General features: G+C 42.0%; 1 protein-coding gene and 1 long non-coding RNA gene across 11 annotated transcripts; both read right to left on the bottom strand.

Moving 5' to 3' along the window:
* Positions 1 to 30,616: 30,616 nt before the first annotated feature.
* On the bottom strand, positions 30,617 to 87,698 carry LOC142827251 (uncharacterized). Its single transcript, XR_012901851.1, has 3 exons — positions 87,597 to 87,698; positions 41,128 to 41,288; positions 30,617 to 30,765 (listed from the first exon to the last, which is right to left on the bottom strand). It is a non-coding gene; the product is annotated as an uncharacterized LOC142827251 (long non-coding RNA).
* An 8,603-nt stretch (positions 87,699 to 96,301) lies between these two features.
* TNS3 (tensin 3) lies at positions 96,302 to 524,088 on the bottom strand. 10 transcript variants are annotated; one of them, XR_012901850.1, is made up of 34 exons: positions 456,655 to 457,119; positions 383,944 to 383,988; positions 358,814 to 358,925; positions 339,762 to 339,799; positions 311,084 to 311,122; positions 289,993 to 290,034; positions 279,167 to 279,219; positions 276,945 to 277,116; positions 271,504 to 271,554; positions 270,687 to 270,809; positions 263,982 to 264,046; positions 260,873 to 260,956; positions 256,684 to 256,796; positions 255,052 to 255,112; positions 254,832 to 254,907; positions 240,761 to 240,890; positions 239,984 to 240,049; positions 236,813 to 236,917; positions 197,926 to 199,185; positions 169,344 to 169,513; positions 168,759 to 168,885; positions 168,578 to 168,661; positions 131,206 to 131,374; positions 126,387 to 127,024; positions 125,601 to 125,687; positions 120,420 to 120,551; positions 116,555 to 116,650; positions 114,380 to 114,457; positions 112,307 to 112,384; positions 105,136 to 105,304; positions 103,326 to 103,394; positions 103,180 to 103,206; positions 97,725 to 100,905; positions 96,302 to 97,276 (listed from the first exon to the last, which is right to left on the bottom strand). XR_012901850.1 is itself a non-coding variant. In XM_006136339.4 (33 exons), exons 1-33 carry the CDS (start codon positions 523,970 to 523,972, stop codon positions 100,761 to 100,763), a joined length of 4,797 nt encoding a protein of 1,598 aa, XP_006136401.2. In that variant the 5' UTR covers positions 523,973 to 524,088; the 3' UTR covers positions 96,302 to 100,760. The 10 variants fall into 10 exon arrangements, 9 of the variants coding, with proteins under 9 accessions (XP_006136401.2, XP_006136398.2, XP_006136399.2 ...); XM_006136339.4 differs by lacking the exon at positions 456,655 to 457,119 and adding an exon at positions 523,880 to 524,088 and having other exon boundaries at positions 96,302 to 100,905; XM_006136336.4 differs by having other exon boundaries at positions 96,302 to 100,905.
* Positions 524,089 to 576,716: the final 52,628 nt, after the last annotated feature.

The raw sequence follows: 576,716 nt of genomic DNA, 5'->3' as shown, positions 1-576,716 counted from the left end.
AGTGGAAAGCTAATACAGGGGAGGGGTTGTTTTGTTTTGTTTTAGATTTTTAAAATCAGAAGGTCATTGTATCATTTAACACGGAAAAAGATATTTTTATCTACAGAAAAAAGGTATCCAATACTGGAATAAAAACTTTAAGGGAACAAAAAAGGGAAGGAGATTTCTGCATCTTAAGGTGGTAGAACCTCAATGATAGTTGTAAAACTTCTAGAAGAGGGTTTTCACCTCCAAATACAGCTTAGAAAGTGTCCTTGGCAGCCTCTTATATTTTCTTCTCTCTACTACGGCTCACCCCTTTCTCTACTACGGCTTATCAAAAATAAGCTTTTCCTCTTTTTGATTGAAAATGTTGCCATCCCACCTCCAACATTTCTTTATAAAATTTTAAGCTGTTGATTATTCAGACAAAATGTGAAAATGGAAGTACAACCCTGAATCTCAAAAGAAAAAGGAAATCAGAAGAAAAGCAGAATTGGTTCCTTTCCTGTATTTTCTAAACGGAACTCCTGCAAAATTAAGTTTACGATATGTGCAAAGCAAGGTACATGGAAAAAAATCACCTTGCATGATATTATCCTTAAAGTGTGAGGTCATGAGCACAGGAGGTGGAAAAAAAAGAAGATGGATAATCAGTCATCTATTGCCTGCCTCAGCTTCTACAATACACCACACAGCAGTATGCAATTTTTTGGAAAATGCCTATATGTTGTGGCACTTTGCTGATGGTGAAGCAATACAGGTTTTCCTTCACTATTTAAAGCTGATCCAATAGTTACTCACATATAAGCTGTCAGTCAAACAGCTGGTGGCTAATACTGGTGACCTGTGACTGGTCCAATATATGTGCCATGACTGCCCTGGAATGATCTTTCTCTCCCCTTTGCCCAAGAATTACAATGGGGAGAGGGGAAAGGCAGCAACATTTTTCTTAACTTAAAATTCAACAGGAGGAGTATATGAAGTGAGTGGAGTGAATTTAAGCCATGCAGAATGACCATTATAGAAACCATTAGCAACAGCTGCTGTAACAGGGTCAAAGGACTGACAGATCAAGGACAAGGAAGCACACTTAGCATAACTGGAGCAGTGGCAATAGAGCTTCAATCTTGTCTCCTAGCAGCATGACACAACAGGTAATGTAAGCACTACTAAAACTCATCTGTGTAGGGTGCACAGAGTCAAAGGACTTAAGGGCTATGTCTATACTCCACTGTAAACTTGAAATAAGAGATGCAATTTGTGCTATGCAAATTGCGTAGCTTATTTCGAATTCATTTCAAAATTTGGTGCTATCTACACAAATTTTGAAATAAAGTGCCATTTTGAGACATCCCTTAACTCTCGTGGAATGAGGGTTACTGGGATGCTGAAATAGCGTGACTGCTATATTTCTGAATAGCAGACACGTTCAAAAGATGTGGGATAGATATTTCGGAATACCGGTGGTATTCCAAAATAGCTTTGACATGTAGGCATACCCAAGACAAGCATGCCACTCCTTCCAAGTGCTTTGGTGATATTAGCAATAAGGGGTGAAACAGAGAAACACAATGGCTTCAGAAGTAGTTTCATGTGTATGATGCTGCTGCAGTCCTCTCTGAACAATGGAGACACTTACCATGACATGGTGGCTGTGTCTACACTGGCCACTTATTCTGGAAAATCAGCCACTTTTCCGGAATAACTTGCCAGCTGTCTACACTGGCCCCTTGAATTTCTGGAAAAGCACTGACCATCTACTGTAAAATCATCAGTGCTTTTCCGGAAAAAACTACGCTGCTCCCATTTGGGCAAAAGTCCTTTTCCGGAAAACTGTTCCAGAAGAGGGTCAGTGTAGACAGCACAGATTTCTTTTCTGCAAAAAAGCCCCGATCGCAAAAATGACAATTGGGGCTTTTTTGCGGAAAAGCGCGTCTACATTGGCACGGACGCTTTTCCAGAAAAAGTGCTTTTCCGGAAGAGCATCCTGCCAATGTAGATGCGCTTTTTCCGGAAATACTTATAACAGAAAACTGTTCCGTTTTAAGCATTTCCGGAAAAGGGTACCAGTGTAGACATAGCCGGTGCGTATAGGTGAGATGGATTTGACTTCACCTACATCCTTCTTCTGGCCACTAATACTGGATCACTATTTCTCATTAGGACCTTAGTATTACACTTCCTGACCATTAGCAATCTGTACCCCGTTACAACTCCCTATCATTAGCCATCTTAGGTTCTGCAACAACATCGCAACCTTTTCCAGGTGAACAGAGATAGCAGATTAATCTTCTTATCCAGATCTGGCAGCCCTGGCATATTGCACTGCCAAAGTGACCCTGATATTATTAATAATGCCATTTAAACAAAGGTGTTTATCAGAATACTTCTAAGATATGTGTAGCAACCTGCCTGTCATTTGGAGGCAGCAGAAGGGGAGAGTTTGAAGAAGGCACCAGGAAGTTAGTCTATACGCCCAGAGCTGGAATGTTAGATGTAACTGAAGTATCTCTGTAAATAGTTTTCTTAATAAGCCACAAGTTTGGTTTTAGAAAAATGGAGTCCCTCTCATATTATTACCGAGAACACAGTACATGAAACAAAGTAACGGTCCCTAAAACACAAAAGTCTCAATCCATGAGATGCATTCCAAAGAAATAAAGAAAAAACACCTTGTATTTTGTGTAATACCAGAAAAGGAGAAAACAGCAGTCACAAAAGGATAAGCCTCTTAGCACTTCAACTTGCTTTCTGCCTATTCCTAACATCAAACCAGTCACAAACTTTCTCTCTGTGGTCTTTTCTGTTCTTCCTACAATAGTTACGTCAACCTAATATATGGGCCCCAGACTCCTACTTTTTTCCTCTAGTGTGAACTAGAGTTTGTTACACAATGAGATGCACCACGCTGTGTCCTCCCCATCCCTAATATCACAGTAGTTCATGGAAGCACTAAGTGGCTTATTTTTCCACATACTGTTCTGAAAAGTTGGGCTACTCTGCTCCACAAGCCTCAGCTCCCATTTTTAGATAAGCAGATACACTTACATTGTGAACAGTCTTCAGAAAAAGGAGAGAAGGGCTAAGAAGAGCTCTAAACTCCCTGCCTCTCGAGCTTCTATTCTGGAGATTCTAGCAAAAAAACATATCTGGAAGAAAACTAACTTGTTAACAAGCATTGTGTCCTCCCACATCTCTTAAAACTTAGTGATAACTTGTCTTGTCACATCTCCTCTGCTTTGGTGATAACCTGTGCCCTTTCTACTGAGCTGTGCCTCCTGTACAAAATGAGCATAATTATATTCCTTATTCCAATTTTGTGCAACACAGTTTATTCATTTTTCCAATACACTCTGAAATACTGAGATGAATATATTTGCATCATCTTATTAAATGTATAAGATGATAGCATGAAACAAGACATTTCTGTATAAAGTTTGTGATTGTATATATAAAGTATATTTAAATTTAAATCACATGATAAACATGATAAATATGTAATGAGGCCCATCACATTCTTTATCTGTGACATAAAATTGAACAGTATGTCATGTACATTTTTTAAATGTTTTAACATACTTGGAGAAATGCATGGGATTCTCTTCACCCCTCTCTCAGGTTAATCTAATCTGGTAATACTAATTTTGCTGAATATCTCCCAACCACAGTCATTTAGGCAGACAAAAAATAAACATCTATTTCATGTAGTGAGCTGGAGTAATGTACATCTTGTACTCATAGTAAAGGGGACAGTTTGGAACCCAGTTGTTTTTGCTTTCAGTAAAAGTTTACTACTTCATCACTTACACAAAGTTAATATAGGCTCTATACACCAAAATATACTGTAATGTCCATAATTCGTATGTGTCAACAGATGCATCATACAAGAGCCTCCAAGGGCAATTAGTCTATTTCCCAAAAGTTCTTACCTCGCAGTCACTGGCAGGCCTGGGAATCATTGCTTTAAACAAATGTGAACTACATTTGTGGAGTTTAAATAACAAATCGATTTATTTTTGGCTTGTGCAACACAGCCACTAAGTAAAATTTAGCATCTGTAAATGGCCTCTGTGTCCAAGACCAAACTTAAGGGGAGGAAGCTTTATGGTTGGCCCTGTTCCAGAGTTTGAGGCTTCAGGCTACATTCCTGGGATTTGCTGTCCATGGACCCTTTTTTGCTATGATTAGGTAGGTCTCTGTTAGAACTCATGGCAGCAAATCAATGTCCTTTTCATATTACTTGCTTTGCTTTTTTAACCTGTCAAAGCTCAAAAGCCAGAGAGGGCCATGCTTCATTCCAGCTATATATCATACTGGTAATTTCCCGTCGATTAACAAATATGCTACTAATGTTTACTAGTGGTCCTACCCTAATCCTTAAGTTCATTCACCACTTCCTGCCTGGCAGAGATGGCTATGTGATCTGTCCAGGGAGCAGACCAGACATGTGCTCGTGGGTCAGCTAACTCTGGCAATTGTAAGACACAAGTACAAGGGGATAAAAATAGAACTGTGCTGGGAAAACTCTTAAAAGTATGTACCAACTAATGTACTTTTCTAAGGAATAAAATAATCAGGGTTGGGGTTTTTTGTTTTGATTTTTTTGGAGGGGGATGGGGAGCTCACAGTCTTTGAGCAAAACTTGGATCTCAACAATAGCTTTGTCTAAGAGCAAAGTACTATCAATACCAGACTTAGCAGGAAGACTGAATTACTTTTTATGACACAGAGTAAAGAAAAATAACCAATCATTCCTTAAGGGTTAGGGGGCAGCGGACTAGTTTCCCCACATTGGTGGAAGGTGATCGCACTTGGGTGCTGGAAGTAGAGGGGCTTGCATAAACTCTTCTAAAACAGTAAGTGGAAGGTGTTTCATAAGGCACGAGTGAGCTATTTTTTCATGTCAAGTATCTTTGAGAATTGGTTAGAATTGTTCAAATGGGTGTAAAAATGAAAACACGTTGACTATAAATAAATTTAGGGCAGAAATAAGAAGAGGGTTTCTAGCAATCAAACAACTGAGATCATGAAAGAGCCTTCCAGTTATAGGCTGAACCTCTTTAATCCAGCACTCTCTGGTCCAGCATGATTTTAGTTAGCTGGATGTCCACAAGTTTTCTGTGGCACCATAAAGTTTATTTACAGCCACCAGTCCTGGCTCTGCTCTGTGCTTTTACTTTGCTCTAATTTACCCTTAAATGTCTTCTAAGAGCCCAGTAAGCAGTGGATGTGTTGGTAATGCTGCTAGACAACACTGACCTCCCATGATCCAGCAAACTCTCTGGTTTGGTACCAGTTAGGTTCCAAGGGTTCTGAACTAGAGAGGTTCAATTTGTATTACTAACTAGTTTTAAAATGGAGTTTGAAAACATTATAAATAAGATTGTATCATGGGTTTGCCTGAGATAGCGACCTGGACTCAATAATCTTGGAGGTCTCTTCCAGTTCTATGTGGCAGTTTTAGGATCTGAGCTGCCAAGGGTTATGTACCTGTAAACCACTGGTGGGTGTATGCTACAATTCCCCCTGCATGCTCAGTCAACCTACAATAGAAGGCTACTACAACACCAGCTAGAGACCTTGTGTTCAAGCTATAGCAGCTCATGCATTTAGCTCTGGAGGTCTCCAGTTCAGCTCCCAGTATACCAGCCATGACACATACTTAACATTACACAAGCAGTGGTCTATCTGGAATTATTTAATGAATAAATTTAAGCTCATATGAGCAGCTTTGTAGGATCAGGCCCCCATTTTGAAGGGTTATTCCTGAAATTATTGAAGAAATAAGAACCCGGAGGCACAAGACGTGCTTAAAAGCTTAAAATGTTAGAAGCAAGAATGGCATAAAACAACAAGTCATGCCACAGTTAAAGAAGGATCCTTTGATATATATAGATAGCTTATTATTCCTTATTAGTTCATGTGTCCCAAGCTATGCCAGCTATAATAATCACAGCACACAGGCAGGATTTAACTCCTTTCTAGCCCACCTTTGCTATTAAGACAACATCATAATATCAAAACAAGAATGTGACTTAACACTAAAAATTCCATACCAGTTACTAATGGAAGTTCTGTCTGCACTGTGCTCTAAAACGAAGCTATTATCAGTCAGACAGCCAGAAGTGGCCTGATTTTCATAGGGTACTAGGATTCGTCTGTGGACCAATAATACTATTAGCAGTATTGAAAACTTGCATTAAAAAATAAACACTTTGAAGTCTTGCTGGTGGAAGCTCATTAACTCCACTGGGACATAAGGACAGTAGGAGTGACTCTTGACAGAGTGAACTCAGGGGCTAGGACCAAGGAGGTACTGAAGTGAAAATTTAGGGACAGCCAAACTCAGACTGAACCTTATATTGTGTTACTGGGTTTCTTTTATTTATTTACCACTAAAAGCAAACTACAAAAAGAAGTTGAATTTGGACCCTAATTCAGAGTCTTTGTGCTCTGTGGAAGACTCAGCCCACACAAATATATCTTTTGTGTACAGTACCCAAACTTTACAGTGGCTAAAAATGAACAAAATTCTAAATATTTACTTCACAGAATGTGGTATGAAACTTTGAACTATTCATGGCATACTATTTCAACACCCACCCACCCTCCTGCCTGTGTGCATATACATGCATGCATACTGATTTTGTTATGCACAAATTTTCAACAAAAAGATTGCAACCATGTTTTAAAGCAGTTTCCATTTTTTGATGCAACTCATCTCCCCTTGAAAACGGGCACATTTTTACTTAAAAAAAAAAAAAAGCACAAAAACCATTTGCCTTGCAGTTTCCATAGCAAAGGATCCAACTTTAAGCTTCTAATGAAATGAGAGAAAACAATATCCTGTTGTATGGATGTGAGATATTGGTGATAACGAAAGATTTGAAGAGAAGGATATTGGTGTTCAAGAAGAGTTGTTATAGAAAGATCCTGAGAATAGGATGGATGCAGAAGGTCACCAGTGAGGAATTATATAGGAAGATACAGCCAAATGAGAACCTATTGCACAATGTTATACAACAGAAGTTACAGCTATTCGGGCATATCTGCAGAATGAACGCAAGCAAAAAGTTAAGACCCTGGTATTCGGCATAATGGATGGTCCAAATAGGAGAGGCAGACCCCACAGAGAATGGGTAGATGATATAGTAGATTGGTGCAGAGCTAGTCTACAGAAGCAAAGCCACTTCGCACTAGACAGGGAAAGATGGAAGGAAATAGTGAGGGAGGCATCTTACACCTATGGGCGTTGAGACTATGGTTGTTGGTGATGATGATGAATATTCATATTTTAAATATTTCAAATACTGGATGCACAAACCAGATATACCAGAATCATGTCTGGATAAATAGGGTTTTGTTCTATGAACAGTTATGAAACAAGTTCTCTTATCTCTTCCTGTTCTCAAGTTTCCAATCCTGCAACAGGTTTTCTTGGGGGACTTCAATGGGGCCCTATGCAAGGGCACTGAGGAGCTCACTGGAGATCGGGGTATTAGAGATCACTTTCTCACTCAAGTTGTGAATCAAGCTGTGCAAATCTTTCATGATAAAGGGCCTGACACTCACAGAGATTTCAATTCACACTCGATGAGCCAGCAGTTAATTGAAAGAATTACAAATCACATTTGTGAAGGTTCAATTGACTGGAATGCTCAATCTAGGGTTACCAACCCCCCAGAAATGTCCTGGAGTCTCCAGGAATTGAAAAGTAATCTTCAATTAAAAATTATGTCATCTAATGAAACCACGCAACTTTTGCTCAGTCACTTGAAGCCTGCAATCAGTGCTTAATGGAAGCCCTCAGCCAGCATGCAGATCTTTAAACAACACAGCAACACTCTCATTGTAGTATATAGGAGACTCTTGCACAGAAAACCTCCCATCTTGCTCCATAAAGTGGAGCCTTTAATTCTAAGATATTGTCCTCAGATATTCTCCCATGAATGTGTGGTGTAAGGGAAATGAAACCACACCGCCTAGGCTGATCCAGGAGCTAAATCAAAAAAGAGAGTTGGCTTTTCAATGCACATTATGATTTTCAGGAGCACTGAGCACCTATTGCTCTTATTGGCTTAAATTGAATGTAAGGCACCCAACAGGTCTGAAAATCAAGGTCCATATTTTACATTGGTTGTTGGCAGCCTTTCCCCATATCTTCTTATCTTAACAAATATTTGATAACTGAGTGCTATTTTGATAAATATTTGATAACTAAGTGTTATTTTTGAATGCACACAACAGATCACAGTCAACTTTCAACACAGAGCCCATTAGCAGCTAGCCTGCTACTGGCTACACATCTGATATTTTTCATATGGGGAAGAATTTTATGTAGAAATTATCAGTTCAAAACATTACACAAGATTCAGTCTCAACTGTTTGCCATTATTTTATCCATTTTGCTATTCCTTCCACCTGTCCCCACCCCATACACAAGAAACCCCATTTGAAACCTAAAACACTTGCCTTTCATTTGATGTTTGTGATTGTAGGGGTTTATCCAATAGGAGTGCAGATAGTTACCTCAGTAGCAGAAGAGGGTGCATAATATGGTGTCCCTCAAAGAGAAGATGAATGATTCTAGGTGGGAGAGATTCCATTGTTCCCTGTCTCATTGATTGTTGATTTTTCTGTGGTGCTCCACTGCCATTATTAGGTGCTGTGTGCCAGTGGAGAAGGACCATGGAATTCACCTTAATGGCAGAGGTTGCCTACCAACCTGTGGAGCAAAGGCATTCTTTTCCTGGCTCTTTGTGAATGAAAGAGGGAGGGGCTGGCTGATGCAGTTTCTAGGTCAGAGAAAAACCAGCTTCTTATTTAGCCCTTTGCATTAGAAGAGCAGTCTCGTGGATCAGACTCTCTGTTTACTCTCTTTTTAAACACAACTTTTGCTACATATCCCCTTCTTCCAATGCAAGGTCAAGCCTCTTTTAGTTACAATACTATGTAAACAGCAACATGAGACCCCCTGATTGTCCCTAACTCACTAAACTCTCATCCAGTCAACTAGCAGAGCAAGCAGCATTTAAAGGGAGCCTATGTGGTGGGAACTAGTGGGGGAAATTATTTGGCTAGGCATGACAGTAGGAATGGTTCTATCTATTTATCTAGCTAATTAAATGACCCTCCCTGCTGTAGTATCTGAGCACCACTCAAATATTTCAAAATAGAAATAAACATAACTTGCTTTCTCTTATTTTTTCTTCCTTCTCAGCACATAGGGGAAATAGCTTGACTTTAATTGAGGAAGAGAGGAGTCTGTGTCTTTGTGCATGTGCAGAAATGATTGAGAGGAAACTAGGTCAATGAATTGGATTTTTTATTTAATTTCCCAAAGGGTTAACGCCATCGTTATTCTTTTCATCTCCTCCCCCAAGTCCTTTTTTGAACTGCAGTCATATCTCTACGCCGCCTGCAAGTCAGATTAATCACATATATTTCCAAGATGGGGCTCCATATTCTGGGTCCACTTGTGGGAATATTCTTGTTTCTTGCACTCCTAATCCTCCCCCCACATCATTCTATACTTCCATTATTCTGGAGGAAAGCAGCTGCCATGGCTGCCACTGAGGGTATTGAAAATCAGAATGGAGACTTTGAACTGGATTCTGTGTTCCGTGGGGACCCACAGCAAAGAGTAGTGCATCAGGTGATTTGCATAAAATCTCAGTTACTCTGCAGATACCACCCTGTACACGTTGGAGCTTTTTCAAGGATTGTTCCTTCTTTCACAGCTATAATCATCCATTTCAACAGGTAAACCTGCATGGATCACAGTGATCCATTTTGCATTTGCTAGTTTGAGGCTCCATCTTCTGGACATTTGCAGATGGAAGTAGGAGAGAGGCTGAGGGGATGCCACTGTGGTATCTGAGAATTCAGTATCCAGGAGGTGCTGAATAGGACTTGAAGTCTTAAGACTGCTTTAACAGGCCGAGGTTGGGTACCCTCAATGTGATAAAGGACACAACTTCTTCAAAGGTTTTCCTCACTTCCTACCAGCAGCTCATCGATCTTGCTTAGGTTCACCTTTAGACAAATGTTCTTCATCCAGGAGCTTGTTTTTTGCATGACCATGAGGGAGATGGTGCTGTTTACATTTGATGTAAAGGAGATAGAGAGCTGAGTGTAATCAACACACCCTGCCATTTTACCTCATGTTGTCTAGCATTATTATTACAATGGCTTAATACAGTCATGTAAAATGAGACTGTCTGAGCCTTAGTGAAAAAGTAAGAGTTGCTCAAAATGTCCATCTAAATTCACTCTAGGACATTTCACAGCATTTCCATTCCTTCTCTCAGCTTCTGGGAGATGAGAACAAACCCTAAGATCAAGTACCACTGAGGTCCAGCAGGATGAGGGTAGACATGCTACTCCCAGGAGGTGGCAATTCTCAGGAGCTAGTGCTGTACTAGTGCCAAGCCCTGGCATAATGCTGAGACTGAAAGGGTGGTTCAGATCTTTGTCATGCTAATCAGTGTCCTAGTATGAAGTGGCCAGAGATGATACGGCCTTTGATCTAACACTCCCTGCGGCTCCTCCACCCCACCCCATTATCTGGCGCTCAGCTAAAAGGCAACCGTATCTCAATTATTTAGGTTTGCAAAGGTTTCACTTTTATTAATCCCATTTCAGTCTAGGTGTTGCAGTAGTAATTGCATATTGCTGTATTATTCTAAGTGTTGCCATAGTAATGTGACTTTTTGAAGAACTGCTTTTGGTAAGAAGTTCCTTGATTAGAGTTAGAGGAATGGTTCTGCTACTCTTCAAATATAGTGTACTTGGATTATATTAATATTACTATTCACTATTATTGTACTGCTTCTTCATGCACTGGTGATAAATATTTTTACATCCCCAGACAATCTTTCCGCTCCTAAATGGAGTACTAAAAAATGGTTTGCAGTAGCAGCTGAGTGCATATTAATAAGCATGACTGCACAAATGTTTCCCCCCCTTTCAGGTGTTAAACATGACTGCAGCTGTCAACATCCAACCAGCCAACTGCTGTGCTTTTTAAAAATGTATTATTGTTAATTATTAATTCTACTACTACTACTAGGGTTTTGTATGCTTTCAAAAGACACTGTTAAATTAAAATAGGGCGGGGTGGAGATGTGTGTCTCTTTCAAACACTAAAGATGAATATTATATATTTCAGTATGTTTTAACAACACTGATATGAACTGATGGTGTAATATAGTCATCGCCATTAAAAGATAACTGTTTCAGAATGAGCTCATTTCATTAGGACTGTAATGTCAGTACCATGATAAGTTCTCCTTTAATGGAAAGCGTTGTAGCAGTACAATTCATTTTGCCTCTCAGTAGGTAGAGTGTATACTTAAAATCTCTAAACCTGACCACATGAGTTAACTGAAAGATGTTCCATTGATTTCATTGCTATTTAGATCAGGCCCCAATGAAAAAAGTCATTTTGTTGTTTTTGAGGCTAAACTGGATTCTAAATTTGAAGGCAAGCCAACATATTGATTTCGGTCATTCTGAGTTTCTTAATATATGATGTGATACATTGATTCATTCATTGCTTTAAATTAGAGGAAAATTATTATAATAATTTTTTAAAAAAAATCAGGATGCTAAATTTTGTCTCCTTTTATCTGAGGTTTAGCACCAAAATAATTATTTTGGGATTCTTGGTTAAGGAATGCCACCTACTGGACAAAATATGTTCTTTTGGGGAAATGGAGAATCCTCTACTTGAGATCTGAGAGTCCCATGACCCTGGAAATCTTATGAAGAACATGTCATAATTTTTCAAAATCCTTTCAAGAACAATGTGTCCAAAACATTTAACTAAATCTAGCCTTGGAGCCCAGGGTAAAAACAATTGAAGTTTTTACACAAAGCAACTAAGCTTGGGCTTCTGTAGTCTCCTTCCTCTCTCATTCTTCTGTCTAGAAAAGAATATACTGCAGAGCTGGACAGCGAAAGGTAGCTCTGTTTTATAGCCAATTTTGACATTTGAAAAATTGGGTTTGCTCTTATTTGGAACAAAACCCCAATGTTTTGAAATGCTCCATGAAAAAGAAATGAGTCCCAGCTTCCCAATAATTGCTCAAAAAGAGGAGTTGCTCAAAAAGACAGGACACAGGTAGCCTAAGGTCTCGGACTTAAAGGCAGTCTGCCTGGGCAAATTGTCCTCTAGCTGTAGACTTTTGTAGCCCAAGGGTCCCAAGCAACCAGGTCCAAGTTCTGATATGCAAAGCCCTCAGCTGCAATCATGAACTGCTGAGGAAAACAAGGTGGCAAGCTGGGAGGAAACCACATATATTTAATGATGTCCATCTGAATTTCAGCAAAAATCAAACCTTTCTGTAAAGACCATTCCCAAACATAAATGTTTCATGGTAATTTTCTCAGCCAGCAGTAATGCTACATAACATTCAACTTTTAAAATAAAAACAAAAGCAGTCAACAGAAGGAACCAAATTAATCTGCAAAGTAACCCTCATTTACTTCAATGATGTTAGAAACAATAATTAATTCAAAGTCCCTTCCCTAATCCCCAAAGATACATTTTCATAACTTTTCACCCAAGCTATGTCTACACTGCAGGTTCTTTTCAGAAGAAGATACACAAATTGCGGTTTTATCAGAAAAGGCTTTTCCGACATTTGTCCCATCTACCCGGGGCCAAATGTTGGCAAAACCTCCTCTTTCAGAACATCCCTTATTCCTCATAAAATGAGAAATACAGGGATGCTAAAGAATGCACCCGCTTTTTTGGAAACTGGACGCGGCAGAGTTTTTCCGGGATACCAGAGGTATTCTGGAAAAACTCCGCAGTCTAGACATAGCCCCAGATATTGTATTTTTACCCTTCTTTACATATTTCTCCATGGTTTACATTTTTATTTACTAATATATGTCTCGAGTCTATATACCCACACTCTTTATATTCATTTTCAGCTTCAATACTTTTGTGTTCCTTCTGTAACCCTTCTAGGAATTTCACAGCTATATCACTGATGTCAAGCATTTTATTCCCATTATAATATGACATCTTTTGGAAGTAAAACAGGATGTGGAATGTCAGTAATGCACCAAAGCAGCTCAGTCATGAAGCATCTATGACTGATTCTATTTTGGCTGGAGTCCTTGGAATGATGCTCATAAAAATAGAATGCAATCCACTTATGTAATATACACCTTGCTTTCCATTCTCAAGGCTCTGAACAAACAAGTGCCCCCACATTCTTCTGCACTGAATTTAATGAGCCATTCAAATTGAATTATACTACATCCACCAGGATGCCCGTTTGCAACCATAGCTGTTTATGATAAACCAAATTATCGTGGAAGGTTAAAATTCATTTTCCTGGCTCTTGGCCTCATCTGAAAACTACCAGTACAACAGGCACTTTGTAGGCTCTTAAAATGAAAGCTAGTAGCCCTTATCACTGCAATCTCAAAAATTCTCTTATAATAAACAACTATAATGAACTAATGATGAATGACCATTTGAAAAAAAGCACACAAAAAGGATGTTCTTATGATCTTAAGGTGGCTATGTGACAGTGTTGGACATGCATGGGGCTTATCAGGGAAAGCTACCATCAGGCCACTAGACAGGTGGGCTGCGTGTACCTTGTGTCAGCAGATACGGTCACCTGCATCTCTCATTAGCTGGGAACAGTGAACCGCAACCAATAAAAGCTGCAGGCAGCAGCACCCGCAGATGCAAAGTAAACCTATCTGGCAACCCACCAGGGGCATACCTTGATAAGCTACGTTCAGCACATGGACTGCAGGCTGCCCCCAGTGCTATATGATCTATAAATAATCAGTTTAATATAAATCGCTTTCTCACTAGATTATAATGTTCAACTCTAGTCTCCTTCAATAACAGTATCTTTGACCTAACTCTTCTGTCACTTACATCGGGTCTGGAGTGGTGCTACTGACTTACGAACCCTAATTTACATGACAATAGTACACATTGCCTATATGCTGCTTTCCTCTAAACACCCTTTTACATAACTCTCATCTGCTACTTAGTCATTTAAGAAAAGCTGATTAGACCAACTCTTCCTCTGATTTCAAGGAGGGTTTTACTGAGTCAAAGGTAGGTGCTAGAACCAGAGATGCTAGAGGTGCTGCCATAACCTGGCTTGAAGTGATTTCCAATATGTGCAGGGTTTATGTTTCGTTCAATGGCTCTCAGCTCTTCACCTATAGCTCCTCTTCTAGCACCCCTTGAGTTAGGAGTTTTTTTACCAGTATTATCATCAATAAATTGTTATCAACGATCTGTAATTCCAAAGTATGGTTTCAAAAAACTGTAGCAACAGTATTGCAAGTTGCACTGCTTTGTGCTGTAGGGGTTGATTTGTTTGTTGTTTTGGAGAGGTTTTTTGTTTGGTTGGTTTTTTAATAATGTGATACTGGGCTAGACTGTTGCAGTATGGGCCACTGGGGCTATGTCTACACTAGAGGGTTTTGCGCAAAAACCTGCGAAGCGTCCAAACCATAAGCACATTTTTGCGCAAATAAAGTTACAGTGAATCAACAGAGCACAGGGCTTTTTGCAGTATAGGTATTCCTTTTTCTACGAGGAATAACTCCAAGAGCTCTTGCGCAAAAAGGTGTGTGTGGATGGGCAACAGGGTTTTTTTGCGCAAAAACAGGAAAGAGGAAAAAGCATAGGTGCCCTGCCCTGGTGGCCATTCTGTGAATAGCAGAGTTTCCTTTCGAGAGAGTGTCCATGCAGTCTGGATGCGTTCTTGCGTAAAAGCACATTGCTTTTCCAATGTGCTTTTGCAGTGTGGATGCTTTTGCAGTGTGGATTTCTTCCACAAAAAAACTTCCTGCACAAGAAGCCTGAAGTATAGACATAGCCTGGGTGGAATATGGATTTCTCTGACACACCTTTTCATCTGGCTGAATTCAGAGGTGGAAATGGAGGCTGTCTGATGTAAACAATTTTCCACAATATACTACACTCATGACCCAAAGCATGCAAGCCACTGAGAATGTTAGAGTCATTTCTGTAGAATATTGTATTTCTAATGGTTGTTTCAATTCTTAGGTGGCTAACAACAACAAGCGGTTGTGCTTTAAAGGGGACACTAAGCCCTTAATATATTTTGGAAGCACCAAATCTGCCAGCAACCCCAGATGTAGAAGGTAGTGGTGCTTGTTCCTAATGAAGTACAGCCTCTCCAAGTTACGAACAACTTACAGACCAAACACTTGGCCGCAACTCCATCTGTTCGTAACTTGGACCTCATTGAGTTACATAGCGACCGTGCTGTTCATAAGCGCAGGTCGCATTCATAACTCGGGGACCGCCTTTACGACTGCTCCATGGGAGCTTTGGTCGTAAGTGTGAACAGTTGTAACTCAACCGTTCGCAACTCGGGGAGTGGCTGTAGTCAGAGACAGTATAAATGACCTGGGACAGAGATAAAATTCATCTTCCCTATTTCTAGGGGAAGGAAAGATGTAGGAGGATGTGAGGAAGGTGCTTCTTTTCTCTCCATCCATGGGGAGCAAGATGAGGGTGGGCGAGTCTTTGATTTATAAAGCAATCAGGATGTTATTTTATAATTTATCTGCTCTGCTCAGTACAAGGTTGGAAGAAGAAAAAGGGCCTTGTTCTTCCTTGTCTTATTCACTAATGCCAAAGACAGCCAGAGTGCCAATGATGCACAGCTGCAGTCTGGATCCTCAGTGTCATTCATCCCCTCAGCATTACTTGTGTTTACCTAAACCAAAATGCTGCTATTTATTGTTGGTATTTGGAGATCATATTCTAACACAACACTCCTTGTGGTACCTTAATTCAATTCAATTCAATTCAATTCAATTCAATTCAATTCAATTCCCATTCTTATTCAGTAGCGCAAATAACCACTATACCACTTTATAGCCCTGTATCATACCAAGTATCATACCTTAATGTTACAGCTGTGTCTAACCTATCTACAATCCCTTTCTGAAATGGCCTTCCCCTCTGCCATAAAACATACTTGTCAGGAATGCGCCTACCAAAGCTGGCTTTCTTAACCAAGTCAGCAAAAGTATGCCCAATGACCTCACCCTAAACACACTGAAGGAGAACTAAGAAAAAGTCTATTGGCTCTTTCCCCCAGAAGATAGGGAAAAGATTAAGGGGAATGCAGGCATTTTGGAAGGAGTTCTACAAAGAGCAGAAAATTAAAAGTGAGTGTAATTTGGACCAAAAAAAAAATCCAAACAAACAAGGTTGACTCAGATCCAGACTGGAAACTTCCCTAAGTTCACCAAAGGGATCCTTGGTATGATTCAAGTTCATCAAAAATCTCCTCGCCAAGGGCAATCATTATCAGCAGAAGTTACGAAACAGATTTTCTTCTCACTCATCTCATTTCACATTCCTGGCAGGAGTTCTTAAACTCTTCCATAGTATGGACAATACCTTAATTAATTGAGAGAGAGACCACTTATTTCCTCAGTCCATGGACCACTTCCCCACGTGCACCACTTCCCCACACACATTCATTATTGAATGAATTCTGTGGTAACTATAGTAATTCCTGCCCTATTTAACAGTTTTATCAGTGACATAGAATAAAACAATCATAAATCATAATCATAAAACAAACTGATAAAGTTTGCACATGACACAAACATTTAGGGAGCAGTAAATAAAGAAGACAGGTCACTTTTTTAGAGCGTTATCTGCATTGGTTGGCAAACAGTGGGCAAGCAAACAAAATGTATGTTTTAATATGGCTAAATGCAAATGCATACATCTAGGAACAAAGGATGTAGGCCATACCTATAAAATGTGATGTCTATCAACCAATAGTTCCAAATATTTTTCAATCAGCTATATATGATGCAATGCTTCCACCAAAAAGGCTAATGGCTATCCTTAAATTCATAGGACTGAAAGGGAAAGGGACTTTGAGAAGTCATCTAGTCTAGTCCTCTGTACTTATGGTAGGGCTAATAACTATCTTGGTTGCATCAACAGGGGAATCTCAAGTAGGAATATCAAGATGATATTTTACCTCTGTAGTTGACCACAGTGCAATCATTGCTGGAATACCATGTCGACAATTGAAGAAGGGCATTGATAAATGGGAACCGGCTCAGAGAAGAGTCATGAGAATGATTAATGGATTAGCAAACATGCCTTGTAATAACAGATTCAAGCAACTCAGTCTATTTAGCTTATCAAACAGAAGGTTAAACGGTGATTTGATTCAAGTCAATCACTGAGAACAAACGGGGAACAAATATTGAATAATGGTCTCTTCAATCTAGCAAATAAATGTATAAAATGATTTAATGGCTGGATGTTAAAGCTAGAGAAATTCAGCCTGGAGCGTATACTGAGAGTAATTTACCATTGGAACAATTTACCAAGAGTCATGATAGACTCTCCACTGTTGACAATTTTTGAATCAATATTGAATGTTTTCCTAAAAAGTGCTCTAGAACTTTAAGGGAACATTTTATTGTCTATATTATATAGGAGATCAGATTAAATAGGCACAGTGATCCTTTCTGGCCTTAGAATCTGTAATCGTTTATGTGGAACCATAGTATTAGGAATATATTGAATGGATTTTCACTTTACGTAATTTTGTAGGTGGAGCTAACTATATAACCTGCTAGCAAGTATCCCATAGACCACCAGAATGATTTAAAGACCTCCGTTTGAGAACCCCTGTTCTTCATTTCCTGATTTCACAGTGGTACTAAGGAGGCAATATGCAATACTTATTCCACATCAAGTAGCTATTTTATAAAAAAAAAAAAATCATCTTCAATATAGAATTGGTCAGATTCCAAGGCACTTGAAGGTTATGCACAGACCTACATGCATGTTCAAGGATAAGGATTACATTCCCACAGTTTGCATAAAAATAATATTTTCAGGTTGAAAAATTAATTTTTCAATCAACTTCTCATGAAAAACAGTTTTTCCCCAGGTAACGGTTATAGGCTCTCTGTTACCATAAACATGATAAATGGCTTTGTAATTTGAGATAACAGACATTTGTGGTAACTTAGTTGACATGTGCTTGTGAATAATGGCTACTCAATATTTTTTTAAGGTCATTCTGCAAGGAAGAAAGCTACATCCTGTCTACACTGTGGAAAATCTCAGTCTCAACTCTTGTTAGCAGATACTATTTCATTCATTATAACTTTGTTCTTTCTGGAAAACAGAAATAATAAAATATCTGATCTGTTCCTAGCTGATGTACCATAGATGATCACACATAGAAAAACAAATTCATTTGGAGTGGGTGTGGGGGGAGAAATATGCAATGGCATCCAATGAAACACTGTATGAAAAGAGGGTGGTTTTTCTGAGATCATTAGAGGTGTAGCACAAACTGAATTGACCATACAGCTCAGGTTTCTAGTTCTTTTGAAAAACAGATTTATTTGTGAAGCATAAAATGCTTACTACTGTTATTTTCCATCCCAACCTCATTGGGTTTCAGATATTACCATTTAGGTTTTGGTTTCCTACAAGAATACAAAGAGTGCTCAGGCCCTGGTAGAGACTTGAAAAACAATTTATCAGGTATTCCAGTGGAATACTTCATATTGCAATACAATAGATTTCCAGCTTTGATAAGAAGTGTTGAAATGTCAGTTTCATTTATATCAAATCACAAATCAGTCTTTTCTTTGCTTGGACACATCATCTTGAGACAATCTGCTTCCCCTATGATATCCAAAGAAAATGAAGTGAGCAGTGACTGACAAGTTACTGGGTAACTTGGTCTTTCCTTTTATAATAGTACATGTTTTCAAGTGATTGAATAGAGATACTGCTTTTTTCAATACATGAAATGCTGTTTTCCAACAGTTTACCTTTATATATTATGACAAAGCACCCACACAAACTGGGTGGATCCCACCCTTTCAGGCAGATTGCTTGCCACAGTGGCTCACAGAAGACTTCAATTTAGGCACAACAGCTTAACAACGGTTTATCGAACTAATCACATCATTGACCAGCTTTAGGTATAAAGGGAAAGCAAACTCCAGTCTCAGTGGACCCCCAAATGATACAGGGCTAGGTAAACTCCTTTTTTTCCCCCAGCCAGTCTTTTCCTTGAGTGGAAATGGGGAAGCTGATGTTGGGGGGAATCCAGGCCCAACTTCTACTCCAGGTTCCTGCCTAGGGACCTGTAATAGCAGCTTCCTATAAGAGTCTCCAACACCAGCTGCAAGACAGCTACAAAATCCCTGGGCTACTTCCTCACATCTTCTCCAGCACTTCCTTTCTTTCAGGCTCTTCCTATTCAAATCTGCTGGTGCTTGCTCCTCCTAGACTCTCTGTACTGCTCCCTCTGTCCTCTCAACTCCTCACACACAAGCTAACTGCAGAGATGCTCTTTTTCTAACCAGTCTCAAACAGTTCTTTAATTGGCCCCAGGTGTTCTAAATGCCCTCTGCTCATTTAACTCTGTAAGCCCACTTAACTCCAGGTGCTTAATTGCCCTGATTGATTCTGACAAGTTCTCACTGGTTCTGGACTAGCCCCTGCAACTTTACCCTGGGAACAGAGATTCACTAAGTCTGAGGCTAATATAACTCCCTTCCATTTCTCTTTTGTATCCCTCTGGCCTGAGCCTGTCACAATATTTTCTCAGTGTTAACATGAAGAGGTTAACTATTAACTATTTTATACACTGGTTATAATTGCACCCCTAACAACAAGTATGGTTTCTGGATCACAACTGAAAGATTGTCTCAAACCTAATCCTAACAACAGCTATGCAGTTATGAACATGCCTTGTATTGGTAATAAGGACATTATTTATACAGTGGTTGTGTGTAAGCACCTCAGCACAAGCCATCTGAAGAGGCTGTTATCCTTATGAAAAAGAGCCAATGACAGAAGAATCCAAATAAATTGTATATTTTTATACTCTGTAGAAAAAAAAAAGCTATCACAGGAACTATGGAAAAGAGATCTTTTAGAATTTCATGTAATAATAATTACTAAATAACAGTAAACTATATCACTAGGAGAAAAACCTGGATATTCCCCAAGCCACCATAACCAAATATCACCACCCAAAAGTCCAAGAAAGGAGCCAATATGGCTGACCTGAATCATACAGTAAAAACCCTCCCTCATTTTAAAGTTCTTTAATGAACTCACAGATACACAACCTTTAGCAACTTTAAAATAACATAAGAACAGCCATACTGGGTCAGACCAAAGGTCCATCTAGCCTAGTACCTTGTCTGCCGACAGTGGCCAGCACCAGGTGCCCCAGAGAGGGTGGACCCAAGACAATGATCAAGTGATTTGTCTCCTGCCATTCCTCTCCAGCCTCTGACAAACAGAGGCCAAGGACACCATTTTATCCCCTGGCTAATAGCCTTGTATGGACCTAACCTCCATGAAATTATCTAGCTTCTCTTTAAACTCTATTATAGTCCTAGCCTTCACAGCCTCCTCTGGCAAGGAGTTCCACAGATTGACTACAGAAGAAACTTCTCTCTAACCATGCCTCAATCACTGTCCCTCAATTGAAAAGTCAGTAGCCAGGGCTGGTTTATCAGCACTGTACAGATTATTATTTTTTATGAAGAGTCAACTAGCATCCTCCGCCTTTAACAAAGTGCACAGACTACTAGTTATTCCTTTCAAATCCTTGTGTTCATCTACCTGCCCCTAGAAACAGAGGCAGGGAACACTTTTCCTACCCATTTTTATAGATTCCAAGGCCAGAGGAAATCATTGTGATCAGCTAGTCTCATGTCCTGTGTAGATCAGACCATAGAACTTCCCAAAATAACCCCTGGATTACATCTTTTAGAAAAACACCCAAACACAAATTTAAAAAATTGTCAATGATGGAAAATGCACTCTTCATATATTGTTGCAATAGTTGTTTCACATGCCTTCTGGTAGAGACAAAAAAAAGTGAAAGAATATGGAAGAGTTTTGAATTACTTAAAATTCAAACTCTCTGTAAAATTCTGATACACTGCAGTCAATAGGAGTTTTGCAATTGATTTCAGTTGGCTCAGGATTTTACCTTATGTGTCTGAGGGATTTTGATTACTTCTATTAAAGAGCAAGGGTGGAAAGAGAGTGAGATAAATGGATGTTTGCCTAATACGTAACCAGCAATATGCACCCAGAAAACAATTATTTTATAAAACAAAATGTTGGTAGATATTACACAGAAGTGTTACCGATGGACTGAACTGGACATCAAGGACAGCCTTATATAACAAGGCTGAATGTGCCAACAGCACAACATTCATTATGAAAGAAAACAGACAGCGTAACCAGGCTTGTTTGTGCTATATGTCAGCCTGGTGATGTTGCACTGTTTTGGAGCAAAGGATGAGGAACTAATTCAGTCTTTGACCCAGATCTAGCTATTGACCAGGCATAGAAATTGGCTGATTTGAAAATATTGACTGGTTTGTAATTATTCAAATCTTTTCCCCTCCTTGCAAGTATACACTGCAGCATGAGGAACTAACGTTGTGACAGTTGGGAAAATGAATACCTTTTATATTTTTTAAGCTGTCACTTGCAGTAAACTATTCATTGTTTTGTACTAAATAAAATGTATGAACTGACTGAAATAAAGTAAGAAGCAACCTGATCCTATATCCAAAAACCTGAATCAAACCTTTAGGGATTCAAAAGAGTTCAGATAACTTCTATTATTTTTATTTTTGGCATATGCTTCACTTCCTGGCGCCAGCTGGAATAGACTGGAAGTAATAGTACAGTACAGGATGTTTCAAGAGATATCCTGTTCTCACCAGACTTTCACAACAGGCAACCTTTCCAGACTTGAGGTTAAGATAATTCTTCTAATAAAGTTCACACAAGTATCTCAGCTTCTGGGGACTTAAACGCTGGAACTTCTTTGAAGTTCATCCACCACAAGTGATGATACAAGTAAGCTCTGATTTAGTAAGAAACTTAGGCATATTCAGTGCTCATGTGTTTAAAGTTAGGCACATACTTTGCTAATCAGGATCATGAACAATAAATGTTTTCCATTAATTTGCAACCTACCCCACCATAACATCATCTCTAGACAAAATAATTCCAAAATAGGACTCTAAGCTCTTAAACTAGGGGTGGGCAATAAGGGGTGTATGGCCCAGACACTGGCAGACCACGAGATGCTTTATTTACCTGAGCATTCAAAGGTACAGTCACTTGCAGCTCCCATTGGCTGCAGTTTGCCTTCCCAGCCAATAGGAGCTTTGGAAAGCAGTGGCTGAGCACCTCCTTGTTTCTTTATATAACTCATCACAAATGTATAAGTTCCAGGATGTTCATACATAAATATCCAGGGGCCAGCTGCCTTGAATTTGCAGATGGTTCAGGTGGGCACCCCAAGAAGTCCATAAGGGGAGCATGTCCCTAATCAGGAGGGGGCACAGAAGGTAATAATCTTTCATACATTCTAAGGGACCAGCCACAAAATCAGTTCTGAAAGAACTCTTGGGGGCAAGATTGGCTCTTATGTGATGGTTGAATGGGGAATACAGCAATCCCAGCCATAGTTATAACCAGGGGCAGATGACGGTTTTGCGGGGCCCCGGGCAGCATAATTCCATGGGGCCCCCCCTTTGCCACGGCGCATGCGCAGCGGCGCCACGGCGCATGCGTGGGGCTTTCTGAAGCGCAGGGCCCGGGGCGGCCGCCCCATTCGCCCTACCGTATATCCGCCCCTGGTTATAACAATTACAAATGGAGTCTAACCAGTGTTATCACATATACACAACATACACCATGGGCATTCCTGCCAATATGCAGCCTAATAGACTCAGACATGTACACCAGCTTTCATTGTAAATCATTTGTCATTGGTCAGTGAGACCAGAAATTTTCCTCTAGGAAGTAAGCTCTTGCTAATTGAGACTATGTTGGCTCCTATGAACTCTATCATTTATGATAGTGTAATAGGCAACTTCTCATAGCTCAGTGTTTCTCAACTAGTGGTACAAGTACCCTTGGGAGTACTTGAGAGAAGTCTGGGAGGGAGGGGGGGGTACATCAACACAACTGAAATTTGGAGAAAACTGAATTTTTGTTTTAAGTTTCACAGCGCTTTGTTATTTTTGTACTTTTATATCCAAAAATTTCATCTCCCACCAGCTACTTGCATGTTATCAATAGGCAAACCTCAGTTCAATCTGTCAACTCCTTTAATCCCTCGGTTGTATTACATAGAGTGATTTGTGCTTCCACCTTACAATTCTTTGCCAGAAGACCATTTTACTGTTGTGTTTAGGGCAACACAGTCAAGTCTGTTTGTTTACGATATGGTGATGTTTGATGAGTGTTTGAATTTTGCAATGGTTAACAGTGGCTCTCCACACTGCCATCACCTTGGATAACGTTGAGATGTTACATGTTACACAAAATGTACATAAGTGCAGCCATTTTGCTTCTAATAAACACAGGTTTCAAGTAGGTCAAGTAGTTCTGGTAATGAAGGAGTAACTTTTTGATCTTTCTACTGATAGTGTACTAAAGATGCAAGGTGTGGGACTTCATGACTTGCCATGTTCTAACAGAAAATTAAAGGTGTATATAAACAACTGAGTAACATGTCTCTCTCAGAACTCCTCCCATTCGCATCAACCTATTTATGGGGGGCTAGTTTTTTGGCTATGACAATTAAAAACTAAATTTAAAAAATTGTATGTCTCCAGAAAATGATTTAATTATGGCCCTCAGCAGTTTGAAACCTAGGTTTGAAAATTTGATTTCATCCAAACAAGCTCAGATTATGCATTAAATTAATTATAACTTTTTTTTGCAATTTTATTAATCACTCTTCATTGATGTTTGTATAAAAATATCTACATATGCGCATATGTATATGTATATGTATGAATAAAAATTAGACTTATTTTATGCTCATCTAATTTTTTTATTTATCATTTTTGCACAATCATAAGTACGATGGCAAGTTTATTGCCTATAAGCAATTTCTTCCAACCAATCAGTTATGATTAAGTTGTTTAAACAAATGGGTTGCAATGGTAGAAAAAAACATTATGTCTGAAAATTTTAGGTACTGGGTGTACATTCTTTTTTAAAGGGGGGTACTTTAAATAAAGTTGAGAAACACTAATAGGTCACAAGAAGTCCTAGTTGGGACTGTGGCAGCCTCCTATTGGGACCAGTTTCATTGATAAGTTAGTCAGTCAGGTACGGGTAGACATGGATGCTCTTTCTCCTCATATGTGCCGACCCCACTGCCAGGTATTTTGGCAACACTCTGAGTGTTATGAGGAGTCCAAAAGATAGTATCCAATATTGTGAATTGTTGAGACACGGTAAATCATAGATAAGGCCCATGGGCTGGGTGGAGAGCTATATGGAACTTCACCAGCAGAAAATCAAAAGTCATGAAGAGCTTGAAAAGAGGGAGTGGCTAAAGGAAACATTATCACCCTGACTCCTTGGCAGTGTATTTAGTTGTCGAATCTCCCCAGATGTAGGTTAGAATAAAGACATCCTTTTGTCATTGGAATAAGGAAACACCAGGAGTAGATTTTTTCCCCCTGAATTTTAGTGATGGTACTTGTCTGGCTCCTAGATAAAGCAATGATGGCAGACTCTAATAAGCTCAGCTGTGCCAGGGCATCATAATGTATAGATATGGATGATCTGTCTATGGCCGTGGTCACCAACCAGTAAATCGCGATCTTTCAGTGATCTCAGGGACTCTAAGAGTAGCTCGAGCCCTCTCTGAACTGCGTGCCTGCGTAGTACATTTAGATTAGATTTCCTCATTTGAGGAGCAGCTACTCACCGAGCAACAACACAGGTGAGTAGCTGCGAGGAATGGTGGGAGCTGGAAGGTCCGGAGGGCTGAAACACCCCAGCCAGCTGACTGTGGCTTTCAGCTGAAAGAGGCTGCCCCGCGATCCAGCTGATAGGTGGCTTCTCCTCTGCGCCTGCCCACATGGAGCTTGGTGCATGCTGGCTGAGCGCCATGGCCAGCTGGCTGGGCAGCCACTTCTCTTTCTTCCAGCTCAGCTGCCATGCGCTCAGCCCAGGGAGGCTGCGTCTAGCTCCAGCTGTGCTGGAGCCACTGTTCAGTCACAGGTGTCACATTGAGACTTTGTTATTGGAAGAAAAAAATATATAATTATCAATACTTGATTTTAGATTTACAAAATAGCAGAGAACAAAACGTATAATTGTAAATGCTTCATTTGACATTTAAATAGCATGAATTAAAAACAGACCATTTATTTCATAACTATAAACATGTGATTTTAATTTTATATATTGCATAATTTAAAAATAAACTGTTTAACAGAGCGTATAAGGGCTAGGGATAGCAAGTGATGGACAGGAGAATAGAGAGGGTGGGGCTTCAAGGAAGGGGCGGGACTTCAAGGAAGGGGCGGGACTTCAAGGAAGGGGCGGGGCGGTAGATCTTCGCCTGTTCTGAGACTTAAAAAGTGATCTTGGGTGTAAAAAGGTTGTAGACCACTGGTCTATGGTGCCAGGTCACAGATCACAGAGGAGAGTGGTGTCTGCTCAAGGTAGCAAATATGTGTGTCCCGGTGATTGAGAGGGGCACCAAGTTACCCATGATTCTGGGATCTGCACCAGAAGATACCCCAGTACTAAAGCCATTTCCAGTTCTTTCAAGGATACACTAGATGGCCTTACATTGGCAGCAGTTGGGAAAGTCAAAGGATGTTTGTTTTGCCAATACCAGGGTTGCCTACTATGAAGCTTTTACTAGATGCCAAAATAGTAGGTTAGCCCTCAATGTGGTGTAGGTGAAGTAATTTTCTCTCCAAAGTGGTTGGTCCCTGCAGGAAGACACTGAACTCTGTCTGAAGAATCAGACTCAGTTTGTGGGGGAACACTCTCAGTGCCAACCTTCATTATCAGATACTTTGGCATTGATTTCAGCAGTGATGTTGCTGGTTTCAGTGGCAGAGGTAAAATTGTTGTCAGGTATTTCTCTGTGCTGTTCTTCAGCACTGAATGTACTAGACAGGATACTTCAGGAAGCTGGAAGTCAGTTTATCTGGTTACTGGCTTCTGATGCCTGTCATCTTCAAATCTGAAGAGCCATTCGTAGATTGCTGCTGTAGATGAAATTTCATCTGGGCCTCTTGTAATTTGCACATCCTTCATGAAAATGACCAGCATGTCAAGAACCTATCTGATACCGTATATAAGTCTCTCAAATAGAAGAGGTATCTTACAATGGGATGAATCCATTGCAGGAAGGACCAGGCTTAAAGTCTGCAGATTTAGAAAATGCCATGTTAAGGCATCCAGTATAAGAGGGTATATACAGGCGGTCTGAGTATCAACATTCAGTCAAGAGGAGGAATTGTCATGAACAAAATTGGACTATCAATGGATAAGAGAGTTCTGGAAATGCTGGGGAAAAAATTATGAAGTTTTACCCAAGGCTAAAAACCTCATGGCTCAGTTGCTCAGCATGTTCCATTTTACTGCCACAGAAGGAACTGTAGGAAGGAACTCTGATATGTGCGCACAAGGAGGCATAGGGCATACATGACCCCAACAGATATGGCAGTACAAAAGTTTCCAATCTCATGCTCATAAGAAATATGCACACCTACCATAGGAGCCACATTGATACTCTTGAATTATTTACTACCTACTTGATAACATGTCAAGCACCTCTATAAATTATTTCACTTCACTACACTGTCCCATAGATTTAATGGATCATCATCATCAGAGCAAAATTGTGAAGTAAATATTAACCCATTTTCCAACCTGGAGGCATTTCTGAAGTGAGCAGCTACTGAAAGTTAAGAAGAGGGATTCTATATAATGTCAAGAGCGGATGGATTTGAAAAGCGAAATCCTACTACAGAGTTTTTCAAGTAGACTCCTTATTGAACAAGCAGAAGGGTTCACAATTAGTCATTTGAAAATATCCAGCCAAACCAGGAATTCCTTGATAGAAATATGGCAATGACTTTTGTAAGCCTGTTGGACTTGAACATACAGGACAGTCTTGACAAATCTCTCTGTAAAGAGATCAACAATTGAATCTATTCCCCAGGAATAGAAAGTCTTGCAAGAAGCTCAACTGCCTTTTTTAATAGTTAACCAGACACCAATAAACTGGACAAAGAGGAACAATGGAAAGAAAGAGCCATGGGGAAATGCAAAGAAATGGTGGATCACAAGGAAAGCAATGAGAGACAGAAATAAAATACGTAATGATACTCTCCAAGAAGGAGTAGATACCAAAAAGAATCATAAATGGACCTGATTCTGATCATGTTCCCATTTACTCTTGAAAATCAGGAGTAACTCTACTCAGGTCAGTGGAATTGCAAGCATGTCAAGACAATGCAATAGAGATCAGAATCTAACTCTGTCACCGGTTGTAATCACCACGGATTCAGTTATCATCACCATAGCAGATAATGTGTCTCTGTAGTTGAGCTCTCTACAATCTGTATCGTGGATAGCTAAATTTGAATCTGGGTAAGTCCTTTGCATTTAAAAAAAGATTGGCACAGGTTAACAGCAAATATGAAACACTTTCAACTTTGTATATGTCAACAGCTTAAGTTTTCTCTTTATAGAAGTCAACTTGTGTGCACATTTACAATTGTATGTTAATGTCGACATTACCAAACAATACAGAATCTTTGCATCATGTGTATTCATTGTTGCTGCATTGAAGTCAGCTATGTCTAGTTTACATCCCTCTTTCAACAGAGGGATGTAAATTAAGTACTTCAAAATTGCAAATGAAGCCAGGATTTGAATTTCCCACACTTCATTTTCATAATCACAAAATGGTGCTATTTCAAAAGTAAAACCACAGTCTAGACACGGTTCTTTCGAAAAGGGAAAGCTTTTTCGAAAGATCCTGTAAACTTCAATACTCGAAAAGGGAAGGCTTTACAGGATTTTTCAAAAAAGCCTTCCCTTTTCAAAAGAACTGCATCTAGACCACGGTTTTACTTTCGAAATAGCGCTTTTTCAAAAGAGCGCCATTACGTGATTATGCAAATGAAGCACCGGCAATTCAAATCCCGGCTTCATTTGCAATTTCAAAGTGCCTAATTTACATTCCTCTGTCCAAAGAGGGATGTAATCTAGACACAGCCTCAGTGTGGCAACCTCAGAGAAGATTGTGGTTCCTGACGTAATTTGTTTATCCTTCCAAGTTCTTTGACTCAATTAGATCCATTAATTTCCCCTTGCGCCTCATCAGGACAGATAATTAGGTTTGACTGAGAACTGAAAACCTCACCTAAACCTCATCTAATTCTGGTGTAGTCCAAGTAAACTACATTTCCACAATGCTAGGTCTGGCAATGCAGAGACATTACAATATTTGGCAGTGCACGACTCCTGAGAACTTTCATGCACTATCTGAGCCAGATTAAAAAGATTATTGAGAGACAGAATTTTGTCATCACAATGACGAAAGATACGGTTCTTTCTTAATTTGGAGTTCTAGAGAGAAAGAAATGATAGTTAATTTAGTGTTTTCTTGCAAAATGTGATCAAGTGTTTTTCACGAGCCAATGAGTTGGACATTGGCAGTACAGTGATTATGTAGACAAATAAACACATCAAATAATTATATTGCATCAGACTGACAAAGGGCACCAATCCATAAACTTTTTATCATTCAACTTCTGATTTGTTTAACAGATTTCTTTAGGAAAGAGTGAAGAACATATCTGCAAGTTCATTTTTCAGCTGTCTGGACTAACAGATGCGGATTGGGTTTCTTAATCCTCATTTTGACCATTACTAATGGACTTCAAGCCTTATGAAAAAGGGTGAAAGGGTTATTAAAACAAGCAGATGTCTAAGCATGTCTAATGGATTTAAGCCACCAAGCTGAGAAGCACTGTAGCTGGGTCTCTGAGCATTGCTAATGTCTTGTAGCCATTTCAAGTTTGGACAGTTTCCAAAGATGTCTGGCACTTAAGAATTCAGTTCTAATTTTCAGAGATGGTTAATGTTCTAGGCAAGTTGTTTTGTCAGCTTGTTGATTTTAATAACTGTGGTTAGTAAAGTCTGCATCACGGTCTGCACCTCAAGAAGCTGAAGACTAACTAGGGGGAGGGAAGCACTGAAAAAAAATCTCGTGACACTGATGCAGTATCCTGCCCAACAGAGATCACCGCCACACTGCTGCAGTTTTGTTTTCACTTACTTTCCCTTTATGTTTTACTCTTCTGCACGTAATCCACCCAGGTGGCAATCATTAGAACTGTATGAACCCTAAAACGTATTCCTTACCAATTTCTCGCCAGAGGACTCATTGTTTTTCTTTGAGTCAGTTTATATTTTCCAGCCCTCCTCCCACCAACAAAGGTACTTGGAGACAGATTTTCCAGCTCAAGTAACGACAACAGAAGGCCCCGGAAGGAGTTCCACTAAGCAAGAAGGCAAGAGTCCACCAAGGATTTTGACTACAATCCCAAGCAAAGAGGACTTTTGGGCATAGGTAAAGGGTCTTGCCAGTGGATCCATAACTGGCAATTCCTTTCTTTTCTGCATGATTTAGAACAATCATGGAATTTACTGACCATGAGCTCTGGAAATAGAGTGAGGGGACAAGAGGGAGGAAGATTTGATTATTTAGTCCCTCTCTCCATTCTTGTGCCACAGCTCTTTCACACTGGCTTCTCTCCTCTCCCTCCCCCCCCCCCCGGGTACTAACTGTGCTTCAAGATACATAAGAATGGTGGTTAAAGATGGAAGGTAGGTGGGTCTGTGACAATCTTGGGGGAACTCACCACCAGCATGTCCCCTCCCAGAAGGACTTGGCATTACAACTTCGCTCTGTTTCCCTTCTTGGCTCAGGTGGTCTGTTCAGTTGATTTGACCCTCTGGCCAACTCACATTCAACTCTGCTTACATCTCCACCCCACAAGGGGACAGAGACCAATGAAACAATCTTCACATTAGTCGTAAACCAAAATAGTCTCTCATCACTTATGGGCTCATGCTTAGTCCTCTTTTTTTGTGCTCACAAGTTTTTCTCTCTCTCTCTCTCTCTCTCAAGGTCCAAACTTAATACACAGTGGGCACCTGTTTCACACCAGTTACAATCATCTGATTTTCAGGGTCTGCCCTAACTCTGTTCCAGATCCAGGGTGGACAGGCAGGTGGGAGAGCAGGATTCCTTTGGGTCCCCCTCCCCTCTTACATGCACCTTGTTGCTCTCCTCTTACCACCTAAACTCTCTTAGCCTTCTATATAATCCACACCACTTCCTCCTGGTACAACCTACTAATTAATCCAACCCAGCTAATACCTAGGGGTATGTCTACACTACAAAGTTAATTCAAACTAACAGCCGTTAGTTCGAATTAACTTTAATAGCGGCTACACATGCAAACCACTAGTTCGAATTGGTGTAACTTGTTGAACTTTCTTACTTAACACAACCTTACTATGAATCTTTGCGTGAGGGGGATGGGATTATTAATGATGGAGTAATCCACGTCATCCTTAGTTTTGCAGATCTCAATCATTTCAGCTTCAGACTTGGGAAAAGAGACTATATTGTTACCCAGGACTTGTCTTCTCATTAGTGAATAACGAGAAAAAGATGCCCATGCTTGTTTCAAATAACAGAATAACTCAAATTCAATTATTTTATTAATCTACGGGCTCTTGAGGAGTTACAGTTCTGACATGGCTTCTCTCCTTTCTCTCAAAGATTCCAGAGTGCAGTGCTCTGTGTTGCCTTCTCTCTACTCCAGGGCTTTCCAGTTCACAACCCGCTGGCATGGATCCTGTTGAACATTAAAGAACCAAATGCACCATTTTGGGTAGAGTATAAAGAAGATCCATTAACTGCAACATCAAAGAGATTTTAAGGCCACAGTATGATATGCTCTGCAGAGTTAGCAGTATATGGATGGCCCTCCACTTTAAATTTTCTGATTTCTTTTTCTCTAAACCAGATATAGTATATAGGTTCACATAAGCTTGAGCTGCTCTCATATATAATTACAACTGAAGCTGATGTACTTTTAGGACTTACAGCCAAAAACTGGAACTAACAGACACAGATGAAACACCCCTGATACAAAAAAGTGAAATTAGTGCTTATCCAAGAAACACCAGAAAAAAACACCAGAAATGGCGACTTGTATTTAAGGGTTTGTCTCATGTAGCAGTAAACAGACTATGAAGTTATGATTTGTATAAACCAGATGGTGTGCACTAAAAAGTTAGCTAGTGCAAAACACCAGAGATGTGTTCCCTTGGGGTACACAGAGGGGTGCTTCAAGTCATCTAGACACTTGCCTACTTTTACATGAGATTATATAAAAAGCACTAGGAAAATCAGTGTAAACTAAGATTTCATACTGACAAGACTTGCTTATGCCACTCTATATGCTTACTAGACACTGAAATGTGAGTACATTATTTATATTCCAATTATTTTATAATTATAAAAATGAAAAAATTAAAAATGAAAAAGTAAGCAATATTCCAATAATAGGGTGCTGTAATGGTTTTGTATTTTTGTGTCAGGTTTTGTAAGAAAATTGCTTTTAAGTGAGATAAAATCTGGGGCACGTAAGACAATTCAGACCCCAATAGTCTGGGAAGGTTGAGAGCCATTGCCCAAGTGTGCTTTAACATATTGCTGTTTGAAACTGTACTATCTTAAAGTGCAATAGGAAACATTAAGAAGAGATTGCTCATTACAGGATATATAAAGAAAAAGCCCCCCAGACTCCCGGCTTTTGGTCAGCTTATATAAAACTCAGATGCTGAGCCTGAATGCCTGGTATGAAATGAAATTGGAGGAACAATGATAAACAGTGGGACACAAGAATAACAAGATGTATAAAGGAATGAAAGTAGGTTGTGTTGGTTGGGAGTGGCAATAGATGTCAAAGAAAGATTATACTCAAATGTAGAAAAAACCTTAAATGACTCAAACTGTGTTATAGAATAGGGCTAGAAATGCCATGCTTGAATAACAAGAATGCACCACTTACCAAGATGGTGTTGGTGACTGTGAAATATTGAGGGTGAAGTGAGAAGCTACAGCAACAGAGAATTCAGTAATAACACTGCTCTACAGCCAAAATGCTTCTGAAATAAATGTAGTCAAACTTTACTAATTCTGGGTCACTGAGAACGAAAATGATGCTTAAAATTGTTGATTGGCTCTAGATATGCTATTGGGTCAGTATATACGACCCTTGACTTGCGAATGGCGGAGGATAAGTGAGTTATAAAGGGAAGGGATCTCAATTTAAACCAGAAATGACTAAAATACATCTTTGACTGGATCTATGAATAAATCTATGACTGGGTTTGGACAGTACTTGCTTTTTAGGCAAAACAATGAATGATGCAATCTGAAGCTGGTATTGCGTCATACATGATATGAATTGCATCATGTTATTCCTAGAAGTCATGGATGTTTTACTACATAATGGCAATGTTTTGCCATCAATTCCAGTTGGTCATGCAGTACATATGAAGGAAACCTATGACAACATGAAACAACTTTTGAGGTGCATAAACTATGACCAACATCAGTGGCAACTTTGTGGCGATTTGAAGGTTGTTGCTCTCTTGCTTGGTCTGCAGACTGGATACACAAAGTACTGCTATTTTCTCTGCAAATGGGATAGTCGTGCAAGAGATTCCCACCACATCAAGATAGATTGGCCAGTCCGACAGTCATTGGAGCCTGGGAGGAAAAAAGTGCTCAGCATCCACCATTTGTTGAATCAAGGAAGATTTTGTTACCGCCCTTACACATCAAGCTGGGTCTGATGAAGAATTTTGTCAAGGCCATGGACAAAACACAAGCAGCTTTCAAGTACCTCCATGGAAAATTTCCAAGGTTAAGTGAAGCTAAGATAAAGGAAGGTGTCTTTGTTGGCCCTCAGATTCATGAACTTCTTCAAGATGATGCATTTGACCATGCACTGCGTGGCAAGGAAAAGACAGCATGGAAAGCCTTCCACTTAGTGGCAATACATTTTCTCAGAAACAACAAGGCAGACAACTACAGGTTGTTGGTGGAAAACCTCCTTAAGGCATACAAAAGCCTTGGTTGCAACATGTCACTAAAAATACATTTTTTGCACTCCCATCTAGATTTTTTTCCACCGAACTGCGGAGCAGTGAGCGACGAGCATGGCGAGCGATTTCACCAGGACATTGCAATAATGGAAAAACACTATCAGGGCAAATGGAGCCCATCAATGCTTGCAGACTATTGCTGGACAGTGACAAGAGATGCTCCATTTAATGAATACAAAAGACAAGCCAAGAAGCGCCGAGTAGACACTGAATAGGACTAAACTATGTACATAATACATTTTGCCTTTTGTTTCATAATAAATTTTATTTATATAACCCTTTTGCTGATTTTTAAAGTGTTACATAAACAGGACAGATGAAATATTATCATGTAAAGCAACCATAAACACATGAAAAGACCTAGGTTTACAACTTATTATTAAAACTCTACTATCTATTTACATCTATGTATGTTGTGTAGAATGTAAAAACTTAAATATCTTGGAAACAGTAGCCAATCAGTTGTTTTAATTGTCATATTTGAATTCAGCACATCAAAATACATAATAAATAGCACATTTTATCTCTGAAGCAGACGACTTCTAAAAAATTGTAGACCAGTGTAATGGGGCATTTCAACTATGCCCATTTTGACTGGGTACATGTCACCTCAGGACGGGATGCAGAGATTAAGTTTGGGGACATTAATGAGTGCTTCTTGAAACAGCTAATCTTGGAACCTATGGTATAACTGGGTTCAAAAAAGAATTAGGTAAGTTCATGGAAGCTAGGTACATCAATGGCTTTTAGCTCAAATAGTCAGTGAGGCAACCCGTGTTCAGGCATCCCTAAACCTCTCACTGCCAGAAGTTTCCATAAACTTATCTAATTCTTTTTTTAACCCAGTTATACTTTTGGCCTTCCCAGAATCATCTGCCAATGAGTTTCATGCCTAAACATTTTAGCTGTGGGAGCAGGAGTGTTTTGAACACAGAGGTATGTGGCTGGTTAAAGTTTAATGTTCCCTATGTGCATCTTTAAAAGCCTATGAATTATTTCAGCCTTATTTAAAAGGATTTTCTGTGTTAAATGCCATGATGACCCATAATGGATGTGTTGTAAATGGATTTACTATGAAAGTACAATAAAAACCCAATAAAGTTTTAATGAAGCCAATATCTTTGTATCTGGGAATATGTCTAACCAATAAATTATGGGGTGGCAGGGCCTGCTGACCTAGCAGGAATATAATTTGCAAAAGGGCATGTTGATAGTGTCACATTTCTATCTTTTTCCATGTCTCATTACCATGGCGATGCTGTTCTTGGCCACACTCTCTCTGGCCACTGTGACCCTGTCTTTGGCCACTTCCCTGAGATGCTTTTTCTTTCTCTCTCTGGGTCCTCATGTCCCAGAGAGCCAGCCTGGTTTTTCAGAGTGTCTAGTTCTATGAACAACCCACCCCAAGTCATCTTTTCTCTGCTCCTCAGGTTGGCCAGCCTGTCAGCAGTACACAGAGGCCCTATCCTTGCTGGTCTGGCTATTGCAGGCGCTTGTGATTGTAGGAGTAGGGGATAGAACAGACATTTATTGTTCATATCCCTGACAAGTAGTTATAGAAAACTCCTCTCCAAAAATAAATAAATAAATAAATAACGAAAACTCCTATGTGTGACTTTTCCTCCGTGAGACTCCCATTCTTTCAGATAACCTCAGAGATGCTAACTGATTTGCATGGCTGATAGGTGCTAGCTTTATTTGGACTTCAGTCTTCTTAGTACACTATATGCTTTAAAAGTATATGGAATTGTGAGCTTTCCTGGGCAAAACCCACTTCATCAGATGAAATGGGTTTTGCACAGGAAAGCTTATGATTCTATATACTTTGGTTAATTTCTAAGGTGCCACAGGACCACTCGTTTTTAAAATTACAGACTAACATAGCTACCCCTCTGAGATGCCCTCACAATGTTAGGGATGGGAGGGAACGGGGTGGTTGTAGCTATTGTCCAGTCTTGTTTTTGCAGTTTGCTTTATGTGTTGAAGGTGCCATTATTGTGTCAGAGCAGTAAAAGAAAAGTTAGAGAGGACCTACAGAGAAAGCGAGATAGTAATCTTTTCTACATTCCCTTCAGACTGACCTGACTCTTGGTAATCTTAGACTGAGGTGGGTGACTAGGAGGAGAGAATGGTCTTATTCAAAAAGGCAAAGGGCAGATGGATACTATACACTGTGAAATTATTCATGAGGATGTTCCCTCAGAGGCACTGCAGGACCTGAAAGGGCTTGCAAGCTGTCTTGGGGGAGATTTTTCTGTACAGTGAGAGAAAAAAAAAGCAAGCAATTTCTCAGTCCTAAATTCCACTTACTCTCCCCTTTCCTCTGCAGACAGGAGAAAGCATTGAGAAATACAGTGTCCTACAATGATTGTCAGTTGAAATGCATATTACAGGAAATTTCCACCTCTGCAGGAAGGAATGTTTGTGCATTGACTGGGCTTGCAGTGTGTACTTCAACCTCACATAAATAACAACAACTGATCCATTTTCTTTTCCTCTAAGTAGTATCTCAATACTATCTTCAACTTTGCATAAATGAGTGCTTTTTTTATAGTGGTAGAAATGTAGCTGTGTTAGTCTGGTGCAGCTGAAAGAAAAAACAGGACTGTGTAGCACTTTAAAGACTAACAAGATGGTTTATTAGGTGATGAGCTTTCGTGGGCCAGACCCACTTCCTCAGATCAAATAGTGGAAGAAAATTGTCACAACCATATATACCAAAGGATACAATTTAAAAAAATGAACACATATGAAAAGGACAAATAAAATTTCAGAACAGAAGGGGGATGCAAGGGGGAGGGGAAGGGATGGAGAGGGGGAAGGGAGGGAGGTAAATGTCTGTGAGCTAATGACATTAGAGGTGATAATTGGGGAAGCTATCTTTGTAATGGGTAAGATAATTATGTTTGAATTTGCCACAGGAGAAGGGTAGACTGTGGCTCTACCATGCAGGGGTTGCCATTTTGAAGCAGCACAAGGGATGCAACAGGAGGGACGTGGGGACTCTTAGCTCACACCTGTCAACCACGATGATAAATTATAAACAGTTATTTATGTACCAATGATCCCTCCAGAGGATCAGTCTTGGCCTGGGTTTCTAGTTGCGACTTGGGCTTAGCTGATGCAGGGCAGGAATCAGACACCATTGTTGCAGGGCAAGAGGATGGCTTTCCAGCTGGCCCTCGCCAGCGTCCTGACTCACAAAAAGATCCTGGTGTTCAGCAGAAAGCTCCTTTCCAGTATCCTTCTATACATCCCCCAGTGGATCAAGCCAGTTGATTTCAGAGGCGTGGGGAGAGCGTGCGGGCAGCAAGTTCTGATTAGTGCTTGGGACGGGATTGTGTAGAAAGGCACATGTTTTATTGGAAAACTGAGCTTTTTTAAAAAAAAAAAAAAGTTAGCACAGTAGTATTTACAGCATAGACATGAAAAGTAGGGATGCACAGGGTACTGCAGTACTCCCAGGTGTTGGGTTTCCTAGCCCCATGCCCCTGCTGCTCAGGCCCGTGGGTTTCACTTCCAGCTCCAGGTGCCACCCACCCAGTCACTGGCCCTGCACCCAAGAGCTCTGTCACCGGTCCCAGTTCTAGAGGGCAGTGAGAAGCTCAGACTAGGGTGAAACTGCAGCTCAGCAACCCTACTCCAAAAACTGCTCCGGCACCGCTGATTTACAAGGCTCATGTATGATATGAGTCCACCATCCGGAGCATAAACAAACATAACCCTGCACATAAACATAGTCACAGAATCCCTGCCCTGAAGACTTCTAAACAGCTGAAACAGTCAAAGGGTAGAAAAAAGGACGCGTTAATCTCATTGCCGTTTTACAGATGGGGAACAGGGGCACAGATCATCTTATGGTCACACACTGTGTTGTGGCCAAGCAGAAGAATGAATCCAGATCTCCTTAGTCTTAAAGTAGTGCTTAGTCACGAAAATGGTCTTCGCACCAAATAAGAACTGGCAAGTCATGCTCTCTTGATCCTTAATTACACAAACACATTTTTCTTCAACCAAAACAAAAAGTAAAACCAAAACCTAAAGCCAAAATGAGAAAAGGACTGAGCAAAATGTCATGCAAATTAGTATAAATCATTTGAAATTTCACACAGCAAAATTCACTGGTAAAATCTCAATCTTTCCCCCTTGCCTTAAGCAATAATGTGTCCTATTAGAGGCAACTCTAATAGAACTAGAGCGCAGGAGACCGGGGTTCGATTCACAGCTATGCCACTGATATGCTGCCTGTCCTTGGGCAAGCCACTTCACCTTCCTGTGGCACAGTTTCCCCAGTTGTAAAATGGAGATCAACTTACCGCCTTTGAGAAGTGTTTTGAGATCTATGGATGAAAAGTGCTATGTAAAAGTCTGATATATTTTTAACAACGATGACAGAAAAGGTTAATGAGATCTCCAGTTTCTCTGCACTGTCCCCGTATCATATGATCAGCACATTAGATGAATTAGAGCATATGATCGTTAGTCTATCTAGAATCTTCTCCAATATTAAATACCACACTACAGATGTCAGAATGCCAAAAGAGAGGATGCCACAATTCCTTCTAAACCAGAGTGCTCTTTATTCACTCTGCTTAAATTATGATCTTATCATATTACTGGTCTTAATGCATGGGTAACGAGGTGAAATTCTATGGTCTATATTAAAGTCAGACTAGATGTTCTAATGGTCCATTCTGGTTTCAGACTATCTGTGAATTTCCTCAGAGACAAACTTTGTCTAGTTTCTCACATTCAGGGAAACATGATCATAAAGAGTGGTTCTGGATTTAAAATCACTGTTCTATTTACAAAGGCAAGATACCAACAAATTTTTAAGCAAGAGACACAAACATTTGCAAACTAAGCAAACATTTTTTATCTCCCCTTCACCTCCAGAGAGCAAGTGAACAAATTTAAATAAGGCCAGACAAGGCCAGACTGACTGCTAATGGAATGACAGGGGGAAAAAATCCTGTGTGCTGCAAAGAAGATTAAGTAGGCTCAAGAAGAAAATACACAGAGAAGAAATAGAATGTAATCACTCAGAAAGTACAATCTTTTTTCAGGGAGCCATGGAATTGGAACATGCTCACACTGGAAAAGCTACTAACAGCAGTATCAAATGGATCTAACGGCAAGCTTCTTTCTATGAGTGAGTGAGGAGCAGCCCACAACCAACGGGGAAAAGAGGTCAATAGGCAGAGGGCAATTTAAGTGTTAAGAGACCAGCTGAAGTGTCCCTCACCAAAAAAAAGTGTCAGCTTTTGAAAATCAACTTGTATTAATCATTTGGCAACAAAACAGTTTGAGATCAAGACTCAAGAATTACCTAGCCCTGGTTCTGCAACTGTAGTCCGTGGCCAAATCACTTAAACATTCTGCCTCTGTTTTCCTATTAGCAAAAACAGGGATAAAAACCATGTGCCTCAGTGAGCGTTGTGATCTCGATAAGTGTGACATACCATCCACTTTCACTCCCCCACAGACAGCTAGGCTCATTACTACTAACAGTACATGACTCCACTGGAACCTGCAGAAGCCAAGCATATTTCATGTTTAAGTTTGCTTTAAAAGATGAACACCGCTGTATAAAACTTTATTGTTTTAAGAACCATGCACAACCTGATCTAGGTGTGATATTCAAAAGTACTCAGAATGAGATGAGATTTGTTCCCTTTGAAGCCTATGACAGAAAGTTCCACTGACTTCATTGGAAGCAGAGTTAGGCCAACATTGAGTGCTTAAGAAAAAAATATGCCCTATATTAATAATGAAGTTAAAGTTGAAATAACATTATGTTCTTTATTCTTCACCCAATTCACAGTGCCTAAATATGGCTGAAAACACCCTATAATTTATTATCTGTTCTCCCCTCAGCAAGATCCTCTTTGGATCTAGCTTGACAAAGCCATTCTCACTTCATTTTTACAGTCTCAAAATGTTGCATAATGTTTGCCAGTGAAAGTTCGCATAGTCCAGCAGAAAGTTATTTGAATCTCAACTCTGTCTTCATCAGCAAAGCAAGTGCCAAGCCCTAGCATTTGTCACTGCAATTGGTGCTGGGCCTTCATAAACACTCCAGGCAACTTAATGATGCTCCGGAGGTGGAGAGGGGGTGGCAGACATTAAATTCTGTCTTCAACTAGTGTTCATCTTCTTCTCTGGATACTGTTAAATGATCCTAAAAAAACATGCCAACCTCCTGAGAGGCTCACAAAAAATGTTTCTGAGCGCCCATTTTTTGACTCGGGAATAATACCAGTTCCATGAAGTCTCAAAAAATTAAAAGAACCTCTCAGACATACTAAAAGGTCTTCTGTCTCCCTTCCTTCCTCCCTGTAAAATTACATAATTTTAACACAGCTAAATTATAAATATACTCAGCATATTTTACTTACAACGTTTCTGCTTTTCCAATAAAAGTTTGTTTGCCAAAATGGTGTTGGTTATGGGAAAGTATTTTTATTTAAGTGGGAGGACAAGTTAATTAATTCTTGTGTCCCTTACCATGGCGTGATTCAGCACTGGACTTACTCATGTGAAATACAAAGGATTTGAACACAGTCTTAAGTGTCTTGCTGAACCAGGTCCTGTGAGCACATGTACATACTCTCCCTGTAGCCAGTGTACTGATTGTATTATAATTTAAGGGACAGAGAGGGAAAGGGACAGAATTTATATGGGAGTCTGTGCAACAGGCTGACAATAATTTGTAATATACTGAACTAATCTTATGGAATTAAGTTTACTGAATTAAGCAATACCTTACTGAATTAAAGTTAATACTTTTGGAACACATTGTATTAAAAATATAATTGAGCATGTGTTTTTGTGGAATTGTGAGCAAATTAATACAAGGGGAAAAACAGGAGTTGTATAGGCAAATTCAATTAAGTTGTAACAGTTCGAGAAAAGCCACCCCCGGTGATATCTGCAAATACTACTTCAAGTTAGATTCTCCAGGGACCAACAGAGAAAGTGTTTTTTGGATAAACAGTCCTTGTAAATGGGCTCAGGGCCTTCTTCCTCATCCAGCAAATGGATATGATCCCTGGTCCATAGAGGCCCCCAGTCCTTAGGGTACAGCTGGAAAGTTTCTAATACCCCATATGCTTGGGTTCTTGTTCTGAGCTGAAGTTGTGATGAACTTGTAACCACTAGGAATCTGCCACAGTACGGATTTGAAAGACTGCTCCTGCCAAAACCCATGTTAGGGTTGGGATTAATTCTGGTAAGCTTATTAGCATTTATATAAACTCTTTCTTTGTTTTAAATATGTTCTCTCTGTAGGGTTTGAACTGTAAGAATAAAGTAGGCTTTCACAGGAAATACTCTGTGGTACCTTGTAGCTAGGAATTACATGTGTTAATTGTCTTTAAGGAGAAAGCGAGACGGTTCAGTATGGACAGCCCATCACTGCTGGGGTTAACACAGTGTAGGCAGGGAACTGTGCAGACTGAAATTCCACCAGTCAGAAGGGCAAGGGAGGCATGTCCCTATGACCAGAGGCAACAGCAGGTGACACTTGAAAGTAAGTGCTCTTGCTGAAACACTGGGTGGAATCCCCTGGAACTATGACAGCCTGTTATATTATGGATAACACATATGTGAGTGAAGTTCTGAAGCTATAAGTGGAAGATGCACATATTTGTCTTTTATATTTAATGAGGACCTTTGTAGTTCCTCTAAATTCTCTGATTGTAAAGAACTCAACTGCTCATTTACATGAAGCCGGTGAAAATGACTTAATAAATAACAAATAGTGTTGCAGCACCTTAGAGACTAACAAAATTTGTAGATGGTATTATGAGCTTTCGTGGACACAGATGCTGCACGACTATTTGTTATTTTTTTAAGTTTGTTCAACTACAGACTAACATGAAAGTCATGAAAATGAGTTCAGTAACTGAGATTTTCCCTTCAGTATTCTGCATTCCCTTGTCTCCCACCTCTCAGTTACATTATGCTTGAGTTTCATTCCTACTTAGGAAAAAACAAACAATGTACTTCATCAGCAAAACAGGAAGGATGGGATTTACCTTTCTTCAGGACTCTGTTAATCTAACACCATCTTTAAAAGGTTGGCAAGCACAACAGTGTTCCAAGAATAGACTTTCAACTTTAACATGCAGGAAGGTCATTATCATAAATCAACTGGCTCTTGTATTAAAATTTTGTTCAAACTCTTCTTGGGTACAATCTGTAAAGAAAACAGCAAATGGAATTATATAAATATTTCTGGAAGCAGGGGAGTTGGAAAACCTGTAATAAAAAAGTTGGAAATGGTTCAACTCAATTAGTTAATCATTAAGATTAAAGCATTCCCTAACATTGCAATAAATTTTGATTAGTTTAATTTAAGCTACCACAGCCCCAACTGTAATTGCCAACACATAGGCCTTGGCATAGCTTCCTCACAGTTGTTATTCCTAGATTTGGCCTTAGATCCAGTAATTATCTTAATGTCTTTCTTCCTCCCCTTTCTCATCACTCCATCTCCCTTTTGTGCACTGAGGGGTCTCATTTATGACCAAAGACTTTATTTTAAATCCATTTCTTGAGCATCATGACATATCTATAGTTTCTTCTTATCTGACGCCTATTAGGTATCTGCCTCAAATTGTTTCTGCAGTAACTAATTCCTGTATATAAAATGTAGCTGTGTATCCCTTAACATTTTAAATCATTCTGTGCAGTTGAAAGTTGTTTAATGGCTGAGTACAATAGACAGCCACTTATGTTCTCTAACATTTCTAGATATCTCTAGAATGCCTATCATTATTGGGGTGTTACCAGAGGATATGCTACTCACAAAAATGTGCCACTTAACCAATGATAAATTCCATACCAAGCAGTTAATGATTTAATAAAAAGGAAAGTGAGAAAATGGAGAATGTTTTCTCTATTTAAATGAATGGGATTTGGAGGAAGTTGTTATAGAAGAATCTGTTGTTGTATTTTTATATATATATATATATATATATATATATATATATATATATATATAGTAACTGAAATCCCATTTTAAACTATTTATACATTAACAAGTCTCAGAGGGATAGCCATGTTAGTCTGTAATTTTAAAAACAACAAGTAGTCTTGTAGCAACCATAGAAACTACCAAAAATATGTAGTAGCATAAGCTTTCATGGGTTACAAGTAGGTTTTACTCACAAAAGCTCTTGATACTTTATATTGTTGTGAGTCTAAGGCAGTGTTTCCCAATCAGTGGTATGAGTACCCTTTTCAAAATTTGTACTGCCTTAAATCTGTTTAAAATTAAGTTTGTATCTCAGTAATCTCATTTTAAAAGTGCAAATATGGGTAAGTGTAAAAGAATCAGTCCCAGAAACTAGCCTGTCAGGGTGACAAGCTGCTAGCACCACCTTGATGGCCAAAGGAAGATGGAAATGAGCCCTGCGAAAAGAACCAAGAAAGAGAAAGACAAAATCCTCAAAGAAAAGATCTAAATCACACCTGCTGCTAACTGATGATGACTCATGGTCATACAGTAGCCTGGGACAGGACAGGATCTATGGACTAAAACATACAAAAAGATGGGTGCAAAACTATAGAATTGGGTCTTTCAGTTCTACAAGCATTCTCCAGAAGTATTGGTGTGTATCAACATGACCCATCTCACCTCCTTGTGTCTAGACCGCCTCGCCAGTGGACTAAAATGAACAACTGAGGCTGGTTCTACAAATATTCATTTGTAGAACTGTGTGTACGAGTTTGTGTGTGTGTGGTGGACAATTTTAGTAGCTAGGGACACCAAATGAATTCATTTTACAATAAATATGGTGTATTGCTTTATTCCACAAATAAGATTCTGTTCGTTCTATTTCTACAAGTGTAACTGCACTCCCTACAATAACTTTACAATTTCCATGTGATATCCTTTTGCGTTAGGGCACTCCCCCAACCTCCCTCTCCGATTAAAAAAAAACAGTTTTTTCTCTCCAGAAATCTGTATACTGTATGGTAAAAGTACACAAAAACAGATGTCATGTGGGAAAGCAGATTTTATGGTCATGATGGGTTTTAATGGCTGTTAATCTGATAGGGCCCTAATTATCAGTAACCTCGCTGAAATCACACTGAACCAAAGAGAATAGGCTCAAACCCAATTTGAATACTAAGAGCATGACAGAAATAGACTCCAGCATTATAGGCCCTGGTTTACACTATAAATTTATTTCAAAATAATGCCCCCCGCCCCATGTTGAATTTATAAGCAACACATCCATACTACCAAAGCCATTATCTTGAAACAACGGGCCATGGAATTTGAAATCAGTACTCCTGCTTTTCATCAGGAAAAACGTTAATTCTGAAATAGTTATTTCAAAATAATGGCAGTGTGGGTGCTCTGGTGCAACTATTTCAAAATAATTATTCCCTAGAGTAATTTGAACTAATTACTCACCAGTGCTTCCTGGGACTCTAAGTCAGAGGTAGTGCATCCACATTAACAGAGCCTGGCTCAGACTAATTTTGATGCTTTCCCAAAGTGAGGACACACTAATTTGAATTTGTTAAATCAGGAGTTCTTAAGTCAAATTTAGTAATTTTGAAACCGTTTTCTAGTGTAGACATGGCCTAGCATGTCATGCTCAGCTCTCAAAGCCATGAAGTGTGCATACTAGTTTGCTCATGCTACTCACATAAAAAATACTGTAAGAGGGAAAGTTGGCCTCCTGATACCACAGCCACTGCTTCTTCAATAAGAACCTTAGGCTATGTCTAGACTGCAAGCCTCTTTCAAAAGAGGCTCCAGCGGAGGGCAACCAAAATGATTAGGGGTCTGGAGCATATGACCTACGAGGAGAGGCTGAGGGACTTGGGTCTGTTTAGTCTGCAGAAGCGAAGAGTGAGGGGGGACTTGATAGCAGCCTTCAACTTCCTGAAGGGAGGTTCCAAAGAGGATGGAGAGAGGCTGTTCTCAGTAGTGACAGATGGCAGAACAAGGAGCAATGGTCTCAAGTTGTGGTGGGAGAGGTCCAGATTGGATTTTAGGAAAAACTATTTTACTAGGAGGGTAGTGAAGCATTGGAATGGGTTACCTAGGGAAGTAGTGGAGTCTCCATCCCTAGAGGTGTTTAAGTCTCGGCTTGACAAAGCCCTGGCCGGGTTGATTTAGATGGGATTGGTCCTGCCTAGAGCGGAGGGCTGGACTTGACGACCTTCTGAGGTCTCTTCCAGTTCTATGATTCTATGATAAGGGGATGGTTGGATGAAATAACATGATCTTGGTAACTAATTGACCATTCATTATAGGGAACTTTCTGGGTGTCTGGCTGGTGAGTCTTACCCACATGCTCAGGGTTTAGCTGATCGCCATATTTGGGGTCAGGAAGGAATTTTCCTCCAGGGTAGATTGGCAGAGGCCCTGGAGGTTTTTCGCCTTCCTCTGTAGCACTGGGCACAGATCACAGCTGAAGGACTCTCTGCATGTTGGGGCCTTCAAAGTATTTGAAGGCTTCAATATCTGAGACATAGGTGAGAGGATTATTCTAAGAGGGGTGGGCGAGATTCTGTGGCCTGCACTGTGCAGGGGGTCAGACTAGATGATCATAATGGTCCCTTCTGACCTTAAAGTCTATGAGTCTAGTTAGTCTGGAATATCAGCATTTTCCCAATCTGTTAGTTCCGACTGACACATTGGACTGCAGCAAAAAGGATTTAATTGAAATATTAGACGGTCCAGATGTATGTGCTGTTCTGTCACCATGTTAGAACTGGCTAAAAAGTGAAGCTAAAACTAAAAATAATCAAAAAGAAGACTAATACAGGTGCCATGTCAGGGTACTTGTCCTGGTTCAGTTTCCCTCTGAGTTCCAAAAACTCCAACAAAAGATCTTCCCCCTCTCTTAGAATCTAATTTACTAAGCACTATCTGGTACACACGCACGCACGCATGTAAGCACACGCACACGCACTTCTTCAATTGAGGGCCTTCCTTCTAAGAAATATATCCTTTTAAGTCCTTACTCTTCTACTATTAAGTTCAGGAGGTTTCACAGCCCTCCTTTCTGGGACTGTGGCTTTAAGTTCTGCCATCCCTGGCCTGTAACTCATCACTCAAATTCAGGGATTGCACAGGCTTCCTTCATAGGGCTGGGGACTGGCTGATTTCTTCTCAGCAGCTCCTCTGACTGAGCTTGAGAATGAAGTTACCTTTTGAATCTACCCAGACAACTGAATCCCCCCTTAATCTTTAGAACATAAGAATGGATGTACTGGGTCAGACCAAAGGTCCATCTAGCCCAGTAGCCTGTCTGCCGACAGTGGCCAGCACCAGATGCCCCAGAGAGGGTGGACCGAAGACAATGATCAAGCAGTTTGTCTCCAGCCTCTGACAAACAGAGGCCAGGGACACCATTTCTATCCCCTGGCTAATAGCCTTTTATGGACCTAACCTCCATGAAATTATCTAGCTTCTCTTTAAAAACTCTGTCTAATAACCCCAACAACTGTCTATGCTAACTAGGTGAGTGGGGAGTCTTTTCCTTTCCAATCTACAGGCTCCTGGTCACAGGCCCTTAAAGGAATAGCAATCTTCCTTCTACCAAAAACTGCTTGTCCCCAGGACCAGCTCTCTCCCAGTGACAGCTCTGATTACTCTAAACAGCTATAAGAGGGTAACTAAAGGCTTACATTAATTTACAGAGCCAGTACCCCGTAATGAGAGACAAATTTCCTTAGTGACCAAAAACTGAGTTCGCAGCCTCATTCTGATTGGTATCGTCTCAAGCTAGACACAGAAATTCATGTTCCATCTGTCCTTGACAAATATATTGAGAAGTCTGAAAATAAATAGTTACAGAAAAAAACCAGGGAAGGAATAATTGAAAAGCTGTAGCTCAATTCTAGTTTGCCAGAAGAGTAGCAAAACATTCTTTTTAACAGTGAGTGCTGGGAAGATACCAAAAAAATGCAATCTACCAGGGGAATGGGAAAAATTAAACGTGCTACAGAGATTCAAAATAAGAAAGAAGACTGAACTTGACAATTACCAGCAAGTCTGAACAGAATCTTCAGTAAAATTCTGAAACAAATATTAAGAAAAAAAATCATTTTATGATTGTTTATATCTTGTACCCAAAATTTGCTATGTGCTTCATGAACAAGTAAAGAGAGAAAAAGGGCATTCTGCTCTCAGTAATGTTGTGTAAAGCTGGAGTAACTCACCTGATGTTAATGGAGCTGCTTTAGATCAACACCAGTATAGCCAAGACCTGGATTCAGACTAAAGTACTTATCTGTACAGTGCCTACCACATGAGAATCTTGGAGTATTATACTGTTTATATAATCAAGTCTCAGCTCTTTGAGGGGTAAGGGGGCTCCTCCTTTTCCAGGTGTCTCCTACTCATAACTATTGTTATCAGATGATTTCCCCGTAGATACATTAGGTTTTGTTTTTTTTTTTGCCTAAAGTTTCTTAATTTTCTAACCATATTTTCAACCTCAATTTTATAAATTGTGTCTCTTTGCAACATTTTCCAGTGTGTGAGATCATCTATATTCTTGTGTCCCACTTCCTGCTCAGGAGAGAAGATACTAATTAAATAAAGTACCCAACCACCTCCTAATATATTTCTCCTCATGATCTGTGAATGCCCTTATTCATGCACTTACTTCATGGCCCTTGGGAAAGAACATGATTGCTTGCACTGTCCTCAACATACTCTTAATTCTTGAAGCTTTGATGGGACTTGCAACTTAAAGATAATGATTGACATTAAATCTCTGAACCCGCTCCCACACTGCAACCTCCTGCCCAGGATCAGCACAGAGCCCTTCCCACACGCCAAACTCCTTGGCTAGAGCCCATGCCTCCTGCGCCCTTACCCCTTGTCCCAGCATGGTGAAAGTGAGCAAAGATAGAGAAGGGAGGGAAAGAGGAAGAGAGGATGGAATGAGCAACAGGGTTGGGCCTTGAAGAAGGATTTGTGCAGAGGTGAGGCGTCAGAGAAGGGCAGGGAAGGAAGCAGGGCAAGGGTGCTTGAGTTTCAGATAGATCCTGGATTGCATTTGAATTCAAAAAGTGATCTTGTGCTTAAAGAGGTTGGAGACCACTAGTCTTGACTTGATTATGGTATCTCGTCTTATTTAGAATGCAAACTTTGCTGAGGTGTTTATACTCTACTACAGTAAATGTTTCGGCTTTGTTCTTTTAGTGCCTAGGATACTACAGTTTAGAGATGGAAAAAAACATTCATATCTGTTCCTTCTAATACATTTTTCACAGCCCATTTCAGAAAGATAAAGGCTTCTTTGCTGTTAGTTTTTTTCCAAAGAATTCCAAAAGAGTTTTCCAGAACTTCACGAGTGGCTATTGACACTTACTGTGTTAGCCTATATGGATGAAGATACCAGGAACCTATCCCAAACCAGATCATTTTTTTTCCAGACTTGAAGCTACTTGGCCCATCACTGAAAGATATCATCTTAGACTAAAAGTGTCAAGCTGCCAACCAGCTACTGTCCAAAACCCTCCTATATTTTGCAATAGAAGATTACTGAACCCTGATTCAATCTAACATTTATACTGAGGTGTCTTTTCCCTTAGGCTGTGTCTACACTGCACCCCTTTTCCGGAAAAGGGATGCAGATTAGACCAGTCGGAATTGCAAATCCACGGGGGATTTAAATATTCCCCGCGGCATTTGCATTTACATGGCTGCCGCTTTTTTCCGGCTTGGGGATAAGCCGGAGAAAAGCGCCAGTCTAGACGCGATTCTCTGGAAAATAAGCCCTTTTCCGGAGGATTTCTTATTTCTTGAAAGTAGGAATCAGAAATCCTCCGGAAAAGGGCTTATTTTCCAGAGAATCGCGTCTAGACTGGCACTTTTCTCCGGCTTATCCCCAAGCCGGAAAAAAGCGGCAGCCATGTAAATGCAAATGCCGCGGGGGATATTTAAATCCCCCGCGGATTTGCAATTCCGACTGGTCTAATCTGCATCCCTTTTCCGGAAAAGGGGTGCAGTGTAGACACAGCCTTATTGTCTTACATGCAACATAAATGCCTGCTCCTTTTCTGTAATCATATTTTTCAACTGTAAATTTTGAGGCATTCATCCATTCCTTCCCTGCTGCTTGTATTTTAGGACATGGAATTAAATCAATGTCCAGTCTACAACCAGATGTAATAGATCATATTATTTGGACCAGAGTGGGAAAGTATGCCCAAAGCCACAGATTTCTAGGAACCTCAGTCACTATTCCAGGAATAATATTAATGGTATATACCATATTGAAACCATGAATGTTGGGTGCTACATTTCTTCACATATGCTCACAGCACGTTCTGCACTTCTGAGGTTTTTGCAAGCTGTGCATAATTAGATCCAGTCTATTCTCCCACTTAGTAAATCTTTTTTATGGCTGGTATCAAACAATAACTATCCATTGAAAAGAAGCTTCACTAGTCTGCCTCTGACATGGACTTGATCCAGGAGATGATTCCCTGTCTGTGATACCTCATTGTGTCAATAAGTCAACACTAAAAAAGGTTGATATTTCACTAAACCTTGGAAAAATTAGCTATTCAAGGAATGACAAAGATAAATAAGAAAACCTTAAAAGAAAGATTGAGAAATATTTGTAATCACTTCTCACCTCATCAATGTTGCCATGCAAGATTAGGATGTACTTTTTTGTTGGATTCGATAACTCAGAGTGAATCTGATCTTACTGAAAAGAACTCTTGCCTATGATTCCATTATTCAGCATTCTTGATCCTCTCTAGACATATACTGAAGAGCCAAAAGAAATTGTTGATTATATCTTCTTTAAATTGAAGCCAGACAGCAACCATTCAAAAACACATTGTCTACTGACTCTACAGGGTAGCCAAAGGACCCCAAACCATTTAATGGCTTTATTTTCACAATGCTTTCACAAAGTAAAGAACAATTATGATCCCCATTTCACATATAGGAAACCAAGAGGCAGAGAGAACATGCAGCTTGCATGGTGACATTTGACAGAGCTAACTGAACACAGATTTCCTGGAGATTAGAAGGGCTCAGGGCTTCCAGCCACTGCTGCTGCTACCAGAAGAGCAGTGGTGGCTGGAGTTGTGAGCCCTTTAAATCACGGTTGAAGCAACATGTGTGTATTCAGCTGGGCAGCTCTCAGGGCTGTCTTGGGGATGGGAGCACAACATAGCATGCTCCACCAGTTCTGCTCCTTCCTTCCATGGCCCCATTACTTCCAGGAATGCAGAGCTGCCCCCAGCACACACGCGCGCACACACACACACACACACACACACACACACACACACCTTGCCCAGAAGCATGGCAAGTCTGTCAGGTCCCCTGAATGGAAGCAAGATTGGAGCAAGATCCCAGGCAGATGGGAGCAAGATTGAAAATGATCAAAACTTAGAGCATCTTTTGTTGTGCTTTCTTATGTGGTCAGGCAGCCTAAAGTAGTGTTTCTCAACTAGCGGTACGAGTACCCTTGTGGGTTACTCAAGAAATCTGGGGGGTGAAGTAAGTTGAGGGTCAGTAACATGGAGTCAGCAGGCTTAAATAGAGGCCTGTAAAATGAAAATAGCAACGGGCCTGAAATCTAGTGAGCAAGACTTTGGTTCAGTTACACAGGAGCCAAGAAAGAGGCCCTACTGATAATTGTGTAATTGTGTAAATTAGGTGGAGCATGGAAGGACACAGGGAAGCACAAAGTACAGACTGTAAGCCAAAGGAGAGTAGCGGAACATCCTAATAAGAAATGCGTTGGTACAAAGACTCCCCAAAAACTAATGCACATACCAGCCTAGGTTCAGGACTAGGTCGAAATTGACAGCATGAAGGATAGTAAGTGAGCCCTGCTTCCATAAGGTGAGGGGTGGTATGTAAAGAAACGATGTAAGTTGTTTGTACGTCTATAAAAGGACACCACAAATGATGCACACCGACTGACCTGGGGGGGTGCGCACTAGGCACTTGAATGGCAGGTGTCATTACCTACACTTACAGAATGCACAGTGGCTTAACTCTGACTAACCGCTGTTAATATCTGTTATTTGTTAATAGGCCTGCTATGTGTTGGTACAGTGTCAACGTGGGCCAAATGCACTGTGGTGTAGCGTTGAGAATTTCTGCTACAAACTGTTAGAGCTTCGCATTTGACAATAAACCTGCTCGACTAATTTCAAACCTTGCCTGCATCTGTCGTTTCCGGGGGCTCTCAGATCTCCTGTGTTGACACAAGTGCACGGGGTCCAACACTCTAGATAAAGGGAGCACTGATTGTTACACACGCAGCCGAAAGTTTATCATCACCGACAGAGTAGAGGTCCTGTCAGAAGCGCGCAGGGACACCCTGATAACCCTGACCAGACGACACAAACACTCATAGTACGAACCACTGAAGTACAACGGGGGTACGTCAACACAACTGAAATTGGGAGAAAACTGAATTTTTGTTTTAAGATTTACAGCGTTTTATTATTTTTGTACTTTTTACAGCCAAACAATTGTAGCTAGGCGGGTGATGAAATAAGTTGTTTAAACAAATGTGTTACAATGGTAGAAAAAAATTGTATGTCTGAAAACCGTAGGTACTGGGGGTACTTATAAGTTGTTGTTTTTTTAAAAAGGAGTACTTTATTAAAAAAAGTTTAAGAAATACTGGCCTAAAGCATCTTACTTGTGAGCATACTGCAGCCTTTGTACTTCAGGAACCCATTGTGAGATCAGGGATCTAACCACAACACTCTGTTAGTTACATGATAAGATGGCTCCTATGACTTGAGCATGAAGACCTGCATGACACAGGGGACGCATCATAGTGGAAGGCTCTCTAGCGGACGGCTCATTTTGAAGTGACAATACCCAAAATATAGTACAGGTTTGGCTGCCCGTTTCTATTAATGAATGTCTGTTTTCGAAGTCCACATGCATGGAATGATTAATTATTTCACACTGACTATCTCCTAGATTTGGCTACTTAAGCTACACTTTTGTCCCCTGTGTGTGGCTGCAACTGCTCCAAGTATTGTAAAATATTATGTCTGGTAACTGAAAGGATGATCTTGTGGTTGAGACAATAGAATGCCACCAGGCCAACAACATAATGACAAATATATAGAGATCAAATCCCCAGTACAATGTGTTCTTCTAATTTGGGTACAATGTAACTTCCCTGACAAATACCTGAATACTTTGCTTTAAAAAAAAAACAAAAAAAAACAAAAAAAAACCCACACCACACTTCCCCACTTGTTATGCCAAAACAAGAAATAAATAAAATGTAGTCAGTGTCACAGAGATTAGACACAATCTATTTAAATATAGTGAACTCAAGGGAGTTTGCTTATATATTGCCTGCTCCAGTCAAACCCACTCCTACAAGCTTTATTGGCAACTTTCAAAAATCAGTACAAAATCCACTTCTTTCCAAACCTTCTGTCCGCAAATCCCAAACTCACAACAAAGGGAGCATAGAGCTAAACAACAGCGTAGAAAGACAGAACCTTTGTAAGAATTTGCCCTATCTCAAAAGTTCCTTTCTTGAGTATGTACTTCCATCTCTCATGATAGCTGTTTCAGTTGGTCTCCATCTCTGCAGCTGGCAGAATCAAGAGGCGATATTAGGCAGGAATTTTGTTTTTAACTTTAAAGTGTGGTTTCTTTTAAAAAAGTTTTGTTATTTTCAAAATATTTTTATAGGAGCTATTGGTTGGGGATTGTGTGTAGGGAAACTTCTGCTCTCCTAAATGCTCCACATCACGAGCTGCCAGAAAGTGGGGGTGGAAAGGGAGGAGCACAGATGGCAAAAATATGAAGCATGGAAAAAATATTTTCAGCAAAGTACTAAATGATTCTTTAATAATGCAGGGTTTTGGGGGGGTTTTTTATCTCCGGGGAATGACTCAGCATTTTTTTTTTTTTTAATTCTCAGACATTTGTAATGTCCTAGACAGAGCCCTTCCATATGCTAGACTGAAACACCACTATGGTAAATGAGCATTGAAGAATATGTAGTTTGTGCTAGCAGGGCTTACACAGGACTGTTAGTGTGCAACATGTTGGCGTGCTTTAGAAATTACACATCCTGGAAGCATCATGTAGACAAGCCTTAGCTCTTTAGCAGAACTGAAGGAAAGATGGTCCCTCAAAACAGGGCTGGATTTCTACACACAAATGAGCACTTGCTGGGAGTTTTAAACTCCACGTGCCCAGACTCTGCACCCACACAGAAGGAGAATGATCTTCACTCAGATTCAAGAGATCTAGGTTCAGTTCCTGTCTGTCACACCCTCCAGGCATGACTCTGTGGGAGTCTATCTGCCTTCTGTCTCCATTCCCCACCTGTCCAGTGGGTGGACAACTTCATTATTTTAGCAGGAATTCTGAAGATTAAAAAGTGTTAATGATTGCGGGATGCTCAGATATGACTGTGATAAGAAGTAAATGGATAAATAGATGGCACCACAGACATCTGCTGAGCACAGCTCAGTGTAGGATCTGAGTTCAGTATGGCAGAATAAAATGCACCCATGCCTTATTTAAGGTGACTACATAGCAAGTATGAAAAATCAGGACTAGGTGTGAGGGTTAATTGGCACTGGTCTGACAAATATCAGAACTTTTCCTAAACAATCCAGGCATCTCATCACCCTATTTATTTTACAATCTAGTTTTAGTGACTTAACAGTATAGCTCTCAGAATCCAACAATACATTTTACCTATCATCAAATGGTAATCCAACTAGCCATGTCATCCAGATTCCAAACACCTTTTAAAAAACCTATCACCTTATAAATAACAGTGTAACTGAAGGCAGCATTCTTGAGAATAATTGTGGAGTTGTGTGGGTAACTGCACAGCTAAGATTGTATTTTCCAATAAAATGAAGATTTTTGCCCAGCTTCCCACAAATTCTTCATCTAAAGGTCATTTTTGCATCAAATGTTGAATATACAGTCTCCTAAAAACAGAGGTTAAGACTGTTTGAGTGTCATGATATATTCAAATACTTTTCTTCATTTTCAAATGTTAGGTCTTTTTTAGAATGCAATTGGCTGTTTCAAAAGCTATTTATTTGGTAGGGTTTTGTGAATGCTTCAGGTGTGTTTCTGAGGGTTAGAGAAGGGAATGAAAAGGGGTTTTCTGACGCTTTGATTTAATGGCCGGTTGAGGAAATTTGTCACTTGAGCATTAATATTGAATGCTGATGAAGGGGCATCGCTTATGTTTAATTTATTTGGGTACCCAGAGATTGTTGGAAAGACATTTTTATTGTTATTTAAATCTAAATAATGCCAATGTTCTCAGAGAAGCTTTAAATTTACTGCTATTTTTTACTTTTCCTTTCTCAGTGACTTCTCTGAGGAATAGTCATGCCAGTTACTACCACTGAGGTCACACAAAACTTATTAACCTCCCTCGCTTAAATTATAATGTCTCAGTAAAATTAATCTTACTTGACAAGAAGGAAATACATGACTCTGGCTCATGAATTGTGAAGGGCAATAAGTGCCCATGACTTAGTCCAATAACTTGAGATTGCATCACCAAAACGTATTCAATTGTTGCTAGCTATCATAAAATAGATATTGTTTCTTAGCTCTATAAGAAACTTTTGGCTAAATCTTGAAGTCCCAATGGGCCTTTTAAAATGGCCAAGCTCCTATTATCTCAGCTGGATTTTTGCCAGAGCAAGGACTGAGTACATCATAGGCCTCAGTACTGCAAACACATAGTAATTTGAGTAGCTCCATTAAAATCAGAGGGATTCCTCTGTCTTCCTACTCTATACTTATACCACTGAGTAAAAGTTTGAGCCCCTAGCCTGAAAATGCAGGTTTATAGGATTTTGCCCTGTAGGAGGTCATCAAGTCCAGTCCCTTGCACTCATGGCAGGACCAAGCTCAAACGATGGAGATTTCACAACTTCCCTAGGCAATTTATTCCAGTGCTTAACCACCCTGACAGTTTCAGAAGTTTTTCCTAATCTCCAGTCTAAACCTCCCTTGCTGCAATTTTTCTTCTTCCTTTCTTCTTTCTCCTTCTTCCTCCTTATGTTCCTTCTTAGTTTTCTCTTTTGTAGACTAAAGAAACCCAGTTCCTTCAATCTTCCCTCATAGGTCATGTTTTCTAGACCTTGAATTATTTTTGTTGCTCTTCTCTAGACTTTATCCAATTCATCTACATCTTTCCTCAAATACAGCACTCAGAATTGGACACAGTTGTCCAGCTGAAACCTAATCAGTGTCAAGGGTAACGCATAAGGAGGGACACAAGGAGCACGCTCTCCCGCCCCTCCCCCGCACACCAGCTTAGGTGGGAGGGGTAAAGGGCCTGAGCCTCTGGGCATCCTTGGGGATTAGCAGGTGGGCCTGATTCTCCGCAGCAGTGGTCAGGCCCCCACACACTCATTGGACGTGGCAGGGGGAAATGGAGGAATGTGGCCCTAGCCTGTGCAGCTCCCTCTGCTCCCGGTTGCACCACTCCACTTCCTGATGGGAAGTGCAGGGGGCAGACCCAGCCCTCCCCCAGGTGACACGACCGGAAGAGTGGAGCAGAGTGCAGTTGAGTGAGCTAGGGCCATGTCCAGCTACTTTCCCTTGCCTCTGCCAGTGAATGCAGGAGTGCCTGATGCCAACTGTCGGAGCCAGATACCCCCAAGTCCCCAGCAGCGTTCCAACATTTTCTATCCTTGCGTGGGTTGAATTTTCTTATGTGCACCACCAATACAAACAACACACACATTTTTACATATATAAAAATATATATAAATGTGTGTGTGTTTGTATTGGTGGAGTTTGTATTGTGTGTGTGTGTAAAATATATGTATGAATGGTGTGTGCGCACACACACACACACACACACACACACACACACACACACACACACACACACACACCCCCACCCCCACCCCTCCTAGTTTTTGCCTAGCCCTATTTGGAGATTGCCCTGAATATGCATTCTCATTGTGGCCCCTCCAGTCACAGCATCTTAGAAACATCTGTTTAACGTAGTACGGTGAGCACTGTAAAATACCAGACATGTTCATTAAGGCTAATAAGCTTGGAGAAAAGCTACAGACTCTGTCTCAGCCCTCCGAGCCATGTGCCATCAACCATAGGGGCTGTATTTGCCTGCACAGCCTGAAAGTTGTTGTAACAAGACAGACTATGGACTGTTTTTCCAGATACTCTTCTCTCAGAAGCAAGTGTATGTTAACAAGATTCAGGGTCACCAATTCTATGTTATGACAAGATACCACAGGTTGGCAAAATGTCAGTCAAAATGCTCTATTAACTGAACAGTAGAGTTGTCCTTGATAATCTTCACCATTTAGTCACCTAGAACTTCAGTTTGTTCTTCTGAGGGGTGATGTTTTTAAATGAGCTTTTTGCTCTAATTGGAGCTGCAAGCCACTTTTCCAACAATAACTATTAATTATTATTTGTAATTACTGAAAGGACACATGTCCATCTGCAAAACATAGAAAAAATGGCTCCTGTCCTAAGAAAATTACAAGGTAAAGAACAATGCTCACAAGAGGGAGATAGAGACAGACTTTATAAAAGGTATTTAGGTACCTAATGATGCAGATACACACTTACTGGGATATTCAAAAGAAACTAGATGCCTAACTCCCAATCTGGACCTTAGTTCTGAGCCTTGTCTTATCTCTCCTCTCTAACACACAAACCAGATTTCCTTACTTGTCTCTTCAGTATGGTGTATTGCTCACTTTCTTGGGATGTTTATCTGATTCACACTGTAAGATCATTGGGTCAGGGACTTTCTGTAAAGTGGCTGGCATATCAACCATGGTCTTTACACACACACCCACACACACACCCACACACACCCCCAATACAATTATGTTCTTTCCATTTATATAGATATTACTTCTTCTAAGGGTATTACTTCTTCCACATTTTCAGTGTAGAGAATATTCCTAAACTTCTAAAACTATAAGGGGCTTTTAACACAGTCCCACTCTATGTTTGAGATGTGTAGCTCTGTAAACAGCATCACTGTGGGCATGCCTACATTAGGAAATTATTTCAAAATAATTACTCCCAAAAATAACTATTTCACAATAGTGTGTCCACAATCCAGGGAAGCCTGAAATTAGTCCAAGGCAGGCTCCCTTAATGTGGATGTCCTACCTTGACTTAGAGCCCCAAGAAGTACTGGAAGTGATTACTCCAAATAACTCTGGGGAGTAGTTATTTCAAAATAGCAGCAGTGGAGTGTCCATACTACTGCTATTTTGAAATAACTACTCCAAAATAAATGTTATTCCTCATGGAAAGCAGGAGTTACTTCAAAATAACCAGCCCTTTATTTCAAAATATCGGGCTTGGTAGTGTGGACGCTCTGCTTATTATTTCATAAGGGGAGTTATTTCAAAATAAGTCCCTAATGTAGACCAGGGCTGTATGTCTGGCACACACAAACCTCAAGACCAGACATCTATTTCTTCCCCTAGACAGTGCAGTGCAAATGATATACTGCATATAGCTATATAGGGATTCACATGTGCAAGCTTTTGGCATGATGCAAGTAAGTACATTAAACTAGTAAGTCCATGGTAAATAAGTAATACAATAAGATGCTCTGTACTCCAGAATCCTGCATTTTCAGTGCGTTGAAAGGAATTAGGTCAAAGGGTGAATGCCTTTATTTAGGGATGCAAAGGTTTAACCGGTTAACCAGTAAGCACTGCTTTACTAACATGTTTACTGAGGTAACTGGTTAACCAGGTCACAGCCAGCGGGAGCAGCCCCTGTCCACGGCACATTGTGGTGGGCCCTGCTCAACCTGGTCATGCCTAATCACGAGAGGAATACACTCCAGCCCGGCTGGGTAGGAACATTCCCCCACCTGTAGTGCAGTTCAGTGGGCCCTTCCCAGGCTGTCTAGAGTAGCTGGGCCCACTGCGCCAGCTGGGCCTACTGTGCCAAGAACAGAGGGCTGCTCCAGCGCATCCCTCCTCCCCCGCATGCTGAGAGTGGTTAACTGGTGAAACCTAGAATTTGACTGGTTAACAATTTACATGGGAATTTTCCTCCTTACCTTTAATTGTCCTTGAATTACTAGTAATAGGATTAACAGTCTCTTTGTCCATATATATCTACATGGATATTAGATAGGCTCATATTTTTTGAAGGTACTTAAACACGTTTCAAGGCAAAAGCCAACCACTAGCTCAGAGGAGTTAGGAACAAACTTTCCCGATCCTATCCTATACATTTCTACTATAATCTCCTTTCACCTTCCTTTGATGCATCTCTTAATGGCCAACAACAGTGGAAGGACACTTGACTAGAAGGATCACTACTCTCATCTGATGAAGAAACTCTTATGTTCCAAAAAAAAAAAAAAAAGAGTTCTGCAGCTATTTAGGAAGTTGTATCTGTCAGGCTATTTATTTTACATTATTTGATTAAAAAATCCTTCAAGGTGTGTCACTTATTAAAATTGATGAAAAGGGAATATAATATTCCCCTTGATAGCATTTTTCAAATGTATCTTTTCCTTCTTAACCACTAGGTGGTACTGCTGCCCTTAAAAATTAAAGGCTTCAGAGGAGTAGTCGAGTTAGTCTGTAACAGGAAAAACTTTAAAAAAAAAACAACCAATAGTCTGGTAGCACTTTGGACTAACAAAAACATGTAGATGGTATCATGAGCTTTCGTGAGTACAACCCACTTCTTCAGATGAGCTATTGTAATCAAAGAATACAAACTTACTGCTGAATTTTTATGGAATTTTGTATTTATTAGCGGATTTCCTTTCTTTCTTACAATTAATTTCCACATCAAAGACAAAAAAGGAAACATTAAAGAGAGATTAAATATTTTAAAGACTATTCCATTACCAGAGGACAAAACTAAACTGTTAGAATCGGAAGTGAGAATGAAGTTCAGAGCTAGTGCCAAAGTGCCTGCTGTTCACAGCTTAGTTGAATGGGGATGCTATTGTTACCCCAAGAACAGACTCAGAGATACTCAAGTAGCCTTCCTATTGCTTACTTCCAGGTTCCCATGAGGCGGACCTGTTAATCTGTTCCTGCAAGATGAAAGGAGAGAGCTAATAGATTAGCTAGGGTTTAAAAAGGATCTCCCTATGTCCTTCAGGAAACTTCCCAGAACAGACTAGATCAATTCAGATGCAACCCTCCACTCAAAGAATTAACACCCAGACACTACTTTTCACATACAAAGTGTTCTCACATACAAAGTGTTGTCTTTCCTCATACAATTAATCTAAGCCTAAATTTAAACAAAATCCCTTAACAAATGCATACAAGTCAATGTACCCAGTACTACGTCATACAGCTGTAATGGCAGAAGTGATTATGTTCCACACACAGTGATCAGTCATATGCATGGCAGATAAGAAATCTTAATACATTGTACATTTTGCACATCCAGAGCAATGAACATTCATAACCCAGCCACACATCTTTATTAAGCCAAACATGCACAATCATTAACCCTATTTCTGTTCCACATTCTACTATGTCTGGCTTGGTTACTCCCAACCCTCCCCACCCTCTGCTGCTCTATCTACAATTCCACTATTTTATGCTGCTTTACTTCTGTTCCTTTGCTCTTTTAGATTTCATCTTATCTTCTAATCTCCAGCACCTGATTTGACTGACCCTTGGCTTCAGGCTCTCTGCTATAAACACAGTCTTTAACCTATTCAGATTCTCTTATTTTTCAATCCCAATATTAGCATAATTATCCTCTAACCTTCAGACCTTCTCTGATTGGTCTATAAGTATGGACCAAACAATTGCTAAATCTGGATTTCAAAGCTATTACACACCTAGTTTTGGACTGAGCATACGTGGCTGACCTCTCCCTGAAGTTTTGGAGTGACCTTTACCTGATTCAATTCCACATCTAGCTTAGTAACATACCTGCCTTAGGTAACTTGCATAACCTGCCAATTTATTGTCTTTGTGTATCAACATTGTACAACCACTTTTAAACTATAAACTATCACTTTATTTCTGTAGCAAATACTTAATTATTAATATATGAATGTTAATACTAAGGTTTACTGCTGCCACCCTCTTTCTTACAAATTTTATTTTATTTTCAGCAAATAGTGGCAACGAAAAGTCTTTCTATGCTGAGCTTAAGAAACAAAATAGAACATCTCAAAATCTTTTAATATTATCACAGATTAGCACATTATGGAGGTGGGGAAGCTGGCTGCAAAGTTGATTATTTGGCTATTGAGCAGAATCAAGCAACTCTACCATTTAATATAAAGTGGTAGCTAGTGCAATAGCCAATCTTGTCTAGGTCAAATGAGACTAGAAGTTGATCTTCTCCTCTGCCACAGACTCTCAATGCCTTAGTTCCCTATTGGTGAAGTAGGGACAATAGGTCTTCCCTTCTTCTCTAGAGCAGAGGTTATATACCCTAAAATTTATGAGGTGCTTTCACAGTACAGTAATGGGGCCCATACAATTAGATAAGATGGATCAGGTTCTAAGTGAATATTTAAGTCTTACCCAGGCAGGGGGCAGTAATGTGTTTGTACAACAGCACAAATGTAAAAAAAATTAGGTCTGTGGTGTGGGGGGGACCCATCTCAAGTGGCTCAGCTCCCTGTAAATGGTTCCCTATCTCTGCTGTTGCTGGCAGAGGGAAGTTATGGCCAGGCACACTGGCGTTGACCCCCACAGCTCCCATTGGCCATGGCTTCTGGCCAATGGGCTGGGAGCTGGAGTCAGCACTCAGGGAGGGGAGATAGAAGCAGCATGCTTGCAGACGTGCTTGGCCATGCCTCCTGTCCACCAGTAACAGCAGGGACAGGGAGCCACTGGTGGGGATGTGGACGTATTCCATGGTGCTGAAAGAAGGTGAAGGAAGAGGTTCTTTCTAGCTGTTGGCATTGCAGTCTTTGTAACGAAGTGCGGTCTCTATCCCCTCTCCCATATTGCTAGGCTATTTAGAACAGGGCCATTTCAGCAGGAGCACCAGAAGACACTGAACCTGATGGAAGTATAATCCTCAGGGTTAGAACACTCACTGCCTCAACCCTTCAGGGTAGTCACCATGCTCCTCACCTCCTAGATCTGACTAGTGAGCAAGCCATGACCCTGTCTCCTCCTCAACCCTCTTTTGCACCCAAGGAGGTCTAGGAAGGCCTCAATGTATGCAGTGGCAAGGTACATTAAAAGACACTGAAGTGAGTTGAAGTGATTATTATAATAATTATTAGCCTGCTTTCAATGACTGCAATCACTGGCTATGTCTACACTGGCATGATTTTCCGGAAATGCTTTTAACGGAAAAGTTTTCCGTTAAAAGCATTTTCGGAAAAGAGCGTCTAGATTGGCACGGACGCTTTTCCGCAAAAGCACTTTTTGTGGAAAAGCATCCGTGCCAATCTAAACGTGCTTTTGCGCAAAAAAGCCCCGATTGCCATTTTAGCCCTTGGGGCTTTTTTGCGCAAAACAGTACTATGTACTGTGCTGTCTACACTGGCCCTCTTGCGCAAATGATTTGCACAAGAGGGCTTTTGCCCGAACGGGAGCAGCATAGTATTTCTGCAAGAACACTGTCGATCTTACATGAGATCGTCAGTGTTCTTGCGGAAATTTAAGCAGCCAGTGTAGACAGCTGGCAAGTTTTTCTGCAAATGCAGATTATTTTGCGGAAAAACTTGTCAGTCTAGACACAGCCACTTTGTAAAATTGTGTGCTATATTTTACAGGTTGAATGACTGAATGATATGTACCCCCGCTATTGTCCATCACTAGTCTAGTAATTTTGTCCCACGACCATTGCGCAATGTGGTGGTGCTGATCCCTGGTGTAAGGCCCACATTTGGGGACGGGAGAGGACGTGCTAATTAGAGTGGTGACAGAGAACAGTAGGGATTTTGTTCTGCTGTCTAGATTCAAAACTGAATGGGAACAGTCAACATACATCTGTCAGAACTGTATGTACAATAGCCCTGAAGTTTAACTCTGGACTGCTCTACACTGAAAAGGCACATTTGTATAGTTACATCTCTTGGGATGTAAACAAATCCCACATCTGAGAAATATAACTATGCCCCTGATATAGGCACCTTGAGGTTGGTAGAAGTATTCTTCTGTTGGCCTAATTACCGTCTTTTGGGGAGGTGAATGACAGGAGAACCCCTCCCAGTATAGAATAGTGTTTTGTGCTTGCTTTTAGTTCCAAAATAGTCAATACCAGTGAATAATGCTTAATATAAAATGTTACAAACTGGAATTTACGCTAGTTTTATTTATATATGGTAATTTGAGATATTAATGTATATGTAAAAAAAGAAATAAAACACAGATCAAATGAAAACATCAATTTCCGCTTTAAAAAAAAAGAATGTCATGCGGGATTTAAGACTACTATATACACACAAAAATTCATTATAAATAGCATACAGCATCATAAAAAATGTGTAGTTCTCTGAATATCTATTGCACAAAAGCCATTAAGCAATGAATTTGCCAGTGTTCCTTATACATATTTTTCCCCTTTTGTTTTTGTTACAAACATTCAAAATAAGGTTTCAACATAACATTTTGTATACTTCAACTCACACATCAAAACACAATATCCTCTGATCTTCTCTCAGAGGTGATTTCTCAGTCTCTGAAGTATAACCACAATAAGTATTCTGTGTCACCTGGACTCCTGAGAGGTTGAGGTATGTCAGCATCTCAGTCCTTTCAAATACTTCAAAACCCTGTGAGCAAACAGCCTGAGGAAACTCCACGGCCAGCAGCTTTCCAGCTGTCATGTTAATGGATGACTGAGCATCAGTTGCTCGTGAACCCAAGTCTGTAGCCTGTATCTAGTGTCCGTCCTCTCTCTCCTTGCCCCCAACCAATCCGTAAAACATAATGGGGGACAAACATAGTCCTAAATCATGATGGGATTCCGTAGAAAATAAAGCTAGACTAGCAGTCACCTGTATCCAACGTAGTACGGGGTGGGGAACACAACCCACAAAATAGACAATTCTTGTTCCTACATCAATAAGCATTGAGTCCAATGGGCTGTTTTTAATTCTTCTCTGATTGGTTCAGCTGTCAGAGTGTGACATGAAAATTCAGGCCAAATGTATTAAATGCTGGTTGCCGAAAGGCAAGCTCCTAAATGTATAGTTTGGAACTAAATAAAGTAGCTTGTTTTTCAAGTGTGCTGAGCATGCACAAAATAAATTAAAGTCAGCAACAGCTGTAGGTGCTCAGCATTTTTCATCAAGTCTAAATGTAAATTTGAGAGCCTAACGTTAAGATTTAAAAAGTTGACCTAAACACGCATCTTAACTATGAAGAGATTATAGTGATCATGCCTAAACTGGTACATAATATTCAGAAGTTCTTCTAATCAACAGTCCTACAGAAGTGTTATATCCATTCAGGATTGGTGGTTAAACATACATCTCTTTGCAATGTCAGCCAGAGGATACAGTTTCTGATCTGCTTGATAATATATTTAGCATTTCTGTTTAGCTTTCTTTTAAACAGAGATTCTGACTCTTACTGGTACCTCTTTTATACCTAACTGTATATCATTAATTCATTATTACCCTTAAACAACTTCCATATATTTGGGATAGGGCTTGATCCCCAAACACTGGGGATTCATGGTCATTTTCCATCAACTTTAGTGGACTTTGAATAAGGCCCAGAGTGCCCATATGCTATGTCATATAACAAAAGAACTTGTGTGCTGGTACTTTCACCCTTTGAAAAATTAAACTCACACAAAACAGGATTTTTTTTTATTTTTCCTTTCTTTTTAGATGCATTATATATTTTGAAAGCTGCTCACAAATCTCCACCCTGAATGTTTATTTTTCTGTTGCTTCTGATAATTATCAACAAAATATTATTGTAAGTGACATGCTCCTGTAGACTTCGCCAGAAAAATTTCAACATACAGTTAACAAAAAGTTTAATCTTTCTCAAGTCAGAGTGGATAGAAGTTTCCAAATCTCTTATTTATAGAACATGTTAGTTTTTCCAGACTTCTCACCAGGGGGGTTAGAATTTTCCAGCATTTTCAATCAATCTATCACAGTCTATACCCACACTGAACATGCATCTTCAATTATGAAGTTTAAGTAAACATCAAGTGATGCCAAGTCTGTGTGGATGTTTGCAGTTCCATTCCTGCATAGTGCAAACAGAACAAGGAGGGAGAATTATATCACTACCTAATTAGGAGTGCCAACCAAGTGACAAATTGTCAAAACTGGTACTCCAATCAGGAATTACAAGGGAAGAGAATAAAACGTTCCCTTTTTGATATTTGTTTTGACAAAACCAAGCAGCATGTATCATTATCATTAATCTCTATTACCATAGTACCTCAGAGACTATAACATGGCCAGCTGCCTCCCATGAAGCACACTGTGGCCTTGGAACATTCAGACAGCCTCAGTTTCTCCTCTTGGATTATTCAATAAACTCAAAAAACCATTTTTGCCCTTCCCAATCGGGTTCTGCTTTATTAAATTAACGAACATTCAAAATAAAGTTGTCAAGCCCTTCGAAAAGTCACAAAATAAATGTTTCTCTTCCTCTGCGAGGCCTTCCTGCCTGGGGACTTTACTGCTTTGGCTGGCCACTCTGAGACCTTACATGGCTGGATTCTTAGCCTGAACTCCCAGGACACGCTGCAACTGCCTGCTCACTCCTCTTCTAAGAGTCTTTCATTTCTGAGCACCTCTGCTGCTTGGTGGCAGATTCCAGCTGCCCTTTAGAGGGCTATTTCCCTGAACTCTCCCTAAGTATGGTTCAGTGTGTACCCAGAGTTGGCCAGCTCCAGCCTGTAAGGGACAAGCCACTCTGTAGAGTCCAGTCCTGGACTAGAACCCCGTTGTACTAGTTTTTATGAGGTATTACTGGTACTTATTCATCAAAGTCGATACACAGACAGTAATTCCCATGTGACCTTGGAAAGAAGCAAGCGATACCTAGTGCCACGCTTACTCAATATTTGCTTTTGTGTATTAAGTACTTCCTTCTGATTTTGTATTGTTCTGTTTATATTTCATGTATAAACAGAGATTGGAATAATTATTCTGAGGATAAATCCACAAAGACTGCTTCTCTCAAAATTACACAGCCTAAGTTTAGCCACTCTAACTGAATCCACAAATCTGAATTAAGATTCAGGCCCAGGCTCCCTATACGATACCCAGAGAAGTTAGGCACCTAATAATGGGATTCTAAAAGCCACCAAGTTGAGCAGGAAAGCTGCCTAAGCTAAAGAATAGGCCTATTTGTTTAAGTCCCAATCCCATAAGGGTCTTCAGCATCCAACTACACGCAAACTCCATGTGTAGCATGGTCCAGGTAGCAGTGAGGACTGGGCTGCCTCAGCCCTGCCCCTTCCACCCAAGACCACACCCCTTTCCAGGAGGGGTACAGCTGAGCTCTCCCCACATTGTCCAGGGCCTGGCAAAATCTGTTGCCATCCTTGGCCATAGCTTGGCCATTTCTCCATTGCCAGTGCTACCCCAGTTACTATTTATACTTGTTCTGGCTCAAATGTGTGTGTACAAGTAGATGAATCACACTCCCTAGATGGAGCCTCACTATCGTGTTCCACATTTTATTAAATATTTAAATACTCATTGGAGTAAGGAGTGGAACCTGGGTCTCCCTCATACCCAGGTAGCTGCCCTAACCCGTAGGATATGGAGTCATTCTCTCTCTGGCCCAATGACACTGAAGTTTGCCAGGACCCAGGCCCTATGTGAAAAAAAACATGTTTTAAACATTACAGTTGCTAGCGACTCTGCATTAGGCTATATAAATATATTTTGTATTCATTTGGTTTTACTCCTGGATTAGTGTTATATGGTTTTATTACTATATTTATATTTATTTTCTTAGGTAAATCTAGAGGTAAAGGCCTGGATCTCGTCTCTCAGAGTATTATCTGGTGACGATAAAAAACAGAGATTCACATATTTCTGACGTTAATTAAATCTACTATATATTTGAGAGCATGTGTATCTGAGTTTTTCTGTCTGTCCACCCACTTGTTCAAGAACTCCACCTAAACACTAGGACCAAGCTTTCCACCCTCAGGAGCCCTTTAAGGGAGGGCCTCTTAAAAGCTGGTTCCCCCAGCACTGTCAACTAGTCACTTACATACCTACCCACGCACCCATCCCACACAGCACAGCCTTCTCCCATCCCTCTAAATACAGTGGTTCTCAAATTTGTTGGCCTGTGGCCCACCTGACTCAATGACCACCAGTTGCTAATGGAAACTCATCGTTCATTACATAATTATGCTGGAGCCATTTTGCTAATGCTGCAGCTAGGGAGAGTAGTTTAATTTAACTAGTAAGAAAGGAAATATTAATTTACATTTTTAAACAGATTAAGCAGCTGTAACTTTGTGTTAGCTAATCAAACTTAAATTTTACATAAATTAAAATATTAATGTCCAACACAAAAGAAGGCCTTTGTCTTATTTATGGCAGGGGTGAGGAACCTTTTTGGATTGGGGACCACTGACTCTCAGAAAAATCAGTTGGTGATCACACAAGTGAGAAGCAAAAAAAAAAAAAAAAAAAAAAAAAAAAAAACACCACCCTCCAAAACTCCCCACCTCACTCCTCTGGTGCTCCAGCCCCACTGGAAAAAGGGGAGGGATACGGAAGGCTGAGGTTCACAACTTCTCATAGGACAGCTCTTCTGGAGTTCCAGGGTTAATGGATTTTTTGAACTCCCCTCCCTCCCAGGCTCTGGGATTGGGACAAAACTGGGCGGGTTCAGTATGTGGGACAGGACTGACAGTGAGAGGAATAAGGGTGCAGAATCTGGATGGGAGGAGGGGTTCAGGAGGGTGTGAGGTCTGGATGGGAGGAAGGGTGCAGGAGCAGGCAAGATGTAGGGTGTCTGTCCAAGGGGAAGCATTCAGGAGCAAGGGAGTGTGGAGGAGCATGGTGGGGATAGGTGTTTAGCAAGGGGGGAATGGGTAAGAACAGGCTGGAGGTAGGATGTTTGGGGAAGGGGAAGGAGCATGCTGGGATTGTGGGGGCTCAGCAGGGACATAAAAATCTGGGCATGAGAGGGTAAGTGACACTTACTTGCCTTTGCATTGCGCACCAGTAGCAGGCACCACCGTCCACTGCTCTCATTGGCTGGATTCTGGCCAATGGGAGCAGCAGGAAAAGCCTCCAGGCAGTGTGTCCGCGCACTGCTGCTTCCCCAGCCAGGGTTAGGGAGCGGGAGTGCTTCTTCCCCATGAGCCAGATCATGCAGTGAGGCTTGGTGTCTTTCTCTCCCCCTCCTCCTCAGTGGGAAGCTGATGCTGGTACTCTAGTCTCACGGGAGAAGGTGGGGGACTGAGGTCGAGCCGCATATCACCAGGAAGGTGGCCATGGAGCCCCCTCACGCTGACTGGGGGGCCATGGGGAAATGTGCATTCGCACCCTTCACACACACCTGCGTATGGGCATGAAATAGCAATGAAGACAGTGAGATACAGCTTAGGTGAGAACAGACTAGCGTGCCCTATATACATGAATGTGTATACCCTACACAGCTCTCTGCTCATCCAAGCAGTGCATCCCATACCTACACTGCTGTGTGGTCTATCAGTATTTATCCCGTTGCCTCCACCTTTCCCCAACAGAGCAATAGGCTCTGCAGCAGGGGAAGAAAGCAAAGAAAGGCTCCAGCCACCGTAAACTTTTCCTCGTTGCAGGAGCCTTTCACTAACACTAGCAGTTACACGTGGAACGGTTGTGTGGATATTGCCTGCCTTTCACTGAAGTGTGTACCATACACACCTCCCTATGCATAGTCAAGTCTGTATAGAGGTTTTCTGTAAAATATTTTCCAACCCCGCCTCCCCTCCCCTCTACAGTTTTACAAATCTGCCTAGCACACTTGGGCTTGATCTTGACTGGGCTCGCTAAGCGGTAACAGAATATAAACAAATGAGTAACTCCACAGAAGGCAATGAGATTACACTGTAGTAAAAAGAATCAGGTGGAACATTCTTTAGCAAAAGTTTACGTTCATATTTTATAAAGCATGTATGAATGGAACCTCAATAGAGCTGATATAATTATTTTAATTTATTGTTCTAGTCCAACAGGTCAATATGTTGCTCCTAATCATTATAACCATCTGTTCATTCTCCTAATGTACTCAACCATCTATTATATATATTATTTATATCCGTAACATGTTTAAAACATCTGTTAATCATATACTGACAATTTATACATCACATATAAAAATGGAACCTTAACAGGTGTGACCAAGTTTATTTTCCAGAATTTCCTTTGCTAATGTGCTCTAAAGACTATATATATGATTAAAAACAGAGAAGCAAATACCTCAACAGTTTTGACAATAATAAAATAACACCTGAATTTACTTTGTTTCCCTTACCCTTTTGTGTTAGCTTTCTGTGAATACTGTCACCGATGACTTTCTAGAAACCATGTCATGAAGTTTCAAGGAAATATTAGAAACTATAGATGGAAAATTAAATTTGAACACAAATGGAGACCGGATTTGAAAATATTACAACTATCCAATCAAGAACTGAAACACATCATGTGACCTTTGTGTCCAATTCCAAGTAACCATTAGAGCTTTATTAATGTATTCATTTAAAATATCAAGGTCTCACTAAAAACTGCTCACTGATCATCTAAAGACAAAATTACTTGGCAAATGATTTCATGCAAGTATGTTTAAGAAAATGGATTTATTTGTGGGCACTTCATGGACAGAAAGCTAATAAATAGGTCCAATAATTATACTTGGCTCTCTGTCTTTATAACACTTCCCAATTGCTCAGTCTTAGAAAGCCTTAGACCTTGTCTACACTAACCTCACCTCTCCATCCATTTAACCTATGAAACTTCAGCTATGCAAATAGCACAGCTGAAGGCCACTTACTTACCACAGTGTTTTCCGTGTGGTAAAGTAGTTGGGGTCTGCTCTCCCATCAGCTCTGACTATTCTTCTCATCCTGATGGAGTACCAGAATCGACAGGAGAGCATTTAGAGATCAATTTATTGTGTCTAAGACGACAAGATATAGTGATCTCTGGTGGATCAATCATTGCAGCATCAATCCACCATGTAGCAAAGACAATCCCTTAGTGAAGTAGGTAAGCATTATCTCTATTATTTTACAGATAAGTAAATTAAGGCAGGTTTATTTGATATGCTAGAGGCTAAGGAGGAGGCAGGGTCAGCAACGGTATTAGAAGTCTGAAATCCTCAGGTTGTCACTCAGGTCACAGCAAAGTGTGAATCAAAGCATACCGGAGTCAACCAGAATCTTTCTGATGGCATCTTAGCTGGAAAGCAGTTTATGGGCTTTATCCATACAAAATGGAGAAAGCTGGAGTACCTCCAGTACAAGAAACTGCTTCGCTTGGTTTGTCAGAGAAACATACATTATATGTACTTCATAGTTCAGCAGCCAAGTTTGTTGGGACCAAAACAATGGGGTTATTCAAGAAGCAATTAGATTCAGTTCTGTGGGAAATATTGAAATAGGGATAAAACCTTAGAGGGCACCATGCCAAATGACCTTCTGGATCCTAACACTTGTTGCTATGCTCTCTTCCCGCAGGCAAAAACAAGGCATTGGAGAGCGGGACACACAGAATATGTTTTAACTTTTCTGACTGCAGTAAATTTGAGCATGAAACATTAAATTGTGATATAAACAAATGGAAGGAAAAGGATCAAATGCATTCTTTATACTAGCTATTTTAATTAAGTGGTTTTTGGTTGTTTTTTTTTTTTACTTGACCATAGGGCTAGACCAGGGGTGAGCAAAAGCCCACCAAGCTAGTTGATCCGGCCCACGGAGGCCAAGCTGTTCCCCCCGCCCTCAGGCCAATCAGGGCTTGGGGGTGAGGAGAACACATAATGTCTCCTCCTGCCCTGCAAGGGGCTCAGCACTTAAAATCAACCACCAGGTGCTGTTCAGCAGGCAGTTGACTCTAAGTATGGCACTTCCTTGCAAGGCGGAGGCAGGAAGCGAGAGACTTCACATGCTCTCCCCACCCCATGCTCTGATTGACCTGGGGGCAGCAGAGGGGAGCACACAAAGTCTCTTTCCACCGCCAGGGGCATGGGTACGTAGAGGGAACCACTAGCTGTTGAGAACAGCTGGCAGTTCTCTCTGGCAGGGACAAAGATATTGTGTGCTCCCCCACACCCAGACCAATCAGGGTTTCTGGGTGGAGAAACACAGAAGTATCCCGGCCCCATCCCTTTTGCCTGAGCCCCACCCCTTCCAGGGGCAACACGAGGCCACTTCAAAAATTTCTGAAGTGGCTCCCAATCCAAAATTATTGCCCACGCCTTGGCTAGAGAGTGACTGGCTCTATATAAGGGCTATGGGGAGAGAAATCCAAAAAACTGAGGCCTTCCGCTAACCTCCCAAAAGAGGCCAAAGTATGGACAAGCAAGGGAGCAGCCATGATTCCAGCACCTCTACACCAGTCAATAGAATCCACCCAATACAAAGCATAGTGCAGGCTTCACCTCTTAAACAGGTTGGAAGTGCTGCTTCTGCCATCTGAACTCCTAGGCAATGTCTACACTACGGAGCTATTTTGGATATCCTGAAATAGCTATTCTGCATCTTTTGAGCACACTTGTTATTTTGAAATATAACAGGCTCGCTATTCCCGTGTCCCTGTAAAACCTCATTCCACATGGAGTAAGGGACATTTCGGAATAGCGATTGATTTTGAAATAAGTGCTTTGTAGATCATGCCAAATTTTGAAATAAGCTATTCTGAAATTGACTCAAAATAAGCTATGCAATTTGCCTAGCTCAACTTGCATAGTTTATTTTGAATTATGGGTGCAGTGTACATGCACCCGTAGAGAGTGAATTCCAACTGAGCCAAAGGTCTTATACAGGAAATAGCTGGAACTCTTCATGACCCCTGTTCTTGGGAGTTCAGACATGTAGCCATGCTGTGGCTTTTTACGATAGAAATGTTTATCCTAGTAAAATCTTAATGTTATTTTGGCCCTTACCAATCTTTTTTACAAAATATTTGCAAAATTACAGTTTAAAGTATCTTGGTGGCCTTTTGAGAAAAGTGGAGAGTGGGGATCCTATTATAAAATCTGGATTTTCAAAAACCCCACATTTCAGGGTTGTTTGACACAGGGGAATTGGCTCAGACTTGTCTCTAAAAATGCAAAGTACAGTACTCAAATTATTTTCAACTGTTGGTCTTTGGAAAGCTAAAATTATTTAACTTCCAAGTACCCTTTGCTCATGACATGATGTTGGACTCAGCTAACCAGCCCTTTGAATAGAGTCGTTACAGACAAAGTGATTTGTTAAATGAAGTCTTTGAAAGCAGTCTCAGAGGGTCCCTTATTCTTATATATAAGAGACAGAAATATATTCTAACGGGGAGCGCCATGAAGAACATGGATTAGATGAAAGAGGATACTTGGAAGGATTAGGGGGAAAAAAAATCTACTAAAAACTTGCATGGTTTTTGTCAGCAGAATTTGAAAAAGAAAAGAAAAATGATAAAACAGACCTTGAGCTGGCTTTATAAGCATGTATCATAACGATCTATGAAAAATAAATTGGGTTTAAATTGGACACTTGTGTGTCCTAACGCATACAAAAGAATTTGGTACTGAAAAGCTTTTACAAATATGCATCAAAGTGTAAACAAAACAGTTTTGGTTTCTAAATAGTGAGCTACTTTTAGCCAAATCAGAAAAAAAATGCTGAGTATTTTCATAATAAGGGCAGTCCTCAAGAAACACAAATACACAATTTTATTGTCATTTTTTACATATATATTGGAAACCGCAACAACTCTGACAAACTTCACTTGTTTGAATTAAGGTACCAACATGTACTAATCCACCCTGATATACTCGTTAGAGAGAGATAGGATCAAATAACAAAACCTTTCATTTCACTTCTCCGCAACCAGAAAAAAATACATATGGAAGGAGAGAAGAAGAGTGAATATACTCAAGGCACAAGCAATATTTTTGCATCTTTCTGTATCCAGACTCAACATTGAGTATCTTGAGCCAATGCAGGGCTGGATTAAGTGGGGAGGCTAGCCAGGCAGCTGCCCGGGGCGCCAACCTATGGGGGGGGCGCCTGATAGCAGCTTTAAGGGGTGCCGCGTGCCTGGCCGTGCGGCACCCCTTAGAGCTGCAATCAGGCGCCGCACGCCCGGGGCCAGGGGCCATGCAGCACCCCTGTGGGTGGGACCACACATGCGCCATGTGCCCAGGGGTGGAGCCATGCATGTGTTGCGTGCCCGCTGCCTGGGGCGCAGGAATGGCTCGAGCTGGCCCTGAGCCAATGAGAGATTTATTCCCTGTCTGATGCCTCTACATAGCTACTAATATTGAAGAGGAGAAACATGCTTTGAGGCTTCCCTTGGCTCCGTGGATTACCAGCTTCATAAACCTTTAACACATTTCTGTAACAACTCTCAATTTTGCCATAACAAGCGCCCGACTGTACTGACATATGCAAATAGCAGCATAATATGAATGTTAATTTTAAAAGACAAAAGAAAAAAGGACAGCTGGAGGAAAAACAAAAGAAAATTCAAAGCTTTCAACTAAAATTTAGATAGAATACAGTCAAGATATTAAGGGCTCATCAAGGAAATAATTATAGATAGGCTCTACTTCGTGTAATTGTTGGAGGAGCCTTTAATTTGAATTTCTCTGCTCTTAGTAACTTACAGCCAAAACTCGCAATACTTTTGCTAAGTGAACTCACCTATTTTTCCATACATAAACAAAATAATTCAAGTACATAACGTAAGTAGATTAAGTACTAATGTAGACCATTCAACCGAAGAGTTAAATAAATACAGGACATTCCTTCCATAACTACAAATTATAAAAAATAGGCATGTTTTCAAAAACCTCAAATAAGTGGGTAAAATACAGAGTAGTTCCATACACAGTTCACACACAGGGCAAAAAACTTAGTTCACTCTTCACTACTGAAAGATTCCAATAGAGACATATTCATGAAGGGGCAAATTTACTCTGAGCCTGCAATCAGCATAGAAAACTGTTAAAACCTATGCTTCATAAAGAAGCCACCTCAGAAGTCACTGGTATCATGGGAAACTAAGGGTACTCCGCAATTCATAGGCTTGGAGCTCATATTTCTAACTTCCAAACAGATTTTTCCCCATAAGCATAATTTAGATTTGAATCTAGACACATTTTTATATTGTCACATCAATACAATCCATTCGTAAGATACCCCAAATTCTTCAGATGAAGATGCCTCCTGCTTTCCAAAAAAATCCTCCCCTAATCTAGGCCAGTTTACATTTTCTTTTCACTTTCTTTATGCTCTCTGGCACTGTGGATTTTTAATTCTTCCAAAAAATGTTTTAAACATCATCTCTTGATTCAATTTTAATACCAAATGGAATGTACGAGCTCATGATTAGTATCCTATTGCACAGAGTCACTTTTCTTCCAAAAAAGTGTTCAAGACATAAGAATAATATCTTGCACGAGTTCCAGTAGAGACTTACTTGCAAGATTTTTGTTATAGTATAAGATTCCGAAACCAGCCACACACTTTAGACTTAAGGATACAAACATCTGCATTTTATAAGTCTTTTAAATACCATTATTAAGTTTAGGGCAAAGGTTTCAGTCTCAGAATGCAATAGAACGTAAAGCAAACTATAGAGATGTACAAGAGAAGACAATTCACAGAAACAAATATTTAAAGTTCATGCTCAATGGAAAGCATATACAGTATTCTAGTATCTAAGGTTCACCAATTAGCTCAAATGAGTAAAGAAACTGGGAAAATGACAAGATTCAAAGTATTATATAAAGAACTATACTGTGCAGATTTTCAAACTAGATATTAGGACCAGTACAATTCTGCCATCTGCTGGAAAAGAAGATAAACTTTAAAATATTAGCATACAAGGTGTGAAGAAATACTGTAGGTGGTGTGGTTTTTTTATTTGTTTTTTTTTTTTTAACAAAGTTAAATTTTGTAAAGGAGATTGAAGTAGTTTGAGTGATTATACCTGCTTATAAATCCTCTACCAATTCTCAATGTTCTACAAATTTCTTATTTTATTAAAGCGTCTCTTGTGTTGTTTGATAAAAGCGATACTTTTATCTTACTTATCTGCCAGTTTCATTTGGGTAAGAAAGAAGGGAAATAATTATGCATAAAAATGTTAAATGTGCAAAGGAAGGACACTGACAAAAATCAAATGGTTTTTGTCACTAGTCTCAGATATAGTCAACTTTGGACTTCTTTATAGAAACATGTTAGAAATACAGCAGAAAGGAGAGGGTTTTTATGTTAATGGTCTCCCTGTAAAATAGAAAGAAACATGAACAAACACCTAATAATGAATGAGCAGATTTCTTTCAATGATCTTTGGATCAAATCTTTAGTATTGTAAAATCATTGTGCTAGTAAATAAATAAAATAGATAAATACTCATCTCTTTTATAGCAGTTTTCATCAGCAGATTTCAAAGCATTTTTACAAAGAAAGTATCATTATCCCCATGCTATAGGTGGGGGGAACCGATGCAGAGAGGTGAAGCAATTAGTTTAAGGTGTCTTAGCAGACTATTCCTGGTTTTTCCACTAGACAGTAGATCTGGAATGAGGATACTCAACTGTCTTGTTCTCTGCCCTCCATTTCCCACACACAGAAATAGAGAGAAAAATACATCTCCCTGTGTTTGAAATATTTAAATGCATTTCCTATGCTGTGCAGTGTAACACAATCCAATGTGCATCCTACAGTGTCTCACACCAGTGAAGATGCTGCATATTACTTTATACCATTTTCTCACATCCCTACGGTTTTTCACTTCTGATATTGCACTTATGTGATATACATCCACTAAAGATGGACAGTTCATCCATGTGTCATCTTTTTCTCCTTTCATTTTGTTTGGATCAGACCATATTAAAAAATATGCTGACAATTAGATATACACGCAGTGTGTGGTACTGTACATCAGGCTAGGAAAAGGCTGACAAAATATCATTCCACTGAAAAGACTCTAAAGAGGACGATTCCCACCCTGAGTATCTGTGTTTGAATAGCTTTAGAAGTAATATGGTTAAATTTGGCATTTGGAGGAGAAAACTCTGACAACTAGAGTGAGGCAAAATAATTATTTTTGCAGTTCTGTGGCAATTTTAAAAATTCAGATAAAATTGTTTCCATTCAATTTTGAGTAAAACATTTTGATTTTTCAGAATATTGTTTGCTTCTAAACAAGTTGATGAAACCTGCTCAAATTCACAAAGTTGCTAAGACACTAGTGCATTAAAAGCTCAGATCAAAGAACAGTAACACTGCAGAAATTAAGTCCAACACACGGACTACAACAATTCATAGATTAATTGATTTTAAAGCCATAAGGGGCCATTATGAGTATGTAGTGCGACTTCCTGCATAACCCAGACGATAGAACCTCGCCCAAAACATCCTAAAGCAAATACTTTAGAAAAACTACCAATATGATTGAAAAAATTCAGTGATAGACTGTCACAATCCTTGGGAAAATGTTCTATGAAGAAGTACAAACATGATATTCTGAAAAACATGTCTAGGACCAGAGACATAAGAAATTAGTCTGTATGAAAATAACAAGTCATTTCTGGTGGAAACTAACTTCTGACATAGCATAATCCATGAACACTCAAGGGTAAGCCACCAAACATTTCGGATTTCACAAGCCTAAACAAAGATCGTCGATTCATTTGGACATCACTTGCTGAAATATATTCAATGTTCTTTACTATACTGATAGAATTATGGGAATCACTAGAACTTGTTTTCTGTCACTTACAATCAATTAATTTTGTAATATGGTCAGCATCTGTAAGGGAATGAATCATAGAATACTAGGACTGGAAGGGACCTCAAGAGATCATCTAGTCCAATCCCCTGCCCTCATGGCAGGACCCGGTACTGTCTAGACCATCCCGGAGAGACATTTATCTAACCTACTCTTAAATATCTCCAGAGATGGAGATTCCACAACCACCCTGGGCAATTTATTCCAGTGTTTAACCACTTTGACGGTTAAGAACTTTTTCCTAATGTCCAACCTAAACCTCCCTTGCTGCAGTTTAAGCCCATTGCTTCTTGTTCTATCCTCAGAGGCCAGGAAGAACAATTTTTCCTCCCTCCTCCTCATGACACCCTTTTAGATACCTGAAAACTGCTATCATGTCCCCTCTCAATCTTCTCTTTTCCAAAGTAAACAAGCCCAATTAATTTACAAGGCTCCATATGTAAATATTTTAGAGCCTGGGACTTATAAAATTTTGGCTTTATTCCTGGCTCTCACATTAAGTCAACTGGACAGGTGCAATAAAAGATATTCTCTCATCCACCTTGTTTTCTCCAATATCCTGGCACCAACATGGCTATAAACAGGCCTGCCGACAGCAGGGTCAGAAGAGCAAGGGCAACTGCCCTGGGTCCAGCAAATGAAAAGGGCCCAGGGCTCCTGGCTGCAGCTGCCGTCCCAGGCCTTTTAACTCACTGCTGGAGCCCTGTGTGACACACTCTGGGAAGCACAGAGTGCTGCAACCCCGCCTCTTGTGCCTGAAGCTCCGCCCCTTCTGGAGGCACAAAGCACCCACCTCTGCCTTTCCCAAGGGCCCAGCAAGTCCATCAGGCCCTCTGGCTACAATCACATAGAAAATGACTTCTGTGCCTCAGTTACAAAATGAGGATAATAGTGCTCACACCATCTTCATAATGAGCTTGGAAATAGAGATGAAAAGCATTATAGAAATGCTAAGTGAAATTTATTTGGCAGAAAGAAAATACAGCCATTCAGATCTGAGATCTTGGCCCCTGAATTTGTCCAGTTGATTTTTGTGTTTACAGGCTGAACCTCCAAAAACTGGCACTCTCTGGTGCAGCAACATCCGTTATCCGGAAGGACCAAGGATGCTCCTGAACCAGAAAGCCCGAGAGGCTAAGGGCAGGAGGGCCATCTGGGGCCGCGACAACAGGATCGGCAGCCCAGAAACCAGGGCCGGACCCCCATGGCAGCCTCCAGCAGCCTGCAGCAGTGTGGGGCCAGGCCGGAGTCCCTTGGCAGCCCCTGGGAACTTGGGGCTGAGGCTGGAGCCCCATGGTGGCACAGGATCAGAGACCCCCAACAGATTCTTGGAGTGCAGATCCAGGGCTGGCGCTCCACAGCTGCCCCTGGACACGCAGGGCTGGAGCCCTGTGGCAGGAGCCGGTGCCTCTGCTGCCGAGGAAGCCGGTGAGCAGCCAGGTTGGGGGGCTCAGGGTGGGTGAGACAGGATGCCTACTGGGGTAGCCTGCCAAAAGCAGACAATGGGCTTAGGAGCCGGTGGCACGAGAATTTGGTCTGGCAAATTCTCTCATTTGGGAACAGTCAGGTCCTGATGGTGCCAGACCAGGGAGGTCCAACCCATATAGCACAACCGCAGTCTACTTTTCGAAGAGATAAGCACCTGCACTTCCAGAGGGCTTCCTTTGGAGTTATAGATGCTCAGCACCTCTGACGAGTCATAGCCTGCATAAATACCTGAGTACACTAGGAGCAAAAAAAAAAAAAAAAAAAAATCTGTTAAATGTACTGTGCAACTTCTGATTAAAAAAAAAGAAACAAGTTATATTTACAAAATGGAGAAGAGCTGAGTTGTACTACGCCATCTCCACAGTGTTTTATCTGATCTCTCAACAGCATAAAAGGATTTTTATGAACATAGCTGAAGTCTCTCTTTTTACAACCATTTTGCATGATGACTCTTTCCCAAAATAGCTTTTTCTGATCACTTCTTTTTTTTTTCCCTACTCCAGAGCTGTTGAAGTTTTAACAAAGACTTATAGTATCGCTGGATCATTTTTGGCCATTGCCACTGAAAAAAATGGTTTAACACTGATTAACATATTATCATGAGATTGTCAAAGCCTAGTCAGCTAATGATTGCAGCAATTAGGTCCATCTGCCTACGTGCAGATTTGAATGGGAGCTGGCTCTTCTCTCCATGTTATTAGCAGAAATAGGCAGCACGTATATTGCCTAATAAGTTTAAAAGAGGAAAATGCATATTTAAGATCACAATTTAAATAATGCAACAATATTGCTGAAGTAGCCATAAAAGTTCTGTGCTACTTAGAAATGACTTGAGCCTTACTTCATAATCTGCCACAAATCCAAATATTTTGTTAGCTACAAGTTTGTTAGCAACATCAACTTCTGTATATCTCATCATGCAAGCACTCTTTGAAGGGGCATATGTTGTCCCTCATGCAAGATGCAGGTACTTGTGGCACATAATGTGAAGTACCAAACACACCAGAGGTACATATAGAATCATTGGACTGGAAGGAACTATGAGAGGTTATCAAGCCAATACCCTGCACTCTTGGAAGAACCAAGCTTCATCTAGACCGTCCCTCACAGTTGTTTGTCTAATCTGCTCTTAAATATCTCTAATGATCAGGACTCGACAAATACACTCACCCGTGGCAAATAGATTTTACCAGCTGGCGAGTGGCCCTGTGGGCCATTGTGACGAGCTGGCAGAAGCCCGCACTACGGGCAGAACGACCCGGATGGGAAAAATATGGGGAAGGAACTTGTGCTGAGGGGAGGGGAGGAGGTCAGGAGAAGAAGAAAAAGAAAGGGGAAGGCACCAAGGGACAGGAGTGCAGGAGAGACAAATCCCAGGGGGCCAAGTGCAGACAATGAGGTAAAGGGCAGGAGGGGAGGTGTCAGTGGGAGGGGGGACAGGGTGATGCTGGGAGAGGAGAGGGTAAGGGCACTGGAGGCTAGAGAGGGAGGGGGAGGGGGAGGTGCTGGGAGAAGGCTTGAAAGAAGGGGTGGGCATGAGAAAGCCGGGGAGGGAGCAAGGCATCTATGAGGGCACAGGGGCATGAGGGTGGTGAGGGGGTGGGTATCAGGGAAAAAAGAAGGCAAAGGGGGCAGTGAGGGAAGGGGGAGGCACCAGGAGGGTGCAGGTGCCAGGGGATTCTGGGGGTGAAGCAGAAGGGCAGACACCTGCTGGGGAGGGACCAGCACCAGAGGAGAGAGGCAGGGCAGGTGCGTAGAGGGAGGTGTTAGGAGAGGGGATGAGGAGCGGTAGCTCACATGATTAGAGTGGGGCTACTGGAGGAGTGGGCACAGGGGGGAGAGGAAGGCTGATGGAGGGGGGCAGGTCTCAAGAGGGCTGAGCGAAGTGAGAAAGGCAGGAGTCAGGACTGCAGAGGCAGGTGAGCGGTTGGGGGGGAGCAGGCACCAGGGGAGCTGATGGAGCAAGGGGTGGAGACATGGCAGCAGAGGAAAAAGGTCGAGGTTTATAAGATAATTAATAACTTATTAGTAATGTTCTTGTTAGGAACTTATGCCATTAAAAAAAAAAACAAACACTTTTTGTGGGGGAGGGTGGCGAGTCCCTTTTTTGTCTGGTAAGTAGGGTTTTCCATAATTTTTCGACCCCTGCTAATGATGAAGATTTTACAACCTCCCTACTAGGCAACTTATTCCCGTGCTTAACCATTCTGACAGGATTTTTTTTTCCCTATTTTCAAACCTAAACCTCCCTTGCTGCATTGCTTCTTGTCCTATCATCAGAGATTAAGGAGAATATTTTTTGTTTTCTTTCAGTGGCTCTAACAGCCTTCCAAGCCCCTGGGAAAGGTGGAGTAGCAGCTCCCATTCCTGGTTGGGGCAAGGCCTATAGCAGAAGGGGTGGGGCAAGGGTAGCCAGCCTTGAGTGCACCACACCTGCCCCCAGTGCTGCCCAGAGGAGGCATTCCAACAGTGATTTATAGGGCATAATGATATATAGGCCACTGCCACATTGCTGAGTCCCAGAGCAACTGTCCCCTCCTCTTCCCCCCTCCCCCTCCCCCCCATCAGTGGACATGTTCTCTCTCCTCCTTGGAACAACCTTTGAAATACTTGAAAGCTGTTTTTTCTTCTCTTGGTCTTCTGTTTTCCAGAATAAGAAACCCAATTCTTTCCATCTTCCCTCACAGGACAGGACAATGCTCCTCTTCCCAGGCCCTGCCCCTTGCTGCTTAATCCTCACCTCTGTTCTGGCCCCTCCCCACCCTTGACCCACCTTCTCCCCGCCTTTCCTCTTCCCCCAGCTGAGGCAGCCCAAGAGACTAGCGGGGCCAGCGCTGACAGCAGGAGTGCCCTTCCACACCCCCCATACTCACTGACAGCAGCAGGGGAAGTGGAGCAAGGCAGCCCCACTGCTTTGCTCCCCTGGCAGCCATGTCACTCCACTTCCTGCCAGGCAGTGTGGGGTGCTTCTGTCCCCAGCCTCAGAGTGGTGCAACCGGGACAGCAAAGCAGTGTGGCCACCTTGCTCCACTTTTCCCACCACTCATGGTGAGGGCCAAAGTGGGGCAGACCCCACTTGCAGACACCAGGCCAGTGCTGCTAGTCCCCCACTGACTTCTGGCTGGCCCTTCCCAGCCATGGCATTCGGGAGATTTGTGGCCCCTCATGCCCCTTGCACATTGCCCCAGCCCTGAAGGGAGAATCACGAAGGCCTCACTTATAGTCATTTGTAGCACATTTTATCATTCTATACCTGATTGGGCTTTGCCCACTGATGCAGGGTCAACTCGTGAGGAAGGACATGGGGGGGGGGGGGGGGAGAGAGCAGAAGGGCACAGGCCACATGACTGGCCTCTACACGACTCCTCTCTGCCCCACCCTCTCACTGCCACTTCCCTGCCCTGGCTCTGCCCCTGTCCTATCTCCCATGCAGCCTGGGGGGGACTGTGGGCTGGGGATTGCAGGACCCTATCTGCCGGCTGTATTACTTTGCTTCCCACAAAGTGACATGGCTAACAGATAGAGAAGCAGAGCCACATTGTTCCGCTTCTTTCCACCAATGCCCATGAGTGAGCATTTGACCCATGCTGCAGGTCCCAGGCCTCGCCCAAAGGCTCTGACCTAGATAACTCTGGGCCCTTACTCCTCCTGCCAAGGGTGTTTGGGGGAAAGTGTCACAGGCTCCCTTCCTGCCCCTCCCACGGGGTTGCCACTACACAGAGGAATGGAATGCCAAAACCAGGGTTCTGGATTGCTTTTGTTATTTCATTCTACCCCTTTTTGTTTGACTCGGGTATCCTAATGTTTTTCTTCCACCCCATCTTACTCTTCTTTCTTCCATGGTATGGCTCCTCCACCATCAACCACCACCCTATTTTAATTTCGCTCTCCAACTCCCCTGCCTCAACACAGCCTTCTCTCTGTTTTGCCCCCACATTACTATGCTGTAACCTCTGTCTCCCCAAAATTGTGTGCACATGATCAAAGCCCCAGAGAAAGAGTGTTGTCTAGCAGATCGGATACTGGACATAGGAGATCTGAGTTCCATTCGGATTGGCCATGGACTTCCTGTGTGACCCTGGGCAAGTCACTTTGCCTCTCAGTGCCTTGGTTTCCCCTTCCATCAGTTGTCTTTCCTGTTGATGTCAACTGGAAAACTCTAAGCAAAGGAGTTTCTCTCATGGCACATATAGTATATAAGTATACATAGACCACCTAGTACATTTGTCCCATGACCTTGGTTGAAGCCTCTAGACACTACTATAAAACAAAAAAATTGCCCTCTCCACAAATAAATAAAATTATGCGGCTGAACAGGGGTCCTCTCCACCCAAAAATCTCAGTTTAAGAGAGGGCAGTGCATAATCCCCAGTAGCCAGTTACAATGATTTTGCAGCAGTTTTGAACAGCCAGCGCCAGGACCAAATTGGCATCTATCAAATACTTTTTCAACAAACCAAACCACTTCTATAATTTGATCCAGCTCTCAGTAGAGTTTGTGAAAGTCTCTTAATCAGCTCTAAAGGGAGCAGGAGTGATACCACAAAGCTGATGGGGCTTGTGATGTAAAGGAGTCATTTCCCTGGGCTGTCCTAGAGTATTAAATTCTTGTATTAAAGTTTTACCCAAAAGGCATTTCCACATAGGGATGCTCCAAGGAAGTTAACTTGCTTCCTCAAACCCCAGAAAAATATACTGTTCAAAAGATGCTTAAAAAATAATGATAGAACTTCCAGGAAGTATGCCACAGATATTTAATCACAGAGGAGAAAAATAGCGAACTATGTCCTGTCAATAAAATGTCTGACATTCTGAATAACACAGGCCAAACAAATAAATTTCTGGCCCACAAGAGATAAAAAGATTAACCCATAATACATACAAATTCCAGATGTGGATCAACGTGAGCTGAAATAGTGCTTTTCCCCCCTCTATCTTGAAAGATTGTACATAAATTCTAATGTCTGGAGCTAAAGCTACCAATATACTGCAAGGTGTATCCTGCAGTCACTGAATTATTTGTGATACTGAAATACTAACACAAAGCTCCCAAACAGAAGCAACTACTGCATATGCCCAATGTATCAGAACAACAGTATTTAATAAAAAGGAGTTGTGCATCACATACATACATATACATAAATAAGACACAAAGACTCCTATGGCAGGGGCATGAGGTAACAATTTTAGTAAGACAGGTCACAACATTTTATACACTACGCCCTGATAGCTCTGTTATGACATGGAAAATTAAGCGCTACATTTGCATGCTTTTTGTATTCGGTTCTACACCTGCATGCCCTCTTTAGTCCTTCACGTGGAAACGCACTAGATTATTGAGCTGGTTTAATGTTTCCTTATAGGATGCTGTGGAGGGATTTCGGGGGTGCAGGACATATAGCTGGGCTAGTCCACATGGTGGGGTGGAGAGGGAGCATCACACTTCCAGCCCCACTCCATCCCCAGACCAGCTTCTCATTCAACCCCATTCACATCCCCCAGTCCTGCTCTGCCTCCGGGCCCAGCTCCACCCTCGTTCCCTTTCAACCCCCAGCCCAGACCTAACCCCAACAGTAGCTCAATTCCACCCCCTCCTCCAGGTTCAGCCTAGCTGTGCCCTCATTCCCTTTCCATGCCCAGGCCAGGTCCATCTCTAGCCACAGGTGCCAACTTTCTGATTTCCTCAGGGGATGCTTGACCCTCACTCTGACCCTGGCTCTTCCCCTACTCCATCGTTCATGGAGTCAATGCCTTTACCTCTTACCCCAGCCCCTCTGCCCTCCCCACTTCCACCTCTACCTCCAGCCCAAGCTCCACTGCTGAGGAAGCTTGGGCCATGCAGCAATGGAGGGGGAATGCAGATAAATTCGGTTATTGGTAAGGGAGAGGAGCATGATTGGAAGAGTTTGAACACCCTTGCCATATAGGACTGAACTACTTGATTTTATCTGCATGCATGATGTGTTAGTACATGCATGGAATCAGAATGCAAACCTCAAGTAACTAGGTGAAACATCTATAGTCACTCACCCTAATCATCTGCCTGAAATATACACAATGCCTCATTTAATAATGAGGCATGAGGCAGTAATAATCAGTGAGTTGCACAAAGACGACATTCCTATCTTTTACTTACCTAATAACAAGTCCCCATTAAAACCTGGTGTGTTTAGTTCTATGCATACATGGCTTTTAGTGTTGTTCCATCACATAGCATCCTCCATGCTATAGAACAAAGTGGCATCCTCCACGTGCATTCAGGGGGCCAGAGAGAATCATCCTGCAGGGTGCCACATGCAGGGTAGTGTAATTCTGAGGCATGCAATACATGCATGGCACACAGACGGCATGCCCCAGTAAAAGACCAAAGTTTTTAAATCCACAAAAAAGAGCACTGTCCTATGACACAGTGACTCTTAAATATATTCTTACACCAGGACACATTCTTTTATTATCTGTAACTTGTGATACTTCTCTCCAATTCAGATTTCACTCCACCAAAGCATTTAAAGACATGCATGATCCTATTTCTCTTCAGCAAAGCAATTAAGCACACACCCAAATGTGTTGCCAGTTCATGATTTCACTGTCCATCTTGTGATATTTGATAAGTTGCTTAAAGCACCAGCTCCTGGAGTAATGTGGTTATGTGAGACTTGCTGCTTTCATTTTTAAGTTTCTAGACTTTATGGTTGGGAAGAAAAATCTTGAAAATGTGACCCGTAGAGGCTCAAAAGCCAGAAGGCAAAGACAAAAAAAAAATATATTTTTTTTAGAACTCTCATGTGAAAACACAACTGTGATGATTACCCAAGGAAACTCCTTTTCAGTGTTCAGCCAATAATCTATAACAAATAGCGGTGATACTGAAAAAAAAATCACATATATGTTATGTCATTACATGGGACTAAGAGATGGCGACTGATGCTGTCCTTCTCATCCATTTCTCCTCCTCCAGCCATGGTATATGAACATTGCTACAGAAGCCTTTAAACAACAAAAGGAACAACTTTACCATTCTTGTAGCTGTTAGATTTCAGAGGAAGTCATTTATGGATTTGAAGTTGTCCCTTTCCTCCCCCTCCTTCCCGCCCCCTCAGCTCCCCCCCCCCCACCTCTAATTCAGTATTGTCAACATCCAGCATTCAAAAATCGTGAGTCTGACCAAAAATACCATGAGATTGATTTAAAAGCCATGATTTATTTTATAACGATAATTTGGGGTTACTTTTTATCTTCTGGTGGAGAAGCATTTAGAGCTCACATGTTCAAGCATTCAACTACGGTCCTGTTGGCTAGAATTTACTTTAACAACAACTAAAACTGAGATTCTCAGATAATAAATTGAGGAATGTTAAGAAAAATCCCAAATTATGAGAAACTCACAATAAAACCTTGAGTTCTGGCCTCCTGGCACTTTTCTGTTAAATGGCACTGTGTTCAATTGTTGCCACATGGTGCATATCATTTCCTTTTGACTGTAAATCATTATGCTGTTGATATGTTTTTGTATTCAGTGCAAACTTTGGATAATACAATCCTTTGCTGGGCAATGCTGAGTTTTTAGTTGCATTTGGAATTGTTTAGTAAAGCATACCATTGAAAATAAACCTGAGTCTGCTGCATAACAAACTTGAGGTCCTCTTGCATTCATCAGATGCGTAGGCTGGGATGTACCTGAATACTTAGCCTGCTAAAATGCTAAATTACAATTTCACCACCAAGTGGCAGTGTTGTTTATACTTTCAAACATTCCCTTAGAATGAAACTCACCACAGTATAGAGAGCTAAGGAAAGGCTCCACTCATCACTCTAGGTCCCTGGCTGTGTATTTTAAGAGGTCCTCCCACCATCCGTGTACAGTTAAGAGAGGCTCCTGTTGCCCATCCACATCTGCTCTCACCGCTGACTGATGTGGAGGAAAGGAATCTGATTTTTTTTTTTTTGTTACAGCTATCAGAGGAAGCCACCCAAACGCTTGGCCACTCTCCGTAACCCCACACGGTTAAAAACACAACAATTGGAACTGAAGGAGTATTAAAACAATCAGTCTTTATAAAGCAAAATTCCACACGACCATTTTTCCTGTCTCTCACACACACAAAATAGGTTTTGTTTAATGCACCTACAGTTCAATGCAGGCACATATATCAACAGCTGGTTTGCAGCGAAGAACAGCTTGCAGGACTGTCCCTTATTCCTAACACTGTCAGATTTCATTAATTCAGCCAGTTCTGAACAGGTTCTATGTATGAGTCCTTGGCGGAGGCAGAACTCCATTGACTTTAAGGAAGTTGCCCCACCAGAGCCCCTGAATGGGACTAAATAGAGAGGTATTTCGGACATTGCACTTTGACCCTTCCTTCCTGCTTCTTCTTTTCCCTTAATTCTAGAGAGAGAAAGATTTGGTGCAAAGATGCAGAATAAGATGATGCTTAAGTATTTTGTTTTCCTTTCTCTGTAGCCTCCAGATCTCTAGTTACACCTTCTCTCCCCTCCCAGCAGATAATAAAGTAATAAAAGTCAAAGAAGGAGAAGCAAATTATATGGATAGAAAAATGCAAACATTAATGTATTACATTTTGCAGACTATAATAATAGTTTGATCCAATAGTAAACAGACCAGAAATGAAAACTAGTTCACAGAACCAAGGTACATAGGGTTATTCTCCACTTTAAAAACTGCTGGTACACCAAGGTCTAGTTCAGAGTTTTAAAGCACACAAAAATTAAACATAAGCCTCAGTTCCAGTGAACAATGAAGAAGTCCCACAAGCAATGTAACCAACACTCACATTTTTTTTCCACTGATTGTGTCTCCTTTTTATTGTCTCTTCAGGGCTTAGCTCCTGAAGTCAGGTGATTACATGAAAAACTCAGCTTTCATTTAAAAACAGCGTTCCTTGAGAACTCACATTGTTGTGGAGAACAGCTTGAAAATGTCAACACTCAAAACCAACAAGACTGAAAAACAAAATGTATTTTTCATCTCCCAATTTTTAATACAGTCTCATTTTCTGAGGCCTGAATCATGGTTTTTGAATGGCAATACCGCATGAAGACAAAGTATAACAAATCACAACAGCTGTGAACAAGCACGATCATTTTTGTTTTGTTCAATATCCCATTTATAGTCATATTCATGATAGCAATTTTAAAATGTATGTAGAGGCCCTTTTTCTGCGGTGCTGATTATTGAAATATGTTAGCAACTTATAAATATGAATGAACGTATGCTCACTACATTTCTGTGAAGCAGGATGGTGGTGTTATCTTACAGACGGGATTATTGAAAAAAGCTGTACATTATTATAATTTCAGGGGACAGAAGACACATTTTCCCCTTGCCCCTACCTTCTTCTGTGAGTATTTCTTCCAAAAAACAACGAAAACAAAACCAGATGTTGACTTGTTAATTAGAAACACCTAGAATGGAGCAGGAACAAATGCATAATGAACCACTATTGATCCCTGAGCACACATGCTACTGGCTACTCACTGCTCTCAACATGTTCAAGGGTGGCTTCTGATTTTAGGTGGATTCATTTTGAGGAGAGGCTAACACATTTTGGGCTCGATTTCCAAGAGTACACAGCCCCCTTCCCTCCCAAATCTTCTACTGGATTCAGATGGTATTACAGTGGCCCAACATTTTCTGTACACCAAGCAGCAGGTGTCAAAAGTTGGGACCCATAATATGAGCAATGGGCACTTTTGAAAAGGTTGGCCATAGTGACAATTCATGAGACTATATTTATGATAGTAATCACATTAATCTTTATTACAATAGTGCCTAGACTCCAACCAAATCCCATTGTGCTACGCAGTGTACAAACTGGAATTCACATATGATCCCAGCCCCAAAGAATGTACAATTTAAATAAAATATCAGAACACCCATAGCAAAATAAACTTTTTTTTAAACTTAAGTTTCTATTATAAGATAAGAAATGAGAACAGGTTCTCCTAAGAATTATGGTACTCATAACACTGGTATCCTTTCTTCCTAAGTGACCAATATCAGAGGTTTCAATGGAGGGTAAACAACACATCCCCATTATTAAATTTTGTACCACAGAGAAAATGTCTTGCCGGCCCCAAGCAGACAGATTGGATTTTGTCCTGAATCTTGAGAACTGTGATGTTTTCCTGGCTATTAACTCAGTGCAACAGGAGTTTGTTTTCATATGAAGTTTACAATTATTTTCTGAAGTTAACCATTCTGTATACTTACTATCCTGGAGTGGGGTGTCCTATGGGTTAATTATATATAATCTTAAAAGGGCATTCCCTTTTGTGCTTTGAATGTGTTGCCTTTAAATTCAGTGTCCCCATGAATAAAGCAACCTCCCTCTTGCTCTTATGTGGATTAAGTTTCATTCGATACAAATCCAAAACTGCCATTTTGTGGGGAAATAGTTCACAGGCATACAGTGATCAGACAGGTGAAACTAAGCGCAGTACACATCAGACTCGTTGGCAATCACAGGATGAAACTCAAGGCATTCAACACAATTTAATAGTTTCAGATAATAATAGTACTTTTTATCACCTCACTCAGCAGAGAAACACTACAGCCACTGAGCAGAAACATAGCAGCATCACAAAGCAGGAGCAGGGAAGACTACCTTTCAAAGCTGACCCCACAGCCAGAAGAAATTAGGGTAGGGAGGGGAAATATAACCACCCAAGCTGAAGTGGGGCCAGAGATAACTCCTAATTTTTGCAGAACTGCCAGAACTACTTTAATGACCATCCACAGTCAAAATCTTATTCAGCATGGGACTCTCCAGCAAAGTTTCCTCAGACACCAGCCAGTCTTTGGTAATAATACTGACTATACATAAAGCCACCCCAATCCATTCTTTTAGCACTTTACTTTTCATTCTAAACTTCCTTTTGATGGTGAAAGCTGCCATGTTAGAAGCCAAAGGTAGCAAGACTAGCTTCAGTATCACACACTTGGAACTAAAATAGGGACAATAGGCAAATATATAATAGCATAGTTATTTGTCCTAAGGCACTTGGGATACCCAGCTTCTTTTCAAGAGTCTTTTCTTGCTCTAGGATCCCCACAAATAGGCAAGCAAGCCACCTTCTAACGTCAGCATAAACATAACTGAAATCAAAATACCTACTAGATTAGAAGAGAGGTGCAGCTTGCAGCACTCTGCCACAAAATGGCCTTCTTAGGGGTAGAACAGGCTGTTTTGCTGAGATTTAAAGGGCCAACTACAAAATGTTTGGCGCTTACACATTTAAAGGGCCAGAGGCCAGAGAACTCTTTGCTGGGAAAGGCCTTTGAACAATGCTAGCAGGAGTGACTGGAAAACTAAAGAGCTGGTAGTATGTCATTAAAAGGGCTTCATTTTCTTTGCATTTCAATGTTATACTGCTCCACTATACCCATACCTTCCCTTCAGTCTCCCATGTTGCTCCATTCTCTCTGACACACGCCTATTCCACTGGTATAGCTGGCCAGAGAGCAACAATTCCATTCCATAGCAATTTGGGGGGCTGTGAAATTTGTTTTGATTCCTCTCTGGATCACTCACTCTGCCTGCTTCAGATCATGCTGAATGAGGACTAGACTGTATGGGTCTCCCACATCCCCACTTCATGTCCTAACCCAGGGTAGGCAGAATCTGGCCTGCCAAGCCTTTTAATCCAGCCCTCCTGCCCCTGAGGCCCAGAGCAGTGCTGCTCAAAGTGGCTGGCTGTTCCTTGTGGCTCTCTGCACTCAGGGGCAGGGGTGAGGATACACTGCCCCCACCCCCAGCAAAATCTCTCAGCTCTTATCAGCAGGTTTCCTAACCCTAATCTACCAGAAAGGACATCTACAAGATGAAACAAACCCCTGCTCCCTCCACAATCACTTGCCCTTAAAGCAGAAAAAGTGATGGGGACTGCACCTCCATTCTGGTGACTTCTAGTTGAGTTGCTCCAGCACCAGCATGGCAAGAGGAGCTGAGGTATTTCCCTTCACTGGCTCTGGGGCTCTTTGTGCTGCTGATGGAGCAACTCAGCTAACTAATGGGCATCAGATTGAGGGGAGGGGGACAGGGTCCATCACTTATTTTTGCCTTAAGGGTGAGTGATGGGGGCAAGAGGGAACAGATGAGCACACAGCAGGTGGAGAGGCCTCAGGTAGGGATGGAAAGAAGTGAGTGGTGGGTGGGGAGCCTCAGGAGCAAGGCTTGGGTTCAGAAAGGGCAGGAAAGAGCAAGCAGATGGCCGGACCTCAAGGGAAAGAGGTGGGGGGTGGGAAGAAGCAGACTGGTGGCCCGTGTAGCATCACAAACAGCTGTGACCACAATTGGCTCCCAATAGCTGTTTTTGACACACTAGCACGTTTCCAACGTTACACCGGACCTCAGGGTGAGAGGCTGAGCAGCAGCAGGGCCTCAGGGTGTGGCAGTGATGGAGCCTGGCAAGGTTCCTTCTAAACTGCATGGTGGCATGGCCCAGCAGCTGCTTAATGAGCCGCACTCAGGGCTGCCACACACAGAGCTGCCTGGCTGGGGGAGGGATACTTCTCCCTCAGCTACAGCAGCAGCTCCCTGCTGAGGACAAAGCTCATATTGCTGGGTGATTCTGCTGAGAATAAGGCTGTATCTAGACTGGCCAGTTTTTCCGGAAAATCAGCCGCTTTTCCGGAAAAACTAGCCAGCTGTCTACACTGGCTGCTTGAATTTCCGCAAAAGCACTGACTTCCTACTGTAAGAAATCAGTGCTTCTTGCGGAAATACTATTCTGCTCCCATCAGGCAAAAGTCCCTTTTGCGCAAAGCTTTTGCGCAAAAGGGCCAGTGTAGACAGCTCAGATTAATTTTCCGCAAAAAAGCACCAATCACGAAAATGGCGATTGGGGCTTTTTTGTGAAAAAGCGCGTCTAGATTGGCACGGACGCTTTTCTGCTTTTGCGGAAAAGCGTCCGTGCCAATCTAGATGCTCTGTTCCAAAAATGCTTTTAACCAAAAACTTTTCTGTTAAAAGCATTTCCGGAAAATCATGCCAATCTAGACACAGCCTCAATGTATAGCTTGACTAATTGCACCCCATTTTACAATTCCTGCCCAAAGTGCGTCTTGTCTAACAAGCATCATATTTTTTGCATCTAACTTCTCTGTGCAGCACACCTGTTATGTGAATTATGAGTAGCTTAGAGCTCTCCTGCCATGCAAGTGATCACAGGCAACTTGTAATTAAATCTAAATTAGGCAGTTTTGTAAAGATATAAACAGCTGCTAACTAAAACCATCTGAGGATGAACAGTTATGTCCCTAAAATAATTTTACAATGTTATTATTGGAAAACACAATCAGAGCTCATTTTGCTTCAATAAATCCAAACTTTGAAACATAAGAATATCACCTCACTATCATCAGACTGCAAAATATAGTTAAAAATAGAAAACGGAAGTGTTTTTAGGTGCCTCCCCTTTGCCCCAAGCATGTAGCTCCTTCATGTTGCAGAAATGGCATAAAACACTTGAGAACTAGGCATACAGACTTTTCTCCACACGAAACTTCTACTTGAGGGGAAGCTAGGAGGTGAGCTTGCAGTTGTCAAATGTGGGAATTAGAGTCGCCAGGTGTCTGGTTTTCACCCGAAAAGTCTGGTATTTGTGGCTCTTGTCCAGTATTTTCTGTTTTTCTCGGATGGAAGGCTGGTGGGGATATTCAACAAGTTTGGTCCCCTGGTTTTTTTGTTTTGTTTTGGTTTTTTTGCTCAATCAATTTTTTTCCCCGCCATGTTGGGGATTTTTTGTGAAAGTATCTGTCAACCGTAGTGGGTATGGCTTCACCTACACCAGAAATTGCAGAACTGTGGGAAGAAAGGACGGGCAGCTACATTTAGGTAGGTGCAATTGCCACTCGGAGTATGAGACAGGAAACTGGGAATTAGAGAGAAGCATAAGTATAAGGGAGCAGAACTGGGATTGATTCCAAAGAAAGAGCACGGTGCAAGAGCAATGTGGGGCACTTTATGAACAGTCATTTTTCAGCCAGCAGCCTAGCTCTGCTCTGTGTGCTTACTGTTGTGGCTGGAATGTTCTCTGGGGAGTGCTCTTCAACCTGAGCCAAGAGAGCTCTGCCAGAGACTGGAACAGACTGATATGTTCCAGCAGCCCACCATGGGGGAGCAAAGCCCTTTATCAAGGGTGGGGGAGGCCTAATATTATTAAACTGATGAAACAGATGGGAAAACCAAAGCCTCAGGTAGCCATGTTAGTAATCCTGTGGCATCTTAGAGACTCACAAAAATATACAATATCCAGCTCATCATCGGATGAAGTGGGTTGTGCCCACGAAAGCTCATGATACTAGAAATATATTTTTGTGAGTCTCTAAGATGCCACAGGGCTACTTGTTGTGTTCAAAGCCTCAGAGCGAGTCAGCAGCGTAGCTACAACTAGAACCCACAACTCCAGGCTTGTGGCTCTAAGCATTTAGATAGCCCTGTTACTTGTATTTGTTGCAAGCTTGTTCTGATGTCAATAATTCATGTATGTGTTGTGATGTGACCAGAGATTCAAAAAGGAGTTAGTTTTGCAGCATAGGACTCAGCTGGGAATCACCCATACCACTAGCTGCCTGACATGATTTGATTCTGATCAGGCCCACAGATGGGATGAGGGGGAGTAAAAGGGACAGTTGCCCCGGGGACCAGCAATTGAAAGGGTCCTGGGACTGATGCCACTACCACTGCTGCTGCAGTCCAAGCACCAGGCCCTTTACATCGCTGCTGGAGCACTGGGTGATGGACTCCAGGCAGCACCAAGGGTTGGATGACCTTGGCTCTGCCTCTTCCACCCTTGGCCCCTCCCGCTCCGTGAGCACAAAGCATTCCCCACTTGCCCAGGGGCTCGCAGAGGCTGTTGGATTCACTGTCTCTAATTATTGGTAGACAGTTTTCTGTTTGCACGAGAGTGCTTTAATCCAAGTCAGCATGAATTATTTTTTTCCAATGCAATTTTATGAGCCACAGCACAAGAAGACTTAGTAAAATCCAGCAGCCCTCTTCTTTTGAAACATAACTCTGTATGGGATTGAATGGGAAGGGCTGCTTAAAAACTAATGGGGCACATTATGCCCCAAACATCTTACTTCTACAGCACTGTTCCATCCACTAATTTGAGAGAGACAAGGTTGGTGAGGTAACATCTCTTTGGATCAGCTACTGTTGTAGAGCTCTTCAGGTACAGCTCAATGTCACAGCTCAATATAAGGTGGGGCAGATTGTTTAGCATCAGTAGTTAATCCATATTATAAAAGACTAATCAAGGTGAAGTGGTCCATTAAAACCTCTGCAGACATAGGGCAGATTGTTGTAATAAGCCATAAATCTTTATAAAAGCCATAAAGCTTTATAAAACCCATTATATTTAGTTTTTAGTATTTAAGCTCCCAGCCTTGTCTTTTGAAAGTGCTGTGCAAATTTCCTTAGAGGTTGAGGACTGATCAGCTAACTATAGAGGTATCGCTTTGTGAAAAGCGCTCACCCATCGGTGACATGGTGTTTTTGTCTTTTATCATTTTTCTCTTGTATCATATAGCACCAACCTGGTTACACCACCATAAATCCGCTATTGTTGTAAGCCTGATCTAGTCCTAATTTCCTATATGTAGTTATAGCCTACTCTGATTTGATACTCTGATGTACTTATAGCCTATTTCTGCCAGACATAAATTGGAGCAACAAGCTGGGTTCAGTCTGCTGGGAGGAGTGGGGCGGTATTAAGAATCTAAGAACGGTCATACTGGGTCAGACTGAAGGTCCATCTAACCCAGTATCCTGTCTGCTGACAGCGGCCAATACCAGATGCCCCAGAGGGAGAGATCACAACAGGTAATTCTCATGTGATCCCTCCCCTGTCTCCCACTTCCAGAGAAACAGAGGCTATGGACACCATGCCTACCCATCCTGGCTAATAGCCATTGATGGACCTAACCACCATGATTCTATCCAGCTCTTTTTTGAACCCCGTTAAAGTTCTAGCCTTCACCACACCCTGGGCAAAGAGTTCCACAGGTTGACTGTGCACTGAGTGAAGAAAAACTTCCTTTTTTGTTTGTTTTAAACCCGCTGTCTATTAATTTCATTTGGTGATCCCTCATTCTTATATTGCAAGAATATGTAAATAACTTTTTCCACACCAGTCATGATTTTTATAGACTTCTATCATATCCCCCCTTAGTCTCCTCTTTTCTAAGCTGAAAAGTCCAAGTCTTTTTTATCTTTCTTCATATGGGACCCTTTCCAAAACCCTAATCATTTTTGTTGCCATTTTCTCAACCTTTTCCAATGTCAATATATCTTTTTTGAGATGAGGTGACCACATCTTTATGCAGAATTCAAGATGTGGACGTACCATGGTTTTATAGAGGCAATAAGATATTTTCTGTTTTATTCTCTATCCCTTTTTTAATGGCTCCTAACATTCTATTTGCTTTTTTTCACTATCACTGCACACTGAGTGGATGTTTTCAGAGAACTATCCACAATGACTCCAAGATCTCTCTCGAGTAGTTGTAGCCAGATTAGTCCCTGTTAGCATGCACTGTCCCAACAGCTCTATAATCCAGAAGTGCTCAAAGTTTATTCCACTACAATTCCCTTCTAACAACAAAAATCACTACATTACACCAGGAAGGGGGAACCAAAATCTAAGCTTGTCTCCACCCTGCTGCCCCTGCTAGGAATGAGGGGGGAAGGGAAGAAATAGGGTTGTCAGGCATCTGGTTTTTAATCGCAACACTTGGTTGAAAGGGAACCGGGCAATTCTGGTCAGCACTGCTGACCTAACTATCAAAAGTCTAGTCAGCAGTGCAAAGACAGGCTCCCTGCCTGCCGTGGCTCTGTGCAGCTCCTGGAAGTGGCCAGCATTTCCCTCCAGCTCCTAGGGCACACTATCCCTATCCCCAGAACCACCTCTGCAGCTCGCATTGGCTGGGGGCAGTGGGTGTGGGCAGCACACACTATGCAGTGCTTCTCAAACTGGGAATGTGCCTTCACCTAGGAGACTGGGAATACTGGCTGCTTCTGGGAGCAGTGTGGAGTCAAAGCAGGCAGGTTGCCTGCCTTATTCCCATGCTGTGCTGCCCGTCTGGAACCCGCACGATGAACTCTTTCCCTAGGTTAGAGCCCCCTCCCTCATCCAAACTCCCAGAGCCTGCACCCCAAACTCCTGCTTCCTGAGCCCAATCCCACATTCCAAACCCCCTTGGCTCTAGCCCAGATCGCCCTCCAACACCCTGAACCCCTCATTCCTAGTCCCACTCCCAAGCTCACCTTCCAACTCATAGACCTTAAGGTCAGAAGGGACCATTATGATCATCTAGTCTGACCCCCTGTACAGTGCAGGCCACAGAATCTCACCCACCCACTCCTGGAATAATCCTCTCACCTATATCTCAGATATTGAAGTCCTCAAATGATGGTTTGAAGACCCCAAGATGCAGAGAATCCTTCAGCATGTGATTCATGCCCCATGCTACAGAGGAAGGCAAAAAACCTCCAGGGCCTCAGCCATCACCCCTCTTGCATCCCAAAGTCCTGCTCCAGCCCAGAAAGTGAGTGGAGGAGAGCGAGTGATGGAGGGAGGGGAGCTGGCCTGAGTGGATACCTTAAAAGGGATGGGGAGAATGGAGCATGGTGCTCAGTTTTGCGCATATAGGGAGATGGCAACCCTAGGGCCGAAAGTAAAGCCCAGCGGCTTCTGCCTCAGTCCCGTGGCCCGTAACCTGAACTCTGGTACCCAGGGATGAAGTCCTTGGGCTTTGGCCACAGCACTGGGGCTCTGGTTTCAGTCCTGGGCCTCAGCAAATCTCATGTGAGCCTTGGCAACTCCATTAAGACAGGGTCGCAACCCACTTTAGGGTCCCAACCCACAGTTTGAGAACTTTGCTCCAATCCCAAATTCTCTTTAGCTCACACAGAAGAAGCCTGTGAGTGTCTTAATAATCCAGCCATTCTCTTCAGGGCCTTTCCAAAATTCACTGAATTGTTGTGACAAAGAAAGGTTTTGATGTCTTTCGAGTGTGATTTCAAAGACAAAATTATGCAGATCAAGCTACTGCCCGTGAAGTAATCTGGTTAACTCTGTCGCAGACCTTTCATGATCAGTTCTTAAAGCCCTTATGCCTACACTTCACATTTCTCCTTAAAGTTGAACAACAGTCATCTGATTGTAAATTGTTTCTAATTTGATTGTAAAGTTAAACAGTCATCTGCATTGAATGAAAATGTCCCTCCATTTTCTTCTCCATAGAAAGGACATTATCAACTTTTTCTTACTGCCTCAGAAATATGTAACAAGAGCTTCTACTTACTGAATTCTTAAATTATATGATAAATATTAAATAAATACACAACTATATTTCCTAGAAGGTTAACTGATAGCTTTGGTAACTGTGTACAGAATAGTTCAAATATTGATTACTTTATAAAGAACAATTCCTAGACCATAATGAAAATGCAATGTATAGAGAGGACAAACAAATCTAACAACTGCCCTGAAATACCATACTGCAGTATTTCCCAATTTTATTTAAGAGGGGGGCGGGGCAATGCCACGCTCTCGCAGAATCCTGGGGTTCCATGGAGCACCAATTGGGAAACACTGCCATAGTGCTATGTAAATGGAATCTTTCTGTAATACAGGATTCGTGGTGGATTATAAAAAGAAAAGGGGTACCCCAAATTGTACAGGCTGTCTCACTAGAAGTCCAAGATACGTTCCAAAAAACTTGAGACTTATAGTGAAACAATTTAAAGGGGGAATTTTTTTCCACAGCTGACTTCCATTTGCACAAATTGTTTTGTGTGTGCACAAATTGGTGTTTATGTGTGTGAGAGACTTAAGAGCAGGGAATGGGAGGACTTATAATGCATCAGTTCCTACAAACATCAACGACTTTAGTGCAGAACGCATGTGTAACTTAGTGCAGTGTTTCCTAATTGGTGCTCCATGAAACCCCGGGGTTCCGCGAAGTGAAAGTAAGGGTTCCGCGAGAACGTGGCATTGCCCCGCCCCTTCTTACAGAGACAGTGTATTTTGCAGGGGTTTTTTGCTCAACCAATTCTGGCGGGGCTTATTTCTTTTTTTTTTTTTTTTGCTGGCCAAATTTTACCCTGGGAACCCTAGGGGTTCCTTGAAATTATTTTAAGGTGAAAAGGGTTCCGTGACCAAATAAAATTGGGAAACACTGCCTTAGTGATTTATAGCAGCGATGCCATGTACTTTAATGAGGTAACTATTTCCAGCTCTCCTAGAGTTTTAATCTGTTCTCTCTTTCATGTTTACCTTTGGTTTATTTTGGAGGGGGGAGTTCCAAAGAAATCGCAGTCAGATTCATTTCCCTATCCCCAGCAAGTATCTGATGAGAGAACAGTAACAGACATAAATCTTTACTTAATTAATGTGCTAGTCATCACCAGGCCTAGTGATGGTAATTTGATCCCTGTGTTTCAATATACTCTCATTATTGTAGTGCCATCTGTAGCATAAAAAGCTGTAGAATGAGAAATGATGGGTGGGATTGTGACAAGAACAGCATTGGCCTCACAGCTCCCATTGAAGTAAATTGTAGAACTCCCACTGATTCTAGTAGGTGCAGCACATGGTTTGAAAATCCAAACCTACTACATTAGGTGAGTGAATGAGGGTCTCAATTAGGCTACAGTTTTCTTTGGCACAGGTCCTATGTCACAGTGTTAGCCTTGATGGGGAGTTATTGTGACAGCAGATACAAAACCTTGGTTCAAAATGCCCCTAGTCAGTGTGAGCAGCATGAAGCATATCAGCCAAGATAAAAACAGACCATTTTCAAACTCTGCTGTGAGCTTTCAAATTCATAATTTTATTATAATCTGAATAGATGTGATATTTAAAGAGCAGAGAAAATGACTATACAAAGAATTTATAGAACATTCATTTACATAATGGATGCTTTTTGTTTTTTACAGTTTCAAGAAAAAGGCAAAAATCACTAATAGGTAAGGCAGAGAAGGAAACATCAGAATTGTAATGATACTGTTGAATACATAGGAACCATTCAATTAAAACCTTTAAAACATGGCTTTCAGCATTTTTGTAGCTTAACACTGTAAGATTATAGTAGCACATTTAACAAGCAGGTTAATGGGAGCATGGCTAAATACATGTGGCAACTTGTTGGTATTACTTATGAGACTGCATATACAAATCTATTAAAATCCTTAGAAGGAAAGTGCTGTACTATTTAGTCATATATTTACCATGAACCAAAGTTGTATTCATGTGTTTATGCATATACTACACAATTATATTTACTGTACTATTTTCTTTGTGTTTTAAATATATTCCATATGAAAACAAAGCATGTGGTAATATACCATAAAAAGGAACACACATTAGAAAGAGTCTCTTTGTAACTATGGCAACTTCTTCATTCCCCTTACTCAGCACAACCTACAAATTCCCAATTAAGCATCATGAGGAGCCCAGGCCTGAATTCCTACTGCTCCTCAAAGCCCAACAAGTTCAACAGGCTTTTAGAATGCACAAGGAATGCAGGTTAAGACACACAATGCCAAAGCCCGTCTATGGGAAATCAAACTTTCCATCCACAGCAGAGTAGTGCCAAAGGCTGTTCAACAGCTTTTACGAAGATAAACCTAACTTATTTCGCACAGAATCAGAAAGAATCCGAGAGCCATAATTCACCCAATGGATTAGATGGAGCATGGGTGTGACTTAATTCATGTCCCTAGCGAAGAATCTCCAACTGAACTGGAGGAGAAATTTCAGTTGAGAATATTCAGTAAGGGTACGTCTACACTAGCCCCCTAGTTCGAACTAGGGAGGCTAATGAGGGCAACCAAAATTGCTAATGAAGCATGGGATATTTAAATATCCCGCGCTTGATTAGCATAGTCCCGGACGGTCGCCATGTTAGAAACTGACTAGCCCGAAGTAAACTGCCTGTGTCTACATGCGGCAGAGAAGCGGGATTCCGAGATAAACCCCTTAGTTCGAATTAACTGTTAAACCCCTTAGTTTGAATTAATTGTTACTCCTCGCGGAATGAGGTTTATCTCGGAATCCCGCTTCTCTGCCGCGTGTAGACGCGGGCAGTTACTTCGGGCTAGTCGGTTTCCAAAATGGCGACTGGCTGGGACTATGCTAATCAAGCGCAGGATATTTAAATATCCCGTGCTTCATTAGCAATTTTGGTCGCCCTCATTAGCCTCCCTAGTTTGAACTAGGGGGCTAGTGTAGACATACCCTAAGTTTCAACTGGCCAGCCACGTTTCAGAACCAAGTAATGGATGGATCTACCAGCCTTCTGGTTCCTGAAAAATGTCAGTCCTCCAAATGAAACCAAAAAGAGAGCAACGATAACCAACAGCAACCAGTTTGTTTATTCTAATGGAACCAACCAGAATTGCTACTTGGGCCACTGGTCCGTAGGGATGTCAAATTCAGTTTAATTGGTTAACCAGTTAAACATATTGAAGGGGAAGTAAGTAGTGGGGGACCGCTCCAGCCCAGCTGGGCTCGAGTGCCCCCTCACCCACTGCAGGGCTGGAGCCGTCCTCCCACCACAGGCAGGGGTTGTTCCAGCCTAGACGGAGCTACCCCTACCTGCCAGGCACCTGGGCCTACCATGGACTGATGCTGCTCTGGAATGCTGGAGTGGCACCTGGGCCTGCTGTGGACAGGGCCTCCTTTGGATGACTGGAACAGCCCCTGTCCGCAGTGGGTGGGGAACTGTTCCAGGCCCCGCCAGTTAAACATTCACATTCCTACTGGTCCCATTGTTTTTGAAAGGGATCAAGGTTAACAATCTCACTGAATTCTTTTTAGATGGTACCTAAATACGGTTTGATTAATGAACCTGTTTGATGGAAGAATGAAAGCTATTTGGTACACATCAGAGGCACTTGCCATTGTTGCTTCAATAGTAGCTGTACTTTGAACTGCCAAATTTTTTTATATATACACATAGAATACCTACTACTAATTTATGCCACTTCCTGATCCAAATACATGCATTTGTAATCTTGCCCCAAGCCCCCAAACAAAAGTATACATTTATTTACACTGAATTCGTGGTTATACAAATAATTTGGTAACAAATTTTATCCTTGTCGCCTGCAAAAAGTGCCTATGGTGGATCTAATTCTAAAAAAAGGAAGCTATTAACAAAAGTTAGAACAACGTGTGTGAGTGTGTGAGATTTTTGGATCAGGATAGGTGACTACTTTTTCCTATTCCTCCTAACTATTGTCTGGTAAAAAGAGATTGAAGCAATTTAAGCCTCAAGATGGAGATAGTTACCACTCAGCGCATTGTCTCTTGTGACCTTGGGCACAGAACTCTGCACCATTTTATGCTTCAGGTCACTTATGTCTAGATTTGACCCTCAAAGCAAAGGAACTGAAAATGTGTGATATCTCAAATAATTGGGAATATCAGTTACGTGTAGACTCTCAATTCCTGTTTCTGGGCTTAATTCTGCTCCCTTTTGGTGAATGGGAATTTTGCAATAGACTAGAAATAGGTCCACCACTCTCATCGGCTATGTCTTGACAGCGGGGCTATTTGGGAATACCAGAAGTATCTCAAAATAGCAATTCCATGTCTTTAAACACACCCATTATTTTGAAATACATTTTGAAATAATGGGTGCACTTTTCTGGCATTCTCATAACACTCATTCCTTTTTGGAATAACGCCAAGTTTTGAAATAAGCTATTTTGAAGTTACCTCAAAATAAGTTATGCAATTTGAGCAGCACAAATTGCGAAGTTTATCTGAGGTAACGGTGCTGTGTAGCCTCACCCACAGAGAATTACTACAAGTCACCTACCCTAGTTTATAGTGTATATATATATATATGTTATAAATATATGTTATAAAACTAACTACAGAGTAACATTTTGGTTTATAAAATATGGGTGCCACTATGTTGACTTATTTGGTCATATGAAGGACATGTCTGCCAGACTATCTTGGACATGGGTAAAAGTAACAAAAATATCCCTGACCCTTTTTGATTTCTTGACTTAAGAAATTATTTTTAAAATCCACCTATAAAATTTAATATCAATCTATACAAATTGAAAAATTAAAAACAAAACCCTTCCTTAAAAAAAAAACTGTCAAAAAGAACACGTATGTAAGCAACTGTGAGGAGGGAGGACCGATTTCACAGTCAAAAGCATTATTTCAGAGACATGTGAGCTGGGAAGTGTTTTAATACTGTATAACAAGAGTCTAAATATGAAACTCTTCTATAGTAAGGCACATGCAACATACTACACTTATACAAAATAAAACTAAAATATAAAGCTCAGGAATGGCTTTATTATAAGAAAATTCATATATCAAGATTTTTATTTCTACTATAAATAATCTGGCAGAGGCAAAAATATAAATTATATAAAATCATTTTCTGCTTTGCTTTTCCCTCATTTTTATCCTGTGATTATTAAAATACAACATCTCTCCTGCTTAACTCTTTATATAAAAATAACAACAACAAAAACACCATTAAAGGAATATATCAAACTTTCTCCGCACAACTCTTTTTGGTCATCCCTCTCCCATTTAAAATTTGGACAAGCTAAATAAACTCAGCTTTCTTCATACTGAACGTGCAGTGATCTGCCTGAAAAATCCATTCCATTTCCTCTTAAAAGAAATCAACCTGCACCGACCTTCTCCTAACATACATCATCTTTCTTCTCAATCAACTCCCATCTTTACCATATAAAGATGAGGGGAAGAGCAAATGATCCTTTGCCCACCACCACTCTCTTAAGAGCATTGTTTTGCCAGGGTTATAGCTACCACTGATGCAACTGTGGCAAGTGTCTAAGTAAGAGAACAGATGTGGTTTTAATACATTTTCTTGCAGAAAAAAGGCATAATCTAATGAATGGGAAAATATTTACCTTTCTAATACAATATGGAAAATGGCATGTGAAATATAATAAAAATCCTGAACTGTCAAGTTTTTCTTCTCTGTTTAATTCAGATATGGATTTTATGGGTTTTGGTGGCATCCAACTGCATTTACTCATAAGTTTGTCCTTTGAAGAAAAAAGCCAATGCTTTGATAGGTCAGAGGCATCTTCAAAAAAAGGATCCCACTCTTTGTAAAGTTATGCAGATAGAATGTGTTCTGCTTTCCTTCTTGGGAACAGTTAGGTTCAGGATAATGCAGCTACAAACTCCCAAAGAACGCTTTTTCTCCCACGCTGATTTCCCTCAAGTCAGTGAAGAGCTCTGAATCACAGGCAAAGAAGGCTTCAGATTTTTTTCTGGGAACCAATCATGACCTTTGATACAAAGTTCACAATGGCACTGGCAGGTTGCTCTGGATCGTGCTCTGCAAACAGGTGGCACACGTTATCTGTGCCACTACCTTGTTTCCTTGCAACAAATCCAAACACTCTGCAGAAGGCAAAAACAAAAGCATGTTACAGAACGGAAGGCATTGATTTTGTAAAGGTAAAAGGGTTACTTTCCTCCTCCAAAAAAGTTTCAGAAAGAAAGTACTTTGCAACAGAGTTCTGGTAAATGCACCTACTTTTGTCACACTAGTTCAGAGAGTTAGCCACAACTGACTTCGATTGCTCTTAGTGGAGAACATTTGGTTCAGCGGGAAGGCAGGGCACTGGAGGAGGGCATGAAATGACTTTGTCTATTACTGAATCAGTCACTGACTTACTCAGAAACTCTGGAAAAATCACTTAAGACTTACTTTTTAAAAACCTTACACTATTGTTGGGTAAGTCACATTCTGAGTGCTCATCATGAAACAGCTAGAACCTGAACTGTGGAGGTGCTGAGCACCTAGAACACAGCTGAAGCCAATGAGCACATTAGAGTGGACTTAGGTATTTCTTCCATCTCTCAATAGCTGCTCTCCCATTCCTTCCTTCGACTTTTATAACTAATAAGAAAGCCCTTAATTTAGCTTGTAAACTAAGGTGTGTAATGTTCAAGCCCGTCCACTATCCAAAATGATTCTGAAAATTACAGTCCTCTTGGACAGACTAAATCTAGTGAAAGTTTCCCTATAATACCCCTACAAAATACTTCAACCCACAACCAGAAAGGACCTATCTGTAGAGAATTTCTATCCCCCAGACACTTTAGTTCTTGCCTTGCTAAAAAGGTACAAAATGTGGTTGTGTTTTTTAATACATCAGTCCTTATTTCCTAGGAATTCGACTGGACCATTTAACTCATTCCACACTAATAGAAAGTTAACAACTTCAGTCAATCCAGCCTGGGCTGGATTCAGACTGGCACCTACAGATGCAAGGTTCTACTGGATTCCACTACCAACCCTCTGAACTATCTAAGCCAGTGGTCCCCAACCATTTGGGGTTGCCGGGTGCCAGAAGGCGTGGCCGTTCGCCCGCCGGGCGCCCGGGGGGGGGCAGGGCCCCCCATAGCTGCATTCCGGGGCCGGCGCTCTCCCCTCAAGCGCCGTGCTCCCGGGGCTGGCGCTCTCCTCCCCCCTCCCCCCCCCCCCGCCAAGCATCGCACGCCCGGGGCTAGCGCTTTCTCCCCCCCCCCCATGCACCGCGGGGGGTGAATCCGCGGCGCCCCCGGGGCCGGCGCTCACAGTGCGCCACGCACCCGGGGCCGGCTCCGGCACCACGCATGCGCCATGTGCCCGGGGCCAAGCCAGCCCTGAGCACTTGGCGGGCGCCGAGAAATGCCTCCGCAGGTGCCATGGCGCCCGCGGGCACCGTGTTGGGGACCACGGATCTAAGCCCTCCCCAAGCAGCATTTTTAATATCTATCATACCATGCAAGGGAGAGGCAAAAGAAAATATAGAAAGACACCAAGTCCCTTTCAATATGCTTTGGGAGTTCTAAAAATATCCCAATTCTGAAAATGAAGTTTTAATGCTAAATCCAAAGTCAAAAAAGAAAATTTGGTACTTATCTACCTGCAGGTAATGGCACTTCAGTATTTTAAGCTCAGCAGAGAAGGTGAACAAGCGTGTGTGTGTGTGTGTGTATGGAGCAGGGAAAGCAATTAAATGGGGGTGTTACGTCATAACATTAGCCTTGCCTCAAATTTCCTGTAGCAATTATTTTAAACTTTAAATCCACTAAACTATTCAAAGTAGGAAGCAAGAGACTCTTGGAGCTATTCTTCCTCAACATGACATTCTTTCGAACACCAGGTATATTACAGGTTGAATCTCTCTCGTCCAGAACGTTCTGATCTAGAAACATCTGTCATCCAGAATGATTTTAGTTAGCCAGATGTCCACTTTTCACTGGTGTGGCCAAGTTTCCAGTGATCCCATAAAGTTTGTTTACAGCCACCAGTGCTGGCTTTCAGTGTTCTGTGCTGTTATTTAGCTCTAATTTACCCCTAAATGTCCTCTAACAGCCAAGTAAGCAGTGGAAGTGTTGGTAATGCTGCTAGACAATATTGACTTTCATGGTCCGGAAAGTTCTCTGGTTTGGAACTGGTCAGGTACCAAGGGTGCCAGACTAGAGAGGTTCAATCTGTATATACATCGTAAGGTTTTTAATGCTTTAGTCTCCAGTAGTGCAATTCTTTATATATGTTAAGGATTAAAGTATGGGTCTAGGAGCTTTAGAGAAAACTTAAATCACAACCTCAAGTCTGAAGTATGTTCCTAAAGAAGCCATAATAATATGTGAACAGACAGACTAGAACTACTATCAACTTACTTTGCTGAAGGTCCCTCTTTCATCCATCTTGTTGAATAAAGGAAGGGAACAGCAACAGGAGCAAAATACAAAGCAAAAAAAACACATTAGTTTCTTGTAGGTCAAAATCCACCAAAAACATTAGAAACAGCATTCCCTGTCCTTACTTTCTGTCTTGTGGATCCAAAGCACAGAAGATAACAGTGTTGACTGGATAATGTCTTCGGAAAAAGAGTCTGATAGAAGAGAATAAAAGAAGTTTTAAGCAAGTTTAAGACTCCGAGCGGACTCAAGAAATAGGCTAACCTCCCTAGGCCAGATTGCCAAAAGCTCACCCTCCTTTTTGAAAATAAGACTTTCAGAAGTATTGCTGAGTGCTGACGGCTTACACCAGAGCCAATTTTAAGCATTAATCATTCAAGATAACAGCACTGTTGGGTGCCTTTAGCGTGCATGGTCTTCAGTAGTATTTGAAAGTAGCAGCACCTTTAGGGTGCATCTACACAGCACCTGTAGCTTTAGGGTGCGTCTACACAGCACCCTTACAAATTGTATAGCTTATTTCGCCAAATTTCAAAATAACTCATTATTCTGAAATGCCACTTAAACCTCATGGAATGAGGGTTACCAGGATGTCAGAATGAGCTGCCCATTATTTCTAAATCTATTTCAAAATAATGGGCTGCTTTAATAGATGGAGAACAGCTATTTCAGGATGCTTTCAGTATCCCAAAATAGCTCCACAGTGTAGATGTACCCTTAGAGAAGCACTCATCAGCCTGGAAAATGTAACCCTCAGAGCAAAAACAAGGCTCATGGTTATGCTTCTATTTATGAAGCATACCACTGTGGAACCAGTGGCTCATTCAACCGTTTCAGTAACATAAGGATGGAACTTAACCACCACATATTTTTCAAGTTTAATATCAGCATTCTTGTTTTTTAGGCGCCTACATTAGCAGAAATCAATCTTCTGCCAGAGTGATAGGTTGAGACAAGCACATCTCCCACTGCAACAAAATGAAGAAACCCATACTTGTTTTCCCAATAGCTTTGAATAATAATATAAAGAGAGCGGCCCACAAGAGATAGACCAGTAAACCCTCTTCCAATGTACCACTTAGTGCCAGAGTTCTCAAACCTGTGTCTAAAGTGAGATACAGGAAATACGAAAGCACATACTTCTGAAAATCAGTCTGTGTCAGGTATCTAAAGTTAGCTACTCATCTTTGGAAATTGTGGCTTAGGGTTTGGCCCTCCAAATTCAGACCTAGTACAAATGACTGCCGCTTCACTGAAATCAGTGGGTCTGAGTTTGGCTTTTAATCTTAAACAATATTTCCCCCTTAAAGAACAAGTTTTTAAATAGTTGGAAAAATGTACAGACTATGCAGCAACCCTAGTAGTATTCAGCAAGCGGACATATTTTTTGATACAACAGTTGGCATATACTAGGCGCACCAAAGTAAGTTTTACATACCAATGGTGCAGTGATTGCTTAAACCAATGCTGCTGTGCAGCAGTGTACATTGGACATTACAGTTTCGGTGAGCAGGATAGGTGGGAATGCCGGCCAGGACACTGGAATAACCCTATCGGCTGTTAGAAAATGTTATGAAATCATTAAACATCGGCATATGGAAGGTGCCATTTGGATGAAGTGTGAATAGCTCAATACCATACTAAACCCAATCTGATGTGCGACCTGGCTCTATACTTAATTTAGATTGAAGAAACTGTGCTACTACTATATGGAGACTGTATAAAGGGATTAGAAAGAATAGTTCTGCAGCTGTTTTATTAGTGTACAGCAATTAGGGTGACTATATGTCCCTATTTTTGGGACAGTTCTGATATTTGGGGGTCTGTCTTATATAGGGCATCTACTACCTTCCCAACCCCATAATTTTTCACACTTGCTGTCTGGTCACTCTAACAGCAATGTCTGGCCAGAGCCGAAAACCCCATTTCACTTACTTTCTTTGATTATCTGTCAGTGTGATCCCCTGTGCAGACACCTTGAAATGGACAACAGTAGAGATGGGAGGAGGATCTTGCATCAATGTTATGCTCAAGGCTTTCTGCACTGCCTGATAGCCAGTGAGGGACTCCATTTCCACAGAGTTCAGATACCAAACATTGCATGCTGTAAAGAGCAGAGAATAGGTTTCAAGAACAGGGGTGGGTTTTGCTTAGCTGAGTTCTGTTCAATTCTTTGTCAAATGAACTTCACAATCTTCCACCTTTGCCAACAAAGTCAGGCTGGTGGTGGTGAACAATTTTTTATTTTTTTTTTAATAATGGAGATTGCCTATCTCCTAGAACTGGAAGGGACCTTGAAAGGTCATCGAGTCCAGTCCCCTGCCTTCTCAGCAGGACCAAGTACCATCCCTGATTAATTTTTGCCCCAAATCCCTAAATGGCCTTCGCAAGGATTGAACTCACAACCCTGGGTGCAGGCCAATGCTCAAACCACTGAGCTATCCCTCCCCCCTCTAGTGACTAAACTAATTAGTGACTAATAAGATGTTCTTGTTCCAACATCCCTCTTGTCATCTTCTCCTTCTATTTGTCTCGTCCCATGGGTATGCCTGACCAACCATGGAACGGAGGCTGCCTCTCATTTTGCTTAAATTCAGATAGTTTGCTTAATTTAAAGTATCTAGCACAACGGGGCCCTGATTCCTCATTGGAGTCTTTAAGTACTTCTGAAATCTAAATTATAAATGCAATTGATAAAACACAATCACAATGTTGAGAGATGGCAATGATTACAGCGACTGTTTGGCTTTGGGAGGAAGAATGGAGTACTTTGGCCTTCAGACTTAGTTACTGCAGATAATACAGAAACTCCAGGAACCACAAGGTTGCAGGGTGAGTTCACAGGTGTTCACATTTTCAAAGAGTGTCTAAACTGCACACCAACAGAACTATTTACTTTTTGGCAAAACAACAAGAATGTCTTCTTTCAAAAGAAAACAAAACAAAGAGAAAAATTTACTTCCCTTTACTAATAGAGGGTTTTTGGTGTGTATTTTACTTTCAGTTCAAAAGCAACTTTAAGAAAAATAAAAAATATGATTTCATATCTTTTGGGTTCAAACTTTAAAAAATGAACTCTACTTAGGCTTTGTCTACACTTCCAAGACCCTTAGCAAGGGGAGTATTTAATAGTGCTGGGAGCCTGTTTACACTGATGCTTTACAGTACTGTAACTTGCTGCACTCCATGGGTGTTGTTCACACCCCTGAGTGAGAAAGTTACTTGCCAGTGTAGATAAGCCAGTTTGGGGTGTGTCGACTCAATCTTAAAAAATACCTATAATTCCAGCAGAAATGTATTGAAACCATAAAAGTGAAAATCTAATCTACAGTGTTTCATTTGTTTCATTGTATCTTTATGATCAGTGGTTCATAGACTTCAATATGTTCCAATAATTGTTCTACACTTCACTGTGCAGTATTTGAGTGTACCTGATACCTGATCTCTTGTTCAAAAAATGCAAGGGGCATTCAAGCTATGATTTGGCAAGCCACACAAGAGAACTACCGGAGAACCTCAGAGTTACAAACACATCAGGAATGGCGGTTGTTTGTAATTCTGAAATGTTTGTAGTACTGAACAAAATGTTATGGTTGATCTTTCAGAAGTTTACAACTGAACACTGACTTAATACAAAATGTCCTTACCTTTTTTTAAAAAAAATTCTCCCTTTATTTAATAAAATAAAAAAGGGAGAGTTTAAAAATTTTAACATTTTACTCTACTGTATCTTTCTCTCTCTCACACACACACACACACACACACACACACACACACACACACCTCTCTCTCTCTCTCCCCTTCCAAATGTGGTTGACTGGTCAGTTTGTAACACTGATGTTGTGAAGTCGATCAGAGTTCAAAAAAGTGCAAGATAAATTCATGGAAGATAGTCCCATCAATGGCATTAGACAGAATGGACAGGGATAGTGTCTCTAGCCTTGGTTTTCCAGCAGCTGGGAACGGGCAAAGGGGATGGATCACTTGATGATTACCTGCTCTGTTCATTCCCTCTGGCACCTGGCATTGACCACTGTTTGAATACAATCTTCTGGGCTAAATGGACTTTTGGTCTGACCCACTATGGATGTTCTTATTGTTTAGAAGTATGATGAGCTACTGTACACACATGCTTAAAGTTAGGCACATGCTTAAGTACCTTGCTGAATTGGAACCTAAGAGACAGAGAATTTAATAATCCGGAATAATTTCTTACAGCCAATTAAGAACCTTTCTGGAACTGTCCTAATCTTCAGTGCACTCAGCATCGGTTCACAGGATAAACATGCTTAAGTTAAAAACACAAATACTAACAAAATATCCTGACACGAACATTGTGCAGCTGCCCAGGCTAGAATTTAAAATTATTGAATATGTGTTGAGTTGTATGTGTGACACACCACTGAAAATTCAAATTTCATACTATAACCAAAAAGTTACGAGATGGGAAAAAAATGATAATTTCTCTTTTTATTCTACTCTCAGGCAAAATTCAGGCAAAATCTTCTCCATACTGTTTTGATATAGACTGAACAATCTTATAATTCCAGCAGGACTATCAAGCAAATTACCTGCATATTTACAACCCACTGACTTTAACTTGAGATGTGAGTCAATGAAGAATTTGGCCCAAAGGTAGACATTCCAAGTTAAAAGATGAAAAGGATGAGAAAATGCACTGATGTGAGGCGGTTATCTGAATACAAATTCCATTTAGTTCAACTTCAGACAGTCAAAAGTAAACAGATGGCTTATCCCGTGCATAAATTTTCTTATCGTGAATGAGAAAAATCCTAACACATATTGCTGCATTAGCCTCAATCACTTTTGTTTGAATTAGTTATAATTTATTTCATTGCAAGAAAAACTTCAGGGAAATGAGGGAGGAAGAGTGAAGGAACATTAATTACTGAATTCCTTTATATAATTTATCTTTCCAGAATTCTAAATACTACTCCAAGTTATGAACCCTCTATCTTTCACATAATTACTCTACATGTTTGATTTACATCTACAGTTTTGCATCAGAGAGCTTTTCCTCACAGGAGACTAGCCTGGACTCTCAGTCACATTTCTAATCACAGATTCTCTTTCTTTTGCAGCAGACATTCCACTGTTGCCAACAGCTTCATATGCTTTTGTTCCTTAAAAAAACAACTAACCTTTTCGTCATGGATAGGTCTCCCATAGGATTTTACTGCTAGAGAGCAGTCGCTTCTCTGAAATCTGTACTCATGTACTTTCTCTAGTTAGAATAAATGATATATCATCCACTTCCTAGACATTTTTGGGAGGCACCACAAGGAATGTCAAATTAAGGACAGTGATATAGTTTTGTGATTAAGAGAGATTTTTATGGGAACAGACTGGAAGGAATCCCCAATTCTGATGCATAGTATGTGCTCTTATCTGATATGTGGTGCAAAGGGGAACAGACAGCAGTAATCCTATAGAAACTGTGTTAGGAGCAAGCTGGAAAAAAACAGATGGCTACGTGATAGCATCCTCCCTACAAAGTAGTCATCCCCTCTACACTTTACCGCTGCCACTTTGTAGTCACATCTGTTTGAGTTGGGGAAGACAGCTACCCAATATGGCACATTCATGAACTTTATTATAATTTATGATTGGAAAAAGGCAAATGTAGTGCCCATCTTCAAAAAAAAGGGAAGGAGGACAATCCAGGGAACTATAGACCTGTCAGTCTTACTTTGGTCCCTGGAAAAATCATGGAAGGGATCCTTAAAGAATCCATTTTGAGGCACTTGGAAGAGTAGAAAGTGATCAAGAATAGTCAGCATGGATTCACAAAGGGCAAGTCGTGCTTGGCCAATCTGATTAGCTTCTATGATGAGGTAACTGGCTCTGTAGACATGGGAAAGTCAGTGGATGTGATATACCTTGACTTTAGCAAGGCTTTTGATACGGTCTCCCACAATATTCTTGCCAGCAAGTTAAGGGAATGTGGATTGGATAAGTGAACGGTAAGATGGATAAAAAGCTGGCTAGAAGGTCGGGCCCAGCGGGTAATGATCAGTGGTTCGATATCTGGATGGCGGTCGGTTTCTAGCGGAGTGCCCCAACGTTCGGTTCTAGGATTGGTTTTGTTCAATATAAAAACATAAGAACAGACGTACTGGGACAGACCAAATGTTCATTTAGCCCAATAGCCTGTCTGCCAACAGTGGCCAAAACCAGGTGCCCCAGAGAGAGTGGACCAAAGACAATGATCAAGCAATTTGTCTCCTGCCATCCTCCTCCAGCCTCTGACAAACAGAAGCCAGGGCACCATTTCTATCCCCCAATAGCCTTTTATGGACCTAACCTCCATGAAATTATCTAGCTTCTCTTTAAACTGTTATAGTCCTAGCCTTCACCGCCTCTTCTGGCAAGGAGTTCCACAGGTTGACTACACGCTGTGTGAAGAAGATCTTTCTTTTATTAGTTTTAAACCTGCTACCCATTACCTTCATTTGATGTCCTCTAGTTCTTTTATTATGGGAACTAACAAATAACTTTTCTTTATTCGCCCTCTCCGCACAATTCATGATTTTATATACCTCTATCATATCCCCCCTCAGTCTTCTCTTTTCTAAACTGAAAAGTCCCAGTCGTTTTAACCACTCTTCATATGGGACCCATTCCAAACCCCTAATCATTTTAGTTGCCCTTTTCTGAACCCTTTCCAAAGCCAAAATATCTTTTTTGAGGTGAGGAGACCATATTTGTACACAGTATTCAAGATGTGGGCATACCATAGTTTAATACAGGGGCAGTAAGATATTCTGGGTCTTATTTTCTATCCCTATCTTAATAATTCCTAGCATCCTATTTGCCTTTTTGACTGCCGCTGCATACTGTGTGGAAGTTTTCAGGGAACTATCCACAATAACTCCAAAATCTCTTTCCTGATTTGTCATAGCCAAATTAGCCCGCATCATACTGTACGTATAGTTGGGGTTATTTTTCCCAGTGTGCATCACTTTACACTTATCCACATTACATTTCATTTGCTAATTAATATTTTTATTAGTGACCTGGATGAGGGGATGGATTGCACCCCCAGCAAGTTTGCAGATGACACTAAGCTTTGAGGAAGATATACTTGAGGGTAGAGATAGGGTCCAGAGTGACTTAGACAAATGAAATCTGATGAGGTTCAACGAGGACAAGTGCAGAGTCCTGCCCTTGGGATGGAAGAATCACAAGCATTGTTACAGGCTGGGGACCAACCAGCTAAGTTGTAGTTCTGCAGGAAAGGACCTGGGGGTTACAGTGGATGAGAAGCTGGATATGAGTCAACAGTGTGCCCTTGTAGCCAAGAAGGCTAATGGCGTATTAGGTTGCATTAGGAAGAACATTGCCAGCAGATCCAGAGAAGTGATTATTCCCCTTTATTCGGCTCTTGTGAGGCCATATCTGGAGTATTGTGTCCAGTTCTGGGCCCCCCACTACAAAAAGGATGTGGACACATTGCAGAGGGTCCAGCAGAAGGCAACAAAAATGATTAGGGGGATGGAGCATGTGACCTACGAGGCGAGGCTGAGGGAGTTGGGTCTGTTTAGTCTGCAGAAGAGAAGAGTGAGGGAGGATTTGATAGCAGCCTTCAACTTTCTGAAGGGAAGTTCAGAAGGGAGGTTTGTCACAGGCTACCAACTCTGGCACAAGACACTCCAAGTGGTAGGGCAAACATATCATGTCTTTTACAACTTCCCTATTCAACCCTAAGCTTCTGTTTCAAAATTAGATAGACCAAGATGGTTATTATATTTCCATTCAGTCACATGATCTTTGATTTTTCATTCCCCATATAAAGCTGCCTTACTACTCCCCAGATGAATAAAAGGAAACAAGCTAGAATTTCTCTTTTTCCAGAAGAAGGTTACATGTCTTGGATGAGAACCCAGCTAAATCCCAAGAGGAAATGTGTGCCTATTGCGCTGAGTTTATTTATAGCACTTTTCCTCCTGAATTCCTCTTCCTTGGCTGTAAGTCAAGTGGCCACCACACCCACTGCAGTGGTACTGGCAAACAAACACCAATATGTGCTTGCTTTCAGCATAACCTAGCAGAGACTGACCATCCCCTCAGCCATACATTCCTGCTCAAATACATCATTTAAAGTGCCACTGCACTTTTAAAAGTAAAAACAAAACAGCTGCATAATCACAGGAGGACACTCTCACTCTATGGCTGCTTGGAATAGCACTACGAATGCTCTATCATGCATCTGAACAGCTGTACAGCACTCTGACAGCTGAAGGCTAAAAAAGATTTGGCCAAGATCTTTTGGTCTGTGGCTTCTTTATCTGATGCAGACCACACTGATCCTCAGGTACATTTCAGAGCAGCCTGAAGGCCATTCTAGCAGTCAGGGATCACTGACACGTAGGAGTTATCTGGTTCTTTTGCCCAGGGCATGGCCGCTGCACTTGAGACAAAGAGGGTGGGCCGTGTAGTGAGTCACTCCTTTGCTGTAGGTAAACCACCTCCATGAGGAGAGTAGGTAACAGTGCTGGGAGCCTGTTTACACTGATGCTTTACAACACTGTAACTTGCTGTGCTCTGGACGGAATGTGTTTTTCACAATCTCTGAGCAAGAAAGTTACAATGCAGTGAAGTGGCAGTGCAAACAAGCCCTCAGAGATGGTTTTATTTTGTTACAGTAGCAAGAAGCTGCTGCATCACAGCAAAGAACAAGGGTCCTTAGCAATAACACAGGATGACCAAGGAATCAGATATCTGATTTCCCTGCACCATATAGTCTCAGAAGGAGGACAAGCATTTTTAGGTGTGCTTACTAATTTTACAAATCTATGTGCTGCAGACAGTCACGCACATCCCATAAAACTAGAAACCTAGTTCTTCAAAACAGGTCTCTGCCACTTAGACAGTAATTGCACATCATTCTGTGGGCCAGACTCTAGAGGACTACACTGCACCCTCACTCACACACACAAATTTAGCACATTACACGCTTTTCAATGGCATTTTAATGTACCCAATTCCTTTTTGTACCCTCCGCCTCTTATTGTTTTTTTTCCCTGTTTGTAAATACATTTGGTAGCAGCTGTAATTTCTTCAAATGTTAGAGAAATGTACTCACCTGCACCCTGCTTTAGGAGCTCTGCTGCTGAGTTTGCAGCAGTCTGTGGAGCGGTTTCTGCTATCTCCTCCAAGGGATCTACAAATATAAACCGTCACACACATTTTTATTGTGAGTTGGATTGAGAGGTCAATCTAGAAGGTCAACGAGGAGTCAATCTTTTGGCATTATAACCTCATATACTGGATGACTCTTCGCCAGAAACATGAAACAATCCTGCAATGCATTAATACCATCCATGACATGTGATTACTGTTCTGCACAATTTTTTGGAGTGCTAGTAGCAGAGCACTTACAATACTAACCACATGCTAACCACAGAGACATCATGTCAAAATTCTTTCTTAATTTATGTTTCCTCATGTTAAAAAAACCTTAAAATTTTAAAATTAATTTAAAGAACCATAATGCACACTGATCATTTTAGCAGAACACACTGCAATTTGATCAGTGAAACTGCTCTAATCAATTTAATATTTTTCTTCCATCACCTTTTGAAGTACAGGTTGAACCTCTCTAGTCTGGCACCCTTAGGAATCTGACCGGGGCGAAAACAGAGAATTTGCCGAAACACGGGAAGTCAATATTGTCTAGCAGCATTACTAACACTTCTACTGCTTAATGGGATCTTAAAAGACATTTAGAAGTAAATTAGAGCTAAAGAACAGCACAGAATACAGATCCAGGAATGGTGGCTGTAAACAAACGATATGGGACCACGGGAAACTTGGCCATAGCCATGATAAGTGGACATCCAGCTAAAATCATGCTGGATCACAGACCAGAGTGTTGATAGAGAGTTTCAACCTGTATTCATGCACAGTCAAATGGTGTAATGGGTAGGCTGTATATATAGCAATGGAAGGTTTGATTTAGGATCTTTCCACTACATTTTTTTTTTATTCTCAGACACATTTTGACTTTTCAGTTTTGTAGAAGTTTGTGTTTGTATAGAACTTATATTTAAGGCTATATTTGGGTATGGCACGGTTTCTCTTTCAGTAGGATTAAGATTCCTGATTCACTGCTTACTTTGGAACTACTTACAAACTTACAATTAAGTACATGTTTAAGTACTGCATGAATCATGACCAGAATGAGAAACCACAGACAGTTCATGTTTTAACGTCATCGCCACATTAAAAGGTTTGACTGTATCAGATTCCAGACTAGATTCATTAATTTCATGGCAATAGGTTCATCCAGGGCAACAAGCAAACGTTTCAACCCTGAACTCCGAGTACCGAAGGAACTTCCAGCTTCATGTGATAAGGAAAGGGTGGCAAAAGCACACCCATCCCGGTGATTTTTCTGTCTATCTAAAGGCAGAGCTCTGATTCAAATTCTTCTATGGGATGTTATTATGCTAAAATAGCTTTAAGATATGTTGTGGATTTACATAATTCCATTGCTATATTAGAGTACAGACATATAGTCTTTAGGAGTAGAAAAGTTTAAGAGTTCAATGGAAAACCGCAAGAATGTTTAACATTTCAGTAATACATCTGGTGTTTCCTATATAGGGGAGAATAAACAGACAACTCAACTGTTGTAGGCCAAAAATACACAGGAGCTGTTTTGTTGATGTGCTAGAGCAGTTTATGGAGTCACCACAACCCAGAACACAATTACAGTCCTGTAATCCATGTGCGCTTCAATATTTATTTTTTTGTTGCAATATTTAGACCTGCATAAACTGCTGTTCTTTCCCTCAACTACACCCTAAATGTATCTGCTTTTCTTTATCTTACTTCCCCCCCCATTAGAGGACTCTTGCTACCTATGCTTGGGTGATTGGTTGAATCTAACTATATCTGAGTATAATGGCAAATCAGCAAAATAAATATTTTTTAAAATATTGGATTGCACTGCTAATCACCATGAATTTTCACCGTACTAAACTGTTCTGAACTGCAGCTTGGATAAAAGCTCTTTGGCAACAATGAAATATTATTTCCTACACATTCTTGTTCAGATATTTATACTGACATGTTCACTAGCCTTCAGATATAGTCATACTGAAGTAGAGCCCTGGCTGCGTATCACTCTTATTTTGTATTTCTATTAGCATACCTCTGTCTGGGATGAGTAGTTTGCAGGGTAATGCCAGAGGAGTAATGGAATGTTGATACACCAAAGCTGTCAAACTCCCTGCGGTTTGAAAAACAACAAAACATGCAAGATTACTTTTTGTGCACAAAAAGAATGCTTATGCGGTATGTTTGCTTTTCAGTATTTTACACGCTAAAGAAAACCCTTACAAATATTTACCCCTTGCTTTTAACTACCTTTTTGGTAATATTTAAAAGATCTATTTTCTCATCATTTTTTGTGTCTAACTCCTTTTTCATTAACTGCAGTCCCCATCACCACCCCCTCATCTTATTAAATACGTATTTACTTTAAGCAGAAAGATAACAATGATAATAAATGAATATTAATACATGCACATGCCTCCTTCTACTTAGTGCCCCGTGACATCATTTGCTGTAACAAAATAGCAAAGCTGAGAATTTCAAGTCTAATTAAGGGATCTAGATTCTCTGTTTCCATTAAAATTAGTAGATCATAGTAACACTGATTGTCAATGCACATTTTACACTATATTTTGAGGCGTGATTGGTCAGTCTATTAGTGCAAATACAAGTTTACTTTAATTTCAGACCCTAAAAAATATGAATGTAACCATAACTTTACTTCTGGAGAAAATTACTGACTTTTTAAAAAAACTCTATAGATCATCACCAACTGATGCTCAGGCCCCATCTCACAATTGCTGAGAACCTTCCTTTTCTTGTATTGCCATTGAGAGTTGGTGGTGCCCAACAATTCAGAGATCTAGGTCTTAATGAGTCCTCTGTGGCCATGGAGGAGTCCAGTATAGCAGCTTAAGGGCAGGGAGTGGCTGGATGCAGAAGGAAGGTGGTGTCTCGGGTGAACTTGGAGCTGGGCATGAAGATCCCCCCTTGTGCTGTTTGAGGATATCCCTATCACAACTCCAAAGCTCAGGAAGAGATTTTTCCATTCAGGCTCCAGATCATCTATCTGGTACCTGACTTGGCTAATTAGGTTGGTTGCTGGACAGAAGAGATGGGTCTGCCAACATAATCAAAGCCAAAACATTTATAGTCAAGTATACCAGGGTGCATTAGTACTGGTGAATAGGTGCCAGATTGTGCATAGATACCCGCCTGAATAGTGATGTTCCTTCTTCAGTGTAGATTTTGACAGGAGAAATACTGAAAGTAATGTCTATGCAAAACAGCACACAAACTGCCATGGCATTTAGAAAATAAGAGGAGTGCTTTAGAAGGAGAATAGTTCAGTGGATAGGTCTTTAGCTGTGGACTGGATATCTGGATTCAATTCTTTGCTCTAGTACAGACTGCCTGAGTGATAATGGGAAAGTCATTTAAATTAATTTTTTCAAAAATGCTTAAGCAACTCAGGATCCAAGCAATTTCCCTCTCAGCTATGAAACAAACACTATTGTCAAGCAAGTGCTGCACACTTGACTAGCCAACTCCGGCACATTTGGCGATATATGGTCAGGTGCCCCTTTTTCCAGTTCTTTGCAGTTGTGTGGCTCCTGCCTTCTGCCTTGGAGCCCCTGGCCAGAGGCTCCCAGGACCTCACTGCTTTCTGTGCAGAGCAGGGTGGGGAGATGTGCACTGATGTCTTAGTGTCCTCCTCCCCTCTCCCCACATATCTCGTGGGGACGTGGAACAGGGCTCAGAAGTCGAATGGAGCGACTGGCAGCTGCTGTGGTCTGAATGAACCTTTAGACTGGTGAGGGCACGGCCTCTCATACACTTAGCCAGCACACACACACTCTGTGGGCCACACAAGTGTCTAGGTTACGTGCCTCAACAAGTTAGAAATAGGACTGAACTAAAACCTCTGGTATGCAATCTCTCTCGCCACAAACAATGACACAGTTCAATCCCCCCGCCCCCTTTTACAGTCAACTTTACTTCAAACAGAACCTGCAATTAGTAAATCTATTCCTTCCATGGAAGGACAATCCAAGAGAAGTGATGTGCTTCCATCACATTACAATGCTCTAGGAAATATCCTCTACTACAATGTGTTTTTTTTTTCTATGTGGTCATGTAGATTAAAAGACCAATATCATGACAATATTACAAGAGATTCCAGCAGAAACCACCTTACTAAAGCTGCGAAGCACCCTGGGTGTATGCAAAATAGCCTCATTTTTTCCATGTCCTGTTTATGTACAGCACTTACCAAAATAGGGCTCGTTTGGGCATCCTTTCAACCGCACTCCCTTATGGGTGCATTCAATCAGAAAATGCCTGACAAGCTCATTTGACAAATCCCCAACTGAGGAAAAAAGAATAAAAAAACCACATGAAGCAATCTAATGAATAAGAGACGGCAGTCACAAATTAGAAGGTGTTTAGGATAGGTGCCTTCCTTACAACAAGTGAATGATTTGTACATAGAATTCAGACAGTGCACTAGCTATTTTAACACTGTGTCATCATCTGCAATGAAACATGCACTGTATAGCACACAGTATATCTGTATATCTACAGATAATCACTTCTAGCGTGCAACAATTCTACCTCTGGTTGACACCTAGATGGTTAAGAGGGTCTAAAACCTCCGGGGTATGTGTCTGTGTTTCGTAGGAACTGGTAAGGCAAAGAAAACAGCTTGTTTCTCTTTCTCCTGAGAGTAAGGGAAGAAATGGGGGAGGGGAGAGAGCTGGAAATCAAGTCAAGACAAAAACATCAATGGGAGCTATGAAGAAGAAATATGGAAGTAACAAGGTCAAAAATTGTGATGTGTTCACTAATGTGAAGAGCCGGTGACCAGGTTAAAATGGAGGGAAGCAAAACAATAAAATACACACCATTACCACAAATATAAAACTAGCAGTAGGGCAGGCCTATGTTCCGATTAAACAATTCAAGTAAAAGATTTAGGTAACAGTGTTGACAAGTCACATGATTTCATCATGAAACTCACAAGATTTGACATTTTAATTAACACTCCGTGGCCTGGAGACATGATGAGATGAGAATCTCAGCTTTCATTTTGAAAAATGTTGCACTGAAAATCCTGAAACTGTAACTTGAGTGTAGCCTAAAGACTCAAAATCCAGGAAGCAAATCAAAAACACCCAAGAATCACTCATAAAAAATCTCACTAATTTTAAACCTGATTAATGGGATCTGATTCCTGATCTTTAAAAGCTTGAGGCTGACAACAGTGGACCTATACATATGGCGCTCCACATTGGCAATGAAAGGGTTACTCTATGGCAATGGGGCAAAATAGCTCATTGGAAATATGGATTCCAATATCAACAAAAGAATTACAAGTACTCTCCTTGTCTCTGATCTTATTAGTCACAGACCAGCAGTCACATGATAACTGTCAACCACATTCCATTGACAATGCTCAAGCAGGAATAAATGAAACAGCTACAAAAGCCAAACTTTGAAAAGTTGGCCCTTGAAAGAACAGCTTTCAGGAGAAAATGTGGATGGATGCCACAATAACAAAAGAAAAGGTGGTGGTAGAGAGACAAATTTATGCTCTCCAGGAAACTTAGAACTAGTGGTCCACAACTGTGTCCACACTGCTGACTGTCTCCCTGTTTCTACAGCATGGTTTACCTGCTTTGTATATGAGAAGGGGATAGACACATCAGCTTGATCCACAGCAGGCTTTTTAACATTTCTCATTATTGCTACCCTCGGCTCAATGAAGGTGCTGTGGCTTTGAAATGCACAAGAGCCCTGTAGCCAGACATCAACCACATCTTGGTTTCCGCCCACCTTCCGCCCACCTTCCACCCCCCCCCCCGAGAGCAAGAGAAAGGCAGTCAGCCTTTGATGCCCTGGGAATGCAGTTGTGCTGCCTGTCCCTGACTCTACCATAAACAGAAACCAGACAGTAAATGGGCTAGCTGATGACTCGGGGCCTCCCGCCGTCCTGATGGCTAGTACCAGTAATTGACACACATGCACTATCCCAGGAGAGGAATCTTTGCCCATCACATACCAGAGATGCCCATTGTCTGCATTTTCCCAGATGTGAATTATGCTTTGCACCCTTCGTGGGAAACTTGGAATTCAAAGCCATTTTTCCTATTTGGCCACTTGGATGAAGTCTGCATGACCCAAGGGGTATAAAGAGGGGTATAGTAGGCCACCCCATTTGAGCTCCAATCATCTACACCTGCTGGCAGGTATTGATTGTCTCCCGAGGTCTGTGGGACGCCCAACCTCGTCCTACTTCTTCCCGAGGGATTGAGAGAAAGACGCTGGCCACCCCAAGTCTGGAACGCAGGGGTGAGAATTATACTTGCTAGGTGTCTATTTTGCATGCATTTAATAAGAGCTCAGAGAACCAAAAGGGTTTCATGGTACCTGTAAGTGACTTATTAGTGTAATTTCTGTCCTGTCCTTTGTAGTGGCTGTGTTATCTGTAACACAGCAGTAGCATTTAACAACTAAGTTTAGCCTGTAACAATAAAATAGTAACTGTTTAAGCTTTAACCTGACTCCTTCAGTTGCTGTAACAGAACCAAGCACAATTTAAAAGAACTTCAGCCGGTCATAAGGGACAGGTATAGGAAGAGCTTGGGCGTTTTGGATTGTGTCACTCCCAGGTGACAGATCCGTTGGGGCATCTCTCAGCCTCCCCAGGCTGCCCGCTGCGAAGGGATTTCTGTATCCTAGCAGCTAAAATCTGAGGTGTAATAAGCTCTTCCTATAAACTCGGGGCGTCTGAGAGCCTGTTGGCTGCCCTCTGCGATGAGACCCCGGTCCTAGCAGTAAAGTCACAGATATTAAACTATTTTTCGGGGCGCCCTCCAGCCTCCTATGCTGCCCACTGCAACAAGACTTTGCGGCTCAGCAGTTGAAGACTTAGGTGTAACACACACGCACACACTGCCCTGACCGTTGGCTAACAAGCCCCCACTGGGGACTCTTGTACATTTCAAAGCTGGTATGCCCGCATGCAGCCTGGAGTCAGCGGGACTTCTCACTGGCCCCAAGCTGCGCGCAGTTCTGCATTTCTCCTTTGAAATGTACAAGAGCCCCCTTGAGGGCAATTGTACATTTCAAAGGAAGAATGTGGAAGTGCCCACTGACTAGTTGAGTAGTTGATGGAAATAACAAAAGAAAAGGTGGAAATTCCATCGACTGGTCAATTAACCGCAATTTAGCATTCTTAAAGTATACCGGTCTGATCCAGTGTGGCAACGCCTATGTTCCTATGTGACTTTTAAATCTGGAATAATGAAATCCAAGCGCCTGACCAACAGCGCACTTGAAATCTTTGGAAAACAGAACAAAGGACAGAAATGCTTGGAACAGACATTAACTGCTACTGTTTTTCAGGCAATGCTAGTTTCGGCAGTTTTGTTACCTCATTGGACAACATTTCCCAATATATACAAAGGGTTCTGAAAGAGAAAAGTTGTGGCCAGGTCAGTAGGCAAAATTAGAGCCAAGAACACTTCTTGGACACTGCCTCCTGAGTTTCCATATGCTGCTTAATGTGTTCCATATGCTCTCTTCATTTTCCCCTTCAGGCCTGAAAGTTATAAGTAATATGCTAGAGCATAATATAACATTGCCACACAGTTTCTTGTTTAGTTACGCTAATTTTTCTCAGATTTATTTCTGATGTACTGTTGTCTCAAAACAAATTCCTGGGCCAGAGAAGTTCCATCTTCCACTAAGGCAAAAGATGTGCATGGTGGTATTTGGCATCCCACTGAGCCACAGTTCAAAAACAGACCTCTAATAACTGAGGAGGCTCAAATAGTGGGTTGGTGCTGGACTCCTGACAACAGTGTACAGTTCATGCACATCCAAGCTGTGTATATAATTACCAACTGTGTATGAAACGAACAAGCACAACATAAATATGTTCCACAATTCAACCTGGGAGAGATTGTTATTCACATTACAAAGAATCTAAATTGAGATTGGCAATTTGATTGACTCCGAATTGCATCTCTTGACATTTTAATTATGGAGAAGAGAGGATTTCTCTTAATTCGATATAGTAGTTATGCCTTGCCTATTTTGTGTGACTTAAACTGCAGATGAGAGTCATATAATACCTTTCTTGTTTAACTGCAGCACTGAAGGAGGTGGTGTAGCAACTTTCATAGCCAGCCCATAAGCTCCCCTGAACGAGTGGCTGTCTCGGACAATGAATGACCCTGGTTCCTGGTCCTTGAGAACGGCAATGGCTGTGAAGGATTCAGAGGGAGATTGAAAAAAAGTGTTTTAGTCCAACTAATAAACACAAAGACACTTTTTCAAATCCTCTTTAAAGCACTAGTAAAGAATGCTGGGTTCTTTTGTCTCCTACCCTACTGCCCTGGAATAGAATCCAAACCTTGGCTCCTAATCCAGGATATGATTCTGGGGTCTATACAATGCTCAGACAGCACAAGATTGTGAACCCTTTGCTCAAAAGGTACAGCTACTACAGAGAATGATCAAAGTTGCCGTTGTCGATCTTCCAGGGTTGAATTAGCGGGTCTAGTTAAAACAGAGGGGCACTCCGGTCGATGCTGGTAGTCATGCTTCCACGAGGAGATAAGGAAGTAAAAGAGAGTATTCTCCCTTTGACTTCCTGCAGTGTGGACAGCGCCATAAGTCAAACTAACATACTTTAACATAGCAGTAGTTGTGTATCTTAATGTGACCTTGTCCCGTAATGTAGATATACCCTAGTGAATACTACCTTACTACATGTCTAGCCTACAGGATTCACAATCTTGCCCACAAGTGTTTTACATGTTCAAAGCTAGAGACATTAATTAGTTAATCTCCATAATATCCCCATGAGGCAGGCACATTTTATGTAGTAGAGACTAGGCAGAGTGAAAACCTCCGATTTCATTTTTGGAGGGAAGAAGGGGTAGAATAAGGAACTTCAGGGAAGTTCAGAGGTGGGTTACAACACCCATCACAACCTCAAGCTGGCAACAATGATTCAAGACTTTCTATGGTTTTGGTTCAGGTCCATTTTGCTATGTTATTACTATTTGTAAAAATGGTGAATGATTTACAAGAAAACATCCTTTAAGAGACAGAACTATCTTCCCTTTCTGCCTTTGAGAGACCAGTTCAGAGACCGTTCAGGAAACAGTGGCACTCTGGCAAACGCTACCCTTGCTTGAACATGCAAAGACATGAACACAATTCCCTGCAATCGAAACAGCCAGCACTTTTCTTCTCTAGTGCTCTGACCCAGCATGCATTTGTGTTTAGGCAAAGAAGAAAATTGATTCCTGAAGATATTTTGTTTACTTGTTTAAAAAGAAATGTAACTGGAAGTATGGCCCCCAACAGTGAGACTACACAAAGGTCTTCTCCAAAGCCCTAATAACGGGCACAAAATTTTCATCATGCTCTAACAAGATAGCCTAGTGGCATACAGCAGTGGTTCCCAACCTTTTTCATAGCGGGGAATGGCAAACCTATTCACAAACTTTTGGCGAACCGGGCAACATTTTATTTGCATTTGTGTGTTCATTATGCAAATAATAACTATGCAAATATGCAAACAAAATGTTATCAGTCAGCCAAAAGTCCCAGCCCTCAGAGACCCCAAGTGCCAGCCCTGATTTCTAGAGCCTTCCACTACCTCCCAGTGCCAGCCACTAGGAGCTCCCTAATATGAGCCCCATGCCCACAGCCCCCCCCAGGATTAGCTTCGCTCCTGGAGCCCCTCAGTGCCAGCCCTGCTCCCTTCACCTAGCCCTACGCTGCCTCCCAGCCACCAACTGAGCACTGCTGCCCACGTTGAGGCTGCTCTAAGGCTGCTGTGCTGGGCTCCACACAGTCTTCCCGCTGCACAGCCAAGCACTCTTCCATGTCTACCTGCTGCTGGTTGGTTGAGAGGCAGTGCAGGTCATACCTCTCCTAACAGCCATGGCGGGAGCAGTGTACCCCAGCCCGGGCCCCCAAAGTCACCGTAGCTTGGCAGTGGGCCACAGACCGGTGGTTGGGAACCGCTGGCATACAGTACTAGCAATTACAAGGAATACTAAAGGTATTCTTTCTCTCCCCTCTCATTGTAAGCAGAGAGAGATGTGTAGGTAGTGCTTTTTGAAATTCTGAGAATTGGATTACTTTTTGTTCTGTGATCTCTGCCTGGGGACTATGAGATGGACTATATATAGCAGGATTGGCTTCCAGAGAGGTTGCTACATGGCTTTGAATCAAAGTACTGTGTAGCCCAGAGTCAGGAAGCCAAGGGCTTAACTTTTCTTTGTGGCAAGGTCCAGGGTCATATAATAGGGTACAGAATGATGTGATTTCACCTAATACCTTTGCAGGATTCTATTTTTCAGCCCGTGTTTCTTTTTACCCTTTAAGTTTTAAATAACCCCCTGCCTGCCTAATTTTTGGCAATGTTGCAAAGAAAACTCAGGGGCTACGTCTACATTGGCCCCTTTTCCGGAAGGGGCATGGTAATTTTTGAAATCGCAATAGGGAAATCCGCGGGGGATTTAAATATCCCCCGCGGCATTTAAATAAAAATGTCCACCGCTTTTTTCCGGCTTTTAGAAAAGCCGGAAAAGAGCGTCTACACTGGCCCCGATCCTCCGGAAAAAAAGCCCTTCAAAGTAGGAATAAGATCCTCCGGAAAAGGGCTTTTTTTCCGGAGGATTGGGGCCAGTGTAGACACTCTTTTCCGGCTTTTCTAAAAGCCGGAAAAAAGCGGCGGACATTTTTATTTAAATGCCGCGGGGGATATTTAAATCCCCCGCGCATTTCCCTATTGAGATTTCAAAAATTACCATGCCCCTTCCGGAAAAGGGGCCAATGTAGACGAGCCCAGGGAGTGCCTGATTCTGATACTGGAGTCTTTACATGTGTATCATATCTTATATGTTAAGGTCCTTCTGCCTTTTGTGAAAATAACATTTCCCAGGGTTGGAACAAAGGTTAAACCCCATAAATTCAATATGTGCAAGAAGTCACCAGTGCAACTAGATAACTGCTTGGCAAATCAGGAAATGGCAAATATAAATAATCAGACTGCTGTCTGAATAAGCAAATGCAGTGCTTTACAGGTTCATGTGAATTTTGGACTGCTCATCTACAAAAGATGCAAATCCAAAGGGCGATAATAGATTACTGCATTTATATGTGTTGAGGCTAATGTGAATATGCAAAGCTGTGCAATTCAAGAGAGTGTTTGCCTTAATCTGTCTAAGTATGTACTAGATCAGTTTCCATTTGTCATAGGATTCCTCCCTCAGGCAAAGGGGAAAAAAATCACTCACACTTCCCATTAAGTATTTTTAAAAGAGGGAAGAGAAATTATATTGGTTGGACAAAAGTGAATAGAAAACTGTTGGGAAGCATAGTTTTAAAACTGTACAAGTAGCAGCCTGTTATTTTCTTCCTTTCCTCTTTGAGCTCAACAAGTCAAAAGTCATCCTTTGAACATTCAACTCACTAATGAGACCTGGACTAGTGAATCTTCGGATTTTTTACTACTTTCTTTTCACTATGCTTTTCATTTAACCTGCAATGTAAGGGTATGTCTATACTACATGGCTCCATCGACGGAGCCATACAGATGAGCTTTGTAGACATAGCAAAATGAAGCGGCAATTTAGATAATCGCCGCTTCATTTACATCAAAATGGCTGCCACACTGTGCCAATCAGCTGTTTGTCGGCATAGCGCAGTAGTCTGGATGCTCAGAGGTCGACATCAAAAGCCTTTGTCGACCGCCTGGTAAATCTCATCCCACGAGGCATAATGGGGCGGTCGACAAAGGCTTTTGATGTCGACCGCCGAGCGTCCAGACTACCGCGCTATGTTGAAAAACAGCTGATCGGCACAGCACTGCAGCCATTTTGATGTAAATGAAGCAGCTATTATTTAAATCGCTGCTTCATTTTGCTAGGTCTACAAAGCTAATCTACATGGCTCCGTCGACAGAGCCATGTAGTGTAGACTCACCCTAAGAAGCCACAGGCAACCTCACCCTCTGAGGGCATGTCTTCACTTGCCACGCTGGAGATCACTCTTCTGGTGTTTGATTTAGCATGTCTAGTTAAGAGCCATACATTGAATACTGAGGGCAGCTCCAGCGGATGCCGGTACTCCTTGCAGTTGAGAGGAGTAAGAGAAGCCAATGGGACCATTTGTTTTGTCTGTGAAGACAGTGCCAAGCTCGGCTTAAGGTAAGCTGACTGTAGCTATGAATTTTCCTTAGCTGGAGTTGTGTACCTTAAGCCAACCTTCCGGGTGTAATGTAGACATGACCTGAGAAAATATGCATGACTAAACCAACAATGGTTCTCAAAGCATGGTCCACAGACCACTAGTGGTCCATCACTGTCTTGCAGGTGATCCATAGGCTCAGGGCTGGCAACCTCCATAACAGCTCCAGCCCTGCACTTCTTTGCCCAATGAGGTCAGCTTCCCACTGCAGGGAGAGGGAGAGTACCAAACCTCGTGGGCCAGTCTAGCTTGCAGGGAAGGGGGGAAGCAGCTCTGTACATCGCCATTCCTCCTCCTCCCAGCTGGGGAAATGGCTGCATAGGAAACAACTCGCCTGGAGGCTTTCCCTGCTGTTCCCATTGGCCAGAATCCTAGCCAGACACCCCACCCTCAGCCCACTCCTGCACCCTATTACCTGGCCAGATCCCTCTTACCCTAAGCTTATTTCTGCACCCAACCTCCCAGCCAGATACCCCACCCTCAGCCCACTCCTGCACCCTATTGCCTAACCAGAACCCCCATCCTCATCCTGCTCCTGCATCCATTTTGTCATCATGGGTTGTTGGCTGGTGGTCCATGGAAAGATTTGTGTTGAGCAGGGTGGGTTGTGGACCAAAAAGTTTGAGAACTACTTCACTAGACGGGATCCAGCAAATTCATTATTTGCCAGTAGCTGAAGGCTATGTTGGCTATGATTCAAAGGGATATTAAAGGCCATCCAATCAGAGAAAACTATAAAAATCATGTCTGCTTCCAACAGCCTCATCTTAGCTATAGGACATGCAGTCCTAATTTGGAACAGTCATAGTCTAGAGATGTCATATTCCATTAAACAGGATTCAGATTAACTGAAGGTTGATTAATGGAATGCCCCGCAACAGGCTACCACGTAATACCCTCGGATGTCCTGGAACCTGTCCATTGGAAGGTTGAGGCAACTGCCATGGGACCCTCTCCCCCAAAGTGCAGGGACTGAAGTGGCTGCCCCCAAACCGTTTTAAGGACGGGACAGCTCTGACCGGCAGCACATATATTTGGTATACCTTGTTCTCTTGAAATATCTGGCTTGTACCAAAACTTGGATGTATCTTGGACAAATTTCACTGTCACCTGCTTATCAGTTGGATGTTCTGTTAAAGAAAGGTAAAAGAAAATTTAAATAAAATCAATCAACACCATAATCACAAGGGGCATTTCCAGCTGCTACCTCTCACCTCAGACAGTGAGGTGCTGATTAATTTAGGAATTCAGAGCTCAACGACAGGAAATGGGGGAAGAAGGGGACAGGAACCTCACAATTAAAATGGTAGTCTAGGGGAATTCTGAAGCTGCTCTGAGAAATAAAACATACATCACGTGATACTCTGATTAGTGCGAGTGCTATTAAAATTCCATTTCTCACAAGCTATAAAATATGAAAACTCAGTCAATATCTGACTTCCCAGTAAGGTCTGGCTAAATATTAACACAAAGAATGGACAACAAACAGCCACATTTAAAATATTCTTGCCATGAGCCTAGCAAGGAAGTAGGACAAAGCCAGCTCTTAAGAGGAATTGGCGCAGTTACCAATTACTTGTGGGCTGGAAAGCAGAGATATGGCTGCATTTGACTGACACATCCAAAAAGACTGAGAGAAAGCACTTTGGAGTTTAGTCTTTAAAAAACAATACATCTAATATTACTCAAGTGTCTCCTATTACCAGAAACATTTGCTTCATTTGCTATTCAACATTAACTGTTATATAAAGTATCTCACATCCCACGCTACTTACACACTCATATAAAGTGTCAGTTTAACCATGACTATGTCCCGATATAAAACTTACCCAGCAAAGGAGAAGTGCTTAAAATTTTTGAAAAATCAGGCAGGACATTTGGGAATGGGATGCTGATCGTGCTCCCACTATGAGGGCTGGAGAAGCCACTCGAAGAAGGAGAGATGGAGCCAAAAGAACGGTCTCCCTCAGAAGTCCTCTTCTTCTCTGGAAGAGGTGGCTGTGGGTGCAAGTTCATCCCATGGTGTTGTTGAATTGGGCTGCTCAGGCTTTTGTGTCCAGATTCCACTGTAAGCAAGTTGTGAGCCAAGAAGCCATTGTCCACTGTATTTGCCAGTGGTGAGCTCATAGTTTTGGGAGAGCTGCTAGCGTTAGCCATGAAAACAGCTTGTTTTTCTGCCCGTGGTGGGCTCCCGCCTACGCTGGCTCCACCATAGTTCAGGTAGGCCCGGGCACTGGGATGAGCAACAAGTTCTTGTTGCTGGTCCAACGATGAATCCTCTCGGCTGTTCAAAGAGATGACCTGCAGTCCTGGGGACTGGAAATGAGACAAAAGCGATCCATCCTGAATGGGACTTGAAAATTCTGAGGGCACAAGGTAATTTCCTGTAGGCCTGCTTTTTCCCAGCTGGGGTGAAGGGATGGCATTAGCATTGCTTTCTAGCCAATGGCATTCAGTCGCAGAAGGGCTGTTCAAAAGAAAATGTCAAAATCATTCCCATATGCTTTCAAAACATTCCATTGCACAATGCCTTTATTCCAAGTTTTAGCAATAATCTTTAATAGCAATACATAATACTCCTAAGCGAGACAATAAAACCTGACATTTCTATAGCACTTTTCACATCCCGAGACACTTTAATTAACTGAGCCTCCCGGCCACATATGCTAGACATCATCATGCTCGTTTGACAGGTAGGGAACTGAGGCACCAATGGTTCAGAGACTGGCCTGTGATCAAACAGTAGGTTAGTGACAGAGATAGCAATAGCATCCAAGCTCCTTGACTCTCCCAGTACTGTTTTTAACTATAACAGTGTTCATAGTAAAGAAGAGGGTCATAAAGTCAACTGGGAAATTCAGGTGCATATACGAAACACAAAGAGAACAGTACAAAACATAGAAGATAGCGTGCCACACCAGAGACACTTTTCTCAAGGTTTTGCTTCACTCACAAATCTAGATGTTTGAACATTAAAGACAGGACTGTTCCATTTCTATATATCAATGTGCAGAAACACCTCCACTCCTGAACACAACATCTCTCCATGAGAAGTGTTTGAAAAAGTAAGGAAAATGTATACCTTCCCACTACACATACTTCTGAAAGTCCTCTGCACTGAAGCTATGTCTTAAAAATATATTAGCAAATACTTCGGATAGAGGTTGGGGTAGGGCTGGGTTGGAAAGAGAGAACAAGCCTGCACAGTATAAATGAAGGGGGGGAAAACTGAGCTAAGAACTTAAAAATACAGAGAAGGGATTTAGCGGAAAGGGTGCTGTGGAAACAGATGCCAGGAGATCTATGCATGCCACAGAAACAGCTCAATAACAGTGGAAATAAAGAAATGAAGACATTAGTCAAAATTTTTAAAAATGGAAAAGCTAAAGGGATTTTGAAGACATTAGAAAGAAAGGAACACACAGTCTTGAGGTGAACTTCCAAATGAGAGATTTACAATTTGATTTTGTGCTGTCACCAGCATTGGCAGTAGTTGACACTGAGCTCTTAACTTTCTATTTGAAATTCATGGGTATTTATAATGACAAGCTGCATCTTTACAGACAGCAATCCTAAAATATTTTATTGGGATTGGTTACTATGATTCACAATTTCTCAGGCTGGAAACATGCCCTGGTTTTAAGCAAAACCAGAAGAGAGGAAAAGAAACAGAAAGTGGAATCAATAGCATTTCATCAGGATGCTTATTAAGAACTTAACATTTCATCTGGGTAGCATCAGCTTAATAGAAGGGCAGTTCTGAAAACTACTGTGGAAAAAGATGGCAATTATCTCTGAACAGAGATGGTAATCAGACACGCAGAATAGTGAGAGGTGAGCTCAGAGCTCAATAACAATCTAGCATGGGGAGCAGGGCCGGCTCGAGCTATTCCTGCGCCCCGGTCAGTGGGCACGTGATGCATGCGTGGCTCCGCCCCCAGGTACACGGCACATGTGCGGCCCCGCCCCCCAGCGCGCTGCACACCTAACAGCTGCAATCGGGTGCGTGGCACCCGATTGCAGCTCTAAGGGGCGCCACGTGGCCCCCAGCCCCGGGCGTGCGGCGCCTGATGGCAGCTCTAAGGGGCGCCGTGCAGCTGAGTGCGGCGCCCCTTACAGCTGCCATCAGACACCCCCCATAGGTTGGCGCCCCAGGCAGCTGCCCAGCTAGCCCTCCCCCCCCCCCCCCCCCCAATCTGGCCCTGGTGGGGAGAAGGCAAAAGAAAACAGTAGTTCTCCACCTAAGTGTCTGGGAACAGCGAGGCCTATTTGGGATGGCTAGGCAGTTGGAGAGCTATTGGGTTGTACCCACCTGTCCTTGTTCATTTTACACTTAAATCAATTCTATGCTCATGGGACAGGGATCAGTTTTTTGTATGACCTTGTAATCTGCTTAGCACATGGAGTCCATGCTCCTTGATTTGGGTCCTAGATGCTACTATAAAACAAATAATAATGAATGAGTTTTTGAGGCAACTGGGCAGTTGAAAGGGAAACCAATGGTTGACCCCTGGTTTTTGAACTGTTCCCCTCATATATTTTTCAAATATCTTTATCATTAGAAATATGTGCTAAAATGATACACACTGTAAACTCTTAATTTTTCTGCACCAATATGTTTTGAACATGAAACATTATGGAATTTCCCCCACATGCCTGTTTGTAAAAATATTGAGACACTTTTAGCACTCTGATAAGTATGTATGAACTTGCATGGACATTGAGCGAAGCAGCTGAATTTAAAAGATTTAGATCTCTGTATGTATTCTGAAATAAGGAAATAGGAAGGAAGATCAATGTAGATGGGATCGAACTAGAGAACGTAGAGAAGTTCATGTATCTGGGGAGCAATACGACGTATGATCTAGACTGTAAGAAGGAAATAGCGACTAGAATAGTGAAAGCAAGAGTGAGTTTGAAGGCGATGATAAGATCTGGAAAAGTAAAGCAATTAACTTAGGAACGAAGCTGAGCGTCTTGAAAACGTGTGTACAGTAAAACTCCGATGGTCCGGCATCTGATGGTCTGGCACTCCTGATGGTCTGGCACCATCAGGAACCCGGAAGTGGTCCGGGCAGCCGGACCATTGGAGCTGCTCTGCCCCCAGCTTCCCCAATTCAGCTGCTGCTAAAACTGACCAGCGGCTGAATTGAGGAAGCCGGGGGCAGAGCAGCTGGAGTGCTGCCGGGTAGGTCCCGTAGCGCTGCCACTCAGGGCTGCGGGACCAACCAAGCAGCACCCCAGCTGTCCCCGATTCAGCCGCTGCTGAAACTGACCAGCGGCTGACTCCAGGAAGCCCGAGGCAGAGCTGCTCTTCCCCGGCTTCCTGGAATCAGCCCCTGATCAGTTTCAGCAGCGGCTGACTTGGGTACACCTGCGGCAGAGCAGCTGGGGTGCTGCCGGGTTGGTCCCTGCAGCGCCGAAGTGCGGCGCTGCGGGGACCAACCCCGCAGCGCCCCAGCTGCTCTGCCCCAGGCATCCCCAAGAGCAGCTGGGGTGCTGCCGGGTTGGTCTTGCCGCGCCAAGGGTTGGCGCTACCGGACCAACCAGGCAGCACCCCAGCTGCTCTGCTGCAGGCGTCTCCGATTCAGCCGCTACTGAAACTGACCAGAAGCGGCTGAATCAGGGACGCCTGGGGCAGAGGACTATCGGAAGGGGGGGGCTATGAGGGATCTGGGGTGGCATCCCCCCACCCCACCCCAGACTTCTCATAGCCCCCCCTTCTGATAGTCTGGCATATTTGATAATCCGGCACCCCCTGGGTCCTAAAGGTGCCGGATTATCGGAAGTTTACTGTATTTAGCAGCATGTTGTATGGATGTGAGACATGGGTGATAACAAAAGATTCGAAGAGAAGGATATTGGCATTCTAGAGGAGTTGTTATAGAAAGATCCTGAGAATAGGATGGATGCAGATGGACACCAAAAAGGAATTACATAAGAAGATACAGCCGAAAGAGAACCTACTGCACAATGTTATACAACAGAAGTTACAGCTATTCGGGCATAACTGCAGAATGAACGCCGAACAAAAAGTTAAGACCCTGGTATTCGGCATAATGGATGGTCCGAGTAGGAGAGGCAGACCCCACAGAGAATGGGTAGATGATATAGTCGATTGGTGCGTAGCTAGTCTACAGAAACTAAGCCACTCCGCACTGGACAGGGAAAGATGGAAGGAAATAGCGAGGGAGGCATTAGACACCAACGGGCGTTGAGCCCATGGTTGTTGATGATGACGATGTATTCTGATAAGTAAAACTTATTCTTAGACATGCAAACAACCTCTATAATTACTTGTAAAAATTCTAAGTCATACACACCCCTTCAATACATGTATGTAATATATAAAAAATATGCTCAGCATTTCTGAAAAATAGATCATTACTTAGCTTCACTGCAAAGTTAATTTGGGTTCTTAGTCAAGTGTTGGCACTAAACTGAGTCACATTCATCCCCAAAATCTCTTGCTTAAATGTGGTGGGATTTTATCTGAGTTGGCTGGCCTGAAAGAGTGTGTAAGCTGAAACCTCCAAGTGGTAACATGGACATTCTGCAATGTGGATACAGGCCTAATGACATAGCTAGGGATATATTTTATAAGCAGCAAACTTTCAGGTAGTACAAAAAATCCTGGCAATTTCCCACCTTTCTTCGGTTGGGATGGGGTGATTACTGGAAATACATGCAGATACAAAAGGCCGCTGACACAAAGGAGCTGTCTGCATGTCAGTTCTCAGCAAAGCGGGATTGGTGCCCATGGTGCTATCAGTCATCACAACCGAGTGGTTAAGGCCTTCAGTGTAACTTCGAGATTCTGCAATAAATGAAAGAAAAATATTTTAAAAACTCAATTCACCGACATTTCAGGTGCAGATTTCATTAAAAAAAAAAGTTGCAAAATAACTTACAGATTCATTGTTCCTCTAGCTCCTTCTTTTAATATGAAACATACAACAGTCTTTTATTCCCTTGATTTTGAAATTGTTCAGATTTAATTAAAATTAAATATACAACACTGCATTGACTGTTGTAAATTTCTAGCAAATGAGAAAGAGCACAGAATTTCAGTACTCAAGTTGACTGATTAACTCTCCAGGGTATGTCCTCTAATTCTTAAGATGTGAAGAGATAAAACGGACTATTTAAAATTCTTTCCCCTTTTTTCCCCTGTCTGGTAGGTGTAAGACAGAAAGATGTGTAATCAAGTGTCACATGTCAGCACATACAAAATCCTTTCTATTCATCCAGTCACTGAATATCTAAGCTCTGTATCACCTGCATTTAGGCACTGATTATTCTCCTGCTACTCAGCTGTAGTTTTGATCAAATGGAAATAAAAAGGACAGAGCTGGGGTTAAAAAACACTCAATTGGGGCCTGGCAAATCTGGGCTTATTTCCAGGTGCTGCTGCAAACTTCAGGTGTGACCCTCTCGATTGAACTGGTTTAGTTAGATCAGTACTCCAATCCCAAATGATTTGTTTTTGATATAGTTAACATCTGTATAACTCCTAGTGTGAACAGTGGTTTTTAGTTTATTACTCTTCACTTACAGGAATAAGCTATACTGATATAACTGTGTCCATGCTAGAAGGCTGTACTGCTTTAACTATGCCAGTTGCAAACCAAAGTCATTTATAGCAGTCCAAAAAGTATGTAGATAAACCATGAATTCAACCCGTTCTCTCACGTACACAAGACCTTACCCTCTGATCTTGCAAATGCTTAAGTATTTGAATAACTTTGTACACAGGAATAATTTCATTGACCTGATTGTTTGCAGGACTGGAACCTAAATAAGGTGATTACAACTGAAATGCGATGTGATTACTGTTCCCTGAGTTAAGATACTTAAAGAAGACTGAATAAGGCACAAGAAAGCAGTTTGTAGATGTTCCTGCCCTGGCTCTGGGGAATAGCTAAGATGACCTAACAGGTCTTTTCAATATCTGACATTTCTGATTCTGTGAATGGAAAAGAGAGGAGGTTCTCTGTATTTCAGTATGCTGTACTGGATAACCAGGTCTCAGAGGGGTAGGCATGTTAAAAGTGTGGCCTTCCTTTACCTTCAGTTCCAAGGAGGGCAAGGTGATTATGTAGTCTGAAGGTGGGCGTGGAGTACTTTAAGACAAATACCTGAGATAACATCATGAGCAAATCAATGCTTTGACTCAAGACTATTCTAATTCCTCACGTAGCACACATACTGTAGGGTGTAGCAAAATGTCAACCTCCACAAATTTAACCTGCAAGGGAAAGAATTAGGGGGGGGAAATACTTCCTGCTACTCTCCTACCCTAACATCAGACCTACAAAGTAGACTAAAAAATAATGTAGAAAGGACTGATTTTCTGAAGACTCTGAATCTACATCTGCTGCAGAGTTGCAGGGCCTCATTCTGATCTCACACTGGTGTAAATGTGATTGAAACCAGACTCGCAGTACAGCGGTGCTGGAACCATTTATAGGGTGGGAGTACGGAGAGCCACTGAACCAAACTGTAAACTCTGCATATAAAGGAAACCACCTCCTAGCAATGGGTGCTACCCATCACCTTTAGTTCCACACAATGTCATAAATAATGTCATTTTACCACAGGACCAACCCTCAACGGCTGACTTAGGCCAAACTCCAACTGAAATCAGTCGGGGCTTCTCTACACTAAGGCTTTGTCTTCACTTCTAAGTTTAAAGTACAGGTACGGCAGGGCTGCCCTGGCAGTGTATCAATATGGCACTGTAGTTACAATACCAGCGCTCGGTGAGAGCTTTCCCAGTATTGTAGGTAAACCACCTTCAGGAGGGGAGCAGCTAACAGCCCTGGGAGCCTGTTTACACTGGAGACAGAGATGCAGCCGTGTTAGTCTGGTGTAGCTGAAACAAAAGACAGGACTATGCAGCACTTTAAAGACTAACAACATGGTTTATTAGGTGATGAGTTTTCGTGGGCCAGACCAACTGGAGTTATAACTTCTTGTGCCATAGAGAGGGGCTGTGTCTACACTGGGCCACTTATTCCGGAAAATCAGCCGCTTTTCCGGAATAAGCTGCGAGCTGTCTACACTGGCCCTTGAATTTCCGGAAAAGCAACGACACTCTACTGTACAAAATCATCCACTATTCTGGAAAAACTATTTTGCTCCCGCTCGGGCGTAAGTTCTTATTCCGGAACACTGTTCCGGAAAAGGGCCAGTGTAGACAGCCCAGTAGTCTTTTCCGAAAAAAAGCCCCGATCGCGAAAATGGCGATCGGGGCTCTTTTCCAGAAAAGCGCGTCTACATTGGCCACAGACGCTTTTCTGGGAAAGGGGCTTTTTCGGAAAAGCAGCCTGCCAATGTAGACGCTCCTTTTCCGGAAAAACTGAAAACGGAATAGTATTCCGTTTTAAGCAGTTCCGGAAATTCATGCCAGTGTAGACACAGCCAAGGTGTTTTTTTCACACCCCTGACAAAAAATGTGCAGATCAGTAAATTGGCAGTCTTCCCACCTAGCAGTTTTAGGAGCCTACGGTCTCCCACCGCTTAGAACATGCTGATGTACAATTGCTCAACTGCTCAATTGCTCTTGTTTAGGAGGTGTTAATTAATTTGTGTTAGAGCCTAGCATCACACCTTTATTGTCTAGTCTAGATAAGAGCTAAGAGCATGGGTCTGCAACCTATGGCTCTCGAGTCAAATATGGCTCAGTATGGAACCAAATATGGCTCTTTTGTCATTCCCAGAAAATTTTAAAAATGCATAATTACTCATGTAGCTTGAACGCGTGCATGAACCTGAATTTGACCATTTATCATGCAAATGTCAAAGATATGTGTGAAAAGATGAAGCAGCAGAAGTCCCATTAAAAAGTCTGCTAATCAAAGTTTCATTCATTCTATTATTAATCATCATGTCGATGATCAATAATATTACGTTGTATATTTTTAGTCATGCAAATGGGCTCTTTGTTGACCAACTTCTTCTGAATTTTGATGTAATTTGACTCGGTGGATTGAAAAGATTGCTGACTCCTGCCTAAGAGCTACCCACTTTCCCTTCCCCAAGCTGTTGTAGGCTGTACAGCAGTGGTCCCCAACCTTTTGGGGCTGCCGGGCACCCGGGGGTGGGGCCACTGACGCACCGGGCACCCGGGGGCGGGGACGCTCATATGTCATGTGCCTGGTGCCGGCGCCACCCATGCGCCACACTCCCGGGGCCAGCGCTGCTCCTGTGTGGGGTGGGGCTGCCCATACACCATGCGCTCGGGGTTGGGGGGGGGGGGCAAGTTCACCCATGCGCTGCGCGCCCGGGGCTGGCGCCTCCCCTGTACCACACACCCGGGGATGGGGATGCCCATACAGCGTGCACCTGGAGCCAGCACTGCCCATGCGCCACGCCCCCGGGGGCGGGGCGGCCCCAATCACTCAGCGGGCGCACAGAAATGGCCCAGCGGACGCCATGCTGCCCACGGGCACCACATTGGGGACCACTGCTGTACAGGGTTAACACGGGGCAAATACTATGAAGGTACTTGACCTATATGCTGGAAAGCTGGGACCAGGGAGCCTGTTTACATAATTTCTCTTCACCTTACCAAACCAGATTGCTGCACAGAACCTGTGGGACCTCCCTAAATGCCAAGATGTTCTTCCCTGGGATCATTTTGAAAACAGCATATGCAGTTTCCAGAGGCTAATACAAAAACAGAAGCAAGGCCAAGAATTGACCATTAATATTATTTATTTGCATCTCTGAGAAAATTCACCTTGCGTCTGGGTTTGCTCCCTAACTGTAAAAGGACTAGATAGTTACAATGAATCTCAGGAAGAGGGCAGGGGAGTAGAATGATCCTTTACAAAGAGTTTTAAAGCATCTTAAGGAATCCCAGCTACGTTCATAAGAGCCAACCCAAATTACAAAAACAAAACCACAACATTATTTTACAGACAACAGTGACTATTAAAAGGGATTAATAGGGCTTGATGCTCCACTGCTTTGAGCTCTCAACAGTCATTTACATCTACTGGTAGGTGTAAAGTACAGTCATTTTGATTTAAGTAGCATTTTACAACCACTTGGCAGGGTCATAGCAGAAAACCAGGCACTCATCTGCAAAGACTAAAGTGAGTTTTCTGTTCATCTACTCATGCCCCAAACCAATGTAGCAAACTAAGCACTCACCATGGAACCAGCTTTGTTCATAATTCCATTAAAAACAAGCCTGTTGAGTATCCTGGCTGTGTCTTCTATTGTCTAATACGGTGTCTACTCTCATGGCATCAGCTGTTAGCCCTTTACCACAAGGAACCACACATCTGTGCAGTACTATGGATTCCCATACTGATGGGGATAAACCATGGGATGGCATCTGTTCATCCCTAACCACTGAAATCACCTGCTGAAATTATGCCACTTTATCAGTTAGCACCGATGAAAGTTTAAAGTGCAGTTCTAATTAGAAAATAACACTGGAAAAAATGGAATCATATTTATTGTCTCTCTGTGACTGCATGTCAAATCTGTACACCTTACAAGTTAACAGATGGTTTTCGTAATTACCAGTCCTGAAAATTCATCCTGGGATCTGAAAGCCAAACATCATTCATAAAAAAACATTACAATTAGACATTAGATAGGAATTGTGCTGCTTTGTGAGCCAGAACAGAATTCAGCATGCTTATTCGCAGCTACATTGATCATGTAATGCTCCCAAAACTTTTTTAAAAAAATAGTAAGCTTTGTCAACCTATACTGACTCAATCCAATCCAGTGATCAGTTGTAAAGACGTGGTTATCCTAGCCACTAGTTCAGCTTTTGAGGAAGTGGTCCCACGACAGGGGAAAAGAAAAAAACCCAGACAGATTCTGCTACCCTTCCTTATGCTTTAACTCTGAATAGTCCATTTCAATATTACTCCGCATGAATATGGGTGCCGAATCTGGCCTCTTCTGACTGAAAAAGCTAAGCCAGCTCCTCAGCTGTGAACAACATGGGTAAATGGGAGGAAATGGGGGTCTAAGCCATGCCACACATCTGCTTTCCTGAAGTTGGGCTGACTGAGTCCCTGAATGTCCATTGGAATTACTGGGTGCATCTTAAAGGCAGAATCGATGGGAGGCCCTAAGATATCCTGGGTGTTGGTATTATCATAACCCCAAGCAATAAAGCTAGTACCATTTTAAAGGATTGTACAGGGACATGAAGCCATGTATGATAACTGGAAAGTTTTGGCAGTCAAGTCCATTTGTTGGTCAGCCCTTCATCCAGCCAGTCAGGTAATCATGCAAAAACACAACCTTATAAGAGAGTCACAAGAAACCATGTTGGATTGTGTTTATCCAGAATATCCGCATATCAATAGCTTCACTTTGAAGGCACATGGAAATGTGTTCTGTAGCTTTATTCTTCCACTACTCACATTCAAGCTGATGAATCCATTCTTTTAGATAGATTTCCTGCCAAACCCTCATGCACAAAGAATAAATTTAAGACATACAAAGCGTACCAGAAGAGTTGGGTTGGCTAAGATCCTGTTCCTTTAAAAAAAAAAATCCCTCCCGTTCTCAAGCACAAAGGCCACATTCCATGAGCTGCTATTTTTCTTTCTCCCAATACTCCTTCTGTTACTGGAGAAGTATTCTCAGCCTTTCCTCTTCCCTTTGAAATATGTCTGGAAAAGAAGCACAATACTCCTCAGTGTTCAGCACAGAGACTTCAAATCATTTTGCAGCTTGTTTTCCAGATGGTTCCAGCTCCCAAATGGTACTGCCAATGTGCTGAGCACAACAATTGCCATGTGGAGATAATCAAGCAGAGGCAAGGGAGATTATGTGAAGATAGTATGTTTCAAGTCTCCCTTCCACACCTGGAATTTCAGGAATTTCTATGACAGCATTTCCTATATCTCTGCTGATACAACTTTACTTTATCCAGAAGAACAAAAGGTTAAAGGTGGTCACATTCCATCTCCAAGATCTATTTTCATTCTTCATTCACCAAAGTAGTCCAAAGGATTGTCCCAACTTCTTATGGGAGGTTTTGAAAGGGCAGAAGTGTTGATATGTGATTCTTACCAATTATTTGTGATACCCCCATAATAGAGAAGGACATGTATAACAAAAATTCTGGAGTGCTAGGGCACATTAGCTCAATCTGATGTTTGTAATTTACCAGTGAAACAACTTACCTAAGGATGCTGCGGAGGGTTCTCCACCACTGCAAATGTTTAAATTGAGACTGAACATCTGTCTAAAAGATCTGGCACAGCTCACACAAAAGTTTGTTGTGAAAATTACTGGATGAGTTTCTCTAGTCTCTTTTAAGCAAGAGGTCCAACCAGATTATCAAAGTGGTCCCTTCTAAACCTTAAAATCTAGTGAAGGAAGGAAGGAGAGGCAGTACTTACACCAGAGAAATGAGAAGGAACTGGCTGCACCAAGAGAAGAGGAATAGCAGGTGAGAGGAGGCAGATATTCTTGCATGGAATCTCTTTGAAAAAAAAACCCCACACCAATGCTTACATATACAAGGTACTGCTAAAGGCTGGGAGAAAGGGAAAAGGAGGAAAGTGTCTGAATAAGGAAGTTCATCATGCATCATTTCAGTTCCATAAGGTTTTTAAATTGTCTAGCATCTATTTTGCTAAAGCCTCAGTGAAGTGACAGACTAGCTTTTGCAGGTGTGACCGGTGGAGATTCCAAGTGCAGGATGAGCACAGCACAGAGATAAGAGTGGGAGAAGAGTTAGGAAGTGGCAATTTGGCAAGCAGATTGGATGAAGTGAAGGAAGTGAGCAAAAACCAAGTCTATACTAACACTGACTGACAGTATGTCTACACAACAAACTTAAATCGACCTACCGTATTTTCCGGCGTATAGGGCGACTGGGCGTATAAGACGACCCCCTATCTTTTTAATTAAAAGATAGGGTTTCATCTTATACCCCAGCGCCCCCCGCCTCCTTTGCTCCCGGTGTCCCTGGTCTGCTGGAGATGGTCCCCAGCAGACCAGAGGCACCGGGAGCAAAGCCGCCAGAAGCGCCTGGGCTGCCCCCCCCCCCCCCCACCGGAGCCCCTCCGCGGCTTTGAAAGCCTTGGGGGAAGCCGGCGGGGGGGCATCCCAGGCGCGCATGGGCTGCCCCCCCGCTGGAGCCCCTCCGCGGCTTTGAAAGCCCATGCGCGCCTGGGATGCCCCGCCGCCGGCTTCCCCCGAGGCTTTCAAAGCCGCGGAGGGGCTCCGGCGGGGGGGCAGCCCATGCGCGCCTGGGATGCCCCCCCGCCGGCTTCCCCCGAGGCTTTCGAAGCCGCGGAGGGGCTCCGGCGGCGGGGCATCCGGCGTACAAGACGACCCCCGATTTTTGGGGGATGTTTTTTAACTTCAGAGGTCGTCTTGTACGCCGGAATATACGGTATATTAGTTTGACTTAGAGCCATTACTGCAGCAGAGTGTATCAACTCTACCCTCCTGTCGGTGGTGTCCATCTTCACAAGGAGTGCTTTCATCAACTTAAGAGGGGTAGTGTGCGGTGTTCTAAGTCTGGGCTCTCAGCTCTACCTGCAGCTCCCCACTGGGAACTTGGCTGCCTCCCATGGTTCATGGCTCCTCATTAGGAGCATGGCTGCCTTCCTCCCCAGGCTCTTGACTCCCCATCAGCAGCACGGCTGCCCCTGTAGGCTCTTGGCTCTATAGGAGCCCTTCAGGCCCCCAGGTTCCTGGCAATGAACAGATATCCTCAGCGCAGCTGGGCTTTCACTGGTGTACAGACAACCTGGAGCCCAGGGGGCAATAACCTAGGTTGAAGCGGGGAAACAAGAAACCCAGAGCTGGGGGCAGCAGCCCAGTGGAGAGCAAAGCTGTAGTGCAGACATAATGCAGACACATAATTATACATATATATTTGCCTTGCATTTAGGATGTAAGTTTAACCATTTCACTGGTTAGCTGGCAAGCAGTAGGCCTACGGGGCTGCTTACCCAGTAACCGGTTAACTGGCCCAGCTAGAGCAGCCATCATCCACAGCAGGCTAGGTCCAAGCAGCCCACCTAGTCCGCAGCAGGCCAGGCCCAAGCAGAGCCCCCTCCCTCCCTTGGCAGCAGCAGGTTCAGCCGTTTGGACTTTGCCAGCAGCTGTCAGGGGCCCAAGCAGCCCCCCACATTTGGCTGCAGGGGGCCCGAGTAGCCTCCCCCTGCCCATGGCAGGTCCAGAGCAGCTCTCCACCCGTGGCCATGGTGGGTCCCCACCAGCTGGACCCCACCCGTGGGCATGGTGGTTAACTGTTTAAACAATATAATTTAAATAATTTAACCGGTTAATCAGTTCAATGGGTTTTTACATCCCTACTTATGTCATCCTAACTCTGCAGTGTAGACCAGGCCTGAGTGTCGATGTAGTGGCAGCCCTGAATTTATGATTTCTTCATCAAACCAGCTTGTGCTATATTGTGAAGAGTAACAGCAGAAACAATGAATTAATGAAATTTCACCTCCCAGAACAGAGTTCTTCTGAAAGCCGATACAGTGCTAAATCAAAATTGGCAAGACTTGGTTTTCTGTGAATAGCTCCATGGCAACTCATGCAAAGCTTCCAGGAAACAGCATAATTAAGACTGAAGCATGAATGGAAACAGGTTGGGGAAGGGGCGGGGAGGCGGGATGGGGGGGCTGGAGGCGAGGTCCATTTAAAGACTGGCTGCCTCATTCACAAAACAACAGATTACCAGATACTATTATCATTCTGAAGTTCTTCTGTTGGTGCCATTTCATATTTTGCTATCTTTTTCCTGTCCTCCCAACATCAGAATGTCAAATATGAGAACACACCGAACTATGTTGCAAGCATTTCTTATTTGTGCCAGCTTCACGGGTCATATCCTCAGCTGGCGCACCTAGCTTTGCTAATTTACACCACCTATGGTCTGGCTCCCTTGCCCATTAAGACAGTGTGCTAAATTCATCTCTGGTGGAAGCTTCATTGACTTTAGTCGCTTCTACATGTATAGCATGGAAAACTCTGACATACTGACTCTAAGAAAAGATGCAGATGCTCTTTTCTTTTCAAAATTTCAGCTCTCAGAGAACAGCTTTATAGCTTCTTCAGCATAACATGTGCGGCTCAAGTGGCTTCCACCTTTCATTCCGGATTAAACAGCCCTTTGACTAGTGAAAAGGCTCTTGCCAGCCAACTTTTATGTATTATTTGGAAACGTTATGAACATGGAAAAGCTTCTGAGCAAAAAGCCTCTCCTGCTGAGTACAATAGCTAATGTACTCAGTATAGTCAGTAGTAAAACTGAAGTGGGTGAACCTGAATGCTACTGAATTTTCCTGCTCATTGTCCCCAGTAATAAAGTTCCTTATTCTTTACATTCCCCACACCAAGTGATTTCGGTTTCTGAATGTTTTCTGAAATGCTTATAAACAGGGCTCACCAAACCGCGGCAAGCCCCACTTGCCAGCCGGGCTGTCCAGCTATCTGCACATGCGCAGATCGCCCGAACCCGGCTCTTCCGGGTTGTAATCTACTCGCCCTGCTTATAAACAGTTATCTGGCAGGATGCTCACCAAATAGGAACCAGTAGAAGGACAAACCCTGAGATCCTTAGCACAGTTTTCACTAAAGCTAAGCTGCCAGTGAAGATGCCACTGTTTGAATAAAATCCGAGTAAACAGCTCAGTATGGGTACGTCTACACTGCACACTTATTTCAAAATGAGCTATTCTGGAATAGTTATTCCGAAATAGTTTATTTTGAAATAAATTTGAGGCAGGGAAGCCTCAAAATTAGTCCGAGGCAGGCTTCCCTAATGTAGATGTGCTATCTTGATTTAGAGCCCCAGGAGGCACTAGGGAGAAATAACTTAGAATTGCCCTGGTGAGGGACTATTTCAAAATAGCAGCAGTGGAGCGTCTACACACGCCTTATTTCGAAATAGCTATTTTGGAATAGGCACTATTCCTCATAGAATGAGGTTTACAGATTTCTGAATAAGTTGTCCGTTATTTCAAAATTATTTCAAAATAAAAAATGGCTATGTAGACGCTTGCATTGTTATTTTGAAATAACACTAGTTATTTCACTAGACATACCCTATTTGGCCTACCGTATATAGGTTAGTGATGGAAGCAGTATATTGAGGTATGTGAATTTAATCACACTATTCCCAGCAGAAAACCAAGCACCCGATACCTCATAAATACAAGTCAGATTTTAGGAGATGACAGCCATATAGTATATACTTCAATGCATGAAAACACAGCAAAAATTAAAGATGAGACTTTACCAGACTTTATTATTTTAAAAAAATTGAAAAAACCGAGAGATTCTTAAACATATGGTTTCTTTGTATTCACTAGGAAAACAACCTGCAAATTTAACTCTCTCTTTGCTCACTATTCCCACATAACTCGCCTAAGATAATGAAGAGGGAGAGATGCCATGGAGTTCAGTATAAAACCCAGTTTTTTCAAAAATATGTAAACACTACTAATTCACAGGATGTTTGAACTTCCACTCACTTGCAGCATGCTACCACTTCCTCTGAACCCCCCCTAGCCAAATCCCATAAATTCTGAGGGGGGCCTAATGAATAGAATGGAACAGACTTAGATTGTGTCTATACTACAGAGTTAAGTTCACTGAAGTGACGGTCCTAAGCCATTTTAATTACATAGGTTGTGCACATCTCACAACACTCTTTGAGTCTTGGGAGAGCACCCACAATTGTTACTTTTGCTTTGACAAACTGTTGCACCAAAGTAGCTATCCCACTGTGTAACTCACCACCCTCTGCAGCTAGGAGCTCCAGGAATGGATTGCAGGGCATCATGGGGTTATTCTTGCCATCCCATGATGCAATTCTTTCTGTCCCAAAATTCCATGTGCTTCTGACTTCTTTTCATGCCATTTTTCAACAGTCCTTATAAACTGTGTGCTTCTCATTTTTACATGAAAGTCCGGATCCTAAACTGCTGACCAGTTTGGTGATGAGTGTTATGAACACAACATGGCTGATCCTGGAATATTTCATGAGCTGTGAAACAGAGAATGAATCGGAGGTGCCTGACTTGCTGTCTGCCCTGGAAAAACAATTTCAGATTGCTGCTGGCATTCATGGAACAGCTGCATATGTTGGACTTGGGAAACTAGCACTGCGTGGTGCATGTATGGGATAACCAGGAGTGGCTGCAGAATTTTTGGATGCACAAAGCTACCATCTTGGAACCGTGTGGAGAGCTCTCCCCAATGCTGCAGTGCAAAGAGACTAGAATGAGAGCGGTCATCACCGTTGAAAAGCGAGTGGAGGTCACTGTCACTATGTGGAAGTTGGCAACTCCAGACCGCTTAAGGATGTTAAGTATTAGATAATTGACTAATTGATGCATTTTTGCATTGACTATTCGATTAGTCGATAGGGCACCCCCACCTTTGAAGTTAAAGGCAAAAGCACTGAAACCAGGGGCAGCTGGGGACTCTTCAGCTGACTTCGGGCTTCGTGCGGCACTGCCACTTTGAAATGCCATGAGGAGCCTGGCATCGGGCTCCTCGCGCATTTCAAAGTGGCAGTGTGGGGCCCAGGATCAGCTGGCAAGTTCCCAGCTGAGCCCAGGCTCCCTGTGGCATTTCAAAGCAGCAGCACCACACGGAGCCCAGGGTCAGCTAGGGAATTCCCGAACTGACCCCGGGCTCCAAGCAGCATTCAAAGTGTACGTGCCTCACGGAGCAGCTGAGCCCGGGCTCTGTGCAGCACTGCCGCTTTGAAGTACCTCCTCTTCTCCCCACCCTTGCTGCCTCTATTTGATAGAAGCACTGGGAAAGAGGGGGTATCGACCGGTCAACTATTCTGTCGACTATCTGATAAGCATTTGCTTATCAGCTAGTTGACTAGCCCTTCACATCCTTAAGACTGCTACCAGCCAGTTGCAAATCAGTATGGATTTCAAAAGTCCACTGTGGGGTCTACAGCGATGCAAGTATGCAGGGCCATTAATTGCTTCCTGCTACAAATAGCTGTGATTTTCAGTGCAGAAAATAACTGATGGCTTTGCAACTATGGGATTCCCTACCTCTGGAAAAGGCTGATAGATGGAAAGCATATCATCTTGCGACAGAGTAGATCAACTGAAAAGGCTAATTTTCCATGGTGTTGCAGGTGGATCATGGGGACTATTTCACTGACATCCCTACAAGGTGATCAGGGAAGGTGCAAGATGCACTCATCTTTCTGAACACTGGACTGTTAAAGCTACACCTTGGCACTTCCTTTCCGAACCAGAAGATTACAACAAGGGATGCTGAAAGATCCACAGTGACCCAGTGAGATCTACCTTGCTCATATGGCTTATGAAGCCTTACATCGAGAACATACAAAGCAGCAAGAAGCATTTCAACAACAGGGTTAGCAGATGCCAAATTGCTGAATGCCTTTGGACAATGAAAAGATTACATGCATGACATTTTGGGTTGGTCAGACAACAATGAGGAAAATATTCCCATGGGCGATGCTGCCTGCTTGACACTGCATAATATTTGCAAAGCAAAGGGGCAAAAGTTCCCCCAAGGGTGGAGTGCTGTGGTTGATCAGCTGGCTCCTGATATACCAAGGCAATTAGAGGGCACAGAGGGTGTTTGTTGTGGAGTAGCCAAGGAGGCGCTGAAGGAGTATTCTAACAATGATTCCCAGTAATGTGTCTAAGCATGCAGCCAAGCAATGTTTACCAGCCGCCCGAAATGACCCCTGTACTGCTTTCTTCCTGAGCTTTAATTGTAGTGAGCAAATGTTCATGCCTATAGCCACGGTGTTCAAATGTCAGCAACAACACCTGTGTGTATGACACAAAGAAAGAGTCAATTTGTATCAAAGAATAAAGTTTAACAACAGGACAAAGCACAATTTTTTGTCAAACAGGGGGCATGGAAATGAACAGTTTCTCAATTATGGCTCTTACAGGTGAGTGTAATTCTAGCTCTCAGTAGAAAACCAGTCCCTAAGGGTGGTATGCAAGGGGCACAGTGAAGGATCATGCACAGTATGTGGTGGGGGTGTTTGAGGAAGGCATGGAATGGTCTCCCTCCATGCTGTCTGGACCCATTCTACTTTCCAGGCTATCCATCCTAAGTTTCTCATTAACGGTCTCCCTCCATGTTCCTTAGTTCTCCTCTACCATAAAACAAAATAAACGAGAGTAAATTTCCAGACAAAAGGGTATTATCAAAGCCAAGTGAGCACTTACTTGAGCTTTCCTCCCCTTCATCATGTGTACTAGATTGGAATGCTGGGATTGGCTAGACCCTTCCCAAGTGGAAAAGAGGTTTTGATGAAGCCATGCTACCAGACGACTCTGCCGTGTCCTCCAAATAATCCTCCAGCTCCACTTCTACCTCCACCACTTCATCTTCGAGGCTAAATGTGGGGGGTCAGGAACTCCAGTCCCTCTGAAGTATTCATGAAGCTCTTGAGTGTGGAAGTGAAGTTGCCTCAGAGGATGGCATCCAGTTCCGTATAGAAGCGGCCGCACCTGAGGTCTTCAGCACCACACCAGAATGGTAGTTGGCTTCTCTTGCCTTCTTGCATGCCTGCTTCAGCCCCTCAGCATGGCACTGCTACATGTCCATTTCATGATCCTTCTCCTGCATGCCACTAGCAATCAGGCTGGAGGCATCAAAGTTCCTACAGCGTGTGCAAAGCTGTGGCTGCATAGACTTGTCTTCCCACAGACCCAGAATACTCCATGTGGAGCGCATCCATTGCGGAAAGCTGGCTTGGCCAGCTGCGAAGATGTTGAAGAGCAAATAGGAAGAGGAATTTCAAAAATCCCTAGGCCTTGACAAGGGGAAGGAACGCATACCTGCGTACCTCTAGAGCAGCAGAATTTAAACTGCTGACAAGAAGTCAGGATGCCCATTGTGGCCTGCAGGCCAAGCTCAATGTCAATGTTGTGTCCCTCTATGGCTTTGTCTACACTACAAAGTTTTGCTGTTAAAACCTGCCTTTTGGCTACAAAACAGTGAGAGCGTTCACGCTGCAAAGTGAATTTTGATGGGAAAAACACCCAGTTTTGGCGACAAAAAAACTGCCACTCTTATGAGAGACATTTTTCTTTCCTCCTCCCTTTATTGTCAACAAAGAGCCAGTGTAGACAGTGTTGTTTGTTTTGTTGACAAAACTGGCTTCCCCCAGTACCTCACAATGCCTGTTCTGATGGCTCTGCTCAGCTTTGATTTCTGTTGCCTGCAAGCATGTGCCTGTCCTCTTTCAAAGCCCCAGGAAGTGTCTGCTTCTCCTAGCAGATGAAGAGGCTGTGGAAGAACTATGGGGGGGAGCCCAACATGGCAGGGATTAGCTCTGCCCTCCCACAACATGGCACTGTAGGATACATACCCACAGTGCATTTCTCACACTATCAATGACGGTGCCCCCAGTGTGGACATGATCTATTGACAGAGTGAGCAAATGTAAACACCCTCTAGCCACTTCTGTTTTGTTGACTTTTCAATGTCGACAAGTTTTTTGACAAATCTTGGTAGTGTAAACATACCCTATGTCACAAAAAGCTCTATGAGGCTCATCGTGATGGGCTCATTCAATCAGCCCAGCAGGTGAGTTACATCCGTGGGAGGAGCATTTCAGTGTGTACACCTATACTGTTGGGTCAAAAAAGCAGACTCTTACACAAGGCCTTAGTGTGGTGGTGTTCAACCACTTCTGAAGTGGCAAAATAGCCACACTCAACCGACCAAATAGCCCACATTGTTCAAGGCAACTTGACACATGGGGCTAGTGGCTAGCATGTTGAGCACCATGGACTTAGTGAGAAGCTCCATGCCAAGCTTCTCTCAAAAGCTGTAAGATACTATAGGTCAGTGATCTCCAACCTTTTTAAGCACGAGATCACTTTCTGAATTTAAGTGCAATCCAAGATCTACCTCATATATAAATACCCTTGCCCTGCCTTCTTCCTACCCCTTCTCCAAGGCCCCGCCCCTACTCACTCCATCCTCCCTCTCTTGCCCATCCTCACTCACTTCCGTCAGGCTGGGGCAGAGGGTTGGGGGCTCTGGTCTTGGATGAAGGGATCTGGAGTGTGAGAGGGGCTCTGAGCTGCTCTCGGGGCAGGCAGTTGGATGTAGAAGGGGTTCTAGGTGCAGGCTCTGGGAGGGTGTTTGGATGCAGGGGTGCTCAGAGCTAGGATAAGGGCTTGGGGTGCATGAGGGGGGTTCATGACTGGGGTAGGAGTTTGGGATGTGGGTTCCATCTGGGCACAGCTGCTGGCTCCTGGGTGGTGGTGCAGTGGGGCTAAGGCAGGCTCACCCGTGCCCTGAACCACTCCCTAAAGCAGCCAGCAAACTCCATCCCTGATCCTGTTGTGCCCCCTCTCTGCTCTGTGGAAAAAGGATACAGAATGGGAGAGAGGGCAACCTGACATCAGCACCCCTCTTTCCCCTCCTGCCCTGCACAGAAAGCAGGAGACTCCCAAGGGGAGAGGCAGCTCCAAGGCAAAGGGCAGGAGATGCACAGCAGTGGGGGGAGGGGCAGCTGAAGTGCTGGCACTTGATAGCCTCTTGGCCAAACCAGTCTGGATCACCTGTCAGAGGCCCCAAGATCTACCAGTAGATCCCGATCTACTGGTTGGTGACCCCTGCTATAAGTAATGTTTCTCAGACAGGAATTTACCCTGTGTGGAGGAGACCATGATGCACTTCTAGGAGCTGAAGCTGTGCTGTTAGGAGCGAGAGAGGAAGGGAGGTTTCTGGCTTCCTCTCTATGGGGAATTGGGGAAAAAGTAGGGGGCGAGGTAAGGTACCCTGTTCCTCTAATCTTGAATCCATCGTTTTTCATGGATCATTTTCAAATCGTTCTGCATGGCTACATACTCACTTTCACAAAGGGTGCTACGTCACCACCCTAAGATGTCAACTGTGCTTTTTTGTTTGACAGTTTTTAAAGTAACTTTCCCCCCTTTGCAGTGCTTTTCCTGTCAGCAGGGCAATCAGACCCCAGATGGGGAATACAATACCTCCTCTTGATCCCTGCATTAAAGATTAGCATCCAAATCAAATAGATCCTAAGTACTTATTTCCTTTTTTCATTAATGCTGGCTTCACCATTATTTGTGAAAAGAAAGATTTAAAGCTAAATGGAAGCTCCGCCCCAAGGAGTAAAACACCCATCTGTGATGCACCTTGGTCTCTTCCCAAGGGCCACCAATACCACCACAAGGGCCACCAATAGAATCATGGCAGACATAAGTGTAATAGCCACGAAGAAACCCCACTGCACTAGCATGACGGGCTGTGGTAAAGATCTCTGAGCTCATACTGTTATTTGTTGTGCACATGGACATGTGTGATTGAGAAATGCCTGTACATGCAGGGAATGTTCCAAACAAAGAAAACCAGGAGGAAAATTCATCTCTGCTTTATGTTACCAAGGGGGATGTAAGGCCCCCTCAAAGGAATGGCACGAGGAGGGGATCTTCCCAGCAGGTGCACAGTATGTCATCTTCCATGAGAGCCTTCTAATGCAGGGTTTCTCTAAGTGGTCTGTGGATCCACTCTGAGAAAGCTGCCAACGGGATGCTTTGGTTTGTTTATTTACCAAGCGATCCATGCGAAGTGTTATTGCCTGGGCCATTGGTTCCCATGGCTGCAAATGGCAACCAGAGCCAATGAGAGCCAGGAGGCTCCATGGCTATGGCTCCGGTAAATAAACAAACCAAAGCAGCCCGCTGGCAGCTACCTCAGAGCGGATCCGCGGACCACTCTGAGAATCACTGTTCTAGTGCAGTGGGGAGAGATATAGGGAAAGAGTGGGGGTAGTTGGAACACTCCTATGCCCCAGTTATTGCTGGATGCTGAAATGGCTTAGTGGGCTGATACCACACAGGAGCAAAAGTTAGAGCAGCCTCTGAAGTTGCTCTAACCTGTATCAGGAGCCAGACTGATCCTTGATAGCCCCACCAGGATTAGGGAACGCTTTGGCTTCTTCCTCAGTCCCCGTCTGCACTACTCTGAGCACCCTCACAAAAATGAAAATCCGCCCCCAAAAAGTCCTGCCTTTTACAGTTTACAATCCAACTTTTCCATTGATGAAATAAATGTAACACTGATAAATACAGAAGGTGCACTGCTTATGCTGTTTAACTTCTTTGTAAATCACACTAACTATGAAGTCAGACTAAAGAGCCAGAATACATAAACTGTATTGTATAAACTAAAATAAATACAACTGCAGAGTATGATCCAAAACACATACTTTCAATGAAATATCTAATTTTAATTTTCACCCATGCACATATAAAAGTCCTGCCCTGAGGCTGAGGAATCAGCTGTAAACTGTCAGCTTATGCATTTGGAAGGAGGCTTGTAGATGCTCGGCTATTAACTTAAGTGCAGTTTTAGGAATGCAGTCAGCTGCCAAGGCATCTCCCTGAGTTGCCCAGGTCACACTCAGATGTCAAATGTGATGTTTACTATAGTGCTCCTCATTAACAGAGGGCCACTTGAGCCGCTCACAGTCTACAGTGCAAAAACAAAATCGGTACCACACTTTTTTAAAATCAGGGCAGATTATTCCTGTTTGAGTCAAGATTAAGAAACAAATTAGACAAGATAATTATTAACATGCCTACACTAGCTCTTTGCCAGGGCGGGCTCATTCCATTCTTATCCTTTTGTACTTTACATTGGAACCGGACACAGAATCACAAACAAATATCACCAGATAAGTGAGGTAACATGGCTTCAGAGCTTCCACTACCACATAGAGAAGTCTGAAACTGCCCTTCATGTGTTCCTAAGCAAAAAGGAAAAAAACAATGTAGTAACAGTAACCCTTCTTTAATAACAAGTAGTCCTGTGGCACCTTAGGGTGTGTCTAGATTACAGGGTTTTTTCGAAAAAAGTGGGCTTTTTTAAAAAAAACTTCACCTGTGTCTATACTGCTGCCGCATTCTTTCAAAATTAAATCAAAAGAACACAGCAGTTTTTTCGACCGCAGAAAACCTCGTTTTACGAGGAATAACACCTTTTTTCGAAAGTGCTCTTTCGAAAAAAGGCATTATTGAATGCAAACAGGGCTTTTTCAAAAGCGAGCATCCAGACTGCCTGGGTTCTCCTCTCTCAAAAAAGCAGCTAGCTTTTCGAAAATACTGGTTGCTGTCTAGACGATCTCTTTTGAAAGAAGCTTTTTCGAAAGATTCTTGCGAAAAAGCCTCTTTTGAAGAGGCTTGTAGTCTAGATGTAGCCTTAGAGACTAACAAAAATATAGATACTATCATGAGCTCTCATGGGCACAACCTACTTCTTCCATTGAGTTGGATGCTAGAATGGAAATAACAGGAACCCAGAATTTATAACAGAAAAAGAAAGGAAAATAAATAATAAATGAGCAATAAGCCCAGGTGAAGTACTATAAAGCAGTCAGTAGCCAGGCTAATTCTGCCCAAGTCACCCCATGCAACCTGTTTACTGCAGTGGGGTTCCTTTGGTATAAACAAAGGCCTACAGTGGGCTATATTTTCAAAGTGGCTGGCAACTGATTCTGAGAACCTCAGGCTAAGTCTACATTGGCACTTCACAGCACTGTAACTTTCTGGCTCATGGGTGTGAAAATGCACACATACATACATCCCCAGCACAGCAAGTTACAGCGCTGTAAAATGCCACTCTGAGCTAGACTACAGCACTGAGAACGGTGCTCCCAGCCCTGTTAGCTATTCCCCTATGGAGGTGGTTCACATCTCTCTCCTAGCACTTGTGCCATGGCTGCTCTTTCAGTTTAAAGCGCTATCGCAGCAGCGCTGCCACAGCTGTGCTTTAAACTTTCAAGTCTATATAGACAAAGCCTCATTTTTGGTGTGCGCTGTATGAGTCATTATTTTCTGAGGTTGGGCTCCTGAAACAGGGAGGCATTGATTTTCAGTGGCTACTTTTGAAAATTTAGGGGCGAAATAATAAAAGCATAACATTATTTCTGTTTACATTTAGCTCTGGGCAAAAAAGGCAACTTTTCTGCATTAGCAAGGAGGTTTGGCAGATGAGTTAACAGATCTTTTTAATGTCTGTGACTCTGTGATTCAGTGTTTCCTTCCTTCTGTGTTTACTCTGGGGAAGATCCTGCAGTCCTTATAGAGGCAAAACGTCCCCTGTCTGACTAAAAGTTTTGCTTGAGTAAGGACTGAAAGATCATGCCTTTTTTTGTTGTGGCAAATTCTGCTCAGTGATGCCCCTCACACCATTTACCAGCAGTGGCACCAAATACCAAAACACACTAACGTTCCTCGGTATCATGATGCAGAATAGAGATTTGAAGGCAAGAAATGGTTGTAACATAACACTTTAAAGGCTGGGTGAGGTCAGAAAAAAAATGCATCAACATTTTGGTCAAGGCTGGAGGCAATTTTTTTTCTTTATGAGGAGAGTGAGAAGAATAATGTGATTCATTCAGGAAAGAGAATGAAAATATTGACACCTACGTTTATGCACGTGTCATATTTTAAAAAAAAGTTAGCTCACTTTTCACTTCTTTGAAGAGTAATTCAACACCACGATAATCTTGCAAGGAATGCCTCGAGGGAGGGATTGGAATCAGTCTGGACATAGTTTTTTTAAGTACTTAACAATTATCCCAGTCCCTGTTTTTTCTTTTGGCCCAAAAACTGGTTGCACAAAATTACTTAGTACTCTCTGGGTTACCCCATTGGTTCTACTGGACCACTGTTTGTTTACATTGACAAAGGATTTCCTGTCATTCAACTTCACAGCTATCTCAGTGGATTCCATATGTGACCACAGAGAACAGCACGTTTAAGACATAACTGTCCCCCTGGCTTTGTTTTCATTTGTCTGGGGGAGGGGAGCTGCACCGTTTTCTAAAGGTCTTGAAGTATGCTGTGTGTAATAAGTGTCACACGATCCACACAAGCTCTTGCAAATGCCTGGAAGCTTGTACAAAGTGTCACACATCGCATAGCTTAAAACCAGATTCTCTAAACTCTCTCTTTCCGCCATCCCCGCTCGCAGGAACACATACATGCACCACCATGCAGATCAAATTTCAGTGCCCGTTGCACAGCGCTAGGAACTTAGCCAATGAAAGAAGCAGCACAAAATACATTTTTGGATGAAGGGCACAACACTGAAAAGCAAGAGGGAGAAAGGGAAAACAAAAACCTACCTATGGAAGCAGTCATCCCAGAGATTTGGAGAGTGGAAAAACTTAACTGGAGAAAGAAACAACAAGGAGCTCCTTCCTGCTGAACCAATCTCTCTGCATTCTTTCTTCGCTTTCAGAGAGTACAGCAGCCAGGCTAGCTATTGAAGTAAGCAGACTCCAGCAAAGAGACTCCCCATCTAACCCAGCAGTGCCTTCCCATTTTCTTTTCCCAATGCAATAACCTTTACGGCAAAAATGATTCAACCCTCAATCGGAGGTGGGGGGGGAAAGCTGGCTGTTGGCTCTAAATCAAGTCATTCAACTGAAGACAGACAGACAGAGTCCACTCCATCCAGATGGAAAATAATTCACCGATTGTTCCAGTTAGCTTTGCTGCCTGTGTCCCAGCCAGACTGCCCATTCAGTGCATTCATGCTCTGGTGACTCCACCTCATTTGAATTTGACTTTTTTTTTTTAAATCTCCCCCCTCCTTCTCCAGCTGACACACATAGCTTTGTTCCTCTGCCCCCTAATCTACTTTCTCCAATCAGCATGCAGCACTACAAGTCAAAGATCAAGATGCTCCTTTGGGGATTACTGCTCCCTGCCTGATTTTTACTGTCCCTTAGTACACAAAACCTTAAGTGGTTTTTCTTTATTAAACTGACCCTTGATTACCTACCCCTTAACTTGACAGGCACAACTTAGTTTCTTCATTGGCAGTGTAGGGATTACTTTCAGAATAGAGTTGGCACCTACAGCTGAGAGATTTTACATGTAAATCAAAGCCCAGCTGTTGAATATTACCAAGCTGACATTGATAAATTTAGCACCAGGAGCTCTAAATAAGTTTGACTCACTTCCCAGGATTTCTCAAGCAAAACACCACGTGCAACCCTACCATTATCATCTAATGTCACCTGATTATTGTTCACTGCAGCTTTTTATTTACAGAGCAGGAAGATCAATGGGAAGTGGAGCCGCACTAAGGATGGGCAGCACACTTCCTCCTTAGATTGTTCTTCCGTGTCCCAGGGCACCACATTTTCAGAAAGGATGACTATGGGAAATGATCTGATAAGTGCAGAAACAAATATGAGGATTTAAAGCTTTCCTGTAGTGAACTGATTACTTAGTCAGATATGTGGGAGTTTTATCCACAGAAAGGAAAAGGAATGGACCTAAAAACATACCATTTTCTTGCAAGAATATCTATGAATTGTGTTATTCTTGCCCACAGCTGCTATTATTGTTATTATTTGTATTATTCTAATGTCATGGGGCCCGCCCTATTGTGATTAGAACTATACAAACATATAACAAAACTAAAGTCCCTCTTATAAAGAGCTTAAGTATAAAATGAGGGATGACAGACAGATACAATCAAAAGCAGTGGGGGTGGGAAAGAGGCATGCACAGGTTAATAATGTAGCAATTACTGACAATATGGTGAGTTAATTTGGTTAATTACACTCTCATTTCTCTTTGTTTTGGACATTTCTTGGCAGAGACAAATATAGCTCAATACATTTCAAATCCGTATAAAGATAAATTATTCATTAAAATAGCCTTTTATAGAAAATGTTCTTGGCTTTGTATGAAAAGCTTAGCTCACTCCACTCACAGGAAACCTTTGGATGTCCTGTTTCCTTCTTCGTTTTCATGTCTTAGGGTATGTCTAGTCTACTCTACACAGCTTTTGGTGACAAGGTTGTGTAGACGCAGCCCTGTTGCTAAAAGTCAACTTGTGTGAATTCTGTCTATCGTCCCTTTTGCCAACTAAAACTTCCACCCCCTAGGAGGAGTTTTGCTTTGTCCTCAGTAGAGCTCAGCGGCTGAGAAAGCAGCATTCACACTTTCACTTCCCAGGGCAAAACTTAGTCATTCCCATTTTTAAGCACCCGTGAATGATAAAAGTTGTGTTGATTAAGTGCAAAGGTAGACAAATCCTTAGAAGTCTTAATGATTCTGAAAGGTTACAAATTCTTGGAAGCCCAGCTTACTCAGCTTAATCATGAGCATTGGGCTGAATACAATAGCACAGGGAAGGTGAAATGTAGACTGAGATCACTTTTCAATTTTCAAAAGACTGAATTTGTGCAGAAATGGTTGATCCTTAAAGTGAGGAACAAATGTAAAACACATTACAAAACATGCGAATTACTGAAATACTTCACACATTACCAGCAGGGCCCAGAGTTTTCCATTACAAGACCTTTTCTCTAATTACTTTTAGTTTTTATGTTTGTTTGTATAATGTTGCCACACTTTAGCCATTTGGGCTGAAATTTTACATGCTAGGTTGTAAGGCTTTTGTTTGTTTGTTTGTTTGAAAATGTCAGTAAAAATAATTCAGCCATTCACAAGAACAAAGCAGGGGAATAATCAAATCAAATGAAAAGTATAAACAAATTGTGTTACATATGTTTAAAAAATTGGCAGATTTTTCCTTTAAATTCATAAGAACATAAGAATGGCCCTTAGTGGGTCAAAACAAAGGTCCATCTAGCCCAGTAGCCTGTCTGCCGACAGTGGCCAGCACCAGATGCCCCAGAGGGAGTGAACCGAAGACAATGATCAAGCAATTTGTCTCCTGCCATCCCTCTCCAGCCTCTGACAAACAGAGGCCAGGGACACCATGTCTATCTCCTGGCTAATAGCCTTTTATGGACCTAACCTCCATGAAATTATCTAGCTTCCCTTTAAACTCTGTTATAGTCCTAGCATTCACAGCCTCCTCTGGCAAGGAGTTCCACAGGTTGACTACGTGCTGTGTGAAGAAGAATTTATGCTAGTTAGTTTTAAACATGATACCCATTAATTTCATTTGGTGTCCTCTAGTTCTTCTATTATGGGAACTAATAAATACCTTTTCTTTATTCACCCTCTCCATGCCACTCATGATTTTATAGACCTCCATCATATCCCCCCCTTAGTCTCCTCTTTTCTAAACTGAAAACTCCCAGTCATTTTAGCCTCTCTTTATATGGGACCCATTCCAAATCCTTAATCATTTTAGTTGCCCTTTTCTGAACCCTTTCCTTGGCCAAAATATCTTTTTTGAGGAGAGGAGTCCACATCTGTACACAGTATTGAAGATTTGGGCATACCATAGTTTTATACAGGGTCAGTAAGATATTCTGGGTCTTATTTTCTATCCCTTTCTTAATAACTCCTAACATCCTATTTGCCTTTTTGAACGCCGCTGCACACTGTGTGGAAGTTTTCATAGAACTATCCATGATAACTCCAAGATCTCTTTCTTGATTTGTCATAGCCAAATTAGCCCCCATCATACTTTAGAGCAGGGACTTGAAATTCTGCAGCAAGGAGACATTTTTGTCCAAGACATGCCCTTTGCTTTGTCCATATCTAGCCAGGTTATAAACTCTGAAAATATATAGTTCCCACGTTCTTACTTCTCACTTCCTTGATTTTAACAACTTCAATCTTTGAAGATTCCACCCTCAATGAGCATGCTCCAACCCCACACAGCTCCTGTGTGACTGGACTGTTCATGCATCATCTCCATTAGAGAGAGTAGGCATGCTACACTAGTTGAGGGCCAAGGGAGCCCTCAACTGTGTTGCACGCAGATCCTGGGGTGCTGCCTATCCCGTGCACAATCCTGGTAAAGCACGAGAAAGTCTGGCCCCCGGGATTCCATCCCACCCCCCGCATAGTTGCGTACTGCCTGGCTGGTAGACGCGCTCACGCAGGGTGAGCATGTCTACCAGCCAGGCAGTATGCAACTACGTACTGACACTCATAATAATAAAACTAACTTAATTAGAAAATACCAGACATTTATATGTCTGGAATTTTTTCCAATTTGTTTCTCGGACAGAAACCTGAAATACAGGACTGTCCAGTTCAAAACCGGACACCTGGTAACCCTACATACTCTCCCCGCCCCCAAAGGATCACTATTTGTGTAGGATAAGTGATTATCCTACACAAATATCCTATATAGGAAACCTTAATTCTGGCATTTGCTAAATTTGAGTGCTTGACTTTGCAAATTTAATAATGCTCTGTTAGCATATTTTCAGTATATATCTTTTTACTATATTTTTTAGAAATGCACACCTGTCTGTCTGTCTGTGAGTCTGTTTGTTCAGGAACTCCTCCTAAACAGTAAGAGCTAGAACCACCAAATCTGGTATGCAGCTTCTTCTTATCCTAACTTGCAACAAGGTCTGGATTCGGTGGTGCCAGGATAATGGGATGTGGGTGGAATTCAATTGCTTCTCATAAAATGGAAATGGAGGGTTGTGGTAGGAGGGACATATACTCCGAAATGACCTTAAGGGGGATAGTATCAGAGGGGTAGCCGTGTTAGTCTGAATCTGCAAAAGCGACGAGGAGCCCTGTGGCACCTTATAGACTAACTGAAGTGTAGGAGCATAAGCTTTCGTGGGCAAAGACCCACTTCGTCAGATGCATGTCACATGCATCTGACGAAGTGGGTCTTTGCCCACGAAAGCTTATGCTCCTACACTTCAGTTAGTCTATAAGGTGTCACAGGACTCCTCGTCGCTTAAGGGGGATAGTAAGGGACCAGACATGGGGACAGATATAACCCCACTGGGCTAGCAGAAGATAGGGGTGGAGACAGTGATATCTACCTACTATATATTTCAGACAATCTGTCTGTTTGTGTGTCTGTCTGTCCCCCAGCAAGGGTACACCCACCCCTCCCCAGGCTGTGTCTGCTGAGAAAGGCCTGGGATTGTCCTTTTTTCCAGGGGCAGCCTGCATACTGAACACCTCATGCCCATCTCCAACCCAGAGCAATAATTTAAATGAAGAAAAAAAAAAAAACTTACTTGAGTTAAGGACCTGAGAAATGCCAGGTAAATCTTCTAGTCTTTATATATATTTCATGTAAAGTTCTTAATGCGCTTAATAAAAGCTTCACAGTTTCCCCGTGAGGGAAGTATTATTATTCCCACTTCATGGACAGGGATGGCCTCCCAAGATTGTCTGTGAGGGTGCGTCTACACTCAGGGCTTAAGTTGAAATAAGCGACACAAATTGAGCTACGTCAATTGCGTATCTTATTTCAAAATAGCTTATTTCGAAATAAGGATCATCTACACAGCACTTATTTCGAAATAGAGCACTCTTCCTCCGACTTCCCTTACTCCTAGTACTATGAGCAGGGCTCGACAATTAATGTAATGTACTCGCCCGTGGCGAGTAGATTACAAATCAGCACAGCTGCTTAGCATGCTCTGACTATGAGGGTTACCAGAATCGGAGTAAGAAGTCCTCCAGCTTGACAGTGTATTGACACTATTTTGAAATAACTGCCTGCTGTGTAGACGTGGACCAAGTTATTTCGGAATAGCACTAGTTATTTTGAAATAGTGTTGCAGTGTAGACGTACCCGGTCAGACCCCGGAGTCCTTGATGCTATGCTCTAACCTCAGCAAACAATACTAGACAGAACCATCAGTTGCTGAATGTGCACAAATAACCATAGTAAGAAGGGCGATCAGCAATTAAAAAAAAACTTAACTTTTCATCAGGTCTATACTACTAATTTATATCAGTATAACTATGCCCCACATTGTTGTGAAAAATCCACATCCTTGAGTGATGCAGTTATACTGACCTAACACCTAGTGCACACAACATCATGTCGACATGAGGGTTTGTCACACTGACATAGCTACTCTTCTCACAGAAGCAGATTAACTACACTGACAAGAGCACTGACAACACAGTAGCTAGTGTCTTTACTGAAGCGGCGTAGCTGTGCTCCTGAAAGCTTTTTAAAATGTAGACCTGTCCTTTGTTTTTCTCTTTACCTAGCAGATCCCACTCCTTGCACGCGGTCCACTTGCAACCCCACCTACTCCTGAGGGAATTCAGCACCATAAAATTAAAATATCTGTGCCAAAAATTAAGAAATTCTGCACGTTATTTTAAAATTCTGCAAATTTTGTTTGTCAAAATAACACAATGTAATCAAGAGTTTTCATCATTTTGGTAATTTATTTCAAAATACCTGTCAGCAAATATGTCTGTTATACAAAAGTGTTCAGGAAATGGGTTTTTAAGACAGATTCCTTACTAAGCAAAATAATACAAAACTTTGAGTAATGAATTAAGCTACAATATAGGAACATATTTCCTGCACCCCTCAGAAGGGGTAGAAGTAGTGCAACGGTGTGGAAGAGCTGAGGAAGAGGAAAGGCACCTGGGATTGAATCTGCTGAGTTGCTGGGTTTGGGTGGGAGAAGTATTGACAGGTTTTGGGGGAGAGAGTAAGGAACTGTTAGAGAATTGGGAGTAGGCAGACTACCACATAAACCTGTTAAAACCTAAAGCGTGTGGGGTTTTTTTTGAGAAAACAAAGTGTGATTTTATAAAAGGTTTTAGAAAATAGAGCTGTTAAGATCATGAGTTAGCGTCATTGGAGCTATGCAGATTCATACCAGCTGAGGATTTGGCTCATTGTTTCCTATTCCTATAGGAGGGATTCTGGGGTAGGGGCAATATTATAGCATCTATAGGGCATTTCATTTACTGAGAGCAGGAATGGAGGGAGGAACATTTTAAAAGGAAGGAGAATGAAGGTTTTAAATTGCATGGTGAATGTCTTCTTTCCCGTAGTTACATGAGACATTCAGAGAATAATTCCAACATAGATTTAATATTTACCTGGCTTATAGGTCAGTACATGAGTTTCTTTAACAAAGACAGCCTTTCCCCATGAAGACTCAATTGAAATGATCTTAATGTAGAATTCCTAAACAAAAATGAGTCCTTCACTCAGACATCCTTAACAAATGCCATAGTTACTGCAGAAGTTCTTAATTAATGTGTTCTTAGTGAGTTTGCCCATAAATGAAGTTTCTAACACATGGTCTTTAATGACACAAACATGTTGATTATATTTGAAATAGCTGAGATAAGATCATCAGGATAAATCCATTAAAAAAACTCTATAAGAAGTGGACAAATAGAAATGTTCAGAACTTTTAAACTACTGACCTCATTCTTTTCAAACTAGAGCAGTGTTTCTTAAACTTTTTAACACCAAACAGTATTTTTTTTAAAAGAGGAAAAAAAGGGGGAAGAAGGAGTTATTGACCCAAAAAAGGTCTCCTGCCCTTTTAAGGGCGGCCATTTTTAACTCTGTTGTTCTCCGCGGCACACCTCCGACTGCCACACTGGTGTGCTGTGGAACACAGTTTAAGAAACACTGAACTAGAGAGTGGCTTTTCCTTCCACACCAAGTCTCTAGTTATTGAGTTCTGCAATCCCATATCACCTCTTCTTCACACCACGGAAAACATATTGGGAAGAATCTCCAAGTTTAAACTTGAGCAATTCCTGAGTTAACACCTACTCAAAGGGGACTCTTTCTCTTCGTGACAGGGCATCTGCCCTGCACTGGCCCTTTAAAGGCAAAAACTCAGCCCTGAGTAAAGGCTGAGAGTAAGGCCCCAGCTGAGGCAGTTATTGCTAATTAGAGCCCAGCTATAAAAAAAAGGGCTCCTGGAGGCAGAGAGGAGGACTTTGGATGAAAAACAGTAGGAACCTGGATGCCTAGGAAGTAGGAGGTTTCCTGAAGGTAGAGCTGGGAACCTCTGGCCAGGCAAACTCCCAGCCGCAGGGCCTGAAGAAAGGCCAATGATGAATGACTATTCCAGATTGCAGTTTGCCCCTTAGGCAGGGGCTGGATGAAGACTGGCAATGGGTCACTGAGGCAAGGAAGGTACAGGGGAACACAGTGTTCCCTGGGAGGGGAACTGAGTGTTCCCTGGAGTGCAGAGACTGATAAACACCACTACCCCTCTCCCGAAGGGGACTGAGAGACACTGGAATAGGCACTGCCGGAGGGCAGTATCCTGAAGAGGACACTGTGGTCCAAGAGAGACGCGGGTGCGGACTGCAGGAAAGTGTGGACCCGGGGAAACACCAACCAGAGGGAGGCATCCAGCGAGCCCAAAAGAGCTAATTCCCAGGGCTACCAGCAGGAGGTGCTGTGGTGGTGAATCCAGCCCGTGACACTCTTCCTTTTGGGAAATAATGGGTGTGACAGTTAGGGCTTGTCTCCAGTATGCTAGGGATCGATGCTGCAGTGATTCACCCCCTGGCTGTCAATTTATCACCTCTGCTTAAATCGGATACAAAGCCCCCACTGACCTTACCGCGCACAAGATGCCATGGTAAGTACATTGATTTCAACTACGCTGTTCGTGCTTTGAACTGTCAAGCGTAGACAAAGCCTTGGTACTAGACTTTGTACTCGTTTACATCCTATAGACCAATTTAGTTCTCCAATCAACCATGAAGGCTCCCAGGAAATAATGGGCAGACAAGACCTGAATGTCTAATCTAAAAGAAACAATCAGAAACCATATAACTTTCAGGTGTTTTACATACATGATGAAGGGTAAAAATCCGGTGTGTCTCATCTGTGTATTGTTATACTATTTTTGTTTCATCCAACTGAGCATGCACTGGGAGGTACTATTATGTTCTGCTGCTGCATATGGCTGTACTGAAGTCTAGCAGTGAAGCAGTTAAGATTTAACTAATGTCTCTTTTTAAAGTCCCCAGACACCTCCCCCCCCCCCCATGTAAATAATATTAAAGCCATGACACAAACCAATGAGATCCAGGAAATTCAAGGTTAAGGGTGCCAATGTGATCTTAACTCACTCTGCTGTGAAAAACAAAACAAAAAGTAATAAAGACAAGAGCTACTGGTAATAAAGAAATGTAGACTTTTGACTTCCTAAACTGTTGTTTTTTTGCTCCAGACCTTCATCTTAATGGTTTTTTGGTTTTGGTGTTCTCTACGGAGAGGGCTGTTTTTATAGTTTCGGAGGGACTGAAGCAGAAATAAAAGGCAAAAGAGTTTTCCATTAAGGCTCATTTTTCAATATTTCTTTTCCTAGCAGTTCTTGCTCTATCATTTCCCCCCTCTCAAATACAGCAGCACTCCCTCTCATCAGTAGCTGCTTTCCTTTCTCCAGGTGGTTGCTTGTAGTCCATGCTAATCTCAATCCCCTTTCCCGTGATGTCTCCTTTAACACACACCAGCATGAGAGAAAGAGGAATCTCTGCAACTCAAAAGTTGTAGATGTAGGACAGTGACCTCACCACATATGGTCTACAGACCTACCGAGAACCCTGAGAAAACAGCATTATATGGGCTGCTGGTTCAACTTGTATTGCTTTTGTAAATGAATACTAGCCACAAACACATACAGAATTCCATATGAGGATGGAAGAATCTGAGGCCATAAGCACCAAAGGGGGGAACAAAACCTTTCCACGTGAGAACTCCATAAGCAGTGGCACTGTAGTATAGAGACTGAGACAAGCCACTAGAGGGAGTCATAATCAAAGTGACCATGGCTGTGTCCGTTATTACAAGCTATCACTTTTAAACAAGTTTGACCTAAGCATCTGAGGTCCACAGGAATAAGAAAACCATTCAGTTGTCAGATTCCTGAACAATCTATTTTTTTCAACAGGCTAAGTATCCATAAATATCCGTAATGTATATTTAAAGGGAAAGCTTTGGACCATCCCAGACTAGAGATGTAATAGTCTAGTCGATTAACTAATAAGCAAAAAATAGCATTATAGGTTAATGCTATAGACTACACGCATTTCCCTCCCCCCATCCTTGCCAGAAAATTTTTTGCAGGCTGGCCACGAGCCTGGCTCAGTTCTGGTTCCTGCCGGGTCCAGAACCTACTCCTGCTGTGGCTCTGCATTTAAAGTGTATTAGGAATCAGGTGGGCAGACCACCTGGCTCACTTCTGGCTTAGATCTTCCCCTCCCTCCCTTAGACAGGAGCTTCTGCTACCCCACGCCGCTGCTTCTTTATCAGACAGCAGCACTGGGCGACAGGCAGCCAGTCCACAAGGGGAGCTGATTTTTAAACTGGCTCCCCCCTTGGAACAGCTCCTGCCTGGCATCCTGCATGTCTGCCTGTGATACACTGGCTGCTGGCCCCGCCCCTAGAGACTATAGAATAGTTGACTAACCGATAAAAATTCATGAACTTACCCAACTACTAAATTAACCGATATTTAACATCCCTGTCCCAGAGTAGGGATGTTAACTTTTGAGTAATTAACTAATTGAGTAGTCGATGCACTTTGCCCTGCTGTAGAGCTGTTGCTCCACTTCAAAGGCGAAAGTGGGTCCCCGTGGCATTTCATAGCAGCAGCGCCATGTGAAGCCTGGATCAGCTGGTGATTCCACCACTGACTCCGGGCTCCATGTGATGCTGCCACTTGGAACATGGGGTTAGTGGGGGGGAGTCCCCAGCTGATCCTGAGCTCCACGCGGTACTGCCGCTTTGAAACACTGCATGCAGCCTGGGAACACCCTACCTGGCTCCAGCCTGCACGCAGTGTTACAAAGTGGCAGTGCCACCTGGAGCCTAGAGTCTAGCCCAGGCTCCACGCAGCACTGCCTCTTTTAAGTACTACCACCTCTTCCTCCTCTCCCCCCCCCCTTGCCCAACCCCTTGCTGCCTCTTTCTGATAGAGGCAGCAAGGGGGGGGAAGCAACTAGTCGACTCGACTATCTGGTAAGTGTTTGCTTATCGGATAGTCAACTAATCTTTCACATCCCTATCCCAGACCACTCCATTTACTTACTCAATTCCCTCTGTGAGAATAGAGAGTCTTTAAATATCAGTCTGGTATCCTGTCTGGCAAAGATCTCATGGGAGAGCTGGTGCCATAATCTCAGTTTTACTGAGCATAACAGGAAATAATAACTCATGTAATATTTTATTTTTATGGAGAAGAATACATGTCAAACACCACACCAAAAGCTAGATTCTCAATTAGATGTGCAATGATTTATGTGCATAATTATCCCTAATGCAAATGGAGTAAACAACAAAATGAGCGCATACCCTGAGGATATGACAGATGTACATAAAATCATGAATGATGTGTAGAAAGAAATGTTATTTTACACAACACAAAAACCAGGGATCACCCAACGCAATTAATAAACAGCCGATTTAAAACAAATGTAAGGAAGAACTTCTTACACAGCGCACAGTCCCTGTGGAATTTGTTGTCAGGGGATGTTGGATTCAAAAAAGAATTAGGTAAGTCTAGGAGACTATTAGCCAAGATGGTCAGGGACACAACACCATAATCCGTGTGTTCAGAAACCTCTTAAGGCTAGGTCTAGCCAACATCCTTTTATCGGAAAAAGCTATGCAAATTGTACTCCGCAATTTGCGTAGCTTTTTTCTGATTGCTTTTCCGGAAGAGGCTTTTCTGCCATTTGGCCCCATCTAGACAGGACCAAATGGTGGAAAAGCCTCCTCTTTCAGCAGAGCCCTTATTTCTCATAGAACAAGGTATACAGGGCTCCCCAAAAGAGCACCCCATTCCAACATCTGATGTTAAAATCATCGATGGAGTGACCTTGACAAAAGAAAGGAACACCTGTGCATGTGTTGATTTGATCTGTCCACCAGCCTACGCAGTTTTTCATTTGTAGTATCCTCACCTATCTGTTCAAGGTGCTTCTAACTAGAGAACAGGTCATTCTCAACCAACCTTGAAAGCGAGAGAGACATAGATTTGTGCGATATGTCACTAAGGTGCAAGCTGCCAACGGTGGCAGAGCTGGAGAAGTTCCTTACTGTTATTCAAGAGCTCCCCTGAATTGTTTGTATCAGGCCAGATGAAGTAAAAATCTGAGCGAAAAGTAGGATCTGACTTTAATAAATCCAAATATCTTCCATACACAAATTAACAGGGATGACTTTACATTCAGCTATAGATCCAACTTCTGCCACAAAGAAAGGGCTGTGTGAGTGGAAGATACAACTGCTTCATAGGAACAGCCCTTGTTCAGCTAGTCACTGAGGTATGGAAAGACTAAGATGCTTGTCATCTAAGATAAGCAATGACTACTGGCAGGACTTTTGAGAACTCTTTGGGATGAGGAAAGGCCAAAGGGAAGTACTTGATGTTAAAATGATCTTACCCTCACCTTCACTATAGATATTCCCTGAGCAGTGGATGTATTGTTATTTGGAAATAGGTATCTTGGAGGTTGAGAACTGAAAACTAATCCTCTTTCTGTAGTGAAGGAATTATAGCAGCAAAGAAACACAGGTGTTCAGAAAGGTGTCAGGCCTGTCACGGTTACTGTTCTTTTTACATTGGACATACACATTTTCTGTGTGAAAGATGTGGGGGGGGGGGTAATCAACCCTTCGGATTGTGAAGATTCTGGGGTTCGTCCTCATGAACAACTGCCATTTCTAATGCAACTATGGCAATTTTATGTTGCCAGTTCCTTGCCCATATAGTTTTCCCTTTTGCCACAAGCTACCTTCCAATTCAGTATCTCTTGACACTTTCCCTTAGTTGTTTCCTTCATTCTGTAACCAGAGAAGGTTCATCAACTAGCAACAGGATACAATGAATAAAAAAACAATGAGCAATAATAGGAAAAAACTTGCTAACAGGGCAATCTATCTGATTTCAGTATTGTCATCCATGGAAGGTTGACTGGACAGAACACGTGACTGGACAAAGCATATTTTAAATACAGTATCAAGAAGAACCCTGCACTGGCAAAGGACAGAACTTGAAGACCTAATGGGTTTTTCCTTTCCTTAATCTACATTATATTAATTTCACTTCTCCATCTCAGATAAACATACAGGGCAATATCATAACTTTAATACACAGACCTATGCTGAAGGAAAGGTGGGGACCACCCACCTCTGGAGAAGAACCAGGATGCCTGGGGTCTGGATGGGTTCCAAGGGAGCACAGGGCACTACAGCCACTCTGACACCCTTGAGAAAAGGTGAGGCATGCGTACTTTGTCAATCTCAATGATAAATATGGAAGGAGAGCAGGGCTCAACCATGCCTACGCACAGAGGCTCCTAACACCAGCAGCTAACCGACACTAACTTTGCACATTTGTGCTCAGAAATATGCAAGCACTATGCTATGCTTGGATCATATCCAGGGGAGAAAGCAGGATGCTTATGTCTAGGTGAAGAGCAAGGGATCATCTTAGCCTTATTCTATAGGCCCTATGGCTCCTGCTGTTGGAACAGTGTCTGTCTTTTTGAAAGCTGTGTGGTCTTATTTTCAACAGATCTGTATTTATTCTTTGGCCAAAGTTGACATTGGGAGTAAATTTGCTAGACCTTCTCTTAGCATCTGAGGGATATAAAACAAGCAATTCCTGAGCTTGGAGGAGCGGTTAGCCAGAATTCAAATCCCTGTCTCAATGATCACTACAGTTTTATTTGTTGTCCTTAATTTGTTAGTCAGGATATGAGACAAAAGAGCCTTCATAAACTTCTGCCATACATAAGGGACTTCTGTTCCTTCATTGCTGTACAGGAGTCTCCTGTTAGATAAATAATGGCTCTCAAGCTACCACGAAGGCTGCATCTATGCTTCTGTTATCCAAACTCCATTTTGGGGAGATTTATTGAATCTAATCACTTTATAGATTGCTCTGCGTGGAAATTCAGTATCTTGTTTGATCAAGGAAAAAAATACACCTTGAGAAAGTGTCCATTGGTTGAGCAACTGGTTAAAGAACCACAAACACCTGGATGGCAAAAGTGTCATCATCTCAAATATCAAGAGTAGATGCTCTTGGAAATGCCTGAGAAATACAACACAAAGCTATTCCTTTTGCACTTATGAAACATGCTAGAGAATTTCAAAGTTAGTAGATTTGTAGGACCAAAGAATGTAGGCTTAAAGGATGGGGGACCATCCCCTTGAAAATAAAAACACTGATCACCAACTGAATGAGCTAATGTGATCAATGGATTTGCAAACTGGGGAATATTAAGTAGGAGCAAGGTAGTCCCCAGTAGCGGCCAGGGAGCTCTGGCCCCAATCACAGAACTCCGGCCCTGGCCTCTCAGCCCCAGCCATGGCGCTAAGCAGCTGAGGAGATCTGTCCCAGCTGTGGAGGCACCTAAAGAGCCCTGGAGGGCAGGGGCAGTGGTGGGGATAGGCTGGCACCCTAACCTGGTGGAATCTGGGTCAAGAGAGGAGGGACCTCCCCTGGTCCAGCAAATGCCTTCATTCGGGACCACTCAGGTCCTGACGGTGCCAGACCAGCAAGGTCCAACCCGTACAATCCCAGCACTTTCTTCTCTGGCTGCAGACCTGTGAACTTTGGGCCTTTACAAAAAAAACTCTTAATAAGCATCTTGCCTTTTGCCATAGTCTCAATCCCATTAACACTGAACTCAGCACTGACTCAGGATCATTTCCTAGCAACATGTTGCTATCAAACTAAATAGCTGGGATTACAATTAACCAGCACCCACTTTATATAGCTGGAACTAACTTTGGACTTTTATAATCAAAAAAGATCATTAGGCTGGAAAGGTCCAAATTCTATTTTTGGAAAGGGTACACATCACTATGGCTTTATGGGGAAATTCATGCATGAAATTTACAGAAGAATTAGACTCACAGAGGGCAAAGAGGCCTCAGTCTTTTTCTGTGTGTGTGTACCCAAATCACTGCATACATGATAGTTATACCACTTAGACACAACTGACAATTTATCTATGCAAATCATGTTTTAATCAGTGCTGGATTTGCGCATGCTGACAGGTTGGTGTGCGTATGTGCAAATTCTTTCATTTTTATGCACAAGCGCAAATACTGTGCCTATAAAGTTTAATGTCATAAAGACTGTTTTAGGGCCTAGAAACTACTTTTATCCTAGTTTTCATAGCTGCATATAGATGGGTACCTTTGAAATGTAGCTATGAGGATGTGGTTAAACCCCTTTGGATACATTCCAACAAACACAACTGAGGGACAGGGAAGGACCTTCTGTAGTCAGTCATTTTGGAACCTTTCCAAGCACAGCATTTTCACTTTTTTTCACAGCAGTCTTGTATTCATTAAAATCCAGTTACATGAGGAAAAATATGACATTTATATCGATGAAAATGAGTGGTCCAGCTAATTTTTTCTTCACTAAACAGCAAAAGACACCTCACAATAAGCTCTACAGCAGTGAAGATTTGTACTGGAAATAAAAGTTTAAAAAAAAGTCCATGGAGAAACCCTTTGGGTAATCAAAAATGTGGATAGTAGAAAGTGCCAACTCTGCAGATTTACAAGTACACAGTCAACATGATGCTGTAACTGTACTGGTTACCCAATGCCATCGGATTGGGCATCAAAGAAGGTACTGAGGTGGTGGCAACTGGAGCTAAGCTCTTCAATTCAAAACCTGCTGTGCATTTAATGTTGTGTGTATATGAAGGACTAAGCTGACTGACGGTCTCAAGCACAAAAAGATTTCAGTTACCACAGCTCTCTGCTCTCGGGACTCACTCCTTTGATAGACCAGCATTGGACCATTTATGAAAACCCTGTTATATGACACCAGTTTGGGAACACAACTGTTTCAGATAGTGTGGTTCGGGATAACTGAACTTCTGATAATGGCTGCATTGTATGAAGGAACATGCTTATTAAATATGCTATGTCACTGGTGTTAGCTGCCACTGTGCAGAGGACACCACAGGCTTGATAAAGAGAAGCAAAACCAAGTTTTGCAATCATATACTATCATCCCAGCCACCTAACCTGCAAGATGTTGTATACAAATTAAACTGGGAATTTCATGACAACAGATTATCTCATGAGATTTTTATTGGTTCCTTTTAATGCTGCGGAACTTCCATTTCTAGACACTGCAGATGTCAGGAAATGTAAAAAAAAAAAAAAAAAATCAACCAGAATGTTTCAGAATCTCAGTACAAATAAAAGGTTCAGACTGAATTAGAATAAAGGTTTTGATCAGTCCTTATTGCATAGGATAATTAAAATCTGTTCATAAGTACCAAGTAACATAATAAGTCTGCAAAGTTCAATGTATTTTTAGTTTGATTTTCTCAGGTGTTGAGCACCTGGTGATAGTGGGAGATCTTTGTAGTAACCAGGTGTAAATATCACTGCTTAATCCTTATTTTCTTTCTTGAAGGAACATACGTAAACCTAACAAGACCCAACTTATTTTGAACTTTCAAGAAGTTGCATCCGCTTATTTGATGTTTCGTTTTTGCCAGATTCCTCTGAACACCATGTTCCTTACATGAGTCAAAAACAGAAACATCAAAACACACAGGTTATGCTTGCATTATTCCCAACTTAGCCAAAGCAAGGAGATGCTGGAAATTTGGCAAGGAATATTATTTCTTGCCTGACTTCCAAACAGGATGGTTCTCTATGAGCATGGGGTAAACAGCCAGATCTTTTGTGTCCTTATGTGAATGAAACCAAATTTCTTGCACCTGTAATGAGCAGTTTACAACAGGTTTATGTAAGCCAGGATTTATGGCCAACAAAGGGGATTCTATTCTGGTCATTTAAAACTAGATCACACTAGAGTGACCCTTTCCCATTTCCTATGCAATCGTGTATTGGAAACTACCCTGCAATAAGAAAATTGCTTATTTAATGTCTACATTATAGTGCAACAACCAACTTATTATAATATCCTTGAATTGGACTCGAGCAAAGTTTTACATAGTCCTTTACATTATTTGATATAGTGATGACAATTATTGTGCTCTCCTCCCATGTAGCCAATGCCTATATAAATTGTAAAAATAATATCCAAAAATCTGAAGATGCTATTTTGATAGATTTTTAAATTCTCTATTATTGTGCTGGCACAATGATGATTGTACACTGTCGATGACTTGCAGTGGCACTGCAAAGAGCTACTTAATGAGGGTGAACTTTACCTCTCTCCAGAGGACCTGCACAAGGCCACATGAGGCTCATTGGGCCTTTGGAAATCTTCTATACAGGGATCTGCTTCACCATAAAAGAAACACAGAAGTATGGTTCTTACCATGCCCAGTTCTGTACCTCTCAGGTGGGCTACTGATCTGTTGGCCTGGTGGACTTATTTGGTGGTAATGCAGGGGACTTTTCACTGAAAGAGAAAGAAAAGCAAACAACTCTTTTCTGTAAATCTGAGATGCTAAAAGCAACACATTCATGAAAAGCAAATGCTGAAGTTGTTTCCTCACCATATGGGGTCTCGGGTGACACTGGAAAAGCTGGGGTTGATAGAACAGCTTCATTCCCATTTTTAGTTGGTGAGAAGACTCCCCTGTCTACTTCATTTAGATCTTCTTGGTATCGTGCCACACCCATCTAAAGGAGACAAGAAGCAGCAAAATGATAGTTTGACATACCTCCTTGAGTCTCTGCTGTACAGTGGGCCATCGTTCATCAGATTATACAAGCTTTTATAACCCAATCCACTTTTCCAATGGACGGATCTCTCTCTCTCTCTCTCTCTCTCTCTCTCTCTCTCTCACACTCACACTCACACTCACACTCACACACACACACACACAAAGACATTCATATTCTCACTCTCACACATGCCATTCCACATGAAAGCCTTTTTCTGATGCATATGACTGTTCCGTTCTTGTTAAATCCAGTGATGCTTAGGAATGGCACATCACACACAAAATCCCACAATATGATCAACTACCACTTATCAGTGTGAGAATTTATAACCTGACTGTTCTCCTGAATTCGGTATTTCATGCTGGCCATTCGCTCATTAACCTCTTCTTGAAATTTTTTTTTTTTTTATTTACCTCTTTGGTCTCTCCTACAGCAATTAGTGATCCTGGATTTACAGCCTGGTCTATAGCAGGAGATTTCATCCAGCCACACCTGGTATATGGTGGCTGCCCTGGGACATCATTGTCATACTGTCCAAGACTTAACTTCCTTATTCTTCCCCCTGACTCGTCTCCTGGTGAACCTGTTACAGCAAATAAATAAATAATACAATAAACAAACAAACAAAGATCTTTGTTTCATTAGGCCTCCTACATAGAGGCCAGTCAAGTAGATTAGCATAAAATCTTTAACAGAAGTGAATGACAGTCTTCAGTCACCTGAGGTTTCCCAGTTACTTGTCTATAACCAAAGAGGAAGATGGTTGGCTAGATTCAGTCTGGCTGGCATATTCAGTCAGGTTGCTACATATTTGCAAGGTTGAGTAATATTTCCACTGCTGCTTATTTTAGGAAGATTAAGCTGCGAGAGGTCAATTTTATCTGTGAATGGCTGCTTAGGGTATACAATGGCAAAACCTTCTGGTCAGGCACCATATCCATAGCAACCAGGCTTTGGAGGTGAAGTCACAGTTGCTGCCGGTACTGCAATCCCCCATCAAGAAAGACAAATACTCTTTTAGCTACCAGCAGCCCTGTTCCCTGCTGATATCACAGGTTAACCTAGATCATCTGTATATCATGGAATATGGTGCATATATACCATTTGTATTGGAAAAACTATTATGTGTGTAACAACAAAAACTCTCATCCTTCTGACAATTGAGGAATGGAGTATTGCACAGTAATCCAAGACAGTAAAACAATCATCAGCGATGGGGGGAACAGTACCTGTATTAAAATCTTCTAAAATACTGTGGTTGGATGCTGGTTTATAATTATCAGTCAGCTATTTGTAGACCTCTCTATGCTACAAATTTCTCAATCTGGTTATTGGAAGCAGTTCCTGTTTCAACATTACATAACAGATTATCCAATAGGCTCTTGGAATGTATTGTAGACTTTTTTTTTAATTCAGAAGGCAGATAAAGCTACTAAGGGAGATTTTGATTTTGACAAATAGGGAGGAACTGGCTCAGTCTTAATGTGGAAGGCAGCTTGGGTGAAAGTGATCATGAAATGGTAGAGTTCATGATTGTAAAGAAGGCTAGGAGGGAGAACAGCAAAATAAAAGACAATGAATTTCAAGAAGGCAGTCTTCAATAAACTCTGGGGCTACATCTACACTGGCCCCTTTTTCGAAAGGGGCATGCTAATTTTAAACTTTGGAAGTAGGAATAAGAGATCCTCCGGAAAAGGGCTTTATTCCGGAGGATCGGGCCAGTCTAGACGTTTTTTTCTGGCTTTTCCCCAAGCCGGAAAAAAGCGGCGGACATCTTTATTTAAATCCCATGGGGGATATTTAAATCCCCCGCGGATTTCCCTATTCCGAAGTTTAAAATTAGCATGCCCCTTTCGAAAAAGGGGCCAGTGTAGACGTAGCCTGGGAGTTGGTAGGTAAAAATCACATGGTAAGCAAGTCTAAAGGAGGAAAAATCAAAGATGGTTGGCAGTTTTTCAAAGAGACATTAAGGGCACGAGGACAAACTATTCCACTACATAGGAAGTATGGTAAGTGACTACCTTGGCTTAACCAGGAAATTTTCTATGATCTAAAAATAAAAAAAGTCCCACAAAAAGTGGAAAATAGGTCAAATTACAAATGATAAATATAAACAAACAACACAAATATGTAGGGACAAAATTAGAAAGGTCAAGTCACAAAACAACATCAAACAAAGGAGAGAAATAAAGAGAAACAAGAAAATATTCTACAAATACACTAGAAGCAAGAAGAAGAACAATGACAGTCCTTATTGAATGTCATCCTGTATACTTCAGACCATTTCTCAAGTTTGTCTAGATCATTTTGAATTTTCATCTATCATCCAAAGCACTTGCAACCCCTTCCAGTCAGATATCATCCACAAACTTTATAAGTGGACTTTCTATGCCTCCACCCCACTCCCACCCTGCCCTGTACAGATTCATCCCCCAAATGCCCTTCCCGAATGACACTGCTGGGGGGAATAATGGAGGCCTCGTGCCAGCAGCAGAGAACATGCTCCCCTGCACTCACTGGCAGCTATGCAGGGAAGTGGAGCTACGGGGCTTCCCTTCCCCAGCTCCTGGCTGCATTGCTGTGCTTCCTGCTGGTGAGTGTGGGAAGTTTCCAACGCCTCCCTAAGTGATGTGGTCAGGAGCTAGAGGGGCAGAGCCACAGTGTTCCGCTTCCCTGTGCCACTGCTGGTGAGTGAGAGGGGGCCTAATTCTTTCTGGGGGTGTCAGGTTCCCGCTATTACCCCAGGCTGCCCCAAGTTTCTGACCTCTTGCCTCTCCCATCCACAGTGGGGTTTTTTGGGGGGGAGGGAAGAAGAGGGCGGGTCACATGCCCCACAGTCTCCTTTCACGGGTCGCCTGTGCAAGTACATAAAAGGTTGTTACAAGGAGGAGGGAGAAGAATTGTTCTTCTTAACCTTTGAGGAAGGTTTAGATTGGACATCAGGAAAAACTTCCTAGCTGTCAGGATGGTGAAGCACTGGAATAAATTGCCTAGGTAGGTTGTGGTATCTCTAAAATGGGAGATTTTTAAGAGCCAGTTAGACAAACACCTGTCAGGAATGATCTAGATGGTGCCTGGTCCTGCCATGAGTGCTGGGGACCGACCTACATGATCTCTCGGGGTCCTTTTCAGTCCTATGAGTCTATGATTACTGTCGGAAGTCAAAACACCAAAAGGAGTTGTTTCCAATTAGTCAGGAAAAAAAGAATAAATTGCATACTCCTGAAACTGCATATACTCCTAAAAATCTAAAGAAGCTCTTAAAAATACTTCATAAAACATTGTTAAATTTCCAAGGGAGCCTATTTTGATTGTTTTGCCTAATTTGAGATTAAGCTTCTCTGTGATGGTTTCCAACTTTAATCTAATTGCTTGGAGCAAGAAGGGACTTCTAAAAGGCATCTTAAGCAGTGCCAGCCTCACCCTGGGGTCTGACAAGGTACATTACATCTAAACAATCCAATGGAGCTTGAATATTCATTATCCAAGCACAACGCACATTACAGACATATCCTTTTTCTAGTATGAAATTGCTAGCAATAACAGAAGTATGAGATCCAGCAGAAAAATTTGAACTACCGCATATATCTCAACTTTTATTAGGATACCAAGGCATGCCCACAGTGCATCAGTACAATTAAAAAAACCATGGCTGATATCAAAACCAGACATCTATATAGGGAAAGAATATTTCACACAACATTAAAATATTGACTGGATTCCCAGTGCAATTCATAAGGACTGAAGTTTCACATTCTGCTTATGTGTGTGTGCAGTACTTGCTGACAACATTAGAAAATTAAGGCTGATATTCGAAGGCAGAACATCTCCCATAAGTTATACGGTAGGATTTGCAAAAGTGCTCAGCACTGCCCAACTCTGCTCTCACTGAAGTCAATGGAAAAACATTCACTGACTTCAGTGGCAGTAACTGGGTCCTTCTGAAAAATCCTACCCTGTAACTCCTAAAATCAGAAGCCAGCCATCCCCAAATCTTTCTAACATACTTAGCTTCATCTCATCTATATTTAAATCTGAAAATTCCACAAGCTGTTTTTGCCATGCAAAATGGAACTACTGCTCACATTTTAAAGACCTGTGTCAGAGAAACCAAGTATCCATGAAACAACAATTTTTACAAACAAACTCTCTCTCCTCCAGCTAAAATCCACAACTGTAGAATTTCAGACAGAAAAGATGGTTGAACATCCCCCTCTACAAGCCCAATTTCCCTTATCATTTTACTCAAGGGCAAAAGATGCCCAACTCTTTAATTATCCAAAGCATCTAATTTTCCTTTGTGCCTTTGAAAATCTACAACTTCACAAATAGGGAATCATAACACTTTTCAGACTAAACCTAAGTAATGCTGGGTACCCTCAGAAACGTCCCGGCTGTGTCTACACTGGCAAGTTTTTCCGCAAAATCATCTGATTTTGTGGAAAAACCTGCCAGCTGTCTACACTGGCCGCTTGAATTTCGTCAAGAACACTGACGATCTCAGTACAGCACAGTACTGTTTTCCGCAAAAAAGCCCCGATCGCAAAAATGGCGATAGGGGCTTTTTTGCGGAAAACTGCGTCTAGATTGGCCACGGACGCTTTTCCGCAAAAAGTGCTTTTGCGGAAAAGCGTCCTGCCAATCTAGATGTGATTTTTCCGAAAATGCTTTTAACGGAAAACTTTTCCGTTAAAAGCATTTCTGGAAAATCATGCCAGTGTAGATGTAGCCCCCATGTATACTGGAACCAGTGCCTGCACTAAGCACAAGTAGACATCTACACTGCAACACTATTTCGAAATAACTAGCGCTATTCCAAAATAATTTAGTCCGCATCTACACAGCAAGCAGTTATTTAGAACTAGTGTCAAAATACTGTCAAGCTGGAGGACTTCCTAGTCCAAGTCCTGTAACTCTCATTGTATGAGGAGTAAAGAAAGTCAGAGGAAAAACACTATTTCAAAATAAGTTCTGTGCAGATGCTATTTCGAAATAAGCTATTTCGAAATAAGATATGGAATTGGTATAGCTCAATTTGTGTAGCTTATTTTGAGTTAAGACCTGCTGTATAGACACACCTTAAGTAACTGCTCTAGGCCCTGAGAAATTCAAGGAGGCCCCCAATTCACATTTTATGATGAGAACTTGCCTGGTTCAGTGGGGGGGGGGCAGTTATTCCTGTTTAAGGCTCCCAACAGGCTATCAACTATTCTGACTTCAACTAAGCATTTCTTAGGGTTAGATTCCTAACCAAAGAAGGCACTGTCGTGCCTGTAGTGATACAACTTTGCATTTATGCTATATGGTGCTGCTTCTATCTTCCAACCATTTTACAACCGTCAACTAATTAGTTAAGGAATATTTATGTCACTCCAGATTCTTAGCACATTTTTTGCACTGGGAATTTCCTTATTTTGTTTTACAATTTGAATAAAGGATGGTTTGAATTCATTTAACCCCAGAATGACTGAATGGATTTTTCTGTATTTAATCCGGGTTGTTCCATGAGGGTAATAAGGTAACTTCTATGAAGAAATAAATATGGTTTGCATATCCGGTAAGTATAATAAATTCCATACATTATAAGCTCCCCCAGAATAACCCATTATATCATTATAATATAATATATCATTAATATATCAACCCATTAAGATTATAGGTCTTAATTTTCTGGAAGAGCTACACGTTTAAAAACAAATTTAATAAAGAGAAAAGATTGCAGTGAAAACCCAAAGTTGTTCTGTGAAAACTACAGAAGAGATCCATTGTGATACTTTATAAGTGTGTCCAGAACTGTGAGAGTTCTGGAAATAGGTAGGTAAACTCTAGAGCTCCATCTTGTGGAATGTGGAAAAATATTCTACAAGGAAATATTGTTGGGGTTTGATTTAAAGAGATTAATGTGGTGACTTACATCAACAAAAATGTATTTAAGTTAGATCAGAGGATGCAGAGAGACAAAAGAGAGACTGACAGTAGTAAGAAATGAGATCTGGCACGGCTCTGGGCAAAGCCCAAAGGTGAGGGTAAGAATCTTGAATTAATGATGAAAGAAAGGAAAAGCCACTGAAGGAATTTACAGGAGTAATATGTTCAGCACGTGAAACAAAAAGACAACAATATCACAAAGCTTTAGCAGTATTATGAAGTTTTCCCAAAGTTGCCTCTTTAAGGCCCCAGGCATTTGTTTATTTACAATCATCTGGTTTTTTTAAAAAAACTGCATTCTTCAATTAACATGCTGTAAAGTGCTCTGAGCCAAAAGTTACTAGAATAACTTTTCCTTTGCTCACTTCATTTATTGTTCTTCTTTATAATTTGACTAAAAAAACCTTGGCACAGCTTCAGACCTATTCCAAGAGTATATGTTTATTTTTTAGAGTGCTTTTTGTATACTGTTTGCTCCTCTCTCCTTCCCCCCTCCCCATCAGATACAGATACTATTTATCTTTGTAAAGAATAAATAACTATGTTTCTCAGAAATAGCACCACACCAGTGCCAGATGGTTATCATTTTGCCCAGAATACATCTAACAGTCGGATGGCTGGTGGTTAAAGGTTAATCTGTGATATTTTAACTGCTTAGCTTTCTTGGAGCATTGCCAAATGGTAATATGGCCATTTTAAAAAACTGTTCTGCAAAGGCTGGTCGGCAGCAGTGTTTTACTTGAAGCAACAGTAGTTATCCTGGCTTAACTACAAGAACTGTATTCATTCAATAGCACTAAGCTAGGTTTTTAATTTATCTCCCCCATGTGTGTTAAAGTCACACATCATTAAAAAAAATCAACATTTCATTTCAGTTACCACAATGACAACCAAAACAAGATGGTGCCTGATTGTTTCCCCTTGATCCACAGGATCTCTGGGCTACTTCCAAGAAAGTTCTGTAAAGGAGTGAAAGAAAGGCAATAGTGTCACCTTCAGATGGACCAGTTCAGGAGGGTGCTTTTCATTAGACCCATGCAATTATTTTTCCGCACTTAAGATTTTCCATTTGGAGATAGAAGAAGATAATAATCAGACCCAAGCTGTCCTCATTGTTACAACAGGAAATAAATATGGATGACTTTTTATTAATGATCACTGCAGCTGGTAGTGGTACAGGTTAAATGCAAAGAGCAGAAAAGTAAGGAACATATACTTCTGTCAGTTACTAAAGATGTTAAATATAGATTAATTTACTAGTTGAGTAGTCGATGGAATTTCCATCGACTACTCGATTAGTTGATAGGCACTTCCACATTCCTCCTTTGAAATGTACAAGAGCCACAGCGGAGGCTCTTGTGTATTTCAAAGTTGGAACTCCAGGGGCTTTTGTGCATTTCTAAGCGAAAGTGCCCACATGGAGGCCGGAGTCAGCAGGACTTCCCGCTGGCCCCAGGCTGCATGCGATGTGCTAGCTTTGAAATGCTGAATTTGCTGAATATGGGCTCCATGCAGAATTTCCATGGAACCTGGGATCTGCTGGGGACTCCCCAGCTGACTCTGGGTTCCATGGACATGCCTCACAGAGCCCAGGGTCAGCTAGGGACTCTCCAGCTGACCCTGGGTTCCCTGTGGTTCTGCTGCTTTGAAATGCTGCCGGGGTGCCCCTTCTCCCCCCTTTCCCATCTGATAGCGGCAGCAATGGGGGGAAGTGACTAGTCGACTTGACTATCTGATAAGCATTTGCTTATCGGACAGTCAACTAGTGGACTACTCCTTACCATCCTTATCAGATAGCATTAACTTTTTAAAGCCTTCTCTTGTTTGTGAAAAGTTAGCCAATAGCCTGACCCAAAGCCCAGAAAAGTTAATGGGACTCTTTCCATTATCTTTAGTGGGCTTTGTGCAACTACATAAGTTCATCTTTCTTCTGAAACTGGAGTTTTGGTACACATAATTAAAAAGAATGAAGGTGGGTGAAAATTTTTTAAAAATAATTTGTCTTAATTTGAGGATTTAAATGAGATGGGAATAGCACATAGGTCTTGTTCCGACTCCTGCACAGGGGGAAATTTCTCTCTAGGACACTAAGCATGTTTTACTAGCTATCACTAGTATTTAAGTTACTAGCATTTAAGTTACTAGCTGTCACTTTTCTGTTTCTAAATATTTTTTACAAGAGCAATTTATCAAAAGAAATCTAATTATACCTTATAAAGGGTATGCTGAACAACTGTTTTCCAAGCTGCAGTTATATGTTTAGAACCAAACCACTCACAGGGGAATCAATGGGATAACACCATTTCTTGGCTGAAAAATCTCTTAACTTTCATTTTCCTCAGGTTGCCACTACAAATAAATATCAATATTTTTAGCCATTATATAGAATTTGCTAACCTGTAGGCCTCATGGAATAGGATCCCTTTGTGCTATACTCCATTTCAGCACCTTTAATCACACAGAGGGGCTTCAATCCCTCGTGTATGCATATGAACGCACAACACAGAATAATAAACACACACTCTCTGTAGTTTTCTAGTTAAGGACACAACATCCAAATTAAATTATGGCTTATAAAGTATATTTCTAAAAATAAAAGCAACACCAAGTTCATAAAAGCAACAATAAAACTGTCTTTAACTTATAATTTATTTTGTTGAGAAATAAATAATAATAATAGAAAGGTTACACCGAGAATGTTTTCCCCCTTATTTTCCTTGATAATTTTTTACCAAGGATATTGGGCAGGAAAAAGGGGTTCAGAATCTTTCTGCTAAATCAAAAAATCTTCTGAGTGGTCATCACTGTGGAATGAAACTACAGGTCAAATGAAACACACAGAGAAATAATGCAGGAAACTCATTTATAATCTTGTTTTCTATCACAAACAATCACAAATCAAGTTCTTGTAGGATAGATGAATTTTGTTGATTTATATACTTAGATATTAAAGTTATCCACTATTTTTAAATTTTATCAGCCATCTCAAGGAAACAAAGCTGCATTGGGTTCAACATTTTAAACACTGCCATAATTTTTAAGTATGCCATTTTATTCGGCATACATAGTTTATGTATTTAACAAATGTTTGTTTAGAGTGTTTTCTTCATTAGCACCTTCCAGCCTGTGTTTTGCACAGCTGGAGTATATTAAGTCTTTCTTGACACAATTAAATATAATTGATTATAAAAAATGACAGGCTAATGCTAGAATCGACAAGGCCAAGAAAAATCAACAGTAGTGCTTTTGGCACAGATGTGAGAGACTTTCTCTCCTGACACTATAACTCACTCCTTAAACAAAATTCCTGAATGGTATAAATGGAAACTCACTTCCAATACTAAATGCACTTACGTTCCCAAGGGAGACTTATTTCCAGTTTTAGCTCTCCCGTAACGATTGTATATGGTAATTTTTGGACCAAATTCTTTTTAGTTATGCAGTGCTACTCTGGATCGGATCTGACATATAGCATGACTTGTAATATAATGCAGGGACTTGGTGGTGTTTGATTATGAAGAGTCGTTTAACTGAAAAACCCAAATATGATTAAGAACCTGCTTGGCTCTACAAAAAAGTGCCTCTTTATACTTCCTCATCTAATCTATCTAAATGCAGTTCCCAGTGTTATAATTCCACAGCTGAATAATATATCTTATTCTCTGAAGAGATCTAAATCTTATATTGCAAAATCCTGAACAACATGTTTTGATAATACTAAAAGCACTGAATCTCGAAATATGGAAACCTAGCCAGTGACTTGAAAATACCATAGATTTAGCCTTACATTTCAGAATTTTAGTCTATTTGTTGTAAAGTTATTATCCTTAGTAATCTAACCTTACACTCATTGAAAGGAAATAATCCACAGAGCTCAATTCTCACAAAGGATGATATATGTTCCTGTAGATAATTGGAAAGATCTGAAAACCTTTTACTGCTATTATATGAGGCCAACTGACAACTCTCCAACACCACTTACTATAAAGCCGTGGTCACCAACCAGTAGATCGTGAGCTACCGGTAGATCTCAGGGGCTCTAAGAGTAGCTCTTGAGCCCTCTCTGAACTGCACACCTGCACAGTATATTTACATTAAATTTCCTCATTTGAGGAGCAGCTACTCACCGAGCAACAACACAGGTGAGTAGCTGCGAGGAATGGTAGGAGCTGGGAGGTTGGGAGGGCTGAAACACCCCAGCCAGCTGACTGTGGCTTTCAGCTGAAAGAGGCTGCCCCGCACTCCAGCTGATCGGGCGGCTTCCCCTCTGCGCCTGCTCACATGGAGTTTGGTGCACCCTGGCTGAGCGCCATGGCCGGGCAGCCACTTCTCTTCCTTCCAGCCCAGCTGCCCTGCGTTCAGCCCAGGGAGGCTGCGTCTAGCTCCAGCTGTGCTGGAGCAAGCTTCCTGGGCTGAGTGCAGGGCAGCCGGGTGGGAACAAAGAGAAGCGGCTTCCAGCCAGCTGGCCATGGTGCTCAGACAGGGTGCACCAAGCTCCATGTGGGCAGGCGCAGAGGGAAACCCGCCCGATCAGCTGGAGTGTGGTTCAGCCTCCTCTGGGCTGAAGGCCACAGCCATCTGGCCAGCCAGCTTCCCCTCTGCGCCTGCCCACATGGAGCATGGTGCACCCTGGCTGAGCACCATGGCCAGCTGGCTGGAAGCCGCTTCTCTTTGTTCCCACCCGGCTGCCCTGCACTCAGCCCGGGAAGCTTGCTATTGTTAGTATCCCAACACTGTCCAACCTGGAGCCCCCTCCCCGAGCCAGTGTCCCCTTCTCCACCTCCTCCTGCATCCAGATTTCCTCCCAGAGCTTACACCTCTCACCCCTTCCCACACCCAAATCCCTCATTCCCACCCCAGAGACTACACATCCTGTCTCAACACAGCAAGGGTCCAGCTAGACTGCAGGAGTTTTTCAGGATTCTGGAGATATCCCAGAAAAACTTTTCTGCATCCAGGGTTGCGTTTGTTCTTCCGCTGTTTTAGTGGAAGAGCAAACAGGCTCTTTTGGTCACCCCTATATTCCTCTTTCCACAAGGAATAAGGTGGCTTCCAAAAGAAGGGTTTTTTTTCCTGACATTTGGTCCTGTCTAGACAAGCCAAATGTTGGAAAAACCTCTTTCTACAGAATTTTTTTTTTTAAAGCAGCAGTATAAGGATTGGGAATAGCAAGTGATGGAGAGGAGAATAGAGAGAGCGGGGCTTCAAGGAAGGGGAGGGGCTTCAAGGAAGGGGCGGGGCGGTAGATCTTGGCTTGGTCTGTCATTTAAAAAGTGATCTTGGGTGTAAAAAGGTTGGGGATCACTGCTATAAAGAATTTAAAGAGTACCCCTCACCATAATTTACTGAGGAAAGTATAGATATCAAATCCTTTTTATTCTTTGAAGAGACTTAAATCTTCCATTGTTAAATGATGGATCATCAAAACCTACCCCAAACAACTCTAAGAGAAACTCTACAAACACATTCCCCAAGAACCAGGCTTAGGGAACTTCTACATGTTTCCTAAAATTCACAAATAATGGAATCTTGGCAGACCCATCATATCTGGGAACAATACCTTTTCTGAAGGACTATCAGGACTCTCATAAACCATCTTCAAAAAACTCACCCCACAAAGGACCAGAATCTTCCAGGATACAACCAACTTCTTCAGCAAACTCCACAACATTAACAACCAAACCCCCTCTAACCACACACTCCAGATGTCATATACCATCCAACACTGGAATCCATACAAGGTATCATGAAATGACTACACACATACTCAATGGAGATCCCATTCTGAAAGAAAACTTTACTTAACCTCTCTTCTGGCCACATAACCAGGCCAGAATCACTCTGGGAATTAGCTTTTCATCTGCTCTGGAGTGCCCCCTTTCAGCTAGCGTCATACCTGCTGTTACCTATTTTTCTCCACCTCTGTGTTACTAGGACCCACGTACCTCCAGACCGTGGCATCTTCTTCTCTGGGTACTGCCCTGCTGCAGTGCCCGCACACTCTGGGGTCCTCCCCCTTTGGGAACTCCCAACTCCCTATGCCCACCTTGCAGTCATCATCTAGCCCCTCACCTCCGGGGCAAACTGCAGTCTGAAATGGCCACTCACCATTGGCAAGGGGGTGTTGACTTGCTGCCTTTGCCTCTCCTGGCTACCTCCCCACAGCCCTAATACCCTAAGGCCTTGCTTCAGGCCCTGTAGCTTGCTTGGTCAGAACTTCCCCATCTCTGCCTGCCTTTTCCCAGCCTTGCTCTCACTACAGCCCTAGTATTATCAGGTCTTGTCTCAGGCCCTGCAGCCTGGGATTGCGGTCAAGCCAGAGCTCCCCAGCTCTGCCTGCCTCTTTCCAGCACTACCCTGTATCAGGAAGCCTCCAGCTTCCCTAGCAGCCAAGTTCCTCCTGCTCCCCAACCAGAGCAAGAGTCAGTCTGTGTCCTCCCTCCAGCAGCACTTATTTATGCAGTCCCAAGAGGGCCATAATTGGCTGCTATCTGCTGCTGCTGCTTGCTCCACAGCCCCAGCCCTCTCCCAGGGCTGGGTTTTAGGCCTTAAGGGCCAGTACAGGGCAGATGCCCCATCACACACACCTCTCCCTAAATCTACAAGCAAAGCACTGATAACATGCAATCCTTTTAATCTCAACAAAGAGGGTTTTTTTAAACCTTTTTTAATAAAAGAAATATCAACCAGGCACTGTTTAAGAGATAAAAAACTAGTATACAAATGATTACACTTCTCTAATAAAAAAGCAAGCAAGAAAGCAAGCAAAAAAGGGTCCTCCAAACCTACTGTATTCCCAAAACCTTATAAAAGCTTTTCTTCTTTGAGGCTCCTTTGCCCCTTAGAATCACTAAGCATCCCTAACTGTGTTTATGTGAACCCTTAAATAAGCCATTTCTGGGCTAAAATTCATTGATGACATTTCTGTTATCAAGGTAATTATGCTATTGTAGAGCTGAGATGGATCTCACTGACACAAGTGGTAATTAAGAGCAATCCCATTGAAATTAATGGCATCACACACTGAGAGTGGTGTAAAGCCACTCTCAATGAAAGCAAGATCCTAGTGCAAAGTTATCCAAGGTTAGAATTACAAGGAAATGTAAGTGCCTAGAAATCACTGGGATTTGCAAAGCCTTATTTCAGCCCCTAGGTTCTGCACACAATATGGGGGGGGGGGGAGAAGAGACAGGTACCTTACAATGGGATTCACAAAGCCCAGCATTTACAGCAGCGCCACACCTATGCTACATAGCTAGTGAGCAATGATTACCTGAGGCATGTGTGCTAAGCCCCCTCCCCTCAGTAGAAGCACCTAAAACCTAGATTTAAAGAGTCACCTCTAAGATTCTCAACTGCTTGCTCTCTCTCTGGCCCAGTGCTGGAGCTGTCTCATTGTACTAAAATAACTGAAGAGTGACTGGGCCAGAGAGAATAAGAGAGAAGAAACATAAAAATGACTCTGTAACCTGGTGGATCAAGCACTCACCTGAGCAATGGGAGACCCCTTCACTGTCTCCATTGAAAAAAAAATATCCATAGTGCAACAGATTTAACAGAGGGTTACTGAAGGAACTCCACAGCAGCATATTCCAGGGCCTGAGGATTAGGGCACTCATGAGGGAGGTGGCAGATCCATGTCAAAATCCCTTTTTGGGCAGGGAGTGAGGGTTTGTGCTGGGTGTTGTCCCAGAACCCAGATGAGGATCCTTGCTACTGGTCTAGGCTCTCCAACATAGCCCCATTCACTGCCCTTGGAAAAAGTTACTAAGTCCTGAAAGCCAGGCTTTTATCCAGTAAGAGAAAACCACTTTTTCCACAAAAGAGGCTGCTATAAGTTACAAAATCACAAATCACATCAATACTTACTCAGAACAGTAGTAAGAGAGAGATAGAGCACACCAAATTTGTGGTACAGAGGAAGCGTATCTTGATCTATAGATGGAGCCCTACCAAATTTATGGTCCATTTTGGTCAATTCCGTGATCATATTAAAAATAGTAAATTTCATTATTTTAGCAAGTTATATTTGAAATTTTCCTTGTAAACTGAGCACTTGGGTGACCCCCCCCCCCACGGGAAATGCAAATGCCACCCAGCTGATTAGCAGAGCGGCACAACTAGGATTTTTGTTTCTATTGGTGGTGCACATTCATAGTTGCCTTGGTGTATACAAATTATTCCACACAGGCATGGAAAAAGATTAGAGGGAACATTGGTCCTCACCCAAAAAGGAGTTGGGGGGGGAGGTTATAAATATATAGTACGGGGATTATGGTACTGCTACCATAACTTCTGTGCTGCTGCAGGAGGCATTGCTTCCTTCTAAACTAGGTAGTTGGAGATTAGTGGCTGCTGAGTGCGAACCAGCAGCAGTGCAGAAGGTTGGCATGGTACTGTATGGCAACCCTTCCTTCTGCGCTGATGCTTGAAGAGCTAGACCATCAGTCACCAACCATCACTCCCCAGACAATCAGTTTTGAAGGCAGTAGGGCTGAAGTGATGGTGGCAGGCCAACAGCTGCCACTTTTGAGCAGCTCAGCTCTGAAGGTAATGCAGGAATAAGAGCAGCGATACCACAATTCTCCTTAAAATAACCTTGTGACCCCCTACTAGTCTCTTTTGGGTCAGGACCCCCAATTTAAGAAACTCTGGTCTCCTGTGATATTGGTATAGCATGAGGTAAAAGCACACAAAAGAACAGATTTCATCGGAGGAGACCAGATTTCATGATCCATAACATGTATTTCATGTTCACAAATTCGGCAGGACCCTAGCTATAGACTAAATATAAACAGTTTCCAGTATCTGTGTGAGTGAAAAGCCTGCACAAAACTATGCATTGTGCGCATCACACGTTTGAAAAGAGTTCAAACAGACACAAATAAACCTTACCTTTAAAAGACTCACAACTTGACTTTTCTATTTGTATCTGCAAATAACTACCGGGATAACTTTGCTTACAAAGCAGTTCTTCAATACTTTTCTTCTACTTAATTTACAATATTGGATTCCCAATTCACACAAACAAAATAAGATGGCTGTATCAAATGCATGAAAAATACATTAAATTTGTTAAACAGACCGTGCTCTGTTTCCGTAGTTAAAATCAGGAGTTTTAAACTGATTTTTTTAAACACGTAATCACTTAATCTTACAATTCATTTCAGTGTCCATGTTGTGACGTTGCACCCCGTATTCTTGGTGGTAATATGCTTATTAATAGGAAGATGACATAACTGGAATATGCTTTGTATAAAATACTTCATAGCATATATAATTTAAAACATTATAATCTACAGACTATGTATATTCTATATGTTTCATGTATCATTACTTTATTTGAAATTAGAAATATGAAGGACAAGCCTGTTTAATAATCTAGACATGCTAAGTGTGGGCCATTAGTAGTACACAAGGAACTTAATGACCTTGTACTGAGGACACTGATCTATGCATAGTCTTGCTTTTCCTGCAAGCCTAGACCAGGTGGGCATATTCCTTCAGGCTGGATCCGGACACAGGGTTAGTTCCTTGGTGGGCCCACATATCCATGTTTACCTTTGCCTCTGCAGGTTTCGGAAGATAGCAGCTCTCATTGGATCACAGCTCTCATTGGCTGCGAATCACCATTCACAGCCAAAATGAGTGGTAGGAAGCAGTGTCCTGGTCTGCGACGCTTCCCACCGCTCACATTGGCCGCGAATGGTGAGTGGCAATCCTCCGATACCTGCAGAGGCACAGGTAAACACAGCGGTGGTGGCCTGCCAGGGACTAATCCTGTGGGCTGCCATTTTTTAATTGCCCACCCCTGGCCTAGACTCAAGTTGGTGCTGCCCAGACATTTGACCAAATCACCTGATGCTGTAAACCATTTTGGATGCTGTATTTTTCCACTGTGTGAAAAGTTTAAACTGAACACAAAGGAGTTCCGCTTTTGGCAATGGGAGTCTAACAGCGGGAAACCAAACAAAAGCAGTGGCTGCCAGATGTGAGGGCACCCTGTTTACTAAGATGTCTGACTATTAAGAAGGATCAGGCCCAAATTGGGAAGGTTCCCCGCTTCTGAGAAAAGATAATTAGAGCTACTGTTAAGGTAACAAGTTTCTTATATTATTAAGCTTAGCTGGTGTGTTTTGTTTTATTTTGCTTAGTAACTTAATCTGTCTGCTATTACTTGCAACCACTTAAATCCTATTTTTTATACTTAATAAAATCACTTTTGTTTATTAATAAATCCAGTATAAATAACTTACTTGGTACTAACACTTAAGTCTTATTCTGCATAAAGTTTTATATAGATCAAGCTCACCTGGTCCCACTGGTGTTGTGACAAATCTCTTTGAGCCTTCTCAGAGCTGAGCTGTTCTCAGTGTCTGTGTAACTCTGCTTCAGGCTGAGACCCCAACTCTGTACTATTGCTGGAGGAGACTGGAGGGTCTGGGTCAACAGGACATGGCTATGGGGCACCCAAGAGGGCAGATAGGCTGACTCAGTGGTATTTTAGCACATTTAGTCTGAACGGATCTCTATGACCAGCCCCATCACACATGTGATTTATCCTATAATGACCAGATTCTACAAAAAGCTAGGTGTTTTAGTATTTAGTTGGTATTATGCAACATACTATATTTACTAGATGTTCTGTTTTTGCTTAACAGAAAGTCATAGCCATTGTCTGAAATGCACAGATGACCTCATAAAGCAGTTCAATTTTCAACATACACAAAGCAAAATGACATACCTAAACTTACAACAGAATCGTTGAAGGTAAAGCTTTCACTTCCAAACTGCAAGAGCTAAATACATTTATTCCCAGTAATAATTCTAGACAGCAGTTTCAATCCTTAACGAAAATAATAAATAATGGATTATGTCCAACTGTAGTGTTAGAAGCATGTATGGGTGGACTGTGCATGAGGCCAATATGTGGGAGTGTTGGCACTTCATTTGGCTTGATAAAAAGGTATTTTTGTGTCATTTTAAAATAAATGGCAAAGTGAACAGAGTGTGTGTATATGTGATCCTGGTTTAGTCTAAATCTAAAGAATAAATATATAAAGTCCATGGTCCCAAGCACAAATGGGGGTGTAAACTGATTAATACTTTGTAGAAGATGCTCATTCAGTACATAAAAATCGTGTAGAAGTGCGTACTATGTTGGATAAATGTGTGAAGGGCTATATTATTAAAGCGTCAAGGTGGTAGGTTTATTCTGGAGTCTAAATATAGCAAACAAGGATTAATAAAAATAAAAACAGGTAACTCCTTTATGAGGGAGCTCAGGACACCTTGCCCACTGTTGCAACATAAGGTTCATTCTGTAAATTACTTTTATTTCTCAAGCAGTATTCAAAAATAAGCCTTTATGGAAATTGTAAACAGTTTTAACATTCTCCTCTCACAACAGACAGTGGTAATGTCAAACAACTAATTTTTTTTTTAAATAATGAAACACAAACAAAAATTTACCTTGACACCTGTTTAACTACAATCAATAGCAGAACTTCTCCTATGACAGGTGTGGACAAGATATGGCACATGGCTGGATCCAGCACGCCAAGCTGTTTGAGCCGGCCTGCGTTTCGCCCTGATGTGCCCTCGCCCCAGGTCAATCAAGACATGGGGGGATGGGAGAGTGTGTGAAGTCATTTGCTGTTCAAAGTAGCTGGCAGCTCCCTGCCTCTGCAAAGGGCACATGAAATCTAGAGGGAGCTGCCAGCTGCTTTGAAAAGCGTATGACTGAACATACTTCCCCACCCTCAGGTCCCAATTGGCCTGAAGGTGGGAAAGCATGCGAAGTTTCCTCCGGGCTCCATGCAGCACTGCCACTTTGAAATGCCACGTGGAGCCTAGACTCAGAGTCCCCAGCCTAATCTAGGCTCCATGCGGTGCTGCCGCTTTGAAATGCCACAGGGAGCACGAGGCCGGTGGGGAGCTGCTTGAGTTCCCCATTGGCCACGTGCTCCCCTCAGCACTTTTGTCTGTTGCTATACTTCAAAGGTGGAAGTGCCCTTATTGACTAATCGAACAGTCAATGCAAATTATCGAAATTTTACATCCCTAGAACTGATGGAAGTCACTGGCTGAACACCTGGAACCAAAATCTGCTAAGAAAACAAAATTTCAATAGCAATAGCCTCTTTCTGCAGGCACAGAAAGCATATATTCTTTATTTGGACTAATTCAAAGTTGAGAAATTGATTGGAATTTGAAAAAGCAGGAAAACTCATTTTTTTCCCTTTCAGTACATGAATAAAAACAAAAGGGGAGGTAGCTTCAAAAGTCTGAAGAACAACCAAAGTAATTTAGGAGACTGTCTTATTTTCCAGAGACTTGGGCAAGTAAAAACAACTTCCAGCCTCTTTCATTTAAGGCAAATCTGATATTCTGATCAATCTGAGAACAATAATCAGTTTAATTCACTCGCTTCAGTTAATCTCTTTTTTAAAATAATCATTTAGTTGTAAATGTGAAACTTTTTGATAACAGAATGTTATGTATACAAAACATTTGAGATTATTTTGTTTAAAAAAAACCAACAAATTATGTGTGCTGTTTTGTATATTTAATTAAATTCCAGTTATCATCCTAATGGACACCAATAAGGAGCAAACATTAATTACCTGATAAATTAGCAATATATCAGTCACCATTTTCTAAAATGCTCAAAATGTACAATTAATAAGACTCTGAACAAATTAAGCTACATAATTCTATTATCTATCTGTGCAGCCACAGTAACTAATCATTAAGATTAATGAATTATTCATGCATACTGAAAGAGAATAGACTTCTTCATTAAAATAAGATTAACATGCTATTCATATGTACGTTGCTTAAATATTCAAATCTACAGTCAATCTGAAGTACCTAACACATGGATTAATCAGGACTGACTCTGTACAAGAGCACATTGCACTGCCTACAACAGTGTTTCTCAACCAGCGGTACAAGTACACTTAGGGTACTCAAGAAAAATTTGGGGGAACATCAACACAACTGAAATTTGGAGAAAACAATGTTTGTTATCTCAAAAAATATATATTGGCATTGGAAAAGATTCAGAAAAGGGCAACAAAAATGATTAGAGGTTTGGAATGGGTTCCATATGAAGAAAGATTAAAAAGACTGGGACTTCTCAGCTTTGAAAAGAGGAGACTAAGGGGGGATATGATAGAGGTCTATAAAATCATGACAGGTGTGGAGAAAGTGAATAGGGAAAAGTTATGTTCTTGTTCCATAACATAAGAATTAGGGGGTCACCAAATTAAATTAACAGGTAGCAAGTTTAAAACAAACAAAAGGAAGTTTTTCTTCATGCAGTGTACAATCAACCTGTGAAACTCCTTGTCAGAAGATGTTGTGAAGACCAAGACTTTATCAGGATTCAGAAAAGAGCTAGGTAAATTCATGGAAGATAGGTTCATTAATACTTATTGACCAGAATGTGTAGGAATGGTGTCCTTAGCCTCTGTTTGTCGGGGCTGGAAATGGGTGACAGGAGAGAGATCATGTTCACTCCCTCTGGGGCATCTGGCACTGGCCACTAACAGAAAACAAGATACTGAGCTAGATGGACCTTTTGTCTTACTCAGTATGGCTGTTCTTATGTTCTTAAATTAAAAACCAATATTTACTAGGGATGTGTAAGGTTAACAACAGGTTTAATCAGGTAACCAATTAAACAGGATTTTACATCTCTAATATTTGCATAGTAACACTAATTCTTATCACACTAAATGTAAATCTGCAGTAACTCAGCTGAAGTCAGTGGAACTCAACCACTGTAAATTAGGTCACCTACATTGGTCTATGGCAGCGGTTCCCAACCTTTTCAAGATGGGGACCCATTTTGACAATTCAGGAAGACTTGGTGACCCAAGGCAATTCAAAAACGGCGGGAAGAGAAGAGGCAGAGCCACCTGGGGAGACACTTGGCGACCCTTTTGAAATGTAATGGAGACCCATATTTGGGTCCCAACCCATAGGTTGGAAAACCCTGGCCTATGGGATATGCTTAGTACAGTAACATCCATAGCCATACAGAAATCCTTAGACATTGTATTTGGACATGCCACATTCTCCTGTCACTTTACAAAGCCTTTCAGATTAATCAAGTTGCTTTCCCACTGAACATAACAGAAGGAACATAACAGAAGGGAACATTTGGAATAGCTCAAATCATTATTTTAGAAAGATAGCTAAGTCAAAGGATTTTTCTCTCCTATAACAGATACTTTGTTGCAGGATTTATGGCACTAGGACTTGGATTCCCTTCAAAGCTGTATTTTTCCATTACCCAAAGGCCTCTGAAGATGTTCCAGACACAGGTAATCAGATGAATAGCTGCTTCATTTTTATTCAGTTTGCATCTAGACTTTTGTTTTTGAGGGGAGGATCTGTTCATACAATCCAATAGTATGCCACATTTACCATTGCTATTGCCACTTTCTTTAAACTTAATTTTTATGCAATTAACTGCCTCAGCTCTCTGGGGCATCTTTAAATTCTACCTTTGCAGAACCAAGCTAAACAAAAGTTCCCTGGGAAAGCAAGAAGCCAATATCCTCCATTGTGTAAACAGGGCAGGCCCACACTGTTCAATCAAGGCTTACTACATGGAATATACTTAAAGAAAGCAATAACCCATATATGGGGAAAACTGTCACAACTACGTTGACAGCTGCTCTATAACAAAGGGACTGCAGTATACTTGTTTCATTCTTCAAATCTGTCTACACATGGTGACTAAAGGTGTTAAAATCTGTTTATTGGTGTAAACGTGTAACCACTCAGTTTTTTCAGTGGTTACACGTTTACATGTACAGTGGACGGCTGGAGCAGGTGCCCATTTCCCCACCCTCACGCTGCTGCCTCTGTATCAGCGGCAAGCATGCAGGGAAGCACGCAGCTCCACAGGTGCCAGCATGCACCAGGAGCCGGCTTAAAAGCTGGCTTCCCACACACCAGCTCCTGCATTCCTTCCCCCTACTGACACTGTTACAGAGGCAGCATGGTTGGGTGCATGTAATCAAGAGGGTTAACCGACGAGCTCAAGCTCATCAGTTAACCATGTACTCGGATACATGTTCATATCCCTACTGGTGACAGGCACAGATATCTCTCTCAATCATGATGCTCAAACCCAGCTATTCTATTCTTCTCCCTGGGAGGTGACTCAGAGGCATATGCTGTCTGTTTTGTCAGTTAATTCTTAAATTACTGAGGAGTAGAAGCATACAAGAAATAAAGAGGGAGTCAAGAGGTGACCAAGTGTTTGCTTTTAATTTGGCTGGATAAAGCCAGGGAACAAAGAAGTTAAATTTCTGTTAAGCAGTTGTACCTGCACAAAAGAAAGCACATGTGTTCAGGATATGTGTATTAGAGAGACAATGCCTGGGGACAAATAAGTGAGAGAGTGAGTGTGTGTCAGTGTGTGGATGTGAATGTAGAGAAACATGTGCATGTGTGCAGGTCAGCCACCCACATCCAAGAACACATTCACCTTCAGTACTCTTTGACACACATTCCATTTTTCATGGACACTTCCCGGCTGCTTCTCATACACGTGCCAGACGCACCATTCCACTGGTCACTCACCCTTCAACTCCCCCCAATGCAGTCACATAGAGCCCAACTCAACTCCCTTCCGCTCCACAGCTGCTGAGTCACAGCATGCTCCGTGAGTCATCCTTCCCGACAGCCTCACTCAGTCACGGTTCAGTCCTGTCGGTTCTCTCCATCCCACATAGGTCACCTCTCTTTCCTCTCCTCCTGTCTTCAGATCCATCTGCTAGGTCTCTGGAGAGAGATACTGGAGCCTGGAAGGGTACTGAACTTGGACTCCGCCAAGATGATAGCAAGGAAGGAACAAGCCTGTATCAGCATACTGTGAGCCTGGAGAAATCAATGATCTTCTTCCCCCCTGAGCCTATGCCAGTGGGAATCACAAACCTAGAGCCCATGCAGCTTGCTCTGGTACTGGACGGAGGCACAGTGAGCAGTGCTCTCCCTACAGACCCAACAGCAGATCAGCACCAGCTGCTCTCAAGGTTCCAACACTGGTTACAGTTGGTTCATATCTTCTGTGCCCATGAGAGCCAGAAACTTTTGATTTTTTAGAGAAGTCTTCATTTCTGAAGTGATCAAGGAAGAACAAAGATAGCAAATCTGTGGGGGAGGGAGGAACACTTCCCAGGGCATAAAAATCTCTACTCACACCTCTTACAGGATAAAACATAATAGGTACTTAATATATTCTAAGTGAGGTTGGGTTTTTTTAATCTGGTGATACTCTGTTCCACATGACAATTTCATCTGCAGTAGCTAATAATTCAGTAACTGCCATTTATTCCAATGAGAACAGAGGAAATAGCTTGCATTTGTTACCATGGATAAATGTATGAGTGTTATAGTCAGGGAGTGTAGTTAAAATGGAGGCTCTGATGGGTTCCATTTTGTGTGACCATGAAAGCAGGGAGGAGTTTTCCCGCCAAAGCCAGCGTTTGCACTCAATCCTCGTTTGCACTCCTCTCAGATATTGTGCACTTGGCCCCCTAGAAACTGCACACCATACAAAAGTTGCACATGGCTCTTCACAAGTGCACACCACCCTATGGAATCTATGCACACGTCACCAAATTATGCACTCCACCCCCATAGATCTTTTCCCGCCCAAATGTTAATAAAACCCCTCTGTTCTGTTCGGGTTCATTCGTTTGCTTGGTTCACTTGTGAGTGAGTTGTTCATTTGTCTACTCCGTCGGTCTGTGCCTATGTATGTATGAGTGAGTGAGAGTGGTTGAGTTTTATCATCATCATGAGTGTAGTAGTATGGGCTCAGCTGTATAGCTATCCTGTGGGCCACCTGCGTGTGGAGAAGTCCCACGTTTGGAGGCTGAGGCCAGGGATAGTGGCAGTTGGACATTTACATCACCGCCACCACCATTTTGGACTAAGTGAATGTACTGAAGAGTCATTCGCCCCTGGATCCAGTGGAGAACTATAGTCCGAGAGGTCGAGGATTCCTGGATGGTCCAGTGTTGGAAAGGCTTGGATACCAGTTTCGAGGGATCTCCTCACCTATCCTCCACTAAGACTTAACACTAGCCCCAGCGTTGCAGGTCGTTGATCTATTATGATGTACAAGCTAGTTAATGGTTGGTCAACAACAGTGCGTAACCACATTATTTGGCCAGCATCTGGATGCCCTGTGGCCTCACAAACTGCATCTATTGCTATTCCCGCAATCAGGATTTGTGAGATGTCACTGACAAATCTATGTGGCTGCCCCCCCATCTGTTGGGCCGGTGTCAGGTTGAGGGGGTGCCTTGCAGGACTCCAAACAACTATAGAGAGTCCAGCTATGCCAGACATTAGATCTTGCGGAGCTTTTACAGCTCCACGAGGGATGTTAAATGAGGCTAGCGTGGTGCCCATGAGCTGGGTGATCACAGAGGGGAGAGGGATTGACCAAACATTATTGCGTTGGACAATGATGGGGTTTCCTGCCCCGCTATGCCAACTGGCGTTGCACACCAAATAGGTGCACTCCTCCAAGTCTACAATTTTGCTACCATTTTCTAAGGAGACGCACCCCAACCAAATGACTACCGGTTCTCCGGGGCGTCTACGGGTGGCTTCAGCCAGTTCCCTCCTTTCCGCCGCGGTGCAGGTGCGGACGATGGATTGAGTTGTGGTGTTACCTTGTTGGTCCACCAGGTGCTTGGTGACCACCACTGGGCAAACCTCCCGGGGCTGGTTATCTTCTTCGGCGGGGGCGGGAGATTTTTCGGGCAGGAGTGGGGCGGACGGGTACGGGGGGGGGGGGTTGGGTAGAGGTGGTCTTGGTTCCTCAACGGGGTTTTGTGTGCCGCCAGCTCTAGCACTGTTTGTGGGGCACATTTGCTGTGTGACTGTTCGTGCAGTAACTTCGTACTGGTCTATTAGGCGCAGTGCGGTTATGAACTGGCCGTATAGTGCTCCTAAAAGGTGGTGAGGTTCATAAGTATCAGGTTTTAACTTATGGCGCGTTCGTGCGTTTACGAGGGTGGCAGCTACGTTGGCGGCTAAGGTGTGTGCTCGGCCCCCAGTCTCTAAGTCAGGGTAGAATGTCGAGGGAGAGACAGAGGCTCCTGCCTTTTTTATGCAGGACTCCATAGCCTTAAGGGCATGACGGGGGGGTCGCTGCAGTATGCTGTCACCTGTGTTGGTGATTTGGTGATACTGGGCATGGAAGAGTAAATCTTCCGGGGTTAAATTAGTTCTATCTTCCCACGGGCATCCTGTTCGTGATGCCATGTCACGAGAATCACAGGTCTGATAATGAATACCCAAGGGGGGAAGGACAGAACCAGGTGGACAGTTTTATCAAATAAAAAATATTTATTTATCACAGTGGTGAATTTATAGTATTTATTCTAAGATTTTTAATAGACCGTGTTAATAATGAATTTACAGTATTTATTATATTTATTCTATGGCTTCTAGTAAAACGTGTCAGAGATATAAGGATGGGAATGGCAAGGGGAATAGTCTCTAATCTTTAACTATCCAGCTACAGTAATTAAATAACAGTGATAACTACAAACTCTTATGTACAGGCAGTCCCCGGGTTACATGGATCCGACTTACATCGGATCCCTACTTACAAACGGGGTGAGGCAACCCCGCACTAGCTGCTTCCCCACAGCAGACCAGGGAGACGCGGAACAGCTTTTCTCAGCAGACACCTCAGCTTGAGAATAAAGGACTGAGGGAAGTGAGGTGTGGGAGAATAAAACTGAGTTCTGGAGAAATGTTTGGCTACAGTTTCCCCTACAATATGTACCAGTTCCGACTTACATACGAATTCAACTTAAGAACAAACCTACAGTCCCTATCTTGTACGTAACCCGGGGACTGCCTGTACTACCCAAAAACAACTTCAACACTAAGCTTATACAACAGGAAAAAATCAAATCATACATACCAACTTACTCAGCACACGGAACATTTCACAGATATCGGTTCAGTTGCGAAGGCCTTGGTTACGCCCGAGAGTCGAGGGAGGTGGCTGATCAGCTGATCAGGCCGGCAGCGCTTTGAAGTATACGAGAATGCACACGCACAGTGGTACGTGTGTTGCGAAGACATCCTAGAGCGAACTGTGCGATGGGTATTTATCCCCAAATCTGCACATCGCTTTCCCGCGCTTGCATATTACCATATATGGCCCAATGGTCACCAAGTGGGGGGTCTGTGTCCCAGGGGTTGGGCCAAAACTGTGAAGGTTTCATGCGACCAGATAAGCCCCGCAGTTCTCACGCCAAGGTGATGGGTGGGAGAGTCTGAGGCTATTTTCCCCTTTTCACACCTTTCCTTTTTCTAAAGGCGATGATATGCAGGAAGGGTGCGGCCGGTTTCTCTCAAGGAGTACTGCAGCCCACTATAACAAGAGCGGCCTGGCCAAACTTTTTTACTGGGGGGGGGGGGCAGTTTCTTTTCTCTAACAGTCGTGAGCAACGGCTGTACATCAACCATTTATAATATATATTTTCTTTTGTTTGGGGATTTTCTGTCTTCTTTCTTCTAAGGTTAGGGTGGGTTTGTATTTCTGTTTGCCATTTCTTGTGTATGCTGTTTTTGAACAATCTGACAATATATGGTTTGGCCCTAAATTTGGTGTCTGCCTGTTTATTAAAGAAATCACCGGTGACAGATACAGATTTATCAGGCGTTCCTCGCTTCTGAATCCAGAGACATTTAACAGCTTTTAGTCACAGCGAGCCTAGTTTATTCTTAATTAGGTTAAAATTAAACGTTGCAGCATTCCCTGTTGAACACATTCATTAAATGTGCCACAGACACACTTGCTTTCAAAAAGAATGAAAACAACTAACTTGAGTTTAAGGTGCTGCTTTGAAATCCAAAGTCCTAAACAGTCTCAGTGAGACCTGCCTACCCCAGTGACTACATTTCCCCCAGTTCCATACTGCACAGCAGTGGCCAAAACGACAGCTTAGTTATCGAGCCCCTGTTCTAAAAGGGAAGAGAAGACCGGTGAAAGGACATTTTCTATGTCCTCCTCTCCCCCCCCCCCCCCCCGCATCTTCGAAACTTCCCTTCCACAGTTCAAAATAATCTGAATCTGTTGAACCGCGAGACCTTATTTAACTTTCCCAAGCATGTGAGAATTCTAAGGTGTCTAGGGGGGGTCTCCATAAAGGTTGTTTCTTTTGTATTCAACAGTCTGGCTGGTTGAATGTTCTGCCGTGTAGGTTGGACCTACATTTCTGGACTTTACTATTTCAAGTCTTTTTCAAGGTTTGTAAATTCATATTTGAAGCCCTAGGGAGCTCTAATGACACAATAGGTTCTGCTGGTATCAAACCTGAATAAATGCAGAAATCCCATACAATCCTCCTTCCACAAACTTATTTATTATGCATGACTGTCTGAAAAAGCCTTTGGAAGAATAAGAGTATGCTTGTGGGACTGTACTTTCAATAAGGAAGTGTTATTTATGCCTTCACATTAGAACCACGGTCATCCAATGAAATTAACAGGCAGAAGCTTTAAAGCAAACACACACACACAGTGCACAGTCAACCTATGGAAGTCACTGCCAAGAGATGCTGTGAAGATCAAAAGTATAACTGGGTTCAAAAAAGAATTAGATAAGTTCATGGAGGATAGGTCCATCCGTGCTTACAGTTCTAGATGATCAGGAATGCAATTCCTTGCTCTTGGTGTCCCTGAAGCTCTGACTGCTAGAAACAAGAATTGGACAACCCGGGGTAGGATCCCTCAAAAGTACCATATTTTGTTTATTCCCTCTTTAGCACCTGGTACTGGCCACTGTCAAATGACAGGATACTGTACTAGATGGATCACTGGTGTGACACAGTATGTCATTCTTATGTCCTATATTTTACCAACCAGTTCTGACTGATTTCAGTGAGGTGATTCATGTTGTAAGATACTACTTAACGTGAATAATAGAATCATAGATCTGGAAGAGACCTCAGGAGGTCATCAAGTCCAGCCCCCTGCCCAAGGCAGGACCAATCCCAACTAAATCAACCCAGCCAGGGTTTTGTCAAGCCGAGACAAATAACACTGGCAGAATCAGGCTCTGAAAATGGAAGCAAGGATACAAAAAGAAAGCATCTCAATGGTTAACCTTTTCTCAAGAAATTTTTCCCAAACACAAACATCCTCTCGAAGGCATAGAAACTATGACTAGAAGTCACCCTACAAATCTAGAATAGACAAACCCAGAAGAGGAGGGTACAACAGCGGAGAGCTTCTTTTGTCTTAGTTTAGCTACACACTAGGAGGCTTGGCCTGCAAAGCCATGGTGTATGAATTTTTCATACTCTTAGCTGATGTTGCCATGCTGGCAGAAACTATAATATAGACATGATCTACAACTGGGTCCAAATTTTTATTTTTTAGTCTTGAAGGTAGTTTGGTAAACATTACTCTTTTTATCACCTAGATTTTAAAGTCTCCTCAACTAATGACCACACTTAAATATCATAGACAATGGGAGTCTTCAAAATTAAAGTAATGAAGATTTAAAGGACAGTTTGGTCTCATTCACTGGCCAATTAATACTTGGGCCTTTTTGCAGGCCAGTTTTGCTGTAAATTACTGATGATTCTGTATGTGTTTTTGGACTGTAAATGAAGTACGCTAAGGTAGCCAACCCATTTCCCACATTCAAGGATGTCAAAGGGTAGACTAGTTTATAATGGGCAGATCTCACTTTTAATTTCTACCACTGAACTAAACATTTATAAGATTCAAGTCCATTACAAAGAAATGTATTTCAGTCAAAGATATTCCCCTGAACAAAACTTCTGTGTTGAAATCCAGTAGAAGTTACTCAAATAAATTTTCCACCAGGACAAATTATAAAAAGCCAAGAAATCCCTATTCCTCAGCCATCTCTTGTAAGGTGCAACTATGAGTTCACTACCTCCACATTATCTCACCAACACCCACCCCATAAGAAACAAATACCTCTTCCCTCCACACCCATTCAAAATATGAAACTCTTAACTGCTACAACATGGAGTTGCATGGCCATTTTTTTGAATTATTCAAAATAGCAGCCTGGGCCAATGCCCTATCCCCTAAATCTAAAAGAGATGGTTAGTGTGAATGGTGTAGATTTTTAACTGACAGTTAATATGCTTAGTATTGTGTTAATAAAAGAAATTAATTTTAATTTATTATTAAATAGAAATAGGCTGTGATAGTAGTGTTTATCATTTTGCAAAGTTGTATATTCTAGTATTGATATGCAGGTGATACAAAGAGGCAGAATGGTGCTGTAGTTTGTTCTTTCAGTAACTGGTGTTTGTGGTCAGTTTAAGGTGAAAACCAGAGGCAATGAATGAAGTTGTTAAGCTACTGGAAACCCAAAGGAAAAAAGAAAAGAGCAAAAAAAATTTAAAAAGGAGCATTTTAAAATATTTGATCTGCAAAGTTAGTATAATATTTTCATGAAAATATTCATAGGGAGTTCATGAAGTGAACCATGAAGAGTTATTGTGCCAAATGTGGTGGAAATGAAATTAATTCAGAAATATATACAACAGAGGGATTTCTGCTTGAATTAATGTGGAAATTTTAGTGCAACCTTAACGTCAATGTTACTGCTGATGTCTCCACAAAACTGCTTTGCATTGCAATTAATGGGATTGTCTATTTTTTAAAATTCTCTCCTCAGAGGCAGAACAGCAACAATCGTGCTTGTGGCTCTTCCAGGGGACTTTACCGAACACTGAGGTTTTGTTCAGTGAAGTATTACATTGTAAAAAAACAACTCAGAGTGTAGCATCCTAAAGCACTTAATGATTTTGAAAGAAAATTTTTTTTAAAATGATGAATGATAATTCATTTTCATCCCGTCATTCCACAGATCACTATGAAAAAAGGGTAGCAGAGATAATTTCTCTCACACTGACAATCATCTGAAAGTAATAAGCAATGACCTCTGTTCCTGCTGAGCGATATCAAAAGAAAAAAATGCTGGGAAAAGCATTACATGCATGTGTTATTAAAATAACTTACCATGCCTGGAAAGATTCCTGTTTGTGACCTCTCCTTTCTCACGGAGCCCAGGGCTCACGCTGAGCCCTCCCACATCCCCATCAGGGCTGGGGAAACCATTCACTTGACTTGTGTCCCTGGAGACTGAGTTAATGCGGGTCGGGATAGGTTCAAATGTAGGATCCAGCTCCAAGATCAGTCTATTCAGCTGCTCAATTGACTGGTCGATATCCAGAGTAGGAGAGGAAGGCAAGCCCTCTACGTTCACTCCTTGAGCCAGGCCATTTGTGTCTTTTTCAGTTACCAATCTAGATTTAAAAGCCTCAGGCCCTGGGTGTTCTGCTACTTCACCGGAAGTTGGCATGATCCCTATTCCACGCTGCACAGCATCTCTGCTGCTGGCTCGCCGGGTGGGTGTGTCGGGGCTTCTGGGTTGGCTCTGCACATTGCTTGAATTTTCTGCAGTGCTAGGAATGCCAAGCCTTACTTCACTCTCTGGGGAGTAGGTGTATTGGTGAGCCGTGACCATCTGCTGTTGGCGCACCCAGGTCTGAGTAGAGTAGTTACTGGGGCCATAAGCCTGAGGCTGAGTGGAGACAGGAGGATTCCTTTGCAGCTGCTGGGATTGCTTTGGCTCACCATTTCCGAATGATCTTTCATACAGGGGATCCACACCTATTCCCAGGTCTGGAGCCAGAGCACTGTGGTGGTCCTCTCCAGTGTTGCTTCCAAAGCCATCTGAGAGCAGCGAATTCTGACTGCTCTTGTGACAGCTGAAGTTTCCAAGGTGGGCTGAGGGTTGCCCTTCAGAAGAGGACAGTGTCCCGATGCTGTCCACACTATGAAGGTCATGGCTGGGCATCTCATCATCCAGAATATCTGTCTCCCTATCCTTCAGTTTGGTGTCTCCGTTCACATGCACCTGAGCTGGCACTATGTGGCGAGTCCCACTGTACTTGTTTTGGGCATCAGTCATATCCTTGAGGGGGCTGACTGAGTTTTCTAGGCCAAAGCCACTAAGTAGCTGGTCCAGTTCTGCCTTCTCTTGTGGGCTCAAGCCCCGTTTGGTGCCCGGTGGTAGATGCTCCTCAGTCTTGTCTGTCCTTATAGAAGTTGTTGAGTGTCCTGAGTCACTGCTGACAGATAAAGTATGGTCACTGTGATCAGGGCTGCTGGTCACAGGAACCCCCTGTCCTCCACTGGGGATGCTAGTATCTGAAGAGCTCTTCTTCCTCACTTTAGCATAAAGACTTCCATCAATAGGACCCTGGGTGTGCAGCACTGTGAAAGGAGTGGGTCAGGAGAAAGAGAAAAAACCCAAGAATATTAGATAAAAGCACTTAACATTGTATTACATTGCAGCATTGCATTACATTGCAGAGGCATTACTGAGAGCACATACATTCATTTTCTTTGTAAACACATGCTCATTTTAAAACCACATTTCAATTTCTAGCAAAGCGCTTGATAAAAATAGCATTGTACAAAACAGAAAGGGGGACAGTTAGGTGCCTGATCTTGTGACAAAATGTAATTTTCCATTTTTCTACTTTCCTAGAAATGAAATGATGGCATAACAAGTTCACTGTTGATACTGGTTTCAAGACCCACATTACTGAGTATCAAGAATCTGAGACACAATCAGCATTCCATTAAGACTCTACTAGAACTTTCAAGTAGTGCTCTGAGCATCTGTTTTGCAATTGCCAGTCTGCCAGCTACTAGGAATATGTTAAAACACATTACCACTGATCAACTGCTATTGTTTTATTTTTGGTAGCCCACAGAAATGACAGGCACTTAATCAGAGCAGGAGTCTATGTGCAGGATATCAACTCATACACCGTATATCTTGACAGAAGCATGCACATAATATCTAACTAGCTTTGTATGATACATATTGTAGGTACACCACTTCTTTAGTGGGTATTTTCTTTTTAATTTTAATAATGTCAAGACAACTAGTTCTCACAAATTGGAAAGAATCAGGTTAAACAGGAAGGAAGGTAGGTAGATATCAACTGCACTTGTATAACTTTTGTCTTTTGAGTATGAACATCCTTGATTTTTGTCTCTGATCTGAAAAAGACTTTAATTAAGAAGTTCATATCTGGCCAGACATGCAGAAATTGTACGTAATGGGGAATTTTTATAATATATAGTTTGTGTCGCGGTGTGTGTGTGTTTGGGTGCGCAAGAGAATGAATGTTCCAAATTCTGCTCCTGATTAATAGAACCCCTCTATTGTCATTGAAGTTGCAGCATTATAAATTAAAGTCTGCGAGTCAGATTTTACAGGAGTATCTGCTAATGTCTGAGCTCTGTTGTCACAAATACCTGCAAACTTACTCTAGGTACAATATGTATCTACATACTATAAACAGCTCAGTGGGACCAGTCAATGGGACCACACATATACTTAAGATTTTGTGCATGCTTAAATGCTTTGTTTGCTTGTGATCAAAGAGAATACAGGTAGTCCTCTCAACAACTAAAGTTGCATTTCAAATTTCCAAATGCCTTTTGTGTTCAAATTTGGCCATGCCCAATACAAAAGGTTTAATTTGTCTGTTTGTTTATTTATGGAAGGGTTCTGCAAATTTGCTCAATTCATTTGAGTTACTCAAACATTAAACAAAGGTACTTTTCTCACATGTTCTCTCAGGAACTTTTGAGCTAGGTTAATTTAGAATTGACTAACGTTGCAATGCTAAACTTGGCTTGCTTTTATATTATTCATTAAGATTTTTTAAAATACTCTGATTTAAAATACTCTGTAGCTTTAAAGTTATAAATGCTTGAAAGTGCCTATTTCACGCACAAGATGTACCTTTCTACTATTCATTTTTAAGATGTAAACTAAGCTCGCCACATCCAAGAAGTCTTATATTGAGACTTACCCAGAATGCAAGTGATACCCAACTAACAACTGCAAAACTTCAGCAAGGGAGGTTTAGGTTGGACATTAGGAAAAAGTTCCTAACCATCAGGGTAGTCAAACACTGGAATAAATTGCCCAGGGAGGTTGTGGAATCCCCATGTCTGGAGATACTTAAGAGTAGGTTAGATAAATGTCTATCAGCGATAGCCTAGATAGTATTTGGTCCTGGCATGAGGGCAGGGGACTGGACTCAATGACCTCTCGAGGTACCTTCCAGTCCTAGTATTCTATGATTCTACAAAAATCAAAACATTGAGATCTAATGCCATAACAAACACATCCTATTCACAATCCAACATGTTCTAAAGGAGCTTTCAACCTCAGCCTACACTTGGTAGTTATTACCAAAGGTTATTCTTCAACCAGAGCACCCCAATGTCACAGCACCCAAAATATCTGAATTTTCCTGACTCTATGAAATAACCGAGCATAATTAGACTAGGAGGCTCTCTCAAATTTTGTAACATGTTTCTACAGGAAAAGTAAGACAATATTGTGTAATGGGGCTTAATGGAGATCTAGACATGACAATTATTCAAACACACACAGTATATTTCCCGCATATTTCTTAAAATAAGGTTTTCATCTCATATATAATTTGTCAAATATAACACAGAATATACTATTTTGTAAACAGGAATATTTCACACAGCCTTATGTTCACTACACATACATCATGCTGTATTACTTCATTAATCCCAGTAAAAGAAATTTTTTAAAAGACAACAAACAAGTTAGATGACTGAAAATGTCATGACGGATTGTCAGCATCTCAACTAGATACTGAACTCTAGAGAAAATTGGTCAGAACTGGTTTTTGCATAAAATTCTGAGGATTTCCTAATCAGTTTGGAATGGAAATAATACTGTGAGAATAGCCTCCTCCATGTTATTTTAGTACTAGCACTTCCAGAAATAGACAAAACCAAGAAGAGGAACATTACAGCTTGCTCTTAAACATTTTAAAGACTCAAAAGAGTTTTTGTTTGGTTCCATCCTATTGTATCCAGATCACTTCTCCTATCCCTATGAGTCAGGATTCAATAAAGGGAGCTTTCAATAGTCTTCGAGACATTTTGGGCCAAGGGGACAAACATGGTAAGCACTTCACTTAAGTAAGTATATATTCTGACAGGGAGTAATTCTGTTGGGTTTGTTTATTTAGCTCCCAATGATTTCAAAGGGATCTGTGCAACGATAGGTAGATTAAGTCCCTTAGGCCTGGCCTACACTGGAGCTGGAATCAACATACCTTAAATTGACGACCCCAGAGCAGGAGGTTGATGGGAGCAAACTCTCCCCTCCGCTTCCCTTACTCATGTGAGGAACAGGACTACCAGCACCGACAGGGGTGCCGCACCCTCTGAGATAGATATAGCGTGTCTTCGCTAGACACACTAAATCGAACACTGTAAGATTGACCATGGCAGTGTCGATCTTCCCCAAACGGTAGACATGCTCATAGATATTGCTAATCTAAAAGCTGAAAGTGAATCCTCCTTTTGCTTCAAAATGGGCTCTTATGTTTGACTGTGCAATTTTCTGTTGCATGTAGAGCGAGTAAAATCAAATATGTGGTTTCATTTTCACAGGATGTCTGGGTCATTTACCACAAAAGTTATATTAGGCATGAATTCCTGAACCATTTTTTTATATACGAACTCTTGAGATTACTTTGGTCATGAAGAAAGAGATCTGAATTTTAATGCAGTACAACAAATATATTCTGAATGCAATGGACAATTTAGCCTGCACCCTTGGCATTGCAAGGTTAGCTGACGAAACTGATGGAGTACATTTCATCTGTGAATGTAACAAGCACAATATTGTCACGGCATGCTTCAAGTGCATCATGGTCACGAATCTGCTGAAATTACTGGTTAGTTTTACTGACTGTGCCATTTCAGAAAGGGACTTATTCATAAACTGTATTTATTCCATGATGATAAAGAATTCATCTATTTACAATGGCAAGAAAAAAATGATTTGGTTGGAAAACACTAGTTGTATGGCACACTACCAAATTCCCTCCAATCAGAGCACAGTATACCGAATGTTAAGTGAGAGATCGAATAGGTTTTAGTCAATAATTAAAGGACAACTTTCTAATTTTGTTTAGAGACCAGACATTGTGAGTAAGTCTCCAGGTACGAAAAGCACTGCACAGAATGTCAAAAATAAGGTTCTGAAAGAACAAAAAGAATGAAGCTAGCTAGCACAGACAATTTCCTTCCTCAAGGCATTTCTCTGTGTGCTGATTGTTACAACTCTTTTCAAGTTTACACTGCAAATTGCTCAAATCTGGTAATGAGAAGGGCTACTATTCCTGAGGCTGAATGCATCCCTGATAGGTACATAATGAATGTGTCACTGTAGTTTGCAGTGCTGTAGCCATGTTGGTCCCTGTATATGAAAGACATGGGATGGGGGGAAAGGGGGAGGGGAGAGAGAATATGTTTTATTTGACTATCTTCTTAGTGAAAGACAAACTTTTGAGCTATGTAGAGCTCCTCTTCAGGTATAGGATATTCATTGATCCCAGACGTCACCTACTTGATCTCTCATACTGTACTGTATACAGATACTCAAGTGCAGATACAGATACTAAGCAATACATAGGCTTAGAGAGCTTCACTACAAAAAAAAATCACTGACTGATGGCAGGAATAATTTGTATAGTGGGGGTGCTGAGAGCCGCTGAACCAACCTAAACTCTGTAAATAAAGGAAGTCATTTTAAGTCAGGGGGTGCTGCAACACTTGGTGCATCCCTAGTTCTAGCACCTCTAACTGATGGTTTCTCAACCTATTGGATGCCATGTTCTCTCAGCAGTCCTCATTGCGGATAGCATCCTAAGCTGCTCTGGGTGCCTACTGATCAAAGGGTGGCAGGGTTACCATATGGAATCCTTTACTATTGTAACCACAGTTCAATTCCGTGTTGCTAAATGAAATCAAAGTGTTCTGTTTTCTACAACGCAACCATGGGATAATTATTTTCTGTCCGGCTTGTTTCCAGTATAAAAAACAGAGGCAAACTTTAAATACTGTTTTGATTAGCATAGGCGCCAGTTCCCCACTCCCCAGAGAATGCTTGATACTCCCCTTCACCCCAGGTCCCCTTTACCCCAAGCCTGTTCCCACCCACACTCTGCACCATGTTTTCTCTGGCTTTCCACCCCCTCCTTCCTGAATGCAGTGAAACAGCTATGCGAGGGGAGGAAGGGGAAGGAGTTGATGAGCGGGCAAGCGAGAGGTACTGGAGCAGTAAGTGGAGAGTTGGCTGCTGGTGGAAGCTAAGCATCCACAAATTTTTCTCTGCAGTTGGCACCTATATTAATTAGTATGGGCAGCTATCTCAGCACCAAGACCCAAATAGATTCAGGAGCTGGGGAAGAGCTCAGGAGAAGGAAAGTGAAAAACTAATATTCTTTTACTAATCAGAGGTAAAAGGAATTTAAATTTCTTACAGGTACTGTTGTATCGCACGCACACCCATAGGGTGGGGCTCAGGGCAGGGGGTTGGGAAAGGACAGTGCCCGTAAGAAATGTAAGTATGTGGGGCTCACGGCAAGTGATTGTTGTGGGTGTATATGAGCTCAGGACATGAGGTGGGGATGTGGGGGAGCAGGAGCTTGAGGATGTGAGGGGTTAGGGCAGGGGGCTGTGTATGGGGCGGGTGCAGGAGTCAGAGCTAGGGCTATCTGAAGGGCTCGTGGCAGGGGGAGAAGATATATGTGGAGGAGGGGAGTGCTAGGGGGAAACGGTGCTATGAGGGTGGCTCAAGTCCCCTCCACCCCCCAAACTAAGATTTGTACCAGAAGGCTGCTCCCTTTCATCACTCTCAAGGGAGCAAAAGGGAAGCTCGCAGTGTGGGTCATGCTCTCCTCTGCCCCTCTCCCCTTCCCAGCCAGGAGGGAGAAGAATGCACGCACATGGTATGCTTTGTTCCGCTCCCTGATGGCAAGGGATACAGTAAGTAGTGTTGCCATATGACTCTTGGAGAATGGGGGGCTTTGCCCCAGACCCCTCTTAAATGGTGCCCTGGAGGGGGGCTGGGGCAGTCCTGCACTCTGAGCCAGCCCCTTTCCTGCTAAGCAGGCAAGCAGATTAAACTCCAGGAGCCTATCTGGGAGCATGCCATGCCTCTTACTGCCGAGTGCCCCAGCCATCTGGCTCTTTCTTGACAGAGCGGGAGACTGGGACACCAGCTTACTTTCTTCTTTGATACTGATAAAAAGAATTCCTCCTGACTTATTTTCTCTGTTTTCCGGAACTGAATGTAATGGCCTACTAAATGAAGTACAGTACTGTAAATCCTTCAAACGTGCAAATAAGGCACAAATATAGACCCCAGATGAAACACTCTAGCACAGTGGTCCCCAACCTTTTGGGGCTGCTGGGCACCCGGGGGTGGTGCCATTCACGTGCTGGGCACCCGGGGGTGGGGCTGCGCATGCGCCTGGGGGTGGGGCCATCCATACGCCACGTGCCCGGTGCTGGCGCCACCCATGCGCCGCATTCGCAGGGCTGGCGCTGCTCCTGTGCCACATTCCTGGGGTAGGGCTGCCCATACCCCACATGCCCCTGGCCGTCGCTGCTCCTGTGCTGTGTGTCCAGGAGCCGGCACAGCCTATGCAATGCGCGTCCGGGGGAGGAGCCACCCATGTGCTGCGCTCCTGGGGTTGGCGCCGCCCCTGTGCCACGCGCCTAGGGGCGAGGCCAGCCCCGATCAGTCAGTGGGCGCACAGAAATGGCCCAGCAGGCGCCATGGCGCCCGTGGGCACCACGTTGGGGACCACTGCTCTAGCACCTAGATTTGGTGCTTGTTCAGAGATGTTATGGACAAAATCCTTCCCAATGTGGGTGGCTGTCTTATTTAGGTACTGAGAAGTCAGAAGGAAGTGGGCCCCGGGAATCCCCCCCAAAGCCTGGGAGTGGGATCTTTGGAAACAGGCAGACATTTGCCCAGAAACTCAACTAATTATATAATAATCTATAATAATATAACAGGGAGAGTAAAGGGTTAAGGGAACCTGAAAGGGACACCGAGAGGAGATCCCCCGACAGCACCCATTGCTCCTCGAAGGTTACAAGGGTGCAAGTGGACGTTGCCCAGAGGAACTCTGCCCATGTGCGTGGATGGAGGGAGGATCAAAAAATAGGCCCCATAGTCACAGGAAACCCCCTCAGCCAACTTCCTCTCCCTGGTCTTATAGGGTATGTCTCCACAGTCATGAGTAGCTCAAAATAAGCTACTCAATTTGAGCTATGCAAATTGCGTAGCTTATTTTGAGATAGCCTATTTCAAAATAGAGCACTATTCCAGCGTCTTCCTTATTCCTCGTGCAACAAGGTTTCAGGAAGCCAGAATAAGATGCTTGTTATTTCAAATGTATTGTGAAGTTAAGATGTGCACAATGCTATTTCAACATAACGGACTTTATCCTAAAATAGCAGAGCTGTGTAGACGTACCCATAGATGGCCACTTTAGCCAACAATAAGAGGAGGAAGACAAAGAAGTCCCACACTTCAAGCACAGACACTACAGTTTCACTTTCTTCATAGTGCTTTGGAGCAGGCTGTAAAAGAACAATACTGTTTGGTTTTCCAGTACTTCTCAGGATTGTTTTACAAAAAAAAAAAATCATTTTTCAATTCATTAAAAGAATCACAATCTTTCTATTCATGTTTGGTTTATGCAAAATTACAGAGTTGCAGCTTAAACTACTTGGGGATAATGAGTGTCCCACTAATTTAAAGTTAAAAACATTGTTTTGTTAGGAGTGTATAAGTGAAATGAGTGGTTTTGGACTCTGTAAAGATCCTATTTCTTGGCTAAGGCACTTACTTGATGACTATTCAAATCCTAGTTCTCACCAAACCTTCATCCTGAAATGAGGACTAAGAAACTAGACAAGATTCATGTTTCTCTGAATTGCCAATAATAATCAATAAGCCCCAGAGAAGGGTGTAGAGTAGACATGTAAATCAGCTGAAGAATACATTTTGCAAGAAAAACCCCTCCTCTGACTATCATGTAGATTAATGAAAACTTATTCCGTCTTCTGTACTTAGAGATTTTTCAGTTTTAAAGTACAATTCTTCTACTTAGACAAATCACTAGGTTGAAGAATGACTCCTTATTCTAGGCTGCAGCCCACTGGAACCTATGGGAGTCTTTCAGTGGGCTATCTCTGTATATTTGTACAGAATGAAATCTGCTAGGTTAAAGCTAACACAGGAGAGAGAGGATGAGCTATTAGCCTGAACATCACCAGTTTGTTAAGTCAAGGACTGATTTAAAAATCTACAGAAAATAACTCACTGGGTTTTGGATCTGGTGCTACTGTAATTTCTAAATGCAAGATTAAATTCTGCCCTTAACGTAGGAATGGATAGAAGAGGGTAGAAATCAGTGTGCAAAATGCTTATTGATGAATGTACTAAGAACATGACCTTCAGCTCTCAGGATGTTTCCAGTCCTGGCAGTTATCTTTTTTACCTGTAATCTGGACAAATCTGATCTGCAATCAGTGAAAGAGAACAGGTTTGTTTTCTTCACAGTCAAGTTTCAAAGCTGAAACTCAATTAACTTGAAATGCTCTCCTTTACACAATACTGTACAATCACACAGTATGAGAAGTGGAGTGGTGTAGGATATTTAGGCTCTCCAGCTGAAAGGTCAGCTACCATATGCTGCTATTCAAACTCAGGCCTCTGTCAGGAGACTGCATCATGACAGGACAGGATAATGTTTCTACATTGGTATCTTTGTGGCTTGCCCTACCACTGTACAATGGGCATTTGGGGTTCCTGGCATTTACTATTTCACTCAAAAGTCAACACCAGAATAATAAGTGAGCCAGAATCCTTGAATAGCTGTAGAAAGTGTGAACACTATCTTATTCAGCATCAGCGTGATTGGTCTGCATATCTTTTAGCTAATTCACTTGTTTAAATGAATTCCACAAAGAGAAACTAGAGATAAGCAGCTCAGAAATATTTTAATACATTGTACATGTATGAAAAAAAAGTATATGTATACATTTTAGGGTTTAATTTTTCTGAGTGGGCAACACCACAGAGCCCCCAAACATATACTGATCATTTAAATCAGTGCAGAACCATGCAGAACAGGTATGATCATGTCTCAAGAAAAAGTAATCACTGAAATGTGGGATCTGACTCTGCAACAGGGCGAGGGGGGCAGGATAGGGGGTTGTGGTGGGTATAGCTGGGCTCAGGGAATGCAGGAGTCTTTCTACTAGGCATCTGACTGTTGTTGGTCTCTTAGGTCAGTGTTTCTCAACCTTTTGTTATAAAGTGTCTTCTTAAAAAAAAAATGATAAGTACCCCCAGTCTAACCCAATGCCCTCACCCCTCCCGCAAAGCCAGGCACCCCCTGCCTCCCCCGCTCCAACCCAATGCTCCTCCCTTCCCCCAGAGCCAGGCATCCCCAACCCCTCTGCTCTCAGCCAATGCCCTCCCCCAATGCCCTCCCCCATCCCCAGAGCCTGGCATCCTCGGTGCCCCCGCTCTCACCCAATGCCCCTTCCCTCACCCAGAGCCTGGTACTCCAACCCCCTCCCTGCTCCAATCCAATGCCCCTCCCTTCACCCAGAGCCAGCCACCCCCAGTCTCTCAACGCCAACCCAATGCCCCTCCCCTCCTCACCCAGAGCCAGACAGCCCCAGATTCTTTTAACAGCACCCTGGGTCTCACCGGAGCCGGCGTCAGCACTGTCACATGCTTCTCCCTCCAGGAGCTGGGGCGCATGCACAGAGTGGCTATTAACATTCGACTGTGCAGCTCCTAACATTAAATCTGACAGGCACATGCCACCGCCCCTCCCCAATCTCCTTCGCAGGGCAAAATCCTGGACATTTTTTGCCAAATTTCACTTGTGTTGACGTACCCCCCCCCGCCCCAGACTTCTCTTGCGTACCCCTAAGGGTACGTGTACCGTAGGTTGAGAAACACCGCCTTAGGTAATCCCTTAAGAAAGGTATCACTACACAGATAAGTGAGAAATGATCAGAGATGGGCCTGAACCAAAAGCCATATTCCTTAACTATAGAAAAGGCTGGATGCAGATCCAAACTTTGAAGCCCTGGCACACATCTCATCTTATAGTGGACACATTAGATAATCTAGTTTAGAAATTATGTCTGCACTCATCATTGAAAAGAAATATTATAACTGCCTTTCTTTTTTAGTAGGGGAAAATAATAATGGATATATTCATTACCTAGTTTTCCATTTCAATAATTATCACTAGTTATAATTTTTTAATTCTCAGAGTTATCCAGAGATGTGCCATTTTCTTGCATCTATGGCCATTATCATGAGAGGTACAGGCAGTCCCTGACTTACGCGGATCCGACTTATGTCGGATCCGCAGTTACGAACGGGGCTGCCCCGGAGTACACGGGCGGCGGGACCTCATGGTCCCGCCGCCTGTGTACTCCGGGCGAGAAAAGCTGCTCCGCGTCTCCCTGGTCTGCAGACCAGGAAGACGCGGAGCAAAGCCACTGCCCGAGCCCTCCCCCATCCCCCCGCCCCGCGGCTTTGCAAAGCCTCGGGGAAGCCAGCAGCAGAGCAGCCCAGGCTTCCCCGAGGCTTTGCAAAGCCGCGGGGGGGGCTCGGGCAGCGAGGCAACCCAGGCGCGCCTGGGCTGCTCCGCTGCCGGCTTCCCCAGGCTTTGCAAAGCTGTGGTGGGGCCCAGGCAGCGAGGCAGCCCAAGCGTGCCTGGGCTGCTCCGCTGCCGGCTTCCCCGAGGCTTTGCAAAGCTGCGGGGAAAGCCGGCAGCGGGACAGCCCAGACGCCCCGCGGCTGTCCCGCTGCCGGCGTCCTCAGAGGCTTTGCTCCCCGTCTCCCTGGTCTGCTGGTCTCCAGCAGACCAGGGAGACGGGGAGCAAAGCCACGGAGGACCCAGGCGGCGGGACCGCGGTGCGTCTCGGTCCGCCGCCCGCGTCTTCTTGGTCTGCTGGGGTGGGGGGGCGCAGCTAGTACGCCCCCCCCCCCCCCGCCAGCAGACTAGGATTTTCTCCGGACGCCTGTGGCAGAGCAGCTGGGGCGCTGCCGGTTGGTCCTGCAGCGCCGCTCTGGGCGCTACTGGACCAACCCAGCAGCACCCCAGCTGCTCTGGTCCTGATTCAGCCGCTGCTGGTCAGTTTCAGCAGTGGCTGAATCAGAACACCTGGGGCAGAGCAGATGGGGTGCTGCTTGGTTGGTCCAGTAGCGCCGAGGAGCAGCGCTACTGGAGCAACCCAGCAGCACCCCAGCTGCTCTGCCCCAGGCGTCCTGATTTAGCCGCTGCTGAAACTGACCAGCGCTGACTACAGGAAGCCCGAGGCAGAGTTGCTCTGCCCCAGGCTTCCTGGAATCAGCCGCTGATCAGGTTCAGCAGCTGACTTGGGGACGCTTGGAGTTCTTAAGTTGATTCTGTATGTAAGTCAGAACTGGCGGTCAGTTTCAGCAGCGGCTGAATCTGGACACCAGTTCCGACATACATACAGATTCAACTTAAGAACAAACCTACAGTCCCTATCTTGTACGTAACCCGGGGACTGCCTGTACTTGTTGAAAATTGGTGAATAACAGGTAGGATTCCAATTTAATCCCCTTAATATATGTGAAACTGAAAAAAATCTCCAAAACCCCATTTCCACTTTAACAAAACCCTCTTCTTTTTTGAAAGTTCATTCCAGACGTTACAGTCATGTGTAAACTAACCTGTGCAGCTCTTGATGACATTTATACTAACACGTTTAATATTTTTAATTTACGAAAGGGGGGATTTCATAGGTACAAATAGCAGTTAGGTCTACAACTCCCACTAACAGGTAATGGGAGGTGGCTCCTAAAACTTCTCCCTCCCACCCCCACACACACTGCCCAATATGGCTAACTACATTATGGTCTCAGTTTTGCTTTAATCCCATTAAATAGTTTCCTGTATAAACCTCACAGAAGCACAAAACTTGGCCACGTCAAAGCCATCTCTGCTTGCAGTATCCCTATAAGGTGAGTTACAGAAGAACACACTACAATGAGCACAACCATCTTTCCATTCTGCAATATGACGACACTACTGAGGAATGAACAGTCTTTTGGAACAGCCAGCATTTTCAGAACATACACAGTAGTCAATAATTTGGTTTACCTAAATTACATATTGGTCCAGGGAAAATGAAGCAGGATTATGTTTGTGAATCCTGGGAAACTAAAGGTTACTCTGAAGTTATTTCTTTTTAACTGCAGGCTTTGTCTGCATTTACAGTGCTGCAGCTGCACTGCTATAGTGCTCGGTGTAGGTGCTATCTACACTGATGGGAGAGTTTTTCCTGAGAGGCAGAAGCCACTATGTTGATGGGAAAAGCTCTTCTGTCAATATGCCACTGTCTGCATTGGAGGTGAGACTGGTATAACTGAGGGCATGTCTTCATTACCTGCCAAATTGACAGGACTCAATCGATCCAACAGGGTCAATTTATTTAGTATAGCTGTGATATATCCACTGCTGAGTGCACTCCCTTCGACTCCAGTACTCCACCAGAATGAGTAGCATAGGAAGAGTCAATGGGAGAACGTTAGCTGTGGACTTACTGCAGTGAAGATACCATGATAAGTAGATCCAAGTACCCGACTTCAGCTATATTATTCATGTAGATAAAGTTGCTTAACTTTTATTATTGATGTAGGTATAGATGCTTAACTTAGATCTACAGCCCATGATAGCGTAGATGAAGCCTAAGTTGGGTATTTTTCCACACCTGTGAGCCGTATAATTATAACAACATATGGTCTTAGTGTAGATCAAGCCTAAACCCATTACAATGCACTCTAAATGCCTTCACTCTGATGGGAGTTGAGGACACTTAGTGCCTCTCAGGAAGTGCAGGATTTCAGATCATTTTGACATATCTTAGGATGAAAGAAATCTTGGCTATTTTTTCTAGAACAAAAATTAGAGATGAACCACTACAATTCCATGAGCTAGAAACAACACCCCTCTCCCCCTCCTCCCCCATACACACACAAAGCTTTGGCATACTGCCCCAATACTACTTAACCACTAGATTTTTTTTTCTTTTCTTAAGACATCTTCTTGGAATAGTATCAGAGGGGTAGCTGTGTTAGTCTGAATCTGCAAAAGCAATGAGGAGTCCTGTGGCACCTTATAGACTAACTGAAGTGTAGGAGCATAAGCTTTCGTGGGCAAAGACCCACTTCGTCAGATGCATGCATGCATGCATCTGACGAAGTGGGTCTTTGCCCACGAAAGCTTATGCTCCTACACTTCAGTTAGTCTAGGTGCCACAGGACTCCTCGTCGCTTCTTGGAATAGGTCTGCATGAAGGCTTTGGAATATTTCAATCTTGATTTTTGTTTTTAATTTCCCACTTACCCAGCTGTTAGAAAAGATACTACACATACAGAGAGGAAAATAGTTTCTTTTTTGGCAAAGAGAAATTGGCACACACACTACCAAAGCAAAGCTAAATGCACCTTGCTAAGAGCTGGCATTACAAAAGCTGTCTGTCTGAAATACCTCATTTCAGTGCATAGCTCAGGCATGCTCTCATTTTTTCCAAGGAAGCAGCTCTGTTACTCCACTGTTTTACAGCGTGCAGTCAAAAAACAAGGGGAGTTCAAAACAGTGGAGATCTAAGTAGTGCTGGAATTCAGTTACTCAAACTCGAGGGGCCCACTTTCTTATAGTCTGACCTCCCATCACAAGAGGTAGGCTGGCTCTTCTTGAACTGCCTAGGCTCAGACCCAGCAAACACCCAACACTGAACCTGAACTACAGACTGGTATCAGGCTCTCTCAGACTGGAAGGTATTTCCGTACCTGTAACGAATTTACAAAGAGTAACACCAATAAAAGCAGAAGTCGAAACATACACATGCATTCAGCTCCCCTCCAAGTCTGTGTTTCCTGGCACTTCCTTTCTTGATATCCAAATACCTGCAAGCGGGCTTCTGAGTTAAAAAGCATTTCAGTCTCTCAGCCTTTTTGACTTGTCCCTACCGCTATCCCCCTTTCCAGTCAGTCACCACTTGTGAAAACACAGGCAAACGCAAGCCAGCTAGGTAAACACATGTACCACAGGGCCAGGAACAACAGTTCTGACCCAGTCCACTGAGCAGCAAGGGAAAGGTTACAAACACAATCTCACACACAATGTACCATTGATCCCTTTACAGCAGGAAACATTGCAAGAGAGCAGGATTATTTTCCAACTTTACATATACATATTTCTTCCCTCGGGCAAATGTGGACAAGTCCAGAGCTGCATTCCTGCAAGGTTAAACGACTGAAGGGAGGGGGGGGGGTGTTGCACGCTTGTCTTTTTCCTTTCTCTTCCCTGTGCTAAGCACAAATCCCCACTCCTTGCAAGCTCTTCCCCTACGTATTAACACACAGAGAAAAGCAGGTGGGCTGTGTTTCCAGCTCTCAGCCGTAAAAGAACCTCTTACCTTTCACTCGACAACTGCAGGAAATCTCTCCAGTAGTCAGTCCCTGGCTTTATGAAAATCTGCAACTATTCCCCTAGCAAAATACTACATGCGGGGAAAAGCAGAAGCCTTGCAAGCCGCCAGCTCATAGGGGGCACAAGTCTTCACAGTTCCTGCTGCTGCTGCTGCTGCAGCTGCTGCCGAAGGTAGCTAGCTTTGCTGGAGAAAGTATGCATGAGACTTTGATTCGGCCAAAAAAAAAGCCAGTAAAAAATGTAAACACAAGGGAGGAGCCTGAGGGCACAATCAACGAAATTTGAACTCCCGAGAGCCAGGGAGGAGTGGAAATGTGTTGTTTGAAAAGGTAGCGTTCAAAAACACTATATTTTTCCCCCACTGTGGCCCCGTTCCCTGCCCCCAGTACAAATTTTTCTCTACTGAGGCTGAGCGAGTTGCAATTCCTAGATCATTTAATGACACGTTTCTTTCCTGGGGTTTTTTGATGTATTTAACTTCCCAAGGAAACAGCTCACAAACAGTTATGCCGCACCTCCCTACCTCCCTCGTGATTTCAACACAACTTTGTGCCCTGGATTCTTCAGCATTAATTACGCTTATTTTTATCTAGCGGCTGCTGCTGTCAAGACTCCCCCCACCCATACAAATACCTAACCACTGACCACTCCACCCCTCCTTCATCTCTGCAGTAAAGCCGCTCAAATTAGGTGGTCAGCCTGCAAAGAACCGCCCTCGGCTCCTTCAAGTCTTTTACTCTTTTAGTAACAGCTGCAGCTCACCACACTGCAGCCCACAAAAACCTTTACTCTGAGTCTAAACCCTATGACAAACTACGCGCAAATGGTTATGCATCACTACCGAATAGCCGTACCATTAGAGCGCATTCATTTTCTGCTTCGGAGCCTGTCACCACTTCATCAGTCTCAGTGGGAAACAGAATAAAAATGTGTCTCTCACCCACAATATGTACAATGCTCAAAACAAACAACTACCCACCAGCTGTTTGCAAGACAATAAGACTCTTGAGTTCAACCCTACAGCAAAAATAAATGATTTGCATCTCTTCCCTTGATGTTGGACAGATGGATCTGTAAAAGGGCTGAACATTCAGTGGAGTCAGCCTTGATCTTTCTTTTCTCAGTCTCTTTTTCAGACAAGGATCCTGACAAGAAGAAAAAATTCTCCAGGGGAAGTTGATTGCATTGGCAGGGCTCCACAAATTATGGAAAACCCTACTTGCCAGACAAAAAAGGGACTCGCCACTCTCCCCCACAAAAAAAGTGTGTTTTTTTAATGGCATAAATTTCTAATAAGAATAAGAACAGTAATTACTAAAATGTTCCTAATAAATATCACCCAAGTTATTAATAAATATCTACCTTTCCCTCTGCTGCCATGTCTCCTCCCCTTGCTCCATCTGCTCCCCTGGTGCCTGCTGCCCCCCAACCCCTCACCCTCCTCTGCTGTCCTGACTCCTGCCCTTCTCGCTCACCTCAGCCTTCCTGAGACCTGCCCCCCTCCACCAGTCCTTCTCTCCCCTGTGCCCATTCCTCTAGTAGCCCCACTCTGAGCAAGTGAGCTACCCCTCCACATCCCCTCTCCTAACACCTCCCTCTACGCACCTGCCCTGCCTCTCTCCTCTGATGCTAGTCCCTCCCCTGCAGGTGTCTGCCCTTCTGCTTCACCCCCAGAATCTCCTGGCACCTGCACCCTCCTGGTTCCTCCCCCTTCCCTCACTGCCCCTGCCCCCTTTTTCCCTGATACCCACCCCTTCATCACCTTCTTCCCCCATTCCCTTCATGCCCGTGCCCTCACACATGCCTTGCTCCATCCCCGCCTTCCTCATGCCCATCCCTTCTTTCAAGCCTTCTCCCAGCACCTCCCCCTCCTCCGTCTAGCCCCCAGTGCCCTTACCCTGTCCTCTCCCAGAATCACCCTGTTCCCCCCTCCCACCGACACCTCCCCTCCTGCCCTTTTCCTCATTGTCTGCACTTGGCCCCCTGGAATTTGTCTCTCCTGCACCCCTGTCCCTTGGTGCCTTCCCCTTTCTTCTTCTTCTCCTGACCTCCTCCCCTCCCCTCCCCTCCGCTCAGTACAAGCCCCTTCCCATATTTTCCCCTTCCCCTCCCAACAGTCTGGCCCAGCCGCTTCCCCTCTCCCAGGGCCAGCTCTAGGTTTTTTGCTGCCCCAAGCAAAACATTCCCCCCCCCCGCTTTTTGTTGTCTTTTACACGTTTGCATTTTGCAATGGGTTTTTTTTGTTTGTTTTCATTTTTGTCCCAGCATTTTAGCCCTATAAATAACAAATAGCATTTTCATTCATTTTATCCATAAAGGCAAAGGCGCTTCAAGTGAACTCCCCCTTTCACTCGCTGCTGAGTAAGAGCAGCCTTTTCCCTGCCCTGTGCAGCCCCTCCCTATGGACAAGCACCCCTCACTCCCGACCCACAGGGGGAGCAGGGTGCAGGGACAGCACAGAGCCAGAGGGGTGCAGGGAACAGTGTGGGGGGGGGGACAGAGGTGGTGCGGGGAACAGGAGGCACAGAGGCAGAGGGATGCAGGGAGCAGGGGGAGCAGGGTGCGGTGGAGGCACAGTGAATGGGATGCGGGGAACGGGAGGGGCAGAGGGATCGAGGTCTAGGGGCAGTACAGGGAACGGGCAGCACAGAGCTGGGGAGGAGAGCAGGGTGCGGGGTGCAAGGGCAGCGCAGAGCCAGAGGGAGAGCAGGGGATCCGGGGTGTAGGGGCGGCGTGGGGAATGGGCAGCAAAAGCCAGATGGGGCTCGGGGTGGGCGCAGCGAGTCAGGTGGTCAGCAGGGAGCGGTCTCTCACCGGCGAGGGGCTGGGGCCATGGCAGGACTGGAGCCGGCGGAGCGGAGCCTGGCTCCGCCGCGCGCTGCAACCAGCTGCTGGGGACACGCAGCCAGAGCCGAGCTGCCGTAGCCCTTTAAAGTCGGCGGTGCCCCGTCACACTAGCGTCCTGGTGTCTGCTGGCGCTCCGCCTCCTCGCACCGCAGCTGCACACAGGCAGCCCAGCGCTGAAAATCGCCGCAGTTCCCCCTCCCCAGCAGCGCTCTGCTCCTCTGCCGGCTGGCAGATTGGATGGGGCCGCGCCACCTGTAGTGCGGGCTTCAGCCAGCCCATTATAATGGCCCACTGGGCCAGTCCGCCCCTGCACTCGCCAGCTTGCAAAAGTTACTTGCTGTGGGCAAGTGTATTTGTCAAGCCCTGTGCATTGGGATTGGAGGTGGTATTCACAGAGTAGCCTTTTGCCTTCAGGTCTCTTCTACACAGCCCTACTTTGATGGGGTCTAGAGAACTGGCTCTCTCTTTCTTAAGCACGTCAGGAAGACTTTTGACAGTGCTTGTGGGCGGAAAGAAATAACACCCATCTGAAAAAGTGCCCAGAGTAAGGCACAAGTCCCACCACATTGTCTTAACTGGTCACTGGAAAAGGAATTTTTGTGTTGCCATGCGAGCTGAAAGCCATAGACATTCAGAAACAGAAATGGTTGGCATGTATCTAACGCCAGAAAGGATGGCACGAGGAGGTCAAACATCCTACATTTTATTAATTGAATGCATTAACTTGTGGGTCTCTCTTTGGGAAGCTGTAACAGCAGCCACTGAAGTCAGTGAATAATGATTTCCGCCAAATAAGGGGCATAACTTCCTGCAGAATTCTGGTGAAAGGGACACAGTGATGAACTAAGGCTTGGGAGACAGGGGTTGTACTTTTGTTTCCCATATTGTGCTGCTTGAGCAAGTAATTTCCCCTTCCCGTGCCTCAGTTTCTCCATCTGTAAAAGAAGATAATGATACTGACCTCCACTGTAAAGTACTTTAAAAACGATTGATTAAAACCCTGGTTTTATTAGTATCACTTAAATACTTATTCACATTAGCAGGCTGGTGTCACACAATAAATACGTCTCACTGTGTTTCTAATATGCCTCAGCCTTTATTGCAAAACTCTGGAGAGGCTACTGAAAGCCCAAATGTGTTGCACACTGTAATAAAGAAAATGTGCAATTAACGAATGATTGGAAGGGAAAACAACTGGTTTTCTGCATAACAAAATTCAAGAAAGCAGGAACCCCCACGTACAGCTGGATCCACCACCCTGAATTTTTCATGACACAAAGCTGCCATGTAAATAGAACATCTGTATGCCATACAACCACCAACACACACTTCCTAGTGTGTCTAGACTACTGATTTTTTTTTTTTTTTAAAGTGGCCTTTTTTCGAAAAAAACTTCACCTGCATCTAGACTGCCGTTGCGTTCTTTCGAAATTAAATCCAAAGAACACAGCGAGGGTTTTTTGAAATTGGTAAACCTACTTTTACCAGGAAGAATGCCTTTTTCTGAAAGAGCTTTTTCAAAAAAAGGCATTCTTGACCGCAAACAGGGCTTTTTCGAAAGAGAGCGTCCAGATTGCCTTGGTGCTCTTTTTTGAAAAAGCAGCTCACTTTTTTGAAACCCTTGTGGCTGTCCAAATGATATCTTTTGAAAAAGCCTTGTTTGGAAGAGGCGTGTAGTCTAGACGTACCCTAAGTGAGCAGACACTCCACAAGATAGAATTTGAAACTTAGTGACTAAAGAGCTTCCTCAAGTGAAGAAAGAATTGGTTTACAAAATGATACAGGTCGTCCTCGCTTTAAGTCCAAGATACGTTCCAAAAAACTTGGACTTATGGCAAATCAACTTAAAACGGGGAATTTTTTTCTCGCAGCTGACTTCATTTTATGCATTTTTTTTGTGTGCAACTTAAGAGTGGGGAATGGGAGGACTTATAATGCATTATGTCCTACAAGTGTCAATGACTTTAGTGCAGATTGGATGTATATCCTGGGCAACTTATAGCCGGGATGTCCTGTACAAATTTGCTTAGTATTTTAAGCAAATACTGTGGCTTAGTATTTTATGTTTGATTTTGTCCAATTCAGATTGCAAATAAACTCTTTGTTCTCCTATAAAGTAATTTTTAAAATTCCTAAACCCAAGATTGATAGAGGCACGCGTCAGGCTGCAGGTCTGAAGACCTGGAAATAACTAGCTATTCCATTACACATTAGCTGGGTTTAATAAACTTTTGCTCTCTTAAGTAGTCTTGCCAAACTTTAAAAATAGTACTGAAATTGTTACTACTCAAAGGTTTGTGCTATTTTATAAATGTCCTTACCTTGTGTTGTTCTTTTGTAAGGCTCTTTGCATTCAGTTTTTATATTTTTTTTCCCTGGGAATTTATCAGTATTATTACCACCACAACAACAGCTGAACAACAGTGAAAATAACCCTATTTTTTCTGGGTTAATATCGGTGTTTATTTTGGTGAACAAGAAAAAAATACTGAGTAAAATAATGCTATTAATTCTGCTCATCAATGTGGTTTACTGGAGAATTAAAACAGCTCAAAACACAATGCCATCTCTGAGTTCAAGAAAACATTACATCTCTAGTCCCCCAATAAAACTTTCCATTTGAAAACAATTTCCTGTTGTAGACTTAGATCTACTTGCCTATAAATGTTAACATTTAATTACCAGGCTACACCATTTGCAGCATATTTACTAAACTTCCTCCTTTTCTCTTGTTGTGTGTGTGTGTTTTAAACTTTCAAATACTGCTTTATGGTTCTGAAACATATTCTGATACAGATTTTTATTTTCTTCCCATTGTAGTGTGTCAAATCTTTAACCATTAGCTGCTAACAGCATGGAATGTGTAGATGGTTGGCATGAGATTCATCAGTACATTCAGACGCACACGCACTTCAAAGCTTGTGTGCATGCCTGTTTGTCTGAATCATTTATACTGTCTGAATCATTTATCTAGGGTCTAGGTTAACACTAAAAATGAAGAGGATTATTCATATGGTACTAAGACATACTATTGTAATATTAGATGACTGCTGATGTCCACCTGGGAATCACAGGAAAATGGGATTTGGATCTCATGGCATTATCCTTGTGAGCAAAAACAAGCAAAGATTAAATTACATTAATGAATGCAACTTCCTATCCAGTTGTTAATCTCTATTGTATCATGATGATTTCAATTCTGCTGCAAATTTTTCTTTGTGGTTCGAGTATGGATTTAATTTGACCTTATTGTGCTTGAATAAGTAGCAACACAAGAGTAAAAAAGTACTGGCACAGAACTAAAACTGCAATAGCACTGCACTAGGCAAAACATGAACTGTGAAATCATGAATCTATTTCAGCTTCTTCCTTTTATCTGTTTCAAAAATAAAGCCAATCTCTTGGAATATTATACAAAAGTGGCTGTTGTTTATTCCTAATGTCTAGATTAGGAATGCATTTTTACTTTGTGGGCACTGTAGCAGCATCTGCTCCTCTCTCATTAGACATTTAGATAGACTGCAATATTAGTTATAATTATGGTGTCGCAACAGAGGAAACTAAACCCACGCAGAAACATGATGCTGCTGCTTTTCTGTCTTACAAAAATACAGTATCATTGTAAACACTGTTTATGCTAAAGGCTGATTGGCATACAAAGGGCAATTTCATGAGCTTAGTTCTTCTTTTGAATGTGGACTGTGATATTTGTTTACAGATGGCATTACCATCCTATAGAAAATCCTTGAAATACTCTCAATTTGCTTGACTAAATCTTCTAGAATACCAAAGGGCATTACACAGATTAAATATTTAATTTGAGGGGTTATACTCATAGAGTGAAATTTTTAAAGGTGATTTAGGAGCACAAGTCCCACTGCCATGGGACTCATGTTTCTGCTACCACAAACATTCAGCTTCAAGGTCCTGACTATTCTGTGTCAGCCACAGAGCATCCCATTTTAGTGAAATTTTCAAGCGAAATACTATCGTGAGGGACAGCCTTCAGGATAGTCCAGAATAGGAGGGGAAACCAAAAGAGAGTACAAAGAATCAATGTAACATGTTCTAGTTCAGGGTTTCCTAACCTATGGGTCAGAACTCAAATATGGGTCGCCATTACATTTCAAAAGGGTCACCAAGTGTCTCCCCAGGTGGCTCTGCCTCCTCTCCTCTCCTCTCCCCATTTTCAATTGCCTTGGGTCACCAAGTCTTCCTGAATTGTCAAAATGGGTCCCCATTTGGAAAAGGTTGGGAACCGCTGTTCTAGTTAGTCTGTAATACCTAACAGGTAGGCTGCTGTGCATGTGTAAGGGGACTGTTAGCCCCTTACTAAAACACTGTGGGAGTTTTTGGTTCGCCAGCTCCCAGTATCAAACGGGGAAAGGTCCATGAGAAATCAGGGACCTGAGACTGACAGACCCCAGAGACAATGGAAAGCAGCCAACACTCCAGCTCGGCCTGATTGACAGGTTGGACAGGCCAGTGAGGAAAGTAAGAGGCCAGGCCCTGTCCTCCCTGTGTGCAGGGATTTTTCTGGGTCTCTCTGAGCAAGGAGAGGGCTGAGACACAGCTAAGAGGAGCAAGCTGTGTGGAGAGGCAGTCCTGCAGCAACAGAGCCAGGCACACACAGCCCAAGGAGCGCAGACCCTGTGTTGAGCAGCAGACTGGCAGCGCTCAGAGAGCCAAAAGGGACAGAGAAGCAACGCAAGGAGCTGGACACTGGCAAAACAGCACAGCCTGCAGCTGGGTGTGGTGAGCAGCTGGGACCAGCAAAGTGCGGGGAGAGGCTCTGGGCAGGGAGATATCACCAGCTGAGAGGCCCAGCAGGCCAGACTGGGAGAGGGGTCTGGCCACTTAGAGCTTGAGGCTGTGTGGTCACTGGCAGAGCAAGCGTGTCCAGCCTGCAGCCCCCCTACAGCACATCCAGGGCCTCTAAGGAAGAGACTGTGAACTGTCCTTATACTCTGCAGACTGCTGTTTTGACGTCCCCGTGCTACAGAACAGGACTGTGTGTTCTCATTTAACCATTCTCATTTTTTCTTATTCTTTTCTCTTTAATCAGTTGATGTTTAATAAATTGTATTTGCTTTGAACCTTATGAAATGATCACTGGGCCAAGAAAGCATGCAGTGTGAAGAGAGCACCTCGGAGTGGGGACACCCTCGCCCCTGCCTCAAGTGACTATGTAGTCAGGGATTAAGCCCCAGGAAACCTGGGCCCAGCCTTGTTGGGGTTTCAAGGACTCTGCTACTCAGGAGAGTAGAGGGGGAGCCCTCGGGATCAGGGATGCCATGGGGTAAGTTCCCCACAATAGCGGGACCATTCCCCCGCTTACACATGGAACTATGAGCAGAAGATTCCACAGCCAGCAAAGCTAAAATGGATGACATTACTCTTTCAGTAGGATTAAGGTGATGAAGGCATGGATCATAATGCTCAAGTGTCTGACAGGAAAAGGTGGAGTCTCCTAACCAGCTAAAAGATATTTCTAACCATTGCCACTATTTGGGTGTCTGGCAATAGCAATCAAACCAGAAAGATTCCAAGACTGCATGCTACCTTGGCAAACAGAGAGAAGATGCTTTCAGTGAGAGTGGAGATCAAGAGTTCTTGCCAGGCCTACAAAGTGCTTCCCTCTTTTTACTGGAGCGGACAAGGCAGCATCACCTCTGTTTTAGCCAGACTGAACTTGAACTCCTTGCTTTGTGGGCAAGAGGGGCACAAGCACATCTAAGGGACTGTGGTGGTGTTGCTGATCAAAAACAAGATGAAGAACTAGGTATCATCAGCCTATTGAAGCCCATATTACCTCATGCTTTCTCACAGTGGTTTGATATATTCATTAACTGCCTGGTTCAAAGCCCACTGAAATCAACAGGAGTCTTTCCATTGACTTCAAAGAGCTTTACATCAGCTCCCAGCAGTGTGCCCCTTACTGATACACAGAATATGCAGTTGCATAGGGCACCTGAACATTTGGGGTACCACTGAGTCTTAATGTCCACCTACCCACATCTTCCTTTCCCTGTTCTGTGGCTCTGCTTCCTTGGGAGATGATCTAGTTAACATAAAAATGAAAAAGCCTGCCAGATCTATTAGCAAACATTGAACCTGTAAAAGAGCCATTCAAGTGGTAATGAAGCCATTTAACAGGCATTTGCCAACCCCAGGTATATATTGTCAGTTTCTAAATTTACAGTGTTAGTCTACAGGATCTTAGTTTAAAATTTGCTTTAAAAATATTTCAATAGTGTGTTGCTGAAGATAATAAAATCAATCTCCAAAAAAATCATCGCACATACCCCAGGTTGCCATTGGGTATAAATTAATAATAAATAAATTAATGGAGATTGCCTATCTCCTAAAACTGGAAGGGACCTTGAAGGGTCATTGAGTCCAGTCCCCTGCCTTCTCAGCAGGACCAAGTACCATCCCTGATGAATTTTTACCCCAAATGGCCTCTACAAGGACCGAACTCACAACCCTGGGTTTAGCAGGCCAATGCTCAAACCACTGAGCTATCCCTCCCCCCTAGTATAGAGGCACCAGTTTAACAGTACTGGGTAGGGCTCCATAAATCCTAAGGAGGGGACCTTTTTTGGGTAGGAGGCCTCATTTGGGGGCTGCACAAAAGTGAGAAGCAAAAAAAAAGACCCACTGAGGTGGCCCCTGCCTGACAAGGAGAAAGATATTTTCCACATTTCCCTCACACACCAGAGCCTTGGGAGGCCCAGGCTAGTAGATTTTGTATGCTCCAGCCCCATCAGCACAGGCTCCCCGGATTTTCCAATACTGGGCGGAAGCCCCAAGCCTTGTGGGCTAGATCCAGGTAACCCAGGAACTGCATCTGGTCCCCGGGCCTTAGTTTCCCCCTTCCAGTCCTAAGGATCCCAGACAGGGTGGTACACATTTAGAACTCTGCACATGAAAGCAGTTGGATTGAGGGTGAAGGTGGAGGAGCCTGTGATGACCACTTTGGATTTACCCATGAGGAATGAATGGACTCATTTGAGTGCCACTCCCCTCGCCACAGCAAGATCTTTTTGACAAATAGAATCCCATAGTTGATTAACTCAAAGGCTAATAGCACTAATCAGGACATTTTTCCACTCCTACAAGGACCTTAAAATCTGATGGTCTACAGGTGCTAACTTTAAATAAGCTTTACTCCTAAAAACTGTTGTAGCACAGGCCATGTCTACCCAGCAGTGTTATTTCGGAATAACATTATTCCAAAATTACAAAGTCCGTGTCTACGCTACAAGCAGTTATTTCAACAGAATATTGAAATAATGTCAAGCTGGAGGACTTCTTACTCCAACTTCTGTAACCCTCATTTTATGAGGAGTAAGGGAAGTTGGAGGGCGAGGGCTCTACCTTGGAGTTCCTGCTGTGTAGACAGCGCCGAAAGCTGAAATAAGCTATTTCGACTTAAGCTACACAGTTGACATAGCTCAAGTTGTGCAGCTTATTTCGGCTTTAGCCCTGCTGTGTAGACGTGCCCATAGGAGGCATTAATATAATTCTAGGATATATTCTGTATAGACTATTCAGTGTAATAATCTTACACTGCCTTAAAAAATGAGATAATGATATTTTTCCCATTTCACTTGCATGAATTTACATGCCCTGTTAATAATAGAGTAGAATGCATTAATAACCCTCCTGAGTACTACCACTCGGACTTATCATTATGTTATTAGTCTCTACAGTTCTCTAAAGAGAACTGGTGCTAGCAGTAGAAGCTTGTCACAGAGAACCTTTCGTAATGCCTGCTTCACATATTTCAGTTCAGTGGAGCAAGTGTGCCTTTTGTGATTCACTTTGTTAAAGATGAAAATAACTGAAGCTCAGATTTACAGTTCTATTTATTAGAGAGGATATGATCAGCGTAGCTGTAGGCCCAAAATGTTATATAACTTTTCTTTTTCTTAAAGATATATCAGTTCGTAAAGTCTTGTACTTTTTGTGTATAAAAGAATGTTGAAGCATTCTTCATATTTCTTCAACTCTAATACCCAGCTCTCTTTCCATGGCCTCTGACAAGCGGTCTTTCTTTCCTCTCTTTAAACTCCAGCTGGGCCTCCTCTTAGACTCCTACTCCCTGTCTGTGACTCTGTTTTCTACCCTTGGCCAAAAACTCTTTACTGTAATTTTGATGTTCTCCAGCAAGTCTAATTGTTCTCTGCTGGGATCAAGTGGACAGGTTGCTCTGTCATGAATCTCACACAATCTGAGGTTTGCCAGTCAAAGTTTTGGTAAGTGCATCATGCATCACCTGCAAGGGAGTGTCAAAACATGGAAAATATTGTTGAGCTCACTGACGTCACCACTGTCTTATTTTTACACCAGCATCGCCCAGTAGTGTCAGAACATTTAAAAAAGTGGGAGTGCTGAGCCCCCTTACTGCTGTTGACCTGCTACCCCCAAATGAGGTTGAGAACAAAGCCCCAACATGGGGGCCAGGAGCCAGAACTCTGGGCACTGGGGTTTCTGCTGCCTCCTTGCATGCCGGGAGCGGTGCTGCCTCCTGGTGTGGGGGGCTCTAACTGGGACCCCAGCATGCGGGGCTGGCAACAGAGCTCCCAGTGTGCAGGGCCTACAGTCAAAAACTTGGTATGTGGGGTGGCAGCAGGGACCCCAGGCGATAAGCTGAGAGCTCAGGGAAGTTGTAGCATCTTCACCCTCCCTCTTCATCCCTAGTTCCTGTACCCATGGCATCTCCCTTTTGCTGAGGGGTAGCAGATGTCCTGGGCCTTTTAGATTGGCTTCCCAGGAGAGGAGAAATCAGTGATGTGGAGCTTGGGTATGCTCAGTGTTTAACTTAATTCGCATACAATGCTAAAACCATGCAGGGCAATCCAGTTTTCCAGCAACCTCAGCCAGCATCAGGGAGAAACTCTGCTTTTAGAATGGATACTAATCAGAGCCCAAGGCAGACAACAAGCTTCTGCAACTCCAACAGCTCCCTCTTCCCTTCAGTTAAGCACAAGAAGCCCAAAGTCAATTCCTCTGCACCTCCTGCCAATCATCAACACTTTCTTGCTCAGTAAGAGAAAAGAACATGTAAGACCATGTCTAACAGCACCACTTGGGGACTCCTGCCATAGCAGTATAAATAGAGTCATAGTTTGGGGCTCAGTAAAGAAGCTCTTCAAAGCCTTGTACAGGCAGTCCCTGGGTTACATGGATCCGACTTACATCGGATCCCTACTTACAAACGGGGTGAGGCAACTCCACACTAGCTGCTTCCCCCCAGCAGACCACGGAGATGCGAAGCTAGCGCCCCCCCTCACCCATCCCCAGCAGACCAGGGAGACGTGGAGCGGCTTTTCTCAGCAGGCACCTCAGCTTGAGAATAAAGGACTGAGGGAAGTGAGGTGTGGGAGAATAAAACTGAGCTCTGGAGAAATGTTTGGCTAGAGTTTCCCCTACAATATGTACCAGTTCCGACTTACATACAAATTCAACTTAAGAACAAACCTACAGTCCCTATCTTGTACGTAACCCGGGGACTGCCTGTAGTGGAATCCAACATTATGGAGTAACTCCAAACTTTGGCAGTTATGGAGATGGACAGAGAAGAGGGAATATATGCACAATAAATGAATGAACAGCAAGGTGGGCTTGTGATGGGGATTGGCCAATGATAGCTCTAAAATTGGAATATTCAATCCAAGCTTCACTTAATTGAGAGAAAGATCAGATTTGGGCCAGATGTGTTCTGATACTGTGGTATATTTTTTAAAAACTACCTGTATAAACCTTCCCTTGGTGTAACTGTACTCCTACTAGTAGGAGATTTTCAAGTAATTTCATCTCAGAAGTGGAATAAACTGTTTCTCTTATTCAGATTCTCTCATGATTAATGATATTCTTTATTCCCACCAGCACTACCTCTAGAAGTGAAGGAGTATGCTAAGATGCAGTATGCGAGGAAAAGTACAGTGCATACATTCAGTGATTGCCTCATTTCAAAAAAGATATATTAGTATTGGAAAAGGTTCAGAAAAGGGCAACAAAAATTATTAGGGGTTTGAAACAGGTCCCCTATGAAGAGAAATTAAAAAGACTTGGACTTTTCAGCTTAGATAAGAGGAGACTAAAGCTATGTTTACACTACAGAGTTTTTCTGGGATATACCAGAGGTATGCCGGAAAAACTCCACCACGTCCAGAGAACGCATCTGTTCTTCCGAATTTTTTTTAAAGTTATTTACTTATTCCCACAATATAGGAACTAGGGGTCACCAAGGGTGTATCTAGACTACAGGGTTTTTTCGAAAAAAGTAGACTTTTTTGAAAAAACTTCCCCTGCGTCTAGACTGCTGCCACGTTCTTTTGAAAGTAAATCGAAAGAATGCGGCAGTTTTTTCGACCACAAAAAACCTCATTTTATGAGGAAGAACGCCTTTTTTCGAAAGTGCTCTTTCGAAAAAAGGTGCTATGTAATGCAAACAGTGCTTTTTCGAAAGAGAGCATCCAGACTGCCTGGGTGCTCTCTTTCAAAAAAGCAGCTTGCTTTTTCGAAAGAAGGGGTTGCAGTTTAGATGATCTTTTTCGAAAGAGGCTTTTTCAAAAGATTTTTTTGAAAAAGTCTCTTTCGAAAGAGGCTTGTAGTCTAGACGTACCCCAAATGAAATTAATAGGTGGCAGGTTTAAAACAAACAAAAGGAAGTTTTTCTTCACTCAGCACACAGTCAACCTGTGGAACTCCCTTGCCAGAGCATGTGGTGAAGGCTAGGACATTAACAAGGTTCAAAAAAGAGCTAGGTTGATTCATGAAGATTAGGTCCATCAATGGCTATTAGCCAGGATGGGTAGGAATGGTGTCCCTAGCCTCTGTTTCTCTGGAGGTGGGTGACAGGTGAGTAGATTCTCTGGAGGTGGGCCCGTGGTGAGTAGATTACAAGACAGCACAGCCACGCAGCACGGTCTGCGCATGCGCAGCGTGCCAAACTGCGCGGCTGGTGAGCATGGCTCGCCGCCGCTTGGCAAGCCCTGCACGTGAGGATTACCTGTTGTGTTCCCTCCCTCTGGGGTATCTAGTATTGGCCATCATTGGCAGACAGTATACTGGGCTGGATGGACCATTGTTCTTACCCATTATGGCTGTTTGTTTGTTCTTATATATTCAGAGATGGATGGGAAAAGAAGGACTAATGTTTTTCTTTGGCCTTTTTCTCCACCACTTCTGGGAAATTTATAGAAAACTAAGTGCCAAAGTAGAAGCACACACACACAAAGTAGAAACAATTTTAATCTGCACAATCCATGCTTTTAGAATCATGCTTGTGTTAAGCTCCGGCACAGTTACACATAGTGATCATTGTCATGCAAGTGATCAGCTGTGTGTCCAAAATATATGGCACAATCAAGCATTTATTCAATGAGGTTGCTCTATTTGATTTTAAATATTTTGCTGAAGCAAACATATCATGGACTGTCCTGTCCACTTCCACAACAAGCAGTGGGAAAGCAGTTCAGACAGCTGTTGATGGGGGGGAAAGCATGTCATTAACTCTCCCTCCAAGAACTGCAGGGAATCCTCATTGGTGTAGCTCTGCAAAGTTTGGCCCGCATTATTGTTGAGGCAAATGGGATAAAGAGGGGCCTGTATGGCATTCTCCTGTCCCTAGGTGAGAGATACCAATTTGGATGCCAGTCTCTAAACAGATGCCATTAAAAATAACAGATTTTTCAGTTTGCTGGCAATTAAAAGAAAATTGTTGGGATTAAGCCGAAACCAAATTTATACATTTTCAGCTAATCAAAAAGGAAAAATCAAACACTGGTGGGTTAGTTACATTTCCAATGTATTTTAACTGTTTAATAAAATTATGGAAATTTCTAAATGAAAACCACAAAAGAAAAAGAATTAAAACATTTCCGTTAGGAAAGATTGAAACAAAATGGTTTGACTTTTTGGATTTTTTTAAATAAACAATCCAGCAAAACACACACTTTTTAAATGTTTCAGTGGTGCTGATTCTGCATTTTCCACCAAAAAGGTTGCAGCTGAAAAAAATTGCACAGTGCTAGTTAATTGCAATATTTACTCAAGTTCAGAGTCCATGAAGACATTTCTGTGAGGGTGTGGAGAAGCTGTGACTACACCCTTTGGAAAACAACATCTTTTGCCTTTTATCATCTGGGATGCGGGGGAAAAAAATCCAAAGCAAGCAAATGCTTTTAAAGCCAAACATCTCCCCCACCCTCTGCCCTCCCATTGTAGTGCTGAATCAATGTATTTTTACTTATAAGCATTACTCTTTTTTCTTTATTTATTATCTTTGAATTCTTTTTTTTTAATTCCCCACTTGTAGCCTTCCTCTTCCTGATAGATTATTAAGTTTGCCAGCAATTAGAGGCTCCAAACAAGATCAGGGTCTCACTGTGCTAGATGTAAAAGATACATATGGTAAAAGACAAACTTTATACACTAAACAGGCAAGACAGGCACAATGGGTAGAAGACCGAAAATAAAAACGTACCCATTTGAAAATCAAGCCAAAATTATTATCACAGTATGCTCAGGAGTTCTGAAAATCTGGCCCTAATTAATTTCCCAGGGTGATGTAGTGCATCTGTGACACTCCGCATCAGGAACTGAACCCAGGTTCACATGGGTCGCAGACCAGAGCTTAATCATGAGACTAATCTTTCTTTTTCTAAGAAGAGCTGTCACAAGGAACATGCAGATTACAAACTGGAACAATCTCAGTCTAGTTTTATCCAAATACAGATCTGAAATCTGCCAGCCTGAACTTGTACATTTTCCATAATGCATGGATACACAACAGTGTCAGGAGTATTTAAGTCACAAGCTTGTAAAATTATACAGATCAACGTTATTGGGGGGCGGGGAGCAAAGAGATGGGGATCAAAATTTTCTCACTGCAATACATGTGGAGATAGGACACTTTTAATTATATTTTCACATTCAATATTACTGAAGACCAAAATAAACCACCTTCCATTTACATATATTCAACTTAATGGCAATCTTCTGTTCAATAATAATAATACGAAAATCCACACATGATGCTAAAAGAGAACAGCTTTCTCTGAAATAGGCACAATTTGAAGGTAGAAATAAAAGACGCTAGTCCAAGCTGGCACTGTTTCATAGGGTAAAGCCAACCATTCCGTATTTCTATTATCATTGCCAAACAGGAATAGAGGGAAACTTTTATAGTACATACTTTTTCAAATGAAAATAAACTTTTTTTTCTTGCCTGCCAAATCTCTCTCACTCTCTGTCTCTTAAAGAGTTTTTTATATAGTTCAGAAGTCAAAGCTGGAGCTCATTTGATCATGACCAACTTATACTTCAGTTTCACTTACCAGAAATGGCACCGACCCCACCGTTTTTGTTGGTAGGCATTTGCATTCCTTTCGAAGCACCAAAGCCAAGCAGTTTTGTATCAGCCCTTGAGTTTTGCAATACTGAAGGGGCCCTCTGGGAAAACAAGTGTTTAACTACGAGAGAGGGCAGCTCCCCATTCAATAGCTATTTACTTTGGGTTGAACAGGAGAAAAAATTTCAAATAAAAGTCAAACACCCTCATCAAATCATGTCACATGTGTGCATTCCAGAAAACCAGCTATTGCTTACCTGGAGACATCTCTCAGATGTTTTTCTCCAGAAAAACAAAAGAAAAGATAGGAGCATGCCAGTTTGTAAACTTTTGGCTATTTCTAAATATATGGTATTTGACTATTCACGGGATGGACCAGATATTTTGTTACCCACTATTCTAGCTATGGCAATTTGGACTGTTTCTGCCTGAGAGGAGTTTGGTCTAAATATACATGTCCCCTTGTCACCAAAGCCACTTTTTGAGAGCTAGACTTTCTCCAAATTTCAGGCAGTTCTGGCAAGCATCACAATTTGTTACTTACTATGAATCAAGCAACAGTGATCAGCAGGGGAAAAAAACATTTAAGGGATTCTAATACCATGCAGGCCAGCTGAAACACTTGCACAATGCTTCCTTTTTTTAAAATGGTCACTGAAAGGCATTTTATAGTGTATGTGTGCCTTTCCTCTCCACTCAGTTCTTGCTAGCTGTCAATTTGTGGAGGGATATAGAAATTATTAAAGAAATGAATAATTAGAAATAACAAAACATTTAACAAGAATGGACTAAATTCTTCTCTCCTGTAAATTCATTTTCAGCCAAGTTTTACTAGGCATTAATTTGGGCTATTATTATGATCTCAGACTAGGTATGATGGATTTTTTTTCTAACTACTGTTGTTTTTTCTAACAGTGTATGTGCAGGTGGCATACTCGGCCCTCTTGCCATGTATCATGCAGCCTTCCACGGATGACAGACATGCTCATTGACAATTTGTTGCAGTGACTCTATCCCTGGAACAGTCTCGGCATACAACCAAGAATGCTTGTCACTGTTCAAATCAAACCACACACCTGAAAAACCCTAATAATGTAGCTGCCAGCCAAGCTGTCCTCAGAGTCATCTATATTCATAAGCAAGAGATACATTTACTCCATGGCAGTGTATAAATTTTAAGCACCTGGTTAGCACTGAGGCATAATGTGTCATATAATAATCCTGCATACTATCAAGAGTTGAAAATGTAAATAGTTTGCTGATCAAATACTCTCAGTCTTAACTTTTTTAAAAATTGAAAATGGCCTTTTTCATAATGAGATTTTCCTTACTGTTTTTTAATGAAAAAACTGAAAAACATTGGCTGCTAATAATTTTCAAAAACATGACAAATTTTTATTAATTTTTTCAAAGAAATAAAAGTTTATTTGTGTTAACCTTTTTTCCCTGGAAATGTTTACTGCTTCCCAACTGGCTTTTATGGGGAGAGCTGTTGTGGGGACAGACAAACTTTAAGGAACATGCAGAGCATGCCTCAAAGGGCAAAAAGTCCATGAATCCTAAATCCTGAACTGTTGTTATTGCTATTTTCTATTATAGTAGCATCTACAGGCTCCAATCAGGAAAGAGGCTCCATTGTGCAATGCACTGCTTAAATCAGAGTACAAAGAACAGTTCCTTTCCCTAAAGGATAATCTAAATATGAGACATGAAACAAAGGGCTGAACAAGACTTAGGAATCAGAAGAGAAAGATGAATGAAGGTAACATGAACAAGTAAACTGTAAAAGATGCCTATGCAGGGGCAGATGACCGTTTTGCGGGGCCCCAGGCAGCGTAATTCCGCGGGGCCCCCCCTTTGCCACGGCGCATGCGCAGGGCTTTTTGAAGCGCGGGGCCTGGGGCGGCCACCCCATTCGCCCTGCCCTATATCCGCCCCTGTGCCTATAAGTAAGTTAATGAACTACCATGATACTACTCATCTGGAGTGGGATATTAAAACAATCACAGGTAATAGAATATACTAAACTCTGGTGAGCATTATACATCTGGGTAGCTGGCTGATGAGTCTTGCCCACATGCTCAGGGTTTAGCTGATCGCCATATTTGGGGTCGGGAAGGAATTTTCCTCCAGGGTAGATTGGCAGAGGCCCTGGAGGTTTTTCGCCTTCCTCTGTAGCGTGGGGTACAGATCACAGCTAGAGGATTCTCTGCATCTTGGGGTCTTCAAAGTATTTGAAGGCTTCAATATCTGAGATATAGGTGAGAGGATTATTCTAGGAGGGGAGGGTGAGATTTTGTGGCCTGCACTGTGCAGGGGGTCAGACTAGATGATCGTAATGGTCCCTTCTGACCTTAAAGTCTATGAGTCTATTTAAAAGTGGCAAATATGCTATAGACATTTTTCTGCCTTTTCAAAAAATGAGAACGCTTATGTTCTTATGGTCATCGTGCTGCTGTCTTCAAATAATATCTCTACTATACTATGCTGTTGTCCTCAAACTGAAAAATACTAGTGATGGTTAACATTACAATAATTGCTGATCCCTTCCTCCTCCAACAAATGTTGTTTGAAAAGATAAGCACCCAAAGCTATAGAGACCACAGGAACTTACAATCAATGATACCATCTCTTCTAGTCTAATGACAGCACAAAAAACTTCTAGAATTCTATCAACGTGGTCCCAAATACTGATCTCAGTCACATATTCTGAACCAACAGAAGATTCCGAAGAAGGGTACCACCCAGTTATGGGGGAATTTGATACTCAAAATCAGGGGCCAGGAAAAACTTGGAAATTGTTTCTAAAGTCATATATCCATTCTGGGGGAAGTATGTTAACATGGTCTAGCATATAAAGTTGCTCATTAAGGACACTTAAGAGAAATAAGTGTATATAGTAAAACTCCATTGGTCTGGAATCCAATGCTCCGGCACTCCTGATGTCCGGCACCATCGGGAACCCAGAAGCACTCCGGGCAGCCGGACAATTGGAGCTGCTCTGCGCCTGGCTTCCCCGATTCAGCTGCTGCTGAAACTGACCAGCAGCTGAATTAGGGAAGCTGGGACCAACCCGGCAGCACCCCAGCTACTCTGTCCCAGGCGTCCCCAAGAGCAGCTGGGGTGCTGCCAGATTGGTCTCGCAGCACCGAGGGGTGGCGCTACCGGACCAACCCGGTAGCACCCCAGCTACTCTGCAGCAGGCGTCCCCATTCAGCCGCTGCTGAAACTGACCAGCAGAGGCTGAATCGGGGACGCCTGGGGCAGAGCCGGACTATCGGAAGGGGGGGGGGCTACGAACTGTCTGGGGTGGCATCCCCCCCCTCCCCAGACCCTTCATAGCCCCCCTTCCCGATAATCTGGTTTATTTGATAATCTGGCACCCCCCGGGTCCTAAAGGTGCCGGATTATCAGAAGTTTACTGTAGATGAAAAAATTCACAATGTTTTTTCAGTCACTTCTTCCTTCCTTAACTGTCAGAAAATTCTAGATCCTTAAGGAGAAAGTACACAGAATTACAGCCATAAGCAAGTAGCTGTCTTCAGACTCCTCTGATTCTAGACATATGTAAACACTGCTCCACAAATCACCAACAATCCTCATTTTCTGTAATAAACCCTGCAACATTCTCTGATTAAAATCCCCAGAAAAATCCTAGTTTTTCCGTGATTAAAATGAAATGCTGAACTTAGTTCCTTAGTCACAATATATATAGGTATCAGAGGAATATATACAGTAGAATTCTATTTATCTGAGCATCTATTCTCCAGTTCTCCATATTAATTGAACAAGCAGCCTCTCAAGGCTGATCGCCCAAGCCACAGCCATCAGGGGCTGAATTTCCTAAACCCTCGCGACTGTCAGCCCCCGGTGGCTGCTGGTTTGGTTAATATTGAGAGCTGGATAATGAAGGATCAAAGATAAATGAAGTACTACTGTATATATTTTTATTTTTTCACAAAATGTAAAAACTAAAAGGAATCTGTAAACACAAATTCTGTATTTTTCCACATTTTCTCTGGCAAACTGATTTCTAGGATCACTGGCGTAGTTACCCAGTGGCTCAATAACAACTGAGGAGGCAGTGTTCTCTCTCTGCAACTAATGGTGAACTGCCTGTATCTAGCTATTTCAAAACAATATTGGAGACCCAGAAAACATGATTACCATTTTATTGTAAGCTTTTCCTTTTTATCACCTCCCTTTTCATTTGTGTACCTTCACTCACAAAACAATGCTACAGGATACAATCCTGCTGTGCATAAAGTGTCAGGAAGGGTAAAGCAGATCTCTTTCAATCTCAAATTTGTCATTAAAAAAAGGCAACATGAAAAGTTACAAAGCTTGTGGTATTTGTGAATAGCTATGCAGTTTTGATATTTCATTACCCCGCCCTCAGTTTTTACTATGAACAAAAAAGTGAAGAGGGGTATGTGTGTATGCGTGTGTGCGTGCGCTATCTATTGGTCATCTAGGCTACACCTAGACTGCGGCACTATTCGGAAATATCCTGAAATAGCTCTTCTGTGTCTTTTGAGTTCACCTGTTATTTTGAAATAGATTTTGAAAATATGGGTGTGCTCTTCGGGCATCCCTGTAAACCCTTGTTCCATGAGGGTTAACAGAAGTTTGGAATAGTGCTTTATTTAAAAAATACCTCAAAATAAGTTACACAATTTGTGTAGCGCAAATTGTGTAGCTTATTTTGAGGTAAGGGTGCTATGTAGATGCACCCCTACTATTACATATATAAGATATTCAGTAGGGCTGCGTCTACACAGCACCCTAAACTCAAAATAAGATACGCAATTTGTATTACACAAATTGCATATCTTATTTCGATTGTATTTTGAAATAGCTTATTTAAAAAATCTGGCATGTTTCCAGAGTGCCAAATTTTGAAATAACATACTATGTTGAGATATCCCTTAACCCTCGTGGAAGGAGGGTTACAGGGATGCCAAACCAGCATGTCCATTATTTCAAAAAAATATTTTCAAAGACACGGGGTAGCTATTTCGGCATACCTCTTGTACCCCGAAATAGCCCTACTGCCTATATGTACCCTAATAGGCATTTATAACATTAGCAAATAGCATGATTCCACTTGATCATATCCCACCCACAAGTGGGCTAGACCTGATGAGCATCATACACTTTTCAGAACTAACTTCCCTCCCATGTTCTGATTCCACAGTCATTCCTTTGCTTGTCTTTAATGTCCTGCATTGTAATTACCAGCGGTATACTGGAATGCACACTGAAAGTCATTGAAACTCATCAGCTCAACTGCTTGATTTGGGCTAGATCATAGCAATTACGCTATGGCCCTGTGTAGGGAGCAGCCCAGTGGTGGACCACCTAAGGAGGTGCTTTTTTCCTCAGGTAAAACACAATGTCTTCTATGCTGCTCTTGGCACTTAAGTAGAGTATGTGTGTGCATGTAAACATGGTGTGCTTCAACCATTATCATGGAGCAGATGGTTCCCACGGTTCACTCACCCTGCTTGGTAGAAATATGTAGAGGAAAGAGTGGGATGATGACCCCGCTACAGCCTTTCAAACTTTTTCATGGCTTGTTCCCCATGGGAGAGCAGGAGTCAACAGTCCATGCTATCATAAGGTGCCCTTGTGCAACTGTGTTGTCCTGTAGAAAACTGAGGATTCTTGTATACCCCATCTCTCTCACTCCTATATACACACATGCGTGTGCACATATGGGCTTCTCAATCTATACTCACTACTGATTCTTAGGGTATGTCTACACTACCTTGCTAGTTCGAACTAGTGGGGTAATGTAGGCATACCGCACTTGCAAATGAAGCCGCGCGGCACGGGGTTCGAACTAGCCAGGATTTAAAAATGGCGGCGCCCTGCTTATGCAAATGAAGCCCGGGAAATTCAAATCCCGGGCTTCATTTGCAAGTGCGGTATGCCTACATTACCCCGCTAGTTCGAACTAGCGGGGTAGTGTAGACATACCCTTAGAGATTAACAAAAAGATTCAAGCTGAATCCAGGTATCATGGCTGGTGTCTCTCTAGCTTTACTCCTTTCTCGTTTCTTCAGGGAGCTTTGTGAAAACAGAAATGCTGGCATTCATTCAGGCCTTATCTGTTCCCCTCATGTTTTTACTTGCAACTGAATCAGGCTTGTGTGTGTGTGCATGCAGGTATGACATTCTGAGCTTTCATTTGAGAAATACACAAAGCAAGAACAATTACTTCTTTTGCCATGTACTGAGGCAAGGACAGGGAAACACGCAAACAGGAACGAGACCATGATGGCTGCTTTTACACTTCTCTCACCCAAACCATGCTGCACTGCAAATATCATCAGCAAGGAAGGAAGGAAGGATAACTTATAGAATAAACTAGGGCCACTGGCAATTTGCAGACATATAATTGTACCAAGGGAAATGCCTGCCTGTATTCTGTTGGCTGGGGCACTCCTTTGTTTATAGCCCTGCATATCTTCTGCAAAGTTCCAGGCAATGTAACATTAGGGCTTTAATTATAGATATATATTCAAATTGAAAGTGTCAAAGCCAGTTGTAAAAGGGTGACTGCCCTTTAAGAGGAGATGGGTCCACCTGTGACCCACTCAAATTGCCTCCCCAGGTGGAAAAAACGTGCACCGTCACATAACAGGCAGTCATGTGGCTAACTCAGGCCTTCTGGGGTGGAGATAAAGCCAAAATCCTGTAGGGAGCAGGAACCAGCTAGGAAAGCTGGGGTGTGGAAAGCAAGTCTGCGGAAGGAAAGTGTCAGGGACAGAACTAAGATGTACCAAGAGTTGTAGGCCACCTTAAAAGCTGGTTGGGAGTTTGTGTGATTCCTTACGAACTTTGTTGTCAAACCCTGTCCCCAACAAGCGACACATTAAAACCTATGTTGAAGTTATTAGGGAGCCCAAGAGAGGGAAACTGAGTCAGCTGCAGTCCTGTCTTCCCTAAGACTACTGGCTGAGTAGTGCTGCTACCCAACAATCGATATAAAAACCCATTCTAGCCCACACGTACCCACTATCTAAATTCACACCAACCATTAGGTTTTTCTTCCCTCTATAGCCACATTGCCACTGAGACTAGACACAGAGGGACATAACAATCAGCAACTCCCACAATGGTAGAATTGCACTGGTTCCTGGAAGGGAGCTCTCTTTCTTCCCATCCCAGTAAGTATTGCATAGTTACTAACAGTTTAGTCTTGGTCTGTGTTATGTCCGAACCCAGCAGGCATGCTTGCTCTCCTCACCTTCCCCATCAGGGCTCATGTTTTCATAGGAATCCCAGCGGATCAGTGGATCTGAGGTATTGTAGTCAACGATCACTCCGTGGTCATTCTGCAAATGTTCACAACCTGAAAGAGCAAAGTCTTAATAAGAGATGAAGTAGAGGAGTATTCCTGCTTTTTTTTTCTGTCTCTTCACATATTTTCCCCACCTTCCCCGTCGACAATGTGCTGCTTCAGTGAGTTCATTAACCCCATCTTCACAAGCGAGGGAGGAAACGATAGGGAAAGACAGATCAACTGTCACTATGATACAAAGAGCAAATGATATCAGGTCATATTTATTTTACGGGGGGGGTCACTATTCTTCTTATACCACAGAAAGATTATTTAGTAGTCCTATTAAAAACAAACACTGGGTAAATGATAACCAGGGCTGCACTAAAAATGAGGTAACAGCTCAGAGGCAAAGTTGACATCCCAATCTTTTGGCTGCTTTTCTCTGGAGTAGCATATGTGCTGCTGCCCCCCCCCCCCCCGCCCCCTCCCCCCCACATACACTAACATTATCCTGAAAACAGTGGAATGAAAGATTTGCTTTGTGCATTTGGCCCCACAGCAAATGTCCTTTGCCAGACACACCTGAAATTTTCAGCAGTAATCAAGGAGTTAACTCACATGTTTGTTTCACCCTTCACATGCAAATTATACATTTGAAAACTATAGCAATGAGGGATTAACTGTGGTCCAGCGACATGAGCACAAGACAGGAGCATCAAGAACTTCTGACTTCAATCATTCTAGGCTGTGATGCTGCCTTAATCCATGACAATAAGCAAGTCAGTTTGCTACCTCAGTTTTCCTACTTGGAACAGAGGAGAACAATCCCTATTTATCTATCCCACAGCATTGCTCTGAAGGGCAATTGATTAATAGTTGGAAAACGCTTTACAGAACCAAAAAGTATTATATAAGTGTTATTATTAGGTCCCTTTTTAAACACAGGCACCTAAAATTAGGAAGCTAAGTCTTCATTCAGGAACCTTAATAACTATTTTTAGACACCTAAGTACTGATTTAGGTCCTGATCCTGTGGAAACAAAAGACAGTAGAGCTCAGTGGCATAGTCTAGCAACATTCTTGCAACATAGGATTTGGGCTTTAAGTGCCCACAAAAATATTTAGGTGCTCACATGCAGATTTAGGTTGCTAACATTTCCCATCCAAGTTTAAAAAGCGGACCTTCTATAATTAAGCTGTATGAAGAGCTGAAATTTTCCATTTTAAAAATAATTTCTCAAATACTGAGAAACTCTAAAATTAGGGTCTCTTCAATAATGGGTCAGTGAGCCTTTTTACTCTATCCCTTTTTGCTCTCAGATAACTCAGCTTTGAAATAAATTCCAACAGAGCACCTGCTGAAAATATAAATACGATTCATCTTCATGGAATCATAGAATACTAGAACTGGAAGGGAACCTGGAGAAGTCATCAAGTCCAGTCTTCTGCACTCACAACAGGACCAGGCACCATCAGATCATCCCTGATAGATGTTTATCCAACCTGCTCTTAAAAATCTCCAATGATGGAGATTCCACAACCTCCCTAGGCAATTATTCCAGTGCTTAACAACCCTGACAGTCAGGAAGTTTTTCCTAATGTCCAATCTAACACTCCCTTGCTGCAATTTAAGCCAATTGCATTTTGTCCTGTCATATGACATTAAGGAGAATAATTTTTCCATCTTCTAATCTAAGATACCATAAAAGCAGAAGTAATAATAAACAGATTTTGATCCTTTTTCAGACTGGCAGACTGGCTACTTTTCATGCAAAACAGGAGATTTACTATCCAGGAAAAGAATAGCTCAGGCTGGAGCAGTAATTAAAAATTATTTTTCTTATAAGGATTCTTAGCAGGCAAGATACCTAACTGAACCCAGCTTCTTATTGTCTGCTATTACTATTCTCCAAGCAACCAGACTGGTGAAAAATGCAAAAGAAAACTTTCCTATACACAGTATATTAAACACTACAGAACGATTATTTATAGCACACAGAAAGAATTATATTTTGAAACAACTCTTTTTCATCATCACAGGCAGAATCGATATATACCTTTGGAAAGGCAATAAATACATAGCATTAGTAAACTGTTCACACATTCTATGATATAATTCTTTCTTCTTGGATGTGGGAAGTTCTGCATTATTATAGAAAATAAAAAATATTATCTGTAGTGTTTTATATAGAACACTGCCAAGAATAAATAGGTTTTTTTAAGGAATTTCTTTTCCTCCAAGAAGACAATGCCAAAGCGCTCTGTGTTATATGTTTTCTAATAGTGTGGATAAATCTTTATGTTATAGGTCTTAGGAATAGTTAAAGAAAAATGTCTTTTCCTGGAGTAGAATAGATCTCTCCCCTTTCATTGATTGTCCTGTTAAAATGAATGAGGTGTGAATGGAAAATGAAAGATGAGCACCTCCAGCAGCAGTTGCAAGGGTGGAGAGGGGCTGGGAGCCAGATGCAAGACAATACCTGTGAAGTGAGCTCATTGAAAAGAAGTGGACATACAGACAGCTTTAGGAGTCAAGCAGCAAGTGCCTGCTCCTGGAAGGACTCTCTTTGAAGCAGCATTAAAAGAGGCGAGGTGATGACTAACGGGCTGCATGAGAGGGATAAATATGAGGCATCTTGCAGAGGGACCCCGGGTTTTCATCTTGTCAATGATCCTGATCAGCAGAAGCCCAGCTCCACCTCTCCCCCATCTAACTCACCTGGCCAGTGTAGTTAGGGGGAGCAACTATTGGTAACAACAAGAAGAGTGTGCTTGTGTGTGTGTGTGTGTGTATGACTGCATGAGTGTAATGTATTATATACATATGATAAAGTATTGATTGATCTATGTATGTTCAATAAATGTGGTGTGTTGCCTTACCTCCCTGAAAAAGATCCCGGGTGCTTCTTTCAAGCACAACAATAGCTCTTAGCAGTCACCCTTTGTCAAACTCTGATTACAGTTACACTAGTGTAAATTCAGAAAAATGGTATTAAGTTATTATGTTCCTAGGTAAATTACATTCCACACTTTCTTCACTACAGCCTTGTGGGATGAAATTTAATTTTCTGTCTGCACTTCAATTCTGTTAGCTTCCAAAATATACAGAAATAATTCTACATATCGAAAGCTCACCTTGGATTTTTTCTGGGGTTCCTGAAAAAACCAATTCAATCTTCCCATAGTCAGGGAAACGGTCATCTGGAAACACAACAAAATATATCAGCAAACTTACTTCCCAAGGAATAGTAGCAATGCATCCACAAATTAAGATTTTATAGTGGAATGAATACAATGTGTGTATTTTCTATTCCTCTTTTTAATTAGATTCTACCAACTGCCTTCTAAAAAAGCAAGGTTACTCTTTCCCTCACAACATTGCCAGTAAAAGACCACAAAAGTGGAAGTCAGAGTTTGGTTTACTTACTTCTCAGAACAGTAAGAACACAGAAAAGAAATAAAACAAAACCACCAGCAACAAAAACCAAAGCCAACCAAACTAAAAATAACACTACCTTCATGGCTTTATTTGCAATGATTTCATAGCAAAAAACAACACTCGTGGACACTAAAGTACACACACACACACACACACACACACACACACACACACATACACACACACACACAAAGGTAACAGTCTGGGAAGCAACAGTACAATATCTAGGCTGAGATTTTCAAAAGTATCTAGTGATTTTGCTCCTGATTTTCCTACACACATCTCTTTCTAGTGAATGAGCACCTGTAGAATGTCCAATTAAGCTTTCAAAATGGAGGCATCTGATATCACTAGGCATTGTTGAAGACGTTGACTTTGAACACAAACACTCTTAGACATACAAACACAGATCCTGGTATACACAAGCATGTAGCACTCTCTACTCCTTCCCTGACACACACAAGAAAGCCTACCTTTGTTAGCGTTGTCCAAGTCCTCTTTGCCAAATACCAGACCATAACCCTGAACGGCACCTGTGTGAAACTGCAGGCGGAAAACGACATCACGGGTGGCCGATCGGTATTTTTTGTGGTAACACTTCAACTGAACAGACAAGAAAAAAAAGAAATACCCCTAATAAGTCCATTCTTAGTATTACCCGGGTTTATATATTGTTGTCTGAACAAGACCAACAGTGATGCACTTTACTGCAGATTCCATCAGTACTGAAACAAGGAAGGAGCTTACTCACTCCTTGTGAAATTACACAAGCCCAACAAGTTCCTTTTTAAAAAATGGATCAGCTAGAAAATCATTAATTTCACTTTTATTATCCTCATATGACTGATCAGTAGATTTGTAGGCTGGTTTTACATCACTGTTTTTGCCAGGCAGCAAAATGTATCATAAAATAAAGCAGCAGTCCGCAATCTAAAGCGGCTGAAAAACACACAGAGGTTTCCATCATTTCAGCAGTAAGATAGTGAGCTGACTAAACTGTTTCTAGTAACCTAAAGTTAGACCATTGTAATCAAGAAATCCTGTCTGCAAGGAGTCTGTTTCTTTGGGATCTGCCCTGTAGAAAGTGAGGCTTTTTGTTTTTTTTTTGTTTATCCTCCCTAGTCATACTATCAAGGGCAGGACCTTTTTTTGAGCTAAGGAGTGCTGTTAGCAGCACTTGGGTGCACAGGGAACTGCATTAAAAGTGAACATCGGAGCATGGTACATGAAGATTGTATACTTAAGTACATCTACCAAAAAGCACAAGGAAGGAAATAGAGTTATAGCAAAGCTGCTTTTAGGTTAGGGTATGTCTACCCCATAACTTAACCTAAGATATTTCAAAATAACACATCTACACACAAAATGCATTTTGAAATAGCTTTTTGCTATTTCGAAATAGCGCGTCCACACTGTTTGGACACTGAATTGCATTTAAGGCCAGCCAGAACTGATTCCGGAAAGGCATCAGGTCAGAAGTTACCTTGTGGCCAGGGCAGCCAGCAAGGCATCTTGGGAAGGGCTGGAGGCCCCCCTATTTCAAAATAAGCATCTACACAGCGCTTATTTCAAAATAGCTATACCAATTTCGAAATAAGCCCACTGCTATTTTGAATTAATTTCGAAATAGCGGCTGGCTTGTGTAGCTGCTAGGAAAGTTATTTTGAAATAACTTTGCTGTGTAAACATGCCTTAGAGAGAAAGGTACCCACAGTCACAGCCTACTGTATATGTTTTCCTGTAACAAATCACTGGCCAAGCTTGTCTGATGAAGTGGTGGGGAAAACAGGGTGATGCAGGAAAGAAACAGGTTAAGCCAACTTGTTGGTACAGTAGCTCAAGATACAGTGTGGATACTAAATGTTGGTACCCCCCATGTAAACAAAGGAGGGTTTTTAATCTTTTTGTGCACTACTGTTATCCTTTCATAGTTAAGTTAACTCCCTTCATCCCTTTGATGTGCTAACATACCACAGGAACGTTGACACTTCAGAATCATAGCTTGGGTGTGGGGTAGCTTTTGATGCATTTTGCCCCCACTACATTTGGTAGGATGGAAGCAGATAGTTGTTTAAACACCCCATGGAGTATTTCCAAACACAGATTTAGAAGTTAGATCCCTTATGTGAACTACAAGGCTTTTGTTATATTTTCTCCTTTCTTGAATCTGAAGCCTTATGCCTTTCCAAAGATGAAAAGTAAAGATAATGGCCCCTACAGACTTATTTGAATCAATGGCACATTCTTTCCTTATTCATGTTGCACTGGTACCATGGGCCTTCAGCAATAGCCTCGGGGCCATCCTGCAAAACAGTCAAAACTTCAGTCTCCTCACCACCTCTCTCATTTAAAGAAATTAGTCATCTACCTAAGCCTGTTTTTATTTTATTTAGATGTGTGCAGAAGGCAGAGGATGAAACAAATGCTGCATCATATCTTATAAGCTAGGTCTCTATTCATTATTATGACTTGATTTTCAAATATTGTGTAGCTGTTAGGCCCAGGGTATTTGGTGGAGTAATGGGTGTGTGTAACAATATATTTTATTGGACCAACTTCTGTTAGTAGAAGATATAAGTTTTTGAGATCCACAGAGCTGTTCTTCAGGTCTTCCTCACCCAGGCCTGAAGATCTGGATAGAGCATGAAAACTTGTCTCTTTCACAGAAGTTGGTCCAATAAAAGATATTGCTGCACCTACCTTGTCTCTGATTTTCAAAGGCAGATAGGTCTGAATTGCCAAAATGAACGAATTCCAAAGCCCACTGAAATTAGGATGACCATAATTCCCTATACTGAATACAGGACACCAGGTAAAATTATTTGTATTCAAGTGAGTTTAACGGCAATTGATCATCCATTTGTTCAAATTAACAACAAGTTGACTCAGTCTCTGTTGAAAAGAAATACAGTATTGTGTAGTTGGAGTCTTTTTATTTACCTTCTTATTTGTAAGGATTTAGGGTTCACATGGGGAGGGATGTCAAACACACACCCTGCACATGGAGAAAGGTCATACACACATACTTATACACCTCTATTGCATGAGGGGATTGGGTGGTGACTGACCCGACCCTCCTTGCCTGACACTCTGCCCCCCAATGCACGACTGGGCCTCCAAAATGGACCCGCCACTCCTTGTAACTGGCACAGAAACTTCCTGAGACAACATGTGTGAGGAGCATACAGGGTCACATGTCTCCTCCCCAGATTTCTGCCAGCGTTCACACCAGAATGTGGCCTTTTGCTACTATATAGGACGGAAGGGATAGGAGCTGCTTCTAGTTGTAGGGCCCCACAGGCTAACATCAATATGTGGGACTGTCCTGTCCGTAGGACAGATTGGGCAGTCACGTGGGGACCTCCAAAGCATGGTATCCGAGGCAGTTACCCCAAACCATCCTATGGATGGAACAGTCCCCCACATTGATGTTAGCCAGTGAGGCCCTGCAACTAGGAGCAGCTTCCATCCCTTCCCTCCTATGCTGTCTGGCCACATGCCAGTGATTTGCAGGGACTTGGCTTCTCCTGGCTGGGTCTTGGTTCCTCCTAGCCAGCACCCTGGGCTGGAGGGTTTGGGGCACCAGCCCAGCCAGAGGCACTGGGGGAAGGAAGGAACTTGCCATCCAGGCTATTGATAAACCGCACACTCCAACCAGGCACTGATTCTCTGCATAATGCTAGGAGTGGGCCCCCCACTGGGAAGGGGGGACACAGAGGAAAAGCAAGGCGGTGAAGGACAAAGGGGCAAAGCAGGGAGAGAACAGTGAGAAGGGGACTATATAAAGGGCTGAGGGGGGAGCAGCAAAGGCGATATGTAACTAACTGCCACCTGCCCACGCTCACTAGCCACTGCAGCGTGTAGCCAGGGTTGGCTGGAAATGGGATGTGGGGCTGGGCAGGGGGCCAGCCCTATGCATTGCATCTTTGCCCCGCCACAGGCTTGAACACCCACCCCCATGTTCAGCCACTGGCCCCTCCTCCCCCACTCACCACTGTGGGCGGGCGGGCAGCTGGTAAGCAGGGATCCAGCCAGCAATAGGACCCACCAGTACTATGTGGGGAGAGACAGAAAATATGGGACAATGTGCCCTTTTTAAAGCTGCCAGTGCTCCTTTGTCTTTCCTCGCATTACTTTAAAACTGCGGAACACCCTTGTCTGGGTGTGACATTAAAAGAGCAGTTTGTACTGTAGCAATCTAATGAGCATTTCTTAAATTTATACCGAGATGAGGAAGGCTGAATGTGTTTATTATATAAGAGAAAGAGATAGTGAACACAGACAGTCCTCAAATTCTTCTCTCAGCGCATCCATTTTTCTTACAAAGCAATTACTGTGCAAATATCGGCAAGCAAGACACCTTATAAAACTCCAAATCACACAAAAAGTCCCATGGAGGATAATTATACGTGTAATACAGGTTGGACCTCCCTTGTCCTGCACCGTCAGGACCTGACCAGCCCTGAAGTGAAGGAGAGAATTTTCTGGACCAGGGGAGATTTCCTGCTACCAGCCCCCAAGCCCATAGCCTGCTGCTGACAGGCACCCTGTCTCACCCTTCTTCTCCCTCAACCTAGCTCCTGCTGCAGGGCACTCGCCCCACACTCCAGGGGGCTGCCTACAGGCTCCAGCCCCAGCTCTGCTCTCCCAGGGGGCTGCCGCAGGGCTCTTGTAGCAGCTCTGCTCTAGGGAGCTGCCGTGGGGCTCTGGCCCCACGCTTTTGGGGCTGCTACAGGACTCCAAGGGCTGCCCCTGCCCCACACAGCTACAGGGCTGCAATAGGGCTCTAGCCCCAGTCCCGCCTTCCCAGGGGCTGCTGCGGGCTTCCAGCCCTGTGCCAACACAGGCTGCCATGGAATCTGACCCCTGTCCTATGCTGCTGCGGGATGCTGCAGATGTGTGGGTGGGGGAGGCCTCCAGCCCCAGTCCTGCCCTGTCTCCAGCTGAGCTGCCCACCTTGTTTTCCCCAGGACCAGCTGGCCCTCCTGCCATTAAGCTCCCAGGCTCTCTGATCCAGGAGCATCTGTGGTCCTGCCAGACCACGGATGTTACCGGACTAGAGAAAGCCAGTTTTCAGAGGTACAACCTTTAATATAAAATGGACAAAAATTTCAACGATTATTTTAATAATTTTGAAAAATACTTTTCCTTATTTTCCTTTAAATCCAATGACACCTACCAAAAAGCATGGCTCAAACTGACCACAGGATACTAGACTGGGATTTAAGAGACCTGCATTCAATTCCTGACTCTGCCAGACTCTCTGTGGTATGTCTACACAGCAGTGTTATTTTGGAATAACTGACATTATTCTGAAATATCAAAGAGCGCGTCTACACAGCAAGGCATTATTTCCAAATAATGTTGAGCTGGGGAACTTCTTACTCTGACTCCTGGAACCCTCATTTCACAAGGAGTAAGAGAAGTCGAAGGAAGAGCTGTGTGGACAGCACCAAAAGCTAAATTAAGCACTTTCAACTTCAGCTACCCAAATGACATAGCTGAAGTTGCATAGCTTAATTCAGCTTTTGCCCTGCTGTGTAAACGTGCCCTCTGTGACCATGAATGAGTTGATGTATCCCCAGAAGACCTCTGCAAACTACCAGGGGTGTTCGTTCTCCTGGCTGAACATCACTGCCCTAAGTGATGGACAACTGTGTTTTTATTCCCCTTATATTGCCCCAAACTGATTTCCTTTGGCTCAAGAATAAGGAAACATTATTTGAGGGTAGACTCCACCAGCATGCTCGTTGAGCTGCCTCTTGTTAGCTTAATTATTTTGCTTACCTTATATATAAATGTACTTTCACTGTACTCAAGCTAATCAGAAAGGGGACTCCATATTTTTTTGTAAAGGCAGATTCAATGTATGCATATCTTTTAAGAATATATTGCCAGCTCACCTCTATAACTCTTTGTACATAACCCGTACATACCTCACACAAAGATGTTAGGGGCTAGTGTGTCACCAGGTGACACATACAGCTTTCCATAACACCTGCTAGATATCTATTATGGCAACAATGTATTGAGGGTAGTGAGTGTATTAGGCATGATAAGAATTTTAGTATAGTGGGCCCTCTGCCAGAGGACATTGAGATTTAGGGTCACAAATACCCAACTTTGCAAAGAGCATTGAGAGTGTCATAAAAACAGGGCTAAGTATGTTTATGTAAGAAAGAAAATAAATAAAAAGATAAAAGGAAATTAAGAGGAAGAAAATTCTTCAGAACCTATTTGAAAGGCTAGAAAATATATTTTTTTCTTTTATTTAACAACTTGATTATCGGAGCATATGTTATAAATTCCCTTTCAATCAAGAGATTCCTTTATTATACCTCTTTAACTCACAGCCAATCTGTGGCTGTCAATAATTTACTAGAACTAACACTCTGAGGGTATGTCTACACTACAGCGCTAAATCGAACTAACTTAGTTCGAATTAGTTAATTCAAACTAAGCTAATTCGAACTAATGCGTCTAGAACTAAAAACTAGTTCGAATTAGCGTTTTGCTAATTCGAACTAGCAACTCCACATTAAGTGGACCCTGAACCGGGCTTAAGGATGGCCGGAAGCAGTGCCGGCAGGGCATCAGAGGAGGACTTAGAGCGTGGAGATGCTGTCTCAGGCTAGCCGAGGGCTGCGCTTAAAGGGACCCGACCCCCACCCCGGACAGACAGTTCTCAGGGGTGCCCCGCTTGCAAACCAGTCCTGGCTTGGAGTGCCCGGAGTACCCACACTGGGCACATCACACCACTCGGCCATCAGCCCGGCTGCACTTGCTGCAGGCTGCCATCTGGGGAGAGGGGGCAATCGGGGGGCTGCAGGAGAGCTTCCACCCCCAGAAGCCCGCAGAGCCAGCCCAGTCCTCCCCATCGGGGGCTCGTACCCCATTCCTCCCTCACCTCCTTCCACTTACCCTTCCCTAGCCCCCCTTCCTGATGTACAAAATAAAGATAATGTGTGGACAAAACTAGAAACTCTATTTATTGAACAAAACTCGGGGAAACTGGGAAAAGGAGGTGGGAGAGGGGAAGAGAGAGGGTGGGAGACGGGGAGGGGAAAACTGGGAGGAGGGAGCTGAAAGGGGGAAGCAAGGTAAAGGAGGGGGTGGGGAAACTGAAGGATCAGGGGTGGGGGTCTCGCCGGGCCAACCGCCTCCCAGCACGGTGAGGGAGGGGGCCTCGGCGTCCCCGGGGGGATGGGGTGGAGGGTGCGGAGGTTGAGGTGGGGGGTGTGGACATTGAGGAAGAGGTTGTGGGGGTTGAGGAGGAAGAGGTGGGAGGGGGGCAGGAGTGGGAGGAGGGACAGCAGTTGGGGGGGGCCAGCAGTCGCAGGACCAGCACGGGGCACCATGCTCTGCAGCAGGAGCTGCAGGTTGGTGCTCAGCCCTCGGAGCTCAGCCAGCAGCTCGTGGCGGACCTGCAGGTCTTCCCGCATCCAGGCCTGCAGTGTGTGGTGCACGGCTCGCAGGGCCCCTAGGTGCTGGTCCCGGTACTCCTGCTCCGTGCTGGCGGTCCGGAGCAGGCCGCGGGTGTGGGAGCATGTCCCAGCGGGGTGGTGCGCCCTGCACGAGCAGCTGGTGCAGCTGTAGAGAAAGAAGAGAAGTGGTCAGTTCTCCCTGGGGAAGCAGAGGATGATGCCCAGCCCCCTCCCCCACCCCGCAACGTGAGGGTGACCATGTCCTGCACAGTCACAGCCACTGTGCTTGTACAGAGGCCATGGTCAGGATGTCTGGCTCTCCCCGGGACTGGGAGCTGCCCCAAGACCGCACCCATGTCCCTGTGCCATGTATAGTGTGGCCGGGGCGGCGGGGGGGGGGGGGGGAGGGGGAGATGTCCCCTGCCTCCGTGTAGAGGGGACATGTGAAGGGAAAGCATCCTGCTGGGTCCTGCCCCGGGGTCGGGAGCATGTCACGTCTCTTTGCACAAGCATGTGCCTATTGGGCAATGGCCCCTGGGTGTGACGCAGCTGGAGCCACCTGCCTAAGGGTGGCATGGCACGTGCTCGCACGTGCACAGGTGTCTGCGTGATCCGTGGAAGGCATGGCCCACGCGCGCGGTCTCTGGTCTCCCTCCCACCTCCCCCCCCCGAACTACTTAATTCAAACTACTTACCCGGTACGGTCTCCCTGGACGACCCTGCTGGAACAGCTGGCGGTGGCCCCTCCGGTGTGCCCAGGTCAGGGCCCTCTGGTCCCGGCTCGCTGTCCCCCGGGCTGGCACGGACCGCCCTGCCCCCCAAGACTTGGTGGAGGGCAGCGAAGTAGGGGCAGGTGGCAGCCCCTGCAGCGGCGCCGCCCCTTGTGGCCCTGGCGTACCCCTGCCGCAGCTGCTTCAACTTATTCCGCACCTGCTCTTGCGAGCGCCTGTGTCCCTTGCGAGCCATGGCGGCTGCTATGCGGCCGTAGGCGGCTGCTATGCGGCCGTAGACGGCCGCGTTCCTCCTCCTAGTGCGGAGATCTTGGAGATTGGGGGCCTGCCCCCAAATCTCAATGAGGTCCATGACCTCCGCACTAGACCAGGAGGCCGCATGCCGTCTACGGCTCCTGGCTGGCCCTTGGGTGCTTGGGGACTGGGCAGGGGACGGCTTACTGCCACTGGCTACCTGGCTCATGATGGGGCCACTGGCTCAGGGGCAGAGACTGCTGGCAGGGCTGTCTGACTCCAGTGCCATCTGGCCAGAGTCTACCCCTTTAAGGGCCCAGGGCTGGGGGAGAGGAGAAGAGTTTTCCTGGTTGTGCCCAGAGAGGCCACCAGGGAAACCTGGGAAGGGCTAGCCTCCCACTAGTTCGAATTAAGGGTCTACAAAGCCCTTAATTCGAACTAGCTAGTTCGAACTAGGCTTAATCCTCGTAAAATAAGGTTTACGTAGTTCGAACTAAGCGCTCCATTAGTTCGAATTAAGTTCGAACTAATGGAGCGCTAGTGTAGCGCCTATGAAAGTTAGTTCGAACTAACATCCGTTAGTTCGAACTAACTTTGTAGTGTAGACATACCCTGAGCTAGTCTACTGATTTTATAAACCATAAGGCAGGATTGCTATCAAGATGCTTGAGCTCAGGAATAAACAGCCTACTCGTTATGTGCCAAATCTAGCAGTCCTCACTCAGACAGACTGCCATCACACATGATGGCAATTTGCCTAAGGGAGAACTGTAATATTTGGCACAGAGGAGTTAAAAAAAAATCAAAACAAAGATTTGCAGGATAGTATGCAAAAGACAGATATGACAATTCTGCTCTGTGAGGGGGGAAAAGACTTCATTTAGGGTTAAACTTCGGGAAACAGTTAATACTAAAAATGCTAGAGGTGAAGACACTGGCTTCCCTTCTCCTGAAAATATTTTAAATAGCACATCATTTTTAATGAATGAGACAGATGAGTTTCTGCAGATGTAGAAAGTTAAAGAATTGCAAACCACAATACATTTTCCAGGCTTGAGAAGTCTGACTTCGCTCACATTCAGGAACAACCCTCCAACACCCTCCACTCCCAGCTAACTGGCCACTGGAAAGAGTGAGAACCCATTTTCAATATTATCAACACCCTTTCAACTGCCCGTCCTCCCAGAATTCACTTACATATTTCCAAGTTCTTCATTTGCTGTTACCATAATTCTGACCAGAATATTCATTCCATTCAATAGAAACCCAAAACCTTGGACCATCAGTAAATTGGAATATTTTGCCTACTTACAAGGTATTATAGGCTACATTCTGATCACAGATACATAGGTTCAAACTGGGAGTAAATGAGAATCTCAGTGGAATTACTCCAATTTACCACTAGGTAGTTGAAATCAAAACACTGCAGCACATTTTTAGGATCCAGTTCAGCAAGAAAGTTAAGCTTATGCCCAACCTTAAGCATGTTGGTAACCACACTGAAGTCAATGAAATTACTCACATGTTTAAAGTGAAGCACATGTAAAAAACTTTGCTGAGCTGGGACCTCAGGTAACATCTCCCTATTTGTGTGGGTCCTACTCACAGAAAGTGGTAGTAGAAAAATAATTTTCTATGCAAAGAAAAATACATGTTTGTAAAAACCATAATAAGTGACAAGGGAGTAGAAGGACACATGGGCTACGTCTACATTGGCCCCTTTTCCGGAAGGGGCATGTTAATTTCACGAGTCGTAATAGGGAAATCCGCGGGGGATTTAAATATCCCCCGCGGCATTTAAATAAAAATGTCCGCCGCTTTTTTCCGGTTTTTAGAAAAGCCAGAAAAGAGGGTCTACACTGGCCCCGATCCTCAAGAAAAAGCGCCCTTTTCCGGAGGATCTTATTCCTACTTTGAAGTAGGAATAAGATCCTCCGGAAAAGGGCTTTTTTTCCCGGAGGATCGGGGCCAGTGTAGACGCTCTTTTCCGGCTTTTCTAAAAGCCGGAAAAAAGCGGCGGACATTTTTATTTAAATGCCGCGGGGGATATTTAAATCCCCCGCGGATTTCCCTATTACGACTCGTGAAATTAACATGCCCCTTCCGGAAAAGGGGCCAGTGTAGACGTAGCCATCTTGTATTTGAAACAGCTTATAACTTTTCTTTTTTTGAGTAGCTTTTATGTTGACATGGACACAATCACCTTTTATTCATTATTATTTTTCAGTCTTCTATTAAAATCACTATAAGACATATCTTAATGAAGTGGCTGCTGATTTGTGTTACTGTGTCCTAAGGGGGAAATTACACAGATGAGCCATTATGTTGGACAGTTTGGCCCTGCACTTGCAATAAGCTCTTTGTGAGAGCACACCCACAGGCTCAAAGAAGGATTTGGTACTAGATTGTGGAGAAAACATTGGTTTCTGAGGTATGCCTAATATTGTATCCCAACCCCCTCCCTTATTCTTCCCCCTCCATCCTTCCCCTCTATTTATTTCAGTGTTCACATCCCAAACTCATAACTCCGGTCATCTGAAGAAGTGGGTTGTGCCCACGAAAGCTCATGATACCATCTACATGTTTTGTTAGTCTATAAAGTGCTACCAGACCATTTGTTGCTCTCTTTGTTAGATTAAGTCTCCCACCTTCCCTGGTTCATGTTATCATCACCACTACTGCTTGTTGCAACGAATAGGTGTGACTCAAAACCTAAATTTGTACAGGCCTAAACTATAGGGTATTCAAAATCCAGATATGAATTTGTGTCATAAATGTGTCTCTTATAGTATTAGTTGATAGGACAGCAGTCAGAAGGCCGGATAAAAGGGTGCTTAAAGATCAAAATTCCTTCCTCATATACAATTCCCTTAAATCTATCTAATTGAAAGCAAAATTTCTAGGCTAATGTAATAGATGTTAAAACCAAAATGGACTACATCATCTAGTCTGACCTCCTAAATCTAATCTCTCAACCCAAGACCAGCAATTATGCCAAGAGCTAGCAAATAATTCATCTTTTCATACAGGAATGAAACTCAGCCAAGGGAAAGTTAGACTAAATATCTAGAGAGACACAGGTCTTTTTTTACTGGAATAGGCTCTCAAGGGAAAAGATGGAAGCTGTATGCTTTGGTTCACAAAATAGTTGATCATATGCTATGAAGAAGTAAATCTTGCTTTGACTAGATGGAGGCAGAATAGAGGACCTAGTAAATGTCACCCATCCCATCTCTACTATATAGATTGTATAGACTGGGACAGAGTACTATATCATTGTATAATCCATCTTTCTAACTCAAGATATCCCAAAGGGTTTAGATATAAATTAAACATGCATTAAAGTCACTGAGCATGCAGAACTAGCAGCTGTGATCTGCAACATCGTATATATGTTTTGAGGATTACTCTGGCATAAAATAGGGTGTGACTATGAAGTGGATCAGCTGTTCCTGATTAACTCCCTCTACAGAAGCTCTCATCAATAAATAAATAAATACATCACTAGTATAATTTATTTTAAACCACTTCCAAAGTGGATTAAGCTAATTTGAAATAAGGAATTTTATTTCACCATAAGAGTGTCCATACAAAAAGTTAATAATGAATTACTCCCCAGCTAGACAAGACCCTAGCCTTTTATTTGAGAATATATACAGAGCACATGTTACAATCTCGCAGTTTTATCTTCTGTGAAAAATGCTGAGGCAATAAATCAGTTACTTCATGGGCCATTGGTTTTTAAAATCCTTATATTTAGACCTGCTGAGCCTCATGGATTTCATTTTCTGAAACCACTGACAGTTTTGCTTAGTCAAATCTAAACATTCATAACTTGAGTTCATGCTTTGCTTAGGAAATACTGCTCTGTGGAAAAAGGCATTGAATTCCTCATAAAGTTGCTTCTAGTATGATTAAAAGTTCTCAAAGTTACGCATATAGTGCAGGGCTGAGCAAAATATGGCCCAGGGTCCAGATCCGGCCCGTGAAGCCATCGGATCCTGCCCACAGACCACCCTTCTGGGACCCTCAGGCACATAGCTGCTGTGGGTTTAAAGTGCAGTCCGGTGGATCTCTGCTGTGGAAGGAGGGGGAGGATTTGGGTGATCTCCTCACCCCCAGCCCAATCCTCAGCTCCTATTGGCCAGAAACAACTGGTCAATAAGAACTAACCCCAGCCAGTCTCTCAGGGTATGTCTACACTTGCTCCCTATCTCGAGATAGGGATACAAATGTAGTGTACCGAAATTGCTAATGAAGCACGACCTTGTATGAGGAGTAACAGTTATTTTGAGAAAAGGGTTTTCTCTCGAAATAACACTGCTATACGGGGCGTTTTATTTTGCAATAATGCAATTTCAAAATGGCAGCCGGACACGATTATGCTAATTAAGCACGGGATATTTAAATCCCACACTTTATTAGCAATTTTGGTACACTACATTTGCATCCCTATCTCGAGATAGGGAGCAAGTGTAGACATACCCTCAGCTCCTATTCGCTGGAAACAACCAATCAATAAGGAGCTGAGAGATTGGCCTAGGGGATGGGGGCAGTGCAAGCATCTTCCTCCTCCCGGAGCTGAGAGCCACATGGAGGGAACACCCTGCAGCTCTAAATAATCTGGAGCTGTAACAGGCAGGAAGCCCAGCCTGTCTTGGGGGTATGACAGGACTGTTGGCTTAGGTAAGCGCTTCCCAACCAGAACCTGCCTCTGGCACCCTTGCCCTTCCTGCACCCCAACTCCCTCCCTCAGGTCACCATCCAAACCCTCTGCATCCCTCCTGCCCCAGGTCACAATTTCCTCCCAGACCTTGTACCTCCTCCTACACCCCTCCCCCAAGCCATAATCCTCTCCTGCACCCAAACTCCCTTCCAGAACCTGTACCCCAATCCCCTGACCTAGGTCACAACCCCCTCCTTCACCAAAACTCCCTCTCAAACCTCACACCATCTCCTGCACCCCATTCTCTTACCCTGAATGCCCTTCTGCACCCCAGTTCCATCCTAGACCCCATACCTCCACCACAGAAAATTGTGTCCCTTGACTACTTTCCAAAATCATGGAGTAGCCCCCCAACAAAAATTATTGCCCACCCCAATTTAGTGTGTTACTGGTTTGTGTCATAAGTCAATACACAAGGAAATTCATAATGCAGTTAGTTCTTCTGTCTCTAATCCAGTTGCCTGTGTCCAGCCATTGAAGTTCATATGATTAATAATACTACTGCTAAATTTGAAACTGTGCCAGTACCTAGAATGTGGAAGGCACTCTTTTATAGGACTTAAAAAAAAAAGCTTTTAAACTGAAAAAAGCAGGGGAGGGGACAACTTAAAAAAAAGTGAGAAATAGAAAAAAACTGAAACAAAAAAGTGTTCATCTCATTGTAAACATTTAATCAAAAACAGAAAACATTCTTTAAATACATTAGTAGCGCTGGGAGTTTGGGGCAAATTTACAATGGGAAAATTATATTTGTTTGTGACACAGAAATTTCCACTTTGTAAGTACAATGAAACTAGTTTGGAAGACATGACAACTTTTCTTTTTCTTCCTCCATTTTTCAGCATAGCCACCTCATTTTTAAAAAATATGCGAACAATGGGGGGTTTGCAACATTTACTGTAATTATTCTTAGTATACATATGGTATATATTGTATGTAGAGAGTGTTCTATACTGTGTGTCTGCGGAAACCAAAGGCCTTTTATCCAGTACACACTTCTTCACTCTCTTGCCCCCCTCCAGAAAACCCCACACATTTGATCTAACAATTCTTTGAAAGTAAAATGAAAGAAGTAGTGCCTTGCCTGCTAAATTATGAATTTTAAGGCTGAATTAAAAAACTTTCCACAATGTTTTTAATAGTGGAAATCCGAATATAAACATTCATATTGAATATAATTATAATGACAGGGAAAAGTCAATAGCAAAGGTTTGTCTCCATAAAATGGTTCTAGCTTGAATCAAACTCTTGCTTAGCATAAAAACTCAAGAGGCCAAGTAAAACTAATTTAAATACCTATTTCCCTGGTGTTTCAGTGACAATTTTCTCATGCTCTTTCTACAGAGCACAAAATATATGACTGTTCTTATTTTTAAATCACCACCTAGAAGGCATAATTAATTATGTAAAATCAAAATTAAGTACTTACCATAATATCTCCCTTCAGTAGTTGGGCTGGCTCTATAGCAATGCAGATTCTGCTTTGATTTTCTGGCCCTACACTACTTAACAGGAAAGAGAAAAAAGAAGTTGTTTAAATAAATGTTATGATTTTAAACAATAAACTGTGGTGAAAAAAAGATGCTTTACTCTTTTAACTGAAAGGATGGGGACTATATTCATGTAGAGATGAAACAGCTGAGACTTACTATATTCCGGATGTATGAACCGGTTGCATACCCTGGTAGATCTTTAGAAACGGACGACAAACTGCAAAAATAGCCAAGAGAGTAATATATTCTTTGTTATTTGTCTGTATTTTTTAAATGCACATTTAGGGAGTTTCTTGCACATAAAAGAGACCCACCGAACCTTGTTTAGCCTAATATCAGTGGGTGTAAAGGCCAAAGCTGGGTGACATTTTGTTGGAAGGAGGAAAAAAAGGAAAAATTGATTTTTAACAAATTTTTGTGGAAAATATTTAATTCTATTAAAAGTTTTGAAGGACATTTTTCAAAATGGAACAAAAAAAATACAATTCTGAAAATAATCTTTGTTTTTTTTAAAATATGTCCACTCTTTTTTCCAATGGAAAAGTAGCCAGAAGGGAGAAAGAGTTTAGAACCTGAGAAAAAGTAGCACTTTGCTTGCTTTTTTAAAATTCTTATCCCCTCTATCTTAATCACTTTTTCATAAAGGGAAAATAATTAAATAGGAGAAAGTGGGGAATGACCAAAAGAGAAAACAAAAATAAATTTCAATGAAGCATTTGTTTTGTTTTTTTCTTTTGAAAATGTTCCTGAAAATTTGACTAAGATTAACAATCCTTTAATATTTAATCATATTTTTTGCTAAACTGATGATAAAAAAATGTGGCCAGTTTAAAGGTCAATACAATCAACAGAGTTAAGTGCAGATTTAAGGATCACCCTTTTTGGGGGGGGATGTAGAGAGGCCAGTGGCCTGCTTTTTCTTCAGCTGCCTTTGTTGGAGTGCTTTTTAAGTTTTAGAACAGCAAATTCAGCAAAACGTTCTCCCTGGCCAAGTCATCGCCAGTGTTCCCTGTAAGATGAGTGCTGTGGGGGAACACAGCTTCACAGGTAATTAATCAGCCCAGTCAGAGGCTCAGGGCTCAGTTCTGGGAGCTGAGTGACTGGGCAGGGCTGATTAATCACCTGTAAAGCTGTGCTGCCACTTGGCTTAGAGGGAACACTGGTGGCCACCCAGGAGAGATTCAAATGCTGCCTCAGACCAGCAGAGCACGCACAGCAGCCCACAGCCGGCAGCATATGTTTCTATTAATGGTGCACATCTGCACATGCCTCAGTGTACATAACAAAATTTATTCTGCACATGGATGGAAAAAATTAGAGGGAACACTGGTGATCGCCTAAATCAGCAGATCTGAGTGGACTGTAGAAACTGGCTCCAAGCCATTTCAAGAGGCCCAGTACTGGAGTGTAAGGGAAAAAACACCATGAATAGGCAGAGAGATCATCCTTATACTAGTGACTAGAGTGAGATAGCAGTACTGAGACTCTCTCATGGAAGAGGAACATAGCTGTTTGGATGTCACTGAGACAGCAGCAGGACTTGCTCAAGAAGTCCCTCATCCCCCCTGGAAGAAAGATGTGAAGAAAGTGTTATCTCTTTCCTTAGTTTTGCAGGAATAGCTGAGAAGTTGAGTTAAACCTTAATTCCCCAAAACTTAAGAAAGGTCTGGGATTGTTTTGAGATTGAAGGGAAGTTCTTAAGTAAACTGTATCAGGTTTGCCCATCTTGATAAGAGTGGGATGTAGCAAAAATAGGAAGTCTTGGAAAAGGCAAGTGAAATAATGTACCTCCTCCAGCATCAAAGCTTGGGATCCCATGAAGGATGACAAAGTGCAGGAAGAGTGGAGTCGTGTTCATTTTCACAGATCCAGACAGAAGGCCACTTAAGAAGTGCACATATCTGAAAAGATAAAGCCTCACAATTAGTCAAGAAGAAAAAGACTGTGTTCATAATCCCATGGAAAATAATATGCTCTTCATTATGACTATAACGAACATAAGGGGGGATATAATTGCTTCATTTAATTTTGGAATTTAAGTGAAATAGAACAATCTGCATCAAAATATGAAGAGAAGCAGAGAAGCTTTTGTTTATCAAGTTTTTCCTTTATTGGCAAGGATGTTGCTCTAATTGGTAATATTTGTACTATAAATATTTGTGAGAGAATAATCCACCTACCAGCTCTGAGAAAGAGATGGGTGGGTGACTCAGGAGACTTTCAGCCCAACCAGCACATATTAACCTGACTCAAGTTGCTATCAGCTGAAAGCACTGTGGTAGTCAGTGTAAAATGTATCCAGCTCTACTCCTAGTGAGCTGGTCTACACATCAATAAAGTCACTAGAATTTTTAGAAATGTGCATCTACGCAGCCCCACCACATGTGAAACATGTTGTTTCATTCCTCCTACATGTTCTAAGATAGTGCAAGAGGGACAGGGAAACTAGCACACGATTGGCTGGTGAGGACTAACACCTGACATTCACGTAAACCCAGTTTGTGCTTAGTACTTTAGAGGAATTGTTCAAGAACAATTTATCCTTGTAAAGATATGAACCTCCTCGCAAGAGAGCAAAGGATAGTGAGAAAGCAAAGGGATGATTTATTCTGTAATTGCCTTTCCCACATATGGAATTTTAAACGTACAAGTGCATTTCTTCCCCAGAGAAATTATGCTTTGCCTACTTTTTTGGGAGGAAGTTGCTGTTTCCTCTAACTTCCTTTTAAATACCCAACTAATTTTCCCAAGATCAGCCATATTTGCAAGAAATAAAATACCCTCATCCCACAAGGGGAATGAAATAAAAAAACAGTAGTCCCTCTTGTACAAAAAGACAAGGAAGGGGCAAGATAAATTCTTTCCTCTTATTTAGCTACTTATTTCCCAATTTCAAATACCCCAAGAGGTATTAAATTACTCTAACGTTGCTCTTAAGAATAAAACATATATCAATACCAAATATATCAATGCCAATTAACACCCTCCATGCTGCAAATTAGGTGGCAGCAATATGGATACGACAGCAGCAGTGGTTCTCCTTGACAGTGATAGTTTTACTGCCCTGAGTCTGGAGTTGTTTGGGCCGATTTCTTTATTCAATTTGTTTTTAAATACAAGCAGCAGGGTTGGTTTAATACACGACATTAGAAAATGTCAGTGTTGCTTCTTGTTTTAAGAAGACTCTCTAGTCATATTTATTCAATCAGCAGTACAGGTACAGGTTGTTTGCATGACTACAAGCACCGACCTAATTTTAACCCTTTTCTTTTTACGGGGGTATGTAACTTCAGGGTGTGACTGCCATGTGAGTAGGCATCACCATGCTGATTTGAATCTAACTAGCCCAGCTAACACCAGCAGTAAAGACATGGCAACATGGACACTAGTAAGGTGACTGATTATGTATCTAGTCCCAGGACTGGCCTATTCAGCCTATGCTGAAGCCCAAGCCACTGTTCCTCCGCTACAATTTTGGCAGCATTAGCTAGATTAAAAGTAATACAATCGCGCCTGCCCTGAGCTAGAATTACGACTGCAACTGGCATATAGCCATACTCACCGCTTCCTTAATAATCCCAAAAGTTGATCCCCCTCTCTAGTTTGAGTCCTCTTCCTCCAGTTGATGCATTTGTTACTGCATTTATAGCTGATTTTTCAGTTGTTTACTTGATATATTTGAGATTAAACAATAAAGCATAAACACAAAATTCCACTTGTACATATGGAGGGTTGAAAACTGCACTTTCTATTCAGGCAAAACTTCAGGTGAAGCTTCCGAGAATTTTGCCCAAGTACGTCAGGACTGGACCCCAACATGAGAATTCTCAGATTTTGGAGCCTGCCGTAGGCAAAAAGTGAGTGTGTATTTTTATATTTTAAGATTGTGACTATGTAATCTAAATTAATCACCTGAATGCCAGAAAGGATCTAGATACTTTAATGTGCAGTAGTAGGTAAGCAAGCTAAAATGGGGTTATTTAATTGAATACTTTAGTGGATCATCAGAATCAAGAGGGATTGTAAAATTAGCCAGGAGTGTTATGGAGCTATTTCACTTTCCTCCTCAATGACAAGCATTGGCTATTGCGAGAGATACAAGAAGCCAGATTTAGATTATGGCATGTCCTACATTCCTATGTTCTGTGTGTGCAAGAAGCAGGCTGAGCATTGCAATGCTGAACGAAACAGTGACTGAGAAGCTAATTCCACCATTCAGGAGGTGAATTACTGCCTCCCAGAGGCCCTTGGAGAAACTAAACAAACACCCCAGAAGAGCATGTCAGACCAAAGCCTGGATTTTACAGGTATGTTATTTTGGCTTTAGGGCTCACACACTGTAAGCGCAAGCCAGCAGCTACTGAAACTTCCTGTCAGCATGGCTTTAACAACTGCCATGAGGCACAGGTCACAGATACTGTTGTGAGGACAGTTGGTTCTCATGGAAATTTATTTGAAGAAGGGAGAGAACTACAAGTCAAAGCTGTTTATACTGCAGAAGGCATCCTGATGGGAGCATTGAGACTGTCTCATTCCCTTTGCTCCCACGATGCAGGCCTCTATGTCCTGCAGGTGCCATTTACAACTGTCACATTGTAATAATGCAAGGTTTATTTGCCAACATGGAGCTGAATAGATAATGTGTTCTCCAGGCTAAATATTTTTTGAAGTGTATTTAAAGGCTCATGGGACTGTTATTTTTCATGTCAACAACAGCTGCGTAGGTCACTGGATGGGTCCATCAAGGCACTGGGAAAGCCTTTCCCAATCAGAGGCAAACAGAGCTAATTTCCTGACTGTCATTATGACTATATGACTTTATTTTTTAAATTACTGACAAGCCCTTTTTCTTTAAAAAATGCTACAGTTATTACTTGAGCTGTCAAGCGGTTTAAAAAATGTATCGCGATTAATCACACGATTAAAAAATTTAATTGTGATTGTGTGTGCTGCTCCTTTGAAATGTTGCGGCGGCATTTCAAAGGGGCAGCGCTGCGGAAGCCCAGGATCAGCTGGAGTCCTCAGCTGACCCCAGGCTTCGTGCAGCACTGCCCCTTGGAAAGGCCACCCTGGCATTTCCAAGTGGCAGCACCATTGGAGCCCAGAGTCAGCTGGAGTCCCCAGTTGACCCCGGGCTCCGCACAGCTCTGCCCCTTTGAAGTGGCACTTCAAAGGATTAGTGCAGCATTAACGCCTGCAATTAACACGTTAATTTTTTTAACACATTAATCTTGCCCTGCGTTAATCACAAGTGTTAACGCAGATAAATTGACAGCCCTAGTTATTACATATCTGTTGAGGGAAGTGTAATCCATGTTGCCAAATAAAGATCCTCTGTAGATGATGTATACATCCAAAAGAAGATAGGTACATAGCAGGTGTTTTCCAGCTGCTCCATTCTTTTCTAGTACTAAAACATCCACTAGTTTAACAGATTTACACACACACACACACACACACACACACACACACACGACCATTTCGCATCCCAAAACATCAGTTATCTTCCCTAAGTAATGGCTCACCCTCACATATAGAATAGACAGAATATAGGATAGTATAGCGTGCTAAAAATTTTTTATTGTCATGACTCAGATGGTCACGCTACATGTAAATCATCTCACACAATGTCAATAAAGTCTTCATATCACACCACAACACTCCATCATGTACTCACTAAAATATCATATGAGACAAAAAAACTAGTTTACATTTTTTTATAGAAGTAAAGTATATTGGATCTATTTTCTAGACATAAAGCAGTACAAACACACACAGATAAAACCTTTGTACCATACCAAAATATTATTTATGTGTACATAAACACATCCAAAGAGATGGATCTCCTTCAAGGAAGATTGCTAAAAAAGGAAATGTTGAAGTAAGAGAATCCCAGGGAAATATCCTCTACTAAATAGTGAGGGAAAACTATGGCGTTTGCTTGTCTAATAATATAAATTAGATACAAGTTAAATACCTTTTTTGGGATGGCTGCATTAAAGTCGAAACTTTATCATCAAAGAACTTCTTCATAGCAAATCTGTCTAAAGCCTGATCAGCACTGTCAAAACAAAGAAGACATAGGTAGATACCATGTTATTCCATTTAGGGTTGATCACAGAGCACAGGATCATACTATGCCTTATCTTTGTAAAAGTCTCAAGAGAACCCTTTCATTGTGCTCTGGGGACTCATTCTTCCTCCAGCTGGACTCACCACCTCAGACTGAATGTCAGGGGATCCCACTCTCCTACTTAACGCTGTAAGCTCTGTTCAGTGAATCCAATTGAGATAGACTCCTGGTAGAGTCTTGTATGCTCTTCAGGGATGAATGCACCTAACCTAGCATTTACAGTCAAATAATGTTGTCAGAACAGGAGGGTTTATCGGTCAACTTGAACGCAATATAGGAAGTCCTTAGTTTGGCATGGCGAACTGAAGGTTAAAGCACATCCCCACATTGGGATAGCCCCAAGCCCAGCTAAGCTGTAGTGAACCCCATTGAACCCCCTTGTTCAAGTTCTTTTGGTCTGGCCTCCGTCCTCAGATCCCAGATGAGATCCCTGACTCCTTCTAGCAGCCAACTCTCAGGTCCTTTGTTCTCAAGTTGGGGAGTTGTGCTCAGCTTCTCTGCTGACAGGTGGAGGAATCCATCTTCCTCTGGGTCACTGGCTGCTATGTGTCAACATGCTGGTTATTGGATTTGCCACTGCTGTCTTGGATTCTCCACTGATATAGGATCAGCCTCAGCCAGTCCTTTTCCAATGACTTCTTCAAGTTCAGACAGCTAGACGACATTTATACATACATCTCTTAGCCTGCCCATCAGGTAATAAGGCACGATATAGGGAAATTTGAGGCACCCGGAGCAATCATGAATATATTGCCAAAAACTCCCACTACATTACAAGATTATCTTGGAAATGAAGTGAGTTACAGCTTAAGATGTGCCAAGCTACTAGAAATTACGTCAGTTGGAATAATACAGTAAAACTCCATTGGTCCGGCACTCCTTATGGTCCGGCACCATCAGGAACCCGGAAGTACTCCGGGCAGCTGGACCATTGGAGCTGCTCTGCCCCCGGCTTCCCTGATTCAGCCGCTGCTGAAACTGACCAGCGGCTGAATCGGGGAAGCCGGGAGCAGCGCAGCTGGGGTGCTGCCGGTAGGTCCCGTATCACTGCCCCTCGGTGCTACTGGACCAACCCGGCAGCACCCCAGCTGCTCTGCCCCAGGCTTCCCCAAGTCAGCTGCTGCTGAAACTGACCAGCGGCTGACTCCGGGAAGCCAGAGGCAGAGCTGCTCTGCCCCAGGCTTCCCAGAATCAGCCGCTGATCAGTTTCAGCAGCGGCTGACTTGGGGACGCCTGGGGCAGAGCAGCTGGGGTTCTGCCGGGTTGGTCCGGTAGTGCCGCCCCTTGGCGCTGAGGGACCAACCTGGCAGCACCCCAGCTGCTCTGCCGCAGGCGTCCCGATTCAGCAGCTGCTGAAACTGACCAGCAACGGCTGAATCGGGGACACCTGGGGCAGAGCCGGACTATCAGAAGGAGGGACTATGGGGGGCCTGGGGTGGCATCCCCCCCACACCGCCCTAGACCCCTCAAAGCCCCCCTTCCGATAGTCTGTCATATCTGATAATCCGGCACCCCCGTGGTCCTAAAGGTGCCGGATTATCGGAATTTACTGTACTTCCACTGCCACCTTTTCAATTCTACCCCAAAGGCAGTTTCCTTGATGAGACAAAACACCTACTTCCCATGTTCAGTTATTAGGGTTTTGCATTTCTCACATGAATATGCAAGATTTGTAGTACAATGAAGAACAAATTGCCACAATTTGTTTTTCACATCATCAATATAGCATTCTCTGTAGCTTGCATAGGAGGGTACCCGTGTTCCCTCTTAAGTATTATGTCCCCAAACCTTCAACAGCAAATAATGATGAGGGGAAAAGGAAAAAAAAAAAAAGCATCAGAGTTCTGACTGAACTAACATACATGTCATTACTCCAGCTATTTACTCTGTTCTGGTTTCTTGCTATCTGGTTTACCAAAGGGGGGTAAGTTATAAATGCAGAACAGTACGGCCTCGGGATGAAAATGCTTTTTGTCAGTCAATCATGAACGTCATATATGATTGCGGAGCAATAATGGTAGACGGTGAAAGAAATTAGATTTTATTCTTTGTTTCAAATGAAATTGTGTCTAATGTATGAAAAGAGAAGGCCAGAGAACACAGAAAAAGATGGGGTCCTCAAATACTATACTGAAACCATGATGATCCCAGCTCCCAAATTAAGTGACACAGTCCCTAATTATTTGTTCCCAAGCATCAACCCGTGCTCCTTCTGGTACATACAGGACAAATACATAATCATCATCTGAGAAAAAAAATAGATCTGGTAGTCTGATTCTAATTAACATCTGCATACAAGATCTGAAATAACTAGACCCTATGGAACCACAAGTTAAAATCTGATCAGAGTTAGCTTAGCCCTACATCCTTCCAAAGGTAGCCGTGGGGGCTTAAAAGAAGACTTTGAAAACTAAGCAAAATTCCAGTTGGCTTCAATGGGTGTTGGATCAGGTCTTACCTTCTCCTTGATGATGTTAAAGAGCGCATGGCAGTTTCCAGAACAAGGCTGTGGAAAATTTTCATCTTCTTCCCTACTCCCTCTGCTGGATACTAACTGATTTCATAATAAGCAAATCCCTACCTCACAGGGTTGGGATTATTACATCCATTAAAGACTGTGATATGCTCAGATATTACAGTGAAGGTAGCCATGTAAATATATAATATGGATCAGCAGATTCAAACAGGGATTACTCATGGAGTAAGGTACTCCTTTAATGAGTAAACATGTCAGAATCTGTCCTAGTGAAAAGAAATGCCATAGAAACAATAAAAAGAAGGCTTGTAACAGATTCTTATCCATCATGAATAATTGAGACACATCAGCATCATCTGATTGAAACGATCATGGGTAACAACTGTGCAACCAAAGATTATTGAAATTGGGGAGGGTACGCCCCTGCTTTTAAATATTCACAAACCCAGTAAATCATTTCTGTTGTTCATCACTTACCTGGCAGAAACATTAGTGAAGTGCATATATGATGATATCACTACTCCTATCCTTCCTTTTCCACCCTTAGGAAGAAAAAGAAATGATAGTTTCTATTATTTAATATTGACATAACACCATCAATGTCTATGAGATTTTGCTGAAAGTTCCATCCATAATGCATGATAGATTACTGCCTATGCTAAGTTACAAACAATAACAATTTTGTTGGCCATGCTGGTGATTACACAAGCTCCGGCAGGTCCTTTCTTGTAGTGGGGGGTGGAATGATGGTCAGCAGCTTTTAAAGACCTTTCAATTGTAAGATGGCTGACCTGAAACATTGAAAATACTGAGTGGAACTTGCATATTTGGTATCCCACACCTACTGAAATTTAGTGAGATTTAGTACCAAAATTGCCCTGCCTTTAAAACTACCACTCTTAACTCCTAGTTGACCAGTAGCATATCAAGTTGACCAGCTGCAAGTCAGGAGCAAAGAGCCGAGGGAAGCCATGGGTTAGTTAGATTGGATGTATATATTTTAATACAGGATTTTAAAAACTGATTTTGAAATCTGGCATTAGTAGATAATTTTTTTCCAGATTTACCCTACAAAGGATCTTTGAACTAAAACCAACGAAACAACTGTTTTGTTTCCCTTTATTTTTCCCTTTATTATTCCCTTCCTATATTCAATGACTTTTTTATACATCATATTTTCTCTCTCTGTGTGTGTATCAAGACAAAGCTATAAATTAAAATAAAGAAAACCATAAGCAGCAGCAGTAACATTCTGTAAATGTTTGGTTTTGGACTCATCCAAGACAAGCCTAAACAACTTTGAAATTTCTGGCATTATGTGCTATAAACTATGAATTCTGACAAGTATCAGCAATTTTTTTCTGACACCTGTGATTTATAATAACTACTGCTTATTCTTTATGGGGCATTTTCATAATGTTTCAAAATTTTATTAAATCATTTACATGACATAGGTACAGTACAAATTACTAATCTGTCATTCTTACTAGTTTTAACATGCTTCCAGATTACTCAGGCAACAGATTTTGACTAAGCCAAGGAAAGATGATGGTGGGAATTTAAGACCCCATGGAAGAATTTAATCAACAGTTACTTCATAGAGATTTATTAGATACTCATTGGGATATTTTACTTTTTCTTCAAGTATAGTTGTGACTGGAAAGTTATCTTTGTAAAAGCAAGTCCAGAGCAATGTTCCCGCTAATCATTTTCATCCATGTGCAGATTTTTTTCCATGCACATGCAGAATAATTTTATGTGCACAAGACATGTGTGAATGTGCACATCTAGTAAAAACAAAAAAACCTAACTGTGGGAGCTCTACAGGTGGGTGACATTTGAATCTCTCCTGAGTGGCCACACAAGCTCACAGTTTATAGGAACACTGGTCCAGAGTACTGAAGAAATCATTTCATTTGACTCTTCCTTATTGTGGAGCTGACATCAGACAGCCCTGCCTGGAGAATCCTTCTGCAGCATGACATGTGCCTGCCTCAGTTTCCTTCTCAGTAATGCAAGGACTCCCATAATGTTCTTTTGAATCAATAATATCTCTCCTTGACTAGTTTACTACAGAAGCGTTGTGCATATAATCTAAAATACAAGTACCAAGACAGTACATGTATCACCCCTCTCCATACCACACCTGCGTGCCTCACCACTGGCTTGGGGCAGACATCTGTTAAAGCCCTCCTCTGCTCCTGTCTTTAGCCTTTCCCTAGGAAACACTTTCTCGCTCTGGCAGCTCTTGTCTCCTGCCCATCTCTGCATCCCTGGCAGCCTCAGCTTGTCAGATCTCACTCTCTCCTCCCTCAGCTTCTAGTCTTTTTATAAGCCCCACCCTCTTACCTGATCAAATGAGAGCACTTATTCTAGCACAGAGGAGCTAGACTTGCTTCACTTATTGGGACTGCCCTCACCCTACTCCAAGACAGGCCCCATATCTGCACCATTTAAGGCTCCAATCTTGCAAGTACTGTACCAGGAAATCAAAGGGACTCACGCAGGCAGAAAGTTTGCCCATCTGCTATCTACTGCAGACTGGAAGCGGGAACAATGAGAGTTTTCCAGTGACTTCAACTCAAGCAGGATCAGGTCCCATATCTGTTTAAGGTGCTGTCAACCAATACCAGCACTGCAAAGCCAGTAAGCCTCCAGATGTTATTTGCCTAGAGTGCCAACAGCAATCTGCCGACTTGCTTCTGAACTCAGGGTTACTTATTTATTTTATTTTTATTTCTCTTCTCATTCAACAAACATTGAGAAGGGAAAACACTACACAGCAGTGACAGCACATTAGAACACAGGCAGTTAGGACCTGTGGAACCTGGATGGCCCTGAGGGCTCTAATTTTCCACTGGCTACAATGGCAGTCTGGACTAGATTCACAAAGGAATTTAAGTGTGGAGACACTGAGGGTGCATCTACACTGCACCTGTAGCTTGAAATAAGCAATGCAATTTGAGCTACGCAAATTGCGTAGCTTATTTCAAGTGTATTTCAAAATAAAGCACTATTCCAAAACATCCCGTACTCCCCATGGAACGATGCTTACAGGGACAGTGGAATAGCACGCCTGTTTTTCGAAAGCTATTTCAAAATAACGGGCATGCTGTCAAGACACAGAAAACGCTATTTCGGGATACCAGAAGTATCCCAAAATAGTGCCGCTGTCTACATGCACCCCGAGTGTCAAGACATCTAACTTTTAGGTGCTCATAAAATCACTGGGATTCACAAAGGCGGAGTTAGGTGCTCAGGCTCCTTGCACAATGAATGGGGAGAGATAGTTACCACAGAATGGGTTTCACAGAACCCTGCAGGCTGGGCAGTTCTCAATGTAAATTAGTCAATGAAGTGGATGATAAGAGGGGTGTGTACTAAGCCCATTCCCTCAGGGAGTTCTGTGTCTAACTTCAGGCTACAGGCAGATGCTTCTTTCTTCCTGGCATTCACAGCTGCAAACTTTCTCTGGGTGTTACAGATCTATACCATTTTCGCACAAGGCCAGGATAGGGAAGGGCTCCCTCCTAATTTTGGGCTAATCATTCTTACCAGCCTCTTGTGACTATTTGAACCATCTCTCTTTTTTTCCCCTCCGTTCCCCCACCCCACTTCCTTTTTTTATTCTTGGATCTGGACTTCTAATACTCCTATCATCTGAAGAAATGGGTTGCACCCACGAAAGCTCATGATACCATCTACATGTTTTGTTAGTCTTTAAGGTGCTACTAGACTATTTGTTGTTTTTTATGTTTTTCCTGTTACAGACTAACTTGGCTACTCCCCTGAAGCTCTTGGGCTAATCGGCAGAGATCTCACCAGGGATGTGAGAGACCCCAATTCAAGTATCCTCTCTGCCTTAGGGGGAGAAAGGAATTGCACAAGGATCTGCCACTCCTCAGGAGAATGTTCTAGCTATTCTGATGTGGGGGAGCTCCCTCAATTTCTCTTGTTGAAGCTGTGACTAAGTAATTTTAAAAATCATTTGGCAAAGACAGTGAGGGTACGTCTAAACTACATGGCTCCGTCGACGGAGCCATGTAGATTTGTTTGTTCAGCAAAGGGAAATGAAGCCGTGATTTAAATAATCGCGGCTTCATTTAAATTTAAATGGCTGCTGCGCTGAGCCGACAAACAGCTGATCAGACCTAATCAGCTGTTTGTCGGCTCAGTGCGCTAGTCTGGACGCTCCCCTGCTGACATGAAAGCCCTTTATGACGTCCCCTGTAAACCTCATTCTACGAGGCATAATGGGGAGGTCGATAAAGGGCTTTCAAGTCGGCGCGGGAATGTCCAGACTAGCGCGCTGAGCCGACAAACAGCTGATTAGGTCTGATCAGCTGTTTGTCGGCTCAGTGCGGCAGCCATTTAAATTTAAATGAAGCCGCGATTATTTAAATCGCGGCTTCATTTCCCTTTGTCGATCAGCCTCATCTACATGGCTCTATCGATGGAGCCATGTAGTTTAGACACACCCTGAGAGAAAATGAGTCTGTAGCCAGGTGGGTAGAGCACTCACCTACGATGTGGGAAACCCAGGAGCCAGTTCCCTTGCTCCAATTATTTTTATCCATAGTGGAAGTAGGTGAGTGGGTAGGGGAAGGACAGGGATTGAAAAGCTGTTGCAGGTTGGACCTCCCTGGTCTGGCACCCTTGGAACCTGACTGGTACTGGACAAAGTAGCTCCCGGAGGCCCCAGACTTTGCCCCAGGGAGGTTGCCCCAGGTGTTGCTGGACCAGAGTCCCAGACTACAGAGGTTCAACCTGCACTACTGTTTTGTGCAAACTCATATACAGGGCCCAGTCTGGTAGGCAGATACTGAACACATTTACTAGAGTGGGTCCCAGAGGTGAGTTAAGCAGCAGAACCCTATCTTTTCACAGTTCATGCATCCCCCTGGGGCTTGCACATCCAGACACTTGGAGACGCAAACCTAGTCACCTGTGGAACTTTTAATGCACAAATTTAGGCACAAATCAAGTTTAATTCACCTTTCCACAACAGAGAAGGGATATTTTATGAATGTCAGTGGAGCCCGATTCTAGGTTTTATGCACCTGAACTGGCAGTTAGATCATAGAATCATAGAAGATAAGGGCTGGAAAACACCTGAGGAGAATCTAAGCAGGAGGAAAGACCTGAGGAGGACCACCCCCAACTAAATCATTCCAGTCAGTACTTTAGATGCTTAAATCCTTTTGTGAATTTAGTCGATACAGTATTATTTTAGTCCAAATGGAATGAATACCATTTAATCCATTGTAACTACTGTATGATATAGTCAACAACGAAGTGCTCACTTTTCACCTAAATGTCTAAATTCTAGATGTCTAAATTCCAGAGATGGAAAGTCCGATGTGCATTTAGGAGACCAAATGCCCACATAAAGCAACTAAATAGAGATTTGGACATCTAACATTAATGCTCTTAGAGACTTAACTGAAATGACTAATAGAGTATGTCTAGATTGCAGTGCTATTTCGGGATACCAAAAGTATCCTGAAATAGCAAAACCGCATCTTTAAATGCTCCCACTATTTTCCAAAATAGTGCAGGTACGCTATTCTGGCATCCCTGTAACCCTCGTTCCACAAGGGTTAAGGGATTTGACAGAATAATACCTTATTTTGAAATTTGGCGCTGTCTACACTGCGCCAAATTTCAAAATAAGCTTTTTTGCCCTAGACTCAGAATAAGCTACGCAATTTGTGTAGCAAATGTCATATAGTATAAAAGGATCCTCAGAAGTTTGACAGAAAGATTAAAGATCTCAATGCACTAAATACACTCAACAGTGTTGTTCAGCTTTGAAATATATATCTCATTGCATATTACTTCTAAGCACACAAACCTGGATTTATCAGACCCGAGGCTTGACTAGTCTAACTTAGCACAGTTAATGGCCTTTGGCTCACTTATATCAACTAAGTATCTGGCTCATTATGTTTTCAACATTGAAATTGCTGCAAAATTGTTAATTATAACTTTTCTTGTTATGATATACACGACATCCTTGCTATAAGTGCAAGATACATTCCAAAAAACTTGGACTTATAGCAAAACAACTTAAAGCGGGGAAATTTTTTCCTGCGGCTGACTTCAATTTGCGCAAATTGTATTTTTTTCATGACTTAAGAGGGGGAAAACAGGAGGACTTATAACACATCAGTTCCTACAAGTGTCAACAACCTTAGTACAGAATGGATGCATACCGGGGCGACTTATAACAGGGACACCCTGTATTAAAAATTTAAGGTAATAAATATTACACTTGTGATAGGGTGCGCCTACTGCACACTGAAGCAGGTGGGGTTAAAACTCTGTGGGCAGACGAAGTTCCACCCCTTCACCCATACTGGGTATGTTCCAAATGCTGGGGCAGCATAAAAGGCAAGAAAGCGGCTCAGACTAGGCAGGCTGCGGAAGGAGGACCTCCAGCAGGAGCTCCAGGGCCCTACCAGCCAGTGACCCTGACAGCGGGAACCAGAGCCCCAGAAGACTGCTGGTACACACAGCGCCAGAGGAGACCCAGCAGAGGACCCAGTGACCGCATGGGATGCCGACCCACTGGCACTAGTATGAAGTGACCCAGGGAGGGTGCAGGAGCGGCCTTTCCTACCCAAGTAAACTCCGTGTGTTTCAGCAAGATTCCCCTCCAAGGGAGTGGTAGACCACTGTGCTGTCCACGGGGCCCTTGGTCAGGACCTGGTGGAGTGGGGTGGTCCCAGGTCCCCCTACTGAGGCAGCTGCCTCCAAACCCCATTGACTCTAGCCCATAGGCTGTACGACCCTGGGAAAAGGGCTAACTATAGACTCTAGCCATTAGGCCATCCTGCCCAGCAGCAGGGGCTGACCAATACAGACCTTGGCTACCAAGCCATGCTGCCCTGAGTTAAAGGGCCTACCCCTTTTGACTTTGGCTACCAGACCGTCTCCCCTGGAGTTAAAGGGCCATCCCCTACCAACTTTGGCGACTAGGCCAGGCTGTACTGAGTTAGTGGGCTGCTCCTCATTGACTCTAGCCATTAGGCAGTGCAACGCTGAACTGAGGGTTGGTGCTCCTAGATGGAGAGAGAGATTGCTGTTGATTCAACTGCCAATGAGGCAGCATCCACACCCCTGCATACCGTCCTCTAAGGGATGGAGTGTGCATACACCATGACAACATGGCACACTTACTCTGCAATGGATCACCACCACGTGCTGGGGGTCGCTGTTCAACCATGATTCCATAGCCTTGCAGATGGTGCACATCTTATCAAGGGGAGGGGCATGAAGGTCAGGCCACCCCACATCCATAATCTGGAATCAAACAAAGCCACTTCATTTTCCATTTACAAGGTACTCTAACATTGTCATTATATACAATAATCCTATTCGAAAATGGTTCCTTTTTTTCCAGCAGAAAAATCTGTGTTTCATTGAATCATGGTGATATTTCATTATTTAAAATGAGACCGGCTCCTACTACATTTAAACTCCAGAGCTGCAGCAAAGGTAGCGAGCACCCCGTCCTTATCAACTAATCAAGTAGTCAATGGAAATTCCATTGGCTACTTGATTAGCTGATTAACCCCAATTTAACATCCCTATATCACACTTGGTCTGATATATCCCTATTTCACACTTCTTTTGGTAGTCATACCTTCTAATCAACTCTGGAGGTGGGCCAGATCCACCCTGATGGAATTAGCCTTGTTAGCAGTGGTCCTCTGCATATTAATGTAACACACCGATCTTTGCTGGTGTATATCTACCCACCAAACTGAAATTTCCACTTCATGCATCTGACAAAGTGGGGTTCCAGCCCACAAAAGCTTATGCTCAAATAAATGTGTTAGTCTTTAAGGTGCCAAAGGACTTCTTGTTTAAACTCTTCCTAAAATTGTCATCTCATTATGCACATCAAAGCTTCTATAGTTTGACGGCTCATAGCAACCCATTTATGCTGTATTTAAGTCTAGCAAGTGAGATATGTTATGATCAAAACCAGTACCTTTGGGTTAAGCTTGGTAAGGTCATATCTTTTTTCAGAAAGGTTTAACACCTGTTCAGGAAGAAAAAGAGAAAACAAGTATGAGATCCTGATGTTTAATTTTGTTGTGCTAAATCACTGTATCCAAAATATGTTATAACAAAGTTAAATGACAGTGGACTTTGGATTTTGCAATCACGTTAGATAACTAAATTAGTATTTGAAGTTAGATAAGTTTAGCATTTGCAGTATGCGGGGTATTTCTGTATAGGTTGGACCTCCCTGATCCTGACAAGGGGATTTGCTGGACCAGAGGAGGTCCCCTGCCATTGGCCTCCCAGTCTGCTACTCCTTCCTGCTTCCAGCTCCTTGTGGCATGTGGCCACGTCCACTGCCGCCAGGCTCCAGCCTGAGGCCTCCTGCCGCCAGCCCAGCTGGGGCTCCCAAGTGCCAGAGCTCCTTAGACAATGACACTCCACTGCTGCTGTGGGGCCAGAGCTCTCTGGCCAGAGTTTCCAGCTGTGCTGACCACTGCCTCCATCTCCCACCATGGGGCTCCTGCCCGAGTCACTGGCCTTTGCTGCCGCACTCCTGTCCCTGGGTTCTGTAGTCCAGGAACATCCGTGCTATATCAGGGTATGTCTACACTACCCTCCTAGTTCGAACTAGGAGGGTAATGTAGGCATACCGCACTTGCAAATGAAGCCCGGGATTTGAATTTCCTGGGCTTCATTTGCATAAACTGGGCGCCGCCATTTTTAAATCCCTTCTCGTTCGAACCCCGTGCTGCGCGGCTACACGCGGCACGAACTAGGTAGTTCGGACTAGGCTTCCTAGTCCGAACTACCGTTACTCCTCATTCCACAAGGAGTAACGGTAGTTCGGACTAGGAAGCCTAGTCCGAACTACCTAGTTCGTGCCGCGTATAGCCGCGCGGCACGGGGTTCGAACGAGCAGGGATTTAAAAATGGCGGCACCCAGTTTATGCAAATGAAGCCCGGGAAATTCAAATCCCGGGCTTCATTTGCAAGTGCGGTATGCCTACATTACCCTGCTAGTTCGAACTAGTGGGGTAGTGTAGACATACCCTCAGAGAGTCCCAGTTTAGGGAGATACAACCTGTAGTTAATTCAGGAAAGTATAATAGGAAACTATATATATGTAGGAAATGCCTATAATATGTAACCATTTTCAAGTTTATGATAGTAATTAATGTAAGATTTTAAATAACATCGAGCCTTGAGCTTAGCAATCTTATTAGACTACAATAATTTCTCAGATTCCAGCATTGTGGGTTGCTTGTTTGGTTGTTTCATTAGTTGACTTTAAAGAAATGACCAAGATGTTTAAAAAATGGATGCCTAAAGACAGGTTCCTAAGTGTGTATTTAGCCTCTTAAGTGCCTTGACTTTCAAAAAGGCTGAGCACCCAAACAGATCCCATTGAAGTAAGTAGAAATCTTTGCCGTATATTCTTCTTATCTTTATTTTGATATCAAAATATTTTAATGTTAGGGAAGATGTTAAGTTTAAAACCAGTTTAATTTATGTAACAGTTGACAGTAACTAAGAACCTAAAATAACTGTTTTATTGAGAGCTGTTCCCAGGTGTTGATACAGTGCCTAGCCCTTTTTAGAAGTATTACAACATATATAAATAATAAAGATATTAATAACAATATACAGTTTAATAGAATAAGTGTAAAAGTTTGCAAATATACTATGAAATTATCTATGTATATAAGGGATGTTAGTGTGTATTCGTTTAAACAATTAACTGATAAACCCAGGCTTATTGGTTAATCTTAATGGTTACACACCCTCTCCCGCCCCCGCTGCTCTGTATCAGAGGCAGCAAGGGGGGCGGGAGGTAGAAATTGGTGTTCAGGGGGAGTCGGCTTTCTGAGGACCAGCTCCCACCTCCTGTGGGGCCATCTGTCCCCCCCCCCCCACATGCTGTTGCCTCTGATATAGAGTAGGGGCAGGCTGGAGCCGGTACACACATGAAGCTGACTTTCACAGTGGCTCTATGTGCATGGCACCTCTCTAGCAGAGTGTCATTAATGATACATATATAATTTTGTTCTTCTGAAGGATTTTGCACTGTGTTTATATGTTGAAATTACTGGTGAAAAATAGCACTTATTTAGGGACAGGACTGTGTTTCTTTTGTTGTGATGAAATCTGCATTTCTTTGTACTTGATTTTTTTATTTTATTTTGTGGGAAGTATCAGATTTATGATTCCTTAACTATTCATTTTCTGTCTTTTAAGAGCTTGTTTTTTTTTTAAATGGATGTGATAGATACACTTGTTGTGGAAAGAAACTATCAGTGCAGTTTCTCTATCTATAAGCATTACATTGGTCCAATATTTTTTCATTCATCTCTGACTAGATAAATTGATAACAAGACTGACAACATAGGACTACCTTTCTGTTGGTCCTTTCTTTTTCTTCCTAGATCCAGGGATTCAGGTACAATTGTCAAATAATGGCAATTTTTTTAGATATTTTATTATTTCTGCTTGTGAAATGTCTTTGTTGCATGAACCAATGTCAAAATCTATTAGTGTTTATAAAACACTTATTGTCATGAGACTCTAAGAGAGCACTCTATGTGAACTAGAAAACATCACTGAAGTTACTGGGGAACAGTTATTAAAATCTACTTATGTTTGGAATGTTATAGATATTGGGTGATTTCCGTGAGCTGACAGAGACACAAAAAAGTTAGAAATGTTGGAAAAATTAAGCCTTTTTGAAGACTTAATTTTTAAAAAGCACTTTGTTATTTCAATCAGTTTGGAATTAATTCCAGTTTCAAATAAGACTGAAATTTACACATTTGAAAGCATGAGGATTTATTTGTATAGATACAAAGCAGGGCCAAAAGCGGGGTCAGTAAGTTTGGCCACTCCTGCTGCAGAAAAACCTTCAAAAATAGCTAGGGAGAGGTTATAATCTCTTCTTACTAATTGCAGAAGTGCAGAGCTCAGACTAGAACCCTGATCTTATACCTCCAAGACACAAGCTTCTGCTACATGAGCTACAAGAAAGATGCCTGAAACTATTAGCTGGAGAAGCGGGGTAGCCAAATTTACTGACCCTCTCATCTGCATATGAATGATCTTCAGATATTCAAGTGCTGGGATTCACCTGCCCTGGCATTTCCTACCAATGCTGGTGCCCTATGCAATTCAACATCTGCACACTCCCCCAGGACCAGAGAGGGATGCTTTGCAGAGAAGGCAGCTGCTGGGGCAGAAGCTTTGAGGAGCACTTCAGGGCAGGGAGACTATGCTGCCAGTCATTGAGAAATGGTGCTTCGGAAGGGGAAATGGCTGCTTCTCTCTGGCTGGCAGCACAGCCGCCCACAGTTCCTCCTGAGTCTTCTGGCCCACAGGCTTACATCACTCACTGCTGTCATGCAAGCAGTATCTGGGTGCAGTCCATGGGGGGCCCAGTTAGGGAATGGGCTGGCCACCGGAGGCAATATGCAGCATGCTGCTTCTAGGGCACCACAACATTTGGGGTAGCTTGTGTATTGGTAGGGACAGCTCTGCACTTGCCGGAACTCAGGGCTTCAGCCCTGTAGTGTGCACCTGGAAGCCCCAAGCTCTCTCACCAATTCTGGTAGGCAGAGAATGAGGGCGGAGGAGGGGGATTCCACACTTTAACTGTAAAAGAGCTTAATGCTCCTTGTAAGCAACCATTTGGCCACCCCTACTATAGAGGAACCTTCAATGTTCTTTCCTATATGTCACAACCGAATAGAGGACAGTATGCTCGTGCAAACATGCAATATTCCATCCAGGCTCTCTCTGACATTAATGGCAAACAATTCCATTGACCAATGACAGCAGATTTGTGCCAGCTAGTATCCATGTAATGTTTTTTTAAATGTAAACCTATCTAATAAAGAGTTATATGGTTGGACGGAGACCGCCACCTTATTTCACATTTACCAAAATACAGCATCACATCGTAAAGAGACACTAGATCACTATTGATCTTGGCTGAATTTGAAACTTTGACTTAGGTGAAATGTTTTGCAAAGAATTATAGTTTAGTATCAGAGAGACCATTGGTTGTCTTAGTGGAAAATTGATGTGTCTTCATAAATGGTTCAAAAGTGGTAGTACTACAAGCAGAGCTAGAGTCCAATCATTGTTATAGAATGCATTTGGAATAAATAAATGTTTTGTAAGTGAATTAATGTGGAGGGGTGCTAGCTGCTGCAGTGATTTCACCCGCCTGAAGTTATGGATTTATTCTAATAGTTTACACATGTCAGCTAAAAATACCTACAATTAACAGCACAGATTTTGGCCCAGAATTATAAGCAAGTGGAGAGAGATAGTGACACTACAGAGTTTAAATGTGCGAAGTAAAAAACATAAACAGTATGGCTACGTCTACACTGGCCCCTTTTCCGGAAGGGGCATGTAAATTTCACCAGTCGTCGTAGGGAAATCCGCGGGGGATTTAAATATCCCCCGCGGCATTTAAATAAAAATGTCCGCCGCTTTTTTCCGGCTTTTAAAAAAGCCGGAAAAGAGCGTCTAGACTGGCCCCGATCCTCCGGAAAAAGTGCCCTTTTCCGGAGGGTCTTATTCCTACTTCGAAGTAGGAATAAGACCCTCCGGAAAAGGGCACTTTTTCCGGAGGATCGGGGCCAGTCTAGACGCTCTTTTCCGGCTTTTTTAAAAGCCGGAAAAAAGCGGCGGACATTTTTATTTAAATGCCGCGGGGGATATTTAAATCCCCCGCGGATTTCCCTACGACGACTGGTGAAATTTACATGCCCCTTCCGGAAAAGGGGCCAGTGTAGACGTAGCCTATGAGAGAATACCAGTTCTGAGCATCATAAAAGATCTTGCATATGGAACCCATTAAAGATTTGGCCAAGACCTTCAATTTAAAAAAAAATAGAAAATAAATCATGGGGAAAAAATGCATCTAAATAAAGTCAATGAACTAGACAAAACACATTAATAGCAACCTTTATGAGCTGTTTCATAATCAACGATGGAACCAGCCAAAGTGGAATAATCAGAGATCATTGGAACCCAAGTTGCAGCTGCTAGAAAAATGTATTCCACGATGAGGCATCTGGATCTTGTAGGAATGAGTTTTACTCAATGATAGCTATCCCTACAATTTTTTCTGTTGCAAGTGAACATGATGCCCAAAGAGCATACTGCCTTGCCCTCAAAAAGCAGGTGGCTTACAGATATTTCTTTGTTTGACTAAATGCAAAATGCTGTGCCAGATTCTGCAGTCACTTGCACAGGCATAAATGTGAACTAGACAGACTTTGGTGGAATTATATCCAATTTATATTGGTATAAATAAGCCTATATTAGGCTTCGTTATTAAGGATATGAGATCAGTCATCATACAGCAAATGGGGTAAACTCAATTACACAAAGCATATTCAAACAGGTTTAAGCTACACTTACCAGGTAATTATCTCCATGTTTGGATTTGAGCATTCGGGTTACATCTTGCAGGTTGTTCACATATGTTTCCTCTGAACAGCTGGCAGGGAAGGACACAGCAATGATCCGCTCAGTGATGTAAGTCAGGTCAAGTTCATAGCCTTCCTCCATAATGTGATCAAAGTCTGCACTTCTGCGAAGAATCCGATGAGGCAGTTTGAGTAGTGGGAAGCGGGGGGAGTACGACAAGGAAATAGGAAGTTAATGAGAAGAAATTTCAGTCTGGATTCATAGTAGGGAATCAGTCAGTATTTATAGTATTTTCATCCAAATTGGAGGTTCATAAACAGCTTATTGAACAAAAAAATGTCAGGTCTTTAAGCAATTGGCAACTGGCCAAGAGAGAGTTCATTTCTGTGCCACCTATAAAATCCTAAGTCTGTGTATGCAGTGCTATGGAAAACTGGATAAATGAATACAATTATTATTGCCAACCGGGGAAAAACCAGGTGTTACAGACATGCAAAGATTCATGGCTGCAATAATCTCTTCCTCTTTCTTTGGGGAAATCACACAAACACTCTATCTTTAAGTGGTCTCTAAAATCATTTATGTATACACATGACTAAATCTGCCCTAAGTTACACAGACATGAATTTAGAGCGACTGTATTAACTTCAACAGAGTAAATGAAGTGAGAATTAGATCTAGTTTCTCCAATAGTTTCGCTTACTATTACTTCTTCAATGACAGAGACTTATAAACTACCCATATAAATGACTGATGTGTTTCTATTAAGCAGAGTTAGAGGTACCCTTTTTGAATGTCATGTCAGAAAAAGCACTTGAGTTATAGCACACATTGTTTTGTTCATGCCTTTTAATCATTTTGAACCTTGACCAAAAAGAACCATAGTAAAGAGTATGTAAAACAGTTTAAAATAGCCTTTCTTTCTTCCTCATTGCTTTGATTCAGGTTAATAGTGAAAACAATTGTTGCCATATAGCTAGTTAGCAGCTGCAGCTAAATCATATTTAGAGCTTTCCATCTGCAATATACTTCAATTAAATTAATCCTCCTCACACACCTGTGAAATACCATTTTATCTATAGACTTACTCAAAGCCACACTGCAAGTCAGAGGTAGAAGGAAGACTAGAAATCAGAAGTTCTTAGCTCTTTACGAGGATTCAGCCCAAGTCAACATGTAATTTGAAGCCTGTTTTGACCATAATTTCAAACATAACCAAAATATACTATGTACTAACCATTACCTTAGAAAACATACCAACAGAAAGGGCACTCTTTCTGGCAACATTTCAGACAATTTTGCTGAGACAGCTCTTTCTGTATGTCTGTGAAGTGCCTGGCACATTTTAAGTACTACTATAATGCAAATAGTAACCAGAGTAATCATTGGGCATGGAAAGTGAACTCTTTTACACCTCATGGGGGTCCCTTCCCTGGGCTAGGATGAAGCACACTAGCAAAGTAAGATAGTATCTTTCGCTGCAACTTGTGAACAATCTGGTTTGGAAAAACAGTTTTTGTGCTATTAGGCTGTCATCTTTCTTGAGTCCCAGTTTCACTTTTGGTGAAATACATCCCTGTGCGAAGGCTCAGGACAAGGTCCGTGCAAAACTTAACTCCTACTGCGGCCCTCTGTAACACGGAATTTTACACTTGAAAAAAGTCTCTCTTTATATCTGTGTAATTAATGTTGTATTGAAGCAACAGCATAAAAGATAAATGAGAATATGATACTTATGGACTTGTGGTAGTTTTACTGTAGGAAAATACTCAACTCACTTGCTATTTTGCATATGTCCAGGAGAAGATCGCTCCTACTACTGTACCTTAGCAAGCAAATGTTAGGGCCTGTGCCTTCATAGATAACAACTGGAAGGCCTTTAAATGTGACTTTAGCCTGCAGGAGATGCCATGCCCAGGAGCAATTGAAATGAGCGCAAGAGTACTGCATGACACTACAGGTTGAACCTCTCTAGTCTGGCACTCTTAGGACCTGACTGGTTCAGAGAGTTTGCTGAACCATGGGAGATCAATACTGTCTAGCAGCATTACCAACACTTCCATTGCTTATGGGCTCCTCAAAGACATTTAGGGGAAACTTGGCCACACCTATGAAAAGCAGACATCCAACTAGTGGAAATCATTCCAGACCATGGATATTGCCAGACTAGAGAGGTTCAACCTGTACAGCAAAATGATTAAAGAAATACTTACTGTGATACTTTGTCACAACAGAAAGATGAGTTTTTTGAAAAACTGCTGGAAGTCTGAAATAAACAAAGCAACAGAGTGATCAGCTCAGTAATTTCCAGCTGCTTTTTAATTTTACAAAATGAAGTTTCCTACTAAGAAAAACATAAGAAGAAAAATATTTGACCATAAATCAATCCCACTTGCAAATCGGAAATCACATTAAAAGTCATTAGCATTCATCTTGAGATTCTTTAAAAATCCCCGCACAAATGGCAAAGCCACTGCTAGTATGGCTTCCACCAGAATATTTAAACTATTATCAGACTCCTCAAAAATGGCTTAGCATCACAGTGTTCCTTCTACTTTCTCAGAAATGATTTATAAGAGGATTCCCATTAGATCTTCCTCCTATAGAAGCAACATGAAGTTATGCTTGTTTGGTATGCCCTTACTTCCCTTACAGAAGATGGTGTTCAATAGAGAAAGGTGAATTTAATCACACGAGTTGCATAGTGTTAATGCATCTATCTTCAGAGATCTGCCTTAGCAATGCAGTGACAAATTTACACAATACCACTGTGTTGATGGAGGAGTAAACTACAGTATTAATGAGATCAAACAACGTAACCCCCTATTTCTAGTCCATTGCCAAAATATGTCATGTCATAGCATCATGATATGAAGCTGGATAGATTCATGGTGGTTAGGTCCATCAGTGGCTATTAGCCAAGATGGGTAGGAATGGTATCCCTAGCCTCTGTTTCTCTAGAAGTGGGTGACATGGAAGGGATCATGTGAGAATTATCTGTTGTGATTCCTCCCTCTGGGGCATCTGGTATTGATTATTGTCGGCAAACAGGATACTCGGCTAGACAGGATACTAGACCTTTGGTCTGACCCAGTATGGGCGTTCTTATGAAGCCTCTTTTGACTATAATTTCAAACTATTAAGCATTACCCAGGCATGTCAAAACCATTAAACTCTTATTACTTCAGACAAGTTTCTCCCCTGCTGAAATAGAAGGCTTGTTTGCCTTAAACATTCCAAATCTCTGGCAGTGTTTGAATTGTTGCAGAAAAATTAGGGGAGTTTAAAGACTCAGGCTACATCTACACTGGCATGATTTTCCGGAAATGCTTTTAACGGAAAAGTTTTCCCTTAAAAGCATTTTCGGAAAAGAGCATCTAGATTGGCACGGACGCTTTTCCGCAAAAGCACTTTTTATGGAAAAGCGTCCGTGCCAATCTAGACGCGCTTTTGCGCAAAAAAGCCCCGATCGCCATTTTAGCCATCGGGGCTTTTTTGCGCAAAACAGTACTGTGCTGTCTACACTGGCCCTCTTGCACAAATGATTTGCGCAAGAAGGGTTGTGCCCGAACGGGAGCAGCATAGTATTTCCGCAAGAACACTGACGATCTTACATGAGATCGTCAGTGTTCTTGCAGAAATTCAAGCGGCCAGTGTAGACAGCTGGCAAGTTTTTCTGCAAAAGCAGATGATTTTGCGGAAAAACTTGCCAGTCTAGACACAGCCTCAGAGTTTGGATTTCAATTTCTGATGTGCTAGATCCAGACTTTTCGTATGGGCCTATTGGTGGTAAAGCTATTTTTTTAATCATAATTTTTTTCATGGAAGAGATGATATGAGCAAGAGGAATATGTTCTGAATAACTTTGTTATAATTGTTAAGTAATATGTATAAATACATTTAAAATGAAGAGGTCTTAATTAAATTTTCTTTGCAGGAAAATCCACACCTTGAGAAATATCCTTTTCACGTGTAATAGTAATATAGACTAAGTATTAAAGTGTCAAATCATATTTCTAAATTAAAAATTAATTGTTAATATGTAATAATTATAAAATAAGAAAATATTCACAGTTCAGACTCGTTGTCTGCTCTCTTAAGCAGATGAGCTTGGGCTAAAGTTTATGAATCATCTGTAAATCATTGAAAAGCAGGGTACGTCACCCATTTCCTGCCTTTGATTTAGGCTGTGTCTAGACTGGCAAGTTTTTCCACAAAATCATCTGATTTTGCGGAAAAACTTGCCAGCTGTCTACACTGGCCGCTTGAATTTCTGCAAGAACACTGACGATCCCATGTAAGATCGTCAGTGTTCTTGCGGAAATACTATGCTGCTCCCGTTCAGGCAAAAGTCTTTTTCCGAAAGACTTTTGCGCAAAAGGGCCATTCTAGACACCATAGTACTGTTTTCTGCAAAAAAGCCCCGATCGCGAAAATGGCGATCTGGGCCTTTTTGCGGAAAACCGCGTCTAGATTGGCCACGGACGCTTTTCCGCAAAAAGTGCTTTTGTGGAAAAGCATCCTGCCAATCTAGATGTGCTTTTCCGAAAATGCTTTTAACGGAAATTTTTTCCGTTAAAAGCATATTCGGAAAATCATGCCAGTGTAGACGTAGCCGTATAGTATAGGAAAAGCAATATAAAGCAGTGAGTCAGGATACAGACTGGAACTCAGAACCCCTGAACCAATATAACATATATATGCCAGGGACTCATATATAGATTAACAAAGCTTCAGAAGGGTTTATAGCCATAATACCTTTTATAGAAGAAAAAGAAGAGTTTTGAGAGACCACTCCTTAGTTCAAATGCAACTTTCCTCAAAAGCAGGAAAACCTCCAACACACACCAAAATATGCACAACTGGCATGTGTCTTTTCTAAAATTTCTAGTGATTAGCTGCTTTGAAGAGTTTTAAACAAGTCAGAATGGCAGTGTATCTGTCAGACACACTGACTCATGGGGCCTAATTCTATGAGATGCTGAATGTCCCGTGTGATGTACCAAACATCCACTCCATCCATTAACTTCAGTGGTGAGAGTCGAGGAAGCTCAGTGCATTGCAGGCCTCACTAAATTCCTTTCAGGATCAACCTTTTAACATAACACTCAATTAATGAGAGTTTTGAAAGTGCCTAGCATGGAGTGATTGCTACCATAAGTAAATTATAAATAATCATAATCACATAATCCCTGCCCACAATCAGTCTGTCAAGTAAAGGAGGCATTAGCTGAATGTGCCTCATTGTATGCCTCACTGGTAGCCAGCCAGCAGATACGCTGCGCACCTTCCTGAGTCTTTCTTCCAGCATTCAGAAATTTAATAGTCTCACTTAAATAATAATGGTCAGCTAGTTATGGTTTCATTTCTCTTTATGGGATTTCCTTTGCTAAGAAGAAAGTGATACAATGAAACTTTATTCCACTTATTTGCGGCATATAAATTGGACATTAACATAGTTCGTATAATAAAACAAAAGAAATCCCATTAAGGACATCTGTACTTTATTGTATGCTTGCCAAGTCATCTATCAAGCTGAAAAGCAGTATACTCCTTTCTGCTGCATGCACCATATTGGTGGTTTGTGCCAATTTCCATAGCTTAACAGCTGGAATCACTTAATATGTAAATTTTGAGTGCTGTTTGTAAAATTCTCTCCAAGTACCTATAATGTAGTTTATGCTTTTATCTGACTACTTCTGTGTTTAAAGCAAAAGCTTTTAACATCCTAAAATATTGTCTGAATATCATGTTTTATTACACAATATAAGGAATTGTGAAACCCTATAAGCTGTCATTGTGAATGTATAAACATAAGGAACTGTGAAAAGTCTCCACATGCCTGTGAATTGTCAGGCAGAGACTAAAAAAAAAAAAAAAGAAAAAAAAGAAAAAAAAAGAGAGATTTCAATTCACCATGTGAGGCTTTCCATCCACTTTAATATAGTAGATAGCATGTGATACATTATTCTTACCCAATTACAATGTCAAGGTCACCCTGTGCATTAAATGTTAACTTTTAATAGTCAATGGTTTGTTTACAGATGGCAAGGAGCCAGAGAAATAGCCTCACCCTCCTATGTGCTATTGGATAATAGCCTCACCCCTGCATTATTCCCTAGTGCCCTCATTTCTGAGCCAAGCAACTTACCTTTCCCTCCTCATGTTTCTATTGTTCTTATAGTCTCATATGCTAAACAGATTATGACACACTGCATGCATTCTTCCACAACTTTGATCAAATTTTGTGGCTACCCTATTTCTTGAGATTTCATAAATTAATCACTGTAATATAGAACCTCAAGAGTGATCCTGAATTTCAAAATACCACGAGGACAAGATATTTATCAAATGGTATGGCAGGCAATGTGATATATCTTGAAAAAATGTGCAGTTGTGCTCAAACTCTGATGAAATGAACAGATTTGTCAAGTTGTGCAGGAATATGCAGCACAGTCACCAAGTATATAAGGATGTCTTCTAATTTGTTTTTTGACAACAGACATTCTGCAAAACAAGCACTGCTGAACCATGCCCTCTATCCAAATCCAGAATGAATAGTTAATTAAACAATGCATTTGAACTTCCAAAAGAGCCTTCTTTCTTTTTTCAACTTTCTTTTTTATTGTTTATATCTATAAGCACAATTATACAAAACATATATAAATACATGCACAAGATGGCAATACCCTAAAATAACCCAATCAGCGTTCAAAATTTGAAATGAACATTAGAAAAAGCAAACCAAAACCAACTAACCAACCAAGCCTGAGTAGAACATAGAGGTCAAACAGGGTGTCCATTGTTGACATGACTAAACAGATAATACTTATGGGTACTGGGGACTCATAATATAACATAACATATAACATATACACTAAACCTCAAATACATACAATAGTAAGTGTCATATGTGACCAGACATCTTCATATTTTTTCCAAGCATTTTTATTAGACAAAGTAATTGTAACTCACTAAGCCAGTCTGTGTATGAGGGAGGAGCTGCAGATTTCAACTTTCTCAAAATAAATTTTGGGCACTAAAGTAGTTACTGCAATGCATTTCTTCATGTTAACTGATAATACCAACTCATCCAGCTCCCCCAACATATACAAGGTTGGAGAAGGAAAAATAGCAGCACAAGAGAATTAGTAAGATAGGATGCTATAATGATCTTAACGTGCTGAATCTTGTAGGTGCAAAGATGGGATATTTCCTCGGGGGGGGGGGAGGGGGAATTGGGAGAGACAGCAGCCTTTTAAGGTATATAACAGAAGAGAGGGAACCAAATGGCATAGATAAGTTTTTTTTCCTATCTCAAATCAAGCTGGTATGTATAGAGAGCTACTGGATAGGAATCACCTTAAATTAGGACAGAGTTGGAATGCTAGATAATATAAATACAAATCTGGCCACCCTATTAATAATCTCCAGTTGTCCAGGATTTTTTAAGGGTGTCAAGTGACAAGTGGGTCTGTTTTTTATCCAATAAAATTGCTATTTATTTTAGCAATGAACTAAGGAGAGACTTTGAAAGGCAATAGACTAATGATGAAAGTCATTCTTGAGTAGATATTAATTTTGGCTATTTCTATTTTCCCTAGAAAGGACAGAGGGAAAATATGTTACCCCTCTACATCCCTGGAAAATTTATTTTAATATATGGTCCATACTTATAGAAAATTTTTTGGGGAAAATTAGGAAAAATGTTAACACCTAAATAAAGTATTTCTTTGCACATTTGAAATGGAAAATACTGAAACTGAGAAGAATCTGGTCGTTTGGATATATCCATTGCCTTTGATTTCCGAAACAGTTTTCCATGTCAAAAGTTACAGCATATTAACAACATCCATTGGATGAAAGAAACAGATCATTCCGGACAACAACATGTGAGTTTGGAAGATGCAATTTTGAAGTATTTAAGAAGCCTAAATCTTCTCATACTGGTTCTTGCCAAAGGAAGAAGACATTCAAGGGACTATTCAAGATGGAAGTCCATTCTACATGCCAGCATTGCTATGTCCCAGCCAGGTGAATCTACTGGTGCTACTGAATTTATGAATGGTACCTTTCTGCATATTCAAATTAGGCACATGGTTCTACACTCTATTGACTGGTATTACTCCTGGCTTTCACTGTTGTGAAGCTTCTCTTTTATCCAGGAAAAGAATCAGACTGTATGTCTAATTCAGCAATACAGGAGATAGTAGCCTAGTAGTTTACAAAACTCTAGGGCTACGTCTAGACTGGCCCCTAATTCCGGAAGAGGCATGCAAAGCAGGTAAGTCAGAATAGGGAAATCCGCGGGGGATTTAAATATCCCCCGCGGGATTTAAATAAACATGTCCGCCGCTTTTTTTCCGGCTTGGGGAAAAGCCGGAAAAAAGCGTCTAGATTGGCACGATCCTCCGGAATAAAGCCCTTTTTCGGAGGATCTCTTATTCCTACCTGAAAGTAGGAATAAGAGATCCTCCGGAAAAGGGCTTTATTCCGGAGGATCGCGACAGTCTAGATGCTTTTTTCCAGCTTTTCCCCAAGCCGGAAAAAAAGCGGCAGACATGTTTATTTAAATCCCGCGGGGGATATTTAAATCCCCCGCAGATTTCCCTATTCTGACTTACCTGCTTTGCATGCCTCTTCCGGAATTAGGGGCCAGTCTAGTCGTAGCCTAGGGGAAAAAGCAGAGACTAAGGCCACACTGATAAATAAAACAGAGAGGATGTGTTAGATTGTCACTTTATGGTCTGCCCTGAACAATAGGCAGCCCAGGAAGCAGAGCGTGGCTCTAAGTCTCAGTGTTTCTCCTGGCAGGTTTCTAGAATATTGCTGGACTTATTCCCAATATACTGTATGTCATATGATATGCTTGCACAGCTATGATGGCCAGCATGTTGGCTGGATGGAATCAATACTCTGTTCAGCCCCTACCGTGGCACATCTGATGGTGTTAGGAAACAGTGGCTTTATTGAACCTGCTTCTCTTTGACACTACAACCTGTGATATGATTAGACCATATGTGGTGGTGTATGCCCACCCCATCACTGGCATATGGCTATTCCGGAGTTTAGTTGGCGCTTGATTGGTTGCTGGACCGACAGCCAGCTTGCTAGTCCATAATTCACTTGCTCCCTGAGCAACTCTAAGTCTATAAGTAGTCCTACTCGCCCAGCAAAATGGCCTGACGGCTAAACTCAATAAGTCCTCTTTGCTTCAAGGCAGTGGTGCCTAATAGCCAGAGTCAATGAGTGTCCCCTACTTCAGGGCAGTAAGACCTAATAACCAGCATCAGTATGAGTGGGGTTAGCTCCTGGTAGGGGGACCCTGCTCCACCAGGTCCCGATCCAGGGCCCTACAAGCGGTGGGGCTGCCTACTATTTCCTCTCAGCGGGGAATCTGGCCAAAACATACCAAGAATACCTGGACAGAAGAGGCAGCTCCTGCACCCTCCCTGGGTCACTTCCTATTGGGTCCGCAGAGGCATGGTCCCATGTAGTGGCTGGTCTCCTGGCTTCTTGGTAGTGGTTTATGCCTGGGTCTCCGTAGGGGCTGAGAAGTGGCAGCCTCCCGGCACTTCAGCTCCCTCTATCTGGGACGTGGGATGTAGCGGCACTGGAGCTCTGTGTAGAGATGCTTCCTCTTCGCCAGCCAGCCCAGACTGAGCTGCTCTCTGGCCTTTTATACTGCCCTAGCACTTGGAGCATGCCCAGTCGGGGTATGAGGTGGGACTTCCTCCGCCCACAGGGTTTTCAACCCTCTCATTCTAGTGCGGGGTATGCCCACCCTGTCACACCATACAAGAACCTAAGTGGCGCCCTTATGCTCCCAGACTTCCTTATACAATTGCCTTGGGCTAGTAACAATCAAGGCTTATATTTGCATAAACCATTCCTCATTTCCTGCTAGCATGCCTCCACTCTGCTCTTGAACTTACAGTAGCCACTTGAACTACCATCCAAATTATACCTCTAGCCAATTATACCTCAGAAGCCAAATTCAACTGTACATAAGCTTCACTGGAGTCCACTAAGTTTCATGAGGGATCAATTTTGCCCCAAGTGAATTCACTTTAGCTGTTTCACCAATCTTTACAATAGAGCTCTGCACAGATACAAAATGTATATCTGCATTATTCATAATCCACAAACATGATCCATGTATATAAAACTGATATCTGCAGTTTTGCAGGGTCCAGAACAATGTTTGTTCTCATTTTTTCAAAAAATGGCAGCTCATTAAGTATGCAAATGAGGCGTGGTGATATTCATCACCACGCCTCATTTGCATATATTCTTGAGCAGGAAAGCGCAATGTAGATGCAGCCTGCTTGCTTTTGTGGCTCTGAAATTGCTTTTCAGTCAAACATTTGCATCCCACCTATTTTATAACACAGGATTATGCACAGTAATGCAGGATGCGAAGAACTGAAATAGTAAGCAGACCTTTTTCTGGTGCATAAGAAACCTGACATCAGTTTACCCAGAATTCAAGCTTTCATGTCTTAAAGAATTACAGGTTCTAATCCATCTGGTTGTGAAGCTATTTTTTACATGTAAGGAAATGCAGTGCCATCTTTGGGCATGTCTACACAACAACATTATTTCAAAATAATAGAGTGTGCATCTACACAGCAAGCCTGTTATTCTGAAATAATTTTGAAATAATGGGCTTCTTATTCTTAATTCAGTAACCCTCATTTCATGAGAAGTAAGGGAAGTCAAAGGAAGAGTGTTCTTCCATCAACTTTCTGCAGAGTAGACAGTGCCAAATCCACAATTAACATTGCTGAAGTTGCGTACCTTAATTTGACTTTAGCCTGCAGTATAAACGTACTCTTCCTGAGCCTACAGGTAAATGTGACCTGTTCCTCAGCAAATGCTCATAACTTTCCCAAACAATAGCAGACAGAAATTAACTAGAGTCTGGCCGGCTTCACAAGCATCATTCAGAACCTTGTGAGCAGCAGGGACAAGGTCATGAATCAGGCCAAATTTTCTTAGCTTCAGCTCATAGCTTTCCTATGAAGCTGCAGATGCTGCCACTGACGATATTAACTCAGTAGTCAGGATGCTGGGCAAGAGAAACAGACCATCTCTAACAGCTAGGAGGCACTAGAACAGTGTTTCTCAACCTTTTTTTTTTTTTATAAAGTACCCCTTTTAAAAAAAATTATAAGTACACCCAGTACCTACAGTTTTCCTACCATTGCAACACATTTGTTTAACCAACTTAATTGTAGCTGGGCAGGCGATGAAATTTTTGGGTGTAAAAAGTACAAAAAATAATAAAGCGCTGTAAAACTTAAGATGAAAATTCAGTTTTCTCCAAATTTCAGTGGGTTGACATACCCCCTAGACTTCTATTAAGTAACCTTAGGGGACTCATACCACTGACTGAGAAACACTGCATTAGAAGATGGTGAGGGAAAGTGAATTTAAACTATTCTAACACCGTTTATCATACACCTACTTGTTAAGATCACGCAAAAGACTGATAACCAAGGGTATAAAGACAACACACTGGTATCAATCCCACCATCTTTCCTCTTTCTATGAACTGAACTGGCAGCTAGAGTTTATACAATGGTGCTACAACCAGGAACTATCTAGTGGTCAGACCCCGTTTCATCTTCCACATCAATCTCTGGCTAATAGGTGTGGTCCCATGGAAGGTAATGGGGAAATTTTTCTAGCTGTGAATTAATGGGAAATTCATTGATCCACGATACTACTTTATGTCAAGGTATATATTCCAAAAGGTACAGCTGAAATAGTGTGGCCTGCCACTTTAATTGTGCTCAGAAATAGCCAGCTGTGCATGAGCTAACATACATACAAAGGAGGGGGGAGCAGGTTGACCTTGGTTTGTCTAATAAGCAACTAGTGCAAACATAAAAACCCTCTGAAGTTTTCAGATGTTATACAAAGACGCTAACAGCTAGTGCTCACAATAGAAAATCTGTCATTATTTTTACACAGTTCATTGTGGTTTCATATTAGTTATATTAGAGGAGAGCTGTGAAACTGATCATTCAAGTATATAAATTTAAGGAGAGGAATATTTTGGTGTTTTTTCTCTTAATTTTAAGTAAACTATCCAACTAAGAATGGGGAGAGTCTGGAAGGAACATTAAATATTTTAATTTATTGAATGTCTTGTCACCAGATAACTTAGCTGTATTATACCCAGATTTTTTTTTATCAATGCTTTTAGACTACAGTAAGTAGAACCCTTTAAAGATACTCACTTCACTGTCTCATTGAAAAACAAAGCAAAAAGGAGCTAAAATGGCCTCCAATTCTTATATAATTTGTGTTAGGCAAGTTTTTCTCAGTACTCCGGGTTTTGTTATTAAAACTGAACCTGGACTCACGCTAAATGATAAATGGGGGAGGAGGGTGGACTTATAGGATTTGCCAGTATTGACACACACAATATTAGTCAGTTTGTATATCTTTCCACAGCATTTATACCGAAGAGCAGCAATTCCCCATCTCCTAACTTCACTTAGTGCTATTTGAACCAAAGCTTCTATACAAAACAATCACAAGTCTTCATGAGTAATATGCATGCACCTTATGTGATGCTTATAATAATATAAGCACTTTCATCTCAAGGTACTTTGCTAGTCACAGACATATGGAAAGAAAGACATGTAGACTGTGCATTGACAAAAACTCAAGGAGTAACTCTAACTCCTGAAAAAGTAACATGAGATCTGTGATTTTATTTTCAGAGTAAGTGTGAGTGAGTGTGGGCTTTGACATTTCTTTTTTTTCCCCTCCTCCCTTGAAAGCTTTTGCGTGATCAAAAGAAAGATTCAAGTCCACTGCAAAAGTTCCCAGAAAAACTGCAAAAAACCTTTGTTGTTACCACCAGTTTTCTTAATCCAAACCTGCTCCCCTTAAACATGCTAACTGCCCATGCTTTGAAAAATGACTAGCAGTAACAGTACTGTGAAGATGTAAGAAAAATGTGCAATATAAATATAAATCAGGCTAAGCAAATTAAAAAGACTAACCAAAATGGATTACTTACAGTTCTGGTTACATGACTCATAAAGGTCTCAGAGTTATCTGGCTGTGAAGAGTAAAAATAAATGATTAAATCAATGTAATATTTTCCAATCTTTTTTAAAATACAGTACATGTTTTTAAAAAGTTCCTTCCATATCTCACCCCTAAATAAAATGAATAATTCAGGCACAGATCTGCAGCGTTATCAACAAGCAATGTTGCTGAGACAGACACACAGATGGAAATTAACCTTATGTTGTATGAGCTTCTACTAACTACGGGACTCTCTTACTCCAAAGTTCTGGCATGCAGTTACTTGTACAATAAGAGAGAACTAGCACATTGAAGACAGAAGAATAATGTCAAGGAGTGAGAATTTTCATCATGGCATGTGTGATTTCACTGTGCAATTCCCATTTTGCCCTTTTATCCTTTGTTACTGTAGATGCAAACACATATTTATATGTGTGTGTACTAAGCACAGAAGTCAGGTGTCACCCTTTAGGTGTTCTGGTGGTAAATCCACACTCCGTTTTGAAAACAGAGATTTGCACTTATTTTAGTTTAGAAATAAACTCAATTAGCAATATTTTTTTTCTTTTTAAAAATAAAAATGAAAGCTAGCCTATTAATCAATATGGACAAAATTCTGCCTTGACTCACAAGGCTTGACTGACTACACCATTACTTCAGACTTAAGTCGTAATAATCAATAGAGTTACATGCTAGTCTGAAAGTAGGGTAATGCAGTGGTGATTCAGGCCCAATGACTTCAATGTGTTTGTGAAGTACTGCATTCGGGGCAGAATTTGGCCTCTTAGGAAACACCAGTTTAACAATCTTGCAGCATGAGATTCCAATAGGGTCCAACAATCTTGCAGCAGAAAGATTTCACTTTGCTCAACACACATGAGAATTACAAGAGCCAAGAAGCCGTCACATGTTAATGAAAGAAACTCACCAAATTTCAAACTAATCTAATAATGCCTATATATAAAATGTCTATCATGCATAGACAGCAGTTAACCTTCAACCCCCCAGAAAGATGTATAACCTTGGAAAAAGCTGGATTTTGGATAACAAAAATCTACAGTCAGTTTCAAACATCTAGCAGAGAAGAGCTCAAAGAAACGATGAAATTAGATATTAAGTTTTTGTAATAAGAGTTTTATAATCACAGTTTATATTCATCTGTGCCTCCTATCCTAAGGGATCCAAAATCACTACACAAACTGTGAACCTGACATGCAAAGCCTCTACAGAATAGGGATCACTTCATCCGCTACTGAAATTCAGTCTGGGGTAAAATTTGGGCGCTATTAAACAGCGGTCAGCAGCACTACACAAGAGTTCAGGACAAGAAAAGCAAAACATTATAGTATCCAATTGCCAGTCCAGTTTTATCCCCTCCAATTAAATTATTGACTAATGGGACAGGAAACAAGGAGATGAAAGTATAAAGCATAATCCTCACCTTCCTAGCACTTGCTGACCCAGAGCTATGCACTAACTCAGTGTTGCATAAAGAGAATTCAGTCTTGGTACTTAACTGCTGAAAAAGCGCTCTCTCCATTGCTCAAGCATATCTCCATTGACAACCACTTCCTAATGCTGGAAAAGCATTCAGCCCAGTTTAAATAGCACATGCATAGTAGGAAGAAAAAGAAAATATGATCCCTTTAGTTGAATCACCTTGCTGACTGGAGTAAGTTTCACCTGCAACTTCAAGGTTTTGAATAAGCTTACAACTTGTTCAATGTTAAGTACAAAGACTTTGCAAAATGTAAACATACAAACACAATGTTTGTTCAAGGCTAGGAGTACCAGCCACTGCCTAAGAGAGATTACAAATGCTTCAAAATACTCGCATGACTAGGAACTTGTGACAGTCATGACCAAGTGACAGGAGAACCAGAATGGAAGAGAATGGCAAATCTGACTCCATGGATTGGCAAATAAGAGCAACTTTGACCTGGAAGGTGCAGTTTTATTATTTTCAATTTTTTTTCTGGGCAATCACTGGAAATCAGAGTCTTGTCTCATTGGAGGGAGAATTTCCGCCATCATCAAGGAGGAAATACAATACTGCTGGAAGTCCAGATTTTATCTTAACCACAAATACAGTTTAATGTCGGAAGTAAGTAAAATACATTTATTGGCAGTATCCGCTGAATGCCTCTGCATAGAATTTAACAGCACATACATCCTGCATTGAGCCATAAAAACTCACACAGCTCGATAAAGATTAACAAGGTGCACTTTGATAGACTGATAACAACAAAAATAAAATAGAATCATTAGTATTAAATAATTATCTGAATTATTATTAAAAAAAGAATTCCTTAACAGAGCACTCATAATGAAAATTCATGTACAAATAATTCTATGTATAAATGACTAACAGCCTCCTCCCATCTTCTCCTTCCACTTTCAGTATAGTAGTAGTTAATATGAAGAACTGATGTACCACAACAGCAACAGATGCTTTTTACACAGGAGATAGGGAGTGTGGGGCAGGTGTAACAGCAAGGGTGTCTTTTCATTGGTTTTAACATTCTATTTTCTTACAAAAAACAGGACTATGTAGCACTTTAAAGACTTACAAGATGGTTTATTAGTCTTGTTAGTCTTTAAAGTGCTACATAGTCCTATTTTTTTTTAGCTAGACCAGACTAACACGGCTACATTTTTATCACTATTTTCTTACAATTCTTCCTTGGAAACATGAAACTAAAATCAAGGTCTTCTTTCATAAGCTAAGCATGCCCTAAAGTACACTGCTGCCTAGAGTCCCCTACAGACCTTATACTAGCTAAGAATGTTCAGCAGACACATGTTCTTTTCTCAAGAACACCCCTGGCATGATCTCTGTGTTGGATCCTCCAGGAGCAGGTGGAGCCAGCCATGCCAGCTACCAAACTCTGGAGGAATTCCCATCTGGATATGCTGTGAGGTTATTTACATTATCTTTGTGCTCCCGGGTAATTCCATGGAACAGAATCTATTCTTTATATACGGTCATAAAAAATGATTAGGCAAATTAGTCTGAGATTCTATTACTTGGGAAACATGCCAGCATGGACTTATCTGTCAAAGAAGTCTATTTGCAGCTACTTTGCCATTAATAACTCTGAACTGGGACACCATGTAGCAATTGTGGAAGCTTGATTCCCTTATAATCAAATGAAAAAGGACATTTAGAATAAAGACATACAGCAACCTTATCTGTTGATGGTAACACTAGCAAAAATGCTCATTAAGAACAGGACAGCAGGGAGATGGCAATTTACGTTGATTTACAGAGATAAACAACAATGTTTTTATGAATGGTGAATATGCAATTTTTGTGCTCATATGCTTTTTTCCCCCCATATCCCATCTTTACAGTTTTTATTTATACAACATACTCAACTAGATGAGTGTTTGGGGAATTCCATCATCTCTTTTGCTCTTCCTGATACCCATACCCTAAATTAGTACCGACCTTCTCATAATAAAGATTTTGTATATGTGTTATCTTATGTGAAACAAGGCCAAAAGCCAGACCTGCGAAATATCTGACAGTTGATGGGAAGGCCTTGCTTTTAGCCAGCATTCCACTTAGGCTACATCTAGACTGCAGGCTTCTTTCAGAAGAAGCTTTTCTGGAAAAGATCTTCCAAAAAAACTTCTTGTGAAAGAGAGCATCCACACTGCCAAAGCCCATCAAAAAAGTGATCTGCTTTTTGGAAAGATAGCGCCAATTCAGTGTGGATGCTATCTCACATTTAAGCTGTGATTACTATGGACAGAGTGGCCACCAGGGCACCTGTGCTTTTTCCTCTTTCCTCTTCTTTTGGAAGAACTCCCTCTACCCCGTCCACACATGCATTTTTCCGGAAGAGCTCTTTCAGAAAAAGGCTTCTTCCTCACAGAAAGAGGTTTACCAATGTCAGAAAACCCCCTCTGTTTTTTCAATTTTTTTCAAAAGAAAGCTATTGCAGTGTAGACGTAAGTGACATTTTTTCGGAAAAACGTCCATTTTTCCGAAAAAACTCTGTAGTGTAGACATAGCCTTAGTCAGCACGACATTCATGGCTTCCAAGCCAACTGTCAGCAGGGGATTTTAAACATGTTGTATACATTTAATGAATCTAAGCTTTTGAGCAACCGGCTTTTGAGCTTACTTGTTCACTGCTTTTTCTCTCTGACTTTCAATCTATGCATTGTATTGCAGAGAAGCAGCAGAGAAGCCAACAGGGGTTTGTGAGCGACAAGGAGGCAACTTCCTCGATGGACTATCTGTTTCAGATTGCAGCATCAAAACTATTCCCTATGTCCTGTTGGTTTAATGGGAAGAGAGAAGAGAAAGGGAGCAGGGCGGAAGATGGAAAAGGAGACCATGGGAATTGAACTGGTCTCTTTTTCCATCTTAAGAAAAACCTTAGGAGCAAGAGAGGAAGTGATAAAAAGAAAGGCAATGGAACACATGGGACAGCAACTAGAGGACAGAATGACAAGAACGGAGCAGCAAGGGTGAAGAATCAATATAGCACTGGAGAGAAAAATGGGGAAGATTATTAGCAGAACAATAAGGCTCAGAAAAGAATGAGAGGAAAAGAGATGCACTGCCACTTTTAGCTTCAAGTGTTAGCGATCAGATTCTCATCATCCACTATTTCTCAACACCATGCAAATAAGAAAGACATGCTTCACACAGACAAGCAAAGGAAGTTATCTTGGCTCCATTAAGGTCACTGAGAGTTTTGTAATTGACTTAAACTGAGCCAGGATTTCACCCAAAGAATTTAATCATAATTTTCAAAAGGAGCTAATGATTTTGGGTGACCAACTTTAGCTACTTTAAGATATTCAGAGTCTCTGAAAATCAGTCCCCTTTAAAGAGTCTCAAGATTGATAGCCAAAAAAGCAAGGACACTTAAATCCCTACTCCTTTTTGAAAATTTTGGCCTTGAGCTTTACGCAATAGGAATAAAGGTTTGATACTGCCAGAAATTAAGAGAATTGCCTCTCTTGCTGTAAGAGGGCACTCAGATATTTTACTTTGATAAGGCAATAAATCAGGTTAAGAGTGGCTAATTTGATATGTCAAATATATACCAGTATTGTCCTTTTTAAGAATGTTCAGTAGGTTACTTCTCCCTGGTGATCCAGATAGTAAGGGTCTTCACAACTGGAGTTTGCCCTTGCATGGGTGAAAAGCAGTATTAGGTTTTGATTTTGGTCTCAGTTCATTCCTTCTCCATGCCCACAATGGCACCAAGCTTCTTGCCTTTTCTACAGCCCCTCTGATGCATATCCTCCACTTTCAGACACCAGATCATCACCTCCTCTCACACTCTGACTCCCCTCTAAGACCTCACTGGCATTGCTAATCCTGTCACGAGGGACTTTCATCTGCCAGTGCTCTGAGCTGACCCTCATCTTATTCCAATCACATTTCATATGCAAATAGTCAGATTCTTGAGTTGTCCACATGGAAGACACAAACTTGATAAAAAATGAGAAAGATTAGCAATGGTGGCCAGTCCAAAGACACAGTGACCTTGTCAGACATGAATCCTTTGGCCAGGGGATTCAAGTCTTTAAAGTGAAGTCACCTTACCTACAATCTAAGATGGGGCTAAGGGAAAGAAGTTTTGTCGTAAGGATAAATTGCTGTGTTCATGTCTGCAGAAGCCAGAGCCTGGACACATGAACTGAACCAGAAGGCTAAAGCAAGGAAGGTGGTGTGGAAAGAGGGAAGATTTTCAGGAGCAAACCAGATAGCTGAGATGAGGTGATGGGTGGTTGTGGATCAGGGAGGAAGCTTAAGAATGCAAATTTTTTTTGGTGGGAAATTCAGGGGCAGCAGGATTGTTTTCCAATTTTTCTCTTGTTAAATTTTTCATTATTTTTTAAGAAAAAAATGAAACCAGAACCGAAAACTTTTGCATTTTTCTCTAACCCCAAAGAACATTTTACAACATATTTTGGGGGGGGGGGGTTTTGGGGGTTTGGTCACACAAACACACTCACACACACAGAAGCTCAAATACAATTTCAGGATTAAAAAGTGGTCATGTTCCATGAAATGGTTTTGATGGAATGTTTTCAGTCAGATCGCCTCTACTAAGTTCAAGAGACAGGAAAGTTGTTAAAAAAGCTGTAGAGGATGGCATTAGGTGATGGGCAGAGGAACTGCACAAAAGAAGTATAGAATTTGCAATCCAAATGATTCAGATGATTTTTATATATCCGAGGTATTTATATGGCTTTTATTACTATAATATATGATCACCTCCAAATCTTTAATGTATCAGTGAAGTAGGAATGTGCTGTTACCCCCATTTTGCAGTCAAAAACGGAGGCACGGCGATATTAGGGGCTTATCTACACAGTGCACTAAGGTGAGTTAAGGCAAATCAACTGAAGGTGTCAAATCAATGCACATATGTCAGTGGCTCTCAAACTTTTGGGCCCATGGCCCACCTGGCTCAATACAAACCTTTTATGGCCCACCAGTTGAAAATGGAAACTTGTCGTTAATTACATAATTATGCCCAAGCCATTTTGCTAGTGCTGCAGCTAGGGAGAACGGTTTAATTTAACTAGTAAGAAAGGAAATATTAAATTATTAAACATGTTAAGCTCTTTAACTTTCTCATGTTAGCTTATCAAACTTCATTTAAAATAAAGTAAAATATTAATTTATGTCCAACAGAAAGGGTATGTCTAGACTACATGCTGACAGAGGCATGTAAAATAGGGTACCCGACATAATCAATGAAGCGGGGATTTAAACATCGCCGGCTTCATTAAAATAAAAATGGCCACCGCGCTGTGCTGGCTCAGCTGATTGTCAGCACAGCGCGTCAGTCAAGATGTGGATCGGTCAACAGGGGAAGCCTTTGTTGACCGCTCCCTTATGCCTTGTGAAACGAGGTTTACAGGAGCGGTCAACAAAGGCTTCCCCTGTCGACCGATCTGCGTCTTGACTGACGCGCTGTGCCGACAATCAGCTGAGCCGGCACAGCGTGGCGGCCATTTTTATTTTAATGAAGCCGGGGATGTTTAAATCCCCGTTTCATTGACTATGTTGGGTAGCCTATTTTACATAGGCTGGTTAGAGAACCTTGCAGTGGGAAGGAGGCGCGCAAGGCTGGAGTGCCAGCAGGGCCACCCAGAGGGGGGGAGGCAAGTGGGGCAATTTGCCCCAGGCCCCGCAGGGGCCCTCATGAGCATATCTGAAGTCTGCGGTCTATAGTATTTTTTTATGGAAGGGGTCCTCAAAATTGCTTTGCCCCAGGCCCCCTGAATCCTCTGGGCGGCCCTGAGTGCCAGCACAGGCTCCCTACTATAGAGAGAAGGAGGGAGGGTGAAAGGGGGAGTCTAGACATGTGGACCACTAACGGTCCGTGGACTGCAGTTTGAGAACCACTGACATAAGTAAAAGCATGTTAAATACCCTTATGGATGCTCTCACGAATAAAGTGATCTTAGTTCACTTTAACTTGAATTTTCTAATCACACACAACAAGAGTACAATATTTGTACCTTCTTCCTATATTGAATTATCTGTACTCATGTGCACCTGTGATATGCTCATCACCAATAGCAGAATTTCAGGAGCAACAAATACAATCCATCACTTTTTCTCCTTACAAAGTAACCAAAATAAGGTTGGATTCATATTCAGTACAAGATTCAGCAGGGCTTTGTTATGTGAAGTGTGGGATGAACAGAAAAGTTTACAAGGCAGGACTTGTTAAAGAATAACACTCCAACTCCCTATTTTAAACGGCCATCTGTGTCTTCCTGTTAATAATGCTTAGAAAAGAAAAAAAATCCACTCCTAAAGGAAACTGGCTGAGGCAGTCAAAACAATGGATCAAGCTGACTTAACTACAATCAAAGATGCAAAAAATTACAACAAAAGAGAAGATAAGACCAAGGAATGTGCAGCCACTTTCAAGTGAATGTAGTGGGAGATCGCCTGTCCTCTTTGTTCACTTGAACAAATAGAAAGTTCCCTCACCTTTGTTAATATGTAGATGATCAATGAGATTAACTTTGCTTTTCCTTGAAAGCCTTTTATTTGATCACTTCTTTAAAGTCACCTGAAAAGTAAAGGAATTACAGTTTTCTCCATCACTACTTGGTTAGCCTTAGCTTTTAATACTATGATTCTTTGTGGGAAATTAATCTGAGTTTCAACCTTTGTCTAATCAGCACTTGATGCAAAAACAGTTGAAAAGACCAGTCCATTTCTCCCCCCTCTCCTACACCTATATGTTAGTAAACTTGCATGCTGTTGTCACCTTAGAACTAGTCAGAAGAACAGTTCAAGATTTGTAAGAATGTAGGGAAGTCAGAGATCTCACCTAAGACAGTTATTACACTATTGGGCAGACATGTTAAATTAGCATGTGAACTCTTCCAAGACACTGACCAAGGGTGGAATAGGGTGGCATTGACTGAAAGAATGATTTTATTACAACACTGAGTAAAACAGAACCACCAGTTATACAATAAAACACTCATGGCTGAGCCTAAGTAGTCAATATTTAATCTGAAATTTAAATATTAATCCATTCTTAGCTCCTCCAAGTAGAAGGTTAGGCAATGTTTTGCTCTCAAACACTTATGTTTATTAAACTAATTTTAACTAGAACAAAACTTGCCTCCAAAGTTTATGTTAGAGCAGTTGGTTTTCTTTATTGGAAGACAAGTAGCAGCCCTCCTCAGCATTGTAAGATTTAACTCTAAATTTACTGAACACCTGTGACAGTGTATTTTGCTGAAGTTAAGAAAACAACAACCCAGAGTATGGCTGACGTATATTTTACAGACTCTACTAGGAAAGTGATAGGATTAGAGACAGCTTTTTCTTCCCATTTCCCAGACACTGTACTCAAAAAGCAAACTCCTCTAATTGATGCTGCAGTTCTGCTCTTTATTCTGTTCACAAAACCATCATGACCAAAAAAGAGAACCTCTGCACATAGATTTAATGGAGAATACACTGTAGAAGCAGAATGAAAGTTCTTGCCTGGATCACACATGCTTCTTTTCATTTTAAATGTTCCACAGACAGCAAAGCAGAGAGCATGCAACTCTCCTTGCATGTCTAATAAAGGCAAATGTATATGAAAGTTTTCTCTGTTAAAAGAATAATAATGTCACTGAGCAGTCTGAAACAAGTTACTGTTCCGTGCATTAAAATATTTCACACCTCAAAAGTTACCATGAAAACATAATGGGAGGAGAAAATGTACTGTCTAGAGAATGAATCATGTTGCTGGATTTGGGTTTTAGTTATTGCTGCTTTAATTATGTACATCATAGCATTACAGAAAGGCATCAGCTTTCTTTGAGTACTGCAACAGTCATATTCCAAACTGAGTCATGGTAGGAATTTGAAACCAACTTTGAAAAAAAGAGTACAATCAGAAGCAATTTGTATGGTGGATCTGGGGAACTACACTGACAAGCATTGCAACTTCACTCTTCTGTAGTTTACTACAGTTCCATTCATGCCAATATCAAACACAAAAACATTATGGCTGGATGTATTTTTGTGCAGATACTTTATTGAAGTGTAGGAACATTGTTTTTTTGCTGTTATAGTTGTTGAAGAACAAAGCACACATAACAAAGTGGCCGCTTTTGCGCAAAAACTTGCCAGCTGTCTACACTGGCCACTTGAATTTGCACAAGAGCACTGATGTTCTAATGTAAGAATTCAGTGCTTCTTGCGTAAATACTTTGACGCTCCCGCTCAGGGATAAGCCCTCTTGCGCAAGAATACTTGCGCAAGAGGGCCAGTGTAGACAGGCACCTTAATTTTTTGCGCAAGAAAGCCCAATGGCTAAAATGGCCATCGGAGCTTTCTTGCGCAAAAGCGCGTTTATACTGGGCACGGATGCTTTTGCGCAAAAGCACTTCTTGCGCAAAAGCATCCATGCCAATCTAGACGCTCTTTTGCGGAAATACTTTTAACGGAAAAACTTTTCCGTTAAAAGTATTTCTGCAAAATCATGCCAGTCTAGACGCAGCCACAGAGTTTGATTTTCACTGCTTTTGGATGCATGCTGGAATCTTGAATAGGATACATTAGGACATGAATGAATGGAACTTTATAGCTGTTATATTTCATTTTTTATTAAATTCTCCTTGCAATTCTCTATATATTTCTATAGCTTTCATGGAATGATAGGCGGTCCTTCTGATGGCCAACGTAATACATGTCTCTAGTGAATATAAACTGCACAGTGCATTTCAATGGCACAACACTGAAATCTTGTTGGGTTTGTATTTGTAATCCCTGTTTAGCCCTTCCGTGGATGGTCCCGCAGAGATTTTAAGAGGAGACTGGAAGGCTTTTTTAACTCAGGCAGTCGAATCTCATGTCTTTAGATCACGAGTTCAATCCCTGGTCCCAATGGTCTACCTGGGGAGTGGCATTACATTTATTAGACATACCTCTCTGTATTGTACAAAAAGTACAGTTCCAGATAGGAGAAAAAAAGCCAAGTTAGAAATGGTTCTGGATACAGAAATGGGAAATTTAAGAGGAAAAGACTGAAAAAGGTGAAATGGTCAAGTAAAAAATATCACCATTCTTGTTATCTCTGTTCCATCTTTAATTCACAACTAATTTATGCAGATATATGCATCCCAAAAGAATGGCCACACTTTGTGTCATTTAATTTGATCATCTGGTATGTCTGGTTTTCTGCTTATCACATTTTTATACTAGGGCTGTCAAGTGATTAAAAAATTTAATCGCAATTAATTACATGCGCTTCCCCTTTAAAATGCCGCGGCAGCGTTCAACGGGGCAGCGCTGCATAGAGCCCGGGATCAGCTGGGGACTCCAGCTGATCCCCAGCTCCGTGTTGCAAAGTCTCTTTGAAGTTCTGCTCCGGTGTTTCAAAGGGGCTTTGCAACAGCAGAGCTGGGGATCAGCTGCAGTCCCCAGCTGATCCCCATCTCCTAATGCGCTGCCCCTTTAAAGTGCCAAAACAGCACTTCAAAGGGGCAGCGCAAGCAGAGCGGAGGATCAACTGGAGTGCCCAGCTGATCCCCGGTTACATGTTGCAAAGTGCACTAGAAGAGGATTCCAGGGTGAGCAACAGATTGAGGGAATCCTTGACACCATGGCTCTGGAGAGAATGGTGCTGTCCTGCAGAAGAAGATGACAAAGGATGAGGCCTGTACAAAAGTAAGGTGTTTTTGTATGAGGACACTAATGGATCACCTAAAATCTGTGAGCATTCCAGGGAATCCACAAGCTTAAGTGGTAAAACCCTGAAGTTTGAAGGGGAAAAGAGAGTTGGAAATGGAGGAAGTAGCTCCTCAAATGAAAGAATCGGAAAGTCCAAGTGCAAACACATGGAATTTCAACTGTCCTTGGAGAGTTATGTCACATACAAGGGCACTGGACCTAGTATCTGTAATACAATAAGTCCCTATCAACAATATGGCTAGTTAGAATAATAGAATACTAGAATTGGGAGGGACCTTGAGAGATCATCAAGCCCAATACCCTGCCTTCAAGGCAGGACCAAGCCCATCTAGATCATCCCTGATAAGTGTCTGTCTAACCTGATCTTTAATATCTCCAGTGATAGAGATTCCACAACCCCTCTAGGAAATTTATTCCAGTGTTTAACCAACCTGACAATTAGGAAGTTTTTCCTAATGTCCAACCTAAACCTTCCTTGCTGCAAATTAAGCCTATTGCTTCTTGTTCTATCTTCAGAGGTCAAGGAGAACAATTTTTCTTCCTCCTCCTTGTAACACCCTTTAGATACGTGAAAACTGCTATTATGACCCCTCTCAGTCTTCTCTTTTCTAAACTAAACAAACCCAGTTCTATCAGTCTTCCCACATAGGTCATGTTTTCTAGACCTTTAATCATTTTTGTTGCTCTTCTCTGGACCTTCTCCAATTTCTCCATATCTTTCTTGGTGCCCAGAACTGGACACAATACTCCAACTGAGGCCTAATCAATGCAGAGGAGAGCGGAAGAATGACTTCTTGTGTCTTGCTCACAACACTCTTATTAATGCATCCCTGAATCGTGTTTGCTATTTTTGCAACAATGTCACAGTGTTGACTCATATTTAGCTTGTGGTCCACTATGACCGCTAGATCCCTTTCTGCAGTACTCCTTCCTAAACAGTTGCTTCCCATTTTGAGTGTGTGAAACTGATTGATCCTTCCTAAGTGAAGTACTTTGCATTTGTCCTTATTAAACTTCATCCTGTTTACCTCAGACCATTTCTCTAGTTTGTCCAGATCATTTTGAATTTTGACCCTCTCCTCCAAACCACATGCAGCTCCTCTCAGCTTGGTATCCTCTGCAAATCAATAAGCGTGCTCTCTATGCCATCATCTGAATCGTTGATGAAGATATTAAACAGAATGAGCCCCAAAACAGATCCCTGTAGAACTCCACTTTTTATGCCCTTCCAGCATATCTGTGAACCATTAATAACTACTCTCTGAAAATGGTTATCCAGCCAGGTATGCACCCACCTTATAGTTGCTCCATCTAAGTTGTATTTCCCTAGTTTATTGATAAGAAGGTCATGTGAGACCATATCAAATGCTTTACCAAAGTCTAGGTATGCCACATCCACTGCTTTCCCCTTATCCACAAGACTTTTTATCCTATCAAAGAAAGCTATCAGATTGGTTTGACATGATTTGTTCTTTACAAATACATGCTGGCCATTACCTATCACATTATTATCTTCCAGATGTTTGCAGATAAATTCCTTAATTATTTGCTCCATTATCTTTCCTGGCACAGAAGTTAAGCTGACTTGTCTGTAATTTCCTAGGTTGTTCTTATTTCCTATATATTTGACCTTTTCCAGTTTTCTGGAATATCTCCCGATTTCCATGACTTTTCATAGATGATAGCTAATGGCTCAGATTCCTCCTTTATCGGCTTCTTGAATACTCTAGGATGCATATAATAAAGCCCTGGTGACTTGGAAAGATCTAACTTTTCTAAGTAATTTAAACTTGTTCTTTATTTTAACTTATAAATCTACCCCATTTCCCCTAGCACTCCTAGTTCTCTGTGCCTACATTTTTCACAGCTGTAAATCTTACAAAAAATGAACAAACCCCAACTATAGCATTCAAGGAATGAACAAGCCACAGCTGTTTTAAATTCAGTTCAATCAAACCAATTCGATACAATTTTCCAATGGCATTTTACTGATATCAGCTGTAATCCAACATCACATCTGGCAGAGATGAATAGCTGCTCATTTTCAGTTTGAAGTGCAGCTTGGTCCCTGTCATCATACTCCAGAGGATTTGACGGTCACACCCAATTAAAGAAAGTTAATAATCCTGCATCTTCCAGAACTCAGATCCTACTTAGAATGAAATTGGAGAGGCCAGTCCTTTAGCTGTAATCTGAGGCTCTCTCATCACAACAAATGGTGGTTATAAGAAAATCTGTTTCAGAGTTATATTAAAAATGTACAGACTGAAGTCTATGGGAATGCTTCTGCATTTTTCATTGGAAGAGATATTTTAAAATAAATTAAATGGGATGAGGATAAAAAGCCTGACTGCCATAGCTGGAAATGAAGTGATCTATAATCAATCAACATTTTTGGAGGCAAATATCCACATAACCTCATGGAAAGCTGAGTTAAGAAATACTTGGTAGAAACAACCAAGCTTCCCTTAAACCACAGACACAAAATAAAATTCTCCCTTGGGTATCTTTCTTTTTTTCTCACCTTGCCCACATCTGCCTTTTGATTTCTACATCAGAATGTTTTCACTCAGAGTAACTTAAGCTGGCTTTGTCACCATTTTTACATGTTTCACTTTAGTTTCTCTCCCTCTCTCTCGTTAAGACATTTTCTGTCCTCATAAGGCTCTTCTCTCCCAATTATTTTTATATCTTTCATGCTCTGTGCCTTCTTGTTTCCTTTTTCTGTCCCATTCTTTCCCGTTTACTTCCCCAATCCTTTTAGAATTAGGCCAGAACCCAGGCTCTGCTCACCATCTAAATGAGGATGATATTTCACCAGGTAAGCATGAAATTTTAGTGTGTCACCCTTTAAAGATAGGCGAACTGGCAACAAACCGATTAAGAACTAGTTAACTGAGAAAACAAGGAGAAAACCAAAAGAGAAGGAACCAAAGGAGTTAACTTCCATGCAAAAATAAAGTTCACTCTGTGGTAGGTTAGAATACAGCATTCATAGCTAGGTCAGTGCATTCTGAGCTCCCACTATTACACCAGCAATTTATTACAGTGATGTCAAAATGGCAACACTAAAGGTATGTAGAATGTTTTGGCAACCCGCTGAAAAAAAAAAAAAAAAGATGAGAGAGTGCAAAGGCCAACTCATGATTTTCCTGGTAAACATCACTGGTTAACTGTGCCTTAAACCTGACAAGCCATAGTGATAGGGCCCATTTAACTGATGGAGTCATTTTGAGATGTGAGCGGATGTGCGCCTCAAGGTTCAAGCTTTAAGTCACATTTAATTAATGCAAGACATGCAACAGGATGTCTGAGGGGCCTCAGAGGTATCAAGTTTTGATTGTGTTCCTTGTTAAAGATACAGTACCCTGACAGGCTGATAGTGAAGGACAATGGGACCCCTTCAGGGGGAGGATGAAAATTAAACTCTCTCAGTGCATCTTTGATCATTTGAAAATACCTCCTAGAATTGATCTGAAAATAAAATAATTCATTTGGTTTAACTTTCTTAGCAATGGGTGAGCAAACAAAAAAATGTTTGGAGCTTCATGTAAACCCACAGAATGCTTAAAGGGCCAAATTTTCTCTTTGTTTCCTGTTGTATTACAAGCCATATTAGACAGTATGCCCATGTATGTGGGCTCCAAATCAGACTGACCAGTTCTGGGGGTGTCTGGGCTGGTGTCAAGGGAGCAGAGTGCAGCTCCCATGTCAGGACAGGCACAGAGCCCCTTTAGATGGCAGAGGGCTCATGCAAATAAACTACCTCAGCATTGTATTCTCCATCTCCCCCCCGCACAGGGCTCAGAGAAGCTACAGGCATCAAAGATCCTTCACCATACTGCACAGGAAAAGGCAGATGAAAGAGATAAAAGAGAACTGGTTGGAAAAGTCTGGTTGGAAAAATGCTAGAGGGCTAAGCTGTCACCTCTAGATGGAAAGAGTGGAGATCTTCAGCTTAACTGAGCCCACTGTCCCTTGCTGATGGATGAATTTATATAATGCACATAGACACTCTCCTTTCTTCCCAGAACAAGACTTTCTGGACACTGATGTCAGCTAGAGAAAGCTCTAATGCCTAGAGATGCCCAGTGCCTGCTGATTGGTGAAGGCGGGGGAGGGGCAGAATGAGGGCAGCCATTTTCAGCAGTGTTCCTGAGCATGCTCAGTCCATGGGAGCATGCTCAGTAGTCAAGCAGCAAATTTGGGAGGGAAGGAGGGGGAAACGTGACCCCACCTGACCCTCTCACCATGTCATCGCTGGCTCATGGCTGAGACCCACCGATGAGAATGGGAAGGAGCTGCACTATGGAACTGTAATAACCCCATTCTGAAATGAATTCTTTGACAGAATTAACTTGGCTTTAGTCCTGTAGGTCTCCTCTGAGCCAGTAGCACACATATCGAACTAACCCCACCTGGACATAAATGTTTTCTTAAATCAGAGTGTTATGGACACTAATGGCATCTAAATTCCATCCCCACTGTTAATCAACTGTTCCGTAACTTCCTTCTGAAGATCATAAGATTTCCTTCAGGCAAGCTGACAAGATGGTTATTCAGGGACTTTGTGGCCCAGAGGCCCTTTTATACCAGCTGGCACATGGTTCACTGTCTTGTAACAGAAACTTCACAGCTGACAAACTCACTACACTTAGCATGCTCCTTTGATTATATTTATTCATAAAGAATATCATATGAGGTCTTATATTAAATCCAGATCTAACTGGTTATAAACAGTGTTATAAAATGTATGTACTAAAATTATGTAAGGAGTTGCGTACACATCCTGGAAATGTGTTTTACAGTATGTATTTAGGCAAAGTTGATAAACAGAGTCTGCCAGAAAAAGTTGTCTATTTCAGTTCACCCACCAATTAAGTATTGTAAGCCAGATCCAGGGAAGGAGATGAGAAGCTAGCAGGAGATAAGAAACTGGAAGGGAAATCATAGGAAGCAGACAATGAACTTTAGGGCATGTACAGGGAAAGCAAAAAGAAAATCTTTTATCCTGAACATTGGCTGGAAATATTGCAAAAGATATTTAGTGAGAAAAAGCGTCTTTAGACAGATGGTAAGCCCGTTTAAAGTTAAGTTGAAGTGAATTTGAGTCTGTAGAAATCATGTTATAATTTTGTTTTATATGTAACCCTTCTGTTTTCTATTATCCTGACTCACAATCTCTTAAATCTTATTTTTTGATAAAAAAAATTGATTGTTTTCACTAAAATATAACTGCGGTATAGTTCAAGCTGATCCTACGCTTACTCAAACAAGCTGGTGTATGCACTGCCCAAAGGAGTAGCACCCTGTTAAGCACCAGAAAGTCTCCCACAGTCCTGGCACCCTTCATAGCCACACAAGGACACCAATTTCTAGACTTGGACCTACATAAAAACATTAATACTGTAATTTAATATATATTCCACTGACTGTTGCACTGAAGTAGATCATTTGGTTATACCGTTTATCTACCTTTAGACTAAACAGAAGTTCTTCTCAAAGGCAGCAAAGAAGATAATCTTATTCCTTGGTATTAATTTGATTTTTAATTTATTTTCTTTTCATCAGCATCTTTCTCTTTCTCTTTTCTCTTCCCATTTCTTCCCTGACCAGCAATCATTGTCCATAACCTTTCAGCCAATTATCCATCGCCACAGTGTTCCATCCTGAAAGCAACAGAACAAAACCGCTACATACCAGCTTAATCACAGAGATTGTTACTCTCAGATAAGATTGCACCAGTGCACCAGCACAGTGCAGGTAGGATTTTCAGATCCCTTGCATATTTGGTGCCAAATTTCTCCTGAAAGGTAGGTTTTGCTTAAGGGGGTGGGACTCTAAAAGACACAGCACAGAACTTGGAGCAGAGGGACCAGGAACACTAAGGTAGCTTTACGCCACCTTTGCACCATCCTAATACTGAGCTGCTTTGTGGCTGAAGAGGCTGGAGGCCTGTCTAAATTATGGCTGCCATACAGGTCGCAGCGCTGAACAGAAAGCATGCAGCACTGCAGAGTGTAGACCATCCACAACACATGCCTCCTAATCCCCTTCTTGTCTGTATGGTGGGGATTGCCAGGGGGTTCTTAGAAGGCAGTGCCTATGCTGGAGAATCCTCCCCTGACCACAGATAGAGATTTAGGGGTCCTTTTACTCTGGTCCTTCTCCCTCACCGCCGAAATAAACAGGCCAAAGTAAGGGAAAGAGTCTTACCCCTCATGAATACAGGCAGTCCCCGGGTTACGTACAAGATAGGGACCGTAGGTTTGTTCTTAAGTTGAATTTGTATGTAAGTCAGAACTGGTACATATTGTAGGGGAAACTCTAGCTAAACATTTCTCCAGAGCTCAGTTTTATTCTCCCACACCTCACTTCCCTCAGTCCTTTATTCTCAAGCTGAGGTGTCTCCTGAGAAAAGCTGCTCCGCATCTCCCTGGTCTGCTGGGGGGGGGGGGGGGGGGGGTGCTAGCTTTGCATCTCCCTGGTCTGCTGGGGGGAAGCAGCTAGTGCGGGGTTGCCTCACCCCGTTTGTAAGTAGGGATCCGATATAAGTCGGATCCATGTAACCCAGGGACTGCCTGTATGGCCATGCACGCTTCCCATTCTTTTTTAATTTTATTTTTTTAAATAAAATTCAACCACATTTCATTTTCAAAATAAAGAAATAAAATGAGATCTCTCAAGATCAGCCCATTTTAATTCCTAACATCCATTTTATAGTGTCCCTAAAAATGTGAGCAAAATCAACAATTGTCAAATCTGATCTAATTAAATATTTGAAGCCATCGTAAAATTGCCTTTTCAAATCACAGCAACTGAAATGACAATGAAAATCAAGTAGTATGAGAACACCTAACAACAGCTGGTTTATATTTTAGCTCCTGAAAGGAGCTGAACAGCTGCATTGAGTTGATACATGAGGGCCCTGATGTCACTGCTAAACTTCAAGATGCCTGACTTATGAGAAATGGGGAGAAAGCTTCTCTGCAAACAGATAGGCAAGCTGAAAATACTCAATAAAATCCTCATTCAGAAGAAACAAAATTATGTAACAATCTACCAGCAAACATGCCACTGCGAGCTGAATTACAATACTTACTACAAAAGCAACAGTTGCATTATACTGGCAACAACTATGTTGGATTAGACCAGAGGTGGGAAACCCACCTGCTACTTCATTTTATCCAGCCGGCTGCAGGTCTCCACACTACAGGCCAGAAGCCCTGATCCTGTCCCTGCAGGGCTGAGCCGCTCAGTGCAGGAGAAAACAGGGAAGCTCTGTGTGCTGCCCCTGCCCACAGTTCTCATTGGCAGGAACCATGGCCAATGGGAACTACAGCGGGCAGTGCCCACAGCTGGACAAGCCAGCAGCTTCCAGGAACAACACAGAGTCAGGGCAAGCAGGGGTCTTGCCTTTGCCTTGCTGTGTTGCCAACCAGGAGCAGCCTGAGGTAAGCGCTGATTGGTCAGAGCCCACACCCCAAACCACCTCTTGCATCTCAGATCCCTGCCCAGCCCTGAGCCCCTTCCTGCACCCAAACTCCTTCCCAGACCCCATGCCCCAAATTTCTTCCTGCACTCCAACCCCCAGCTCCAGCCCAGAGACTGCTCCCCCCCGCAGCTACAGTCCTCAACCCTTTCCCAATCTCAACCCCTTGTCCCAATCTGGAACCCCTCCCATATCTTAAGCCCCTCATGCCATTCCCTCAAGCTTCCATGCCCCCCACACGAGATTGGAGCTTCGAGTGCCAGCTTGCCTCACTGTGGGGGAGGAGGTAGTCCTGAGCCTCCAAGCATCCTTCCGAGGTTGTGTGTAGCCCATGACTGATTTTTCTCTGTGGGTCAGTGAGCCCCCCCCAACATAAAAAAGGTTCCCCACACCTGAGTTAGATGGATTTAATAATCTAAACTAGAATGATGGCAAAAGGAGGGATACGACTAAAGGGATCCTTTGTCTCTGCTAAAAGAAGAACCAATCATAGTCCCACTGAGTATTCTCCTCATCTAATCCAAATAAAATTGGAATCTTCTACCTACCTAATACCAGTAACAATTGCTTTTGTTCCGAGACTGCACTTTGTGACCACTTGAAAAAGAAGCAGGCTAAGCTGGTATGATGGTTAGGTCCCCTGTCAGTGGTATCACGGAGAGTTAACTGCTTGTGCGTCAGTTGCCTTAATGTTCAGAGAGACTATAAATTATGTGCTGCATTTCTAATGTCCTTTCAGGGATTTGCTGGATGAAATATTTGTCCTAATGAATTATTTCATACAAGCACAGACTTCATGAGTTCTCTCACCTGCTTCCCAGTACCCTCCCCTTTCATAGGCAGGAAAAAAAAAGATGCCTGTGACTACATGGTTCTGGGGAGTCTAATAGAGCAAGCCCAATTTGCAAATCAGTGGTAACACACCCGAATGCGATCAGCAATATTGCTAATAACCAGAACAAATGGAAGAAACCAAGTTTGGCCTCATTTGTCTGGACCAGGACAATTTGGAATGAAATGCCATCTCATCCATCTCACATGAGCATAATGAGCAAGGTCCACTCTGAGGAGAAAAATATTTCTGTTAGCACTTTACTGTGTATAAACAAAGGGAGTCGGCTCTTACATTTAGTCTCCTCCTTCCAAATCCCATCGGTTTAACACACAAAAGACTACCTGCCTAGAATTTTTATTGATTTCAGCAAGACTTACATTAGACCAAGGACTACAGAGAAACGGACTTCCTACAGAGGACTTGGCATCTTTTAGAGGTACCACCCATGAATTAAAGATCCCCTCGTGCCATCACTAATAAATGTTAAACTGCTGCTGCACAAGGCGCACACAAAAAATCAATAAAGGCAGGAATTCAGAGGCAGTCTTGATTCCTAACTGCACAATAGAGGATCCCCAAATATTGTTGCTGTAGGACACTTAGGAGCATACTACAATATTCATAATTTGGCTCTCAACCTTCCAGCTTTGCTCAGCAATTTAAGAAAACAAAGAGACAAATAGATAAGAAGGATGCCCACACTCACACAAAATGGTATATGAAAACCGACTTTTCACGTAAACCTGAATTCCCAAGAACAGTCAGCCCACTGATTGGTAACCTGTTATACGGACTGTAGTTCAGAAGTAACTCTAGTTCACTTCACATTTTTAACACACACAGCAATAAGTGATTTTTTCACTTCAACTTTTCCAATTATGACTCAAAATATACAAAAATACAAAAGAAAATAGCACCTGGATCATTTTTATTGCAAAGCTTTTTATTGCACTATTTTAGAGATTTTTATAGTAATGCGCAAAGCCCCAACACTGTAATAGGGGATTTCCTCATAAATAAAATTATTGAGCCAAATCTTAAAGTCCTCACTCAGTTTATTTATGTTTATGTTGACTGACCCAAGGAATCATTGATTCATTCTATAACCATTTGACTTTAAGGAAAAAATAATGAATAATGAAGTGGCACATCTATAGTGCTTTTTACCCAGCATGTTACAGAGGGGTAATCTGAAGCACAGAACCATGAAACGATTTGCCCAACTTTATGCAGGACAGTGACAAGAACTTAACAAAGGCCATACTGGGTCAGACCAAAGGTCCATCTAGTTCCGTATTCTGTCTTCTGACAGTGGCCAATGACAGGTGCCCTGCAGGGAATGAACAGAAGAGGTAATGAAGTGATCCACCCCCAGTGACCCATTATTAGCTTCTGGTAAACAAAGGCCATGGACATCATCCTTGCCCATCCTGGCTAATAGCCATTGATGGTAGACGATTATAAGGTATGGGTGGATGTGAACACTCATGCTGGAACTTTAAATGCACTCTCCTTTTAAATGCACTCACAAAATCAGTTTTGTCAGATTTACTTACCAGTTCGTAGTTGACTGGCAGGAAGCAGGGTTTCACCACCTGGAATAAAAAGGATAAAATAAAGATATTTCTCTGTTTGGGAGCCTAGTCTCACAAGGTCCGAGTGGCCTCAAATCCAACAGAACGCAGTTAAAAGTTTGCATTTGAGAGTTGAAAGTGCTCAAAAAGTCAGGCTAAGAACAAGCAATCTTATTTATAAATCAATTTTCAGGCAGAAAACACAAATTACACTCTCCTTATCTACAAAAGAAAGAAATCTAAGTTTGGATCTGCTACAGTATTCGAAACAGAATGTCAGCTTGACCTGAATTGGTACATCAATGCCACTTATGCTGAAGTTTAAGTTTCTGTGACCTGTACATGTGATGCAAGGCTTGGCATTTAAATGCCAAAATGGATGAAAAACCAGGAACAGTGTGACCATGTCAGACTATACTAACAGCCATGGGAAACAATTTGTAGCTGCTTTCTATAGCTATATGAAGGCTATGCCAACTACGTATACCATAAAGCTTCTGGGGGGGGGGGCACATTATTCTTGATCATCCTCCAACATTCTGATCTTCGTCAAGGCCCTAGATAAGTGAGAGACGGTGTGGCCTGCATCTAAAGTGTGGCTGATGTAGAACAAGGTTAATTTTATGCTGGCTGCTGCTGGAAACAGAGTACTGAACTAAATGGAAGGCATATCTGATCCAGTATGGAAATTCCTACGTTCACTGGCATTTTAGTCCAGACACTTTCACAGTCTCTCATTGTGGCTTTCATAGTGCCGAACAAAATGAGGCAGAGGATGGCTCCTTGAGGCACTGCACAGGTCGGAGCTCTAAAGGTGGATGAGTACTACAAGGTTCACTGAATAACAAGTGTATACAAACAGCTCTGTTTTAATTCTGGGTTTATAATTTTACAACACTCCAACTGATTCTGGTGGGAAAGCCTTAGCATGGGCCATCTCCCCTCCCCCCATCAATGTCAGCACTAGGAAAACAAGAAGTTCAGTACCTATATAAGGCACATTTGGAGGGCAGCATGATACTGATCTGTTTGTTGCTTGTCCTGTTAGCAGCAACAGGTAACCAGGATTGATGTCTTCATCTATAGCTCAAAAAATCAGTGATAGGAGCTGAACGATACATGGCTTATTAGCATCCCACCATAATTCTGTAGTGTTCGCTAGTCTGGCCCAGAGGAAAATTCCTGATCATATTTGGAGTCAGGAAGTTGAGCCCTGAACTTTTTGACAAGACGCAACAGCCAGACACCGGGGAAATAATTCTATTACATTTCATCCCATTTTTATTACTCCAGGTTTCAAGGCTGTCCAGATCTTCTTGGATAATATTCAGATCTGGTCTGAGGAGTCCTAACCCTCTATTGGAGTGGCCCCAGAGGACATGCTAGGAACAGCTACTTTGCACCTTGAAGCCTGGAACATTTACTTTGCCAGCTCCAGTAAAATACCCTTTCACTAAAGCCATATAGTTCAGGGCTGACTGGGATCTATCATCAGGACTAGTGATGCTAGGGCCTAGCAGCTGATGCATCTGAATCGTCATGCATCTGGTACTCTGTTGAGTACCATAAGACGTCTAGTGTGCCACAGCACTGAATAGCAGCATTCATTGTCATCTTTAAAGGAAGACCCAATATATGTGACATCCCGGCAGGAATGAAGGGGTGCACACTGGATGGGGAATGACACAGGCAGAAAAAAGGTAGAGTTGACGATATCAAACAAAACCTACTCAGGTTTCTTAAATCCTATAAAGCTTCTATCCTTTAATAATTTTCTCCATCCGTGTGGAAATGGATGGTGTTTGCTTGGGAAAGATTTAAGTCATTGGGTCTCAATCTTTCCCATACCAGGAATCCCTGAAAAAGCCTCAAGACTGTCCTGCGACCACCCAAGTCTCCCAAGCTATTCCCAAGTAAATGGTTGCTGGCTCTCACTGCCTGAAGCCTCTTTGTGACCCCTGAGTTTGACAGTCTATGGACCAAGTGACATGCATGGACGTATTTTTTTTGCTGTGGATTTTATCATGGCTGCTGCTGACTTGTTAATTGTCTTTGTCCATCAGAGCAAACATATTAAACAGGTGGAAAATGTTAATAACTGCCATGTTGTTTGAAGTGAAGACAGTTTCTGTCTCCCTCACCTTCTGCCTGACAGAGGCACATTCAACTTTATGTAACACCTTTACTCAGCACAGCCAGAGCTCTGCAAAAGTCAAAGGGCTTAATCAATGCTTTTATAGCCACAGATACCCTCCGGTGATGTTAAGAGGTGCATTGTGTGAGTGATGATGGCTGGAAGCCTTTTACCCACAGACTCCAGGAGCTGTCAGATTGTCTCCAAGTGGACTGGAGAAAATGAACTTCCTGGGGCTCCTGTCTAGAGGATCCATGATCTTCTCACTTGCCCCTAAATCAGTCCACCAGACTTCAAGCGGCTCACAGGAGTGGACCCTACCTCTAAGGAACTCATCCCTCTGAGAAGAGCTTACAGACTCTACCTGCATACTGGAAAGCAAGAGCCTGTATTATAGATGCCAACTTTTTGCAGCAAATGGGAGGAAAGGGCTCTCTATTTTTTTCCAGGCTCCTCTGGGCTTGCCATTTTAAAGGGACACGCTCCATTAAAAATATCACACTTCTATCTACATTTGTGCTTTAGCAACTATAGTAAAGACTAAGAGCAACACTAAAAGTTATACAGGTTGGATCTCCCCGCTCTGGCAGCCTCTGGACCCGAACGGTCCCGAACCAGGGAGTTTACTGGATCACGGGAGCTCAAGACTCCCCTCTCAGCTGTCAGCCCTGCTTTGGCCCTGCTCCTGGGCACTAGCCCTGGCCACTGGGCAGTGCTGCCAGCCTCCAGGGCTCTTTGGACCTTGGATATTGCTGTACCAAAAAAGTCCCAGATTTTAGAAGTTCATTTTATACTTCAAAAGAAAATAGGGGATTTTTCTTCAGTTTGTTTACTTTGCCCATTTCACAGCACTTTATAAAGAGTATGTTTCCCTTGTTTTTTATGCAAATCTTTCAAGCAGCAGTTGGGGAATTAAAAACATTTTTGAAAATCAGGAAAATGTGACTGTAAAAACTCAAAAATTTGTATGGGAATTAGAAGTAGGTGTTGTATATGAAACTAGTTTTAACCCACTTATTTTTCAAATGAACTGAATTTACTCAAATTTGCAGTGTCCCTTTAATTTCCATTTTTTGTGCAATATTTTTCACACGGACTTCAAAGCTCAAAATATCAATCTGAAACAAACTTCCTATGTATCTTGATTAATGTTATATTAGTCATGGAGATGGTGTGGCCTGGTACATAGGGTGGAAGACTCAAGAGACATGAATTCAATTTCTAGTTCTGCCACTGATCTATCAGGTAACCTCCCTATACTTCAGCTTCCCCATCTGTAAAATGGGAATAATGGTATTGACCTCCTTTGTAAAGTACTTAGGGATCTATGGATTCTACTTAAGATTATTGCTATAGTACAGACTATGTTGTGATTTCATATTTCCAAGTGACTGAGAAACCATTTCATCTAGGAAAAAGAATGTATGTATATTCTGTGACAGGGAAGGGTAAAAAGCCTGTTAAAAGGGAAAAGGGGAAGCTGAGACAGGGAAACTGCAAACTAATTAAGGGCCAGGTGAGCTGAATTAGGCTGCCACAGGGCCTCTTTAAAAGCCTTCCCTAGGGCAAAAGGAGGGAGAGAGAGTGGAGGAGGAGCAAACAACCTGGTGATAAGCAGATGCAGAGTATGTCTACACTACCACCCTAGTTCGAACTAGGGTGGTAATGTAGGCAACCAGAGTTGCAAATGAAGCCCGGGATTTGAATTTCCCAGGCTTCATTTGCATCTCGCCGGGCGCCGCCATTTTTAAATGTCCGCTAGTGCGGATTCCGTGCCACGCGGCTTCCTAGTTTCATGAGGAGTAACGGTAGTTCGGAATAGGAAGCCTAGTCCGAACTACCTAGTCCATGCCGCGTGTAGCCGCGCAGCACGGAGTCCGCACTAGCGGACATTTAAAAATGGCGGCGCCCGGCGAGATGCAAATGAAGCCCGGGAAATTCAAATCCCGGGCTTCATTTGCAACTCCGGTTGCCTACATTACCACCCTAGTTCGAACTAGGGTGGTAGTGTAGACATACCTGCAGAGAAGAGGAACAGGAGGAACCTCCAGCCCTGCTAAAGACTGCAGGGGGACGTGAGGGGCTCGAGCAGAGAGTGTTGAATGGCCCCCTATCCCCAGAGGGCTAGAAGAGGGCTTACTGCTCAGCTGTGACTGGCCCAGGGCTTCAGCCCAATACACTATTCTTTATGCTGAGGGCCAGGAAGGCCCAGGGCTAAAAACTCTGAAAGTGAGGGTCCTGGTGCAGTCCTCGAAAGGGTGAGATAGTGGACGGAACAGGGTTCAGGGTCCCAGGAGGGGGACTGACCCGCTCACAATTCCCAGTTAAAATGTGTTAAATATATCCACATGCACTTAGACATATAACCCCACGCAGAACTAGAGTTGCCAGATGGTTTCAACAAAAATACCGGACACACTTGACATTACATCACAATCTACATTACCTCTTATTTAGAAAATACCGGACATTTATATTTTCTCAATTATATTTTCTCAATTTGTTTCCCGAAAAGAAAGCTCAAATACTGGACTGTCCAGTTCAAAACTGGGCACTTGGCAATCCTACCCGGAACATATGCAAATTGCACATGCAAAAAATGGTGTGTAAACTACCTGTTTTTTTCATGAAGAATGTATAGTTCTTCGGCACAGTTCTTGTGCAAGTGCACATGTACTGTGGATTTAAAGGCCTCAAAATTAAGGCAAAGTTTAACAACTTGAATTTATTGACTTAACTTTTTAACTATTATTGACTTCAATGGAACATAAGTATGTACTTAAAGTTAAGCACATAGTTTAGTGCTTTCCTGAGTAATAATGTCTTCCTGAGCCATGGCGTGAGTTCTGAGAAGTTCTGCGTTCATGCCCAACAATATATGTAACAAAGAATTAATTTAAAAATAAATTCTGACTCCAGTAATTATTCACATTTCCTGAGAAATGTGTTGGTTGGGGTTTTATCATCTCGGGACCATTCAGCCGTTTGTATTCAATAATCAGATAGCAACTGAGATGACAAATATATTAACATAAAAAAGCTGATAAGTCATTTGTTGGCTTTCTAACTGCACAAAGGGAAAAAATACATAACTGCTTGCTTTGACTGCTGTACTACAGTGCCCCCCTCTGTCGTATTAAAGTGTCATTTGCTTGGACATCTGATGAGTACATTCTACCATTACCTTTCATACACGGCACCACCCCACCTCTGTTCTACTTTGACCTTTTCTTAATTTGTGAAAGGTGCTTCCTTCTGCAACTATTCCAGCCTTCTAAGATAAACGGCCCTCTACAAAGAGCCTGCTAGACTGCTCCAGAACTAGGTTTCAAAGCTGCAACCTCACATTCCATTCAATGCTCTCCTAGAAAAGCTGCACGCCTTATTTGTTTAGTTATATTGGAGCATTCAACTCTGAACATTTGTTAACTAAAAGACTATGCAACAATATAGACAAAATATATTGTTCAAGAAAAACTTTTTGACCTGCAAAAAGGCAGTATGTTTCAGTATGGCTAATTTCCACACAGCAGTGTTATTTCAGAATATCTGACATTATTCCGAAATAACATAGTCTGCGTCTAAACGGCAAGCAGTTATTTTCACATAATGTCGAATTGATGTCAAGATGGAGGACTTCTTACTCCAACTCCTGTGACCCTCATTTTATGGAGAGTAAGGTAAGTCAGAGGAAGAGAGCTCTACCTCAGACTTCCTGCTGAGTAGACAGCACCAAAAGCCGAAATAAGCTATTTCGATTTAAGCTATACAATTGATGTAGCTCAAGTTGCGTAGCTTATTTCTGATTTATTCCTGCTGTATAGATGTGCCCTATGTTAATAATTGTTTTGAAAGGATGGTAGGCAGATTGAAAGGAATGAAAAATACAAAGTACAGATAGTGCTATGCTTGCAAAGTATGTAAGAATTTCACTTATATAAGAAGAGCCTGCTAACTTTTTGCTAAAATGACAGAAAACAAAGACTAGATTTGTCATGAGTAAATACAGATTAATAAAAATATTTTAAAACTTTTAATTGATTAACAGCTCCAGATACACATTAACTTTCTTTACTTGGAGTTTATTATCACCTCACATTGTTTGGGGGAAAAAACCCCTACTTTGCTAAAATGCCCAAAAGGCTGCTTTGGTTTTACTTCAGTATCTGAAAATAATGGTATCATCTGCTGAAATACTGGTGTTTGTCAGTGACTACATTTTCAAAAACAATACACTTTGTGGCACCATTTTTAGGGTCACAAAATAAGCATAAAAAGAAAAAAACTACATTTTATAAAAATGTATAGTACTACCAATTTCTGAACCAAACACATCCATATGTCTCAGAATGGAGATTTTTTTTCCAGAAGCTTAGTGTTTGAAATGAATTTTCAAACACTCAAAAAGTGCCATTAGAATTCACTGTACCCAACAGATAACACCAAAGTTGTTTTACACAGGCAACATTTCCCTCCAAATACTTCATACTTAACACTCATTCTACTGGACTGTTTATTCCTGGTACATATAGCAAATGCTAGTCAGTATAGTAATACTGAACAATTTCTAGGTTAATTTTACATACACACATGTTTTGATTGACAAAATAAAGAAAAACTGACACATTTCAGAAGTCCCCAAAGGAGTTGCTAGGATATCGCAGGCAAAATAAGGCCTATTCCACTATAATCCAAACCTACAATTACTACAGCTATTTGTCACTTCCTATGAAAATGCTCCTCATCAAATTATAATTTGTAAGGGGAATTTTCCAAACCAAATTGTCTATAGACATTTAGCATACTAAATTTTTAAGATAATAAAAGGAATTCAGTGAATTTTACAAAATTAAAATTAGGCTAAATTAAGATATAACATGTGTGGATTCATGGCCGTGTAAAAAGCAGCAGAGATTTGCTTATTTATTCATTTTACAGCTCCATCTAACAGCTATTAGAAACCAAAACGTATTAGTATGGCCTACAAATAAATGCAGCCTTATACATTGCATGTTGTGATGCTTAATTCTACAATAAATTTACTAAGGAAAAGAATGAGGAAATACAGTGAGACACTTACATTTTAAACCTAGCTGTACTGGAGACTTTTTCTGTGGCCTTATTAAATTCTCTGCTGCAGAGTTTTCTCTCTGATAAAATGAGGCTAATACTGTGCTTACCTACCTCAGAGAGGTGTCATGAAGGATTAGTTAATGTTCACAGAACTCTTTGAAAGTAGAAAGCACCATCACATATAGCCACTAAGCATTATGACATCTAAGACATGAGCCTATTCCTACATTCCTGACACAAGCAAAACTCTTTGCTGCCTCATTTGGGATTACAGAGCCCTTTGATAGTACCGTAAAAGGAAAGTTATATCATCTCAGAGGATATTTTATACTTCAGTGCATTTAAATACACTCAAACCCCTGTGCAAAAAACACCCATGAAACAATAAAACAAGTTGTTTAATATGAAATCATTGGAACTGTTAGAAAAAGAACGCTCAGTAACAAATTGGAGTGCTCTAAGAAATAAAAAAATGTATTGTTCACATTTCTCTGCCACCTGGAAGCTTGGCTTTTTTCTCCACAGTGTCTTGTTTGATTTGGCAAGGTCACACACTTGACCTATATTGACACCCCCCAAAAGAAAACCATGAACATGTCAGCTTGCAAATGGAAAAAGTTGCTTGCTACATAAATCAAAGTCCACCTACAGTTCTCTCAAAGGGCACCCACAAGAGAGATATTTGGTACATGTGGGGCATTTGAAAGTTGCAAAACCGAAGGAACTCTTCAGAGTAACCAAAACCTATATGGATTCCTGCATGCAGTAATGGAGGAGATATCCAGTAATTAATCACAGACAGGTAATAACAGATCAACATTTTCTATGTCAGCTCTTGAACTCGGATAACTGGCTATGCCCCCAAAAATGTCCAGAGGCAAAGAAACAACTTAAAATGGAGTCTTGAGGTAATTAGAGTCAGTGACTAGCAAAACTTTTATGTTTTCCCCAACTCTCCCACCAACTCCAGTGTGATCTTGGGTAAGAGACTAACCCTATCTGTGACTTAGTTTGTCCAGCTGAGCAAGGTGTATACTAGTACTTACTCCCACAAAGGGCTATTGGAGACTTAATGAATGCAAGGTTTGTAAAGGTTTAAAATGCTCGGGCAAAACAGTTACATAAATGCTTTTTTTTTTTCAAAGTGTCTTGGGTTTTGTTGATTTTTTTCCTCAAAAAAGTGAAAACAAACAAACAACCCCCCTAATCCAATGGTTTTTTTTCTCAATTGTACTTCTTTTTATTGAGAGTATCCACTTCTGCTTTCTTTGTATCAGGTCTGACCTCCAAAGGCTTAATTAGGTACACATTCCACAGTGAATTCTGGTATCCTTTTAGGATTACAGACCTATTTATTTTGATATAATCCCCATGAGAAAACATGCTTCATTTACAAAGTCAAACAGATCTTACACACTCCCAGAAAGGACTTTGGAAAGAAGTGGAAAAATGGTTCCATGGAAGTTTTCCACCCTCAAGGGAATTAACTATTAGTACACACGGAATTTTCTATAGAAAAAACAACCCAGGTGTACATCAGACCTGTATTATCTCAGGACTTTAGCCTGAGACCTAGACTTTGGGGAGATTTCCCATGCTCTAAAACCTCAGGACTTTTGTTGTTAGAACATCAGCATCATAATTACCATTGCTAGAGTGAGCACAACTATGAACATGGCCTCAAAAGGATCTGAGGAGGAATACAGATCAGCCCTGCCATGATAGACCACAGAGAAAATACTTTTTTGAACTTTCACCTTCACTTATCTCAGAACTCACTGAATATCAGCAACAGATTATTTTCCTGATTTGAGAAATTAAAGTATAAAATGATTAATTATATTTTTAATGGGAGAGAGAAATTGGAGAGGAGATAGGAGGAAAACTCCAGTAAGCAGCCAAAGGGAAAATGCCAAGATTTTCAATTCCCCATCATAGGCAGGTATGCTGTACTCCCCTTGTTGACTGAAGTATTATGTCTGATTTTCAAATACATTCATCACTATTTTGCAGTTGTAACCCAACCTTACACAGGATTGCTTCTCCCCTCCCCACTCAGCGGCTAGTTTTAAATACCATATATATGAGTCTTCTTCAACCTATGAGCTATCAATCTTGAGTTCTTTCAGGCACTAGAGAGATTCACACATTAAGCTCCACAAATCCGGTTTTCAGCCCCCCCACAGATAACAGCAAAGAGGTCTCATTATCTAAATCTCTTCCATTGGCATAGTATAGAAAGACTTTGAAACAGGTGGGAGTTAAATAGCACTATTTAACCACATAAACAATATGTTATATCACCCTTCCTCATAATACCTACCAGATATAGCCTGTTCACCATGAGATCCACAACCTGGGGCTTCAAATTTACAAACCACTTTCAGAGATGAAATGTTGTTTTGTTTTCACTGATATCATCCAACTCTACTCTTCCACATTCTCACCTCCCACTGCCTTCATTTTTATTGTGAAGAGAATGGCAATGATTAAAATGGTTTGTGCTTTTGCTGACACAGTCTGTTTACTATCTGGAAAGATTTACCTTTAAAAGCTTTGGTGTCAAACTGCTTCCTCCGGAGTAGAGATCTAAGGAAGATGGGACACTTCCTTGAGAAAAATCCCTGGAAGGATCTTCTTGTGGGAGCTTCCCCACACTACTCCATCAGAGAACAGGATTTACCCCATTTAGAAAAAGGTGCAACCTGGCCCCCATCCAGGCTCCTTGGTCACATAGTTCCAGGTGTGACTTCCCAGGGGTCTCTCTCAGGGTTAAGCAGAAGAGGAAATGCAACACAGCTTAAGGATATAGTCCCTTTCAAGGTAAGCCCTACACAGACGGTGGGGAGATGAAATGCATTCCTCTGGCCCATCTAGTCTCTGGTCCTTTCCACCTTGGCCTCACAGAGAGTCTCCATCAAACTCAATGGGAGGGAGGTCAGTGCCAAAAAGATGACTAAGCCTCCCCCACCCCCACCTGACATGGGGAAGGGAAGGGAGCCTGGTCTGATGGACCATACTGAGTATTGAACTAAGGCTCTTCTCTTTGGCTCTGTTTCCCCTTCTGCTCAGTTTCCCAGATTATAAACTCTGGGGTAGGAACTACGTCATTGTATGTGTTCGCATAGCACTTGGCACCAAGGCACCCCCTAGCATGATATTGGCCTCAAAGAGATTTTGCAATACAAACAACAACAACAATCTGTGCATGGGGGACTCCCTGATGTGCGTATCTGCCTGTGAGAGGATATCACCCCATACAAAGCCTGAAGGGGTTAAGGTGCGCCCATAAACTGCCCCAGAGGAGAAGCCATAAAGCAATAATTAAAGAGGAAGCGCAGGTGGATAAGAGAGGAGAAAGGGGCTGCAGAGAGAGAGGCTCAGAGTGAGAGAAGATAAAGCAGGAAGTGGCCCAGGGATACAGCAGCAAGGTTTGGTACTGTGCAAACCTTGCCCTCTTGTAGGGTCTTTGGGCTGGAACCCAGTGTAGAGGGCAGGCCTTAGTTCCCCTGCCAGCCACTGGGTAGTGGCACCGGTTAACAGGCAATGAGAGGAATGACTGCCTTGGACAGTGGGTTCTGAGAGACTTCGATACCCCAGGAAGGAAGGACTACTGTGACATGGCTGAAGCTCTAAGCCATGAAGGAGGAACAGCTGAGTCCCCAAGAGAGCAACATGGGCAGAGTGATGGCATGAGCAACTACAGGATGGATACTGCACTTGAATAGCTAATCCCCAGATGATGCCGGAAAGAGCCACCCCTGGTGGTGAGCAGAGCACCCTTTGACACCACTCTTACCATTTACCTTGGACCAATATTTACTTCAAGAAATTGGGGCATATTTTATTTTCCTTATAGTCAGGTGACTATGTTTCAAATGCAAACTTTAAGGGAGGAGTCGGGGCTATAGAAAAGGAACCAAACACAAAGATTGCAGCACTGACTAAATAATATTGTTGGTATCATTTCTAAATTAATCACTTTTGCTGGGCTTTGTTACAGTCACCATGTTGACCACTTAGCATGTCAACATTCTCCAACGTTTATTTGACCCTGCCTCAGTGCAGGACATTGGGTTTGATGACCTCTTGAGCCCTACATTTCTATTATTCCAAACTGCTGATGTACCAAATAGGTTAGACAACACTGGAAGTGCATTTTCCCCTACCTATGCGATGCATTCAGCAGCACTAACGTGGTTACATTAGTTTAGTCTTTTAAAATTATTGCTATGAGATTTCTGTCAACTAGGTAACAAAAATGAGAAGCCCTGTTTCAGCAATGCAGTTAAATGCACGTCACGCTTTAAACAAGGCAAGCGGCCCCAGTGATTTCAATGTAACTATGTACTCATTCAAAGTTAGACATGTTCTTAAGTGCTTTGCTGACCTCAAGCCAAAGAATGCCCAGGTTGATACCTTTAGGTAAAACCTATTATTTCTATACTGGCAAGAGTTGGCGCAAAATTCTCACTTACTATGTATGCACCTACTGAACCTGCAGCTACACCGAAGTCAAAAACCCCCACCTCCATTCTAAGCTGGTTGGAGCAGATCCCTTCATCTGTTGTGTTCCACTTGGAACTTTGATGTAGGAATGCTCCTCAACAAAGGCAGCTTTTCTGATCTTCCCATCCAATAACGCAAAGGAAGGCTACTCAGTCTGTTCCACTCTAGTTCTCTCCTTCAGCTTCCACAGCACAGGTGTAGAAGTTCTTCTTGCCCTTCCTATTTTGTTTACAGCTCAACTTGCTCATGAGGACAGGTGAAGAGACTGCTATCATCTTCTATCTGGAGTTAGAAGAGACCTTTGAAACCTATGGTGCTTCTCCAGACTGCACTGCCAAGCACAAGTTCTCCATCATTGGTTTCTACAGTTACTACACAGCACCCTAAACTCAAAATAAGATACACAATATGCATATCTCATTTTGAATCTATTTTGAAATAGCTTATTTGAAATTTGGCACATCTACACTGCGCCAAATTTCAAAGTAACGCACTGTTTCGAGCCATCCCTTATCCCTTGTGCAAAGAGGTTTACTGGTCTGCTAAAATAGTGCACCCGTTATTTCAAAATAATGGGAGTCTTGTGTAGATGCGGGGTAGCTATTTTGGTATCCTGAAATAGCCATGCAGTGTAGACATACCCTCAAAGGTCACCTTTACATGGGACTTACAAAAACAGATGCAGACAATTTCTAAGCTTATTCTTTTTAATTTGTAGATCAGCCTTTTCACATACAATTATTGGGTGTGAGCACAGAAATTCTGGGAGTTTTCATGAGTGCATATGTACCCCAAGAGATTTTGAAGATGCATATATAGAAGCCTACTCAAATTATATTCCTATAATGTTCTGCCTATTCCCATCACTATAAAATATTGTACAGCTGATTTGATGAAGCAAACATATATTTATTGTGCACTGGAGATGAACTTAGAACTGTCCTGGATCCAACTTTTATGAAGCAATGGTTTAATTGAACAAATCTGTTGTATGATAAATCTGATCATTCCAGAAGAGAGGAAAATTACATTAGAAAAGAAATACGGGTTTAAGCAAACTCTGAATGGTAATTCCAGAGACAGCTTTCATTGTCTGTTTCAGATCATAAGTTACATTAAGATCAGACTTACATTGAGCTATGAGTCTTTTCAGCTTTACTTATTATTTTATTCCCACTATAAAAACCTAGATATTATTGCAATCTTCCTATTACAAAACAGTGTCTACATAAGGGATTCTATAGATCTCTGACTTGTCCTTTTTTGTTGAGATGTAATATTACGTACACGGTATTTGTACACAGTATCTATGTTAAAGTACCTAATCAAATTGAATGAAAATTGCAGTGTCACTGAAAATACTGTATCCTGTGAAATACATCATAAAGCCTTAAATTTTTACAGAACTTCTCATCTCTTTGGGTGGTCCCATTTTCTTCGATGACTCTTAGTGTAGACCAGCTTGTAAGACTGAGGACTAAAATCACACATTGTTGAAATAGGATGGAGCATGATAGCTGATTAATAATGCTACCTATCAGTTCAAGAAAAGAAGCAATGAATAATTATTCAGTTGAAAGTGAACCAAACATTAAAGGGAAATAATAATAATTATTATTGGGCAATGCTGAAACTGCTTTTTTTTTTTAAAGAATGCCATGGGTGGACTAATGATTATATGCAATCAATCAGGACCCATTTCTAATGTTTTACATTTCATCCCAATAATCTCCCACACCATAGTGCCCTTAATCTCACACTCCAGCACTTAATGGCTGTGTCTAGACTGGCAAGTTTTTCCACAAAAGCAGCTGCTTTTGCGGAAAAACTTGCCAGCTGTCTACATTGGCCACTTGAATTTCCTCTAGAACATTGACGATCTCATGTAAGAAATCAGTGCTTCTTGCGGAAATACTATGCTGCTCCCTTTCGGGCAAAAGTCCTTTTGCGCAAAAGTTTTTGCGCAAAAGGGCCAGTGTAGACAGCTCAGATTTGTTTTGCACAAAAAAGCCCCGATCATGAAAATGGTGATCGGGGCTTTTTTGCGCAAAAGTGCGTCTAGATTGCATGGACGCTTTTCCGCAAAAAGTGCTTTTGCAGAAAAGCGTCTGTGCCAATCTAGAGGCTCTTTTCCACAAATACTTTTAACAGAAAACTTTTCTGTTAAAAGCATTTGCGGAAAATCATGCCAGTCTAGACGTAGCCAATGGGTTCAAAAGGAAGCGTGTTCTGTACTAAGCTGCCAACACCACTCTCTCCAACACCACAGAGGATCCTGACTCAGGTCTTGTTGTTTTATGAATTTTTAGGAGTCTGCAGACCAAGGTAGTACCACTGAAAAATGGCCAACATCAGAATGGGAGTAAAAAATGAAATATGTCCACTAACTCAGTCATTTTCAATGTCAAAATCTCAGCATCTGACAATGAAAGTTCCTAAGAAAATTTTGGCATTAAGCTTTGTATGCTCTAATTGTGTCTCCCTCCTCCCCCAAGCTTTAAAAAAAATGCAAATGTGACAAAAGAAACAAAGGATGGTTTGAGGCACAAGATTATGATTATGTTATTTTAAAAAATATTATTTGTGTTCATTGTATTAACATTTATTAGATGATGTTTTAACTGCTCTCTACTTGTACATTTTTGTACCACCCCACAAGAGAATGAGGGAAGCAGCCCTTTAGAATAAAATTAGTAAAACATATATACAATTATTATTAAAATCTTGTGTTACAATATAAGGGTATGTCTACACTACCACCCTAGTTCGAACTAGGGTGGTAATGTAGGCAACCGGAGTTGCAAATGAAGCCCGGGATTTGAACTTCCCGGGCTTCATTTGCATCTTGCCGGGCGCCGCCATTTTTAAATGTCCGCTAGTGCGGACTCTGTGCCGCGTGGCTACACGCGGCACGGACTAGGTAGTTCGGACTAGGAAGCCTAGTCCGTGTAGCCGCGCGGCACGGAGTCCGCACTAGCGGACATTTAAAAATGGCGGCGCCCGGCGAGATGCAAATGAAGCCCGGGAAATTCAAATCCCGGGCTTCATTTGCAACTTCGGTTGCCTACATTACCACCCTAGTTCGAACTAGGGTGGTAGTGTAGACATACCCTAAGAGAGTAGAAATAAACACTGAGAAAGCTAAATGTATAGCTCGGGCTTTTGATAACAAATCGTACAAGCTGCACTTACTGAAAACTGGGTGTGTATTTATAGCTTCATGCATCTGCAGTATTCTTTGTTTGCCAATACTTTCCAACAACGCCATTACTCATGTTTTCTTTAGAGTACTCGTTGGATTCCCTTTCATGAAAGTGGTAAGACATTCCCACTGGAAGTTACGCGCACTGTCTGAGCATTTCAAATCCCTCAGCCTCATGCCGTAACCAGAATATTGTCCATGTTGTATAAGAGTTCCCAATAGCTTGTTATAGAATCATGGTCATGTTCATTAAAAATATTTACAGCATAACACTGTAACAGTCCAAACGCTACAGCTTAGTATGCTATAAGATAGCTACAGGTTGGACTGCTTGGACTGGCACTCTCAGGATCTGACTGGTCCCGAACTAGAGAATTTGCCAGATGAGGGGGGTCCCCTGCCACTGGCCCACCAGTCCTTCCCTCTGCCAGCTCAGCTTCTTGCCCAGCCATGCCCCCGTCTCTGGACCGGCTGTGGAGTTGCTCCCATACCGCCAGCCCTGTCCAGGGCTACCACAGGCTCCTGGCCCTGCTGCTGCAAGCTGCCAGCAGCAGATGGGGCTGCCAGATGCCAGTCCCGCTGCCACTGGCTTCCTGCCCCACTGCTACGGGCTGTCATGGGCTCCCAGTCCTGCTGCTGCACGCGCCCAGCCCAGGTTTTGCAAACTCCCGACCCTGCTGCTGCCGGCTCCTGGCTGCTGATGGTTAGCCAGGGCTGCCACAGGTATCCAGATGCTAGCTGGGACTCAGAGCAAGGGGTAAGGGTCAGGGCAGAGGATTGGGAGGTGTGTGTGGGCTTGGGGGTGGGGAGGAAGAGGGTGGCTGGCTACTGCTCCAGGGGGTCAGGCCAAGATGGCATAGGCCACGTTGCCTGACCAGCTGCTGCTCCCCAAGGCTGGGGCCCTTGCTGCCTCCTTGTTGCATGTATAACCATCCCCCACGCTTGCTCCCCTCCACCGTTGTCATTCAGGAGTATAACTGTCCCTGTTATCATAACCCTTCCTTTCCATTCAACCAGAAACAAACATATTTCATGCACGTCTCATTGTCCTTTCTTAAGTAATGATAGGAAGAAGCTGAACAATAAATTTGCTGGTCCTACCTCTTACCATTTAAGAGGAGTCCTTGAACAAACAGATGCACAGACAGATACACAAAATTTTCCTCAAATATATAATAGATATCTAGGGTTTGTGTTTCTACTGGTGGTGCACATATACTCATACTTCAATTCACATAAAATGTATTGCTTTCATACACGACAAAAATAAGAGGGAACATTCTACCAGCGCACAACCCAAACATCAGGTGGACTGATCATGGGGTAGGAGGAGGCATTTTCTATTCTGCCCCAAGGCCCAGAAGTTCTGACAGTGGGCTGGACTGTCACCACTGGTCTTCACAAAGCTGAGGATCTCTTTGGTCTTAACAATCACAATAAAAACTCATGGGTAAAGCTGTGGGTGTAAGTGTACAGTAAGACCCAGCCACTTTTAAAAAAAGAATTACAAGGAGTGGGTGGCAGAGAGCTCTAAGCTATTCGTCTCTGGAAACCAGGATTCAAATGTGACATGGGTTATAACATGCCCTAAATGATTGTCCCAGGCAACAACAGTGTGAAACACATCGTTCCCGTCCCTTTGATCCCACGTGATGCCCTTTATAAAGATGACAAATTTTTCCCCACCCTCCAGTGATAAAAGGATTCCTGCTCCATGAAGGCAGCCTGTGTTAGGTCTCCAGTGTCTATACAGAGTGAATAAGAATAGAGCAGGAAAGAAAAGGAGATCCTCCCCCAAATCACCAAAACCAAAGCAGTTTTCAGATAGAGAAAAGGTATAGCTGTTGACGGCAGAACCTTCCTGCTGAAAAAGTAATCTGTACCCTTGAACTTACATGAAGAAAAAGAAATAAAGAAATCATGTTAAGATTCTTTTCTCCCCAGTTATTGGATTTAGGGTGATGCTGGTGTTTTGCTGATAAAAAGCCTAGGAATTTGCACTTACCAATTAGGCCTTTCCACAAAGCAGCCTTCTAGTATCTTAAAAAAGTAAGATTAACAATAATTTCTTTTCCAACAACAGTCTGTTTTAAAATGTGTGTAGTTTTTTTCAATCTGAGGAAAGCATAGCAACCAACAGTCCTATGTACAACCCCCAGCACGGCATATCTGCTCATTTAACAATGCAGTCTTTATGCCCATAGAAACCAATTTCAAATCATTATGTCACTCTACTGCTGACAGTCTGTGTTCAGCCAGAACAGTTCATTAGAATGACATTAAATCTAGTGGAGCACAAAACATTTTGCAGATTGTAGAATCTAGTATTACCTTGCAGAACCATTTATGGGGTCAGTCCTGCAAAATCCAAAGGCCACTTTCAGTTGGAGTAAAACTTCATTTTGTAACCCTCTGAGTGTATTCCTGGTACCAGGAAATGAGCATGATTTCTCACTCAGTCTCCATACTATGCAATATGAAGATGGTTTTATATTTGGTAATAAAGCCCAAACCTCACTGTAAAAACCCTTAAAGTTTGCAATCCTCATTGAATTTGTTCTGATTGATGGATTCCTGTTGAGACCATTCACAAGTCAGAGTTTCATGTGGCTTTCACTTAACAACTTTAGGCAGGCCTTCATCTGAGTTTTAGATTCATTCTAACCCAAAACCTTAAAAAAAATGTAGCACAGGCAAAAAAGCAGGAGCTGAACCCATGAGTACTAAAAATAAAGGAAAATGTCACACAAATTGTCAAAAAGCAAGTCCTCTATGTTTCACACAATTCTGCTTTTAACGGCTTTCATGTGACCGTACAATAATAGCGTACATGCAGCAACTATAATCACTGGCTATTTTTACATTTTAAATGAGGCTAAACCAAATTTATTTTCTGTTTAACCAGCTCTTAATGAAAATTAATTTTATAACAATAATAAATTAATGACAGTTAAAAATCCATGGAGGCACATTGAAAGAAGGGATTGTCTAATTTGAATCTTCAGATTAAAATTACTGGTGTTTAAAAATTTCTCTTCCAGAAAAGAAACATCTTGATTGTGCTCAACACATTATCTGAAATTTAACATGGGAAGAACTCAATTGTGAAATGTTACTAATATTGTAATGTTATAATCAAAGTTGGAAAGTTTTTAGTTAAACGTGGCATTTGACTCTATTGTCATTAGAGTAGGAGCCTTCTTTTTTTAAGATGCTACATATGGTAGCATAAAAGCTTGAGTACCAGTTTCTATCCTGCTTTTATACTTGTTTAAATATCCAAGAAAAATATTCTTTCTTTTCTTAATTTACACAACATGACTTCCATAAACACTGACAGGAGCAATACACAAAGGAAAAATATATTCTTCATTCACAATTAAAAAGCCGAAACTTATCATTACAATGGCACTGAAGGCACCACAATTATTTCTATTTCCAAGTAATGTAGTGCCTATAGGAATATAGTGGGCCAAATTCTGCACTGGTTACATGCACACAACTCCAGAAGACTACATGTGATAAATGTCAGCAAAATGGATGTGGTGTCCTAGATCACCTAAAATAATCTGAACACAGACAAAACTAATACAATCTTCCAAATATATCCCTCTATCCAGTGAATTCATGAAACCTAGACCATGATCCCATTAGATCTGATGTTATATCTTCTTGAGAATCTGAAGTGTAAGATGCCTCAAACACCTCTCTTTTGAGCAGTGTGCTAGATTGCCTATTGTAGCTACTCTTGAGAACATTTCCCCTAAACTTTTCTTTACTCAGGTAACCTTCTACTGAAGTCAGTGGGATTCAAACATGTGCATCTGAAAGCAGGATGTAATCCAACCTGTGGTTTGAAACAGGAGGCTTAACAGGATGAAGAAAAAGAAATACCAATTTGTATTTCTAAAAGCAAAAAAGGACAAAAGGTAAGGCTCTTTTATACAGCATATTTCTGTTTATACTTGGGTTTTTCTTTCAGTTGGGAGAAAAGACCTGAAAATACACAATCACAAGTTAAAACTAATGTTGATATTAGAATAGTAAGAATCCAGTATATTTGTGACAGATAGTTACCTGGCCTGTGAAATTTAACTGTAATCATGTTCTATAGCATTGGTTCCCAAACTTTTCGGCATCACACCCCCTTTTTGATTTTTGAGAAACCCTTACGCCCCCCCTCCCAAAAAAATAGCAGCAAAACTTGGGATGGGATTGACGTGTGTGTGTGTGGCTGGGTCACCTTGCGCCCCTCCTCCCTGGAATTTCTTCACACCCCCCAGTTTGGGAACCCATGTTCTATAGCATAATTGTTCATAGTTCAGTTAAACTGAAGATCCAAACTCTTCAAAAGAATTATAGTAGTAAGTACAATGAGTTATAGTTCATGACAGCAAACTACAGAGAGCGAAGTCATAATGAAAAAAATGACTTCACTATAAAAAGAATTCCAGTGGTTATGTATGTATAAATACACACTCCAGAGAGAGAGAGAAACAGACACACAGAGAATGTGATGATCTACCTACAAATTTCTAGAACTATTATATTTCAGGTTACTTTGATCTTGTATATGTAATTTAATGAAGCTAATCTAATGCTCTGTGGTGCTCAGGTGCTCTGACAGGGATGGTAGGGGGAAAGAGAGAGTCAGGAGCCTCCTAATCCAGGCACAAACTGCAAAGTTGGATCTTTCCACGTGGCTCCAACAAGTGCCAGCAAGAGGAAACAACTATCACAATTCCCCTCCCTGGGAGCATTTCTCCCTCTCCAGACTCAGCAGTACACACCAGCCAAGGGCACATGGTGCTTCCTCTTACAGCAAGCGGGAGGATGCATCCAGCATTTCCTCACATCCATCTGGTCTGAGCCACATCATCCTGAAGTGTAGGATGGTGCTGAAGCCAGACATGCACCCAGAACCATTCTGCTCCACTATTCTTCATGGCCACCTCAAACAGTAGCAGAGCTGGTGATGACTGGTGTGTGTGTTGCCTTCCTTCCCCCGCACCTGTTTTGTCTCTTAGTTCCTACCCCCTGAATTTGTGTTCCTGGTTAAGGTGGCACATGTGTGTGTATGTACACAGTGCTGGGGGTGGGCAGCTACTCAGGCTCACTGCTACATATCTGCTCTTTGGGCTATAGGTTGAACCTCTTCTGAACTGGGACTCTTTGGTCCAGCAACATCCATGATCCAGCAGAACTACATATGTTCCAGGACCAGAGTGCCCCAGTGGAGGATGGGGCTGGAGCCCAGTAGCGAGGCTGCCCTGCGATGGCATAACTGAGAACCCGGCAGCAGGACTGCTGCTCAGTGGCGATACTGCCCAGTGGGGCTGGGAGGCAGTGGGGCTTCCCAGTAGCAGGACAGGAGCCCAGGAGCAACACTGCCACCTGGTTGTGCAGCTGCCCAGTGAGACTGGGAGACAGTGGTACTGCCCCACAGAGCCAAGAGCCTGACAACGGAGTTGCCCAGCGGTGGGGCTGGGAGTGAGGAGTTCCACTGATGCCTGGCAGAGCTGCTTGGAGGGGCTGGGAAGTAGCAGGGCTGCTCAGCGGGGCTGGGGCCCAGTCATGGGGCAGCTGCTTGTTGGCACAACTGAACCTCAGCCACAGCAGCGCAACTACCTGGGGAACCGTGAGGCAGCAGGGCTGTCACCTGGGGCCGGGAGCCCTGTGCGCAGAGGGGTTGGTGGCACGGGGGCAGCTGGCCAGGATGCTGGCAACCAGACCATGGCTGGGGGTGCCGATGGCAGAGGTGAGGGGCAGAAATAACCTCCCATGGGCCAGCAAAATTCTTCATTCAGGATCGTTCAGGTGCTGAGGGTGCCAGACCAGGGAGGTCCAACCTGTATTACCCTGTTTTATGCACACTGCACGGTCTCTCTTTGGTGAGCTTTTTGATTGCTATTCTGCAGGAAATAATACCCAATCAGTAATCTTTGTTCATTTTATTATTTTTACAGCTTTCTTTCCCCTGCATTGTGTCCTTTGTGCTGATTTTATTTTAATTCACACTACATATATTCTGTTTTTCTATTTCCATCTGTTTCTCTTGCCACCGCCCCCAAAACAAACAAAAACAACCCCTCCCCCCCATCTTTCCTGGGTCATTAAAGGGTTTATCAAGTCTTTATCTGAAAACAGAACATAACCTCCCTAAGGATCAGGGGCAGAACACAAGGCCTTCCTCCAGTTCCTTTCAGTCAGCAGCATAAACATATAAAAAGGGAGGAAAGGGTCAAAGGAAGAATAACGTTTTTTAAAATAAATAACCCTGAAAAAAACTAGTAGAAAAATGTGGCCTTTGACAAAAATGACAAGAGCAAATGAGAGACTGTCAAGTGGGATTCACAATGTTTACTTTTTATAATTTTTTTGATGGCCTGTCTCAGGAGGAGTCGGTAGAATTACATTATAGATTTAACATTTCTGTAAAGGAAAAATAAACCAAAAGGTTTGTTTGGTCTGGCTTTGGCTATGGTAAAGTGGCCTGCTACAAATCAGGAAGTTAATCTGAACAGAGATTTTAGGTCATTAATACGAAATCCCAGAACTTCTATTTAATCCTCACTCCACTGAGATGTATAGATGGCTTCCTGAAGAAAAAAGAGAAGTCATACATAACTGAATCCCTGTACAATTAAAAGAAACTAATCTACTACAATAAAGTATTTGAGAAGCTATAAAACCATCTGCACTTATATATTTGTTTCTCTGAAACATAATGTGTAATTGGCAAAGAACCAAAAATGAAAAAGACTTTGGAACTATATCAAAAACACAAATCCTCCAACTTTTAATGAAGGACATAGGCTTGGTTTTCCAAAAGAGTTCAGGTGTAGGCCTTTAAGATGGCGTGTAGGACCCTGAGTCATCAAAGCACTAGAGCATGAGCTTAACTTTATGCAAATACTTAATTCCCATTGAATTCTATAACATTTAAATGTATGCTTAAGTGAATCAGGACCCAACACACCTCTCTTGTGTCCATGGTTATTTCAAGGCTCCCACTTATAAGACAAAAGTATTGGAAATTGGAAAACACCTTCTCAGTCTCCAAAAGGAACAGGGGTGTCCAATCAGAGCTACTACATAAAGCCTTTCAAATATCTGCAGCTCTGTACTATCCTACATATATGCAAAAGTGAAAAGTCTGAAGGAGAAGTGAGATGGAAAGAAAATGTTGTCTCAGAATGGACGTTGTATAAAACACTTCTAGTTTTGCTGGGGCACACAAATATTCCTACCTCTCTGCCAGAGAGAAGAAATGCTCCCATCAAAACAACACTGAAGAAAAAAAAGGCAACTTAATCCAAAATAAAGTTTTGGGGCACTACTGTGTAGCTTCTGCATCTGCAGGAAACTAATTCACTATGGACATCTTAACAGACAGCCATCTGGAATCACTTGTAAGTTAAGCATATATACACAGAGGCATTACAAGAATCTAATTATCCCAATTAAATAGGATTTGTACAGTAAAACAGCAGAATAGATTCTTTGGAAAAGAACTGAACATGAGGCTCTGTTTCAGACAGTTAAGAATAAAGGAAATTTGATAGAGCTGGCTTTAAGATACAAAATAGATATTGGTATCAGACAATTCTTCATACAGCTAATTCTTTCCCTCAGCGTCCCCTGTTCCCCCTCCCCAAATCTCATGCAAGTAGCTAAAAATATGAAAATAGCAGCCCTGATTCAATATGTATCTTTTTTTAAACATACAAAATAGATATGGCTTTTAATTGATCTTTACAGGTGTGTTGTTTCTAGTAATTCTGCAAAAAGCTAGACATTTTGTCCATCAGGTAAACAATTATCTAATTAAAAACTATCAAAATCAGCCTTTTGCACACAGAATAGCTCACCTGAGCAAATAAGATTATAAAACAACAGGAAAGTGACTTCTAAGGTAGCAAAGGGTTTTCAGCAGAGCCTCCTTGCTTGGTAGTAAGGAAAATGCTGAGCAACGGGGACAAGGACAAATGAACAATAAGAGCAGGATGGGGAAAATCATCATGTCCCTAGTGATGTGCAAGTAGATGATATGCAGAAAGCACACCTGCTACAGAACATTACCAATAATGATACAAGCTCTAAAGGACACATCCTCTACTGCATGAGTTAAAAATGCATGAGGCAGCGTTGAGCTTTTCTTACCTAATGCCCAAGCAGCATGGACTTTTGTACAAATGTGCACCTATCAGCAAGAGCGTGTAATGCAAGCTGATTTTCCTTTGACACACCTTCTTCCTTATAAACCAGTCCTACATCTTGCTGGGTAGATTACTGATGTGCACTGCTGCCCTGGAGGAGTGTTACTACACACAAGAGTGGCATTCTTGTTTCCAGGTGGTTTGCTGGCCCTGCTGTGCCTTGTGGGTCACTTGTGCAGACTCATTTAAATAGACCATCAGAAGGTTATAATTTACTCTACAGAGGGGGGTGAGTGGCCAAATTCACTGGCCTTCCAAGCTGCATATGATAATTTGCAGAAAATGGAGAGCTGGAGCACACCTGCCAGGAGCCAAGGCCTAGGGCTTCAGCCCCACTCCTGCTGAATCCCCTGGCCCTGATTGGTGCCCCCTGCAGAGCTGAAGCTCTGAGACCCTCGTCCCCACTGGGAAGAAGCTCCTAATTCACCACCTCTCTGCAAGGCAGATGTGCTGAGCTCTCTTCACCCCCAGTCTGGTAACTGGAGAATGGAGAGGCAGAGAAGTCTAGTGAGATGCAATTTAATGGTCAAAGAGCTACATGTGGCTCATGAGCCACAATTTGGCCAGCCCTGCTATATAGGCTTGCTAAAATCTGAACCAGGTTAAGTTGTATTGTATCTAAAGTCATGGGAGCCGCAGCTGAAATGTGCTCTATTTGTGAAGAGATAACAGAGAATTTTTTAAATAAACTGGTTGCAATACATTTCTAGAAGGATAACTTCAGGCACATATGGGATTTTGAAAAATCATGGCGCAATCCTTTTTGGTGCTCTATTTCCCCCCAGGATAGTATTAAATTGCTTGTGTCCTGAGTAACCCACACTGTTTTTTGTCTTAACAAACTTGTCTGGGAGATCAATCCACATATTTGCTGCTTTCTGTATGAAAAAGTGCTTCCTGACATCTGTTCTGAATTTGTGGATACTTAAGTTCCATTAATGCCCTCCTCTCCTATCTTCAGAGCTGAACTGAAAATAGTAACTTGACAGATATGCATATATCACTTAAGATTTTTATATATAGACAACCATTAAACTCCCCCCTACATTTGTTTTTCTTTGCTACATTAAACAGAGAAGAATTTTTTTAGCTTGGCATTTATAACTCAGACCAGACATTTTAGTACTGGATCAGAATCATGTGCTTGCCTTATTCTGTATCATTTCATGTGTTACAATATCTATCTAGAATGAAGTCAGATGCATTGAATGTGGTTGGCTAAAATTACGATAACCTAATCTCTGCTCGCTTACATTTTTGCAGCTTCAGGGTCATTTTTTTCCAGTTGGTTCTTTATGTTCTAGTAGGCTTATTTCAGTGCTTACTTACATTAGTTATTTTGTACTCAGTGTTGTGTAATTAATAATTTTACAGCTAATGAGGAACTTATTTAGAGTTAATTTGGATAGAGTGAAACTAAAGCCCCAAATAGGCTCAATACTTTGTAACATGCAAAAATTGCAACTCAACTTGTCGTTGAATAGTGGGGGGGTAGTGAGTAGCGTTAACATCCTCAGCTGGTGTAAACTGTCATAACACCAGTTTATACCAGCCTATGATCCGCACAAAGTCTTCAATGGCAGATGGATCTTCAGTGAGACAACTTCCCACGTAAGAGATCAGTCTAGACATTCTATTCCAGAACGCTGTTGTCAAAGCTTGGTTTCCCAAACAAAGGCATTTGCTGTGCCTTCATGTCAACTGCACTTTGGTAAAATGATAGAGCCAGATCTTATTTCTAATCAAGCTAATTTCTTATTTCTAATTTCTAATTTCTAATTAAGCTAATGTCACAACTACTGGTAATGTAAGTAGAATCAGGACTGGGCACTTATTACTTTCCTCAGATATTTACACTTTGAGCAAATGTAGGCTGTATGGCACAAATACATTTAATCCACTTCAAGGGATGATTCTGGTTGTTCAGATACCAAAAGTACCATCAATGAAATGAAATGCTCTGCCATGGTTGGTGCTATTATTGTTTTTCTTTAAAGTGATTTTTTTCATACATTATTTGGTTCAGTAAGATGTTATGTAGCTTGCATTACTTGGAACGGTATCTTCACAGGATCCATTGTCTTTAATCAGCTTTTGATCAGACCTTGGATGTGCACGTGCATTATTGCCTTCAAAACAGATTCCATCTGTTCCATCTGTTTCAACTGCTCATGTTTTAAATCTTGTGGTAGGTTGCTCTTTTGAAAAGAGACTTGTTACAGGGGTACTTCCAAAACGTATGACCTAACATAGCAGCAAGGGAGCTACATAGCAAACTGTGGCCAGTATTTATGAAGTCCATTACCATTATAATATAAATTTCAATCCTGGCAACCAGGTTATCATCCTGATCACGCAATCATATCTTCACTATGATTGCTTAAATTCATGCAGAGTCCCCTCCCACTGAAGTCAATGGAACTCTACAGAGGTTTTCAGGAGGAAGGATCCACAGGATCAGAGACTATACACAGTTGAAATGCAACTACTTCTGAGGTTCCAAAGGGTACTTGCTCAATAATAATAATACTGTATCTGAAGTCTGATGTCAATACTGATTTTTTGTACTTTTCTATTTCATTTGAAATAATGGCAGCAGGAATCATACTTTGCAAATCTGTAGAATAACATGTGGCACTCGCAGAGATTTCTAAAGGCACAAAGATCAGTTGGACTCCTAATGACATTTGAATATCAAAGAGAGCTGGGCACCTAATTACCATTTGGCTGTGTCTACATTGGCATCCCTTTCCAGAAAAGGGATGCTAATGAGACACTTCAGAATTGCAAATCCGTGGGGGATTTAAATATCCCCTGCGGCATTTGCATTTACATGGCTGCCACTTTTTTCCGGCTCGGGGTTTTTGCTGGAGAAAAGCGCCAGAGTAGACGCGATTTTCCGGAAAATAAGCCCTTTTCTGGGAGATCCCTTATTCCTACTTTCAGTAAGAGGGGACTCTTTCAAGTAGGAATAAGGGATCTCCCGGAAAAGGGCTTATTTTCCAGAAAATCGCGTCTACACTGGTGCTTTTCTCCGGCAAAAAACCCGAGCCGGAAAAAAGCGGCAGCCATGTAAATGCAAATGCCGCGGGGCATATTTAAATCCCCCGCGGATTTGCAATTCCGAAGTGTCTCATTAGCATCCCTTTTCCGGAAAGGGATGCCAATGTAGACACAGCCTTTATGTCTTTTGAAATTTCCCTTATTAATCTGAAAAATGTCTAATATTAAGAACATACATTTTTCATGTCATTTGAAAGAGGCCAGCTAGGGATGCAATAGTATAGTTGAGTAATCAATTAACTGATAAGCAAAAATTTATAGGTTAATGCAATAGACAACACTCATTTCTCTCCCACCACCTTGTCAGTACATTCTTTAGCATGCTCGCCAGCAGCCCAGCTCAATTCTGTCTCACCCTGGGTCCAGAACCCACTCTTTCTGCGGCTCTGCATTTAAAGTGTATTAGGAGCCAGGCAGGCAGTCTGACTCAGTTCCAGCTCATGCTGGGTCCAGGAGCTCAGACCCACCTTAGAAAGGGGCTGCTGCCACCCTGTTCTGCTGCCTCTATCAGAGGCAGCAGCACTGGGCAACAGGAAGCTGGTCCACAAGGGGAGCTGGTATTTAAACTCGCAGCTCCTGCCTGACACCCTGCACTGCTGCCTCTGATATAGCGGCTGCCATCCCCGGCCCCAGGGACTATAGAATAGTTGACTAACTGATAAGAATTCATGAGGTTCCTCGACTATTCAATTAATTGATATTTAACATCCCTATAGCCAGCATAGCACTCAGAAGGGAAGGTACAACCTACTGAATCAATGTTACTACTTACTATAAAACCTGTGTTGCTTGAAAGTCTACTATCTAAGCACTAATGTAACCCAGCTATACTTAGTTTCATTCGATGAAATCATACAAACGAAATAGTGGTTTAATACATTTTGTATTTCCTTATGGCAATTAATTTCACAGGGCATTTCCACAAATGTGAAAACATCTTAGCAAGGCCAATTTTCAGAATTATTTTAATCCACAAACCTTAAAAAAACAAAAAATCAAAAACAAACAAACAAACAAACAAAAAAGAGGGCAGCAAAGGAAGACCACAGAATGGAAGTTCATATTAAGAATCATCTTGTTGGGGAAATAAGTAAAACATTTGATGTTTTAGTCACTTCTCATTAATAATAATCTTCAGGCAAACACTACATTAATATGACATTAATGTTTCACCAAAGAAATAAGAAAGAAAACCTAAAGTTTAAGTATTGTAATGTTAAACCAAATTAAGGCCAGTAAATAGCAACTTGATCTATCACAGGTGTTGACGTATCTAAACAATGGAGCGCATTGTATATGCTCAATTATTTCGTTGTTTACAAACATCAAGGAAGAACATAACACAAAATAGCGTAACACCCTGGCTTTTAATCCAAGTTTCCCTGTTATGTATGTACGAATGGGTAGAGGAAATTTCTGATTGCCATCCTTAACTATGAATTTCCTTCCAGATATCAGTTTCTTACAGCCTTAACAGTTTGTCTCAGTATGCCAAGTTTTAGCCCTTAGCAAAATTTCTAAAGCATTACTTTTGACCAAACATATAATTATGTGCACATAAAATCCTTATACCACAATTATAGTAGTAATGATATATTAATAATGTCTTTGATCTTTACAGGTGTTCTCTGTATGAAAACCCAATGGGGGAAGCAAACACTGAATGTGTCGATTATTAATTTGCTTTGTCTCACACAGAAACATCTTAGCATCATGAAAGCAGGTGGCACCTTGATGTACATTTTTTTCTTTTTATACTCCAAACTCAGATTGCCCTAACATGTCAATGATTAGGTCCCTGCTCCTAAACTCAAATCTTTGTGCTGCCTAGGGAATGTCTATTTTTCTCTTAATCTGTATTTCTATCTTTAACATTTCTAAAGTGTCCATCACTTCTGCATTTTGATACCGAACAGCGCATATCCCTGGTTTAGTAGACATGTCCAGTCCTTAGCTGTGAAACTATCATTCATAATCTATCAAAGTAGTTTTCTACTTGACTGTGCCCCCTTGTGGTAGAAGTAAGGTATTCAAACCACTGATGCTCAATCTTTCACTACAATAGACAAGATGATGGCAAAACACTCACTGGTTTCAATGGGAGAACTATTAATGAGTTATGTTTCTGATAAAACTAAAGCAACCGTAGGATACTAGGTAAATACATCTAAAATTAAACAGAAATGTATTAAGTGGGACCACTATCCAGTTCCCACAGAAGCCAAAGGCAAAAAAAAAAATATTTTAGTGGTGTGGGTTCAAGCCATTAAGCAATAAATCGAAGACTAAGCAGCAAGACGGGGTATTCAGAAGTGAAAGTCATAACTATTTCTTAGCAGTTGAGCATCTGGTCAAGCAAACCTTTTATTAGCTGAATATTTATATTCTTAATGTCTTCCAAACTTCAAATAAATGGACACTGTTATCAAGAATAGAAATAAATATCTAATAGGTGCTTACCTTTGCTTCACATTTCTTGTGGCAGGCATACTTGCAAACTAAAATAAAAGCAAAGAAAATACATAAGCAAAATACTCAGTAATTCCCCCATCGTACCACATATCTTTAAAACTGCCTTCTACCACATAGCCTGGCAACCCCAGTTCTTCTACTGTGGTGTACTTCTTTTCTTTCTAATAAAAATACCAACAAACAAATAACAAATAAACCCCTAACCAGGTATCAACAGTGCAACCAGGTTTTAGCCTGTTTACCTGCAACTATCCATCCTATCTTGAAAGATTCATTAACTGTAGCAATCCTCTAATACTCTTCATGTGATCTGTCCTTTTAGTTTAATAATATGTTTTTGCTTTAATGTTAGGGTCCAATCATCTTGATACTTGCCTTTACAGCTCTCCACTCACCAGAGGCGTTATGGAAATAGTAGCTATAAAAAGCAAGGATAATGATGCTAATTTTGTTTCTAACAAACTGTCTGAAGCACTAAAAGATCTGTGAGTCCCTGTCACTTCAGCAAGTCCAGAGAACAAAATGAGTCAGAACTTTCCAGTCATGGTCACTTGAGAGTCAGGGTAAGATCATATGTTTCACAATCCAAAACTGAAAGTTCTTTGCACAATACTAAAAAGAGTGCGTCCAAGTAATACGTTTAAAACTCTTTAAACTACTAAACTAGTTGAGGTCAGGATGAGTCAGGTGATAAAACAGTGAGTTTGGATACATAAAAATACTGTTTTTCTTAAAGGAAAATTGGAAGAGCACAGTGAAATAACTATTAAGACAATAGTATTTTAAACAGAAATATTCATTGATATAGCCTGACTAATGATTTTTTGTATTATGTGTACCTTTTCATTTACTGTTTAGTTTTGGTTTATTTTCATTTTATGTCCAGCCTTTTGTTTGTCCTGAAATTTGTCCAGCCTTTTGTTTACTGAGAGTCCCTGAAAAAGTATCTCTTTGTAAAACAAATATGCTGTTGAAACAGTTCACGGGTCCATTTGCAGTAACTGTCAAGACCAAGTAAGTCAATGTTACATTCTTAACTCTAAGGTTAAAACCAATGTTGCTTTCTCTGCACGTCTACCCATGAATAAAAGACCCAGGATACAGTTTTCTGAAATCTGCACCCAATTACTTAGTTTATCCTCCCCCTACCTTCACAGTAGGATGAAAACAAACTTCTTTACTTGAGCACCAAATGTTTCTGATCACAAATGTGCATTTGTAAGGTGTTCTCCAGTTTTCATTTGCTTATGTATTTTCCATCAGTTCTACTTCCCTTCATTTTGGAACACAGCACCAAATTTTGACTGGGAATCCCTATGTGGTCAGTCACCTTCTAATTCTGTCTTGGGATGTCCCACTGAATGGTCATCAAGGCCATAAATAAATCTTTCTTCCCGCCCTCCCCCCACTCTGATATCATGCTTCTATCTTGACCAGTTCGTTGATTGTTCAGAAGAATGCAAAAATCCCCTATAATTAACCTATTCAATTAAGCAATGCTGTACTCTCAGCAATCCTATCTGACCTTTGCAGGTGATTAGTTAAATTCGGTAGGATGAGGTTTAATTATCTGTTATCTTATCTGATCTTGTCAGGTACTGAGTGCCCTTGATTCTTAAGCCTTAATTCTCAAGAAGCGAGATCTCTTATTCTCTTAGGAGAGGTCATATAAAAATGCAATCCTGACTATCAGCAACACTTGAATGGGAGCAAATATAATGATATGAAGTCCCTGAAGGGCAGCCATGTTAGTCTGTAACTTTAAAAACAAGTAATCGTGTGGAATTTATATATTCTATATATATTATATTATACATGTGCCACAGGACTATTCATTGTTTTTATAATGATATGAGTAATTTAAAAAGATTTAGTCCTAAAGCAACTGGAGGAAGAATTTTGACAAGGGGAAGCTTAATTTTCTTGCCTGCTAACAGTGTGGGAAAATAAACTGATTAGCTTGAATCTCATGTATAAGGAATAAATATTTGCAAAAATTAAAATTTTTTAGTCTTTTGACTTCCATTGATATTATAAGAAATTAAAAGTCATAATCTTTCACCTCAGTATTATCCAGTCTTTTTTTAAAAAAAAAATCCATTTGAAGACCTCCAGTGAGACAAGTATAAAATATGGCACAATTAATTCAAACAATACCCTGGCTCTGCAAGTCTGCAATCATTAAAAGACAATTACAAACAGTAAACAATAGAGAAGCAAAGCTACTGGGAAACCCTGCTGTTACAAAGAAAGGCCTATTTGTCTGCTTTGCTTCTGAATAAGCAGGAATGTGTGGAGAGTATTTTAAAAAGTAAAGCATGAAATTATATTTCATTCTAGGATGACTGCAATTGTTTCACAGCCAATTCATGTGCAACTGAATCACAAAGATTATATGGCATGCCACAGCCATATATATGGACACAAACCTGCATTTTAGGCTAGATAAATAAGCTTGGAAAGATTCAATTTTTATTGATAAATGTCAATTTCGCCATATATGTATTTTGCACAAACCATCAACATACATTTCCATCAATGATAATCAAAATTTATAGATAGGCTAAGTAAGAAAAAATGCTGATTGAGAACTTCTTAGTTTGATGTAAGCTAAAGTTTTGACCTACAATGTTAACAATGTGTGTTTTAACACTTATAAAGCTTTAATTTTTTGAATCTGTGTCTACCGTCATTAAATAATTGTTCATCTCCCACCATCTGATCTTAGCAAATTCCTGCAACTATGAAAAATTAAACATCAAGAAAAATGCTTAAATATAAACACTGATATTCTCTCTCATCATTAATAATAAAATTAAAAAACCCAGAATTCTGCCATGCTTGAGGATAAACACCACTTCAGTAAAATGGGAGTTTAGTTTGAGTAAAGAGCTAAGTCTTGCATCATCACTATCAGAAATGCTTATGACAAACATAGCATCAAATTGAATTACTCCAGTAACATTCCAGCTCTGCACAGAACATAGGTCAAGTCTTCATGATAAATCATTGTTATCTCTACTAGTACATGATTCACTAAGAACATGGACTAAACAATCCAAAATAATGTGTGTATGTTAAAAATCAAATTTAGTTCACATGCATCACTTTCTTTTTCAGGTATTTGATAAAATACTGGGACTGTAGGTGCACAAACTGTTTTAGTCTAGCTTCTCTGACAGCTTTGTTTTCCTTACTGTCCACAAGTGTCCCCATTCACACCTGAACTCCAAGGCTGTGTCTAGACTGGCAAGTTTTTCCGCAAAAACATCTGCTTTTGTGGAAAAAATTGCCAGCTGTCTACACTGGCTGCTTGAATTTCCGGAAAAGCACTGACAATCTCATGTAAGATCATCAGTGTTTTTCCGGAAATACTATGCCGCTCCCGTTCGGGCAAAAGTCTTTTTCCGAAAGACTTTTGCGCAAAAGGGCCAGTGTAGACAGCACAGTACTGTTTTCCGCAAAAAAGCCCTGATCGCAAAAATGGTGATCGGGGCTTTTTTGCGGAAAACCGCGTCTAGATTGGCCATGGACGCTTTTCCGCAAAAAGTGCTTTTATGGAAAAGCATCCTGCCAATCTAGACATGCTTTTCCGAAAATGCTTTTAACGGAAAACTTTTCCGTTAAAAGCATTTTTGGAAAATCATGCCAGTGTAGACGTAGCCCACGAGTGATAGGTGGACCCAAGGTAATTCATTACTTTCTCTTACTGTGTACTACTACTTCTACTACTACAAATAAAGCTAGATAAAAGTAAATATACTGGGAATGAGATCACTGTCTCTGTCCAATGCTGTGAGCAAAACAAGCATTCCTTTGTGTTCTGAGGTAGAAAGGAGGCTTTCTACTTCATTCTGGGATGAAAGTCAAAATGTCTGTTGCACACATCAGTGCTAAATGGCATATCAGAAACATCCAGTAATAGTAGCACATATATGTCTCAAAAGTGCAGATATAAACACCCTATAGCTTTTGAGAGTCCAGATTCCCAAATGAGAGCTATAATTGGAATTTATCTCCATGGAAAACTAAAAACATTTAATCTCCCCACACACAGAATACTCATAATTCAGATCTGGATTTCATGGTTTGGGGGCATCTCTAAGAATGATAACTACCATCTCTACTTCTATAGCAACATTCATTCAAGCACCCCCAAACAGTTACATCCCTGTGAAGTCATATGGTAATCATAATATGCCATTTAGCAATGGGTAAACTGACTTGTACAAGATGAATAAATGAAAGAGATTAGAATAGGACCTGCCCTTGTGCTAACCACTTGGCCACACAACCAGTTTATGCATTTCTCGGATGCTGCTGATAATGCCTTTTGTACAGATTAGTATTTCATTCGCTGGCGGAGTATCCCACTAAAATGAAATCACTTTAGCAGTAGCACAGGGAATTAGCAATTGGCTGGGAGAAACTGTTCCTTGAATCATAAGCCCACTACCAGTTATCAACCCTCAGAAAGTACCTCAAACCAACATTTCAATTGCTGTTTTAAGAAGACCATAAAAATAAACCCAAAGACTCAAAAATAAAAGGAGGGAACAGGAATGGAAGAGAAAGCATAAACATGGGGAACGGAGAATGGCAGGGAGGAGAGTAAGGGAAAATCTCAGGGCTAGGAGGTAGAACAGGTAGACGTGAGTTAATACAAAGTTAGTACAAAGTTACAAAGAGAAGGAAAACTACAGCTGATCTGGATAAATGCAGGCTCAAATAGGGAGGAGTGTTTCTTAACTGCAAAGTTGCCTCTTTTGCTGCTGCTACTCTCTCTGCAGGTGATCTGGAAAAAGCTTTCTCCCAGAGCCTTGCCATAGGTGGCTGCCTCTAGTCAGTTACTCTGCGACCTAGCTCCTATAGGAGAAGCCAGACACAGTGAGGAAGACAAGTTGCCTTTGCTTCCTCCACTACTGAGGCTGAGGCTCTGGCAGAGTCACATGCATGACGTCTGCCTTGTGTGTAACACTATCCGGCCCATCTCCCAGACAATGCTAGATTGTTCCTTATGATATGATTCCAATATTCTGTCCAGTCTGGCTATAAACACCAAGTTCTATCACTGCCCTTGGGAGATTAACCCAAGCCAAAAGAAGCTTTCACTTTCCTAACATTCATTCTAAATGACCCTTTTCTTAATTTCATCCTCTCTTTGCGGCACCCTCTAGAATTCCCCCTTCCTTGATCCTTGTGCCCTCTGAGTACCTGTACAGCAAGATACACAATGTAGTTTGAGCTGACATGCGTAGTACTTTTCAAGAGAATGAATACCTCAGACACTAGCCATTGCATTAATCATCTCTTGACTTTCCATTAACTTTATAGTAACCATTTAATCCCAGAGGGTATCTCTTTTAGACAACAAAAAGCCAATAATGGCTCACAGTAAAGGGGCCCTTTGTTTTTCAGTACAGCAAATACGAAGAAGGGAAAAATGTTTGACAAATACAACATACTCACGACATATCCGCTGTTAAGAAAACAAAAATGACCATGATTTACAGTAAAAAAATGACATGACTTACAGTGAAAAGAACTCAATGAGCAGTTTTTACCAAACCCTGACATTCTTCAGAACCAATTACAGGTGATAAAGCAGCCAACTTGTCTCTAGACTATGGTCCGTCTGTTTCCTTGTATTATCGCAGTTGATAACTGTCAGCAGAAATGAATCTGTTTGAAGCAGTCCAGCAGATTTAATCAATGTCACACTCAGCAAGACTGCTTTGGTTCCTCAGCTCAACAGCTGAAGGTCTGCATTCCACACATCAGCTCTGTGTCATATACAGGCCTTTCCAAATCTGTGTTTCAGAATTCTGGCATCAGTTCCAAAAACAATTGTCTGTAGATGGCTGACACTGAAGTGTAGGGCATGCCACATTTAGTCAAGTTACTACACTTCAAAAAATCTCCTAAACAATAGCTCTGAGAATCTAAACAATTCACATTTCTTTAGGCCCGATTCAAGTATTTCTTGGAAATTAATAGGAGCTTTGCTACAGTGAAGACTTAGTCACTATAAACCTTTATGATAAAAGTTCAAAAAAGTTATGACAAAAAGTGTATGGTTGTATAAGTGAAAGCAAGCAAGCAAGTTTGTGTGTGTGTGTGTGTGTTATGCTGGTAGATTTTTTTGATCTGTGTGTGTAGCAAATGAGAGGTGTCTGTTGCTGCAAGGGGTTTGTGTGTGTTTAGTGTTACTGTGTATTCTGGTTTTGATGTTGTGTATGTAGTAAGAGAGTTGTGGTTGGCACATGAAGGAGGTATGCTGTTCTGAGGGGGCTATGTGTTTTGGGGATTACTGTGTGTTAGTTATCTTGTTGTGGGCAAGCTTTTGAAGTATAGTGGGAAGTGGGCCAAGTGATCCCACATCTGTACTTCTGAATTATCTTTGATATCATGGTGGCCTAGTACAGTAGGCATGATAAGATGCCTTTTTGTCACTTGTAAAGTCAAAATGGCTGAGAACTCTTTTGACCAGCTCATCCACTGGGTGGATCCTACATGTGCAGAGTAGAGATCTGTGGAGTCCAGAGAGATGGGGGTATGACGGTTCCTATAACAGGGTGTGCTGGCCAATTAAGCATGGCGGAGGAGGGGGGGGATTTAATCAGGGCCCATTCCAAGAATGTTGATGCAAGTACAGGATAGTGGTGTTAGAAAATGGATGGAACTTGAAGATAGAAGACGGTTCAGGGGAGTTGGCAGTGGCTTGGGAGATCTCAGGATACCGTCATTTTAAGAGTTTAGGATTGGGAGCACTTTAGTGTAGAGTGGAGCAGGGCTTCCCTCTCTCCCAAGCAATCAGGGGAAGCTTTCAGGAGGAGAAGAGTATATAAGTGCTTTCCATCTCAGAACAGTGTGTGCAGACAGACAGAGGAAGAAAGAAGATGACTGGCAAGCAGGGGATGGATCACATAAAACTGCCCCGTTCTGTATATTCCCTCTTCTGGCAATGGCCACTACCAGCAGACAGGCTACTGAGCTATATGGACCATTGGTTTGACCCAGTACAGCCATTCCTATATTCTTATAAGGCAGGGCTATATTTAGAATGATTTACGGCACCTTCTAGTATTACCACTCAATATTATGGGAGACTTATTGCTAGTTTAAAATGCATTGCTAATTTTTAAATGGATTGTAAATGAAAATATATTTGTATGTACATACAAATAAAAAGTGCAATTAGAAACTAGAACAAAGGTCGGTCTTTCAGATAAAACAGAAGTTAGCCCAGTTATTGAAAATCAAAATAACTGGAAGAGTCTTTTCAGCTACAGCTGGAGTAAAAGTACATGAAACAATTTTGACTTTTTTCACTACCCATTGACTTTCAGGAAGACAAGCTCAAAAGAAAGCCCAAGAAATAAATAGTAAGTTTGAGAGCGAACAATATATGTCAAGTTCTATAAGGGTAGGAGTCCATTCTCCAGTTTGTTCCTCTCTTAGTCAAAAGCATTTCAGCTAAGTTAAAAAAGAGTACCCCTGTTTTTCCCTACAAAGGTGTCTATTTTATCTTTCAAATGTAGACATGGGACTTTGAAAATCCAGTTGACCATTTTAACACTTGAATGCATGACAACCTTTCTCCTCACTGTTAAGATGAACTCATCTTTTGGCAATATTCCTGCACAGAAAGGATTTAAAGAGCCTTTGTGAGAGACATGAGCCTTATTCTAATTCCACTGATTTTTGCCATTGATGCCTTTTTATTCTGACAGGATGATCAGAAAACATGGTTTTTTATTTTGCTGATTTTTTTTCAACCAGTTCCACAACCAGCAACAGTGACATGAGATAAAGATAAGAATGACAAACATGAAAAATAACTGTGCAGGAACCTTGCAATCATAATTTACCATAATAAGAGTCAGGTGATAAATGAGTTTGGAACAGAGAGGCATGTTTGAGTCTAAAATGAGAGAAAGTCGCCTCTCATGAGACAGAGCAGAAGTTTGATCTTGATAGCAGAAAATGAGGATTCTATTTTTAATAAATTATCAGTCATACGCTGATGATGTTGCAATGCTAACAGTCACATTATAATAGCAACATCTGCTTGTTCATTTCCTGTGCACCAGCATTGCCTCCCTAGATCTTTTTTTTGTTGTTTTTGTTTGTTTTCATGTTGTGCAAGACTGCTTTCTATTTTTAAACTCCAATTAAAAAAAAAAGACTATATTTGACAGCTCAGACATTATTGAACTAGATGCACAGGGCTAGCATAAGTCCCTGCACCTCACTTAAGACTGGTATAAAGCATAAAGAGGTACTCTAACAGAGCCCTCAGACAGCAGTGTCTTTATATCTCATTCAGACTTTGGCTGGCATGTGCTGAAGGCCACACTTGGAGCAGCTGGGGAAAGGGAGCCATTTACATGATTCAGGGATCCCCAAAAAAGATGTGAAGGGACTTCAGACACTATTTCAACCCACATTCTGGAACAACAGCTGTAGGAAATCTATGCAGCTATCTGACAACCTGGACTTCAGTTGGGTGTAGATTTTATCCTCCCATCCTCTCTGTACTCCATCCATAACAGAGTACTTGTGTTTTTTGTGAGTGGATTTTTCCACTAGCATTATCATTTTATTTGCAACTTGAAGTAAGCATAATAATTGTGTCCCCACATCTACAACATTTAGGGTACGTCTACACTGCATCCCTAGTTCGAACTAGGGATGCAAATGGAGACAACCGAAGTAGTTAATGAAGCGGGGATTTAAATATCCCGCGCTCCATTAACATGATCTCGCCGGCGCGCTAGTTCGATTCACAGCTGATTCGAACCAGGAAGTGAGCGCCGGGACGCGTTAGTTCGGACTAAAGCCCTTAGTCCAAACTAATGTTACTCCTCAAAAAATGAGGAGTAACATTAGTTCGGACTAAGGGCTTTAGTCCGAACTAACGCGTCCCGGCGCGCACTTCCTGGTTCGAATCAGCTGTGATTCGAACTAGCGCGCCGGCGAGATCATGTTAATGGAGCGCGGGATATTTAAATCCCCGCTTCATTAACTACTTCGGTTGTCTCCATTTGCATCCCTAGTTCGAACTAGGGATGCAGTGTAGACGTACCCTCAGAGACTCAAATCCAAGAAACTTATTATGACATTATTATTTGTAGGGGCAGAGATTTACATAAGAACATAAGAATGGCTGTACTGGGTCAGACCGAAGGTCCATCTAGCCCAGTAGCCTGTCTGCCGACCGCGGCCAACACCAGGTGCCCCATAGGGGGTGGACCAAAGACAATGATCAAGCTATTTGTCTTGTGCCATCCGTCTCCAGCCTCTGACAAACAAAGGCCAGGGACACCATTCCTACCCCCCTGGCTAATAGCCTTTTGTGGACCTAACCTCCATGAATTTATCTAGCTTCTCTTTAAACTCTGTTAGGGTATGTCTACACTAGCCCCCTAGTTCGAACTAGGGTGGCTAATGTAGGCATTTGAACTTGCAAATGAAGCCCGCGATTTAAACATCCCGGGCTTCATTTGCGTGTTCCCGGGCGGGCGCCATTTTTAAATCCCCTTCGTTCGAACTGACTGCCCGTGGCTACACGTGGCAGTCAGAAGTTAATCTGAACTAAATCCTTAGTTCGGATTAACTATTATTCCTCCTGCAATGAGGTGTAACAGCTAATCTAAACTAAGGACTTAGTTTGGATTAACTTCTGACTGCTGCGTGTAGCCACGGGCAGTCAGTTCGAACTAAGGGGATTTAAAAATGGCGCCCACCCAGGAACACGTAAATGAAGCCTGGGATATTTAAATCGCGGGCTTCATTTGCAAGTTCGAATGCCTACATTAGCTACCCTAGTTCGAACTAGGGGGCTAGTGTAGACATACCCTTACAATTCTAGCCTTCACAGCCTCCTCTGGCAAGGAGTTCCACAGGTTGACTACGTGCTGTATGAAGAAGTACTTTTGCTTATTAGTTTTAAACCTGCTACCCATTAGTTCTCATCTAGATCTCCTTGCTTCCTGTGAAAAGATAAAGTGTTGGTGGAGTACAGGCTTCAGATGTATTTGGTTAAAAGCCACATTTGCTTTTACAAACCGCTTTTAAAACTAAAATAGAAAATGGAAATTTATGGGAGAAAACAATAACCCAACAGAAACAAAGTATGACAAAATGAACCTCCTAAGGCTCAAATAAGAGGTATCAAGTGACTAAGCCTCCTGGAAGTGATGCTGTGGGGTTCTGCCCCACACCTCCATGGGGGCTGAGGGAAGCTTCAGAGACTAGTTTGAGACCACAAACTCAGTTTCACTCAAGACCCACACAGAATCTGATCCCAGGTTTAAAGAGATGAAAGACTGGGTGCTAGCTAAGTCTCTTAACACTGTAAATGACATTAAATAAGAAGGTTCCTTGAAATGTGGTCCAGATGTAGTCCCTTGGAATATCTCATTGTTTGTAACCTTTGCTTGGCTTTACAAGGTTTTGTCTTCTCAAAGAGGGTCTTATGTGTAACTGGTAAACATGAAGGAGAAAGACTTATCTGAAACTGAACAAACTCTCTTTATAGCAACATCAGGCCTTAGTTGCTCTGACAATCTGTTTAGTAAAAGTCTTTGGTCAATGTTGCTTTCTTATTCTGAAGGTAATATATACATAATGCAAAAGTGCTCGATTTCCAGTAATCCTTGCTGCTAATATGTCCTCGTAAAGCTGTCTTTTCAAAACCCATCATGTGCACTCTGGCAAGGCCCAAATTCCTTTGCCATTTTGAGCTGACAAGCTGTGCTTGTCTGCCTAATTCTAAACCAGACACAAGCATGCTTCTGAGATTATATGCCAAGCTAATATGTTATGATTGCACTCAGTTCTTGGTGAAAGATAAAAGAATGTAAAACCCCTTGCTGTTTGACTGTATTAGATAGTATTCTTAAGAAGCACTACTGACAATTCACTAGGTCTGCCACTATAAACACATATGCTAGCTTGCACCTATCAAAGGATAAAATTCATTATTGTATATAGAGCCCCATGGACTACAAATGGAGCTAGAGTGGATCACAGGACTTGTGTGGACTCTGGGCATAAAGACCAATTTCATAGAGAGATTATCTGACTTCTAGAACTCAAAGCAATTGTCTTAACAAAAATCCCATCTTGTGGTCTGGTTGGTCAATGGCTCTGAGTTCATTGTGATTTAGAGGCCTGGTTGCTTTTGTCTGAAGGTATGAGGAAAGTCAAAATATAATGTTTAGCAGATAAGTGATTAGGGGGCCTATCATGCATGACTGTATCCCCGGCTTGTACTGCCCTAAAAACACATTGTAAGTCAGGTGCAGCATACATAGCAGACTGTACATCATAGCAGAATTTGGCCCAACACATGACGGAGGGTTCACCTTTTGTCTATTTGTACGGAGCCTGTATTCATGACTCATTTAGATTAACAAAGGGAGATTCAGCTTGGTTTGAACCACAGTTTAAATGCTTCTCTTAACTGATATTAATTGCTTTGGTCTGGAAATTGCACACACTCCAATTTTTTAAAATGGTCCTACAGTAAGAACAGTCATGCCTCAGGTATTTGGTTTGGCATAATAATAAATCATCATCAGAATAATCAATTAATAACATCACCTGGAGGCATCAGTCAAGCCTGGGCTTTTTTGGGCTGTACAGACATATAGAAAATGATAATTCTTGCATCTAGTCTATACAATGTAAACATAAATGAATGTTTCAGAAAAGTAGGTTTTTTTTTTTCCAAATAATAAAAGAGATTTGACTTCTTGGTTACTCACTTCTTCACACACTCACGCTTTATATGAGAATTAATACGCTATTATCAAGGACATTTGTTTTTATTATTTTGCTTAAAATTTCTTAGAAATGTATTAGTGTTTATAACAAAAATTTTAAAATGGATGAAAACCAGTGCAAAAAAATCCCCACCTCTCCATGATATTATAGATAGAATATTATTTTAACACTTGGGACAGGAGGACATAAGAGAAAAAGAAATGGAGAAATGTAAGACTATTAAAAGTAAAAACAGTTTAATGCTATGGTTTATTTCACGACTTGTACATATGCACGTGCATGAACATGAGCGTTTCTTCCACTACATTGCCTTACTTTAACAGACAGGTCTTTGCATTTACACTTAGATTAACATAGGCATATCTATATAATGTATCATATTGGATTTTCTTAACATAATCAGTATTTTCATGGATTAGAGTGGTCTAACTTTCATGTGAAAAATCAGTAAAAACTAGGGAAAATCATTTAACCGATTACACATTAGGTTAAGCTAACATTTATCCAGCTAATCAACTGGCTCTACCAGCTCCTGACTATCAGTCCTCACACAAGTCCCCTGCACTGGGGCTGGGGCTGGCTGCTGGTTCCCCAGGTGGATGCTGCTCCCCAGGGAACTGGTTAAATGTTATCCAGTAAGCATCATCTGGTAAGACCCAGTTTGAGGTCTCTGCCCTGGTTTTGACAGTCTGCCCAAAGGTGACCAGATAGCAAGGGTAAATAAATCAGGACAGGATGTGGAGGGTAATAGGCAACTAGATAAGACAAAGCCCTGAACATCAGGACAGTCCTTATAAAACTGGGACATCTGATAACCCTAGTCTGCCCTTAGGTAGACATCACAGTCATGAGCCACTCCAGACAGCTTGACAGAGGGATCATAATTAGGCAATTCTTTCAGTAACTAAGAAAGCATAAATGGCTAAACGACTCCCAGTTTGGATTTGAAATGAAACAAACTGAAGACTCTTGGGGGGAAAGGTTTAAGTTTCAAACCTGAACTCACAAGACTGAATTGCACATTGTAGAACCAATAATTTGCAAGCTTTGACACCGCTCTGTTATGACAAGGAGAGAAAAAGAGCACTCTGAAGAAATATGCCACTACTGTAAAAATCAAAGCTCCTCCTTCACGCTGAAATATGGTATCAAATAAATATTTTAGCCATGATTCTGTTTACTAGGCATGAATACACAGTAACTTAGCTGTCTAACTCCCCATGGCTACAGATCCTCCTTTCTTTTGTTGTCCTTTTTCTATAGAGCCCATTAAAAGCTGGAATGAACATGCTCATCTGAGGAGGGCTAAAGTTTACTAGGACAAGGTGACATCATCACTCTTGAGTCCTTTTGTGGATCAATCATTCACTTTTCAGAGAGAATTGTCAGACACTCCTTTCAGAGCAGGATCTGAAAGAAGGACACAGTGCCTTTAAGAAAGGGCCAAAAATGCAATCTGGCTAGCAGTGTGCCTCGCACCCAAGAAAAAAGTTATCTGATCATTATAAAACCCAATTATAGCTGTTTCCTTATAAAGAACACTGGTAGATAAACACAACGAACCATAGGCAAGTCAATGTTGTGCTTTCCCCCTGCCCTCCTTTTTCTGACAACTAGCTTTCTTGCAGCTGATAAGATAGTACAAGCTGGAAAGACTTTACAGTCTGTACAAAGAACTATTACTTTCTCAAGAGAAACGGTAAGATTTTCACATCAAACCACAAAGCAACCATCTTCTAAGTGAAGCCATTTCTTTCCTCTCTACACCCCGGCTTCACAAGAAGCCTCATTCACCTTTATTTAGCGAGTTCAGAGGAAATCCAGAGAAGTCTGGATTTGGCTCAACTTTTCTGTTTACTTCACCATTAATGGAGTTTCACGATCTCTGAGTTAACTATGTAAAAATGGAGGGAGGGCGCCTATAATTCTCAGTATCATCTATTTTATAAAGTCTTTGTTATGAATTGAGAAACAAATTGACTCTTTTAAAGTCTGCCTGTGACGGGGCACTCGGGCCCCGCACTGGGAGCTTGCCGGGAGGCGACGAGCGGGATGACGGGGCACTCGCGCCCCGCACAGAGAGCGCGCCGGGAGGCGCCGAGCAGCCACACGGGGGGGCGGAGAACACGACCCAGCCCGCCGCGGTGGACTCCCGGAACGCGCCGGCAGCCGGCGCGGGGAGCGTCGGGAGGCAGCGGGCGCCGCCCAGCAGGGCCCTAGAGGGAGGGGTCGGGGAGGCGCAGGGGGATGACGTCACGGGGGAAGGGTGGCCGGGAGGCGTCACTCGGGAAGTGACGCAGAGGGGGAAAGGAGCCGGCGGGGGATTTAAACTCGGGGCTGGCACGGCACGGGAGAGGACGGTGGACGGAGCAAGGGGAGGAGAAACGGAGGGAGAGGTGAGGCAGGAGAGGTCAAGAGAAGTGGGCCGGGAGGCCTGGTGGAGTAGGAAGCGGCCCAGGGCAGGGTCGTGGAGCCCGTGAGCGGGTGTGTTTTGGGGCATTCCCCCATCCGCTAGGGAGGGACCGCGGGTCCCTGCCTTTAGGGCCCTGGGCCGGGGTTCGGAGAGGGGGCGGGCCCGAACCCCCCTACTCCGCCGGCAGGCCGATCCGGCTCGGGTGTAAACGCGATCTTGCGTAATAAAAAGGGCCATCGGCCTAGATGGCGGCTACCCAGGCTTAGCCTTCTGTGGTCAGATCAGCAGTTAGTGGACTCCGAGGAATGAACTAGTTTACACTGCCCTCTCCAAAACATCCCCTGGACTCCCAGACCCACTTTGGGGATTCTCCTCTCACAGAGAAGCACCAAGAAATTACAATGCCAAAGGTAAATGCAATGAAATTGGAGGGTACTGTATCTGTTAACTTTGGATAGGATTTGCTAAACGATCTGGGTATGTCTACACAGCAAAGTGATTTCGAAATAACAGCCCAGCCCAGAGCCAGCAGTCACTGCCCCTGACCCAGTGGCCACAAAACATGAACCAGCAAGCGACTGGCAGCCAGCCCTCCACTGCTCCCCAGGAGCAGTCTGCCAGCTCCCAGGAGCCTGCCAGGGCCCAGAAAAGGTGGGCGCCTTCCTGGTACAGTGCCGTGATCACGGACCTTATTCAGGTTTGGGGGGGATGCCCCCAACGTCCATGATCTCCACACTAGACAGAGGAACGTGGCTGTCTATGGCAGGATAGCTGCCAGCCTGGCCACCAAAGGCCACATGCAAACCCAGGAGCAGCTTCGCATGAAAATCAAGTTGGTCTGGAGAGACCCGTATCCCTGAGCTTCCCCTCCCCCTTCTTCCCCTTGCTTCCCTCTTCCAGCTTCCTCCTCCCAGGTTTCCCCCTCCCCTCTCCCAGCCTCTCTACTCCCTTCTCCCACCTCCTTTCCCCAGTCTCGCCTCAGTTTCATTCCCTCCCCCCCCAGTTTTGTTAAATAAAGAGAATTTGTGTTCATGAAAATACATGTATTTTATTTGACATTAGGAAGGGGGGTTAGGGAAGGGTAAGTGGAAGGATGTGAGGGAAGAATGAGGCATAAGCCCCCAGTGGGGCAGACCAGGAGGCTCTTAGTGTTCCTCAGGGTGGAAGCTCTCCCGCAGGGTTTTCTGGATACTGACAGCCCCCCGATGGACCTCCCAGATGGCAGCCTGAAGACAGTGCAGCCAAGCTCACAGAAATGCATCCAAGAGAAGTACCAGAGTGCCCAGGGGCAGCTCTGGCTTCATGTTGCAGAGTGCTGTGTTGTCCTGAGTGAGGGCAACCAGAGCACACAGAGACAAAATGCTTTGCTGTCCCTCATCGAGGTGGACAAGCAAGCAGGGACACCTGAGAATGGCTGTCCGGAGGGGAAGGTGTCCCTTTAAGCACAGTTCTCAGTTAGCCTCCAGTGAGCACCAGTGAGCTGGTGCCCTGCCAGAACTGGTTCCGGCTGGCCTTAAATGTGATTCAGAGCCCACTCAGTGTGGACGTGCTATTTCAAAATAGCAAAATGCTATTTCAAAATGCATTTTGTGTGTAGATGCGTTATTTTGAAATAAGCTATTTTGAAATAACACTGTAGTGTAGACATACCCTCTGAGAGCCTGCACAAAAGTGTCAATGCTCTACAGGGACCACTTTAACTCTTCACAGAGAGAGGCTGTAGCTCAGGAAGTGGCCTCTGTATGTGTGCAGCAAATAGTGGGAGCCATGTGGGTCTCAAATAATAACAGCACTGACTCTACAGTAATGTAACTTCAAGGGTGCCAGTCTTTACCTAAAAGGATAAGAAAGGGTGGCACTTATTCCCTCCTGGAGGCTAATATGCTATGTTGCCAGTACTCAGGAGTCATGAATAAGGGAAGCTTGGTCCCTGCGTAAGCCTGTCTATCAGAGAGGCAAGGAGCTCCAACCAACAATTCAAACGTCCAGGGAAAACTCCCACTGGCTTATTGACCTCTCCACATCCGAGACAAGATCTGCCAATCACAGCTGCTGCAGAAGCAGACGGTTTTCTTTCCCCTTCCCTTCATGACTTGGGAGGAGTTTCTGGATAAAGGGGTAAGGCTATGCAGAGGGAGCAGCCAAATCATTTTCATGAGGGAGCAGCAGACCAAGGCTGCTCTTCTCCTCACGCCCCGCCTGTGAATAACAGGTCATCCCTTCTCTGAGCCTCCTCTCCACAGGCTTTTCTCTAACACTGCAACATCTGGCCTAGGAAGAGGAAGATGGTCCCCTGGAGCTGCCCATTTACAGGACATGTGGGTCTGGATGGCAGGATGTTAATTGATTCAGGCTGCAGATGGGCTTAAATTGCAGCAAGGGAGGTTTAGGTTGGACATTAGGGAAAACTTCTTAACTGTCAGGGTGGTTAAACACTGGAATAAATTGCCCAGGGAGGTTGTGGAATCTCCATCACTACAGATATTTAAGAGCAGGTTGGATAGACATCTATTAGGGATGATCTAGACCAGGGCTACTCAACTTTGGAAGCCCTGCGGGCCACAATGATACTCACAGCACATGCCGAGGGCCGCAACTTAAGTGTGGTTGTATGTACATGCACATTTATATGCAAATAGCTTCCTTCACACTGATGGGCATGAATACAAAGATTAAGCCTTAAGCCACGGTGCTGGACCCAAACATGGCCCATGTAAGCCAGTCAGAACCTCCCAGGCTCTGCCCACAGGGCTAAGCAGCCAGCACTTCCCACAATGCCCCAGCACTCCTGGCACCTGCTCCTTGGAGACTAGAAAAGCCGATATCCTGTACCTGTCTGTTCCAGCCAGCCCATCCGCTTGTGTCATTCAATGTTCACCCCACCTGGGAGATGCCTCACCATTGTGGCGCGTGTTCCCAGTGGAGGCCATGTTCAAAGGACCACACCAGTGGGCTGCTGTTGAGCCCCACGTAAACTCAAACTGCTCCACAGGCTGCAAACAAATGGGCTGTAGGCCGCATGCGGCCCATGGGCCACATATTGAGTAGCCCTGATCTACACAGTGTTTGGTCCTGCTGTGAGGGCAGGGGACTGGACTCAATGACCTCTCAAGTCCCTTCCAGTTCTAGTGTTCTATGATTCTATGCAGAATTAATGCAACACTGCCAACCTGCAAAATTCCTAATTCATGAAACTGGCCCCCAAAACACAAGATTTTTTTTTAAACAATTACATTCTGGTTTTTGGGCTGTCTTTTGATTTTTGAACTATCCCTGCCCACACCCAGTGCATGTGACAATTAGTGCTCCCAACTCCCCCAGATTTATGGATTTTGGCCCCTATTGCTAGAAGTCTCATTGGTTGCCTCATGATGTGGAGTTTCCAGCTTCTCCTCAAGCCCCCAACATTCTAATGATCCCTGTCAATCCTGCCCCGCATCAATTCTACCTCAGCCCCATTGCCCCTTTCCTGCAGTTTCCGGGCTTCTTCAACTCTCCTCCCAGGCCTCGTGTTGCAGGGAGAAAGTTATGTAGACATCAGACTAACCCACTGCTCAAATGCAGTGGGGTGGAGGAGGCAGGTACATCCTGAACTGCTGGGCTCTTTGTCCCACCTACCCTACCCCAAAACTTTCTTGGCTATTGAAGGGAGGGGATTAGAGCTCTGTTTTTCTCCTACAGCATACAGTACTTGATTGGCTGTTCTTCCTATTGGGGAAGGCAAACAATCACAAGGTCTTCCTCACAGACAGGACTGAAATTGAAGAGAGAACTCAAGCTTCTGGAACCCAGCCTGCCTCCAGCGCCTGCCAAAATAGCCTCTCTTGCATAGAAATTGAGAGACGTGGCAATGCAGTTGAAGCAGAGGTTGAGGCACAAAAGTCTATCAACACACTGATCAGAAGAATAACAATAATGATCATGTAGAATTAAGGTGGCCGGAACTGTATTTTTGTGCAAAAAGAAGCAGTGTAGTTGCTTCCATTTTGCGCAAAACCCCTGTTTTGCGCAAGATCTTTATGCCAGAGGCATGCTTTTACTTATGTGCCTTGCTACAAACTGATTACTTTGCATTCCTACTGATAAATGACCCAAGAACTACCCTCTCTCAAGTGTGATTCTCTGTTGACAGTGAACAGTGAAGAAATGAATGCAGCCTCATGCATTCGTATTTTGGGTATACTTACTGCTTGTGCATGGAAAGGAAAAAAGGTTGGTCTCTTTTATCCCCCTCCCTATTACGCTTCCCCATGTGAGAATCCCTGCCCCCACGGAGGGTCCTCTAAAGATGGAGAGGAGAGAAGTGGGAAATGGTGCCAAAGGCAGCTACTTTCCCCCTCCTCTGCATGTGGAAGCAGAGGAATGAGCCTCCTCAGTGTCTGTATGAATGATTCTGCTGAATCACAGACCTGAAATACAAGACCATAAAGCAAGCAACTGTAAAAAAATGGCAGCTCTTTTGAATTTCATTAAAGAATTCATGCAGAGAAAGACTTCATGCCTCTGTGAGCTCTGGGTCACTTCCTCATTTGCAGGCTAAATTCCAAAGGAATCTATCAACTCACTCTCACACACATGCTCCTAACTCAGCTTGCACAGAGAGTCTTATTCTGGAACCTGAGTGAATAGCATGGCTAATAAAGGCACATATCTATACAAGTCCAGATAAAAGATTAGCCTAATACTGAACACACAGGGCAAACAAGTTGGAGTATATAGACATTCAGCAGAGTGGGAACCCCAAAATTATTAATTCCTAGCTCTTTAGCACTAATATAAAATTCAGTATTTTAAACAGCAAGTCAACAGATGGATCACATAACAGGTTACTCACCTCTGCAGGAAATGCCTTGGCTGTCAATGGCTTGTTTGCAGATACTACAGTCTTTGGGTTTTTTAAAGGTCTTGTTTTTGAAAGTGTGAGAACTCAAAGTGGGATTTTCAGGCTAGAAGAGAGGGAATAAAGTCAGAAGTCTTGTCAGTTTTTGAATGTTACTCTTTAAATGTAATAAAACAAATGAAATGTGCAAAGAGCCAGAACAACCACCAGTGATAAAAGTGTTTCAGTATTTAACAGTACTCCCTTATAATCTCCCCAAATGCTGCATTACTGATATTGTGTGGTATAAAACTTTGAATCATGACTGTAAAATTCTTTATTACTCAATTTTATAAGGGGATCCTAAAAGGTAATTTAAGTAAGATTAAGTGTCTGTCTACCAACTTTATGTTTTCTCTGCCTGAGGCAGTTCCACTAGTTTAACTTAGATTACATAAATCAACTTAAAACCAATGTAAGTAGTGCTATATGAACTATTTAACTCATTGGTGCAAAATGCCATTTGGACATTCTTCTTATTTTTATTTCAGTAGCTAAATTAAAGCATGCTTGGTTTAAACCAAAACAAGAGTGTAACAATATCTATTTAAAATCACCTTTATGTTAAATGAGTGTAACTGTCATATGAAGAAGTGGGTTGTGCTCACGAAAGCTCATGATACTATCTCTATTTTTTGTTAGTCGGTACATCTAGATTGCATCCCTCTTTTGACAGAGGGATGTAAATTAGGCACTTCGAAATTGCAAATGAAGCCGGGATTTGAAGAGCAAAGCCTCAGAGGCGCGGCACCCCGCTGCCGCTGCGGCTCTGCTCCCCGTGTCCCTGGTCTGCTGGGGGGGGGGGCGCAGCTAGTGTGCCCGCCCCCCAGCAGACCAGGCTTTTGTTTTGGACCCTGGGGCAGAGCAGATGGGGTGCTGCTGGGTTGGTCCAGTATCACCGAGCAACCCAGCAGCACCCCAGCTGCTCTGCCCCAGGCGTCCCCAAGTCAGCTTCTGCTGAAACTGCCAGCGCTGACTACAGGAAGCCCGAGGCAGAGTTGCTCTGCCCCGGGCTTCCTGGAATCAGCTGCTGATCAGTTTCAGCAGCAGCTGACTTGGGGACGCCTGGGGTTCTTAAGTTGATTCTGTATGTAAGTCAGAACTGGCGGTCAGTTTCAGCAGCGGCTGAATCTGGACGCCAGTTCCGACTTACATACAGATTCAACTTAAGAACAAACCTACAGTCCCTATCTTGTACGTAACCCGGGGACTTCCTGTATATAGATACAGCAGTGAGGGGCTACTGAGAGTGAGAGAGACAGAGAGAGAAAATAAACCAACTCTTGGTTCCTCTCTCAAAGCCTAAATTCGAATCCATTGGCAAACTTTTAGGAAGCACCTCTTAATTACCTTAAAGCCCTTTTAACATTGAATAATGGAAAATTATCTTTCTGCCTCCTCTCCTACAGTACTGGATATTTTCACAAAAAAGAAAGACTTCTCCAGGTGCAAGCAGATAAAAATTCTGCTGCTCTCTCATCACTAGACAAGCATGTCTATTGCAGAAAGCAAAGGAAAGGGGCATTATGCCATGCTGGTTGCAAAATAGCATGGTTTTTGGCTGAATTTCTTCTTAGGAACTGGATACAAAATTTGGTATGTATTTTAAAAAGGAAAAGACAGATTTTGCTTTGGACAGTGAGAATCTCAACAGTGTTTATATAAGCCCCACATGTACCACCCCTTTCATACACCCACATATCACTCTCCTTAGCTATTAGAACACAGTGGGCCTGTTTGCTCTTGAGCAACTGGAGTGCACTATTGTTGCCTAGTGTACCTGTCTGGAAACTTGTCCGTATACCTGGGAGCTTATAAGAACAATATATAAATCCCTGACAGATGCAAACTTTGAAATGTGAGAGACAGTATGGGATAATGGACAAGATTTGGGTTCCGTTTATGGCTCTGCAAATGTTTATTCATTGTATGACTCTGCACCTTGTTTTTTCCATCTGTAAAATGGGCATTATGGTATTTTACCTTTCTTTGTGAAGCACTGTGGGATCTAAAAGTGCCAAGTACTAGTGTCATTATACATATTCAGGAGAAATTATTTGCAGGGAAGAAATAAAATGTAGGCAGAACTTTAGGAAAAATGATCTAATAGTGAGTTGTATTAGATGTGGAACACTCTTCCTAGGGAAATGGTGGAAGATTCTATTCCTCTGGAATATTTAATACTAGACAAGCCATTTGTGAATAAAGTTGCATTGCATTATTAGTACACCTTATTAAATTATTCAGGCTGATCACCAAGTATATTCCTATAAAAGTTGGAGTCACAAAACTTACTGTATGTTTGATATATTTTATACTCATCTTGTATATGTTTGCTTTGTGCTGCTTTACCTTTAGCTGAAAATCATGACCAGAGTAGTGCTGCACATAAAAGATGTAAAAAACATAGGCGCACTTGTGCCCTGTTCCACTTTTGCATAACATAACAGAGTTCCCCCTTAATTCATACTTGGGTTAGTGAGGGCACATTGGGACCCACTGAATTTAAGATGTGATCATATTCTATAGTGTCGCACATCACCATTATGTCCAAGCAACTTCCACATAAAATCACCATAGCAATAACAAAATTCATAGTAAACTTTGTATAGTCCCTGGAACGTTTCACTTTTCTAGGTAAAAACTCTGGTTAGGGAAGAATGATTGGTTTGGGGTTTTTCAGATTTTTTTTTTCTTTTTTGTGGTTGGTCGGTGTTTATAGGTAGAAGGCATCAGTGTGTGAATGCCATTGTTATGGTTAAAAGGTATTCTCGAAGAGAAAGTTTTTGTAAGAGTTCTTAAGGCAGTCAGACTGTGTATTTGCCAGATCTCCCCTAGACGTTTACTCCACAGCCTTATCTCCTCCACCAAATATGTTTTCTCTCTCATCTGCTTTACCGTGGGCTTGGTGATCTGCATTGTCCCAGAGGAGTGCAGATGTTGGTGTTGTTTACAGAGCAAAATTCAGTCTTTAACATGGCTAGGCTTGATCTACTAACTAATCAATTAATCATAACCTATTTGTCATGTAAAATCAAATACTTGTTTTTGTGGCAGAGGACGATTAAAGATAATTTTTGCTCGGTATTATTCTCCATAGTAATACCACGGCCTTATCTCCTCCACCAAGTATGTTTCATCTCTCAGTTGGCTCTCCAAGGAATTAATTTAACACTTCCCTTAGCAGATAGAGTAATGATATTTGCCCGTGCATTATCAGTACAACCACTTCCACTGTGAAATGGGAAGGAGCCTAGATCAGGCATCCTTTGTTTTCACCTGGAATAGCTGTCTCAGGTCTCCAATAGGGATGGTGCCAAGAGGAAAACACCAGGAGGCAGCGGCAATACTCCAATTTTCATTAGACTCAGGACTGGAATCTAAATTGCATTTAATTGTTAGGAGCCAAATTGGAAAAGAGTGTACAGCACTGCAGGTTACAGACTGATTACCTGCCTGAGGGACAGGCTATAATTAGTACTGGTCTTGATTGCTGGCATCATGCAATTTCTCTTTTTCAAAAAGCTCTCTCTCTAAACCCTACAAGGAAACACTCTGGGCCATAAATCCAAGAGAGCCACACTGGAGTCATTCTGGATTTGTGCCGGAATACCTGAGAGCAGAATCTGGGCCTTCATGTGGAAATTCAGAAGTGCATCCTCAGCTACGCTGACTTCGGCGTATCTCACATCTCACCCTTTGTACTGTGTAGTGACAGAACAAACAGCTATATTGTCTGCCACATGCCAGCAGATGTAAGTTTACATCAGTGTTCAAACAGCATCCAAGGAGATTTAGGGGACATACAAAATTGTCACAGGAGGAAGAATTTAATCAAAAAATGTGAATGATGACTGGGAATAATTTAAGAATTCCATATAGATGCTCCAAAAGCCACAAGCCTACAACGGAGAAGGAAGGTCAGGCTGGTTAAAACAACAACCTAGTTTAGAGGGGAAATGAAGGCGCCTATGAAAAAATATATGAGAAAAGGAAGAAAGAGGAAGTTGACACTAATTAATATAAATAAGAAGTCAGAAACTGTTGAAAAATAGCAAAGGAAACAAAGGGTATAAGAGAAATTAATGGCCTGCTGAGTTAAAGTCAATACAAAGGAATTTTTAAAACATATTAAGAACAATAGTAGTGGTCTTTTACTAGATAGAAATGGTAAAATTATCAATTACAATTTAGAAAGGGAAGAAGAGTTCAATAAATATTTCTGTTCTGTATTGCGAGGAAGTTAATATAGTGTCATCATATAGTGATAATGTTCTTTACATTTCACTAATATCTTTGGAGGATTTTAAACAAAAACTATTAAAGTTAGACATTTGGAAATCTACGTGTCTAAATTACCTTCATCCAAAACTTTAAAAAGAGATGGTGAAGGAACTTGCTGGACTGTTACTATTGGTGCTCAGTAAGGGTGATCTACACAGCAAAGTTATTTCAGAATAATGGCTGTTATTTCAAAATAACTATGCGAGCATCTACATAGGAATTCCATTATTTTGAAATAAATTTGAAATAATGAATGGCTTAGTCCGATTTCTGTACATCTCATTCTACAAAGAATAATGCCTATTCTGAAATAGCTATTTCAAAATAAGGTGTGTGTAGATGTTCCACTTCTGCTATTTCAAAATATCCCCTCACCAGGGCCATTCTAAGTTATTTCTCCTGGGGCTCTAAATCGAGATAGCACATCTACATGAGGGAAGCCTTCCTTGGATTAATTTTGAGGCTTCCCTGCAGTGTAGACATGCTATTTTGAAATAAGCTATTCTGGAAAATCTCTTCTAAAATAGCTTATTCCGAAATAACTCTGCAGTGTAGATATACACTAAGTGTTGTACAATTAAAGAATTTCAGAAAACTAGAAAAAAACTAATGTGCCACTTTTTTTTAAGAACTGGCAAGACCATGATAAATATAGGTAGGCCTGGTCAAAATATGGACTGCAGGCCAAATTCAGCCTGCCAAGCCACTGGATCCATCCAGTGGAGGTGAAGACATGCTCAATCGATGGCAGAGCACTTGCCCATCAATTTGCACACTCCTCCTCCTCGAGAAGCATAAGAGAAGTCAATGAGACACGCTCTCCTGTTGACACAGTGCAGTGAAGACACCATGGTAAGCAGATCTAAGTATGTTAAGTTCAGCTTTGCTATTCACATAGTAAATTGCATAAGTTAGATCAATCTTCCCCTGTAGTGTAGAACATGCTTTGTTGTTCATAATGGTCACTTCTGGCCGTGGAGTATATGAATGTCAATTATAAATGGATGTTAGTAGTTTATGGCTATGTGCAAGTACAAGAAACATTCTCTAGTTTCAGTTAAGATGTGAAGAGAGGACCACATCAGTCAGGGTATCTGACTTGAGTCATAGCAACACGAACACAGTATTTCATCCTTGGCTCACAGTTACACATCTATGGACAGTTACATCACCTAGACACACTCAAATACCAAGCAAGGGAATAACAAATCATTATCTATCAAAGAACAGAACCAAACAGTTATCTCTAACCATTTGTCCCCACTATGTAACTGCAACAGGAATATAGGATGTATTTTTTGAAGTGTATAATGGGATTTAGATATTTGCATCAAGGATTCAATTACCCATCCTCAAAATATTCATAGCAGATAATCATCCTCTTGAAGACAAAATCCAAAAAGTCTGAAATTTCAAATTTTTTGTTGCACGCGCACGCGCGCGCGCACACACACACACACACTCACACGCAGTAACCTAGTTTAATTATAACAAGGCCATATGTTACATCTAAACTGATAGTTTTCTCCACTGCACCCTTATAGCATAAATCTGATGCTATATAACTCTATTGTATTCCTAGCAAGATGCAAAGAAAATGCATCCATGTCTGCTTATAGGGTCTATATTTTGTATCAAACCATTAAGCTCTTCACCCCGTCCCCTCTTTTGAGATAAGGAAAAATCCAAATGCTACATCCAGAAATAATCCTGTGTATAGCTCCCTGTTAATAGAAAACTGTAAACCAGGGGTCCATAACCTGATAGCCTTCTGCACTTCAAACCACTCACATCTATGCTGAATATTTCAAGCACAGTAAAAACCTCTTAGCACAGCAAAAGAACCATATAAACCCAAGATACTTTTTGCTCACTTTTTGCTCACTTTCTGCCTACAGTCAAGCAAATATAATCCCTGTCCCTGTTTTCTTTAAAGAACTTACCAGCCAATGCTGAAGTTTCCTGGGGTTCTGCCTGTTCATTCTTGTAACTCTCCAGAGTAGTTTTAAATCCACAATCCAATGCAGGATTTTTTTCCCTTTTTTTTTTTAATACTAGGAAAAAAGAGAGCTAAGAGCAAGGGGTTTCTCAAGTTGCTGCTCCCACGCAGCACGCACGCACGTACACATACACACACTGATGCAGCAGCAGCGACCCTTCAGGTAGGAGAGAGTGAAAATCTTGGCAATTATGGCTCCAGAAGCACAGACCCCCTTTCAAGTTATTTTTTTATGGGCTAAGGAAATGCCCTACTTTGACCTTTTCTGATGGGAAGCCCAAAAGAAAAGTTCAATTAAGTGATGACTGAAAGAGTTCTTTATGATGAGACTGGGCCCCTGCTTACAAAACCTTTGCAAAGCCCAGCCACATATCTATTTCTGTGGGATAGCAACAAAATAAATCAAATGGCTAAGAAAAAAAAAGGTATCTGAGGGAAATGCAAGAGAACATGTTCCCACTACCACTTTGCATGACATGAACTATTCATTTTTGCTTTTGACACTTTCTTTCTACTCCCCAGCCCAGTATCTATTATTTAAATTATGTGCAATAAAGTTTCATATACCAGCCAGTTACTTACAGCAAGGAAGACGAAAAGCCCATTGAGGTGCTTTTTGCGTTATCCAGCTAGCAATTCTAAGTTGCTACAGCTATGACAGGAAATTTCATTGCCAAAACCAAAGCACAAGTGCTGCTTTTATCCCTGCCTTGAACTACTTTCAGATAGTTTCCCCCAATTGTAAACAATGTTTTCAACTTTTTGCTTTCTAAATCAGCATACCATCTTTGCGTCAGGTTTCATTATCAGAAACCTGTCTAACATTGCCCTCTGTATAGAGGCCAAGCAATGGAATATTATCTATTTGTAATCTAAAATAGCTTTTAGAACAGCAGCTGGATTAATTGGCACTTTTAGTGACTATACTAAGATACTCAGGAATACTCCATTCACAACAAAATAGAGTGAGTAAACTAGAAGGCATTTTCCAAAACAACAAACATGCCTACATGCATGCAGTCCTTTTATGATAATTTTAATGTGATTAATCTGCTAGACAATGTGCTACTGACTCATACTTCTGGAAGATATATATAGTATTTGATCTCTCTGACTTTCTTTAACTTAACGAGGTTGTAGGCATATCTGAACAGATATATACATGAGTAAATATGTAAACTTGTGTAAATCTCACTATATAAGAGAAGTTGTTCCTTCTATAATAGGGTATGTCTACACTACCACCCTAGTTCGAACTAGGGTGGTTAATGTAGTTATTCGAAGTTGCAAATGAAGCCCAGGATTTAAATATCCCGGGCTTCATTTGCATCTTGCCGGGCGCCGCCATTTTTAAATCCCCATTAGTGAGGACTCCGTGCCTGCGGCTACACGCGGCATGGAGTAGGTAGTTCGAATTAGCCCGTTACTCCTCGGGCTTCATTTGCAACTTCGAATGACTACATTAACCACCCTAGTTCGAAGTAGGGTGGTAGTGTAGACATACCCATAGCGATCAGCAGGGAATGCCAGATAATTTAATATATATTGAAGTCAAGGTAGTCTCTTTCTCAGTGTCATTGATTATTCCCCTAGCTACCAATATACAACATATATCTCAACAGTGAAGTACATATGAATTGTAATGTTTATATTCATATATCTCAACAGTGAAGTACATATGAATTGTAATGATCACTTATCATTGCTGCCTGCTATTACAAATTAACTTTGGAAAGATGGATGGTAATAATAAAACTTAATATCCATAAATCACAAAGAAATTCACAACAATAGCTATAAAAACAATGAGTAGTCCTGTGACACCTTAGGGTGTGTCTAGAATACAGGGTTTTGTTGACAAAAGTTCACTTTTGTCGACAAAACTATACCTGCGTCTACACTACCGCCGAGTTCTGTTGACATAATGTCAACAGAACTCGGCAGTTTTGTCGATGGCAGTAAACCTCATTCTATGAGGAATAATACCTTTTGTCGACAGATTCTGTCCTTTGCGTCCTTTGTGTCTACACTCTTATGTCGACAAAGTGGCTTGCTTTGTCAACAGAACTGGATGTAGTCTAGATGCTCTTTGTCTACAGAAGCTTTGTCGGCAGTATTTATCAAAAAAGCCTCTGTTGACAAAAGCCTGTAGTCTAGACGTACCCTTAGAGTCTTAACAAAAATATCAATAGTATCATGAACTTTCGTAAACAAAACCCACTTCTTCAGATGAGATGATCTTGAAGTGGGCTTTGCCCATGAAATTTCATTGTACTCTCTCTCTCTCTCTCTCTCTCTCTCAATCTATCTATCTATATTATTAGTCTCTAAGGGTATGTCTACACTACCCTCCTAATTCGAACTAGGAGGGTAATGTAGGCATACCGCACTTGCAAATGAAGCCCGGGATTTGAATTTCCCGGGCTTCATTTGCATAAGCGGGGTGCCGCCATTTTTAAATCCCGGCTAGTTCGAACCCCGTGCCGCGCGGCTACACGCGGCATGGAGTAACTAGTTCAGATTAGACTTCTAATCCGAACTAGCTGTACTCCTCGTGGAATGAGGAGTACAGCTAGTTCGGATTAGGAAGCCTAATCCGAACTAGCTACTCCGTGCCGTGTGTAGCCGCGCAGCACGGGGTTCGAACTAGCCAGGATTTAAAAATGGCAGCGCCCGGCTTATGCAAATGAAGCCCGGGAAATTCAAATCCCGGGCTTCATTTGCAAGTGCGGTATGCCTACATTACCCCGCTAGTTCGAACTAGCGGGGTAGTGTAGACATACCCATAGGTACCACGGGACTCCTCATTGTTTTTAAAGTTACAGACTAACATGGTTACCCCTCTGAGACTTTATCACAGTAGCGAGGTGATCTGAGATGGGGATGAGATATGGCTGAAGGTCTCACTACACGTCAATGACTGAGCTGCAAACAGAACCTAGACCTACTGTGGCCAGGCTATGGCGACTATTGATGTTAAGTAGTGATTAATTTGCTGGTTGAGTAGTCAATGGAATTTCCATTGACTACTTGACTAGTCAATAAGCACTTCTGCATTCTGCCTTTGCAATGTACAAGAGCCCCAGCAGGGACTCTTGTGCATTTCAAAGTAGGAATGCCACATGGAGCCCAGGGCCAGCAGGAAGTCCCAAGGACCACAGGTTCCATGAGGGCGCTTCCACTTTGAAATGTACAAGAGCCCCCATTGGGGCTTTTGTACATTTCAAAGGCAGAACATGGAAGTGCTTATTCCATGTTCCCTCAGAGTTCCCCGCTGACCCCAGGCTCCATGTAGGTGCTTCTGCTTTGAAATGTACAAGAGCCCCTCTGGGGACTCTTGTACATTTCAAAGCTTGCACGTTGCGTGGAACCCAGGGTAAGCTGGGGAGTCCCCAACTGATCCTAGCCTCCGTACCATGCTGCTGCTTTTAAATGCTGGGTGTAGCCTGGGATCAGCTGGGTAGTCCACCCAGCATTTCAAAGCATCAGCACAGCATGGAACCAAGGGTCAGCTGGGGACTCCCCAGCTGATCCTAGTTTCTACAAGGAGCTGCCGCTTTGAAATACTGTGAGGAGCCTGATGCTGGGCTCCCCACATCATTGAAAGCAGCAGTGCCACATGGAGCAGCTGACCCCGGGCTCCAAGTGGCACTGCCACTTTTAAATACCCTCCTCTTCTCCCCCCCCTTGCTGCCTCTTAGAGAAGCAGCAAGGGGCACGGGTTGCAACTAGTCGACTGTCCTGTCAACTATCTGATAAGGATTTGCTTATTGGATAGTCGACTAGTTGACTAGTCCTTTACATCCCTAACTGCAACCCCTCCATTGAGATACCCAGGGCTTAGGCTGGGACACATGCTGTATTTGGATCTGCTTCACCAAGTGAGCCAACAGGAAATCACTGCTGATTCACAGTGTTTCATCTTTGGGAGGGTGGGGAAGGAGTAGGGAAGGACCACAATTCAAATGATTTGTGGTTCCTCTGAAAGTGGGGAGGGGAGGGAAGGGGAGGTGCAGGAAGTGTGGGGCTCTGGTGCATGAGAAGCACATGGGAGAGAGGGGAAACCAGGAGTCTGTGAACTGCTGGTGGAACGCTAGGGGCTGCATGAGGCCTACGGTTCACAGGTTGCCTACCACTGATCTAAGTAGAAATGACAGTGGTTGGTTAGTGGCCAAACTAGGAACAGAACCCAGGTCACCTGACTTCCAATCTAATACCCTGTTCACAAATACATTACCATCTGATTGAAGTGCCTCGCCATTATGAGTGACACTGAGATTTTCAGTTTTACTAGGGTGATCCATCCTCTGTCACCCAGTCCCAGCATCTGGTAGTCAGAAATGTAGGGACAGCTAGAGCACGGGATTGCATCCCTGACCATCTTGGCTAATAATCTCTAATGGACCTATGCTCCATGAAATTATCTAATTTCTTTTCTAACCCAGTTATATATTTCACCTTTGCTATGTCCCCTTGCAATGAGTTCCACAAATTGATTGTGCATTGTGTGAAGAAATACTTTCTTTTCTTTTAAATATGCTGCCTATTGATTTAATCAAATAGGTTACATAGCACAGTGAGTACGTCTGCAGTTTTATATTTGGGTTCTGAAAGAATCCTTGGGTGAATACCATCTGGTCCCACCTGGTTTAATGTATTGATTTGTTTCTAGGCTTTCTGTATCGATACCTCAATCTGAGATAATTCCTCAGATTTCTCACCTAAAAAGAATGGCTCATCTTTGGGAATCTCCTTCTTATCTTCTGAGATGAAAGCTGATGTGGATGATGCATTTAGCCTTATTTAACAAGGGAGTGAGAACCTTTAATCTCCAATTAGAGAAAGTTTGGACACAACGGCTACGTCTAGACTGGCATGATTTTGCGGAAATACTTTTAATGCAAAAGTTTTTCCGTTAAAAGTATTTCCGCAAAAGAGCACCTAGATTGGAAAGGACGCTTTTGCGCAAAAAGTGCTTTTGCGCAAAAGCATCTGTGGCCAGTCTAGACGTGATTTTGCGCAAGAAAGCCCTGATCGCCATTTTAGCCATCGGGGCTTTTTTGCGCAAAACAATTCTTCCCTGTCTACACTGGCCCTCTTGTGCAAGTATTATTGCGCAAGAGGGCTTTTTCCCGAGAGGGAGCATGAAAGTATTTGTGCAAGAAGCACTGATTTCGTACATTACAAAGTCAGTGCTCTTGCGCAAATTCAAGTGGCCAGTGTAGACAGCTGGCAAGTTTTTGCGCAAAAGCAGCTGCTTTTGCGGAAAAACTTGCCAGTCTAGACGCAGCCAACAAGTTTTAAAAGTAGCATGCCTGATAATACAAGTTCTTCCTGACTTCCTGGACCCTCAACCAGTCTCAAATCCCTCTTTCTTCAGCTACAACCCTATGAAGCAGGAATTCAATCTCCCAGCCAGCTGGTAGCCTTACAAGTGGCTGGGGAGGGACTGAGAGGGATTGAGCAGGGCAGCCAAATGCATGCTGATTCATAGCATTCCCTAGGCAGCCTCTTCCAGCAAGGCTCTTGTGTGCATGCTGAGGGAAATTCAAGTTGACTTCCCTTTGCCAAGTTATAAGAGGCCATATTCTGTACTTGAGCAGAAACTCCGCAGGAAACAGCAGGTTAGGCTGACCAAGAGAGATGTAATTTATTCTCCTGCATGCTAGCAAGAGTGAATATTGGTGTATGTTTGACTTATCCCTTTCTCAATACCAAATACTATTGATGGCTCATATTTTAGGCCAATTTTATTTTGCCAGCCCTTCAGATTTTTATTTTAAAAATCATAATTTTCTAAAAAATACACAGACTTCTCTTTAAAAAGGCCCAGGAGAGTTATCATTATTTCAGATACCGGAAAAATCTCTGACTGCCAGTTGTGTGACCACCATCTTTTCTCCAGTCTAAGCTTGCACTATTTGCTGCCACCTAGTGAATGAGGGCTGGGTGCAGCCATTTAGGGGGCTCAGCCAGAGATTGGGGTTTGGAGGATTGGGGTCTCTACCTCCTTTTCATCCCATTGGCAAACTGGCATTTGTTCTGAATGGATCAGATATACAAGAAATGTCTGAAAGAGTCAACATGTGTCATAAAGACTCATCATAAGCTTATGTTTCTTTGTTTAATTAACTGGATTTGTTTATTTTTTTTTCATCTGAAATGGGTTGTGCTCACAAAAGCTCATGATACCATCTGCATTTTTTGTTAGTCTCTAAGGTGCTGCAGGACCATTTGTTGTTTTTTAAGTTTTTCCGGTTACAGAGTGACACGGCTACCCCCTGAAACATTTTTTTCAAGTTAGTGGGATATTAGCACACATATACAGAATAGAAGTTAGTCCTTTCAATATTAGGAAAATGAGACTGAGTTTGACTACAGCTGACTGAGTTTCGTCTTTAATTTACTTTTCTAAAAAAAGTATTGACACAGACATTGGAAAGCCCAAATACACTAATACATACAATTACACTTTGAATGATCAGAGTTTTGATTGTTTTTATGATAATCCTTCTGCATCTAGAATCCTTAACCCACTTCTGAATACTGAAGATGTGTTCTCCCATCCCATTCTTTCTTCTGAGCCAGCACGGGGAAGAATCTGATTTTTTTCACTATTTATTCTAGTTATCTAGTTATCTCTTCTAGAAATTCCTGAACAATAAAGAATCCAGATATTAGGATATCAAGAAATTATGAAAATATTACTTCAAAAGTGTTATCTTCCCAGTATACTCAGATATCTTTTTTTATTTTACACTGGTGGTATGGACTCAATAAGACTAAACTAAATCAAAATCAAAGATATACTCTCACAGCTGCATAAAAACACCAGACCAGGCACAGTATGTTCTTCTCCAGCTGTATTTAGAGCCATGCATATTTCCTCCCTCCACCACTGATAATCCTTAATGAAGTTGGTAATGGAAACAGCTAATGGCAAGAGGAGGGGGGACTGGGAGGGCAAAGAATCTTGCAGAAACCTTCCAGCCCAATTTTATCTTCTGTGCAGTGCAGTGTGTGTGGGAGTGTGTGTGTGTGGGGGGGGGGGGGAGGGAACAGAGAGAAACAGAGAAACAAAGACAAAAAGAACTGATACAAGGAGAGACAGCAGCAGCTGTGTGCTAGAGCAATGAACAAAGTGAACAGCTGAGGGGGCTGAGGATGCATGTTAGTAAACTACTCACAGAGAAATGGGAGGCTCCAGCCCCCAAAAATGTGATTAAGGATTTAGCAATCGCACCAGAGCTAAATTATTTCACAACTGGAGTCTTATACTTAACCTAGCATCCTCCTTAAACAGACATAGCACACTATGTTCACTGCATATGAAACTAATTTTTTCTGGGTCAAGCTTGTGGGAAAGGTTGTGAAGGATCTTATTGCTCTGAGAGCATCTTTTCACCTCATCCCCCCAAGGAGGAAACAGAGGAGAAGCATCAAAAACGCATAAACATAAAAGCTTAGGAAATTGCATGCGCTCTATGGTTCTGTTCTCTGTAAATGAATGTGCCCATTAGCTCTTGGACTAATGAAAAGTACACAGAGAAATTTCATAAATCATGGAAAAATTTGCCTTGAATCAGATGCTACCTTCTTAATGTTGTACCTTACTCATGTGATACCCCATTGATTTCCAAGGGATTACTCCTGCAACTAAGGGTTGTAGTTCCCAAGTTCCACTTCATTAAATTAGAAACATTTTACTATCTGATTTCCCAAACAAAATTGTTGAAACCTATTTTACTGGATATGAAATTCTCCAAAGTCTTCATAAGAAGGATAAAGATTCTCCTTTCAACATTCACATGCAGTTCCCATTTTTAGTCTTGCAGCCTCTGGGCTTAAGTCAAAATATGTAGCCAAAAAATATACTGCATGGAAATGCCACACTCCTAGGGTATGCCTACAATACAAAATGATATTGACTCAAGTTACACTGCCATTCAGCCGCCACAGTAATTAAATCGCTTTTGAATCTCCACGCTTTGCACTTTGTTTCAACCATGTGTGTCTTCACCAGGAGCACTTACACAGATTTAACTGTCAATGTGGACATTGAAGGATCACTTCTGGGAGGCAGCAATAGTTGATGTAAGCAACACAATGTGTACACTGACACTGTGTCAACCTAACTACATTAACATTGACTCTATGCCTCAGGGAGGTAGCGTTATTAAGTCAGTGTAGCGGGCACGTTTCATCAGCAGAAGAATGTTTTTAGTGTAGACATTTGCAGAGTTAGTTTAGCATTAGCTGCTTTATGTCAACCTAAGTGTATAGTATAAATCAGAGTCTAACTAACAATCTCATCAGAACTGTTCACACATTCTTTGAATCACCAAACCGTACTTAAAAGTTTTTATATTTCTTCCTGCATGACCTGAAAAGCTTCTGCAAACCTTTGGGCAATTTCAAAACTAATCAGTCTGTCAAAATATTTTAAGTACATCTTCCTTACAGAACTGGACCATTTCAAAATACTTTCTACATGCTTGTAAAAGCTTTTTATCCTCTGGGTCTGCAGGACTAACCTTCCCTAAAGGCAGTTCTAGGAAGTTAACACCATGCTACAGGATCAAAGACATTTTTTTCTTCATCTGTGTCTTTTACTAAGTTCTAAAAGCCCTCTCTTTTTAAAGAGGAAAAAAATTCCATTAAGCAGAGTTGCATTACAAGGGTAAGAGGAGGGGAAGCAGAGTTGCATTACAATAAAAAATACAGAACACTTTTGTTCTTAAGAAAATAAAAATAAAAATCTTGATTTTCTTCATTCTCAGGGCCTATGCAGTGTTGCCAGGCATCTGGTTTTCAACTGAAACGCCCAGTTGAAAATGGGCTCTGGCACTCTAATTTGCACCACTGACCGTGTTGGTAAAAATCCAGTTGGTGGCACATGGGTGGGGTTGGCGGAGATTGGGGGTTAAGACAGGTTTCCTACATGCCCTAGATCCAGGTGGCTTCCAGAAACAGCCACCAAGTCATAACATCAGTTATTCTGAAATAACGCTGCTGTGGAGACAGGCCCCAACTGAAATAGCAACTTTATCTGAAATCTCAGAGGCGGGGCTGCATTACAATATGAAGGGTACAATAACATATTTTAAATGTTTGCTCCTTCATATTTAGCATACTTTACAGTGAACTATAATCTATATCAGCGAGACAAGTCCTTCCTTTCTAGAGATAGGTATGGGGCTGCCAACATCTATGACTCAACAAGTCCCATTTGAACTAAGGATGTTAAATATTGGTTAATTTACTAGTTGATTAGATGATGGAATTTCCATCGACTACTTGACCAGTCTATAGGCACTTCCGCATTCCTCCTTTGAAATGCACAAGAGCCCCACTGGGGCTCTTGTGCATTTCAAAGGAGGAATGCGGAACTCCCTGTGCAGGCCAGAGACAACAGGAAGTCTCACTGACTCTGGGCTGCATGCAAGTGTGCCAGCTTTGAAATGTACAAGAATCCCCAGTGCGGGCTCTTGTGCATTTCAAAGCAGAAGCACCCGCATGGAGCCTGGGATTAGCGGGGGACTCAGAGTCCCCCTGTGACCTCGGGCTCCATGCTGCACTACCACTTTGAAATGCCACACATTTGATAGAGGCAGCAAAGAGGGGGGAATAGACTAGTCAACTCAACTAGTCCTTAACATCCTTAATCTGAATTTATATTTTATTCTTGGGGAACTCAGAAGTTATTCTCTATTTAAATGTGTATTTCCAGACTGACTGGAAAAAAAACAGGCCATTACAAATATTATATTCATTTTTTGCTATGTTGAGAAAATGAAGCTGTATCTTTGCTTTTAAAAATCTCTAATATTATACTACACTAGCAAGAAATTGTGTATTTTGCAACTAAGTTTTCATTGCTAATCCCTTAATACTGTCAGGTGAAACCACACTCATTACAGATAAATCAAGTCAAACAAAACTGACTATTTCTTTTACTACCACAAACAAATTATTTAAATCAGAGAATCATGTCTTTCTTAGAAGTTAACTTCAGTGCCACTCCCAAATCCACAAATGTACCAACTCTGTCCTTGAGCACAATCACATGCTTCTCACTGGATATTAGAGGACTTGTGGTAAAATATTTATCTTTGTTTTGTTTCCTGGTTTTCATGTGTAGTCTTTTAAAATGAACCTGTGAGAGCATGTTGATGAGTAACATTCTGCTTTGCCAACATTTTTTTTAATGTATCACCTATTGCTTTTTTCCCCCTCTCATTATGAGATTAGCTATCCCTCCAGCCTGAGGACACATACTACAAAACATTTTTTAAATGGTGTCAATGTTTATTGGAACAGGCAGCATCTGCACACACATATTTGTATGTTCTCTTGCTATTATTAACCAGGGACCACATTCTCTAGTCCATTCTATACAAAACACTCCCAGTGGCATCAATGGGAATTTTGAACAAGCAAGGACTGGCACCAGGGCATGTTATGTTTCTATTGAAATCCATAAACAAAACAAAATATTAAAACCAAGTGTTTATGGTTTCAAATATTGTTTGTCCAACAAAATTGCTACAACTTGCATCCATTTTTAAAACATTCACAGAAGATCGGTCTTAGCTTGGTGGCAATGGACTTGCCATGCACTGCAACAACCAGGAAATTAAGCCTCTTATTCTAATCTCTGCATTCCTTCCTTTTCTCAGATTAGTAGGTCTAGCATCCCTACCATCTGAGCACTGACAGCATTAGCAAAAGTTGTTCAGGCAGTGGCACCCGCATGGTAGAGCAGCATAGCCCAAGCTGTGTCAGTGATACGTTACCATAGTAGAGCCTGAGCAAAGCTGGTCATGGGAGAATTTAGTCTCTGTCTATATGCTACAAAAAACTCTCATACTAAATTTAATGCATTAGATAATGTTCAGCTGCAGTATATGATCTGATGCTTTCCCTGTACTCCCAGAGTATTAGGTAATTGATTGGTGAAGCATGCTGAGTTACAGCAAACAACATGTCTGTGTCAGGACAGCCATCAAGTTATATTTACCTCTATTCATCATCAACTTTTTATAGCCAAAGCCCTTTGATTGTTTGAGACAGACAGTTCTGAATCACACTCAACTGCCTCCTTTCAACCCTTAGCTATATCAATTTATAAAAATCACTCTAAGTGTATTGGGGAGGCAGGATAAAGCCTTCTCTTTTCCCATAATGGACTCCACCTCCCTTATTAATAGCCACTCCCATCCAGCGCCTCTCCTCTAGTAAAGAAGGCAGAAAAACAGCTGTCTTCACAGATGACATCCAATCTGTTATCCGGCTGAGTAGCAGCCAGTGCTGATAATTGGGGATGTCTGCTCCAACTCATCCAGGAAAGAAACAGCTTCTACTAGCCTGAGGCCTACACACTTGAGTCCTCCCCTGCCAGTTGTGAATGAGCCAGGATAATGCAAGATCGTTAAATGTGATCTTTGTGCTTAAGCTAAGCATGTAATGCATTTCTGGAAACAGAAATCAGACACGATGGACACATTTATAAAATGATTATATAACCTTGGCCCTGTTGGTGACCTGGGAAAGTTGGCTGAATTATTTGATGTGATTTTATGTGATTATTCAATGTGGATAAATGCAAAGTAATGCATGATGGAAACACAATCCGAATTACACATATAAAATAATGGGGGCTAAATTAGCTGTTATCACTTGAGAGAGAGATCTTGGAGTCATTGTGGATAGTTCTCTGAAATAATCCACTCAATGGGCAACAGCAGCCAAGAAAGCAAACAGAATGTTGGGAATCACTGAAAAAGGGATAGAGAATAAAACAGAGAATACCTTATTGCCTCTATGTAAATCCAAGGTACCTCCACATTTTGAATAGTGCATACAGATATGATCACCTCATCTCAAAAAAGATATCTTGGCATTGGAAAAAGTTCAGAAAGGGCAACAAAAATGATTAGGGGTATGGAACAGCTGCTGAGGAGCCACCTTCCACCCTTCACTGATGCTTCAGTATTAGAGGCAGCAATGTGGGGGTGGCAGCCAGCTTCTTGGGAGCAGGGCTGCAGGTGGGAACCGGTGCACACCGGGAACTGACTTAAAAGCAGAGGCAGCAACACGGGGCGGCAGTTGGTGCAAGCCAGGAGCTAGCTTAAAAGGCAGCTCCGGGCACGCACGGCCCCCAGGGAACTGGCTGCCACCCTGTACTGCTGCCTCTGTGCCAGAGGCGGCAGCGCATGGGTGGCAGCCAGCTCCCCAGGATCAGGATGGCAGGAGAGAGCCAGTGAGTGCTGGGAGCCAACTTAAAATCCAGCTCCCAGCACGCCAGCTATTGCCTTGCACTGTGGATGCGGGTAACCAGGTAACCACTGAAAATCTCACGTTCACCCAAATACCAACTTTTTAACATCCTACTGAAGATACAGATCAACATTTGCTGCACATTTTCTAATGCAACATGTTTAGCTCTGATTACAGAGTGATGTAGCTTACTTGCATTCTAACTATACTTATCATATCCCTCAGATCTATCCAGCTTGCTGGTGATGTGCAAGTCAGAAAGAAAACCTCTGAGGGTTTTATCTGGAAACCTTCTGATCCTGCCTTTTAGATCACAGGTTGACTCTGAAGGACTAGCAAACAAACAAACAAGCTGATGAGGGGCTGCTGACCCACCCTGGTTCCAAGCCCCCGGACAGACTGCTTTTCTAGAAAATCCTGCAAGTAGTAGACAGAGCAGGCAATCAATCGACCTATATCACAGTACAACTTTAAATGATCATGTGCTTTAATAGTACTATAACAATGAATCAATGTTAACTGAAACAATGGTAAGTGATGAGTTACCGTGCTGAAATTCCGTGGGACCAAAGAGACTATAAAAGTTCAAAGGCTCTTTGCTTTTCCCTCTTCCACTTATCTTCCTCCTTCCCAGCCCCACTAGATCCTTCTGCTTGCTCCTCACCTCATCCTTCCATTCCCCGGACTTCCAGCTCCTTCTCCTGATGCAGCATTCTATCACATGTCCCTAATTCCATCTTTTTTCAATCCCCCAAATCTCTTGATAACCCAACATTTTCATGCTGCCTGCTGACATCCTCCATAGACAGTTGCTTGTTCTCCCCACTCAAAGCCAACTACTTTTGATAAGGTCACATTATGAAAATAAAGGGTCTCAGCTCTGCAATTCTTCCTCTGGGTGTGGATCAGCAACTATTTGATTTCCATATGCTCTGTGGATCTCTTAATTCAAAGATGTCCCAGAACACATTGCCTCCTCTCTGATTCAAAGACACCCAAAACACTTGTTACCAAGTTGCTGCAAATCAGTTTATTTGGTGATTAAATGCCTGGTTTAATCTAATGTTTTACACAGTCCAGACCTTAGCCCTGACAAGTATCAAGGTAACTGGAGAGGTAACTTTTGATCCATAAGATATCTGGAGAAAAAAAAATCTGACTTCAGGCTTGTATATTTGGATGCCAGGATGAAATCAGCTGTCCCCCTCTACCCCACAATAATATAACTGGCTTAAAAAAAAAGAGATTTTAAAGAATGCTGCATTTTGGGTTATTTTTATTTGCATTCTGGGTTTTGAATCTTTAGGAGTCATGATTGCCTCTGCAACCCTGAAAGCTAGAACCTTATTAAAAAAAAAAAAAAAAAAAAAAAAGGACAATGTGAGATTCACAATAAAATTATGAGAGTTGGCAATACTTTGGTCTATTGTGGTTAGAATGGGTGCATTCTAAAATTCATTTCAGTTTCAGAGGTATAACTGGCTCTAGCAGCATTCTTCATTAAATGTAGGGCATATCGCTCAAATCGGTAATATTTCTAAAATGAGAATGAACTTTTGAAGTGTGATCAATTAAGTCCCCCATCTCATAAAGCTGATGAGGATTAATTAGCTGATAGTTTTTTTGTTTTTGTTTTTAATATTCAAGAGATGGAAACTGATTTGTAAGTGTTAAAATGCTATTATTAGCAACAACAAAAAATTGCCTTCCTAAGTCTTGACCTGCACCACCCTGTGTCTGTAATGAAAAAAAAAGGTTACAAAAGATAGCTACTAAGTCATGGCCTAATAAGCTGTCAAGAGAAACACTGAGTCAATGATATGCCCTGGCAGGAATATATACAAAGTATTTTGGACAGAACTGAGAAATCAGTCAGCAGTTTTATTCTTTCCTTGATCTTGCAAACTGGGCTTCTTCACAAGCAGGAACCCAGGAAATAAATAAACAACTAAATCCAGCCAATATACCGATTGTGTCAATGGTATATATGGTAATGCATACATACCATTGACATGATGCACAGGCATTTTTAAGTCTAAAGTTTAGAAAATAGCAATTAATATATAACACTGTTCAATTCTGTATATTATCATTCATCTGGAATACAAAGCTTCTACAATTTTTAATTTTATTTACATTGCACCAAACTATTTCTGCAAATGAATGTTGTTCCCCCCCCCTCAGAACAAATGCACAGTTCTCCAGCATGGAGCTAGTTTGGAATAGGGGTTCACCAAATAGCAGCCATAGGGTACATGGTCCCCTAGGAAGCAAACGTCCCAAGTGAGCATATTCATTTCCTCTCAGCAGGGCCAGATTAATCATTAGGCACAGTAGGTACAGTGCCTAGGATCTATGAAAAATTTAGGGCCTAAGAAAAATTCATAATTGACTCAAAAAAAAAAAAGAAAACTGCTAAATCACACTTAATTTGCATTTTTTATTAGAATACATGTGCAAATGTTGAAGATCAGTTATATGCAGATGTATTAATCTTTAGTCAACAAACTTTCTTCGGGTATAACATACAATTAAATATTTATTATGCGACTCTTTTTCTCACTTTCCTCAAAAGCTCACTCTCAGTTGAAAGTAGAACAAGGGAAGATGATAATTTCTGTCCTATGGTAGACTGAAGACAGTTCTTTATATGTTTTAACTTTGAAAGAGAGTGCTCCTCTTCACAGTTTGTTCCCAAAATGGTGAGATACATTTTGAAAGCAATATTGGCATTTGAAAAACTTGTCTGCTATTTGGGATTACAGTAGCTGGGTTTGGCTGCAGTTTCATGCGAGAAACCCAGCACTCTCCAGCCTGCTGGCCTGGGAGGGGAGGAGAGGGTGAGCAGATTGCGTGGGGTAGGTAGGTGGGGGGAAAAGAGCATGGGTGGGTGCTGGCATCTGTGTGGTGAGGTAGGGGGAGTTCGTTGGGTGCCCTGACTCACTCCAGTCTGAGCTGCAACTGCTGGTGCAAGGAAGAGACATAGGACTCTCCCAGGCTGGGGAGGGGTGGGGAAGCAGGCTGCATGGGGGGGGGGGAGGTGCCCTGATATTCTGGGGTATAGGGGCATGTGATTATGTGGATGATGGGGATGCTGCTGTGGAAACTTCATTGTCTCATTAATGCATCAGAGGAAGTTTAGTCAAATATATCTTCCCTTTTCTTGTTGAGGCTGGAGTGAGAAGAGTTGGTATTAATTACCAACTGATTAGTTATATAATTACAAGATCTTAAGTATGCCAGGAAAATATAATGTGGGGAAAGAATAATGTAGCACCCACTGTTAGACTTGTATAGCAAACACAAAATAGTGACTTCTCAGCAGTATTAGACTAAAATATTTTTTACATTATATCAGGAGGGAAAGATAGAGAGCTGGCTTTTGGCCATGTTGAGTTTAACAGGAGGCAATTAGCCTGAGCTAAAAATTAGCTTGTTTAGAGGGAGACAGATGCAGCGCAGACAAATAAAGAAGGTGGAGAGATTCTGCATTAGCAGATCTTAATGCGGGATCTGACTTCACTTGTATTTTCAGAGGCTCATTTCAGAGGCACATCCACCAATGTGATCTATGCCATCAAATGCCAGCAATGCCCCTCTGTCCTGTATATTGGCCAAACTGGTCAGTCTCTACGGGAGAGAGTTAATGGACACAAATGAGATATCTGAAAAGGCAATACACAAAAACCTATTGGGGAACACTTTTATCTGCCTGGACACTCATTAATGGATCTCCAAGTCGCCATTTTGTTTCAGGCCAATTCCACAACCCAAGGGTTGAAACTTAACTTCATTCACAAGTTTAAATCTTATGTAAATGCAATGAACCGGGATGTCGGTAGCTCACACACTATCTTCCACATCCTAAAAACTTAACCAAACTACCTAACAATGAAGGTACTAACTGCTCTTATCAGCCTCTTGCAACTATTTGAACTATCTACTCACTGTCTCTCTTTTTTCCTCCCCACTCCCTCCTTATTTATTCTTGGATCTGGATTTCTAATACTCCTGTCAGCTGAAGAAGTGGGTTTGTGCCCACGAAAGCTCATGATGTCAACTACATGTTTTGTTAGTCTTTAAGGTGCAACTATACTATTTGTTGTTTTTTAAGTTTTTCACGTGGATTGCTGTTTTTCTCTTGCCAAGAAATTAGGTTGCTTTTGTAGATAAGATTTGTGTGGCTAGGTCTTGCTTATGACATTTGCATGATTACATTTCAAAAAAAGTGTATATAGGTGGTAGTGGCTTAAGGTCCGAAAAGAAAAGGATTCTTTCAAGAGATTTTTTTGGAGTGTTGTCAATATATGAAGACTCTGATCTTTTTTTTTTCTTAAATATCCTGTGTTACTAAATAATACATGACAAATTGTTAAAACTGAAGAACTTTGTCACGGAAGCTGTTTTCTGTTTGGTTTTGTTTGTTTGTTTGTTTGTTTGTTTGTTTTTTGGCCTTTCAGTTGGATTCAGTTGGATTCCAGACAAGTGATTTCCATTACGTTTTAGAATTTGTTTGGGGAGGGACATTAAGGCCAGATCTTTTCTATATGGTATAGTTCTAGCTCTTATGAGTCAATGGGCGTATTAGGTGTGATGCTACGTGTGTTGTCAGATGAAGACTGTATTTGCAAGCTCTTTAGAAAATGGATCTGTCTATAAACACTGAAGCCATGTGTTAAAGTGCAGCTCTGGATCTTCTACTCTTTGGCTACGTCTACACTGGCCCCTTTTCCGGAAGGGGCATGTAAATTTCAGCAGTCGTCGTAGGGAAATCCGCGGGGGATTTAAATATCCCCCGCGGCATTTAAATAAAAATGTCCGCCGCTTTTTTCCGGCTTTTAAAAAAGCCGGAAAAGAGCGTCTAGACTGGCCCCGATCCTCCGGAAAAAGTGCCCTTTTCCGGAGGCTCTTATTCTTACTTCAAAGTATTGGTAATATTTGGAAAAGAGCGTCTAGACTGGCCCCGATCCTCCGGAAAAAGTGCCCTTTTCCGGAGGCTCTTATTCTTACTTCAAAGTAAGAATAAGAGCCTCCGGAAAAGGGCACTTTTTCCGGAGGATCGGGGCCAGTCTAGACGCTCTTTTCCGGCTTTTTTAAAAGCCGGAAAAAAGCGGCGGACATTTTTATTTAAATGCCGCGGGGGATATTTAAATCCCCCGCGGATTTCCCTACGACGACTAGTGAAATTTACATGCCCCTTCCGGAAGAGGGGCCAGTGTAGACGTAGCCTTTGAGTTGGTCACACACACAACTGGAAAGTTTCAAACAAGGGTAACTTTTAGCTGTGTTTACAGATCTCTGTTTCACTTGAATAGCAATCCTAAACATTCATTTAAAATACTCATCACCAACTACCCCATGTTTTACTTCCCTTCCTATTTTCACATGTGTGACTTTATTTGCTTTCTGTGTTGCATTATTACTTATTTTACTGTTTTATGTTTGTGCACTATTAATCAAATTAAAACTTGACATCCCAGAGAAACTGTATAAGCCTGACTGTGTGCCTTTTTTTCTCTCCTTTCCAGTGTAAGTAAATATTGTATTAATATTTGCAAGGAGAGCATGACTGTTTCCAGTTGACTCACAGATTGCTTTAGCATCTTAAAGTGGAGCTGTGTGGATAATATGCATTTTGGTGTGTTTACTAGCTTGAGTTGTTAGACAGAATGATAAAATACATGTTATCCTAGGATAGTGTTAATTTTCTTTTTTCCTGATATTAAATAAACATCTTAAGTATTGTTCCTTGTTAATTATCCCTTGTTTTAAATTTTTTCTCTTCCATACCTACAAGCTGTTTAAAATATATATTTATATCTAGGTTTTTTGTTTGCACTGATGGTGCATGAGGCTGACCAATCTAGAGATAGAATGTTCCAAAGTTATCAGCTCTATGGTGCAATACATTTCTCTGTGGATTTTACAGTCATAGCACCAGCAACACTGACTTACTTTTCTTCTTATCAGCTGATTAACTATCAGGTGAATCCTAAGTATAACTGTAGTATACAGCAAGGTGGCAGTTATTATGGTGCACCACTTTCAAGAGCGAAAATTAAAGTGAGTGATATTAGGTGTATAAATGATAGGGTATTTCTTCCTCATATATTTCTATATAGTCTAATTTAAGGGCCTACAATTATGAGAGTGCCTAGAGCCTACAAAGAGCTTAAGCTGGCTCTGGGTCTCAGTAGGAAACCAATACGTGCCCTGCCCATGCAATCTGCAAACATTCCATCTTCAAACATTTACAATCCATGCATTTTACTATCCAATCACTCAACGTGCCTCCCAGTCATAAAGATACTCGTGCCTATAACATATTTCTTTTATTTGGTTCATTTTCATTACACACAAGACTCAGCGGCAGTAAAAGAGAGTGAAGCATTTTAGTCTGCAACCCACAGCAGTCAGAAACCATAAGGAATTCACAGATGTGATTACTTTCTTCTAAGTTAAAAGCATTACTTCAGAAAGGTCATTTCATAAAATGGGTCGATTTACTGAAGAATGAACATACCTCGGCTTGTCCAACAGCCAATCCTCCAGATGAATTCTTGTCAGCCTGGTTTAAACAAAGAGTTGCTTTAATTAGTGAAATATTACCAACTGATGGGGCAAATTCCAAAAATACTTTACTACAATTAGGAAAGCTTTTCTGCTATTCATTACTACAGCATTTAAGAAATAATATTTAACAACAGCCATGTAGGTATACCTTAAATAAACCCCACATTGTCTCTCCAGCTCTGACACAATACAAGCTAACATGCTGTGGAAAAATCATTGCTGCTTCAGAAAGGATTCTTGCAATTATTATTAATTACAGTTTTTCAGTTTCCATTTTTCTTCTTATTTTTGTCTCCTTTACTACAGTGTAACTTCCAAGAACATTCTTTCATTTTAGGTTTATTTTGATGTGTTTAAACAGATTTATTTATACAGAATTTTTGACCCAATACATTTGATCAAAAATGGGTTGTTTCATTAGCAATGCAGCAAGGACAAGAGATTTTCATGAAGTGTTATTAATTGTTCCCACCCTATGGCTACGTCTAGATTGCATCCCTTTTTCGTAAAAGGGATGCAAATTAGACGTATCGCAATTGCTAATGAAAGGGGGATTTAAATCTCCCCCGCTTCATTAGCATAAAAATGGCTGCCCCTTCTTTTTGGCACGGAGCTTTGCCGGTAAAAAGCGCCAGTCTAGACGCGGATCTTTCGGAAAATAAAGCCTTTTCTGAAAGATCCCTTATCCCTTATTTTATTTTAAGAGGGATAAGGGATCTTTCGGAAAAGGCTTTATTTTCTGAAAGATCCACATCTAGACTGGCGCTTTTTTCCAGCAAAGCTCCGTGCCAAAAAAAAGCAGCAGCCATTTTTATGCTAATGAAGTGGGGGAGATTTAAATCCCCGCTTCATTAGCAATTGCGATACATCTAATTTGCATCCCTTTTACGAAAAAGGGATGCAATCTAGATGTAGCCTATGTGTAATAATCTACACTGAACATCCTTACACACTGAAAAAGATCTCTGTTTAAGACTAAAGTTGGTCCAATAAAAGATAGGCACTGAAGCTCTGCATGTAAAATATGTATGTGTGTATTCAACATACATAACTGTGCAAACAGCTTGCAACAGCTCTCTCAAAAGAATGTCTGCATTCATATCCTTGTTGCATATGCAAATTCCTGTTGGCTTGTTTTAAGACTACGTTAAAGTGTTATGACGTGGCATGGCTCATTGTCAATATAAAACAATCGTTCCTAAATAAGGAGCCTACAGAGTATTAGGAGATATTTGCTATTACTCTTACTCTGCTCTTTATCAGCTCTTGGCTATGTTTAATTGTCCCATATCTTTGGTCAGAAAGAATGAGTCTTTTCAATGGCAGTGGGTCGGATCCTGCTCATTTTTCTTATGTGAGATGTCCTATTGACTTCACTGGAACTATTTATGTGAACAAGGCTTTGACTTTTGGAACCCATTTTTTCAGTAATTCTAGTCTTATGTGAGCAAGATACCTTAGGCATGTTTCACTGAAATTACACCTTAGCAGAACTATTCCTTTTGTAAACACTACCCCATAATTTACTCCTGTCTTTTTATCTCATGTTATTTATTGTAGTCATAGTTTATCCTATATCTGAGTGTTCTTCAAAAACTAACAGTTTTTTTACAGTTAGCATCTTGTCTTACAACCTATGGGCAAGGGTTTATTTTTCATCTTAACTTAATGTTATAATTTTCTACACTCTCAACCTGCTTAAACACCATTCATTTTTTTTCCCCAAGAGAAGTTAAGTCCCATACCTGTGTCATCGCAGGAGGATTTGCATGATAAGGGTCATATTTTTACATAGGTTGTAAATTTGTTCTCACAAACCCTGTTTTGGTAGATGCAAGTGATTTTGGTCCATATTTTGACAGTCAATAGGATTTAGGTTCCTCAATGCTTATACCCGTGGTTCTCAAGCAGAGGTTTCAGGCCTCTTGGGGAGGGGGCCACAAGCAGGTTTCAGGGGCTGCCAAGCAAGTCAGCATTAGATTTTCTGGGGCCCAGGGCAGAAAGCCAAAGCTCCACTTCATTGGGCTGAAGCTCAGGCACTGAGTGCTGCCACCTGAGGCTGAAGTCAAAGTCTGAGAAGTGTAGCCCAGGGGCAGGCCGGATCCAACCCATGGCCCACCCTGATGGGACCCTCAGGCGAGCTTCCTGTCTGCCTCAGCTCCAGGCCACTCAAAGTGGCTAGCTGCTCCATTTGCCCGTCTGCGATGTGAGTGCATGTTGGGTGGGTGGGTGGGTGGGTGTGGAGGGAGGGGAGGAGGAGGGAAAGACTTCACCTGCTGCCCACACCCCCAGCACAATCATCACAGCTCTCATTGCTTGGTTTTCAGCCAGTAGGAATGGCAATGAGTGTGCTGCAGCCAGGGACAGCGCACGAACCCTGCTGCCCTAAGCAAGGCATGCAGCGCAGAGAGGCACATGGAGCAGCTAGCTGCTTTGAGTGGCCTGGGGCTGCAGGAGGCAGGGAGCTTTCCTAAGCACCTCTCAGTTAGAGCCTGCCTCTGGCACCCGACCCCCTTCTGTACCCCAACTTCCTGCCCAAGGTCACCACTCAAACCCTCTGCACCTTCCTTCCCCAATTCACAGCTCCCTCTTTGACCCTGCGCCCCCTCCTATGACCATCCCCGAGGCCAGCACCCATACCTCCTCCTGGACACTGGTCCCGTACCCTCTGCCTTGGGTGAACCTCCTATTTCACCCAAACTCCCTGTCTAACCTCACATCCTCTGATGCACCCCAATCTCCTACCCAGAGCTCCCTTCTGCACACAACCTCCACACCTCCTCCATAGGAAAGTGTGGCCCTCAACCACTTACCAAAATCTCGGAGTGGCCCCCCATCAAAAATTATTGCCCACCGCAGGTGTAGCTTCAGGGGGGCCCATGTGATGTGGGGTCCTGGGTAATTGCCCTGCCTGCTACCCTCAAATGCAGTCCCTGGCTTTTATATGCAGAAAAACAGTTGTGATACAGGTGATCCATGGAGTTTTTATAGCACGTTGGGGTAGGGAAGAGGAGGAAAAGGCCTCAGAAAGAAAGATGTCGAGCTCAGCAATACCTAAAATATCTTCAGCAAATACCTCTGTTGAACGTGTGTGAAAAAACAGGCATTTTTGCAATACAAGTTGAAAGGAAGCAGCTGGTAACCTAGCTCACTAAGGATTTGTTATTGTTTTTAATAATTGCTTCATATGAATCTTCAGCAGCTCAAATATCACTGGAAGGGAAATGTGGGGAACTAAATCCTTTTCTCTGTGAAGAATGTAATAAAACCTATGTGCGTGTCTTTTTTTAAAAAATGACAAAAGTTGAAAATAGTTGTATTCATGCTTCATTGCAATTAGTAACTGTTTTATAGAATACTTAAGCAATGTATATGTGACTTCTCTTAGCCCACTGGACTTTCTTCAGCTGTCAACATCCACTGTGTGAATACAGAGCAGCAAACACCAAGTGCCACAGAACACAACAATGCCAGTTTAATATATAATACCCTGTAACTCATTAAATCATTGGTTCCCAACACAACACTTTATAATTATGCCAAGCTATCAGTTGATTGAGTGACCCCATTGTCTCCAGATTTAAAAGCACAAGTCTCTAGTACTTGAGTCAAAGAACCCAGTACAATATTCAGAAGCATGAGTTGACTCATAAGCCTCGGTCACAGGCTCAGCCACTAGAGGGTGACAAAGAGCTTCATGGTGGTAACATGGGCTAACAATCTGTAGTGAGTCTCTCTCAACATGGTTTGGACTATGGATGTTTGCTTGTGACCATTTGCATCATGCCCTGATATAGCTGCCACCGTGATTTCCTTTTTGTTTTCAAATAAAGCCAGTGCTCTACAGAAATCAGTTTCACAGATGTGCAGTGTGAAGCACAAATCTGGCTGGTATATTGAGCCAGCAACTCTAATACAACTGCTCGTAGCATTTCAGTGACTATTTTATAGTGACTCCATGGAGAGTCCGAGAGTTATGCTACTTTTTCTCTGACAGAATTGTCCTCTCTGTTTTGGAACTCAAGCTCAGAAGACAGAGAAATGCCTTGCTGCAGGCAAGAATGAACAATCTCTCCCAATTACATAGCCATGTGTGGGCTATGAGTAATTTTCCAAACATAAAAGGCAAAAGGGAATTTGCTCTCCATATATTAACAAGTTAAAACATGCCCACCTGCAGATGGAAGGGATCAAAGTGTCTATTTGAATCACCTCAAAATTAATCCCCTCCAGGATTGTTTTTCTCTCACTGTATTCCCACCCCCAAGAGGAGAAAGCCAAGCTTACAGAATGGACCCAGGTTTTTTATACAAATATGAAGTTCCCTAATACACCACACCCTCTTCTTTCTGTAACATAATATGTTTTTTTCTTCCCTTCCTGTCCCCAAATACACAATGCGGCAGAATGCTGATTTTATACTTATTGTATACCCATCCCAATGACATGTTTTTTTCAAAAAAAGAATTAATTGCAGGTTTCTGTTGGGAAGGGGGTTTCTATGACAGAAAGGTTTTCTTCATCGCAGGATACATCACACTCTGGCTGTAACTTGAACATTCTTCCAGGGTACAGAGAAGACAGACGAGTAAAATGTACTGCAACCTCTGGAACACACTGTGGAGAATCGTTTTCACAGATAAAAATAAAATGAGTGAATCTGATGAGGGCATCAATATAGGGGGTTAAAAAAATAGCCACTATGGTATGTGGACTTAATAGCTATTTTCAGTGTGAAATTTACTCCTGGCCAGGTGTTGGGTCTTCAGGGTTAGGGTTGCCTGGATTGTCCTGGACTCCCCAAGAATTAAAGATTGCAGTTTAATTGAATATTATGTCATGCAATGAAACTCCCAGGAATATGTTTGGCCAAAAATGGAAAACATTTTTGGTGCTCCCTCCCAATCAAAAGGCACAAACAAATAAACAAAACCAAACCACCCATGTTGGCACTAAGGGCAGCCACTATGATAACCTACCATAAGAGCAGGCCCTCAGGGACAAACCAGTAGCAATATCCCTTCTATATTTCAGTGTCAAGATGCTACTTAGAGTCTGAGAACTGGGTAGGGGGAAAATGTCTTCTCTTTATGATCTTCACTACCAAAAATAATTATTTGTATGTCCACAGACCATAACAGAGATTGGAATCCCAGTGGGATCTGCACTATACAAACTAAAATCCCCCCAAAAATTTTTGTTCTAAAAAATTGAATTGATTCTCATCCTAAATATATTTCTACTTTCAAAGTTTTATGTGCTTTTCTCAACAACTGGCTTTTTTTTTTTTGGAGTGAAAATAGGCTAATCATCACATCAATTTGATAAAATTGGACTAATTTTGAAACTTTGAAAGGAATTGCAAAAAACATGTGGTTTCTAAGGTTATCTTGTTACATTTCCTGTATTTCTCCCTTCCTCTCCCCTGCTCTGGTAAATAAACATAGTTCTTTAAAACAACAATTCTCAGAATAAATTGTATTTTTTTTGTCATCAGCCCTCCATTTTAGAATTGCTACATTTGGCATGAAATTAAACAACTCTGGAGACCTTTATTTATTCATAGCACAAGCAATGCATACATAGCAAGAGTGCCGCTTCTCCCCTAAACCCTGATATAGTCTTTTGCCTCTGGTGATACAATAATGCCATCGAGAGCACCACTTAGAATGGCAATTTTCATAGTGCTTTTCACAAGAGGGACAAAAGTTTGTCAGGGACAGGATGGAGGCTACCAATTTATTTCATATAGGCTACTAAAGAGCTAGAGATGGGAATCACTCGGCTTATATGTCCTTTCAAAGTTATAAGTATGTTCCATAAATCAGAACTATTCATACACATCAGGGTTAGATCTAAATGTGAAAATAAGAAGCACATTATGAGATCTAAAACATCTGAATGTTGTAAAAAAAAAGTAACAGACTCTATAACAAATTCTGCTTATCAGCAGCTCCTCTGTGGACATCAAAAAGTTACTATTATTTGGCAGTTGCTAATAAGAGGAAGGCAGGTTTGAAAGGCAGCAGCCAGGAGAGGAAGTGATGGGATATACCTTCCCAGGATGGAAAGATGCAGCCTGGTCACCAGGGCTTTCCACTGGGAGCAGGGGCACTGGAGGCCTACATAACAGCACATTACTTTATATTCTCCAAGCATTGGGACTCAGCACACCCCTGTGCTTCCTTCCCCATGTTCACTCCCCTGGCAGAGTCCAGAGAGGGCAGGAAGAGGCACTATGCTGTTCCAGCATCTGGGCTGCAGTTCCCCCCATCCCTAGCTTACTACTCCCCTCCCATCCTACTACCACTTACTTTCTCTGAGTCTCTGCATATAGGCCAATTTGCTAGGCTGCAGCCCCAGAAGAAAGCATTGGTCAAGTAAACCACTGGCTGCAGGCAAGGTGGCAGAGCTGCACTTCGTCCTTCACCAAGACAGGTCCCAGCACTTTCTTCCCCACCTGCAGCCCCACAAGCCTCCCTGCATGGGCTCAGCATATCCAGCCACTTCTTCTAGGGCTGCAGCCTTGCAAACCTGCCCTCAGGTAGAGCCTGTCTTCCCAAAAATGTTGTTAATAAGTGGCATGTCATTGCCAATATCCAAATCCCATTAATATTAAAATCAATTGGGACAGGACTGGTTCCTAGATAAATGTTGTTATTTACAGGAAGTTGTAAATATCTGGGTTGCTATTAAGCAGAATCTGCTGTACTTGCTCCAGATAAGAAGGAATGACTCACAAGAACAGCCTGAGTTACTAGCCAAATATTAGACTATTACAAATAAGGGACAACAAATATATTCAAGAAAACCCTGACCAGTTCAGCAGTATTCATGTCTCTAATGGTAAAATGTCATCACCAGCCACATTTTCTGATGCTCCTTGGTTAGCGCTTGACTCTTGGACTAACCTCTTTAGCAAAAACCCAAACAAACAGCTTGTTACAAACAGTTCACCCATCTCTAAACATAGGAATAAACAAATTACTTGCAAAATTTAAAACAAAGTAAGCAAAGCTTGTTTCTCCTAAGGGAAGATAAGGTTTCACATAAAATAAAATGCCTGTAAAAAGATATGTCATTCATATTTGCCAGCTCTTAATCTCCAAGAAACACAAACACAGGAGTACAGGCAGCACTGATGTTCTATGATCCCAAAAGGGCCTCAACAGCTATACTGGCCTGGAATTTGATATTCAAGCTCTCATACAGGTTGAAAGTATTACAAAAATGTTTTTGCTCCTTCCTTCATTCAGATTCCATATAACCTCTATGTTGCTTTTGGCAATTAGGATGTTCAGTTTTCTTCTCCTATTTTTCCCCCAGTGAATACCTTTTCTCCTGCTGCAAGCTGTTCAAACACAGTGAAAGCAACCTGGAAACTGTCTGCACCTTGAGATTAGTAAAAGATTCTCTGAGAGTTCAGAGAATTCATTTAAGTGAGTAAGGGAGTTTCCCCACTTTACTCCATCTCCAATAGGAATCACAGCAATATGGAAGAACAACCACATGGAGGAAGAAAATTTTGGACACAACAACGTATCACCTGAGTTAAAACTTCACATCTGAATATACCTCAGCTTTAGAGTGTATGAAATCTGGATTCAAATTCTGTAACTAATGTCATTTTTAAAAAAGAGGTGTTGTGCTACAAAAATCATAATCTTGAGGAACAAGTGTTTCGGTCTTGCATTACTTTTGCCCAGAGAATTGTCAGCACCACTTACAGTACAAAGGAAAACTATGATTTGCTCAATACATGTCCTTCATTTCTCCCAGCATTGAAATATAATGAAGCAAGACATTCTATCTGCTTAAGCAGTACCATTTCTTTCTAAAAGTTCTTCCCTTGCAGCTGTACAGGTCAACACACTGGCTAGTCACCAGGGGCTTGTTTCAAACAGCTGTAATGGTACCCACATGAATGAGCCAAAGACAAAGAAAGTGAACTCAACAACTGAAGAATAAACCTACTATATTCTAAAATGCTAATAGGCAGAACTCTCCTGTGAAAATAACTGGTGAAAGTACCTGTAACTGAAGAAGTTACAAGAGAGCTAACAATAATAAATATAGTCCAGGATGTATGGGAATATAATGAAATACTATATTGTCATAAAATAATTTGCAAAAATTTGTTTCTGTCATCTGAATTTCTAAAACCATTTTACAAAGGTGAGTGTTACTAGAGAGGATACTAAGGAATGAAATATGTAAATGTTTTGCTTGCAGTTATGTACAGAATCAGAAGGAAGAAAATCTGGTTTTCTTGACTGTCAGGCCTGTGCTCTGAGCACTAGTCAACACTGTCTCAAACATCGGATTGAAAACATATGCTTTACAAGAGTTTCTTATAAAAATCTACTTCAAGCCTTGCATGGAAAATATGGTCACTGAAGGACACATTGTATATATGTTCTGTTTGTTCAGCTTAATCAAGGTGTCTAACAAACAGGATAATTACACCTTGTGAAGTCCCGTGTCAGTGGGAATACAGAATTTCATTAGAAGTGTATGCTAACAGTAGAGTTTGGAGAGGGAGTTTAGAGGGGGAGTTTAGAGGGCACTAGTGACTTGTGACCTTCTTTAAAACATAACTCTTAGAATAATCTATACTCCAGAGGTTTAAAAAGAATCCCAGTTTATACTTAAACTTATTCATTAGAAAAATGGAGACAGAAGCCCAGCAGCAGAGTGGGGGCTATCCTGTTTATTGCGTCGAGTGTAACATGTATGATTACCTGCCCTGTGGGTGGGTGGCGTATGTGTCCACCCGTTGCAAGGAGCTCCTGACCCTCAGAGACCGAGTTCGGGCTTTGGAGGACAGGGTAGCTGAACTGGAGGAGCTAAGGGAGGTAGAGAGCTATGTTGATGAGACTTTCCCGGACACTCTAGTACTGTCCCACCTCCAGTCTGAGAGCCCCAGTGCTCTTAAGGAGGATGAAAGGGAACAGAGCATTTAATGGGAGCAGAGGGAAACCATCCCGTAGTTGGGATCCTCCTCCCAGAGGATGTTGTGGTATCCTCTCGCACTGAGGATACCTCTGAGGGGGAGGGAATGCCAGTTAGGAAGAGGCAGGTGTTAGTAGTGGGTGATTCGATCGTTAGAAACATAGATAGTTGGGTTTGTGATGACCGGGAGAACCGTATGGTCACTTGCCTGCCTGGTGCGAAGGTTGCGGATCTCTCGAGGCATCTAGATAGACTTATGTGAAGTGCTGGGGAGGAGCCGGTGGTCGTGGTACATGTAGGTACCAATGACGTAGGGAAAGGTAGGAGAGATGTCCTGGAGGCCAAATTTAGGCTGCTAGGAAAGAGACTGAAATCCAGGACATCTATGGTGGCATTCTCGGAAATGCTTCCAGTTCCACGCGCAGGGCCAGGTAGGCAGGCGGAGCTTCAGAGTCTCAATGCATGGATGAGACGATGGTGTAGGGAAGAGGGGTTTGGATTTATTAGGAACTGGGGACACTTTTGGGAGGGGGGGAGCCTATACAGGAAGGATGGGCTCCACCTAAACCAGGGTGGAACCATACTGCTGGCACTAAACATTAAAAAGGCCGTAGGGCAGTTTTTAAACTAAGAGATGGGGGAAAGCCGATTGGTGCGGAGATGCACGTAAATCGGAGGGAGACTTCTCTTAGAGGAGAATCCATTGATAGAGATTCTCTAAGCTGTAGTCGGAAAGAGAGGAGGGGAGAGGGCAAACCATGGGCCAGAGCAGACAAACAACCGCATACAAAGGAATCCAATGCATCAGAGAAGGGCAGACAAATAACCAGTGGCAAATTTCTAACGTGCTTGTACACAAATGCTAGGAGTCTGACTAATAAGATGGGTGAACTAGAGTACCTCGTATTAAATGAGGAGATTGACATAATAGGCATCACTGAAACCTGGTGGAATGAGGAAAATCTGTGGGACACAATCATACCGGGATATAAAATATATAGAAAGGATAGAGCAGGCCGGGTGGGTGGCGGAGTGGCACTGTATGTGAAAGATAATGTAGAATCAAATGAAATAAAAATATTAAGTGAATCAACATGTTCAATAGAATTGCTATGGATAGAAATTCCATGCTCCAGTAATAAGAAATTAGCAGTAGGGATATATTACCGACCACCTGACCAGGACAGCGATACTGACATTGAAATGCTGAGGGAGATTAGAGAGGCTACCAAAATAAAGAACTCTATAATAATGGGGGATTTTAATTACCCCCATATTGACTAGATACATGTCACCTCAGGAAGAGAAGCGGAGATAAAATTTCTCAATGGCTTAAATGACTGCTTCTTGGAGCAGCTAGTGCAGGAACCCACAAGGGGAGAGGCAATCCTCGATTTAGTCCTGAGTGGAGTGCAGGATCAGGTCCAGGATATAACCGTTACCGGACTGCTTGGGAATAGTGACCATAATATAATAACATTCAACATTCCTGTGGTGGGAAGAACACCTCAGCAGTCCAGCACCCTGGCATTTAATTTCAAAAAAAGGAATTACACAAAAATGAGGAGGTTAGTTAAACAGAAATTAAAAGGCACAGTGACTAGAGCCAAATCCCTGAAAGCTGCATGAAACTTTTTAAAGACACCAAAATAGAGGCCCAACTTAAATGTATACCCCAAATTAAAAAACATAGCAAGAGACCTAAAAAAGAGTCACCGTGGCTTAACCACCGTGTAAAAGAAGCAGTGAGGAACAAAAAGGTATCTTTTAAGAAGTGGAAGTCCAATCCTACTGAGATAAATAGAAGGGAACATAAACACTGTCAAATCAAGTGTAAAAATGTAATAAGAAAAGCAAAAAAAAGATTTTGAGGAACAGCTAGCCAAAAACTAAAAAACATTTTGTTATTTCTTTTTGAAGTACATTAGAAGCAGGAAGCCTGCTAAAAAACCTGTGGGTCCCCTAGATGATCGAGCTATAAAAGGAGCAATCAAGGACGATAAAGCCATTGCGGAGAAACTAAATGATTTCTTTGCTTCAGTCTTCACGGCTGAGGACGTTGGGGAGATTCCTGAATCTGCACCGTCCTTTGTGGGTGATGAATCTGAGGAACTGTCCCGGATTGAAGTGTCATTAGAGGAGGTTTTGGAACAAATGGAAAAACTTAATGTTAACAAATCTCCGGGACCGGATGGCATTCATCCAAGGGTTCTAAAAGAACTCAAATGGGAAATTGCTGAGCTATTATCTGTGGTTTGTAACCTATCCTTTAAATCGGCTTCCGTACCTAATGACTGGAAGGTAGCCAACGTGACACCAATATTTAAAAAGGGCTCTAGAGGTGATCCTGGCAATTACAGACCGGTAAGTCTAAATACCGGGCAAATTAGTCGAAACAATAGTAAAGAATAAAATTGTGAAGCATGTAGAAGAACATAATTTATTGGACAAAAGTCAACATGGTTTCTGTAAAGGGAAATCCTGTCTTACTAATCTGTTAGAGTTCTTTGAAAGGGTTAACAAACATGCGGACAAGGGGGATCCAGTAGATATAGTATACTTGGATTTTCAGAAAGCCTTTGACAAGGTCCCTCACCAAAGGCTCTTGTGTAAATTACATGGCCATGGGATAAGAGGGAAGGTCCTTTCTTGGATTGCGAACTGGTTAAAAGACAGGAAACAAAGGGTAGGAATAAATGGTAAATTTTCAGATTGGAGAGGGGTAACTAGTGGTGTACCCCAAGGGTTAGTCCTGGGACCAATCCTTTTCAACTTATTCATAAATGATCTGAAGAAAGAGGTAAGCAGTGAGGTAGTAAAGTTTGCAGATGATAAAAAACTGTTTAGGATAGTAAAGACAGAAGCAGACTGTGAGGGACTCCAAGAAGATCTCACCAAACTGAGTGATTGGGCAACAAAATGGCAAATGAAATTTAATGTGGATAAGTGTAAAGTAATGCACATCGGGAAAAATAACCCCAACTATACGTACAGTATGATGGGGGCTAATTTGGCTACGACAAATCAGGAAAGAGATCTTGGATTTATCATGGACAGTTCTCTGAGAACTTCCACACAGTGTGCAGCGGCGGTCAAAAAGGCAAACAGGATGCTAGGAATTATTAAGAAAGGGATAGAAAATAAGACCCAGAATATCTTACTGCCCCTGTATAAAACTATGATACACCCACATCTTGAATATTGTGTACAGATGTGGTCTCCTCACCTCAAAAAAGATATTTTGGCCATGGAAAGGGTTCAGAAAAGGGCAACTAAAATGATTAAGGATTTGGAACGGGTCCCATATGAGGAGAGGTTAAAGCGACTGGGACTTTTCAGTTTAGAAAAGAGGAGACTGAGGGGGGATATGATAGAGGTCTATAAAATCATGAGTGGTGTGGAGAGGGCCGATAAAGAAAAGTTATTTATTAGTTCCCATAATAGAAGAACTAGAGGACACCAAATGAAATTAATGGGTAGCAGGTTTAAAACTAATAAAAGAAAGTTCTTCTTCACACAGCATGTAGTCAACCTGTGGAACTCCTTGCCAGAGGAGGCTGTGAAGGCTAGGACTATAATAGAGTTTAAAGAGAAGCTAGATAATTTCATGGAGGTTAGGTCCATAAAAGGCTATTAGTCAGGGGATAAAATGGTGTCCTTGGCCTCTGTTTGTCAGAGGCTAGAGAGGGATGGCAGGAGACAAATCATGTGATCATTGTCTTCGGTCCACCATCTCTGGGGCACCTGGTGCTGGCCACTGTCGGTAGACAGGATACTGGGCTAGATGGACCTTTGGTCTGACCCAGTACGGCCGTTCTTATGTTATATAGCTCCCCTGAACTTTTACATGAAATGTTATGATTCACATGGAAAGCATGATCCTTTCAAAGCCAACTGTCTGATAGTTTCTTCTGGTAATGGGTTTCTTTTTCAAACCGTTATCTGAACCTTGAACCTCAGATATCTTAGCCATTCTCATTTGGAACCAACACTCGGCACTTACAGTTTTCAAAGTTCATGGCTGAACATAAAAACTCTTTTTTGCCAAGTTGCCAGCATCATCTTTTCTGGTGAGTAAGTGAGCACTGTTCTAGAGGTGACAGAAGTGTCAGTGCTCCTTAGGCCAGAACTCCTAGGGACAGGTAATTTAAACCTTCTGCCTCTCTATATACAGAGTAAAATAACCACACCTCATCTCACAGATCTTTTTTGAGACTACTGGATGATATAGAATCATACACATGTAAGGCTGGAAAGGAATTTAGAAGGTCATTTAGTTCATCTCCCCATGCTGAAGCAGGAATAAGTACACATAGATCATCCCTGGCAAGGTGTTTGTCTAGCCTGTTCTTAAAAACTTCTACCTAGGTGATTCAGTGCTCAACTATCCTTATAGTTGAAAAGGTTTTTCCTGTTACATAATTCTAAGGAGCTGTATGGAGGCTAAGACTACTCCCCTTTAAAATCAACAGAACTTTTGCATTTCACGTCAACGATAGTGGAAGCAGGCCTATAATGTCCCAAATACCATAAAGAAGTGTTTCTGAAAGTGTTCCATAAAATCACTTTCAGAAACACATTAACTGGCCACCCCGGCTTGTTTATGTACCAGCGCCAGAGCGCTAGACGATACTGCAATATGCATGTTTATTATTGATAACAATAATAATAAGCTTGAAATCAATAATTTATTCAACATATTTTACCTTTTGGGAGCAAATGATTAATTCAGGGTTATCTAAGGGTACACTACACACCCTTACATCAAAATAAAATACGCAATTTGTGCTCTGCTTATTTCAAGGTAATTTCAAAATAGCTCGTTTTGAAATTTGGCGCGGTCTACACAGCGCCAAATTTAACAATAAAGTGCTATTCCGAAACATCCCTTAATCCTCACAGAACGAGGGTTACAGGGATGCTGGAATAGTGCTCCCAATTCTTATTTCAAAATATATTTCTACTTTAAAGATGCAGAATAGCTATTTTGGGATACTTCTGGTATTTCAAAATAGTTCCACTATCTAACTGTAGCCTAAGAGTTAGCAAATAATATAGAAGAGGAGGGTGTTTCGTTGCAGAGAAATGCACTGACAGTGCAAGCAGCAGTGCTGGGCAGAGGTGTAACATGGGCAGGCTCTTGAAGTATGATGCAGGAAGAAGGCAATGGAGCAATTCGACCAGCAGGATTTGATCTCAAACCTGACATCCCTCTCCAGCTTCTGAGGGACAGGGTGAACTCCGTTTTCTCTCTTCCTCTCTCACTGAATTAGGGATGTTAAATAACGGTTAATTGAATAGTCGAGTAACCTCATGAATTCTTATTGGTCAATCTATATTCCCTGAGGGCGGGGCCAGCAGCAGCACGGGGTCTGAGGCAGGAGAGGAACCAGTTTAAAAACCAGCTCCTTTTGTGGTCCAGCTGCTTGTCGCTGTATACTGCTTCCTCTGATAAAGGGTGGCAGTAGCCCCTGTCTGTGGGGAGACAGGGTCTGAGTTCCTGGACCCGGTGTGAATCGGAAGTGAGCCGGGCGGCCTGCCTGCCCAGCTCCTAATACACTTTAAATGCAGAGTTACAGCAGGGGTAGGTCCCACACCCAGTGTGATCCAGAACTGAGCAGGGCTGCTGGCCAGCCTGCTAAAAAAATTTACTGGTTGGAGGAGTGAGAGGGAAATGCATGTAGTCTATAGTATTAACCTATAAGCTTTTGCATATTGGTTAATCGGTTTGTTGAATACACTATAACATCCCTAAACTGAATGGGAGAATGTAGCTACTGGTTCTCACCGCTCTCACCATTTCCACTGAAACAAACCTCATTTCTTTTACTTTTGTGACTCCTGTTCTCAACTGGGGAAGGGCTGCAAGAAAAGCAATCCATTTGTGACCGACAACTTGCCATCTTTGCAGGGCTGCAGTCGTGCCAAAGTCTTACATAAATTGGGTGGATGGAATGAACATTTTAAAAAAACCCATTCAGCTTGTCAAAGGCTTTGAATGGTTTTCATAAATACAGTGATAATGAAGCAGGCAAGCAAGGATGGCCCTGAAGAGACACTGATGTAGTAACCAAAACAGAAGCAAATGGTCTCTTATGCAAAACTGCAGCACATACCAGGTATGCATCAATGCTAAAATACTAGTGTGTGGTCTTAAATTCAGGGATGTGGGTAACGGAGTAGTGGAAAAGCTATCTTCAGAACAGATAAGCCAGCTACACATAAAAGTTATTACATATTACACAAATTACCATCAGCTGCAGGATATTTCCAGACCATAATAATGGTCGATAATCATACGTGTTCAGATCACCAAAGAAAAATAATCTACAAGTATTCAAAACTTGTTTCCAAATGCAGTAATCATAATAGGAAATGTATAAACAAGCATGTTTGTCCTTGATCTCTTATCTTTATCAGTAAGAAGAAAAAAACATAGAGTACCACTATGGGCCTATTTCTGATCTAATTTGTATTTGTTTTGCACCAGCATAAGCCCATTTGTCTTCAGTGAATTATTCCTGATTCATAGAAATAAGGCCTCCTCAGCGCATTTAGGTTTTTGCTTTTTCTGCTTTTTTCCAAGTTGCCAAACATGTCCGTACACTCAGAACTCTGCTTTCGGATCCTGAGAGGGCTTGTTACAAAAAGCAGTATGTTTATTTGAAAAGATTTCTTCTCCAATAAAATCATATGTTAAATCACACCATTGTCTGAACTATAGAACAAAGACACACCAGAAAATGTGACCCCTTACAAGTTTCAAGCTTCCTGCAGGGGTGTGTGTGTGTGGGAGGGGGAGAAGCAGGGGGTTTGAAGGTGGAGGAATTATGTTTTTCTGCTATTGATCTTTCCTGCCAACAATCTATTGCTCTATATGCCCCCTGTTTGATCTAGCAACACTGAAAGTAAATTGATTAAGGATATTAAATATAGAGTAATTTACTAGTAGAGTAGTCGATGGAATGCCATTGACTACTTGACTTGTCAATAGGCACTTCTGTATTCCTCCTTTGAAATGTACAAGAGCCCCTGGTGGGCATCTTGTACATTCAAAGGAGGAATGCGGAACTCCGCATGAAGCCCGGGGCCAGCGAGAAGTCCCGCTGACTCCTGGCTGCACACAGGTGCCAGCTTTGAAATGTAGAAGAGTCCCCAGTGGGGTCTTTCGTGCATTTCAAAGCAGAAGTGCCCTCATGGAGCCTGGGGTCCCCCACTGACCCCAGGCTTCATGCTGCACTGCTGCTTTGAAATGCCACATGGAGCTTGGGTCAGCTGGGGACTCCCCAGATGATCCCGGTCTCTGCGTGGCATTTCCATAGAACCCAGGATCAGCTGGGGATCCCCCCCAGCTGACCCCAAGCACCACGCAGCATTTCCCCAGAACCCAGGATCAGCTATGGACTCCACAGGTGACCCCAGGCTGCACACAAATGCTGTGATGACATTTGAAAGGGGCAGCTCCACATGGAGCTCAGGATCAGCTCCGTGAGACACTGCCACTTTGAAATACCCCCCATTTTCTCCCCTTTGCTGCCTCTATATAATAGACGGGGGAGGAATTGACTAGTTGACTCAGCTATCAGATAAGCATTTGCTTATTGGATAGTCAGCTAGTTCACTAGTCCTTAACATCCTTAAAATTGATTACATAAAATGAGGGTGCTATCTTCATCATATAGTTATCCAGAAATCGTGGTATCCACTTCTGGCCATAGGGTTTCTCCGGTCTTCTGATCCTTTCCCAAACTTAGTTCATCTGCCGGTCTACATGGCTTCTCTAGCCTTTGTTGCTACCTCACATCTCCTATATTTCCTCTCCAGTAGGGTTCCCTGTAAGGTGTGTACGTACCTGTGTGGACTTGCACCAAGAATTTCATTCCCATCCATCCCCTCAGCAGAGCCACACAGCTGCAGACCCAGTAGCTCCAAAGGGGCGGGCCATGTGGTGGGTGACTACCCACCCCATGAACAGCTGGGTAGCCACCACACCACCTGCATGGCGGCTGCTGGAGCTGGAGCCTGGGCTGCGGTACTAAAAATATCACAATGGCCTGGCTCCAGTTCCAGCACACGGGGCAGCTTTCCGCTGTGCAGCCCAGCCCCTGGGAGCAGTGGGGCCCCAGCTACATGGCAGCTGCTGGGGCTGGGACCGTGGTACTAAAATAGCACCGCAGCCCCAGCTTGAGTCCCAACATACAGGGCAGCCGCCCTCCATGCTGCTCTGCCAGGCGGGTGCAGGTGTCAAGAAGGCAAAGGTGCGGGAAGAGGCAGAGGGATAATTAAGAAGAAAGTGGGGATGAGGAGATCTGCAGCTACTCTGATCGTCAGTGTGCTACAGATCCCGGCATCTCTCTAGGCTTCTACAGTTTCCCCAGCCACAACTTGGTTTTTGGCATCCTTATGTCCTCTCCAGTCTCCCGAGGCTTTTTCACAAAAGCAGGATTGAAAATCTGTGCATATATTTTAGCCTAAAAAAGGAGCAATCACTGCTAGCCACATTTCACACCTACTCTACCCAACTCCAGCATACGAAATGACAAGAATTCAACAGTGAATGAAGGTACTGCATTCTTACACTGGGGACAACAAGGACCACATTACATTTGGGAATGTTGGGAACCTATTAAGACATAAGCCCATCTTTTTAAAAAAAGGCCACAACGCTCAAAAATGTGCTTGAAGCTCCTTTGACATTTAAACTCTAGAGAAAATAATTTGTCTGAGAGTTGCAGGGAAGATTGGGGGAGAGGGTGAGCATTCTGAAGTTTTCTGCTAATTGAGTGAAAATGGGCATTTCAGTTTCCCAGGCAATTAATGAACTTCATCTCTTTACTCACAATTCAGCTGGGCTCCCGGAAGGCCTTTCAAAATCTCCCACAAGCCACTGCTTCAAAGAGAATGGCAAGATAAGGCAATCTGATAAATGTGCAAGTGCAATAGCATTCTACAGCTCAAGTAAGGGAGTGGGCAAAAAGCATGACCAAAAGAAACAGGAGAAACAGAAACCAGTTCTCAAATATAAATACCATCTAGTACACATGGTATTTCCATGGTACAGTCAGACACAGGATTTCTATACCCATTCCATCTTTAAATATCAGTTTTTGTTAATATACTAACCTTCAGAAAGTCTGAAAATTAAATTTCTATCGTAAGTGTGTTTATCAAAGGCTTGGAAAACTCAGTATTCAAACTATTCCACTGTTTCCCACTGAAAAGCATTTTGAACTGCAAGTGCCATTTAATCAAGAAAGGCTAATCTAAATCTAAGAGTCCACTCATGCAAGCAAACATTTTCACCATCAGGCCTCAGGTAAACAATATATACACACAGAAGTGGAAGAAAGGTTTCAAGGCCATTTTACATAGTCATGGTACAGACAGGAGAGAGAAAAAGAGATGATAGTTTCAGTAGAAATATTATAGACTGGAGGGACTTCAGAATAAAGCCAAACAGCTGGATGCAAGCTGGAGTGATGGCACTGAATTATCTGGTGAAAGGGAACACCTGCAGCATTACAACAAATACAGAATAGAGAGCTTTATAAAATTAACCTCATAGTGTTTCTTAAAGTCAGACATTTCTTTCAACAGGGATAGCGTGCCAAGAGGGTGTGGGTGATCTGTCAATATTTGCTCACCTGTTTTATTTATAGATGGAGGCGGCACATACAAATATTAAATAGTTGTGTAAGCGACACTTGAAAGACATGGCATTACCTTTCCATGTAGAACACAATCAAGGAACAGCAGCAGCTCAGGGAGATCAGCAAAGTTTACATGCTTCTAATTATATAAGTGAGCATGTATTCAGAGTTTTTCTTGAGTAAGAAGTAAGTGAGCAGAGCAAGGCCTTAAGAAATAGCTATCTGGGGGTACATCTACACTGTAGAGGAAGACTGAAGCTGCCACTGTCGATTTTCCAGGGTTTGAATTAGCAGTCTAGTGAAGACGGCTAATTCGAAGTGAGAGTGGCACTCCAGTCGATGCCGGTAACCCTGCTTCCATGAGGAGTAAGAGAAATTGAAGGAAGAATTTTCTTCCTTCGACTTTCTGCAGCATAGTCAGCACCAAAAGCTGAGTTAAGCTACTTCAACTTCAGCTATGACATTAACGTAGCTGAAGTTGTGTATCTTAATTCGACTTTGTCCTGTAGTGTAGACATATCCTAATTTAAATGACACACAACCTTTCTAATCTCAGTGCTTTTGTAACCCACACATGTCTGGGTGTGCTGTACTATGTTGTGGCACTCAAAGAAGAGAGAAAGAATAAGTGTCCTGTACAGTCTTAGTTGAGAGCCAGTTGGCTTTTAGCTCATGCACTAAGCTCCAGAGCTTCCAGATTTGGTTCTGCCTGTTGGCATTATGCTTTGATTCAGTTATACTAATCTAAGTCTCTTACTTGAAAGAATGCCAGGTTATTATTTAAAACCTAAGAGACTGATCTTGGAGTTCTTACACAGCCAAAACTCCCATTCCAGTCAATGGGAGACTGACCTAATAAAGATTGTTCAGTCAGGCCAGAAGTCACCTGAACTTTGGTTTTCTCAAATCACATTAAAGTCACATGATTAGGAAAATGAAAAGAATTCTAAAGGCACAGGATCCATGACAAGTCACAAAATTACAGGTAGGAGATCACATCAAAATAAAGTGGCTCAAACATACTATGAAATCCTTTCATTTAAAATAGTGGTTGCAAGTAGCTTGTCTTAGGAGGAAGAATTTTCTGAGGGTTTTTTTCGAGTATGATTTTAATATTCAATCAATTAATTCTACAGGAACAAACCTAACTGTGGAATTAGCCAGGTCAGGCTTCGTATCCATAGAAACTGGATTTGTGTATTAGCAATTAGATAACATCTCATTCCTCAAACCTCAAAGGAACAGTCTGTTACTGAAATCTAGGCAGATGCTGTTCTACAGTGGCCTTGTATTATGTGATACTATATAGCAATATACCCACCACCAAGCCAAAAAAAAAAAAAAAAGCCAACAATTTGAAACAAGTTACATTGCAGAGACTCTAGGGAGCTGAGATGCATCAGTTAAGTAGTTAATTTGTGTGTAGGGGTGGAGAGGAGGAATGGTGTTCCCAATGGTTGTGGGTGTTCAGTACATTACATTACAAAGATAGCTTCCCCAATTATCACCATCTCATAGACTCTAATCTCCTCCCCTTACCCCCCCTCTGTTCTAAAATCTGATTTGTCAATTTTTTATGTGTTCATTTTTTTTTATTGTATCCCTTTGGTATATTGGTCATGCCAATTTTCTTCCACAATTTGATCTGAGGAAGTGGGTCTGGCCCACAAAATCTCAATCACCTAATAAACCATCTTGTTAGTCTTTAAAGTGCTGCATAGTCCTGTCTTTTGTTTCAGCAAGACCAGACTAACACGGCTACATCTCTATTACTGCACTATTTGAGACATGCTTTGTTCTCTCATTAGCTATTCATCATCTTAACAACTATTAGGCAAATGTCCTATAACAAGGCACTGCTATCCTTAATTCTTTATTTAAGAGTATGAAATGTACTAGCAACTTGCACATACAGAACTGATTCATGTAACCTTGGGTTTCCCTCAAGTGTGGGGCAGGGGGAGAGAGTCACATCCAGGTACAAGCTTAAGTCCCTGCCTCTTAACTCCCACTTATGCTCTATTGTCTTGGGGTGAATTAAACCATATGTTATCATACACAGGTTTGCACTTCATAATCTAGTTGTTAAGGTCTTTGAAGGAAGGGGGTGCTATTTCTTGTTTTGGGCTACATCGGGGTGGCTAAACTGTGGCTTATAGCCCCATGAGGCACATTCACCACTAAAAATGTGCTCTGTGGAGCACCTCCCCCCATGCTTTCCACATTCTCACCTACAAGACTAAGGGAGGGGAAGAATTCAGGATCTCTGCCTTGCATCAGAGTTGTAAGCGTAAGGGCAGTGGGAAGGGGTTTTTCAAAAAGGGAGGGGGGGGACTCAGGACTTCAGCTCTAAGGGTTTCGGGCATCAGCAGGAAGCCCTGGGAAATGTGTCCTGGCTCTCAATCTGTTTAATATTGTCATACGTAGCTTGGTGAGTCAGTAAATGTGGGCACCTCTGAGTTAGACTACAGCTTTTAAGTTCAGCCTTATATATGGGCAGTATAACCCTAAAAAAGGCAACTGAAGAGTTTGTGCTTCCACATCTGCTCCATTAGTCAGACCACCACCTTCTACTTGCCTGCCCCCTTTCAGCCACTGGGTAGCAAAGCACAGGATCTGTTACTGCACACCACCCTGAGACCAGCAGGTACTTTCATCCAGTTGTCCATGGACAAACCAAGGTTTTATTGTCATAGTAAAGAAGACATTCCGGCTGTGTCTACTCTGCACCCCTTTTCCGGAAAAGGGATGCAGATGAGAAGTCGGAATTGCAAATTAAGCGGGTGATTTAAATATCCCCCACTTCATTTGTATAAACATGGCTGCCGCTTTTTTCCGGCTCGGGGCTTTGCCAGAAAAAAGCACCAGTCTAGACGGGGATCTTTCAGAAAATAAAGCCTTTTCCGAAAGGTCCCTTATTCCTGATTTTAAGATGAATAAGGGACCTTTCAGAAAAGGCTTTATTTTCCGAAAGATCCTCGTCTAGACTGGCGCTTTTTTCCGGCAAAGCCCCGAGCTGGAAAAAAGCGGCAGCCATGTTTATACAAATGAAGCGGAGGATATTTAAATCCCCGCTTCATTTGCAATTCCGACTTGTCTCATCTGCATCCCTTTTCCGGAAAAGGGGTGCAGTGTAGACACAGCCTCCATGTTTCAAAATAACATTTCTATTTTAATTAGTGTGCTGTAATTACCATAGCTTTTACTGAAATGACAATAATGATATTTAGTTCATTTAAATAGAGTTTACCCTATGGGAATAGTTTTCCACCTTATTTTAAAAAATACATCATAATAATAGTATCTGAGGTCACGAACCTATCTTAATTTGAATGAGATGTTGCCTGCACTAATTACTAGAGCACACAAAACCACAATTTCCATGCTTTATGCTTGTTTTTTTTTTTTTTGGTTTTTTTTTGCCAGTCATGCTGTGTGGTCTTTTGCAAGGATCTTAACCTCTGTTTACCCTATCTGTAAAATGGAACACCAATACTTCTTACCAAAATTATTTAATACCCTCAATTTAAAACATTTTTATGAATATACATTATTATTATTGATGGTACATATATCTAATACATGTCATCCCGAGTAATCACAAAGGGCTCGTCTACACTGGCCCCTTTTCCGGAAGGGGCATGTAAATTTCATGAGTCGTAGTAGGGAAATGCGCGGGGGATTTAAATATCCCCCGCGGCATTTAAATAAAAATGTCCGCCGCTTTTTTCCGGCTTTTAAAAAAGCCGGAAAAGAGCGTCTACACTGGCCATGATCCTCCGGAAAAAGCGCCCTTTTCCGGAGGCTCTTATTCCTACTTTGAAGTTCAAAGTAGGAATAAGAGCCTCCGGAAAAGGGCGCTTTTTCCGGAGGATCATGGCCAGTGTAGACGCTCTTTTCCGGCTTTTTTAAAAGCCGGAAAAAAGCGGCGGACATTTTTATTTAAATGCCGCGGGGGATATTTAAATCCCCCGCGCATTTCCCTACTACGACTCATGAAATTTACATGCCCCTTCCGGAAAAGGGGCCAGTGTAGACGTAGCCAAATTGTTTTTCAAACTACATGTATAGGGACTCTTCCAGCAGTCCTTAGGTAAAATTTTGCATTGACTCAACAGGAATTTTGTAGAGTGAGTAAGTTTGGACCTAGAAATCTGTAGATTTGGACCCATCCCCCCCCTTCCCCGTCCCTTTGACTCAGATCTTCACTGAAATTAGTGGGCATTATATGTCTAAATACTTTTGCAGATCTAGGCCTTTGCCCACAGCTGAAATGGAAGCCATTTCTGGGTGGAATTTGGCTGGATTGTTTTTATAGTATTTGACAGAGCAATACTTCAGAACTGTTGAGGACAGGAAAAGGATATCACCGTATCCAACAGAAACTGCATGGGGAGTCTTAGTGCACAGAACATAATTACCCAAACTGGAATCCGGCCAGGATGTTATTTTTTATTTTTTTAAATGTAGCTTATTACATTTTGGGTAGGGTGGAATAGGATGGAAAGATATAGAGGAAAAAGGAACAAACCAATTACAGCTGCCCAAACAATATATTTGCACACTCAGTTCTTTCATGAATCTGTGGGAAAAAAATTACGTTTACAAAATGTTAGTGCATCGAACATACAGGTTTATACATATGGAGGTAAAGTGTGTCAGATGGAAATGTAACACACAGTTTAAGTTAAGGCTTTTCATGTACAAGGGAAGACAGGCAAAAGCTAAATGCTCAATTATATCAATGGTTCAACATGTGATTTACAGACTGAACTGTTCATCCAAATTAAAACCACACTTTCAAATCAAAATCAAACCTTTAACATTAAAATAAAACCAAATGACCTCACAGGCATGTTTGATCAAAGTCCCTCTCCCTCTATTTTCATTATACAAGACCCATTCAAATTGGTTGGTAAAGAACATACACCCTAAATTATATCCTTTCTTTTGGTTTCCTCAACATGGGTGAACAGTTAACGGGATCACACTCATCCTTGTTTCCCAGTATATCAATGCAGCAATGACGGGTTAAACAACAAGGCAGAGCCTTGGAATTACTTACATTTAGGAAGTATCCTGAACGTGATTCCACTGCAACCCTCTGCTCTCCAAATAATAGTGGCTTTTCTCTCACTTCTTTCCAAGATTGCAGAGCAATACATTCCTAAATAGATTAAACTTCCACTTTCTGCTGCCTCCAGCTAACAGTGTCCACCTAGCTTAAAGAACTAAAAAGACAAACACTCAACCTTAATAGCATCCTCCCTTCCCCTGTCTCTGATGCTACTTAATTCCTCAGATCTTTTCCAGTGGAGGTGGACTGGAAGCCGGTTGCGTCAACACACCTGTCTATTAGATTATCACTGCAAATCAATCTGTCACCTCAAGCAATTCATTACTTCAGTCCTGTTATCACATAGGTCTGTACCCTGTGGGTAATCAGATAGCAGCAGGGTCAGAGAAGGATGGTGAGGACATGGTCCCTGTGAGGAAAGGCAATGCTAATTTCATATCAACAACAGATCACTACTGTAGATGCTGCAGGCTATGGAAATTCTATCTTATTATATTATGAATGGAGAAGCAATCCTCTCCCACTAAACACACCATCCTAAATGTTCTAGTCTAGCTATGATCATATTTTTAAACTATGCACCAAATTAGCAACCTTGGGAGCATAGTTACATTGTGAAATATATAAACAAAGGAGATGGGTGACCAAGCAGGGAAAAATGCACTTTAGACCTATAAATCCATTACCATGTCACTTATTATCATTTTGGACTCTCCTAATCTGCCATAAAGATAGTCTGAGACAGACTCCACCTGCTTCACCAATCATAACACATTGTGTTTATCCTGGAAGTTCACACACTGGAAAGACTGAAAGATTTATTTTAAAGGCCAGCATGGATGCAAGTAAAGGACACACCTGGCCTGTTCCTGTGGAATGGCTAAGGGAGAGGGCACAAGGTCCTTCACCTCCAGCTGGGAACAGTCATCTTCCAGGCTGTCTTTCTGCAGCTCTTTTCACTCATGTAGCAAAGTACAGGCCTCACTGAGGGAATGTTGCTGGCCAAAGCTTTCTTTAACAGCTTTGATATCGCCAAGACATACAGCTTGCTTTCTTTAAAAGTAAAACGGGTTTTTTTTTGAACACCTGCATTTACTTTACAGTAAAACCTAATCCTTGTGCACAACCCAAGACACCTTTTAAGGGGGAAAAATTGAGCCTCAATAGGCAACAGAATGGAGTCTGTTCACTATGGGCATGTCTACACTAGGAAATTATTTCAAAATAATTTATTTTGAAATAGTAACTCCCAAAATAATGATTTTGAAATAGTGTGCCCTCTCTACTGGGAAGCCTCGAAATTAGTCCGAGGCAGGCTACATTAATGTAGACATACTACCTCGACTTAGAGCCCCAGGAAGCACGGGGGAGTAATTACTTTGAATGACTTGGGGGAGTCGTTATTTTGAAATAGCAGCAGTGGAGTGTCCATACTACCACTATTTCGGAATAACTGTTTTGAAATAAGCGTTATTCGCGGAAAGCAGGAGTTATTATTTCAAAATAACCAGCCTCTTATTTTGAAATAACAGGCTTGGTAGTGTGGACATTCCGCTTGTTATTTCAAAATAAGGGCTATGTGTCCTCTCCTCCACAGGGCGGTTGCTATCATAGATAACCCACACTTCATGGTGATATGAGGCTCATCTCTTCCTGGCCCCTCTCCCTTTCTGACAGTCAGGTCTTATTCATTCAGTCAGACCAATAGGCCGCAGTGCCATTTCGGTCTGATGTTCCCAAAGAGAAAGTGATGAGATCATAGTGCTATCCAAGGACCTCAAAGCACTTCATATATGTTAATTAATTCTCACAGTAGTCCTGTGAGGTAGGTAAATATTATCACTCACTTGACAGGTGATTTTACAGCTAAAAATGGTAAGTGACTTGCCCAAGGTTACCCAATAAAGGACAGAAACTAGTGGCTCTGAATTCCCATAAATTACTCTAAAACTTAGGTAGACATCCTCTTTGAGGGGAAAAAAATGTACCAGAGCTACCTCAATGTAAAACTTATCCGTTGAGTCCATCACACTCTTCACATTATATGAACAAGGCAAGCTGGTATTATCCAAAACAGTAATACTGAAACTAAGGGCATGTCTACATAGCGGGGCTAAACTAGAGCTATGCTAATTGTGTAGCATAAGTCAAAATAGTTTATTTCGACATTTGGCGCTGTCTACACAGAAGTTATTTCAAGATAGAGCACTCTTCCATTGATTTCCCTTACTTCTCATACAATGAGGGTTACAGGAGTCGGAGTAAGCAGTCCACCAGCTCGACATTATGTCAAAATACCTGCTTGTGTGTAGACGCAGACTATGTTATTTCGGAATAACGTCAGTTATTCAGAAATAATGCTGCTGTGTAGACATAGCCTGAGTATATGAATCAAACATTTTGGTTCAGGCCCATCCCTCATTGCAAGGCTGGAAATGGGGATGAGGCGATTCTTCCAGCTCACAATTGATTGCACTCTTGGTTCTGTAATCAATACTTGGGAAAAAATCCCACTGAAATCCACAGTAGTTTTGACTGAGTAAGAAATACATTACTGAGACCTGAAACTAAGCACCAGAACTGGGTAAAAGTCTTTAAAAAGAGACAAAATTATAGATTTTAACATTTTACTAGTGTTGGTCATTAATTTGGTTATTGTCACTGTTTCAGTTTTTAGAAGAATTACATTGGCAAAGCATTTATTCAATGATCTCAGAAGAATTCCAACATAATGGAATTCTCACCACAACCCTGTGAGGTGCCAGCCTGTCATTAGCCTCATTTTACAGACGTGGAAACTGAAACACAAGGAGATGAACGGATTTTCATAGATGTTTAAGGCCAGGAGAAGCCATCACAATTATGTACTCTGAACTCCTGCATAATGTAGAATCTCAAAGTGATACTTGTATGTAGCCCGACAGTGCGTGGTTGAACAAGTACAGATCTTTCAGAGAGGTATTCAATTATGATATAGAGCCCAAGGGGGTGAAAAACTGCCCTAGATCACCCATCAAGCATGTAAAACAGCATCAGAAAAAGAATACAGAACTCTGAGGGTATGTCTACACTACAGCATATTTCGAAATAGTTAATTCGAAATAAGTTATTTCAAAATAACACGTCTACACACAAAATGCATTTCAAAATAACTTTTTGCTATTTTGAAATAGCATGTCCATACTGAGTGGACACTGAATCTCATTTAAGGCCGGCCGGAACCTATTCTGACAGGGCACCAGGTCAGGAGTTACTTTGTTTGGCTGCTGCCTGAGTCTATCTGAGGAGTATGCTTAAAGGGACCACCCTGTGGACAGCCGGTTCTCAGCTTTCCCTGCTTGTTTGCCTACCTCGATGAGGGACATCAAAGCATTTTGACTCTGTGTGTTCTGGTTGCCCTCACTTGGGACACCACAGCACTCTGCAACATGGATCCAGAGCTGCCCCAGGGCACTCTGGTGCTTCTCTTGGACACGTTGCTGTGAGCCTGGCTGCATTTGCTGCAGGCTGCCATCAGGGGGCTGTCAGTATCCAGGAGGCCCTGTGGGAGAGCTTCCACCCCCAGGAGCACTAAGAGCCTCCCTGGTCTGCCCCACTGGTGGCTTATGCCTCATTCCTCCCCCACATCCTTCCACTTACCCCTCCCTAACCCCCCTTCCTAATGTCAAATAAAATACATGTATTTTCATGAACACAAACTCTCTTTATTTAACAAAACTAGGAGGGAGAGAATGAAACTCTGGTGAGACTGGGGTAAGGAGGCGGGAGAGGGGAGAGGGTGGGAGAGGGGAAGGGGAAACCAGGAAGGAGGGAGCTGGAAGGGGGAAGCACGGGGAAAAAGGGGGGGGGGAGCTCAGGGCTCAGGGTTGGGGGTCTTGCCAGACCCACTTGATTTTCATGCAAACCTGCTCCTGGGTTTGCATGTGGCCTTTGGTGGCCAGGCTGGCAGCTACCCTGCCATAGACGGTCGCGTTCCTCCATCTAGTGCGGAGATCATGGACATTGGGGGCATCCCCCCCAAACCTGAATAAGGTCCATGATCTCCACCCTGGACCAGGAAGGCATCCGCTTTCTCCGGGCCCTGGCAGGCTCCTGGGAGCTGGCAGACTGCTCCTGGGGAGCGGTGGTGGGCTGGCTGCCAGTGGCTTGCTGGCTTATGTTTTGGGGCCACTGGGTCAGGAGCAGTGACTACTGTCTCTGGGCTGGCAGGCTTGGAGCTGGCACAGGCACTGTGGCCAGAGTCAACCCCCGTAAGGGCTCCGGGGATGGGAGAGGGAGAGGAGTGTTCTTGGTTGAGGCTAGAGTGGCCACCAGGCCACCCTGGGAAGGCTGGAGGCCCCCTATTTTGAAATGTGACTACACAGCACTTATTTTGAAATAGCAATTTCGAATTTGGTGTTATTCCTTGTGGAATGAGGTTTACCAAATTCAAAATAAGCGCTCCGCTATTTTGATTTAATTTCAAAATAGCGGTTTGGCTGTTTAGACGCCAGGAAAGTTATTTCAAAATAACGGCTGAAATAACTTTGCTGTGTAGACATAACCTCAATTTCATCTATGTCGTAAACAATGCACCTCAACAAAATGACCAAAAAGAAAGGGGAGAGGGAGTCAGATTATGCAGTACCCAATTTATATGTGTCCTAAAAATAAATAAAAGTCACAAAAGACTAACATTTAGTTCAGAAAGATAAGAGGAAATGTATGAATTGCATGTAGAGAGTTCAGATTAACTTGTAAAAGGCTGAATTGTTTGGGGCCATTACATGTCTAAATAGTTGTTCTTTGTGGCATATGCATATGTATTAGGAAATCTAAATGTACTATAATTTAACCTGTGGGCAATCCTTAGAAATGAGATGTTGATTCTTGAGCACTGATATCTAAGCAATCAAGGAGTTAATAAATATTCCACTAAGCATTAACTATTACATGTAATTAATTTCTATTTGAAACAAACAACCTCTTTCTACCTGTGTAACATTAAAAAACATTATTATATTATTACTATATTACTATATATTACTATATTCTATGCCTTCAAATTTTGGGACTTTCACCGTTCCAGTTAAATCAATGGCAAAAACTTCACTGGTTTCAATTGAAGCAGGCTGGGCACTCTGTTAGACTGACGTATACAATAATTCTGACTATTTTCCAGCAAAAGCTTTTTTTATACATAACAAATGTAGACAACTGAGCAGTTAGCAATATGTAGAAGTGATCTACCAAATTTCAAATAAAATATGTAATATAAGCTCCCATGTATATAATGATTTTGCTCACATTGTTGCAAAATTCATACCTTATCAAACCTAAACACCTAAAATTGCTCGAAGTAGAAAAATCACAGACTGCTTAACATACAAGTAGTATTCCAAAAAGAAAGCAGTATTCTGTATGGTACAAAAGCTGTAATCATCACCTGATCCTAGGCTTGGAAATGAAATATTTGAGTTGTCATAATTTCTCAGAAATCAAAATAAAACTCCACAAAATTAGAGATCCTTCTAATTCATATGATAGTAACTCCAGAGCCAAGGTTGTCTAAGGTATATTCTAGTATACCATGTATTAAGCTGCCTGTCACTTTAGATAGTTTTCAAGAAGTAGAAAAAAAGACTCCAGGTCCCCATAGGCAAAGACTCCCAATGACTTCTGTAAAGCACTGGAAAACAGATAAGTTATAGTTGTGTCCTCACAGAACAATAGCTTTGTATAGCATATAGAGTACCACTGCTTAACATATTGAAGATTCAATTTTGTTTTTCAAATGTTCAAACTATAAATGAAATTTCATCTCAATTTATGAAGTCTGGGAATGAATTGTTTGAAGGCTGATTTTTCTCTTTAACCAACATACACACTGAAATAAACTAAACTCCTATTTTCCTCCATTGATTCTCCTCTGGAGAATACATTTTTATTCAAAATGCATAGAATCCTAGAATACTAGGACTGGAAGGGACCTCGAGAGGTCATCGAGTCCAGTCCCCTGCCCCCATGAATTTATTTTCTTAAAAGCCTGAATATGGACTGGGTCAAATCTCATTTGCCTGACCTAGAAGTATTATTAACGATGCATATTTAAAACATACCTGAAGCAAATTCTGCTATTACACCTGTTCAATTCCAATGGCTATTGCTAGGATTGTGTTTACATATATAAACTCTTAAGCATTTTCCAGTATGTTAAAGGAAATTGCCTTCTCCTCACACCCTCCCACAAAACAGAACCAAACAAAAACATCCAACCTTGGATTCTTATGTAATACATCAGCAGCCAGCATGATCATTTCTCACACTTAATTTTTCCCATTGCCCTGAAAACCATTTCTCTAATGGAAATGCTATAGCACATTCTTATCAGTAGGTGCTTCATTATGTAAAAGGGAATCTTATGCCATACACCATAACACCATGGCTCCTAACGTCATTGAAATCCATTGTGTACTCCCTTTTCCCAGTGATCTACATGCCTTGAAAAGAGTAAAGCTTTGGCTCCTAAGAAACACATTAAAGCAGTGGATCTCAGACTGCTGTACCCCTTTTGGTGTCTGATTTGTCTTGTGTACTCCCCATTTCACCTTATTTAAAACCTCCTTGCTTACAAAATTAGACATAAAAATACGAAAGCATCACAGCTAACTTCTTCATTTTTACCCTATGATTATAAAATCATTCAACTGGAATATAAATATTATACTTACATTTCAGTGTATAGTATATAAAGCAGTATAAGCAAGTCATTGTATGAAATTTCAGTTTGTACTGGCTTTGCTAGGGCTGTTTATGTAGCTTGCTGTAAAACTAGGCAAATACCTAAATAAGTTCATGTACTCCTAGAAGAACTCTGCACATCCCCAGGAGAGCATGTGCCCGGGTTAAGAACCACTGCTTTAAAGAAGGAGGGAGCACTGTTAGTCCTGATTACAATTCAATTCTTCCAGAATATGTATTTTTTGTATTTCCCCTCACCTTCTGTGATTTAAGTAGACTCAAACATGTAAAAACAGATGAAATGCCAGGAAAAAAAAGATTTAACCCTGACTTAACCTTTGGTATTTAGAATATAAAACCCACACATACGCATACACATACTTGCTGCTTATGTCAATGGATTAATGACTACACGGAGAAGGGGGAGGTGAAAGGCAGGGAGGGGGGTATCTTAATCCTTTAGGAAAAGGAATGACCCTCTTATTGCACATGTGAAAGCTGAATCCCATGACCACAAAAGATTTCCCTTCTTAAAAACATTCTTCAACTGCATGAATAAATCAGCCGAACATCTTGAGTTGACAGAGAAGGCATGAAAACTATTAGATTCCACAGTGCATTGTTCTACAGATCACTCTCAAAAGACTGAGATCACAACTTTACCTATAACAAGCCCAGCCACAAGTAAAGCCCTGTGCAATGGCTACCTACAATGCAATCGCACTAAACAGGAAAAATGTTTTCAAAATAGGAATAGATGCATTGCTGAACTTTACCTTTCTGCACAGCTCCCATCTATGCACGCTGTTTCCTCATTCACCAAACAAGCACAGAAAAAAACAACTTCGTTAAAAGGAAGAAAAAATCTAGCAGAAAGAAACTCACTAATTAAAAATCTTACAGTCTTTCTGTAGGAAAAGAATCTCCAGATTTTTGTAAGCAAAGTTGAGAGGGAACTGGGGTTGGAGCAGAGTTCCGGTAACTTTCCAATCGTCTTTAGGAAAAGTCTGATTCTGAAAGCAGCAACGGCACAATCAGACAACCCCTCTGGCTTTGCTCTGATTGCATGGCACTTCCATCCAGCAGCTGCAGCCCCCTCTAGGAAGCTGTTACAATCTCTAGTCTCACCACCCTACCCCTAGGCCTCTCTGATTGCTTTCCCAGTCCAGGGGCCACTCCAGATAACTCATGCAAACAAGCATGACATAAATCAAACAAGCTCTGCCAAGTGACGTTTTAGTTCTGTAAGTTATTACCTGAATCTTTCCTTGACAGCTCGTGATAAACTGTCCCCTTAACATAGTATTATCTTTCATTATGCACCTCGTTAGGGGACATTATACGTTAGCAAGCACAAATTCTGTATATTCAAGGAAACCTGTGGAATATATTACAATATTCCATAGAAGAGGAAAGGATTAAAGGCACGTAGTTGTTCCTTAGTTTCAATGGTTCCTGTTGCATTCATTAACTAGGACTGCTCTCACATAGAGTAGGTAATATTTTAAAAAGTGCTAGTTTCAAAAGCACCTGACTCATTTAGCATACTCAGTTCCAAAGATTTTCAATGGAACTCAGGCTTCTAAATTGCTCAGGTGCTTTTGAAATGTTACCCATGATATATTAATCATACACTCAGATATGAGGAAATGAGTGCTATGAAGAGTGAATGGAAAGCCCCAAGATAAAAGACAGATACACTATTCACTGGGACACATCAGTGTGCTTAGTATGGGACCATCGAGGAAAGAGACAGAGTCCCAGTGACATTGGAACAGAAAACTGGAATGGCTTCCTGGTCGTTGAGTCCCCTGCTATAGCAGGCAACGCCATCCTACAATCATGTTCATTTATTTGTCAAGCTGCATCTTAAAATGAGTTAGGTTGCTTGTCCCCGCTACTCCTGTTCAGAGGCTGTTCTAGAACCTCAGTCCTCTGATGCTTGGACACTTCTAAATTTCCAGCCTACGTGTATTCATTGCTAGTTCAAACCGATTTGCTCTTGTGCCAGCATAGCTTTTCCCTCCCTAGTGTTTACCCTGCTTATGTATTTATAGAGAGCAATTACATCCCCTTTCAGCCTTCCTTTTGTTAAACTAAACATGCCAAGCTCTTTTAGTTGCCTCTCCTAGACACTTGCATTCCCTTAATCATCTCAATAGCCCTTCTCTGCACCTGTTCCTGTTTGAATTCATCTTTCTTGAAGATGGTTGATCAGAACTGTACTTACTGTTCCAGATGTGGTCTTATCAGTGTTTTGTACATCTTTATCTCTACTGGAAATTCCTCACCCTAGGATTGTATTTGATAAAGGAAAGGCAGCAGCTGGCTTGTTTGTTGGTGAGCTGGAGGGAAAGGCACAAATGAGCCCCATCATGCACAGAGTTAAGACACAATCACAATTCCTGTGTTCATCCTGCCCTATCCTTTCTCTCCGCCTGTGCCAGAAGATGGAAAGGAATCCATAGCAAACTTTTCAGTGATGTAGTAGCTTATATGCTCCCCTGGGCACCTCAGAGCTCTAGGAGACTGTGTGTGTGACTGAAGCACAGTTTCTCCTGCAGCTCCTTCTGGAATAATGCAGTTTAGTCAGACCCCTCAGCATGGAATAGAAAAAGAACCTAAAATCAGCCAAGATGCTTTTGGACTGGGATCTATCTTTTGATCAGCCATGCACAGCTAGACACACTCTGCCACCTCAGGATGGCGACAAATCTAACAAAATGTGATACTTTTCTTAATCCGCAGTCCTGGAAACATATGATTTTGAGAAAATTTTGGCTTTCATTTAAAAAAATTAGTTTCTAGACCTTATGATTGCAAAGAAAAGCTGGAAAACATGAACCATAAGGACTCAAACAAACAAACAAACAAAAAACCCAGAAGGCAAATAAATCAATGAAATCTTTTATTCTTAAAAATTTTGTAGTGGTAAGTCAATTTTATGATTTGTGAGGAGCTAATTCAAGATTTTTGCATGTTGGAAATTGGCAGTTCTACATATATATGAATATGGCACCATCACATAATTCTTCAATCATGCAAATATCAGAAAAAAAATTTAAACGATGGTTGTTTCTTAAAAAATATTTTTATCTTTTCCCCCAAGTGGATGAGATTTCAACTTGGTAGTTTCCCTTTAATATGGAAAGACAGAAAACAAATTAAGTAATATTTGAGTATTTCAACATTGCATGATACAGTTTTTAATATTTAGTTTTCCTGATTAAATAAAAAAGGGTGGAGGAATAGGAGGGGAAAAGACTAAGAGAATCTTCATCTATTTGGTTTCTAAAACTTGGAGAGAAAGGGGATAAGCCCATTCATGAGTGTGGATTTATCTAGGATCTATAGAACAGCAAGAAGCAGGAAGGTTTGAGAAGCAGCCTGTGAAAAGGCAGACTGAACCTGGAAAAGATGGAGCTGATGTGGTATCTGGTAGACTACCAGAAAGAGAGGGAGAAAACAGTGAGCGCATTCTAGCCAAGTGAGCAAGAAATGATGCTGGGATGGCAGATGGAGCAACAGTGGGTTTTTTCAGCACTTCATGAAGGAGACCCAGACACAGTAGAAGTTATTACAAAATGTGGCAAATCCTGTTGGGCAGAATGGAACTTGTGGGGTGAGAGGTTGGGACTCTGCAAAATAGACCTCATCATGTGACTTTTGAGAGAATCATTATTAGTGCAGGCTGAGATAAAGAATCACGGACCCTACGCTTAGCCCCTGATCTGGTAGGATAGGCACAAGCCCTAATGGGTCTAACCTGCAGCAGGGGAGATTTAGGTTGGATTTTAGGAAAAGCTTTCTGACTACACAGAGGGTTAAACTCTGGAAGGGCATGTCTACACTACAGAGTTATTTCAGAATAGCTTATTTCGAAATAATGCGTCTAGACACAAAATGCGTTTCGAAATAGTGTTTTGCTATTTCAAAAAAAAGCATCCACACTGATAGGATACTGAATCGCATTTATGGCCAGCTGGAACCGGTTCTGGCAAGGCATCAGGTCAGGAGTTACCTTGTGTGGCTGCTGCCTGAGGCTATCTGAGATCTGTGCTTAAAGGGACCCCCCCAGACAGCGGGTTCTAAGGTTTCCCTGCTTGCTTGCCTACCTCGCTGAGGGACAGCAAAGCATTTTTTTCTCTGCGTGCTCTGGTTGTCCTCACTCAGGACACCACAGCACTCGGAAGCATGAAGCTGGAGCCGCCCTGGGCACTCTATTGCTTCTCCTGGATGTGTTGCTGTGAGCCTGGCAGCACGTTCTGCAGGCAGTAACAGTCTCCCTGGTGTGCCCCACTGTGGGCTTGTGCCTCATTCCTTTCTCACATCCTTCCACTTACCCCTCTCTAACCCCCCTTCCTGCTGTACAATAAAAGACACATATGTTCATTACAACAAAGCCTCTTTATTGAACAAAACTGGGGTGGGGAGGGGGAAATGAAACTGAGGTGAGACTGGGGAAAGAAGGTGGGAGAGGGGAGGAGGGAGGGTGGGAGAGGGGAGGGAGAAACCTGGGAGGAGGGAGCTGTTAGGGGGAGGCAAGGAGGAGGAGAAGCTCAGGGTTGGGGGTCTTGCCGGCCCAACTGTCTCCCAGCACCGCGGGTGCAGGGGCCTTGGCGTCCCTGGGGGTGTGGGAGGATGGGGAGGAAGAAGCGGGAGTGGGAGGAGGAGCAGTAGCTGGGTAGGCAGCAGGGGCTGGAGCAGCAGAAAGCAGCAAGCTCTGTCCCTGGGTCGATTACCAACTGGGGGGCACAGACCATCCTGCCCCCCGGGATGTGGTCCATGGCATCAAAATAGCGGCAGAGGCCTGGGTCTTCCCTGGTTAGGAGCTGCCCCCTGTGGCCCTGGCATACACCTGCCGCAGCTCCTTTATTTTCATGTGAACCTGCTCCTGGGTTCGCATGTGGCCTTAGGTGGCCAGGCTGGCAGCCATCTTCCTCTAGATGGTTGCATTCCTCTGTTTAGTGTGGAGATAATAGACATTGGAGGCATCCCCCCAAACCTGAATTAGGTCCCTGATCTCTGCACTGGACCAGGCAGGCGCCTGCTTTTTCTGGCCCCAGGCGGGCTCCTGGGAGCTGGCAGACTGCTCCTGGGGAGTGGTGGAGGGTTGGCTGGCACTGGCAGCTTGGCTCATGCTGGGGCCACTGGGTTAGGTGCAGTGACTGCTGGCTCTGGGCTGGCAGGCTTCGAGTTGGCACAGGCACTGTGGCCAGAGTCTACCCCTTTAAGGGCTCCAGAGAAGGGGGGAGGGAGAGGAGTTTTCTTGGTTGTGCCCAGAGTAGCCACCAGGGCACCCTGAGAAGGGCTGGAGGCCCGCTATTTTGAAATAAGCATCTACAAAGTGCTTATTTCAAAATAGCAATTTCAAAATTGGCACTATTCCTTGTGGAATGAGGTTCACCAATTTCGAAATAAACCCTCCGCTACTTTGATTTAATTTTAAAATAGCGGTTTGGCTGTGTAGACTCTGGTAAAGTTATTTGGAAATAACTTTGCTGTGTGTACATACCCAAATAGACTTTCAATAGAAATTGTGGAATCTCTGCCATGGGAGGGTATATAGAACAGGTTAGATAAACTGCTGTCAGGGCTGAAATACATTTCCTGGCCAGGTCAGTCCTAAAATCAGTTTTGAATAAAGCAAATCCAGATTCACATTTATATCACATCACATATATCAGTCAACTGTTCTTATGCATTGTTTACTGAGCTGCCCAAAACTGGAATAAGCAATGGCATTAATCTGTCATTTCATATGTTCCAAGCTAGTACTGTGTCTCACTAGTATTCAATATTTAAATTCACCATGAAGATTATTTGGATGTGAGGACAAATTTATGATTCATGTTTTTTAATTTACTATGTTAATTATGAATTTGTCAGAAGAAACATAAAACTAAATATTTGTGTAATGCAGTTTTTAGTACTATATAATAGTTTTCTTGTTATTTTGGTTGTCTGTGTAAACTTTTAGTTCTCTTTAGCTCTCTGTAGTTAGTGCTTCCTTTGTTTATCTTGAATATAATAAAATCAACACGAAAAAGAAAAACATATTGGGAAAGACGGGAATTTGGAACCTCCTGCCAAGTTAAACTAAAAGTTAAAAATTAAAAGTTGCCCACTAGCTTCTGAGACACTACGAGCATAGCAACAAGGCAAACGCTAACCCTCCCACCCTCCTGTTCTTTCAACAGTGGCTTGGCAGCAGTGGAGTAGGCAAATGGTGAGGAGTTGGTGAGGAGATTGGCAGAAGGACATGGTGGTGAATTTCAGCTGGAGTTCCATATACAGAACGAATGCAGACTCCCGCTGTGCTCAGAGAGCTTCGTTCTTCACTGCTCTGCATTTCTTGTCATCATACACCAGTGCAACACGAATGTAAACAAACCATTCCAAGTTGGCAGTGTTTGACGCTCACTTTGCATGGGAACAGATAGCTTCACAAGGGGCAAGGGAATGGAGAATCCAGGCACTGGGCACTTTAGTGTGCCACAGTTTTACATCCCGTGTAATTGTATTTTGGCTTAGAAGCAGAGCTGCCAGCATACTTTGCGGGGCCCTGGGCAAGGTGGGTGGTAGGAGTGGCTTTGGGTCCATAAAGGGGTGGAACTAAGGGTAGCCTCCCCCAGCCAGCACTTCAGTGCCACTCAGGGCTCTGGTGGCAATTTAAAGAACCTGGGTCTCTGGCCACTGCCATTACTACCGTAGCAGCAGCAGTAACCAGGAATTTGGGAGCCTTTAAAATCACCTTGCCTTAGGGTGGCGGCTCCTTTTCCCTCTCTCTATCCTGTCCATGGGCCTGCTTGGAAGAATCAGATTTGTATTGTTAAATGTCAGTCAAAGTAGTTTTCACTGCAAACACAAGAAGATGAATTTGTTTCCACTGATGATAATAGAAATTTACAAATAGGCAAAGAAGAATTCCGCTTTTGAACTTATTAGAGCTAGATTAAAGGGTATTTACTTTGTGTGTTGACATGCGCTATTGAGAAAAAGCTTTTTAACTTAACACAAGTTACTTAAATTTCAACATGTCGTTAAATAAGTACCTGATCCCCTCGTAATTTCAGATACTGTGAAAATTAATACAATTTAGAAAAAATGCTTAAAATAAACATCAACATTGTCCATAGACATGATCAAAAATAAAACTCAGATTCTGCCAGGAGAATTTTCTGGGCCAAAGGAGAAGAAAAAACCCCCCCAAAAAACAACAACAAAAAAAAACGAACAAAGAAATATCTATTGGAATTGAAAACCTTTAAATAAAGGTAGAGCTAGACACAACAATTGTTGTAAAAGCATGGAGTGCTGAAAAGCAGACACCCGTAGTCCCTGCTCCAAAGAATCTGTATCATGCTCCACTTGTTCCATAGTTGTGCAGGGTAATTTTTTTTAATGTCTGTTTTCATTTTGGTGTAAATTGTACCAGGATGCTCAGGATTTGATGATTTCATCTACCATTCATTTAGATTACAGGACTAGAAGTTCTTCTCCTTAGGGGAGCAGATGTCTGCTCTCTGATTCATGGTGACATGATTCAGAGGAAAGCCCAACCTCTAAAGCTACATTGTGAGAGGGAGATCTAACAGGAGCTTTTTCAAATTATTTTTACTTTTAAAAACTTCAAAATCTCTTCCTGTTGATTGACAAATGTCATCCTGCAGGCCTCAGGCACCCACATGTTGCAGAGACAAATTAGAAACGTTTTCCTCTCTGTCACCTATACGCAACAGCATTTCTAAATCAAATATGTCCACCTGCCCACCCAAATTTTTTTGTCTAGATCCACACTCCTCTCAAATCTAGAGGGCTAAATTCTGTTCTCAGCTACACTCCTGCTCCCAAGACTTTAGTGGGACTGCAACAGCATAATAAAAACAGAATTTGGCCCCATAATTTTAGTACCAAGAAACTCCTTTCAACCTATTCACCATGAGAAAACAGGACTGAGGAACAACATAAGTGCATAAGAACAAGAGAGAAAACAATGATGTTGCTGTCTTTTCATGAATGCTATTTGATCTTGCAAAAGAGATCTATAAGGCAAACCAAACAAGCAGTTATTACAAAACACAAAGAATCAAATCTGCCTCTTATGCAAATCCTCTGAATTCAGAGAAGGAAATATACCAAACAGAATCTACAGACAGAAACAAAGATCTTTCTTTCTTCTCCTGGGAGAGGGAGCATTCTAATGCAATTTTACTGTAACTTCTTACACAAAAACTAGCTTATTCCATGCATTTAAATGGAGAGAAAACCAATTATTTTATGGGCGACTAATCATTCCCACAAGAAGGTTCCAATGTGCTGCTCAGCTGTTTGTTGTCTGAGGGCTAGCTTCTGGCACTTTCACTCACAGTGATATATCAGTGGGACTAAGGTACAGCTCAAAATGAGGTAGCGTGGCTGCATCTAATACAAATCTCGCCCTTGCATATTCTGGACTGGACTGAGGCTTTGAGACAGATTCTCAGTTAGTATAAATTCCCCCAGTGTCAGGGGTGCTACAGTGCTGTGTTACCCAAGCTAAGGACCATCCCAGAGAGGGGACTTGTAATTCAGAGCCACCATACATTCCCTGGTTCCTCTGTTGCTCCACTTAGGGCCGTGCCATCATCACAGATGCTGACTGTTCTCATTTCTGCATTGACTCAGCTGTGCTGAGTTGACAAGTTGGAGGTAAGTGAGAAGTCTTGGCTCCACCCATTCCCTGCTCCACTCTGCCAGTTCTGGGCTGTCCTGTGCAGGGACCCTGAAGAGTGTGCTGTCAATGCAAGCCTAGTAGGCGGTGACTTACACCTAGTTAGTGTTTCCTGCATGGCTGTACAGGAAAAGCCATAATCCTTCCGTATGTGTACATATTATGCACGTATGACACACTTGCTTTGTAATTTATAGAATGGGAGCAATTACTGCATTGCAGAGTGCAGGTATCGTATCTTTAAAAATATATATATACTTTTTCTGAACAAAGTCAACTACAGGAAAGAATCCCCGGAAGCAACTGACATACTCTAGTGTGCAGTTAGCCTCAACCAGGACAAACATCTGAGAAAAAAAGACAGCTAGATTATGTACTAGGCCATAAAGGTTGAGAGACAATAGTCCCTTCTTCAGATTCTTATAATCAACCTGGTAAATTTTTAAAAAGGAGAAGAAAATGTGTCACACATTTATGTGGAGTAAAAGTAGTAGTAGTAGAGGAACAGTAGGTGAGTTTAGGTCAGGCTCGGCTAGCCCATGCTAGCTAGTCTACCGCTATGTCTTCAAGTGTTCAAAATCATGAGCCAAAGCCCCAAAAGTAATGCAACAGACTCAACAATCACAAGAGGTTTTTAAAAAAAATAGATTTGGGGCTCCTGTTCTTTGCCTTTTGGTTTTTCAGCCTGGAATAGTGACACTTTCAGGCAATTCTCCACAACCCTGAAAAATAGAAATTTTCTTTTCTATTTAAATAACAGTTGAGATTGCTGTGTATTTACTTAACTCCTGGAGTTGTGGCTTTATGAAAAACGTGAAATATTGTAAGACTCATGGTAAAATCACGAAAGCCTGGCACAAGTGCAGACACAACCCACTTTTCCCAGTTACAAATGGTTGACTAGGGTGGTGGTTTTCACATTTTTTTCATTTGTGTACCCCTACAAATTTTCAGATGGAAGTACAGACTGCGTTGGAAAACTTACATTTACTCTATGAACCCCTACTGGCCTAAGGCATCAAAAATACAACAAATAGTTAAAAGTCTTTGTGCTGGGCACATTTTCCAGTTTGCCAATAATAGCAAAATCCACACAGCACAGCTGATGCAAATCAAAACCTGTAAAAGGTCCTGCTACCTCTCTCACCTTATTACTTAAGTCGCATGACTAGCCCTGCTGAAAGCAATGGGATTACCAATGCTACTATGGTGCTACTATGTAAGATTGGAGATGGCAGAATTGATGCCCCAAAGAAGAGAAGTTAACCCCTCTCAGATCCCTCATGCAATAAAGAAAGTATCTACTACTTCAGATATTAAAACTGTTGCTATTTTGGATGTTCCTCTGCATTCAGAAGTTACTGACAGCTGTACAATGCTGGGCTAACTATATGACTCAAACATTTGTGGTTTTGTTCTTTCCAAGTCATTTTCCTCAGTATCACATTTAGAATTATAATGTTCATTTATTCCAAAGATTTAGGGGGAACAAATTCATTGCTTTTTAGATTTATTTTAATGCTTTTTGAATTGTATAGGTTTTCTCATGAGTAGGAAAAGTTATTGAAATCTTAGGTATTCAAATTTCATTCTATTTCATTCTGTGCAATGGGTTGTGAAATCATAGCCTCATTATCAGGACCTCAGTTAAGCAAAGCATGTAAGCATGTGCTCAACTTCAAAGTCAGATAGATCCCTTAGGTGTTTTGCTATATTGGCTCGATGTGAAAAAAGTATTTTTCCAGGCATGTGTTCAATTTCCAAATGGTCATTTGGTTTCACCTGCTTTTCTGTAATGGACATTCTTATGAATGTGTTTTTGTTTGCATGAATGTTTGAGGAAGGGTTGTTGTTTGAATTAAGCTATATTTACACAGAATCCAAAATGTGTGTGCATGCAAACAGGAGTATTCCCTATATGTTTGTTAGTTAATTCATTAATTAATTGTGCTGATGCTGATGTGACCATCAGTTAAAAATATCCAGTCACCCAATCAGGAAGCAGAAAACATATCATCCAACTTCAAGGTTCAATCCATGCACACACTGAAATAAAAAGTAAAACTCCCATTGACTTCAGAGATGCAAAATCATATAAGTGCTTGGAGGGCTTTTCAACTCGGAGAAACCAACATGACTTCAAATCACAGCTTGTTGGTCCATCAAAGAAGGATCTCAGTATTGGCTACGTGGTAATTTACAGCAGGGCAACTTTTGCCCTTTAATGATTCATTCATATTCCTTCCTTAAGAAAGGACTTAAATTGAGAACTGTTAAGCAAGACGGCAAAAAAGTGTGTCCTAAGGAAAACAATACAAAGCATGATTATTTGCAACTGCAGATAAGAAAAACTCTGGTTTCCACTCCTGGCAGCCTCCATTTTTGTCCCCTGAGTTCTACTGACATTTTAGATGGACATGAGTGAAGAAATCTATGTGGTCTCATGCACATTATTTTGTCAGGATATAGCTGAAGCCAAATCAAGAAATTCTCTTGTGGGAAGGAAGTTTATGGACTAGACAAAGCATAGGCAATAGCAACACAAGCTTTACCACACTGCCTTACCAAGATGTATCAACGCTTCTCAGTGAGAGTTACCTGTAAATGAGAAAGGGAAAAATGTAGTGACTCATTCCATCTTTGCCCTTTCCACCGAGGCTGTGTCTAGACAGCAACCTTCTGTCACAATAAGTTATGCAATTTGTCCTATGCAAATTGCATAGCTTATTCTGAGTCTAGGTGAAAAGAGCTTATTTTGAAATTTGGTGCTATGTGGACAACGACAAATTTCAAAATAAGGTACTATTCCCACAAATCCTTTAACCTTCACGGAATGGGGGTTACAGGGACGCCGGAATAGGGAAATAGCAGACACATTTAAAGATGCGGCGTTGCTATTTTGGGATACTTCTGATATCCCAAAATAGCGCGCAGAATAGACGTACCCTGAAAATGCTAAATTAGTGCCATCTAATTAGGGGTTTGTGATTCAGATAAGTTCAGGAGAAATTAAGACCAGAGCTCATTTCACATTGGTGAAAGGTACTGATATAACAACAATTTTTGCTATCAATCCCAGGCTGCATTAGAAATGAGAATGAAACCCATTTTATGACAATGCAGGGCCATGAGATGGAATGAAATAATGTATTTGTTCTTTCCACGTCTACTCAGAGCTCCCATCCATTGCTTTATGGACTTTTGCAATAATTAAAAGTACACATTAACATTAATTAAAAGATTAATAATGTAATGGACTGGTCTCACAACTTCATACAATATTTTCCTGCCATAATATAAATCGTAATAAATCCATATTTTATCATCCCGGGTTTCATCTAATCCACTATGCCATCTCCCTCTTACCTCTGTGTTGGTTGTCAGCCCTGTGACTGTCACATGCCTCTATATCACTCTGTCTCTGTCTGATCCATGTAGCTGTAGCGCCTGCATTAACTGTCAACTCCTGACTCCATCAAAATATCTTCTATTAAATACTTCAAAGACTGAAATCTTCCTTCTGGAATGACTCTTTGTCCTCTCACTTATTCTCTATCACTCCCCCCACTTCCCCTTTAGCTCAACCCTTTTCTTTGTTCCAAAAGCCAGAAACTGGAGAGTCATTCCTGAAGCCTAATTTACCAAGACGGGACCTTGGAGGGGTGAGGGAGAATGTGAATCTTCCAACACCATCTCCAGGCTTATGCCAGAATTAATTTTTCACCTGACCTTCCTTCTCGTGAAGTCTTTCTCTGGCATAACCATTTACCCTCAGAATGACTGCAGTTCCATCTTTAATTGTCTTCTTATACGCCTTTAATTATCTTCTTATACTTTATTAATGGTTCACAATCCTGCTGGAAAGGCATAACAAGTGGGGTTCCGCAGGAGTCTGTTTTGGGATCGGCTATGTTCAATATCTTCATCAATGATTTAGATATTGGTATAGAAAGTACGCTTATTAAGTTTGCAGATGATACCAAGCTGGGAGAGATTGTGTCTAATCCGGAGGATAGGGTCATAATTCAAAATGACCTGGACAAATTGGAGAAATGGTCTGAGATAAATAGGATGAAGTTTAATAAAGACAAATGCAAAGTTCTCCACTTAGGAAGGAACAATCAGTTTCACACATATAGAATGGGAAGCGATGGTCTGGAAGGAGTACGTCAAAAAGGGATCTAGGGGTTATAGTGGATCACAAGTTAAATATGAGTCAGCAGTGTGATGCTGTTGCAAAGAAAGCAAACATGATTCTGGGATGTATTAACAGGTGTGTTGTGAGCAAGACACGAGAAGTCATTCTTCCGCTCTACTCTGCACTGGTTAGGCCTCAATTGGAGTATTGTGTCCAGTTCTGGGCACCGCATTTCAAGAAAGACGTGGAAAAATTGGAGAGGGTCCAGAGAAGAGCAACGAGAAAGATTAAAGGTCTAGAGAACATGACCTGTGAGGGAAGGCTGAAGGAATTGGGTTTGTTTAGTTTAGAAAAGAGAAGATTGAGGGGGGACATGATAGCAGTTTTCAGATATTTAAAAGGGTGTCATAAGGAGGAGGGAGAAAACTTGTTCTATCTTGGCCTCTGAGGATAGAACAAGAAGCAATGGGCTTAAACTGCAGCAAGGGAGGTTTAGGTTGGACATTAGGAAAAAGTTCCTAACTGTCAGGGTGGTCAAACACTGGAATAAATTGCCCAGGGAGGTTGTAGAATCCCCATCTCTGGAGATATTTAAGAGTAGGTTAGATAAATGTCTATCAGGGATGGTCTAGATAGTATTTGGTCCTGCCATGAGGGCAGGGGACTGGATTCAATGACCTCTCGAGGTCCCTTCCAGTCCTAGTATTCTATGATTCTCTCTTGAGAAAACCAGAAGAAAATGCCCACTTGTAGCATGCTCCCAGCTCCTGGAAACATCTGTGACCCATGCTAACAACTTCCCAGTTAATTCAATGGACAAGCCATTGATAAACTGTCAACAGCTGTGGTATCGCTGACAGAATCAACAGCTGCCTTTTGTACACTGGAAATATAGATAGTTACTGACCTGGGAAAAGAATCTCTTTAAATAAAATGTTTCTCTCCCCCCCGCCATTTCCAGTTCAGAACATAAAGAATGACAGCTTGGATGTGTTTAAAATCACACTAGAGCTGCAAAGCTGAGCTATACAATTTGACCTGACAAATTATGAATTATTGCATGAACCACAAATACCAGACCCAATTAGTCAACTGCCTTCTCCTCCCCTCTATTCGAATGGCAAAAAGAACACCTGCCATGGGGGCTCTGAGGGACTCAAGTCTTGTCCATGTTCCAGCTGGTAAGCTCTTTAAGGTAAAACCTTCTCTAGGACAAGATTATTTGAGTTGTGTACACTGCGGAGAGTATTGGCAATGCTTTAAAAGTAAAACAGGATCAAGAAAAACCTCAGAAATTCACTCTCTGCCATTGCTATCTATTCCATTATTTAGTGATTCCTCCTGATAGCAGCATATGGGATGCTGGGCACCAACTATAAAGAATTAAAGCACAACTGGCCCCAGTGGCCTAGGAAAAACAGACTACCTGCCAGAAATGAGCACAGCAGGCAAAGACTATGTTGGAGTGGGATTGCACTCTACAGTGCAAAGATTTGAGACCGATATTTAAAGAAAGCTGGGGAAGAGGATGCAGGGGTTGGTTGTCATCAGCTGGTCTATAGAAGAGTTTGCCATTAGCCAGAGATGACCCAACTGATCAATTAGGGCATGCATTGGAGAGGATCATTCAAACACAGGCCTCAGACAGTCATGATCAAGGTTTTGTGCTGTCCTCTCTATCCACAAGACTCCACCCATGATGGTAGATGAAATGGGGCATGGGATGCCAGTTAGGTTTTTCTTGATTCTCTTTTTACCCAAACCCTCCAGAAAGCAGAACAATATAGATGGGGTCTCTTCTTTCTGTGCTAGGGAATTCCTGAGGCAGGGAAATTTCCAGGGCTAGGCAAGAGACAATGAGTTAGATAACAGAGTTTAAAGAGAAGCTAGATAATTTCATGGAGGTTAGGTCATAAAAGGCTATTAGCCAGGGGATAAAATGGTGTCCCTGGCCTCTGTTTGTCAGAGGCTGGAGAGAGATGGCAGGAGACAAATCGCTTGATCATTGTCTTCAGTCCACCCTCTCTGGGGCACCTGGTGCTGGCCACTGTCGGCAGACAGGATACTGGGCTAGAAGGACCTTTGGTCTGACCCAGTACGGCCGTTCTTATGTTCTTGAGTTTTTACAGCAGACTAAGAAACTTCCTGTGACTTATTCCCACTGAAGAGAGAATGAAAGTGTGTGTGGGGTGGGGGAGGGAGGAGAGAGGGAGGGAAGGAAGAGGTGAAGCATGTTGGGAGTAAGAGAATTAAAGGGACTTTTAAAGTAGCTAAGCTTTTGCACTGAAAATGAGACAAAGATCCCAATAGTATTTTCCCTGCATTGAGGGCATCCAAGCTACAATATGTTTAACACCACAGGACACAAATTTGTTGAACTGAGTGTTATCTGTGCTTTAAAATTCTGCTCAGTGGCACCAGACTTGCTTGAAGTTTCTTAATGTACCTGTTACAGATCATCCCAATGCTGGAGTGGTCAAACTCTGATTTGGCTGTACCCATTTTTTGTTCTCTGAAGCAATCCATCTTGTTACAAATGCACACCTGTGTAGGGTTGTGACAAGCTAAAAGTTCATAGCAAAAAAACATAGATGTGAAATGCTGCTGATTCGGACAGTTAAATCATGAAAGGAATTTGCAACAATAATCCTCACAGAGAAAGGAGCACAAGCTGTAAGAAAGCAGCTTTGGTGGCCTTCCAGGATGGTTATATGTGCTCATGGCTTTCATTTTTCTTACCTTTAAAATATAATTGCACACCTCTCTTCCTTCTTCTCTAGAACAACATGCATTTACCTTCTTGCCCTCCCCACAATCCAAACCACACAGAAGGGAACACAGGGCAGGAAATCTAGAGAAGGGCAGAGAATACACTGATTGTTGGAAAGGAAGTCAGGTGTGACATCGTTCGTAGCAGTAAGATGTCTTGATGTCCAAGCTACAACACAGGTACTCCAGCAACATTCAAGAGCAGCATCGAGTGTCTGGCCAAAAAAAGGGTTTAATTCAGTCTAGTCCTCCATTCCCTCCTTCCTCAGGAGGAGAATTATAAATTGGCTGCTGGGGACACAGAGGAAGGAGACTGTCTGTCAGAAGGCAGCAAGGGTTGGCTGGGGAAAGTTATTCTTGCACCATTTTTAGTTATTATAATTTCTGGTTATAAAATTCACCTTTGAAGGGAATTCTTGCTGACTATGTTTTGCTTTTGCTGAGGTAGGCATACACATCTAGGGGAAAATAGGTCTCTGGGTTACTGCTGTGGCAATCGAGGCTAAGAGAATCTACATACCACTGAGACACGTGCTCTCTAATGTTTCCTGCTCCTTTAGAAGTACTATAACATCAAGACAGGGCATATGTCTTATTCTAGGCTTATATAGATTCCCAGAGCTATGAAAGGGATTTTCAGTAATAATCACAGCAGAGCCGAGAAGACTTTGGGTCATTTGTTCCCTGCTGTGTCAAATGGAGCCCACACAGTTCAGGGGTTAAATGCTGGTCCTGGTAACGGAGGGGAAGTAGAGATGGCAGAGATAACCTTGGGAGTCATGCCAGAAAGCTAGGACTTTCTCAGGCTGTGCACTGGGAGCTTGTGTAATGCAGTATTAACTATGCAACGTTGTAATGTTTGACACATGATACCCTCCCACTCAAGCGTGATCCCTGCTTCACCGAGTCAGAAATCACAAGGGAAACCAGATGAACAATAACAAAATAAGAATATCACAGAATAGACCTTTGTGCTGGAGGAGCTCATAATCCAAGCCATCGCCAACTGTTGAGATATTTTAAATCATCAGTCCAGGATGCTCTGATGCTTTAGAGGCACTTTGTGGAAATAGAGCCTGACACCCTAAGCCCTAACTTCCCATGGAAGTCAGTTTTCAACCTGCCCCTTATGAATGAGCAGTGCAGGTAAGAGAGATACTCACTAAAGCATGAGTGGAATACGTAACGACTACAGTTAATACACATGTTTTTATTCTTACGGTTCTTTTCAATTGCTCATAGATGTTTCTTTTTTTACTCTGCAACTTGTAGATTTATACGCAGGACCCATATTTTTCCCAGTTTTTGATAAAGTAGTAAATTATGATTTTCTTTGTAATAACTGTAGTCCCTTGGAAGTTTGAGATGGAAATGTGAACTCTATCAGCAATAGCCCATAGATCAAAAAGGTGCCTTTAGTGAAAAATGTTTGGGATTAGTGCAAGTTCCAAGGTTTGGTTTGGTTTTTTAAAAAGGCCACTTGAATGTTGCCAGTTCCTGACTTCTATGTACATCACACTGCGTCCTTATTCCTTTAGCCCAGCCATTTTGCATCTTGCTTTTATTTTTTCCTTGTTACAATAGTTAAATATTTGCAAAAAAAAGTGAATAAAACTGTAGTAGTAAGTGTGGGAAGAGGAGTAATTAGGGTTAATGGAGGATGACTGCAGGGACAGAATTATAGCGAAAGGAGGCAAAGTTACAAATCTTTCATAGTAACCATTATTCAACCAACTAAACCAGAAGCAGTTAATGTGAAATGATCTGAACAGATAAAATGTGACTGGGATTTTAGTCTGTTCAAAAAGAATAGAATTTAGTTTTTAATGCTTTATTTTCAAACTTCAAAACTCTTCACGGAATTGATGTCCATAGCCAAGATCACATTTCAGAAATAAGGAAGAAAGCTACATGTATAAGAAGTCCTTTTTTTTTTTTTTCAAACAAGATGCAGTCTCAATCTGAAATACAAACCATCAACAGAAAAACACTCCATCCCAGTGTTTCTCTATTGCAGTGGGCCATGTGTACAAGCTATCTTAATAAAAGGAAATTGATGGTATTTTTCACAATATTTAAAATACATTTTTATGCTCCTTCTTCTTTTTAATATATGGAAGCCCATCTGGAGAGTCTGCTCCAGGGACCAACAAACATCAGCAAGCTAACAGAAGTGGTCTTCAAATAAAAATGTGGAGTACACTTGAGATGGTCTCTTAAGACAAAAGGCAGCCTAATAAACTTTTGCTATATACAGATTTCCCTGTAACTCTATAAAAACTGACATCTAAATATTTCCTTAGTGGGTTTTTCTCTTCCCTTTACTGCATGTGATTCCCTTCACTGCATGTGATAGATCACCATTCCTAAATATTTCTAAAGTGATCTTCAGCACAGAACTGCATGTGTTGCACATATTTGCACTGACATATTCAGTCAGGAGTGGACACATCCCCCAGAATAATTTAAAACGATTATAGCATTTCTTTTGGGATATTCCAACAGGGATTGATATACTGAAAGGGTTCTATTGGAATTACTCTCAAAACTCATAGAAAGGTTTTCTTCTCTTACGTTCCATAAGGATTTTGAAACCATCCTCTAAAATTCTGTAACAAGGATATTTTAATTCTCTATCCAACTCTAGAGGGTAGTTCAATAAAGTTGTAATCTATAATTTTTATTCAATTCTTTGCTCTCCCAAAAAGATAGAAAAATTGGCCTAAAAAGAAATGTATTGGCTTTGTTTTAATTATTTACTGTTTTCAAAAGTGATAGGATAGTGTCCTTTTCAAATTCAGATAATTCTTTTTATGTAGGATGGTTGTCTATAGCTTCATTACATAGGTAAACATAGCTAATTCATAAGTGTCTGCAGAATTGGTAGATTGTGCTGCCCTCTGGTGGAGAAAGTATCACCATTAACCCAGGTCAGCAGCAAAGTTTTTGACTGGAATTGTTCATTCGGTTTTGTATTTTGTTTTTTTGATTTTTGAGTTGCCAACACTTGCAACAGGAACTCACAAAGGTTTGTCTCTTCTGAATATTTATGTTGGGCAATGGAAACTAGTGGATTCACTAATAATGAATAACAGGTTTCTATCAGCACAAGGATCAGGGCAAAGCATTTACTACTCACACGGGTCATTTCCCCGACATCTGGAGTGGTCTCTCCCCACCTCCCTTCCCCAATCCTCTGATCCTTTCTCTTCTTACATACCCTTCACATCTTGCCCTTCTTGACTGAGATCTCTCCTTTTCCCTGCACACTCAACTCAGAATCTTTCTTTCCTGCAAACAACAAAACCCTCATCTTCCTTTCTCTGTCTTGAGTCTTTCCATTTTCTGTCCCCCTTTTCCAACCAGACTGTCTCCTCCATCCAGGATTTTCTTCTCCTGCTCCCTACAGTCATCTCTCTATAGGGTAACTGGGGATGCTTTTCTTTCCATCTCCTAAAAGTTTCCTCAGAGACCCTCTTGGGGCTACTCACCAAATGCTCATTTTTCAATAGCTCCCTATCCCCTGGGAACTTTCCCTGGTTCCTCTAGCCCCTCTAATGACTTGAAAATCCTTTCACATCTTTCATTCCTTTTCCCCAATCACTGAGACTATTTCTACACAGAAGTGTTATCTTGGAATAACTGATAGTCTGAAATACCAAAGTGCCTACACTACAAGCTGTTATTTTGAAATAATGGCAAGCTGGAGGACTTATTCCAACTCCTGGTAACCTTCATTTCACGAGGAGCAAGGGAAACAAAAGGAAGAATGTTCTTTCTTCTACTTCCTGATGGGTAGACAGCACCAAAAGCCAATTAAGCTATTTCGACTTAAGCTACGCAATTGATGTAACTTAAATTGCATAGCTTATTTCGGCTTTAGCCCTGCTGTGTAGATGTACCCTGAAGGGTTAAGTATGTGAGAGATGGATATGAGGCACCTGCCGTTCTACAGAGGTGGTAGGAAGAAGCATACAGTGGTAGAAGCAGCAGCAGCTTTAGACTGTACAGAGGCACCGTTCATTAATAGTCAAATCCTCCTAGGGTGACAACCAAAGAAATGAGGATTCTCGGAGAAGAGACAGGCCCAGTAATCTGAGGAATAGGGAGATGATGCTCCTTACTTCCTCTCTTCAATGATGTCTCTGCTCACTTATCAGCCCTGCTAGCTTATCAATCAGTATTAAGTATGATTTTTATTTGCAGCGTCATAGCGCCTAGAAGCTCCCACTGAAGACCAGGAGCTCATTGGGCTAGCCACGGTGGAAATACACAATAAAAAGTCCCTTCCACAAAGTGCTAACAATAACTGTGTCACAGTGTGTAATTCTTCAACGAATGCCTTCTGTTTGTCAACATTTTGCATAATGGAGCTTCTTCCTGGCATGATCTTTCCCATAGCAAGACAAGTGAAAATGCAGAGGATTAAGTTAAAAGCAAACAAATAAAAATGATCTCCTAAACTTTTCGCGTCAGTACACCTCCTGCTCTTACCAACCAGTCCTTTGAGTACTGAACAAGATCCCCCTGCCTCCTCTTTACCCACAACAGGTTATCCACCACTGCTTCTAATACAACAGACCATGCAGTTGACTCTGTACTTTCCTATGTACTAGATTTGTTCCCTGTCCTCATATTTTAGGATCACGAACTGCACATAAAGACAGCCACATTGCCCAGCTATTTAAACCTATAAACAAAGCTTGTATACTCCCAATAAAGCTAGAGGGATCAACAATCAAAATGCACATATGGCTCCTGAGTGTAACCAGTATCACCTTGCAGCAAGCCCTGGAAGCCTGGGATAAAATTCTCTTCCTGTGTTAACTCAGAGTGTCTTTAGAGCAGCTTTATTAAAAAAAAAAAAAAAGAGAGAGAGAGAGATAGAAGGAAATGATGAAATAATTTATTCCTACTAGAACATTTCAAGCGAGGGATGTTCTTAAAGAAAATACAAATGAAAAGCTTAAAATTGAGAAGGAGTGGGAACATGCACAGCTTTTTCCTTTTTGTTTGTGACTACAGTGCAGATTCAGTTAAATAGATAGTACACAGTCTTGCTTCACATGGGCTAAAATGGGAACTGCAAACTCTAGGGCAGAGGTGGAGAACCCAGCTTTCCTGGATCTGGCCCCCAAGGCTCAGAGCACCCCCTCTTCCACAATGGGGAGCCCTGAGCCTCTCAGGCCTGAGTCAAGCAAGCCTGGGGCTGGATCCAACCCATAGGCTCTGCCTGGCAGGAGGGGGAAGTGGCTCCATGCACTACCACACCCTCTCCCCTTGCTGCCTGAAGACTTTTCCCCTACTGTTCCTGCGCAGACCTCCCATTCCAAGCCCTCTTCCCAGCAGCCCCCTCCCACACACTGAATCCCTAATTTTTGGGCCCCACCCCAGAGCCTGAAGGGGGCCCACAAAATCTGTTAGCTGAGGCCTCCCTAGGCTCTGGTGTGTGAGGGAAATGTGGGGTTTGGTGTGTGTGGGGGGAAGGGGCAGGGTTTCTGCCCTCCATCAATTTTTCTGTAGGTCGGTGGCCGCTGGTCCAAAAAAGGTTACCCACCCCTGTTCTAGGGTAAATGGCAAGAGTTCTGTCATATTTCCTCTCAGTATTACTCATAACTTCTCTCTAATATTTTGTAGGGATAGTTGTATAACTTCCCATAGCAACTCATTTGTAAATCACCACAAATATCCCCATGACAAAACCTCAAGTCCATCTGCTAGTTGGCCAGGCCTATTTGAAATGTCTAGAAACCTCATGTGCTGCCTCTTCTATGGTTTATTACCTCATCGTTTCAATGGGGCTCTAGAAACCCAACTTGCTGAGGTGCTTTTGAATTTCCCATTCGTTGCCATTCTGCATGTTTTGATGTCTAAAGACCTCTGAAAATATGGTCATAAGGCCCCTTTGAAATCTCTTGGCTTTAATTTGTGTTGAGACTGCTGGGAACACCATAGAGACTGAGTTTTCTGACCTGTTCTAGCTCAAAAGGCATCAATGAAGGTCTTTCCATTAATTTTATAATCTTACTTTGTTAGTACTTGGCTGAAGAACAAAATCCTCATTCACTAAAACATTAATAAAGTTTACCTTGGAACACAGTTTACGGAAAGAAAATGTTAGTACCTCCCCTTAGATAAGTGTCACTGTCTTGCATAGGTATACTGCATATCCAGGGAAGTAAGCAAAGCATGTTGCAAGTGGATACAGAACTGTATTTGCACAGCCAGAAGAGTAACTGTGCAAGAATCAGAAGGGGAGGGATAACTTATAATGAGTTTCTACATTTTCTAAATTCTGGCTCCACTGAAGTGAAAGGGCATTTTCAGTGGAGACAGGGTTTCACCCCAGAGGAGTATCCATCCAAGAACTCTGACCAGATCAAAAGATAAAACAGTTCTCACCTCCTGGAAGCTGATTTTATACCTGCAAAAGAACTTGTCTGTCAGGAGATCAGGATTTGAGTGAAATGCACGCAAGCAGAAATGCAGCAGCCACTAGCCAGAACACCTCTTTCTAACATGCTTGATTGCTAAACTCACAAGGATATTTCCTCAAGGAGAATGTAGTGACTGCAGTAAAACCAGAATAATCAACCACCTAAAATTTCTAAATGGGATTTTTCTTAAATCTGCCAGAAAGACGAGGTACAACATTGCTTTTACGATCAATTGTCAGCACTGTATTGGACCTCAAAAGCCTCAACTGGTTTCCTGCTGATGGAGGGGAAAAAGCACTCCAGCCAAATCTGATTAGCATCCCACTGTTTGAATAGGAAGAATGATGTGTCCTTTTGGAGTCACTGCTGGGTGCACTTTGCCACTGACATTTATGGCCTACAATTTCATTTGTTTTCTGGAGTTTGCATGAGGGCTTATGCTGTAATTATCACCCTTTTCTCCTTTGGCACTTTAATCTGAGGTCTCAGATGTCATCCATCTGGCTCAAAAAAATCCTCGTTCTGAAGCGGTTTTCCATTTTCCCATGCAGTCCATTGCATTTTATGATGGGAACCTTGTTGACAATGATTCTGTGGCCTGTAACAAATCATTTTTGTAGCCAATTTTTTATTTAAAAAAATACAACCCTGCCAGTTCATCCCACATGGAACTATGGTTTATAACTTCTCCCACAGACATCTGCCTCCCTTCTGCTTGTTCTTACTTGACATCACACCAGTTGAAGGTAAGGAACACTTAGATCAATGGAAGTCAGCTTTGGAGAGTCACCAAATAAGCAGAGAGCAGTATCCTCATAGACTTTAAGGTCAGAAGGGACCATTATGATCATCTAGTCTGACCCCCTGCACAGTGCAGGCCACAAAATCTCACCAACCCCTCCTAGAATAATCCTCTCACCTATATCTCAGATATTGAAGCCTTCAAATACTTTGAAGACCCCAAGATGCAGAGAATCCTCTAGCTGTGATCTGTACCCCATGCTACAGAGGAAGGCGAAAAACATCCAGGGCCTGTGCATAAAACAGTCACATCAAGCACTTGCCCCCTGGTCCAGTGTTACAATGCAGACATTGTGGTATGAATCCAAGACACTATACCATAATTAGCTGTGGCCTCTGCAACTCTGTTCTACTTCCTCATCTCCACTCTGGCTTCTGGGTGGATGGGAGTGGCTGAACCTTGGCAGATCCAAAAAGCTCCTCTCAGATTGGTGGATGCTACAAAAGCTTCTTGCTAATGCCAGAGGTGACGTAAGCCAAGAATCATTACATGAAGTGAACACCATCCCCCAAAATGGCAGGATATAATCTGTATGTAGAGGATATCTCAGATATTAAATTCACACTGAGACCCTATACATCTGAGAAGAAATTTTTACTCCTGTTTTGCAGGCATCAAAACTAATGAATTTTTCCCCAGAGGACTTTTTCTTTTTTTTCTTTGTCATTAAATACACTTCATGTGTTCAACAGCATCATGATGGAGTGAGTGGTGGCAACATATCCTGCTGGCTATATGAAACATTATGGCAGCTGTAATCCATTAGATAAATGTTTCATCATGAAGAAAAGGGCATAAATGCAAAAGCAACTTATACGCAGCAATCAAAAGTAATTGGTGTAGAACAAAATGGTTTTGAAAGACATAACTTTTTGAAAAACCCTTAGAATTGTTAATAATCCAAGTAATTTTTCAATACAGAGGGGGCTTAAAAGCAAATTATAAGCAAAACTCAACATACACATGCAAAATAATATTAAAGGACACATAGTGATTAAATTATAATTTTTAAAAAATAATCTGCATTTTAGAGCCAAATTCTGCCCTCAGTAAAACAAATACAAAATTTATAATGGAGATTTGATATTTTAATTTTTTTAATCCAAATACTGACATAATCAAGTTTTCTTGGTATCCTACAGCCTAACAATAGGCCTACAAAGCAACATTATTTTGAAATAACTAGCGGTATTTTAAAATAACTTAGTCCGCGACTACACAGCAGGCAGTTATTTCAAAATAATGTCTAAATACTGTCAAGCTGGAGGACTTCTTACTCCAACTCCTGTAACCCTCATTATACAAGTTGTAAGGGAAGTCGAAGGAAGAGTGCCCTATTTCAAAATAAGTGCTGTGTAGAGATTCCCAATTTCAATTTCAAAATAAGATACGCAATTGAGGTAGCTCAATTTGCATAGTTTATCAAGTTAAGCCCTCCCATGTAATCTCCCCTTTGATATAACTTTAAGCTGTTTAAGATGAACTGAGTCGGCTACATCTACACTGGCAGCTACTTGCGGAAGAACAGCTGTTCTTCCGCAAAAAATTGCCGGCTGTCTACACTGCATGAGCATTCTTCCAGAAGTAAATTTACAGTATAGCATTGTAAAACAGAGCTTCTTCTGGAAAAGTTATTCCTCTCCCCACCAGTGCCGGCTCGAGCAATTCTGGTGCCCCGGGCAGCGGGCGCGCAACACATGCGTGGCTCCACCCTGGGTGCATGGCACCTGCGTGACCCTGCCCCCCTGGCATGCTGTGCACCTTAGAGCTGTAAGAGGCAGCGCACAGAGCCAGCGGCATCAGGATGTGTGTGTGCTGCATTGCCTGACTTGGCCACCACCACTGGCGCACAACCCAAGGCAGCCCTGGGCGGGCTGCGCCTGGCTATGCAGGGCCCCACAGTAGTGGGGGAAAGGGCGCTGCTGGCTGACACTGCGGGGGTTAATGCAGCCCCTGCCTTGGGTGGCTGCTGCAGGGTGGCCGCTGGGAGCTGCTGCAGCCCGCAATCCGGGAACCGGGCGTGCGGCACCTGATGACAGCTATAAGGGGCACTGCATGCCCCTTACAACTGCCATCAGGTGCCCCCCATAGGTTGGTGCCCCAGGCAGCTGCCCAGCTAGTCCACCCCGTAATCCGGCTCTGCTCCCCACGAGGAATAAGCCCTCTTGCGCAAGAGCTCTTCCAGAAGAGGGCAGTGTAGACAGGCAACATGAATTTCTTGCACAAGAAGCCCCTATGGTTAAAATGGCCATCAGAGCTTTCTTGAGGAAGAGAGCGTCTACACTGCCATGGATGCTCTTGTGCAAAAGCACATCTCTTGCGCAAAAGCACATGGCAGTGTAGATGCTCTCTTGTGGAAGAGTTTTTTCACAAGAACTCTTCCGCAAAAGAGTTCTTGCACAAGAAGCGGTCAATGTAGACGTAGCCACCGGTGTATATTTTTCTAGCATAGCTTCAAAGCATTCTGTGCTTTTACAAAGCTTTAGGCATCAATATGAAAATAATTAGTTGGACAAGCTTTAAAATGACACCAGTCATAATGTTTAGATTTTTACTTGTGAAATTTTTTTGGTAAGGATTAACATTTTATCTTGGCACCCCTCTTACAAAAAGTGACCCAGATTGCCCTTCTCCACAGAAAAGTATTTGAGGGGAGGAATGTCTTCTGAAGAAGGTTTTTTTCCCCTGAATTATTCACACAAAAACAAGGTTTGCCTCTCCCCCTCAACCATTACTAACCTACGGTTTTGCCCCCAAGGGTTTTGCAGGAACTCAAGGACATAGGTTATCTCTAAAAAAAGAAAGACAATATCTACGGAAAATACCTTTCCAATTAAATGGTAATCTCTCCCGTCTCTCTGAAATCTTTTTTTTTTTTGGTCAAAAATATTTCTGATTTTTGTTGACCCCCACCCTCCAAAAAGCTGACTTCTACTATCCTCTTTCGTGTCAGATATGACAAGTACAGAAAGGACTGAACCGCAGTGCATGACTTGGATACAGTCTAGTTAATTTCTAAATACTATCACCAGGCCCATATTAAAGACACAGCTTCATATCTTGAAAATTCCAATTTCATATCTTTCTTCTTATCTGAACATTCTAAGTTTTGGGTAAGTGCTGATTTGGATATTAGCTCCATTGTGTTTGGATAAGTTCATAGCCATGAAAAAAAATTAGTGGCCCTATAGCACCTTAGAGAATAACAAAAATACATATATAGTGTCATGAGCTTTCGTGCCTATGTTAAGCACAAAGGCTCATGATACTATATATGTATTTTTGTTAGTTTGTAAGATGCTACAGGACCACTCTCTTTTTTAAGTTACAGGCTAACACGGCTACCCCTATGATATTTTTGTTCATATCTTTGGTTCGGGTTGTACCCATGTTAGGAGATATAAAGAACTTAAGACAGGAATTCAACTGACAGCTATCTTCACTTAGGATATGTCTAAACTACATGGCTCCATTGATGAAGCCATGTAGATTTGTTGTTTTGGCAAAGGCAAATGAGGCCGTGATTTAAATGATCGCGGCTTCATTTACATTTACATGGCTGCTGCGCTGAGCCGACAAACAGCTGATCAGCTGTTTGTCCGCTCAGCGTGCTAGTCTGGACGCTCCCCTGCCGACATCAAAGCCCTTTGTCGGCAGCCCCGGTAAACCTCGTCCCACGATCATTTAAATCGCGGCTTCATTTGCCTTTACCTATGTGTCTAATCTACATGCCTCTGATGACAGAGACATGTAGTCTAGACACAGCCTTACTTAAAAATGACTTCAGTCATTGCCTAAGACACTGTGTTTAATATTACTGTAAGAGGTAATGTTTTAAGCCACTGCAGTAGAATGCCATTGCAATTTCCTTAGTAAGTGCTTTGTTACTACAGTAGTGGTTGTATAGAAAACTTTTTTTAAAAAGGCACTCTCTGTCTGGATTATTTGTTTGTAATTAAGTTTAATAGAGAACTTCCCTTATGGAAGTGTCTACAGACTGTATCAAAAATGAAACAAAAAGGATTCCACAAAAATGTAGTAAGTTTCTACAGAAATTTAAACCTCAAAGAATTTAATAAGGAACAATATCCTTCTTAAAGGTTTTGCAAGTCTTCCTACAGCACAGATATTAAATTTCCTATTACATTCTATAGGTCAGTTCCTGAGAAATGTAATATTTCTTTTCCAGACTTGTGTAAAAGTCCTTCTGAATGAATAAACACTTGGCATTGCTTTGAGTTAGAGCTGAAAGAATATAAATAAATTTGAGATGGAAAGACTGTCCTCTAGTGAGCTACACTAGTTATTCCACTTTTCATCTAAGCACTTCAATACTGCTGAAATCAAGGTTGGTATTGTTTTTCAAGACGTTTGAACCACATCTTGGAATTTTCATATTGATGCTAAAAGCTTCCAGTAGAACTATCAAATGTAAAGCAAATACATGAAGCACTGAGACATGTGTTCATGAGGCTTTGGAATAACAGCCCACCCAGAACTGAACTCTAGTCATTTGAGAAGAATTCCTAGTACCTCTCGAATGGGGGGTAATGTTCAGTGAAAATAGGCAAGCAGTCACTTTACTTTTGGCTGATGAATTCCACATTGCTTATGATTATTTGGTGAAAGTGGCTTCTTTTCCTGTGACTGATGGATTACAAATGGAAAACAAGATTAAAGTAAAATAAATATCCTTTATTTTTGGAGTGTGAGGGTTGCAATAATGACATTGCTCCTTTTAGGGGCACAATCCATTCCTATAAATATGTGAAGAATATATTTATTTTTCTATGGAAAAATTGTTAAATGTCTGTAATGGGTAAGTGTTGGCAATGATAATGTCTCATTGCTGTTTGAATATACTGCCAGCTTAGCTTGCTGCTTTGAGATGCAACTCAAGAAAGTACTTAAGCACGTGTATAAGACCTATCCCAAATAAGGATGCCTTTGAATTAGTGCCAAAGTGAAAACTGTTCCAGAGAAAGCAAGCCACATACAATTCTGAAGTAGTTCAATAGTGCACTACTGTAATGCTTTCTGTACCTAGATACCTGCTTCACATCTGATGAAAGACTGAAAACAGTGACTTGTGTGAATAAAAACAGGGAGTTCTTGTTCATTATGATACAGGGTTTCTTTCTTTACTCTCAAACATTCCATTTCCACCTTCCAAGAGATTAATTTTACAGAGAAAGTAAAATTAATCTCTATAAAATTTAATCGCTTGGAAAGTGGAAAGCAAATGTTTGGGGTGCAATGGGAATTATCAGCCCTAGATCAGCAAAAGGCCTATATTAAACAACTCACTAATTATGACTAGAATAGCCTATTTTGACCCCATTGGAGAATAGGAGAACCTCCTCTTCTCCCTTTCAGTGGGGATACAAGAGCAGTACACAGAGCTAGCAGATCTAGTGATATACTCCTCTTTATATGGGCCAATTCCTTTGCATGGTGTAGCAAAATGGCTCATGTCCTTGGCAAAATCTAGTAAATACTAGACTTGTAGTCTTTGCTCTCAAAGGAGCACAAGTATTGATGTTGTGCCCAATCCTTGGGCACAGCATGAGGTGCCCTTCCCTGGTCATGAAGGGGCTAGGAACAAACAAACTCATCTTTTTAATGATGGGCTGAAAAGAAAACCATGCATTGAAACCCCTCTGGACTTTACAGTGCCCAAAATACAGATCCAAATTCCACACCTTGAACTCAATCTTTGATATTTTCATATAAAAACCTCTAGGCCCCAATTCAGCAACACACTTTAGAACAGACTTAAATCTTACCGAAGCCAAAGGGTCTACTCATTCTTAAAGCGAGCCACAGATTTAATATCTTGCTGAATCAAGGCCTATGTATGCTCAGTTGCACTAAATTACCATAAACTGACATCACACTATACTAGAACACCCCAATATAGGTAAGAGCCTTCAACGATGAAGGCCCAAATGGTTTTAATTTCCCTGTAAGCGATAGCCAGAGTTAATACCACAGTTGGCAGGAAGCAGACATTCCATGCCCTTGGCTTTAAATGGACACGAAAAAGAGTTTATGGTTGACATTTCCCTTAAAATATAATTAAAACCATTTGCTCTTTCAAGCACTAAACTTGCATTGCTTCTGTGAGTCTTTTATCGCCTTTTAAAATCATTCTGTGCTGCTCTGATTGCTTGAATAACTGACAAAAATCATGAAGAGCAGGATTTTAATAGAGTTTGGTACTTGGACAACAGAGAACAAGGAACAATAGAAACAAGACACCGGGCAGTATTTTTCCTCCTTGGAACACTTTGTGATAAACAAAAAGTGATTCATGTCACCATGCTTGGATTCATTACTGGCAGTGCTAGAACAATTAAAATAAGAGGAAAGAAATTATGGAATATTTCCACATTGCCTGGGATATAGCCAATCGGCTGTCTCCTGAATTAGTTCGTGTCTTTTCCCTATGATGGAATAAAAAGCTCCCCTGACCCCTCACCAGTCAGGGGCCAGGCAAAAATCATAATCCTTGGCTACAGAAAGATGTACACTCTGTACCCTCCTTAAAAGGGCAGAGCAGCAGTCACTTTTCCCATGCAACACAGAGTTCCTAGAGACAACATACCTTTGTTAGGCACAGTGAATCCTATTTACAATTGCTCTTCAGTCTCTTTACGCCAGTCACACTGGTGCAAAGGGGCTGCAAAGCAGCCCCCTCACCAATCCCCCCAATATTTTACCCTTATTAGGTCAGTAAGAGTTCTGGAGTGGTCCTACACCCCAGTTATTGCTCATCTTTCAAGATACGTAAGTGCTCTGAGCAGATAGGTTGAAGTTAGTACCAGGAGGTAAGTGGCTGCTGGCTGCTTCAGGACTGGGAAAGCCCAAAATGCCTCCTCACCATCCCTATGCTAGGCTCTGCACAGGACCATGGATAAATTTGACCCAGTACTTCCTGGTACTTCTACCTCAGATGGCATAGTTGCACATTATTCCCATATTCGCCTGGAGCCCAGGATCAGCTGGGGACTCCCCAGCTGATCCCAGGTTCTGTGGAAATGCCATGCGGAACCCAGGGTCAGCTGGAGAGTCCCCAGCTGACCCCAAGCTCCACATGGCATTTCAAAGCAGCAGCGCTGGATGGAGCCCAGGTCAGCGGGAGACTCTGAGTCCCCTGCTGGTCCCAGGCTCCATAAGGGTGCTTCTGCTTTGAAAAGCACAAGAGTCGTCGCTGGGGGCTCTTGTACATTTCAAAGCAGGCACACCACATCAGCCCAGAGTCAGCGGGCCTTCCTGCTGGTCCCAGGCTGCACACGGAGTTCAGCATTCCTGCTTTGAAATGCTCAAGAGCATCAGCAGGGGCTCTTGTACATTTTGAAGGAGGAATGTGGAAGTGCCTATCGACTAGTTGAGCAGTCGATGGAAATTTCGTCCACTACTCGACTAGTAAATTACTTGCTATTTTACATCCTTAGTCTACACAGCAAGCAAATATGATCACAGCAGAGCAGGTATACCTTTAATCTAGCTAGCATGGGTAACAACAGCAGTGAAGACATGGCATCATGGGGGTAACAACCAGAATACAAAGCCACCGGGGACTCTGGGTATGTCCTGTGGTTGCTAGCCCATGCCTCTCATCTATGGTCCTTTTGTTACATATATTAGTAAGTCTATAGCTAGCACAGATGGGTCTAAATTCACACATCATCTTGCAACATAATCATTCCTGTAGTTTCTCCAATGGTACTTAGGGCTAAATCATATGTCTCTGCTGCATGCAACTTTTTTTGGAGCCTTGAGGGATAGCGATACATAACGCAAGATAAAGGGAATCCCTGCAAACACTGAGGGTGATCCCTCATACACTTCACGTTAGCGGGATCATGCTTCCTTTTCACCACCGTAACCTGAGCAAACACAGCTGATGTTTAACAAAGATGAGAGAAAAATCTAATCCTGTTTATTTTGGCTTTTTTTTTTTTGCATTAATAAGGAGGGGCAGAGCAGAGGAAGGAAAGAGACAGGAGTCCAGACATGATGTTTTACCTCAGCAGTCTTTAGAAAAACCCATGGAGCAATATTTTTTGTTCACTTCACAGGAAAAGGTTTTTCCTACGAGTTATCAATTACAGGCATTCACAGGTCACCAAAACTGAATTCACTAGATAAGGGCAGCTGAAGCCTACAGCCAGTGGGGACTCAGGCTTGTCATTGAGCGGTGCTGATTTACTGTACCGCAAGTCCTCCTCTCTACCAACTGCCAAGCCTGGATAATAAAAGTTCAAATAAATAAATAGAGTGAAGGCATCATACTGGCTCCCCCTACAATCTCTTGGATACATTTGAACTAGCTTCAAACTTAAAAAACCAAAAAAAACCAATGTACATGTAGGAAGGGGACCACCAAAGATGTTATGAACTACAGCAGCTTCCTAAATGTGAAAGCACAGGTCCGGCTCTCTGCCGGGCATCTGAATCCATGGATCAGAGTAAGAGAATCATCATCCTGGAGCTGCCATTTCAAACTTTCTGCAATTTGGAAAGTTATCATCACCTGGTGTTGCATTGTATTTACTTACAAATAAGTACTGGGCCTATCTTGGATAAGTATGTATTTTTCAAAGAAACCAGCATATCTATTTTAATGGCATAACTGGGTTTGCAGATTTTCCAGTGGGGGTATGATCCTGTGATCCCACAGGTGAAAGTTCTGGCTCTATGAGAAGTGCAGAATCAATTTCCAACACAGCAATGCAAATGCTCATGAACATTTAGGTCTCTGGGATGCCTACAGTTTAAAGGAGGCTGCTTTGCTTTCCATAAGTGCTAAGCACCCCAATACCTGAAAATAAAGCCAATGCAAAATTTATCAAGCTGGGCATCCAAAATCATTAGTCATTTTTGAGAATGTAGACCAAGGAAAACATTGATGAGTGGGACAGAGAAGCATAAGGAAAAGAAAGATGACTACCAGGAAGATGTCCTAACACATAGGTGGTTGGTGAAGGTAGGACTGGGGAAGACAAGCCCCCAGCTGTAGTCCCAGCTCTGCCCCTTCTACTGAGGCCCTGCCCCCCACAGGAGCCAAGCAGCCTCTCTGCCCCCATCCATGGGGAGGGCGGGTGCACGTCTCTAGCCTTCCTGACCCTGGAGCATGGGGAGGGTGGAGGGCACGCATTCCCAGCCTCTACAGCTCCAGAGCATTAGGAAGGATGAGGATTCATTTCCTCAGCTTCCCTGGCACCGGAGCATGGGACGGGAGGGCACCTGGGGACAGCAACAATTTGCCTCTAGAACACCTACAATAGGTGTTCTAGGGGCAGAGCAGAGGTGAGCACAGAGGCCTCTGCAGGCCAGATTTGGCTCACCAAGTAGGTGGATCTGACCCATGGGTGCCATGCCACACCCGCTCCTCCAGGCCAGTCAGGGCCCGGGAGTGGGGGGATCACATGAAGTCTCTCGCTCCCTGCCCCCAGCCTGCAAAGGACACATGGCACTTAGAGTGGACCAGGGTGGGGGCAGGGAGTGAGAGTTTGTTTAGAACAGCTGGCAGTTTTCTCTAGGTGAGGGGAGAGCGGGGGGCAAAGACTTCACGTGCTCCCCCAACCCCAGACCAATCAGGGTTTGTGAGCAGGGGAGCACAGAAGTGTCCTGGCCCCGCCCCTTCTGGGCATCCCAGGGCCACTTGAAAAATTAGTGATGTGGCTCTGCCCCCCCCCTAAAATTATTGCCAATCCTAGGGCAAGTGTGACGAGGGCCAGGCTGGCGGCTGGGGAAAGCAATGACTTCCCCCACCTAGCATACCCTCTGCCCATGTGCTAACAGTTGCAAGGACAAAAAAGAAAAGTGTAAAGTAAAGGAGTTTTATATATTTTTAGTTTGCACTGAAAGTTTAAACATACATGTACTCATGTAAAATTATCAGAGATACAACTTCACACATGGACATTACGGGATTCATTAAATCAAACCAGAGAGAAGAGATGTCACAGCAGGTTGGAAGGCTTCTCAATTACAATGCCTGAGGCAGAACTGCCCCTAAGGTAAATATCAGGTACTTTCTACTGGTAGGAAGCTGATATGGGAGCTAAAGAGGAGGGTATTTGTGTGTTGATCACTCATCATGTGGATTCAACTCTGGACCTCTTGCACTATGGGCCTAATTCCAGAAAGCACTTAAGCATTTATTTAATTTTAAATTCATATTCAAGTCCCATTAAAATCAATAAAACATAACTATGTTTGCTGATTAGGGTTGTTAACTCAATGTTAACTGATGGTTAGATGGCTTGCCTTTCTGAGTACGTCTACACTACATGGCTCCATCGATGGAGCCATGTAGTTTTGTTTATTGGGCAAAGGGAAATGAAGCGGCGATTTAAATAATCGCCGCTTCATTTAAATTTACATGGCTGCCGCGCTGAGCCGACAAACAGCTGATCAGCTGTTTGTCGGCTCAGCGCGCTAGTCTGGACGCTCCCCTGCTGACATCAAAGCCCTTTGTTGGCAGCCCCGGTAAACCTCATCCCACGAGGAATAATGGGGCTGCCGACAAAGGGCTTTGATGTCGGCAGGGGAGCGTCCAGACTAGCGCGCTGAGCCGACAAACAGCTGATCAGCTGTTTGTCAGCTCAGCGCGGCAGCCATGTAAGTTTAAATGAAGCGGCGATTATTTAAATTGCCACTTCATTTCCCTTTGCCTACAACCCTAATCTACATGGCTCCGTCGATGGAGCCATGTAGTCTAGACAGAGCCTCTGAGACCTCAAAGCCTGAGCCTCTCCTGCTTAAGCTAAAGGAGCAAGGAGAAGAGCTGGCAGCTCTATTTCGCTGTTTAATCACTTACATGGAACAGCCACTAGAGGGGGACAAAGATCCATACGACAGAGATGTGTATCACGAAGGTGTGTTTGGAGGGAGTTTTGCCATTGAATTGTATGGGAGCAAGATCAGAGCCTAACTCAGGAGGAGGATGCACTTAGAAGGGAAGTATGAATGTAAGAATCATAGAATCATAGAGCTGGAAGCGACCTCAGAAGGCCATCAAGTTCAGCCCCCTGCCCAAGGCAGGACAAATCCCAATTAAATCAACCCAGCCAGGGTTTTGTCAAGCTGGGACTTAAACTCCTCTAGGGATGGAGACTCCACTACTTCCCTAGGTAACCCATTCCAGTACTTCACCACCCTCCTAGTGAAATAGTTTTTCCTAATATCCAACCTGGACTTCTCCCACCACAACTTGAGACCATTGATCCTTGTTCCGTCACCCGTCACTACTGAGAACAGCTTTTCTCCAGCCTCTTTGGAACCTCCCTTCAGGATGTTGAAGGCTGCTATCAAATCCCCCCTCACTCTTCTCTTCTGCAGACTAAATAGACCCAACTCCCTCAGCCTCTCTTCATAGGTCATATGCTCCAGCCCCCTAATCATTTTGGTCTCCCTCCGCTGGACCCTCTCCAATGCATCCACATCTTTCCTGTAATTGGGGGCCCAGAACTGGACACAATATTCCAGATGTGGCCTCATCAGAGACGAGTAAAGAAGAATAATCACTTCTCTGGATCTGCTAGCAATGTTCCTCCTAATGCAACCTAATATGCCATTAGCCTTCTTGGCTACAAGGGCACACTGTCGACTCATGTCCAGCTTCTCATCCACTGTAACCCCCAGGTTCTTTTCTGCAGAACTGCTACTTAGCCAGTTGGTCCCCAGCCTGTAACAATGCTTCGGATTCTTCCATCCCACTTGTCTTTGTTGAACCTCATTAGATTTCTTGTGGCCCAATCCTCCAATTTGTCTAAGTCACTCTGGACTGTATCCCTTCCCTCCAATGTGTCCACCTCTAGCCCTAGCTTAGTTTCATAGAATCATAGAGCCTACTCCACATTTCAAACACAATTACAAACCAAGCACATTTGGCATTATGGGGTGGATATGGCTATCTCTGGGTTTGGGTAGCTACACAAATAACTCAGTCTCTGCTCAGGTGATTTATTACCTGAGCTCATTTATGGAATTATATATATAAAAATCAGCTGTGAATTGTAATTACATTTAAGTATTCCCATTAAAAAGCTAACTGTGATCAAAGAATATTTGTGAAGATTCTGCTTATATTTTCATATCAATTGGTCTAGTATGGACAAATATATGTAAAAAATGTGTTTCATTATTCTGTGAGGTTTAATGCACTAGTATGTTCCTGAAATGCATTTAAATATGGCAGCATTTTGCAATGGTTATTCACATCTGCTTGTTAAAGTCTATCAGACATCAACAAGGAAAGAAAACTGTTACAAAAATGGGGACGTTCGGTTGTCAAACTACAAGTATTAGTATGAAACCTCAGGAACATGCAGGCATTTGTATAGGAAATCTAGTTGGCTTTCATAAAAAAAAATCACAGTTGATTGCAACTATTTAAGCTTAGAATGAAGAAGTTTTCCTGGGAAGCTTCATGATTTCATTGATGCACAGTGTTGTCTATCTAGGTGTTATGTATTTGTGTATTATCATCCACCTTTTGGCATACAAAATGCAGAACTACCTCCCAAAATTCTCTTTAGGCTAATACATTTTACATACAATACCTGATAGAATGGAAGAGCGTTTTAAATTAAAAAGCAATGGAAATTCTAAAAGGAAACAACAGATACTTATTATTTTCCAGTGTAAAATTCATGGAAAAGGTATTAATCTCATAGGACATCAGTTAAGGCATTCTGTGACCATTCTGTGATATGTTTTTTCCCAAAGCCCACTATGTAAATTTAAATTTTAATCCCTCTCCCTTGCTGATCACAACAGGAGAGAATCTTCGGGCTTGTAATTATTTCTCTCTGTGCTCCCAATCTCCTTCCTGAAAACCTTCATTAAGAAGGTTTTCCCAACTTATCAAAAAGTATCCATAAAACTTTCCATAGGAAAGTCATAGCCGTCAGACAAAAAGAAAATACCAGGATGCCAAAGTAAAGAGACAATTCACTCCAGTAACAGCAATTAAACTTCACCATACTTCACCTGGCTGAAACCATTAGAAAAAACAAAAAAATTAAACATAAAATAGCGATTGTGTTTGGTTGTTCAAGTGTTTTGTTTTGTTTTGAAAGTCATTGTTTTCCCTTGCTTTCTTTGGCTATAGAAAATAAGATTAATAACTCGCATTTAAAGATCCAGTGATAGCATGCTGAAAACTTTGAAAAGCTCTAGTTAGAAACCATTTTACTTAGTCACATACTGTATATGATGTCTTCCTTTTTCTTATATTATGTAGGGATCTGAAAAGCGGCTGTAGGGCCGTTTGTGTTTCACAAACTGAGCAGGGGAGAGGGGGAGCAGTGCTGCTCCCGCACTCAGCACAATCCCATTGGTGGCAAAGCACCCTCCCTTCTCCCCTCAGGATCTTATTAATAGAGCACATGGCCCTGCAGCCTGTGGGGGCAGGGTATATTCCTGCCTGACAAACGTGCTGGGCTGCTGGCCGGGAGTGTCACAGGTAAGTCTTTCAGCCAGAGCCTGCCTCTGGCACCCCAACCCCTTTACCCTCTCCCCCCGCCCCCCGACTCCAATCCCCTATCCTCACACAACCCAAGCCCTCTGCTCCCTCCTGAATTCATACTCCCTCCCAAACCCTGCACCCAATCCTCAGCCCCAGAGCACAATCCCCTCCTGCCCTAGGTCACAACCCAAACCTCTGCACCCCAGTTCCCTGCACCATGTCACAACCCCCTCCTTCCCTAGGCCACAGTCCAAACACCTGCACTGTAATCCCCTTCTCTAGGTCATAACTCAAGCCCTGCATCCTAATCCAGTGCCCCAGGTCACAACTGCCTCTTTCAACCAAACTCCCTCCCAGACCTCACAGGCCCTTCTTCGCCCCAATCCCTTAGCCCAGAGGTGAACAAGACAGCCTCTGCAGGCCAGATCCAGCCCGTCAAGCTAGTTGACTCAACCTGAGGCTGCTCTGAGGCTTCCCTACCCACAGGCCAATCAAAACTTAGGGGTGGGCGGAGGATGTGAAGTCTCCTTCCCCACCAGGGGTACACAGTATTAGAGGAAACTGCCAGCTGTTCAAAACAGCTGGCAGTTCTCTCTAGGTGCTGGGGGCACGAGGCAAAGACTTCACATGCTCTCCCCTCTCCCATGCCAATCAAGGTCTGTGGGCAGGGGAGCATGGAACGGACGTCTGGCCCTTCCCCTTCCATGCAAAGCCCCGTCTCTTCCAGGGTGGCCAACGACCACTTCAGAAATTTGTGAAGTGGCTTCTTTTCAAAAATTATTGCCCCCACCTTCTCTTAGGCCTGGTCTACACTAGACCAGGAAGGTCAGTTTAAATGTACAGAACTCCAGCTACGCACAATAACCGGAACCTGAGCAGTGTCCTCAGTGTGAGAGGCCGACAGGAGCAAATGCTCCTGTCAGTTTCCCTTACTCCTCACAAAAGGTGGAGTACCAGACGCTGGCAGGAGCTGCCCTCAGAAGTCACTTAGGGGTTTATACTAGACCCACTAAATTGAATGACAGAAGATTGATATCTGGAGCGTCGATCTCCCAGCTTTTGGAATGTACAAGTGCATGTGCTCTTGAGTCCCCTGATGGCCCCTTGCTCCCCGCACACTTTGCTTTTGAAATTTATGAGAGCCCTGAGGGGCTGTTGTACATTTCAAAAGCAAGGAGCCCACGGCCAGCAAGAGACTGCTTGAGTCCCCCGCTCACCCTGTGCTTCCCACAGCACTTCTGCTACATTTCAAAGGTGGAAATGCCACCAGCTCCCCACTGTGCCTCTGCCCCCTCCCCCCCCACAAGAGACGGTGCTGGAGGGAACTGGCTTTTAAGCTGGCTCTCCCCCAGCACCAGTTCCTGCTCCCCTTGCTTGCTGCCTCTCTCTGATAGAGGCAGCAAAGTGTGTGTAGGGTGTGAGGGTGGAAAGTCAAGCTAGTCAAGCTCTGTCCTACTGAGCCAGGAGCTCTGGTCTCCCTCAGCCAAGGCACAGAGTTGGGGTAAGAGTTCCCTAGCAGAGCAGCACAGACACAACAGCTCAGTTCTGGGAGAGCTCAATTACAGCGACTTGACAGCACCCAGGAGCACAGCCCCCCAAAGGGACCAAAATCCCTACTTCACATAAAACCTGTGATTTAAAAAAAAATTCAAATAGAATAGAAAGAAAACATTTCAAAATTTCCCATTAAATGTAATTGAAGGGAAAGTAAAAGTAAAAAGAAATGAAAATGAGTTAGAGCTGCACTGTATCTCAAAAAGTCATCAAGTCCAGTCCTCTGCATTCATGACAGGACCAAGCACCATCCTGGACCATCCCTGACAGGTGTTTGTCTAACCTGCTCTTAAAAATCCAATGATGGAGATTCTACAACCTCCCTATGAAATTAATTCCAGTGTTTAACCCCCTTGCCAGTTAGGAAGTTTTCCCTAATGTCCAACCTACACCTCCCTTCCTGTAATTTAAGCCCTTTGCTTCTTGTCCTATCATCAGAGGTTAAGGAGAATAATTCTTCTCCCTCCTCCTTGTAACAACCTTTGATATACTTGAAAATGGTTATTACGTTCCCTCTTAGTCTTCTCTTTTCCAGATTAAACATAGGTCATGTTTTCTGGACTTTCATCATTTTTGTTGCTTTTCTCTGTAGTTTTTGTCCACATCTTTCCTGCAATGCGGCACTTGTAACTGGACACAATAATCCATTTGAAGCCTGATAGTTCAGAGTAGAGCAAAGAATTACCATGTCTTACTTACAGCACTCCTGCTAATACATCCCAAAACGATGTTTACTTTTTCTGCAACAGTGTCACATTGTTGACTGATATTGAGCTTGTGATCCACTATGACCCCTAGATCCTTTTCTCCAGTACTTCTTCCTAGACAGTCATTTCCCATTCTGTATGTGAGTAATTGATTGTTTCTTCCTCCTTTGCATTTGTCCTTATTGAATTCCTTCCTATTTACCTCAAATAATTTCTCCCATTTGTCCAGATCATTTTCCTCCAAAGCACTTGCAACCACTCCCAGCTTGATATCATCTGTAAACTTTATGTGTATTCTTTATGCCATCATCTACATCATTGATGAAGATATTAAACAAAACCAGACCCAGAAGGGATCCCCATGGAACCCTACTCATTATGCCTTTCCAGCATGACTGTGAACCACTGATAACTACTCTGTGAGAACAGTTATCCAGTCAGTTATTCACCCACCTTATAATAGCTCCCTCTAGGTTGTATTTCCCCAGTTTAGTCAAATTGAAAAGTTTATTTCTAATTTGGACTTTATTTTATATTATATACAATTTTGGAAAAAATGAAATGAAAAGTTGTTTCAAAATGAAAAAAAACATGTTCTATTCAATAAAGTAAAAATTGAACACATTTTTTTCAATTTTTCATGGAAAAGTTGAGTTAAAATAGAAATATTTCCTGAGCAAGTGCAAACAGATGATTTGTAGATCTTTAAGCCATATAGTAAACATTGTATATATGCGCAGGACCACACTGATTAAAGTAGATTGGATCATGATGAGTTCAACTCCACCTCCTTTCTAGGTAGAGTAGATTGAAGGCTAAGTGCAGACACTGTGTCATGCTCAAAGATCAAAACGTTATGACACTGTAATGAAACCATCTCAAGGCATGGCATATGAATTCTGTCCTGGCCTGCTGGAGACAGGTTAGTTACTGTGTTACAAAAGCCCCTTTTAAATAATTTCACATGTGTAAAAAGAAACAGTTTTTTTCCAGGCCCATTTTTTTCCTATTGCACCGATGTGTGATCTTCAGAGGAAGGCTGCTATGGCAAAAGAATCAGCCCATCCTACATATGATGGTGATTTGTCCAACATCATACAAAATATACAAAGGGGAAAATACAAAGGGGGAAATCCCTTATTGGCCTCAAGAGCTCTCTTTCCCAGGTCCAATGATTCTCCAATGGTCTTTCATAGAGGTAAATCATGATGGCTATGAACAGTCAAGAAAAGCAAATGAGAAAGGAGATCATCCTGATGATTAGAGCATTCACCTAGGATATGGCTGCCAAAGTTCAAGTCTTTGCTCCAATGACTATTTGACGATTTATACATGAAGGCATGCTTTAATAGGAGAGACATAGTGACCTTAGGTATATCTGCTGATTAACAGCCCATCTTCCATACCCACACTGCTTTTGTTAGTCATGCTAGGTAGAATAAAGCTGTCACATCCATGCTACCCTCATACTTTCACTTGCAGTATAGACATATCCTCTAAATTAACATGGACGAAGGCACAAAGAAGCCATGGGAGAAGATCTACAGCTCTGCAATCCTCAAAGCTTCAGAGTTTTGGGCCATGTCTAGACTACAGAGTTTTTCCTGGGATATCGGAGGTATTGCAGAAAAACTCCGCCACGTCCAGGAAATGCGTCTGCTCTTCTGACATTTTTTTGCAGAAGAGCAGATGTGCTCTTTTGGAAGCTCTGTTTTCCTCCTTCCACGAGGAAGAAGGGCTCTTCTGAAAGAGGAGATTTTTCTGAAATTTGGCCCAGTGTAGACAGGCCAAATATCAGAAAAACCTCTTCCGACAAAATTTTCAGAAAAAGGTACGCAAATTGCCAAAAAAAAGCGGCAGTCTAGACATAGCCTTGGTTTGTTTAGCAAACAAAAGTATGGATGCTTTTCAAATTCTAGAATGAGCAAAGCTGGGCTGAAACTCCCTTAGGAGCAAGATTTCCACTGAGGCTTCATCTAGACTACGGAGTTTTATCGGAAAGAGTTATGCAAATTGCTCTCCACAATTTGCGTACCTTTTTCCGATTGTTTTTTCGAAAGAGGTTTTTCTGAAATTTGGCTCATCTACACTGGACCACATTTTAGAAAAAACATCCTCCTTTGGAGGAGCCCTTATTCCTCATGAAAAGAGCAATACAGGGGCTTCCAAAAGAGCACTTCTGCAAAAAATGTCAGAAGAGCAGATGCATACCCTGGATGTGACAGAGATTTTCTGGGATACCTCTGGAAAACTCCATAGTCTAGACATAGCCTGAAACTCCTCGCATGTCCAACACCTATTTGTGCCTGAACTGCTGAGAAATTGTCCTGTCCCCTGAAATATTGGTCCTTACCCTTCCAGTCCTGTCCACATCTAGCAAGTCAAGGGGAGCACAAAAAAATTTTTTTTAATTAAAAAAAAGCTGAATCTGATTTTTCACAAAACAAGTTTGAAGTGAAGTCATGGAATCCAAAATGATCCACCCACGTGTATTCACAGTTGTTCTTTCCAGGGTTTCCACACAAATCAATTGCATTTTTCATTTAATAATATGATAATATTGAATAGCTGTACTGCTTGGTTACTTCAGTTTATGCTAGTGGAACTCCACTTACACTGGCAGATACACTTGTGAAACTGATGAATCATGCCTTGCAAGTGTGACAAGCATAGTTCAGCTCGCAGATTAATAGGAGAATAATATGCATTTATTAACATTGTAATTGCTGAATTCAACACTCAAACTTTGAAGTGGATCAGACCAGCAATCAATTAAAAGGAAATTTTCAACTTTGGTTAGAAGCCATGTCAGCTTTATTCTGCAATGCTAAGAATTCATCAATAAAAGTTGCAAAGTGCACAGAAAAGTAGTCAAAGGACCTCCAAGGATACCCAAACCTTTCCTTTTATTACATTTTGTGAACAAATTAAATGATATTTTTTATTTTCCACATATTATCTGGTGTTCCATCAGGCAACTGACAAGCTGTTTTCTGTAATGAGGCAACTGGTCCATAGCCGGTGTGAACACATGTATTTGCTGCTCACAACTTTTGCCTGGTAGGTGATCCTATGGTTACAATGGGTGACGTGCACCCACATAATGCTCAAGTTGCCACAATCACAGATACACTGGCTTCATTAATGAATTGCTTTTTATAGCAGTACAATAGCTTTATGCAATATCCCAGAGGGAAAGAGTCTTTTAATTGCTTTCTTGTTTACTTACTAAACCACACAATTTAGCAACCCACAATGGCCCTCCCTGTGGCTACTGTGGATTAAAATTATCCTGTACATTCTGCATGTGAGAGTTTGGACCCGGACTACTGGAAACTAACATGGATTTTTCCTCTTATGTACACACATAATATTCAGGGAATGGGATGGATTTCAGCACCTCAAACTTTGGCAGGACTTCTCAGTTTATTTTCTTTAATTAAAGCATATTTGCTGCACATATCCAACCTTGTTATACAGAACCACATAACAAATAAATCGTGTGCAGACTGTAGGATTTGTGAGTGGGAAATAAAAGACAATTTCAGCTTTAAACAGTGCCGGGAGCCCAAAGTAATCTGATACGTTCCTGTTCTCTCCCCTCAACCCCCAGCCTCACCTATATTAGTTCTTTGGATTTGTATACAGATTCCACATACCTGAATCATGATCTCAGCCTTGTCTTGTATCAAGTAATGATGATCCAGTGGCACTGTGCAAAATTCATTCCCTAGGCAAGCCACGCTCACTCTACAGCCCATAAGGCACTATTGGCATCTGGTATAACTGCAGCCTCAGCCTTTTTAATCCAGGTCAGTGAACGGGACTCATCAACTCCACTTCTCTGGTCTCTTTCGAAGGTAACAACCCCAGATTTGCTGTGCGCCTGCCACCTTTTGCTGCCTGCACTTGACCTTTTTTGCTTCTTGGAGCAGTGTCAAGCTGAAGCCCTTTTGTTGTGCCCGGTTCTGCTGCTCTCAAAATCCCTGTCTTTCTGCCGGTTCTCTTTCCTTATCAGAATCCCATGCTGACCACATTGTGCCCCTTCTGAGGCAGGGACAACAAATGAGAGTGCTAGTGTCTAAAGCTATGTCTCCAGCTGGGGAAACTTAGCCTTTCCTATCCTGGTGGGAGGGTTTTTGGATCACTGAATGGTATGGAGACAATAACAAGGAAACTAATAACTTGGAAAACAGTCTGTTTTGAAGGGTGTGCTCCTTTTGGAAAGAAGAAAAGAGCTATCCAGCAATCTGTCACTAAGGCAAGCTGATAATACCAAAGTAATTCGAGAGCAAATAATGGTTGTTTAAAGTCGACACTAAGAAGGACCTTGAAAGCACAATTTTAGAAGGGGAGAATCTGTAGGAATTTCCTGCTTCTTTGTGTAGTCCGTCTGCCTGTGTACATTAATTAATTCCCCTTGGCTTTAACATAACTTACTTTTCCTGCCTGCAAAATGATGCACGCTGTTAATGGGGAGGAAGAATAGTCAAGTGGTTCAGGCAAAACACCGGCAGCCCAGAGACAGGGGTTTGAGTTCTATTTCTGCCAAAGACAAGCATGATCTTGTGCAAACTTTCAAAGGGGAATGTAATTTTGGAGGTCTTAATTTTTTGCATCCCAAACTTTAGAAAACAAAAAGCCTAATTTTCAGAGGTACTGAGTGCTGGCAGCTCCCACAGAAATCAATCAGGAAATAGATGTCTACAGCTGAGCCCTCAAACTCGATTACATTATTGTGAAACTCTGCTCTCTACTCTTTCTTTATCTCAGCTTCTTCCCCTGTAAAATAAGGATCATACAGAATATAATACTTCCCTTCCTCACTGGGGTGTTGTGAAATATAAGTTGTGAGACATTCTGATACCATGAAGATGTCTGTAACTGAGTGGTGGTGGGACTTTGTGATATATTTCCAAAACTGATAATCTTAGAGTCCTATCGTCAGGCCCACAAAGAAGAGGGACAATGGGGGAAGCTACCCTGAGGCCCAGTGATGTAAAAAGGCCCAGGACTCCCAGTCACCATTGTGATGGCGATGGCAGTGGCTGCAGCATTGGGTCCTTTAAATTGCCTTTGTGTCCCCAGGCAGCCTGAGGCCCTGCCCCTTCTGGGGGCATGTAGCTGCTCTCCCCCCCACGACCACCACATACACACACCTTGCTCAGGGCCTGGCAAAGTCTATTTGTTGCCGTGCCTATCAGCAAAGGGCCCATCAGTTTTGCCCTTTCCCACAATGCCCTTTCCCAGAAAAGGTAATACAAGTTGTACCTCCCTTAACTAGTACTCCCTGATCCAGCAACCACAGAGCCCAGGAAAAGTGAGGTCTGGCGGTGGGGCAGGAGCGTGGTAGGGGACACCAGCAACCCAGTGTGTGTGTGTGAGGGAAACCGGTGGCACAGCAGAGAGTTCTGGCCCACCATGGAGCTCCAGCCTAGGCAGTGGCCAGGGAGCTCTGTCCCCAGCCCTCTGCCCCAGCCTTGGCTGTGCATCTCCAGCTCCAGTCGCGGAGCCAAATGGCTGTGGAGTTCTGTCCTGGCTGTGGAATTCCAGCTGTGGTGGTCTGGCCTGGCAGCAGCAGGGCTGGCAGCATCTAGAGAGCCCTGGGGAGCTGGGACAGCAGCAGGGGTAGGCTGGAGCACAGGGACCTTCCCTGGCACAGCAAATCCCCTAGTTTAGGACCATTCAGGTCCTCAGGGTGCCAGACCAGTGAGGTCCAACCTGTACACACCAATCATTTATAAACATTCAAACTGAGCTGAAATTCCATCATTTAAAGGTTCAAATCAAAATAACTTTTGTTTCCTTTTCTAATTAAAAAATCCTGTTTAATTGCTTTTTATGTTATTGTTTATTTGGCTTGCAATAGTGCCTAGAAGACCTGAGTTCAGAGCTCCATTTTCTTAGCCTTCTGTAAGGTAGCTATAGTCACTCAGCCTCACACCTCATAAAATGACTTCAGGCATAATATAATTGCCTAGACGTGCTCTGAATGTCATGCCTTTTGCTTGATTGAGTCCAGTATCCCCACAGAAATAAATATGGCTGTCTGTGTTGGGCACCTCTAACATGTTCTACCATCAATTTGGACTTTCCACCAGATGTTGGAACTTATGCATGTGTTGACCGTTTGTCAAGGCAGCAGTTGCAAAGTACACTGAGGCAGTTTCCGTGGTGATTTAGGCAATGAAAATAGGCCCTCAACAACATATCCCTAGTTGCAGCTGCAGGTTCTGGTCACAGAGACTGACTCCCCAAGGGGGTTTTATCACCAGACAAAGGAATAGATTGAAGGAGGCAAGGCAAAAAGGTTGGGTTATTTGTTTGTTTGGGGGGCTGGGAGGGTTATTGGTACAAATGTATTACCGAGTAAGCCTTTCATTCTTAGTGTATACACAATGCATCTTAGGTGGTACATGACTAGGACTCCTCACCCAATTTGATCTGTTGGGTGGATCATTAGCAGGTACTGACTGGGAGTGCAACATGAACACTGAGCCATGGAAAGACTCAGATCTTGAGGAGCTTGGTTGTATGGTACCATAATAATGAAATTAACTATGTTTCTTGTGAAACTTCTTTGGCTCAAAAATCTTTAGTTATCTTCAGGTCTATTGAAATCCTATTATAGGAATACTAGAAGGTTTACCCAGGGTGGCTCAGGTTCTTAAGTCAAATAATTTTTGGTTTTCTTCATTTAAATCATTGTTCTAGGTTGGGGCTGGGGTAAAGGGTTCAGTATGCAGGCTTCCCTGGGGAGAGAGGAAAACCTAGCCCTCTCACACTGCAGCAGCTTGGGTCCAGGAAAGAAGTGCCTCTCCATGGCTTCTACAACTCCAGGGGGCAAAGCTGGGGTAAGGGTGCATGTGCCCTGGCTGGGGGACAGACAGACAAACTCTCTGAAATATATAGTAGACAACTACTTTTTTCCACCCCTGCCCCCCGTTGGCCCAATGGGGTTATAACTTTCCTAGCACCCATCTCTGGCCCCTTGCTGCCCACCTGTGGTCAGTCTGCACTATAACTCCCTCTTGCCAAAGCCCTCCCTTTCAATTTTATAGAAACAATTGAATTTCAGGCATATCCCATTATCCTGGCACAACCGAACCCTGACCTTGCCTTAAATTATGATGATGAAGTTGCAGACCAAATGTGATGGTCCTAGCTCTCACCGTTTAGGAGTTCTTGAACAAACGGACTCGCAGGTGGACGAACAGACAGATGCACATTTCTAAAATATATAATAAGAAATATGTGGAGGTCACTTTTATATGATTCTCCACCAGCTAACTGGTGAAGTGTCCAATCCAACACCCAGCTGGAATCAAGTCATCTGAGATTCTCCAGACTGACAAAGAACATCCAATCCCATTTACCAGAAATGAAAAAGGGCCTAATGTGTTAAAAGAACAAGGAATTGAGGAGCCTACACTTTTGTGAGGAAAGACTCGTGTCCAGTAAGATTAGTCTGACAGGATAGCAGTTCATATTTATATTCCCTACATAGTAACTGATGATATGGGGTTCATCGTGTAGCTAAAGTATGGTTGACACCTTCTGAAGTCATTTCTAGTATCTTATTTCAATTAAGTTTTCACTTTCATTTCTTTACCACTTTGGAAACACTACACATTGGCCCAACCACCATTCAAAGATGGCCTAAATTTTTTCCCAATGGTTGGCAAACCTCAGTGAACCAGACAAACTGCAGGAGAAGTAGATTTAGATCCCATTTCTACAAGGTGCTGGGCCATGCATGTGAGATGCTGCAGGTCCTCAATTCCGATTAATCAGGAGCTCAAGTAGCACATCATGGCATAGGATCAGGCTCCTGGTCTTTATAATTTGGTAGCCATACATGCACATTTTAAAGGAAATATCAATAAGCAAATTTACTTAAATGTATATGCCAGCTGGACAACATTGTTGATGAGTTGCTTCTTCTTTAAGAAATCTGTTTAGAGTTTCTTGATTTCATGCATTTACATAACTATATAATAGTCGTCCAATCTATCTATATATTTTAGAAATGTGCACAAGTCTGTCAATGAGTCCATTTGTTCAAGAACGCTTCCTAAACAGTAAGAGCTAGGACCACCAAATTTAGTCTGCAGCTTCCTCTTAGCTTAACTTAAAGCAAGTTTGGTTGTGTCAGGGAAACGGGAGTGCTAGAAATTGGACTGTTTTCCACAACATGGAAAGGGAGGGGGCATAGCGGGAAGGGACACGATATTGAGAGTATGCACTGGAGGCAGCAAGTGCAGGGGAGATCTATACAGCATATTGGCTCCAGGGGGCAGCTACACCACCAAGGGAATGGGCAGCAGTGCAGGTGCTAACCATCTTGCCTTCCACCAGACCAACTAAGTAGCCCCCTTGCCCCAAACCCTCTTCCCTCTCTCCCAACCTTTGGCTGCAGTCCTGAAGGGGGGGAAGGCCTTTATTGGCTTGAGAGTGGGCAGAAGGCCGATTAGGAAGAAGTCTGAGGGGGGGGACAAAAGGTCCCTGACAGCCAGAGGGGAATTATGGGGGTGACAGAAGGCCCCTGCTGGCTAGGGGACTAGGAAAGTAAAGGTCCTGACAACTCAGGGAGGGAAAGAAAATCCCATCGGATGGGACCCACTTCCCTGAGCCCCTCCTTACTCCCCAGCTATCACAATTGCACCTCCTCATTCCCAGCCCCCTGCCCTGAGCCCTCCTCAACCCCACCCTGACTCCTGCACTTCCCATAGCCAAGCCTCCTGCCCTGCCCAAGGTCTTGCCCGGACTCCTGCATCCTCAACATTACCAGCTCCCTGCCTTGAAGGACCTGGGCAATTTTGGGTAAGTCTGCTAGTGTGGATGTAATTTAGGAAAGGCTCCAATTGTGTCCTTACCAAAACCAGAATGGGGGGGGGGAATCAAACATTATGGGAGAGTCCGAGAAGAAACAAACACCAAAGTTATAATGGCCACAATTACTTAATTTGAATTCATAGTACAAGGCACAGGTCACTTCCTGGAGAATAATGACCAGTTGAGAGAGCTAATGGCCTGAGGCAAAGCAGAGGGTCATTAGCACTGAGCCTGCCATTAACTCTCCAGGAAATGCAGTGGCCTGGAGTCATTAATGAAATTATAGTAAATCATTTGGTGGGAGAGAGATTCCTCAAAACACAATAAGCCTTTCCTTTGAGGTACCATTATTCTTACCAAGCTCTGCAAGAATGAAATGTATTTAAGAGTTCTCTTTCTGTGCTGGAACATCTATAGAGAAAAATGGGTGGCATAGCAGCAATTCAGAATTCTTCCTTTATGTCTTAATACAGCTCCCACTGAGGCAAATGGGATTTTTGCCATTGCCTTCAGCGGGAGCAGGAACAGATCCTAAATTCCTCACATTTTCTTCAGGCCACTCTCAGCCTTCTGTTCTTCATATCCTGAACTCCCTTCAGCCTCAAGCAGACTTGTTATTCTACTGCCCTGCTGCCAAAAGACTCCAACTAACCAGAGCAATAAACATTTGAGACTGTTTTTAATTTTACAGATTCTTTGAACACGATGAAAATTGCTCCTTTTGAGGAAAAAAATGGCATGTCATTCATCCTGCCAGGGCACAGAGGAAAACAAGAGAAATCAAACTATGATGTATTATAAGCAAACAAAGCTTAGTCAAAAAACAATATTACATTAAATGCATGAGACCATTACTATTTGTAATGTGGTAGAGCTTCTAACTGGACAGAAACAACAGCACTATTCAACACTTAAAGAACAGTTCACATTTTTCAAAGACCAGTACAATCATTAGTTAAATGACACTTCAGCCCCACTGAGGTAAGTAGTAACCCCAATGAAGAAAGCAACAACTCTATCATTCAAGGTGCTAAACACTCCTCTGGCTGCACTGAGCCCTATCAGTTCCCACTAACTTCAGCTGGAGATAAATCAGTGACAAATTTTCTGCAATCACTCCAATAAATATATCATATTTACTGACCATCTGTGTAGGGTCAGTACCGGAGTTAATTCTTTTCCAGAAGCCCAGGCAAATTATATCCACTTATGCTCAACTGTGTGTGCTCACATTTATTCTCAGGAAATTTTTTTAAAAAAACCCAAACAGGTTTGTTAGACATGGTCTTCTCCAAATAAATTCCAACCTCAATACAGCGGGTCTGATTCCAGCCTCACTTGCTCTAATTTTATACTGGTGTTTTAATTTCTCATTCATTTCAGCCTGTGTTTTCTAAGCATACCATTTCACAGGAACACAAACGATCAACACTTTCACGCATTTTGCTCCCATTAATTCCAGCATCAGGGTGTTCTCTTTGCAAAGCAAGTGCAGGATAGGGTACTAAATATGCCTGAATTCTCACCTTTCTCTTCTTTGTATAAGATGAAGAACACAGGGAATTATCCCGAATTTATGAGCCTTCCCGTCTCCCAATCATATCTGGAGTATCCCCATCTAGAAGGGCAGAGCTAAGGCAATACACAACCCAGAGCTAAGAAATCCACCTAGGCAGCATCATAGCAAGCCTGCAGCTTTTGGTTCCCAATCTCAGCCCAAGAAAAGGAAATAAAACAATCTCTTTACGTTGGCTTGGAGGTGGAGTTAGCAAAGCTTTAAAACTTTAAGACAAACCTCAACACAGACTTTTCCTTTCCCTATACCAGTGTTTCTCAAACTGTGCTCTGAGGAGACATCTCCAGGGGCTCCGTGAGGTTGACAAACTGGAAACATCGATAGGTACAACACATACAAACAGTGGACCGCTGGGGCTCCACATACATTTTTACACATGTAAAGGGCTCCGGAGCCCCAAAAGTTTGAGAACCGCTGCCCTATAACATTTCTCTTAAAATCTCTCCATGCACCAAACAAGAAGTTTTAGTTATCAGCCCCAGTTTCCTCCCTCCTCCCCCTGGGCACTCGATAAATCATGATTAGAAATCACAGTTAAAAATGAGATGAAATTTTTCAATCAAAACTTTTTTTTTTTAGTGAAAAGTGCAGATTGACCATACAGAAGCATGTGGTAAACTTGTGCAGATTTTGCCAAATTGTTTCAGTGACAAAAAACCCCCTCAGATGCCCCAAAGTATTCTTTCAAATTGCCAGAGAAGTGAAAATCTGTGTTTTTCTGGGTTAGCCCTAGTATTCCCCAAACTGCTATTTATCCATGGTCTCCTGTACTGCACAAAAGGGTGCTATTCTTTTCCTTGTGGCTGAAAACATGGGAGGTAGTGAAAGGGCAGCCAGATGTGGCCAATTTGGCAGCCTTGCTTCATCTGGAAAAGAAAATGAGCAGACATGGAGAAACACATGTTTTATAATCCCTGGGAATGTGCATAGAAAGGGAAAGGGGCTCTCCTAAAACATTCAAACTCACTACTTTCCACTTCTAATTATGCCCTCATTATGGCTTTGTATAAGTACCTTTCCTATCCCAAGAAACACAAGCCCTCAAAAGACACAAATTCACAATTTTACTCTGTATTTGTGGCAACCTTAAAATGGGACTCAGTCATGAAAGGGCAAATCCTAGATCTTTACTAGGTTGTTTGCTTTATTTCAAATCATTTTAAGTACTCACAAAGAGTAAGAATGAACACCTAACATTTGCTTTGTTCTAATGATGAAAGGATTTGTCTGAAAACTTGCCTCTTGAGATATTTTAAATCCTTTAAAAGAAAGTAAAAAAAACATGTTACATAACTGTGGCAGATTTACAATAAAAATATAAAGCCTCGCAATAGTTGACTATTGTCTGAAAAGCTGCAGATTTCCCCCCCCCCCCATATGCCCTTGGGGATCCATTTAATATTTTCCAGGCCTCTTTCTTCCCCCCCTGCCTTGCAAAAAATTAGCAATGAAATGCCAGGAAATGGTCCTCAGCTGTGGTAACATTTTCATTTACAGGCGCTAGAGATTTCGAACCGTTAAGCAGCCCCACTGTGCTCTCAGCATTCCAAAGACTTGCAGGTGACTCAGTTTTCATCTTTGCCAGGTCTGCATGATTCACCACCAAACTTGGCAGGTCACTATAGCTTGCACTCAGAAAAGAGATGTGCAAAGATTTGCTCTGTACTGACGAATGCTAAACAGTCTATGGAAGCTGCATACCCAGAGAATGCAATAAATTCTGCAGAAGAAACACTACCATATACAACCTCTTTCTGATCCCTTGCTCCATCCCATCCACTGATAAAATGATTGAAAACATCCCTTTCCAGAGGCATTTCCTGCTTTAAATCAGTGCCAAGCCATGTGGAGAACCCTCCCTCAACCTATTTTTCAATTAAGGCACTTTATGTTTTCAAGGGTTTGCTATCTTCATGGGCCCAATCATCCTGTGTATTACTTATGCATAACGGAGAAAAATTCAGGGAATCCCCAATCCATGGAAACTAATCGAACCACCAATATGGTTAACAAATCTGAAGGAATATATACAGCCTTAGAAAGTGAAGAGAAGAGACGAAATAATGCCAAAAGAAGTTGCCACACATGGAATCAAGAATGAAGTTCCAAGTATTCTTATACATGTCCCTCAATGGACCCCCTAATCTGTGAACACTCAAGATATATGCAAAGATGCTCTCAGGAGTACCCTTCAAGTAAAACTACTCATATTAGTGAGGTTACATGTGTGTGTGCATGTCTTGCGGGATTAGCATTTATGCGACTCGATGCTTGATATGGACATGGAAACAATCAGAGGAAGATGCCAGAATCTGATTAATTGTGGAGACTGCAGTTTTATTAAACAATTAATACCTAACTGAGGTAAACCACTTGGGACTGTTCCAATGCTGTCTGAACCAAGGCCCTTGAAGTACTAGAAGGCTCTGATATGGTGTATACCCCACACAGATCCTGAATAGGCTAGTGTTGGCCCGAGAGGCCAATTAACATACCAGGCTGCACTTGGATGGGGACTCAGGTTTAACTGATAATGAAGCACAGCTGGGAAGGCTACCTGGTTACTGGCAAGAACACTGTCAGTGTCCTTGGAGGGAAACTAAAGAGCAGGGGGCCATTCGTCAGACATATGCGAGAAGAAAGGAGAATCGCAGTCAGATCAATGGAACCTAGTCTGAAATCCTGGCCAGTAGGTAGTGGGACGTGGGTATCTGCCCAGAGAAACATGATGGCTAGAAACTTGAGACCTGATAGGCACTCCTCAAGCAGACCACAGAAGGTGGAGTCAGAGCTGCAGTTACTATGAAACCAATGCCCGAACAACTCACTGGGGTTAGGGTTCTCAGTTGCACCTTCCATAGTCTACCAACCTTATCAGAATTAAATTCCTCCCCAAAACAGACCTCAGCTGTGTCTAGGCTGCATCCCTCTGCCACCAGAGGGATGCAAATCAAGCACTTCGGAAGTGCAAATGAGCCCGGGCATGAGGAGTACAAGATCTGCCGAAAAAGCTCCCTGCTGTTGGCAGAGCCACGGCTACACTTTACTTTCACTTTCGACACTGAGCCTGATCAGCACAGCATCAGAAAGTGAGTATGCAAATGAAGCCCGGGATATTTAAATCCCAGGCTCATTTACACTTCCGAAGTGCTTGATTTGCATCCCTCTGTCAGCAGAGAGATGCAATCTAGATGTAGCCCTCCTGATGTTAAGTGTATGATGAGAAAGCCCACACAGCATTGTGCTAGTTTTGCCATATGGAGGAAAATCCCTTTGGGTATGTCTACACTGCAGCCCTATTTTGGGATACTTCCAGTATCCTAAAATAGCATTTTCCGTGTCTTAACAGTGCGCCCGTTATTTCGAAATGTAATCAAAATAAAAGGTGTGTAATTCTGACGTCCTGGTAAACCTCGTTCCAAGAGGATTAAGAGACTTGTCAGAATAGCAGTCTATTTTGAAGTCTGGTGCTGTGTAGACACTATACAGCACCAGATTTCAAAATAAACAATCTCAAAATAAGCTCGAAAAAAGGTACACAATTTGCGTAGCTCAAATTGCATAGCTCATTTCAATCTAATGCCATAGTGTAGATGCACCCTTTCAGACCCCCCTAAACTAGATTAAGGTTAGAAAATCTGAGCCTGAAAGCAATCCATGCAATTTAATTTTTTGTTTTTTTATATTTCTATAGCAGCAGTATGCATACAACCATATTTTGCAGAAATGGGGAGAATGATAGTCATACTCGCTCTCATTTTCCAAGATTTCCCCCTTCCATTCAAAACTGTGAGACTTTAAAACATGCCCAGAACACATACCATTGCCCTCATCCTGCAAAGAACCTGCTAGTGCAGACTGGAGTGCATGTAATTACCATTGACATAAGAACACTTCCTACATGATCCTGAACTACTTGGTCCTGTCTTTCTTGCCACAACATAAGGATTTTTATAAAGAGAAGATTGATACTTAGTACATCTTGATTCTACTCTCTTAATCTATGAACTAGCAAAGTACTTAGTTACATGATTAATATAAAGCATATGAATGGTCCTATTGAGAATAAATATAAAAAAATAAATATTCATATGCTTAAAGTTAGCTGGGGTGATGGATGTTCTGTTTCATAAAAGGTTTTGAGATTTCAAAGTTTTTTTTCCTTCCAAATCAAAGTGGAAACCAAAAATGTTGAAATTGTTAGTGAAGGAAACTTACGTGAAAGAATGGTTTCTGGCCATTTAAAATATTTTGTTCTGAAAAGTAAAATGTTTCATATCAATGCCACCTTTTCCTAAATTGCATTATAAAATAGTGTCTAATAATAAACACAAATAATTTTAAAGTAAAAATATTTCATTAGAAAATATCTAAAGAACATTTCAATGCAATTTTAGTCCCCATTTTTCAAAACAAAATTCCAGCAAAATTGATTCAGCTTCACAAAGCATTTTGATTGTGATGAAACCACATATTCCAATATAATATAGTTCCATTAATGATTCTCGCCACAGACCTCTGAATAAAATGCTTTCCTGGACTAGAGTTTTAGTGCTAAAAATAAAAAAAATAAAAGCTTGATAAATAATTCTTCTGGTCAGGATGAAGAGACAACTGTGTGTAAGTTAATGCCTGATTTGTAAGAATTGACCAAAATTTAGTTTGTCCGGATTTTGAAGTTTGTTCTTTAAAAGATTTTATTGCAATGGCCAGTTTAATATATTTCTGATGTGTTATAGATAACAAACACACAATATTGTCACAGGTTTGAACTATCAGAAATGTATTATATGTCTTAAATTTTTCATGAAATTCCCGAAAGACTGATAGAAAACATTTTTGCTTGTATTTTTCATGATCATTAACTGCAGAAAAAAAAAGATATTCTACTCTCCTGGCAATAAATGTTACTTAACCTATGTGAAAGGATATGTACAATTTTGCAGACTTGCATATATGATAGATATGGATATATGATAGATCTAAATATTTAGCTGTACAAAATGGGCCAGATATTTACCTGTTATAACGTGTCAATTTGAAGTAATTATGTGGAAAGCGTTACTGCATATTTATGACTTTGTAAAAGATCAGAATAAGGCTAGATAGATTTATAGCTAGCTATAAATACAGACCTATATAGCCTCCCTCACATATAATGCATTCCTTCTGCAATCTATTTTTAATTTGGTCACATGCAAGCTTCACCTTAGGGAATACAATCCTGCATTCCTTGTGCCCTCAGAACTCTCACTGAAGTTTTCCTGCAGTGCTGAGTGATCAGGTCTCAGTGTTTAGATATCCGGCTGAGAACAAATAGTAAGCACCATATGGGAGTGAGTTTGTAATGCTTTGTTCAGTTGTCACTGAAGATAGATTGGGGTCAACCTCTTAAGACTTACATTCATTCCAGTTGCTAATACCGACTGTTTTTCTGCTAGCAAATTTTGCCAATCTGTATTTAGGGTTTATTTTAAAAAAGGAGTAAATAATATGGTAAAATAAACCCATAAACTACTGTGTGTAATAATTTAGCAGGTCATGTGATTCACCGCTCACAACAGTCTCTGAAAATGTAGCTTTGAGAAGGGGTGTAGTAAAGAACTCATGTATGAATTATGAAAGCTGAGCATTTAAATACTTGCTGAATCTTGGTGGGTGGGAAGCTGAGTTAGCCTACTACTCAAGAAGGGAGACATGAAAAAACAGAATGCATTCCATGCACCTTTCATAATTCTAACCATCTTCTATCAAAGCAACATGCTGATTTTTAACAGGGAGGAAGCAAGGCACAGGCATCTTTGGACTCAGTATTTCACAATTCTTAGCACTGTCACTGACTCCCTCTCATACTGTGGACAAGTCACTATGGCCAGAATTTTCAAGATTGGGTAGTTAGAGCCTGTCTCCTAAATCCACACATAGACAACAAAATAAGTGATCTAAATTTTCAGAGACGAGAAAAATTGACTTCTGTGGGAGCAGCAGATCGTTAGCACCTCTAAAAATTGGGCTACTTAAATGCCTAATTTTAGATCCCCACTTCTGGCTTTAACTGGTCTGCTCCTGTTTCCCCCTCTTTGAAGTTGACATACTACTTGTGTAGCTATGACAGCATGAGTGCTGTGAAGTTTAATTAATGAATGCTTGTGCAGTGTTTCACTAGCTTCACAGGAGAAGTACTACAGAAGTGCAAGATACTTATTTTCTCTCTTCCATCCCTGTGGATCCTGAAGCATTCTATAAATCACGCAAGAGGTGTGTCTAGACTACACCTCTCTGCCGACAGAGAGATGTAGATTAGGCACATCGAAATTGCTAATGAAGCAGGGATTTAAATATTCTGTACTTCATTAGCATAAAAATCACCACTGCTCTTTTTCGGCACAGAGCTTTGTCAGAGAAAAGCAGCAGTGTAGAGGCTGATCTTTCAAAAAATAAAGTCTTTCTGGAAAGATCTTGTAAACCTCATTTCACAAGGGATAAAGGATCTTTTGAAAAAGGCTTTATTTTTTGAAAGATCAGCCTGTAGACTGCTGCTTTTCTCTGACAAAGCTTCATGCTGAAAAAAAGTGGCGGCCATTTTTATGCTAATGAAGCACGGGATATTTAAATCCCTGCTTCATTTGCAATCTCAATGTGCCTAATCTACATCTCTGTCGGCAGAGAGGTGTAGTCTAGATACACCCAAGGAGTCCTGTTTGCTGGAGTGAGCTGGAGGCAGGGAAAATAAAGACGGTACAAAGGCTTGCTTCACTCCTACCACACCAAGGATCTAGTTTTGCTAGTGCAGATGTATGAAACTTTACCCATATGGCCTACTCCAGAGCAGGGCCCAAAACAAAAAGACAGAATCTCTAGCATTCTGTTGAGCACTGTCAAGTGGAACCTGGCACACATGGGTAGCCACACTCAGTGACCCCCAGATTACGTGGTCTGTCTGCGACTTTGTAGGGTGTCCTTTGCCCATGCTGCAGTTGTCAGCATGTCACATGCTAGTGAAGCACTCATGGTGCTCCTTTGGAGAACAGCAGTAACGTGGTCTGCTAAGAGCATTCTTTCTCCACAGCTCACTGATCCATTCCTCCATGAGGCTGGCCTCACTCCAATTTTCCCACTTCCCCCATGCAACTCAGGAAATTATAGCCATCATTTTGCCCTGGATAGAATATACACAAGCAAATAACAAACATCAGTTAAAACACTATACAAATGGGCATTACGTCATTCAATATTTTCAGCTCATTTATAGCTTCAGAATGACTGGGAAACCCTGTGAATTATATAGCACTTAAGTAAAAGCAGCTCTGTTTGCAGCGAATCTACATGCTATTAGCAGAATGCCTCAACATCTGGATTTTCCTCTGGCAGGCAAGCAGTGTCTCAGTGGTGGAATCTCATCTCAGTCGTCTTGCTGGAAACTATTCTGAATGACCTTTACAATTTGCTGGGCTTTCGTACTTCTATAATGTAAGAATGAAAAGAGAGAGAGAGAGACCTAAGGCATGCTGGTAGTAAGAGAACATACCACAGTTTGATGCAAAACTGAGCATAACTTGTTGCTCGGGGGAGATACTGTGTACAGCACTGTGTAACCAATATCAGACAAGGATAGAGGAAGAGAAAATGCAACCTATGGCACAGATAGAAGATGGCATGAAGGGAGGAAGGGACAGAGGGGAGGTAAGAGAGTGCACGCACAAATATAAGGTAGTTATATTCCATGTAAAAGGCAGAGAGGCATCAAAGGGAGGCATTCAACTCCATGAACAGGATCAGTGTAAGGCAAATATACTACAGAAGTCTCATTAGGGGCACATTATAACAGGATGGCCTATCCCTTTAAGTGCAGTTGATGTGGGGGACAGTGGTCCCTTATAAAAAGCTGAGCTGTCAGTAAGGAAGGGATGAAAGAGGCTGAAAGGAGCAAGAGCAACAGGGAGTTTTCTAGGGGTACGTCTAGGCTGCATTACTCTTTCGGAGTACCGGAAGTATTCTGAAATAGCAACACCGTGTCTTTAAAAGTGCCTGCTATTTCCCGAAATAGCGGATGTGCTCTTACTGAATCCCTGTCACCCTGGTTCCATGAAGGTGAAGGGATTTGTTGGAATAGTGCCTTATTTTGAAATTTGGTGCTGTGTAGACAGCCAAATTTCAAAATAAGCTCTTTGGATTTAGACTCGGAATAAGCTAAGCAATTTGCTGGGCAAAAAGGATATACTGAGAGAAAGTTCTGGGAAGCAATGCTCAGATAATAGCATGCAGAATTCTGCAGTAGCCCCTTAAACTGGAGCAGGGGAATAGAGAAAATCCCCTGCGAGTTGTAGCCCAAAGTGTGCTGAGGAACCAAGTTTACATTTTGCCTATCTTTGAAAAATAAAACTGCTCCTTGCAAGAGAGTGTGGATGTTCCATTCCTGGGCTGGGAATGACACAGCACTTTACATACATGAAGTTAGTTGATAAACTTTTAGGGGCAGGGACTTTTTGTTATATGTGCATATGGTGTCTAGCACCTGGAAGTTTCAACCATTGGCTAGGGCCCCTAGGCACTCCTGCCAAACAAATAATAATTAATAACAAGCCTTGCAGGCTTTTTGCACATGAGTGAATTTCATCCCAAGTGAGTAAAGATGAAAGTGGATGAAAGTGGCTGAAGAAAAGCCAACCCCAACACCTGGAGAGCACTACTATGGTAGTATTTCTGCTCTGGGAACTAGCATATTCCATTGGCCAGGAAAGGGACCACATCATCTGGCCTTTCATTGCAAGCTTTTTGTGCAGGTTTTCAGGGAGAACTCAGAGGGGACTGAAGGGGATATGTAGAAACACCAAACTTGTTTGGCAATAGTACTGTCAATGACATTTAGTTGCAGACATTTTGTGCTGTGCAGTTTACACATGGGAGTCTAGATGTACAAACTCCAGACCACACACACAGACCCCCCCACTCTTCCCTCCCCCTTCTCCCTCCCCTCACCCCCTCCCACAGGGCTAAAATGACAAGAATTTGCACAGCAAGATGCCCATGTTGAAATGCGATGGTGGTGGCCGGTTATTGTAGAACAAGTACAGGACAATAAAAGAGTCCAATACAATGTTGCACTTTTACAGAACTACCTTAGAAACCCATGAAAAGCAGTATAACTTTACTCTACAGGATCCTTCAGCCAAAGCTAAAGTTTTGTCCGTCCCTTCTGCCTTTTCATTAGGCAAAAAAACAAATAACACAAAGAGTTAATGCTGAACAGAATGAAGTTTTAACAATAAATGTCATATTTACCTCAATTTATATCAAAGCTTTGCAAAATCAAATCTCAAAGGAAGAACAAGGTGTCCCATAATAGACACATGATGCATTAGAACGATAGTCATCAAAGTGAAGCCTTTTCCTGTTCTAGAAAAGTTCAATGTTCCCTTTTGTATGCCTTGAATTGTTTTTGCATGACTGAGGACCTTATGTTTAAAAGCAGCTGCTTCTACTTTGCAAGGAGTTAGACTAAGCAATTTCTAACTTCTTGAGCAAAATAAGGAGACAGGCATTCAAGGTATGATGCCGAAAACATACTCTATATTTTTGGTTTATCAAACACTGTTATTCTTTCAGAGTCAATTGGTGGCCCTCACCAACCTGTTATGACCTGCATTAGGGGAGAAGATTCAATCTTCAACACACTTTTTCCTTATGGCTTCTTGATCCTACAGCCTTTCTATACAGTTTGGGATCCATACTGAGGGAAAGAATGGAGACTAGATGAACCAGAAGAAAGCATGAAAAGAGGAGAAAACACAGTCTTATATCTTCCACTGAGCCATCCTAGTGCAGCTGTAGCCAGGTGGAAGCCTTCACATCATAGCTCCAATATAGCTGTGCTACCAACAAGATTCAGAGATTGAGAGGTGCCAGGCTTATGCATGGACCCTGTGAATTTTTCTACCTGTGGGGAGGAGGAAAAGGTAAACTGTGAATCTCAGGGTATGTCTAGACTACAGAGCTTTTCCGGGATACTGGTGGTATCCCGGAAAAGCTTTGCTGTATCCAAGGAATGCATCTGCTTTTCTGAAAAAAATTTCAGAAAAGCAGACATGTTTTTTAGCATCTCTGTAAACCTTGTTCTGTGACGAAGAAGGGATGTTCTGAAAGAGGATTTTTTTCCTGGCATTTGGCCCCATGTAGATAGGCCAAATGTTGGAAAAGCCTCTTTTGGATGAAAAGTGGAAAAAGATATGCAAATTGTGGTTCGCAATTTGTGTATCTTTTTTCAACTTTTCTTTGTAGTGTAGATATAGCCTGAGGCAGACGATGGGGATCCTTTCAGAGATTTCTACCTTCTCTTCTGTAAGGAGAGATAACCAAGACTATTACTTGTTCACTTAGTGTACACCCATTCCCAAGAATATAGGCAATTATCCTGTCCAAAATAGGTTTTTTTTTTTCAATTTTGGGCTTTCCCCCCCTTAATTCCTTCCTTCTTTCCCCAAAGTTGAACTTTCACATTTTCATGAATTTTCCTCCAAAGAAAATATTAGTAGCTGACAGCACCTGTGGTTCTCTTGCGAAACTTTTTCTATGTAAACATGAATGGCAAGTACAACAATCTTCCACATAGTTGCTTTAATAGACTGTGTCTGTGCACCAGATTCACACCATAAAATTCTTGAAAAAGTCTTGACACAATCGTAATGTTGGTGAGACACATTAATAAGGGGGCAATTCTTTCCAAATGTGGGATTTTAAATGAATATACAATGTGTGTGTAACAAAGGGCAAATGATCTGAACACAGTATAATGTATTAAAAGTTACATTTGTCCTATAGTCATATATACATTAAATATACACAAAGGACACATTGTGTATGCATGTGTGAAGAGAGAGGGGAAGTAAAATTCCAAGTTTAATTAAATTAAATAGGTTTGTAACAGAAAATATATTTTTACTCAATATGTTGCATTTGATCAATTACATTTTATTTTCTGCAAATAAAAATGATTTTGTTAATTTTGATTTCAGAAATATTGAGTGGTATGAAAAATATTTAAAAGAAACAGACTGTTTCCAAATCTGGGTCACCTCTATGGCATAGATGATTTGACCTAATATGTTAAAAATTAATGATTTTAAATTATACTTTTGTGCCTAGTAGTTTTGTTGATTGCTTCTTTTCTTGGAAAGCTTGCCTTTCAAATTAACATTCATCTTTTGAGCAAAATATAAGGCATGAATGTGTATAAAAATAGTAGTAAACCTCTCCACCAATGATCTGGAACCTCTGTTGTTTAAATGGGTGGGTCTTGTATTTGGAAATAAAGATGAGAACTCACAGGGAAATACAGATTCTATTATATCTTCCCAGGGATAATGAAAGAAGAATGAGGTTTTTCCACTCTTGCAGCATCCAATAAATCAAGCCTATCTTGCCATCTCTAATGCTTTGGTACAAGAAAGGGAATGGAAAAAAATAAATAAGAGCTGTGAATGGAGATCGCCCCAGTTCTAGGTACCTCTATGATCTAGGCAATTTTAGCTAGGATCTTTCATCCAGTTCTCTGTAGCAAGAAAACATCTTAGGAATCAACTTAGGTGAACAAAGCATTTGTTTGAACTGCAATCAAAACTGAACACTTACATTTTAAAATTCCTTTATGGCAGTGAGAAACAACCCTGCCCCTCAAATGCCTTTTTTTTATTGCTGCAAAATGACGAGTGCCTTGAGCCACCACAACAAGCATTGAGGACTGAGATTGCTTAGCATTCCACAGGATCAGGACTAGGTCCAGGCCCACCAACAGAGGGTAGGGAGGAACCAAGAGGGAAGTTGCCGCAGGACCCAGCAATTCAAAGGAGTCCTGTACACCACCGCTGCTACTGCGGCAGTCATGGCAGCTGGAGCTCTGGGCCCTTTAAATTGCCACAGACCCCCATATGGCTCCTGCTGAGATGCAGATAGATGGCTTGGAGGTGGGAGGGGAGATGTGGTCTGGGCAGCCCTAAGGGCTGGCTGCTCTGTCCCTGTCTCTTCTGCCTGAGGCCTCACCCCTTCCACACACTCTGGCTGGCTATGAAGGCTAGGAGGGCAGGGACATGCCAGCCCCAACAATGTCAGGGCACATCATTAAATCAAATTCAAGCAATTAAAATAGAGTACATGTCTCTTTAAAAAAATATTCCCCATACATATTCTTCTTCTGTATACATTGATATTGACCAGTGTTGGGTAACCTGCAGCCTGTGCAAGTCCCTGTGGCCTGTGCCACTTCCTGCAGCTTCCATTGGCTGGGAACAGTGAACTGCAGCCAATGGGAGCTGTGGGAGGCTGTACCTGAAGCTGCAATGTAAACAATCTGACTGGCAGCCCACCAGTGCCTTACCCTGATGTGCCATATGCAGCCTTCAGGCCCCAGGTTGCCCACCACTGCTATTGACTCTGGGATGCCTACAAGAACTCACCCAACTGATAACAGTGAGCTTGGGGGAAAAACTTGTTTTATTGGTTTAGCTCCTCATTGCTCAAACACAGCACTTCATCTCTTCCATGCCACAACCCACTTCTGCTACTTCCTCTCTCAGTCACTGGACAACACCACCATCCTGGCCATCACTCAGGCTCATAACCTGGATGTGATCTTCAACCCAGACCTCTCTCTAGGGCCTCACATCCAGGCTATGTCTATAGCTTGCAGATATTTTTTGCATAATATCTTTAAGATATGGCCTTTCCTACCCTTTCCATATAGTTATATCTCAGATCCAGGTTTTCATCAGCATGTGTCTCAATTGCTGCAATATCTTTCACTCTTGCCATGACAAACGCAAGATTGCCCCACTCTCATTCTTTCTGAATGCAGCTGCAAAATCATTTAATTAGGCTATTGCTTGGACCACGTCATGCCTCTGTTTCATTCCCTCCACTGGAAACCCCATCTCTAACAGAGGAAGCAAAAGCTGCTTGTCATCACTTTCCAGGCCCCTCACAACTTTTCCTCACCCTGCACATCATCTGTCATTTGCTACTGAGATGTCATCTGCCATCTCCAATCAGCAAGTGGTGTCAGCCTCAATCACTCAATTGTTCAATTCTCAATCAAGCAACTTCATGATTTTTCCCTTGTGGCTTCTCATGCTTGGCAGAAACTTCCCATAAACTTCCACAACTTACCTCATTATCCTCTTGAAAACGGCTTTGCTGTGATGCCTACAACAAACTTGACACCAGTGGCACTGACACCATTGCTCCTCAAGTTGACCAATGCTATCTCATTATTTCCCTGTACTCCTCCGTTTGTATGCTTCTGTTATCTTAGACCATAAGCTCCCTGGGGCTGAGACCATCCTTCTGTTCTGCATCTGTACCGTGCCTAGCACTATGAGGGTTCTGGTCTGTGACAAAGGTGTGTAGGTGTCATATGAATATCAATAAACATTTTTTAAATCCATCACTATATGTTTAAATTATTTAGAGTCATCAGATGTGTTGTAACCACATTATCATTGTTATCCCTTACCTATTCTTGTCTTCATTTGAGGGGCTTTTTATTTTTGTTGTTTGATTTTAAGTCTTCAGGATATGTCTTCACTACAAAAAAGGGAGGTGTTGGGGAGGGGGTCCTTGTCTTCACTAGGATTTTCCACTGTGTTAGACAGACAGGTAAACCCATGTGCCTCTTTCCCTACTGCTGCTGTGTTCATGTACTTTGCCCTTTAATAACTGACTTTTCTGCAATGTATTGTTTGTATGAAGAATAATCCAACCATTTCAGAAACCTCCAAACAATCAAGATCTGGGAACCAGCCAAGTCAATGAAGGGGCAGCACATTAGCATAGCCATAATCTCCATTTTTATTATTTATCGTTACCTGTGGCTAACATTACAGGACAGAGGGCTATTGTAAGATGAATGAGATCAGTTAAATGGGTTTTTTAACAGGAAGAAAATAAATATGTATAGAACCAGGAAGACAATAATCCTTTGTTAGGCTTTATATTTGTGCTATGAATTTTGACCATCACCTGGAAATTACTGCTTGACAATAATCAAAAAGAAATTGCACAGGCATAACTAATCCAAAACAATAAATTACTCTTCAAAATATATTTCATTTCTTTAAAACTAACACCTGATATTGCCTGAAGCTTGGTATTGAGGAGGCAGCGTTTGATAGCAGTTATGCTTTGACGCTAACACAGTCAAAGGCCTGATCAGTACTTACACTTTAGATTGACACAGATATGCTGCCCTAGCTCCCCACGTGGACAAGGCTTATTGGATGAATACTTCTGTTCTTCTAGTTACCCACAACTGGTCAGGGGAATGGATTACTTGAAGTGATGGAAAAACTCCTTCCTACACTATGCTGCTATAGCTACTGTGCTGCCACTGTGCTGCTATAGCACTTGTTGTATAGTATAGGCAAGTTCAAAGATAACACAGAAGTTTGTTTAAAGGTTAGGGTTGTTTCTGTCACAAATCTTGGCTTATTCAATTTTCAGACTAGTTTAGAGATTTAAAGATGCATCAAACTCAGATGCTGCAGACAGTCTCAGACACATAGTGGCGCTGGCACACTTTTAATAGTGGGGGTGCTGAAACCCAGCAAAACTGTAAAGCAGTGCTCCCAAAATTTTACCTCACTTTTTATCACACCACCCCTTTTAAATCTGTTCACACCCTGCACCCTCTACGGCTGGGGTTGGGAGCAGAGCCATGACTCCGGGAAGGGGGGCATAGGTAAGGGTAAGGGGCCTGGGGCCACACTTGGAGGTGGGTGTGGAGTCCTGGGTGTGGGGCCAAAAGGGCTACATCTACACTGAAGAGCTATTTTGGGATACCGGAGTATTCTGAAATAGCTATCCTGAGTCTTCACAGCAAGCCCATTATTTCAAAATATAACAGACTCGCTATTCTAACGTCGCTGTAAACCTCATTCCAGGAGCAGCAAGGGATGCTTTGGAATAAAGGGTTTTTTTAAAAATTTGGCACTGTGTAGACAGCTCCAAATTATGAAATAAGCTATTTCAAAATAAGATGAAAATACGATACAGGCAGTCCCCAACTTACGCGGATCCGACTTATGTCGGATCCGCAGTTATGAACGGGGCTCACCCCGGAGGACACGGACTGCGGGACCTCGCGGTCCTGCCGCCCGTGTACTCCGGGGCTTTCTCCGCGTGCCCCTGGGCTGCCCCACTGCCCAAGCCCCTCCGCGGCTTTGCAAAGCCTCAGGGAAGCCGGCAGCGGATCAGTTTCAGCAGCAGCTGACTTGGGGATGCTTGGGGTTCTTAAGTTGATTCTGTATGTAAGTCGGAACTGGCGGTCAGTTTCAGCAGCGGCTGAATCTGGACACCGGTTCCGACTTACATACAGATTCAACTTAAGAACAAACCTACAGTCCCTATCTTGTACGTAACCCGGAGACTGCCTGTATACAATTCGCGTAGCTCAAATTGCGTATATTATTTCGAGCTACGGTGCAGTATAGCTGCACCCGAGCAGAGTGTCAGGAATAGAGCCAGCAGCTAAGACCCCATATGTGAAGCCAGGAGCCAAGTCCTATGTAAAACCTAGGGATTCTGCAACACCCCTAGTTCCCGTGCCTATGCATACACTCCAACATGCAAAAGACTAGAAACGTTGTTCTCTAGTCTAAACCCACAGGCTTCTGTTGCCATTTGAGCTACAAGAGAATGCCCTAGTTACTAGTATTACTAATTAGTTCCATATCCTTACTATGGACCATCCACTTAAGGGTAACACTATCTTTGTACTATCTGTGATATGTGTACAGCCCCCATTATTGTAGTATTTCACAAGTGTCGTCATATTTATCCTCAAGATATCCCTGTGAGGTAAAGCAGTGTTATTATCCCTATTTTACAGATAGAGAGCTGAGTCTCAGAGAGGCTAAGTGACTTACCATTAAACCACCTATTTATACAAAAGCCCAGGAAAATACTTGACTACATTCAATGGAGTTACTTTGGGTTTACTCTAGTATTTTCCTCAGCCTTTATTTGTATGAATGGATGACTTGATGGCAAATCACTTAGCTTCTTTATGACTCACCCTACCCATTAGTAAAACAGGCTTAGAAGCCCTCCCCTAGCTCACAGATAGAACTCTGTGGAAATATGTGCACCGTGCTTGCCCAGATTGTAAATCAGATGATATTTTATTACCTGTTTCATAAGCACATCATTTCATTTATAAAAGCTTTCAGTGGCAAAGGTCCCCTAATGGACAGATTGCCAAATTATTTTCTCCTGTGTCCTCAAAAACTCAGATGTGTACAGGCAAATTGCTAGTGACCTAGTACTCTCCATGTAATAGTTGCTCAAAGATAAATATGTTAAGATTGCATCTGTGTAGAATCAAATAGAATGTAAGTTGTGTTACAGCTCATTTTAAAATTCCAAATTTCTTCCACATTATGTTGATTTATGTAATCAGCTTCTGATAAATTAAATAGCAGTATTTAAGTGCCAAATTAATAATTAATTACAAGTCTAAGTTTAAGGATTTTTTTTCCAATTTATTGTCATTAGAAGTTCTAATGTAGGCTTTATGGGGCAGGGGCTGTTTTTAATTATGTGTGTACAGAGCCTAGCATAATGGGTCTCTGATTCTTGACTGAAGCCTCTAAGCACTATTACAATAAAAAGAAAATAAATAATAATAATACAGGTTGGACCTCGCTGGTCCAGCATCCTTGGGACCTGACTGGTCCCAAATAAAGGGGATTTGCTGGACCAGGGAAGGGCCCTCCTGTCCTGGCCTGCTTCCACTGCAGCCCCAGCCCCTCAGGACTCTCTAGATGCCACTGGTCCTGCTTCTGCTGAGGTAGAGTGCCACATCTGGAGCTGCACAGCCTGGGCAGAACTCAACATCCACCTGTCTCTGTGTCCAGGGCCGGAGCTCCACAGACAGGGCATAGCTCAGCAACTGCCTGGCACCAGGGCTGGAGCTGCACAGCCAAGGCTGGGGCAGAGGGCCAGGGACAGAGTACCCTGGCCGCTACTGGGGCTGGAGCTTCATGGCCACTGTTGGGGTCAGAACTCCTTGCTGTGCTACTCATTCCCTGCTGCCAGTCCTCCCTGTTTCTTGGCTCTGTGGTCCAGGAACATCTTACCAGACCAGGAATTCCTGATTAAGGAGGTACAACCTATAGTAATAATAAAATTAATAGACTCTGAATAGATATACTACAAGATTGTTGCCATGTAATTGCATCTGGAAATATGCCCAGGCTCATGTATATTTGTAATGGGTGTGCTGGATTAATTGTGATTTGACATTGATATACATATGAAATAAAGCCAACTGATTTTATTGGAGTTTTCTGGATTTACAAAGATTCGCTGGCACACACAAAGATTTGCTGACAGCACAATTTGAACCTGGGTTTTTAATAGTTAAAGTTAATATTCTCAATAACAGATTTTTAGGTTTATGTCAAAAAGCTCAGTTAGATCCAACTGAATGAGCACGGGTTTTATTACCATAACATTGGTTGCTGTATTGTCTCAGTTTTAACCCACTGAAAAATTAAACAGCTTTGATATTGCTTATCCATCACAGGACTTGCAAACTTCATTAGGGTTCTTGGCAGTTTTAGATAGAAACTATGGCTAGGGTCTTTTATCCAGCTGTCTGGAAAAAAAAAAAGAGAATGATTTCACGAAGTGTAAGGTAATAAGTACCATGCAGGGTGTGATATTTCTTTTCCACTATTCAAACTAAAGGTCTTTCTGCCATATCTGCTACAATGAGACAATCTCAGTCATAATCTTTGTGATGACCTGTTGCTTCATGTGAAGACATAAATGGCTGATTAGCAACAGGCTGGCTTCTTCAACACGTCTGCATTTAAAAAAACCAACAAAAAGCAAAAAACCTGCTACTAAGGCCACCCATTCAAACTATAGATAGAAACTTAAAAGGATCAAAGTAACGTCTTCAAAAATAAATAGGAAGATCATTAAAGCTAATCATGGTTAGGGATAATTAAAAATGACAAAAGCTGGTTTAGAGCTTCTGTACAACAAGATTAAAAGAATTAAGGACCAAGAGAGCCCTATCCATTGATGTAAGTTATAAACCCTCACAGAGTGCCATGGAAACAGGATCAGGCCCTGCTCACTTAGCACCTCTGAGTAATCCCCTCTGAATTCAAAGATAAGCTAAGGCAAAAATATCATCCTAAATGTTGATCTCCTGCTTCCTTTTATACATTGATCATGCTTGAAGCCCATCCCTAGTTACATAATTTCAAGCACGGACACTGTTTTTATTTTCCTGCAGTGTAAGTGAGGAAACATTGTACTATTCAAAAACCCTATAAAAATATGGCACTTAGAAACATCATTCAGTCTATTATTAAGCTGTCTCTCTTTTTCTAGTGGCACACTGACCTAGGAGTTGTAGCACTGATGCCTGATGACTTCATTCTCTCCTATGAGACAGGCTCTCTGGCTGGACTGTATAGTCCAAGAGTTAAATTTTGCTATCTCTTGGTTTCACAGACAGAGAAAATAATTTGGCATTAGATTTACCCCAACCCAGTAAGTTTTACTGCCTTAATAAAATTAGATAAAATCATCTAATTTGCCAGATTGCACAAATTTTGCCCTGAGATTTTCATTTGTATTTGCAAAGCAAGTGATAGAGTTAAAAAAAAAAAAAAAAAGAGTGAAAAGTTTTTCAGTCTCCTACAACTTTAAATCAATGGATTTTTCCATGTGTGCTAGTTAATGCTTCAGCAAAACCACTGAACTAGTAAGTTTATTGCAATAAAAATGTGTTCTCAAAGTACCATCATTTCATCATTTTTTCATTAACTACATTTTAACAGAAGAGTAAAAAAATCCCTCAGTCAATGGGAGTTTTACCATTGATTTCAGTGAACACAGAGGTAGGTCAAATCTGAGTGCTTTTAAAAATCATACCACTATAATATTTTAATCTCAGCAGGCACTGTGCCTATTCTCTGCTTAAGCATTAAACATAGCTGCAAGTGGTGAGCCACACTGGAGAGGCAGTTTGCCAGGACAACTGATACCTCTACAGCTTGTGTATTCTACTTGTATTTCTGGCTGTGTCAGGGTCCCTCTCTGAGGACACTGCGTCAAACCATATGGAAAAAGAACATTCTGATTCACTGAGATAAGGTAATGCTTAGCGTGGCTGGAGATGCGCAGAACACCACCCTCCTAGGGACAGTGCCGGATTTATGCACAAGCTAAGTAAGCTACATGTTAGGGCCTCTGATTATGAGGAACCTCTAACTAACTAGTTTTTAGTTGAATCCTCACCTACGTACTGATATTTATGCAAATATAAAACTCTGCTAATTCTATTTTTGTTGCCCTTTTTTGATATAATACTACACATTTTTTTGGTAATGCTATAGGGCAGGGCTACTCAACACGCGGCCCATAGGCCGCATGTGGCCCATGGCCTATTGGTTTGCAGCCTGTGGTGTGGTTTGGGTTTACATGGGGCTCAACATGGGGCCCAGGTGTGGGATCCTTTGAACATGGCCTGCACTGGGAACATGCTCCACAATGGCGAGGCATCTCCCAGATGGGATGAGTACTGAAAGATGCAAGCAGATGGGCTGCCTTGGACGGGTAGAGGGTGTCAGCAATTCTAGTCCCCAGACAGGAGGTTCCAGGAGAGCTGGAGCACTGTGGGAAGTGCTTTGCATTGATTCTCATCAGTGTGAATGAAGCTATTTACATATATTTGCACATCTACTTGCATGTATATGCAACCACACTTAAGTTGCAGCCCTTGGCATGTGCTGAGAGTATCATCGTGGCCCCTGGGGCTTCCAAAGTTGAGTAGCCCTGCTATAGGGCCTCTTAAACTTGACATAGCTTAGGGCATGTCTTAATCTGGCCCTGCCCAGTGGTAGTAGCAGCAGCTGCAGCATGACTTTTAGAGATCTTAAAAGACATAATCATCTCTACTTAATTGTTCACTTATCACTTTCTGGAAAAAGGTACCCACAGCAAAACAGATGAACTGTCTGTTAGAGTAAGTAAAAAATGGATCAAAAAGATTCCCTCTTCAGCAGCACATCTTCAGTTCTCAAGCCAAATATTCTATATTTTCAAAAATATTAAAGATTTAACTGAAGTTACATCAAACCAAATTACACTCAGCACAGTTTCCCCCCTCCCCTCTCCCCCCAGGGTTTCTCTCAGACTCTCTCTGAACAACAGCTTGTTCTCACCATTTGGTGCTTTGCACAATTATTATATTTTCTGTCTGGCTGCATTATGTAAGTTCCCATCAGGTCACTCAGTCAAAATAATCTTTATAATACATAACAGATATTGTAGACTGTGAGATGCCATTTCTTATCATTCATAAGTAATACCTTTATACCAGGAAGAGGGTTACATGCTATGCAGGACTTCGCTGGTATTCTGGTAATTCTTGTTTCTTCTCTGAGAAAAAGTTACAAGAACCAGAAAAATAAATTTCCTAACAATTTATATATATACGAACGCTATAACTATGACTCCATTGCGATGAGAGACCTTTTAGACACAAGATGCTCAATTCTATGCCAGATGAAACACCCCATGATGCCACAAAGTTCAGATTAATTTCTCAGTCTTTTCTTCTCATCTTATATATGAAGAAAGCAGAAAATATTCAGCATTGAAAGACTCTATAAAACAAAGCCAACCACCCTGCCTCAATCCATATTGTATGCAACTTCAACCATTGTATTAAACATGGCATGTCTCTTCTGGAGAGTTGTCACAGTCCATATGCACCTCAGAATATTGTATTTTATCCTACCACTTGCACATGAAATAAGAGAGCTTTTCCACATTTTTAAAAGGGTTAAAAATTCATCCGAATTTGACAAAGCATCAACAGAAGGAGAGGAGGGAGTTCCCAAAAATCCTTACTTATTTAAAAATTAAAGTAGTTGTAGAAAGTACAATGTTTAGATTATTATAACCAAGACAAATCAAATGATTTCCACTAGATTATTGAAAGGCACATATCTAAATTGACTACATCCATGTGAAATTTCAACTTACTACCCCCTCGTCTTTGGATTTTAGAGCTGTTCAAAAAAGGTTGAGATTTTAACATATATATATTTTCCCCGATACTTTCATTCTCAAAAACCAGCAAGCCTCTTTTTGTTCAGAATTCAAAAATAATTCACCTCGGGCTGAGACAAGACCTAGAAGATTTCTTTGTGAAAGGTAAATGCCTGACAAAAGTATAGCAGAACTGCAAAGAAGTTATAAAAAATAAAAATTTGGATGCCATGTTATGGGTTCACATGTAGTTAAAACACTTATGGTCTACTAGATACCTTATAAATAAAGGAAATAAAACTGTGAAGTGTGTGATACTTAACTGCTCTCTGGTATTTCTTGTAAAGCAACACATAGAGTCAAGAAAAGTGAGAAGTCTACTGTGTGGCTACGTCTACACTGGCCACAATTTCCGGAAATGCCATGCAAATCAGGTAAGTCAGGATAGGGAAATCCGCGGGGGATTTAAATATCCCCCGCGGGATTTAAATAAACATGTCCGCCGCTTTTTTTCTGGCTTGGGGAAAAGCCAGAAAAAAGGCGTCTAGACTGGCGCGATCCTCCGGAATAAAGCCCTTGAAAGTAGGAATAAGAGATCCTCCGGAAAAGGGCTTTATTCCGGAGGATCGCGCCAGTCTAGACACTTTTTTTCCGGCTTTTCCCCAAGCCGGAAAAAAAGCGGCGGACATGTTTATTTAAATCCCGCGGGGGATATTTAAATCCCCCGTGGATTTCCCTATCCTGACTTACCTGATTTGCAAGGCTTTTCCGGAAATTGTGGCCAGTGTAGACGTAGCCAGCATGTTTACTACTCTGAGTAGCTATAATGACTTAAAAGGGGCTGTACAAGTAATGAGCAGTGGAACAATAGCATAGGCAGCGTGTGCCTTTTGGGTGTACTGGAGCCTCAGTCTAGTCAGCTGGTTCCTAGGCCCTGGTCTACACCAGGACTTTGTTTTGAAATAACCCCTCCAAAGTCAAATTTATAAGCGGAGCATCCACACTACCAAGCCTGTTATTTCGAAATAACGGGCTACAGAATTTAAAATCTGTACTCCTGCTTTTCACCTGGAGTAATGCTAATTCCAAAATAAATACTTTGAAATAACAGTAGTGTGGATGCTCCAGTGCTGCTATTTCAAACTAATTGCTCCCCAGTGCTTCCTGGGGCTCTATGTCCGAGGTAGCATGTCCACATTAACAAAGTCTGCCTTGGACTAATTTTGAGGCTTCCCCATAATGTGGACATGCTAGTTTGATTTAGTTAAATTGGGAGTTAAACCAACTTTGGGAATTTTGAAATACTTTCCTAGTGTAATCATGGCCTAGGAGAATTTGCAGGTCTAATTTCATGCAGTAAGGAAGGTGCAGTCACTTAGTAGGGCATAGTTGGAGATAGCTAGTGGTGGTAGTTTAGGACATGATGTAATGGTGAATTAAAGATGGCCTTAATACTGGGTTCACTGTAATTTTATAAAATTCAGGGAGTTTGCATGAAAGAAGCCATCAGTTTTGACAAGCCTCCTTCGGGTGTTACAAGCATCCCCTGGCTTGAAGTTACTTAAGCAAATACTTTCTATTATGCTTTGGTTATAGTTGTTCTGTTTAAAACATCCAGTCATGTGCCTGGAAGGTCTGTTACCCAATTTGGAAGTACCTGTATTACCACTGACAAGTCCTTTGTGTAAACAGATTGATTTAGAAGAGTCTGCCTAGGCCTATGACTAAATAAGTTCTTGAGAAACCTCAACAGAGTCTGCCAAATTCTGCCATTCCAGCAATGTGAAACTGATTTAATGTCAAGACTACAAAAGTGTTGAGCTGAATGTTCCATTACTGAAAGAACACTTTAAAAACACACACATATACACACTGTAGCAGATGGGAATGATATTTACTTCTCACAAGAGCCTGTCAGAAACACTGCTAGAAAGTACAGGATAGACATTAGCACTTAACAGTTCTCCTGAATCTTTAAAAACATAAGTTCCCACTCCTTGCAAAGTTAAAAACTATACTATTAGTTAATGGGACTAAATGTCCTGAGGAAAATCTTAATAAAATCAGTCAAATTAAAGAAAGAAGATAAAATCTTCTTTAGAAGATACTCCCAAATACTTAAAAGGGTGTTTAAAGTGGAGGAAGTTGGTAGGAAAAAACAACTAGAAATGTAGAACCTTCGTTATAAACACATGATTAAGTAGCAAAAGGGGTTTTTTTCCATTCATTCTTTAATGCTAAGAATATCTGGACAAATATGGTATTGTTTATATGAATAAAGTTACATAGATGCATAATTGCTTGCAGTTTTGAGGAATCAATACACCAGTCAAATGAAGGATAGGAGAAAATGCAGTATTATTAGAACTAGTCAAAACTTTGAAAATGGGAAAACAGGAAATTTTGACATTCTGAGATTTCCTTTCATCCCACATCAAGACAAAAAGCCAAATTTTATTGTCAAATGTAAATTCTGAAATATTTTATTTCCATAACATTGACAGAATCTTATCAAAGCATTGTTTTGACTGGTATAATGTTACAATTTATAAATTTGATTTAAATTGAAATGATAAAACAAAACATTCTGACCATATCAAAACATTTCAGACTAGGCCTTGGAATACATTGAAAAAAAAATCAATATACTCATGTGAAATATTTTTCTTTCATTGAATCAGCATTTCCCAATAGGGAACAGTTCCATCAGAACATATTCTACCAGCTCTGGTTATTATTTCTATTTTATAGACTAAGGCACACAGATATTAAATGATTTGCCCAACGCATACTTCAAGATGAAGGATATTAATCCTAATCTTCTAATGCCAAGTGCCTTAACCACAAGAATTTTTGTTTATTAAAATTGTACTTGTTCCTGCTATTTCCCAACTACACGTAATCACCCTCTGTTACATCGTGGCTTGGGTTTTCATTTCATTCCCGTATCTTGTGTTCTATCTTCACATTTTCAGTGCACTCAGAAATGTGGCATCCAATCATCAATGACTCAGTTGTTCAAACTTCTCTTCAGATTCAGTTTTATGATGTATGCCAGTTCTGGAAACCTTATATCATACTTCAGCTAGGAACAAAAACTCTATAGTAAAAACAATAGAGACCCAAGGCGAACAAAGATAGGTGAGGTAATATCTTTTATTAGACCAACTTCAGTTGGGGAGAGAGACAAGTTCGCAAGCTACACAGAGCTCTGTCTACCTAGAGAGCTCAAAAATTAATCTCTCTCACCAACAGAAGTTTGTCCAATAAAACATATTACCTCATCTATGTTATCTCTCTAATATCCTGCAATAACATGGCTATATCAATGCTGCATACAGTAAAAAACTGTGATTTAAACCATTTCTTTTTCAAGTTGCTCAAGTTTGTTGATGATTTTCAAATGATTTTTTAAAATTAAAAACACCCTTTTTATTCAAAAATAAACTTTTTGGCAAAAAAGTGACCATCCTTTCAAAAATTTTAATTTATCATGAGAAATGTCATGCTCTTTTCCATATTGTTTTCTAGTTTAAAAATAAAACATTTAAATGGTTATTCATTTTCTTAATTGTTTTCAGTCAAACAAAGTAAGTATAATAAAATAAGTATTTTTCACCAACTTTATTTATCTATTCATGGTCCTCCAGACATTAATATATGTTATGCATCTTAATTCAAGAAATAATCTACTGCCTTCTCATAGCAATTTTAGTAGGGGTTTCCCAACATATAACTCCAGCTGCAGAAAAGTGCCTGATCCGTTGTGGTTTGCCAGCAAAACTTCCACTCACTTCATTAGGAGCTCTTTCTGAGCACAGAGGGTAGAACATCTATGCATCACTCAAAACCTACTGCAATCCTATTTTCTAGTCTCTTGCAGTACTGAATAAGTACAGAGGTTTGTCTGGTCTTCTGTACAGGGATGGATTTCTCCTTAGAGTATTAGGTTTGGGGTGGAGAGAGTTAAATCCTGTCTGCAGTAAAGTTAATAGCAAAAATCTCATTGATTTCACTGGAGCCAGGATTTAACTTAGGATAAATATTGGTGGAAGAGACGTACTGTATGGAGTAGGACACAATACTATCCAGATTGAATAAAAAGCTCTTTGGTGGCTATAGCAAAAATTGGAACCTTGTGGCTTTTAAGAGCTTGGATTTAAGGTTTAATTTTTAAAACTCCACCACGAAGAGAGATTTTGGAGAAGTTTGGCTTATTCATTTCATGATGTAAAGCAGCATTCGGAGTCATAGTTCAACCAACAAATTATACATTTCACCCAGAGCCTCACGTTCCTTGTTGGAAACAAAAGACAGAAGGCTTTTGCTATAGCTGCATGAGCACACGGGTTACTCTGATTACTAAATGAGCCCCCTGGAGAATTCTTACAGTGAACAACACAATGTGAATTTGAGTGGGTATTGAGTGGAAGAGGATTCTCACTTAAAACTACATTCCTCAAAATTCTAAAGTTCTCATTTATTAAACCACTACTCAGTTTATTAAACTATTCATTTTGATAATTCATTTTGAATGCTTTCTCCCCATTTATGTGTAGTCTGCACCCTTCTCTCACACTCTTGTTTCCTCAGTTGGAGGCACACTGGAGAAGACAACAGAACAGTTCCTAGACAGGACCATCTGAACTTATTCTTTTATTTGGTTCCTTATGTCCAGGGTCAGTGTAATTTTGGGGTCCAGTCCTGCAGCTGTTACTTACTTGAGCAATCCTTACTCTGGAGTCCCATTGACTCCCAGAAGACAGCTCAAACCGAGAGACAACCAAAAGGACCAGAACAAATGTATGGGCAGGCCACAGGGCTGTCCGTGAAAAGTTTTACTGTAAAATTCCCAAGCCTCAATTTGAAACTGGAAGTAACGAGGAATAAAACTTAATATTCAGAAACTGTTCCTAGAAATTATTTATATTTATATTTCATAGGGAAAACACCTACTCCAACTCCCTTCCTAGTGCTCAGGCGTACCACACTCCTGGTTGTTCCTGCCAGGAAGAGCAAGTAGGGGCTTCCCCTGCTCTGCCTAGTAAGGGTCAGGGCACTGTGGCTTCCCCTGTTCCATCCACCTGGTGCTCCCAGCAGGGAGTGGGATCAGGGGCTTGGCAGAGAAAGTTCGGAGTCTCTTCTGCACGTAAGTGCCCAAACATGATTTAAAGCATTAAGCAAAGAGCGGCCAAAGGAGATCAAAGCAACAATGAAGGAGGAGGACTGTGAGAAGGGTAGGGACGAAGAGGAGCATACAAGAAACACGAGATGGGTTTTTAAGAGGAGGATAAGCTCCACTGAAGAACAAAGCACCTTGTTTTGGATTAACAGGATCATTAGAAAGTGATGGGAACTGCAAGATATGGCTGAGTGTCCCTTGTGAGATACAATGTAACCTCAACTGCCACTAAAAGCCAGTTGAGGGCACATAGCAATCTGCAAAGCTCACCCCTCTCTTTCTGTAAATTCTGACTTGGCTAGATTCAAAAATCACTCCTACAGCAATGAACATTGGTCTTGTGTCTTCTTGCCCTTCAAGGCAGCGCAGCTATCAGCCACTCCCACTGTTCTAATAGTGGTCTTATTCAAGTCAGGGCAATACTTTGGTGTTTATCATGATGAAGATCAGTGGTAATTTGCTATGATTACAGAAGCAACTAATAAGATAATTGAACACCAGATATCCCAGGAAAAACAGCAAGTCAATTTCCTTAGCCACAACAGGTTTCAATATCTATGTTTGCTCTGTTACATGATGCTTAAACAAATAGGATCTGATTTGCTTTTAAATACAAATCCGTGGTGAAAAATCCAGCACACATACAAAACAAACCTTCTCTCCATGGAGAAGTGTCGTGTCTGTGGGAAAAATGCTCTAGGATCCTGTCATGCCGTGCAGAAGATTGCCCTGGCTGCCCTTACACTGACAGATTGAGACTCTTCTGTATCAGTTTCCTGTTTTCCTGATGCAGATCTAAAAGCATGTTGACAATTTCAGAAAACACTGCAGGGGATCATTCAGGACAAGACACTGCAGTAGCTAATTATGATGGAGATTATCCCATTCTCAGAGATGAGGCAGCAGTAACTAATCGGTGGCAGGGCTAATCAGGCACACTGGAGATGGATAGAGCAGGAATGCACAGCAAGACACAGGTCCATTAATGAGAATGCCCTCTTTGAACAACAGAAGACCGAACAGAGGTTAAAACCATTCCTGGCTCTTCCACATACATCCGCCTAGATGGTAAAGACTATATTAAAACCATAGGTGGAATTTTGAAGTTCTTTAGAATCTCCAGAATTAAAATGATATTCAAGGAGACTTTTTGGTTTGGAGTGTCTTTGAAAGTGAACAAGTCTGAAGCCAGCTTGATTTCTTAGTTTTTAAGTTTCTTCAAATAGTTAAAGAGAGTTAAGTAATTAGGTGTGTTAACCATTAATAACTCAAGTTCTTTGAACCCATCCATTAATCACGGTCTCAATTTTGCTGATGCTTTCCAAGTGCTATATTTGTATTTGCAAAGCTCACTCAAGATAATTGATCGTTTATTTAAAATTCTTCATTTTCATCCTAGTTTACAAACTTCTAACCATCCTGTAAAATTATCAGCCTCTGCCTTTGACAGACACAATGTCTCTCATACAGGAAGTTATATATGCTCCTGCCCATGTTATGGATATAATGACCCTTAATATTTTCTTTGCCAATGGCCTGAAGATGTCTGGCACATAGGAAGAAACATTATAACACTATGACCCTATAGCAATAACCATATGCCTCTGTGTTCCCAATGACATAGTATCAGCTAAAACAACCTAGCCACAGAGCATGTCATTGGTAGATCTCAAGGCAACAGATTCGGTGTTTCCATACTGAAGAGAGAAAGGTTAGAGGATTGTTCAACACAATAGCAATGGGTTTATTACTATGCCATGCACAAATCTCAAAATAATGTATTTAGTATGTCCGGTCATTATAAAAATTGCTGAAACATAACTGAAAAGGAAAAGTTTTCACTGCCAGCTTTCCTTTCCTTTAACACTACTTTCCAAATTCTTGACATGTTTAATTGCTATATAGTTTTGCTACAATTTTCTACTTCATTTTGCTCATGAGATGACTGCTAACAGATCACAATATAAACTTGCAACCTGCACTTGTTTTTTAATCACAAATTTTTGCTTGAGAATGTCTCTTTTTTTAATGAGCATCATAGGTTTAAGTCAGGTTGGTGTGTTGGATGTGCAGGAGGATAACCCTGTACCATGATCTAATAATCTTACAAGATCTAAAGTGCAGCTCCCTCCCTGCAGACTCAAGCACATCGACATGGGGTATGTGTGGGCACAGGGAAGTGAGATACAAGATAGATATGGGGAAAAATGGAAGGCAGAGATTTAAAAATGGAAGAAGAGACTTAATCTATGTTAACATTTAAGATTATTATTTTAGAATAAAATGTTTTGTATTTCAAATTTTTATATGGATGAAAGAGTCCACTGCTCCTTATCATCTCCTGTCTGTTGCCTTACTACATGGGTCTCCGCCAGTCTTCTGCACTCTGCTTACATGCCCCTCCTTCCAAGGTCCTTGTGCTCTTCAACATCTCCTCTTCTATGCCCAGGTCTCCTGTTTCTTCTCTCCTGTCTCACTCAGAATTCCTCTTGATTTCAAGACTGGAGAACACAACTCCATGTCATCTGTATTCAGGATCTTGATTCCTTTCTGAGCAGAGAGGGAAGAGAATACTCACTCTAAGGATCCCTCATTGAATCTTTTCAGCCTGCAATAGTGTGTGGTGTGTACAATCCAACAGAAGCTCTGTTTAGTATACATATGTGTAATTCCCTGTAGTTACCATCCCTCTCTTTTTCTTGGATAGTTGGAAATATAGAGCAACAGTAATTTTACATTTAGATGGTAAACCGGAGAATTGTACCTGGACTATCAAAGTGTTGCTGTGGTACCTTCTTTGTATAGTATTTGTGAACTGGGCATTGAGCTGTTATGTGTTCCATGGTCTGTTCTGGGTGACCACAGTCATACACTAGAAAGTCTTTATTTTTTGAATGTGTGCAGATAAAGTTTAGGGTTACCCATGAACTTTGTGAGAGATCAAAGCTAGGGGCCTTCTGCACTGAGTCTTTCACAAGGTATGTGTGACTTCTTGTGAACTCCATTTGGCTTGCCAAGCTTCAGCAGGACTGAAGTTGCATTGTTGAAGATTAAATGTGTATGGGACTTCAAATGGTGGTGAGGGACATTGTTACAGTCCTCACGAACGGGAAGACATTTATTTTCCACAATCTTCTAGAATTCTCGAAAGGATGCAGCATTGTAGTGAACGTATGAGGTAGCAATGTGCAACAGCAGTGGTAACTAAGGCATTGGGGTTGACTTGCTGCACGAACTGCAGTGTTCATTTGGATATTAACAAGCTGAATATGGCTACTTTGGATCCATACTGGTATATACTGCTTTGCTACAGAGTTCACAGGGGCCATTGCTGATGTCAGTATCACGGATACAAATGCTCCTCAGCTTGTGTTTGTCAGTTCCTGGATCAGGTTGACCCTTTACTGTATCTTGGCAACTATCTTCTTCAATAGTCTTGGAAGATTAGTGGGTGATCCATCTTCACTCCAATTATGTTGACGTGGGAACATGTCACACAGTATTGCCAGAGAAAGTAATTTTTCGGATATTGTTCCTGTTATCAAGATGGAATTCAGAAACTTGTTTTGTGATGATTTGGCTTGAGCCTCCATTTCCAGAAATATTTCCCATGGGGTTTAGGTCCCTGTTCAAAGGAAGCTTCTTCGTATTGTCAAGGTAAGATCATCTGCATATGCAAATTTTCAAGACTTTATTGGAAAGAGTCAGTGCAAATACTGACTCTTATGGCAGTCTATTGTTGAAGAACCAAAGGTGTGACACACTATACCTTGGGAGCCTGTAACCCCGACATTCCTCATTGGTATATAATTATGGTATTGCATATAAAAGCATGCCATGTGAGGTATTAGGGGAAAGGCTATGAACTGCTGAAACTCACTGTTCTATCTAAATATGTATATCTTTAGTGCATATGAAGTGATGAGATTATATTTTATGGTTGTCACTAAAACATGCTATACGTTGGGGTATCAGCCAGCTATTAGCTCTCAGAGACAAAAGCAAGGAGCATAACCAATGCCTGGGGGTCATGTCAAACAACCTTCAACAGCCATTATCTATCAAAGGAGTTACAATTCAGTGACTCACCTGCCAAAGGGCACAACATCTGAGGAGTCAACAATACCCACCAGACATACCTGCATCTTCAAACATATGAGACTGAGGGTATAAAACAGAACCCAGGGAGCCCATGCCTGGACCCTTCTCATGCCCCAGCCTCTGCTGCAAGCAACAAGGACACTCAAAAGACTGAAGACTCCAAATGAGGAGTCTGGAGCAGGTATAAGGGACACACCTGTATATTAGAGACTGCAGTATCTAGCAGGGTGAGAAAAATGGCTTACTTTAGATGTTGCACAGTGTAATAGAATTGAAAGTTTAAAATGTGATCTTATATTTTATTTTATTTCATTTTGGTAGCTACTCTGACTTTTTGCCTAATACTTATAGTTACTCAAAATCTAACTCTTGTTGTCAATAAACTCGTTTTACTATTTATCTTTACCAGTAAGCTTGCCAGAAGTCTATTAAATTCCATGGATTCCATGGTAATTTCACCAACCATTGAAGTACCCTCTTGGGTCTACTTAATAAAGAAATTCTGGGTTTGATATCATCTCTGTTGGCCACTTACCATTACTTCATTATAGCTAAACCCTCTTTGACTTCATCTGCATTGATGGTGATAAGGTCTGGTGGATGGATTGTCCAATGAGGCTGATGATGGAGCTCTTTCATGGTGTTTTTGTCAAGAGGTCCTTCTGTGATTTCCATTAATTTGGATGCTATGGAGTTGAGCCTGACTTCTGAGGTCCAGTATTCCATTGGGTTAGTGGCTCAACGATATTGTAATAGGCCCAACCTCAGCGACCAGAGTGTGATGTTCAGACAATCAATAGGAGGCCAGTAAGCATACTCTCACTTTGTATGCTCACAGTGGTGCTGTCGGGGTTGTGATCATGTTGCCAGCAAGCAGAGTGGAAAGTTAATCACTCTTTAGAATCAAAGACCAGTGGGCAGATCTTCCATTCATATTCAGTCTGCACAGTCTTCACCATCAGCTTCATTTATTTCACAGGCCCACGTAGTGTGTCCCTAATGTATGTGGCACTGGTGAGGCCACTTCTGAAGTACTGTGTCCAATTCTGGGGCCCCCATTACAGAAAAGGATGTGGATGCATTGGAGAAAGTCCAGCGGAGGGCAACAAAAATGATTAGGAGGCTGGAGCATTTGACTTATGAGGAGAGGCCGAGGGACTTGGGCTTGTTTAGTCTACAGAAGAGAAGAGTGAGGGGGGATTTGATAGCAGCATTTAACTAATGAGGGAGGGTTCCAAAGAAGATGGAGAGAGGCTGTTCTCAATAGTGACAGATAGCAGAATGAAGAGCAATGGTCTCTAGTTACAGTGGGTGAGGTCTAGGTTGGATATTAGAAAAAAAATTCACTAGGGTGGTGAAGCACTGGAATGGGTTACTTAGGGAGGTGGTGGAATCTCCATCCCTAGAGGTTTTTAAGTCCTGGCTTGGCAAAACCCAGGCTGGGATGATTTAGTTGGGGTTGGTCCTGCTTTTGTGGATGGGGATAGACTCAATGGCCTCCTAAAGTCTCTCCCAACCCTCTGATTCTATGATAGGGCTGGGATTGCTCTACGTGGGAGTTCTGACTTCAGCCATTTTGTATTAGAGGTTTTATACAGATTAATAATATACAGCTCCTCTATCCTACTGGAAGTCATGTAAGTGGCTCCTTTTGCAGTTGGGACTGGAGGGAATGAAAATCCATGATTCTCCAAGAATATGGCCCTTCAGGTAGGCTGAAACTAATATAGTTTGTAGGTCAAATCATTCTGCAATTATGTGCCAAAATAAGCTATGGACCTTGTCAAAATGTTTAGCACTTGGAAATGTGTAAAAACAAACAAACAAACAAACAAACAAAAACCTAATTTAAAACACTTTTGAATTCCTCAAACCTTAAAGAAAAATCTGACCAAAATCAAACAGACAAAAAACAAAAATAAAAAACAACCCTGGGATGAGGTGCATATTGTGAAATCAAGGGGAGGAGTGGTTTCTTTTGGGAGATGTTAAGGTGGGATAAATTGAAAAAATAAATGTATATGATTGAAACTAGGCACAGCCTTGGCACTCTAGAACCCACATTAGGTCTGGGGTGGGGAGAGGGAATTTTCAAACACATTCTAGGACAGCTAGTAGTGGAAGTCGTGTTTAAAATTTCTTTCTTTCTCTTGGCATATTAGTGGCTTAATTTATTTACATTTTTCTGATTTTTTTTGCCTGCTTTTGTATCTTCAGTTATAAGAGCTGAATCTTGTAGACTGCTCTGCATTCATACATGCTGATACATAACTTAGCTAATGCAATGGTTAAAACAACCTTAAAGGAGCAAAAGGAAGTTCTGGGAGTAAAGAATGGAATTAATTGTTATAAGTTTACGATTTATCATAACATTACTTTTTGTTGCCAGTTCTTTGCTGGTTTTTTTCTTTTGCTACAGTCTGTGCTGCCTAATCTCCATAAAATGAGAACCTTGAGTAGGTTTAAAGCCCTTTAAAGTGCTACGGCTTGGTAATATTTCCAGAACTCCAGATTCTCACCAAAACTTGATATTTTCCAGAATGCGTAACTCTTTGAGTACTTTAACTCAATAGAGGAAGGAACTGAAAATCAAATGGAGCTGTGAATGAGGATTTCCCTCTCCTCCCAACCTATTATTATTTTTAAAAAAGCTTTGAAGTATTTTTTTGTATTTAAAGTATTATATTAAATATCTGGAAATGTCATATATTCATTAGTGACTATCAAAGCAACAAAATCAATGACCTCTAGAGATATGCTAGTGTGAAACTATTTCAAACAACTTTTCTGAGATACTATCTTTAGTTATGTAAGCTAAGGACTTGTATATGCTAGGGTACATCTACACTGCAGCACTATTTCGGGATAGTTCTGGTATCCTGAATTAGCATTTCCACATCTTCACAGCACACTCGTTATTTTGAAATGTAATCGCAATAACGGGCACACTATTCCGATGTCCCGGAAAACCTGGTTCCATGATGAAGGGACTTGTCAGAATAGAGGTTTATTTCAAAATTTGGTGCTGTGTAGACACCGCCAAATTTCAAAATAGACTATCTCGAAGTAAGTCTGAAATAAGGTACGCAAGTTGCGTAACTCACATTGCGTAGCTTATTTCAAGCTAGCATCGCAGTGTAGATGCACTGCTAGGGTACGTCTAGACTGGCATTATTTTGCGGAAATACTTTTAACAGAAAAGTTTTTCTGTTAAAAGTATTTTCGCAAAAGAGCGTCTAGATTTTGCGCAAAAGCATCAGTGCCAAAGTGCTTTTGCGCAAAAACATCCGTGCCCAGTATAGACGCACTTTTGCACAAGAAAGCCCCAATCGCCATTTTAGCCATCGGGGCTTTTTTGCGCAAAACAATTCTTCCCTGTCTACACTGGCTCTCTTGCACAAGTATTCTTGCACAAGAGGGCTTTTTCCCTGAGAGGGAGCATGAAAGTATTGGCGCCAGAAGCTCTGATTTTGTACATTACAAAGTCAGTGCTCTTGCGCAAATTCAAGCGGCCAGTGTAGACAGCTGGCAAGTTTTTGCACAAAAGCGGTTGCTTTTGCGGAAAATCCTGCCAGTGTAGACGCACCCCTAGAGATTTGTTCAGATTTCAGTTGTTGATGGCCAGCCAACAATGTAGCTGTACTCATGGAAACCCTTTAGCATAGATTGCTATGAGACATGATTTGTACCTATGCAGCCTACCCTAGTTTCTAGCATGTACAAACAGAGGCTTTGCTTGCCTGCACTGAAAGTTTGTCCAGCTACAGAGGTAGCTGTTCTGCTCGCTGGAATTGGGACACATTACCAGTGTATGTGAGTCCTATGAGCCCTAACCAATCTGATAGCTTTCTCTCCTAGGATAATAATTCTTGTGGATAAGGGAGAAGTGGTACATGTGATATACCTAGACGTTAGTAAAACATTTAATATGGACTTTCATGACCTTATCAATAAGCTAGGGAAATACAACCCAGTTGGGGCCACTATGAGGGTATGTCTACACTACAGCGCTAATTCGAACTAACTTAATTCGAATTAATTAATTCGAACTAAACTAATTCGAATTAGCGCAGCTAGACTTAAAAACTAGTTCGAATTAGCATTTTGCTAATTCGAACTAGCATGTCCACACAGAGTGGACCCTGAACAGAGGTTAAGGATGGCCGGAAGCAGTGCCGGCAGGGCATCAGATGAGGACTTAGAGCGTGGAGCTGCTGTCTCAGGCTAGCCGAGGGCTGTGCTTACAGGGACCCGACCCCCACCCCGGACAGACAGTTCTCAGGGTTCCCCCGCTTGCAAAGCAGTCCTGGCTTGGAGTGCCCTGAGTGCCCACACGTGGAACATCACAGCACTCGGCCATCAGCCCGGCTGCACTTGCCACAGGCTGCCATCCGGGGGGGAGGGGGCAATCAGGGGGCTTCAGGAGAACTTCCACCCCGAGAAGCCCACAGAACCAGCCCAGTCCTCCCCATCGGGGGCGTGTACCCCATTCCTCCCTCACCTCCTTCCACTTACCCTTCCCTAGCCCCCTTCCTGATGTACAAAATAAAGAAAACGTGTGTTCAAAAATAGAATCTCTCTTTATTGAACAAAACTGGGGGAGACTGGGAAAAAGAGGTGGGAGAGGGGAAGAGAGAGGCTGGGAGAGGGGAGGGCAACTAACATGATCAGGGGTTGGGAACAGGTCCCATATGAAGAGAGGCTAAAGAGACTGGGACTTTTCAGCTTAGAGAAGAGGAGATGGAGGGGGGATATGATAGAGGTCTATAAAAGCAAGAGTGGTGTGGAGAGGGTGCATAAAGAAAAGTTCTCCATTAGTTCCCATAAAGAAGGACTAGAGGACACCAAAGGAAAGGAATGGGTAGCAGGCTTCAAACTACTAACAGAAAGTTCTTCTTCACAAAGCAAATAGTCAACCTGTGGAACTCCTTGCTGCAGGAGGCTGTGAAGGCTAGAACTATAAAAGAGTTTAAAGAGAAGTTAAATCAAGTCATGGAGGTTGGGTCCATGGAGTGGTATTAGCCAGGGGGTAGAAATGGTGTCCCTGCCCAAAGATTGTGGAAGGCTGGAGATGGATGGCACGAGACAAATGGCTTGGTCACTGTCTTTGGTCCATCCCCTCCAGGCTACCTAGGGTTGGCTGCTGTCAGCAGCCAGGCTACTGGACCTTTGGTCTGACCCAGTACGGCCATTCTAAGCTCAGGGCTCAGGGTCGGGGTCTCAGTGGACCACCTTGATTTTCATGCCAACCTGCTCCTGGGTGGCCAGGCTGGCAGCTCTCCTGCCCTAGACGGCCATTTTCCTGTGCCTAGTGCGGAGTTCGTGGACGAGGTCCACGATGTCTGCACTAGACCAGGCCGGTGCCTGCCTCTTGCGGTCCTGGCAAGGCTCCCGAGAGCTGCCAGCCTGGTCCCGGGAAGAGGCGGAGGACTGGGGGGCATCGGGTGGCTGGCTCATGGCGTGCCAAGTGCAGGGTCTGCTGGCTGGGTGCTGGCAGGCTTGCACCTGGCAGGGCACCGTAGCCAGCCCGTGCCCCTTTAAGGGCTCCGGGGCCGGGAGGGGGGCATACAAGTTTCCCTGGTGGTGCCCAGAGTGGCCACCAGGGAAAGCTGGGGAGGGCTAGCCTCCCACTAGTTCGAATTAAGGGGCTACACAGCCCTTAATTCGAACTAGTAAGTTCGAACTAGGCTTAGTCCTTGTGCAATGAGGTTTACCTAGTTCGAACTAAGCACTCCGCTAGTTCGAATTAAGTTCGAACTAGCGGAGCGCTAGTGTAGCACCTATGAAAGTTAATTCGAACTAACGTCCGTTAGTTCGAATTAACTTTGTAGTGTAGACATATCCTAAGATGGGCGCATAACTGGCTGGATAACCACTCAGGGAGTAGTTATTAATGGTTCATAGTCATGCTGGAACATTCATTAACTATTTAGATATTGGTATAGAGAGAACAATTATTAAGTTTGCAGATGATACCAAGCTTGGAGGGGTTGCAAGTCCTTTGGCAGACAGGGTCATAATTCAAAATGATCTGGACAAATAGGAGAAATGGTCTGAGGTAAACAGGATGATGTTTAATAAGGACAAATGCAAAGTACTCCTCTTAGGAAGGAACAATCAGTTTTGCACAGACAGAATGGGAAGTGACTGTCTAGGAAGGAGTACTGCAGAAAGGGATCTAGGAGTCACAGTGGACCACAAGCTAAATATGAGTCAACAGTGTGACAATGTTGCAAAAATACAAACATGATTCTGGGATGCAATCTTCCCCTCTACGCTGTGCTGATTAGGCCTCAGCTGAAGTATTGTGTCCAGTTCTGGGCATCACATTTCAGGAAAGATGTGGAGAAATTGGAGACAGTCCAGAGAAGAGCAAAAAAAAGATTAAAGGTCTAGAAAACATGAGCTATGAGGAAAGACTGAAAGAAATGGGCTTGTTTAGTTTAGAAAAGAGAAGACTGAGAGGGGAGATGATAGTAGTTTTCAAATATCTAAAAGGGTTTTACAAGGAGGAGAGAGGAAAAATTGTTCTTCTTGGCCTGATGATAGGACAAGAAGCAATGGGCTTAAATTGCAGCAAGGGAGGTTTAGGTTCGACATTAGGAAAAACTTCCAAACTGTCAGGATGGCTAAAAACTGGAATAAATTGCCTAAGGAGGTTGGTGGAATCTCCATCACTGGAGAGATTTAAGAGCAGGTTGGATAGACATCTGTCAGGGATGATCTCAATGGTGCTTGGTCCTGCCATGAGGGCAGGGGATTAGACTTGATCTCAAGGTCCCTTCCAGTTCTAGTATCCTATGATTCTATGACTGCAAGGGTACATCCATACTGTGATTTAAAACCTGGAACACCAAGTCTCAGAGCCTAGTCAGGTGTCTTGGGCTCATGGGACTCTGGCAACAGGGCTAAAAACTGCTGTTCATGTTTGTGCCCCAGCCCTTGTGGGGTCTTAGAGATCAGGCTCCAGCCCAAGCATAAAATATACTGCAATTTTATACTGTGGTCGAGCCCCCCAAGGGCTCCTGGGCCGCCAGCTGCAGGTATTTTGTTCCAGTGTAAACATAGCTAGAGTCTAATCCCACTCTTACGTCAATGGGAGGTTTTCATTCAATGAGAGCAGGGTCAGACCCCATAAAGTTAATCCCATTTTATACTTTGAAAGGAATAGGAAGAAACTGGACAGATTTTAGGTGCATTTGCCTTCTGTCACAGTAGAATTAGACACTGCCGGGACCAATATGCTGAATTAGTGAGACTAAGGTCTGATAAAATGCAGCAAATCTTATCTTCCTTTTAGAATTGGTCAGGTCTTGCTGAAAACAGCAACACTATCATAGGTAATATTGAGTGAAATCTTGGCCCTAGCAAAGTCAATGGCAAAACTCCCATCAACTTCAATAGGCCCTTCATTCTTACACAAGCCATCTTTTCCCACACTTTCCAGCTGTAGCATTTATTACATGGGTAGAAAATAGCGTGTGGTGACAACATGAAGACCTTTTCATTTCTCCCCCTTTCCTCCACATTCCCACTCCATATCAAGCTCTCCACCAATATTGTTCTTCGTCAGGGCTCAATCCAACTCCCACTGACTTCTAGAGGAGCAGGACAGAGCCTTAATCCTTAATTCACAGGTACCCAGTGTCACCTCACCTATTTTGATACAGACAGATGACAAATGATGTTTTGTTCCACTAGTTCATTCCCTCTCCCCCCGCCCCATAGAAACACTGCTTGCGTTCCCTTCTGTATACTCAGGTCACTATTTGACCTTTCTCTGGCCCTCCCCACTCCAAAAATCACTTTCATGTTTAATGAAATCATTGAAACTGAAAGCATTTTTTCAATCCTAAATGCTGAAACTTTGCCTTAACAAAACAGTTTGCTTATTAGCTGGGTCCTGGAATTTATGTCTTTGAGACATTTCAAGTGACCTTCAGGGAAAATAAGAAACAAACTACACCTGTTTATTCATGGCAGCACCCAGCAGAAGACAACATTATTCAGATGACTGGTCATATATTTATTGGTCAGATGTTGCCATACACTAATGTGCTGGTATTCCACTGCCATAATGTATGGCTTCCTAGAGGATAAATAATATTCCAGACAATTTTAGTCATGATAAAATAACAGAGAAAAATTCTGCACATTATAAGTGTCTGTTTCTTTTATTTTTCCTTTTGTATCTTTTTGACAGGCAGTCAAAACCCTTGAGGCAAAGATTTTAATCCTACCCTGTGTTGGGAAACCAGATACTGAAATAAAGACAGAAACAACAGAGTTTTGGGTGAAAGTATTCCCTGAATTGCACAGTATTTAAAGATATTAGGAAACGATGAGAAATACATTTCCCCTTTGTTTTCCATTATAAAGGCACAGGGAGACTTTCATACTGGACTAACCTTCTTTTGTTACTAGGTTCTTTGGAAAGAAAGGTGCAAGGCAGTTATTTTTTGTTATAGTGATTAAATCTTTCTCCACTCAACCCAACTTTTCTTTCCTCACAATACAGTGAAATCAGAATCTTACATGTACGACATCACAGCCTATAACCACAGACATTAAGAGCAAAATTCTGCTCTCTGCTATGCTGATCTAATTCCACTGTTGCATAATAGGAAAATTTGGCTCTGTGACTTAACAGCAAGATCAAACAGGAGAGGAAGACTGAGCATGAGGTAGCAACTATACGTTAAAATACAAACAGGTTTGCTAATTAGAAAACATGAGAAATGGGTGAGTGGTTAGCTTCAGGGGGTAGTGGTGGCATATGGAAACATTTTTTTAAGGGAAGAAAGTTCTGTAATACTTATTTTGACCAACTCTGCCTAATTTTCTATTGTCTGGCATCTTTAGCAGTCACTTACATCAACCTTGTGTGCAAATCCAGATTCAGAACATCCCAAAATATGAGGTTTCCTAATCTGAGGTATTGAGAATTGGCTGAAGGAAGTGGTTCTTTCCAAGTAAGATCATAACAATGGGCACATTTTCCTTGGAGATTGTATTTCCATATCCCTTTATAAATCATTCTCAGTAATGGTGGCTCAATTATTTACTAAGAGCAGCACATTCAAGGAAGTTTCCTAGAAATTTAACAAAACTGGTGTCTTCCTTTTGGCCTTCTGTCACCATGAACATATGTGCAGGTCACGTTTCCGCCCCTAAAAAAATCCTGAATGTGGCAGCCGAATAAACATGGTTCCTTTCCTCATGGGAACAAATGTACTGTCGCAGAAATACTTGCAGTTGATCTGTTTAGATACATAACTTCTGGAATTCACACCCTTAGGGGGCTAAGTAAAGCACATTTCACATGGCAGGGTGAGGAAGGGATGAGTTATAAGCCCACTGTTAATGTCCTTAGGCATCCTCATTTTGCAAAGCAAAGCATTCTGTTTACCATTAGGCCTCCTATCATCATGGTTGAAAACACAGTGGAGACATGGACTGAGCTAATTCTAATACCTTGTTGCATTCTAGGAACATAACCACAACTTATTATGCACAACAGAAGTAATGTTTGGGTGGTGGAGGAGGATTACCCTACCTCAGCATGTGATATCACAATGATACGGAATAATCATCCCATGCTGTCCCTCCTTCTAGTGCTGCCCCATTACATCCTAACCCACACTTAACAGAGATAACTGAGCTTTCCATCTCAATGTATCCAGCAGGGCTTGTAAATTCAAGGCAGTTAATGGTAAAGTCAGAAAAAAGTCACCATATACTAAGACCCATGGCTTTCCCCCACTATTACCTAAGTAAATACTTAGGAGGACATAGATACACAGACATTTATAGATGACATGTGAATTATGTACCGTATGTGCATAAATAGAGATACAGGCAGTCCCCGGGTTATGTACAAGATAGGGACTGTAGGTTTGTTCTTAAGTTGAATCTGTATGTAAGTTGGAACTGGCGTCCAGATTCAGCCGCTGCTGAAACTGACCGCCAGTTCTGACTTACATACAGATTCAACTTAAGAACCCCAAGCTTCCCCAAGTCAGCTGCTGCTGAAACTGATGCGCGCTGATTCCAGGAAGCCCGGGGCAGAGCAACTCTGCCTCGGGCTTCCTGTAGTCAGCGCTGGTCAGTTTCAGCAGCGGCTGACTTGGGGACGCCTGGGGCAGAGCAACTGGGGTGCTGCTAGGTTGCTCCAGTAGCACCCCTCAGCGCTACTGGAGCAACCCAGCAGCACCCCAGCTGCTCTGCCCCAGGTGTCCTGATTCAGCCACTGCTGAAACTGACCAGCAGCGGCTGAATCAGGACCTGGGGCAGAGCAGCTGGGGTGCTGCCGGGTTGGTCCAGTAGTGCCCAGAGCGGGTGCTGCAGGACCAATCCGCAGCGCCCCAGCTGCTCTGCTTCAGGGTCCAAAACAAAAGCCTGGTCTGCTGGAGGGGGGGGGCACACTATCCGCGCCCCCCCCCCCCAGCAGACCAGGGACACGGGGAGCAGAGCAGCAGCGGCAGCGGGGTGCCGCGCTTCTGAGGCTTTGCTCTGGCAAAGTCTCAGAGGCGCGGGACCCCTCCCCCCCGTGGCTGCGGCTTCAGTCCCGGTGCCTGTGGTCTGCTGGGGACGGTCCCCAGCAGACCACAGGCACCGGGTCTCAAGCGGCAGCAGCGGCGGTTCCCGCGCTTCTGAGGCTTTGCTCTGGCAAAGCCTCAGAAGCGCGGGAACCCGCCCGGTGCCCCTGGTCTGCTGGAGACGGTCTCCAGCAGACCAGGGGCACCGGAGCAGCTTATGAACGGGGCTTTCTCGCCCTGGAGCTCGCAGGTAGCAATCCGCTACCTCGACCTCCGGGGCGAGAAAGCCCTGTTCGTAAGTGCGGATCCGACATAAGTCGGATTCGCGTAAGTCGAGGACTGCCTGTACTTACCATGTATGACAGTAAACAGTGGTGGGCAACCTGCAGCCCACTGAGGTTCCACCTGTGGCCCATGGACCCACTGTCTGGCCCCATGCCTCATGCGCCTCACACACTGGGGCACTTCCTACTCCTCCTCCTCTCTCCCAGCACTTTTGGAGCATGGCAAACCTGCTGTTTGTGGCTGTTCAAGCTATGGGAGGAAGTGGGAGGAGAATGGACAGAGTATGAATGAGGTGATTTGAGGCACTCAGAAAGTGCTGGGAGGTATGGGGAGGAGTAGGAAGTGCAGGGCTCCGGTGCCCCAGTTCGCAAGAGGCACATAGAGGCAGACGGGGCACACATGAAATCCCAGTGGGCCATGGGTTGCTGCAGCCTGCTGAGGTAAAGGAGGACCACTCATGCAGCCCACTCCCTATTTTTGGTTACCCATCACAGATATAAAGCCTCAGTAGATTAAACACACAAATATACCCCCAAAGAGATTCTTTGTGTTTTTTCCTCTGATCTCCTAAGTATCGATTGATACATTAGTAATTTTCATCATTGATATTGCAATCACACCTCAGCGGCTCCAAGCAGCATTCAGAACCCCATTGTATTAAGCACATAAACTATAAGCATCCCCACCTAGAAGGATTTACAACCTAAGAATAAGATGGAAGACGTATGGCGACAGGACGACAGGCTGCACAAGATATGTAGTTTGTGGATAAAAAGTAATGAGTGAGATGAGATAAATGCTAAATTCCGTTGTGCTGTTACTAACTCCTCCTCTACTGCACACCTTAAAAAAGAATTAAATGACAGCACAGAAGTTGCTATATTTAATCAAGTGGCCTCCAAACAACCAATTGTTCAAGTCCCGAGGCAGAAATTTTAAATAATAAAAGCACCTGTTGCACCTCTCTAACCTGAAGAACTGAAATTTTTGGTTAGTCAAATCAGAGTTCACAATTTTAGTCTGTTCTCCCTTACGTGAAAACTAGAATTTAATATAAAGTTATCTTCCTGTGGATTTTATTAATTATGCACTAGAATATGTTAGAAAATTAGATCACTGTTACCAAATTCCAAAAAAAAAGGTTTAAAAATATGAGGGAAAAGATATCCCTCTCTGTTCTTAGCCTAATATTTATCCAGTTTTATTGGGTCCAGACCTACTAAATTCTGTGGGCTTCCCATAAAGGCTGGATCAAATTTTGCCAAATTTTTGTGACCCCCATCTGCAAGACGACCTTCTTAAATGCTGGACAGGCTCCATTTATATTTTGCTTTTATGTTTGTTCAATATCTCCTCAAATCAAATCTCAAGGAGAATGAAAGAAAAAGAACAAAGCCAGGGGAAACATGACCAAAACCCAAGAAGTTTTGCTCAGCTCTAGCTAGAACAGGTAAAACTAATTGGTTATACAGAAGATATTTTATAGAACATGTGAATGCTTTACCATATAGACACACTTAGGTCTGTGCAAAGGTGTAATACCATAGCTGTACAACACCAGTCTCACCCTGTCAGGGAAGGACTGAGATTGTGAAGTTTGGAGGAGGAGTCACTCTGGTGGAAAAGTGGTAGTGTGGTGCATAATTCAAGAGTTCCTTGGTGAAGGAGAAAAGGGGGATGGTGGAGACATTCCCAGGGAAAAGAGAACTCAGGGCAACAGGAGAGGTGGAAGAAACAGATCTGGACAGCAGTGGGCTGAAAAGTGGAAGAGGCCAAGTTGAGGAGGGTGGAAGAGCTTCCTCTCTCTCCTGGAAAAGGTGTGTATAGGCCAGGCATAACCTTGGTCCTTACACTCCCATCACGCAAGTTTGGGTCAGCAGCTGCCACAGACTGCTCACAATGGGAAAGGAAGAGCAGCTGACAGGCCAGCAGAGTAGGACTGGCCCCGGGGAACACATAATGATCCTTTAAAAGGGCTTAACAGATGCTGTTCGTGTAAGTTCTTCCTCTTGCTCCCTAAGGCATAGTGTCTGCCAAAGACCCAGTTCCCCCACAAGCTGCTGCCTTCCCCAAACCCACACAAGCAGCAGTTTAAACCACTAGAGATGCAGACTGCACAAGATATGTAGTTTGTGGATTGCAGTGTTGAAAGCAGGGTTATTGAAAGGGTTGAATCGCATTCACAAGTGTTTGTGAAATGCTTTGAAATGGAAGGTGCCATCAAAGTGCAGGATATTGTTATAAAGAAAAAAAATGTACTGTAATTTATGGGTCTGAATTCATCACTGTGCTAATGAAACTCCACCAGTCACAGCCTTAGTTATGGTTTTGTGCCCATTAATTAAAGAAAACTGATCAATCACTGAATACTCGAGAGAATAACAGTCAGGGCCACAGAAGCAGTGGGCAAAGCCACTTGTTTACAGAGGAGTCACCATAAGAGAGAAGTGGGAGCTGGGAGGAGAAGCAGGGAAAGAAGGAGAGCAGCTGTTGTTTTGGGATACCAAGAGACTAAACAAGGGCTAAAAGTTCTGCCCGATACAAAGTAAAAAAACTGAGTGACACTTTTAAAATTAAGTTATTCAATCTCATCCTGAGGTTTGTGGTGACTACAGAAACAATATATGCATTGCTCTGGCAACTTATTATATGAGGTCACCTGACATTCAATCAAATTATTGGCTTGTAATTTGCAATTGTGTATTATCCATTGTAGTTGAACCAGGTTGAACCTCTCTGGACTGGGACTCTCTGGTCCAGCAGCATCCGTGCTCCTGGTGCCCCTGCAGCCCCGGTGGCCCCAGAGCAGGCCACAGAGCCTCAGTGACTCTAGAGCAGTAGGGCCCTGATAACGTGGGGCAGCAGAGTTCCAGCAGCCCTGGGGCTGTGGAATCAGGCAGCCTTGGGGTAGTAGAGCCCGAGCAGCTCCCTAGCTGGCCGAGGAGCTGGGAACCCGGTGGCCCAGAGTCAAGTGAGCCTGGCAGAGGGGCTGACCTCCCCTGGTCTGGCAAACTCCCTCCTTCGGGACTGGTCAGGTCCCAAGGTTACCGGACCAAAGATGTCCAACCTGTATATTGTTAAGGCACATTAGGAATCCACAGCATTGAAGGTTTAGGATGCATGGGGCTTTCCATTTGAAGCTAGAAAGTGTCCATGTGCAGATGACACAGGTGGTAACTACATATTTCATGGGCAGATTATATTAACGTGCATCATGACACTTAAAATGCACTGAAGTTAGGAAATTCAAGTTTTGAATCCCACAGCAAATATAACTCTGACCTTACTATAAATGCAATTCTTTGTCATAGTCTATCTGGTGTTAATTTCAATTTTGACACTTCCCTTTGAATGTTGAGGATCAACTTTATAGTATTTTGAGCATTTTCCTACCTCCACCTCACTATTCCCTCCAACTCTACTCCAAAAAAATTCAGCCTGTCCAGAGTCCTTTCTGATTGACCACTGAGGCTTATACCACATCACTAGCACCCAACCCTGCTCAAATAAGTTAAAAGTAATCAAATTTAAAATCTACAACATTTTTTTTAATTTGCTTTCAAACTTTATTTCAGACCAAAAGGGGACTTTTTTTTCCAGTACATTATAAACATTTACAATAATAGTCCTAAACACCTATCACCATCTATTTAATTTCTTGAACTTTCCTGTAAGTGTAATCTACGCAAAACAACTTTGCCTGGTCAACAACGGGCCTCACCTGCTAGTATTTAATGTTTCTTTTATGGAATCTAAATTCAGTAGATGTTATTTGTGGCTAGACCTAGTCAAATGAATGAATAAGTGCTGATTTCAATGTACTAAGTTTTAAGTGTCATTTTGAAGAACTGAATTATTGTAACTGTATTTTTCATGCTGTAGCTGTAATGTTTTAAGTAACACAAAGTGCCTAGAGTTTATGGCAGGCAAAAGATAAGCTGAAATTTTAAAAACCACACATTTACCCATTCATGGGTATTGTATTATTTGGTATTACCATTTTCCTATTTAATCCATTCCACAGGCATGCAGGCAGGAGCACAACCATGTAAGTTAGGTAACCAATCACAAAACATAAATAACAGTAAATTACTGCATAGCTGAAATAGCCCTATGGTCTGAAAATTGTGTGTGTAACTTGGCCAAAGCACAGTTACGTGCAACAGGTAATCTACTCACTCCCACTCTGGTCCAGTCATGCTGAGTTAAGGGGGCCTTAAAATACAGGCTAGGGGGTGATGTCCCATGGTGTAGTCACTGCAGAGGACAGATGTACTACTGCTGTTCAAATACCCATTAGACATGGCATGGAGAGTGTGCTGGGATGGGAGGGGCATACCAGCACAGGTCCTCACACACACACCATTGCAGATTCTAGGAAACACTGCATGCCTTAGGACAGGTTGGGAAAGTGGTCATAACTTAGACAGGCCCTCGGGACTGTTTAAGTTGCCCAGAGGTCTTTCCAGCCTTTGGAGCAGCCCACAATTGTGATGGCACTAAAGCTGCCTTAACGTCATCTTAGTTCCCTTTCAGCTGAGTTGAGTTGCAAGTTCTGTGATGTGCACAGATGTCAAAGCACAGACTTCCATTAGTCCACTAATTCAGACTCCCACCCACTAAACACAGTTGAAGAAAATCAGTTTTTGTTTCCCAAACCAAGGGGCTAAATTTGTAATTTCAAGATTGGGGTCCAAAACCGTAATGAATATTATCTATGAAGAAAATAGTGCTCAACTATTTTAGATATAATTTAGAGAGGCACAACAGAGCATCTTTAGCATCTGTATCATTGGAAAGCATTTCCACCTTGCAACTTCCAAAAGCTTTCCAATGGCTTTCCGCCATGCATTTATTACAAAGTGGCTGGAAGTGGTCAGTTTTGCTCCAGAAGCACAAATACTTCTGCCCACACTACTTACAAAGCTGAAAGAGCATGATTTTGCAGGGATCTGCTCAGCTGTACTTGAAAGCTAGATCATTAATGCCTTGAGGAAAAAAAAAAGAATGTCTGAGGCTTCAACCTGTGGTTTTTTGAAGCACTGCCTTTTCCCCAACCTGTATTAATTAAAGTCTGATTATCCCCCTGAGGAAAGAGGGAGAAGTGAACTAGAAAAGATGAATTGCATCTGTAATTACTGAAGGAAATCAGTCATTCTCTGGCATTACCACTTGTCTCAACAAATTGCCTAAGAGATTTCAGGGCTGATGCCAAAGGCAGAGGAGAGGCCCTGCATTAAAATAAATAAACAAAATAAAATAAACTTCATTTCTTTAGTTTGATTTGAGATTTGTATTAATGTGTTCATATATTTGTGGTGTATGTGGTCAGCAGTTACAACCAACCTCCTGTGTCTGCCACTCAAAGTGACAACACACACAGAACACAAATCTTAACCAAGTTATTAAAAAAGGCCAAGTTTTCTAAAAAGAAGAGCCTAAAACTAGGCTTCAAAATTCATGTTCATGTGCCTAAGAAGGGCCTTGAGTACAGGAGAAACTTGCTCTGATTTAACAAATTAGTTTTAAAACTGATTTAGTTAAACTGATTCAGCAAAACAAAAAACAGGACTATGTAGCACTTTAAAGACTAACAAGATGGTTAATTAGGTGATGAGCTTTCATGGGCCAGACCCACCTCCTCAGATTCAGCAAAAGATTGAGTGGAAACTCTTATTTTGATTTATACCTGTTTTAGTACCATTTAGTTTAAATTGATTCTCAGTCTACTTAAATTAAGATCAAGTCAATTTGTTTTAAACCAAAATTTAAAAAGGGCCAACTTTTCTATCAATTTTACAAACTTGGTTTAAAAATAATTTGTTAAACTAACACAACTTCCTCCTGGAGAGAAGGTCTAAGTAGTCTGATTTTCAGAATTGCTGGGTCCTCAACAGTTCACGTTAAAATCTAGGTGCCCAGCACTTTGGACAAGCAGTTCATTTGTTTAGAAGTCTAAACTGAAACACTCAAATTTTAAAATCTTGGCTCCATAATTAGTAATACAGAATAATACTAAAAGTAACAAAAATGGTAATAGTAACAGGTTAATATTACAACAATAGTACCTATTTAGGTTCTGGTAGATCTAGGCCTGAACCAAAATCTTGCATGCTAATATGGGTTCAGATGTAACTTTATAGTGTGAACCTCTCTCTGGCCTCAATTCAGGAAAGCATTCCAATTCAGCCCATGCTTGAAACTGATACATATATAAGTGCTTTCCTGAATCAGGGCTTCTATTTTCAACTTAAACGGAACATTATGAAACCTTCGATTCTTGTGCTTAGAGGAGGAGGTTGCAGTTCTTGTTTTCCTTCATGACTGACGATGACACTGCCGGTTTTATGTCTTACAACTGTGGTCATGGCTAAAAAGGACCGATACCTGACTGGCAATCCTTTTAGCATAAACTGCATAGGTGGCTTGATACCAAAGAAGAGATTACAATCAGTGACTGATGTATATGCAGATGAGAGACTACAACATCCAGCATCATCATGACTTTTACACAAGACGACTACGAAGGCATTGCGTGCAGTTTGTGGAATCATTCTGTGTGTCTTCTATAGTAGTAGACAGCCATTATGTCTGCATCTGCTTGCTGTGTCACTGTCCACTATAACAACCATTACGGTCTTTGCTACCTACATATTAGATAGGGGAATGGGTTAGTGAATATCAGTCCGAGTGTGGTCCTGTTCTCTTCACCTCTGACATCCCCTGGAGGACTGCAATAGCCAGTTACCAGTTAGTACTGCTCAGGAGGTACTGCAGCCTATGGAGCGGCTATGTTATTTAGTCTTCTTTTACCTAAACAAGGCTAGCTGGCAGCCAATGATGATAGTACACTGGAACCTCCATGCTCTGGGTGTCCCTAGTCCAGGAACACCTGCACTGCTGCTCCCCCTCCACCTCAGCTGTAGTACAGCAGCATGCAGAGCTGCTTCCCCGGAAGCTTTTCTCCACTGCTTCCAGAGTGGCGAGATGTGTGTGTGTGTCTGAGAGTGTCATGGGGCATGGAGCCACGTGTGCCCCCACGAGTGGGGTGCCAGGTAAGTGCCCCACTCTCAGACCTCTCATAACCAGACCCCTCCCTGGCCCAGCAAACTCTTTAATCTGGACACCCTATTTCACATGGTTGCCAGATTAAACAGGTTCAAATGTACAGGTTGAAGCTCTCTAATCCAGCACTCTTTGGTCTGGCATGATTTAGTTAGCCAGATAACCACTTCTCATGCATGCGGCCAAGTTTTCTGCAGTCCCATTAAATTTGTTTATAGGCATCAGTCCTAGCTGTCAGTGTTCTGTGCTGTTATTTAGCTCTAGTTGATTCCGGAATGTCTTCTAACATCCCAGTAAGAAGTGGAGGTGTTGGCAACGGTGCTAGAGAATATTGACTTCCCATGGTCAGGCACATTCTCTGGTTTGGCACTGGTCAGGTACTGAGAGTACCGGACTAGAGAGGCTCAATGTGTAGTAAAATCATCACATCACTCACCAGCATAGATGCTTCACCCAGGTCTGTGGCACTGTGGAGATCAACCCACCAATTTTAAGAGAGTTTTCATCTGAGATTTTGAATAATGGCATGACACAGGTATAGGTTTGGATTGGCCCCTCCTCTAGTTTCAGGAATAATTTCAAAAGGTTCCTGTATTTCATGTACAAAAGAATAATATGTTATGCTGAATTTCTCCAGGATTAGCAATCAGCCCCTCATCACATACACAGCCTCTCACTTTGAAATGCCCGAAACCTCTCATCACTTTTCCCACTATTAGGATCCCCAGGTCCTGACATGAATGAGAGAGGAAAGAGGAAAGCTAATTTGAGTAGCATAGTGCCATCTCTCACCACTAAGTGCACCAACTGGCTCCCAGAGAATTAACAGGAAAAAAAATTTCAGTCTCTCATTTTACACCAATTTAGTTCAGTTTTCTTTCCATTAAAAAAAAACATTTTTAAAAGCAAAACATAGAGAAAGACTATTTTATAAGTTACATGCTTGTCAGTTTGCTGTCCTGTTGCACAGTTATGGGTAATCAGTTCTAAAAGCGAATTAGGAAACAAAAATGACAATTATTACATGCTATTATATCCCAAATTCTGTTCACTTTTTTTAGGGTACATCTATACTGCACAGCTGTTTCGGGATACCTGTGAGGTGTCCCAAAATAGCTATGCTTCATCTACACCTATTATTTTGAAATATTTTTTGAAATAATGGGCATGCTATTTTGCCATCCCAGTAAACCTCAAAGGTTAAGGGATGGCTTGAAATAGCAAGTTACTTCAAAATTTGGTGCTGTGTAGATGCGCCAAATGTCAAAATAAGCTATTTCTAAATAGATTTGAAATATAATATGCAAGTTGCGTAGTGCAAATTGGGTATCTTATTTCTAGTTTAGGGTGCTGTGTAGATGCACCCCCAGATAACAGAAGCATCTGCTTTTGCAGGCTGGCCTTTGCTTGGGCATACATTATTGTTATGGCAGGTATTTAGGACAGTATACATGCACTAATGCTGAAAATCAGCCATCACTGAGATGGCAGGTATGAATTTTCTTACCACAGTGGGTATGTCAACATTACTCACTAAGCCCTGGGACCAGTGTTCCCTGTAAATAGCGTGCTTGGACAGCCAGGAGAAATTCAGATGCCACATAGCTGATTAGCAGAGTGCTCATAGCTGCCCACAGCTGACAGCATGTGTTTCTACTGGTGGTGTCCATCTGCACATGCCTCAGTGCATATAACAAAATTTATTCTACTCATGGATGGAAAAAATTAGAGGGAACATTGCCGAAAACCCAGGCTGGAGACTCAGTTTCTAAACCCATGCTTGAACAACCACACTTCATTGCAAGCCTGCATTTACAGTTGCTGTACCCAGCTCACAGCCATGCTAATGCATCCATATTGCACTATACTGAATTTCCACATTAGGTCTGCAGTTTGACCAGCATCCACACTGCAGAATGACAGGGATTAGACTCTGGCTCTGACCCATGACTCTAAGATCTGTGTCCTGGATACTTACTGACCTGAGTCAGATTATTTGGTGCATGGATGGAAGGGAAGGGGAACTGGGTTGGGCTCAAACCTGAGTCAGAACCCTGCCATAATGTGCCAGTGTGAAACAGCAGCAGGAAATGAAATGTGATGGCCTACAATGGATAAGCCCTTACTCTAATATCCATTAAAAACATATGGGATCTCAGTTTTTAAGGTCTCTACTGAAATAGTTTCACATAAAGAGTAAAAGTAAGTGAATAGTTCAAAAATTCTCTATGAAAGGATTCCTTACTCTATGTTCGATTTGAGTAAGTTTGTGTTGTACAAGTGTTATCTATTCTCATGAACATTTAGAGTGCAGGAAAGCAGTCATGGTGCGAAACAGCACCTTAAAATGGACACCAGTAAATACAGTACAGTCATATATGATAAATATTATCGCATATGGGACACTTAACAGTAGTGGACAATGTTCCTGAAAACCCACAGCAGAATCCAGACATTAGAGCAGTTAATTTAACAAATAATACAGCACAAAATAAGCTATCATTTTCTTGTGCCCTCACTGATCTAAATGCTGTTCTGGGACTCTCCAGAATGAGTTCTTAGTTTATCAATAGGCATTAAATACTACAGAATTATGCACCTAACACAGAATATAGGTTGACTTCTCTTGTCCGGCACCCTGGGGATCTTACCAGTTCTGGATGAGGGATTCTGCCAGACCAGGGAAGGTAATTTCTGAGGTTCCCTGCCACCCACCACGGCCTTGCTGCCAACTTCCGAGAGGTCCCACTGTGGCAGCTGCCGACACAAGCACAGCCCTTCTTGCCTCCCAGCCCCAAATGGCAGCCCTGCCTCCACACACCCAGCTCCACTGTTGGGCTCCTGGCCCTGCAGGACAGCCCCTCTGCCGGGGTCTAGACGTGCTGCCGAGTGGCAGCTCCACTTGAGTTTCAGCCTGGAAGCCCCTGCTGCCTTCCGGCTTCACCAGACAGCTGTGCCAGGCAGCTGTGGGGCTGCTGGCTCTTTGCTGCACTGCCAGGCAGCCTCACTCCCAAGTTCCTTGCACCACTACCAGGTAGCCCTGTGGTTGGGTTCCTAGTCCTGCAGGGCAGTCCCTCTACCTCCTAGTCCCGTCAGGTAGCTGCTCTGCTCAGCAGCAGGGCTGCCAGGCTCCCAGTTGTGCTGCTGGGCAGCCCCACTGCTGGCTCCCAGCCTCACTGCTGTGCAGCCCTGCTGCCACCTGCTTCCCTCGCCCCCCCCAGTTTCACCACCAGGAAGCAGCCCTACTGCCAGACTCTCAATTTCTCTGCTACAAGACAGCCCCACTACTGGGCTCCAGCCCTTCACCTGGGCTCTCGGGTCCTGGAACATCCCTCATCCTTCTGAACCAGAGATGTTGACGGACCAGAGAGTCCTGATTAAAAGAAGTTCAACCTGTACTGGGAAAACTTGGGGCTTCATATTGACCCACATGGTGGCTTGAGTTAACAGACCAATTAGCGTCCTAGCCTCCCTTTTCAAAAGCTTCTCTTGTTATTACCCTTTTTTTACTTCACGTTTAGATGCATCAGAATGATCTTGTATTACTTTTGTAGTTAGCACTGATGAGCGACTGTAATTAGCATTTAATAATATCTTTTTATTGTTCAAGCCCTTTAGAGACATTATGTAACTTGTATAGCCTTCCTTGTCCCAATTTTACAGACAGATACCTGGGGCAGCAGGCCTGGGCTCAAAAGGGAGGCACTGTCCAATGGAAATAATTAATCCATTAGCTGCACTGTTGGGCAGCTAAAGGTTCCTTGCCAAGGGCTAGAAGAGAGGCCTCCATGCTGATAGCCTGCTCTCCTGAAGATCCCTAGCACTCTGCCAATTTAGCAAAGGACAAGGATTTTTCACAGGGGCAGCTCCCCTATCTTGAAAGTGTGATGGGGGTGCAAGGAAATCTTCATAGTCATTTCCTCTGAATCCCTGTCCATTGTTTGTTTCCTACAAGGGGGGGTAGCTTGAACCAGAAATATTCCCGTGGCCGGCAGGATTAGAACTCAAGAGCTCCTTTGCACCTTGACTTTTGCCCAGGCCATTGTGTTATCCTTATCTTTGCAGCATTAGCCATTTTCTAGACTGTCGTGCCTGGGCCTAAATACTGAATAAATCATGGCATCATTTTTACCACACACCCTGGCAGCTTGACTGTCAGATTCAAGCCTGGTCTCAAAGCTCAGTGGCATACTTAACATTATTCGGTTATCTTGCCACTGATGCTGATCTGTAATTCACTGATAATTGGAATGCTCCAGGGTGCTCCAGTTTGCAAGGCAACAATGCAGGTCCCCTGGGCAAAGAGATTATTCCACATCAGCCTCTCTTCTAGATAGCCAAACTGGCTCCCTTTCCATTTTTCAAATCCCTTCTTAAAACTCACTTTGTTCTTTGTCCCCCTGAAACCTTGATCTTTGCCCCCAACATTGTCCTTCACCCCCATAAATCACAACTTTTATTCCCACAGTTGTAACCCCCTCGATGTTAACAGCGATTATTTAGAAAGATGTTTAGATTCTCATCCCACCATGTTTCTGCCTTTCTTGCCAATTCCTACTGGAAAGTTTATTTTATCAGCATCACTGCTGAGCGGCACAGAACAGTTCTTTGTTACACATGTGGAGTGAGCCAAGAAACACTGACGTGGACAATTGAGGAGAAAGACACAGACCTTAGAAGGAGAAGACTGAGAAAGATTTAGAATTAAATGATCTATGAGAACTGGGATAAACAATATTGGGGAGCATTACTGCCAATCTTAAGCTTTCCAAAATCATGAATCAAGATAATTTTTTTTTTTTTTTTTTGCTTTCAGGTTACTGAGGCATTAAGGTTTCTTATTTTCAATCTTTTCTCCACAGCATGGAGGGCTAGAAAATTATTTTCTTTAAAAAAATCCTTAACCAGGGGATTGGACAAAGCAAGTCTCAGGAGATAAACTATGGAATCAACCATGAAGACATGAGGAAGAGGAGGCACAGGGAGAAACTTCAGTTTTATAAAGGAGATGAGATTTTAAATAACAATGGACACTGAGATGGGAGAGGAAAACTACTTGTATTTATTCAAGGCCCTAAATTTATAATGTATATAACTTTATATAAATGGGGTATAGATTGTCTCTATGGGTGAGAGATGAAATGACTTCCCATCTCATATCACTTATTTTACTGAGAAATTAATTGGGCATTTTGATTTGTTGGCAGTATCCAATTAAGACTCTTAATATTAAATATGGTTATTTTTCTTGAAGAGCAAGCTGTCTGGTCACAAGTGAAATTCATCTCTGTGAAGAAAGTAAGTACAAGGCTCCTTCAGTCACATTTCAGATCTATATGAGGGAACAATTTGGAGAGACTTGAGCACATAGTAAATTTCACCTGTGAGGAGAATGTGGCATTAAAGTCTCTTTAATCACAGCTTGAAAACCTGGATTAACAAAATCTCACCCTTGGCTGTCTGAATGCACTAATGAAAATAAGATATGCCTCCCACTGACCTCTTTATGGCCTTAATAAAGCATCACATTTGTAACAAGGTAAAAAAAAAAGCCCCTTAGACCAGCTTGTAACAAGCTTGATTAATTTCAGGTAATAAATCAACACGAACAAAACCGAAGGGGACATAGTTATGTAGGAACCTGTAATCTGAGAGTGGGATCTAATATACTACATTTGTAACACTATATACACAGTCTTGGTTTTCATATTGACTCCCTAGATCGTAAACTAAACGGGATCAATGAGATTAATTCAAGGGTGGTGGCAGCAGAGGTGAAACAACAGGGTAAAAAGAACCGAGAGCCTAGATCCGGGGAGGCTTGTCTGCCATGTAGTTTAACTCTGAAAGTAAGTTCTGTAAAATCATTACCGTGGAGTTCCATGTTTATGTTCTCTGTTTACCGACCAAATATGCTCAGTTTACAAGTAAAAAGTTGTGTTTCTTAACAGCCAACCTTGCAAATTCAGCCTGGGGAGAATGGAAAAGCATAGTTCTCTGCACCTTGTGCACTATCACTAGTAACAGGGGTTCTGCAGTAAAACCAGTCTTATAGTCAAGAGGCTTGCACTTGTGTAGCCGGTTGAAAACTGATAAGTGATTCTGCTGAGGACACAAAAGAAGAAATAGAATCCAGCTTTCGGAACCATGTTGTCCATTTTAAACAACTGCTTTTCAGAAGAGACCGGCATTCATTTCTCTGTATGAGGGCAGACATTTCCAAAGAACTAAGGGTGCATCTACACAACACCCTAAATTCGAATAAGATACACATCATTTGTGTAATGCAAATTCCATCTTATTTCAAAACTATATCTAAATAGTTTATTTTGAAATTTGGCACATCTACACAGCACCACATTTCAAAATAACGTGCTATTTCGAGCCATCCCTTAGCCCTCATGCAACGAAGTTTACTGGGATGGCGAAATAGCATGCCCGCTATTTCAAAAAATATTTCAAAATAATGCGCAGCTTGTGTAGACGTGGGGTAGCTATTTCAGGATACTGGAGGAAATAGCCGTGCAGTGTAGATGTACTCTACGGTTGTAGTGCAGACTCCTTTAGACAGTTTTCTATACTGTTTGGAATCAAACACATTAGGATATTTACCTTACTGCTGGAAATTGTCCCTGCCTGTATGTTTCCATATCCATTCTACCTACCTACTTGCAGCTGGTACCACTGATGGAACAGTGGTGGGCCAACAAGTTGGAATGTACTGTACTCATTGCTGAGTGAAGCAAAATAAGGAACCCCTGAACAGTTTTGTTCTTTGCCTTGCACATAGCAAGAAATTATTATTGTGGTAGTGTTTAAAGCCTCAGAAATATTACTAAAAAATAAGTTCGGCTGTTGTGCGTTTACCGATGCAGCTTCATTGGACGTCACCAGTGGAAACAGTGCTGTAAGAGTGACAAAATTTGTCTCCATATCCTCGATAAGAATATCTTGTTTATTTTTCTTATTCCCACCACTCTATGCCATTATATTCAAGATATTGTTGATTCCAAGATCAAACTACCAGCTTAGTTCTATCGTTTTAGAAGAAATTCAAAATTGTGGTTTGTGATGTCTCATTACTTATGTGTCCATATGTGCAGCTTGGATGTATAAGAGATAGGAGGATAAAGAACAGGTTGGTTGTGTTATGATTTATTTACTTCATGAATGAAAAAAATGATGCATAAGTGGTAACTCATTGAGTCCCAAGCTACTTATTGTTTCCTAGCTAATTAAGACTGATAAAGAAATTTTAAAATTGAGTACTCGTGAAAAGCTCTGAGTGCTTGAGTTTAGGGTTATGTCTCACAGTACTATTGTGTTGTAAAGCAATTTTGCTTTAGGCTGATGGGGGTGGGAGAATCCAGCTTTTTATTTAATAGTTATTGTATTTTAGGATTTCAGCTTGCTCTTTCCTTACCCGTATGGGAGAAAATTTTCACCCAAAACTTTTTGGAGGGTCAGAAACACAGATTCATTGACACCAAACATTTTGTAAATTTTGCTGAATTGCTCATGCTGGAAAACTAAACATCTGAAAGTAAATATTTTGCTTTGGCATTTTCATTTACATTTTCAGCTAAAAGTGACTTTTCATTTTGAAATTTACACCACATTTATTACAAAATGTTACATATTAAAATGCTTGAAATTGAAACAAAATGTTTAGTTTCAAGTTGAACAAATCCTTTCATTGAATCTGAAATAATTTTTCTAACTTTTTTTGTAAGTGACAGCAATCCATTATTCACACAACCCTATTTAGCCATTTAGAAATTTACAGAACTTAAATTTAATTGAACCAAAAGGCATTTACAGTGTAATCAGAGGGGAATTATTAGTACTACAAGGACTCAAAAATAAGACTAATCATTATTACTATTACTGATGCCTATTTATTAGATCTGTTATATTAGCACTCAAAGATTACAAGTCAGTACCATTTTAACTGCTGTACAAACACAGTCCCTACCTCAAACTCAGCAGTTATTAGTCAGCACATCTTTTTTATTTGCATGCAGAGGTGATAATTATTTTTTATTGACATAGGTCATAAGAATGGCCACACTGGGTCAGACCAATGGTCCATCTAAACCAGTATCCTGTCTTCTGACAGTGGCCAGTGCCAGAGGGAATTAAAACTGTAGGGCAGTTTCAAGTGATCTATGATCCCTTGTTGTTCAATGTTAGCTTCTGGCAGTCAAAGATTAAGGATAGCCAAAACGTTGGGTTGCATCCCTAATCATCTTGCCTCTTAGCCACTGATGAGAAGTATCCTCCATTAATTTATATAATCCATTTTTCACTCAGATATGCTTTTTGCCTTTACAACATCCCATTGCAACAAGTTCTACAGGTTAACTGTACTTTGTATAAACTGCTACTTCCTTATGTTTGTTTTAAACTTGCTGCCTATTCATTTCATTGAATGACCAATGGTTCTTGTATTATACAGAGCGGTAAATAAAATTTCCCTATTCACTTTCTCCACACCATGTATGACTTTATAAACCTATCATATCCGCCTTCTTTGTCACCACTTTTCCAAGCTGAACAGTCCAAGTCTTTTTAATCTCTCCACATATTAAAGTTATTTTTGTTATCATTCTCTGTATATTTTCAATTTTAATATACTTTTCTGAGATGGGGCAACCAGACTTGTATACAATATTCGAGGCATGGGCATACCATATATGATGTTTTCTGTTTTATTATTTATCCCTTTCTAAATGGTTCCTGACATTCTATTAGCCATTTGACTATCACTGTACATTGAGCAGATGTTTTCAGAGAACTATCTACAATGATTCTGAGATCTTTCTTGAGTGGTAATTGTTAATTTAAATCCCATTATTGTGTATATGTATCTAGGATTATTTTTTCCTACTGTGCATTACTTTGCATTTATCAACATTCAATTTCACCTGCTATTTTGTTGGCTAGGCACTCAGTTTAGAGAGATCTCTTCATAATGCTTCACCAACAGCTTTGGGCTTACTGTCTTGAATAACTTTGCATCATCTGCAAATATTTCTCCCTTACAGTTCACCTTCTTTACCTAATCATTTATGAACACTGTATGTTGATCATTGGCCAGCTACCCATCACTCAAAGTGCTGTACAAACACGCACAAAGAAAGAGCGTGTAATATACCAAGTAATATATCAAGTATTTGGAACTGAGAAAAGACACTGTTTTCAGGAACTGGAAAAGTCAACATACAGACAACCTTTAAGTGGAATTTAGGAACTTTGTAAGAAACTCAGTATTGGAACAAGATGGGCTATACTGTATTCTGATTTTGCTTTAGGGCACTAAAAGTTGACCACTTTGATAAGGCTCAGAGATTGGTATTTTAGAAGCTTATCTATGTTGACTGGAGGAGAGTTTACCATACACAAAACCAAGTGCGTTCAAAAGTTCAATATCTTGTTCTGGAATTTTAATCAATTACTTGTAACAGCTATTCTTTTCTGCACATTAAAGTTTCAGTTTATAGTATAGTATTCCTCGTGAATATTCATTTTGATTAACAAAGAGTAAGAGTTTTCAGAAACTGTAGGGAAATTAATCAAATGATGTGGACAGTGGAACACATCAGTTACTACTTTGAAGTGCTTTACAAGTATTAGCCCTTAAATACCCCCTTAGACATGTACGATTAGCCCCATTTCCCAGAAAGGGAAATTGAAACAGACAGGTTAAGTGACTTACCCAGACAACAGAAAGGTTAAAATCTTGACCCTATTTAAGTCAATTGCTGAACTCCCACTGATTTCAGTGGGAAAAGGATTTCACCCAAGTAGCAATGTCAGAGTTAAGATTCAAACTCAGTTAATTCCTAGTTTTTCTTCCTGTGCTCTAGTCATCAGACCACTTCCTTATAATGGATAATGGTGGTGATCAGAAATATAGGATATCTGAGATGCTCTATTCAACATAGTTCAATTGGTATGTGTTTTTAAGTAAGATAAAGTTACTGTACATCAGCAGAGGCTATCATTGAACAAGGTTTCATTTTTTCTTTCATACAATGGAATTATTTCTAATATTTGTTTGTTTGTTTTTATATAGTGTTTTGTTAAATACCTGAAGAATTCTATACATTTAAAAAATTTAAAGCTGAGATTAATTAAACTCTTGCCTGCCTTAGTTTAGTGGGTATTATAACTTTGTGTTTGTACACCATTTAACACACTAGGATCCTAGTCCATAACTATGGTTCCTAGTTACCACAATATAGCATTGCAGTAGTATTACTAATAGTAACTACCTCAACCCACAAATGCCATTTTTGACATTCCCGAAGAACTGTTTTCATAAGTTTGGCATATACTTATGTATTATTCCTTGGAAGATGCAAAAGCTTACATAGTTGAAAGAATACTTTTGATATATAGCACAAGATTCAAATGGCAAATGTATTAGATATATTTGCAGGTAACATGAGAAAAATCAGATATGTATTCACTGAAGTTACTGAGTGAAATGTTAAAATAACTCAGCCAAACAATACGTGCCACCATTGTATATCATGACTATGAAAGCAGATAAATTTGAGCTAGTTAAAAGTTAGATAAGGATGAGAGCACTTAAATAGATTTAAAAACCCACTCTATGCAGAATCTTTGCCTTCAAAGTTTCAGCATTTGAGTCAATTAATACAAAATTATATGAATACATATATAAAAAAAACCCTTAAAATTTGATACTGAATATGCATGCTTTAGGAAGCTCTTCCAACTCAAAATTAGCTTCCACTTCAAAACCAGAGTGAGTCAAATGACATTTCCATATTACGTTTTAATCACTTATTTGTATTTGTTCTTACCATTAAACTGTAATGTTATTAAAGCTCAGAAACAGCTGCTGTGCCAAAGTATTAGTTTACATTAAAATAGATATTTCTAAAGCTCATGATGCTATTTATAGACCCTAGGTTTACAATGCTATGAGAAATTTTTAAAAATATTTTAAAATATTGTAACCATACTCTTAGAACTCATGCCTTCTAAATAGTCAATGCAATCTAATGGATATTCAACATCAGCGGTGAAAAAAATAGTCTGGTTACTCAAAATAGTATATAGCATATTCTGGTCACTCAAAATACTATACATTATAGTACAGTAATTATAATGTATAGTATTTTGTGTGACCAGAATATGCTTATAATGTGTTACCCTTAAAAATTAAGAACAAGGAAACAAGATACAGAACTACTACATGCCAATTGATCTCCCCATGCCCCACAATGCTATGAATTAAGGATGGGATATCAATCTAATACAACATAATCCTAACACTAGGGAATGATAACTTACTCTAAGTGTTTCTATTCAAATGCTCTTTCACATAAACAGACTTTGTGTATATGTAATAGAGACAGACATATATACACACCCATACATACCCACAAATATATCCACTCAGAGAGAATATATTTAGTATGTGATCATTATCACAGTCTTTTCTTTCAGCAATCGTGAATTTTCTTGCATTAGAAGTAATTGTAACAACTGCAGGAAATGAATTACAGCAACGGCTGTTAAACTTGATACCCTACAAAATATGCAAGTAAGTTGGTCCAAGATTTTACTCCAGTAACAGTTCTTGAATTCTCTTCTTAGGAATAAAAAGGAGGATAAAAAGACACAGATTGTTGCTGAGACTCTGTTATAATGCTTATTTACTAATTCAAAGCCAAACAGCCTGTAAAACAGTTCTTTCCATGAGCATCTTGATTTCAAGTGCTGCTCCAGCATTATTCTCTCAATAAAATCCTGCTAACAAGCCACATTGCCTTCTAAGAAAACAGTTACTAGCTGAAAGCAAAACATAGCCCCTTTCTCCTTTCATTCACTAGTTCCCCACCCCCTCCAATGCTGTTGTTGGCATAAGAAAAACAAAATGAATTAAATCTTCCATGCAGTGGTCACTTTATTATAGACAGCAGGAGCCCACATCATTCCCTCTAGGCATGCAAGATTGCAAGATCTGGTTATGTGTGATGTGATATAAGCAAGAGAGAGACTATTATATATAATTCAAAGGAAGTAAAGGAAAAGCCACACTGCTGGACTCCAACAAAATAAGTTCAATCAGCTTTCAAAAGCTAATGATTTGTTGCTCTTAAAAAAAAAAAAAAAGGCTATCTCTCCGTAAGCCACTTTTGCTATGTTAAGAAAACAAATCATGCAGACGAGGCTGAGAAGGAATCTTTTCATTGTACCTGTTTAGGATTGTGCTCCAGCAAAGGCAGAGAACATTCCAGCTGTTTTTTGTTGCTGGTCTTCCTACAGCAGTGAAAACTAACACCTCGCATTTTGGCTGCCCGCCCCCCACCCGACCCGGGCAGGAGGTGCAGCCCAGACTTCGTGGGCTCAAGGAAAGTCCCCCGTTCCAGTGAAATGCCTAATCCATTCTGTGTGGTATTAAGCAGTGGATTCACCTTCTGCTAGCTAACAATGTGATGTCAACCCCCTCCCTCCCCACCCCACCCCCTAATCCTTCCTGTCTAGGGATTGGTTGGCTCCCTGACCCAGGAGACTTCACAGGGCATTTCAGATGTCAACATGCGTTTCCAACACATAGCTGAACACCCATTCAGCAAAGGGACGACACACGCTCTCGTCTCAGCCCCTTAGCATCCCAGCTGGCAGCACAGAATCTTGCCTACCTGAGCTCATGGGCACTGCAAGGTACTTTGTAGTTTTCTTTGTAGTTTTGCAGAGTCGGGGTGAGGAGTGAAAGGATGGTGTACATAGGGTCCCTCGAGAAAGGAGAAAAAGTCTATATGTATCCATTGTTTTCTCTGAATAAAAAAAAAAAAAATCTTATGGCCTGTATTTGCTCTCCAACTTGGAAATAAGAAAGCTGTTGTTAGTTTTTGGTGTGGGATTTTGAGACATCAGTTTGGCAGTTGACAAATGCAGCACATTTATAGACGTGTGTGTAGTTCCAACAGGTTCATTTCCATGATTAATTATACAAGTGCTTCCTTTCACAGATTTCTGCTAATAAACCTGTAGCAGGAGGAAAAAATGGCTACAGTAAAGAAAGCTTAATGCTCTTGCCTAAAGCCCAGCAGCATAAGCACCACACATATCGACTGATGTCACTTCTTGGGAGAGGCCAGCAGCTACGCAGAAAAGCGCTTTCTTGCCTAGGTAAGTTATTCTGACCAGCGGTGGAACCTCCAGTGCCTTGCAGCAAATCCTTGAACTTGCTGTGAACCTTGTGGAGGTTACCTAGCTCCACTTACAGCAGTGCCACTCCAAATAACAATAACAAATTCTTCAGCAGCAGCAGCACCAGTGCCACAACCATTACCACTGCACAGAAATCTGCTGTATTTATCCTGAGGCCCCCCCTGGGCTACCATGTACAGTGAAATCTACCTACCAATAGTGACACGCATTTAGATACCATGAGCTCTGTTTGCCATTGTGGGGGACTGTGGGAGGACAACAAAGTCTTTCATTTGGACACTCTCATGAGGCATTTATGCACCTAAACAACCAGCTGAACATCCAGTTCAGGATTCTGATGGGATGAAGTCCTCAGGTTTAAATATGATATATGTTTTATATATAATTAGGCACTTGTAAGATATCTTACACTAAAGGTTGGTTTTCTATGTTTAAGTGAATATTAGACAAAGGGATCAATACATTCATGTCACTTTAAGATTCAGAGGTTGGCAACTGAAGTAGCAGCATGTATGATACACAGCACGTAGTCCTATGCTATTCATAAAAGGATCATGGCAGGAATAATGATGTAGCATAAGAAATACTGCTTACCTGTGATAATGATATAAAGGCTTATGAGTGCATAGGCATATGTACATGTACCTTTGCCCTTTCCTGGACAGAATCAGACCTGAGTTTGTGTTGTTGGTTCCATCATCCCATAGTAGCTGAGCCTGAAAGAGCTTTTAGCTATCAGCACCAGTGTTTTGGGACCTGAAGATAGAAGAGTTCCTTTTACCTGAAGACTATTCGGTGTGTGCATGAAAGCTTGACAGTTTCATTACAACACTGTAGTGTCCTTCTCTAAATTAACACCACACAACCAGAAAGCGGCACTTGTGGACATGACATCCGATTCAGAGCTTTCACAGAGAAGGGAGTTATACTGAGGCTAGACATGTAACCAGCATTATTCACAGTCTAGCTGCTCCCAATATCATGTAATAGGTTAGTTCCCAAAAACATAACTGCCTAAGCCAGGGGTTGGCAATCTGTGACTTTTGGCCCACCAAACCAATCCACGGGCAAACTGCAAGCCATTTTGTTTATGTTGACTGTCTATAGGCATGTTCCCCCTCAGCTCCCTGTAGCTATGACAACTGTTTCTGGCCAACGGGAGATGTGTGAAGTGTTGTGGGATGCAGGAACTGCTGGCCAACACCTCCCGTAGTTCCATTGGCTGGGAATGGTGAACCGCAGCTACTGGCAGCCGCAGGGATGGTGCCTGGGGATGGTCAATGTCAGCAAAATGTCTCATAGCCCACGAGTGAATTACCTTGATGGGCCAAGACCCAAAGACTGCTGAACCCTGGACTAAGCAATAAAAAAAGGAACAAACAGACAACCAAACCAAATCAAACCAAACCTTGTTCATTTTTGGGCTCACTCATGCCAGTACAAATTAGAGGGGAATCAGGCCCTAATTTTTAAATTTTAGGCATTGGGGGCCAGATAATCAAAGGAATTTAGATTTTAAATGTGTGGTTAGGCACCGTATAGGAGTTACACAAGCACCTAAGTCAGTTAGGTGCCTAACTCCTATTGACTTCAGTGGGAGTTTGGCACTTAACCTATCTAGACATTGTTGGGGGAAAAACCCAATAGGCACCTACATACCTTTGTAAAAACATGTAGTAAGATGCTGCCACAAAATGAGAGTTCAGTCTGTTGCTCCTCAGATGGTTACCTCAGTTACAGTGGTGAATGTTTACATTAACACCCAGGGATAGTTGTATTAGCTGCATTCTGACTTGAATGTCAAACAGGCATGATGTAAACTCAAGACTAAAATTAACTTTTTTTTATAAAGCTGAGTATTAAAAAATGTAAATTAAAGACCAAGGGAAAATACTATCCACTTTAACTAAACAAAAACATGAAGAGCTTTGTCAGTCTTTGAAAAAGCCATCCTTTTCAAATCTGTTACCACCACATAATATGTGCTATATTTTTCACCACTCTGTTTGCTATTTAAAATTATAGGTTAATTTTATAGTCCAGCACTCTCTAGATCCAGAAACATCCGTGGTCTGGCATTATTTTAGTTAGCTGGATGTCCACTTCTCATGAGTGTAACCAAATTTCCTGCAGTCCCATAAAATTTGTTTACAGGCACTAGTCCTATCTCTCAGTATTCTATGCTGTTATTTAGCTCTAATTTACCCCTAAATGTCTTCTAAGAGCCCAGCAAACAGAAGAAATGTTGGTAATGCCACAAAGCGTAAGCATGTTTGTTATGCTTTATCTACTTATTTCCTCATGCCACTACAGTAAAACAGTGAAACAATACTAACATGTTGTTATTAAGACAGCTGCTGATAAACCCATGCCTAGCCAAAGCTTATATAGGATGTATCAGTACAGTCAGACATTACTAAGCAGCAAAGCAAGCATTGTTCTGTTTATTCAACTCAGTGAAATAAAAATAAAGAGAGACCCTCTCACTACAATATTGACCTCCCGTGGTTCAGCAAATTCTCTGATTTGGCACCCATCAAGTCCTGATGGTGCTGGACTAGAGAGGTTCATCCTGTACAGATGCAGCATTTTTATACGATATACCATGTTCTATACCTAAAAACAGTGCATAAAACAAGAATCTTGCTCTTTGAAAGAGTATTTCATGAAACAGCCAGATCAATCAGCTTGGGGCATATTTATGGAACTCATGCATCTTATCTGCACTGGAAGGCAAATTAGGAAGTATTACATTGCACAGTGGGGGCTTGATCCTGTTTCCATTGATGCCAATGGCAAAATGTTATTGACTTCAAAGGAACAAGAATTAGTCCCCATATATTTTCCTGGATTTAAGGTTTCTTCCTGCAAATCTTTACTGAGGAAAACACAGTGCCACACTAAAGCCAGCAGTCATGCTTTTAAAAAGTATAATATTCTGCAAATAGAACGACCCATCCAAAAAGAGATGGCTTTTAATCTGTAATTTCCCAGTTTTATGAGAGTTGAAACTATTAAGCTCTAAATACCCTTAAAGAATTGTCTGTAGCTCTTCCTATTAAGAAATAAAGCTAAAAGTGCTTCATTCCACATATGGCATTATAACTCAGGACAATGAGGGACAATTTTACACTATTTCAACACACATTTGCTACATCCAGAATGCAATAAATTCTCCTTTCTGCTCTGGAATAGCAGAACACAAGTCCTTAAATTCTATGTTTTAATAGTAAGTGATTTATTTCCTATTGAAATGAACTTAAAATTATTTATTCCATGCAGAAAGGAGAGGGGAATCTAAAAGCAAAACCTAGATGTTCTAACAGGACAGGTTTACATCCTGTCACTTCTGCATATTTTACATAGGAGAGTACATACAGTCACATAGAGACCATTCAACTGGTATAGTCTTAGTCATCAGCACTTGTACAGCCTTAGCTCTGCTCCCATAAGAAAACTTCATGACCACTAATCCTAACTGATCATAATCACATTCATCACACAATTTTCTCCAAGAGCTATCCTTAAAATGCCACCCCTATTCATATAGCAATTGTAGTACCTGTTGTCTTTCATACAACCCATTTATAAACCAAACACAGTATTTTTAACATTTTAACAGAAGAAGCAGTGTCCATAGCTAGAACCCTGTTGTGATTTAAAGGCTCAAAATCCCAAGAGCTATGAGAGCAAAGAACATTTTGGAGGAATAGCACTAATACTTTCTAGACTTTTCAAACCAAAGATGTGATTTAGTGTGAACCAAGGAGGTGGACCAGTGTTTAGAAAAAAAAACCCATTTTACATCCCTAGACTGAGAACTACAATCATGCTTCATATATCTTTAGGAATAATAGAAAACATATCCATGGATAACAACACCTACAAGCTAATAAGGAAGGAGTTTGAAGCAAGCAGTAGCCCGTTGCAAAATGGCCTCTTTAAATTTCCAGCTGCTTGATTCTGCCAAATGTAAAGCATCAGAAATGCATGCAGGAGAAAAGGTCTTATAAGAGAATAATCCTGCACTGAAGAGAAAAAAAAACATTTGCAAAGAAAAACGTGTCTTCTGTAGCCCTGCTTTATATGACAGTACTTTTATGGTGGTATGTAATATTGGTCCCTATACAAAAGGGACATGGTAGGTGAGGTAATATCTTTGAGTGGATCAACTTCTGCTGGCCAGAGAATTGAGCTTACACAGAGATCTTAATGTGTGGAAAATGTACTCCGTGTCACAACCAAATACAAGATGGAGCAAATTGTTTCAGAAACATGTCAAGGACATTTTCCAGAACTGAAGATCACTGTATAGCTCAAAAGTTTCTCTCTCTCACCAAACCGAATGTGGTCCAATTAAAGATATTACATTACTCACCTTCTCTTTCTAGAACTTTTATGAGTGATCTTTCTATTCTGTTGTAAACTACTGGCACATTCATACTTCCAAAAGATTAAAGAGCTGTCAATAAAGAGAAAATCTGCACACTATCCAATTTTTTTTGCCATGTAAAAAACACAGTTCCTTATATAAAACAGTTGTTTTTAAATATGTGTTTATGCAATTATTTATCTTAGGACACTAGACCCCATTTCAACAAGATTGCATCAAGTTTCACCACCAGATTTTTTCAGTGCTCTATGTGAAATGAGCTGGAGGGGATCCCCATTCAATTGCCAGCTAACAGCTGTTTATATCACACAAACAGCCATTCCATTTTGCACTACTTATTGACTGAGCCATCAGTTCCAACAGAAAGGCAAAGGACTGAAGAGAGATGAAAAATGATTTTCCATCTGAGATCTAGAGTGGGCCCTGCTAGAGGAGGGCTGAAATATGTGGGCCAGGCAGAAAAACTTACAAGAAGGACAGCAGCAGTGTATCTGTTCACTGCATTCAATCTCCACTCAAGAGTTAGTGATTAAGTACTTCTCTTGAGTACCATACTGAAATTCACTGCACTCCCCTAAAGGCACAGCATAAAAACAGGTAGAGACATGCAACCAACCCCTACCAGTGGGTTACACACATCTATCATGATCAACTCACATCTGCTTTGTTTACTGATTCAAATGTACAGGCAGTCCCTGGGTTACGTACAAGATAGGGACTGTAGGTTTGTTCTTAAGTTGAATTTGTATGTAAGTCGGAACTGGTACATATTGTAGGGGAAACTCTAGCCAAACATTTCTCCAGAGCTCAGTTTTATTCTCCCACACCTCACTTCCCTCAGTCCTTTATTCTCAAGCTGAGGTGTCTGCTGAGAAAAGCCGCTCCGCGTCTCCCTGGTCTGCTGGGAGGAGGGGGGGTGGCGCTAGCTTCACGTCTCCCTGGTCTGCTGGGGGAAAGCAGCTAGTGCCGGGTTGCCTCACCCCGTTTGTAAGTAGGGATCTGATGTAAATCGGATCCATGTAACCCGGGGACTGCCTGTATTCCCAGCTGTTAATACTGTCAAAAGCAAGTAACCATTTTAGTACTTACTCTTCGATCTTTTTAAAATGATTTCAGATTCATAGAAGGGTACCGCTTGATTTTTGACCAAGTTGCAGTGCTGATAGTTAGAAAAGTTTTTTAGTATTTAAACTGAGTAAGTTTGAGGAAGAAAATAATTGGACATTGTATCTAAACACTATTTTTTAGTGAGACTGTCAACAATTGTCAGCACTGGTCTCTTTCCACTCAAGTCAGTGGTAAAATTCTCATTGACTTCAATGGCAAGAGAATTAAGTCAATGGTGAGGGCTATTGAAATCCCACCCAAAGACATGATGCACATATAATTCCAAAATGATTAAGGCTTTTCTTCTGTATGCTAGAGAACAGCCCATCAGGAGGCTTACCCAGAGAAAAACCCTCCAATAGACTCACCTTACCTTACTCAATTGAGATTTTTGCTTGAATGTGCAGGATCAGGGCCTCTGCACAAGATCAGATGCTACCAAACACAGCTCCACAAGCAAAATCAAGTATTTAAATATGATTATCTAAAATTTTATTAAGCGCATGAAAACTACAGGAAATTGAAGATTGCCACCAATTAGGCTGGGATTTAATATAGGGTTGAGTAGATTACCCATAAACAAGGTTTACTGCATGTTTCTCACTAGAGCACAGAAAATGCAGCAGCCAGTAGTAGCTTGGAAAAAGAACAAGGGAGCGGTACTAGCCTGGCATACAAATTGAATGGGATTAGGGATTAGTGATTGGGAAAGTGTCCTGGTGGCAAGAAAGGAGATGGGTGAAGGGAATTTTTCTCAGTTGAGTAGCAAGAGAAAGAGCTGCACACATGTAAGAGAACCCTCCCCCCAACAAAACAGCAGCCTTCAGCTTGTTGGAAATTGCCATCTGTTGTTGGCACATGGGGTACTTGCTCCAGATTAGCAATTGCACAGCTGCTCACAGTTCAGTGATCTTTGTACATCCTTAGAGGTGTTGCTGAGAAAGGGTCATTTCAAAGGTCAGGACTGAAGACAGAGAATAATAGTCCTGGATGGTAACCATCCATTAGCGTTAAGGGAAAAGATGGGTAGAAGGATATTGACAGAAAGGGAAAGAGAGTTTGACCAGCAGAGTCTGGCCTAGTTTTGGCTCCCATTTATCCCCACTCTGCTATGGAATCACTAGAATAGGACACAAACTGGGACAGGTGGAGTGAAAGCAGTCCAGATAGATGAGAGGAACACTGTAGAAAGGGAAACATTGATAGTTTATGGAATAATGGATTTTTTATCTATATTCTCTAGGTGGGCAGTCTAACTGTGCAAGATTGAGAACCATAACACCTCATGGTAGAGAAAGGTTCAGAGTCTAAAATTCCTATCCAGGATATGCTTTTAGATGTCACAAACGGTGCCAGGTTCTGTGTTTTCTGTTCAGCCCCAGGCCATCTTTACACTACAGAGTTTTTTTCAGAAAAACATCATCTGCTCCGGTTCTTTGGTGCCCAAGTGCCACAGCTGAAAGGTGTAAAAGCACTCAACCTGAATCCCTCTAATTCTAAACAACAGGGAGATGCCTGCAGGGTGCTTTCCATGCTTGTCCTTCACTGTACTTGCCTCCCTTGATACAAAATAGCCCACCCTCATTGAATCTGAGGGCATGCTACAAGGGTCATCTTTTTAAAGGAGTTTTCAAGGAGGAAAATGCTGTTTGAAGGGTGATGTTTAGTGAGGCTGGGGAATTTGTTTTCTTTGTGCTGTACAGTTTTGGGGGTTGCTGCTGGCTGGTTTTTATCAGAGGAGTCTAGAGCATCAGATAGGTGCCCCCTTGCTGGTTTACAAATCACAACTTAATTAAATAGACTATCTAGAAGATGCCCGTTTCCTAAGGTGGATTTATACTAACAATGAGCAGGAGCTGGATATCTCTTTCTATATATTAAAAAATTCCTGCAAGATGACAGAATGGCATCATCAGCATCCACAGGCGGTGGGGGGAGGTAGGTATAGGTGGTTGAAAGCCCAGCTGGGGAAGGCAAACTCCAGCCCCACTCCTTCCACCTGAGGCCCCATCTCTGGAGCTAAGCCCAACCCACTCCCAGCCTAGCCCAGCCTTCCCCGGCAGCCACAGGGAGAGCCAGGACTGCCACGGCGCGGCCTCTACCCAGCCTTCCCGAGTGGCTGTGGGGGAGCCAGGACTGGCATGCCATGGCCTTGGCTCAGCCTTCCTCAGTGGCCATGTTGCTGAGCTAGAGAGGGGTTGAGGGTGTAGCAGGGACTGACCGGGCACAGGGTGGGGCTGGCAGGGTGCAGCAAATGGGGGTACTCCAAATATGGGGAGGGGCAGGGAACAGAACTGTCAGGGGATGCTGCAGGGGCTGGACATGGAGAGAGGTGGACAGGGAGCACTGAACGAGCTTGGCACAGGGAGAGGTTATCAGGGTGCACTGGGCCATGTGTTCTGCAGGGACTGGGTGGGTACAGGGAGAAAAAGAGGGCACAGTGGGTGGAAGGCACTGCAAGGGTAGGCACAGCGAGGGGCTGGCAAAGCACAGTGGGTGGGGTGGGGGAGTCACTGCAGGGACCAGGGAGGAGGAGAGATTGTTGGTGCACAGCAGGCAGGTGAGCACTGCAGGGTCAGGCATAGGAAGGGCCCTCTGCCTTTCACCTGCCGGGCCCCTGCAGCGTCCCCCGACTGCTTTGTCCCCTGCTCCTCCCTGTGCCTGGTCCCTGCAGCTCCTCCCACTGGCTACATCCTGCCAGGCCCATCCCATGCTTGCTCTGTTCCTGCTACGCTCCCTACCCCATGCACCGTGCCAGCCCCATCCAGTACCTGGCTGTGGCAAGCGAGCGGCCACAGTGCTGCGTGCCCGAGTTCATGCACACCACCTTCAACATGACTGTGATGGCCAAGGAGTACTGTCTCAGACCAGGAATACTGAGTCCCGCCACAGAGAGGGGGCTTGGCGAGCATAGTGAGCAGGGAATGCAGCCCCCTGAGACAGAGACGGGGTGTGTGTGTAAATAAAATGTTAGAAGCTAAAGGTCCCCGTTGCAAATGGGAGCCTACTGTGTTAGGCATTATACACAGGCCCATTGTAGGGAGCAGATAAAAGGGTCAACTGCCCCTGGGCCCAGTGATTTGAAAGGACCCATGATTCCCGGCTGCAAGTGCCACAGCAGCAGCTGGCTCTCAGGATTGCCTGAGGCAGGGAGCACGGTACACTCCAGAGAACAGCTTGTCTTCAGCCCTGCTCCTTCTGCCTAAGCTCCACCTCCATTCCAGGAACATGGAAGTAGCCCCCTCCGACCCACACACACACCTTGTCCAAGGGCCTTGCAACACTATAGGTCTTCCTGACTAGATAAATCCATATAGTGAGAGAGGGATGCTCCCTTTCCTGAAGAGCTCCCTTTCCATAGATAGCTGCAGCGGCACAGGAGCCAGCAAACAGAGCTGTAAACAGGGGAGTTTGAGTGGGAGTTTGTAAAGGGAGTTTCGATATTGGGACTTGTTTGGGGTTTGTTTTTGCTGTGGAGGGGGTGTTTTGGTTTGTTTTTGGGTTCACCAGACTAATAGGATTTTGGTGAGAAAGTAGATAAAACACAGAGGCAGTAGTGGCTATGGCCCAAGTAGTAGAGAACACAAGGGCTGCATCTAGACTGGCATGATTTTGCAGAAATACCTTTAACGGAAAAGTTTATCTGTTAAAAGTATTTCCGCAAAAGAGTGTCTAGATTGGCATGGATTCTTTTGCACAAAAAAGTGCTTTTGCGCAAAAGCATCTGTGCGCAGTATAGACGCGCTTTTGCGCAAGAAACGTCTGATGGCCATTTTAGAAATTGGGCTTTCTTGTGCAAAAAGTTAAGGTGCCTGTCTACACTGCTCCTCTTGCTCAAGTATTCTTGCGCAAGAGGGCTTATCCCTGATCGGGAGCGTCAAAGTGTTTGTGTAAGAAGCACTGAATTCTTACATTAGAACGTCAGTGCTCTTGCGCAAATTCAAATGGCCAGTGTAGACAGCAGGCAAGTTTTTGCACAAAAGTTGCCACTTTTGCGCAAAATCTTGCCAGTCTAGATTCTCGCAAGGAGGATGATTGGATGTGGTAGCTGTGGTATGTACATGATCCTGGAGGGGGTACCTGAAAGGAGTTTTGTTTGAATGAAGTGCCGCCTGATAGAGCTGATGGAAGAAAAGATCCGAGGACTAGAGATGCAGGTGGAAACTCTGGTCGAGTTTAGAAGGGGGTTTGAGCAGATGATGGAGCAAAGGCATGACGTGGCTGAAGGGGAAAGCTTAGATATGCAGATGGAAGCAGGATCAAGGGCCTCAGAGGGAGGACTGCTGGGTGAAGAAAATGGACAGTGGAAGCATGTGATTAAGAGAACCAGGCAGAGGAAAAGATGGGTCAGTGAAGGAAAAGAACAGGTATGTGGAGTTGGAGAATGAAGAAGGGGTACAGCAGGTAGATAATGAAGATGGAAGGGTGAGGAAGAAGAGAAGAGTGGCTAGTCCCATAGATAAGGGGAAGAGTTAATGGAGACAACACCAATAAGGAGCATTAGGAGGATACAGGATGGGTTAAAGAGGATTACAAGGGAAAACAGGAATGGCAAGGACTTGCAGCCAGAGGAAGCAAGAGATAGACCAGAGAATCGCACTGATACTAGGAAAAGGCAGGTCTACGTGATTGGGGACTCCTTATTGAGAAGAATAGATAGACCTGTAACCAGAGCTGATCCAGAGAATAGAAGGGTGTGCTGTCTGCCAGGTGCTAAGATATGGGATGTGGAACTGAGGTTGAAGAGGATTATTAAGGGAGCAGGAAGGAATCCATTGATCATCCTTCATGTAGGAACAAATGATACGGCTAGATTCTCGCTGGAATTAATTAAGGGAGACTATGCCAGGCTGGGGAGGACGCTCAAGGAAATTGAGGCTCAGGTGATCTTTAGTGGGATTCTGCCTGTTCCTAGAGAAGGGCAACTAAGATGTGACAGGATTATGATAATCAATAGATGGCTTAGGCAGTGGTGCTATAAGGAGAGCTTTGGGATGTATGGTCACTGGGAGGCATTTATGGACAGAGGACTGTTCTCTCGGGATGGACTTCACCTAAGTAGGGAAGGAAATAGACTTCTAGGATGGAGGCTGGCTCAACTGATTAAGAGAGCTTTAAACTAGGAATTTGGGGGAGACGGTTGGGAGATGTCCAGGTAATCTCTACGCCGGATTTTAACACTGAGAGGGAGGAAAACGAAGTAAGAAAGGATATAGCTGGGGGTAGGAGAATGTACATGAGACAAGGGTAGGGTGGATACTAGTCTAATAGGTCATAGTGGAGGTACAACGTCCGTGCCAAATTGGGTAAAGAATGTGAGTGAGGCCAAACAGCAAAAATTAAGATGTTTGTACACTAATGCGAGAAGCCTAGGTAACAAAATGGAGGAACTAGAGCTATTGGTCCAGGAAGTGAAACCAGATATTATAGGAATAACAGAAACATGGTGGAATACTAGGCGTGACTGGAGTACAGGTATTGAAGGGTATGTGCTATTTAGGAAAGACAGAAATAAGGATAAAGGTGGTGGAGTCGCATTGTATATCAAAGATGAGGTAGATTGTAAAGAAATAAAAAGTGATGGAATAGAGAATACAGAGTCTGTTTGGGTAAAAATCACATTGGGGAAGAAAACTATCAGATCCTCCCCTGGGATAGTGCTTGGGGTGTGTTATAGACCACCAGGATCCAATTTGGATATGGATAGAAACCTCTTTAATGTTTTTAATGAAGTAAATACTCATGGAAACGGCATAATCATGGGAGATTTCAACTTTCCAGATATAGACTGGAGAATAAGTGCTAGTAATAGGGCTCAGATTTTCCTAGATGTGATAGCTGATGAATTCCTTCATCAAGTAGTTGCTGAACCAACAAGGGGGGATGCTATTTTAGATTTGGTTTTGGTGAGTAGCGAGGACCTCATAGATGAACTGGTTGTAGGAGACAACCTTGGCTCGAGTGATCATGAGCTAATTCAGTTCAAATTAAATGGAAGGATAAACAAAAATAAATCTGAGACTAGGGTTTTTGATTTCAAAAGGGCTAACTTTAATAAATTAAGGAAATGAGTTAGGGAAGTTGATTGGACTAAAGAAATTATGGACCTTAAAGTGGAGGAGGCCTGGAATTATTTTAAGTTAAAGTTGCAGAAGCTGTCAGAAGCCTGTATCCCTAGAAAAGGGAAATAATTTATAGGCAGGTGTGTTAGACCAAGCTGGATTAGCAGGCATCTCAAAGAGGTGATTAAGAAAAAGCAGAAAGCATATAAGGAGTGGAAGATGGGAGGGATCGGTAAAGAAAGCTACCTTATTGAGGTTAGAGCATGTAGGGACAAAGTGAGAAAGGCTAAAAGTCAGGTAGAGTTGGACCTTGAAAAGGGAATTAAAACCAATAGTAAAAGGTTTTATAGCCATATAAATAGGAAAAAAACAAAAAAAGAAGAAGTAGGACCGCTAATTACTAAGGATGGAGTGGAGGTTAAGGATCATCTAGGAATGGCCCAATTTTTGAACAAATACTTTGCTTCAGTCTTTAATGAGGCTAATGAAGAGCTTAGGGATAATGGTAACTTAACAAATGGGACTAAGGATATGGAGGTAGATATTACCATATCCGAGGTAAAAGCCAAACTTGAACAGCTTAATGGGAGCAAATCGGGGGGCCCAAATAATCTTCATCCAAGAATATTCCTGAGTTTCAATGCGTCATCTAGAACATTTCTCCTAAGGGCAGGACATGCTTGCTTAGCTGATTAACCCTTTTGTGGATGTCACGTAGGGAAAAACTGTGATGAAAATTCTTTTTTTCCTCCTGAAGATATTCTGTGTGTCTTGCTTTCTAACCTTGGTTCATATCAATGGCCGAGTAAACTTGAAAAACTGGAGATGAGGCCCAGTTACCCTGCAGTATTACAATGGCCTGCCACTACAGTGGCTGCTTCTTGGCACATATACTGGGTCAAAAGCATGGTGTTATCATATTTCTTATATTTGAAATAGAAAACATCACAGATACCAGGTAAAAGTCAAATTCCACACCATGATAATTAATATTTGTACATCAGTAGTGCCCAAGGTCTCCAGGCAGATAACAAGATCAATTGCGCTAGCGTACAATCACCACAAAAAGGCAGTTCCAGCCCCCAAAAGAGCTTACAATCTACATGTATTCTTTTGAAGAGAACATTGTCTTGGAACTTCTCTCTGCCCTTTGCATTTCAAGATATGAAACTGCCAATTTCAAACACAATATGCCAAAAAAATAGTGTTATAAAAACAATTACTTCAAATGTGATGGGATATATTACAAAAGAATGGAAATCAGTGAGGCCCTGATTCTGCATATCAACATACTTGATAAAGCACATGAATCCTACTGAAGCCAACAGCTAAGATTTCTAATGTTGCCTAACGAATTTGGATACTTCATTCCCATTAAAATGTATAGGAATGTCATAAGCAAATCCTCATGAGCTTAGAAGGGTTTAAACACCAGTGTAAAGGTTTGCAGGATTAGGGCCTAAAATTCAAAGTATAAAAGAACTAACAATCAAATAGAAAAGCACAATTACTGACAGTGTTATGGTATAGATTCATAGGCAGGAAATGAAGTGTATTATAGGAACAATTTTCAATTTTTGTTAAAGTTATTTTAAAATGGGTTTATTCAACAGTGCTTAAAAATAATTGATACACAAACCAACCAACCAACCTATGGCATCTAAATCTTTTAAAGGCTCCGTTTTCCTCCTTTTCAATGGTGATTTGCAGGATTTGTGTCTTAATCTACTGTCTCATAATTAGTCCTTACACTTTCGTCTACAACAACCTTGTGAGAGAGGGCAATATTATTTTTACCTGTAATATTTACAGGTAGCAAAATTGAGGCAGGATTGTCTCTGGGTTTTGCTCGGTACCGTGACTAACACCCTGAACAAAGACTGGACTCTCTAGACATTATCATGATACAGATTAGGATACCATCTTGAGTTATTATACTTTACCATGGCATATGTAATCTTTTCCATTCTAATTATAAGAATAAAAGGTTAAGTGATTAACCCATGGCCACAGAAGACCTTTGGCCCTGATCCTCAAAGGTATTTTCACTCTGAACTGAAGTACCACTGAAGTCAGTTGAAGTTCAATTTGGGAGTTGAGCATCTAAATACTTCTAAGGATGTGTGTGTTAGGCCAGGTCTACACTGTGGGGGGAAATTCGGCTTAAGGTATGCAACTCCAGCTGTGTAACTTTTGCCAACCTTGGCGCCATCTCCACAGCGGGAGGTTGACAGGAGAAATGCTCCCATCAACTTCCCTTGCTACTTGTGACAGCAAGGAGGAGATATTTATGGTCAATAACAATGTGGGCACAAGAACAAATGGATATAAACTGGCTACCAGGAAGTTTAGACTCGAAATTAGGCGAAGGTTTCTAATCGTTAGAGGAGTGAAGTTCTGGAACAGCCTTCCGAGGGAAGTAGTGGGGACAAAAGACCTATCTGGCTTCAAGATTAAGCTAGAAGGGTTTATGAAGGGGATGGTTTGATAGGATAACATGATCTTGGCAACTAATTGACCTTTCACTATCAGCGGTTATTAAGCCAATGATGGGATGATAGGAGTTACTAGAGAGAACTTTTTCCTGGGTGTCTGGCTGGTGAGTCTTGCCCACATGCTCAGGGTTCAGCTGATCGCCATATTTGGAGTCAGGAAGGAATTTTCCTCCAGGGTAGATTGGCAGAGGCCCTGGAGGTTTTTCGCCTTCCTCTGTAGCATGGGGCACAGATCACTTGCTGGAGGATTCTCTGTATCTTGGGGCCTTTAAACTACCATTTGAGGACTTCAATATCTGAGATATAGGTGAGAGGATTATTCTGGGAGTGGGTGGGTGAGATTCTGTGGCCTGTATTGTGCAGGGGGTCAGACTAGATGATCATGGTGGTCCCTTCTGACCTTAAAGTCTATGAGTACCAGTGCCTACAGGAGTGCCCTCAGCATTTGATTTAGCTTGTCTTTACTAGCTCGATCGCAGAAGATTGATCACCAGAATATCAATCCTCTGGTAAGTGGAGATGTGGCCTTTCTGTCAGTATTTTCACTCAGAGGTTCTGTTGTTCTCATGGCACACTTGTAGTTCAGTAAGCACAATTATATCATGAGAGAGGGAGAAATTGACTAACAAGTCTGTCTACCAAACATAATAGGCAATGGCACATCCCAGTGAAGGGAACATGTGCTGTTCACATTTATGGAGAGAGGTGGGGGAACTAATACAAAAATGTGAGAGAGAATCAGAATCAAAGGCTCAGATATAAACAATCCCAGACTTTCCAATCTGTATCCTCAGCTATATTTTTGGCTGCAGTTGAATTATTCAAATATGTATGTAGCCACATTATTGAACATTCTGAGCTGTAGCTAAATATGAGATTGGTTTAAAATTCATGAAGTTATAAATAATATCCCAATATCTTTTTCTTTAGTTTCTCTTTGAGCATTTATGGTTCACATTTTCTAGCTTTGTTTTAAAAAAAACCTTTCTTGTTTGGTGTGTGCAATCACAGGGATAGAACATGTTTTTGGTTTCTCAAACAGACAGATCTGAGATTTTCAGTTCATCATGACTGAAAGAACTGGGGCTTGAAGAAAAAGGTCAAACGTCTTGAGATTTGCAATAAAATCATGAGTTGGCAACAGTGTACACTGAGTTCCACCAACACTGCCTGCCTTCAGGATTGGGCCCTTAGATATTTTAACTACTGCCTGCAATTTTGCTTTAAAATCAGCCATTTAGAAGTTGGCTTTGCTCATGGGACAGTGTGAAAGATATAAAGAAAGGAAATGGCACACTTAGAATGTTGTGCCTTTCCATTCCCACCACAACCTCCAGCAGTTTTCCTGCCTCCCTTTTTGTGACTTTCGAAAAAAAATAACCTTGTGAAGAAACTGTGCTAAAACATATGAAACTGCCAAGTTCTCTGTGTGTCCGAGCTGATGAGATGTGACAAGTTCCACCCAGCATGGGGACCTTGACATTTAAAGAATGTCACTTTCCATTTGTCCATGGGAAGTAACTGAAGCTGGGTCCATTTCCCATTATTCTGACCGAAGTGGTCATTTTTACACACAAACTCCTTTTATTCCAACACACTTCCTGCAGAGACTAGCTAAGCATCCTGCTTGAACTGCAAGCAGCTACACTCAGCGAAGGATCTGAGATTGTGACCGAGAACTTAAAAAATTAACAGGTTCCAAGATCTCAGTTCTTTTTCATCTGTGTTTGACTTGTAGTATAGCATGAGCAGCTATGCTGGTTTCCGAAGTTACTTCCACTTCAGTGCACTCCATGCACTGTGACTGAACCAGGGAGAATGGATGGCTGTGCGTAGGCTGCTCTGAAGACAATCTCTCTCAACGGGAAAAGCAATTGCAAGAAATGAAAAATATACGACACAAACAGCTGCTGAGACAGTTGAGCTATACATTTTTAAAGACTTGAATGTAGAATCTTGGGGGGGGAGGGGTATAAATGACTAATTAAAGTCCTTGCAATTTCCTACAGACTAACACAAATAGGAAAGATACAGAGGGCATCTCTTTACAGAAACAAAAGACAGAACTATGTAGCACTTTAAAGACTAACAAGATGGTTTATTAGATGATGAGCTTTCGTGGGCCAGACCCACTTCCTCAGATCAATTTGTGGAAGAAAACTGGCACAACCATATATACCAAAGTGCTACAATCAAAAAAATGAATGCATGTGAAATTGACAAATCAAATTTTAGAACAGAATGGGTGTGACGGGGGGAAAGGTTAGTGTCTGTGAGGTAATGACATTATGGGTCATTTATCACCTAATAAACCATCTTGTTAGTCTTTAAAGTGTAACATAGTTCTGTCTTTTGTTTCAGCTAGACCAGACTAACACAGCTGCATCTCCATTACCATCTCTTTACAGTGTTCACATATACAGAACCCATTTGAACCAGACCTCAAGGATATACCCTTCCAATGGAGGTAGATAAAAATCCTGGCTTCAAACCTCAGGGGCCTAAAATCAGGTTCTGAAATCAATATTTCAGACTTCTGAGTATCAATAGTTTGACTTTTCTCACATCCCACTGAAGTTATTGGGTCTTGCAACCAAACTGCCTCTTTGAGAATCAAGCCATTGTTTTAGGTGCTGGAATAGGAATTAAAAAAATGCCTAAATTTGATCCCTCGGTTTGACAAATTTGGCTTCAGTCTTCTTATAATTGGCATAAGTTTCCAAATGTGTTTTCATTTTGCTAGGGTTACACAGAGTGATCCAAAACCATTAAATGTGTCTGGTTTAAGCTCTCCTGAGACCATCTGATCATAATAAAAACTGCAAATGCTTCAGCCCCAGGTATGAAAAGCAAAATTGATGTTGAAAGCTGATAAGGTGGGGATCCACTGGGAAGTGAGACAGCCCTATGTCCAGAGGGCAAGGCTTCCCAGCCAGGCGTGCTAAGATAAAGAGTGTGGGTGGAGAAGGCAGGGGCTCCGGGCAGAGGATGGATACAGGGACTCACAAGCCTGGGGGTATGTGTCTGGTCACTGGTGGGGAATGCCATGAGAGAGGAAAGACAAGCTGAGGGACAGCTGCAGTACAGCTGGAAGGTGGAGGCAGTATGGCCCTCCCAGTTTAAGTGGTCCTCTACAGCACTTGCACGCATAGATGAAGATGAAAGACAGCAGAATGCAGAAATGCTTATAATACTATAAAGGTTTCTGTGTTAATAAAGGAGGGCCTGCTGCATAACTTTTTTTTATAGACCCATCTCAAGCCCATCACAGTTCTTAAGTAATGTGAATGTTTATCTAAACTCTTGCTGAATTTTATGAAAGGAGAAGGAGCTAGAGTTCTAAAAAACAGGAAATAAAAGATTCAAATGAAAGTTATATAAAAATACAATTAGTAAAGATAGAGTGATTTATCTCCCGGACTGGGGTGTTAGCATGTACTTGTGTACACACTTAACCAATAAGCCTGGGCTCATCGTTAACTTGCATGGTTACACACCTCTCCCCCCACTGCCTCTGTATCCGAGATAGCAGGGGGTGGGGGACAAGAGTCAGTGCACATGGGGAACTGGCTTTTAAACTGGCTTCCTGTGCATGCCCCTCCTCCCACAGCGGCAGAGGGAGGCAGGGGAGAGAGAGGGCTGGAGCCTATGCTCACAGGGAGCCAGCTTAAAAGCCAGCTCCTCACATGTACTGGCTCCTGCGGAGCCGCTGCCCTGCCATGCTACTGCCTCTGATATAGAGGCAGCAGTGCAGGAGGTAGTAAGGAGGAACTGGTGCTCGCAGGAAAGCGGCTTAAAAAAATTAAGTGGTTACACGTTTAGAAAAATATTTTTAACATTCCTTTCCCTGATCAGAGCCTTAGTGGATTTGTTCATTTTTAATCCTGCCCAACAGAAAATTCTACATTTAGCATCATAGTGTGTCTCACACTCAGGGGGCTCAAGCAGCGGTGCAGACAACCACTGCAGGCCCCAGGATAAGGTATGGAATGGGGCCAGCTTTGCACCCCTGAAGGGGAGGGACTTCAGGTGGCCTTCTTTCTTTGTACTCCGAGTCTGTAATAAAAGACATGCCAGTTAGGCTGAGTCATTGCACTGTGGTACTTTCTCTGTGCCTAGCAATATTCTGAACCTGCATTGCTGTGTTCAGTATAATTGTTGTGCAAAGACATGGTGCACATAGAGGATTATTTATCAATACACCATTCATTGCCCATATTTTCTGTTAAAGACATAGAATAAAAATGCAAAACATTTTGAGTAGCTGTGGTTTAGTTGTTACTGTATGAAGTATAGGTGCAGCCTTTCTGAGCAGGACCATCAGCTAGTAAAGAACAGCCTGGAATACAGCAATACAGCTAAGAGCAATTAAACAAAAGGAAAAGAAAGTTGGACTTGATTATGAAATAAATAGGAAGTGACCTTTTGGTGTTTTTTTCCATTCCCTAGCCAAACACTCCTAAAGGGGCCTGTCACCACCCAAGAGAAAAAGGAAGATCTCACAAGAAAATAATTCTTGTCTGGATCGAGAATAGTGGTGACATAAAATGAAGTAGAAAATAACAGTGATAATATACAAGGCAATAGAGAAAGTAGCAGTACTTTGGCCTAGCCTACTGTGGTCAAGTACAAAGACATCGGTCACAGAGCTATTAGCCCTGAATATGTATATGAAGCTGGAGTTGAAATTGCCAATCAACAGGAGTGTAATAGTGATCAAGCAATATGAAGACTCCTAAATGCAAATGTGGTTAGAACACATCAGATTCTAGCATGGAGGTAAAAAGTTTCTCTGGAAACATTCAAACACTGCTACAACTTGTTCAATTGCAGTCTGGCCTAACAGAACATTCTCCAGGGAGCCACAAACATTTCACTGAATAATACACAGCACAATCTGAGTGCAAAAACTAAAGCAAAGGATCTACTAGCGTAAACACTGAAGGAAATCCTACAAGCTTTTATGCAACTGAAGGAAGAACTCTACTTGCCTGTGGACTTATGCAATGAAATAGATGCTCTACATGGTTAAAATCTTTTGAATTAATTTTACTGGCCACTTTCTGGTTTAAAAACCTATGAACCATCAACAATGTAAGTTATTTACTTCAAGACTTTGAACTTGTGTTTGATGAGGAATCAAGGCTGATAAAAATCATTTCTATATGAACCAGAACCTTCAAGAATCTTGTCCTCTGATTTTTGATTACTCAGAACTTGTAGCAGTTGGGCATGGGCCTTGAACAAGCTTTCAGAGAAAAAAGCTTGAAAGAAAAATATTCCATGATTAAGACAGGACCACCATGTAATATTATGAATACCAGAAACTAAGTTCAAGGTTGACATTTTTACTTCACTCTAGACATGGTTATCTTCAAAATTACAAGAAGATCTGAAAAAAAATAACCCAAACATTTGCATTTATTTGGAAACTGACTACAAATTATGCCAATTCCAATATCACAAAAGCTCAAGAACTTTCAAAATGCTACCCAAGAGACTTGATCCAAGAGGATTTTGCTGAAGAAATTTGACTTTTAAACAAGCTGAGAGAGAGATACACTATTTGGAAAAGTGATCTAATTTGTTAAATAAGATGTATGGAAAAGGACTGTAGTGTTTCCCCCCCCCCCCCCCCCCCCGCAGATCTCTGTCACTAAGAAATTTAATCAGAATATCAGTTTCCCAAGCTGAACACTTCATTAGCAAATTAGCACTGATAAAAAACACTATCTTTAATCTGCCATCGGCCAAAATTGTGTGTTAGCCTTAATGATTGTGTCAGAGCATGATACTAAATGTGTTTGTTTAAAAAAAAAGGATAAAACATGTGATTTGTCTTTTGAAAACTTTAAAGTTGATTGATCACAACAATAGTATTTTTTATCGTCTCGGTGGTAGCTTTTTGAAAAAGCTGGGCGCCTCCATTTTGCTCAGGGCCCACATAAAACTCTCTGTGCCCTACCCCACCCAGGTCTCAATAGCTCATTTCATTCCCCATTCAGAGTACTGACCTCTCCTCTCCCAAACACCCCAACTTTCCTCCTCTGCCCCATTGCCTCGCTTCTCTCCCCATACAGAGCACTCACACTCCTCCCTCTCCCCCCTATTCAAGGCAAGCTTCTACCAGCTCTGGATCACCTCTGGCTTCACTTCATTGACTACGGAGTTATTTCAGTAGAATTGATTTCAGTGGAGTTACAACAGTGATCAATTTGAGCCATACAATTTATGAATAAAGCGAGGAACCGAATAAACAACATCTAATTTGCTCTTTCAGGGAAGGAGAGAATACAGTTATGAGGTAGGAGATGGCTTATCAGTCATGATTCTATCTATGTAGCATCAGCAAAGGGGGCTTTGAATCTATCAGGCCTTGGTCATCCACCAAGCTAGCTAGAAGCATAAACAACCCCGTTTCTGCACAGGTTGGGTCTATCTTGTTTTTCTCCGGTGGTTGTCAGTTGAGACAGAGGAGGGATGCCGACGCCTGGACCTTTCATTGGCAGCTCTCCCGCCATGTCACCTCTGTTTTGAAAGCTGAATGGTGATGATGGGCTGTGTACACAGGATACCTTCCTGCAAAGAAAACATCCTGCTTTGTCACTTCCACTTGACACTGCAGTTTGCAAAGCCTTTCTGGAGGCACAGAACAAACAGCATGGGTTTGGATTTTTAGAGAACACACTCAGTCAGAAAAAAAGAGGAAGGATGTTATTCCAGGGACAATCTGCTGCCTGTACAACACTGCTGGTATTAACTCCCAAAGCTTTTCAATGAAAAAAAAAAAGAGAGTGTTCTGTTATGCACTGTGCACACCCAATAGTATTTCTTCCATGAGCACTCAGGCATACAGAGCTTGCATGGCCTTCTTCCAATTTACTGGGCTTACACATGGATATGGCCTCACTGTGCCTAATACATCACATGTGGCAGAACTATGTGGTGGTTACATCTTATGTAGGTTCATCACTAAACAGGGCATCCTTTGTTTCCTGTGGGGAGCAGCATTAAGTGGCTGATGTCTGGAATCCACTCCATTCTTGCCTCAAAGCTTCTCTACCCATTGGTGCTGGCTGGTATTAGTCACTGGCAAAAGGAAAGGGAGCAGCAGAATCTATAGAAGCAAATAGCTTAGCAAAGATGCATATACATGAAACTTGCACTTCCACTAGCTACTATCTGAGGGGGGGGGGGGGGGAGTTGCAGGGAAGTTCAGCTCCCAGCTTTAGAGCATAAGGTGACTGCCAGCTGAAGTTCAAAAACTTTTTCCTCTGTGGTGCTGTACAGTGAGGCTTCGTCTACATTGGCATGATCTTGTACAAGAACTCTTTTGCGGAAGAGTTCTTGTGCAAAAACTCTTTCAGAAGAGAGTGTCTATACTGGCATGTGCTTTTGCGCAAGAGCATCCATGCCAGTGTAGACGCTCTCTTGTGCAAGAAAGCTCTGACAGCCATTTTAACCATAGGACTTTCTTGCACAAGAAATTCATGTTGCCTGTCTACACTGGCCTCTTGCGCAAGAACAATTGCACAAGAGGGCTTATTCCTGAACGGGAGCATCATAGTTCTTGCGTAAGAAGCACCGATTTCATACATTAGAATGTCAGTGTACTTGTGCAAGAACTTGCGGCCAGTGTAGACAGGCAGCAAGTTTTTGCGCAAAATTGCACCAATGTAGACACAGCCTGAGCCTGCTCAGGTGCCCTGCCAAGGGAGAGTATTTATTGTGGAGGACCCATCTTCCTCAGAAAAATGCAGTATAGGGCACTGCTGAAGGTAAGTGATCAACCTAGATGGATCATGGTTTGCTCCCATCCACCCACTGCCCACACAAAAAAAGACCATCTGGTTATGGATTATGTTTTTTAAAAGAGATCTATTTTCTTTCAAAAAGAATATGTGATAGAGCACAGTGAGCCTTGTCATTTTCCTAAGATTGCTGTGAAAATGACATCTTCTATTCAGGAAAATGGCTGAATACTAGTGTCACTGCACTGGCAGAGGCAGCTTTAGAGTGATAAGTGGGCAATTACATCCAGGGATGGAAAAAAAAAGTGTATTCAGAGACTGCAAGTCTCTGAGGAGGAGGAGCATCAGTACCATCTATTCATTAGTCTATACAACCATCTCTCTAAAAATGAAAAAGCAAGCCATAGATGGCCCAAGACTTTTTTTGTGTTTGCTTACATCCTCTGAGGCAATCAGCAATTAACTACACAAATACACACACTTTTATATTTGAGTTTCATTACTTTCTTCTCACTCCCTTCCTACCATTCTTCCCCTGAACATATTTATTTATTCCTTCCCCTTGACTTCATCTCTTTTTCCTTTTCCTGTCCTCACTTAAATTACAACTGTGAAAAAGCAGAGGGAAGTAGAGTTTTACATTAAGCAGGTAGAGAACTATTGTCACTCTTCTCACCTGTTGTAATGAATTCTAAGGAGTCACGGTCCTGTTCTAAAAACGTTATTGTCTGATCCCACAAGCTTCACCCTTCGGGTTGTCAGTGTCATACTTCCTGAGGAACAGAACTGCAGAGGTAGGTGGTCATTCCAGAGTTTCATTCTTCAAAATATCCAGAACCAATTCAATGGACATCCTTTGAAATTAGGACCATGTTATGCTCAAAGCATATACACAGAGAAGTTAAAGACAAAAAACAAATACTCTTGCTAGATGGTGGTAACAGAACACTGCTTTTATTTCTTAGAATTCAGAAGGTCAACACATAAGAAGCCCCAAACCAGAAAGACAAAGGAGGCTGCTCCCTAAGAAAGAGAGGCACAATGACTCCACAATAAATTGTCTGTAAACTGACTACTGGTAGGTCCAGGACTCGGAACCCTTTCCATCTACTGAAAACTCAAGTGTTAGATTTCAGTTTCACTACACTACAGTCCTTCCCTATTTCATCATTTTTTTTAAGTCAAGTGTAACCTCATGAAAGGTATGGATTTTGCTGAAGCTGGAGATAATGAACTGTGTGTAGAGCACCCTGAAAGCTGAACTTATCTGTGAAAGAAAGATAGAGGTGAACCTCTATCCTGAATCCTACCAGACACCAACTAATAAACAGGCATGCAAACAAGTCCTAAGACCTAATGATTTGTTTCTCAGATGCAGAGGAGAAAGACTCTTCTCCACTCTCCTCACAGGATGACAAGGAAATCCAAGGGAAGTAAATTCCATCATCTGAGGCAGTTTGTGCCACTGTTCCTCCAAATAGAGAGAGACACTTGAAATGGAGATCTTTCCCCTGGTAGGAGTTATTTGACAATAAATCACTCAGATTCGATTCACGGGTACAATAAAAACCTAGAAGTTTCCCATCTTCACCCAGTCATCTGCTTCATTCCAGATTATAAAGAACATTTAAAGCAAATATGGATCTCTAAAAGCAAGGATATTAAACTTCTTTTCATGCTAGGTTACCAGCGTTTGAAACCCCCTATTTGTGTGGAGAACTTGATGGTAATTGGAGAGAAAGCCTTTCATCTTTGGCTTGCTGGCTCAAATCCAGACAAGGATACAAAGCGCAAGTACTACTGATGCTACTTCATTTTCAATAACATCAAATGCAAGATACAGGCAGGAGTTGCTGCCAAAGAGAATTTTACCTAATTCTCTTTATAGTAGGTCTCTCCATCTAGTTTAGTTATGGTTGCTGCAGAGAAAGGTGACCCCCAATTTACTTCCCAGTGGGGCCATATTTTATTGTCGATCCTGTCCGAGGCAGAACATCAGAAATGGCTGCCCGTCGCAGGGAGCCATAGCCTGTAATACCTCTGAGGCTGGTATAGGGGGCTCTGTCTGTGAGGTGGAGTGTTTTCCATATAAGGGCATGTAAATTAATAATCTTCCCCTGCTTGCTCCACCCATTGCAGTAACAGATCAGCCAGTGGGCTGACTGGTGCTCAGGCCTGCTACTCCACCCACTGCAGCAAAAACCAACCTATGGGGTGATAAGTTCACAGGCAATAAAACAGGCAGGCAGCCCCTCTCTCACTGGGGATTCGCATTGAGTGAATGCCTGGCCTGATCACCCAGACGCCTTGCACCCCCGCTCTTGAGTCTTACTGAGCGTACTCCGAGTTGGTCGACCCGAGTGGAGACAGTTTATGAGCGTGTGACCGGTACTTGTGTTCCTGCTGTCTCCAGAACTGGTATAACACCCCCCCCCCCCCCCCATCATCCCTATCCTAATTGATTTTTTAGTTGTCCTTATTGCTTGCCAAGTGACAGTGGCTAAAAAGTTACTAAGTTAGTTTATAAATAGTTGTGGTTTAGGTTTTTTACTGTTTCCTTGTATAAAGTTGTGTAAATAATCAGCCCTATGGACAATACCAGTGTTAATTCAACTGTTCCTAACCCCTGGGCAGTTATTGGGAATTATTGTGATTTAGAAAAGCCTCAGGGAATTGTTTTGTGTTGTCTGGCAATCTGTTTAATTTTTGTTCTGATGATTGTCTGGCGCCATCAAAATAAAATCAGTTTGTGCTTTTTGAAACCCCCAGTTGTGGTCTCATCCTTTCCGGCATCCCTTCGAACCTCGTGTATTACGGGGACTGACAGATCCGTGCATTGGGGAATTCTTTCCTGAACTAGCACAGTGTCATCTTTCTTCCAGAAGCTCAGGCTTTGACTGGTCACACTATCACAGAGCTCGGTCCTTGCTCATATTGAAGATGAACTGTAGCTCTGACACAATTAACTCTGGATTAAACAAAGACTGTGAATGGCTCGCTAACTACAAAAGCAGCTTCTCCTCTCTTGGAATTCACACCTCCAGATCAACTGCTAGAAGTGGGCCTCATCCTTCTTGATTGGATCCACCTCATCATCTCCAGTCTGATTCTGGCCTGCATATTTATACCTGCCTCTGGAAATTTCCACTACATGCATCTGACGAAGTGGGTCTTTGCCCACAAAAGCTTATGTTCCTACACTTCAGTTAATCTATAAGGGGCCACAGGACTCCTGGCCGCTTTCCCTTACATTGGTTTTCATTTTACTGCTCTTTAATATATTTGGTACTGGTTCAACCACTGTTAGAATGCTATGTCCGTTCTGGTGCCCACAATTCACGGTGCTCACAAATTGGAGGTGGTGCAGAGAAGACCCACGAGAACCATTGACAGGTTAGCAAACATGGCTTACAGCGATAGACTCACAAAGCTCCATCTATTTAGTTGAGCAAAGAGAAGGTTAGCAGGTAAGCTAATTAGTGTCTGTGAACACTTAGATAAGAAAAATTGAATAAACTTTGCAACCTACCAGAGAAAGGGAGGATTTAGTTGGCATTGGTCCTGCTTTGCCGCAGAGGGCTGGACTCTACCTTCTGAGGTCTCTTCCAGCCCTATGATTCTGAGAGGAATAACACAATCCAGTGGCACTTGAAAATATGGTGTACATTTTTAACTATTAACCACTAAGAACAATGGTAATGGTGTTCTTCCCATCACTGGCAATTTTAAAATCAAGATAAGGGCTACGTCTACACTGGCCCCTTTTTTGGAAGGGGCATGCTAATTTTGAAAGTGGGAATAGGGAAATCCGTGGGAATTTCAAAGTAGGAATAAGAGATCCTCCGGAATAGGGCTTTATTCCGGAGGATCGGGCCAGTCTAGACACTTTTTTTCCGGCTTTTTCCCAAGCTGGAAAAAAAGCGGCAGACATGTTTATTTAAATCCCATGGGGATATTTAAATCCCCCGCGGATTTCCCTATTCCCACTTTCAAAATTAGCATGCCCCTTCCGAAAAAGGGGCCAGTGCAGACGTAGCCTAGGTGTTTTGGCTAGGAGATGTGCTCTAAGAATGATTTTCGGGGAGTTCTATGGCCTATGCTATACTGGAGATCAAATTAGATGAGCATGATGCCACCTTTTAGCCTTGGAATTTGTTAACCATGTCCCTTAGTTCGTCCCGTAGGCCCAGAGCAAAAAGGAGGGATTGGAACCTTTCCTAATTTTAAATAAGAAATGTAGCCAAAAATCTGGTGGAGGACTGCTTTGAATTTGTGCAGCACCTAGCATAATGAGGTCTTGGATCAGGACTAGGGGTCCTAGGTGCTTTGGCAATACAAGTAAATTATAATGATCTGAGTGGGAAATAGTTTCCCTCTGGTGTACAGAGAATTTCCTGCAGAATACATGAGGAACCAATGATGCTTCTTGTCAAGACTCAGGGGTCCACAGCTGAGCCTGGGACCAGCTAGCTGCCTAGCAACTGAACACAGGGATTGACCTGTTCAGCCAATCGATTGAGTCATGCCACCAGACTTGCTTTTAAACCATGAAGCAACACAAAGCCAGTGACTGCTCAATGCTTATGCCCGAAGTTGAGGTCATTCCTGTGCCTACATGGCTCAGTTCCTGACCTTTGGTTTCTAGTTCTATTTTGACCTTCCATAACTCGGACTCAATCTCTGACCACTAGGCATAACTGCTCACACCCAATTCTGTGACATATCTGTAACAGCATCTTACAAAAGTTCAGTATATGGCACCATCTCTACAGCAATCTGAGCTGTGTTTAGTTCAGCCCTACTTTGCTATTTAAAGAACAGTTTAAAAATCCCAACAACAGGCATCCAAAAGCCAACACTGCATGAGAAACACCGATGTATTCACACCTACTATGCTTTACACACATAAAGGGAAGTGTACATCATAGAAACTGTTTTCCACAATGGCTTTCATTGAACTTTGCATTTTAGCAAATATATTATGATCACAGAATCCCTTAGCCCTCCATATGCCACTGTGTTTACTGGGCATTTTCTCCCATATGACCCTATCCAATATTTAAGCCACCAGCTTTAGTGTTGCAACACTAGTTCTCCTTGCAACTTTTAAAAGATGGATTTCTTTAGGTCGGCAGGAAAACAAGCGTTAATGTTCAGAATTATTAAAGGCTGGCACTGGCTTAATTAATTTTGACATCATGGCATTAAAGGTCATGTAAAATTACAGTACTGTCAAGACTACAATGCCCTTGGGTTTTGTTCACCAGATGTGGAAGCCAGACAGTAGTGGAAGAAGATTGCTGCCATCTGAGAAATCGAGACATGTATAGTTAGTAGCTAGGAACTGAGATGCATGGTTAGTAGCTATGGTTCAGTCTGCTTTCAAAAGAACAAAAGACCAGTGAATGCAGCCTGGAGTGTAAAATAAAATGAAGCTATATGAGATGGCAGAGTGTGCGTAGTCACAATCCCTTTCACACAGTCTATGAGAAGCGGAAGATGAAGTGTATGCAGCGACTCAAAGGGCAGAAGTCTCTATGCCACAGACATGTCTTTGAATGTTTTACCACAATGCTCAATATATCAACTATTATTTCAAACAACAACAAAAAATGTGTTGTAGGTTTACAGTTCCCAGTGTCTGATTAGGTAACAAATAATTGAATCTCTAATTTTAAATGAATTTTTAAAAAGACACATTAAAAACACTTTTTTGTTTTCTATTCTTATCCCATTGTATTCTCTCTTCCTAAACTTTCAGGAAGGTTACATGAAAAAAAAAAAAGTACTTCCAATATGACCACAACAGAATGTTCATGAATCCCTCAGACACACACAATTAGGACATGGTCTTTAAAAAAAAAAAAAGGATATTTGAGCTAGTAGTAAGTACTGAACTTTGTTCCTTAGCCTTCTAGTGTGCTCTTCAGTCTCACTTTCAAGCTTTTCTTCCCAAACAAGGAGGGCTGGGAAGTTAATTTTTGTGTAAGTGAAAACAGAGATTCTCAAAACATGGTTCCAAGAATTGGAGCTTTAATAAAATTCCAAATATTGTGAAAATTGTAATAAAAATTACAAGATTTGACAATACTGAGTTCTCCCCTAACCACAGGCCTCAACTTTGAGCCTATGTTGTATTGGAGAGAATATCACGACTGTCAGGGAGGTCCACGCCATTTCATTTACTGCCTGCCAGGAAACCTGCAGGAACGCTCAATGGTGACACTGAGCAAGTGTGCTTGAGAGAGGTGGAGAAGCAGAGCTAGGGTATGTCTAGACTGCATCCCTCTGTCGGCAGAGGGATGCAGATTAGGCAAGTTGACATTGCAAATGAGGTAGGGATTTAAATATCCTGTGCCTAATACGCATAAAAATGGCTGCCGCATTTTGCCGACTCAGCACTGTCTGCAAAAAGTGGCAGTCTAGAGGGGGATCTGTCAAGAAAGAAAGCCTTTTTTGACAGATCCCTTAGCCTCCTGCAAGGAGGTTTACAGGATCTGTCGAAAAAGGCTTTCTTTCTCGACAGATCCCCCTCTAGACTGCCGCTTTTTGCCGACAAAGTGCTAAGTCTGCAAAATGCGGCAGCCATTTTTATGCAAATTAAGCGCAGGATATTTAAATCCCTGCCTCATTTGCAATGTCGATTTGCCTAATCTGCATCCCTCTGCCAACATAGGGATGCAGTCTAGACATACCCATAGAGAGAACCAAGTCACTTAGCCTCCCTCTGCCCACTTAGAGGGATCTTGTGTATTTCACTTTCTGGCTGCAAAGAAAGGAAATTGACGAGACCATTCCACAGGGGCAGCTGGCAAACAAAACAATTACATTTCAGTTCTCTAGAAATACAATTTTTTGTAAATTCTGCCCGGGGGGGGGGGAGTGTTAAGATTTCCACTTTTTGTCTTTCATTAAGAGGACCACCTCCAACCTAAACCACAAAATTTTCTGGGTGGAAAAGCCATTTTCCATCCAGCTCTAAGAGCATGTCTACACTGGAGCATTATTTCAAAATAACAATGTGAGCAGCTACCCAGAAAGCCCTTATATCAAAATAACAGGCTTCTTATTCGGGAATAATAAATCCTCTTTTCATGAGGAATAATGCCTATTACAAAATAATTATTATGAAATAGGGTGTGTGTAGACAGCTCAGCTGAGGTTATTTCAAAATCAGTGGCCTACAGGGCTTCTCACAGCTTCCCTGCTGGCCACTCTGTCCACACTCTGTAGTTTCCCCTTTGCTTTCAGCCTTTAAAGGTGCAGCCACAATGGAAACAGTTTGTGGCATGACACCAGCCATGCTAGCACCGTGCCACACAGCAGTGCCCTGCTCTCCCTTTCCTGCTGCCATGGCAGCCCCCAGCTCTCCCACCAAGCCCAGTATCCCCCTCCTGGCAAGCAGCCTCTGCCACTCACACAAACATCCCCTAAACATGCTCCCTTCCCCCCTCCCCCACTTCTCCAGAGAGCAGGGATAGAAGTCATCTCCCTGTGGGATACCTGTACTGCCAGACCCGGTGTGTGGCACAGAGGGAAACTGAGTTGCTTTGTTGCTCCCCTCCCACCCTGGCTGGCACCTTCTCATGCCTGCTTATTCCTGGGATGTGGGGGGGTAGTGAGGCTCCTGCCAGGACATCCATGCACCTGCAGGACAGTGCCCACTGTCTAGGCCACAGCTGGCCTTGCTCAAGGCACATCACCATCGTCTGAACTGAGACTTTTTGGCATCAGCTCAGAATGAGGGGTAGCCTTCAGGCACTCTGAGAGCTCCTGGGATGACTGCCCTTCTCTTGTTCTTCACCACAGGAACAGCTGCGAGTGAGGTACATCCCTCCTTTCCATGCCAACATCATGACCCAGAGGCTATGTCTAGACTGCATCCCTCTGTCGACAGAGGGATGCAAATCAAGCACATCAAAATTGCTAATGAAGCAGGGATTTAAATATCCCGTGCCTCTTTAGCATAAACATGGCCAAAAACATCAGTCTAGACACGGATCTGTCAAAAATAAAGCCTTTTTCGACAGATCCTGTATTCGTCAAAAAATGAGGCTTACAGGATCTGTCAAAAAAGGCTTTATTTTCGACAGATCTGTGTCTAGATTGCCATTTTTTTTAAAAAAAGCTCAGTTTTGAAAAAAGCGGCAGCCATGTTTATGCTAACGAGGCACAGGATATTTAAATCCCTGCTTCATTAGCAATTTCAACGTGCCTAATCTACATCTCTCTGTCGACAGAGAGGTGTAGTCTAGACGCACCCAGAGAGAGCAGTGGTTGCAGACGGCCCCAGGAATACCTGCAGCAGGAACACATTGCCTGCCTGCATGCCCTGCAGTGGTCTCAGGAGCAGCAGGACCAGTGGTTGGACGTAGACCTGGTGGAGTGCTCAGGGCCAGACCGAGCCATTCCAGTGCCCCGGGTTGGGGGAGGGCGCATGCACAGCCCTGCCCCCACACCAGTGCATGGGAGAGGGTGCATGAGCGTCCATAGGTTGGTGCCCTGGGCAGCTGCCCGGCTAGCCCATGTCTTAATCCAGCTCTGGGAGCGCTGTGCTGACAGGGAGCTGTGCTGCACCATCTTCCAGGAGCTGTCCCAGCATACGCAGCCGCCGCCACCTGCCTGGTGGCCACCATTGTGTGGTCCAGCACTTCTCCCTCCCCACTACCACCCAATCCCCACTCGTGCTCCCCCCAACTTCTCCTAGTTTCTGTTGTGGCCTCCAAAGGCCCACACACACATAAGGTGGTGGGACTACCTGAGGCAGGTTCTAATCCCAGCCCCATCCCTGAGCCTCTCCTCCGCCTCCCAGGTTGTTTTCCCAGTTGTTCCCCAATTATATTTACCCCCAAATTTCTTTAAAAAACCAGTTTATTCAAGATAAAAATTCTGGTTTATTGTATCTGCTGTGGAAGGGAGGGGTGAGGGAGGAAAGGCAGACAGGGGCAATGCAGAGACCGTTTGTGAGGAGGCCTAGGGGGGAGCGTCACAGGGGTCCTTGTCTGAAATTCTCCTTCAGGGCCTCATGGATGCACACAGCCCCTGTTGGGCCTTCTGGATGGCAGCAGTGTATGGCTGTTCAAAGGCCCTTGCGAGCTGCTTGGTCTCTACCCTCTATCCTGGCATGAACATCCCTCCCTTGTTCTCACACAGGTTGTAGGGGACAGCCGGCTGACATCAGCTGAGGCACATTCTGTTCACCGCGGTCCAGACTGGTGAAGTGGCAGCAGAATCTCCCCTTCAAATACATTAAGGAACCCTCCATGACTATGTGGGCCATGCTGAGCCTGCTGTTGAAACATTCCTTGGTGGGGTCCAGGGGTGTGTCTAGACTACATGCCTCCTTCGACGGAGGCATGTAGATTAGCCAGATCGGAAGAGGGAAATGAAGCCGCGATTAAAATAATCGCGGCTTCATTTAAATTTAAATGGCTGCCCCGATCTGCCGATCAGCTGTTTGTCGGCAGATTGGGAGAGTCTGGACGCGATGCCCCGACAAAGAAGCCTTTCTTCATCGACACAGGTAAACCTGGTTTCACGAGGCTTACCTGTGTCGATGAAGAAAGGCTTCTTTGTCGGGGCATCGCGTCCAGACTCCCCCGATCTGCCGACAAACAGCTGATCGGCAGATCGGGGCAGCCATTTAAATTTAAATGAAGCCGCGATTATTTTAATCGCGGCTTCATTTCCCTCTTCCGATCTGGCTAATCTACATGCCTCCGTCGAAGGAGGCATGTAGTCTAGACACACCCTAGGTGTCCTATGTAGGGTTTCATTAGTCAGGGGAGCAAAGGGTAGGCTGTGTCCCCCATGATGCACATCAACAGGTCTACATTCCCAATCATATTGGCATGGTCAGGAAAAAAAGTGCTGTCATGCATCTACATCTCCAGCCTGCTCCAGAAGAATATGTGGGAATCATGCGCCTTCTCTGACCACCCAACATTGATGTTGGTGAACCAGCCTCTATGTTCCATGGAGGCCTACAGCACAATTGAAAAGTAACTCTTCTGGTTGATATAATCAGAAGTCTGGTGGTCAGGGACCTGGATGGGGATGTAGGTGTGGTCAATGGTTCCCCTCGCTGCCTAGGAAGCATATAATGGCAATGCTAGTGACAGTGGGGTCCATGTCACCCAGGAGGACAACCCTTCACAGCAGGATGGTGTTGATGGTCCTCACCACCCATGAGAGAATACAGACAGACAACCATTGGGTTGCCAGAGCCCTTGGGAGGTCCCCCATCCCAAGCCTTATCCCACAGCAGGAGCAACCCCACCTTACCCCATCCCCAGTAAGGCTTTGTGAAGGCAGGAGTGCAAAACCTCCAGGGAGGGAGAGTCCTGTTGCCCTGCCCGGAGTGCTTCCAGGGGGCTTTAAATGCAATTCAGGCTTCAATGCATGTGCCTGTGTTATTCTGAAATAGCTCATCTATGCTACAAATCCCAGTCGAATCAATGCAGCGCTCTCTCAGGTGTTTTTGTTCCAAAATAGCTTATTTCAAAATAAACACGTAGGCTATGTCTACACTCGCGGCTTCTTGTGCGAGTAATATGCAAATGAGGCTAAGCATGGAATACCGCCAAGCCTCATTTGCATACCTAATGAGCCACCATTTGTTTCAGAAGAGGCTCTTGTGCAAGAAGGAGTGTCTACACTGCCCCTTCTTGCACAAGAAAAACCCTCTTGCTCAATGCCGTTCTTCCTGAAAAGTAATAGGTGTAGTGGCATTGCGCAAGAGGGTTTTTCTTGCGCAAGAAGGGGCAGTGTAGACACTCCTCCTTGCCCAAGAGCCTCTTCTGAAAAAAAAATGGTGGCTTATTAGGTATGCAAATGAGGCTCAGCAATATTCCACGCTTAGCCTCATTTGCATATTAATCATACAAAAAGCCGTGAGTGTAAACATAGCCATAGTGTAGATGTACCTTAACAGAATAAGTTACCAGAAATAAGAATCAGTGTATGTCAGCTTCATGGGAATTAACAATCTGAGCTAACTTGTTAGTTTGCAATCATGTTGCAGGGGAAAGTAACTAAATTGTGGATCTCTGATCCAGCAAGAAAGAATTACTAGCAAAAGGAAGAAAGAAGGTAACAAGCTAAATTAGAACTGCAGCCAGAATGCTCTGTTCATTGGATCTTTATTATTCAGAAGAAGATATTGCTTGCTGTCCAACAGAGGGCCAGGCAACAGGGCTACAGACAAGACCACATTGGGTTTTTAGATCCACTGATTTTAACACATGTAAAATAATCTTTTCATTCAATCTGCTCTCCAGTATTTGCCGCTGTTGAGGCCCTGGAAGGGAAAGATGGGGAGATGTAAATTCAAAGTCTTGAGTTGTGTTGGGCATGCTAATGCCTGGGGGGGGGGGGGGGAGGGAGGGAGAGAAGGTTTTCAGATGATTAATTTTCATTGCTTCATTTGGTGCTCAGTGCTTCCCTCCCATTCTGTGATTTTCTCAGCCAGGTAGAGTAGAATTTGTAGCCACATGGTTTTTAATTTAATGTTTGTGGACCACTGGACAAGTTTATCTTAGACCCCCTGCTTCCCAAGCATAAAGGAATTTCTCTACTGGCTTCTTTTCAGAGACCTGTCAAACTGCATTGCCTTCAGAAAATAAACTTTAAATGCTTGCTAGGATGGAAGTCTTGTTAGTGATGGTGTTTTGCTTTGGAACAGTTGTTGCAACAATTTGACAAATCCCTGGTTTCAAATCTAAGGCACATGGGAAATTAATTGCTTTCACTTGGCTTGTGAAGCCTCCAACCAAAAAGTTAACTCTAGGCACAATTTATTGTAAAAACCAAATCCCTCACTATTTCCAGATTCTTTCAAGCAAGGGGGAGGGTGTGGGGAGAGGCTACAAGTTATAGGCAAGTTAGTGTGGGAAGCTGCAGTGGTGAGTCAGGAACTCCCTCTAGTGGCACTGATAACAGCTAGCATCTCTGGACAAGAGGATGGTGCTGGCTGTGTGGAAAGTTCACACTGAAAGTGACATCAGTTAGTTTAGTCTTGGCACCAACTTCATTAAAAAAAAGAAAAAAACCCATCTCTCCTCCTCCCTATTTGTGTTGGTATATTTTCAATGAGTATTTGCTGAGGAAGGTTAGAGACCTAGAGCAAGTTCAGTCTAAGACTTACCAACAATTCTAGAGCTTATGAGAAATTTATGGTGTTGTGATAGTATTTCACTAAATGTCAATGAAACAATTAACCTAAGAATCTCCAAAGCAGTAAGCGATGTACAAAATTTTCACCCAGAAGGGATCTAGAGTTCTTGACCTTACTTTGGCACTGAGAATCTAAGCCATCTCTCTCAGAAAGCAGAAATCAATGTCAAATATGGCCCTTAAAAAGAAGAGATTCAAATAGTCACTAACTGTCATTGAGGGCTATTGGCACCATCAGAATGTAAATATTTCATGAATAATCGAGACAAGCCCTAACCAAATCCTGGTTTCAAATACTCCACCTCTTGAAAGCTTTGAGGCTTCATAGAAACTCTGAAGTTAAAAAAAAAAACAAAAAAACCCCTGCTTCTGCTGGTAGTGTCAAACTTTGAAAGACATTTACAAGCTTCAGATCTATGAAGACTACATCTGCTGAGACCAGATGTAGTACCTAGCTAGTAAAATGAACACACAAGTATTCTACTACTCTCAAATCTTATGTTCAGTAATTAAATCTAAAACTGAAAGAAATCAATATTGTTGAGTTAGGCCTTTAAAATAGTTAGGACTTTGCAAAATTGATATACAGTAGAACCTCAGAGTTAGGAACTGACCAGTCAGCCACACACCTCTTTTGAAACTGGAAGTACATATTAGGCAGCAGCAGAGTCAAAAGAAGAGCAAATAAAGTACAGTACAGGGTTAAACTATTAAAAAAATGAAGGGATAGCAGCATTTTTCTTCTGCAGAGTACAAGCTCAAAGCTGTATTGAATGTTCAGTTGCAAACTTCTGGAAGAACAGTCAATGTTTTGATCAGAGTAATGAACAACCTCCCTTCCCAAGCTTTTTGCAACTGAGATTCTACAGTACCACCTATATTTCAAAGATCCATGCCATCAAAGTAACTTGTCCATTAACCTCAGATTTAGAAGTCAGCTCATTCTCCTCTGGGTGGAAACTGCACAGAACTTCAGATGGAAAGAATCTCTGACAATATGAATCTTCAATTAAACTGTAAGGAGAAATTAGATTGACAATGGACAGGGAGTCACAACCACCTTGCAGACTATCCTTCTTGTTGTTGAATACCAATTATAGAATTCAGATAGAGCATCATGAAGTTGAGTCACAAAGCAAATACTAAAAAAAGCAAGCGCTTCATATAAAGATCTCCAGAACAAAGGTCAAATACTATATAGTCTGGATTTAGAAGACCCTTAGGAATGTTGACCAGAATGCCAGTGCTAATAACTCTTACAAAAGGTGTCATGGGATCTTTACTTTACCTTGTTTGGTCATTACTAATGCTTCCTCTAATCTTTCATCCATGTGTGATGTTCCTGCTGTTCTTAACACAAAAGCCTGGCAGCAAGGACCAGCAGTAGAGCCCAGCAGAGTGCGCGCCAATGGATCCCAAGAGAGCCTAGAGTCCATCAGGAGAGTGATTGGAACTGACTTCCTCTGGTCTGGCAAACTCTCTTGTTCAGGACTTCTAAGGTCCCAAGATGATGGACCAAGGAGATCCAACCTCTATTAAGAATCTATAATTTTCCCCTTCCTCCTCCCTTACATGAAGGAAAGAGGGTTTTTTCCTGCTCCCATTGGCCTCTGGTCCACAACCCATATATTAGCTCCCAGCAGACAACACACCTTTCTGTTCTCTGGATCATCTCCGTGATGGTGCAGTTCCTAGCAGTGGTGCAATTCTCTGTCCTTTTCTCTTTTCTGGCTGCAGTTCCATTTGTTTTTTATTCTCCCTTGCTGTCTTCTGCAAGTTATCCTGTATCCTCATAGGGTTCTGAACTCCAGGATATCTCCATTGTCTCTAAGTGGACTAGCAATGCTTTTCTTCTTCCTTGCCTGCCCTCCTTTAGTTACAGCCTGCTCTGCTCCTTTATGTTCTAGCTCAACAGCCCTTTTCTTGAGCTCTATATCTCCTTTACTACCCAATCTTTTCCTCTGCCTGTTCTCAGTCACACACGTCCTCTGATCACTGTCCTTACCCAGCAGTCTCCTGTCCATGTTCTTTAGTTTGATTTTCATCTGTAGGTCTCCCCCTCCCCCCGCAATCAGCCTCCTCTTGCCTTGGCTCCATCAGCTCAAACTTCCTTTGAAGTTCAACCAACTTTCAGCTCTTCTCTTCCAATGGCTAAATAATATTGCCTTATTCCCCTTTCTATATACCTGTATGATCTTAGAGACTTTTTTCCTAGCTAAATAATGCCAGTCTTCTTTCCTCTATTTTATACCACTTTCATTTTTGTTGCCCTTCTGTGCTTTCTCTAAATCTCATGCACCTTTGAAATAGCAGTTGTATTGCAAATGGAGCATAACAAAAAGCTTGTCAAAGGATGATGCATTGCAGTGCTGTGTCTGGCTATTTAATTGTTATAGTAATTAATATATTGGCTGCTCGTGCTGTTCTTAGCAATGGTGCCTGCTGCTTGTGTGTTAACTATTTTAAAATACTTGCCCTATTTTTGTAGACGCCAGTTCTAATGGATAGGAATCTGCTGCAGAAGATCACAGTTACAATTGACGTTATGGATAGTTTCAGCAAAAAAGGCAAGACATCACCTCTCAAGTCGATAGCACCTCAAGGTCATGTTTGAAGCACAAAGGTGAAGTATTTAGGGGAAGCTTGTTTTACCACTACTTAGTCATTTGCAACCTATTTACCATGGTGGGACACATATGCAACTCTGTCTTGAGATATCCTTTGGGTCATTAACACATGGGCCACAAGTATGTGCTGTTTGGGCTACAAGTGACTCATGGGCTAAAAACTACTGGCGCTGGCTATGGTATGCCTGTTCTGTGGAGAAAGCTACATGCTAACTACCTGCTTTCTGCAGCTCTGTGGATAAGCAGAGAATCTTCCATCTCCAGGCCTACGCAACCCAGACCCTTCCACAAGTACTAAACAAAATTAAATGGGGGGCAATTTTTAAGGTATTCATGCCCCCAAAACTGTATATTAAAATCAGATGAGTGATAATGATTTGTTGTGACAGAAGTTGTCAGTCATCACTTCGGATGTGACCTAAAAGGAGGGATCCTATCTAGGTCATCTCTTGCCCATTAGCATGGGTACTTCTTTAAAGTGGGATGCAAGTACATTGTGGGGAAGAGTACCCCATTATTCCTGAAAGCTTTACAAGTATTAGAACAGACATCCTTCCCCTGTTAATACACAAAAGGTGGTAGCACATTTGTCAAATTCATTCTGTTTTCTGTCTTGGCCAGAAGTGATGTGGTTCAAGATGGATTTTTGCCATTTTTTCAGTTGATTTGCTAAGGTGGGATATTATATGGTAATTTATTAAAGCCATAGAGCCCAACCTGGACTTCTTGAGTAGTGGCTTAACCTTTTAGAGTGGTAGAGTCATGTTTCAGTGTTAACTTTATCTGTATTGGAGGAGATATAGGTCATTCCAGCGGTTTCACAGACTACCAAGAACATAGGCCTGAGTCATCTGTGTAGGTTTGTTTTCTCACACTGCCTCAGTTCCATGCATTGCCTCAAGCATCTCTTGTGTAAGTGAGCTAAAGACTGAAAAAAGAGAGGAATGTTTATGATCTTTAGATCAGTGTATAAATAACGTTCCAGAGCAGTCCTTCACCACATATGATCCTGGCTTCCAGACTTGTTTGACGTATCTTGAGTTATCCTGAAATGTTCTACTGGACATGATTTAGCAGTTATAGTGGCTTAGATGAAACCTTTTTCCACTCTTCCCTCAGCTGTTCAGTTGCAGCACTGCAACTTTTGAACATTTAATCCACTTCTGCTTTGGATTTTTGACAGCGGGGTGGTACTGGGGAGTTGGTGACATTGTTTACAGATAGGCTGACTGTGTGATCCTTATGTTTCAACAATGGGCTACAGAGTGGATAGGATTAGATGCGGTTCTCTCAATCTCCTCAAGCCCAACAGGAGCCAGGAGTTTGTGGAGCCATTGAGCACCAGAGTCTTCCCTTTGTTTGTGGATGATCATTTGTGTATGTAGACATACAAAGGAAGGAGCACAAGGGGAGAGGAAGAGAGATTTTTTTTTAATTGCCCCTTTGCACTCCTACATCAAAAATCTGATTTAAGTTGGGCCTGGCAATGCCTGTAGCACACAGTATTACCTGCTGCAGACCTAAGTCTGACACTATTGCCAGAAGCCCTCTATGAGAAGTGTTCTCTAGATCAATATTGAAGTCTTAAGATAAAACCTTGCTTATTTATCTTGATGAAGCCAACATCTAACATCCTTCAGAAAATTTATAGGTCAATATTTTAAAAAGCATGATTACTAATTTTAGGTGCCTCTATTTTTGACTGTCCAAATTGAGATAGCTTAAAAATGGCCCATTTCTAGATTGGGGGGGAGGGGAGAAATCTTAGTTTATATAGTTAAGATGTTGCAGGTAGAGAAAGTAGAGACCATAAAAACCACCAATATGGAAAACCGAAGTGTGTTTTGGACAGAATTAGGCTTTGGACCACTCTAAAGAGACAAACCCAGGAGAAAAAACTGTTCAAACTATGTAGTGACTGCTTACTAACTACTGAAACAGCAAGAGAAGTTAGGATCCCCCCCCCCCCCCACACACACACACACACACAGTGGGAGACTGAAGGCTTGATCCAAAGTCCACTGAAATCAGTGGGAATCTATTGAGGTCAATCAACTTGTATCAGTCTTATTTCACAAGGTATTTGAAATGAGTTTGCTCTCATTTCTCATAAACTTGCCTCAAACCTATGCCAGGCATGTAAGAGGTGGCATGCAGAAAAGGTTAAACTAGTAACAACCCTCATATTGCCTATGGAATGATCTAAATTGCACGATGCATACTCTGTTGAAAGCAAGAGCGTCTGCATTAGAAAATTATTTTTCTGAAAATGGTCTGAGCAAGTGGTGTGTGTCAGCTTGTCAATAACAGAAACCAGATGCAAGAGCAGTACAGTCCTATAACTTTCCATCCAATTTATGCTGCTGAAATTACATTAAAAGAGATTGCTGGAATTGTTTGGAAATGAGGTAATTGCCATTCAAAACCAGGTTGTAACCATTATTTTCCTTCCTACTAATACAATCATTCTTCAGTGACTGAGTGGAATTTTAGACAATAGCTGAAAGAGCTATTTTCCTGAAGTCTTAGAACAGCTGCAACATAACATTGATTTAAAAAAAAAATCAAAGGAATACTACGTGGCATGAAATGAAGCTTAGTTGTATGCTTCAAAATATTTCATCTACATATACAATAAATATACGGTATTCGATGATTTCGGGATAATCTGTATTATAAAACTAAATTGGTTTCAGTTGTGCATACTGGTTTGAATGGCAACTATGTAGTACTAAATCATGGTCACCAACCAGTACATCAGGATCTATCGTAGATCTTGGAGCCTGATTGGTGAGGATAACTTCCTGGCCAAACCAGATAGTTATCAAGTGCTGGTACTTCAGTTGCCCCTCCACCCATTGTCATGCTATTCCTGCCCTCTGCCTTGAAGCTGTCCTCCTGGGAGCCTCCTACTTGCCATGAAAGGCATGGGAGGGAGAGGTGTGGAGGGGGGAGCACTGATGTCAGGGTGTCCCTCCTCCTCCCACTTCTGTGCCCTATCTCCACACAGGGAGAAGGGGATGGAGGGAGTTTGACAATGCAAATCTCTGATACAGTGTGTGAGTGACACTCAGAAACACACACTGTCCTTCACTCACCTCTGACCCAACACATGTGGGGGGTGGTTACTTTTACTGCTTGCAAAGTGTGTTATTTTTGGTTTTGGACTGGTCTGTGCAGCTCCCATTGATCAAGAATAGGGAATCATGTCCAGCAGAAGCTGTGGGCTCAGTGTTTCTGAGGGGCAGCACATGGCACCATGGAACCATTGCTGGTACATGCCAGCTGCTTTCAGGAGTGGTGCAGGGTCAGGGGAGGAGTAAGCCTGCCTTAAACCCCACTGCTCCACCTGGAAGCAGTCTTAATTAAATGGTTCCCAGCCAGAGCCTGCTTCCTGAACTCCTGCCCCAAACAGGAGTCCCACTGCACCCAAACGCCTTCCCAGAGCTTGCACCCTGAAACCCCTCCTGGACCCCAATTCCCCACCATGGGCTAAGCCCAGAGCCCCTCCCACACTCCAAACCCCTTGGTCCAAGACCAGAGCATTGCACCCTAGCCCCCTACCCAAGTCTAGTTAAAGTGAGGATGGGAGAGAAAGAAGGATGAAGTGAGCAGGGTGAGGCCTCAGAGAAGGAGTGGAACGGAGCAGAGCCTCAAAGGTGGTGTGGGAAGGAAGCAGGACAACAGTATTTGTGTTTGAGGTAGATCTTACATTGTACTTAAATTGAAAAAGTGATCTTGTGGTTAAAAAGGTTGGAGACCACTGTACTAAATGTTACATCATCGCTGCTTAAAGTATACAAAAGCAGCCTACTATAAAGTCTCATATCACAATACAAGGCAATGGCTTTCACTAATGACTTTCAGTGAAGTGAACATGGCTATGCAAGACAAAGTAAACTTCACTCTCAAAATCAGACACCACACATTAGAAACTGTCACAGCCAAACTTAGTGAAATATTGTGTTCTCTAATTTTTGCCATAAAATTATAAAAACAATTGGAATAGAAAACATAGTGCTTAAGTTTTAATGTATCGTATAAAGAAGCAATTGTAGGAAATTTTAGTTTTTGCTCATGTTATTAGTGCTCTTTATGTAGTCTGCTGTAAAACTTAGCAAGTATCTAGAGAAGTAGAGATTTCCTGGAAGACCTGCCACTATGGACAGTCATTTAGGCTGTCTACACATGGGGCCAAGCGCCAGGGGAAAAAAAACCCTCTTTTTCAACATCCCTTCTAACAGAGATGCTGAAAAAAAACTCGTCTGCTTTTCCAAAAAAAATTTCAGAAAAGCAGACACATTTCTTGGATGTGGCAGAGCTTTCCTAGGATACCTCCAATATCCCAGAAAAGTTCTGTAGTCTAGGCATACCCTTAGAGAAAACCCTTGGCGCTGTGGCCAAAAGGTCAGAATTAAGCTGATACAAGAGCATACTTTCCTCAGAACTGTGCTTCACTTCCTCAGGAGGCAGAAGCTGTCAACAGAAGAGCGTCTCCTGTTAATACAACAGTGTAGACACTGCAGTAAACGTTGACTTAGTGAAATTGACATAACTTACCACCTTAGAAAAGGTTCAAGATCAAACTTTAAGAATAAAGATCCTGCTCAGGCTAATTAAGAGTCATAACACTTCCCTCTGATCTCTCCCCCCTCCCTCCACAATGGAAAAGGACAACATGTGGACAGAAAACAAAGAGAATGGAAATAAATGTGCTTGGTGACTAGTCCAACTGTGGCCAAATTAAAAAACCTCAAGGATGTTGTAACTTCCTTCCATGCCTCTCTATGATACCTGGCAAGCAAAAAACTTACTCTCTATCCTATGAGGTTAAAGCAGGGCCAGTGCAGAATCATTCCATAAAATCTGCTCAAACCAGCAAGGCCCTCTGCACAAGGGGGATATTTACATTGCCTGTAAGGGACGATCATATTCCAGATCTGCCTGGCAATTTAGTGTAGTCAAGAACCAGACATAGTCACTCTGTAGCAACCTACAAAAAATGAGAAAGTCATTTTACTAAAACCAACAGCATTGCGGTAAGTTTTCAGTGAACGTGCTCCTTCTCTGCATGGAGGAAAGACAGGAATACTACTGCCAAACTCTTAATGGATCGGTCTGCTAAGGGCAAAGGATTTCTTTTGATGGCCCCTCTACAATATTTGTTAAAATGTGTATGTGTAAGTGATCAGTAGATGGATATTTTACTACTTGTTAGTGGTATAGGGCACTGGAAAGCTATCTAGGGAAAGAAAACAGACTAGGAATAAACAGGAACAACTGGGGCTCATCCCACTGCCCATCCTCTAATGCGACCTATGCCTTCAAGTTCCAGCAACGCCCCCTGCCATGTATTTCCACCCAACCAGACAGTTTCTGCAACAAAGCAACAATGGACACAAATCAGCCTTCAGGAATGGTAACACATCTGTAGGGAAACATTTAGCCTCCCTGGATATTCAACAATGTAAAAGTAGCATCTCTTATAGAAAGGAATTTTATCACCCAATTACAGAGGGAAACTGCTGAACTGCATTTCGTTTACAAATTCGATACTATCAAAATGAGCTTGAATAAAGATATTAACTGATTCACAATACAAAAGCTATTTGTCCTGCCTTTGAAATTCATATTTACACAAAGCTATGAATGGGACACAATCAGCCTGACTCAATTAGCATCATTAACACTGATCCTACAATTGACATGTATATTTGGATTCTATAAATTTCAACTCATCTGATGAAGTGCGTTTTACCCATGAAGGCTCAAGATGATATATTTGTTCATCTAAGGTGCCAAAGGACTGCTCATTTTTAAAATGACAGACCAACACAGCTACCCCTCCTAACACTTGTTTCAGAGACTGTTTATATTTCAAGAAAAACCAACAAAGTCATCTAGATGAACAAAGCAGCAGCCTAAACTAGTGTTCAGACTTTGAACATACAAGCCATTTCTGCCCAATTAGATAACTTGCCAAAACAACCCATCCTCCACCTCACAGTAATGTAATCTATAAATATTCAGTTTTTCTATGAAGATAAATGAACAAGAATATTTAATTTCCCGATGCAAGCAGGAAATATTTAAATGGAAGAGACAAGTAATTTAATTTCAGTACAGTAGCATAAATGATCCATTGTGGTTAGGTTTATCGGTGGAGCAACTAATGAAACAATAAGAACTGCACATCACACTGAAACTCACTTATCACTGTCCCATAGATTACAGGCCAGCTTCTGACCTCCATTATAGCCATGTAAACTCAGGTAACTCCTGTTTTTGAGGGCACTACCTTTGTCTTACACTGATGTAAGACAGCAAGCTTCCCACATACAAAGTATATTTACTTCAATTGCGATACCAGCTAACTTCTTTATATTTTCTACTTTTGTCAAGTCAGGCTGTTTGGTAAATATGGGGTTTTATTTTTGTGTTAGCTGTTAGTATGTTGGCGGGGGGGGGGGGGAGAGGGCAGGGGAGGAACTAATTTTAATTCAGTCTGGGGGTTTCTCAAACAAATATTATAACTTGAACAGAAATAATGGACTCAGTGCAGGAATCCCTCAATGTGAATCAATGGCCTGCTGCATAATATAGGACAGACACTTGCAAACAGGTGATTGAAAACAGGGAGTTTGGAAGGGGGCAAGGTACTCTTGCCTTTCCTTTAAACCCTTTTTTAGGACAGCAGGTATGGATAGTGATAGGTCTGCTGTTGTTACCTGCACAGCATGTGCCATGTTTGTCTTCCTCCTGGAAGAAAGAAGGGATTTCATCTGCACTAAGTGCAAGCTGATTGCCATTTTGGAAGGAAAAATTAGAGGACTGGAGGCCCGGGTATCGACCCTCTGCTCAAAGAGGATGAAGATTTCCTCGATAGAAGGCAGCGTTTAATCCTGCAAACAAGGCAGGCAGAAGAGCCAGAGAGGGCAGTACAGAAAAAGGAAAAAAAGGCCAGCACAGGAATCCTCCATTCCTACAGAGGTAAGTAATCGCTTTCAGGCTCTCTCCACAGGCTCTGCAATGGTGAATGCTTTGAAAGGGACCTCACAAGGAAGAAATGGTAAGGGAACCACTTCTACTGGATGGCATGGGATGCCTAGCCCTAGGGATGGGGATTCCACAACAGCCACCCCCAAAAGAAGGCATATGGCGGTGGTCTGGGACTCCCTCCTAAGAGGGACTGAGCCATCCATCTGCTGTCCAGACCTGGAATCTCGAGAGGTGTGCTGCTTACTGGGAGCTCGAATTCAGGATGTGACAGAGTTTTACAAAACTTATCAAACCTTTGGATCGCTACCCCTTCCTGCTTCTCCATGTAGGAACTAATGATACGGCCAAGAATGACCTTGAGCAGGTTACTGCAGATTATGTAGAGTTAGGAAGGAGGATCAAAGAATTCGGAGTGCAAGTGATGTTCTCGTCCATCCTCCCTGTTGAAGGGAAAGGACTGGGTAGGGATAATCGAATTGAGGAAGTAAATGTGTGGTTGCACAGGTGGTGTCACAGAAAAGGCTTTGGTTTCTTCGACCATGGGACTCTGTTTGGGGCACAAGGATTGTTAGGAAGAGATGGGAGGAAGAGGAAGGAGCATCTTCACGGGCAGGCTTGCAAATCTAGTGAGGAGGGCTTTCAACTAGGTTCGTTGAGGGACGGTGACCAAAACCCTGAGGGGAGTGAGGAAGTCAGATATTGGTAAAGAAATGCAAAGAGGAATGAACAACCCCTGATTTGAATGGAGAGTGATCAACTGGTTATCTAAGGTGTTTGTACACCAATTCGAGAAGCTTGGGTAACAAATAGGAAGAATTGGAGGCCCTGGCCCAGTCCAAGAATTACAATTTGTCTGGGATAACAGAGGCTTGGTGGGATGACTTGCATGACTGGAGCACTGTCATGAAAAGGTATAAACTGTTCAGGAAGAACAAGCAGGGGAGAAAAGGAGGAGGAGTTGCACTGTAAATAAGAGAGCACTATGATTGCTCAGAACTCCAGTATACAGAGAGAGAAAAGCCTGTTGAGAGTCTATGGGTCAAGTTTAGAGATGTAAGCAACAGCAGTAATGTTGTGGTTGGTGTCTGCTACAGGCTGCCGAATCAGGTGGATGAGGTAGACGAGACTTTCTTTGGACAACTGAGAGAAATTTCCAGATCGCAGGCCCTGGTTCTCATGGGGGACTTTAATCACTTTAATCTGTTGGCAGACCAATATGGCAATACAATCCATGAAGTTGTTGGAGAACGTTGGGGATAACTAGTGCTGAAGGAACCGACCGGGGTCATGCGTAGCTTGACCTGCTGCTCACAAACAGGGAGGAACTAATAGGGGAAGTAGAGGTGGGTGACAACCTTGGAAGCAGTGATCATGAGATGGTAGATTTCAGGTTCCTGACCAAAGGAAGAAAAGAATAGTAAAATACACACCTTGAACTTCAGAAAAGCAGACTTTAACTCCCTCAGAGACCTGATGGGCAGAATCCCCTGGGATGCTAACATGAAGGGGAAAGGAGCCCAAGAGAGCTGGCAGTATTTTAAAGAAGCCTTATGGAAGGCACAGAAAGAAATCATTCCAATGCGTAGCAATAAAAGCAAATATGGTAGGAGACTGGATTGGCTTACCAGGAAAATCCTTGGTGAACTTAAGCACAAAAAGGGAGCTTACAAAAAGTGGAAACTTGGACAGATGAGAGAGGTATAAATGTATAGCTCAAAAATGCAAGGGAGTTATCAGCAAGGCAAAAGCGCAATTGGAATTGCGATTCGCAAGGGATGTGAAGGATAACTAGAAAGGTTTCTACAGGCACATTGGCAAGAAAGTGGTGATCAGAGAAGGTGTGGGACCCCTACTGGATGAGGGTGGTAACATAGTGACAGATGATGTGGGGAAAGCTGAAGTACTTAATGCTTTCTTCGCCTCTGTCTTCACGGACAAGGTCAGCTCCCAGACTAATGTGCTAAGTGATGCAATATGGGATGAAGGTGGACAGCCTTTGGTGGGGAAAACAGGTTAGGAACTATTTTAAAAGCTAAACATACATAAATCCATGGGTCCTGATTTAATACATCTGAGGATACTGAGTGAGTTGGTGAATGTCATTGAGGAGTCTTTGGCCATTATCTTTGAAAAGTCGTGGAGATTGGGAGAGATCCTGGATGATTGGGGAAAGGCAAATGTAGTGCCCATCTTTAAGAAAGGGAAAAAGGACAATCCAGGGAACTATAGGCCCAGTCTTACCTCAGTCCCTGGAAAAATCATGCAGGGGATCCTCAAGGAATCCATTTAAGCACTTGGAAAAGGGGAAAGTGATCAGGAATAGTCAGCATGGATTCATAAAGGGAAAGTCATGCCTGACCAATCTGATTAGCTTATATGATGAGGTGACTGGCTGTTGATATGGGAAAGTCGGATGTGATATACCTTGACTTTAGCAAAGCTTTTGATACAATCTCCCACAATATTCTTGCCAGCAAGTTAAGGGAATGTGGATTGGATAAATGGACAGTAAGATGGATAGAAAGCTGTCTGAAAGGTTGGGCCCAGCAGATAGTGATCAACTGCTTGATATCAGGATGGTGGTCGGTTTCTAGCAGAGTGCCCCAAGGTTTCATTCTGGTACCAGTTTTGTTCAACATCTTTATTAAAGGCCTGGATGAGGGGATGGATTGCACCCTCAGTAAGTTTCCAGATGACACTAAGCTAGGAGGAGAGGTACATACGCTGGAAGGCAGAGACAGAGTCCAGAGTGACTTAGACAAATTGGAGGATTGGGTCACAAGAAATCTGATGAGGTTCAACAAGGACAAGTATAGAGTCCTGCACTTGGAATGGAAGAATCCCAAGTATTGTTACAGGCTGGGGACCAACTGGCTTAGTAGCAGTTCTGCAGAAAAGGACCTGGGGATTACAGTGGATGAGAAGCTGGATATGAGTCAGTGTGCCCTTGTAGTCAAGGCGGCTAATGGCATATTAGGTTGCATTAAGAGGAACATTGCTAGTAGATCCAGAGATGTGATTATTACTCTTTATTTGGCTCTGGTGAGGCCACATCTGGAGTATTGTGTCCAGTTCTGGGCACCCAATTATAGGAAGGATGTGAATGCATTGGAGAGGTTCCGGCAGAGGGCGACAAAAATTATTATTTAATCTGCTGAAGAGAAGAGTGAGGGGGGATTTGATAGCAGCCTTCAACTTCATTAAGGGAGGTTCCAAAGAGGCTGGAGAAAGGCTGTTCACAGTAGTGACAGAACAAGAAACAATGGTCTCAAGTTGCGGTGGGAGAGGTCCAGGTTGGATATTAGGAAAAAGTATTTAATTGGAAGGTGGTGAAGCTGTTGCCTGTTAATCATAAATCAAAATCTGGGACATTATAATTATAAGGACATAAGAATCCAAAATGGAGTTTGTGGACTAAGGGACATTTAAAATGGAACCCAAAGGAGCTAAAAGACTTTTGCTGCCAAAACTCTAACATCTGCCTACGGCACATGGCTGTGCACACCGCACCACAGTGCTGCACACAATGTGAAGATCTGCACTCGGCACTGATTTGTTTGTACCCAACACCATTTTGTGCACTCAAGACACTCCTGTGGTTTTCCCACCTTGGGACCTTTATAAACACGAGCCCCTGAAAAGAGCGGGTTGGGTCTATCTTCACTTGCTTGGTTCGGTTTATTCAACCACCTGGCCGTAAGCAGCTTGCTGTTTGAGACTTGGTGAAGGCCCGGGACCTACTTTGGGACAGATCACCTTCTCCAGCTGCTCACAGGGTGCTTCAGCCCACCACTATAGTGATTACCCAGTACGGTGGACCCCAGCTACCTGCATCCACAGAGTAACACCTTTGGACTCCGCAGTGTTCCTCCCCTGAGGCTGCCAAGCCAATGGGTAGCAGGTCCTGAGCCTCAGCTTTTACCTCAATCCTGCTCCTAGACAGACTAGCTACGTCTACATTGGCAAGATTTTGCGCAAAAGCGGCTGCTTTTCCATAAAAACTTGCCGCCTATCTACACTTGCCACGAGTTCTTGCGCAAGAACACTGATGTTCTAATGTAAGAAATCAGTGCTTCTTGTGCAAGAACTATGATGCTCCCACTCAGGAAAAAGCCCTCTTGTGCAAGAAGCCAGTGTAGACAGGCAACAGGAATTTCTTGAGCAAGAAAGCCCAATGGCTGAAATGGCCATCGGAGCTTTCTTGCGCAACAGAGCGTCTACACTGGCATGTGCTTTTGTACAAGAGATGTGCTTTTGCGCAAAAGCCAGATGATCTATCACATAAGTATCCCATGAAAAATTCTGCAGTTTGGGGAATCTGTAACAAGACTGGTCATTGGGAAGAATCACTATAAAGCGTACAGAAGTCTTAGGAGGTAGCTGTGTTAGTCTAATTTTAAAAAGTGAGTACTCCTGTGGCACCTTAGAGACTAAATTTATGTAAATATAAGGTGCCACGGGTCCACTTTTAATAAAATGTACACTAAGTGAAGCAGCTGCTTGGGTGGGAGGAAAGTGTCAAGAGCATCACCAACAAAACCAATTCAGCAAAAATAGGAGAGTTGTCTGGCTCTTTAGATCTATTTGCAAACACAGCCAAGCCACATTTTCAACTCCTTTGATGAACATATACTTGCAGGTAAATGTAATAATTTTCAGTCTCAAAAGTCAGACTCCAACACCATTCTCAGGAATAGATACACTAATCAGCACAAAAGATTTGCTGATGGGGGAGAAAGGCTGACATGAAGCACTTTTCTAATATTAACTGCACAAGCTTGCTTCTTTCTTGACTGCTGTTGAAATAAAACCAAGAAACTGACAGGGCCAGTGAGCCAGAAATCACTCTGATTTTGTTAGTGCCAGCATATGATAACTTATTTTTTCCTCTGAGGCAGCTGAGACATCTTCCATTATTCTTCTGGTTATTCCCCTTGGCCTCAAAACTCCTAGCATCCCAACATCAGAACCTCTGTCCTGCTTTTCCAGAAGCTGAATATGCTTCTTCTACTGCACCACCAGCACCTGCTGAAAGCCCATGCCAATCCTACCACTAGAGAGGAAGACCCTTTCACCCGTAGGGCAGTGACAAACTTCCTAGGGAGTAGCCAGCCTTAGAGCGGTTCCCAGCATGTGAGGGCAAGCAGAGTGGGGGGAATGCTCAGAGAAAGTCTGGAAAATGTCAGGTTGTTCTGCTTACCACTGGATTGTGCCCCTTTCAGGCAATTAGTGCAAAGCAGTTCAGCACCAGGTCTTTTCTCCATCACTGCAGTTCTCCTCACTTTTGCAAGCTTGCAGTATGACAGTTTCATGACTCAGTGTTCTAGACAGTTCACTTTGATTTTGCCTTTCAAGGGAGTCCTTCCAAGGCCTTTGCACAAGCAGAATCAGGCACTCCTCCCCTGACTGCATCACTCCTGCAGTGACTCAAGCAGTCTTACAAATCAATGCCCTCCCTCAACAATACCACTCTGCAGTGGACAGTAGAGGAACCCAGACCTGCTCTCTATCAGGGTTCCAGTCCTGGGCTCTACAGTGAGCAGTTAAGGTCTAGAACTTCACCATCCTTACTGCTCTCTTCCCTGGGAGATTTCCTACCATGCTTCTTTGATTTCTTTTTCCTCAGTCCTCCTACTCAGACCCTTCTTTCTTTAGTCTACTAGGCAAATTCTCTCAAGGAATTCTTATTGTCTCTTTCTTCCTCTTACCTCAGGGAAAAACAGTACTGCATGTTATGTACCAGCCCCTATTTTTATAGAAGCCCTGCCTGTTCCCTCACAGGTAAGCTTCTTCCTAACTAACACCTCCACTCAGCCTACATTTGCAGCTTAACTGGCTGATTGTTTCCATCTGGCCTCATTCAATTCTCTGAGGCTGGTGTGAGGAGCCCCCTCACAGCAAGATTAACAAACAAACAAAAGCCAATGCCTAAAAGTGATCTTGAGATGTCTGGACCTTAAATATTGACTATCAGCCTTTCAGGTACCTGTAATCATTCTACAACAATCTGAATAGATAGCTAGATAGATTAGACGGAAAGACTTTTAAATATACCTAATTTAACCAAAATTCTGAGGAGGCTGAGATACATTATGTCTGGCTGAGCCTCATAACAGGGTACACTGTTATTTTGCTACTGTGATTTAGTAAATGAACATACTATAAAGAATTTGATATCAATGTTTATCTTTTTGGACAATGCTTGGAAATTGCCCAAACTAGTTTCTGTGCATATATACAGATAAAGGCCACATTTTGAATATTGGGCTCTGTCTGATTACACACTAGCTTTCTCCATAAAAAGGATCTATGTGCTAAATAGAGTTTGAGCCTGTGGCAAAGCAAATCCACTTGCTATCCATATATTGGAGGTATTCCCATGTCAGTGGACCCCAAACTGAGGGACATGCCAGCCCGGTTCTATTCCTGGCCCCAATTCAAGCTCCGAAGCCAGTCATAGCTCTATTGCCTGTTCTACTTCAGTGCCAACTCTGCCTTCATTCCCTCTTGGCCTGGCAGCTCCAGTTCTGGCCTCAGCTCCCTGCTGAGCCAACTGTGCAGTAATGGTAGAGAGAGGCAGACAGATTCCATTATTGGTAAGTGGGAGCATGACCAGAAAAATTTGGGCACCACTGTTCTACGGAATGCCTCCTGTAGTGTGACCCATAAAAATATCAAGCACTTATACAGTTTTCTTTGTACATGCAAAGTGCTTTATAACAGTAAGTACAATTATGTCCATTTTACAGATAGAGAACCAGAAAATGAGGAATGTAAGTTACTCACCCAAGAACACCAAGCAAGCTGAGAGGGATTGTAGAATCCATGTGTGTTCTGGAACCTAGTCCCGTGCTCAGTCTTCTAGACTACAATACTATGTTTCAATTAAGCTTATTTTATTATATTGTCATGAGTACAGAGAAGTCACTGATTCTCTCAAACAGAATAATATCTTTCCATTCATTTTAAGGAAATCACAATGTCTTAGAAATTCCATAAAAACCTCAATTCAAAGCAGAATAACCTGGAATCCTATAGAATTTCACATCCTATAAGACTTGAGAGAAAAAGCCCAACTATACTAAACTTACTAACTGTAACTTTACAATAAAGCACTCTACCCATAGATTATCTTTCAAAACTCCAATATCATAAAGCGACTCAGTATTTTGTGACCGTTTGCTTTTTCATCAAACACACACTTAACGTAAATTCTTTTTTATTTATTTTAGACCTGAGGATATTGGCATTCTCCAGACTCGAATGAGCACTTAGAAAGCTATATAGGTCTGCAGTCTCTGAAGAGTTAACAAATGCATGTTCGGGAAGCCTCACAGAAGTGGATGCTAATGAAAACAAGTGTGGGTTATTCACTGAACAAAACAGAATTACTGCAGTTGGAAGACTTTCTTTAAAAACACAAATTAAATAAAATACAGGCCTGTTAAGGCTCATGTTATTGCATTTAAGCTGATTTTTATCATACTAACCAAGAGTAATTATTTTAAAAGGAGAGGTAATTTAATTTACATATTTTAGATTGATTATTTTTGGTAGGCAAGAAGCACAATGAGATTGTAATAATGAAGTTAAGAAAAACAAATAATTTTAAAAATGGACTAAACTTTAGTTCCCTCTTGTGATGTCAAACTTTTTACATCAGCACAATCTGGCCTAATACAAATAAGGTGGGTAGAAAACAACAGTTATAATCTAGAGATTGTTCATTGGGCATTGCAAATTGGGGCTCATGATGTTAGTCTAGTTCCCAGTGAAAAGTCATCCACATCAAAGAAACTTTCAGCACAACAGGCACTAATTGGCACCCTGACCAGAACAAAATACCATGGGTAAAAAGCGGGTGATAACTGAGACACACTGATTGGGGGAGTGTTGGGAAGACTGCCTGTGCCATGAATAGGTAGAGAACTATGCAGTCTTTCAAGGCTATTCCATTCAGCACCATTTATTACCTATGAACATGTGTTTATTTTTATTTAACACTAGAAGATTTACCATGTGTTGCTCTGGTCCTTAATTAATTTTTTGGTTTTTGGAAAATAAAATGAAAATGCACACAATTCATTTAAATCGTTGCTCTGGGCTGGGGCTGGGAATGAGGGGTTCACTATGCAAGCTGCCCCAGGGAGAGGGGACCATCCCAGCCTTGTCTCACTGCAGCTCCAGATTTTTGCCTCAAACCTATGGAAAATGTCTGCTTATTAGAAAAATGAATTAACTCAGAGACCA

The sequence above is a fragment of the Pelodiscus sinensis genome, chromosome 2 (genome assembly GCF_049634645.1).
Source record: "Pelodiscus sinensis isolate JC-2024 chromosome 2, ASM4963464v1, whole genome shotgun sequence".
NCBI classification, from domain to species: Eukaryota; Metazoa; Chordata; order Testudines; family Trionychidae; genus Pelodiscus; species Pelodiscus sinensis.
This window is presented reverse-complemented; position numbering and strand designations above follow the sequence as displayed.

Bases quoted from the DNA above. Each gene is read 5' to 3' on its own strand.
- TNS3 (XM_006136336.4), bottom strand. From the start codon at position 456,756: ATGGGCTGTAGAGTGAGCGTGGCTTGCCTAGGGAATGAATTTTGCACA. The intron at 358,926-383,943 runs GTATGTTCATTC...CCTCTCTTCTAG, and splicing joins TGGCTGTTGGACAAGCCGAG to CCTGAAAATCCCACTTTGAG. The intron at 100,906-103,179 runs GTAAGTTGATAG...TGCCTTCTGCAG, and splicing joins AAAGAGGGACCTTCAGCAAA to AGTGTTTGGATTTGTTGCAA.